General features: G+C 43.6%; 1 protein-coding gene across 4 annotated transcripts; it reads left to right on the forward strand.

The window, feature by feature from the left end:
• The first annotated feature begins 18,597 nt into the window (after positions 1–18,597).
• Positions 18,598–472,320, forward strand: LOC306981751 (neural cell adhesion molecule 2-like). Of its 4 annotated transcripts, none has more exons than XM_079581397.1 (18): positions 18,598–18,837; positions 308,930–309,004; positions 322,558–322,764; positions 345,594–345,737; positions 349,012–349,149; positions 367,765–367,882; positions 381,623–381,792; positions 397,437–397,582; positions 411,638–411,788; positions 415,285–415,472; positions 418,188–418,284; positions 423,924–424,097; positions 429,074–429,193; positions 429,429–429,550; positions 435,500–435,674; positions 458,126–458,333; positions 460,880–460,919; positions 471,625–472,320. In XM_079581397.1, exons 1-18 carry the CDS (start codon positions 18,780–18,782, stop codon positions 471,679–471,681), a joined length of 2,388 nt encoding a protein of 795 aa, XP_079437523.1. In that variant the 5' UTR covers positions 18,598–18,779; the 3' UTR covers positions 471,682–472,320. The 4 variants fall into 4 exon arrangements, with proteins under 4 accessions (XP_079437523.1, XP_079437524.1, XP_079437521.1 ...); XM_079581398.1 differs by lacking the exon at positions 460,880–460,919 and adding an exon at positions 461,093–461,137; XM_079581395.1 differs by lacking the exon at positions 460,880–460,919 and having other exon boundaries at positions 18,599–18,837.
• The last annotated feature ends 72,888 nt before the right edge of the window (positions 472,321–545,208 follow it).

The raw sequence follows: 545,208 nt of genomic DNA on the forward strand, positions 1-545,208 counted from the left end.
TTCGACTTTTCCTTTCTTTAAAACAAATGGGATTTTCAGAAACAGCAGAATAGACACAAACGACCAAACAAAAACACATCCCCGAGTGTGTATTCTGTTGGTACCACACGGCGTTGCTAGTCATTACCAACCTCATCCTAACAGAAGCCTGCGGGAAAGGTGCTACTAATCAAAGCACGCCAGGATTCCGCAGCTAATTAGGTTTACGAGTTCTTAGTTAGAGAAGCTAGCTACAAATTGGTAGTTTGAAAGACAAGGCATGTTCATTAGATTAAGAAGTATTGGTTGTAGGGATGTGACAATATGTACATTTTGAGATACAGTATATCGCGATAATTTGCTTTTAATGATAGTTTTTCTAATCATAAATAAGATTAAAGGAACAGGCCACCGTTTTTACATACAGATATATGTATTTACCTGAGTTTAGACGAGTTGATGTGTACCGGTCTGGTCTTTACGTATGCGCTCAGTCACGCAAAACGACTAAACATGTTGTTAGCATTTGGCCTCTCCCAATGGCCCTCATTTATCAAACTTGCGTACGGTGAAATCAGAGCGTATGTGGGGTGTACGAAAAATTACCGCCTGTTTTGGCATTTATCAATCTGAGCGCACCGTACACCTGGCGTACGGTGCGCTCAGATCCTACACCAAGTCAGGAGGTGGTGTACGTGATACACCAGTTTTAACTAAACACTAAACAGCACTGGAAAACAGTTTTTAGCAGCATGAATTGCATTGCCACACCGCATATAATCCACATTGATGATTTAAACATGAAACAAGGCTACAGCGTTAATGTTTATGGGCAGACTTGGTTCAATGTTGCGCTGCATCGACCTGCTCCTCCAGCCACGGGTCGAGCTCAGAGGCTCAGCCCGACCAGAGACACTAGAACCTGGACTGCGGGGATATTTTATTTTTAACAAAAAAGACCGCTGCTGCTGCGCAAACGTTGTGTGGATGGCTGCCCTGCCTCACATGCCGCTGCCGTCGGGACACCGGGACTCACCTGGGTCTTCACGAGGCCCTGCTCCGTGTTCTGGCTGCTTTGAGCGTCAAGTCTGTGGACCGTATTCCGTGGCGCGAGCAGCCCGGGTGTCAAATAAATCCTTCGACAGCTCCACAGCTTTCATCGGTCCGGACGGTTCGTAAGGTCCGGGAGTGGCGCGCGCAGGGTCTGCTGACGGCGCGCTCTCCTCTCCTCAGGGGGAGGATCGAAGCTCGTCCCGTCGTCGGGCTGTTTTCGGTCCGGACGGGTTCATTAGGTTCCGGTTGGCTGTGAGCTCTCCGCGCACCTGTTTCCTCCCGGAGGAAAGCTCTGCTCAGGCCAAAAGACACACAGTTCTGCCCCGGCTCCAGCGCTGAGTCCGCGGAGCTGACGCTGCTTTTCGCTGGTTCAGTTCATGGTCCAGAGTCTGCTCGGACTGCAGCGTTACATCCACACTTCTTTTTACTACACATTATTTTCTGTGGTTTAATTTTATACCCTTTTTGTTATTTAGGCCTACAGCGTATTTAATAAACGTTTTTTATTATTAACCTATTTCTTTTCAGTAGCCTAAATGTGATCTTGGATTGGCTATAAGGTTATAGTGGGTTTCTAATAGATCCTTAAATTTTTCTCATGCACAAAAATATCATATTTGTTGTGTTAAAAACAATTCTGTATCATTTCCTGGTTGGAGAAATGTTCCTTTTTTGCCGTGTTTCGTGCGTGCGTGTCGCAAAACCCATGGGTGAGGCCTCCTGATCATGAATATTTTTGGGCGTTTCATTCAAATGACGCTGGAATTTCTCCGTGACATTTACCATCAGATGCTTTTGCGTACGGAGAGATCTGAGCGTAAAGCACGGGTTCATAAATGCTATGCGCACTCTGGCGTATATCGCAAATACACCGTACACCGTTTTTGTACGCAATGTTGATAAATGAGGGCCAATGTATTCCAGGTGCTCGTCATGGAATTAGAATATCTATGATATAGAATCATAATGTCATGGATGGTGGTGGAGTAAAAGTAAAACCCAAAATGCAGACTGCAACGGAACTAGATTTAATATGTGCAAAAATCAAGAAACTGACAAAAAACAAAATCCAGACATAACCAAAAACCGGGGCTGACAAAGACAATGACGCGACAAAGGACAAGGGAAACACAGGGGTACAAATACAAGAGGAAACGGGGCACAGGTGAAACACATCAGGGCGGGGCAGGCAGGTAACGAGGGAAGTAAAGCAAAATCACAAGGACAGAACACATGTCAAAATAAAACAGGACGAGACCAGGAAACAAACTAAAAACAGGGGACAGAAGACAGATCATGACAGTACCCCCCCACCAAGGGACAGCTCCCAGACGTTCCATGATGAACACAGCCCCGGGTGGGTGGAGGGGGTCCGGAGGAGGGAACGGAGTGAGAACCAGGGGAGCAACTGGAGGGACACGAAGGACCGGGAGGAAAGGAGGCCAAAGTGGTGAGAGGGAGCTGGCAGATAAAAGTCCGGAGGGACACTAGAAGGTCCAGGATATTGCTCTGGTTCGGAAGGCCTACTGAGGGCCATGGCGGATGAGGCAGGTCGGGTGGAGATCAGGCAAGGATCAGGGACAGGAACATATTGAGCCCACCCCAGACAGAGGTCTCGGCCCCAGGACAGAAGGAGCCCACCCTGAACGGAAAATTGTGTCCAGCGGTGGCTCCGGGAGAGAAGGGGCCCACCTAGGACGGAGGTCGCTGTCCGGCAGTGGCTCAGGAGAAGCTCAGGTGAGTAGGGATGGGAAGACCCCAGATGAGGCGCAGGCACTGGAGGCAGCTGAGACAACCATGGGTCGACGAAGAGGGATAAGAGTAGGAAGGGCCCACCCAGGACGAAGAACAATGTCCCGCAGTGGACCTAGGACCCGAACAGGAGGCCACCCCAGACCGAGGTTCCAGTTCGATGGTGGCCCCAGGACAAGAAGAGCCCACCCTGGACGCAGAACAGTGTCCAGCGGTGGCTCAGGAACAGAAGGGGCCCACCTCGAACGAAGGAAGGAGTCTGGCGGTGGCTCAGGGCAGGAACGAGGGGAACGGGGTCCTCAGCTGCCAAAGGGCAGTTGGCTGGGTGTTGAAGTGGTCGCGTCATTCTGTCATGGTTGAGGTGGAGAAAAGAAAACCCAAAATGCAGACTGCAACGGAACTAGATTTAATATGTGCAAAAATCAAGAAACAAGAAACTGACTAAAACCAAAATAACAAAATCCAGACATAACCAAAAACCGGGGCTGACAAAGACAATGACGCGACAAAGGACAAGGGAAACACAGGGGTATTAATACAAGAGGAAACGGGGCACAGGTGAGACACATCAGGGCGGGGCAGGCAGGTAACGAGGGAAGTAAAGTAAAATGACAGAACACATGTCAAAATAAAACAGGACGAGACCAGGAAACAAACTAAAAACAGGGGACAGAAGACAGATCATGACACATAACATGCAAAGTGAGACATGTCAAGCCTTTGTTTGTTATCATTTTGATGATAATAGCTTACAGTCGATTTTAAAATATTCTAATTTTCTTAGATTTAGTAACAGGTTAACCTGTTACTTGCCATTCCCCCTGATCAGGGGTTTAGGTTTAGGGTCAGGGATTAGGGTTATGATTTGTGCAGTATGTCGATTATTGCAGTATCGGCATATCGTACAGTTATCGTGAGACGTGTAAGTAATTAGTTGCTAATAATCTAGATCTTCTGACTCGACGCCTCCACATGAGTCATGATGTTCATACATGATCCTCATGATCATGACTGGTTGATTATTTTATTGTCATTTCGTTGCTGTTTTAGTGAATTCATGTTATTCTTCTGTGATCCTCATGATCATGATGAATTATTAAGATTTTCATTACCTTCATTACAGTAGTTACAGGTTTAATTCAGAGATGACGTCATCCATGAACCAACATGTGATCATGTTTGTTCCTGAGAAGTCATGATTTAGTCATGTATGAATGCATCATGAAATCATACATGAATTCATACATAAGTTCATGAAAATCATGCATGAACTCATGTTCCATTATTATAACGTGTTACCGATGCTGTCTCTGTCTATATGTCTATCTGTTAGACAGATCTGTTAGACAGATAGACACATCTATTTTTAGCCTCTCCACAGGTTGATGTGCCACTGCACTCATGAGAAGGACTGAACAGAAGAAGATGGACAGAAACACACAGGTACAATATGATTTCAATGTCTCCCTATGTCTTTTGTTCCTGGCCATTACCTCACAGCCCTCCAGCCTCTGACACTGCTGCACTGCTGTAGCACTTGGAATTTAAAGTGAAGCCAAAAATCCCTTCTTGAATAACTTTTTTCTCCCCCCTGACTCTTGCCCTCTTGACCGAGCATCGCGGCGGTTTGAGCCTAATCTGACAGGTCGCTAATAGATGCCCAAATTAACATAATGTCTGGCCATTAGGAGCGGTTAACCTTTGCACCGCGGCGCTGACGGGGATAATGGCAGACGGGGCAACGGGGACGGGCACGGATGCCGACGCACTCTGAACCGGCGTCATCTATACGGCGTGCGGACTCCGCGATGCTCATTGTGGGGCCGTTTGCTGACGGGAGCAGTTCGCGGTCACGCCATTGTCCATGTCCGCTGTCTCGACAAGCGAGAACCTTCTCAGACCTTGAAGACACAAAACATCTTGTGTGACGTTTCTCGCCCCCCCCCCTCCCTGTATTTTTGCCTCTGTCTAATTGAGGCGGCAACCGATACAATTATGGCGGGAGAATCATGGCGGACTGATGTGAGGACGGATTAACCGGATTAGGGAGATAATCTGCTGACCCTCTGGCCCTCGCGCCGTATGAGGCTGGGAAGGCAATTTAAAGAGAGAAGAGCGAGGGGAGAAGATAGGAGGGTTTTAATGAGCGAGCGGACGAAAGCCCCATGACCAGCGCTGGGCGAACACCCGGGGATTACGTTACACAGGAGTCACACCTGAGACCTCACAGGCAGCTCATAACTGGCGTTTATTCCTCCCTGTTTAGTCCAGGTGTCCAAGTGTTGAGTTCCGGTCAGTGAACCAAGCACCGAGCTGAGATTTACACTTCGACATTTCTATTGGAGCGGCGGGAGGTAAAAGTGATCATTTCTTTAAAAAGATCACTCACATTTGGCCGAATGTCTAAACAACCAAACCTTCCCCACCCTTAGTCTCCACACTTATCCTTGACTCACATCAGACGGGTCATCTACAATCAAAGTGTGAGGCTGGGGTCATGTGTAACATTCATGCAGATTTCAAGATGTTGCTCAATTTACGTCTAAATAGATGATTATTATGTGACAGATGGTTATGTTAAAACGGACAAGTCACTTTTATTGGTGTCACTTGAGACACATTTTCTGAATCTGTTGCAACGTCATTACGTTTTTAATATAGCACATTTGTATTCCACAAAAAAAAAACTTATAATTGGGGAGAATAGATAATAAACCATCTCATCTTCATACCTCCAGCCAATGATCGCTTCCGAGAGGCCACACCTCCACCTCAGCCATCAGCGTAAGAGCCGCACCTCCATAGCAGCCAATCATCGCCCTCGGTCCCACTTTTAAGCCCCAGCAATCATGGTTCGTTCGCTTCCCAGCTGCGCTGCGACCCGCCTCTGCCCCTTCTCTGCCTCTTCCATCCACGGCTTCTACCTGCTGCAGCTTCATGGGTCTTCCATACCACCACCAGTGTCCAGGCTCCGGGGGAAGGCATCCCTAACTACAAGCTGTTTATCCATACTGACTTTCATACATCGATGTTACTGCCGGGGTTTGATCGCCAAAAGTAACATACATGTCAATAAATCTTCCTAATCACCGCTTTTGTCTGTTTGAGTCTATCCTGGTTGAAATAATAATGGCTAACTCTTGTATTGCGTTTTACAAGATGGTATTACCAAGTGTCTCAAAGCACCACACTGTCGTCGCTATTCATTCACTCCAAACTCGGTGGTGGTAAGCTATTGTTGTAGCCACAGCTGCCCTGGGGTAGGGTGATGGAACCAGTATGTGCCATCGGCCCCTCCGACCACTCACTCACTCACTCACTCACTCACTCACTCACTCACTCACTCACTCACTCACTCCGACCAGGCCCTTCCTGCTGAGCTTCAGAGGTTTGACGGGATCAGGCAGAGCAAAGGATGGCCCTGAAGTTATTCCTGGAGTGATGCCATTTTAAAGTTTTACCATTTTCTCCTAAAAAATGCTATTTTAGGTTTTTCTGTTTCTAAAACTGTGTCTGTGCTGTTGGAAAAGGTCAAACCTCAGCAGTTCAGTGTAATATGTGGCAGCAGTGAAGCCTGTGTTAAATTATAGTATTTTTCCATCAGCGAATCACTGAAACTTGAACTGAATTGTCCAGGGTTTAATGTAGTGCCGTAACGGGACGTTTATGGGAACATTACTGACATACATGACATGTGCTGCATGTTATGTTTTTTCTATTGTTTCAATCTGGGGTAATTCATAAAAGAAAAGGATGTGCAAACATTTCATGAAATTGAGATTTCTATAAACAGCTAATTTTAAACATCAAGGAAACAATAAAATCAATCGACGTGCACATTATTTCATCTTCTTTTTGTTCATGTCTATAGGCCACATATCAAAGTTCACGTATGAGTTGCGTTCATAAGTACGTGCCTAAGTCTTTTCACAATACGGAACCTTCTTTCTGTGCGGTGAAACATGTTCCCCAGTCGGCTCCTGTCCACCTGAAACACTAACTACAGACAAGCACATACTCTTTTTTGTGTTTACTCTGGAGTTTGGTGCTGCTTTTATGTGTCCTCCTGTAAGTAAAGTCCAGCCAGCCCTTTTCTTCGACCCAAACGACCCGTCAGACACTCGGCATGCCCGGCTCTCTCCGTAATGGCCGCAATGTTCTGGTAGCTGCTGTTGATCTTCAGCTCGCTCGATCAATGGGACGAGATGGAGGACGATGCGTAATGGACAGTTGATGGCTTTAAGTGAGGCCCGCCGTAAAAAAGGGAACTGCTAATGATGTTGCAATGAAAAGCAAAGCCTCTTCTGACACATTTGTGCTTCTTCAAGGAGTCCTCCAGAAAATGGCCAGAACGATTGTTTACGTTCCAATGTGGAATTAAAGAGGAGTTATCTGTGCGCTCTTAAATTGAGAGATTGGAGATGTCAGTTTGGCTAATGCAATGGAGTGTTTTTGTTTCTTGCAATTGCTTTTCTTAGTCTGCAGTATTTTGTCATGTTCTTTCTTTCATTTCACCACATAATGATCCGCCAAATACACTTTTGGAAAAGAGCGTTATCAAAGGACCATATCTACACCAGAACCTTTCTCAAATGACCAAGATTGATTTGTAAACTTCTTTGAAATCTCGATTTTTTCAGTTTTAATAAAAATGCAGCGTGACAAATGATAGCTGGTTACACAAAGACAGACTTGTATAGTGTTTCTCACAATACAAGTTCATTCTCACGACTCAATTTACTCAAAGGAGAGTTTCTCCGTGCATCTTTGGACTTCAGGCAGGGTGCATCTTGGACGGTAACCAGCATGCTGGCTAGGGCTGGGTATCATTGCATTTTTTCCCGGTGCCAATACTTTACGATGTTTGGTTTACGATACCGGTACCTGAACGATACCTATATGCAAATATTTGACGTCTAGAACCAGAAAACAGAAGAATAATATGTGGACGATCTGCACATTTAAGAATTGTGTGAAACATAGGGAATTGGGAGAATATTGGGAGAAATGGTGGCAAAAATTCTGAAAAACAAATAAAAAATGTGGGGATGGGGAGAAAATAGTAATAAAAAATTGTTGGGAAAAATCTATTTTTTGGGCCAATTTTTCCGATACCAGGAGTACCTAAACTTTTTTTCCGATACCAGGGTACCCAGCCCTATGCGCGGCAGTGTAGCTTGTGCGTTGACCTGGCATACACAAGTGAGTGTTCTAGAGTCACTTCTACTCTGTTCAGACTCTATGGTCCCACTCTTCTCAGAGTAACTGTGAGTTGACTCTCTTCAGAGTGGAAATTAAGGATAGACAATCAGACAATCAGACTCCATGGGTGACAGTGACATGATGTTAAACAGAATGTGTTCTTTATTTCCAATAAAGGCCCTGAGGCCTTATTGCACTACAGTCTGTCACAGACCGACAGGTGCAGAAGCTGGAAAATGTGTCATTCAACAAACCTACTTATAAGGACTTCAGCAGGAAGTACAAAGAATAGTATCTGATGTAGAGTCATGTAGTTCCTCTGAGTCACGATGGACCACAGCAGATGTGGACAGGAGTGTGGTATTCAGTTTGAATTTGGAGAAAGTGCAGTCTACTGTAACATTAGCACATTGTATTTAGTGTCACTGTCACACATGTGTCTGATTGTCTATCCTTAAGTTTCACTCTGAGGAGAGTGGGACCATATACTGTCTGAACCGTTACTGTGCAGACATGTTACAAACTGCACTCTGGATGCAGTGTGAGGATTAGGTTTTAGTGTAACCGTTATACAGACAGTACATCAAAGAAACACTTACTTTACCATTGTGTCAACAGTATATAAGGAGAGCAAATGAGTCTCACTATTGAGCAAACTAACCAACTAACCAAACCATCTGAATTATGAAGTTATTACAGGAGTGAGTTTAGAGACGTCTGCGGTGAAGTGAGTAACAGCAGAGCTGTTCATTTACTTTGCTGTTGATATATCGTTGTTTACAAGCGGTGACACTGGCCTCGGTATGTTCTTATATCACTGTGAGTTTTGTAAATGTGTCGTTTGGCCAGTGTCTACTGCACAGATGTCAGATCTGTTGTTTTGCTGTGCGTTCTTGGAGCTGTTTCCTTCTGTGTTTGCGCTGCTGTTTACCAGTGGCTGACCTCTGGTTGGTCATAGGCTGAAAATAAATGCTGTTTTCTTTGTTTATATCTGTAATGTCCTTTGTTGCAATGTGTTCATGTCTTTGTATTTATGTTTGCAGCTGACGGAATTCTCTGGGATGATATATGATGAATTTGAATCATGAAACAGGTCTTCACCAAAACATGTATACCAGGTGTCAAGGACAAAAAGCTTGGTCTTGTGTGACCCAACGCTCCCAGTCAGATATTTTAGATTTTTTTTTTCTCCAGCCACAAAACAAAAGGTATTTAGTCAATGATTAAAATACCTAATTAGTCTTGAGATTATGCCGATTCATCCTGGAAATGACAAGAAATGACACTTCCTCTGATCCAAACTCCCAATCTCCCCAACACAGCCAGACTATCTTTTGCCCACTGTTTTGTCTTCTGCTTTCAGCTGCCGCTCCTCTCTCGTCTTTGTTCTTTCGAGCACAATAGCCTTATGAATCTCTTTCCACTGTCCACACTGTGCTGATTCAGGACGTCGCCCGCGGCTTTTATTTACAGTTTCCATGGTGCGTCCTGTATGTTGTTTGACAATGAAGATGGACTGTCTCCCACCTGCTAGTGCCTCTCCCAAGGACTCTCTTGCTCTTTGTTTATTAGAAGCTGTCACGGATGGCGAGAACGGGAACATTGCTCCCTGCAATTTTCAACCGTTTCTGGAACTTGGAACTGCTAACCTGATGAGTTCGGTGATAGGTTCCTATTAAGGATGTTTGTTGGGAGTCTGAATACCATCTGGATGTCCCTTCCAGCCTGACAGATATCTAATTCTCCCTGTCCGCATTACTATCTACCATTTACCATACACAAACAAGCCCAGGCACCTGCAATTTGTTGAATCAAGCCACCGTGCGCAGTGCTATTTGCCTAAAACATCCCGCACACCACATTAATCATCATAATCCTGCATTTCTTGTCTTGAATATAAAGCGTTTTGTCTCCGCTGCTGAGCCAAGCACTTTATGTTGCTGTTGCTTGTTTTGCTGCAAATCTCCATTTCGCCGAATATACAAACAATGTGTAGCTCCGTTTTGGTACACTAGAGAGGAAATACCAGAGGCAATGATGTGCGTAGCTCTCTATTTGTTTCATAAAATGAAGGGATGTGACATTTTTGTCAAGTTTGGCGCTACGTCGACATGCAACACGCAGCGGCCCAGCTTTAGGGGAGGATATTTTCGGCGGGTTCTTTAGGGAGATGTGTGAAGGTGATACAAATGTTAATATAGTTGGAGAGACAGGACTGAAGCACAGCGGCCTAGTGCACTGCTGGGGTTTCTATTTCAAATGAAAGATCTCTATTCTCCAAGTGTCCCCGAGAAAGTGCATAAAGCTGGATGACTATTTTATGTGTTCTCTTTGTTGAATGCATACTTGGGCACATAAGCAAAGGGAGGCAAACAAAAAGAGATCATAACAATCTTTCCAATGTTTGTGAAGTACGCGTTTGTGTCAGGATGTGGTCTCACTGACACAACCTTCTTTTCAGTGGTTCAGCAAGAAGGTTCAAGGTTCCACTCCGAGACAGTGTGGGGCCTCTCTGTGTGGAGTCTGCATGTTCTGACAGGTTTGAATGCTTTTGAAAATATGACTTATTTAGATGCATAACATCAGTTGTAAGTAATAATAAGCATTTTATTTCAGTGACGCAGCAAATTCATAAAGAAATGTTGGGCAGAAGAGTTATTTTTATTGGAATTTATAAGTTAATAACAGGAAGCAGGGGCGTAGCACCAAATTCTGGGCCCTGGGTACAAACTATCTTGGTGGACCCCCGCTCATATTTTATGTTCTTTAACCACATAACAGTGATAATTTGACAGTGCAGTTCATTTTTTTTTTATTTATTATAACATAGCTATATATAGCCTAACCAGGTGAAAAAATAGGTCGACCTAAAAAAATGCTTCATAAACAAACACATGGATGCTTAGTTTGTTTGCTATTTTTAAGGGGGTCAGGGCCCGAAAATTCATCCGTCATTATTGTTTGTGCAACATTCTGTCTAGCAACCATTGTATTTCAGCCCTGTTGCGTTCCTTATAGTATCAATTATGAGGAAATTTAGAAAGTACAATACAGAACGCTTTTTGCAGCACTTTTGAGGGCCCCCACCCTGCACTGGGCCCTGGGTACTCAGCACCCTTTACTCCCCCAGTCCGACGCTAGATAGAGGTTAAGTTCCAAAGCAGTTTGACTCACTCATTTCCCATACGTTTGTTAAATGTGACATCACACACAATAATAAGCCCCTTCCGGGTCCAAACTGTTGAAAGTTGCGCAGACAAACTCCTGCTGAAAAAAGCAGCAGATAAAAGAACAACTGTTTTACACCTACTTAGAATAATACAGTGGGCGGAAAATGTATGTGAACGCTATGGAATTTTCCACCTTCCTGCCTAAATTGGTCATAAAGTGATGTCTGATCTTCATCAAAATGATAAGAATGAGTAAACAGTATCTGCTTAAACTAATACCACCCAAACATTTACATTTTATCATCATTTATTGGCCATAACATGTAAACATTCACAGGACAGCATTTAATAAGTGAGTACACCACCTCAATCTCGATGAACTGCTGCAGTTTTGTAAAGAGGAACGGAAAAGATTCACCCTGATCGTTGTGAGCGTCTGATCTGCAACTTCAGGAAAACAGTTTTTGCTGCAAAAGACGGATCAGCAGATATTTAATACAAGGGATTCCACGCTGTAGTGAATGTCTCAGGTTTTTCTGCAAATTATATTGATACATCTTTGAATTCATTTTTCTATTGATGATGGCATGTTGTCCAGGCCCCGAGGCAATAAAAAAGCTCCACATCACTTCACTGTGAGGAGAGGGTTTGATGTTGGGGCTGTTCCATCTTTCCTCCACACATGACCTTGTGTGTTCCTCCCAAACTATTCAACTCTGGTTTGTGAAAGAGCACTTGGATGCTCCACAGCACTACTGGGAAACATATTCTGTGGACTGATGAACCCAAAGTTGAATTGTTTGGACCGTTTTTAGTTGTTGCTTGTTTTTTTTCTTTAGGAAAATCTAAAAGGGACTAGACACAAGTTACTTTTATACTCACTACTGCCACCTCAGGCCTTACGCATAACTGCAGGTTCTATCAGACCTGAATTAACAACTTTTTGAGTCACAGTGCAGGACTTTAGAGGCACATTAGGACATTGCTGATGTAGGGGGAGGAAAATACTTAGTTTTAACATTTTTAAACTCCGTATAGTCCCTTTAAATATAAATGTGTTAACTTTGTTTTAGCAAAAATTGTGTCTACTGTGTCATGTGCATTTTAAATATCAAAAAGTCTGATTGCCTCAAATTACAACAAAGCATCTATTCCAATTACTGAATCTAGCATATGCACTCATTCTGTCTTATTACCTCTATTTTAAATTCCCGATACCCATGTGTGCATTGCTCAGGGACACAAACCATGGACGTACATGTTCTCTGAGATAGAACAGAAACTGTCACATAAATGATGTGTGCCCCGGTGTTGGAGACGTCTGCAGACAGCCGTTTAATATGTTTCTCGTGACAGCCACACGTCAGAGTGATCACTGACAAGTCTCCACTCCGACTTCCCGTCCCTCCAGAGGCCGCCTCTCCGGCATAAAGGAGCTCGAATTATGCAACACTTTGCAAACTGTGACACAACCGCCGAAAGAAGTGGACACATTAATACATGCTTGGACATACTGTGACAGCGTGCATTAACTTCTGAATGCTTCAGCACGAGCGGGAAATGTTCCGCTCTAATGTTGAAATTATACATGTCTTATTTCTGTGTTTACATGTGCCAGAGAGGAGTGACAGGTCCAACATTAAAGCCGTTTAATGAGTGTGTACGTTAAGTGCGGCAGCTGTCTGATTATGGATGCATTTAAATGAGAACGTTAGCCTTCCTTCTGAAGTCTTTGGGCTTGAGGCTGAGTGTGCGGTTCCTTTTAAAAGCCTGCAGCGTGCACAGTGTTTTAATGTCAAGAGCATCTGGCTTGTGGGTTGGATACCTCAAAATGACAAGGCCTTTACTCCTCCGCACTTCTGTTGTTGGAGTGTACATTCTTCTCTTTCGAAAGCATTGCTCGAGCTCTGAACCGGCGCCATTGGGTGATTTCAAGGATCGGAATCATTCTTCTAAACTGAGCCGAGAAGACGGCATTTCCTCATCTGCTGTCACCTGTCCGTCAGTGTCAGCAGTTCACGGATCTCAACCAAGTATTTCTGCTCCCGTCTGTTGCCCATACTTGGGCATTTTCACTCGCAATGATTTGATTCTGCCACATAGAACTTTCAAGGTTCATTTGGTCAGACATGAGGATCAGAGATGTTCAATTCTTTAACCTTTACATGTTTCAGCCGCTTCCTGTGAACTAGGGCTGTCGACAAAAAATTTGCCCTGAGCAACGATTAGTCGACTAAAAGGGGGCGTGGCATGACGCTGACAAAACGACAACTTTTCTGATCCAAACTGCACTCATAAGACATAAAACTGTGGGAGCTCGTGCTGTAACTACTGTTTATACATAAAAGCAACGTCAAAGGTGCATTTATGTGTCACATTAATCTCACCTTTAATCTCAGACTCCAGCTCCAGCCTCACTACTGCTTCTGCTGCTGTATGTGCTGTCCATACATCCATATAATCCAAATAAAGCAGTAGTTTCTTCCTCCATCATCGTCCCTGTTCTCAAATGTCCTCCTGGTCAGACGTTTCTGTGTGACACTTGTCTCTGTTTTGCCGTAATTTAAAGCCATGTGCTTTACTGTGAAATGTCAGACCTCCTCTCGCCACTTCATTTCTTCAACTTTTGTGCTGCACAGTGCAGGGGTGAGTCGGTTTACGCTACGCGGAGCTCCTCGTCTTATTTATTTAGGAAAAAAGCCACAACGAAGCAGAGAGAGAGAGAAAGACAGCAGGTCCATGAGCTGCACCTGTCGGTTTCATTTCTCCCGTCTGTTTTGGTAAAGCCCTGCCAGAGGTCAGGGGTCAGACTATCGGCTATTTCACTGTAGGACCAGGGTGGTTTAAACAACTGTAAAAGTCTGGCCTATAGAAGGCAACATCTCGCCAAGACACGGAGCCACTGATCTCAGCGCTCAGGAGAGGCCTCTCCTGTCCTCACCTCCTTGATGTTTTTTTTTTTTTTTTTTTGCAAAAGCATTTCACACAAACAATTCAAATGCCACTCTGTAAAACTTTTATATGTCTGTTTTTATTATGACATATTAGCCCACGGTAAAAGATAGACCTGCCACAGGCCTCTGGTGTTTTGTAAATAAAGAGCACCTTAATTGTTTCAAAAGTGCGAGCATTTAGTCGACCAATGAAAAATCTTTAAGTCGACTAAACGACCAAAAGGCTGTTCTCCCTTCCCAGGCGTGGTCAGTCTGACGGTCCTGACAGGTCCCTCAGACTGGCCACGCCCCCTGCCGCACTGTGGTCTCAGGGTGACAGTGGCGTGATCCCTGGAGGAGGGTGTCTCAGGTGTGGTACAGGAAAAAGGCTCCTTCGTCACAACGGGACGACTCACATTAACAAAAAAGGGCCATTGTGTAATAAATAATCACACTAACAACGGCACCATCAATCGTGACGTGATGAAGGACGTTTCTACTGTCCCACACCTGGGACACCCTTCTCCAGCAGTGTTGGGCAAGTTACTTTAAAATGGTCATATATTCTACATTAGTAGTTACAGCTTTAGAAATGTAAAATGTCTGTAATACTTTTGACTGTTTCAAAAGTGTAGCTGGGTTTCATAAGTTTGACTTACATTTGAACTGAAACTGATGAAAGTAATAATGCCACAGAGCAAAAGTCAAAGGTTTCCTTTTCCTTCTCTTCCCCATTCTCTCGATCTTTGTCTTGACAATCTGAACTACACACAACTGCAGCTCTTATTCACCAGTGTCCAACTTGATTTGGTGCTGCATTTTATTTGGGTTCCCACAAATGTGGCTTTTTGTTGGTTATTACATTGAAATGCACTTGTAACTGGAGTTCATTGGATTGTAATGACTAACATATTAGTGTAGTTTGTAAGTGGTGTGTTTTGTTCCTTAGTTGCTCAGAAAGTCACACATTTGTGTAACTTGTTACTATTGTAATCTGTTCTCCAGAGATCATGCTGTCGCTCTGAGACCACCCACCGGGCGGCCAGTCTGAAGGACCTTCGAGGATCGTCTGACTGAAAACATGTAAAGATTTCAACATCTCTAATCCTAGTGTCTCACCAAACGAACCTTGAAAGTTATACTAGTAACAAAAGGAGAACGGTAAATTTCAGATTGTGCTATAGCGCTCTTTCATAAAGCCAGAAGGAGCTGAGAATAAAGTTCTAATCTGACTTTTCCTCAACTTTCTGTCGTGAAATTATGCCAGAACAAACTCCTGAGAGGCAGAAGGCTGTTAGGCAGGTTGGTCTCTGCCTATCTGCTGCGCTTAGGTTTATTGCATCAGTCTGTCAAAGTATGGAGGGGAACCGGAGCCACGAGCACCCCCCCGATGCTGACGGGGGCCACGACGGCGACCCGGAACATTACCCGCCACCGCAAAAACGTTCAATTTCAGCACAACTTTATTCTAATATTGTTCGGGGAAAGCCGTAACAGGGCGCTAATGTGTTCTCACCCTGCCTTTTTCTATTTGTGTCATTTTAATAGCCATTTTTCCGGCCCAGTCACCGGGACAAAGCCGGTGCCAGCGCCAGGGATATGTCCAATTAAACCTGGGTGATAAAACAATAACAATATCCACTGGCGCCGGCACATCATCCGAGCATTACAAACAAATATGAACAGACATCAGTGTGGACAAATAAAATGGAACGCAGTCAATTAGCCACGTCACTACAGCAGTATTATCCCTGACACCAAACCCACTGGTCTGTGCTGTATGTGAATATACACGAACACAATCAGGTCTGTTTATGTTGAAAGTCGTTGTAGTTGGAGAAATTGTAGAGTTAAAGTCTTGCACAAATGTTGTTTAATAGAAGTTTATGAAGATGAGATCGGGCAACAGTTAGCGTTTAGCATTATGACAGAAGTTTATAACATGTGAGTGACCTGCTCTGACGCAGCTGAAATCCTCATGACACGTCTATGTTGTTTAACAATTCAATATCTACAGGGAGGTTTTTTTTTTTCTTTTTTTTTTAAATAAAGCATGCACCTGGAAGTGAGGGATGCGGGAAATGGAAGCTCTGCCCCGTGAAACTAATATGTGATAGACTCATTACATGCAAAGTGAGACATGTAGCCTTTATTTGTCATCATTTTGATTATTATGCCTCAGCTTGTAAAAAACCCCAAATTAAAAATCTCCTAAAATGTGACTATTTTGAAAATGGACTGTAAGCCATAATCAAAATTATAACAAATAAAGGCTTGACATTTGTCACTTTGCATATCATGAGTCTATATCACACATTAGTTTCACATTTTAAGATGAATAACAGAAATAAATGCACTTTTTCATGATATTCTGATTTTATGACGAGCACTTGTAAATATTAAAAACACAGACTTACATGAAAGTTGCAACTTAGACTTAAAGGGACTGTACAGAGTTTAAAAATGTTAAAACTAAGTATTTTCCTTCCCCTACATGTTCCAACCATGTCCTAATGTGTAGAATGAGCTCAGACCTGTTCACCAAAATCCTGCTCTGTCACTCAGAAAGGTGTTACTTTGGGTCTGAAGTGCCGTCATGCACGAGCTTAATATAGAAGGTGCAGTTACATGTATGACCTGAGGTGGCAGCAGTGAGTATAAAATGGTTAACTTGCATCTAGCCCCTTTAAACATAAGTCTCAAAATGTTTACTTCTGCTGATGAAGATTAATATTTCCCGACTGTCTTTGAACACATCACATGCTGTATGTATGCATGAATGAATGAATGAATGAATGAATGAATGAATGAGAGAGTGACTGGTTCCTTCCAAGCGCTTTGGGCCTAAAGAAGGTAGAATAAAGTTGAGCCCATTAACCATTGAGGGAGGGGCGATAGGGGCAGATCAGGGCTCACTACTGACACCTACTGATGAATATAAATCCAGGAGTCTCGCTGAGGGCAGCTTTAAAGTTGTGAAACGTGCTTATAAACTCATCTATGTCAAGTATTGGGTACAAAATGTGTTGCAATACAGTAATGAACCACTACGTTTACTTAAATATTTCCACTCTTTTATTAACACATGCTGTCATACACTTTCTTTGACCCGCATTAGACAACACAAATATTACCACTTTTGTCGGGACAGTGCATGTTAACCAACATGGGACACACGCATGTAAACACGCCTGTTAGAGCAGTGGTTCTCAACCTTTTGGAGCCGCGACCCCCATTATAACAGTAAAAGGGGTTCGTGACCCCCCGCCCGGGTCACACCGTGAGAAATCGGAACATTAGCCGACATAATCCTTAAAAAAACAAAGAAAAATAAATTAAAATTCCTCAAATTACGAGCATATAATGGCACTCTGGTAAAATAGCACACACACGAGACAATAACATATTATAATATACGCTAAAAAAAAGTATGTATATTTTATCTACATGATCTGGCGACCCCCCAAATTCGTCTCGCGACCCCCTTGGGGGTCCCGACCCCCAGGTTGAGAACCACTGTGTTTGAGAATGAACAATGGTGTTGGAGAGGATAGATGGAGAACAGGCAGCAGTCTGGATGTCTAATACAGGAGAAGTTTATTTACCATCGGTGCAAGACCCGGGACATGAACTCGAGACATTGCGCTGGTCCTACCATTCAAGTCTGTCTATGCTTCCACAGTAGAGGGATAAATACCCTCTCAGAGCGTCAGACTGATACGCAAACATTCAGTGGCTGAGAGAGTCTGAGCCCCACAGTCAAGGCTATGACAGAGATAGTACGACTGTACAGCCTGACCCAGTGTGATGAATAGAGATTTAATGTTTTCCTCTCACAACGCCCTTGGGCCAATTGTCCCCGTCCGGCCAGGGATCGAACCTTGGACCTTCTAGCTGTGAAACACAAGCACTAACCGCTGCGCCACCGTGCCGCCAGGTGTTAAAGCTCTTAACCCCGCCTTAACCAGGCACATTTTCTCCATGTTCAGCTTAACCCTATAATCTAAAAGCTTCTCATCTGGAGAGTTCACAGCCTATGGGCCTATACACCTCATTTGAAAGCTAAGACCGCGTTGTTGCCGTGTCGTCACTTTTTTGTCATATTTTTGCCACATGTAGCGTTTTCATCCTCGTTTACGTCACAAGCTTCTTTTCAAGAGGCCCAACTAGAGAAATTGTGCTTGGTTCAGGCTGGAGTGAAGAGGTCAAAAATGAGGGGGAAAAACTTCCAGACTTTACAACAAACTCCTATCTGTGTATAGTTCATAGACAGCCAGACATTTCAATCAAACAGAAAATTGACATGATGCGGACAGTTGCTCGATCATCCCATCAAATCAAAGCCCAGAAATGACGCAACGCAAACTTGAGAACATTCGAAAGACCGTGACGACAGATGATGGAGCAGAGCAGCGCAGAGCACCGTGAACGCGCGTGGAGCAGTTGGGGAGGCGTGCGCGCGCGCATCGGCAGGGAGAGGAGGGAGAGGAGAGAGAGAGAGGGAGAGAGAGGAGAGAGGAAGGCGCACACACGAGCGAAAGTGCAGGCGGCTCATCAGTCCAGTCGCCAGCGGAGCCAGAGACGACGGATGCGCGGGAGCCTTGTCGTTTTTTTCCCCTCCTCCTTCCTCCAGCTGCGTTAAGAAGCCTGTACCACTCACCCCTAGAACTATACCCGCCACCCACCGGCCATGAAAGCGATCCTCCAACTCATCCAGCTCCTCGGAGTGCTCGTCTGCAGCGGCCAAGGTACGAGTCCGGGGGGCGCGCGGGGGGAGAGTGCCACAGGAATCCGCTGCTCTCTTTTTTTTTTTTGGGGTGACTTTGTGGACAAGTTGTTGTGGTGGATCCCGGCCGTCGGTGGTCAGATCTGCGGCGGCGGCGGCACCGGGAGGACAGTAGTGCTAGTGTGTGTGCGTATTTGTGCGAAAGAGAGAGGGGCGGACTGTTTAAACTGGACGTTGTTTTGTAGTTGAGGCACGTCTTGCGAGGGGCTACAGTGCTTTCTTCTCCTGCAGAGCGGGGGATTATGACCAGGAGTCCGTTTTTTTTGTGTGTTGTTGTTGTTGTTGTTGTTGTGTGTGTGTGTGGCCGCGCTCTGTTTGCTTTTGGAGATGCACTTCGCTTCATGCGCATGATGACAACCCACCCCGCGCATATGTTTATGTCTGCGCACGATGGTGGCGCGGCTTCCTAAAGATGTGCAAATGGCAAAACGCTTTTAAATCCAAGTCCCCGAACCTTAATGTGTGTGTGCGCGCGCGTGTGTGTGTGCGAGCGAATCCCTGAGAGTGTTTTTGTCGTGTCTGTCAAACAGCAAGCGGAGCCGTCGCAACGCTTTTCTGAAAGTTTGACGTTTGAACGTGGCTCGGCGACGGCGCGCGGGGCCACTTGGCACGTTAATGAATGCACCTGACGTGGACGCGTGGCCGGCGCCGCCAGCAACGTGGGTTCAAGGGATGTTCGCCTGTCCATCACGGTCTCAGTCGGGTGTGTGTGCGCGCGCGCGTGCCCTTTAGCCGCCCCGCTTCACTTGTTTGGAAGGTATTACGCGCGCGCAGTTTTGGATTCGGAGTCGTTTCGGGATCACGATTGGAAGGAGTTTTGTGCAGTGACCGGCGAGACTTGCTGGTGCAACGGCAGGTGGGGGTAGAGCGCTGCAAAGTGGTGCCAAGTGTAAAAGCAATACGGCCAAAGAGGGGGGGGGGGGGGGGGGGGGGCAAGGCAGGAGTGGATCCGGCGTCCCGTGCGCGCACTGCCCCGTTTGTTCTGTGATGGCGCAAGGTGGCTCGTTTTTGGAGCTCGGATAGGCTATTCCAGGCAGCAGCAGAGTGTCTGTGTGTGTGTGTGTGAGGGGGTGAGAGAGAGAGAGAGAGAGGGAGGGGGGGGAGAGTGGTGTTAAAAACGTCAATGCATTTTAATATGGAGCCTCAGTGTCACCACAAATGTATAATTTATTAGTGTCGCCGGTGTGAAAAGTCGAATGTGGTTTCGCAGAGGGAGCGGTGGCACCGTGGCGTGTGTCATCGAAGGCTTTCCTGTGATATGTACCTCACTGTTAGGCGTGTGTACAACAATGTCTTGGCAACATAAAGCAGCAACAAGTCTCCAACCACTTCGGGAGCATGGTGCCGTTAAGTTTGTGCCATTTATTTCATTGTGTTTCATTTCAAGTGGCGCCTTTACAAGTACATTTCATTTATGTGTCGTTTTCCAGACACTCAAAGCAGCTCAGGTTACAACATTTTCTTCAGATTTGACATCACAAACTTCACAATGTAATATACACAGTGGCTACATTCATCCAGTCTCTGTGATCTGAGCTCTTAAATCAATAGTATGGCTGTATCATTACCCTCTTCTTTATCAAACCACCAGACGTGCATTTTCTCACTTTCAACAACTGCTGTGATACATTTTCTTCCTCAACTCTGACAGACAAGAATACAGAATAACAGAAAAAAAGAAGATTTTTGGTTTGGTTATGCTAGAAATGCTCCAGTTTGCCGTGAGCCGGGAGCTGTCCGCTTCGCCTAGTGCTGATTCTGAAACCAATCGTTTTTTTGTGTGTTTTTTTTTAAGCGAACAACTGTACTTTAGCTCCAAATTTAATAACACATGGAAATCCGCACTTTGCGCCTTTATTCGCAGGCCTAAACATGGGTATTCATTTGTTCCCTCTCTCCCCGCGCTCGGTTGCCGGGCTGTTTCATCATGCCGCCCGAGCCCTTCTCCATTCCAAGCCGAGCGTTTTCCGAGATAACCATGCAAATGCGCCCATTAGAATATCATTTCGACGTGGAGCCACCGGTGATGGAGGGGTAAATCTGGCAGCATTAAGTCTACATAACCCCCCCCCGGCTTCTTAAGAACAACATTTACTTTCTAACTCCCAGCTCGCCCTGTGCTCCGAAGGTTTTATGCGTTTGGCTTTTTTTTTTTTTTTCCTTCCTCTCCTCCTCTCTCCAACGCTTAGTACAATGAATTATATGCTTGCTCTGGCTCGCCCGGGACTCGCCTATGTGATGTTAAGTGGCGTAATTAAGATATTTCAGTGCATCTCAAGGGGGAAATGTCACCGGCTTAGGGTTTCAGAGATTTATGCCACTGTGCATAAGTGTCTCGCGGTGCACCGGGAGTCGAGGCATGAGCGCGTTTGCCGAGGCTGCGAGCTTAGCATCCTTCATTTCACACGCGTGCATGTCGGAGCCAGCGTCCACATAAACAGGTGGTTGGAAGAGTGTGTCGGCCCCGGTGTAGGGCTGGGGAGCGTTAATGCCAGGGTGGTGTTGGAATTTAAGTTGAATCTTTGGATCCAAGCTTTGATGATGATGTTGGTCCAAGGACAGGATTAAAGGAAGTGACTTGGTTGTTTCGACTCAAATAAATGATTCCCTCCCCAATGTTTGGTCCAATTCATTCATTTATTTATTTTCCCTATTTTTTCCCATATTTCCATTTTTTTGCCCCATTTTTCCCATTTTTTTTTCTTTTTTTCTTATTTTTTTTCTTATTTTTTTTTAAATCATTTGCCCAATTTCCCCCCATTTTTATCACTTTTTCCTATTTTTCCCCATTTATTTCCCAATTCATTCCCAATTTTTGCCACATTTTTCCCCCCGATATTGTAAATGTGCAGATCTTCCGCACATTATTGTTGTTTTCTGGTTCTAGACAAGAAGTATGTTAGTATAGGTAACATTAAAAGTATTGTTCAGGTATCAGTATTGAAAGCAAAGTATCGTTAAAGTACTGGTGTCGTTAAAAAATGTAACCGTACCCAGTCCTAGCCAGGTGGATGGTCTGCTGTGTCTGGTTGAGGCTCCTCATGTAAGATAGGACAAGGTTAAAGTGATAGTCTGTAAGATTGCAAAATGAGGAGATTGAATTTTAAACCTAAACAATCAAGTTCCTCCTCTCCTTTTCTGATTGGAGAAAGCCTCTCCTAGTCTGCACAATGAACACACTTTCTTAAGTAAACGGTCCAGCTCCCGCCCCCCTCATAGGAAAGCTCTTCTCATTGGTCAAAGTGACAGCCCGGGGATTCTGATTAGTTGCTGAAATCATCAAAGGGAGGGACTTCAGAAACAATATTGTTGAGTATTACGGATTTCAGGCCCAGGCGGTAAACCAGATGCAATCTATTAAATCTGTAAAACTTTTAAATGTTACTGACGATTACTTTAAGGTAGAATAGAAGAGGTGATAAGTTTATCAATAGGCCGAAAGTGGACATTTTGGACATCATTTTTGGAGGAGCTAAACATCTCCACAACATTAGATCTTGTGTGGGCCAGTGTTCTGAAGAAGAAATAATACTGAAGTCGGCTGATGCAGTACAGTAGAGGAATTAAAGCGGGCTCGTCTAATCAGAATCAGAATCGGTTTTATTGCCATTGAATTGGCTTTGGTACAAACAAGCAATATGACACATAAAACTGAATATATGTATAAACTATAAAAGTACAGGGAGGTACTATAGGTCGAGAAGGGTCAGCTGTGATCCGACCTTCACGCCCCCGGGTCCTGGAGGTGCACAGTAGGGCTGAAAGATCTATCGTTATTGTATCGATATCGAGATATGAACATTCAAAACATGAACATAGAAAAGCAAGATATAAACGATATAGATTTTCATCAATATAACTGCACTCTTTATTATCATGTTTTATTTTTTCTGAAAAATGCTTGGTTTTCACCTAACCCATTGTTATATCATATCGATACAACAATAATTTTGCCCATCGTTCAGCCCTGGTGTACAGGTCTTCATGAGATGGGGGGTCATGAGCACTGGGGTCCTAAGAGGATTGTGTTTTTAGTATTTAGTTGGAGTATTTTCTCAAGCTTTCCTGTGAACTGGCCTGTCAGGTCCAGTCAAGAGGGGAGGGGGTGGGACTTGACTGTTTGCTTTAGGAATATGTCCTGAAATGTTTGGAAACCTTTCGTCTAATCCAACTTCAAACAGTTGACGCATAGTTAACTGAAGACATTCTTATGGTGGTGAGGTGAAACCAAATGTGTTACCGAGACAAAAAATGGTGCCTCATATAAAATAATAGGACGTTGTTATTAATTGAGTGAATATAACAGAATATGACTTTTTCGTTTCACCACTGACTCTTTTCCTTATTCCCACGGTCCCTAAAATCCTCCACATGGGTTTTGTCCTTCCCACCTTCTCTTTATCTGAAGACAATCATCCGACCAGTGCATAGTGTGAATAAGTGTTATTTCTTTGCAAGGCCATGGTCTTAATCCTACAGTCACACTTGCTAACACCACACAGCACTAGTTAGCTCCTGTTAGAGCCTGTTCACACAAAGCAATGGCCTGTGTCTCGGTCCGGCGGGGGCTGAATTGATTGCCTTATTTGATTAATAGAATGGGAGGGAGGCTACTCGCACATACGCGTCGCCGATGTGTATATGAAAATGCAATCGCCCCCTCGAGGCTGCCGCATACGAGAAATCAATTTAAGGAACGACTGGAGTCAGCAGGCCCCTCGAATTGTACAAAGGGCAATCTCACTGTTATGGATATGCTATTTATTTGCCTGCGAGCTTTTTGATTTCTCCAGCGTGCCCTTTAGCTCCCAATCTGCCAAGTTCAGATCTCGGCGTCAGATTTGTATAGGGCGGGAATGGAGTGTTATAGTTTCGACACCTGGAGACACCTGGCAGGATTGCCACGTCTGGGGTGGCTATAAAAAGAAATAACAAGCAAGTAGGTTTTTTTTCATAGACTTTCAAATGCGCCGCAGTCGATACATAAAACTGCTTCTGAAGAGGTCCAGGGCCGTCTTCGATCGCGGCTTTGCTTTCAGATAAACCTAATCTTAGCAAGATGATGGAAGATGTTTTTGTTTGGTTTGGACACTGTTTGGATACGCTTTGAGATGTGGATATGCGTAATTGCTAACCCTAAGGTGGCAGATAAGAGGTTAAAGAGCGCTAAGCAGCCAGACAAAAGATCAAGAGTTTGTTATTTGTGGAGGAGGCAGACGGTAGGGCTGGGCACTGTTAAATAACACCAGTATGGTATTGGGAAAAAAGTAGGGATACCGATACCAGTGTCGGGCCAATACCACATGTACTCATACTTGTACTCATTAGTGAGGTCCCAATACCAATCCAACTTAAAGACATACAGCATGTCCATATTGAGCGAAAATGAGCTGCAGCAAAACAATCAAAAGGCTGGAGCGACTGGATAAGTTACTATAAACACACGAGAAAATCTACACAGAGCTGAAGTAAAGATGAAAAGACACCATTTAACTGCAGTAATAAGCAACATCTCAATACTATTAATACTATAAATAAAAATACATACATGAATAAAGCACAAGCTTTGAGGAGCTTTTGGACATGAGCTGTTCTGTCTATGATGGACAGTGCAATAAAAATTACAAATTATATTGAATGAAAAAAAAAAACGGCATCTGTACAATTCTGATATAACTATAACTCTTAAAGGTGTCGCCTACTTTACTTAAGGAAATGTAAATGAGTACATTAACGATGGACGGACATGTGATCAGTGGCGCTCCACTTTCCCACGGGAAATGATCTCACCTCCACAGGACAATGCTTAAACCATCCATCCATCCATCCATCCATCCATCCATCCATCCATCCATCCATTTTCTTCCACTTGTCCGTTTCCGGGCTGTTGGAGCTGCCAAAATCACATGGCACCAGCCCCTTATGGCTCCTCCTGCAGGTGGTGGGTTCACAGAAGGTTCTATCCGGGCCTCTTGATCTCTCATAAGGAGCTTCTGAACCGCTCTTTGTCTGACCCGTCACCTAGGACCACCTAGGACGAAGCCCCCGACAACAGAGCTCCAGGATCATTCAAGTGCGCAAACCCCTTCACCACATTAAAAGAACAGGCCACACTGAGATATGTTCTTACCTGAGCCTAGACGAGTTGATCTGTACCTGTCTGGTCTTTGTGCCCATGGAAGAGCGTGGTGGCTTCCAACTTCACCCCTGTTTGGAGCTATAGGAAACCTAACTTCAAGGATAGTGGGGTTTACTAAAGGCGTTTTAATGAGGTTTGCTTGGAGGTAGAGATGATGTCATTTCCTGTGGAGGTCTGGACCCTCTTGCCCTATTTCCCCTGATTTTACACATTTCTTGACAGTGGAGATTATCCCGATATTGTACATTTTGCAGCTCTTCCTCACATTATTCTGTTTTCTATTTCTAGACGACAAATATTTCAGTATAGGTATCGCAAAAATGGTTGAAGTACTGGTATGTAATGGTACCCAGTCCTGGCAGAGAGTGGATTAAAAGAGTTTCAGAAGCTTCCACATCTTCGCGTAGAGAGATTACCCAACTCGCAGAACTAATGCATTCACACTTTCTTGACGCCGCTTTGTCTTGCTAAGACAGTTTTGGCCGCGCCCCCGTCTCGCTGTACCAAAACGAAGTGTAGGCATTTGGCATATGCAGGCCCTGGCGTCGAAACAGCAGCGTGTTCAATAATACCCTTTGCCAACCCCTAGTCTATTTTCGCTCGGCTTATCCATTATTATCATGGGAGTGACTAATGTTCTCTTCGGGGATTCGCTTCCCACCACAAGCCAAGAAAATGTAGATCCCGACGCGCCTCTTGGAGTTAGCTCATTACGCGACGTGTTTGGAGAAAAAAAAAGGCCAAATTTGGATGCGCACTGGCAGAAACGAGGTTCAAAAATTCATCTCATCGGGAGCGAATGTGATTGCGTCTAGTTAAATCGTATTGCCCGAGATTGAATCAAACTCTGCGGAGTCGGATGCCAAAATTAATAAAATGTAATCGGATTCAGGGGAGGTGGAATCAGATCAGGCCGGAGTGATGCGAGTGGATGAGGCAGCGGCTACGTGGTTGAGTTTGTCCACCGCCAGTCGGTTTGGCGTTGGCCCGAAATGACACCCGTCTTTTTTTGGCGCGCGCCCATGCATGTCCAGCCAGTCTAAATGCCAGACTAACTAGAGGCCTAATAGGAGAAGCCAGGGCTGCCAGGGCGCCAACAGAATGGCTGGACCCCTGGTGGACCGGCAGATGGATGGACAAGTGCTCGCTCGTTTGTAAAAATGCATCCGTACATGAAGATTTCAAGGGCTTACATAAATCCTGCTGGTATAGGGGCTCACTTTTGGGTATCGCTTATATGCATTTGACGTGACCTACTTGCATGTGATTAAGAACCACCGTGAACCTGGCTGCTATTAATATTACATGCAATGTGAGTTGAATGCACACGTGTGGCAAATTTGCACCTCCTCTGCTCACCCTTGTAAGCGCCTGTGGTTTCATCAGCAGTTTCGTGTCATGTGATGTGGATCTTTGCAGAAACTACACCAGCCCATTGTTGTGAAAAGTCAGGTGTTAAACGCACACTTTGAAAGGCTAAACCGCATGCTTCTGAGTTCAGAAATGCACATCAATTTTGGCAGGTCACAAGCCAGGCTGTGGATCAGGCAGAGAATTACCTTAAGTACCTGAAACTGTCATTGATAATACGCTGAGCTGCTCGTCACAAGAAGACGCGATCTGCAAGAAAGCTCATCAATGTTTGCCCCTGTAGACGACTTTAGGACACATTGGTGAGTTCCACTGACAAAGGGCACCAGTGTTCCATTAGTTAAATTACTGGTTACACAATTATGATTTCCTTTCATTGAGAGTCCATTAGTCTACTTTTAAAACATTTGCAGAGATGTATGTCCGGTCCATGAGACACAGATTTAACTTTTAGGCAGAGAGTCCTCCAACAAGTCAGTGCAGAGCGTTGGACAGGCCCAAATCCCAGACAGAGAGTTTTAGCAGAAAGACAAGACAGTGATGGGCAGCGCTGGTGCTACAGCCCCGGCGCCTTTAAAAATGAATGAATAGTTACAGTAACAGATATATTCTTCAGTGGCCTCAGCTGCTACCCACCGTCACAGATGGGAAACATACCGATTAGAGCCACGTTTCGTACGGCGTATGTGATGACGCTCCGGGGAAGGGACCCACAGCAACACTAATATGAGGGAACACTAATCAGGGCGAGGATGAATTTTAAGCAACTATTGCAATGATATCGAACTGTCAGACAGAGCACCCAAACCAAAGAAGAAGAAGCACACACAACTGTGGCCTTTTATACTGCGCCCCCAGCGAGTACAGCACCACCACCAAATAATCGCAAACTGAGAAATGTTAACCTGGACACCTAATCGTGTTTTATGAAATTTATTCTTACATTTTCATTTGTCTGTTGGCCTGGGTCACTGTCGGTAAAGCAAAAGAATCCTCTTAATCGTCTTTGAGCAGGTCGTCTCTTGTAGGGCTGCAACTAACGATTATTTTGGTAATCGATTAATCGACCAATTATTTTTACGATTAATCGCTTGGCTGTGAAAGGTGCATGGAAATTGTATTTTTTTTCAATTTTTTTATCACATAAAGCTAAAGTGGCGCCGCTTGAGGACACGTGAATGGAGTAAACTTAAAGTAAACGTTTGTAGGAGGCTCTTTGTGCTAATTCTGCTTTGGTTGGACGAGACAAAGACAGATATTTATGAAATTTACGATGTACAAAACACTGCAGACCCTCACTTTAAAAAACAAAGTAGGTTTTCATCCAAGATACATAATTGTCATGTCTTTTTTGCTCTACTTTAGTCTGTGTTTACTAGAAAACGATTAATCGATTACTGAAATAGTTGACAACTATTTTAGTAATCGATTAGTTGTCGATTAATCGATTAGTTGTTTCAGCCCTAGTCTCTTGATTGGAAGGTCGGGGGTTTGAATCCCGGCTCCTGAAGATGCAACAATGTCGTTATGCCCTTGGGCAAGACACTTCACCTCCTCGCCTCCAGTGTCTGTGTACACTGGTGTAAGAATGAGAGAGTGAATGGGTGACTGGTTCCTTACTGTAAAGCTCTTTGGGCCTGATGAAGGTAGAAAAGACCATAGCGAGGTGTACGGGGTCACATGTGCTGATGAGGCTTCCATCCGGGTTAGGGTAGGTGCAAAATAGGTGCAAAAGTCCATGACTCCAAGGGTGATTGTCTTTTAAATGAATGAACATTTTCCATGTATATTAAATGTTATTACAAGGCGTTACATTGTGTTAATGGTATATTGTATGTGACTGCTGGCTGAAAACTAAACTGTCCCATTGGGGATTGAACCTGAATGTTTGTGTCGATTCTAAACATGGATACATAGAGATGCCTGATGCATTTGTTCATCTTTTATTACTTTAAATATCGTTTTGGCTATGGTTAATCTACATATGTTGTTGCTTGGTGCCAGGAAAATGTCAATCAAATTCTATCTTTTAACAAAGTGTGCATTTTTACATCGCAGCTAATTTGCCATTTGTTTGCATGTCTCTCTGTACAAAGTGTTGTGCTGCTGTCAATGCGTCGAACCACTTCTCAAAGTTTGCATAACAAGCAATTACACGCGGGGACTTATGGACGGCGTGGATGGTAAATTGCGAGCGTTTGCCTCGTGAAAGTCCAGACGCGGCAGACGCAGGACAGAAATAATGAACGCTCCATACGAGTCATCATTAAAGTGCGCTTTCTCTTGGAGCCCGGCCAGTGCGCTGACAGTTAAAAGTACCGCCGCCTCAGGTAGGTACGCGGGTATACACACACACAGTGGAGATGGATGCCCAGGGGGATGACAGGGAGGGGTGGCTGCGTGACAGATTAACGGACAGCTGAATGCGCTAGCGTCGACTGGCTCTCCGCTAACATAATGAAGTGGAGGCTGGCTACTGACGGCCAAAAGGACAATATTTCCCCCCCTATAGCTCACTCACTCGCGGGCTTGTGTCGACTGGGCAAGAGTTAAATCCAGCTCGGAGGCAGCCTGGACAGAGTCGCCGTGATTGAGAGCGAGGCTAATGCTAATTGTGGCGGCGCTGGCTTCGTAGGTAATGAGTGTGCGGGAAAGTGGTCAAAACAACATCGCCAGAGGAGCCAAAGAGATCATTATAGGTACTCGAGACAGGAGGGACGGGGGGCTTTTCTTACTTTTTTGGGAGCTCGGTTCATAACTTTGTCTCGGGAACTGAAAGAAAGAAGAAAAAACCTCTTGTCTTTACCGGAGCACATTGTCTCCAGTTCGGCTGTACCCAAATCTAAAAGCAGAAAACTCATTGTAGCTGTTTTGTTGCGTTGTTGGTGTGGGTTTGTCACATGTTTGAAGGATTTTGGCTTTTTTTCTCCTGAAGGTGCACACTGTCGTTGTGTCCTTGGGCAAGACTCCAGTCTCTGCGTACACTGGTGGATGAATGAGAGAGTGACTGGGTGACTGGTTCCTTGCTTTTACCATTCATCATTTTTGTTGCTCTTTTGTTGCTTTTTTGTTGTGTTATTGTAGGATTTCTGGCACGTGTTTTTTTAATGTTTTTTTTTTTTAAAGGTGCACTGTGCAACGTTTTAGGTGGAAAAAAAAATCTTAATTTTTGCGTGCATTTGACCTCTTAATGACTCGGTGGCGTTATGGGTGCAGCATGGCACCTTCGCTTTCCCTCACAACAGCTTCTATGACGCTCCAGGATCAATTGTTTTTAGGGGTTCGTACCAGAATCGGGCCAGAAACCCCAAAACCATAGACCCTGGAGCGTCATAAAGGCCACTGTGAGGGAAAGCAAAGGTTCCATGGTGCACCCATAACGCCACCGAGTCACGTTAAAGTCAAATACATGCAAATATCAAGTTTTTTTTGTTTTTTTCACCTAGAAAGTTACATAGTGCATCTTTAAGCTTGTAGTTTTGGGTAAAGCCAAACTGGAGAAAATGTGGTTGGTTTAGGTGGGGGTTAAAGGCTTTCATGTACTAAAAAAAAAAAGCAAAAAGTGTGACACACGTTCCATTTGCTCTTCTTCAGATAATAGTGCAGTCCTTTTCCAAAGTGTGTGGAGCCTAGCCTGGAGCCTTTAAATTACAGGGGTTTAAATTTACATTTCATGTGGAGATTTTGGAAATGTGAAAAGATGAGGTAAAAGGTAATAGAGTTTTTTTTATGTTTTCTTAATGTGTGTAGCAGTGCTTTCAAACAGCAGTAACAGCACGGCTATATCTCCCTTAAGCAGCAGAAGAAAACATGGCGGCCTCAGTGTAAACATCACCATCGCAAACCGCCGAGGCTACAGTCGAATGTGTGTTTTTGCAGATATTCTTTTTCTTTTTTTTCTTTTTTTGGCAAACTCTGAATCGCCGTGTTGTTTAGAAGCAAAAACCCGAAACTCTGCATTGTAGATGAGTGAGATTTGTTGAGTGCTTGGACAGTTCTGTGGGAAACGCCGGAGCCAATTACACGAAGAGGATTGTGTCTGTAAATATGGTGGAAGACACACTTTTGCTGTCTTCTGCAAACACTCGCTGTGTGCTCGTGGGAGGATTTTAAGCTTCCTGGATTGTCCTCACAATCCTTAAATGGTTTTGAATATCTCCTCAGCGCGTTCTACTGCGAAGGAAAAGACGGGGATGGATGAAGTGCACAAACATTACACGCTGTGGTACTGTACTACTCCACTATTGTGTACAAAGACTTGGCATCTACTACTTTGGCTACAACAACTATTACGTTTATCATGACTAGAACCAACTCGTCATTGCTCAGTAAGAATGAAGTCCTTATTCTGATCATTGACAAAACCTGCAGTTCATCTCTTTTCTGCGCGAATCATGAAAGAAGCATTTTGATGATCTTAATCGCTGAATCCTTGATAAAAATATATTGACTGACTCAGACAGCGCCAGCCCTGTCAAATTATGAAGAGGAATTGGGAAGTGAAGCGTGCTGGTTGCAAGCTAAGCATTGTTTGCCATTGGACGACATCCACGGCCCGGGCGCCGCTTCATGGGCCGGATATATTAAGTTATCTGAGATTAGAAAGTCGTCTGTACTGAGCCCGTTCACGCGTGCTTCCTATCAGACAGCGGCCCGCCGCCTCGTCATGTCTGTGGCATAATTAAGTCAAATAGTGATGGATGGAGTCTTCAGTGGGGTCCTTTCCGAGACCTGCCCAGCTGCCAATCACGCCCCCCCAATCAGTCACTGTCCTATAAACAGATACGAGGCTCCAGTCAAAGGAAAAAAAGTGGAAAAAGGGGGAAAATTGGGGGGAAAGGTAGAAAAAAATGCAAAAACAAGTGGAAAAATGAGAGTACATTTGGGAAAAATTTGGGATTTTTTTTTTTAGGGGAAAAAACATGGACAAATTTGGGGAAAAAAATATGTAGAAAATTTGGGGAAAAAGTGCAAAAACTAGGGAAAATTCAGGAAAGATGTTTCTGGGTCGTTTCGCCTTAAAACATGCAAAATAAATGAAATTGAAGGAAAAGGAATAAATTAACATTACTAATATGCTTTATGGTTCTTCAGTATATGACAAATAATTTAGTATAAGTGTCGAAAAAAGTATCGTTGAAGTACTGGTATGGTAAAATATTAAGGGCCCGATCTTGTGCATCAAAACGGAGACGATAGCGTGACATTTTGCCTCAGTAGGAGCACTTTGTGATCTTTCCACTCCAGACTTAGCGCATTTAAGTGGGTGGAGACACACATTTTCCTCCAACCAGATCGACTCCGCGTCCAGGAGAGTGGTTGTGTGGTTGTGGGGGGTGAACATGTGCTTTTGTTTTGCTTCGCGTTCACACCAAGCGTAGCTTGGTAGCTCTTTTTCTCTGGAGACGTGAACATGGTTTAGCTCACGATGGTTTAGCTCACGATGGGGTAAATAAAGTTTTGAGTTTGACCTGTGAGAGCCTAAGGCTTAAGAAAGAACGCAAGACAGCGCAATGTAAACCAGGAAGTGAATGTCAGCCGTGTTTCCATCAGTGCAGTCGCCTCCTCTTGTGACGCCCCCTCACAGGTGGCGGAGGGAGAATGGCACATATAGCGCCGCCACTCCGAAAATAATTTGCCAACAGCCTGCGCCGCCCCGTGCGCCGCCACAAGATCTGGCCCTAACAGTGCCCAGCCCTACAGCTGATGCCAGGCTCAGTGTCAGTCAAAACTAAGGTGACCAGATTTCTCACATTAAAAACCGGGACACGTGATATTTAACATTATTTGTTCATGTTTGATGCAAGTTTCAAGTAAAAAAAACACTACCTCTGGCATTGCTCCAGTGAAAAGACTGCATAAAACGGGGACAAATTAAAGGGATATTTTAGGATTTTTGACACAGGGCCTAATTTCCTAGTTATCCAGAGTGTTGTTGATTTCTGGAGAAATCCTGAAATATCCCTTTAATGGTCTCAGAGAAATCCAAGTGGCTATGGGACAGAGGCGTCACAACTGGGACAGCCCGGATAAACTGGGACGTCTGGTCACCCTACTCAAAGCAGCATGAACATGAGTGTGGAGGCTCCAGGGGCAGGCACTTCAAAAAAATCCAGTGATAGGAATGCTACAACAACACGATGAAGAAAACCACGATGTAAACTCGTTTTAAAGGCTGATTATATCCTTTTCATGTGCAGCGTTCTTCCGATCTCACGTAAGTGCTCCGAGTTTTTGGCTCCAGGTTTTTCTTACGCTGCCGACTTATTTTATTTGTATGTATTATTCACTGTGTACTGTATGTATGGGCTGGATGAATGTGTGGCGGGGAAGCTGCAAATGAATGGCCCCTTGGGGATGAATAAAGATAAGAATAAAGTCTGAATCTGAAATCTCAGGACGAGCTCATCCACTGTATGTCTCTCTGTGTGCATCTGCAGCTGCTCTGTGGCACCGACGGTCGGGCAGATAGTGAGACATGGGGGAAAACTACAATAAGTCTGAGTTATGTTGCTGCCAAACACATGTCACAAACGCCTTATGACCTACAGCTCTATCCGCAGTCCCCTAACAATAAAGACACATGTAAACTTCATAGAGGAGGTGAACGTACGGAGCATTGTACTGTGATGGAGATGAAGGTGCAGCAGTTATGGTAGCAATATTATTTGATCTTATCTTTAATGTTCTTCCAGATGAAAGTAGACCCAATGCTTTAGGTGAAATGACATGAATAAAAAGGATAACAGCCTTGACTCAATGGCCTACTTTGTCAGGTGTCAATGATATCGCCAAATATAACATTATCGGGACATTTCTCTTGTCACTTATGGTTGGCGTTTCGTCTAAGCAGGTGTATTATGCTTTTTTTCCATTTTCATTCAGTTTTATTATGACATTTCATTGGTTAGAAAATGCTACATTGATCTAAAATGCTCAAATACACTTTGAATAGTCCAAGCAGAAGGCTCCGAACTAACTCCAAAAACCGCCGCTCGACTCGATCAAAAGTGTCCCGCTGAAAGAACTGCCCCTTGAACTCGTCCCTACTTAACCACTCCTTTCAATCCCGTTCCCAGCTGTGACGATCTTGCTCGGAGATGACTCGAGGCTGTCCGGCTTGTCCTTGCGGGATCGCGCTTGTTTCGAAAGGAAGCGTCTTGAAAAGGGATGAGGCCTCTCGGATTTCTCGCCCGCTGGCCAGGATCCGCGCTCTTGATGACGGATAGATGAGAGGGTCGCGCGTCAGATGAGAGAGACGGATGGCGATGGCGGACACTTCGAAAGGGGGGGGGGGGACACTTGAGATGTGATTCGAGCTCGATACCCACCGCAGAGGCCAGACACTGTGCACTTTTGATTGCCTCTCCCTTCTTTTTTTCCCCAGACGGGCTTCAAAAGGAATTTCTTAATGCTTATTTTTGTTTCTATCCAAGCCCTCTTTTCATGTGCTCGCTTGGTCCTCCCACTCACGTTCGGAAATGCCAAGATATCCGCTCCCTCCCCTTGATCCTTTCAAGTAGGCCCCCATACTTAATGGTGAATTTGAAGACACTAATCATGTTGTTTTGCCTTTCAATGTAGCTATTAGCAGTTGTATACATATTATCCAGCGTGGCAGCGTGACAGGTGGAGTGGATAACACATATTATGTCATCAGTGTCGGGAAACAAGCGCACGTGTTGTGTGTCGAAGCAAGGACAGACCCTAAGAACAGTCAGGAGGACTTTTACAAACAAGCAAAAAGTGTCCTGTTCTGATGGAAGCCAACATTCTGAGTCCCATATATTTGTACATGTTAAATCTCATCATAATAATCCAAAAGTGCACCAGGAACGTCGGCCTCGAACTCACGAACTTGTGTTTAAAGTTGGGCGCTCTCCTCATTGAGCTACGCGGGAATCACACCAGTGCAACTACTCAGGGGGTGGACCCACACTGTGAGAAGAGAAAGGAAACACTATTGTGATTCACAGTTCTTATCAAATTATCATTTTCTAATAATAATGTGCCTGGTGCCCCAAAGATTTGAGTGGGAGTTTGCACCACGGGAGTTTAAGCTCTTTTTTCTTTCGGGGTTTTCTTGGTTGTGCGTTTTGGATTTGCATTCTGCCCTTCGCATCGCGTCTTGTGTCCTTTTATGGGGAATGAGGCGGGAACATATGCTAATTAGTCCTTCAAATTCAGCATCATCAACCTCAAAACACAGGTGCCCATGATTTTCCTATTGAAGAATGTTTTACTGATCTGGTGCAGTTTCCTGACAGTGCACTTAAGTACGGATTTTAGCAAGTCTTTCAAGCAGATGTTCATGCTCTTTGGGTTTAAAGGAATAGTTCACCATTTTTCTATACTGAGATATGTTCTTACCTGAGGATTAGTTGATGCGTACCTGGTCTTTGTGCCCGTGGAGGAGCTTGGTCGCTTCCAACTTCACCCCATTTGGAGCTATAGGAATACATTGGGAGAGGCCAAATGCTAGCAACATCTTTGGTCGTTTTGCGTGACTGAGGGCACACACGAAGACCAGACAGGTACGTATCTGGGTCTCTAAGATCAGGTAAGAACATATGGGGGAAAAAATGGTGAACTATTCCTTAAAGTGGGGGTGTTATGCAAAATTGACTTTTTCAAGCTTTACATCATGTTATTATGTCATTCCCTCATTAAAAACATTATTTTTGAGTAATGTGTAAAAACTCTGATGGCGGCCATTTTAGGGATAGGTTTGCCTGAGTCCTCCTAGGAACGCCCCCACCTCCTGGAGACGCCTCCGAGCTTTGGTCACCAGCCGAGTAACCAACCACTGCTCCTCAGCAGAACCCCCTCCCCACTGATGCCACAGACAGCGTGTGGAGGGGGCGTGTCTGAAAGGCTCAGAGGTTCTTAAAGAGACAGAGGCCTATTTCAAGACATTCACTACAGCCATTTTGAGAGAGACATTTTATACAAGGCAGTTATTCTAATTTACTGCATTTACAGACCAACAGAAGGTTTGTCATCATTGTAGTGTGATATAGACTGGTGCTATGTGGCTGAAAAAAGCATAATAACCCCTCTTTAAACAAGGCAAGTATAGCTCCAAAACTTCAGTTCACAAGCTACAATGGCCTCTTTTAAAAGCTAAGAACCGCCAGAGTTCAGTCATTAGGCTTTAATGACCAGCATTAAGCAGGACTTGACTGGGGACGGGTTTGGGCATTGTGGAAATTGGAAAGAGTTCCTCGGCAACCCAAAGTGCGGGGCTCATTCTGCGTCCCTCATACGTGCAGATGTAATGTTTACGAACATGCACGGAAAATGATCGCCCTTTCTTCTCAGATCCCCATTCCGCACGAGTCTTGGCGGTTTATCATCACGGTAATTTTGACAAGCCTTGAGCGACATCGTACATGATGCGCGACGTACGTGTGCCTTTGTAACGTCTTTACACTCCCACGTCGGGCGCTCCTGTTCTGTTTTCTCCCACACAACTCCCAAGGACAGTCTCCCCTGCTCTGAGGAATTCTCCGTAATTAAAGCCGCTGTCTTATCTTTACTTTCGATCGGACGGTGTGTTCACTGACACACCGGTATCCGCGGCTTCTCCTCACATGTCAGTCCCACTTTCCGTCAGGCTTTGAACCCACCGCAAGGGGATTACCACCGACTGGGTTTTGATTTCGCTTTTCTGATCTACCTTTTTAATACAAAGATATCCCCCACATTAAAAAAAAAAAACATTTCTTGATTTCCTTTCTAATTAGTCAACTTTTACTTCATCTTATTTTTAAAAGGAAGACGCTGATAAAAAGGGAAGTAATGAGGGAGATTTGCACAGCGTCTCTTCAAGTGAAACACTGCAGGGCCGGGGTCTTGAGGAAACCTTGTGATCTGGAGCATGCTTTATCGCTCGCAGGTTCTTGTTGACAACGTGATTAAAAGAACAGCATGTCCAGGCCAATAACAACTCTGCAAAGTCACTCACAAGTTTGCACTTTGTATTAGAAAGTTGTGTTTGTGTGCTTTCTTTTCCCATCCCCTGTTTTTGTTGCATTTTTGTGGCTTTTTTCAAGAAGCTTTTAGATTTGAGTAAAATCAAAAAGGACACAATGTGCTGAGTTAAGGCGGGAGTTAAGAGGTAACAGCTTTAATTATATTTGTTTTCTCATAAATCTACACACAATACCCCATAATGACAAAGTAAAACATGTTTTTAGAATTAAAATGAATACTCATGTACTTGACTGAAGTAAATTGATCGGAATTGATTTGGAAACACACACACACACACACACACACACACGTACACGCACACAATCTTGTACTTCTATCTCAGTGAGGACACTCATAGACATAATGTATTACCCAGACCCTAAGGTTGGGGCCCCTAACCTTATAAGTGAGGACCACCCAAAATGTCCTCACCTTCCAAAAATATCCTCACTCTGTTGGTTAAAAACTCACGCTGTTCCTCACAATGTCGTAATTACAAGAACACGCACACACACCTCTCGATAAGGTCCCACTGCTGACAGAGAAACTAAGCCCTGAAAGGGGCTGGAAGCAAGTTCGCCATTTTATACTCACTACTGCCACCTCAGGCCACATGTGTAACTGCACCTTCTATATTAAGCTCGTGCATGAAGGCAATTCGGGCCAAAGTGACACATTTTTGAGAGACCGTACAGGATTTTAGAGGCAGTTGTGGTGAACAGTTCTGAGCTCATTCTACACATTAGGACATGGCTGGAACATGTAGGGGGAGGAAAATACTTCATTTTAACATATTTAAACTCCTTATAGTTCCTTGAAGTCAAAGGAACTGTAGACTGGTTTGTGTCGAGGCTCAGATCTGGGGTCCCAAAGAGCCCAGTGACCTCCATCATTCGTAAATGGAGGAAGTTCAGAACCACCAGGACTCTTCCAAAAGCAAGGCCCGTCCAAACGGAGCCTTCAGGGAGAAGGGGGGAGACCGAGAACCTGGTGGTCACTCTGACAGAGCTCCAGTTACTAGAAGTAGCAGAGATCGCTGTTCGTACTTTCCGATTGGACTGTAAAACCGCCATTGGACACCTGTCTCCTTTACTACAGTACGTTAGCAGTTTTTAACAGCATACCTAGAAGTTCATTTTACAATTTGGTCATAAAACGCTAATTAAGCTAAAGGTCAAGGCCATTCTCCAGCTATTCATGAAAGGTCTACTTTAGAAAAGTTATTAGCACTCTACCCAGGAATCTGTTAAGTACAACTACTCTGTTCACACCTACACTTCCTATGACACCCATGACTGCTGGTACTTACCACCAACTTTAGCACCTTTAAGTTTTCATGAATAAATATATTTTCTTTTTTTGTCTTTATTAAACAATCTCAAATCCTATTAGCAAGTAATCTATCCTAAGACGTCTCAAGAAAGTCCCACGCCACTATCTTGTTATCTTTGTCATTATCCTCTGACAATACCAAACTGATTAGATTCCTGGGCGCGTGTTGCGTCGCAGGGACTCTCCATCACGGCCCAGCAAAAAGCCTGTTTCTTTGCCCCGAGAATCCAGATTACATTTATTTCACGCTGCTCCTCATCTATCCCGCGGAGAGTGGAGTGGGCGACCAAAGAAACGATAGATCATCTTTGCGCTCTCCAGGCCACCGTCCCAGCTGCAAAGACCGAGGCGAAGCATCGGGCTGCATCTCTGCGCCCAATAAGCGAGCCGTGTCCTGCGCTGGGAGCTGTGGGTGTGTGGGCGTTTGAGGGGGGGGAGTGAGTGTCCCATAGGAGGCGCCCCCCCCCAAGCCTCAAATGAATAAAGTGCTCTCTCCCACCTGATCGGGGTAGTTTCACTGGGAACCGTCACGCCACATAAAGCCACGTGGAAATGAGGTGCGCGCCCCACCGAGGGAGGGGGGGTGTGGGGGGCCGCGGGACAAACCTGTGTGACTGTGACACTCCAGTCCCCCTGTCCTGCCTTAGAAAACTTTCACTCATTTGCTTTGCACTTGATGCTCTAATCTGACAACAGTGTTAGAACCTAGAGTAAGTAGTGATAAGCTTCAAATCTATTTTACATCTAAGCCCAAGTGCTTAATGGGAAAAGTTTGAGAGCCACCATTTTGGAACATCAAAAGTCTTTTCTTTTTTTATTCCGAAAATTACCACTTTACTCGTGTAGAACTATGATGAACACTTACCCCCGCCATTATCCCATCAAACTAAGTTGTAATTAGAGAAAATAAAAACCAAAAGCTCTTTAAGCTCCAGTGCCACTAGTGCACGCTAATACGCTAACGATTTCTTAGAATTAATTGATTCAACGGCAACATTTTGAATGTGACGCGCATATGAATCTACGTTTCGTCTGGTGCACTTCCTGACTCGCATTGGTTTGTTGGTTATGAACATGGAACATCACAGTCTTGGCTGCTTCTTCAAAGCAAGAAGCAGCCAATAACAACAGCTTTTTGAAGACTGTAAATTTGTACTTGGGCAAGTATGAACAATATTTATACAATATTCCCTCAAAACAATATACAGTGGGAGGAAAATGTATGAGAGCGCTTTGGAATTTCTCACATTTCTGACTAAATTGCTCACAAAATGTGGCCTGATATTCATCAAAATCATAAGAATGAGTAAACAGTACCTGCTTAAAGTAATACCACCCAAACATTTGCATTTTATCATATGTTTGTTGGCCACAACAGGTAAACAGTTAGAGGACAGGAAAGAAAAAGTAAGTGAACCCAGGAATTTCACTGAACTGCAACCGTTTTGTAAAGAGGAATGGAAAAAATCTGATCATTGTGAGCGTCTGATCTGCAACTACAGAAAAATAGTTACTGCTGCAAAAGAAGGATCAGCAGATATTTAATACAAGGGTTCACTTACTTATTCCACACTGTTGTGAATGTGTCAGGTTTTTCTGCAAAATATCTTGATAAACTTGTGAATTATTTTTTACATTGATGATGTCCAGGCCTAGAGGCAACAAAACAGCCCCGCACCACGACTCTCCTGCACCATGCTTCACAGTGGGGGGAGGGTTTTGATGTTGATCCAGTTTTCCTCCACATATGACGTTGTGTGTTCCTCCCAAACTATTCAACTTTGGTTTGTGAAAGAGCTTTTGGATGCTCCACAGCACTACTGGTTGAAGAGTTTTCTTAGCTTTTGCTCATTCATCAATACATCATTTGACGCACAGTGAAACTTTCTGTGGAAAAAAAAAACGTTGTCAGCAAGTATTAATGTTATTGGCACAATATGGATTCAGACGGCGTCTCTGGAATCGCCCATATATGGTCATGTTTGAAGCAGTTAAGGGGGAACAAAGAGGGAAAAACAAAAATCTTTCTCCCATTACTCTAAAACTACTTCAACAAATTCTGAATTATGAATATAGTTTTCAACTAAATAAAGATAGATAAAGAGAGGAGCAAAGTGTTTTACAGCCCATAATTCATGCATCATGCTACGTGCAAACGCTAGCTACGACTGCCATTTTTTTTACACTTCGACTGAACAATCTGCTGTGAAAAAAACATCCATATGGACCTGATTTAGACTTGACATTTTTTGTATGTGATAAATAAGTTTAGATTTTGCCAGAACATGGCTAAAATATAAGCTTGGCCCCTTGGCGAGGCCACGCCCCCTTCGATTCCCAGCTCCCACAGGTGCAGGCTGTCGGTGTGTCCTAGGGTCGGTGTGTTCTTGGGCAAGACACTTCCCCCTCCTCGCCCCCAGTGTCTGTGTACATTGGTGTGAAGGAGAGTGAATGGGTGAGTGGTTCCTTGACGTAAAGCATGTTGAATGCGGAAAAGCTTTAACTAGAGGCCATTCACCAAAATAATCTCAGAATGGAAATGTTCCACATGAATCTATGGAAAAACATTGAATCCTTGCAATGTGCAGTGTCTCGCCTTATTAAAAACAAAGTGCTGATAATCTCGTCAGGAGCGAATCCCTTCAGCCTCATCACTGTTTTCCCATTTAACGGCCTCCGTTCATGTGACTTCGCCGTGAAATCCTCACGACAAACGCGCCGGCCGCCGCGCCCGTCGGGCTTCACATCTCCCCCTTATCGCCATCTTTCGCATTGGCCTCCATTCGCCACAGCTCCCTCCTCTTGTCACCAGCGCCGCGGCCCCGGAGCGCCGCAGGATTAACACAATGACTAATCACTCTTAACCGTCCCGGGCCACGAGAAAGAAAAAAAAAAAACCTCCGCCGTCGTCGTTTTTTTTGGAGTCAACTTGGCGGAGAGTCGTTTGTAGCCGCCGGCGCCTCTGTGTCATTTGTGCGGGGAAGACAATTTGCATAATAGTGGTTGTGGGAGACGTGCAAATGCGATCATTGGAAGTTGTTTGTTTTGGAAATTGGATGATTCTGGGCTGTTTTCAAGCCAGCTTTTTTTTTTTTGCGCTCGACAAACATGAGAGTGGACGGTGTAAAAGCGTCATCAAATTGTAAAAATTCCATCAATATCTTATGTTGGTGACAGATTTGCATAAAACAGTACAGTCCTTGATGCTTTGCGTGCTATTTCCACCATTCTCACTCGCAACAAAAGGATCAATTCCTGCCTTCATGTATAATTAGCAACGCAATCAAGAGCTTTATGTTTTATCTTACACAATACATCGTCTAAATACTCAAAAACTAATCCTGCCTTTCTTCTTTACAAACGCCATTGATCTCGCTCTGACTGAAGTCTGTGCAAACCGCTTCTTGAATTTCATCTATTTTCCCCCACAAACAAATCACCCGCCTTCGAACATGAAAGAAGTCGAGTTTTGATTGACACTAATGACTGTTGTTTAGTAAAGACGTTGCGCTCTGGGGAAAAAAGGGATAAGAAGAAAAAAAAGTCTTCATCTTGCGAGAATCGAACGAGGCTAGAAGCGGAGAAAGATGCGATTGCGAAATGAAAGAATTGCTCCCGAGTTCTGTTTAGTCAAGGTCAACAAGCGACTTTTTTTTTTTTTCTTCCGCTTGCATCACCCGTCGGGCACTTTCATATACATGGCATTTATTTGCGTAACGCTTTATAAACGCCGCGTTCCTTTGAAGTCGGAGTGCGTTGGGCGGCTGAAGATGCCTTTTCACCACGTCCCATTGATCTTCCCTCTCCAGTACGGCCCGACAATTTGTTTTTCTTGCACGCCTCTTCCTCTGTTCCTCTGGCTACTGAAAAAAATAAGCAGAGTTTATGAATACTGATTTACTCTTTTTAACTCGAGGTCCTCCGGAGAAAGCGGAAGAATCGGCCTCTTTTCACCGAAGCAGTAATTGTCCGACACATACATTGCTGTGTGGATGTCTTAAAGAGTTCTGTAGTTAGCGCCGCTGTTGACGGACACGGCCATGTAAAACCCGTACGCCCATATTCGGTCATACACTACAGGAAGTAAATGTCAAGCTTGGGTTTCAATGAACGAGAATATCTATCTTGTTTTTAAGCGGTTTTCTCTCACTTTTTTTTCCTGATCGGACCAAGATCACGTTGCTTGTTTGATGACATTTCCGACTGGTTCTCGCTTGAAATAATGAGGTCAAACCAAATGCAGATGGGATGAGTGCAATTTTCTTACCCCATTGGCAAAGAAGTCAATCAGAAATAAAGGCGAAATGTATTGAAACGAGTCAGAAACATTGAGCTCGAACGACTGAAATAATCTTGGTCAAACGTTCAACTACATCCTAACAACCAGAGGTCCCGAGGTCATTCTAAGGCTTCTGGTAGGTTTTGAGTTCCTGTAGAAGGCAAATGCCACCTAAATGAAAGATCTTCGTAGCACATTATGGGGTTGCAGGATAAAGCAGTATGAAAATGTGTGTCATTAGTTAAATGTCCGTCATGAAGGTTTTTTGCTTCTTGTGCCGAGGTCCAGCAACTTCCAGCAAACCTCATCTCACTGACTTTTTCCCTTCAGTCCCCAACGGTGCTCCTGTCCCAATTCTGGTGACACTTTCCTGCCCTGCTTTTAGCACTGTGCTTACATAACTCTTTACTTGTCCCGACCTGGGAAAGCTGGCTACAGTATCCCGGGGTGCACCTCTGCTCTGAACAAAACCATCCATTATCTGCCGGGGAATCGCGGATGGTGGAAAGTCCTGCAGCTCGCGAAGACGTATGGCCGGGGCTTTTGGCTCGTGTCACTTCAAGGTTGTTTAATGGGAGTCTTTTGCCAGTTATAGATTTGGTGGACGTGACTGGCTTCGGCGCTCGCATCGCCGTCAGTGCGGTGTTTTAGAGAAAGGAAAGTTGTGCACAGCAAAACCCAGTGCCCTTTACTCAAATAAGTCACAAAATTAATGCTATCCCACTTCAAACATAATCAGTGTTGTGCGTTTACCCACCTGTTTGATGAGATTTTAGGCCATGTTTGAGGTTAAGGTATCATTTGTTGTCTCAGGGAAATGTGTGCTCTGCATTTGGGCTGTCCTTAAACACGCTAGAGCAGTGGTGCCTGGGAACATCTCAACAAGGCTTACATTGAAATAGAACTGAACAATTTACCATATACCTCTATTTTTGGCTTTATTTGCAAAAAACAGGAAAAAAAATCTGTCAGATGGAGGACACAGAGTGACTTTGAGATACTATATTGTCTATTGCTGATATATCGGTCGATCAGAGATTGCCCGATATATATATATACAGCCAGGCTCTGATTGACCTATTTGAGTATATCGGACGATATCTCTGGAACCAAAAAAGATATACATATTTGTACACATATTTATTATATACATATTTTTTTGCATTGGAAATAGCTCAGTAAAAGCCTTCCACAACTTCCTCGGCCTCAGGGGAACTGGGAAACATCACCATCGAAAATCGGTCACAAGTTTGTTCACCCCAGATCATATTTTATACATTTTTTGTTACAAACTTTTGCTTCGAATTTCAGAACCATACTGAAGAACCTACTGAACATCCATCCATCCATCCATCCATCCATTTTCTTCCACTTGTCTGTTTCCGGGTCGTGGGGGCAGTTGTTGGAGCTGCCCAAATCACATTGCGCCAGCCCCTTATGGCTCCTCCTGCAGGTGGTGGGTCCACAGAAAGACGGCCTTGTGGTTCTCAGGCCTGTTGGTCTCTCATAAGGGGCTTCTGAACGGCTCTTTGTCTGACCCGTCAACTAGGACCTGTTTGCCCTGGGAGACCCTACCAGGGACACGAATCCCCCGACAACAGAGCTCCCAGGATAATTCGGGTACTCAAACCCCTCCACCACGTTAAGGTGACGGCTCCAGGAGGGGAACCTACTGAACATGAATGTCCTAAAGCGCCCCTTGCTGTCACAGATCAACACTGGCACAGTTGTAGAAATAGCCCCAAAAAACATTGCCTGTGCATATCGGTATTGTCCTTAGAAAAACCCTTATCGGTCAACCTCTCGTCTAAAAGTAATTATTTTCATATTCGCTGCTCTACAGCGTTACATCGGTATCGGACCCCAAAAACCCCTATCAATTGGGCCCAAGTATGGATATTGTGTGACCTAATATTGTGTTGGTGATATACAGTGCAGCCCTTAAACACAAACCCTAAAAGTGTCAGGATTTACTGTGGGTCCAACTGTAAGCCTGTGCAACTCTCGCAAGTCGAAAGGTGAGCTGAGTTAAAACAAATCTTGTGGCTATGTGCACTTGTTTGTGGTCATATTTACTTCTGGATTTTGCTTACGCTTTGATATCTCCCTGTTTTGGGTTGTTGCCCCATTCTTGCTCAAGGCTTCTAGAGCTGAGTGAAGATGCAGCGCCGGTTATCTGCCCGCATCAGCAAAACAGTATGCAAAACAAGCAGCATAGGCACGCAAACCTGGCAATCTCCCACTCACACACACACACAGACAGAAAAACACACACACACTTACATATACACTCACTTTGGCTTTCCTGGAATCCCTGCATCTTTCACTACACCGCGCATCCATTTCAATCTCTCCGTAATTGCGAAAGTTTTAATTTCATCCGTTGACGTGCGGGTCCCGGTGACGGCGACGACATAATCATATAGGGGAGAGTCTGAAAGGGGGGCCTGGCAGACAGCAGATCATTACCTTCCCATCGTAAAACGCACGGCTGGATACCCCCCCGAGTGCGCCGTCACGAGATGGGGCTGAGTTTGCTCAGAGGGAGGCGGATACAGTGACTTCCCAACATGCGCCGACGTCTGCAGACTCTTACAGGAAAACCCAGCTCCTGGAAGTGTGTGAGGAGAGTGGGAAGATTAGTGGTTTGTTCTCTGAAAGACACAAATTGATGCAGAAATTGCATAAGAAGTACAAGATGAATTGTTATCCACAGCAGACAAATAACAGAGCATAATAAAAGCATAGAGAATGGCAGTTGGAGGAAACCATACCATCATCATTTTTATACCTGAGAAATGCTGAAACCTTTCTGTCGTTGTCTTCCGTCTTTGTAATACCAGCCTTTCAAAGCGTACAGCTCCGATCCCTGTGTACCTCCGTGCACCGTGTATTTGTCAGTGCGTCTGGATATGCTGATTGCCTGACACGTGGAAGCCTCGCGTGTTCTCTGGTTCACACTGGCATTTTGACATGAACGCTCTCTCGCAGCGTCCTGACATAAAAGCAGCGGGGGAAGTCGGCATCACTTTAGCCTCTTCCTGACACATTTCCTAATTCGCTCTCACCTGCAGCTCTTGCAAGATTGTGGAAGAAGGAAATAGACGTGGACCGATCCGGCGTTTTTGCTTCCGATACTGATGCTGGGGGTTTGAGTGTTTCTTCAGTATCAGCTGATGGGATCGGGGCATCACTACTCATGGCCCTCTGTAGTTTTAGTCTGAATGTTTATTTACCTTTAGTTTTAGGCTTCTCTTCCTGGTATGTCATTTTGAGCCTGTGTGCTTCGTCTCGCCCGCCTCGTAAACCACCGATTTGTTCTACATGGCCAACGCCTGTGTGCGAGTTAGAGGAGACAAACATATTTGCCCGTGCTCAGAGTCATGGGGAAACGGCTGTGTGCGTCAGAGAATGCCACCGTTGTTTGCTGTGTGGTCCCACTGATGCTATCGCTAACGCTAATCTACTGAGTGGGGGTTTGTGCCAAAGGGGGCTGACAGAGGAGACAGCAGCAGTCCTCCTGATCAACCTCATAGGAACCACTCTGGACAGAATATCGGGCGGGTAGTTCAACAGAGTGGACAGAATAGATTCTCTTCTTTAAAGTTGTTTGACGGATTTGCCGCGGCTTGATCCTGGAAGCAGATTATTGAATGTTTGGGTTCGTAAAGCTGGCCCCATCTTTATCTGTCTTTGAGGTATTGATTTGGAATGAGAATAAAAAATGTTGTTTTGATTTATTTATGATGGTTTGTTGGATGGGAGTTAGAGTTGTTTTATCGGTGCAAATGAGTTCACACTGAGGGCCCGAGGCGTGTGTTTGTGTGGCGGTGCTGTGTTTGCCAGATTGTGAGTGATACGCAGCACCTGCTGCAGTTTTGATCGCTCAAATTGGTGGGGATGGTTTGAAAATACAAAATTGTGACAGGGTAAACAAAGTGTGATCTGACTTCTCTCTCTTTCAACAACAGGCTCTGTGCACAGAATATTTTTTGACTTACTTCCACTGTAGGGTAAAGACAACCTCCTGTCCACCTTTTAGCCTAAATCAAAAATAGAATAAGTTTTAAAATACAGATTTAAGATTTAAAGCTTTAAGAAATATCAAGGCAAGTTTGTTTCATGAAAATTAGTGGCTGTGCAATTTGAACATGTGTTGGTGTTAAACTAACATTAGCCTTTAGCTTCAAGGCTAAAACACAGAAGTCTTCTCTGGCTGCTTGCTTGTTTGAGACACGGTTGACTTCATAGGAAAGAGTCATTACCCTGGGAAGTCAGTGCACAATTCAGAGGGATTTGTGAATCTGTATAGTCCAGATACCTCCTCGTCTGTCACTTTTTTGTTTCCTGTAGCGCCTCTTGTGATGCAGGTGTGCTGCAGGTGTGGGGGCTCATGGTGCCGCTTCAGTGTTTCAGAAGAAGAAATGTGTAGGTCTCAAACATAGATATCATATAATAAAGGCTAGATGTCTTAAAGGAGACTCACTTCCGGCATTATTGGTGGCCATCTTTCTACAGGGAAGCTTTCTAGTGAGCTCTGTGGTATCTGAAGTAAGGTACGAACACAAATCCTCTTATCTTGCAGAAATCTTGGTGGATTTACAAACGGTTTGGTTTCCTACAAATGTCATTAACATTATTTCAACATGTTCTGAATGCTGGAACATGACGTTTATAACAAAGCAAACTGTTTGACAATTGGTAGAAAATTAAGCAAGTTATGGTTATTCATAAAATAAAACACATTGTTACGAGTGAGCGAACTCCCTGTGGCAAGATGGCCGCTGTGCGTGGACGTCGGCCTTTAGTATATGATATCTGTGGTCTCAAATGTCTTTAGCTCATAAGCTAGCTGTTTGTTTACTTTTTTGTTTCCTTCAGGTCCTTCATGGACGCTCTACAGTAAAAAATACACTGAACCTCACAAAAACACAGCAAAGATGTAAACAGTGTGGAACATAAGCCACAAATGCAGTTCACAGAAAAAGGCCTTCTGAAAAAATGTTGCTGTAACAAGAGAGACGGAAGCTGTGTGTCCCCTGTGTGGAGCAGACGGAAGAGTCCACCTGTGTATTATATGTCCTCCTGTCCCCTGGCATCACAGCTGCAGTGCAGGCAGTGCCCTCGTGGCTTGCCTGCAGAGGATTGCTTTGATGATTGCTTATTACCAGAGACCTTACCCACCACCTCCACACAACTCACCCATTGTTCGTCTTCCTGGAGGTCATATTGTCATCTTTTATGGGCCCGGGGACTCAAATTAGAGGGAAAAATAATCAAAGGCCAATCCCATTTTCCTGCGCTTTCTCTGACCTCCGCGTAACATATGAATAAATAAAACACACAGCTAAATATGTGTACTATGTCGGCTGCTGTGTTGATGCCTCTATTTTCCTGACGTTGCGCGCCCGAGGAAGCGTGCGCGTCTATAGACCCCTCGTGAAACGGGTGATTTATGGGCGGTTTTTAATCAGCCGCTAGAAAATGTTATTAGACAGCCTTTCTCGCGCTCCCGCCGACTGCAAATGAGGCGGGGCCCTGCGCTGCACCCTGGGATAGCCGGCTGTAATTAGTTCTGGGAAGTCACCTGTTACCGGGGCGAGATTGAAGCAATCGGCGAGGGGGGTGGGGTGGGGGGGACGGATGGACGGTCGCTCAGAGAAGGAAGACAGACAAACAGATAGGATGAGCCGAGGGAGGGAGCGTGAGGAGGAATGCATTGACCTGTACACCCCCGCAGCTCCTGGCGTGGCGCCCTCCTGACAAGCAAGGCATGGTCCACCTGACACTTCCTGCATGCATTAAGGGAGATGTGCGGGGGGGAAATAATAGGGGAATGTCTATCCGCTGTATCACAGTTCAGGTCGAGGCGCATTCTCAGAATACGTCAAAGTTTTCAGCTTTTTGAATGAGGTCGAACGTGCATCTTGTGGCCACGGAACAGTCTCCTCTTTTAATATGTTAATAACGGAGAAACCTATAGATAACATAATGCCTATAGAAAACATAATGCCTATAGATAACATAATGCCATAGTGCCATAACCAAAGTTTGTGCATTTGTAGCAATACACGCAGATAATCCAGACCAGTCCTCCTTTTTATTTCAAAGGTCTTGGCCGATCAATTAAAATGGTTGTCTAGCCGTGAAATTCTCCACAATACAGCTGTTTGTTGCCGGGCTCTAACAACATGTACGCAACTTTGTGCAATTAAGGTCAGTCGAAAGGATTGCTCCTGTCCAGTCCAGACTTTCTACATTCTGTGCAAAAGCAATTATCTGGTTCTTTTCGTGGACTAAACTCTAGGAAGCAGGGATAAGACTAATTGGGATTGCATGTGCTGAACCGTGTGGAAACCAGAAGCAAAGCAGTTGGAACTGGTCGAGGTGCCAAGACTGGCTCAAGATCAAACTCGATCTCAACGGAGCACAAGGACTCCCAAGCAACACGGCACCTCATACCACTACCAAACAAACGAGGGCATTTTCTATAACCTATGGAATCTGTTTTCACCCATTACCGCAACATTTAGATATTTCATCACCTGATTGAAAAGACACATTTGCAGAAAGTTGAAGTATGCATCCCTCACCACAGTGCCAGTGTCAACCCCTCTCCGAGATTTCTTCCAAACGAGCCAAAGCCAGTCGGCAGAATGGTGACCTCTGCAGAAGCGCTCTATTTGTCTTCAACTTTGTGCTGAATCTCACTTCCATTGTTTCCGCCGTGGCGGGTGGGCTCAGCTGTGGGCCTGATTATTTATGACTTCTTTTTTTTTTTTTTTTTCCCCGTGTCAAAAATATGTTGCTATTTTTCCGCGGCTCTACAGTAATTCCAACAGCGCTCCGAATCGATACGCGGAAGGGGAAGGCAGCCACTAATTATAACCGTGCCCCTGCAATAATTCAATAGTGCTTTCAGTGGAGCCGCTATTGCGTTACACCGATGATTAAACCATGTTATTGTATCACTGAAAAAGATGGGCTGCTAAATGCCAGTCATTTCAGATAGATGTGATGTTTGGATAGTGATCCAACGACTACAATTTGCCTGTGCCTGCGATAGATTAGTAAGGAAATAGGTAGAATTGAAGTTGAGATTCGGATTCCTTTGAAACTTTTTGCTGATCTATTTTTGGCTCCCCCTTTTTACAACATCCGCCTGTCAGTCTCACCCACGCGTTGGAACCGAAATGGAAGAATCACGGGCATGCGGGTTCAGATGTACACAAGCAGACACGGATATGCACCTGCTGTCAGACTAGTGAAAACATGATAAAATATTCACAACATCTCCCTGCTGTTCGGCCCTATACCTGTCTCAGCGTTTTCCGTCTGCGCTCCCGTGTTTGTTTTGAATAGTTAAAAAAGATGTATACGCCTTTCTTTCATCTCGCCGGTCTTGCACCTGAAACTCGACTTCAGCTTTTGGAGCATTATCCAATTTCTGTTTTCAGGTTTCAAAAGCAGTAAACATTTTAATATTATCATAATCATAGTCTTACTTTCAGATTTTAATTGGGCAGGTGTCAGCGCTGGCGGCACGAAAAGGCAAATTTCTCTAACCAATCCTCTCTTTTGAATTGCTAATGGAGCCTTTATGACGATCTAAGTTTATTCAGTCGATTTGATTAACCCACTTTATCCTGTAAAAGCCCTGATCTGCATTTTAGGGGGCGGCAGGAGACAAGTAAAACAGCTGCATAGCTTTAGGAGTCCCGCAGGAGTCTATTCTCGGCCCCATCTTGTTCTTCCCAAAATACACCTGCAGTGCGGCATCCACTTTTTCCTTAAATCAATGCACCTGCGGCTTATCGTCAGAGGGAATTTCAATACTTTTTGTTTGTTGTTGTTTTTGTAAAGTAACTCATGTGCAATAACGCCGATGCAAGGCTACGTGCAATAACCTCTATATCAGCCTCACTTTATCCACCACCTGCACTAGGACTGTAGACTTTGCACTGGCAATGCTGACATTTTTATATTCAGTCCTAGTTTATATTATGTATACTTTTTTAAACTTAAAGCTTTGTACACTTCTGTAACTATTCATTGTTTGCACACTATCCTGTCCTGCCTAACCCTTGAGAGCTGTTGTAGTAAGTGATTTTCTCCATTGTGAGATTAACAAAGGCTTCTCTTCTCAACTTTCTGTTAGTGTAGAAAACATGTAATTACTGACTAGAGACATAGATACAGACGGCATCGCGTCATAAGGGGCCGGTTTTGTGAAAAATAACTCTTTTTAGCCGTTTTTTGGTGGAATAAATTGTGTTTTTCACACACAAGTAAAGTCATGTCTAAATCAGGTCCATCAGGATGTTTTTTTCACAGCAGATTGTTCAGTAGAAGCGGAAAAATGGCAGTTTTAGCTAGCGTTAGCATGATGCTAAATGAAGCCACACGTTATATAGCGCTTTTCTGGACACTCAAAGACGCTTTACATTGCACTATTCGTTCACTCCATACTCGGTGGTGGTATGCTACTATTGTAGCCACAGCTGCCCTGGGGTAGACTGACGGAAGCGAGGCAACCAGTCTGCGCCATCGGCCCCTCCGACCACCACTCACTCACTCACTACATTCGCTAGGCTTCCTGGTGTTACCAAACGGTCTCCCATGCAAGTACCGACCAGGCCCTTCCTGCTTAGCTTCCAAGGTCTGACGGGATTGGGCAGAGCAAAGGCGGTATGACCACGTATTTATGGGCTGTTGAACCACGCTCTTCTCCATGTCTTTGTATCTTTAGGGAGAAAACTATATGTTGATAATTCAGCATTTGTTAAAGTAGTTTTGGAGAAATGATAGAAAGTTTAGATCTTTCTCCTCTTTGTTTTCCCCCTCAACTGCTTCAAACATGACCATATATGGGCCGATAAAAGATGCGATTTGTATCTATACCTTAACACAGTGGTTCCCTGTGATTAAAAGAGATTAAGTTGTACTGTTTTCAGTATATTTTTAGTTTACAACAGCATAGACTTTGTGGAATCCATTAAACAATTCAAAATTAACAGTTTAAATACACATTAGCTTGATTTTAAAGTATGTTCCTGCTGTGAAGTAGAATAAGAGGCATCACTTTTTACAACGGGGTCTTGGGTTGTTTGCATGGTCATTTTTGAGGCACCCGCCGAACATACTGTTTATTTACTGTCACATTAGTAGCCATTAGAATTAGCTTAGACGTCCTTTTGTTAATCAAGAACATACAAGAAAAAGTCAATTGCAGAAATAGCATTTTGTAACTCTGATTTTGCATTCAGACACTTTGATTGCAGATCTAATGTGCATGAAAAGAGCTGCACTTGAAAACCTCCGGCGCTGTTTACATAAGCGCGCCTTTCTATCCACTGCTTTCATGTTTAATAAAAGCCATAATGTGCCGTTCTCCTCCTCAAAATCCCTACCCTTTATTAAATCATCAGGCCTCATTCTCCCATTGAAGAGATGCCTTGACCTGCGGCTACACCGAAGCTTATCTCCTCGCGAAGCCGCTCCGATTCCACATTTAGAGTGGTCAACAGAATTCCCGCCTTCCCGTGCAGTTTGTGTGTTTGCTGAGTGGAGCGCGAAGGATCTGCTCTGACAGTCCGGCTCCTGGCTGCCTGATACGTCTTGGTGAATGGAAAGCCGGGCCTTTTCACGTCTCAGCGGGAGCCGGTACCCTGCCAGCGACGGCTTTTTTCTCTCTTTTCTAGCAGTACGTGTTCTCTCACTATCAGCTCACGGGGGCTCAAACACTGCTGTCACCAGTCGACTTCATGCCACGCCAGGATGCCACGCTCTGAATGGTCATTTACATGTGTCAAACTGTATTATGACTGCCCGCTTCTCACGGCAACGGAGCCAGTAAACACAAATAAATGCTGGCCTGTGTTGACGAAAGACGTGTCAATCATCTGTTGCTCTTTCTTCAGCAAACATGAAGCAAAGACGCTCTTTGGTTTAGCATAATACCCTCAGTACACTGTTTTTCTGTCATGATTTATGATTGTGCTGAAAGTGTTCAAGTGCTGATATTTTGAAGTCAAGTGCAGGGAAAGAGAACGGCAAACTGCAAGGACGAAGTTGTATTGAACAGGTGGCCACTAATAGGAGCCTCAGCATTGATTTTTTTTTACGTTTGTGTTTTGAAATGACAGTAATTTTTGAGCGCTCCTGAAGACAAGGAGAAAAAAAGAAGGTCTATAAGCAGTAGCTGTCCACGCTGTTGCCATCAGCCACTGGAAATGCAGGACTTTTCTCCAACAACATTTACTTTTATAAAAGTGTGTTAAGAACAAGTTTCAAAATTCGATTATATTATTCTTTAAACTCCTCCCCGGAGATGTTTAGATGTTGTCTGTGGTGATTCGTTCGAGGCTGGCGTTTGGTCCATTTAACTCGCGCTTCACTTTGCTTTCCTCAGTACTTCAGCGATGAGAGAATTTAACACATTTGTTTTGAACCCGATGCCACGTTACAGACGCGGGAGGGCATCCTCCAGCTCCCACACCGGACAGAGGTAGAGCCGAGAGGAAGACAGGGATAGGGTTTGTCACCGGTCTGTTGTGCAGATGAGTGAGTGATGTCTAAAAAGGGTCCATGTGACACCTCCAGCTCTCCATCTCTCTCTCCACGCCACAGCTTTGTGTTTGGATTTGGAGCTGTTATTATGTCTGTCATTGGAAATGGACACGTGTTTTTCAACCCACTCGTATTAAATGCAGGTGCATTGTTATTAAGATAAGATCAGACAATCCTTTATTTATCTCACAATGGAGAAATTCACTTGTTACATTCAGCATTCAATAAGATCACTCAGATTGTGCAAAACAGAAAGGAAATGTGCAAACAGTTAAATAGAAGAAGAAGAAGAAGATCTTTATTTATATAGCGCCTTTCACAGACATGGTCACAAAGCGCTTTACATGAGACAATTAATAGTAGGAACAAAGAAGAATCTTACGTACAATAAGTTAAAGCAAAGATCTTGAGGGGTGGAATTATAACAATAAGGAAATCAGAATACATACAAATAGAATAAAAATTAGAATAGATTATAAAGTAGAACATCGAGGTGCAAAGTATACAGTCCTAGTGCAGGTTGATACAGGGAATAAAGTGCAGTTGATATACAGATTATTGCACATAGTTTTGCAAAGGGGTTATTGCACATGTTGCTTTACAGTCTTGTTGTACAGTCTGACAGCAGTGGGGATGTAGGACCTGCTCCTTCTTGCACTGAGGATGCCTGAGGAGCTGCTCAGCTCCTCTACAGTCCCGTGCAGTGGGTGGGGGGTGTTGTCCATGATAGAGGTGAGCTTGGCTAACACTTGCCTGGCCTGCCAAACCACATGCTTTTTCACAGATATTTCAAAGACATATAGTCTGGGAGCAAGCGTGATCTCAACGATTTCCCGACGGGCGTGATTGACAGACGGCATCAACCAATCAGAGCAACGCTAGATATGTCACACCAAAAACTTCCTTATTTACAAGGAACGCTTCGAGCGCTGTTTCTTGCTCCGGTTTATTAAGAAAAAAATTCAACTGATTTAAAACAGACGAAAGAGCAGACGAAAACGCGCACGCCATCTCTATTGTTTTGGAAGAGTGTGGTGACGGCTTCCGCGTCTTGGGGGAATGAAGTCCCGCCTCTCGGTGCGTGATTGGACCGATGTGGGTAAAATGGTGAAATGATAGGCTGCGAGGAGCTGTCCAGACGGTTCTTCTTTTGAACAGAAAGGAGGAGTGTCCGGCAGGCCAGGCAAGGCTAACACCCTCCTGTCCCTCACCTCCTCCACAGAGTCCAGAGCAGTCCCTCCTGACCAGCTCGTTCAGTCTGTTCTCTGGGCTGCCCGGGGCCCAGCACACGGCAGCGTAGTGGAGAGCAGAGTTATTGATACCATGACTGTTCAAATGTATATATAAGCCTCAGTGTTGTAAAAGCCACAAGGTTCAAAGCGTGTGAACAAAGTACTGACGGTATGTATGTATATGAAAGAGAGACTGTGTTGGGATTTTGGTCGGTATTTTGAATAAAGTGCCCTCTGCAGGCGGCAGTAGGAATGACACTTGATAAACTGGTCAAAGCAAGCTTTCATTTTGAACTAAAAATCAAGTTCTGTTTTCACAACTATCTCCAGCTTTCCCTCTAAGAAGTAATGCACTTTGAGTACTTCTTTCATCCTTTCCTACTTCCACCGAGCTTCAACTCATCTGTCTGTGATTCGGTGTCGTATGAGTTCTGCTGCCTTGTCTCCTTGAAAACAGCAGGGTTTCTTCCCTTGCTCTGATGGCTGGGGAAAAAAAAAAAAAATCCTGAAAGCTTTTTGTGTTCCCTGGCTTTCGGATTACGTGGGCTCCTGCAGCAAACCTGGCGTGGAGTTAAAACGCAACAGCTAACGGTATATTTTTATAAATTCTCGAGACCTAATAACTTTCCCCGTTGCCGAATCCCCGTGCATTATCAATTTGCTCTTATGTTAAGGCTTACCTGGAGCATACAGAGGGCGACACAGTGCCAGGGCGGAGGAGCAGCACACCCATATAATGTGATTACACTCATCTATGGCAAAAAAATGAGGGTTTCATCTGTGCTGCTGTAGAAATAGCGCAGTAATCGCACAAGAGCAGACAGGAATAATAAGAATAGGATTAGGTGAATTTTACTTTGATTTTTTTCCACACCAAAAGGGAAACAGCCGTTACTTTTACCCAGTGTTTCAGTGTTGTTGTTTTTAGGTGCTTTTTTGTGACTAAAGTTGCGGCAGATTGAAAGTAGCAAACACATCCTCAGCGGACCATGACGTTCCCTCACTTTGTCACCTTCGTGGGCCGCCCTGCGTCCAAACCCCCCCCCCCCTTCAACCCCAGAGCGATGGTGCAACACGCTCCCTCCGTCCCCAACACGTGTCGCCGAGCGTTCATTAGTCGCACCGTTCTGAGAGCTCCATAAATCTTCACCATCTGGAGCCCCGGCTGCACGAAAACCACAATCTCCCCCCAACCCCCCCTCCTCCACCCCCCCCGCGCCTCGCATCCCGCTGGCAAACGGCCAGGATGGGATCGCCGCACCACTCCGAGTGGCCCGTCAGAGCTGGAGCGACCGCCTCGACAAGCGTTATTAAAAAACGTTGATTCCGGTGGCAGGGCTGTGGAGTTTCAGTGGAAACTCGATCAGAATCCAATATGAGCAAGTGTTTAACGACGCGTGTAGGAACCCATCATGTAATAACAGGCCCACAATGGAATAAAGCTGCCCTGTTTCCAGATGTAATAAGCCAATAACGTAATAACACTGTTGGTCAATAACATAGGAATGATTTACCGACGAGATGAAAATCCTTCACACATTTTGTTTGTTTTTGTTTTAGAGGAACAGGCCCCCGTTTTTACATACGGAGATATGTTCTTACCTGAGCTTAGACGAGTTGATGCGTACCTGTCTGGTCTTTGTGTGTGAGCTCAGTCATACAAATAGACCAAAGATATTGTTAGCATTTAGCCTCTCCCAGCATATAGCTCCAAACTGGGGTGAAGTTAGAAGTGACCAAGCTCCTCCACGTTTCCCTTATTTAAATTAGTTACACTGAAAGTTACATGATCCAATTCTAGTTACACAAAATGTCATTAATTACACAAAATTAAATAAAACAATAATGCCATAGGAGCACTTCTACTTTACTGCGTGGACGTCAAAGTGCTCCTTAAGTATTTTTACGTCTTACAATATAGTATCACTTTTTTTGCTAACAACGTCTTTGGTTGTTTTGCGTGACTGAGCGCACACACAAAGACCAGACAGGTACACATCAACTCGTCTAAGCTCAGGTAAGAGCATATCTCAGTATGGAAAAGCTGTGGCCCATTCCATTAAGGCACATGTGTCAAGGTCAAGGCCCGCGGGCCACATGCGGCCTGCGAGATGATTTAATGTGGCCCTTTGAGGAGCATGAATTCCTGAGCAGGTCAAAAAAAAAAGAAGCCCATTCCTGTGTGGACTTTTTAGAAATAACCAGTTTGCTCTCTCCAGCCACTAGCGGGCAGCTTAAGTTGAAAAGCAGAGGGCACTGACATAATAAGTGATCAGGATATAAACAGCATATTATAGCCACGTGGTAAACGGTCAGTCTGCCCGAGGGCGGCTGTGGCTACAATAGTAACTTACTGCCATCGAATGTGGAGTGAATGAATAATGACTTCATGTAGCACTCTGAGAAACATGTGACACAGGCTGATGATGCTTCACAAAGCCGTCTTTACCTCCGGTGTTCATTCACTAATATTGACAGATTGTACATCCTCGTGTCTGGAAGGCTCCGCAATGACGCTATAATCCAAATATGGGATATTTCCTTCTGCGAGACGCCCCGTACGAAAGAGTGTGCACATTTGTTACAAAACTATAGGGCTGTGTTTCTCAAAATTTGTTTTTTGCTCCACTCATGCAACGAGATTTAACAGACTACAGACTTAATATCTAATTCCTGATTTATTCAGCTTTGAAGTCAGATTGTTTTCTCTTGAGATTAGTTTATTAAAAACTAGATATCCAAAACCTAATAATACTAATATGTCACGAAATAAAACCATCAGTTTAAATCTGGCTTGATCCATTATTTAGATTTTGTCAGTGAAAATATCGGCAATCATTATATTTACATCAGTAATGTCTCATTTTCCTTGACTGACAGTCGGGTGAGGCAAGTGTCACTCTGTGTTGAGGAGGAGTATTCATATTCTACTTCAGCGTGTGTGTTTTAGTTTCCGACTGCTGCATATTATCACACAAACGATTGAGAGCCATGAAAACTTAGTGAACCCTCTGAGCTCAGAAGAAAAAGCGTCCCGGTCCCGGGGCCCGAAGAGGGGGAGCCGCAGAAGATAACATGAAACGCGTCTGAAGATGCGAGCGATAGCACTAAACGCGCTGTCAGATGATTCGCTGTTTTTTGTAAGTCCGCCATATTGATTTTGTCTGGCCGCTGAAATCTCCAAACTTTTCTTTTTTTTTCCTTTTTTTTTTCCCGCCCTCATCTGACAGTGCACGTCCCGCTGATATATGGCGCAGCCCGGCCGTCTCGCATTTGAAGTCGAACGCTCGAATACATTATGCTAATTTGTCCTCAGTGCAAAGCAAAGAGAATATATAGATGCTTTCTGATGCCTGGGATTCATATCTGAGAGGGCGACAATGACGTATCTGTGTGCGGGGACGCGAGCGGGCATGCATATTCAGCCGGCACCTGTGGATCCCGCCGCGGGTACAAATGGATGATTCGCTGGCGGTGCCGGAGTCGCTGGATTTGCGGCATGATATTTGCATGTTTTGGAGGGCGGAAAAAAAGGCGCTCGCTGCGGAGACGGCTCCATAACATTTGTTTTTCGTTACTTCCCGTTCGGTTGATATTTGATTGTACACGCCGCTTTTTATCCGCTGATCTGCCAGGTCCCAGGCGACAGCGGAGGCGCCAAATTCGCAGCTGATCCGAAAGAGATTTGGTTCGGGAAATTGGAGCGTAATGAAATACCTTTTGTAAAGCACTTTGTGGAGGCTTTGAATACATTTCCCTATTTATATAATAAGTCGAGATCTGTATTCAGAAATCTCTCTCTGTGGAAAGCGCTTTTTTTGGGGTTAGTGTTGCTAGGTATATCAACAGTTTAGTCGTTGTATTTTCAATTTCACAGATAAGATTGGGTAATCTTTATCACCGTCGTTTCTTCATCTGCATCATCAGTATTTCCTGGATTGAGAGAACATCCATCTTAAAGCCTGCACATCTGTCACACTGCTGTGGTACCTGTAAACAAAACAAAATTCAAAATTATTTTACACAAGTAGAAAGTAGTGGCCCCAAATATTTGTAAAGAGTTTACAATGTTAAAACAAAGTATTTTCCTCCCCCTACATGTTCCAGCCATGTCCTAATGTGTAGAATGAGCTCAGACCATCATGCACAAGCTTAATATAGAACTGCAGTTACACACAAGCCCTGAGGTGGCAGTAGTGAGTATACAATTGACAAACTAGCATCTAGTCCCTTCAAGAGTAAAAAATAAGTACTGTGGGTACTGAGTAACTGTTACTCAAAATAACTCATTATGACGGATTAAAGCAGTACTAAGTAACTCGTGCCCCTAGAGGCCACAAGAGTCACTGCAGGTGTCGTAGCATGTTACGTTTTTTTGCTCAACAATTGTCCGTGAGAGTAAATACTACGCTGACAGAAAAGACAAAGGGACAGAGGGATAATGGATGTAGCCCGTACCACCTTTACTCTGTCCAATCCCGTCAGACCCTGGAAGCTCAGCAGGAAGGGCCTGGCCGGTGCTTGGATGTGAGACCGCTTGGTGACACCAGGAAGCCTGTGTGTATGTGGTGAGTGAGTGGTTGGTGGTGGTCGGAGGGGCCAATGGCACAGATTGGTTACCTCGCTTCCGTCAGTCTACCCCAGGGCACCTGTGGCTCCAACAGTAGCTTACCACCACCAAGTATGGAGTGAATGATGACAGTGTAGCGCATTACAAGTGTAAGGCATTATTATTCTTATTATTTTTTCCCCTCAAACTTTGCTGTAAATACTGTTTAAGTGGCGCTAGTCCGCAGTTAGCTTTGCCCGTTAGCCTGTTAGCTTCTTCTTCGTGATTATATTAGTGTGTATTGCGCTTGCAACCTAGGCAGAGATGAAAGACCCCCCCAATCATCCCATCAACACTTGTATTACCCCAGAGGGACTACGGAGAGGATTTATTAAGGGAAACTTTGTTGTTTTTTTAAGGGCAAACGTTGTAGATTACTGGCAGAAAGGCGAAAAAAAAAAAAAATGTATTGCAAGTTTTTTGCCATTTTATGTTTTCAAATAAAAACAAGGCATTTCCTAAAAATGCCCTTTGTTTGGCGACAAAATCAAAATAATGGATTCACATTTTTTGGTTTTATTTTGTCGATGTATCAGTTACAGACTTTTTCAAACTCAATAAATCCGGCTAGGAAGTAGATGGTAAAAAAAAAAGACTGGAAAGTTTGAAGTCTGTGGGACTGATGTGGAGACACTGTCGCGCCAATGTCCGACCTTGAAATGACACTTTCCCAAATAAATCTGTGGAGAAACATTGAATCAATGGAATAATTCAGAGTTTGGCCTGTTGTGTCTCCCAAAACAAAAGACAAAGTAAAGATCTGTGACTCCCAGCGTCGTGAGTTTTAAACACAGAGATGACAGGGATGTGTAACTGTATCTAATACACCTCAGCTCATTATGATGACATGTCCAGTTGTAACCCCTTGATCCTGGTCCTCATTCGAATGTGTATTTTCGACATCGCACACACTCACCACAGCCTCTCGGAAGCCTCTCCTAAATTGGGTGGGACGCGGTTATGGCGCTGTGCAAAGTGAGCGCGGCGGTATGATTTGACGTGACATATTGATATTGTTGCAGTCACTGTGGATGTCATTAAAGTGAGTGAGACTCCCGGTGCTGACAGAGATACGGCCGGGACAAGACCGAGAGAGACGTTTCCAGCCACCAGCAAATCGTCTCGCTGCCTCTGCTCCTGCCTCGCTCTCGCTCGCCGCTCCACCGCCTCCTCTCCGGGGAAATCAGCGCAGGGAGAGGCAGACGGAAAGACAGACAGTGGAATCGGAGTTTTCAGTTCACTCCGGTGCTGTGTCTTTGTCCACCTGTGCCCTACTCCCATGCTGCATACAGGGCCCTGCTGGATCTGCCGTCCAAATGCACATTCCAGTAGACTTGTTATGGTGAGTGGAGAACTGCAGTACAGTAGAAAACAGCAGTTAGGGTGCAAGTAGGTGTAGCTTGAAAGCCATTAGTGGGAAGAGGTTTCTACATAAGAGCTCATTTATCTTGAGTAAACACAATGATCCGGTGGTGGGGCGACCTTTTGTCTCGATAAGAAAGAAAGCAAAGTTTATAAAATGGTCAAGGAGGTGTTTCTGTGGAGCTGCCCGTCAGAAACCGGTGAAGAGATGGATTCATGTTTTGTACAGAGGTGGGTGAAGTACACACTTACTGAAGTAGAAGTAATGCTGGTTTAAATAGTCTCATGCAGAAAAGCAGGAGAAAAGTAGCTACGTATTTGATTACTCTTGAGTACTGCAGAGCGCACAAGTATTGATGTTATCGGACTAGCAACATTTTTGAAAATACTGATGTGGATGAACATTTCTAAAATAATTTCTTACATATTTTCACGTGGACACAAAGGAAACAGTGGGGGATCTTTTATAAACATCTGCACTTAAGAAGACACTGTCAGAAAAGTTCTTCAGTCGCACCTGTGTTCTGATGTTGGAGATGTTGAATTAGAAGTGCATGCACATGATTAGCATCATAATTAGCATCATTAGCATATGTCACCGCCTCATTCTCCATCAAAGGACACTAGTGAAAAAACACAAATCCATAACAAATAACCATGAAAAGCCCCAAAGTAAAAATAACTTTAACTCGATAACGCTGATCCCATGGCGCTGCGAGGCACAGGTCCAGACGAATGTGCCTTCATTACAAAATGATTTAGTAAAAGTGTTTCCTGCTCCGTCACGAGGAGAGCTTCCCACTTGTAAACACAGGTTTGTGAGTTCGTCTTTTTCAAATAATGTCAACACAGTGCATTTAGTCTTTTTATCATAAGTGCATTAATAACAGATTTATAGTTTTATTTTTTCTGAATAAACAGGGTATATGTCATTGATTATCATAAGACTGACATGTTTCCTGGTGCACTTTTTCTATCAAATGATAATGGATTATTTATTCATTTGTACAAATATATCTGACTTCCATCAGGAGCAGATCCTGAACAGAACTGGAGACTTGTTTTTTTTTAGCACCTTCCCCGCAAAAACTCATTTTTTCTATTCATTTTTTGTCACTTTTTTTGTTTGTTTTTTTGTCCCGTTTTTGTCCCTTTTTTGTCGCTCTTCAGTCATGTTTTTGTTGTATTATTGTTGCTTTTCTGGCACATTTTTGTCGCTTTTAGTCACAAACAATGAGGGAGGAAACCACCAAATCCAGACACTGTTTTGATGCCGGTTCTTTTGTTTTATCACTCCAAAAACAAAGGTCTAAAGATCACGTTTTGGCCGAGACGCTGCTGAATGAAGCAGCTCTGTTGTAAGCTAACGATAAGGCTAGTTTATTTGTAAGCGCAATATGCATGAAATAAAGAAGCAATTTAAAAATGGGCTAGGTAAAATTAAAACTAGCGGACAAGGCGCCGCAGGGCAAGTCGCGGGCAATGGAGTCACATGACCAGGCTACGGCCAATAAACACTTAGCATTCACTTGCTCTTGTGCTTTTTTTCCTTTCTTTTTCTGTTCATGTTCTTGTCACTTTGTTTTTGTCGTGTTTTTGTCACTTTTTCATCATTTTTTTGTCACTTTTTTGTTGCTCTTCAGTCTTTATTGTATTATTGTTGTTTTTTCTGGCACATTCTTTGTAACCAGACACTGCCTCGGTGCCTGTTCTTTTGTTTTATTGCTCCAAAGACAAAGCCGGGAGGGTCTAAAGATCACGAGATTTGGAAACATATCTATATTTATTATTTATTTTATTATATTTAGTTTATATAAGCACAATTTGTATTAAAACATCACCCCAGATATTGCAAGTATCGCCATCCTGTGTCATTTGTCCACTGACACGGTGATCATTTTATCCAGTTTTTTCCCTGTAGAACTGGAGTGTTGTTTGTTTGTAAAAGTCCTCCTGGCTTTGTTCTTCCAGAGGAACGTCCTCAGCTAAGAACAGATGTGTGAACACCTAAAACCTTCCTACAGGGGGAAGGAAACGTGTGAATGAGGCCCTTTGTCTTTCACCCAGTCACCCACTACTACAATCCTACTTCACAACTCAAATAAACGCGGCTTCACCGGCAGCCCCACGATGCAGCACCGTCAGATAATAAAGCTCCTCGGACGTCCCCGCATCTTCATCATCCTCCTCACTCCATTATCTGGCTCACCCACTCCATTTACCCGAACAATGCCCCCCTCTCGCCTCCGTGTGCCGTCCATTCATCGCTCTCTGTAACCCAAACCTCCTGCCTCTCCTCCGCTCTCTGTTTCCTGTCCTCCCGTCTCCACTTCCCCATCGCCCCCCCTCGCCCCCCACCCACCCCTCCCTCTCCTCCCGCCCGCGTATTGATCAGCTTAATCGGGGGCGTTAGAATGCAATTGCACCTGTCTTCTCCGCTTCATAGCTCGCCGGCGCCACTCGATACCGTTTAGATGCTTGGATGCAGATTTTCTCCCTCCTCTGTGTTGCAAATGACATAGGGGGGGTGGAGGGGGGAGAAAGGCGGCGCCGCACGGATGAAGTCTTTCCAGCTTGTACCGATCTCATTTATTGTTTTTTTTTTTTTTTTTTTTGAATGGTCCTATTTACACATCGGCGGGGGAATCTCTGTCAGTTCTTCCCCCACTTCCCCCGTTTTTTTTGCCGCCTTTTTAGACACACATTGATATTCAAATAACCATCCGCGCGGAGATAACGCCGCCTTTGTTTCCCCGTGTTTCAACTTTAATTCCCATTTTGTCGAGATTTGGCATGCAAATTTTCCGAGCTTGGAGAGATCCCAGCGCGCAAAGTGACGGGAAAAAAAAATAACATTGGGCAAGTTTTTTTTCCCCTTCCCCTTAAGCGAGATATTTAATCCGCCGTGTTTAATCCGGTTCGGGTGTGATTACGAGTGTTTTCACGAGCGCTCGCAGGTATTGCGGTATCACCTCGCGCAGGGTGGACCCCTCCCCTGCAGGCCGCTAACCTGGACGGCCCTATCAAAGCACATACAGCCTGTTTGTTCAAAGGATTATTTTGTAATGCTAGCACCGGTCTGTCCCTACTTAACCCCAAACCGCACGCTCTGCCTGCTGATGAGGAGCACGGGTTTGTTTACTACATCCTTATTACCAGCCATTAATATTCCGGGAATTTGGCGAGCTCAATGGAACACGACAGAGACGGGAAACAGTGAGAAAACACAGAATGCAAAATAATGAGGCGAGCTTCAGGATTGTGTTATTGTTTGCACAATGCAGACGATATTGGTGTCTTTTTTTCCAACTTAATGCAATAATAGAAGCTGCAGATCCGGAGGCGAGGCAGATCCAGGACAGTGAGGCAGACTCGCCGTGATAATGCGCCCTCTGCTGGTAAGAGCGGATCTACAATGGTTGTTAGTGTTAGGTTCGGCTCGTTTAGGAACAAAAATAACAAGAAATTCCGATGCTGTTTCGAAGTCATGGCAAATGGTGAATGATCTTAGATTATACAGCGCTTTTCCCCCTGCTTTAGGCACTCAAAGCGCTTTACAGTCGCTCATTCCCACTCTCATTCATACACCAGTGTACGCAGACACTGGAGACCAGGCAGGGATTCGAACCCCTGACCTACCAATCACAAGACCCTCTCTAACACATCTTTTTTTTTATGACAAACATTGAAATAATGCAGTAACTAACTCCTCATGCGCGTTAAAGATGCAAGTTTGCCATTTTAGACTCACTACTGCCACCTCAGGTCTTATGCGTAACTGCAGGGTCTATATTAAAGGGGCTAGATGTAAGTTTGCCATCTTATACTCACTACTGCCATCTCAGGTCTTATGCGTAACTGCACCTTCTACATTAAGCTTGTGCATGACGGAACTTCGGACCCAAATCAACACCTTTCTGAGTGACAGTGCAGGATTTGGTGAACAGGTCTGAGCTCATTACACTAGGACATGGCTTGAACATGTAGGGGGAGGAAAATACTTTTTTTTTTTTTTTACATTTTTTAACTAAGTATAGTCCATTTAAGTAGATCAACATCAACCTTCCCAAAAGCTGATCCGTCTAGATCCACTTTATCCAGCAGAGGGGGCAGTATAGATGGTGGACGGGGCCTTTTTGTGGAGTTTGCATGTTCTCCCCATGTCTGCGTAGTTTCCCCCAGTTTCCTCTACCACTAAAAACATGTACAGTGGTGATACTGACCACAAGCCTTTCCCGACGGACACAATAGACATGAAAGAAGAGGAGCGCACAGAGCTTATCGTTCATTTGCTGGACTGGAGGAATATTCATGAAAAGTCCACTCCCTGTGCGCACTTTGAGGGACTGCAGGTTTAATGTGCGTCAATATACAACAATCAGCCTTATGTTGCCGTTTCAGAGATTACTGGTAAATGGTCTTAACGTATATAGCGATTTTCCACCTGCATTAGGCACTCAAAGCGTAAGGAACCACTCACCCATTCACACTCTCATTCATACACAGACAGGGTGCACCATCGGGAGGCGGGATTCAAACCCCGACCTTCTGATCATGAGACAACCCGTTCCTCCACCTGTGCTACCGTCCTCCATTCGTTTAGGACGAATAACGAAGAGAAAAGTGAGATAGCGCAGTATTTCCTCTGATCTTATCCTGAATCTGCCCGTGATAAAAGCAACAAACAGAAAAGTCATGAATCCTGGCTAAAGTTTGTGTCTCCTCTTCAGCTCAGCACGAGGCGGGTTAAAACGTCTGTTCAAAATAAAGCATTATAAAAGACCTTCTGTTACATGCAATGTGTATAACAGATTATAACAAGTAACTCTATCCTTGTGTGACTGCAGGGTTAGCACTCTGCTGTAAACAGAGCAGTTTAAAGGCTGTTTCAGAGCGTGACCTCGGTGCCGCTCTCACAGAAACACCCCCGTTTATGCTGAATGGAACCAATCATTCTGACGGTAAAATTACGGGCCAGGCTTCAAACCGCAGCAGGTTTATAGAAGGATTTCTGTTTTTTTGCTAGAAGTATAGAACATAATGCGTGTTTTCTTCAGCAGTGATAATAAGATGTTAATTATGGTAATTACTCGGGGAAAGGAAAGCAGGACACACATCGAACATTCACATTTATTTAAATATGAATAAAAAAAAGACTTAAAGACTTAAAAGTAAGAACATGGATTGGTAAAATGCTAAATAGAATGGCCTTGTTATTAACAGTTATCTATATTGATGGATAGATGGATGGATGGATGAAGACAAATGTACTAGATTACAGATTCTCATTCTAAGACACCACAGTTACTCCCAGAAGAAAGATTTACTGCACAGCACATGTTTGAACCAACTACAGAGTGAGTTTACATCTGAAGGCCACGGAATATCCATCTCAAAAATCAACTTTGCTTCAGATAGTTTGACAAAGTGATAGACTCTGTGTCACTGACCTGACAGCATTATCTCACACTCTCTGTGCAGGATGTGAGTGTGGTCAGCCCGTTCCACCAAACATGTGCAGATCACAGGAGAGAGGACGCTCAATGATCCTCCCTGCTCTTGTCTTTAACCTGTTGCCTGACATCTGAGGGTTATCAATTATGCAGATCCAAATCCCAAAGCATCGAATCCCAAACAATCAAATTTTTCCCCTCTTTAACCAGAAAGCCCTTCTTAGTTTGCAAAAATGAAGAAAACACAAGCAGAATAGTCAAAAGTATACGATCAAGCTCCCCCCCTCATCCTGATTGGACTGGGTCACAGGAAAAGCTCGTCTCATTGGTCAACACGGGAGGATGCTAGACTCTGATTAGTTGCTGAGATCAGGGAACTTTACAAAAAATACTATGTATATATTATTACTAACTTAACATCAAAATGCAGGACCAGGTGGTGGATTTTGCCCATTTTATAACATTTGTAAAACATTTAGACTTCCAGACTATCACTTTAAAAGCTCACAGCCTATAATAATGGCATATTGACTGATGCCATAACTGGGTGGAATAGTTGATGAAGCCAATGAAAGTAAAGATACAAATATTGGAAAAAAGTGAGAAAACAACACATTTTTTTGCATTTTTTTGCTTTAAATTGATGCAAAAATGTGTAGAAATGTGTATTAAGAGCTATTTTTTCAGTGGATGTTCTCAGCACATGTGTTCTGTGTATCTGGAATGCATTTATTGACAGCCTACTCAACCCACTGAGGATTTGAGGGAAAAAAGTCGTTTTTCACATTTTTCTGATAAAAATGCAGGGTACATACACTAAAATGGCCACAATTTTTTTTTTGCGATATTTCCAGCAGAGCAGACCCTCCAATTATTGGTCCTTAGGGTCAAAGTCAACAGAAAAAAAACGCAAATTAAACATATAGCAGACCATGTCAGGTTCAACCCAGTTTTGAGAGTTTGGGTCCCTGACTAATACTCCAGTGTGATGCCTCATTTGAAAGCCAATATATTCTTGTTTCTAAACATATGTGTGAGTGAAACACAACTTGCATCACATTTGGTGTTCGTAGCTTTAATCCCTAACCCGCTGATCAGGGGACGGCAAGTACCAGGTTAAGTTTAAAATGTGTGATTTTAGCTTTACCCCTAACCCTAACCAATACCAGGTTGTAATACCACACATGTACATACCACCCCTCGAGAGCGCCTTTGATTACAGCTGCATTCACTGTGGCTTGCATTGATGATGGATGAGTCAGACCACTATGCAACACCTTTTTCCAGCACATCCCAAAGACTCTCAAATCTGCGTGAGTCATACTCCTTACATCCTGGCACTGTCCTCGGGGAACATGCCTGTGCCACCAGGGAAGAAAAAATACTTGACTGAGAATCGTGGTCAGCGAATATTTCTTCTACCACTTTCTTCTATCTCACCACAAAACTATTGCACCTCCTACATTCTGTGTGACTGTCTGTTGGGAGAAAGCGAAGGCAACCGTGTTGGGTCTGCGCTGAATGCTAAATGTAGTTTTGCGTGTCACGCCTAAATAAACCAGACGGAAGATTAAAAATACAAGCCAAGTATTCCCACTCCTGCTTTCTTTGAGTTAGTATTTGACGATCACCAAACATATCTTTTTTTTGAAGCGCCTTCATCTTCCGTTTCCGTGTCGCTGCTGGTGGCCGGTGTCGGAGAAGGCGGAGGGGGGGGTTTGGGGGCAGGTGCGTCTGCTCGCCGCGGTAGCTGCCGCACTTTGAGCCTAATTCCCGGCGGTGCCCGTGAGCGCCGCCTGTCCGCTCGCATCACCTCACACACGCCGCCGTTGTCTCGCTGCCTCCCGTCATTAGCCCCGCGCCGCCCGCCCTGTTCTCCAGCACAAGACTTTACAGTGTTTGTGAATAACTTCATCTCTTCTCAAACATTTACAAAGCATTCCTTAACATCTGTTCATCTGTCCAAGACCAAAGCTTAGGCATTTACAGAGTACAGAGTTATGAAGGTGTCTGATGGGATTAGAATGACCTGGAGACGTCGGCCATTTTCACTGGAGTCTGGACTAAACCAGGTCTAAAATCGGACAATATCATTGACTGAATCTGGACTAAACCAGAAGTAAACCAGACTAAAGCGAGACTATAATCAAGGTCATTAAACCAGGACCAGACTATAAAGGACAGACGGAAACAAGGATTACCCTCAACTAAACCTGGACTAAACCAGGTCAAAACCCAAGGACTCAATCAGAAATAAACCAAGAGAAAACTGTGTCTAAACCAGGATGATATCACAGAGTGAACCAGGACTAAACCATGAGGGAAGCAGGTCAGAAGAAACTCGGACTTAACCAAGACTGAGGAGAAATGACGCATGTACAAATTGAACAAGAGGGGCCCCAGAATCGACCCCTGGGGAACCCCACATGGAAATGCCATCATGTGTTTACAAATGCATTAAGTGCTGGTGAACAAGACGACTTGCTTTAATAATAGATTAACAAATTCACATTATAAGCAAAAGGGCTGACATTTGATTGTCTTTAATGACTATAAAGTAATTGTATATTGTCGATATTCTCTTGTAGTAAAACTGAAGCACATTGCTGCATCGCTGTAAGACACGAAGACCTCTTTACTCCACTGCTTTATTTTTTCCCCTTGTAGGACCATTTCAGCCAATATTTGATCTGTCCCTCTTCTCCCTGAAGCAAATACTGTGGGTGTTTTGTTCTTTATGGCCTAAATCAGTGAAAACGCTTACAGTGCTTTTAGAAAGTGCACTAACAGTGAACGGTACAGTATAGCAGCCAATATATGGCTCTTCCAGCTTGACCTTCTTGTCCTTTTTTTTGTGGTGAGAGAAACACAAACTATAGAGCAAGTTCTACTCTTTGAAACAATAAAGACAGTATAAAAATAAGTCTGGCTTTGTTGCTGAGTCTAAACTTCCCGCCTGAACTGTGCCCGAGCGGATTTTCCCCCCCGACATAAATTAGCCGACTCTATAGCAGCTCTTGGAACTGTTTTTCGTCGCACAAAAAGTCTCCGAGCCTTTCCCCGCGCTTTGATTTCCTCTCGGTGACTTCTCCAGGGCTTGGCAGGTGTGTCGGCAGCCGGCAGGGGCAGGAAGGGAACTCTGTCTCATAAGAGCTGAACTATTGGTGGATGGGAAAAGCAAAGCAGTTCTACCAAGTCTGGCTCTCTTTGACTGAAGGCTATAATACCGACTTTATGGTAAGGTCTCATTGTTCTTGATGCTGTAGTTTTATAATATATATATACATACATATTTTATGATCTATATCAGCACTGGGCAGCCTGGGTTGTTGTAAATGTGCTGTAGAAGCAGAAAGTATTTCATAAACATGACCTCTATCTGTGTTCCTGAATATGAGGTGACTCAAACATGATATAGACACATTATGTAAAAGTTTGATTCTTAAGGCGAGACGCTGCAGGTGCATTTTTTAAATGTAGAGATATTGATTAGAAACTTCTGCTGTAGATTTCTGATATAAATATGTGAAAAAGTGTTTTGCAAGTTTTCTGTCATTGTATGTGTTCAAATAAAAAATAAAGCCTTTTATGCATAAAAATGCCCCAAATTCCAAGACAAGATGTAAAAATTGAAATTTGACCTTGTTTTTTTTTTAATTCAAAACTCAATAAATCTGGATAGGATTGAGATATTAAAAAAAATCCCTCTTCAAAATATTGTTAAGTGCAAGAAAGTTTGAAGTCTGTCGGTGCCAGTGATAGTAGTATTGTCGCCACAATGTGAATAAAAAAGCATTAAAGGAATAGTTCACCGTTTTTCCACACTGAGATATGTTCTTACCTGAGCTTAGACGAGTTGATGCGTACATGTCTGGTCTTTGTGCTTGCTCTCAGTCACGCAAAAAGACGAAAGATGTTGTTAGCATTTGGCCTCTCCCAATGTGTTCCTATAGCTCCAAACGGGGTGAAGTTAGAAGCGACCAAGCTCTTCCACGGGCACAAAGACCAGACAGGTACGCATCAACTCGTCTAAGCTCAGGTAAGAACATCTCAGTATGGAAAAACGGTGAACTATTCCTTTAAGAGAAAATGGCTTCCATATACATGTAAAGAGAAACATTGAATCAGTGAATCATTAAATATGTTATTGTGGCCTGAAAATGGAAAAAAAGAGAGTTTTTGACCTCTACATGTGGTAGATGGTTGACGACAGCTGGAAACATCTGGATTGTTCATGTTTCTCTCACAGTTCTGTCGAACCGCAACCGAAGCTTAATGTCGATGAGCAAAATAACATCTGTCCTTTCGTGTGTTCTCCTCGGATTCTCACTCATGGCTCGATTGTATCAGATTTGTGTGGAGTCAGAGCGGTACCTGTTAGCTCCGCCCACTTTCCACAGCTGAGGCGAGAGGGGAGGGGCTCACATGATTCTGTTTTTAAATGAGGATACAACTATTTAAAATAAAGCCTGTTTGACCTTTTATCTAGTTTCAAGAGTCTCTTTGGTTAAAACTTACAACTTTTGTAAAAATGGGTTAGGGTTAGGCATTTTAGCAACAATCACAAAAAATTCACACAAAATCCTGGAGGGACTGAAAAGGCGTTAAAGGTAAAAACTACCAAGCCTCAAAGTCAAAGTTGGCTCCATCTAGTCACATGATTCCTTTGCCGCTGACGTTGTGCCGTCTTCATCAGTTATACCAAATGTTTACACTTTGTATGGAGGGTTTGAAATGTCTGTGTCACTGTCCTGGAGCACCACTTAACCCGGTCAGCCTCCCGCCCCCCACCCCCCTGTGTCTGTCTGCAAACCCACTCCCTCACATTGTTGGCTGTTCCCTGGGAGCTTTGTGGGAGTGAGTCTCCAGCTCAAGGGCACCTCTGTGCGAGGCGTTAAAGCACTTCATTTACCCACGAGGATCTTTTTTCTTTCTTCCCTTCCCAATCTGAACCGGCGCTCTTTGACCTTGCCATAAGAGGTGGCACCTCCGGGCCGCCGTCCCTCCGCGGCGAGGCCGGGTTCACGGGGGGGACGCCGCGCGCCTCGGATGGCTTCACACCCCGGCGCCGCCGCCTTTGCCGCTGTCATTGACTCAAATTAAAGTTGATGGTTTGCAGTCAGCCTCCCTCGTTCTGACACGTAATTAGGCGTCGGCGCCGACCCGAGCTTTTGGAGATTGAAATGTGTGAGGAGGAGTGTGGGAGATGACCTTCCGCCGCTCGGTCAAACGGATGGTTCAACAAGAGCGCCGAGCTTTCCGGGAACTTGTAATGTAAAGGAGTCGCCGTGAGAGCTGCTTTGGAAACAGAATACAAGCTACTGTTTAGGGTTGGTCCAGATGTTACACCGGTATAGTTTCTGGACACCGGTGTAAACTTTCATACCGCGGTGGATGAGATGGTTTGCATGCACAGCTGAGGCGGAGATGCTGCGCTCAGAGTCACTCAAAGCAGCAGCAGAAACATGACTGTGGAGGCTTCAGGGGCAGGCCTTACAGGATCTAATGATATGAATGTAGTGTGTCGCTTTTGGCGCTCATATTTTCTGTGTTTTTCCAGATGAAAACAGAGATTTAGGTGAAGTTAGATGAATAAAGAGAATACAATAGCTGTAAATGAATTTCCTCCATCGGCTAAAGGCTTTCATTTTTAAGTGTTTTGCCAGGTGTAAATTATATCACCAAATATTTCTTTTTCATACCATGATATACATTTTTGGCCATATCGCCCGGCCCTACAACTGTTAATCACTTCCATGTTCTAACTTTTGGCACTGTGAGAATGAGTACAAGGGCCTGATCTATCCTGCCAATCATCTGCATTATTTTTTGAGGCTATAAAGAGGAGAAACATTGGGCGAACTCTGGGTCTCAGTGTTGCTCTAGCATTTTAGGAAAAACATACTTAGTTTGAATCACTCTCTCATAATCTCACTCTTCTCCTCGTTCAGTTTCATAAAAGCATTCTCCGAATCCCACTCTGAGAAACGCCGCGAGTGACGTCACATTGAATGTATGTGGCGGCCCGTCCGACCAGCCACTGGCGAGACACTCGTCTGTGATGAGCTCAGCCCGGGACACACGTGGAGTTTGTTTACAGCGACTCAGAGGAGACAAACATGAGTCTCCTTCAGACGCTTCTGATTGGCCGACAGCCAAAGACAGCGAGGCTCGATCATTCTGATTGGAGAGCAGGTCTATCACTCAAACAGCGGAGGGAAAGGCGGGGAAAAGAAAAACTCAGCCTCTCGCAGGATATAGTTCTGCAAGATATAGTTCTGGCTTTTGAGCCTTTGGCCATATTACAACGTCATCATTCCCTGGTCTAAAACGTACTCACTGTATTATATTTGTGTTTCTTGGGTTATATTTTGCATCACATCATCCATCTCCCGGACCCGCTCCGGGCTGTCGTGCGCTCAAATTGTGTTCTTCATCATGGAATCGTCCATCCAAAGACAACATGTTTTTTTGACTGTAATCCTTAAAGACGCTTGTGAGAAAGGAATGGGGGTAAAATGACAAGCTAGATAAAAGAAGTTATTATTTTGCGATGCAGGAGCAGCGTTTTGATGATAGTTTGAAAGTACCATATTCTGCTGTTTTAATCTATTTTCCTGAGCAGCGATTCTTGCTGATGGAGAGTGTGGCTTTAAACGCCGCGGGCCGTCGCTCACGTATCTGGGCATTTTAGCGCATTAGTATTCCCTCCATCAAGCCTTTCTATTTTTATTAGTTCATAACTCCTTTCTGTTTTCACGCAAGGCGAAGTCAGACCCTGCAGGGAGGACTACAGAGCTGTGATCTTTTGTTTAAAAAAAAGTTGTTTCATCTAAGCGCTGTGTGTGTGAACTGGTGTTTTTGTCTGTGAATGTATCTTTGATCCTTTCCCCAGTCCCTTCCCCTCCCCACACGTGGCGTATACAGGCTTTATATAATAGGCCTCGGAGCGGTACAGCGGCGCGGGGAGCTGTCCGGTGCTGAACCAGCTGCACGCACCGCCGGGAGCTGTCCGCGGTGCTGAAGTTTTCACACACACTTTCCCCGGCCGATATAGCCTTGTAAACTGGCAGTAAAGGTGGCAGATGGGGCAGCGTCTGCACGTCGCTGTTTCAGATCGAAACTGAAAAGTGTGAAAAGCGTCGCTGCCTTTCGAAAAGGGAAAATTATATGAGATAAATGTTAAGTCTAACGGACGAGGATAAGTGCAGTGGGTTAGATTCAGTGTTGTAAACTGTGAAGGAGTTGAGCCAAATCAAACTCAATCGCTGCTATTGTTAACATTCCCCCTGGTAAACCCTGTCAGGCGCTCGTTTGACCTTTCTGACAATATAAGGATTGTATCATCTTTTAAAGGATTCCCCTCATCTGAACTTGTTTGTTGGAGGCTCGATCATGAAGTGGCTGAGGCTGAGGCCTGACTGTGGACAGCAGGCTGACCTGGAATGGTCAGATGAGCAGGAGCATGGCCGCAGTCCGGCACTGCAGGACATGAATACCAACACAAATAAGAAAAACTGTGGTGGAATCAATAGTTGTGTGTCACCTGGACAATCGCTCCATCATTCAAACAGATCCAGAACAGAACTTATTATACGGCTCGGCAGAACGTCCCATTGACTTGAATGGGATTTTCCAACGTTCTACCGGTCACTATTCTCTGATAGAGGACCTCTGAAAAAATAATGACCGCTGCCAATGGCAACAGAGTCTGTGCTTGTAATACAGGTCTTTACTTTGAAGTAACTGTGGCATTAATGACATTAATGATAACACAGAAATGAGCTATTGTAACTGAAATGGAATGTGTGTGGTCATATCTTTTTTTACATAGAAGAGCTTATATAGTTATATTGTCATGTTCAGTGTATCTGTGTGTATGTGGGTGTGTGTTGTTTGAACTTCTGTGTTTGTTTACATTGTTGAACAGCTTCAATGTAATATCTGTAAAAAAAAAAAAAAGAAAAGAAAAAGTGAAGTGTAAAGTGAAGACCCCAGGACGAATAGCTACTACCGCATGGGGATCCAAGCAAACAAACAAGCGTGTTTATCTCCACTCTTAGCGACAGGTGGAGGAGGGGCCGGGCCGTGGTGCTGTGTGGCCCATCTGCCCTGACACCCCTCTGCCTTATGACCCTGATCTGTGGAGTGAGAGGCTATAACCTCGCCGCACTCAGGCAGAGGGAACATAGGAAACATTTCAGTGCTCCCCAACTCTACCCGTCTGAAGAGGACTCTTAGGGGGGTTTACCAGAGTCAGCATGTCATCTCTGAGCACACTCTCGGGTCAGTCGGTCACAGCGGTGCAGTCAGGAATGTGTATGGCTCTTATGAAAGGATACACTTAACTCACACAGACCCTGGTGTCACCGCGCACGCCGTGTCACCGCGCCTCAGAATCAGCCTCGTCTTCTTGGAAAACGTCAGCCGGGGCGTAATCGGCTCAGCCCCGTCCCTGCGCCCGAATCAGAAGCCTCAGTGATTATCGCGATCGCACACATCTGACACCGCGTTTCATCAAGATCAAACACCCCGGGATTAGTGTTCCACATCACTGTCGTCTGCACTTCATGTTTGGATGCGTTCCGCCGCAGAGGTAATCCACGGGAAATTGATGTTGTCATACCCCTGATGAAACCCCCCCCCCCCCGAAAAAGATACAGAGTCACACAAAAGATGCAGAGTCATGCGGAAGCTGTGTCGAGCTTTCGGAACCGCCTCCTCCTCATCGTCAGCCATGACAAGGAGCATCCGAATGTGTCAGTGCAGTTTAATAAAAATATGAGCTTTGTCCTAAACCTATGAAAGAATAAAGCAGGTCATGCGGCGTCTGAAAGTTTTATTATAGGAAATCTATGAACTTTACACACTTTAGTTTATATTTTACAAGAATAAAGCTTCCATCCTCGTCTGAAGCAGTGCTGCGCCTCCTGGGTTGGTCCTTGTTTCAGAGCGTGGTGTCCTGCACTAGTCAAATCCTCCACCTAACTCTGCTCCACGACAGTCTTTCACCGTCTCCTTTGTCTCTTCCTTGTTTCCTTTAGCTCCTCCTCTGACGCCTCCACTGTGCTGCAGATGTGGGGGCTCTCGGTGCCTCTTCAGTGTTTTCAGAAGAAGAAATGTGTAGGTCTCAAATGTCTTTAGCTCATAAGCTAGCAGTTTGTTAACCTTTAAAAACCTGGGTCCTTCATGGCTAGTAAAGACTCTCTGTATTAACAAAATCCAAGTATCCAGTGAAACAATGTGGAACACAGAAACTACAAAAGCAGTTACAAAACTTAGCATTGTGTGGGCGTTGTAGTTTTTATGAATCAGTTCTTGGACGATGTAACTTCCTGGTTGTTCCTCTGCTGGATTAGGAAGGTTCAGAAGGAGCAGCTGAAGCTCCGGTTCCTCACAGTCAACCTCATTATGTCGGCCTCAAAGGTTAAAGAACAAGAGATTTTTAGATTCAGCTCAAAGGATTTTTCTTTCACATGTTAGTTCTTGTACAGTCAAATAAGCAAAGGTGTAGATGAGCTGAGGTGAAGCTCGCTCCACATTAACAGTGAAGTGATTGAACGGCCTCCTAAGCGCCCGTGAACCCTGAGCACAGGCGCACTTTGTGTTATCCGCCGTGGTTTTACACATGCGCCGTAAATGTCAGCGACGAGCGCGGCGCTCGCCGTAGCCGCCGCCGCGGAGGCCTTTAATCATTTTTATTTCATGAGGATTATTTCATCGCGTCTTATCGTTAAGGAGCAGAACGATCTGGCGCGTTTATTTAAGAAATGACGGCCCTGACAGCGGCGTTGATAAACATGAAGGGGAACCGTAAAAAAGCGGGACAACAAATGGCGACAGTAAAAGAAAAAAGGCTCATCCATCAGTGGCTTCAGTTACGACACAGACGAAGGCGTTCGGCTGAAGACTTGCTCAGATGTTTCCTCATGAGTTGCAATGTTTTTAAGCGAACTGAATTATTTGGTCAAAAATCATAAATCATTCAACTTTCCCTGTATAAAATAAAAACTTCACAAACAAACATAACTTATTGGCGAGGAACATGAAAACAGGTCAGTGTAAAAGAGGTCACGCCTCGCCCACGTGGCGTCTAAATGCCCAAACTTCTGCTTATACTTACTGCCAGCATAGGTTTAGGGTTAGCAATTATGCTTATCCAAATCTCGAAGCTTGCAGCCTATATGCCACTGTGATACCTCATTTGAAAGCCAAGACCTTCTAGTTTGAGTGAGCTGTGTGAGTGAAGCACAACTCACATCATATTTGCCTTTCCTAAACATTATCATAACCATAATCCCTGACCCTAAACCAAACTCTCTGATCAGGGGCTTCTCCATTAAGGAGGAAGGTCTAATAAATAATTCAATCCACATAAAGTAGAGCGGCTAAAGGTGAAATCCAACCGTGAGCATGATAAAGGCCCTTTAAATGATCAAAGATAATAATGTTGTTTATGTGTCCTGTGGTACCATTTATTTCATACACAGCCATACAATGGAGACAAAGATGATGACGGCCCTCGCTCAGAGGGACACAAAGACGAAAGTGGCTAACATGCTAATGAGAAGATGGAACAAACAGCCATCACATTCCACTTGAAAGAAGTGCATTCAAGTGTTTGTTTCGGAAAAAGGTTCCGAACAAAAAAGACATTTCTCTTCAGACCAGTGGACGCTTAAATATGGATTCTGTTTACTCTCAGATCGCACTCGGACGAGGGCCCTTTTTTAACGCGTGAGCAATTACCGCACCCTTTCGCCTCTGCACCAGGCGTAATGGCTTTAATTGAGCTGCTTTGAAGGCGTCCTCTTTCATTCCGGCTCGACCTCCCGGTATTGTATGAAAGCTCTACACCATCTTCTCCACCCTGCCCTCCTTCTCCTTCACCTCCCCGGGCCGGCGTGGAGAGCTGCTCCAGGGGGAGGTGAAGTGTTCCTGTGCGCTGTAGGACACCTGCGCCGGGATGGTCTTCTCCGGCCTCGTCATTAGCATCCGCAAAGACGCGCGTCATTCCCGGAGACGCAAATGGAGGCTGGTGTTCAGCGAGCCGAGGGCGAAGCCGGCGGGGGGAGAGTCGGAAAGACCTACAAGTGGTGCTCGACGCGCGCATTAACCCAGCGACACCCACGCGTAAACAGGGCCGCGGCGATGACCCCAATTACGCATCCACGCGGCTCTGGAGAGGTCGCTCCTGTTTGGGGCTTTGTTTAAACGGTGTCGTGGGTGGAAGTGCGCGCGTCGCCAACTTGACGCCACTTTACAGTAAACACTGTGGACTGTTGGACAAGAGCAGCTTTTCAGAAAGTTTCGTGTTGTCAGGAGAATCCGTACAAGCGACTCGCTGTTCGGAGCGTTTACCGCCGAACTTTAAAGCAGTACTAAGTCACGTGTTTACCTTAATAAATCCTCTCCGTAGTCCCTGTGGGGGTAATACAACTGTTTATGGGATGATTGGAGGGTCTTTCATCTCCCCCTGGTGTCTCTGGCCAGAAAACCATGTTTGCAACTTGACTGCCACCGGACCGGAGCCACCAATACACACTAATGGAATCACGAAGAAGAAGCTTATAGGTAGGGATGTCCCGATCAGGTTTTTTTGCCCCCGAGTCCGAGTCTTTTGATTTTGAGAATTGCCCGATACCGAGTCCCAATCCGATACCTAATACATTGTTTTAAAAATTAAGAAAAAAAACTATATTATTCAACTTGTTTTCATTCATGGTTTTGGATATAGAGAGTAACTCTACTAAGTTTTTCTCAAGTAAGCAAGACTATTAGTCTTTACAGTGTAATATAGTTTTACACAGAGAGGCTGATCTAAAATCCCATTCTTTATTAAATGTGTTTGTTGATTGGCAATCAAAACAAAACTTGGTCAATACATTTTTTATGCACTGCAATGTAAAAAACTGAGGCGCTGGGCCAGGGGAGAGGACAGAAAGTGGTTCGCTCGAAATCTGATCAAAGGCAACGAGAATGGACACGCATAAATATCCGAGTCCTGATCGGGAGGTATTGCCCGATCCCGATCGAGTCCGTAGCCACGTGATCGGGCCCGATTTTCCAATCACGTGATCGGATCGGGACATCCCTACTTATAGGCAAAGCTAACTGCAGGCTAACGTCACTTTAAACAGTATTTACAGCTAAGTTTGAGTGAAAAAAATATTTCCATTGTGTAATTGGATGCACAACATGCCTCTCTCCCTTCGCCTTTCCTGTCAGCGTAGTATTTACTCTCCAAGACAATTAACAAGTAAAAAAATCGTCTCTTGCTACGACACCTGCAGTTGCGCTTATGGCCTCTAGGGGGAAGAGTTACTTAGTACTGCTTTAAGTATCATGTAGGGCTGGCCGATTAATCAAATTCATTTGATTAATGCCTCCATGTGTGTCCATGTGTTTCCCTGTGGATATAAAGGAGTCGAGGACATTGGAATGGTCTGACATGGGAGACTCCCCAGCTCTCCCCGTGCCCCCCTCCCTCGCCGCCCCCGTGTAGCGCTTCATTCTGTCCAATAATCTCGCTGCTTCTCCATCTCTCTCTCTCCGGCGTGTTCTTCTCCCATTGTCTGCCGCGAGCGTCGCCGGGTGACAAAGTGGCCGGCCGGTCGCCGCCATCGCCGCTGGAGAAGAAGAAGGCGGCGACGGCTGAATTGGCTGAAAGGTTTTCGAGTAGAGGCTACGCCGGTTTTAGAAATGAGATCGGTGCGAGATGGAAGGGTAGCGGCGTGTTGTTGCTTTGTGTTTAATGTACCAAGCACTCGAAACAAGGTAATAGGAACTATTCCAGAGTGCAGAAAGAGAGGTCCAATGATTTACGATGGGATACGACGAGCGCTAGGAGTAAATGGGAAGATGGAGTTTCTGTTTCATGTTTTCACTCTTTGGAGGTGCTAAATGCTTGGAGCTGAAGAAAAAGCTGTGAGCGTGTTGCACCTAATTTACCATTTGAAAATAGCTTGTGTTACAGTTTTAGCGCCACAAATCTGATATGGAAATGAGAGCAACCACCGTTGAAGATCCTAAGATTATTCAAAGATGCACTCGCGGGTTTCAAGATCATGCAAAACAAGTCACCAGAGCCTTTGAATGAGCAGCTTCAGATCAGTGTGGAACTTTCTTTACAACAAATGTAAGAAAGGGACAGATGTGTTTGAAACCATCGCCGAAAAATGGCCATTCCTGTCAGCGTGTGTCTCCACCAATTTTTCAAAATGTCTCGTCTATAATCCTGTGTATGAAGCTTCTAAACCATAACAGGGGGCGCTTTTTTAGAGGCATAGGGCTGATTCATTCAGGACTAGTACTTAAACATTACTTGGTGTTCGATGCTGATGCCTGAACAATACTTTTTTCAAAAATATCGAGAACCAGAAAAATATTGTGTGGATGATCTGTAGATTTACAATAGTGGGTTCATCTCCAACGTCAAGAAATGTGTGAGGAAAAACTGTGTAAAAAAAAATGGGGCAAGAATACGGAAAACATGGGGAACAAAATGGAGGGAAATTCTGGGGGAAAAAATTTAAATATGTGAAGAATTGGGGGTGAAATAGGGAAAATACTATTAGTAATAAATCATCATAAAGACGTAATATGTTCTTTCTGTGCCTGTTTTCGACACTGTCATTTTGTCAATACCAGTAGTACTTCAACGTTTTCCCGATACCAGACTGGTATCGTTTAACTGTACCCAGCCTCACACGGGACATTGGGTTCTTCACAGGGAACTCGTTTGAAAGACAAAAATCTGCAGATTTCAAAACAAAAAAACATACAACATAATTAACATAAAGTCTCTGTCTTTTACAGTGGAAGCCCGTTTCTGCCACGTTAAAAATTAAAAGCCCAACAGGAAGTTGAAATTTTGCCGGAGGCTCTGAGCATCATCAAGGCCTAAACACATTCCCAGCACAGATCCAACCATGGAAATAAGTTTTCTTGTGGCCTTTAATCCTGGGTGTTGACGTAAAATAAACACTTCTGTGTGTCTGTGTAAAAGTCAGAGCTGCTGTAGCTCCGGTTCACAACACATGAAGCTAATCCTCCATGACTGTTTACATCTGCACCGACGTCTATGATCACGGATCTTAAAAACTCAAAATTCCAAGTTTGAACAATTTAAAGTTGTAGTAAGAGTTTAAAAAAAATATGACTTTAAATCTTTAAACTTTAAAATTCTGACTTCCTGTTGGGCTTTTATTTTTTAACATGGCGGAAACAGGCTTCCTTATCTTACAATTCTGAAATTATAAGCAAAAGTCTGCAACATAAAATGTATAAAACCTGTGACTTATTTTCATTGGGATGTTTCTCAGTTCCCCTGAGGTCGACCTCTGGTTATTGGTGAAGAGCTGTTTTGATGGTTTCCACCAGACGACAGTAGCTCACGTGTGGCTCCCCCACACGCTCGCTCATGACTCTGCCATTCCCCTGCATGACTCTGCCCTCCATTAGCCATCCGTCAACAAGCAATGACTGGCACTGCAATAAATCAGGCCAACAAGGTCCTCTCCCAGCCGCACGGCCCCGATGCCCTCCCGATATGACTCGCCGGGGTATCATGGCGTCACGTGACCACACAGGAGGTGAAGGAGGCCGACCTCACAGGCAGCTATAGCCAAGGTGACTGCGAGACAAGGATCGCAGCGGAACACAGGCCTCACTCACTACAGGCGGAGGGTGTATCCGTCTGAGCTGGTGGGAAACTTACATCCTCTGTGCCCGGTCCTGCATCTGGAGCAGGGAGAGTCGGGCTGGGCTGAAAATAACTGCAGATACAGGGCGGGGTATTAAGCATTATGCTAATGAAACAATAATATGGACTTTATTTTACTTTTAATATAGAAACCAATTATTCACATCAGCATTTTTAGCAATGTTCCACTCAAATAATAATTAGTTTTATTCAGGCTAGTAGCTGGTAGTAGTCTATGGGGAACTGACCAAATACTGTTTTTCCACACTGTTTAAATCTTTCTCAATTCTGCAATATCACTGTCACTTGCAGTATATTTTTATACTTTTTTTCCTTTTTACTGCCAAGTAATAACCACAAGCGGACAAAAGATTGGCCTATCTGATATGAGTGATTTATTTGAAATGACTGTCCCGGCTCGGACTGGGGACCGTTAAGCAGTACCTAATTCAAGTCTCAGTACTTTACTCTCCAGGCGTCAATGACCTGCCGGGTCTAAAGAAACGACGAGATAATGAGCCGCTTCAGCACAAATGCAGTCTGAGCAAGGACTAAACCAGGACTTAGACTAGACCGGTTATAAACCCGGGAAAAGTGAGCGCTCACTCTGTATTAGACATTTGTGGTTAATGATTAGTGACAGAGTGAGCGCTCTCACTGTGTAAACATCTTTGACGTGTGAAGTACTTTTGTGCTTTTGCCGTTCACCTCGTGTTTATGAAAGTTTAGCTGAAATAAACTCTGACAATAGCTGTAGCTGTTAGCTTTATGTTAGCTCTACTTTCTCACCGTGAAGGCATCAGAGCGTCTCCTCCTCCTCCTCGAGTCGCTCCGGTCAGAAAGTGCGTATTGACAGAATATAATAGGAGGTGATTTCGGGAAACATGGCTTCTGTTGCTGCTTGTGTTTTTCCCTCAGATGCACCAAAATAAAAATAATTTTTAGCCATAAATTAATATAAATCAATCGATATTTATACTTCCACCTATCCGCTCTGTCCTTTTACTTCCACCTATCCTCTCTGTCCCTTTACTTCCACCAATCCTCTCTGTCCTTTTACTTCCACCTATCCTCTCTGTCCCTTTACTTCCACCTATCCCCTCTATCCTTTTACTTCCACCTATCCTCTCTGTCCTTTTACTTCCACCTATCCTCTCTGTCCTTTTACTTCCACCTATCCTCTCTGTCCTTTTACTTCCACCTATCCCCTCTGTCCCTTTCCTTCCACCTATCCCCTCTGTCCCTTTACTTCCACCTATCCTCTCTGTCCTTTTACACCTATCCTCTCGATCCTTTTACTTCCACCTCTCCTCTCTGTCCTTTTACTTCCACCTATCCCCTCTGTCCCTTTCCTTCCACCTATCCCCTCTGTCCCTTTACTTCCACCTATCCTCTCTGTCCTTTTACACCTATCCTCTCGATCCTTTTACTTCCACCTCTCCTCTCTGTCCTTTTACTTCCACCTATCCTCTCTGTCCCTTTACTTCCACCTATCCTCTCTATCCTTTTACTTCCACCTATCCTCTCTGTCCTTTTACTTCCACCTATCCTCTCTGTCCTTTTACTTCCACCTCTCCTCTCTGTCCTTTTACTTCCACCTCTCCTCTCTGTCCTTTTCCTTCCACCTCTCCTCTGTCATGATTCTGAGCGTGTACTAGAGTAAACGTTCTCTTTTACTCTCTCTCTGACTCCTGATCGGGATTCGTTCACAGCGGCGTGTGAGATCCCGGCGTGGGCCTGCGAAGTTCACCCAGAGTTCAATCCATTTCTCTTTTCTCCTTCCCCTCTCTCTTTTTGAACCCTTTATCTCACTCTGTTTTACCCCCCTCCTCCCCTGCGCTCCCTCTCCAGTGCATCCATCCTTGCAGTGTGCTGACGGCAGGTTCTGGCTGGTTTGAGCCGGGACTCGCTCCTCCATGTGTCTGAATCAGTCACACACGTCTTGTCCGGCGCAGGGTGTGGAGGGACAGCTGCTTGTAAGCATTTATTACACAGACTTTATTTTGCCGGGCTTTATCCCCCACCTGCCAGCCTTAACTGTACGGACCTGATCTGAAAACCCATCTGGTTCATACGTCTCCTCGTAGTAAAACTTTACGTTATTGCTCTGCCCGAGAAATGCAGACGAGTCAACATCCTCCTTCTGTTTTGGTTTACGAAATCAAGTCACGGCCGCCGACAAACGCTCCTGTAAACCTTTGTAAATAATTCACCCGGAGTGAAGGAGTCAGGCTTAAATTGTTAAATTAGTCATGAAAGTCTTGTCCGTAAACAGAAGGGATGAAAGATTCATGAGTACATTTGTCGAACAAACGCCGTAGATTTGAAATGAGCTTTTCGTGACTTCCTTCATCCTCTTAACTCCCACCTGAACGGATCCCTTTTTCTCCGGTTTGGCTTTAACCTAATCAAAAAGCTTCTTGGGGAAAAAAAAGCACCAAAACAGCCACAAAAAAATGAGAAGAAAACAAGGATGTAAACGCAACAAAAAAGTGACAAAAGCTCAACTAAAACGTGACAAAAATTCTACAAAAATGTGACAAAAATTCAACAAAAATGTCACAAAAATTCAACAAAAATGTCACAAAAATTCAAAAAAAAATAACAAAAATTCAACAAAATGTCACAAAAATTCAACAAAAATGTGGTAAAAATTGAACAAAAAAATGACAAAAGTTTAACAAAATGTGACAAAAATTCAACAAAAATGTGGTAAAAATCAACAAAAATTCAACAAAAAAATGACAAAAATTTAACAAAATGTGACAAAAATTCAACAAAAATGTGGTAAAAATTCAACAAAAATGGCACAAAAATTCTACAAAAAAAGAAAAAGAAATCAACAAAATGTGACAAAAATTCAGCAAAAATTTGGTCAAAATTCAACAAGAATTCAACAAAAAATCAACAAAAAAATGACAAAAAATCAACAAAAATGTGACAAAAATTCAACAAAAAAATGACAAAAAATCAACAAAAATGTCACAAAAATTCAACAAAAAAAATTACAAAAATTCAACAAAATGTGACAAAAACTTTGAAACATAAAAAAGGTGACACAACACAGCAACAACGTGAGGAAAAAGATCAGTTTTGTGGGTCTTAGCTTTCAAATGAGGTGTTACACAGACCTGTATAATGGCCAAAGAGGACAGAATGCATTTGGTTCAGGCGGGTAAGAGGTTAAAATTGACTTTACCTAAACCTGCATTGTAAGTAGTAGTAGTAGTAGTAGTAGTAGTAGTAGTAGTATCCCGGGTCAGATGGGCCTTTTCTGTTGCTGAAACCCATGAAAAACAATGAATTTACACAATTAAAATCACACAATGCAGCGCAAAGTAAACAAACAGCAGCTCATTTGAGACCTGCACATTTCTTCTTCTGAAACACTGACGAGGCACCGAGAGCCCCCACAGCTGCCGCACAGTGGAGGCGGCACAAGAGGAGCTACAGGAAACAAGGAAGGGACAAAGGAGGAGAAGATGGTGAGAGACTGTTGTGGAGCGGAGGGAGCTGCGCAGGAAGAAGGAGGGGGAGGTGGAGGAGCTGACCAGTGTGGGAACAGGGACAAACTGCACTGTTTCAGAGGAGACTGAAGGCAGTACTTCAGTGTCCCCGACGTCCAGAAATTGGCCTACGAGGAGTAACCCAACACCTCAATGCAATGGGTTGAACAATTTATTGTACAATTACTAATACTTACGTTTCTGAAAATCCATAATCCTCAGACTGCATTTGAAATCCCACAATGTGTCCAGAAAAAGACAGACTAATAACGGAACGTAGACCAAGGAATGTGCTGTATTCTGCAGTCCGTGTTATTAGGCTGTAATCCAGAATAGTTTATTTAATTGTCTTGTGTGGTCTTCCACCAGTCCGTTGTCATGTCGTGGGGGCATGTATATTTTATACTCGGGGAATATTAGTCTGGGCAGGGAGTTTGTTGCCGCTCCTGCCAAACTCAAACTGATCCGTGCAATCAGAATGGCTTATTTGAGGTCACATGTTGTTCGTGAGCAGCGTCACGCTTGGGATGTGGAAGTTCCCTCGATAACAACAATCAGCGGTAAATGACCAAAAACACATCAGCAATAAAAACGCTAATAACGCCACTGACTGCCCTCCGCTGATTGGTTTACTCTGCTTCCTGTTTGCTTGCGTATGTTACGCTGTAGAACGCGGACTCTTACCACACTCACACACTGGTACAGCCGTGAGTGTGGATTTGTCCAGGCTAAGCCATAGGAGCTGCCCAAATCACATTGCACCAGCCCTGTGGTTCCTCTCTCAAAAGGGGTTCCGGACCACTCTGTGTCTGACCCGCCAACGAGGACCTGTTTGCCCTGGGAGATCCTCCAACAGAGCTCCCAGGATCAATCAGATGCTCAAACCCTCCACCACGTTAAGGTGGCGGTGCAGGGAGGGGCTTAGCTTGAACTGAAAATAATCAAGCAAAAAACAAATCCCTTCTTACTTGTGAATGAGTATAAAGTGATGTGTTTCTTCTACCTTCTTAACCGCGGTAAATAAACTGCCAGAGCGCTAATAGCCTCCTCCAGCCGGCTGCGGAAGAGTCTCACTTGATTCGATCTGAAATGACAGGTCGCCCGGTGACACGCTCATCCCACTGATGGAGGAGCTTAGACCGGACAGGTTTCTATCGAGGCCATTGCTCTGACCTCTGCTGACGCAGGCTGTGGCTCTCGCCGCGTGTTGGAACATACCGTGTTTTTCTTCTCTGCTGTATCTGCCTTCTGTCTTGTGCTGGTTCTCAGTGAGGTCTTGGTGTCATTGTGTTGAGGAGGATTGTTGGACCAAACCCTGGAGATTGGCTGTAATCGATGATCTTTGCCAGACGTTTAAATATTGGCCCGATTTTCTTTTCTGAACGTGATCCAAAGCATGGGAGACCCGGAATTGATAACATTTCTTTTTGAGCACACACACTTTATTTCAGACTACACTCCCTAAACCAAAGTCTGCAGGATTTAACCAGAGCTAAATGTTTTCTCCACTGTGCCTCAGCGTTGGGCCTGCAGTGTTTACCAGACGACAAGCTAATGTTGCTAACTAGCAGCTCCGGCGAATCTTAAGCTGCTTTATGCTCAGGGGCTTAATGCAAATGTACTCAGAAAATGCAAAATAAACAGATACAGCATGTCCCTGTTGAGCAAAATGTAGCTGCAGCAAAAATAATCCAAATGCTGTAGCTACTGGCTAAGTTTCTAAACACAAACACACGGGAAAATCCACATGGAGTCGTAAGACGGCTAATGCGAGAAGCGGTTCATCTGGTACTAGTCGTATTAAGTAACAATATTTATAAAAGATAATAATTAAATAGCATATGTAAAAGTCTGATTCTCTTAAAGTAATAGGCCACTGTTTTTAAATACTGAGCTATGTTCTTACCTTAGCTTAGATGAGTTGACATGTAGCTGTCTGGTCTTTACACGTGCCCTCAGAGCACAGATGGCGCTAGCATTTAGCCTCTCCTAGCATAGGTTAGTTGCTACCAAGCTGTTTCCCGATTTAAATATGGTTACATGAGCCTTTACACGATCCAAGCGAAAGGCAGGTAAAGAGGGGACCTATAGTAATGTTGGCGTAGTGATATTACTACGCCTTGCAATATAGTTCCCCTCTTTATCCGCTACATATCAACCCATCTAAGCTAAGAACGTATCTCAGTGTTTAAAAATGGTGGTACTTTTCTCATTTAAATGTAAATGAGTAACTAATTACTAACCGACCTGCTGTGAAAACATCAACTGTCAATACATTATCTGTAAATACATTCCCGCTGTTGTTCTGTGTCAGATTGTTGTCGTCTTTGTCATAGTTTATTTTAATATTCTTTATGCATGCCCTTGTTGTCTAAAGTTTTATAGTTTTTATGAATTATTATTTATCTAAGTTATATGTTTCACGATTGAACCGGGAAAACCTGAACCTGTTTTCTAGCAATAACATTAACAATTTTGGAATGCCTTGTACTCGTATCGGTATTTGGTATCTGCTAGTCCTCGTATCAGTTTTATTAAAAGTCTGATGGGTGCACCCCTTCGCCAGAATCCCATCCGCCCCCCCTGGCGGCTCAGTCGTGTTTTAATCCTCTGACATAGTGCTGCGTTTGGCTTTGTTTTGCCGGGAAAGTGTGTGATGACAGTGTTTGGCGCCTTGATAGCAGGGTTTACTGCAGAGACGTGACTCCATAATGCAGATTATTCTCAACGCTCTCCCGGGCGATACCATTGTGCGATTAAGCATGTTTTACCGTGTGCTTTCGCCGGGTGCCGCGCAAACACTCGCATTCATGACTCCGGAATAAATCCACAAATCTGAAAGACTTATTTTTCTGAAGGCTTTGATGTGAAATTCACTTTTCAGTGTTTTTGTGTGTTTATTTGGGAGCGAAGTGAAAGTGCATCTCTGGGAGTCCCACTTACCTCTAGCAAAGCCTTTGATGCAATTTTTTTGCTCGGACCGGTCTCATCTTTTAATCAAACCCACGCTCCGCTGGCGCCCGCAGCTCCCTGGCCCCCGAATTCTAAACTGGTATTAATCAAGTGAATTTCAGACAGGAGTTCTTTAATGTCGCCGGGCGTCCGTGTGGCGCACGGGCACATCCCTGACCCCTGTTTGCATACAGCACCAATCGGCACATTCCCTTCATCTCAGCACCTTTCCCTGTGACGCACAGGTCTCCGGGGAGGTGCTTAGCGCTGCTTAATGAAGACGAATCATCCAATCAAATCCATCGATCCAGTCACTGTACATGGAAGAGTCCGGGGGAGAGGGCAGGACGCTAGCGGCGCACAACAACAACTAAAACTTTTATTATTTGCACTTTCTTCATTCCTTCTGTTCATTTTTCCTGATGTCCTTTGCTCGATGGTTGATATTTTCACTGTGAAAAAGAAAGATCTAAGGGCAGTCAATTAAAAGTTCTAATCAATGAATTCTTCTACCAGATCCATCTGCATTTCTGATGTTATGAAGGTGAGATTGTGGAGAGAGAGATTGTGTATGCAGGTAAACAGTTTGAATTAGCACATAATCAATTACGCTGTACCTTTTCTTCATATCGATGTCAGAAAGTTCCTTTTTCCGTCTCCCCGTCCACCTGCGCCGCCTCGCCCTCATTCAGATTCACACTCCGTCTCCGTAGATCGTTCCTTTTTTTCTTCTTCCCCGAGTTGTGGCTGATAGTCAGGAGGAATAAAGCTTCTCCGTTTGATCAAAGGCAGCTCAAACCTCAGCGAGGGAAAGGCAGAGCGCCGGGTTCACCCAGACGCCGCGGTGAGCGAACACAGCTCTCAGCACGTTTATCCAAGAAAACGCTCTCTTAGTGACGCAACACCAGTATACTGTCAGTTTTAGTGTGGGAGCCAAAGAGCTATGAAATTAATCCATTGGTGGAAACACTTTATCATGAAGGAACATGATCTAATGACGACACTCAACTCAGTCCTGGTTTAGACGCTGAATAAGGATGAGGATTCTCACACGTTACTTTTACAACAATCCAGACCAGTTTTCATGATATTTGTAGGAAAACAGCATATTCTATGTATATCTATGAACACAGGCTATGACCCGTTTGAAAGGGGAAACACTAAACTCTGCGTAGGTGAAACAGTTTAATTCTACGTGCCTCGGTTTCTGAGAAATCTAAGCTAAACAAAGGCTAGTTTGGATCAAAATCACAGATTTTTTTCTAGATTCGGAGATAATTAGTGTTTAATGAAACACTCTCCTTTCTGAGGCAAATGACTAAATATTGTTGACACGTTTTGAAACACTGCATGTTCTCGATCTCTTTTTATCACGTGTGCCTTTAAACAGCCTGGTTCTGGATTGAAGACTTTAACAGGATGTTTCTCAGCCGTCCTTGGACCGATTTTAACTCAGAGAAACATTAAAATCTCACCACGCCCCTTCAGACTAACACCACGCCCCCTGAGACTAACACCACGCCCCCTCAGACTACAAAAAAAAAGAAAAGAGATGCAATCATATATACAGTGCCTCTCGTTAGTATTCATACACCTTGAACTTTTGCACATTTTGTCATGTTTACAACCCTAAACATAACGATTTTATTTTTATTTTTTTACTGAACGTTCACACACAAGTAACAGACAACTGTGAAGTGAAAGCAAAATGATACATGATTCTGTTATTTTTTTTTAAATAGAAAAGTGAAATGTGGGACTTGCATAAGTATTCATACAGCATGCATGAATACTTTGTGGAACCCCCTTTTGCTGCAATAATAGCAGCAAGTCTCTTGGGGTCTGACTCTACAAGATTTGCACATCTAGAAACTGAAATTTTAGCCCACTCCTCTTTACAAAACAACTCCAGCTCTGTCAGATTTGAAGGAGAGCGTTGTGAACAGCAGTTTTCAATTCTTTCCACAGATTTTCAATAGGATTTAGGTCAGGACTTTGACTGGGCCATTCTAACACATTAATATGTTTGTCTTTAAACCATTCCATTGTAGATTTAGCTTTGTGCTCCGGGTCATTGTCCTGCTGGAAGGAGAATCTCCGCCCCAGCCTCAGTTCTCTTGCTGACTCCAGCAGGTTTTCCTCCAAAATGTCTCTATATTTGGCTCCATCCATGTTCCCAACTATTCTCACAATCTCCCCAGTCCCCGCTGAGGAAAAGCAGCCCCACAGCATGATGCTCCCCCCGTATATTTGACACTGGGGATGGTGCACTCAGGACGATGAGCAGTGTCAGGTTTGCTCCAAACATAACGTTTTGCATTTGCATCTGACCAAAGCTTCTTCTTCCACATGGAGCTGTGTCCTCCATATGACTTCTAGCAAACTTCAAACAGGATTTCTTATGGCCTCCTTTCAATAATGGCTTTCTTCTTCCACTCGTCCATGAAGGCCAGATTTGTGTAGAGTACGACTTATAGTTGTCCCATGTACAGTTTCCCCCAGCTCAGCGGCAGGACTTCACAGCTGCTCCAGAGTTATCTTGGGGCACTTGGTTGCCTTTCTGACCAGTGCTCTCCTTGTTCGCTCTGATATTTTAGGTGGAGGACCACGCCTTGGTAAGTCTGCAGTGGTGCTTTACTCTTTCCATTTCCGAACAATGGATTGAACAGTTGCTCCGGGAGATGTTCAAATCTTGGGAAATCTTTGTATAACTTAATGCTGCTTTAAACTTCTCCACAGCTTTATCCCTGACCTCTCTGGTGCTCCTTGACCTTCATGATGTTGTTTAGTGACCGATACACTCCGACCACAGCTCTGAGGGCCTGAAAGAACAGCTGTAATTATACTGAGAGTAGATTACACACAGGTGGCCTCTGTTTAACCGTTAGGCCAAGGTGTGAACATTCTGGAGTCATTATGAATGTTTTAAAGGCAATTTAATGCACTCAGAAAATGCTGTATGAATACTTATGCACGCCCCACTTTTCACTTTTCTATTTTTTGAAAATGAACAGAATCATGTATCATTTTGCTTTCACTTCACAGTTGTCTGTTACTTGTGTGTGAACGTTCAGTAAAAAAATAAAAATAAAATCTTTATGTTTAGGGTTGTAAACATGACAAAATGTGCAAACGTTCAAGGTGTATGAATACTAACGAGAGGCACTGTATAAAATGTCCAGATCGTGACTTTTCACAAGTTTTTACACATTTATTTCACTTCTGTTCATCACAGAGTTACCAAAATCACACATAAGGTGTATTAGAGTCTAGTTTTGTAAAAAAAACAACAACAACAACAACAACAACAACAACAACAACAACAACAACATCCGTTATTGGCAGTCAATGTGTTCAAATGTTCAGTAAAATCTGCTACAGTTAGTTCCTCAACTTTAAGCATCATATGTATTTCCTTGTTGTTATTCTGTTTGTGATTTAACACTTTTGACACGGCTCACCTGTGTTAAACCTGTTGCTTCAGTTCAGTTGCTCTTTTAAAACACAGCTTTATGTGTTTCAGGGGCACATTCATAATGAACTCACGATGAACAACAATGAGTTTGATTTCATTGTAAGTTTAAACAAAGGTTTGTCCTCGTCATTTTCTTCATGATTAATTACTCAGGATCATTAATGAGTTTATTTCCTTAATTAACTGTGTTCATTATTTGAAGCCTGATTGTGGAGTCATCAATGAATGAAGGCACTCTTATTATAAAGCGGTTTAAAACCAGCAATAGAGAATTAGTGTCACAGTTGGAGCTCCGGCTGCAAGGCAGAACTCCCGCCTTGTGCAGAGGTTTTTGTTGAAAATGATCAACAACGTGTGACTTTACAGCAAGCATACTCATTTTTATACTCCCCAACATAAACCCGTGATATTTCCCCCGCACCCTCCCAGAGACACAAACGTTTTTAAAGGCGGCGTCTCTTCAAAAAATCCAATTCCATTTCACACCACAGTAAAAAGAAAAAAAAAAAAAAAAAGTGGGAAAGATTGATTTCTTTCCACCAAGCCCGTCTTTGTTACCCCTCATCTCGTCTGCCGTGATGCGGGATGTGTTCTCAGCTGCCGGCGAATTAGATATTTTGTTTGGTAATAACATTGTCCCTTCCTTCAAACACAGGGGCGGCTCCGGGGCCCCTCAGTGTCCTCACTCAAACCCTCCACAGCCCCGGCGTGTTTGTGGATGAAAGCGGCGTATTGTGTTTGTTTTTTGCGATGCCGTCCCGGTAGCTTTCGTGAAGACAACGGATGACACGCTGGTGCTGACCCGCTGCTGGAACATAAACTTCTCCACACGGCTCATCTGCTATTCACTGATGATGAGGATTTTCAAATACTGTCGACTGGACGGGGTTGACTGAGTTGAGGACATTTTGCCTCTGTCTTCATACGTTTCTTGTCGAGCTCGTACACAAGGTAATAGAAAGAAAACCCTGGCAACCTGAGCTCATCCTGCTGCTGTATGTCCTGATGACGGGAAACACTGGGAAGAGAGACATGTGTAGACCAGATCATGTATAGAACATACTGTGTGGATGTGTGTTTTACATTTGATTGTTTTATCCCTGATGTTTAGAACGTGTTGTTTACAGAATCTAAATTTCATGAAATGTACCTTTATAAGAATCTGATGTCCACATTATGAGCTGAACAGAGCGTTACGGACACGACATGTTTTCAAGACTAAAGAAACGTGCTCATGGTTTGCCTGTTTTGGATCATGCCTCACACGATCCTTTTTATTTTGTTGAATGTGAAAACATAACCTGTAGTATGTGTGCTATGCCAGTCCTGTTTTAGTTTCACTACTGCCACATATTACGCTGAACTGCAGAGGTTTGACTCTTTTAAACAACACAGAAACTGTTGTAGGAACAGAAAGCAGCATTTTTTGGGAGAAAATGGTAAAACTTTAAAGCCACATTCAGACGGGAGACTCCCGATTTTTAACCCTATCGCGGTGCTCCCGCGCAGTCATTTCTCCCGCTAATCTCCCGATTTCACAGTGAAGGAAACAAGTAAGATTGTGGGGGATATATTTGCATGATCTGGCAACCCTATCCTTGAGAAGAATCACTCCTTTGCCTCGGTTTAACAGGACAGGCGTACAGCGCACACACAGCCCTACAGGACAGCCCTACAGGACAGCCCTACAGGACAGCCCTACAGGACAGCCCTACAGCGCACACACAGCCCTACAGGACAGCCCTACAGGGCAGCCCTACAGCGCACACACAGCCCTACAGGACAGCCCTACAGGGCAGCCCTACAGCGCACACACAGCCCTACAGGACAGCCCTACAGGACAGCCCTACAGGACAGCCCTACAACACACACACAGCCCTACAGGACAGCCCTACAGGACAGCACTACAGCGCACACACAGCTGTGCCGCCGCGCACGCTCTCACGCTCACACTCACGCTCACACTCGGGGGAGGAGACAGGTATCACGCATTCATCGCTCTGTTTTTGTACTTCATTTTGCCTGATGGAACGGAGAGAACAAGAGAGTCTGTTGGTCAGCTCCTCCCCTCAGCGTTACCATGGAGACATTCTCACAACTTATTTGACAAAATTATATACAAAAAAAAAACGCTTATAGGCCTGTCAACAATCATTAGATGATAACATGTAAATTCTTATTTAGGCATATAATATTTATAGCCTCTTTTCCATAGATTTTTTGACCCTTTGTCCTCACTTTTGAGGACCTGGCACGAAACACCGATGAGAAAAAATCTCCCTATTTTTCACAACCCAATGTTGGCAAGTATGCATTATGTAGAATTTGACCCAATAAATCAAGCTGAAATACAAGCATGTATGTTATGACAGATATTTTCATCATTGAAAAACACTTCATAAATGTACAAACAAACATGTGCTTTTGCTGTGAGCGCCTCGTCCAGGTCAATTCTTTCATTACCCACTGCAGAAGTAGCATTTACTGTGTGGAGCCGGCCATTGGGAGCATGTTTTGTACTGATGGCAACAGTATGGTCCAAAATGTTGCACAAAATGTGTGCCTTTAAATGAGTTAGTTGTTGTCATGGCGACATCAGAACAGGGAGCGACCTCTCTCTCTCCTGGTACAGCTGAATTGTTATGTTGAACATCTTGTCAGCTGTTAGTTAAGTCTAAGACATCTCACTGCCGAATCTAAACTTGTTAGCTAAACTGGTTTTCCTGTTCTTCCAAAGCCGATGATGATGTGACTGAGGGTAGTTAACCGGCATCATCAGGGTGAGTGGACGACCGTGCAGGCGCTCAGCTATTGCACAGTAAGTTATGGTTATTAGTTTATCCGCACAGACAAACGTTCCGGGCTCTTGGTGCTTGGCAGGTGTTTAATTCACTCTGGCGCTGGTACACAAACGAGATGAAATTAGTGCGTAACGATTCCCCCGAGGAGGGAAGCGCTTGATTTTTGGTGCCTCTACATCGCTGACCTCCGAGCGCGTCCGGGCGTCCCCCGTCCTGTCACTCAGCGTCTCCGCCCAGCTGCTGCCACGGCGGCGGATCTTCACACTCCGCAGACGCGCCTCGTGCCCAGCTGGGGCCCGAGGAGGGGGAGTCACGCCTTCACACCCCGTCGCACCCAGCTTTAACTAAAGCAACTAACACAAGCCCAGTCCCAGGGAAAAACGCCACACAAACGGAACAGAGCTGGAAGCGTGAGAATATACTTATATATAATATATATTTTAAAGTAGTTGTTTTTTCTCAGGGTGATAATATACAGTATTAACATCTAATTCCTTGATTTATTTAATTTTGAATCACAGAAAACAAAGTCAAAGTTTGAATGTTTGTTTTCTCATTAATTTATTGATCTATTTGTTTGTTTATTTTGGCCAGGACAGTGCACGTTTATGGGACTCATGCATGAAAACACGCCACGCCGGATAATTTCCACCCATTGTTCCACATTTGCACTAAACCTACTATGACATAGGGAGAACATGCAAGCTCTACACAAAAAGGTCCCACCCGAGATCAAACCCAAGACTTTCTTGCTGTGAAGCACCATCAAAAATCCCCTTTTTGTAACATATAGCAGCTCAATAAAACTATTCATTTAAACATGTGACAATTTGAGCTTTTTCCCCAATCCATAGATCATGTTGCTCGGAGTAACAGATGTCACTTATCACGGGGAAGTATGAGAGGCAACTTCACAGGATGCTTACATTCTGCACGAGGATTATCTAACCAGCAAAGTGCACTGTCGAGACAAAATAGAATAGAGAAATTCATCTTTAGCTCACAGATGCACACACACACACACACAAAAAAACACAAGACTAGGGACAATACAAACATTCCCAGTAGAAAAAAAAAATACATAGAAAAATTAAACAGAAAAAGCATTACAGAACAGCTCAGTCCAATTCTGTGGCAATTATTATTTCAGATTTTTAGCCAGTGGAACTATATCTGTATATTTTATAGAGTTGAGATGGGTGAGTGGAGTCAGATGCAATAGCTCGAGCTTTGGTCAGTGTCTTGCCCTATGTGAGACCCTTTTATTGTTATGGGCACATCATCTATACTATACTTCTATACTACAGAGGCATAATCTGAGCTCGTATGGCATTGTGATGGCGTGATTCTGAGTGACTCTGAGCTTTCCACTTGTCTTTGAATTGAGCCGGAATGTTCTGTTCTGTTTTTTTGTTTTGATTTTGATTTGGTTATGCCTTTACATTAACGAAAATCCAATAAACATATATGAAAGAAAGAAAGAAAAGAAAAGAAAAGAAAAGGTGTTGGCTGGAGTTGGTTTAGCGTCGGGGCCATCTGTTTAGTGGCTTCGACTTTGGCACCTCAACTTTTCTGTTCGAGTTCACAGGTGTGTCCAGAGCAGTCTTTGCGAAGACTTTCTCACTGTCAGTTTCATGGATTCTACAGGCGGTTTCTTCTGCTTGAACTCTCCCCATGCTCTTTCTGGTGGTGGTGGTGTTGGCTGGTGGATTGGAGCGGCAGGTCTCTTGGTTGACAGTCTTTGAGCCCTGTCCGTTGAGTTGGGGTGTCGGTCTTTTGTCGCCTGAAATTTGGTTCTTAATCCATGCCCTCAATTTAGCGATGAGAGCGTTTGCGTCGTCGAGCTGCTTTTGTTTGGCCTTTTGTTCCTTCTCTTGGTTTTCAACCTCTGCTCTCAGCTCCTCATTTTCCCGAACTTTCTTCTCAATGTACTTTTCTTTTGTCTGGAGCGATTCTTTTGCCTGCTTCAGCTGGGCGGACTGGTCTTTGGAACGTTTTTCCTGAGCTTTCAGACTTTTGTCGAGAGTCTCGTTCTTTTTGATCTGCATGTCTAGTTTGTCTGCTAGCTCCTTGCTAGACATGACCTGCTTGTATATATAGTTCTCTTTCTTTTGGAGAAGGGTCGTAGCCTGGTCCAGCTGGGTGGATTTGTTCTCGGTCATTCTTTTCTGGTTGTTTAGAGCTTGTTCAAGTGCTTTATTTTTGAAAACTTCTTTGTCTAGATCTGACCTCACCCGCTTAAGCTCCTCCTGAAGCTCTTGTATCTGTCGCACAGACGATGGTGTCGTCTGGTTTGAGGCAGGATTTGGAGACGCCAGCCGGGTCTCCTCCTCCTCCTCAGCGCCCCCTGGTGTAGTGGGGGCCTCAGACGATGGTGTAGTCTGGTTTGAGGCCGGATTTGGAGACGCCAGCCGGGTCTCCTCCTCCTCCTCAGCGCCCTCTGGTGTAATGGGGGCCTCAGACGATGGTGTAGTCTGGTTTGAGGCCGGATTTGGAGACGCCAGCCGGGTCTCCTCCTCCTCCTCAGCGCCCCCTGGTGTAATGGGGGCCTCAGACGATAGTGTGGTCTGGTTTGAGGCCGGATTTGGAGACGCCAGCCGGGTCTCCTCATCCTCCTCAGCGCCCCCTGGTGTAATGGGGGCCTCAGACGATGGTGTAGTCTGGTTTGAGGCCGGATTTGGAGACGCCAGCCGGGTCTCCTCCTCCTCCTCAGCGCCCCCTGGTGTAATGGGGGCCTCAGACGATGGTGTAGTCTGGTTTGAGGCAGGATTTGGAGACGCCAGCCGGGTCTCCTCCTCCTCCTCAGCCTCAGACGATGGTGTAGTCTGGTTTGAGGCCGGATTTGGAGACGCCAGCCGGGTCTCCTCCTCCTCCTCAGCGCCCCCTGGTGTAGTGGGGGCCTCAGACGATGGTGTAGTCTGGTTTGAGGCCGGATTTGGAGACGCCAGCCGGGTCTCCTCCTCCTCCTCAGCGCCCCCTGGTGTAATGGGGGCCTCAGACGATGGTGTAGTCTGGTTTGAGGCCGGATTTGGAGACGCCAGCCGGGTCTCCTCCTCCTCCTCAGCGCCCCCTGGTGTTGTGGGGGCCTCAGACGATGGTGTAGTCTGGTTTGAGGCCGGATTTGGAGACGCCAGCCGGGTCTCCTCCTCCTCCTCAGCGCCCCCTGGTGTAATGGGGGCCTCAGACGATGGTGTAGTCTGGTTTGAGGCCGGATTTGGAGACGCCAGCCGGGTCTCCTCCTCCTCCTCAGCGCCCCCTGGTGTTGTGGGGGCCTCAGACGATGGTGTAGTCTCGACTGGGGCAGGATTTGGAGACGCCAGCCGGGTCTCCTCCTCCTCCTCAGCGCCCTCTGGTATAGTGGGGGCCTCAGACGATGGTATGGTCTGGACCGGGGCATGATTCGGAGACGCCAGCCGGGTCTCCTCCTCATCTACACCCCCTGTTGGTGTTGGGGGGTAGAGTATTGCCTCCAGGTCAAATGCCGGGTCATAGACACGGACATTGTCCTCCTCTGTATACTCATCCCAGGATTTCATTTTGAAAGATTTGCTCAGTACCATTTTGTGTGCGATCAGCTCGACGTGAAGATGCAGAATGACAAAGTTTCTGGAAGCGCTAACACAAAACTCTGACATATGCGTCTATGATGTCATCAATGGAATGTCGGATGGCAAAGTTACCGATTCTGACAGGGTAACCATCGGTTACGTTCACGTTCTAGAATGTGATGTCATTATCTGAGCTAAAGCAGGGGCTAATAGTTCAGGATCGTGATGTCATACCGCTATGCATTTTGGGATTTGCAGCAATAATAAACCAATGGAGATTTTAAAAGGTAAAATAATTGTTTGTTTGTTTTTTAATTCTTTTTTGGTTATTATTACTTTATTTATTTATATGATCTTTTTTTATCAACCTTTATCTATATTATCTATTATGTATATTAATGGATTTATTCCTTGGTTACCTTTTTTTGTCTTGATGGATTTATTATTATTATTATTTTTATTTTTTCTGTCATTGTTAGTTCTGATTGTTTACTACTTTTGGAATTATTTTATGTGGGGCGACAGTGGCACAGATGGTAGAGCGGGTCGTCTCATGATCGGTAGGTCGGGGGTTTGAATCCCACCTCCTGAAAGTGCACATTGTCGTTGTGTCCTTGGGCAAGACACTTCACCCACATTTCCCCCAGTGTCTGCGTACATTGGTGTATGAATGAGAGTATGAATGGGTGAGTGGATCCTTGCTGTAAAGCGCTTTGAGAGCCTAATGTAGGTGGAAAAGCGCTTTATAAGTTGAGACCATTTACCATTTACCATTTTATGTGGGTATGGGTATGGATGTGTGTGTGTGTGTGTGTGTGTGTGTGTGTGTGCATGGTTTATGCTTTATGCTTTTTTGGGCACTTAATACAGTGAGTACAAACAAAAGAATCAAGTCATTAGTTCAGAAACGATGTTTGATTAAGTCGCACATCATAGACTGATTAAATGTTGCAACTTCACCACCTGAATAGATTTTTTTCCCAAATTTGGAAACCCTGTGACGAGGCTGTGTAATTAAATCCGAATCATCACAAACGACAGGAGATAGACACGTCTCTCATTTTCGCCTTTTCTTTTCACCACTGATTAAAGGTGGTCCTCAAAACTAATTAGATTGTCTTCACTCACAGTAGTTAACTCTCAGCAGCATTAGCAGCTTCACAGAACCAGAGTGTAAGAGCTTTTTCAATTACAACCAAGCGTTCTGTGGATTGAAGTAAATACGGTTAATTGTATGTGCCAGGGTGTTCAGGAGGAACATATGTTTTATTTGAATCCAACATTGATTATTCTTACATGCTGTCAGTATTCATGTTGTCGTGTCTTTGTGAAACATGAAGCTAAACCGGCAAAGAAACCTCTGAGACTTAACTGGATGGTGAGACTGTACAGTGTCAGCAAACTCATCCTGTAAAACTATCAATATTTACCCAAATAATACTGAAATATCAAGCTAAACACATTTATAAAACAATACAACAACTTACAGCACTGCCTTATTCATGTTTTGAGGGTGGATGGAAACTGATGTGGATCTGACTGTTTATACTCACAGCGAAACCCGAAGTAGCTTTTAATGATAATATTGTTGAACTTAATCATAGAAAACCATGAATTATTTATTCATACAGGATCGAAATGACATTTTTAAACTTATCAAATGACTTATGAAATATTAAAGGAACAGGCCACTGTTTGTCCATACTGAGATATGTTCTTACCTGAGCTTAGACGAGTTGATGCGTACCTGTCTGGTCTATAGCTCCAAACAGGGTGAAGCTAGAACCTGTTACATGGTCATTGTTATAGATTGGGATATCCAGATCCAAACTGGGACAATCAATGACACAAATATGCTTCATTTTCACTTCCTGCTCCCAAAGACAACAACAGCAGCAGCAGCAGCAGCAGCAGCAGCAACAGGGCGGATAATGAACAGTCCGGGGCTGATAGCAGTCACCTTTGTTTGCTGGTACTGACACATCAGCAGAACCTGACACTATTGAGCCTCGTGGTCTTCACTAATAGAAGGACAGAGACGGCCAATACAAGCACTTCCTGATCTCAGAAGACCAAGATTCCTTGCGGATAGAACATGAGTACACATGACCAAATATTCAGGTTATAAAAGGAGTAACGCAGGGGTCTTTTCAGGGTTTTTAGAAAACGGAATATGAGCATACAGTATTTGTGGTTTTGCCCATGTTTGCATGGCTGGGTCATTGCTAATACTCCAGTTATGAAAGGGTTTTTAGCTGTATGTAAACGTAGTCACTGATTGGGAAGCTGAAACTACTTCTAAATCCTCTTACTACTACTACTACTACTACTACTACATAACCTGCAAGAGCCAGATTTGTTTTACAGTGCCAGAAAAACATTCACACTGAGATCACTCTGGGATCACCCTGGCTTGAATTGTTCAGGAAAAGGATACACTCCTGGAGCAGGATTTGCTTCTGGTTCTTGGAAAACGTGATGTGTGATGGTGTTATGTGTGGCAGCGCCTCGGGTTTTTGTCATCACCACATTGTTAATCAGCATCTATTTGATTCTCGTTTGTTTGTAAACTCTCTAATACCGGGAGAATTGGAGGTAAACTACACTCACTGATGGCGAAAACGTACTGTGGCAGCTGCATTTTACAGTTTGGGTTTGCAGCAGAAGGCCTTTTGTGTCCTGCACAATATAAACGATTCTTCTCACTTTACTCAACTGTGCGTCTGTTGACCTTGACCTTTTGAAACGGTAATGCATGTTTTGGCTCGGCTTAATTAGGCCTGGCAACACCCGACGGCACTACAGCGGCAGGTGACATTTTGACGGAGCCGCAGAGTGATATGTGAATTTGAAAGCGCTCCCGGGGACCAGGTGGCACATGAGTGGGACGTGTGGGAGAGCACCGGCGCTTCAGGTAAATATTAGCTTTATCATGAAGCGCTGCGGTAATGGAATGTCAATGAGACTGTTTTTGAACCATACAGTCACACATTAAGGCTGCCGTTCCCAAAGGCTGGCTGCGTCTGCCCGGTGTGTGGCTAACTGACAGTGACGGCAGCTTCAGTGGCGGGGTGGGCCTCCTGCGCTCTGTGAGCCAGCCGCTGTTTGTTTATGAGAGATTGATTCAGAAAGTGGCGAGTGAGATATGAATTATTGAAGAGGAGAGTTATTAGATAGCTGCAATTGAATCATCAATATAAATTTAAGTTCAGAGGCGTGTCTGTTTGCCTGGGAAGAACTCGGCGCTTTCATTGAAGGGGATTGGCAAAGGCTTGAGTAAAGACGTGGCCGGTGTTTGTGACCGGCTTATTGCCTGGGGGCTGAGGTGGTGGGTTCTATTCTTAGGTTTGTTGAGATTTCTCCATGTGGACTGTTTCCTTTTGTTACCGTCCAGCTGTCCTCTGATCATCACTTCAGCGCCGTCTGCACATTCGTTCATCAACATGCTTTCTGCGGCATTTAAAGGTGCACTATGCAACTTTATGTGTAAAAGAAAAAAGTTGATATTAATCTGTATTTGACCTTCAGTGACCCAGTGGATTCCTGTGTGGTTAGCATAGCACCTTTACTTAACATCCCAGTGGCCTGTGTGTAGGATTTTCACTGCTGTTTGAACCGTTTCCATGGTTACATATGCGTTTCATTCCGAAAACCAATCAGAAACCCTAAAAAATGTGAAAGGCAATGTGTCCTGAAGCTTCATAGGAGCCACTGGGATGGAAAGCAAAGGCGCTAAGCTAACCACCCTTACAGCCAATGGGTCACTGAAAGGTCAAATACACACTGATATCAACTTTTACATAAAAAGTTGCATTGTGCACCTTTAAAGCAGTACTAAGTAACTTATTTACCTTAATAAATCCTTTCCGTAGTCCCTGTGGGGGTAATACAAGTGTTTATGGGATGATTGGAGGGTCTTTCATCGCCCCCTGGTGTCTCTGGCCAGAAAACCATGTTTGCAACTTGACTGCCACCGGTGCGGAGAAAGCAATACACACTAATGGAATCACGAAGAAGAAGCTAACATGCTAACGGGCAAAGCTAACTGCGGGCTAACGTCACTTTAAACAGTATTTACAGCCAAGTTTGAGTGAAAAAAAATATTTCCGTTGTATAATTGGATGCACAGTAACCCTCTCTGCCTTCGCCTTTTCTGTCAGCGTAGTATTTACTCTCCAAGACAATTAATACATTAAAAAATCGTAACTTGCTACTACACCTGCAGTTGCGCTTATGGCCTCTAGGGGGAAGAGTTACTTAGTACTGCTTTAAGTGGGGCCAACTGTCCTGAGTTTTGTCGCAACACATCAACGTCTCGTCATGTTTTTGTCGCCAAAGAGCTATTTTTCGCTCGTCATCGTTACGTTATGGTCATTTTAAAAAAAGTGCGTCAATATAATGATCACTGGCTTGTAACCATGTTACAGCATTGTATCTCAGTAGCATTTTGCTTCATTCATTTTAATAACATTGTACATTGTATATATAATATTGTATTGCATCTGGGGTCGCTTCTTCTTCTGCTGTGGAAGAGCTCCAATCTCCATATTCCCTTTCCATTTTAGTGCGTCATAGTGGGAACATGAAACAGTCCGGAACCGGTTTGGGCCTTGGTGTGTTCATCATGGTGCTTTTGATTTGGTAGCATGCCTGTGAAAGCTTGTTTCATGAATTGTATAACCCATACTGTTGTAGAGGCCACTCCATGCAGATTCAAAAACCCTTTACCCTTTTCTTTTTTTTTTAATTATTGAATAAATACCGTAGATACACACATGAGCTCAACAACAAATATATTCATTGTTGTTAGTCTGTGGAACTTCAGTCCAAATAAACAGATCTAGTGCTATTATAGCAATTCAGCTTTCAAGTGTTTCAGGAACTCCTTGATGTAACTTATAAACAATAACTAAACAGCTCCAGGGCCACCTTTTCCATTGTATCTAAAGAGTATAAAACATTGGCTTTAAAGGGTTTAACATTGACTCTGCACAACAGTAGTCTTTTCTAACATCCCATCAGGAGGTTTAAAGCAATAATGAGTCCCCAGTCGCCAAGTGAAGTGCCTTTATCGGCCATTACTGTTGTTAGCAGATGTAGCGAGTGCGTCAGATCTGCGGGCGCAACAGAAACATGTGAAGGGAAAGGTGCCATTTTTGAAAATGTGATTAACTGCATTCGAAAATTAAACGTGCTAAAATCTTTATAATTAATGAATCAAAATAAACGTGTTAAAGGCACAGCTCTAGTTTATTTCTCTAGCAACTCTTAATTGGATCAGTATGATGCTGCCCCGATGAACGTGAGTCCTTAGTATTCTGCATGAGATTCAGTGAGCTCTCCAAGCACGGCCTTCTAGAATTTTAAGCAATCCCTGAGTTTTTTTTATTGCCCTGCAGAACTGAAAGATGAGTTCACGTCTCCTCAATTCCAGCCCCAAACTATAGGGATAAAGTCTAATCCCCCACAGCTCCAGACAAGAAAGAACATTGCGAAGATCAAAGAAGTATACTTCCCCATCCATACATCTTAAGAGTGACAGTAATGCGGCTCTTCGTAGTAATTAAAGAAGTGCAATACTCCGAATACTCCCGCACAGATGTTTTATAGCAGCGAACTGTGCTCTGGAGGAGTTTTCACGCCCATACCTCGCACATCCATAATCACACACTTGGCAGGCGCGAGTGCTAATTTACTTATACTAAGCCTCCCTCATTAGCATACAAAGATGTCTCTCTTGCATAGCCGCTCATAATGAAATTAGCATGTAGCGCTCGGGCCCGTGGAGAAGTCCGCCCGCTTCACTTTGAACGCGATTCCAGTTCTATGGGTGGACGTGCGGCGACTGGGTAATGTACAGATCAAATCATGCCTGAAAATATTTGATTTCTTGAGATGGCGAGACTTCTGGCCCGATCCATCTGTCCTTGTTCCGCTACGAGCACATTTCCGAACTCAATCTTAAGCTAGTTAGAAGTTGGAAACTTTTCTTCTACTTTGCATTAATAGTGTATGGCGCTCCGCAGTCCCGGCTGCCCTCGGGGTTAGCGAGTCACACTCAGCTGACTTCTCTTTCCCCCCGCTACCCTCCTCTCGCCAAGGACGCTGGCTCCTACCATTAGAAGAAAGCTGAATCACTCCTCGCAAATTTGACTGGGAAAGGCCACGACTTGCCCTTGGCTGGACTTAACATTATCTTGAAATGTAAACCCCATCTTCAAAAGTGTCTGGAGTTTCTTAATTGAAGAGTGTTTGTGCAAAAGGAGAAGTTTATGCTAATTCAAATCCACACAAGACACCTCTGGAATTTTCATTTTCCATGGGAATTAACGGGAATGTACGGGAATTAATAGTTGTTATAATAGTAGTTACACAATGAGTCTATCACAGAGAAGAAAATCTCAAAGAAATCATTTAGGCTTTGCAGTTCATCCCATCTCTAGTTAGAAACGGGATTAAAGGCACTATACCTGATATTTTACTAGAAATGAAACAAATGCTGCGTTGTCCTCCTGTATATATTGTAAACTCAGACATTTGTTGGAAAAACACCATCTATTACAAAGCATTTGTATCGACTTCATGAACTTTTTGGCGAGTTTTCTAGCATTTCTGTGACCATGACCCTGAAAACTGACCCTGCAAGTTTTGAAATAAACTCGTCCCTGTGAACAATCACGATATTACAAATACAGGGGTGAGAAAAAGTAAGTACATCATCTGGAATTTCTCACATTTCTGCCTAAATTGGTCACTAAATGTGTTCTGATCTTCATCCAAATCATAAGAATGAAAAAAAAACTGTGTCTGTTTAAACTTATACCACCCAAACATTTACATTTGACCATGTTTTTTATTGGCAACATAAACATTCACAGGAGAGGGAGTAATAAGTAAGTGGCTAAAAATCCTCCAAGAGCTAATTAGACACATTTATCCAGACATTTAGAGTCAGAGAGACAACCTGAAGTCCAGTCACTGAGCTGTGGCTTAAAGCTGAAAAACACACACTAGTGAAGAGTTGTCTCCTGTTGAGAAGCAGTGTCTGATATGCACCATGCCTCGCTTCAAAGAGCTCTCTGAAGACCTACGATCAAGAATTGTTGATTTGTATAAAGGTGAAAATGGTTACAAAACCATCTCTAGAAGTCTTGATGTTCATAAATCCACAGTTAGAAATGTTTCCTATAAATGGAGACAGTTTGGCTTCACTGTTGCTTCACTTCCAAGGAATGGCCGCCCTGTAAAGACGAGTCCAAGAGCACAGCACAGAATACTTAATGAGGTAGAAGAGAACCCTAGAGTGTCAGCTTAAGACTTACAGAAACCCACATCTCTGTTGACACATCTACAATACGTAAAACATTGAACAAGAATGGGGTTCATGGGAGAACGTCACGGAGAAAGCCACTGTTGTCTAAAAAACATTTCTGCATGTTTGAAACAGTACTACGGGCAAAATATTCTGTGGACTGATGAAACCAATGTTGAGTAGTTTGGGGGAAACCACAACGTCATGTATGGAGGTAAAAATCAAACATCAAAACCCACACTGTGAAGTCTGGAGCAGGAGGATCATGGTGTGGGGCTGTTTTGTTGCCTGGACAGCGTGCGATCATCAATGGAAAAAGCAATTCACACGTTTATAAAGATATTTTTGCAGAAAAGCTTGAGGCCATCTGTCCAACAGCTGAAGCTCAACAGAGGATGGAGCTGCAACGAGAGAATGACCCAAAGCACGAAAGCAAATCCACTTCAGAATGGTTTCAGAAGAAAACACATTCTGGAATGACCCAGTCAAAGTCCTGACCTAAACCCCATTGAGATGTTGTGGCATGACCTCAAGAAAACCATTCACACCAGACATCTGAGGAATCTGCTGAACTGCAGCAGTTTTGTAAAGAGGAATGCTCCAAGATTCATCCTGATCGTTGTGACCGTCTAATCTGCATCTACAGGAAACGTCTGGTTGAAGTTATCGCTGCCTAAGGAGGGTCAACCAGCTACTGAATCTATTACTTACTTATACCATGCTATCTTCTGAATGTTTACATATTATTGCCAATAAAAACATGATAAAATGTACATGTGTTTGGGTTGTATTAGTTCAGGCAGACACTGTTTAATCATTTGATGAAGATCAGACCACATTTAGTGACCAATTTTGGGCAGAAATGTGAGGAATTCCAGACGGTGTACTTACTTTTTCCTCCCACTGTATGTCAGAAAAGTTAAGAATGAGTTTTGACACAACTGATATTAAGTAAAAAAAATAAAATAAAAAAAATCAGGTATAGGGCCTTTAAAGCGACTAGATGCAAGTTGGTCATTTTTATACTCACTACTGCCACCTCAGGTCATACGCATAACTACAGGTTCTATATTAAAGGAACAGGCCACCGTTTTTCCATACTGTGATATGTGATATGTCCTTACCTGAGCTTAGACGAGTTGATGCGTACCTGTCTGGTCTTTGTGCCCGTGGAAGAGCGTGGTCGCTTCTAACTTAATCCCCGTTTGGAGCTATAGGAATACATTGGGAGAGGCCAAATGCTAACAACATCTTTGGCCGTTTTACGTGACTGAGGGCACGCACAAAAACCAGACAGGTACACATCAACTCGTCTAAGCTCAGGCAAGAACATATTTCAGTATGTAAAAACGGTGGCCTGTTCCTTTAAGCTCCTTTAAACTTTTTGAGTGACAGTGCAGGATTTTAGAGGCAGTTGTGGTGAACAGGTCTGAGCTCATTCTACACATTAGGACATGGCTGGAACATGTACGGGGAGGTAAATACTTCATTCTAACATTTTTAAACTCTGTATAGTTGCTTTAAGCACATTTGCTGCCTACTAAACACCAATATTTTGTCTGTCTTTCCAAATGAAGCAGTAATGTGTCAAGTGTTGAGGAACCTGGTGCAGCGATTTGCATTTAATTATCAGTCCAGACAAACCGTCGCCGGCCTTCATTAGCTTCCCCGCGTCCTACCTGTTGTCCCAAGTCTGGGCCGCCACGAGACGCAGCGGTGGGAGATCACAATCCGGCGGTGCAGAAAACGCGAATTGACACTTTGACAGCTACAACAAGGCGCTATCAGTGTGACACTTCATCATATTTAGATCCCTGGCGAGCTCCCTCTTGAGTTTCAGCTACCGGCGTTTTCCCCCCATTACAATTATCCGGCCCGATCGATATCTCGCTCGCAGCACCTAAACACTCCAATTGCCTCCGTGTTAGGTTTCCCCGCCACATAACGAAGACGTCCTCAGAAGTTAGCCTCTTTCTCCTAATACCCTTCCAATGCACAGGGGAAGGTAAGCAAATCCAGCAGATGGCCAAAAGATAATGCGTTCTAGGCCCATTAGCGCTGTCAAAAATAGCTGGTGTATTGCTCTTGGTGTGACCTCAAAGCAATCCCCCGTACCCCTGCGGTGTTTCCAAAGTGATTAGTGACGCCTGCCAACCTATAACCTACAGTTATCTCTGGGATTTCATGGTCAAACCACATTTAGCGCCGGGCCCCTGAAAAAAAAAAATCGTTCTTTGCAAAACCACAAGACGACTTAAAGGTGTACAATAACACAGTGCCACAGATAGCTTTAACTGGCCCGTAATGATTGGGTTAGAAAAAGCGATTGTCCCAAGTCCAATTGGTCATTTGTAAAGAAGATAAAGGCAGGCTTGCATTTATATTGGCTCATTTAATTTATACTCGAAAAACAAAGCTTTGCCAACAGGTGCGGCGCTCCCTCCACATCGCTCTTGGCGATAACTGAAGTGTGCGAACTTTGGAGGCTGCATTCGAGACGATGCTTTATTTATAAAGGGTGTGTGGTTCAATTCTTCAGCTCGATGTTTTTCTTCAGTCGTCCATGCCAGGTCTTTTTTTTCAAGAATTCTGAGCTATAGCTAAACTTCATCATTCATGTTGTTACTATTCTTTCTGTACATTGACTTTTAATCCTTGAACTGAATTTACTCTATACCCAAAACTTAACTTGAGATACAAATATTTTACACAAAATGTTTTTTTTTTTTTTTGCCTAACTTAAAGTAATTCAACCTGAAAAGACTCACAGAAACGGCATGACGGTATGAGTGTTTTATTAACGAACATGAATCATTATTGGGGCTCAGACCCCGGCGGAAGACTGAACAAACGATATGGAATGCACGGCTTTGACGAATGATAGCCATGATCTTCCCCGGAGCCTGGACCCTGGTGGTGGTGGAAGAGACCTGGGTCGGCCACTTGATGAGTGGAGCTGAGGAGGGGCCAGGCGGAGAAAGGGGTGGAGGAGGGTCGTAGCACGGCTGGGTGATTGACCAGGGAGCTTAAAAAGGGGATCCTGAGCGATGAACGGCTGCTGAGGGGATGAGCAGCTGCGGTGATTGGCTGTTGTGAAGGTGCGGCTTGAGCGGGGTCCGTGATTGGATGATTGGAGTGCGCTGCCGGTGATGAGGTGATGAATGAATGCAGCTGGGAGGTCTTCCAGGTTGAATTTGCGCATAAGCTTCATTACTCTGGAAGTCGACTACCTGGTCTTGCATTTTGATATAAAGTAACAAAGTACTAATATATCTATATGATTTTTTTGTGAAGTCCCTCCTTCCAGAGTTTCCTCCCGCGTCGACCAATGAGACGAGCTTTTCCTGTGAACCAGCCTATCAGGTCCAATCAGGAGGGAGGGGGAGGAGCTTGGTTATACTCATACTTTTCAAAATTCTGTTCCTGCTCTCCTCATTTTGCAAACAAAGACGGGCTTTCTGGTTGAAGATGGGAGAAGTCTGATTGTTTCCTTTCAAATTTCACTCTATTTATCAGAATATCACTTTGCAATTTTACAGACTGTCACTTTAAATCAGGTGCAGTTTTAGCAGTCCGTGATGCAGTAGCTGAACAATGCTAGTTCCTCCTCATGAACATGAAACGAGCTGTGCAGACTGAGCAGTATCTGATATGATTGACATGTTATGATCTCTGAAGAGAAATAATTCCCAGCCATGCCTTGTAACTTTCTCTTTCACTTTTCTGCCGACATAAACGTTACAAGCAAGCACGGCGAGCGAATCACATTCTCTCTAGAGCCCCAAACCTGTTCCTGTACAGACTTTGATAGGAGCCAGGACTTATCTTCTGAAAGATAAACCTGTATCAGAGGCACCATGTCCATGCCCCGCCAGAGTGGGCTCAACTGGCTCTGTATTTTTCTGTTTCTTTTTTTCATTTTCTTTATTTATTTTATTCAAAGGTGACATTAGACAACTGCTGAGTGCAATGCTTGTGCAAAACTTGAATTTGAAAGAAAAGGAGCCGAGAGAAGAGCGATCTAATGACTTTCCAGTCACTTTAAATTAATTCCAAATATACTTGAGCATATAATATAGTTGAGCAGAATGGCGCAGTGGTTAGTGCTTGTGCTTCACAGATAGTGTCCTGGGTTCAAATCCCACCTGGACGGATTTTGCATGTTCTCCCCGTGTCTGCGTAGGTTTCCTCCAGTTTCTCCTACCAACAAAAACATGTACAATAGGTGAATCCTCCAGGCAGATGATGCTGACCATCAGCCTGGCTCCACATCTGGAGACCGGTCTCTGGGCGCGGCACTGCGGTCGCCCAATACTCCTTATGGCACATCTCGTAAGGAATAGTGGGCGACCGTCGGCATCGAAGGATGGGTCAAATGCAGAGAACATTTCATTGTACAATTGTTCTATAATGACAAATAAAGCACCTTAACCTTAAAGTAGAACTTAGTAACTCATGCCCCCAGAGGCCACAAACGTGAGAGTAAATACTACGCTGACAGAAAAGGACAGAGGGATATAGGACATTGTGCCACAACCCAATTACACAATTTTCACTCAAACTTGGCTGTAAATACTAAGTTTAAGTGGCGCTAGCCCACAGTTAAGCTTTACCCGTTAGCCTGTTAGCTTCTTCTTTGTGATTCCATGAGTGTGTATTGTGCCTCCGGGTCAGAGCAGGGAAAGTTGTAAGGGTGGTTTTCAGGCCAAAGACATCAGAGAGATGAAAGACCCCCCAATCATCTCTTTAACACTTGTATTACCCCCAGAGGGACTACGGAAAGGATTTATTAAGGTAAACAAGTTGCTTAGATCTGCTTTAACCTAGAATGTGTTGATGTCATAACAAAGGTGGAGGGCAGGGGACAATACAAGTCTTTTTGTAAGAGATCTCCTAAAAGAAAACTGACAAATGTTGTAGATCATCTTTCTACTGATCAACATCACTCTTTCAAAGAGAATAACTGGACCTTATATGAGCTGAAAGGGAGAACAATGAATTCTTTTTTCATGTGGATTCTTCTAGTAACGACTAAGATATTACCCAAACACTAAGACAAAAACAATTGCAGTTTGACAGCTACCATAGTTACCACCATGGAATTTTCAGTTGCCTACACCTTAACTTTAAACTATAGGTTGTTTAGAATGTTGTGATGTTGAGTTGTTGTTGTGAAAATGATTTGCCGACCACTGAATGTTCGCAGTGGCTCACGCTTTTCCATCCGCCACATCGCGTATCGTGACTAATCTAAGAATCGCTAAGGACACTTGAAAGTACACAGCTTTAATGGAATACAGCAGAGGTAGACCCCATGTCACTCTTTCTCCTCTGAAATCCTCGATTAATTAACTGGAGGTCTGCGGCCCGCACGACACCACAGGTACAATCTTTTAACCGCCTCGGTAACGCTGGGGTCGCCGTAATCCTCCTGCGCTTGAAAGCAGCCTATTGGTTTCACGGGGTCAATTTCCCTGTCACCGATCTGGCCGCTGTTCCTTCCAGGCCCCGTGTTGTCTGCTTGTCATTTGGAGAGCTGGAGGCTCCATCACGGCGCTGACAGCTGAGAGATGAATGGCAGTCATCGGGGTACAAGTAACACGCATGATTGGATGAAATAGGCGGTTGTCAGGTCAAGATGAAACGGCCCTCCGATGCCGATGTCAAGGTGTGCCGTTTGATCTGTGTCGGGGGAAAATGATCACACGTGCTGTAAATGTCAAAAACGGAATGTAAGTTTATTACACGGGCTGCGGCGAGCCTGGGAGAGGATGTAAATAGTTTGCTATAGCTACTGTTACCATAGTTACAGAGGAGAAATTAAATATAAAGAAGGGAAACGAAGATGCTGTTTGTGTGCCAGTCCAGTAAAGTGTGCTGTAACTGGGAGTTTTAAAATGGTCGGACACACTTGTAGCAGGCAGCAGAGCGTTAGACAGCAGATGTCGAGGAGAGAAGGTCCAGTGATTGACAGCTGTGTGATTGACAGCTGTAATGACCAATCGTGTGAGAAGAGCTGTCAAGTCGGTCACAAAATCCCACATGGTCAACCGCATTGGAGAATTTCACTTCCTTAGTTCGTTGCATGGATGGGAACAGTCAAAGGCACAATGTGGCAAAACATTACGACCACTGAGTACGGTTCACTCTGATAAAGGGGAAATTGTGCTCATTATAAGCCCTTTTTTTTTTTTTACTAAATCGCTCACAGATACATTTATGTTACAGTGAAGCGTTTCTGAGAGGGTTTGCATTGGACCATGAGTCAGACCAGAACCCTTGTACTTATTGTAAGTTTCCCTTTTGAACCTCAGCACAAGTTCATAATAAACCTCCTCAAACACCTCCTCTTTGGACTTTCACAGAATCATAATCAATGTGTCTTTTGGTAGAAAATATCCAAAGATAATGAAGATAATGATTTGATTAAGAAAAGTTAGCGAAACTTGAGCGGATTTAGTTGGGGAGCCCGTAATCGAGCACAAGGAAAAGACTTTGCGCAGGGAAGGGATCAGAACAGGTGAAGGTGAAGGTGTCTGGACGGAGAAACAAAGAGGAACATCATGGACATATCCCAGTGACCATATGTCCCAGTGACGAGAGGTGGGGCCTTTAACCAAGCACATTTTCTCCAGTTCAGTTTTACCCAAATCTAAAAGCCTCTCGACTGCAGAGTTCACAGCCTATAGACCAGACTGACACCTCATTTGAAAGCTAAGACCTACAAAACTGATTGTAAAATTGATTTGTCACATTTTGTGTCGCTCTTTCGTGGCTTTCTTGCTGATTTCTTGTTGCTTTTTTTAGTTTGTTGTTGATTTATGGTCATCCCTTTTTTGGTCACTTTTCCATCTCCATCTTCGTCATGTTTTTATCACATTTTTTTAAAGGGACTATACGGAGTTATGTTAAAATGTTAAAATGAAGTATTTTCCCCCCCCTACATGTTTCAACAATGTCCTAATGTGTAGAATGAGCCCAGACATATTTACCACAACTGCCTAAGGTGCCGTCATGCACGAGCTTTATATAGAACCTGCAGTTACACGTATGACCTGAGGTGGCAGTAGTGAGTATAGAATGGCTAACTTGCATCTAGCCCCTTTAAGTTTTCCACATTTTTTTGTCGCTTTTACATAGCTTTTTTTGGTTGGTTTTACATCACTCTTTAGTCGTGTGTTTGTGTGTTTTTGGGCAAAGCCAAACTGGAGATAACGTGCTTGGTTCATGTGGGGGTTCAGAGATGAATCAGCTGCTAATGTGTGTGGGACACCGTTATCTTCTTATCTCTGTGGATGTTTATGGCTACTTCCTGGCTTTTCCGACAATATAGGACCACAAGTGCCGCCGGTATCACCAACTGAAGGATCTTTTCCTCGTGCTACAACAGTAATTGTGATGGCTAAACAAAATAGTATTTGTAAGTGTATTGTCAATGAACCAGAGTGAGTACTCGACTGAATCAAAGTGTGATCGTAGTTGTTCTGATGAAGCTGTTTGTAACCTGTCAGACGCTCCCCCCTAACAACCCGCCCCTCCCTCGTCCGCCCACTCCCCCCCCCGCGCATCATCTCCACATTTCTCCAAGCATCTGGAAGAGAGCACAACAAGGACATCAGAAGCGTATCGGCAATCATTACGCTGCCTGCCTCGCTTTATTTTACAAGTTTGCTAATTACCTCTCGCGCCGTAGCCCGTCTCCCCCCTAGAGCCATCTTTGGCGCTATCCCCCCCCTCATCTCTCCCCCCCTCATCTCTCCCCCATCTCTCCCTCCCTCACTTTCTCTCCATCGATCTCAACTCCGGCAAAGTAAACTTTCTCTTTCCGCCGCCTCGGAGGGCCGATGATTCCCAGTTGTGCGTCGTGATTGTGTGTGCTAGCAAAAGATGCTAATTTGTTCTTGACTAGTGGAGTAAAAATCATTAAGGAGCAGCACAGCGCCCACGAGGGAGGGGGCCGTGGGTGGGGAGCACTGTGCACACACACCAGTCTCTGTTGTCTTTTATACCGGGTGGCACCCTGGTTTAGCCACTGTGTCAGTAATGCTAAATATTTATGTCTTTTAAATAATTGAGATTATAATTTCATTCCCTCCAAACACTGCCTCCTTTTGTGTTATTGGCTCCGTCCTCAGCCAATCGGAAGGCAAGGCACGTTTATTTGTGGAGCACAGTTCATACACAAGGCAGTTCAAAGTGCTTCACAGAAACACATATTAACCTCTTAGCTCCCAATCAAACCGAGCACTTTCTAAAACCTAAAAGCTTCTTATCAAAAGTGTCAATATAGCAACAAAAACAGGGGTGAAAAAGCAACAAAAGAGCAACTCAAAAACACTCTGAAAAAGTTATGAAAAAAATGTCAAAAAAGTGACGACAACGTGAGGGAAAAGATCCATTTAGATGAGTTTAGTAGGTCTTAGCTTTCAAATGAGGCCTATAGGATTTGGGTAAAGCTGAACTGGAGAAAATGTACTTGTTTGAGGCGTAAAAGGCAAGAGTGTAGATACTTTTAGTGTCATTTGCACAAGATCTGGGGCCTGTCTCACATCCTCATGAAGACTGTTCCAGAGTTTAGCTTTAGCCTCAGCCTGTTTAGTCCTGACTCTGGGAACCACCAGGAGACCCCTCCCTGAGATGGTTCATACGGCTCTAACATGTCAGAGATGGACTTTGGTGCTAAACCATGAAAAGACCTGTAAAAAGCAGAGCTGTTTTAAATGAGTGACAGGAAGCCAGTGCAGAGACCGAAGCACTGGACTAATATGGTCGTATTTCCTGGTTCTTGTCACAAAGCCTTGCTAGAACCCAATAAAACATGTTCCATTATGTGGATTGTCAAGTTTTTTTGTCTATTTCCCAGAAAACCATCATATTTGAGGGCTTCACCCCCACTATAACCAAGCACAGAGTTATTTGAAAGCATTTGAAAGCTAAGACCTACGAAACTGATCCAATTTTTCCTTGTGTCGTCGTCACTTTTTCATTTCGTAGCTCTTTTGTCGCCTGCTTTGTTGTTTTTTCTTTTTCTTTCTTTTGCTGCGTTTCAATCCTCACTTACGTCTGTTGTTTTTTTTGCTGCTATTTTCACGCTTTTTTCAAGAAGCGTTTAGATTTGGGTAAAGCCAAACCTGGAGCAAATGTGCTGGGTTCAGGCGGGGGTTAACCGAAAGGTGTGGTGCAGTGGCGTTGCTTCAATCGGCTTCTGCAATGTCAAAACATCCAGTGGTGTTTTGTTCATTTTACAGCTTCTTGTATTGATGATGGGAGAGTTTGACCACTGCGCAAACCTTCTCCAGCACATCCCAATGAATCTCAATGGGTTTAACCTCTTAACTCCCGCCTGAACCGAGAGGATCTTTTTCCTCACGTCATCTGATTTTTTTTCCATCATTTTTTTGTTGGGTATTCAACTCATTTTTGTAACTTTTTGTCATTTTTTGGTCAATTTTTTTAATCAAATTTTGGTCACATTTTTTTGTCAATTTTTTGTCACATTTTTGTAACATTTTTGTAATTTTTTTGTCACATTTTGTAACTTTTTTGTCATTTTTTGGTCAATTTTTTTAAATCAAATTTTGATCACATTTTGGTCATTTTTTTGGTCACATTTTGGTCATTTTTTTGTCAATTTTTTATCACGTTTGTCATTTTTTGGTCACATTTTGGTCATTTTTTTTGTCCATTATTTGGTCACATTTTTCTAACTTTTTTGTCATTTTTTTGTCACATTTTGTCACATTTTTGTCATTTTTTTGTCAATTTCTTGTGACATTTTTGCCACTTTTTCATAAATTTTTCGTCACTTTTTTGTCACATATCCAACATTGTTTTCGTCTCAGTTTTGTTGCTATTTTCACAGCTTTTTTCCAGAAGCTTTTGGACTGGGGGTAAAGCCAAACTGGAGAAAATGTGCTCGGTTCAGGTGGGAGTTAAGGGGTTCAGCCTGCGTATTCTCGCCTGTCTTCAGACTCATGTATTTTTTATATGGAATCTTTACATTTCAGACCAGATCCAAATGTTCAAATGCAAATGATGCTGCTTTGTGACTTTAAATCCAACACATATCACATTGTTTTGCTTCTTCAGTCTGAACAGAAAGGTCACATTCATCCAACCCACTCGTCATCGATTCGCCACAAATGTGATTCATTGTGTGATAAAATAGACACATTCCTCTGTACAGACGCCGCTGTCCCACTAAAGGCAACAAAACCCCCGACTTTAACCGCAATGCCAATGTCAGACCACCGATCGCCATCGCCATTTTCTCCTGTAACGTGTCATCGATGGTTCAATATCTAATAACAGATTTCTCTCTCTTCTTCTGTTTCTTCCACGCGCCCTGGCCCGGTCCCACGCTGATCCCCTTCACAGGTAAGTCGCCATTGTTTGTCGCCATCTCCCCCTCGCCGCTTTGTTCCTCGCCGCCATCTGCGCCGTCACAAATGTGTTTTTTGTGCTCGCCGTTCGCTCGCCCGCTCGCCTGGCAGATGTTTTAAAGGCGCTGCAGGACTTTCCTTGAGCGACGCTTCGCCATCCGTCACTGACAGGAGCGGTGACTTGGGGAGGGCATCCGGTGCTGGAGCTCAGGGGATTCTCCGCCGCGCGCACGTGCCGCGCCGCTCACTCGTAATGAGATTCTATCACCTTTGACAAATCTGGATACAACAGCGGCACTTGGGGATTTTGAAAGAAAGGGAAGAAAGGCAGAATGGAATGATTTTTGTGTTGTTTTTCTTATCTTGCTGGAGAAAATACGCCCCGCGCTTCTATCAAGGGCATCGCTGTGATATTCGAAGCAACAGCTGGTGCACGCACAAACGCATTTTTCTTCACCGCGGATTGAAATGTAGCAAACAGCCTTGTAATGTCAATGGCGCGCTGACATTTTGGGCTATACAAAGTGAATGGTGTCTTCACGCACTCCTATTGCTTTGGCCGTCTGTCAGCCTTCACACACGGGGAAATGTATCGGGAAACAGCCACAGACTTGAGAGAAACTGACTGATTGTAAATGTCACAGGGTGTTGAGGATTTATGTACACATTTTTGTCGAGCTTAAGAAGAAGAAACAGGTAAATCTACAGCAATGTTATCCGTCACCAGAATAGTCTTTTCTTTTTCATCATAACAAGTGTAGAATTTCGAGTGCGACCTGCTTCTCTCAGAAAAGATCTCAATCAGCGAGGTCATTTCCTTTCCTCCTGCAGAGCCTCTTTCTTTCATTCACTCTGCGTTTCTGACATCCCCCCTGCTAATTACTTTCCCTGACGACCCGCCGGTTAACCGCGTCAGAGAGTTCTGAATGTCCACATCCCTCTCGGCCCTGCTCGCGCGGCACATTTCTCCCCCCCCCCCCCCCCCCCAGGCTAATGGCCGTCATAATCGCTTAGGCCGAACCCCGGGGCTCGTCTCACTGTGGACTATGCTCCAGTAGACCACAATCTGTTCTACTTACTACTGACGTCGGCTCTTCTTACGAGGACGTATGGGCTCGAGGAGGAACAAGAAGCACCTGAGGAGACCTATGACTGCCCTGCACCAATAGGATGCTTGTATATGTTATGTTGTATATGTTTTACTTACCCTCAGTCAGAGATAAACATCAGTCTGGACAGTACTTCCCAGAGGTGGGAGTAAGTCACGAAATACAAGTCAATTGGTCATAAGTTAGAACTAACTTTATTATTAACTTATTGTTCAAATATGTTTAATCTAAATATGCAAATATGCAAGAGCTTTTGAAAATATAGGCTAATATCATTTTGTTGTGTATTTGAATTTGAAGTCTATTCAATATTTAATATTTTTTTGAATTGGCACAAATAAAAAAAAAGTACTTTGAAGGTGTACCAAAGTTAAAATACTAGGACAGTCATTTAAGGCAGGGGGCCCGGGGTTGAAAAACTTAAAAGTTTAAAAAATGTTTTAAACTTGAAAATTGAAAGTGTCTTTTAAAGGAATAGGCCACTGTTTTTACATACTGAGATATGTTCTTACCTAGCCTTAGCCGAGTTAATATATCCCCGTCTGGTCTTTGTCCGTGCGCTCTGTCAGGCAAACGGAGCACATACGCAGCCTCTCCCACATGTCATATAGCTCCAAAAAAGCTCACGATAGAAGCTACCAAGCTCTTCCACGTGTTCCCTATTTAAATAAAGTTACGTGAAGTTTATAAGCAGATAAAAAGGGGTACTATATTGTGAGGCGTAATGATACGAGGAGTACAACGTCCGCACAGTAACTCCTAAAGGTTATTGACGGAAGTGAGCGGGGGGAAGTCTTTAGGTGGAAGAGCTTGGTAGCTGCTTTTCAACACAGTCTGAAGGATAAATATAAAATTATATTATTATTTTGTACCTATTCTGTTTTTCTGTCAGTGGTTCCCCTATAATGCCCCAGCCCCTGTATGCTCGGCTGCGCCCCTGCTCAAAGCAGAATCTTTTTCAGTCCCGTGTGGCTGCGTAAAATAGCTGCACTAATGCACATTCTCATCACCTACAGCACGTCTATTTCAAAGACACGCCCAGACTTTTACACATCAAACTGTGGTGTTTTCTTTTAATACACTTTTATGAAGTCCATGAATCTGTTGAAATTTGGAAGGGCACATTTCCTGCTGCCTTTTCCCGCTGTATTGCTTGGAAGCACAAAAAAGCTACATAAAAGCAAAAAAGCATGTGGCTAATTACCATATGTAGACATAGATGTGCTGGTTTTAAACTGAATCCCGTTGTCTTTGATCAGTTAAACGGATAAATAATAAATATAAAGCAAGTCATTGGCATTTAGTCTCGAGTTAAGTCTCAAGTCCCAAAAGGCATGTCCAAGACTTTTTGGAGCGTTGGTAAAGTGAGTCCCAAGTCCCGGTGCTTCTCCTCTGGCCATTACTCTCGTGCAGTACAGCGGGTCATGATAACATCTGTTTAAGGTACTTTTATATGTTCGACTACCATTCCAGCCTCTCCGCCCGTCATTTTGCCACGGCCAGCGTAATGGCACATCTTACTAGCCCAGAATTTATTGTCCGCACTGTAATTTCCTTCCCCCCGAGTTGGAGAGGTTACCTTTTATCCTCAAAGATCGCACATTACGCCACTAAGTGCTTTTTTTTTTTTTTTTTTTACTGCCCGCCCACCCTAAACCCGGCCAGATATATTAAAAGCCCTTTATCCAGTATCGGGGAAAGGCACTTAATCCTCCCTCGCAATTCTGTCAGCGGTTTTATCCTTGTTTTTGTTCAAAGACGGCATCGAGGAGGTTTGTGTCAAGTCGTTATCGCATGTTAACAGAGGTATAAAACTCAAGTGTTGTCTCATAAAGACGACTGATTGTGCGTTTGATACGGGGGAGAATGGACGGAAGCCGGAGATGCCATTGTCTGGGACCGAACACTCCAGGTTTTTGCAGGTAGGGGTGCACAATATCGGGGGGGAAATGTCTCAAATCCGTCCCAAATTCCTTTCCCGTCAGAATAAGCCAATCTTTATGTGACTCTGTGCGACGCCGAGTTCACCTCTGCTCGGGCGGGAGCCGCACGTCATTTTCTGATCCCCAGGTACTTTATTGATCGAGCTCTCAGCTGGAGGAACGTCCTCCTTGTTTCTCTCTTCTGGACACATCGGAAGGTCATTCACGAGGGAGGCCTAAACTTTTCACAGACGTCTATAGGAGAAAAGAAAAACTATTGTGAGAGCGAAGAACGCCTCATTTTCCGCCGAGAGGGAAAGCGGATGAAACTGTGGTCTTGGAGCGCAGGGGTTGGTGGCAATTGGTCGGCCCGTCGGGGTTGGTGACATTTTGTTCAAAGTGCTTCGGGCAGCAAATTCCGCCTCCGACTCACTTTGTTGGCATTCCATTAGGAACATATAGCGAGCTTTTAGGGAACAACAGCTCTGTCGCTTGCAGGCACGTCAAGATCTGGATGGCTAGTTCGTGGCCATGTCATAGGAGGCTTAAAAGGCTTGTTTGTGTGTTTGTGTTGGACCAGTGCAGATTTGGGGAAAGCTAATCATTGGCATAAGGCTTACAATGCTAACATCAACACAAGCTTTAATGATCCGCTCTTTCCTTCTGGACTTGGCTTTTGAATGACCTGTGTAGTCATTTACGTATATACGGCTTGTCTAGTTTCCCGTTTGTGCTAAGAATAGTTTGACTGCACATGCATATCTCATTGTATTCGGACTAACTCTGTCCAAATCCATTGATTTCCTCTGCGCTCGCTACAATCAATGAGCAGCTCCGTGTCAACCGCAGCTGAACATCCGCCCAAACCACAGAATAATGGTGACAACCAGTCACTGTAGCTATGGTTCGAGTCGGAGCCATTCAACTACTCTGATAAGGACTAAGGAAAGGAGTTTCATCCCATTCGTGAAACCAAAGCATCACATAGAGAAATAAGCGCTGGGCTCATGCTTGTTTAGCCGAGTTTCTTGCATTAAACTGTCAAAAAGGACACGCCCCTCTGTTATGGATGTCCTAGAATCACATGGAAACTGAGACCAAACTACCATGGACCACTACTGATTCCTTTTCTTTTCTAAAGCGTCCGTTTGTGGTTAAAAGTGAGGTAAATGTACAGCACATTTCAAGATTATTTCGGTGCAGTTAATGTGTTTGTCACTCGCTGTTGAAACCTTTTAAAAGAATGGGGGAATGTTGTGGTAGTAATGAGTGGAATACAACTCCTGGCCAGTGTTTGAAACATACAGGACTTTTGAGGGGTGTGTTATCAGTGTCATTCAGATACTGCTCATTCATTATTGTTTACTCCAGATGCCCTCCCACACCCAGCTGGTCCATCCACGCCTCAGAAATGTCAGCTGCAAGTGTAGTTTTTAAATGGAAAATACTTTTCTCTTACCTTGTGACCCATCGACCGCTCCTTCAGTGAGCGCGCATCTCTCTCCTTATTGACATTATGGACAGCCAGTGTGACCTATTCTCAGTTTTCGCCCCAGGGGAGGCCAAACTCTGCTTTTTCTGCTTTCTGTACGCCCAAGTGTGCAGCGTTGTCTCGTGGAGTGCTCTAAGTGCGCGCCTGAATTGGCCATTTGTTACATTGACAGTACACTGAAGGCTTGGCATTGATTGGCCATCGACGTGTAGGTGAGCAGTAGATAAGCCCGCAGACAGGGCCAGATAAGCGCCTGTCGTTTTTCCCTGACAGCTACAGAAGCCCGGGAAGGACATCCCAAAGTCAAAGGCACAGAGTCAACCACGGGTCCAGTATATACATTAAAAGTGTTTCCCGAAGAGAACTTTGTTGAATTGTGGCTATAGTGCAGTTGGTGGAGTGGGACGCCTCATGGTCTGAAGGTCGGGGTTTGAATCCCACCCACTTTGTCTGTGCACACTGGTGTATGAATGAGAGTGTGAATGGGTGAGTGCAGGGTTTATACACCCTGTGGACCAGGGTAGGCAAGTTTGCTTGATGGAGGGACGACTTCCTTAATCGTCAAAAGACCAAGAGCCAGACTCTCCGATTGTAGACGCGGGTAAATCATCACTCTCTACAAATGCCAGTGTTGTACATCACAGATGGCCTAAATGGGTGTTCCAACAAGAAACTTTAAAGGAATTGACAGTATTTTTCACATTTCTACACTACTCTAGCATAATTTGATATCCAATTTGTGTAATAATATCCTTATAATCCTCACAAGGATGTAATAATATCCTCATAATCATCTTGAGGGCCAGAAGGTCTATGATGGAGGGCCAGTTTTGGCCCCTGAGCCCGACATTGGTATCTTCGATTAACTTCCATCCATCCATCCATTTTCTTCCACTTGTCCGTTGCCGGGTCGTGGGGGCAGCTGTTGGAGTTGCCCAAATCACACTGCACCAGCCCCTATGGCTCCTCCTGCAGGTGGTGGGTCCATAGGAGGACGGCCTCATGGTTCTAACCGGGCCTGTTGGTCTCTCATTGCTCGATTAACTTCTACAATCAAAATGTTTTCAGCAATTTTCCTAGATATTTAGATTTAAAGCGAGTTTGAATCCGATTCAATGTTTTTTAAGGACATTCAAGGCCTTAGTTTTGGTACAATTCATTTAAACTAGATGAAAATTGTCATTTTTTTTACTCACTACTGCCACCTCAGGTCTTTCGCGTAACTGCAGTCTCAATGTTCATGCATGACAGTGGACGAAATGCCAACAGGACATTGATGGAGCATGTAGGGGGTGGTACATACACAATAATAATTGAAAAAAAAAATCTATCTAGTCCCTTTAATGATTTTAATGCTCCCTTGAGTGGTTCCTTGCTGTGAAATGCTTTGAGTGCCTTTAGCTGAGACCATTTACCATGTGTGTGTATATTTTCTGTAAAGTCCTAATGTATCCTCATCAGGGCTTCACATTAAGCCAATTGTAGATTTTCACTTCAGTTTGTAACATGTCTAGTAATGAAATGTTGAAACAATTTTAAACTAGCTGGAGTTTAAAACAAATGTTACTTTGTCTGGAAAGGGAAAACACAAGACTTTAACCACCAACTTTTTCTTTCCAAAACAACATTCAGCTCGCAGCCTAGAAGCAAATGCCATGGTCATAAGAGGCGCACATGGTTTATACTATTAATTTTTGCTAATGCTGGCAAACCTCGCAGACAACAACAGATGAGCTTCTTATGTCGGCCCATTTAACTGCCATTATTCTGCCGCAGAGAGGAGAGCTACCACCGAGCGCACTGGCTCGCCTCCCAGCGCATTATTCAAAACCATTTTTATTGACCATTTACAGCCTACGCAAATTTGGCGCAAGAACTGAACAACGCCGGCCTTTGTTGCTGAAGCCCGTAGCTATATTTCAAGTCCCGCTGCCAACCAAGCACTTGAGATTTTAGAGTTTTCCGTGCACTCGCCTCCCTTTGCTTTGACAGGCGATTTGTGAGAGTGTCTTCTTCTGCTCTTGAGGTTTCTGAATCTTTTGGAGTTGATGTTTTCTGACACTTAATTACATATTGGAGCAAGATTCTCTCGTTTTTTTTCCCATCCTTGTCTAGAATTTGCATCCCTCGACTCGTGAATTATGCATCGGGTAAAAATAGCCTTTTCAGCACTTTAGCACGGAGCAGATCTTGGCAGGGCGCCGGTGAGAAACATCACAGTGATTTAAGATTTGTGTGATGGAGGTTAGGGTTTTGTGCGAGCGGCCGCGTGTTAATTGGATTTGCATGTGCATAAATCTACACGTATTTACAAAAGGTGTTCACGTTTGTGACATTCAAACCTTATTGTGGAAGCACCTGCAAGATACCATCAATCAACGGTCCGCACTTATGAGGACAGATTAAGATTTCAATCAATCAGTGTTAATGCCTTTGGTCCAAACTCCAAACAGTCCCATTAGTAACGTCTTGACGTTCCCTCTCTGACTCTTGGCTTTCCGTTGGAATGGATTTTCCATCCGCCGTCGTCAACGCGTCATTTTTCACATTAACGATGTGACTCCCTCATAGTTTAATCTAATAAGGATGAATCAGTTGATTGATACGCTCTTGTCAGTATGAGGCCGCCAACGTGATGAAGACAGCGGCTAATTTCACATAACAGCTTCACAGAGGAGAAGGCATGAACATTAAAAGAGGAGTTCAAGGGTTGTGCTCTCTTTTCAGTCTCTGAAAACGCTGTGAAATGGGGTCAATATGAACACAAATTCCAATTCCTCATTTACGAAGTACGTGCCACATGCGCTATGTAAGTTGAGACCATTTACCATAAATAAATAGGCTAGGGTTTAATTAGGGTTTCATCTCAGCAGCAAAAACAAACTCCACACTTCTAGCCTCACAATAAAACATCCCCAAGTCACCGCTTCACCTGCACAACACACAAACATCTGCAAAGAAGAAGTGTTTGAAGAATGTTTGAAGAATGTCAGACGAGTTTGTGTGATATGTGTAGCTGATTTTACACTTAAATTCTCTCACTGTTGCGTGTGCTTCCTGTTTGTTGGTCCGTGTTTTCCCTGGGCTTGATCTGCAGCATTCTTGATCAGCATTCGCCGTCCATATATTTTTAAATTAATAATAAATTCTTAAGAATTAATAAATTCTCCTGTCGATTAAAACGCACCACACAATTATCGAGATTGACCTTCATTAACATCACGTTTAGATAAACATTTGATTCATTGCCCAGCCCGAGGTTTAAAATGCTGGGAAATACTTGGATGCTACAGAGCTGTTGCTCAGTCTTGTTTGCGCATGCATAACTCTATTCAACATTAACCAAGCACGTATTTCGGAGGCATTCGATAACTCACCTCCTGAGCATCATAAAAGTCTGCTCCAGAATCAGAGTCTGTCTGCTCGCTCGCTGCCCTCTGTGATCAGCAGACAAGGCGTTTGAATGGCTGCCCTCTGGACGCAGGCTCCGGGTCCCAGCCTGTAATAAACAGAGGAGGAAGAGCACCTTTGTGCCCAGAGCTGTCCAGCTCTTGAACTCTGGACAGAAGAGATGAGGATTGTGTTGTCACGTGCTGCTGGACTTACTTGTGCACTTTCTTTATGTTGTGTTTTTATGTGAATGATTGTTCTAAGCTACTTTTGCGCTTTTCTCATAATGTCCCATTCCTATTCAAAACATTCATTCATCAAAACTGCATTCCAGAGGTCTTCCTACATTATTCCACACATTTTCAGTTTCACTCCTCCCTTACACAGAGTGAACCAGGAAGTGTAGGATTGAGATTTTATTCTCGTGGTTTCTCCTGTGGCCTCTTAGCTCTGTCCCGTTCCAGTCCTGTCCCGGTGGGAGACTTCAAGCGAGTGATCCGCCTCCCTCCTCAGCCTTTGTTCCCAGGGCCTTAAGAGAGGACCTCAGGGGAACTCACAGGCACACAGGAGTCGGCCCTGTCGCTGCTGTTTTATCGTTAAAGCAGTCCTGGAACAAACCACATGTGGTGTGTTCTTGTGCATTTGAAAAGGCCATCTATTTATACGTGCGCCTGGCTGCTCATCTGCATGATCTCATGTGAACAATCAGTCGACGGTAGTCGGGACTATTTTCAGATGCCAACATTTACACCCTGTCGGCAAGTTTGGAGAAAAGTGGCATATGGGGAAGACGTCTGTGCAGTTGGTGCTCACAGGAGTGATGACACAATGTTACAAAGCAGCTGTCAACAACTTTTAAACCAAATATAGAATTTTAATTAACGTAAGGTTAAATTGTAGCAAGATACTTTTCAAACTTGAAAACTGGATGTTTTAAAATGCTGACAGTTCTGGTTCAGGTGGCAATTACTTGTACTTGCAATATCGTAAATATACTGGTAATGATAGTTGTATAATCTATATTTGTAAGCTGTTTTGACCAATAGCCTCTATTTTGGATAGAGCAGGAAGAAAAGGGGTGATGTTGGGAAATATACAACTATGTGACGACTTTAGCTGATAAATGGCAAAGAGATGCCTCAAAAACAGGTTTATTGATTTCAGAGCATGCATTCCCTGTGGCATTGACTCAATGAGCATCTGCAATGTCAAAAGATCTCGGGCGCGATCTTGTGTTTCTCAAGACTATGTTACAACCTTTTCCACTAGGAGGGGCGCAATGTGAGATGTTCCAGCTCCAGACCTGGCACATTAAGTGGGCTGGACAAACATCCATGGCCAATGACGATGTTGTGTAGAACAACCCTTCACTGTTCCCAGAACGTTCGAAAAAACAAAAATTGTCACCTGGGCCTTTTTCTTCTAAGCGACTCCCTCTCACCAGTGACACTGCACGACTGCTATGCACATGATAAATCAGTGTCTCTTTGGAGCAACACGGTCCTTGTGCCCGGTGGAAGATTGGGCCCCTAGTGTTACATTCATTTTTCACCAAGATCTCGGGTTAAGATCTGGACTCTGTAGTGGCTAATCCGCCTTTGCTCTGCCCGATCCCATCAGATCTCAAGCAAAGCAGGAAGGGCCTGGTCGGTGCTTGGATGGGAGACCATTTGGGAAACACCAGGAACCAGGTGAATGTAGTGAGTGAGTGAGTGGTGGTGGTCGGAGGGGATGGCACAGATTGGCAGCCTCACTTCCATCAGTTTACCCCTGGGCAGCTGTGGCCACATACGTAGCTTTCCATCACCGACTGATGCCCCCTGTATGAATAGAGGTTAATCTTGTGAAATCGCTCTAACCATGAGTTTTACTCGCTATTTGACCTCATTTCCCACAGACCCAGATTCAAAGACACCACACAAAGCTGCACTGATCTGTGAGCCGTGCGCCTCTGGACAAACCACAGCCGTGTGCACCGTGAACATCACATTATCCACCTTTAGGGCTCTAAAGATAAACGGCCATTGTCTCCACAGCGGTGCCAACCCGGACCGACGCCTGGCGCGGCTTCAAACATCTGAGAGACTTTAATTACAGACCAAACCCTCTCTATCACAGGCATCAGGCGCAGCAGTGGGTCAGCACGGCATGCAGCAGAGCTCAGCTCCAGCTGAGTGTTACACAAGTTCAATCATAAAGACGAGGAGTGTGTAAGGCAAGTACAGCCTGGGAAGGGTTATTGGTGACGAGCGACTGTGTAGGTGGGGTAGGTTTAAGTGCTGTGGAAGATGCCAGATGCTGCTCCGGTCTCTTTATGGCACCACCCAGATGTTCTTGCATTATCTATAACATCTAAGTGGAATAAAAAGTGAGCAGCAGATCGTTTCAGTGACATCTACATTTGCTTTAAAATTCTAACTTTATTCCCCCTCTTTACTTATCGAAAGCATGCTTGTGACTGACTGTACACGGGCCCCTTGTGGAGGTGAATGATTCATAGACTGACCGTGGCCTACAATGACACCTTTAGGCTGTTGGTGAAGGTGTCCAGGTGGCACAGTGCCAGCCAGTTGAATAATTGCTAACCCCAACTCTAACCCTGAACCTAACGCGAAGCTGGCAGATAACAGGTTAGAGCGTTGAGAGCCAAAACAGTCATCAGATATTTGGAATCGCTACCTGACATTTTTTCCAGAATTGGTGCCTCCCTATACGTTTCCACCAGCACTGTAGCTTTTTCCCTTTGAATAGGATTTACGTTCCTGCAGCAGATTCCCTTCACGCCATCATCGCCCACGCTTTCTCTTACAAACAAACAACCGCAATCCCATCCCATTCACAATCACACGTGTTAATCTGCCGCTCTTTCCGCACCTACAGTAAAGATAATCAGCTCCAGCCCGTCCAGCCACACTGCATATAATTGCCGCTCCATATGCGCCATATCTTACACGATGCCCTTTTTTCACTGACTCCCCCATAGCGCGGGGTCATTACCAAGTGATTGTTGCACATTCTTCGCCATGGCCCCCACTGTTGTGATTGCGCCGCCTTCAAACGGCAATTAGCAGCGGCCTCCGTCTGCTTGTGTTTCTCCAGCGCCTCTGGATAAGGCTGTGGTAGCCCATCGCTAACGCGTATCATTAGGACGGCGCTAAAGTTAGAAGCGCTCTGAAAGATGCTCTTTTGATTCTGCTCCCCGTCAAATGAATCTTGGCCTCGGGTGACCTAATTAGGCGGGTAATTTATCAAGCGCACCCCCGCAGGCCGGAGTGCGCGGTTTGAGCGAGAGCTCTGGGGGGGAGTGGGGATACACCGGTGACCCCTGGGGAAGGCCAGGGCAACCTTCATCAATCCCACTATCAAGGTTAGAGCCAAACCGAGGGCTACAGGCCGCTTCATATGCATATTTAACTTCACGGGGTGGTGAGGGGAGGGAAAGGGAAAGGGAGTGACAACCGGGAAGGAGCAGGAGATGGACATCAGTGCAATAAGATCATACTTTGTGACTCATTAGTAGTCCCATTTTGGAACTACTGCATGCCACTAAAGCTGAGCACACACTACACCACTTTCATAGAGTTTAGCGATACTTCCCGTGTTAGGAAGTCAAACTAGACTGCTACTTATGTCCACTAGCTCCAGTTTATTCATTAAATCCACTGAAATTTCAACCCACTTCTTCATGTCGCCGACTTTTATTTCCATTTGACAGATCAAACAAGTTCAGGACTCGAACCTGCAGCTCTGAACTGTGTTGTGCCGAACCCCCAGTCTTCACAAAATCTTTAAAGAAATAATTGTGTAATCTGTGCTCAGTTTAACACATTGTTTGCCGTGCTGTTTTGGGGATTTAGCTGTTGAGTGCCAACAATCCAGACCATTTGTCATGATGTTTGTAGCACCACAGCATATTCATGGTTTTTTTATTCATGGTTTATTTGGTAGGGACAGTGCAAGTTAATGAACAAGCCACACCGGATATTCTGTGTTATAGCTATGGACACAGGCTATGGCTCGTTTGAAAGGTGAGACTCTAAGCTCTACGTAGGAGAAAACAGTTGAATTCTACATGCCACGGTTATCCATTGCTTTTTATGCATTTAAACAGCCTGGTTCTCGGATTGAAGACTTCAACAGGATGTTTCTCAGCCGCACTTGGATCAATTTTGACCATTTAAAAACTCAACTGTGTCAATCTTTCCATGGGAAGCCGCTCTGCTTTGTCAAACGTGATCCATAGAGAGAAGTGTCGGCTTTACAGCTGTTCGCTACACAACACCACGCCCCCTCAGACTAACACCACGCCCCCTCAGACCAACACCACGCCCCCTCAGACTGAAGAAAGAGAGAAGAAGCGCAATAATATATGTAGAAAATGTGTTAAAAGTTTTTGATCGTCATTTATTTCACTTCTGTTCATCACAGAGCTCCCAAAATCACACATAAGGTGTATCAGAGTGTCTAGTTTCGTAATTTTAAACGTTTACAGAGCCCCAGTCAGATCACTAACTATTTTTATTATTGTTTAGTCATTGAAAAGTTGCTCCTTAAGCACCAAGGAATTGTTGGTGACCACAATTTAATCTCCCTGAAACATGATGAGAAACATCTTTGTCAATCATTCTTAATCTTAAGAAATCTAATTACCTATATCTGCAGCATCCATTGTACTTTTTGGTCTCTTTGCTAACATTCCTTCGACGTTGAGTCACTAATTAGAAAATTCTTGGGTTGCTGTAGCTTAATAGAAATGTCAAACATGTTTACCGACTTAAATGTCACTTTGCTATTATTAGTTTTTTAGCTATTACCACTCCATAACCTCAGTGTTGCAACTTCTTTTCCTCGCTTCCTATGCTTGAATTCTTCCATTAAAACGCTAAGCTTGTTAATATTCGGCGCCGTGTTTCCTATGTAAATTTGAGAACATATCTTCCAAAAGGAGCTGCTTCCTCCGACTTGAGCCGCGCTTATCCACGGAAAGTTGAAAGCGTCGCACACGAGATATCAGTGGACCGTTAGCAGCCAGTTTAAACGCAGCCGACATCTGTGCCGTGTTTGCCGGCTCAGACAGATGCCCTGTGGGTGTGAGCACCACCTGCGGAGACGACACGCGCCGCTTTGAAAAAAAAGGCTCTTTTCTTGTTTTCACCGCCGTTTCAAAACATGTGGATGAGCGAAAACGGGGCCTTCAGTAAAGCACTTTGCAAAGGAGAAAGTGCCTTCACTCAGCTTGAAGATAGATTAGCATGCCACTCTTTTTGTTTTGGCCGCCTGGTGGGTCTGAACCAGGGCTGTAGCAGTGTGTTTCACAAATATGTTCCATGTCTTTGTCTGCGCCTACATGACGGGGCTTTCCCTCTGTTGTAATTAACTTTTCACCTGCTATTTTTATAAATGTCTTAACAACCTTATCTCTGTGCCTACCTGCTGTTAAAGCGCTAACCCCACTGCAATGGTGAGACTATTAAAATTACATCAAATGGAATCTATCTCTTCCATAGTATTTTGGTTCTGTTCATATAAAGTATCTAGCCACGTCACACAGCATCTGTATTTTCACCAATAGCTCGCTGTTCTTGTAGTTGAAGACGTTACCCTTATCTGGACACACTTTACTTACAGCACTGAAATCACACGGCAAAAGAATAGAAATGACATTCATTTTTCTGCGCTGTTACACAGTTATCACCAATAATGTCTCAGTTACAAGTGTCAGGTGTGCATTTGAGTAATTTTTTAAACTAACTGTACTTCTTTGAGTTGTTTTGCTACAGTCTGTAGTTTTAGATCCTGGTACCATAACCCAGACTAGAAGGACAGGTTTGTGCACCACCTCAGCTGCTCGACTCTTGCCTGGAAAGCGTCAACATGAGAGCATTGCCTCAGGTTTAAAACACTCCCTTGGCTGCCGGTGGGCTGTAGAGTTGATTTCCGAGCCTCTCTAACCTGATTCAACCCTACGCCCCCTCTCGCACCGCCAGGTCAGCAGACCAGCTGCAGCTTATGGTCCCCAAGACCCGGTGTAAACTTCGTGGGGACCGTGCTTTTTCCGTCGTGGCCATGCCTTTTGGAATTAGTCGCCTATAGAGCAGGGGTCCCCAACTGGCGGACCGGGGTCCAGATCTGGACCTGGGGAGGCTTTAGTCCGGACCATCAATATACACAAGCAATATTAATAACACATTGAATTAAAATGGCTAAATGACTGATTGATTGAGTGTTCTGCTCTGTAAATACACTGCGTTCCAAATTATTATGCAAATTGGATTTTTGTGTCAAAAAGGTAAAAAAAATAATAATAATGATGAAACTCATGGATGGTATCGTGTCTCGGGGCTCTATGAATCACTGACATTAATCTCAGAGACCTGGGATGATTAGTTTTCAGGTTAAGCCCAGTTAAGGGAAAAACTACTGAAAAAGCGTGTTCCACTTTATTATGCAGATCATCATTTTCAAGCAATATGGGAAAGAAAAAGGGTCTCTCTGCTGATGAAAAGCGTGAAGTAGTTGAATGCCTTGGTCTAGGTATGAAAACCTTCGATATTTCATGAAAGATTAAGCATAATCATCATACTGATAAGAGATTTGTGGATGATTCAGACACACTCAGGTTTGTGAAGATAAAGGCACAATGAGGACGGTTTCTGCCAGACAAACACATCAGATAAAGAGAACAGATGCCACAAAGCAGCATACAGGTATTTGAAGCTGCTGGTGCCTCTGGAGTCTCCCGAACATCAAGGTGTAGGACCCTCCAGAGGCTGCAGTTGTGCATAAACCTTCTATCCGGGCCTCCCCTAAACGGTTAATTGAAGCTGATGAACAGAAACGGCTGCAGTGGATCAGAAATACATGAGGACTGATTTTCAAACAGTCTTGTTCACTGATGAGGCCGTGTAGCCCTGGATGGTCAAATCAATGGAGTAGTGAATGGTTGGTGAATGGCCACAATGTCCCAACAAGGCTGTGACGTCAGTAAAGAGGGGGCGGAGTCATGTTTTGGGCCAGAATCATGGTGAGAGAGCTGGTCGGTCCCTTTAGGCCCTTTTAGGCTCCCTGAAGGCGTGAAAATTACCTTTGAAAAATATGTGGAGTTTCTGACTGACCACTTTCTTCTATGCTACAAAATGAAGAGCCGTGCTCTCCCTAAAAATATCGTCTTCATGCATGACAACGCACCATGTCCTGCTGTAAAGAAAACCTCTGCATCACTGGCTGCTATGGGCATAAAAGGAGAGAAACTCATGATGTGGACCCCCTCCTCCCCTGACCTCAACCCTGTTGAGAACCTTTGGAGCCTCACCAAAAAAAACTTCTATGAGGGTGGGAGGCAGTTTTCATCCAAACAGCAGCTCTGGGAGGCTATTTTAACATCCTGCAAAGAAATCCAAGCAGAAACTGTCCAAAAACTCACAAGTTTAATGGATTTAAGAATTTTGAAGCTGCTATCACACAAGGGCTCCTATGGTCAAATATAACTTGACCTGCTAATATTTGTTTTGATTGAAATAGCTTTTGATTTCAGTAAATATGACCTCCTAATGCTCCAAGTTCAACAAATGACCATTTTCAGTTAATTACAAGCTTTAAAATGTATTGAAACGATGAGTTGCATAATAACTTGGAACAGTGGATTTTGAGGTTTTTACTATATTTATTTTTGAAAAAAATACTGTTATCACTAGGAAATTTTTTCCACCACATTTAAATGATCCTCTACCAGTTAAAGACTTAAACATTATGCTGACTCTCATTTGAGTTGACAATTTAGAAAATCTTAGAAAAATGTCATTTGCATAATAATTTGGAACGCAGTGTAGACCACCTGTGCTCATGTTTTACAAGCTTAAAGGGATATTTCAGGATTTTTGACATAGGGCCTCATTTCCTAGTTATCCAGAGTGTTGCTGATTTCTGGAGATATTTTTTTGGTAATTCATGCAGCTCTTATTTTTGAAGAGTTACGTAGGCTAGCGCATTTCTCCGATATCAGCTAGCCTGCATTAAAAACAGTGTGACCCGCTCCACAGAGCACCTGAGGTAAATCACTTACAACACCAGACTAACCAGATAAATGTCTGTGTCGATAGAATCATTTTTGGAATATAACTGACCTGCATCACATGAATGATCACATTTTGAGGGACTATTTTCTCGCAGATCACTCCGCCGCCGCATGGCTTATACAACCTCGAAGCTGATGCTGCTCAAATATAAGGTATTTTAAATGCAAAATGGTTCAAATTACTCTATACGAGCCACGGAACTCTTCAAATAGAAGAACTGCATGAATTACAAAAAAAATATCTCCAGAAATCAGCAACACTCTGGATAACTAGGAAATGAGGCCCTATGTCAAAAATCCTGTAATATCCCTTTAAGAGCAGTGACTGTATATCTTCAGCACCAGGACATATGCTGAAGGTTATTAATGCAAAATCTGTGGACCTCGAGCTCACAGAACATGGAGCAGAATAAAATAAGTTATGGAAAGAGCACACCAACTACATTCTGATCGGTTGAGTGAAACATCCGACCTAAATAAACTACAAACATTGCGTGTTTCTGCTGAACACGTAAATGTGACGCACGTAATGAGGCTCCGTAAACAGACAGAAGCTCAGTTGCAACCCTAAAATATGAATCTCCGCGAAAGTCGTTGTGAAAGATCTCCACATGAGGCTGATGGCCCCATGGTCCCAACTCAAACTCACACCGATGATGGTATGTAACTACTATACAGTAACTCTAGATCCGTCCTATTACCATTCCATTAGTGCGCAGTAAAGTAAAGGTAAGTGCTTCCCTTTTTCTTAATCACTTACACTTACTGCTTAGAGTGACCCGGTTGCAATAGCATAACATGACTTTCTTATTGATAATAATGATCCCCTGTAAGAATCCATATCCAAACTAACCAAGCGTCAAAGCGCTCTAAGACCTCTCGATCACGTATCGACTTTTACCTGTGCACGGGCTGCCTTCACACGGGGTCGCTATGAAGTGCCGAGCAGGTCGACAGCTGATGGGCTTGAATTGCGATAGCCTCAATAGCTCAAACCCCCAGAGGACCCAGGAGGCAGTGTGGGCCCGGTGGGAGACGTCCAGCTGCCCGGGACCTTATTGGAGCTGAAGATGGATCTGACAGGCTGAGGGCTCCACGGACTAGCCTGTCTCGCTCACTTAGGTCGGCCCCGTCCCACAATCTCCAAGCTTACCCCCCCCGCACCTCCACCTCCACGCAGCCCGGCAGGCCGTCTCCCGGTGAGAGTGGCTAAGCTGGGGGAGAGCGGCGTTACCTGTCATGTCGATAATGGGAGCAGAAGTTTAAGTAATTGCCGCGCGCTGCATCACTTTGTGGAGGTTTTTAAGTTCAGGGACAAACTCGATGACGTTTTTAACACAGATGAAGATGAGAAACAAGACAGAAACGTGAAATGTGTGCGCAATCTCCAACATCAATGTCTATTTACACCATTTACTTAATATCGGGAAGAGCACCTCGAAATGACAGCGTGCTGCGAGTCGGATGATTTGTTTTGCCAACCACAGAAGGAAAAGGAACAAAGCAGACAATAGTAATAATTGTCATTCCTAATATTGATGACACTTAGAAGCTAATTATAGACTGAAACATCTCCATCATTAATTTGAGCGATCACAATTGGGTTCTGTTGATTTGCAGCCCTTGTGAAGACTGCTAATATGACAGCGCTTGATGGATTTCCCGACCTGCCCTTGTTATATATGACACTCCAGCTCCCGGTGTGCTCCGGTATAATAAGGCGTACAGAGAGTGATTTCTGAGTCACCCGAGCCTTAAGAACAGATAGGTCTCTGTCTCCGCTCACGCTGTATCTGATTGGGCCCGTTGTGCTGACACTGCAGGGGTGACTGTTTCCTGTCAGCCGTTGTTTATGGCCTTGTTTAACCTAGGCATGTAGGCATAGTGCAAAGGGCTGACAGCAGGCGTGTGGTCATGCACAGGATTTATACAGGGCGCCTTTGTTTGGTTTTGTCTATTCGGTCCTACTTGATCAGGCTGGGTACACCAAGTAATACATCATGCATAACACAATACATGCACAAACTTCCTTTAGTGAGACAAGAAGGTTTGTTTTGCTTTACTAGTTTCCACCACTTCCTGTGATCCTCCTCAGAAGTGTCACGTCATGGTGAAGTGAGGTGCCTACACCCTGTCCCACACCAGGTGAAGGACAGCGTCTGACTGGTCAATTCATGTCACTTCACCATAACGTGACGCTTCTGAGGGAGATTACTGGAAGTAATCAAAACTAGTAAAGCAGGTAAACACTCAAAGGCATGCTGGGTAATCGGGAGGGTCGGGACGTTTCCCAGTAGGCCGCAGTGCTTTTGGGCAGTCAGAATAGAATAAGTAATTATTAACAGACTCCCACAGTTGTGCTTTAACTGGGCTTTTTTTTAACGTCAATCGATCAATTAATGATTGATGATTAAAATCAGATAGAACTTTAGCTTTGCACTTTTCATTTATTGTGGCAGGGTGATACCATTTGACGTTGAACTAAGTGGGGTGTTTGAGTGGAACACCCCTCCACTTTAGTTCGTGTTGGTGCAGTCCAATCCAGCGGAGACAGAGAAGTGTCAGCACGAGTAAAGAAGGGAACAGAAAAAGGCAGCTGAAATTAATTCAATACGGACAAAGTGGATAAATAATATATTTTTATCTACATAACTTGGTGCTGACTATGAAGATGGCTCAGACTGTAGTGGCTTATATGAAAAGAAAAAGTGCTACGAGCAATATTTGATCCTACAATTTTTGGCTTTTTTAATAATGAATAATAATATAAGTCCGTGGGCATGTGGGCCGGTCTAAACTGTTCCATTCCCAGGCTGAAATGAGGTCTCAACACGCCCCTGTTCTTATCTTACTGAAAGAACAATCTTCAACAGTTTAAGCTAAGAAGACAGGATGAACCTTTTTCCACATGTTACAAACATGGGTACTATAGCACAGCAATCCTTCCAGATTCAGACAAGTGGCGCTGTTTTCCACACTCTGATGCTTCCAATCCCACATCCAAATCCAAACCCTAACTTTAACCAAGCCTTCAAGCCCCACCATTATCCCAATGACCCTAAATGAAGCTCTTAATACCACGGGGAGAAAGCTGCGATGGTACAAGTGAGAGTTGTGGAACATTGGCACGTCCGACGTCGACCCAAACCCTAACCCTGGTTATTATCATATTCAAACATTTGTATAATGTTTGACATTTATGTTTCTATGTCTTGTCTTAGTTTGTTCTTCATTTAGTTTATAGTTTTATCAATAATATCAATCTCATGTTTGTGAACTCTGCTGATTCTGAGCAGTTCATTCGTTACCTTTGTACTGACCGTTCCTGGTTAGCCGACTGACATACTCACATTGACCTGTTGAACCTTCATGCACCACCATCGAGTGGAATGACAGCACACATGTACACATAGATCCTTTTATGCACAAAAGTGATATAAGTTAAAGTACAAAAACATGAATTATTTATAGTTTAGCCGTAGCCATGTCCGTGCAAAGGGCGCGGGGGTATGTAAATTCGCAGCAGCTGCTGTCAAAAACATGCGCTCAGTGAGATCTTGTTTCGCTCTGCGTCATCTGCAGCCGGCCTTGTTTTCTTCATAAACAGTTTGTTGTTTTCACCGAGACAAACGGCCAAGGTCGCAAGCTGGAAGTGGGGCGCCGTGCCCTTCTCTGTCCTCCATCGGTGATGAAAAAAAAATCATGTGTGTGACTCAATGGTGTGCTGACCATGTAGCTGCAATGGAAGAGGGAGCAAGATTAGCAGGGGGAAAAAAACATGGAGACATGTGTGGGAATGAGTGCAAGCAAGGATTTTGACTGAAAACAGAAGGATTCCAAATTAGGGCTGAATGATTTTGACAAAAAAGACACAATTTTCAGACAAATATTGCTATTTTTTTTCTGGACGAATTTGGCTTCCACCTTTCCCCGACATTCAGAGTACCTCTGGGGGACAGCCACGTGACTAAAATAAGTCCATGGAATCACAGAGCATCGAAACACTTTAGAATCTGCTTAAACAAACAGGTTTCATTTCACGGTCTCAGATACCAAGATGTCAAAGAGTCGTATGGAGACTCTTTAAAGATCCACAGATTAGATCCACAGAGTTTGTCCCACAAATGTCTAAGTTTAATGGAATATACAAAAGGAGGACAAAAAATGGCCTTTCATGATTAGAAAAAACAGGTATAGTGCCTTAAAGATATCCTTAGTATCCAACAGGTCTCAGAGACATAGCAGGGACGTCTCAGAAACATCTTACAGGTTGAGGATAACAAAACATATTACAGTACAGTCACTGCTGATTGTTTTCACCGAGACTACCTGGAGACTCGCCTTATCTCCAGGGGACGTCTTGGAGACATCTCTGTGACCTGCAGCAACCCGAATCTCCAACTAGTCTCCAGGCTGGTAAGATAGGCTCTTAAGACGCCACCACCTGAGCCCTGTGATCCCGTGTTAAAGCAGTACTAAGTAACTCGTGCCCCTAGAGGCCATAAGCGCCACTGCAGGTGTCGTAGCACGTTGTGTATTTTAGCTCATGAATTGTCCGTGAGAGTAAATACAACGCTCATCAGATCATTTTTTTCACGCAAACTTTGCTGTAAATACTGTTTAAGTGGCGCTAGCCCGCAGTTAGCTTTGCCCGTTAGCCTTCGTGATTCCATTAGTGTGTATTGGTGACACATACCCGGTGGCAGCCAAGTTCCAATTGTGGTTTTCTGGCCAGAGACACCAGGGGGAGATGAAAGACCCCCACAATCATCCCATTAATACTTGTATTACCCCCAGAAGGATTTATTAAGTTTATTAACAAGTTTCTTAGTGCTGCTTTAATGTGAGAGTGGATTTTAATTTCCGCTCGGCTGGAAACGGCTTGTTAGTAATGGGATGCATGTATTTTAGCACTCCTCTGGCACATACAAAGTGACGTGACTTCAGAAATCCATCCTGGCAACGCTCCTTAGCGCTCAACAGCTTGCGCTTACAACAGTGAAAATATTGACTCAGATGTTGAGCCCCCAGGTTTTTTTAAAGAACCCATCTGCTCATACGAATGACATCACCGAAGCCCCGCCCCTCAGCGCTCTGACTGACGGCTCCTCTGGGCGCCCCCCCCCGCGGGCTGTGAGTCTTAAACACCTCACTCCGAGCCCCGGCGTCCCGGTTGGCGCCCGAGGCCCGCGCCAGCTGCCGCGCTGATCCCCCCTCTGCGGGGGGCCACCGCCGCTGACGAGTGGGTGGCGCGGGCGCTGCTGGAGAGCCGGGTACAATTGTAAACCTGCGTGTACGTGTTTGTGTTTGAGGAGGGGATCAGAGACGGAGCGACCACGGCGGCGCAGGATGTTTACTTTTAATTATGTTGTTTTTTTTCTTCTCCGCAATGAATGAGCGGCCGCATTCATTACGGAGCGGAAATGCGGCGTGGCTTTTGTGATATGCTTTTTGTATTTGTATTCTATTGACTTTGAGAAGATAAATGAGGTGTTTGGTCGCATTCAGCCCCCGTCAATAGACCCTGTTTAATGTCTGCCATTAGAGGTGCTTAGCGTTGGATTAGCTGTTAGCTTTTGTCTCCTCTGTGCCCTTTGTTTCCCACGCCGTCTTTCTGAATCCATTTTACGAGCGGCGCTGCGACTATATCTATAGGCAATCACTGCAAACGCAAACACTTAGAAAAGAGTTGTTGTATTGTGTTCAAGCTTTGTTCAGACAGTAGTATTTTGTAGGTGCTTAATAAAGTGCATGTGCCAAGATGAAAGGAAATACAGAGATAGCTACTGTTGGACTTAAAGGGACTAGACAGAATGTATTTTCCACCCTCTACCCATGTTAAATAGAGACTGCAGTTACGGGTAAAACCTGAGGTGGCAGTGGTGAGTTAAAAAATGACCACTTCCATCCCTTTAAAAAAAACATCAGGATTGCTGAAACATTAGCGAATTAAACAAAACACAAACCCAGGGATATATTTGATGATAAACATTACATATTGTGCAATATGGTCTGTTTAAAAATAAAGGCGTCATACTAGCTTGTTTGGTACTATACTTTGTATAGTAGAGTGTAGTATGCAACTTTTATGCCAAAAAAGATTGATATTTGTTGATATTTGACCATGACCCTGCAGCTTTATGAATCATCACAGTGGTCTCTAGGACGCTCCAGGATCAATAGTTTTGTAGGTTTTCTGAGGGTCCAACAGCAGTGAAACCCTTCCAAACAGTTGGCTTGTTGCACAATGTGGCTACGCTAGTTCCTCTGAGCTGAGGCTGTGGGCGCCAGTACTTCCTGTTCGTATTAACTTCCATTAAGATTAGCTTAGACGCGTTCGAATCATCGTATTTCCTAAAGGTTCTGTGGTGGACAGTGAGTTTCTGGTAGATGATCATTTCATGCTTTATACAATTTGAAATAGTGCCTTTTATTCCATTTTTTGATAGCATGTTAGCCTTTACCTTCAAGACAAACTGTCAATCCTTTATGATCACAGATGTCTCCTCTGAACTCGTTACACCAGGAACTCACTCCCCACAACACAATCTTTAGAAAATATGATTATTATTCCAGGAAAATAACAGACAGGAAGTACTGGCACTCACAACTGACCACTCATACAGCCGCTGGGTCACAAGGTCAACTACGCACTTATATCAACTTTTTTTCAACATAAAAAGTTGCATAGTACACCTTTAAAAATATATTTTTTACATGTACAGGCCACACTTTATTTTGCACTCAAAGCCACGTTCCAGGCGTGGGACAGGCATCCTACAGCTCCCACTCTGGGGTGCAGCAAACAGACAGCGATAGGGTTTGCCACTTGTCCGAGTTATTGTGCAGACGAGTGGGGTACTGCGTGAGCTCTCGATCGTCTCCATACCACAACCTTATGTTTGGATTTGAAGCTGTTATTGCGTCTTTCTTATGTAGGAGTTCTTTCATTAGAAACTGCCGAGTGCTTTTGGACCCAGGTGCATTGTTGTTGCTGACATGATACGATATTCAGTTTGGCCGTAAACACCTATAAACTAGCCGCTCCGATGTATAAGCTGCAAGGTTCAAAAGGTGTGAAAAAATAGGCGGCTCACAGTCCAGTAATTACGGTTAGTTGTCCATCAAAATTGCCGTTCTAATTCTTATAACCAGCCATGCCACGTCGGGCGAGTTAATTTCTTATCGATCAATAGGCTATTACAATGTGGTGAAAATTGCGGCTTTTCGCCACACAAGCCACTGCGCCGCAATCAACAGTTTTCAAAAGTCTTTTTTTTCTTGGAAAGAGCCTCTGGCTGAGTCATTACCTCGCTCACAGCAGTAAACAATGGGCAGAAGGCATTTGGTGGAGTTTTACTGCAGCTGGCCATATTTCATTTTATGGACATACAAGCCTCATATACTCGGCCATCAAAGACATAATTAACAATGAACGGTTAATGAGTGCACCGCGGGGAACTGTTATGCATGCGAATCAGCGTGTTACTGGTGGAAAAATATGAACAATATCACAGGAGTTGTAAAGAGGCGTTATGAGAATACTTGAAACTGGAAATGAGGAGTCCTAATTAGAGATGAGGTCTCCCTGACTGAACAGATCATTGTTGAAAGAAAACTAATCATGGTGGACTACGGTGTTACAAATCCAGTCACAGATGTTTAAAGAACACTGTGTATAGTAAAAAATATAATCCACGTGACTAGAATTTTGCAGAGATGCCCTTCCTTATGCTAATTTGGGATTGAGACAAAGAGAATATGCTTTATCTGTATGGCTGGATTATGTATGGTAACACAAAAAAAAAAGCCTAGAAGATAATACAATGATGAATATTCCAGTCCTAAGCCTGGATAAATGTAAAAGTAAATATTCTGAGGCTTATATTTGGCATATGAGAAGTTGCGTTCCAAGCAAACTGCAGTTCTGCAAGTCTTTGTCGGACCATTTTTCTTTGGTGCAAGTGCCGAGGGCGTACATATGTAGATCTGAGCATAAGCACGCACTCTTTTAGGAGAACACACAGCCCTGGGACTGCTTTGATAAGTTGTGCAACACCGCGGCACATTACGACCCATTATTGTGAGAAAGGGTGGTAATTGATACAACAGGCCTTGTTAGGGGCACAATAAGTTGCCTTGCTCTGGGGTTGTGCGGAGAGATGGGCTAATTTAACTAATCACAGTCACGCAAGTGTGAATTTCATCACCTGTAATGGAGCGCCTGATAAAGCAGTTGTTTTGCAGCTGAATGAATTTAAACATTTTGCTGCTTGATTTCACGTTTTAACTGTGAAATGCCACATGCTGGATAGATGAAGTCTCTGGGCCTGACAGCAGGACCGCGTTGCTCCAAATGAGATGGTCATCTTTACTGAGCGCAGCCGTAACACTGACTGTGGAGAGGGGGCCCTGCTTATGAAAAAAAGACGTCAACAGAGGCGTGGTTTATTACAAGCAGCAGTGAGAGCACTATTTTCTCACAACTTTTCCTTTCATATCCGTAAAAAAAAAAGTGTCCGTGTCCCAAGAGTACAGCTGGTCGGGCTGTGGTGTGGGTCTACACAGAGCCAGAACGCAATCCAAACAAAAGCACAGGCAGTGCAGTGGTTAGCAAGATTTGTATTTGTACTTGTACTTGTATTGTACTTTTTGAGCTCTGATATCTTTGAAACAGGTCTCTCTTATCAATCCCTGGCCGGACGGGGCCATTCTGTGCGGAGTTTGAATGTTCTCCCCATGTCTGCCTACACTATGTTATCCCTACCACTAAAGCCATGGTCATGCTCTGCCAGGATGAAGGAGAGTGTGTTTGAGAGTGTGAATGGGGGACAACAGATGGAAATTAGTCCAAGGCTACAATCACGGTGTGGCCTGTTTACATACATGCATTACCCATGTACTGTATGTTCATTAGAGCAGGCACACATATCGGATCAGACTTGGATCACACACTAACAGATACACAGCACTTTGTGACACTGTGTGTTAATGCACTTTTCAATCTCAACACTTCAGTTAATGTCAAATGGCATTAGGTTTATAAACTTTGGATAAATGACTTTTTACACATTTTAAGGTATTACTCATCATAATTACTTACTGGATCACAATACATATCGGATCAGCCCCCAAGTATCGTGATACGTATTGGAAAGTGACAAAAGTGGATCGTCCCAGCCCTAATGTTCATGCACTTGCACTGTCCCGACTTAATAAACAAATAAATTATAACATGCTCACCCCACTCCCCACCACTCCTTGCCCTCGCCTCTTCCTGGCTCCGGAAAGGGTCTGGTCTGAGGACAAAAGGTTATTCTATATAACATCACCATTCGCCATGGGTGTCTGTCCAGCCCATGTACAGCCCACCTAATGCAGCAAGTCTGGAGCTGAGATCTCACAGGGCGCTCCGACTAAGTGGCTTAAGTCTGAGTTTAGAATCACAATATCAAGCCCTTTGGTATTGGTGTTTTTGTGCAAACATAAGGCAGATGATAACTTTTTCCCAATATAAGTCAATTTTTACGCTACGGTAGACTTTAATGTCGTGGAATTAAGTTCCTACATTTGATCTTGTCCTTTCATGTCACTATATTTGGCCCTCAGTTGCCGTGGGAAACCACATTGCTGCCCCCACAGACCCTTCTCCAGGATCTTGTCCTGAAGTACCTCGCTGAAGGATTCTCCTGGCTAAATGATTACATTAAAGGCCACGCACACATGTATAGCATTCCACACTTGACTAGACCGCCCTTGAAAGCATCCAACCAAAAGATTACACCCACGTATCCTCTAGAGCGCTCCAAACCATCAGCATTCCTACTTGCTGGGATTTTTATTGCCAACATGCCGAGCCGTGCCCTGTCAAACATCCGCGGCTTCCCCCTTTCCCATTGTCCTGTTGCGCAGAGTCAACAGCAGCGACGCTATCATCACAGGTAATCATCTCCACGCTCCGGTGCATCCCCGACGTCCTTTCTCACCGAGGCCAGCTGACTTGACCGGTGTAAACACAGCGCCTCTCCTGCGTCGCTAAAGGACGTTTGCGGACGCGGCGGGAGGGATCCAATTACCGGCCCGGCGACGGGGAAGTGAACAAGCTCACATGGAGCAAGTCAGCGGCAGACAGGGGGACAGGATGGTGACCGCGGTAAACAGGGAGGCGCGCAGAGATCAGGAGAGGCTGTGCACCTGCTCAGTGAACCTGGACGTCCCAGCCGGTCCTCCGCAAACGAGACAGCAATGTCAGAAGGCAGAGGCAGCATTTAAAGCAGGGCTGTGGAACCAGTTCAGAGGACTGTGCCTGTATTGTTTTTGTATTATTATTTAGTGCGCATATTTAAAAATAGCAGGTGTGGTCACATCCCAGTTCTGCACGAGGATCACGTTTCTATAGGAAGCACCAAGTCAAATGAAATGCTTTTTCATGCATAAATCCGATATTTTAATGGCACACTCTGTGCATATTCCATTTCTTAAGATTTTCCCGAGGGCAAATTTTGATATTCAAATTGAACAAATCAAGCAACTTTTGAGCTAAACATTGTGGACAATTTCTGCCAGAACTGCAGCTGAATATGTTTGATCATAGCTTTATTCATTTTCAACTAAAGCAAATATAGTTGAGCAATGCCCTTATTTACCCTAAAAAAAGAATTGAATAATCTTTAAAGACTTTTAAGGCCTTCATTTTGGCTAAATTAATTTAATGCTGTTCAATGTGTTTTTTCACATTATTTTCTCCAACATGTGATACCACAACAAATGTAATGGCAAAAAAGAGGTTCAATATTTCTGTAGAAAACCAGAGTTAGTGCACTCCAAAGTTAGCCTGGTCTTACAAACACTTGTATCTTCATAATTGAGCTCTATTTTCAGTTGGGAGGGGTGAACTCCTTTTAAAGTTTGAAACGATTGGATCTGATTTTACCCAATTGTTTGGTCGTGAATGGTTGGTTGAAATTCAAAGGATGTGAAGCAGCCACTAAGATCAGACCCAGACTTACATGTAGGGAAAGGATCATTGATCAGGGTTTACGGATGGCTGAGGCCAGGCTACTCCAAAGTATGAATGAGTCCTACTGCAGTAGAATGAATGTCAATCAAAGGCACTGATATGAATCAAATGCCTCACGCCAAAGTTGAAATAAATCTTGGTGATCAATTCGGGCAGAGTGGGGAAAAATGGGTAAAGATAATTTAACCTGTTACCTGCCACCTTTACGGTTAGGGTTAGCAAGTGTGCATATCCAAATCTCAAAGTGTATTGACTGAAGAGATTACAATCTATATGCCAGTGTGATACATCATTTGATAAGCCAAGACCTTCTAGTTTCTTAAAATCTATGTGAAATCTGTGTGAGTGAAACACATCTTACATCACATTTGCCGTTCCTAACCCTAATCATAACCCTAATCCCTGACCCTAACCTTAGTCCCTGATCTGGGGGATCATCACATAAAATGCAACTTTATCCGGTTTGACATTCTAAAATAGCACCACTTTTACAATCATTAATAACAATGGTTGGATTGAATTCTGTGTGGAGGCGACTGTTTTCGTTCTCTATGAGATTTGGCCGTCCACCATGTTTATTGGCTCAGTTACATTAGACTGACTCACTAATCAAACCACTCAAAACACCCGACTCACTTTGGTCAGTGATTTATTTGAACTCCAGTCAGTAAAACAAATCCAATTTCACGTAACCATAATATTCCAAGATGTTCAAACATAGAGAGTTGATATAACCTGCAGGGACACTGGGACTTTAAAACCCAAGGCAACAACAAATTAAAAAACGGTGTTTCTGTATGAGGGGTTAGTTATGGAATGACAGGAAATTGAAAGCTTTCAAAAGGCAGGAATGATAAACTGAAAATTGCATCAAACGCCAAAGGACAGTTCAAGTTCGGTTGTATTATGTTGGAATGGCTTTGGTCTGGAATGGCGGAAGCTTTACTTGAATTGCGCACACAATAACTAAACCCTTCGGTCACAAATGGATGTTGATGTTATCGGCCGACTGTAACTGGGTAACCGTGTTTCACAAAAAGAATAGTTCCTTTTTTACTGACAGCAATACAACACAAAACGATTCATTCTTTCCTTTTGTGTTTGTTTGGTTTGCTCTTAGTAACATGGCATTCAGAAAAAAAGACATGATTCAGTATCGAACACTTCATGGGCCCTCTGCTGCTGTTGTTGTTGTGTGGGAGCTTTTGAGCAGCATAAAAAAGGCCACAAGTGAGTGGACATCCGGGTTTTGGTCAAATTACATTGTTCCGCGATCCAAGTGGTGTTTGTCAAAAACAAGATCTGCGGGAAAAAGGCAAAAAAAGGTGGAAATGTGTGGACTCACGCTGCTTTGGACGTCCTGTTAATGCTTCCTCTCTGCGGGCGGGCACTCCCCCCCCCCCACGCCCCCCGCGGTTTCACCCACAAAATACACTCTCTTAGCTTCTTTTATCTGCCACAATTGTTTAGGAGGCCACCGAGCGCTTTACTGTTTCCTTTTAGCCTCAACAAAGGCGATCTGGGAATCAACATCATTGCAGCCTGTTGAAATGTAGCGGCGGTCGTGATCGGAGTTGATAACAAGTGGCAGAACTGAAAAAGAAGCTAAGCACAGGATCATGTTGGGAACAAAAAGTCCAGATGGATTTCCCTTTGTGAGGCGGAAATGTTTTTGGGAGTGAATCGTGGAGGTCTTGGGCTGGTTTCTCTGCTCCAGTGCTGAGCCGGCGACGCTCCTATTGGAAAAATGCTTATCCGTGGATTAGAAGGCATAAGCCGTATGTTTACAGGCTGGAGTTTATGGAGGAAGGCTGTGTACAGTACATACAGTGGGGAGAGCAGATGTAGAGAGACAGGCACCGCCGGGATGGCAGGACTTTCACTTGTGGTTATCGGGTGATGGAAGGCTCCTTTGGAGCAGTTTGATTCCGTCAGCTTTCTAAGCCTGTGCCTACTTAGCAGCTTCCTGGACTTGACCGTATGGAGCATTCTGTCTCCATACAAATGAATGGTAAAGCCAGTCTCTATATTTAATTATGGCAAGGTATGACATGTCCATGTCATAGCATTTATATCATTTCTTTAAAGGGACTATAGAGTTTAAAAGTGTTAAAATGAAGTATTTTCCTCCCCCTACATGTTCCAGCCATGTCCTAATGTGTAGAATGAGCTCAGACCTGTTCACCACAACTGCCTCTAAAATCCTGCACTGTCACTCAGAAAGGTGTTACTTCGGGTCGGAATTGCTGTCATGCACGAGCTTAATATAGAAGGTGCAGTTACACATATGGCCTGAGGTGGCACTAGTGAGTATAAATGGTGAACTTGCATCCAGCCCCTTTAACATATTATAAGATGGTGTTTAGTGGCAATTGGCTGTAGATCTGATCTACAAAAAGCAGACATTTATCTGAATATGAGTTTGCAATTAGCTCAGAGAACACTTTTATTCACTAATTCATATCTTAAGTAAAATCTCAACAGATCTGTACATTCATTAATTAATTCTTTCGAGGCTTTGATACCAACTTAATGTGGCTGTGGGTTGGCAAAGGCTGAGAACATCTGGACTTTCATAATTTGGGATGTTTGATGGCTAAATGCTATGGGAAAAATACATAGCCGGCTTGCTAACAGTCCACATAGGCTGGGATTGAACGCTACTCGTTTTTGTTTGTATGGATAACAACATACAAAAGAATCTCAAGGATCAATGACATCAATGAAATGGTATGTCCTATGTTAAAAGGGTGTATTGAAATATTGCAATAATATTGTAATTGCAATATTTAAAGAGACTAGATGCAAGTTGGTCATTTTATGCTCACTACTACAGAAGTGAGTCTCTATATTAAGCTTTATATAGTCTCTATATTAAGCTTGTGCATGACGGCACTTCGGACCCGAAGTAACACCTTTTTGATTTGACAGTGCAGGATTTTAGAGGCAGTTGTGGTGAACAGGTTTGAGCTCATTCTACACATTAGGACATGGGGGAGGAAAATACTTAGTTTTAATATTTTTAAACTCTGTATGGGTCCTTTAAATAAGAACTAAGTAACTTGTTACCTTAATAATTCCATTCCGTAGTTCCTCTGGGGGTAATACAAGTGTTAATGGGATGATTGGGGGGTCTTTGATCTCCCCCTGGCGTCTTTAGCCACAATTGCAACTTTCTCTGCACCGGATCGGAGTCACCAATACACACTAATGGAATCACAAAGAAGAAGCTAGCAGGCTAACAGGCAAAGCTAACTGCTAGCTAGCACCACTTGAACAGTTTTTACAGCCAAGTTTGAGTGAAAACAATGATCTCCATTGTGTAATTGGATGAACAAATGTCCCTCTGTCCCTTTGTCTTTTCTGTCAGCGTAGTATTTACTCTCACGGACACTTAATGAGTAAAAAAACATAACATGCAACATCACCTGCAGTGGCGCTTATGGCCTCTGGGGGCACGAGTTACTTAGTACTGCTTTAAGATCGTTCTTGAATACATTGCATATTTTCTCTCATATTATGCAGCTCTAGTGTTTCAAATAGGCAGTGGATGAACTTTGGCACTTTCAATAGTCTGTGCTGGTCCATATACGGAATGGAATAACATAATGACTACTACCCCAAAATGACTGAAGATTATAAAGTGAAACACTGAATGTGATGATAAAGTGCTGTCAGTTACTGTCTACAAAGCTTGTAAAATGAGGAGATGGTTGTCAGATGTTGATAGATTGCTACGTAGAGGCTGATATGTTCGCAGTGTGCTCCCCAGTGAAGCAGTGGTTGAGTTGGATGCCGTAAGAGAGGCGGAGGTGTTTTCTTTTCCGCCATAAGTCATTCTCAGCGTGTTCCTGACAGATTTACACGCCACATCCTGGGCCCCAGTCAGCAGAAAAACGGAGGTGGAGAAGGAAAACATGGCTGTCTCTGGAGACAAAGAGCCCGGCGCTAACGCATTAGTCTGAATTGGACGGGATGCCGCGGATGCTTAGGCTGGGGAATAATGGCGTGGGTATTTCAACAGCGGGCCGCGAGCAAAATATAGACCGACGCCAGAGCTTCCCACTCTCCGACTTGTAATTATGGTCTTATCTACTTTTCGGCGCAATTAGCGGGACGGAGGGGGAGGCCACACACACATATGGAGACATGTCATTTGCATATTCACCAGAGGGGTCGAGTCATCTGCTCGGGAGTTCTGCGTTTGAACCTGCAGGACCAGACTCAGCGACAGGCCGGAGCAGCATATTTTGACAGTGCTGTGGCCTCACACGCACTTTGCAATGACTGGACTAATTGGACCCCTGAGGGATGTGGACAAATGTCTCGTAAGAAGATGGCAGTTAAATGTGTTCTGAACGTCTTCACTGATGTTGTGATTTCTCAATAGGATCAGTTTGTGATTAAAAGTGCAGTGACAGTGACACATCCTAGAGTTGGTCATTTTTGTAACAGGCCTGATTGTTTTAATGTAGGACCAGCAATATTTTCCTCAAGGCCAGATGGAACTTCACTGCCTGCGCTGTATTCATTAAGGGGTCATGTATCAAAGCAGGCAGGAGGGAGGGAGTGTAGTGGCAGGAATTGCAGTTGTAAACGTTATAGTCATGTTGAGATGGAGTAGTAGTAACAGCAGCAGTTGTAGTAGTAGTAGTAGCAGCAGTAGTACTACGTAGTTTCAGTCACTTCATGTGATCTTCCTCCGTAGATCACTGAAACAAACCTGTCGTACTAAAAAAACAAGCTTCAATAGTTTTGACGAAGAAGTCAGTATGAACCTTTTTCAAACAGTAGAAGCTGTAGTAGGAATAGTTACAGTTGTAGTAGTAGTAGTAGCAGTAGCAGTAGTGGTAGTAGTAGTAGTACTAGTAGTAGTAGTAGCAGTAGTAGTAGTAGCAGTAGTGGTAGTAGTAGCAGCAGTCATATTAGTAGTAGTAGTAGCAGTAGTTGTTGTAGTTGTAGTAGTAGTAGAAGCAGCAGCAGCAGTAGCAGCAATAATAGCAGTAGTAGTAGTAGTAGTAGTAGAAGTTGTAGTAGTAGCAGCAGCAGCAGCAGTAGTAGCAGTAGTAGTAGTAGTAGTTGTAGTAGTAGTAGCAGTATTAATAGCAGTAGTAGTAGCAGTAGTAGTAGTAGTAGTTGTAGTAGTAGCAGTATTAATAGCAGTAGTAGTAGCAGTAGTAGTAGTAGTAGTTGTAGTAGTAGTAGCAGTATTAATAGCAGTAGTAGTAGTATTTGTAGTAGTAGCAGTATTAATAGCAGTAGTAGTAGTATTTGTAGTAGTAGCAGTATTAATAGCAGTAGTAGTAGTATTTGTAGTAGTAGCAGTATTAACAGTAGTAGTAGTCCCGGCTGACTGACAAATCCATGTAAGCAGCCGATAACACGTCACTTTCACCACCAGGGGGCGCTTCTGAGGAGGATACTAGTTAAGCAGGTAAACAAACCTTCTGCCTCACTAAAACAACAATCTTCAATAGTTTTAACTAAGAACACAGTATGAATATTTTTCACAGAGTCATAGCAGTGGTAGTAGTAGTAGGAATAGTTGCAGTTGTTGTTGTAGCAGCAGTAGTAGTATCATTAGTACTACTGCTGTAAAAGTGACAGTCATTTGATTCAATAGTATATAATATGTATATATATATATATATATATATATATATATATATATATATATATATATATATATCTTGTGTGAATGTCTTCTAAATATGTGTTTGTGTAGCAGTCCGGGTACTTGGAAGTACTTTTTCCGGCATTAAGCTTGTGAAAAGTCTCTCTCTCTGCCTAATGCGCTTACTGGATGATAATTAGGACAAGTGTAGAAACATAAACACACGCTCTTAAATTCCCACCAAATAATTAACATGTTTAAAGGGGTAATGGGCTCAGAATTGGACCGCACAAAATTCCAACGCTCCCGCTGAAAAAGCCGCCGTTCCAAACAGGATTAAACAGGAGGATTCCATTTCGAATGCGGATGCTAGCTCCGGTTTGATGTGCACATGCTAATTGCCGGCGCTCTCAGGGCAAGCACGAACTTTCTCTATTTACCTGCAAATGAAATGTTTGGGGCTGAAATTCCCCGCGTGGAAAAAAAGCGAGTGAAATAACGATCCGTGCAAATTGTGGTAAACACTGTGTTGTGTTGATTTCAATGTGTTTTTCAGAAGTTGGAACTTTTTCTTCAACAGAGGGTTCAGTCTCTTAACTTATTTTCATAAAGCAGTGCCCACTGTCTTCCTTTTGATTTGGAAACGCAACTATTTTGGTTTTGAGCGAGCACTCGCTGTTATTAGTTTTTGAATAGGGACAATTACTGTGACCTTTTTAAAAACTCACTTACCCAGTACTTCATAAATACCCTGTCTGGGTATTACGTATGGTCTAATTATGCGGTCATTTTCTCCGATTTATGAAACTTTATGGAACTTTACAAAGCTGACGACCAAAACACCTGCAACTACACTTTGTATTAAACCTGTACTTATATGTGTAAGTACTGTCCTGTTCCTTGTACCCACACATGGACATGGCGGACTGTAATACTGTAAAGTGTGAGATCTGCTGACGACCTGAGCATCCTGGATGACCAGGTTAGTCCATCAATGGGTTTCTCTTTCCCTGACGGCGCGGGCATATTCCAAGATGACAATGAATCACCAGAGACATATTATCAGTAGACCGTTTTTACTCACTCCTCCCCGTTTGACAAAATAACTACGTTCAAGGGGGAATTTACAGACTCCTCCTACCCAGCTCTGACGAAGCCTGTTCCTAAAAAGGGCATAAGGGCGGGATTTTCACAGTAGACTCCGCCCTTGCGTGACGTGTAGTTCGGTCATAGCAACAGTCCAGCTCTCATTAGTATACGAGATTTCTAAAAATGTTCTTACGAAAACCAGCCTGGTTCCTTTAATTGTGCCTAAGGTTTGGCATAGAGCATGTTTATATTGAGAAAATCTACACTAAAGACGAAAAGAGACCATTTAAGTAACATCTCAATACTATTGTTTAATAAAAACACATAAATGAATAAAGCACAGGCATTGGGAGCTTTTGGACATGGGCTTTTCTGTCTATGATGGACAGAGCAATAAAAATATATATATATATTGAATTAAAATAAAATAAATAAATCACATCAGTACAATTCTAATATAACTGCTCTTAAATGTGTCGCCTAGGCTACTTTACATAAGGAAATGTACATGAGTAAATTTACTAATTACAAACCAATCTGCTGTGAAAAAAGTAAGAACGTTGAAGAAAATGCTCGTATCGGTATTCGGTATCGGCAAGTTCTTAAATCAAAGTACTCGTACTCGTATCGGTTTTAGAAAAAGTGGTATCGGTGCCTCCCTACCTTTACAGTTGTTTAGAACGTGTCTAAAGTCCAACGCTATGCAATTTAAAACTAGCTTGTTCTGTCATCACTATATGGAGTAGGGATGGGCGGATCGATACCACAGTATTGATGTATCGATACCAAACGGCTACTTTTTAAGTATCGATATTGGGCAAAAAATATCGATACTAATTTGCATATGTAAAAGTAGGCGTGACAGCAATTTTAAACATAAAAGGACAATTTACATCTTTGTTCTGAGCCAGAACAGTCCACAGCAGCAGGGAATTGAATTAAGCCAGCCATATCACTCTAGTTTAGATTATGTTTGTCATTAAAGTATTAGTTTTAAACTTTGCTTATGTATTTAATTTCACATTAACATTGTTTAATTAACCAGTTAAAGTAATATCATTTTAATGTTTAATATATAAAATAACCAGTTTTAGAAATGTATGTTGATTGAAATACATTCACCCATATAAAAATGACCAGTATCGGTATCGGTATCGAGAAAATAGACCCCAAAAGTATCGGTATCGTATCGATTCCAAAAAATGTGGTATCGCCCATCCCCTGTCGTCGTGGTGAATCTCTTCTACAAGCGGTCATTGATCTTGACTCTATTGAGGATCTCTGGGATGTGCTGGAGAAGGCTTTGTGCAGTGGTTAGACTCTCCCATCATAAATACAAGCACACTGGATCGTTTGACATTGCAGAAGCTTTTTGAAACAACGGCACGTCGAATGTGCTGTAATCAAAGCTACAACCGAATACTAGAGCGCATTTACTGTGTGTATTGAAATGAATTGCTCCTTTGAGAAAGACAAATTGAGCTGCATTGGAAAGTTTTTCCGTGTACATGTACCATTTTGTGCAGTGGTTGTGCCACAGCCATCCTAAACGGTCAACACCCTGTCCTGCATCGAGTCGGGATTGAACGTCGTACATCTTCGGCTAAATGCGCCAATTTGTCGCCATCTAGCAAACGGCGCTCACGTCTTGGCTAGTATATAAGGGGACCCGCTGAGACAACAGTCGTGCTATTGGCCGATATAAATAACGGCCACAGACAGGTGAGTGCTGTGCTCCATCAGAGGTTTCGGCTGCTCACTCCCCTCAGACGCGACAGTCCGATGAGTGAGTCTGTAGCAGCGTGGAAAACATGCTCTCTCTCATCCATCTCCGCTCATCTCCCCCTGTCCTCCTCGAGCGCTCGCACAAGAGCCCTCCTATCATGGGACCGGGCGGGCAGAGCCACATCTTGTTGACATTTTCATAGGCACTAGCAGTAATTTATGTAAGGTTAGCCTGCTCCCGGCGCGCTGGGCCTGAACACGGCGAAGGCAAACAGAGGGAAAGAGAACAAATTGCTTTTTTAAATTGCTCAGACAAGAGGTGCACTTTTTGCTCTATTAGGACCCAGTGCAAACACAGACGGGGGAGCGGGCGGGGCCAAGCGCGGGAGTGTGACTAAAGCTAATGGGAATTTGTGTGCGCCAAAGAGGGGCTCACATCCGAACGGGAAGGTGTGGAGGAGGTAAAGGTGGGAGCCAGCGAGGTGAGGCCTGTTTAGATTGATAAGAAGGACATGGCTTGTGCAGACCGACCAGTATTTTGGAGACATGGACCCTTTTTCATTTGGCTTTAGCGATTAGCATTAGCCACCAAATATTCTCCACAATTAGTTGTCGTATTAGTGCGATCCCTTCATTCTTCATTCTCTTTTGCAGTGTATTGTCGGAGTTCATGCCGTTTTTAAGCAAGAAAAGCTTCCTTTGTTTAGGCCATATTGTTACTATAATATTTAAACATTGAGAAACTGACTGGTTCATGCCCTTTCTTCTGGTTTGTCCTGGCCCTCTCCATCGGTACAGCGTGGATTTCTATCCTTTTTTGTTATTGATCCGTAAAACAAAGCTTTTACACAGCACAAAGACAAAGGATAAATACTGTACAGGAGGGAAATGGATTAAATTGATAGGCACTTGATTTCTTGGGAGCATAAAGTGATGGAGTTAATAAATCGTGAGAAACAAATCAGACGGTGAGGAAAATAATGTAAAGAAACAATAATAATAGCTGTAAAGGTAAAATGAATGGGGTGATGAACATAAGAATAAACATTCAAGAAAAAACTCAAAAACAAATGAGGACTATTAAGAAACAAACAAAAGAAACACAATATAGTCGTAATAGTACCATTAGTCTAAACATTTTGAGCACAAGCGTGAGAGAATGAATGCTGTAAAAATACTCCCGCGCTGAATCACGCAATAGTAACACATTAAACACAATTTTTTTTTCCATTATATTTCAAATGTTGTTTTCTTTAAATTGACCATTTTTGTGATGTTTATAGTTTCACTTGACACTGACAGGAAGTGACATAGATAGAGGCAGTTTTAAGCTGTTGCCGTGCCGACCATGTTGTGTCAATGGGAAATGAGTCTATGGAGCTTTACCTTTATCTATGTCAGTGGTTGTTTCGTCGACCTGACGTTGCCCCGCCTTCCCCACCGGCACGCAGGTGGAACCAATTCACTAATCAACGAGGTGCTCCCGGACTGATTTAAAAGGTGCGCGCGTCCCATTGTTGTTGTGCATTGGGGAGCAGACGGGTCACCACGGCAGCAGAAGCAGGACATTCAAAGCGCCAACAAAGACACAAACTCTCTAAAAACATTGCTGTGCAGGATCGGGTTCTAAACACTGGACAGACAGCTGGTAAGCACTGGACCACGCTGTGATCTTTACACTGGAGCTTTCCCCCACTGTTGCTTGTTGGTAAATGAGACTTGCACCGCTGCACATTTAAAGCCTAATAAGATGTTTGTATATAGGTTTTCATTGTGTTTAGTACAGTCACTTTCTTAATATTTAAACTGTAAATATTAAGAAAAGTAAGCTTGACTATTGGGTTAAAATCTGTGCATAAATACAACTTAAAGCTAATTGTGCATTTGTTTGAAATACTTATGAAATAAATGTAATCTAGAATGTTAAAACCACTGGTACAAAAGTTAAAATGTAAACCTTAAGAAATCATAGGAGGTGATTTACATAAAAACAAATGGTAAATACATTGCCTAAATACTAACTTGCACGCTTTTCTGCCTATGGATTTTCTGTAAAAGGACTGTCTATTTGTTTAACTTACACTGGGTTTACCTTTTTGTTAAAGGTTTTTCACCTGACCCCAACCGGAAATAAAAGTGAGAATTAAAATGGTCTGGGTGGAATCCAGTTTTTAATCCAGTCGACAACCCATCCTCTTCAAGTCTGGGAAATGCACAGCTAGAGCTAAAAGACTTGACAGTGGTTCCCAAACATTTTTGGCTGGTACCCCAAAATTGACAGATAATCAACTCTTGACCTCCATTGTATAACGATGTTGCCTCATACGCTACTTTAGGGATGAAACATTATAGTTATAATCAAGTCAGTATGTATTTAAACTGTTTATTTTGAATAATTGCCTTGATTTAACTAATCATGGGCTGGTTTATACTAAAAACAGTGGCATTTTTCTTTTTGTTTCATCTTTGGGAACCCCTGATCTATGTCACTTCCTGTCAGGAGCTTCAAAATTCAAAAACATTTCTTCATTCATTTGTTGCTTCACTGAAATAAACTGATCATTATTTACAAACAACAGATGTTAAAGAAGACATATTTTCAAGGGTTTTAATGCTTTTGAAAGTATTCCATCAGCTCATCAGTCACGAGTCAAACACCTCTCCATTGTTGTTTGTCGTACTGTATTTCCCGTCGAGTCCCGGCTTCGCGAGCGGCTGAATGTGCTTACGAGTGCCGCGCTTTGTACTTGACCCCCTGCTATAAATGCACTGTACTTTACGTTTAATTACACGACCGCCGCTCGCTCCGGCCCTGATTAGAGCCGGCATAATTGTAAATAATTACCGCGCCATGCTTAGACAGGGTGCAAGGACAGCTCACGGGCTCTTACACGGCGCAGGCGTGCCTTCGAGTGCGGCGGAAGAGAAAGCGTTAAGACCAGCGTGTCGAGATGAAAGCGGCACAAAAAACAAACGACAATAGCGTTTCCCCGCACAGCAGACATGCGCGTTTGAGCTGCCAAATTAAATATGTAGCGGCCTAAACAGAGCTAATGAGATTTGCGGTTACAGCTGATTGCTGTGTCTGTTCCACACCAGCAGCCCGCCCTCCCTGTGGTCGCTGTAGCCGCTCCGTAACCTTCAAAGACGCTAGCTTTATTTAGCTTCTGCCCCAGCACTGGTCTGAACCCCTGGAGTGAGATGTTCGGGGGACAGCAGGAGGCGCTCTCTGCGTATATGGCATGGCTCGAGCATTAACTATACGATGCATGTAATCCGAGTGTGTTTGTGAGCTGGCAGGGCCTCAACAAGGGCTCTCCTGTGGCGCAGGGCAGGGACGAGGCCGCTTGGCTGCCCTCGCTCTTGGACCCAGATCAGAAGCGGGGGTCAGCGGAAATGTACGCGGTCTGTTCTCATTTGCGAAGCTTCTTTTTTTTTTTGTGGGTGTGTCTCAAAGTTGGGAAATCTCACAGCAATGATGATGAATAATGAAACAGTCATATCCGTAATGGAGGGGTGGGTGTCGGGCAGACAGTGAGGAGGTCAGAGTCCGAACCGCCAGCTTTTGAACAAAACGGACTGCATTCCAAACTCATGAATGTTCTACTTTGAACATATTCAACATAGATAGCAAATATCATTTCAACTGGTATAGTTTTTTACCCAAAACAATACAATTGATTGTGTTGTGCTTCCTTCTCGATTAACTGATTTTGAATGTTTGCTGGTAACTGTTAACTCTTTTCACTGAGGGTTGCCTATAGAATGGTGTACGGAAAGTGAGGGTTCTGTGCCAAACCTCCAGGCTCAGTCCTTTTTGTACAGTATTTAGTTTTGTGTGGCTGAATTTAGCAATTGTCTCTATGTTACTCTGCCGTATTGGTCGTTGCGTGGGGATGGTGGACTGGGTTTCCAGTTTAGGTTCTTTGTTCCCTTTGTCAAGTTTTGTAAATGGCCGCTTCAGTTTCATCATTGTGTTACCAGTTTTTATTAGATTCCCTTTTACATTCCATTTATTAGATTGCATCTTAAAACCTTGAGGTCATTGTTTCTTCCTTCCCTCCACACTAGCCTGAAATGTTTGCTTGCAAAGGAATGTCGACATGTTAGCCGAGTATTCGAGCGTCTCCCAGAGAGAACAGAGGACGCGCTAAAAGTTTACAACAAACATCACAATTAGTGCGTCAGAAACTCTCACGAGTGAAGACAGGGAAACAGCAACAAGCAGTGTTTATTAAAAAGCTTCAAAAATCTTTACAAGAAAAAAAGCTTCACAACTAAATCTAACAAAAAGCCAAAATAGAAACTCTATGAGTCTATATCCTGGACTCAGAATCATCTAAATCCCATGGATTCTACCCAAAACTCTAAAACAAAATTCACTCAAAAGTCTCCTTCAAACCCCTGTAATTTCAACACGACATGACTTTTTAATACTAATCCAATCACAAATCATTACTAGGGCTGTGCAATTAATCGAAATTCGATTACGATTTAGATAACTACTCTAAATAAAACTATTAACATTTTTGCTTTTGGTTTTCTTTGCTAAGCAGACTTGCTTTTCAGGCCGCTGGGATTATCTTCCCTTCGCATTTCAGGTGCCATGGCTCATGCTTTTGCCTGACATGAAAACAAACAGCGCTGTGTGATGATGTCATCAGGCCGCGCTGCTCAGTTTGCTTGCGCAGGTGTGAGGGCCGGCCAGCAGGGGGCAGGTGTGAAGCAGAGACCTGTCTTTAATCAAGGCGTACTTGAAATCATTTGTACTTTTATGACTGTTCAGAAAACAGAAAATATCCAGCATAGTTTTTTTGATTAATTAATAAATAAATAAAATAATGATATTAAAAAAAAAAAAAAATCATTTGAATAATCAAGATTTCAATTATGACTAAAATAATCGTGATTATTATTTTTTTCAATAATCAAGCAGCCCTAATCATTACATTACTCATGTTTACAGATTACAGTTTGTTAATTCATTGGTCAAAGTTTACCACAGTTGGGCTGTTTTAGCTTTGTTAACCATATTTAGTCAAAATGATGCTTACACATGATGAAATCACAATCTGGCACATTTAACAGCAGCGACAAAAGTCCTCATGCCCTGCACTGAGGACCTTCCACACACAGGCCTCCTTTGTCCGTCTCTCTGGAGCTGATGATTTTGCACTATTTCTAGACAGGTACTGTATGTTTCAGCTGCTTTCATGTCCAGAATTGTAACATCAACCATTCCTCTCATCACGTCCTTTCTGATAATCTGTTTGCCAGTCCTCGCCGCACACGGACAAACCCCATATTCAGAATGACAGATGCTTTCCACGCTCCCTCTCAGCGGGGTTAGCTTTCATCTTTAAACGCCAGCCAACTCCAAAATACGGCCCTTAGCGCCCCACCGCCATCAAGAGTCCGCCGACGAGCAGAAAAACAAAAATAAAAACTTGGAGAAATATGTTTTTTTTTTTTTTGCCTCAGACAGTGCAGCTGCAGTGGGTAGCGATGAGACAATGATGTACTCCAGGTTCAAAAAGGCCAAGTCTGCAACAACATTCACGGTGATGTACTATCCGGCTTTCTGCTGAACCTGGACATCGTCAGTGGGCAAAAAAACACTGGCCAGGAAACAGCCAAACAGCTCCCGCCCCAGTTTTTGGGGTCACGCCTCACAGTGATTCATCGACGTCCGATCGGCCAGTCCAGCACTTCTGTCCAAATGTTCCCTTTCAAACATTCGTCAAGATGAGGAACGTATTTGCTTTCATGGTTTGTTTGTTATAAATCTAACATATATATTTAAACAGCTTGTAACTTTGACGCTCCATTATGCAACGCGATACAGATGGCAGTGTAGGACAAATCAAACTGGCTGTTGTGGCAAAACAAAATAACTTGTTCCCTTGTTATTCCATAAATACAACAGCTACTTCTATTGCTACTTTATTAGCACAATCCGTCACTTCTGTAACATCACAAAAGGCTACTTTCTAACCAGGGTAATAACCGTTGTGATGTAAAACCAGGCTGAGGTCCCCACCCGCCGCATACATCCTCCTATATTACCCCAGTGATGGCCATACTGCGTCCTACAGAGGCACTTTCCGTCCTAAAGAGCCTGTTTCGTGGCTACAGATTATGATGGTATTCAAAAAAGGCTGCACTTGTTTGTGCTTGGGTGACTCTTTATCTCACGGGGTCACATTTATCAAACCTTACATTTTGACTGCCGTAGCCAGGCAGTAGTAACAGTGAAGTGCAGTGGCGTCCTGGATAATGTAGCGTGTGAGAATGTAGCACAACATAAGATTTGAAATGTATGGTTGAATTGCCTTGTTCAATTTTGTCTCTAAAGTGTTAACTCTGAGACATTTGCTTAAAGGATCTGTATCCTGCTATTTTAGCCATTCCAAAGTAAAGTGTAGGCATTTATATGATATATTGTACCTCTACCACATAAGAGTAACTCCGCCCCTTCTCTCGGCCTTGCAACAGTAGAAATATAAATACCACAGCAAAAAGTGAAGTTACTTCACAGTGCAGTTATAAGGAGTTGACATGTGCAACACAGCTTCATAAATGGCTAACACACACGCTAACACACACACGCTAACACACACACGCTAACACACACAAGCTAACACACACACGCTAACACACACAAGCTAACACACACACGCTAACACGCGTTTTGATTGACTCACCACTCTGGTCCATCGGGTGTTATACATTATCATGTTGGTTATAAAAGTTAATCCACTTTGGTTGGGGCGAAGGTTCACCAAACATCCATCAGAAACAGTCACAGAAAATTTGTGCTGAATTTGGCTGAAAGTCGCTGGATCCCATGAAAGGCGAGTGGCCTCTTCTTTAGGAAAGTTGAATAAAGTCCTGCACCTCTCATACCCAAACGCGCTTTTCTCCGTGACATTATCGTTAGAAAACAGAACAGGCGTGTCCAGAGTAGGTTAGAAAGAGCTCCTTCTTCACAACTCTCATGCAAACATGACATCTGTTCAGACGCTCAGGGGTGTGTTTGTTTTCTCTTCAGGGGCAGTCGGGCACTTCCTTTTTTTTAAATTCATCTGCAAGTTCATGAAATTAATACAATTGCTTTATAATTAGACTCACAGTGTGACAAATGGTCTGAGTTTACAACATACTAAAGGAGGAGGAGAGGAGTCACTTTTACTTTATTGTCTCCTTAGGGAAATGTCTCCTCTGCATCCTTCAATGCCACTGGGGCAACCTATAAGGAGCAGTGGGCAACAGCAGAGCCTGGAGACGCATCTCCAGATGTGGAGCCAGGCTGATGGTCAGACTCACCTGCTGGAGGATCCATCTAATGTGTCTTTGGTTGATGGGGGAAACTGGAGTACCCGGAGGAATCCATCCAGACATGGAGAGAGAAACATGCAAACTCCGTCTTCTACCCCTTATTCCGACAACCCTCCATTTAGACAGCCCTCCAAACCGAAACCTCGTCATTCCCACAACCCTCCATTGCGATGTCCCCCCAACCTAACACTTTTTGATTCCCCCATTCTGACAATAGTCTTGAACATAGGGTTAGGGTTTTCCTTTTGGGGAGTGGTTCTGCATGGGTACATTAGCCTCCGAAACCAATGGCAAACATTTCCACGCTGGTTTTGTCTCATGTTGGAGCAGTGAGGGTGTAGCAGCTTGTTCGGACTCAGGCCATTTTCTTTAAGCTACTCTTGTTCCAGAAGTGGTCATTAGTCCAGTCAAAAAGTTGGCCTCTGTTTGGTGGGTGGTGGTTACAGTTGTTGAAGACTAAGATAAACAGAGTTGCTGTGAACTGGTTTGAGGGCTGGTCTGGTAAGGAGAGGTGTTGCTCTCTTGATTAAAGGGACTGTGTGAAGAGACAGTTATTGTTTCGGTAGACAGAGCGGCTCCTACTGTAATTGCGTTTGCTCCAAGAAGCGTTATGATTGCTACAATAATGACTTACAACACTTACGCGCAGATCTATCTTCCATCGCCTACTATCCACCTTTTCCATTATAAAAGTCCCACACGCTTCTCAAAGTGTTTAAATGATGAGTGAAAAGGACCATTGCGGGGATAATCGTTTTCAGAGGAAATGTTCTATGCATTAGTGGCCCTGGCGTATGGAGTCGTCAGTAATAATTAGAACATAAAGAACAGCGGTATACCCCTCAGATCATCCGCCTCAAGCACCAAGACATTCCCCACTAATGGACTTCATACGGATGTGCCCCCGGAAATCCTGATAATGTGACTGTCCTCGTGAACCTAGGAACACAATCTGTTGTTACAGATGAGCACCATTATGTAGCGGTAGTAGTAGTACTAGTATGTTAAGTACAAAAGGAGGGGGTGTAGTGGTGGTAAAATTGCTTGTAGCTGTGGTAGTCAGTAGTGGAAAGTCGTGCTGCATGATTAACCTTTATCGAATGGAAATGGAGGTTTTAGCTGCTGCAGTAACCAAACCTCAAGGGCCCGAGGTTTTTCTTTGTTTTCTTCCACTGTTTGAGCGACAGACATGTTCTCCAATCAGAATGATCGAGCCTGGCTGCCTTTGACTGTTGGTCGATCAGAGGTGTCTGCAGGAGGATCACTATTCTCACTAGGAAAAAAAAAAAAAGTTACACATAAACCTGAGATGGCAGTAGTGAGTATAAAATGGCCAACTTGCATCTAGTCCCTTTAACCTGTGTCTGTTTATAGCTTTCTTACAGATGGTTTTGACATAAATATGAGGTGGATTTTCATAAAACAAGCAGCTTGTGATTCGGATAATGCATTTATGTCGCTGAATAAAGAGGGAGAAAGAAAGAGAGAGCCCCATGTTTATTAGAGAATAATTCAATCTAAGGATGTTTTTCTGACAACTCCATAAAATGCTTCTGTGCCTCTCACAGATTTGTATCTTGCTGCTGCATGAAGCTGAAATGTAATAACTGAGTACTATGATGTTTAACAGCAGTTTTAGAAGTTTATATACAGCTCGATGCTCAAGTGTCTGAAAGATAAGCCGTATATAAATCGCAAATCGAATCACAATCGCAATATCTGTCAGAAAAAACTGTTTTTTTTTGTCAACATTGTGCAGCCCTAGTGGGAAATATCAGGAGTAGAAAGAAGTTGCACGAGTAAAATATTTTACAACAGTAGCTGCTGAAACAACAGCAATTTAAGTTTGTTTTTTGTCTTCATACAAAGGTAGTTGGATTCTCAGCACTGCATTCAGCTCTTCGACAGACTTGTACACAACACACCGTCTCCTTCCTGATCCATAATTTTGGTCCATTCACATTTACACAAAACCCGTCAGGAGGCTGATGGCATGTAGAAGGTGCCATTGTTCTCTTCACAATGACACATGATTATCAAAAGTTGGGCACCAGCGTCACCGAACGCTGAGTTTTTAGGTTTTGGGTCGACACCATCTGATCTTCTGCTACCCTGGAGTGTTCCCTTCTCTCCTCATGATAATATGCAAACCACTATACAGTAATAGCCCGGCCGATGTACGTTTCGTTCTGCAGAGGGCATGGATCAACACTTTGAAGCGGGAGTGAGAGGTGACACACTATTTATGGTAATAGAGAAAAGTCAGGAGCGGCTTGAGTGTAGCATCTGCATAAAGACTTGCACCTCCACAAGACGAAGTGAAGGAGGGCGGGATCTGTTCTCATTTGCAGCTCTGTGGGTAAAGGAATGTTGTGAATTCTTTATCACAGCATTCACAGTTTGATCGATTTACAGGTTTTTGTTCGTGAAAATGAGAAAACCATTTCAACACTTTTTAATAAGAGTGAATTCCTCACACACAACAAAATATCCCGTGTCATTATGCATGAATCTTACAAGCACTTCATAAACGGCACGTGGTTATTGTACTAATTATGAAGTTCATATTTCAGTCTTTGTTTAGTTATTAGGATCCCCATTAGCCACAAAGACATGCTGTAACCAAATTCCCCATCATCGAAGTTTCTCTCATTCATTTGTACATTTTGTGCCATGTCCATCGTTGGTTAACCACCCTCACTGGAAGCAGCTTTAGTTAGCGGTCAGCCAGCGCGAATGCCCAACGCTCGCCCACATGTTGCTCCTTTGATAAAGTCCTCGGCGCGCTGTTGCATCTATTTACCCAGGCAAATCACCGCCGCTGGGCCGTGCACAAAGGGAGAGCGAGACAAAGCGGGCGGGTAGCGACTTCACATGCAGCCATATTGTGCTGGGGAAAAGGAGCGCAGAGGTGCAGAGCATGAAAGAACCTTGTATTTTTATTCGTTTTTTTTTAAATCTGTCTCCTTATAGCGGGGTAACAGTGGAGGCCAGCATTCTCATTTACATGGAGGCTCGCACACACTGGCCCGCCTCTGGAGACGAGGTAATCAGCCAGAATTGGAGAGATGGGTTTTTCCAAGCAGCGCGCTTTGATGCTGGATTAAACCCGCGCTTTTTGATGTAATTATATAATAGGTGGGCCAGTGCTGTCAAGGCCAAAGCATGTTGTCTGTAATGAAAAACAACAAAGCTACGGTCCGCGGGGAACAGTAATGCAATTAGGTGAGGGATCTGGAGAGGTTTTTTCCAGCATCACAATGGGAAACGGACTTCAACCAACGCGGTCGGACTAAAAATATTGCCAGTGTGCTGCAATATCCCAGATACTTCTGCTACTACTGCTAACCACTCCAAAGCTGTCTTTTTGTTAAGTGTTTCTATCATTAACCTCAAATGGTCGTCCTTGGCGACGAGTAAACAAGCAGCAGCTTCCCTCTCCCTTGGTACAGCTGCATTTTTCTACAGACTGCATTTGTAGTTTCTGTGTTCCACGTTGTTATACTGGATTATATGTCTTTTTGTGAGTTACAGTGGATTTTTTTACTCCAGAGTCTGTACTAGCCCTGAAGGAAACGGCTTTTTTAAAGTAAACAAACGAGCGAAAGCTTTAAGAGTAGAATTTGAGAACTACAAATCCACGGATTTCTACTTCGGAAACACTGAAGAGGCACCAAGAGCCCCCCACACACACCTGCAGCACAGTGGAGGCGTCACAAGAGGCACAACAGGAAACCAATAAGGGGCGAATGAGGAGGTATCCGGGCAAGACTCGCAGCCAAGCCACACAAGCCTTCTATCCCTGCTATTGTTCTGGCTAATGTTTGTTCACTGGGAGAATACACTGTATTGTATTCATCTGCTACGCTCTTTAGAAGATGGTGGAAGACGGTTGTGGCGCGGAGGGAGCTGCGCAGGAGGTAGAGGAAGGAGGAGCTGGTCAGTGCAGGACACCACGCTCTGAAACAGGGGCACACCTAGGGGGGGGGCGGTGCATTGTTCCAGAGGAGCGTGAAGGCAGTACTCCAGTTTCACCGAATCTATACGCTTTCGTTGTACAATCACTTCTAAAACACATTCTTACAAAAATCTTCTCTTCCCGTTGCCCTGATGAAGATGAAGTCTCTCATGTGCTTCACCCGTCAGAGGCCGTGGAGTAACGTGTCCAATAAACTGGTTCGGTGTAGTTGTGAAATGAAACGCCGTCGCCACAGAAAGTGTTGGGCGTTTGCTGTCAAGAAAAAAGAAAGACAGGCTGGAATTAGCAATTATCCTCAAATAGATGCATGTCGCAGATGTTAATTAGTGCGACTGTTTGTTTCTGTGGCTGCGAGCGATAAGACGGCAGTGTGAATGCATGACTGACATCTCCAGCGCCTCCACATTATGCATGGAAATTACATTAAGTACATTTATCCTGGCAGCGCGAGAGAAGGGCTTCAAAAACACGGCTCGTAGGTGGTCTCCATACTGTTTTGATTCATGTCGGGCGATTACGAGTCGTCTGGAAGTACACATAATTACATATTGTCTCCAAGTGCTTTATGTTGCTCAGAAGCTCATTTCCGCTCTGCCTTTGTTTATTCAGTGGTTGTTTGTTGCATGCATAGGTCGCAGAAAAATCAGAGGAAATGGTAAGAAAAGATTCTGTGCCAATTTGTGAGCTTCTAACGTCACTTACCAAGACAATTTTCAGTGGTGTGACAAGCATTTTCTTTATGTTATATTACATTGATGACTGACATGATTTTAGGGATTTCAGAGTCCATTTATTTGTATTTCAACAGTCAATAACAGTCCTACTTTCATTTAAAGGGAGGGTATATTATGCATAATCGACTTTTTCAAGCTTTCCATCATGTTATTCTGTCATTCCCTCATTAAAAACATGCCTGAAGTGTTGCCTTGGCACATTCACGTATTTCTGAGTAATCTGTAAAAAACTCTGATGGCGGCCATTTTAGGGATAGGTTTGCCTGAGTCCTCCTAGGAACGCCCCCACCTCCTGGAGACGCCTCCGAGCTTTCGTCACCAGCCGAGTAACCAACCACTGCTCGGCCTATTTCAAGACATTCACTACAGCCATTTTGAGAGAGACATTTTATACAAGGCAGTTATTCTAATTTACTGCATTTACAGACCAACAGAAGGTTTGTCATCATTGTAGTGTGATATAGACTGGAGCTATGTGATTGAAAAAAGCATAATGCCCCCTCTTTAAAGCATCATAGTGCGTATCTTTTACACAATGAGACAGCTTTATTTGTCCTCAGAAACTGAAAACTTTAGCATTGTTCTCCGTAGAAGTTCCAATCTGCCTGAACTCCCAGAGGAGACGGCCCCACGGCGTTCCAATCTGTTTACTCAAGTTCATTAGGGAGCGGCGACGGTACACTCTTCCCCCGCTCTCCGCTTGCTCCTTCCTTCGGGGAGTTTGGCATTGCCATTGTTTATCCGTGGCTTTTGTCTCCTCATCTTATCAGTGGTCATCCTCACCGCGCACGCTTTTAATCGGGCTTTTCAGTCTAGCCAATTATCCGTTCTACTGAACTAATCACCGCTCGCCGCTCTGTGGAGACATAAAAGTTCCAAGCTTTGTAATGACCAGATTAGGATCGCTTCAAAGTGAACAGTGCGCTTTTTACAATCGGAACATTGTCGTTGGTCAAAGGGGGTCTTGTGCAACATAGTCTTTCTATAACTTAATATGTATCCACTTTCCTTTCCTGCCCTCCAAAGTTTTCAAGTGTGCTGGAAAACCCAAGATAGAATTGCAATTTAGTAACATGATGTCAAGTGTACTTCTAGTGTATTACAAAAGCACTGGCAATTATGGGTCTCAAGTAGAAAATATTTACTTCACCCTAATATGTTTCATCCTGGAAAAAAAATACCAGAAAAATAGTAGGGATAGAAAATTTGTGTGGCTTAGCAGCGAGTCTTGCCCAGATACCTCCTCGTTTGGCCCCAATGTGCTGCAGCTGTGGGGGGCTCTTGGTGTCTCTTCAACGTTTCAGAACAAGAAATCTGTAGGTCTCAAATGTTGTTAAGCTGTTTGTTTACTTAAAAGATAAACTGGGTACTTCATTCAAGTCCTGACTCTCACAAAAACACAGCAACAGAAAAGAGCAACATATTCCAAACGCTTGTCATATAGCAAGTATACTATTCCATTTGGTATGTTGGTTTAAAGGGATATTTCAGGAGTTTTGTCATTCCACATTTCTGGAGATATTTTTTTTTGTAATTCATGCAGTTGCATTTCTATGGTATCAGCTAGCCTGCATTACAAACAGTGTGACCCGCTCCACAGAGCCCCTGAGGCAAATCACTTACAACACCAGACTGACCATATAAATGTCTGTGTCCATAGAGTCATTTTGCATCACATGAATGATTGCATTTTGAGGGACTATTTTCTAGCCGATCACTCCGCCGCTGCGTAGCTTATACAACCACGATGTATATGTATGTATAATACATGTTATTTTAATTGCAAAATGGTTAAAATGATTCTAATGATTCATTATATGGTTAGTCTGGTGTTGTCAGTGATTTGCCTCAGGTGCTCTGTGGAGCGGGTCACACTGTTTTTAATGCAGGCTAGCTGATAAGATAGAAATGCGCTAGCCTTGCACTAGCCTAGGGCTGCGATAAATCGTTTAATAAAAGATAGAAAAACGATACATTTTTGGGCTCGATATTTATCATCTGTACATTTATTAGCTTTTCCCCCCATTCTTTCTTCGTAAAACTTAGATTTTTAACTGAAGGAAAATTCAGTTTCATAATATTTCATGTTTATTGCATTTTGTGTTGTATTTTTGGATATAATGATGCACTTTTAGAACAAAGGATTACTGTAATTTTTATGCCTGGGAGTTGACAGTATCTAGCATCGTTAAAGGGGCTGGAAGTAAGTTCGCCATTATATACTCACTACTGTCACCTCAGGCCATACGTGTAACTGCACCTTCTATATTAAGCTCGTGCATGACGGCAATTCGGGCCGAAGTGACACATTTTTGAGTGACATTACACATTAGGACATGGCTGGAACATGTAGGGGGAGGAAAATACTTAATTTGAACATTTTTAAACTCCTTATAGTCCCTTTAAGAGTCAATAATATTGTTTATGGCGATACTTTTCCTGCCTCAATATATCAAACTTCAAATTTGTTATCGTGACAGGCCTATTTAAGAACTGCATGAATTACCAAAAAAAATATCTCCAGAAATCAGCAACACTCTGGATAACTAGGAAATGAGGCCCTATGTCAAAAATCCTGAAATATCCCTTTAATCTTGCTGACGCAGAGGAGGAGGTCCACATAGTAATGACATGGTAAGAGTCTAACTCATCTTCCATGACTCTAGGATGTTCATTCTTTTCATCAACCATTTCAAGACTCAAGATTTTTTATTTGTCGAACCATGTGAATGGTGAATTTGCAGGCATAGCTAGAAACACTTCCCATAGTCTCATCGTTCATGTGCTTGTCTTCTGACGGCAGATGGCAGACCTTTATGAACAGACGACGACATACAGACCACACTTGTAAAATCACAGACTTTGAATCAAACCAGTATCTTTTAGCACCTGTCATAGAATATAAGTGTTGTTCTACTTTTAAAGAGACAAAAACATGACACTTTTGACAGGCACTTATATCAACTTAAGGCAAACCACACCAAAAAAAGTCCAATTAGTCTGTACTTGTTCACACAGTCACTCGTGTATAAGACCTTGTTCTTCTCCGTTGTTCCGACAACGTTGTTCTCTCGTCGATCCACAGCGGCGCTAACAAGGACCAGCCTCCACGCATTGTAATTATTGTCATATTGTTAATCTCTCGCTGGCATTGGCGCTCCAGGCATCCCGAACAATAACGCGGACGCGCCAATGTCTGAACCCAGTGGTGGGGTTACTCAGGGTGGCGTCTCCGTCCCGGGGGTGTTCTTGCAGGTGTGCTGTCTGAAGCACGCACAACTCTGCTCCATTCTGCGCCATTGATCTCCACGTCTGCCAGCTCCCCGCGGGCTAACATTTATCTGTTAATTGGGCTTTAAGCTGCGTCCTCTTGGCGGGAGGGAGTTCTGGCGACGGCTCAATACCATTCTTACGCCTGGTTTAAAGATGCTCGGAAAACAAAGATGCAGCTCCATTGACTTGTGCTTGATGTGAAGTGGTGTCTTAAAAATAGCAACATGTTACGTCTCTGGGCATAAAGAGAGCAGTGGTAGGAGAAAGTTTAAGTTGTTGTCTCAGAGTGCTTCCATTTGGCTGGTTCGGAAGTCGTTTGTCTCGGAGAGCAAACGGGTCGATGGCTTAAAAGGCAAACGCGGTAAATGCACGTTTGGTTTTGTAAAAATGTGTCCATTTGTGTGCCTTATATTGGATTTCATTTTATTTATAAAGCCCCATCGTATAAAAGCACCATCTACAGAAAAAGGGAAAAGGCATATTCAATAAAAATCTGAATAAAAACTGCTGCCTCTTCGCCTGTAGCCTGAGGGTTCAGGTCTTGGTCTGTTTAACTTACCACTGCTTTGACTATTTATGTGGAATGACTTTGAGTGGGAAAAGTTGTTTGTTGGTCTATCAGCATCCACACTATTTATTTGTGTCATTTTACAAACAATGCAGCTTCCAAAGTGATGCATGTGATTTAAAAAACAAAGGTAAAGAGTAAAAAAGTATCTAACTAGCATACTATCTTCTATTACATACCCCGCCCAAGGCCCAAAGTTGCTGGGACATCTGGACATAGGATGGCACGGGAAGACCACAGTCGACAGCCGTCTCTGATTGGCTCATTTCAACAAATCTCAATAAGACGCCTTTATAGGCATCACTATCCTTAAAGTGCATGTGACAGGTTTTAATACCATAATAACATGTGTTTTAAGTAATAATTATCATTTTATTTCAGTGAAGCAACAAATGAATGAATAAATGTTGGGGAGAAAAGTTATTTTATTTGAACTTTTAAGCTACTGACAGGAAGTCAGGACTGTCAGTCAGGACTGTACAATAAGACTGTGAAGTAACGCCGACTGTAACAAGTGAATTTCTCCTTTGTGAGATCAATAAAGGTTTATCTTATCTTATCTTAAGTGACATAGATTGAGGTAAAGTTCCATAGCACTTTGACTTTTCCCATACTTAACAAACGTATTTCTATAACCAACCATGTTATAGCAATACGTTTGTTAAGTGGTGATGTCACAGCTCTACTTCCGGGGGCGCAGATGTGTGAGAAACTACAAAAAAACTCTTTAATACCACAATCAATATTTCTAAAACTCAACAGAGAGTTACTGAACATACTTATTTATCAGGCCCATTAGCGAAACAGCGAAACTGCACCTACTGCTGTAAAAGTAATATTTACCAAAATCTGTACTTCCGGGATAGCGGAGAGAAACGGCTCAGCAGCTACGCTAACCCCGGAAGTACCGACTTTAGTAAATAACACTTTTTTAGCAGTAGGTGCGGCATTTTTTGGCTAATGAGTCTGAGAAATAAGTAGGTTCAGTAACTCTCCGCTGAGTTTCAGAAATATTGATGGTTGTTTTTAAGACTTTTTAATATTTGTTTTTCCTTGCATATTAGCCGGTAGTCGTGACGTCACACTTAAACGTATTGCTATAACATGGTTGGCACAGCAACAGTTTAACATGGTTTGCCACTACCTATGTCGGAAACACTTTATTTTACAGTACCCTTGACAGTGTGATGTACTCTGTAACAATGTGTAATAACTTGTACCTATGGGTTAGATACACAATGGGATAATATGTATTTGTAGTTTGTCGGCACATAATGTAATAAGACATAATTCTAACCTTAAGCCCTAACCCTGAGGGTCTTATTTCCTATTACATTATGTACCTTCTAAGTACTAATACACATTATTCCATTGTGTGTGTAGCACATAGGTACAAGTTATTACAGATTTTACAGAGCACATTACATTGTACTAAATTTGGTAAGGTACAATGTGCCCACGTCACTTCCTGTCAGTGTTCAATAAGGAAGTGAAACTTTAAACATCACAAAAAATGGTCAAACTGAAGAAAACTGGGAACAATTTGGGCATTTAGCAAATAATTGCACTTTAAGATTAGGATTAGGGTTAGGTTTAGACTAGTTTAGCATTAGTTTAGGTTAGTGATCAGAGGTTAGTGGTAATTTAGCCAACCAATCAGAGGTTAGCGTTAGTTTAGCTAGCCAATCAGAGGTTAGTGTTAATTTAGCTAACCAATCAGAGGTTTTCGTTAGTTTAGCTAACCAATCAGAGGTTAGCGTTAGTTTAGCTAACCAATCAGAGGCCGCAGTTCCACTGCCATACTGCATAAAAAATAATTGATTTCAGGCCAGCAGGGGGCAGCATGGGGGGCAGGTGTGAAGGCATAGAGGATATGTTTACAAACTGAACGTATACTTGATATACTTTTCACTCTTCAAATTGTCAAAATAGTACATTTTGCATTGTTTTGTAAAAAAGAAAAATAGATTGTTTTTCTATAATTGAGCAGCCTTATCAATATCAGCTCCCCTTCTTCGCTGTGATGTAAAGAAGTCAGGTAGTCGTAATGTTTTGGCTGTTGTATCTTTTGCCGCACATCACTGGATTAGGATCGTTTTTTGGTAGAAAAACAAATGTTATTCATACCATTATCTGCTGTACAATGGAGTCAGTCTGAGTGCTATTAAAACAGCCCCCGTGTAACGCTCTTCATTACAAACAGCTTTCACAGTCGCGCCGAATACCAATGCGGCCCGTGCGCGCAATATTAGCCTTTCAATAAGCTGTGGAGACGCCTGGCTAATGCTAATGCTACTGCCCGACCCGCTCATCATCTCTAATACCACAGTGTATTTACAAAGTCTCCCACGCCCTGCATCTGTCACGCCGCGTCAGTTTGGAAAAGCAATATTTACTTCGCCCAGTCCATCTGACCGACCCCCCCCCCAAACCCCCCCGCGTCAGATCATTAGCAATTTCTCTCGCATCTCAAAAAACTGTCGGCGTGCCGTTTGCCGCTCGTGGGAATTCATTTCGCAGAATGGATCCATAAGTGATTGATTTGCGAAGTGGCCAGATATCGGATAGAAAAAAAAAACACACGCGTGATGTGACGGGTGGAGGTTGGTCGGTGGTTGCCGTGGAGACAGCCTGTGCATTCCAGGGACGTCGGAATTGACAAGCCATACAAAACACACGGATCTAATCAGAGCGAGCCAGGGGAGAACGTGCACAAGTAGAAATGTGTGCCTTGTTTAGATGGAGACCGTATTCTGCATTTGACCCATCCTTCAGCCAGCGCTTCAGGCCAACCTGTCAGGAGCAGTGGGCGGGATCTGGGAGCGTCCACTGGGAGATTGCCCTGCTATGCATGTTTGATGGGAGACTGATTTATGTGGGTTTGTAGAAGAAACTGGAGCACTCTTTCAGACATGAGCGAAACATGCAAACCGTAGACTCAAAATGTCACACTCAGTCCAGAAATGAAACAGGGACATCGCTGCCTTGAGTCGGGTGACCAGAATTTAAGGCGAGACACGGCAGGTGTAAGTACAGATTTGACATGCAGTTGTCACTGTGGAGATTTCCCGGAAGTAGCTACAACATCGCTTCCCAAAGAAGGCTTTCCCTCGCTCATCCATTCACAAATATTGACATATTTTACATCCACGTGTCCTGAAGGCTCCCCCAAGGTGACGCTATAATCCAAATATGGTCATTTCCTTTCTGGGAGTCACCTGTACGAAAGAGCAGAGAAATGTTCTTGTTCTTGGACACGTTACAAAACTTTTGGAATGTTTTTCTCAAAATGAGGTTTTTGCTCCACTCATTCAACAAATGATCCACTTTACAGCCTTGAACAATATTTTGAAGTGTTTTGCAGAGATACCATATAACCATATAACCATATATAACCATATAACTATAAAATATGAGGGGAAAAAAGAGGTTTTGTGTCATTTTATATCAGTAATGTTCATCAAAAGTTTTGAAAAGATCACTAAATGTCATTTCCATTCCCCTGCAGCCTTAAAAAGTGGGACATGATTCTGGGATGTACCGCAGGAGTTCCACATCCTGACAAGCTTTTCCCTGGCTGACTGGTAGAACTGGCAACGCCATGACTTGCGCCAATCTACATTGAGGAGGTGCTAGAATTGAGATGTTTCATTGGTTTATACTTAGTCATTGGTATTAACGTTGACCCAAAACATTAATTTTAAGTGAAGTGAAAAGTTGAAAGTTGAATGAAATGAAAGTACAATTGTTGATGATTTGACTAATGGCCAAAAAAATTAAATGAATGTATAATGTATTTTTATTTCTAATTTTGAGTGCAATTATATCATTTTCTTAATTTAAAGGGACTAGATGCAACTTGGCCATTTTATGCTCAGTACTGCCACCTCAGGTCATACGTGTAACTGCACCTTCAGACCCGAAGTAACAGTTGTGGTGAACAGGTCTGAGCTCATTCTACACATTAAAGGTACACTGCGCAACATTTTGGACTATATTGTTGCCATCAGTACAAAACATGTTCCTAATGAGCAGCTCGACACAGGATGGTAGTACAGCAGTGAGAAATCAATACATGGATTTGGATGGGAACCTGTTTGAATCTCAAATTCTGCTACCTTTAGTCGACATCTCCATGGAAACCAGCAGGAGACGTACCCACTCCCGGCAAAGTTATGTCATGTTCCAGGAGAGCTGCGCCGCTCACAGCAAAATCACAAGTTTGTTTGAGGTATTTCTCAATGCTGAAAGTATCTGTCATAAAATAAAAGCAAGTATTTCAATTTTATTTTTTGGGGTAAAATTCTATGCAGTGTGGCTTTAAGTATAAAAAAAAAAACAGCCGTACTTTTACGTAGTGTAAATAGTGTACATTTCCTACTCATGTCCCATCTCTGTCAAACCCTTGTTGAGTGAAGATCAGAGGCGGAGCGCACGTTCTGTTCTGCTGAGTGCGTTTCTGACGTTTTCCGTCGCATGCATGACCTCTCGTACTACAGTATCTCCTCAAAAGCCCTTAGAACACGCTCACCCGTGTTCAGCAGGGCCCAAACATGCCGCGCTGCGTGTACATATGAATGATTAATGTCCACGTCCATAAAGCATATAAATAGTTTCAAAGGCATCCCATTGTTCTCCGGCTCGGGCGCATATATTTTCTTTCCGAGCTGCGAGATAAGGCCCCAGACAAACCATCACGTTTTACACGGCCATAAAGCCGCCGCCGCTCATATCCTTTTTATGGTATTCCCAGCATGGTGATTTACAGGAAGTGGGAAGGCGCTGTCCAGTTAGCCAGCAGGCCTTTATGAAGAGCGTCTAAGATGTTTCATTGGACTTGGTCATGCCAGGAAAACAATCTGTCTCGGCGATAAACATTAGGTCAACAATGAAAGTTTAGCACTAATGCAATTGAAGCCTTCAGAGGATGATTTATCCGGCTTCCCCGAACAGGCAGGAAGTGCATATGCATACCACTGAGACATGCGGACTATACATTTAAGCTCTTTTCTCCAGTTTCCCCCCAAATCTAAAAGCTTCATGAAGAAAAAGTGTCAAAATAGCGACAAAAATGAGGCGGTAACCTTTAAGATATCTGTAAAGCCAAACTGGAGACAATCCACAGAGATTAAACATAAAACCAACGAAAATCCAGCTGTTACAAGTTTGAGTTCATTTAATCTGGCATAAACTTACTTTTCCTGCTGGAGAGAACAGTTGGAAATGTGGAACACAATTGATCCTGCCCAAGCCGGTCGAGGCAAAAGTCAATATGAACTGGTTGGAAGATGCCGTATGTATTCCAACATGAATCCGATGACATTTCCCATAATTGTGCTTTGTCCGTGTAAAAGTGCGTGCGGCGAAAGGCCATGGAGCAGAGTAGTTCTTCTCATGTGAGCGGATCAGGACCAGGAGAGACCGTCTCATTCGCATCACGCTCCTTTTCCTCGGCTGCTCGGAAACATGCGCCCGACCTCGCTGTGGGCTCCCGGACAGTGTCGCTCTCAGCTGGGACTTCTCTGGGCTGCACTGAGAGCAGGAGATCAGAGCTTATGTAACTTCAGCTGCTCAGTGATATCACTTTTACTAATACATTATAGTGAATAAAGACCTTTGAGCGCTGTGAATCCAACGATAAAGCCTTCTGTCGACTGTGAACCCGCAGCTCTTTGTATTGATCCCTAACAGTTAAAACTTACTTAAATAAATAAATCTTTCTTTTTGTGAAAGATTTGTTTTATTTTATTTATTTAGAATAACAGGGACAGTGTACAATAAACATTAACCTCAAGGGGAGAGATTGTACCAGGTTATAGCTGGAGTTCTAATTTGCACCCGTAGTCCCTGATGTTATAGTGAAATACATAAAAACATCATGTATACATAGATAATTGGCATTTACAATAATCGATTAGTTATTTCGATAACTACTTCCTGCATTACCGAGGGCAGTGGTTCCCAAACGCTTCATGCCGTGACCCATAAAATGACCATGCAAGAAATTCAGGACCCCCACTTTAAAATGTTTTTGGTTGGTGATCATGTCAGGCAACACAACTTTCTAAATCTGGCTTAATGACTTGTTTCATTTTGCAATTTGACCTTCATTCAAAAACATGCTGCTTTCAATTAAGATTCCAATTAGATGCCAATATCTTTCTTATTGTGTGTTGAAATCAGTCAAACTTAGTGCCTCGCGACCCCCTGGAGGGTCGCGGACCCCGCTTTGGGAACCACTGACCTAAGGACATAACATGAGAAATAAGAATACATTTCTTATTTCTCATGTTATGAGAAATAACATAACATCACATGACCTGATGAAGACATGTCGAAACGCGTAGGTCCATCTGTTAACAAAGGACTTTTCATTTTTGCTACATGACTCGAGTGCCTCGGACGTTATTTTGCTTTTTTCACTGCTTTTGCTGCTTTGCACAGGCTTCTACAAGTCAGTCTCAGCTAATTCATTCCATGTAAGCTCAGCCCAGTCTTTGAAGAGCAACGGTCTACCTTTCCACTTTTCCCCAGACCACTGATGCACTCGCCCTTTTCTGTTGTCACATTTCTATTAGCGTAGGCTTTCAGCAGAACAACGTTTTCCATTGTAGCAAAGAAGTCAATATATACTCAGTTTCTTCCGAGACACTGAAGGCCTCCTTATACATGGTCACATATATAAAGCGCCTTTCTACCTGCTCTCAAAGCACTTTACATGAAGGAACCATTCACACGTTCTTGCCCAAGGACACAACAAAAGTGTACGCCTGCGGGATTCCAACTGTCGACTCTCCGATCACAAGACAACCCGCTCTACTTTGTGCACTGCCTCCTTACAACAGTGAGAAGACATATCCACAAACAAAAGCATATTTATTACAGCTTAATGACAGCAGCAGCCTTGCAGAGAAAGTGTAGAAAGTGATTGTACTGCCTCAGCCGAGCCGACTCGCCAAAAATATTGAGCATTTGACGAATCTCCGACTCCCTCCCTCTTCTTGATTACACTTTGCAGTCCCGGCTTGTCCGACTCTTGCTGTAAAACCACTTGACTCTCCCCTCGCAGCCCACCCATCCATCCAGCCGTCCGGTCTACAAGTGTTCATACCAAGCCCTGATCCCCCTGAGCGCCGTACCACTTTCTCCGGGATTGCTGGTGCGCCGGAAAAAAAAACATAAATCAATAACACATCTCGCCTGGTACGACACAAGTGGTGTTGCCAACGGAGACCATTTTGGAAACCAGGGAGAGAGCGAGGAGAGCAGCCCGCCGCGCCTCTTTCCTCCTCTGACAACACGCTATATGGTGTTTGCACGGCCGGGATATTTTTGATCAGGCGGGCGGAGGAGCGCTCTTTGATCAGCCGGCTCTTGTTACCGCAGCTTTATAGCGGGCGAGGATTTGTGTGCCGCTGTATTTGTTTGGGGGGAGCAGGGGAAATGTTGGCAAGCAAAACGTGTAAAACCAGAGACCAGACGACTTTCAATAGTATGGTGGAAACACAGTAACGGCTGTTGTTTACATTATGGTAAATGGAACTCAGCAGTAAGACACGAGAGGAATAATGCATTCACAAACTCCTTCTGTCTCCTTTGTTTTTGTTATTCAAATGTATTGTACCTGATGTTAATGGCTGCGCTTAATCATGGTTTGCCTTTTGTTTCAAATATTCTGTCGTAAATTTAAATGGTAAAATGATTGTTACAAGAATTAGACTTCAAGATCCATATACCACCATAAATGATGACTGAGGAGTACTGCACTAAACATGACTCAGTGGTGGTCTGCACTAGGGATGTCCCAATCCGATATTCGGAATCGGTATCGGTAGCCTATCCAGGTATTTTGAGAGTATCAGATCGGATTTAATGACGAACCCCCTAAAGACGGCTGCCACTGTTGCTAACCTGCCGCTAACACCTACTACTCACTGAGGTAGAGAAAGGTTCCTTGTTTCCTTTGCAGTGCTGCTACAAATAATTTAGAAACTCAAACAGAATCCACTCCAACAGCGGAGATGAGAGCGCTCTGTCTTTCACAGGCCCTGAGACCTGAATGGCCTTTAGAGCAGAAGTGAACAATCAACATGTGCCGCACAAAAACATTTGTTGCCAAGTGTAAAATGATACCAAACTGAGTCTCTCTAGTTCATTCTTAAAAGCCCCAGATCCAAGTCCTTTATAATGACAGTAAACAGTAACAGGACATATATACTGTATATATGGAAAAAAAAAAAAAAAACTCTTCCTCACCCTCCGCGGGCGGTTTCTCCTCCTGCTCGGGTCCTCTACCAGAGGCCTGGGAGCCTGAGGGTTCAGTATCTTTGCTGTTCCTAGAACTGCACTTTTCTGGACCGAGATGTCTGATGTATTTCCTGGGATCTGCTGGAGCCACTCCTCCAGTTTGGGGGTCACTGCCCCGAGTGCCCCAACGACCAGGGGCACCACTGATGCCTTCACCCTCCAGGTTTTCTCCAGCTCTTCTCTGAGCCCCTGGTATTTCTCTAGTTTCTCGTGTTCCTTTTTCCTGATGTTGAAGTCGCTTGGTATTGCTATGTCGACCACAATGGCTTTCCTCTGCTCTTTGTCCACCACCACAATGTCCGGTTGGTTCGCCATTACCATTTTGTCCGTCTGTATCTGGAAGTCCCACAGGATCTTGGCTCGGTCATTCTCGACCACCTTTGGAGGTGTTTCCCACTTTGACCTTGGGGTTTCCAGCCCATACTCTGCACAGATGTTCCTGTACACTATACCAGCCACTTGGTTATGGCTCCATGTAAGCTTTCCCTGCAGCATCTTACACCTGCAGTTCTGTACTTACACCCTGCAGCATCTTACACCCTGCAGTTCTGTACTTACACCCTGCAGCATCTTACACCCTGCAGTTCTGTAAAGCTGGATTGTCTCATTGGCCTCTTTGCACAGTCTACACCTGGGGTCTTGTCTGGTGTGGTAGATCTGGGCCTCTATTGCTCTGGTGCTCAAGGCTCCTGTGCAGCCATGATGAGCCTCTGTGCTGTCCTTTAGTCCGGCTCTGTCGAGCCATTGGTAGGATTTCTGTATATCCACCACTTCAGTTATGTTTCGGTGGTACCTGCCGTGTAGGGGCTTGTCCTCCCATGACGGGACCTCCAGCACCTCATCTTCTGTTCCCCATTGTCTGAGACATTCACTGAGCACGTCATCTGTCGGAGCCTTGTCCTTGATGTACTTATGGATCTTGGATGTTTCATCCTGGATAGTGGCTCTCACACTCACTAGTCCTCGGCCTCCTTCCTTACGGCGAGCGTACAGTCTCAGAGTGCTGGATTTGGGGTGAACCCTCCGTGCATGGTTAGGAGCTATATAAAAAAAAAAAAAATAAAAAAAAAAAATACATATGTATATGTATATATATATATATATATATATATATATATATATATATATATATATATATATATATAATTTATATATACACCCCTCCTGGAACTGCCACCTTAACGTGGTGGGCATCCGAATTGAGCACCCGAATGATCCTGGAGCTCTGTTGTCGGGGCTTCGTGCCCCTGGTAGGGTCTCCCAGGGCAAACGAAGAGCGGTTGAGACGAAGAGCGGTTCAGAAGCTCCTTATGAGAGACCAACAGGCCCGGTTAGAATCGTGAGGCCGTCCTTCTGTGGACCCACCACCTGCAGGAGGAGCCATAAGGGGCTGGGTCAATGGGATTTGGGCAGCTCCAATGGCTGCCCCCATGACCCAGCAACGGACAAGTGAATGACAATGGATGGATATATATATAATAGTTTATATCGATAATATTCGTTATCTGCTGCTGCTAATAATACAGAAAGACTGTATTGGATCGGTATCGGATATCGGATCTGGACATCCCTTGTCTGCACAAATTTAATCTCAAGGGGAAATAGAAAATAGAAACCATATTGAACTGCAAGAGACTCCAAATATCACCAGAACTCAGCTCAACAAGCGGGCTAACTGTCCCAAAGGTATAAATGTATAGGTGTGCAAGCTGCAGATGAGCGCCTCTATGTACAGCTCATGAGTGAAGATTTGGAACCTCGTGAATGAAGTTAAAATACAGCGCACTACTCTGTGAACAAAATGCCATTTAGTTCTATATCTGTCCGCGTCAGGACCTTTCGACATCAGACAGAGACGCCGTATTAATAACCAGCGCAGACACATGTCCCCCGTGTGCCGCGAATACAAATGAACCGGATTCAGGAGCCGCCTCGGTGCGCTGTCTGCCGGGAGTCCGTACGAGCGAGTCGCGTAGGATTGTCAGGGCATTAGCGCCGTATCAGTCTCCTCCCGCCCTCCTCTCTCCGTTCTGGCTTCCCCGTGGCTATGCATCTCCCCGCCTCCTCCATTCTCCGCTCTTTCTCTCCTCGGGATTAGCTTTAATATTGGCGAGGGAGAGACAGGAGCGTCTGTCCCAGCCACACAACAGGCTTACAGGAGTGGGACAGAGAGATTATGGGCCGAGCAGGAACAATGCTCCCGCGACATGGCTGTAGAACTCACAAAGTCCACATTTATGAATGACTGCAACCTGCAATCTCATTGGATTCTAAATGAGTAAGAATAAAGTTGTTGGTAGTTTGTACTTTCTGTAACTTTTGGAAGTTTGAGTCATTTTCTTCTCCCGATCAAAAGACTCCAAACTTTATATCCTTCGCTAATGTCGCGTGAGAAAAGCATTTCGACGAACAAAGCGGCTCGTACGTCCATTTACGCTACTATTGATTGGTCGGTCAGGATTTTAAATTGAGGTGTCATTCTGCGACTCCGAAGAGCCATTTTCTTCTCCAAACGCTACTGTTTAGGCGTGACACAATCATAAATTACTCGGCATCGGTGAACAAAGCGAAGTCGGCCGCCGCGATGAAGGCATTGTCTTTGACTTTGCCCATGTGTCCGCCAAGGTTTACAGTCTAATTAAAGCAAATAAATGAGTACGTAGTGTCCTGGGGGGTCTTTTGTCTCCTGTATGCAGACAGAGCAGAGCAGGTGTTTTCTGGAAAAAGTGGACAAAGACTCAGAGTGACCTTGAAGTGACAAGTGTGGCAGATCGATAAGAGTAATTTAAGACGTGTCCCAAAAAAAGCTCAAGATAAATCAGAGCTGGAACAACAGTGACGGCCATTAAGATGTCACCTATACAATACATCGTCCTGACACGGGCGTCGAATCAAAGAGAGGGACGAGGACACACTTTTGATACTCGTTGGGCATTTTCACTGGATTCTTTTTTACTTGTTCGTTTCAATACATTTTGTCTTCATTTGAGATGGACTTCTTCGCTGATAGGGTAAGAAAATTGCTCGTGTCCCATTGGCAGTCCTACTTTCTTAATTCAAGCAAGATTTACCTAACCATCTAAAATGTCACCAAACAAGCAAAGTATTCTTCTTCCGCCCAATCAGAAAAAAACATCTCAGGGAAAACCACTAAAAAAAAGATAAACATTCTCAATTCAAGTCATTTAAAGCAGTACTAGGTACTAAGAACTACTAAAAAGTTCCCTGGGACCATCTTTTCCAGCTACATTTCAACCACAGAGTTTAGTGGGACTGAGTTTGAAGTAGGACTATTCAGCTGCTTCTCCACACTATGTTAGCTTCTCTGTGTTAGCTTCTCTGTGTTAGCTTCTCTCCGCTAGCTTCTCTCCATGAGCTTCTCTATGTTAATTTCTCTCCGTTAGCTTCTCTCCGTTAGTTTCTCTCCGTTAGCTTCTCTCCGCTAGCTTCTCTCCGCTAGCTTCTCTCCGTTAGCTTCTTTATGTTAGCTTCTCTCCGCCAGCTTCTCTCTGTGAGCTTCTTTATGTTAGCTTCTCTCTGTTAGCTTCCCTCCGCTATCTTCTCTCTGTGAGCTTCTCTATGTTAAATTCTCTCCATTAGCTTCTCTCCATTAGCTTCTCGTCGTTAGCTTCTCCCCGCTAGTTCCTCCGTCACAGGGCTGTTCTCCTTTTCTTTATTAAATCAACTGGAAATACGTCCCGCTTCTACATGTCGCCGACTTCTAAAGTCCATTTGAAAGTCCATAAGTTCAGGAAGACCCGCCGCCCATAGCGCTCTCAGAGCGGGGACATGCAGCTGCAGGCTCAGATAGCAGCAGAGTCTGCTCCTTCCCAGAGGAAATGAGAGAGCGTATCGGTACCTGCTCAAATGAATAATTAGCCTCGATACTACTTTTACGATTCAGTGTCTTTTTTGGACAACCCTACTGATGAGCTTGCATGCTGACCCTTTCCCCGCTGTTTGATTTAATGCAGTCACAAACTATGTAAGTTAAATTGATTTCGAAGACGGCAAACGTTAGCAGCTTTTCACATAATGCCGTATTTAGTTTGTTCATAATCCCGGTGCAGCCTGTGATTAAAATAGCATTTCTGACCATTTCCATTCAGCCAAAGACGTGTCTCACTATCCATGTTCATTACTTGATTGAATGCTGTTGCCCACATTAATACTTGTTCTGGTCATTTGATCACAATGTAATGCACTCTATGGGAATAGTAGACATAGTGTACTGCTAGCTTGTTCATCTCCCTCTACATAGAAACGATGTTTATGGTACATCTTGTATGACTGTCACTGTGTTTATTGCTCCTATTCATTCCTCCATTCTTGACCTTCAATTGATTCGACATCGAATTGCATCAACATTCTGAAATGACGTTATTAAAGAGTGTTTTCAGTGTGTACAAAGACTGGTACGGTCAGGAAAAAGTTGTACAAAACGTCATACAAGTAGCAATCTTTCAAACTTTCTGCGCTTTTGAACAGTCATTCCCCCCCCTCGCTTCTTCCATTTGCTCATGTTTGCTGACCGCACCGTCCCTTTGAGCTCGGTTGATAGCGTCGCCTCCTTCAAAAGCCGAGGGATGCTCCGATTGAAAGATTGTTGCTGGCAATCGCCGACGACCTCCGACGAGGCAATCAAAGGTCAAGGAGAAAAAAAGAAAGAAAAAAAAAACGCTCATGTTGCTTCTTAAATGCCACAGCCAGGGACGGCCCACCCGCTGAAGGCGAACGCGAGAGGGGAATTTGGCGCACGTCCTCCCGCGGGTCAATGGGCCGGACACCTGTGGCCAATCAATCCGGACCACGCGGGTACAGGGTCAGGCCCTCATCGTCGACCTCGCTATTGACCCGCGGCCATTCAGCTTCTTCACTCCACTTCTCCTTCTTTTATGTGGCGCTTGGTACAATTGCCTTTCTCAAATTGCACGTCTGCCGGCGCCCACCCGCCCGCAGTGTTAGAAATGACATGCTTCGCCTTTACATCTCACGGTGGACCCGCTGCGAGGCGCCAAACATGAGATCTGCTCGATCCTCGGTGAACTTTAAGACGCCAGTAAAGTATAGAGTTGCACAGAATCTTTAGCTGAGCGCGCCGCCGGAATGAGGAATGAGGAGGAAAGTTTGTGCTTTTGTGCTCCGGTGTTTGCGAGTGGACTAACCTTTGCTTTCCCACAGCAGACAACTTTTTAAAGATGGAACAGCTGGATTATAGAGGAGCTTAGAATGAAAGTATAGTATTTGATTGGTTTTGTGACTTGGGCTGGATGCTGTTACATGTTTTCCAATACCCGTACTTTAACAATACTTTGTTTTTGATACCGATGCCTGAACAATACTTTTTCCGATACTAAAATATTTGTTAACCAGAAAACAGAACAATAATGTGTGGAAGATCTGCACATTTACAATATCGGGTTCATCTCCAATGTCAAGAAATGTGTGGAAAAATAGGGATAAATTGGGTAAAGAATGGAAAATATTACTAATGAAGATATAAGCAAAAATAAGGGGGAAAAAATGGGCAAATGTAAAAAGATTGAGGGTGAAAATAAGAAAACATTTGGGAAAAATTGGGGAAAATGGGACAAATATTGGCCAAAAATATTGTGGGAAAAAAATCATTTATTTGAGCAGGGAAAAAAAACAAGTCACTTCCTGGACAAACGGCATCAAAACGTTGCCTCTAAAAAGATGTTTTTCTATACCTGCTTTCAATACTTTTTTTTTTTTTTTCGATAGCAGTGAGTGGTACCTAAGATTTTGGGGGTGGGGCATGAGTTGGGAGAAATTGTAGGGAAAAAAAGGGGAAATTGAGGCAAAATAATGAAAAAAATGGGAATAAACTGGGGGAAAATGGGGGCAAATAGAGAATATATATATTTCTTTTTAGGGAAAATAATTGGGAAACATGAGATAAAAAATTATAAAAATAAAAAAAATGTAAAAAAAAAATAGCCAAAAAAAAAATGGAGGAATAATATATATATTAATTGAGAAGAAAATGGAGGAAAAAATATTTTATTTGAGCTGAAACAACCAAGTCACTTCCTTTAAATTTGGATCTAAAGATATACGATTTTTTGGTACCTGCTTTCATTTTTTAATGCCGGCAGTACCTTAACTTTTGGCATGGTTTAATGATATCCATAGTCGTGATGGATGAACTGAAGAACGTTTATTCTAACCAATGTTTTGTATAGTTTCTTTTCTTTTTGATCACTGCTCACGAAATGACGCTTTATCACAATATCCTTTTGACAGCCTTCTGCATGTATTTATTCCCCACCATGCACATTCCAGTCCTTATTTACCCTGCAGAGCCCACTTCCATCACGGCTCCGTTCTCCTCTGTTTATTGAGAGTAATTGAGCACAGCCGGCCGTTTGTCCTTTTTTATCTAGCGCCGGTGAGACAGAAAATCGTGAAATATTCCTCCTCTGCATCGCATCCCTCCGAGCACCCCTCCGAGCATCCTTAACACCTTAAATATCTGCCCTGTCCATCCGCCGTGACAAGATAAATACCCACTGCTTCCCTAACTGACGGGAAAGCTCAGAGAGTGCGCACTTTCCGATGTTCCTTAAAGACGTAAGTGTTGGTTTGTGTGACCAAAACACCTCTTAAACTCCGAAAGGTCGATTGGCGACGCCGGGAGACAAGAAGCTCACTAGCGCATGTGAAGCAAGCGTGGAGATTATTTTCAATTCTTCTCCACAGAAATGAGCAGTGACTCGCTGCAGGTGCATGAACACGACAGCAGGGGATTATAAAGAAAATGGCTGCTTAAAACACCAGTGGCTAATTTTTACAAACGCCGGGAATCACACAGACTCTCGAGAGACGCTTAAAGTGGAAATAACATCGAAGAAGAACAAATCTCCTCTTTTTCCTTTCACGGATAGTTTTTTTCTTCTTTCCAATTCAGTTTATTTACACCACAAAAACATCGCAGACCAAGAGAACCACACACTCTTACTCCAGCAAATCCTTATTATTCTTTTTCCGACAGATAACGGTGTTTTCCACTTTGCGACATAATGTGTGAATGTAGTTCCACGTCTCCTAACCGGTGCTTATGGCGAAGGGCTTACCCAAAGCTAATGTTGAAAATGACAAGCTAAAGAAATGGTACAGTAGTGGCTAAGTGGCTTCCCGCGGAGTCGAACGCACGTCGGGGAGTTTTCTGAGTACTGCCATTTAGCAGACGAGTGGTTTATGCGGAGGAGAGTGCATTTTTTCTTTGCACACCTCCATTCCCTTATGTTATTCTCCGAAGAGTAACTTACGTGCCTGTAAAAGCATAAACCTGCAGATCAGTGTTGTTTGTGGCAGCACTGTAGAGCCGCGTTATGCAACAACTGTTCAAAATGTAACTCAATGTTCACTTCTTTGTGCATTAAAACCACGTTGTGATAATGTGGTGCCATTTTGTAACATTTACCTGTAAATGACCTGTGTAAATGTCTTATTAAGGATGAAGGAAGTATTGAACTCTGCATTATTAACTTCTAGATTGTATGCAGTGATCAATTTTATTACAGAATGCAGTTTTATTACACAATGAACTTTAGTCTTAGTCTGAGCCTATTGGACAAAAATGCTTTTAGTCAGTTTAATTATAAAAAGTGTTTTTCAACCAATGAATGTGGATGAGTATTGACAGTAAGTCATGTGGATGAAGGTTGACAGGCTGTAACGAGTCCTGGTAAAGTCAGGATTTTTGGAAGGAAACCCTGACTTTACCCGGCCTTTAGCCTGCCGGGGGCTCATGTGTGACTATTGTGAACATGACTTCTACCAAAAGTCCTTTGATCATCGCGTCCAGCTTTCTTCAACTGCACCGTCTGCACATCCGTTCATCAACATGCTTTAACTGGGGAGAAACTGTGCCGAGGAAAGAGAAAGTCCCTGTTTGATCGCTGTCCGTCGTGGGGGGAAAGAGGGCGGAGCGTGTCGCCTGTGAGGTCACATGACCTGGCGGTGTCGCTCTGTGTTACATGTAGCGTGTGTGTTCTTCCCAGGGTTTCCACAGAGCAATAAAAGGCATAAAAACAATTTGGGGACGCTTTAGAATACAGGCCACACTTCAGGTGTAAGTACGGGTAACAAGAAAGTAATTACACATGTAAGTACAGGTACTCTTACATGTGTAACAAGGGGGAACAATGTGTAACAAAGCAGTACAAAGTGTAACAAGGAGGAACAATGTGTAACAAAGCAGTACAAAGTGTAACAAGGGGGAACAATGTGTAACAAAGCAGTACAAAGTGTAACAAGGGGGAACAATATGTAACAAAGCACAAAGTGTAACAAGGGGGAACAATGTGTAACAAAGCACAAAGTGTAACAAGGGGGAACAATATGTAACAAAGCACAAAGTGTAACAAGGGGGAACAATATGTAACAAAGCACAAAGTGTAACAAGGGGGAACAATATGTAACAAAGCACAAAGTGTAACAAGGGGGAAAATGTGTAACAAGACAGTACAAAGTGTAACAAGGAGGAACAATGTGTAACAAGACAGTACAAAGTGTAACAAGGGGGGACAATGTGTAAAAAGGAAGTACAAAGTGTAACAAGGGGGAACAATATGTACCAAAGCAGTACAAAGTGTAACAAGGGGAACAATATGTAACAAGGCAGTACAATGTGTAACAAGGCAGTACAATGTGTAACAAGGCAGTACAATGTGTAACAAGGCAGTACAAAGTGTAACTACGTGTCAAAGTATAGTATAGATATCTTCTTATTTTTCTCTTGCTTCTGCTTGTTACAGGCACATGTAAGAGTACCTGTACTTGCATGTGTAATTACTTTCACTGTAAAAAAAATAAAAAATAGAACAATCAGTAAAAATGCCTGGGGTCATGTCTTCACATTGACAGTAATACTGTTGTCCTGCAACATTAAAATGTATGTACAAAACCACATTCCCTTTTGCCACAACTCTCTGACAGCTCAGCACCACTAGTTGTTACGTTTCATTCATATTGTATTGGCTTGGCGGTTTTCTTATGATTGTGTGATGTCACTTTTGAATGAAATTAATTAAAAAATGAAAATGAATACCTTGACACGTAGTTACACCTTGTTACACACTGTTCCCCCTTGTTACACATGTAAGAGTACCTGTACTGACATGTATAATTACTTTCTTGTTACCCCGTACTCACACCTGGAACGCGGGCTGAATTCTAAAGCGTTACCAAAATGTCCTTAGAAGCAGAACTATTTTTATTTCATACATTTGTCAAAAACTATGCTCTAAAATCAATACAGCTGCAGTCCTGACGAAAGACTTACCCATTGTGTCCCATTTAGTTTTGAATATTAAGATAGTTTTCTCTTGAGTGTTTACCCCGTCTCTTGCTCCGCACAGCTCTGCATGCGAACAATATGATGAACTTGTCGTGTTTTAGTCGCCAAAGAGATTTTATGGGAATTAATAGTAAATTTTAAAAGAAGGTGCGTTAACATAATGATATCGTTGTAGTCTTCATCGAGGAAAACAACAGTGCCGCAGATGTTCCGACAATATTGCTCCCCTCTCTGAATATCCCGCTCTTGCTCTGTTAAGCACACCCCCATCGGTACGAGAGAAGTGTGATTTCCAATTGGGGTGTCGGCGTGTGTGTGTGTGTGTGTGTGTGGAGACGCTCAACACCTGTTCACCAGCGTCCCGGAGCTGTAATGAAGGCCCGGTTAAGTGTGCCAGATAAAAAGAGGTGAGCGGCAGATGTGGCCAGGATGTCCAGATCGCTCTTAGGGGAACATCCGTGTTAACATCACAGGAGATTACAAGATGGCCGCCTGGTCGAGCACAGAGGAGGGAGAGGGAAAAAAAAAAAAATCCCACGGTTATAGAGTTTCATTAGCTACTAAAGCAGTTGTGACGGTCACCAGTTGCGGTCGTGGAGGGGGGGGAAAGCCAGAGGGCCGGGAGAGTGTGACGAGAAGTGAATCGTCCCATTGTACAAACAGTGTTCTCGCTCGTTTGGGACGGAGGGGGAAATTGACCTCTAAATATAGCCGTGACATTGGAGAGCTGGGGCTGCGGGGCTGTTGTGAACCCAGCGCTGAAGCCTCGCCGGCCGCACACACATTTTTCCATGGTCCTGACTGACCTCCAACACATGAGTAGACCCCGTAACGCAGACAGACTGATCCAAAAAACCTCTCAGTTTTGTATTTGACACGCCACAATTTTACAGCCTGGAATTAAAGAATGCGTGACCTTATTTGAATAGAACATAACTGGATTTATGACAGGCCCATGTGCTGCTCTTTCTAGTCTGAAAGGGTCCTGTCTTTCAAAATAAAGGAAAAGTAATATACCTCTGTTCTTATGTGCTCCTTCACTACAGGTGAATAGGGAAACATTTTAAATGTAGTGATAGCAATTTGAACTTGTTGCCATTTTATTCTTTCATATGAATATAAGGCAGTGTATGCTTAAAAATACCCATCATTTCCCATATTATAAAACCAACCAAAGGTTCTCAATAGGGTTGAGGTCAGGGGAGGAGGGGGTCCACATCATGAGTTTCTCTCCTGTTGTGCCCATAGCAGCCAGTGATGCAGAGGTTTTCTTTACAGCAGGACATGGTGCGTTGTCATGATGAAGAGGATCTTGTTCGGGAAAACACGGCTCTTCTTTTTGTACCATGGAAGTCAGAAACTCCACATATTTTAGGTCATTTTCACACCTTCAGGGATCCTAAAGGGGCCGACCAGCTCTCTCACCATGATTCTGACCCAAAACATGACTCCGCCCCCTTCTTACTGACGTCCCAGCCTTGTTGGGACACGGTGGCCATTCACTAACCATCCACTACTCCATCCATCTGACCATCCAGGGTTACAAGGCCTCATCAGTGAACAAGACTGTTTGAAAATGAGTCTTCATGTATTTCTGAGCCACTGCAGCCGTTTCTTGAGAAGGTTTATGCACAACTGCAGCCTCTGGAGGGTCCTACACCTTGATGTTCGGGAGACTCCAGAGACACCAGCCGCTTCAAATACCTGTTTTGTAGCAGCTGTTCTCTTAATCTGATGTATATGTCTGGCTGAAACCATCCATATTGTGCCTTTATCTGCACAAACCTGTGTGTGTCTGAATCATCCACAAATCTCTTATCAGTACGATGATTACGCTTAATCTTTCATGAAATATTGAAGGCTTTCATACCTAGACCAAGGCATTACACCATTTTCACACTTTTCATCAGCAGAGAGATTCTTTTTCTTTCCCATATTGCTTGAAAATGATGATCTGCTTAATAATGTGGAATGACCTTTTTCAGTAGTTTTTCCCATAACTGGGCTTAACCTGAAAACTAGTCATCACATGTCTCTGAGATTAATGTCAGTGATTCAGAGAGCCCCGAGACACAATTAATGAATTTTATTTTATTTTTTATCTTTTTGACACTGAAATACAATTAGCATAATAATTTGGAACTTGGAATTTGGAATTGTTTGAACACCCGTACACACTGGTAAAGTCAGAGTACAGAGGAGACAGGACCTGCAGACAGTGTGGAGAACAGAAGCTATAGTGCATGCAGAGGCTTATTTCCAATGCAGATGCCTCTCCCTGCGGTGCGCCGCGTATCTCCGGATTCATTTCCTCTCTGTCACTTCTGATACCAGGTAGCTGCCCTCGCCAGCTCCCCCTTTAATTCCCCACGCTTTTTATTTGTCTAGTGAGCCGGGCTTCGTCGTCTTCTAGTGCAGTTATTCACTTTTTTTATGGGAGCTGCTGTCTTTTGTCTCCCGATCCAGGTCCCAGGTATTATTACTGAGGAACAGCGGCTCGGCCCGCTCTATAGGCCGCCCTTTGGATTGCACTCAGGGGCCGCGGCACTGTATACAGTGGCTGCAGGATGTTCATACCTTCTATTTATCCCTGTGTTATTATGGCGACGTCCTCAGCCAAGGCTAGGGCTGGGTAAAAATTAGGTACTACTGGAATCGAATGTTTTTTCCTGCTCAAATAAATTATTTTTTCCCCACAATATTTTTGATGAATATTTGTCCCATTTTCCCCAATTTTTCCCAAATGTTTTCTTATTTTCACCCTCAATCTTTTTACATTTGCCCATTTTTTCCCCCTTATTTTTGCTTATATCTTCAATAGCAATATTTTCCATTCTTTACCCAATTTAATCCCTATTTTTCCACACATTTCTTGACATTGGAGATGAACCTGATACTGTAAATATGCAGATCTTCCACACATCATTGTTCTGTTTTCTAGATGACAAATACTATATATACATAGATATCGGAAAAAGTATCGTCCAGGTATCGGTATCGTAATGGTTCCCAGCCCTATAGCCAAAACGACCTGGACTAAAACGCAAAAAACACAACCCATAAACAACTGTTTTCCTTGGACTGGGGAAGCTTCTTTTTCGCTGCAGAACCTTATCCATTAAATGCAGATTTACAAAAGAGAAAATGGGAAATGAAAGCAAACTCATTAGCTGTGACTCAGTGCCATGGCTGACATTTGGGATGTGTGCTTTTTTCACTCGGCGCCTGCTGGGATGTCAGAATAACAGCCTCACACGCAACCGACACATTTAGGTGCAATAAATCAATAAAATGCACCAAAACAAGACGCTGATCATTATTTGTCTATGAGAACAGTCATCAAACCCGCTGGAGTCAAAGGCAGTGTGAGTTCTTTTACTTTCTGTCTTGACTCTACGTTTTTAAGAGATTATAGGTGAGATCTTTTGCTCTTTTTGACGAGGTTAAGCACAGGCTGGCAAAATCTATTTATGGCTGACTTACTGTACTCACCAATCAACGCCGGAGAAACTTTTTTTTGCCGCCTCATTAGGTTTGTGCTGTAAAACTTCACACCTCTGCACCTGTCTGGGAAATAAAGAGTAGTGGCGACGCTATTAAAAGCCCAGGTGTTGTGAGTTAAAAAGCCTCCTCCTTAACACTCATTTTGCCACATAAACATTGACAGAAGGAAGCGAAGGCGGCCATATTGCATGTTTTACACCGAGAGCCCTGATCAAGAACATCACATAGACTATCTGAAAATACAGCTGGGTATTGTTTTGTTTTGTTTTTTTTCAATACCGATACCTGAACGATCATTTTTCCAATACCTATACTAAAATATTCACCTTATTCCGCCCCGCCCACTTTTGCCTCTGTTTGCTTTGTCTCGGCACTTGCCTTGTCCTGACATTCTGGAAGAGCGTGAAGCCCGTTCATTTAAACAGAGAACCAGGGAAAATGTTCGCCGCTAAAATCTGAAGTTTAGTCGATTGATTTGTGTAAAATGTCCAACATTCACTTACACCAACAAGTCAACACTGCACCATGAAAGTGGCTTTGTTTTCATGCAGTAACTTCTTCAGTCCCATGTTAACTGATAGGAGAAAAGGGGCGGGCACAATTGATGGCAGAGCCCATATGAATATGCCATCCATGTTCTTCCGCTTTATCCGGGGCCGGGTCGCGGGGGCAGCAGTCTCAGCAGAGATGCCCAGACCACCCGATCCACACACACCTCCTTCAGCTGTTCTGGAGGGACGCCGAGGCGACACCAGGCCAGCTCGGAGACATAGTCCTGGGTCTTCCACGAGGCCTCTTCCCAATTGGACATGCTTAGAACACCTCCCGAGGGAGGCGACCAGGAGGCAAATAGGGAATTAATTTGGAATAAATTGGATAAAAAAGAATTTGGGTGAAAATAAGAAAAAAAAAAGTGAAAATTTGGGGCAAACATTGGACAAAAATAAAAAAAATATATGATTTTCCTTTTTTTTTCTAAACAATTGGAAAACTATTTCTTTGAGCTGAAACAACCGATTCCTTTTCTTTGCTGTCCCTGGACCAACAGCATCAAAACTTGGATATAAAGATATATCTATTTTTTTGTTATCTCCGCTTTCTATACTTTACAGGGGTAGGGAACCATTTTCACATCAAGGGCCAAATACATGTTTATAAAGTTCTCCAAGGGCCTGACGATTTAGCGACGTACATTGCAGGGTTCCCATCACACTGAGGTAGGACTGATCATCATTTCTGTGCCTGTCAGACTCACATACTGCGATGGAACTGTTTATCTTTGATATCGCTGCAGTGATGATGATGCTTCTCGAAGCTGGTTTTACAAGTCGGGGTCAGTCTTGTGGAAGCTGCTTGCTGGGCTCCAAACTCCGACGAAGAGCATTCATTTGATCCAAACACATTTGTCCTTTTCAACTCATGAAGTTTGGCATGTTTGGAGGTGTAATGGCACGCAGCATTTGCCTTCTTCAGCGCAGTCATAAAACTCATGAATATACTCTTCTCTTTAGTCCGTCCAGGTTATATGCCACCTGTCACCGCAGTGCCGCAGCTAAAAGACTGGCACATATACAGCAAACAACAAATGTCAGTGAATCCATCACGCCAAATGCCAGAGTGGGCTAAGGAAATGTCATGGCTTGTTTTGAATAGAGCTGCTACCTGGAGCATGTGTCGCCTCTTTAGGAAGCAGTGGTGCAAAGACGCTCCTGTACAATGGCACACATGGGAGGTGGAGAGTTTATGAGACCGGGGCATTCTTTTTGTATTGTGCACTGGGTAAAAAGGCAAATAATGGCTTAGAATATTGAGATCAAGCGAGCTCAGTGCGCTGGCTGTGGCTTTGTGTGAATCAAAAGAGTTGGGCCTTTGTTTTACGCTATAAACAAAATGCTAAGGCTCTGCATTTTAAATACAACAAAACAATATCAAAGCAATATTTTATCTTCTAAAGGCCATTTACCCAATTATTACGGGTGCTTTGTCCAAATCTGACATAGACAACACTCTCTCAAGTCTGAGTTATAAGTGTAATATGATAGAGACGGCTCGCACAAAATAACAAATGAGTTCTTTTAGTTCTTCATCTCATTTTGAATTCTATCTTAGACGCACATCTCAGAAAGGGTGGGATGGAGCCGCAAAAGAATGTCATGCTCATATCTCCAATTATATAAGAAATTTGCTAAAATGTTGCCAATATCCCATATTTGCAAATGTGTCTTTTTGACTTTTGTATTTTCCCCCCTGTGCTGTTAGTAAGTGTTACCTCCATCAAATGTAGCCCCCCGTGTGGACCTTCACATTCTGGTTTATATACTCTTTGTCCCACATTCTTCATCTATCCAACTTGGCCGACCGAAAATGCATTATTCAAAAGCGGTGCGCTTTAAAATGGCTGCCCCTCATGTAACTCGGTGGAGTGTCAGCCTCTTCAATAGTCAGCGCCGTATCGGTGACAAGTGTGGAGTCGGCGCGGTGGTCAGCTGTCAGTGCCATGGCTCCAATTATTTCTGCCAGGTCTTTGAGGAGACCCTCACATTCCTCTGCCCTGTCGTCTGAGGACAGCCGTCAGCCCTCCCCATCTCGCCGTGTTTCACTGGGTGCACCTGTGGCTCGGTGCTCCGTGTATTACAAATTTATGTTCATAAAATGTGCATGTGCCCACCTCACAAGCTTTTACTGCACCCATAAAATTAATTGTTGGCTTTAAACATGTCATCATACATCAAACCTGAACCAGTCACTGTTTTAAGTGCACTGGTGTTCTTTAACTTCAATGTTGCTTAAAACAACTGATGGAAGAAAGAAACAGGAAACATTTATCTAAAGATAACGTTCATGAGTCATCCGGGAGTCGCACAGTCCATAAACCTTTATCACACCATCCATCTGTTAGCACGCTTTAGCTTAAAGTGCATATGACGCATTAGACACAATGTTTGCTGAAACATAGTTAATACAATTATTATTAATTTAAGATTTAATGAATCCCGCTGATGGAAAGTCACATGATCAGTGGAGCTCCACCTCCACATCAAATGACGTCACACATTTATTTAAATGACTCTCAATACAATTAGTTTGGTTTGGTTTAAAGTCGAGTTGTTGTGCAGAGGTCATTTCTAGCAAAGCTAGCAAAAAGTTAATTTACATGTTTTTTTTCTCACAAACTGCCATTTAGCTGTTGAGATTCTAACAACACATTTAAATGATTCGCTGAGCTAAGCACTAATCAGTGATTAAACTTCAGTTTATTGGATGACGTCAAAATCCCCATAAAAAGCACATGATACAAACTGACTGGGGCAATGACGTCTCATCTCGGGAAAACGAGCTCCGCAGTTCACATGAACGCAGCAAAACCGCCATGGAACTTTAACTGTATCTATGTGGCCAGACCGCCTTTACCTCAATCTATGCCTGATCCCGTCAGACCCAGAAGCTAAGCAGGAAGGGCCTGGTCGGTACTTGGATAGAGGCCGTTTGGAACACCAGGACGCCTGGCTGAATTGTGAGTGAGGGAGTGGCGGTCGCTGATGTACTGATGCTTACCATCACCACAGAGTATGTGAACGAATATTGCACGAAGTACAACAACTTTGAGTGTCTATATAAAAGCGCTATATAAGACTAATGCATAAAAATAAGATAACATGTTAATGACAGATAAACAGATGTTATCCATCTAAATAGGTAATATTTTGAAAAGCATTCAAACCTGTCACCTTTAAAGTTCTCTGGTAGGCCTGTGGTCTGCAGCGTGGCCTCGGACGCTTCTTTGGATGTAATTCATTTATGGAGTCATCCTCACTTCCTCCTCCTGCCTGCTCTCTCTTAAAGCAGCCCCTTCCTGCTGGTGCTCCTGAGCACTTTCCTCACGCTTTGTCACCCTTTTCCGCGCTTCCCTAAACTCAACCAAAGGCTAACTGCCGCCTCATTAGCCACGATTAGCTTCCCTGTCTATAAACCTATAAACACCAATGGATCGCAGCCGCCCGCTCGCCCGCCCACCGGCCTCTCTCCTCCCCTGTAATCTTCCTTCCTCGTCAGCACCAAGCTAGCTTCTTCCACTCGCCGCTCCCTCCCTCAGTGATGGGGAGAAGATCTTCCATCTCAGCTAACATGCTAAGCTAACTCTGCATGCGTTGGTCTCTCTTTGGACGTGATGCGAGCTGACACAGAGCACATTACCATGCAGCGGAGGACGGAGTGCCTCTCTCAGCTCCGGGTGTAGCGTCACCAGCATGCTGAAGTGTGCTATCTCTATCGGCTTTGATATGCATGCGGGCTGACAGCGCCAGCGCGCTCGACATGTGGATAAGTGTGTACAGTAAATGTCACGGCGTATTAGAGAGGAGAGCGGAGGGGAGAACCTGCCAGGTGCCCAAGTCAAATGGATTCGTGCATGTAAGACGGATGTTCGACATTTGCATATGGAAATCACTGGCAGTCAAACGCGAACAGGGTATCTTCAGCCAAGAAGTCAGAATGTGCTAATAATCTCCCCAACAATGGATGCTTTACATGCAGACAACTAAGTATTTGGTATTGCTGACATGTGTGTGTATTATGTTTAGCTGCTCTTGTGACATAGCATTGCCATTTACAATGCCATGTATATAAATGGCATTGGAAGAACTATCCCAAATGCTAACTTTCACTCTCACGTCGATGATACAGTGATCTGTTCAACTCCCAGCTCTGCTCAGGCCTTTGAGTGTCTTCAATCAGCTTTGGATCAAGTGCAGGATCAGTTATGCCGTCTTACCACTTGTTTAGAATCTTCTTCTTCTTCTTCTTCTTCTTCTTCTTCTTCTTCTTGTTTCACTGTAGAGATATTCCTGCCATTTATTGACTATGGAGATGTCTTGCATATGAAGCTCCTGTTGTAGTGTCTCTGATGTTGGACAGTGTGTAGCACAAATTCCTGAGAAAAAATTATTAGGATTATTTTTTTTACTAAATAACTAGTATGCTCATTCCAGCCACTAGGGGGCAACTTCAATAAATAAAAAAGAATTCCACCGTGTCCAGCACAGAACAATATAAACACATTATAGCCACGTGGTGAATAAAGCTTACCACCAGAGTGTGGAGTGAATGAATAATGACTACACTTTGAGAAACTTGTGACACAGGCTGGTAAAGCACAATACAAGTGTGAGCAGCTATTACTTTCGTCACATTACGCAATGATGTTTTATTTTTTTTCGTTTTATATTTCCTGCCAGGAAATTAAAAAAATAATAATACTGATACTGATTTAAGTTGTATGATTATGTTTCTCACAGAGGTTCTGTGCCTAAGGGCCGCATGTTGCCTGATGCTCATCGACTCCCACTTTGGAAACTTTGTGTTGCTGCCCATATTGGCCAGGTCTCTCTTGAAAAGGAAGACGTCAGTGGGACTAACCTGGTTAAGCTGTTATCGTTCAGCTTAGGTTTAAGGTTAGGGTTAGCAATGATGCATATCCAAATCTCAAAGCCTATTGACAGAAGAGTTTACAGCCTATATGCCAGTGTGATACCTCATTTGAAAGCCAAGACCTTCTAGTTTCTAAAACTATGTGTAAGGTCTGTGTGAGTGAAACACATCTTACATCACATTTGCCGTTCCTGACCTTAGTCCCTGACCCTAGACTCCTGATCAGAGGCTAAATGACGGCCAGATTTATAATAATGGACCTGGAATGTTGATTGAAGGCTTAATTTAGAAATTGTTGGTTGAAATTGTAAGTTTTTTCAAATCCAGGACCCTCTTGCAGTGAGGCAAGTCATAAAATGTGCTCAATTGTCGAATTGTCGTTTTTTTAAAGTAAAGTACAGCACACTAGAACGTTGGATTCAGATCATTTTCAGCGGTCCCGGAAAGGAACAGAAAAGATGGGGCATAGCATGACTTTTGTAATGCGAAGCTATGAGATACTGTGTGTCAAACTTTAATTCCACCCCTGCTGTAACTTAACAATAGCTCCCAAGTCATTTGGGGAAGAAAACGAGAAAAGACAAATCCCATGCATTTTCAAATGTCGGCATCTACTGCGCTATTGTGCCGGGAAACGCTATTATAGTTCACATCCAGAAGAAAATGAAATTTCCTTGGGACTTGGATTGAGGAGAAAATAGGACTATCATAACCACTGTGTCTGCGGGCCTGTTCAGTACATTAAAAAAAAAAAAAAAAAGTGTAAAGCCGCGAGGAATTGGGGTCATTTGGAGTGCTGAGCGTGATTCAGGGGAATACGAGGCCTCAAAGCTTTAGCCCTATGATAAAAGATTCATGCAGGAGCCACAAGCTAAAGACTAGCTTACATGTATCATCCATGACACTGTTGGGGATTACTTACAAACAAACCAGCGGTGCGTGTAATTCTCACTCATACTGTGCCAGATAAGCGGCTCGGTAATTTAGATAAGCTGGTTGTGATGATGCGCTGCTTCGGGGGGCGCGTCTTAAAAGTGGCCCCATTATCGCGCTCCCAGGTTATTCGCGACATTCATAATTCAAACAGTTAAAGATGTTATTTGGGGAGACACAACGGCAGCGATTACACTTGAAATCCCGGCTCATGCATCATTAACATGTGAATGCTACAGCGGATTTGTACCACAGTGCCGGGCTGGAGTTTGCGAACGGAAAGGGAACAAAAGTAAAGTCAATAAATGTGGCGGTGCTGATTTTTTGAAGAGGTATTTCTCGACAGGATCCTCTCGAAAACACTGTGATTAACATTGCCTTGAGAAATCAATGGGACTGCTTTTCATGTGTGCAAAATGTTGGCTGCCAAAGAACTATGTCGATAGTGGTCAATGCCGACATCGACGGCGCTCGTTCATCATCGGGCTGCTTTGACCGATTGATCGACGGGGCTGTTTTTCCCGGTCAGAAAGCGACTTAAGTCTCCACACATTGGAATAATATGTTTATGGAGCTAGCTCTCTGCCTATGTTTGCACCAGCGACTTCACTGACACGAAGACCCGGACACGCTTTCGACGTACTTCTGAATGAGAAAATACTTATTTTTTGACAGTTTATTGGCCGACCACCTCAGTCTAAAATCAATCTCGCTTCCATTAAGATGATTCTGAAATCGTTGTCTGGACAAATGTGTCAGGTGCTCTAGCCTTTGTTTGTCGATAACGCTAACATAAAGGCTAATGTGAGGCTGACTCTTTGACACAGCGGTCGGCCGGTCTTTCCCGGGTTGCTTTTTGCGTCCATTCAATTTCGATGTGCTTGTTTTGAGAGCGAGTTCGCTGCAAACATCCCATTGAGAATGTTTCAGACCCACAGTTTGTCTCATCTCCAGTGAGCCGACCATTACACCCTGGAGACTCCTTGTGATTTTGATCGTACAGTTGAGCATTGAGCTGCAGATAAACTTCTAAAACACCATAGTACTTCATCAGCAACAACATGCAAATCTGCGAGAGGCATTTGTTGGAGATGCAGAAAAAACATGCTTAGTTTGAATCATTCTCTAATAAACGTGTCGCTCTCACACCCTTCGCCCTCCTTGTTCACCTATGAATGCAGTCTCTGAATCACAAGCTGCTTGTTTTGTGAAAATCCACCTCATATTTACGTGAAAAAAACATCTGTAAAGACGTACCTGCCGTCTTCATTCATTGCCTCATCATCCAATCACGGCCCCAGCTCAAGCCGCACCTCTGCGTCAGCCAGTCATCGCCCACCTCCCTGGTCAATTACTTGGTCTATTCTGAGCAGTGCTGCGACCCTCCTCCACCCCTCCTCCACCAGGTCTCTCCTCAGCTCTGCTCGCCGTCGCCAATGGCAGCCCCGGGTCGTCCCACCACCACCAGTGTCCGGGCTCCGGGGGAAGAATCTGGCCAATCAACACATCCATATCATTACTGCCGGGGTCTGACACCCTGATTGGAGAACAAGTCTGAACACAGGAAGAAAACAAGGACAAAGCTCAGGCCCTTGAGGTTAGGTTACTGCAGCAGCTCAATTTGGATTCGATAGAGATTCATCGTGCAGCTCTACTTCCCAGTCCAGGAATATCTAACCAGTCTTTTTCCAAGTCGCTCCCCAAGACTTTCTGCATCTTTGCACACTCAGAATATTTATGTGGGTTCAATTGTATCCCTGGCACTTTGTGAGCGTGTTCTGACCAGGGCAGCTGTGGCTATTATATTCATTATTATTATCATCCCAACAAAATCTCTTGGAGAATCTCGCAGACCTTCTTTTTTGATTCGCCGATTATCTGTGTTGGGCTTTGTTTGGGGACAACGAGAATCCCCTGTTAAGACGCCTCCGGGGCGCGGCACGCTTTTGACACGGGGGCTGAGTGCAGTGTGCAGTGGGATAGAAGGATTAGCATTGGAGCTAGTGGCTAAAGCGCCGGCCAAGGGTCAGATTAGCCCGACGTGGAGCCTTCGCCCCTGACTTTGCACTTTGAAGAGGGGCTTAGGATTTCGGCGTGATCCTGTCAGGCGGAGGGGTGGTGATGGAGGGTTTTTTTTAATTTTTTGACGTAGCGGTTTGTGCTGGAGGAGCAGAGCTGTCCGGATCACAGCACACGGTGGGGGCTGCGGGGTCTCGCCGGGTGGATGGTCATCGCTGTAGCTGAAAGATGTCTCACCAGAAATGTGTCAAAATGCTCGAGCCTATTGAACACATGAGTGGATTTCTTGTCAGCCTGATAATATGTATTTTAATGCTACTCCTGCTGATTTTCTGAATGTTATCGCAGCTAGACAGCGCCTGGATATGTTGTCACAGAAGCTAGGACTTGCTTTGAAACATTTGAAAAGTGAATATAATGCATTTCTATAAAGGCTTTACAGTAAAAAAAAAACAATGCTTGAAGTTATGTGAACATTTTCTTACACATAACAAAGATAGTATACGTACATTATAATCAGCTCATTCTGTGTTTGTCTCCCTGGATCATTTCTCCTATCCAGACCTGCAATTAAAAAGTAAACATAGGTGCTCGGCGAAATCCCCCTGTGAGCATTTAAGACACAGATGTCGCTTAGCGTGAATCTCTCTGTCAGAGCGGGGACCGGGAGCGAGATCCGTTCAGGGCTTTGGTTGGAAGAGCTGTAGAGACAAGTTAAGTGAAAAAAGGCAGGGAAACAAATGAGGAAGCACTTAGAGATGCTTATGAGTCATTCAAAAGCAGCATTAAAAAGTAGAGACGGTTTTCGCAATTTAGTGGTGCCTTGGTATTTAGTGAGTGAAAAGTAGCACACAATGAGTGATGGAAAACTTGTTGAGAGATGAGGTCATCGTCCGTAACATCACTTTATGTTTATTTCAATGGCGCAAATGACTGCACATAGCTGTTTGTTCTGCCAAAGAAACAGCCCCTGAACCGGTCGATTATAAAGTCCCATGACGACTATTGTGATGGATCAAGGAAGGGGTTGTGATTGTGATGAAATTTAGAGGAATTGCTCAGCCCTGAAACAGCGAGGCTCTGTGAGGAACACACTTTGACTGTTTAGAATGATCAGTGTAAGTCTGGTCAATCACCCAACACCTGAATGACAGGTATAGTAGGGCTGGGGGCCGTTACCGGTTTGGTATCGGAAAATAAAGTGCAGGTACTACTGGTAATAAAAAAATGTTAATGCTTTATTTTACACTACCCTTGATACATTGTACCTGCCAAATTTAGTACAATGTAATGTGCTGAGTAACAGTGCGTACCTATGTGTAACATACACAATGGATCAGGGTAGTACAGCGGTTAGAGCTCGTGCTTCACAGCTAGAAGGTCCAGGTTCGATTCCCACCTGGGCAGGGCCTTTCTGTGTAGGTTTCCTCCGGGTACTCCGGTTTCCCCTACCATTAAAAACATGTACAATAGGCCAGGATAAATGTGAGTGTGTTTGAGAGTGCGCATGGGGGACGACGGAGGGAAATTAGCCCAAGGTTACAATCCGGTGTGGCTTGTTTACATGCATGTTCATTAACATGCACTGTCCCGACCAAATTAACCAATAAATAAATGTGTAGTGTGTTGGTACATAATGTAGCAAGACATTGGACCCAAACCCTCTTAAACCCTGACCCTAGCATTATGTACCTAAAGTTCTAATACGCATTATTACATTGTGTTCCAAGTTATTACAGATTGTTACAGAGCACATTACATTGTACTTTATTTTGTTTGAATCAATGTATCAAGGTAGTGTAAAAAAAACGTATATATTTAAATCCAAGTTTTGATCCAAGTTTACTTTAAAAAAAATATATATATATATATATATATTATTTTTTTTTGGGGCTATTTTTTCCTTCATTTTGCCCATTTTATTATTACTAATGCTCCGTCCACACCAAACTCGTTTTGGCGCCTCCAAAGCGTCAGGTTTACATTTAAAATACATGGAGGACGCGCCTCCGGGGGGCGTCGAGATGTCCCGCAGCGCGTCACGCGCCTCCTCCGCGGCGCGTTTTGAGGTTTTTCGCGCTTGGTGAGCGTTTGACGCGCCTCCAGGGCGTCGAGCGCGGCCGACGCTCGAGTTGGGAAATGTTGAACTTTTTGGCGAAATTCGCGAGCGTCGACCAATCAGGAGCTTTCTCCCCATAGTGACGTACGTTGTAGCTAAGCCACCGGGGCAGATTCTACGCCAGCCCCACAGATGTCAACAAGTCGCAAGTTACGGACGTAGCTTCTTTGTGAACCGGAGCTACAGCCGCTCTGGGACTTTTTTTTTTTAGAAAGACACATCAGAGCTTCTTTATCTAAACACCAGGATTAAAAGCGGCGGAAGTACCGTTGAAAGCGACTCTCGTGCGAGCGCAGCTCCTGGAGCAAATGGTGAAACTCGCCAAACTGAGAACGCCTAACGCCTTCGGACGATCTCATGAATCCAGACACGGCGCCGACGAGCCCGTAGACGACGTTGTCTGGCTTTATGAAGCAATAAAAGCCAAGCCACTCTCTCTATGTCATCCACGTTGATAACTGACAACGGCTCCCAACGCGCTCCACGACGACGCTCTTGACGCGCGTCGAGAGCGTCTTGACGCTTGGTTACGAGCGTCTGACTTGAATGAGCACAGGCGTCCAACAACGGGCGTGACGCGCGTTTTTGACGCCCAAATAAAGTTTGGTGTGGACGGAGCATCATATTTGCCCTATTTTCCAATTTTTGACAATTTCCCCCAAATTATCCCCCATTTTTCACACATTTCTGAGACGACCCCGATATTATACATATACACATCCTCACATTATTGTTCTGTTTTCTGGTTCTCGACCAGTGGCTCCCAAAGTGGGGGTCGGGACCCCTCGGGGGACTGCAAGGCCTTGGGTGGAGGTCCCAGATGATTTCAAGATGAAACAAAAAGAAAAATGCTACTGTTTTTAGCATATTTTTGAGTGTAAAACAGCCTACAATATGTGCAATCCATACAATTAATCTAAATAAACAGTTTAAATACATATCAACATGTTTTGAAAATGTTTTTTTCTGGCCTAAAATAGCATAAGAGGCAACAATGTGGGTTCCTGAGTTGTTCTAGATGACAAATATTTCAGTATAAGTATTGTTCAGGTATTGGTGTCGAAACCCAAGTATTGTTGAAGTACTGGAACAGTACCCAGCCTTAGACAATAGAATCAAAGTATAGCTTATTGTTGAAAGGAATACAGGGACACGCACAGGCAATACCAATGTTTGAGTCGATCTGAGCGAGGTTTTTGACACAGATTCCACATTTCCTATTACATGGTCCTTGGCCAAACAATATGTCGCCCCATTGTTCTCCCATAGCCTTCCTCAACCATCCATTTTCGTCTGATTTCCCAAGTTTCCGTTTGGTAATAAGTCGATGTCCTGACCCTGTCGCTGTCAAAAGTGTCCCAATGACATAAATTCATCCCGACGCCCCCCACTCCCCCTGCACGCTCCTGATGACACAATGCAATAACCGCCTTTTCCCCACGAGGTCCGTGTCTGACTGTTGGCTCCCGCTTTGAGCTTATTGGAAGGCTGGATTGTTGAATTTGCGCGGTGATTGATGGCGCGGAGAGAACGCCTAAGTACAGCGCGCTGGAATAATGGTGATGAAAATGAAAAAGAGCACGACACGGGGCCCCCGCGGAGCCGTCCGGGCAAAATGCTATTTCGTAACGGCCAATTCTTTCAGGACTGTTTTCTCGGAGCTGCGAGTCCTTTGGAGGAAGCCATCTCAGAGTTCACTGGATTCTGAAATTCCAGTGACACATTTATTATCAACTTACTTTCTTTTGTTTTCGCTCGCCGTGTTTTCCTGATGCGTGGTCTGAGGCTGCAAGCGTTGCCAGATCGGCCTGAAATTCTCCAGCGCGCCGCCTCCCCTGACAGTTTTTCAATTCAGGGACATTTATGCAGCATTGATGGTGCGTTTACATTATTCAGCAGATGGCGAACGGGAAGGTTTTTCACAGAGAATGAGCAGAGAAATTATCCGCTGACAGCGAGGAGGACAAAAGCGGTTCCAATTAAAGCTACACCGCAGTCATATCAGTGGTCCATGTTTTACGACTTGACTGTTTATATCATTATGAAGAAGGACAGTGCTCAGTCTTGCGATTTCTTAAATGCCCTTGCTATATTTCATCGTCAAGTAAAGTTTTGACTCATCCAAATAAGTTTGATTTTGCTTTTCAGGGACTCAATGCAAACCACATTTTAGAGTCATTCACAAACAAGGATACCGTGAATTCTCTAATACTGGCCTGTATTCCATTAGCGGCTGAGTCTCTGACAGAGGCCGGGTCTCTGACAGAGTCCGGGTTCGCGGCTGGCGGAGGCAAATTAAAGCCGGTCTCTAAAACAGGCCGGGGCTTTTATTAGAAAATAATATTCCCCATGTTAGGAATTTGTCTCATACTCGTGTAAGTGATAACTCACGTGCAGGAAGTAACAAACGGGAACCCGGGCCGAGGGGGACGCTGCGGAGGAGCTGATCCGAGCGTAACTTTGACACAATTTAGCCACTTTTCAAACCTCCTGTGACTATATTTTGAAACAGGGCAACAAATGTTGTGTGACCCTCCAGGGTTTTAATAAAGTCTCCATCGCGTCTTCAAAGCACGTCCAGCTGCTCCATGTGCAGGTCAGTCCCACGCCTCAAAATAACTCCTCCCATCAGCGCGAGCGTCTCGTCTTCTCTCGGGTCAGTCTCATGATCGATCACAAACACAAACGCTCCGTCTAAACTCGCCTTTACACAAGATAACAACAAATAATCCGGTCCACGGTAAAAACGAAACAGAAACCTGCAGTGACATTGATGTCAAAGCTCCGCTAACAGCAACGAAACACTTCCTGTTGTCCCGACAAAATAAAAGGCGTCAATGTTCCAGCCGCTGGGAGAGGGTTTGAAATGTTAATTAATAAATTAACCTAATATTTTAGGCGCAAATGGACACACATCTCGTTCTTCATTTTCCTGGTCGTCCGTTTTGCTCAAATAGAAATAAAGGCCTGTCTCTAATTGTGGCCTGGTTCCAATAAAGGCCTGGTCCTCCATGCCCTTGAGTAAATAAAGGCCCCGGCCTATATTAGAGCATTTACCGTAATCTAGGCCTAGAGACTAGTCAGAGGCTCCAGTTGCCATTGGTCACAGAGATGTCTCCAAGATGTCCCCAGTAGATTAGACGAGTCTCCAGGTCTCGGTGAAACTATGTCTGACAGGTCTCGCAGACCTTGCAGGGACGTCACAGAAGCGCCTCACAGATAGTGTTCGCCACATTGCCACAACTGCTTGAGACCACGTAGACCTCTCGGAGACCATTCAGAGACCATACAGGGACTTGGAAGGTCTCCATGCAGTCCCTGTTGGTTTTCACCGAGACTACCTGGAGACTGACCTTGTCTCCAGGGGACGTTCTTGAGACATCTCTGTGACCAGTGGCGTCTCCTACTATAGTTTCGTCTCCAGGCCGGTGAGATAGGTCCACTCTGACTTGCAGAGACGTTGCACAACTCTCCTCCGGTGAGATGGGCCGGTCAGACGACTTAGTTTGCCGTAAATGAGCGTTTTCTCGACGTGTTGCCTCGAAATGAATAAAATCCAATTTTCCCACAGTCATAATTTCCGCATCTCCCATTTCAGATGTTTTCTTGCAGGGTTTTTTTCTTCTCTTGCTCCGGCAGTTTTTGCGAGAAAATCTAGTCCAACATTCAACTCAAAACAATTAAGGTCACATTTGCATAACCTTATTTACTAATGAGTTATTTTTCTCTCTCCTCTCTTTCCCGCCATGCTTCCTACTGGGATCTCCTCTTCTCACGTCTCACAGGTAAGCCAATAAACAACAATAATATTCCACCTGCTGTTGGAGATTCATTCTCTTTGTACGACGATTGGCTGGCGATTATTTGTTGCTTCTTTCCTCCGCGTTGAGGAGTGATGTTGTTAGTGACCTCAATACAGTCCCAATCTATAGCCAACTAAGCTCAATTATTTGCATCCAGGCAAGTAGCTTCTCCATAATTCATAGTTTATTCGCTGCGATAATGAGACACCCTGTAGCATATGGCTTCATAATTATGCTTTAGCTCCTGCCCTTGATCCTGTTTGCAGACCGCTAAGCTAACAAATGCTAACACAGTGCTGCTGTTCACCCAATGATTGACTTTGCTTCACCGGAAAGTTTTAGAAGCAGTTGAAATGCCATTTTGTGATAAAGCTAGTAGAAATCTTTCCCGTAGCTCCATTGTATGCCCTATTATCACAGCATTCACAACATTCTCCTTGCTGTTCCTGTTAATTGATTCCCATGTATTTGCTCTATACCGTCTCTTCCTGTATTATATGAAGGTGATTATTGCAGAAACACCTCTGATTATGTGAAAATGAACTCCAAAGCTCCACGGTATCAATGATTCATTGTTTGTTGGCTCAGCTCCCGATGCGATGTTTGGTCTTAGCTTTGTCTCCTTTGTCTGCTGCTTTTCCTGACTTCACCTGCTTAACTGCTGCTCCAGCTTGTACAAACATATACTGTATAACTGCCCTCGGTCAAGGTGGACAGGGCAACGTTTTTGAAAGCCTGTACCTCATAAATCAATGAGAAGTACAGGATTATTGAATTAAACATCAAGTTCTCACAGACAAGGATGAAAGGCATTTTAAAGATTATCATTCATTTATTGAATGGTTAAAGATCCCTCTGCCAGAATGCTATTAGAGCATATTTTGTAGATAGAATAGCAGCAGCAGCAGTATTATTCGACTACATGGATATGCCTGTCCTTCTGCCTTTCCTTTCTCAACAGTGTGATACTTGGAAGCGAGATTACCGCCGTTTGCAGTTCAGCATGTAACAGAATTAAGTCTCGGAGGCAGTTTTAATAAAGTGGAGTCAGTGGATGCTCCCAAACACAAACATGTGCACGTGTGAATGAGTCCTAATCCCATAACTGGATTACACGATACATTGTCCTCTGTCCACACCCATACAGTACGTGTCAAAGCACTGGCTACTTGCTGCTCTGAAACCTGGGAATGTGTCCTAACGCAACCAGGTGAACACAGCACCTGGTACTTACTGCTCAGCCTTCATATTGTTGAAGCTTCAACCTTGGAATGATCAGCGTAAATAGCATTTTATGACACCAGATCTGATTTCACAGCAGACTCACACATTACCCAGTAGTTTGCTGTGCGGTGCGAATACAACAGCGCCACATGCTGTGACTGATACAAGCCTGGCGAGTATAGAAGTGAAGTGTGCAGGATCTGTAAATATCTTCACTTTACTGAACCAGACGACACACACATACCGTATGTTGTGTTCGAGTGCCCTGATTCCCCTTACCTTCTCCTCCATCATTTTGAAGCAGCGTTTGATTCCGACTCGCAGAACCTCACCTGCTCATCACTGACATACCACGCCGTACACGCCGCTCCATATGGCCAATTAGAGACGGCTCTTTTTCCTCCTATACCCGCGCATAACGGTTTGCATGCAGCTCTGTTTAGCACGTGAGCCGCGCCTCAAACCCCGCTCATTTACATAATAATTAATCAAAGAAGTCTCCATCAATGCGGTTCAAGAGGCCTGTGAAGTTAAGTGAGCGCAGGTGGTATAGCGTGTGATCCGCAGTCTGCTTTTGACTCGGAACAAATCACCGCTTGAAACGACTACAATCAAACGCATTTCAAGGCTAACTGGTGGCTGCTGAAACTTAAAGGCAGCATCAGAAGCAGCGCTGAATGGAGCATTGAGTGGACGATTATCTTTATATAAGTACTGTTAATACTATACGTCAGACAATTACTCTTTTCTTGCTAGTTCTGCTGCAACAACACCTACTTCTACCACCAGGTCTGCGCTAAGGCATGTGTTAGGCCTTAGGTCACGTTTCTGAAGCAGGACTGTTTCATTCACAGTGGGCTAAAGACAGCAGTCCTGTGAGAGCATTTTGAAGATGTTCATGCAAATAAAAGTTGGTTCAGAGATGAGGCGAGTTTGTGAAGGAGTGTGAGCAGGACCTCTTGCTGGTGTTGGTCCATGAAAACCGGAGTTCTGTCTTCAGTGATCCTCTGAAACTCAAAACACAAAACACCAGCAGTAACTCGGGCTTTGTGGAAGATCTGCAAAGTTACAATGTCAGGTCCAATGTCAAGAAATGGGTGAAAAATGGGGAATCATTTTAGGGAATAATGAAATGTGTGAAAGAAAATGTGGAAAAAACAAGGAAGAAATGTTGGGAAAAAAGAAAGAAAGAAAGAATGGGGGCACAATTGGGCAAAAATAGGGGGAAAATCAGGGAGAAATAAGGAAAATAATAGTATAAATATTATAAAAAATGAAAAAAAAAATAGGAATGGGGAAAAAATGGGTGAAAATAAGACAAAAAATATTGCAAATATTGGACAAAAGAATAACAACATTTTTGGAAAAGTAGGGGGAAAATGAGGGAGTAATTTGGGGGGAAATGGGAGAAATTGTGGCAAAAACAAGGAAATTAAAATAATAATAATAATAATAATAATAATAATAATAATAATAATAATAATTAAAGGAATAAAAAAATGGGGGCAAAATTGGGCAAAAATAGGGGGAAAATCAGGGAGAAATAAGGAAAATAATAGTAATGAAAAAATGAGGAATGGGGGAAAAAATTGGGGGGGGGAAACGGTGCAGCGCCTCTTGGATTTGTCCCTGTTTCAGAGCGTGGTGTCCTGCACTGGTCAGATCCTCCACCTCCTCCTTCCTCTTCCTCCTGGGCAGCTCCCGCCGCCTCCTCCTCTCGCTCCTTCTCATCTTCATCCCCCCCCTTCTCCCCTGGCTCTGACGCCATTCTTCCCCAGAGGGTCACCTGTGAAACTCCACCGCCAGACATGAGCCAATACTCTGTAAATAGAAAAACACAACCATCTTTCACCATCTTCTGGGAAGAGCATAGACCAATATAATCCAGTAGATTAGATTAGAACAATAGAAGGGATAGAAGGCAAATGTTGCTCAAAAATCTCTTTCCTCGTGTTTCCTGGTAAGGGTTTGGACAGAGTTTTGTGTGAACAGGCTCCGGGGGATCACTGACCCATTACCCGACAGCCCTCAGCCAGTTCTGGACCACAGCTCTATAGTTGAGGACCTCTGGCTCAGTTGTTGATGTTGACGCCAGACCTTTGCTTTTGTTCCATATTGACCTGGATCTAAAAGCGAAGGACCCATCCAGTAACAAGCACTTCCTTCAATGTGGCCACACTTACTCTTTTCATCTGAATCATTCCCCTCTGTGATCAATACATGATCCGTTCAATCTGTAGATGTTATTAAACTGCCCTCCAAATCTTTGGCATATGAATTTTACACAATGGTCTATATAAGTGAAAGTGTCCTTGCAGAAAGTGGAAACTGAAATTTAAAAAGCCTCATAATGCATCATCTATTATAGAAAACGCTATCTCAATGGCCGCCGCCTGGGCGCCGCCATGTGTATTTCCCATACCGACTTTGAAGCTAAGCAGGGACGGGCCTGGTTAGGACTGGGATGGGAGACCGTTTGGGAACACCAGGAAGCCTGGCGACAGTAGTGAGTTTGTGCGTGGTTGGTGGTGGGGGCTGATGTGCGCATAATTGTTCAGCAACTTTGAGCATCTGGAAAAGCGCTATATCCGCGGCCGGCCCCCACGTGATGGTCCCACCAGCCGCGGGCATTGGCCACGGGTCCATATGGACCGCGGTGCTGCTGTCCGAGGACAACCCGCCGTCACAACAACGCGAGTGCACGACATCTGACTGCCGTGCGTGTGCGCGCATCCAAACAGGGTGGTGTGTGTGTGCGTGCGCGCGTGTATGTGTGCGCGCGCGCATCCAAACAGGGCGATGTGTGTCATCGTCACTCACCGCTAACCTGCAGACGCTCCGCACAGGTACAGTTACATCCTCCAAAACACATCTGCGCGTCTTTGTTTAAGTCTCTCCTGCAGTGACCGAGGCTGTGGTTCATTATAGATCCAGGCAGTATTCCGTCTCTAAAGCTTTGTCTCCGAAAACCAGTACACGCAAAACATTGCCCAAAAGCCTCTAATCCCACGCGCTGCTCCGACTGATTTATCCTCCGTGTGAGTAAAAGCGAAAATGAAACTACAACTTAACGAGCGCATGGCCTGCACTGCGTAGTTTTTTTCTTTTTCTTTTTTTTTGCTGCTGTACCATTTGTTTTCTATTTTGCTTTCACGTATTGTGAGCCCAGAGGTACATTTTATTCTAAAGCAGCTTTGAACGCATTGCCAATTTTATTGTAAAGTTATAAATACTGTCTAACAACGATCATTAGGCTATTTCATTTCAAAACCTACTTATTATTTTTTTGATTGTACACTACCGTGATGCACCAAACCACGGGTCCTGCACCGTGAACCAAACCGTTAGAGCTGAACCCCTAATATTTATCCGTAATTATTCCACTGTCTCTTGAATTCTATTCCCTGCGTATAGCGAACATATTGTCGTTGTAGTATATAAGAAAAGAGTACGGGTGCATCAAACACTCCTATTGCAGATTGTTTGAAATTATTTTTAGCATTCATTATTTTAAACATTTGTAGTGGCCATAGTTTTTGGAATGGGTTGGGAACCACTGGTCTACAGCTGAACTGTGTGACGGGTTGGACATTTCTTTGTAATCACTCATAATCTCAGAATATCAAATGTGGAGACTAGCGAGGCCCGGCCAAAGGCCGGGTCTCAGCTAGTTAAACTATATGTCCTGAAATCTAACAAGAGCCGAAGCTATTCAACATTGAGGCTAATGTGATTTATTCAATTATTGATCCGCCTGTTTCATTATTCACCAGAGGCTGCCTCTGCAAACAAGTCTCATGATGACTTGGCAGATTTGAATGCCACATTACTGTAACTGGAGTGAGCAATCGGGTCGTCAAATCCAGGGACATAACAACCGTACGTCACAAAGTCCTTTAGTGATTCCAACAGTGTGATAAAGGTTTGCACATTTCTAAATATCATTGACCAAGTCCAGGTGATGGTCTGTGAAAACCTCAGTACTGTTTGTGTTTTGTTTGTGTGGACTTTGTTGTCTCTGCAGCTTGGCCTCTGGGGGAGGAGCAGATGACTATGACCCAGTCCCATTGACGACTTTGAACCTTAATTCCAAGTGCTCTTGAAGTGGCCAATTTAAAACACGATTACCCACTTCCTCCTGGTGCAGAAGTACCATTATGGCACTCACCCTCACCGCTCCGCTACAATTGCTTTGTTTGTGCGCATTCTGGCGTCCCACTTCTTTTTTTTTGGCCCTCTTGAATATTTGGGAGGCGGGTCGCGGCGCGCTCCATAAATGAGTTAGCTGCACCATATGCGGCGCTCTGCTATTCTGTTTGTGCGGCGCGGTGTGGAAGTGTCATATCCGACGGAGCGTAATCCAGTTAGGCGCCGCGCTGGTGGTCCTGCGGTGGAGACAAATCAATATTGCATTCAATTACAGCACGAGCACTTCCCCATGTGCAAATAACCCCAAACTGCGGCTGATGGGGGCGTGTACTCCAGTTACAAAAGGTACTTGCTTAGCGTAGTAGTCAGTCGTCGGTTGCTGTCTGTTTTCCACATCCCGACTTTCAAAATCTACTGGTATTTCAACGAATCTCTCCTTGCTCCTGGTAAAACTAGATCCCCCTCCTTTGATCCAGCCCAGACCGCTCATAACTCATTTTAAAATAGATGAGCCATACAATATTTACCACTGGATCAAATGGCTAACTATAGAAGAGCTATTTGTTATTTCAACTCTGTGCAATCCGAGCCTGCATGAATCAGACACGGCACTCGCGCCTTCACTCCCAAACCAAATGATCATGTTTAAAGCCACACTGCGGAAAATACCTGGTAATGTTAAGAAGTAAAACTCAAAGCATAAAACACCAGCAATAACTCGGGCTGTGTGGAAGATCTGCAAAGTTACAACGGCAGGTCCAATGTCAAGGAATGGGGGAAAGATGGGGAATCATTTGGGGTAATAATGACATGTGTGAAAGAAAATGTGACAAAAAAAAAAGGAAAAAATGTGTAAAAAAAAATAGTAATAATTTAAGGAATAAATTAAAAAATGGGGGCAAAATTGGGCAAAAATAGGGGAAAATGAGGGAAAAATAAGGAAAATAATAGTATTAAAAAATGGAAAAAAATTAGGAATGGGGGAAAAAATTGGGGGAAAATAAGGCAAAAAATATTGCAAATATTGGACAAAAGAATAACAACATTTTTGAAAAAGTAGGGGGAAAATTAGGGAGTAATTTGGGGGAAAATGGGAGAAATTGTGGCAAAAACAAGGAAACATTTTGTAAAAAAAAAAAAAAAAAAAAAAAAAAATAGGGGGAAAATCAGGGAGAAATAAGGAAAATAAAAGAAATTGAAAAATTGAAAAAAATGAGGAATGGGGGAAAAAATTGGGGGAAAAATAACGGTGCAGCGCCTCTTGGATTTGTCCCTGTTTCAGAGCGTGGTGTCCTGCACTGGTCAGATCCTCCACCTCCAAAAAAAAGGGAAAAATAAGGGAAAATTTGGTAAAAACAAAAATTTGGGTGTAAAAAAAAAAAGGGGGAAAATAAGGGGAGGGGGGAATTAATGATTGAAAAAAAAAAATGAAAACATCTTTTATTTGAGCTGACACAACCAAGTCCCTTACTGTATTAACCCTGTACCATCCCAGTAGTACGTAAACTTAACCCAGCCCTGGCAATAACATACCAGCTCTTAATGATGAGGGGGTGTGAAACGTTCCTTACACAGACATCCGTCCCAGTAAAACAATACCCGCGGCATTCCCCAGGTCTGCATTACCCATGGGGATTTCCATTGTTGTTTACCTGTGTTTTTCTCAGAAGCCGTTCTCCTTTCCTGTATCGGGGGGGAGAGCTAAATTGCCGTTGTGAATACTCCGCTCCTTGTTATTCTTGCTGCTGGAGCCGTTTCACATTTCCTCCATGTGATTTCAGGAGGGGCCTCCCTGCGTATGAGAGGCTCTGTTGGAGGATATAGATGAGAGAGAGTTAAGGTTGGAGTGGTGCGAGGTGCAGATTCAGTCGTGCTGAAGCCGACAGGACACAGGAGCAGATGTGATAGCAGTGTTTTGTGGAGGTCCTCGGTGTGGAGTGGTGGATAAAACAACAACAATGGGAGATGTAGCGACAGGGAAGGAGAACGCTGTATCTCCAGTTTGTGTCGACATCTTTGGAATGTAGAAACGTAATAACCGAGCTCTTTTGTCATGAACACCGTGGCTCTTCCCGGCTCCTGAAGGTCAGAGGTTTCTCCCCCCGATTTGTTCCCGCACTTAGTCCTTAATGGCTTGAATGAGCGCTGCAGACCAGGAGAGAGAGAGAGAGAGAGAGATCAGACGGGCAGATTGAGGAGGTCTTCAGCCTGACCACAGCGAGGTGTAACGTGTGTGTGTGTGTGTGTGAGTGTTGTTCTTAACGGAGACAAACTGGGGCTATTAGAAGACCTATTGTAGCCTGAGAGAACGGCGTGTCTTAGCACTTACTCCCTGAATGGATGCGGAGGGTCCGGCGCTATCTGGGGCGACGGTACAGATCAATCTGCGGCGGCGTGTGTGTGTGGGGGGGGGATACAGGGCTCACGTGGACGGCCTGAAGGATCGCCCTAATAAAGCCGGGTCGTATGTTTCTCTCACTGACTTGTAACTCTAGAGTGGACGTGTAGGTTTACAGATCACAAAAGCCTTCTATGTGGTTTGTTTTTTTCATTTTACAAGTGGAACGCACCAGGAATCCCACAAATCTCAGGCATTTTGATCAGAAAAGCACAATCTCTGTGTAAGAAAACATTGACTTTGTGACCTGCTGCTGCATTTGCTCACACATTGATGCATAAATAAATGAGTTGGTTCATTACAGAAACTTTCCTGACTCACAGACTGAGCCGCACACTGCTCTCTCTTTGCGGGTGTTTTTGCCGTGATAGTGATTTATTTTTATTATTATCCTTCCCCCCCCTCCGCTCGTGCTTCTACCTGCCGCTCTTCAAAGATGGCCGATTTAACTATGGCGCCATCTCCACACTTCCCTCGCTCCCCTTTGAAGTCGGCGTTAATCTTGTTTTTGCATCTGTCAAAAAGCGTCCACTCCCGATCCCAAAGAGCCTCCGGTGGCGTCGGGCTCCGCCGTAAACAGGCTCCGTTTTCCACACAGGGTGAGTCCGTCGGCCGTGATCCTGGCGCGCACATACGCCGCGGAACACGGACTCGCTAACGCGCCGCTCGTCATTTGGAATTCATGGATTTTATCGCCGTCATTTGTGTGCGCGTAATTGAAAGGAAATGAGATTGATGGGGCGGCCGCAGTCGGTTCCAGGGGAGGGGGGGGGGGAAGAGCGAGTCTCTATCTGCACATGCTGACCGGGCGGGTTCTGTTATTTACTGCACAATGGCAACGCGGCGCAATTACCCAAGTGTAATCAAAGTGCTCAGGAGATGGCCTTTGGTCCTGGCCGTTTAACACCACAGCCGCCACATTTCCAAGCAGCCGTTTGGACAAATACACTGAGTCGTTGTGAGTCGTGGCTCTCACTCGAACACATTTTTAAAGTTGCAATGAAACGATAATGACCGTGTTGCGAAATCTAAAGCAGCAGCTCAGGAGAAATCAGCAGCTCTTCCCGCTTAACTGTTTTTAAACTCAGACTATAATCGTTTAAGCCGAGGAGGGGCGCACTGTGAGATTCTCCAGCCTCAGTCCTGGCACATTGAGTGGGCCGGACAAACACCTACGGCCAAACCCAGCTCCAGGAGGACAGTGTTTGACTCACAGTGCGATGAATAAACCTTTTAGTTTGACCAATAGAGCTTATTAAAGTTTAGAATGTTAAAGGAAGAACATGAGGCAGTGTGATGTTACTGAGGAAAAGGATATAGGAGCGCTGCTCTGTGCTTGTAATAAACCACGCCTCAGTCGACGTCTCTTTCTTATAAGAAATGCACAGACCATGGGCATAATAAATCCTCCCTCTGCTCACTCCTCCCCGTTTATGTTAATCACTACGTTCGAGCGGGAGTCCATGATGGATTTACAGACTCCCACTGAGCATGTTCCTAAAAATGGCGTGTAGTTGGGTCACAACTGTGCCTTTAGCTCTGATGCTAGCGGCCTGTCATTAATATACAAGAACTCTAAAATGTTCCTTTTGCTTCTTTAACTGTACCTAACCCAGCGTCATCACAGGAGGAAAATACAGCTGTAGAAAGTTTAACATTATTGGAAACCAGGCTTTACAGTTGTTTAAAACGTGTAAAAACCTGCAAAACTAGCCTTTTCTGCAGCCACTAGATGGAGCTACTGCAGCGATGGCGGCCAATGGCGGCCACAGCGTGGTGGTCACCAAACTGTGCTGCTGGGCCATTGGTTGAGACTCTTTCAAGAAATCTGTAAAAAGATATTTTCCATATAAAGCGTTGCCTGGAAGAGGACCAGTGCTGTCCTCAGGCCCTAAAGGTTTGACCAGTGTTTATAAAAAGTACTTTTCCGTACCGTATCAGCGAATGAGTCAGCGTGGGGAAAGACAAGTCATTTCCTGGAAATCTCTGTCTTGCAAGTTGGTCTTTTCTTTTTACCCACACATTAAAACCGAGATGTTATGGGAGAAAACTAAAAGTCTCAACCTTGACAAGTGCGTAAACAATCAATGCTTCACCTTCAGTGTCCGGAGCTCAGAAAAGCAGAAGAAAAGCCCCCAGTGTGTTCTTGTTCTGTCCGTTCGATTTGGCCTTTCATTTTGAATGGTTTGATCAGCGTTGAGTTTATAGAACGTACTTTTCCCAACTCTCTCTCACTTAGCTCTAGCAGGTGAGCCGCATGAGAGAGTTCAATGCATTTTTAATGTCAAACCCATTGGTTTGCGATTGGAATTTAGCCTTCGTATTACCTGGTATTGGACTGAACGTTTCCAATGAGCTCCCGAGGGTTTTCTGCACTTCAAGGACCAACAGAAGCTTTTTCTCTTTGTGCCCCAAATGAAGAATTAAGGATGTGTTCAACATAATCTGCAAATATTTCAATAAATCTGAAAGTATTGAGCGGAAACTAAATCGAAATAGCTTTTTATGTTCAGACAATGAAGAATTTTCTCTTTAATCTTGTTTCCTGATGTAAAAATCTTGAATCATATCCATTTATCTTCAAGGTATAACTCCATCAATGGTGTCAGATTTTTCGTATTTCGAATCATTCAACATATTAAAGAGTATGATTTGCAGAGGAGATGTTTAAAGCACTTGTGGGGAGTGAATAATGCCATGTTAAGTGGCTATAAGCGCTCTACATAAGCCTAATGTGTTATTATTCTTCCTAAACATCAAAACAACTGCTTTGGGAGTTGGATTGTGGACACTCTCCTTCCCTAAGCCTCTCCCCCCCCGTCCTCCCCCCCTCCCCGTCCTCCGCTTCCTCCGACTGCGGCGCTGCGAGTGTAAAAAGCTCGCCGCGCTCTCATTTAGGACACTTAATTAATCATTTCGCCGCATTTTCAGCTGAACACCCACAAATTGCCCTGGTCAGAGCCTGAAGACAAAGGGATTCCGTGTTAATTAAGCATACAGCAATTCATTTACACAGGAGCAGCCGCCTCGGTCCTCCCACGCCGGAGCCGGAGCTCTGCGTCTGCGGCACGCTGCACTCTCTGCTGCTGCTGCCCACTGCTCGCTGTGCCTCCACCAATTAGTTATGGCGCCGCCGTCCTTACCTACGCACAGGCTTAATTAAATGAGAGACTGCGGCGCTGGATTTGTGTCTGTGTTTTTTTTAAAGTTGACAAACCATTAATCAGCTGCATCAAAGAGCGGCAGTGTGGAGGTTTAAGGCGAGACGCTGCGGGTGGAAAACCATTCAGTGTATCAATATGAGACACAAATGTATCGCAAGGTTTCTGGTCATTTTAGTTTTTCATATTTAAAATGAGGGATCTTGTTTAGTAAGAAACAATATCTTCATGTAGTTTGTGTAAATCTGTGAACTCTGTGTACATTAAAGGAATAGGCCAGCGTTTTTACACACTGAGATATGTTCTTACGTTAGCTTTGACGAGTTCTTTAGGACCTGTCTGATCTTCCCCCGTGCCTTCAGTCACGTAAACACAGCGCAGACGGCGTTAGCATTTAGCCTCTCCCTCTCTCCTCTATAGCTCCAAAACAGGTCAAGATAGAAGCTACCAAGCTCTTCCACGTTTCCCCTATTTAAATATGGTTACGTGAAGTGTTCCACTACAAAGTATAAGTACACAAAATTAAACAATGTGGATTTTCTAAGCGAATAAAAGGGGGGACTATATTGTAAGGCGTAATAATACCGGGAGTAATTTGGCATCCGCACAGTAAAGTGAAGATTACTGCGCGGATTTCGAACTACTCCTGGTATTATTACGCCTTACAATATAGTTCCTATATAGTAGCTTCTATCTTGACCTGTTTTGGAGCTATAGAGGAGAGAGGGAGAGGCTAAATGCTAACGCCGTCTGCGCTGTGTTTACGTGACTGAAGATCAGACAGGTCCTAAAGAACTCGTCAAAGCTAAGGTAAGAACATATCTCAGTATGTAAAAACGGTGGCCTATTCCTTTAAAGGCACACTGTGTAACATGTGGGACCATACTGTTGCCATCAGTACAAAAACATGCTCCTAATGAGTAGCTCCACATGCTACTATGCTATCTCTGCAGTGAGTAGTCAAAGAATGTAACCTGTTTAAGTCACAAATGTAGTCACGAGCTGGAGACGTCCCACTCCTGGTGAGGCTACAGTCATGTCTCAGTAAAGCTGAGCCGCTCACAGCAAAGGCTTATGTTTTTTTTTCAATGATGAAAATATATGTCCACACGGTGCTGCTTTAAAGGGGCTAGATGCAAGTTAACCATTTTATACTCACTACTGCCACCTCAGGTCTTATGCGTAACTGCAGCTTTTATATTAAGCTTGTGCATGACGGCACTTCGACCAGAACTTTCTGAGTGACAGTGCAGGATTTTAGAGGCAGTTGTGGTGAACAGGTCTGAGCTCATTCTACACATTAGGACATGGAGGAACATGTAGGAGGAGGAAAATGCTTAGTTTAAACATTTTTAAACTCTGTATAGTCCCTTTAAGATGTACAGTAAGTGAAAAGTGTTTGTGAAGGCGAAAGAGTTTAGAGAGTGTAAAGGGTTAGTCTAATCTGGCTTTTGATCATTGATTTATGTCATTTGATGTACATTTTATTCTGCAATAGTGGGCAAACTAAGGCCCGGGGGCTAAATGTGGCCCGTCTCACCCTTCAAACTGCCCCCTATAAGTGGATGAAGTCCAATATGTATAGCCTACAACGGGGGAAAGACACTTATGTTTTCATTGACATGAAAAAAGATAGCACAGAAATGCAGCTATTGTGTTACTTTCTTTAACATGTTTAGATAAATACAGTCTGTTTGAGAACTTTACTGGTTTTGAAACAACCCAAAGTTCAAACCCCATGGGGACCCAGCATCAAAACGTTTGCCCATATCTGCCCTAGCTACGGGATAGAAACAATGTTTACATGTATGTGTTAATGTTCATTAACATGCACTGTCCCAATCAAATAAAGAAATACTTTCATTTATAATTGAAGCAAATATTCATTTATGTAAATATGTATTAATAATCCTTGTTTTATGTTCATGCTAAGATATATGAAGTAAAACATTGTGAGTCTGTAAAGTATGAAGTTTAGCCCTAAGGTTTAGTATCTCTGTGTATATTTTTCCCGTCTTTAGCCGCTGCTGTCTCCCACAAAGGAAATGACCATATTTGGATTACAGAGTCCTCTCGGTCACAGCCTTTCTTGCTACACGTGGATACCAAACTGTCAGTATTTGTGAATGAATAAGCGTGGGAACGAACGGTCATCTCCTAAATCTCAGGCTTGTTAGTTGGTCTAATCCTTTAGCCACACATTTAGACTAAGATGTTATGGGAGAAAACTAAAAGTCTCCACACTGACGTCTGCATAAACAATCACTGTGTCCACCTGCTGTGTCTGGAGCTAAAGTTCCCCAGAAGAAACCCCTCAGTGTGCGCTGTGTGATTTGGCCTTTCCATAGTGACCCTATTGATCTCCACTCGGTTCCATAAAACAGGCCTGGATCCCCGCGCGGCGCATGTGTCTTGTCAGGAGGGCTGTATGTGTCCCATTACAGTGATGTATCGGGCAGGACGTCCCGCCGAGTGCCTGATGGACCACGGTGACCTTTCCCTCCGAGGCACATGACCAGTGTTAAATCAGCCCGTCTCTGGGGGCACGAGGACACGGGGGAGCTGGTCAGTCAGGCGACCCCTCCCCTGTGATTGGACCAGTTACATTTAGGTGGATGATTATTGAAAAGCTGTACGTCTTTGCTGCTGATTGTTTTGGAGAGATTCAGCACGTCCCTTTGAGTCACACCGTCACACTGTACGGCCTCCAGACACAGAGCTGTTTTCTGAGGGAAACAAAAGCATCTGCATATCCCCATGGCAACGCAAAGGCAGGACTTCTATAGGCTTTTTTAATAAGCCGAGGCGCTGCAGGTGAAGAGGGTAGAAATGGTTTTCAATTTGAATCTGTAGATTACTGACATTTCTGAGAGTTTTCTGTTCTGTTTTATTATTTCATATAAGAAATAAGGCACTTCATGCAGAAAAATGGCCTGAATTGTTTATATTTTCAGCAAGGAAGTGTAATTCATCTTACATGCAATGAATAAAGCTTCATTGGTTTTATATAGTGCTTTTCTAGACACTCAGAGACGCTTTACATTGTGTTATTCATTCACTCCATACTTAGTGATGGTAAGTTACTATTGTAGCCACTGCTGCCCTGGGGAAGACTGACAGAAGCAAGGCCATCGGTCTGCGGCATCGGCCCCTCTGACCACCACTCACTACATTCACCCAGGCTTCTCCAACCAGGCCGTCCTGCTGAGCTCCTCGATCTGACGGGATCAGGCGGAGCAAAGGTGGTACGGCCCATGTATATAGAAATACTAGAATTAAAAAACAGAATAACAAAAATATATAAGTATAGATACAGACGGCATCTCTGGATTCGCCCATATATGGTCATGCTTGAAAACAGTTGAGGGGGAAAACAATTTGGAGAAAAATCTACTCTAATTATTCAAAAACTACTTCAACAAATGCTTCAACAAAATAAAGATACAAAGACATTGGGAGGAGCAAAGTGGTTCAACAGCCCATAAATACATAAATAACGGAGAATGCTAACATGATACTACATGTTAGCATTGTGCTAATGCGCTTGCTAGTGCTAGCTACGACTACCGTTTTTTCGCTTCTACTGAACGATCTGCTGTGATCCATGTGAAACATCATTATGGAGCCGATTTAGACTTTACTTGAGTTTATCTGAAAAATGAGTTCATATTTCACCAGAAAATGGCTAAAAAGTGAAAATCTGTGTTTCCAGAAGATTCTATTTTCCCCCTCAGCAAAGCCACGCCCCCTTCTATGACACGATGCCGTCTGTATCTATAGAAAATGTTTTGAAAATTAAATAAAAAAGATATTAAATGTCAGCATTGGCCGTCATAGTGCAGGTGGGGATAAAGTGACACTTATGCACAGGTTATTGCATGTGGTTTTGCATAAGCTTGTCCTCTTGTTTTTTGGGACAATCAATGTAGTAAATCAGACAGGTTTAGATATTAACACATGCGTCTGAAAAAAAACAACAAAAAACTTGAAAGACTAAAGTGGAGAAAACCTCATTAAAGAAAACGTGACTTAAAACATTTGCAGTGTCTGGGGATGCACCTGTATATCTCTGTGGTCACCCAAAAGGAAATGACCATATTTGGAATACACCGTCACCTCGGTCTCCTTATGTATGCCACGTGTATACCAAACAATGGACAAAATGTCATGGGTGATGTTCAAATTCTCTCCTTCACACTGGTGCTGCACTCAGTGTGATCTTTCAGGAGGCCTGTGTCGTGTCCAGCCTTATCTCCGACTGTCACTCTGAACAGCCTGCCCTCTTTAGTGGCTCCAGATGGGATCTCTTCATACTTCCTCGGCCATATTGCACACTTTATTTCACCGGGCAATGCAAACACAAGGCCATTTCTCAAGCGGCGCCCTCCTCTCCACCATATGAATGTTTGCTATTACCTGCTATGGGTTATTACATGAAAGGATAGTGATATGGACTGGCAATAGAGACTCATAGGGTGCACTGAGGAAGTGTCTCTGAAACACATGCTTTAATTTGGGATCCTGATCCTCTGGAATCCATGGTTTCCTGTCATTTCAACCTAGATAGACTCAGACAGACAAAAGCGGCAATTAGGAAGATTTATTGACATGTATTTAGTTTTGGTAATCAGACCCCGGCGGTTGACATCGATGTATGTGTTGATGTCCGAATGGACGAACGCTTAGAGTTAGGGATGTCTTCCCCGAGCCTGGACACTGGTGGTGGTATAGAGACCCGTGAAGATGTAGCCGGTAGAAGCCGAAGGTGGAAGAGGTGGAGAAGGGGCAGAGGTGGAGGTCATTGGCTTGAGGTTTGTTGATGCTGAAATTAGTCTCCCAGGTTGAATTAATGCCTAGGCTTCATTTTTCCATTGCTTTATTGTCATTGTCCTATAGGCCAGTGCAATGCCTGATCTGAAAGACCTTGTAGTTTGTGAAAGCATGTGTAGGATCTGTGAGTAGGTGGCAGGTATATGGTCAAACAAAAATGCATAAATGATCCAAAAGGACTACACAGTTTCCACATGCTGGTTGAACATTTCCCGCCGATCGCCTTTTTGCTTCATCAGCTCCGCTCCCACATGCTACTAGCTTGCAGAATACACTCCCTTTATAACCCAAAATGTGCCCTCTAAAATTCTTGCGTAAGGCGATCAATACCAATCAGACCCGCGCTACATTTTGCCATGATAAATTCACTTTTCCTCCTGGTTTTCTGCACTCCACAGAATCCCACTCTCGGGTCTCGGAGACAAACTGACCGCACACTTCGCGGTAAGCAAAGCCGGGGCCAAATTGAATATCGACTGCTGGTAATCCATGTACCAGCGGCTCTCTATGAAATAGTGGTCAACGCGACAAAGTGCGCCTGAACTTGCTGACCCGCCCCTCGCGCTAATTCTCCGGGAGTCTCCTGGCGTGACCGCGACGTGGGCTCAGGCGCAGATCAGACCAGACGATCGACGCCATGACCATGAATCAGATTTGGGGAGAGCGTGTTACAGCAGCGGATTGCACGGCCACAAAAAAAAAGAAATCGTCACCGCACAGGCAATCTCCGCCATTTTGCAAGTAATTTCATGGTAATCCATTCATTTTCCAAGTGCGGTTTTGTAAGTCGGGGAGAAAACGACACGCAGCAAAACTGTAAATCCGAGACGAGACACTTTCTCCTTCTCTGTGTGGGAAAAAAGCTGTTCAAATTGTGGGACGTTTAGCGGATAATTGTGCTTGTCTTTTGAATGCAAGTTTCAATTTCTTAAACGGTGATTCGATTTGGACAGGCGCGCTTGGAAATGATAGCGGAGACGAACAAAGACCGTGGCTGGGAATGTTTTTTTTTTTTTTTAGCTCGCGTTCCAAAACCACCGGGGTCTGAAACGGCCCAAAGCTATTTGAATGTGGTGGTTAAACAGAAGAGGATGTGGGCTGCTTTTCCTGACAATCGTGTTCGTTCAATCAAAAGCAAATGAGGAAGATACAGAACTTCCTTGGTTTTGTAATAGTGTGAATCCTTACAGCGAGGAGCAGCACTCGAAGGAAACATTGATTGTGCTGTTTGGCTGAAAGGTCTTTTCTTAGATGGATAAACAGCGAGATGCGTTTTCTCTGTCCGAGGCCACAGTTACACAACATCCCTGCAGATGTTCATGGCCACACGGAAGCTCTCATGTAAACAGTGTCATGTGACATTATTACTGCGACGGGCTGTTATCAAGTTCAACTGATCCATTTGTTCCAGATTGAGTAAAATTTGCATTTGTGGTCTTAAAGCATATGTTAATTTTTCCATTTTAAATATTTCCAGAATTGTTCCATACCACTCGTAAAGAGACGGTGGGGTTAAATTCCTAACCAAGTGTGGAGCCAAACCCAAGTATAGCCTTGAAAAGTTATCCATCCATCCATCCATCCATCCATCCATCCATCCATTTTCTTCCACTTGTCCGTTTCCGGGTCGTGGGGGCAGCTGTTGGAGTTGCCCAAATCACACTGCACCAGCCCCTATGGCTCCTCCTGCAGGTGGTGGGTCCACAGAAGGACGGCCTCGTGGTTGGTCTCTCATAAGAGGCTTCTGAACTGCTCTTTGTCTGACCCGTCACCGAGGACCTGTTTGCCCAGGGAGACCCTACCAGGAGCACGAAGCCTCCGACAACAGAGCTCCAGGATCATTCGGGCGCTCAAACCCCTCCACCATGTTAAAGTGGCGGTTCCAGGAGGGGTGAAAAGTCACTCATGATTTGTATCTTAAACACCTCATTAAAGGTTTTAAAAACTCCAAACCAGTAATGTTGTTGTGAGGGACATTCCCACAAAAATCCAAAACTAATGACCAAGAAAACCCCTGAAGAAAAGGAACCATAGGCACCGATCCCCTGGGGCTGCGAAGCTCAAGCTGCTCAAATCTTTTGGCACCAGGTGAATCTGCCCTCATTACGAAATGATTTCATAGAAATAACACCTACATTGTTTGTTTGGAAGAGTCCTCCAGACTGTTCTGAGGGTTTGTTCTTCCGGAGGAGCGCTGAATGCCTAAAACCTTGTGTGTCAGAACGTATCGTGAATGAGGCCCAGGGTTATTTGTGACAATGTCCTTTACCTGGATTCTATGAGCACCTTTTAAGCCTGACATTGTGATGATAATGGAGCTCTTATGCCCGGAATGGATTTCTGATAGACTCCACTTCCATTGTGGAGAGCGAAATTACACCATTACTGAGGAAAACACTTCTAATGAGCTCGTAGTAATATCTATCATTTTACACACCATTTGATCGAGCGTTCAAGCCGTCTTTGCGCCTCAATTGTTTCTCGGCCAAAGCAAAATGTTTCCTGTGGTTGTCAATTTGCAATATCAGAATTCAGAAACAGTTTTCCCTAACCAAAAACATGGCAGCGATTTGATCAAATTTGGAGCTCGGTTTCTCCAAGATGTCCTCCATCTCTGGCAGCACGTTCAGTGTTCAGATTCCACTACATCAATATTGACTGTTCCGCTGCAATGCAAATATAGGCCAGACCCGGTGAGAGCTGGTGCTGCCTGTTCCACACTGTACAGCGAGAGAACAAAGAGCTCCCAATACCTCTGTCAGGCACAAATGTGTAAAGTATATACGTATTCAAGACAGCTCTATATACTGGCAATCTAAACTAGAGTGGAGTGTTCGCGCCAACGCAGTTATCTCACTTTGGCAGTTAGACAAATAAGCTGAAGAGTGGAATAATTAATTTTGTGTTTGCATATTGACTCTTTGAAGGATTCATCAAACGTTCACACTGCTCACAACGTACAGTGTCACGTATATCACGCAGGTTTGGCTTTGTGACTTCATACTTATAAATAATCTCGTTTGAAGCTTCACTGTAATAGTTGGAATTCTCGTCAGCCTCTGAAAAGCCCAGAACTGCAGAGCGTTCTCCGAGTCCTACGTGTAAGATGGTTGATCAGTGTTTAGGTTTAAGTTGAGCAACTGACCTGGAAAACCCCCACCAAGCCCCAAGCCGGTGACCCAAAAATGTCCACGGATCACAGCTGGAGAGGGAGTTAGTTGGGTCTTGAGGTCAGAAACTTGGCAAAGCGACAACGCAAAGTCACCGACATAAGACATGACTATTAGGGCTGGGAACCGTTCAACGACAGCAGGCCGGGAAAAAGGTTTAGGTTCTCGCAGTATGGAAAAAAAGTATCAAAAGAAAGAAAATCTTCTATCTTCAGATCCAAGTTTTGATGCAGTCGATCCAGGGACAGGACTTAAAGGGACTAGATGCAAGTTGGCCATTTTATACTCACTTCTGCCACCTCAGGTCATACGTGTAACTGCAGCTTCTATGTTAAGCTCGTGCATGACGGCACTTCGGACATGAAGTAACACTTTCTGAGTGCCAGTGCAGGATTTTAGAGGCAGTTGTGGTGAACAGGTCTGAGCTCATTCTACACATTAGGACACACATTTTTGACACATTTTTTATGTATTTTTTGCCCAATGTTTTTGGCCATGTTCCCATATTTGTATAATTGTTTTCTTATTTTTATCCAAACATTTTCTAAATCTTCTCCCTTCATTTTTGCTCATTGTATATCACAATTTTTTCCCTATTTTTCCCCATTTCTTCAATCTTTTTACAGTTTTTTAATGGTTGAACATTGTTTTTTTTTTTACATTTTTCTTTTTTTTTATGCCACTATTTCTTTAAATTTCCCCCATTTCCCCCAAATTATTCCCAATTTTTCACACATTTCTTGACACTGGAGAGGAATCTCCACACATTATTGTTTGTTTGTTTGTTTGTTTGTTTGTTTGTTTGTTTGTTTGTTTACTGCATGTTCCCCGTAGGGAAATTTGTCCTCTGCATTTTTCGGGGAGAACATGCAAACTCCACACAGAAAGGCCCGTACAGGTGGGAATTTAACCCGTGACCTTCCAGCTATGGAGCGGAGGTTAGTGCCTCTGTTTGCTGGTTCTCGGTGACAAATATTTTAGTATAGGTATCGGAAAGAGTATCGTTCAGGTCTCAGTATGGAATCCATTCAAAGGGGGTTCTGCCAAAGAACAGAGAAAGCTATAGAACTTCCCCTTATCCAGTCATAGCCCTCCGTGTCATCCTAAAAAGTGGTCTTTGTGCTTCAGGTTGTGATAAATGATCACATCTCCTCCACTCAGCGGCCCCCGTCCTCCCGCCCTTTAAAATGGAACAGATAGCAGCGTGCGCTCCGCTATTCTCGGCTTGTCATTTCACTAAATCAATCTCATAAATAAACATTGGCAGTTGAGCGCCTTAATTAAGGACTAAGTGGTGGGAGCCCGCTATTCCCTAAGGTTAGCCTCTCCCCAGACGCTGCTCCGCTCGTCGGGGCATTCTGTCTGTCTGCAGCCACAACAGTGACGAAGCACGCCACAAAAATAGTTTCTCCTTCTCCGAAACACGCCGTCCATGGAGCGATTTGGAACGGTGAACAAAATGCTGATCTGAAAAGAAGGGTTTTGTGAACAAGGACTTTGAAGTACAAAATGTCCCTTATCAACTTTTACCAGACACTGCTGTTTCTCTGAGCGCTCAATTGGAAGTTGTGAGTGGAAACATTTGGTTACTGTCAATGTTGTCAAAATGTATCGTCAAATATTGTAGAAATATATTGTTGTACTTTGAAGATTCTGAACTTTGATGGTTTTCAAATTCACTCTCCAGGCCTTTGTCTATATCCGTACAAGCTTACACCAGTCCTCGCAGTCGTCGCGGTAGTAAATGACCGTTGTGTAGTAATTTTTGGGACTTCAAAATGTCCTCACGCACAAGACTTAATTAAAACCACTTTGAACATCGACGAGCTTCCTTTAATTGTAGCAGTATCAATAACAGCTTTCACCCTAATTGTATTTCTGCTGCAGTTTCCTTGTTTAAAGCTTTAACTAACAGCCCTCACCACAATGAACGGTGAGGACCCACAGTTTGGAAATAATGTGAACATGTCCAAAGATAAGTGTTAATTGACTATTTATGGCTATTGTATTAGCGGATTCAATTCAATTAGGTTTCCATATTAATTGGGACTTCCAAACCTGATGCGGCGTAAACTCTTTAATACGGTCTCCCCCCCCCCCCCCCCCCCGATCTATTTTTACCATCACGCAACTTGAAAGTAAAGAATTTAATTAAGCGAGATCCCTATCGAGCCACGGATTCTGTCTTAGATAAAGCTTCATATTAAGTTGTAACAGGCGTGACATTGTGTGGCATTTCAAAGGCTGACAGGCAAAACGAGGTTGATTCAATATCAGATAGTGACACACAGATTGGACACGGCGGGCCCATCGGAGGAGGGTTCGCATTGATTGGGTGTTTTTTTTCGCTGACCACGTTCAGAAGGGCGTCGGCTTTGTGGTTCGACCGGCACATTCACGGCACACAAACAGTATCTTCAGTATTTACCTTTGTTTTTACTCTTTGCCAAATACAAACCACCTGTTTATCAACAGGAGGGATTTGTATACCACGTTTCAGACCAAGGGGTTCCCCAAGGCCTCATTTTTGGACCGCTCTTGTTTGTGCTATAGCAGCGATTTTGTACTGCCTTAATTATATTATTTGTTTACTCCTGCACTTGGTGACATCACTTTCAGTATTATATTTTCCATCCATCCATTTTCTTCCACTTGTCCGTTGCCGGGTCGTGGGGGCAGCTGTTGGAGCTGCCCAAATCACATGGCACCAGCCCCTTATGGCTCCTCCTGCAGGTGGTGGGTCCACAGAAGGACGGCCTCACGATTCTCAGGCCTGTTGGTCTCTCATAAGGGTCTTCTGAACCGCTCTTTGTCTGACCCGTCACCTAGGACCTGTTTGCCATGGGAGACCCCGACAACAGAGCTCCAGGATCATTCAGGTGCTCAAACCCCTCCACCACGTTAAGGTGGCGGTTCGGGGAGGGGTATTACATTCTCCAATCTCTTAATTTATGGTTAATAAGATTAAGTTATACCTTATTGATCACGTTGGGAAATTCATTCTCTGCATTTGACCAATCCTTGATGCCGGGGCGACTGTTTGGAGCAGTGAGCAGTCAGCGCGGGCCGGCGCTCGGGGACCCATCTCCAGATGTGGAGCCAGGATAATGGTCAGAAACACCTGGCTGGAGGGTTAACCTATTGTACACGTTTTAGTTGAGGAAACCATACCGAACTCCACACAGAAAGGCCCTGTCCCAGAATCGAACCTGGGACCTTCTAGCTCTGAAGCACAAGTGCTAACTGCTGCCCCAGTCAGTATTGAATACATTATTCTACATAATGGAGTTGGCTCCACAGTCAAATTGCTAGCATAAACGAGCTTCAGTTAGCCTGCGCTGAACACTATAGGGGAAACCTCGCTCCCTCAGAACATTCATGATTTTACAGTCTCTCGTGCCGCCATAAGCCTCTCTCGTAAATCCATTGTATCAACTGTTCAAATTTGTAATGTTTCCTTTTTCATTCATCCTGTAGATAACACACTCTGTTTGCTGTGCTGAAATGCAAGAATGGTTGTATTTTATCAGTATTGTTTAGAGAATAGCTCGGGGCTTTGCCGGCTCACATGGCATTGGTTGCACTGTTTCAGGCAATTTCATCACTGTCCTCTAAATTGGTGAAAAACGCACAATTGGCACCACGTGGAATATCCAGCTCCCAGTAGAGGAGGCTGAAGATTACCAATATATTAAAGGATTAGCATTGGGGGAAGCATGTGCTATTGTTGAGGCTTGAAGCTGCTCTTCTATAATTTGAGAATGCAGATCGCAGCGAGGCTTAAGTAGGTGATAGGTTAGACTACAGACAAACTGACAAACAGAGCAATTAGCAAGAAAGGTGACAGTAATGCTTACGATATCTTCTTCCAATGTGTTTACCAAAGTCAAAAAGAGCGTTGCATTTCCCACTCTGTTCATAATTACTCATCGACCAGCCTCAATAACTCAGTCGGGCGCAGCATATGTCGGCGGAGTATTAAAATCTGTATTTTCACACCCTTAGGACAGATTGATAAATGTGTGAAAGCCAGTGTGTGCCCTAAGCCTCACACACCACCACTCACACATCAACTAACACTTGCCCGTGGACACAGTGGCAGTGAGGAGTACGACTGGCAACTTTAATGTTATAGTCAGACGCAAAATCAGCCCCGGCGCCCGAGAAACCGTGACGGCCTTTTTTTTTTTACGTGACGTGCTCTTCTGTGGTGCTTTTCCTCCACGCTGCACTTTCGCTGCTCATTAAAGTTTCTGCGAGTTGGGGATTCGATGTCTTGCCCAAGGACACTTTGATAATGCGCACAGACTGTTCCCCTTGTTAGTGGACGGCCTGCTCTGCCTCCTGAGGACGGAGCTCCCTTATAGCACGGAGCATATAGACACAGAAAACGGCCATCACAGAGTTCATCATATTTCATTGCCATACATGGAGACTTTTATTTATTTTTTTTGCTTCAGCTGCATTGTCCTATCCTCCATCCCTGTACAAAAACTCGTTCTTGAACATGCCTGACCTGTTGAAAAAACACATCCCTTTCATCACATAAAGCCACTACCACACAGTATGAAACCCGGGACCTTGCGGCGTTAAATTCCGCGCATTACTTTCTATAGCACCGGCAGATCCGATGTAATATTTCCAGCCGGGGGAAGATTCTCTTTGAAGCCACAGACAGCAGCCGGCGCATCTCCACAAAGCCTCCCTCGTTTCGCTCCGACCGCCGTAATACAGTGCCTTAATCCCATCCATCGATCGCCTCTATCACTCAAAATGTGATATATTTGTGCCTTGGCCTCTCCTTTTACATCCCAGCTGTGACGGCTGAGGGGCTGTCAGCCAGTGAGCGGCTGCCAACACCGCGCAGCGCATCAAAGAAGCATCATCCCAGTGAGCCATCTGTCCGCTATAGGCTGCTCTTTGGTGCCAGCCACTTCATTATGCGCCGCGTACAGTCACGGCGGGGTTTGGATCGGGCTGCACACGACTTAAAATGCACACATCACTTTTCATTACCAGAGTCCTGAAAACAAATTGCTTATCAATGGAAAGTCGTTCTTCTCAACTTTCGCAATTGCGCGGGGGGGGGGACTTCAATCGATTATCATAAGCTGTTCACAAAGCGTGCGCTCAGAGCAGCCCTGAACTTTTTAACCCGGCGCGCAATAGAGCAGAGCCAAGACCAGTCCAATCTGTCACGAAGACACGAATGCAAGCCGTCGCTATACTCTTGTTTCGATCACCAACAGTCATCTGTGAAATAGTGTTTAATGCAGAGTTTTGTAACTAGGGCTGTGTACCGGTACTTTTTATTTTTGACAATACTTGGTTCTTGATACCGATACCCAAACAATACCTTTTCCGATCCCTATACGAAAATATTTGTTGTCTAGAACCAGAAAACAGAACAATAACAGGTTCATTTCCAATGTGAAGAAATGGGTGAAAAATGAGGAAGAACTGGGGGAAAATTGGGACAAATTGTGGCAAAAATATGGAAAAATGATGTTAAAGGTGCAAACAATTGGGAAAAATAGGGAATAAATTGGGTGAAATGGGGAAAAAATAGGGAATATATTAGTTATAAATAATGGGCAAAAAAGTTGACTTGAAACAACCGAGTCAACTCCTTTAATTCTGACCCTGGGCCGAACAAGATTTGGATCCAAAGATATACGTTTTTTTCCGCTCACTGTATTACTTCCCATCTTTGACCATGGGTGGTTCCCGTTGTCCTTGTTTTGCTCTGAATTGCACCGTTCCGCAGCCTTAGATCCTATTGCTAAAACAAGCACATGCAAAAACTACCTTGAAATGGTGGGGCGGTGGCGGAATCATAAGTGCGTTATTTCAATATAGCTATTTGAAAGTAAAGCGTTTCCTATGAAATGCAAAGACCAGAGGCTAAGCAACAATGGGTTTCGGCCTTGGCAACAAAGTGGGAGTCCTATATCTCAGAAACTTGTTTGTTTGCGCATGGAGACGAGATGCGTTTCTGAGTTGTATTCTAAAGGATTTTTTTTTATTGGATTGGACAGAAAATGGTGAAGACGGCTGAAGAGACAGTGAGCAACTCCGAGGACAGAATAGTGCATCTCTTTCAATTCATCAAACTTTTAATCATCTCTCAGTCACCTTTACGCCTTTCGACTATCAGTGAGCTGAGATCTATTTTTATGCACAAGGTTGCAGAACTCGCACAGTTCCCAAGGCAATCAATAACAGCAGAAAGATCCCAAAGATTTATAGAGATTAGTTCCAATTTCTAAGTTTCTTAAGGAGTAACAAGTCCCCCATGTCTTGTTAAGAAGCTGCCGCAATGTTCTTTCCCACATTCCACTGACCCTTGAAGACATTGGATTGGATGGATTACAAGTACACAGCACTCCTTCCACGCTTTAACATGGCACCTGAAAGAGCGCAGGATACACAGCGCTAAGTAGTTCATTTGTTTTGAAGCCAGGTAAAATGGCACGAGAATCTGGCCTTCGAACCAGAGAGACCGGAAACCATTTCTTCTTCACCGATGAGCCTGCTCTGGCGGTCTTCAACAGATCCGTGTGTCCGAGGACTTTGGCTGCTCGAAAACATGCTCCGACAATAGAGATGCGTTTTAACAGAATACTTCTTGGTTCAACCTCTATAGAACAGACTCTTTGCAGGGGCATTACCACCATTTTCAGTCAATTTTGCCCATCGAGCAAACTGCGCTTCCCCTTTTATCAGCTTTCCAGTACTTTTGCCATGTCAAGAGCACTTTTCATTAGCCCGATACAAGCTGGTTTGTAGCGCACAGTGGCGTTGCCTTCAAGCCCCGCGGGAGTTCAGAGCTTTATCTTTGACGCACACGGCTTTCCATTAGTTGTCTTGTATGGGTAATTGTTCTATTGTCCTTATTCCCAGAGGCCCTGAATGTTGCATGATTACTCTAAGCCTTTAAGAGACGTAGAGCCATTACGTTGGAGGTATGGCTTGTGGTGGTAATGGTGGTTTTGGCTGCGCATGTCCAGAGAAGTGCAGAGTTGGGAGAGGTTAAAATGCGGGGTTAACTGCTGAGTGGTTGAGCGTTGGTCGGCTCTCGACTGCGGTCAAGTGGCACGGATACAAAAGTAATGCACTGGTCTGAGTACCCCACAACAGGGCTAAGTGCCTTTGGGGTAAAAGTCAACAGGCATTTAATGATATGGACACACGGACAATTTAACTGGATCATCGTCACATTCTCCACGATTTGAAAGATTACACCAAACGCGTGAAGTTCCATATCTAATTGTTTTTAATGTGAAAAGACTGCAAAGAAAATGTATAGCACTGGCACACTGTTAAGGGAGACAGCAACTTTTTTTTCTTCCTTTAACCTCTTAAACCCCACCTAAACCAGGCCTATTTTCTACAATTTGGCATTACCCAAATCTAAAAGCTTATTGAAAAACAGTGTCAATATAGCAACGAAAACTAGGATGAATACGCAACAAAAATGTGACAAAAATGCGACAAAAATATGACAAAACAGCCACAAAAAAGTGACAAAAATCCAACTAAAAGGTGACAAAGAATCCAACAAATAAGTGACTTAAAAAGTGACAAAGAAGCAATAACAGAGGGACAAAAACGTGCCAGAAAAGATTGACAGAAATGTGGCGAAACCACGACAAAAGAGCAACAAAGAAAACGATGAAAAAACGCTACAAAAAATGCTTCAAAAATGTGACCATAAAGCAGTGCGCAAAAGTGACAGAAACGTTTTGTAGGCCGTAGCTTTCAAGTGAGGAATTACACTGTTGCTTGCCAGTCGAGAAGCTTTTAGATTTGGGTAAAGCCTAACTCGGTTAAAGCGGTGGGTAAGAGGTTTACGATTCTTGGTTTTTGATACCGATACCTAAACAATGCTTTCTTTGATACCTATACTGACATATTTGTCGTCTAGAACCAAGAAAACTTCCAGAAAATGTATAGGAGATTTGCAATATTGGGTTTATCTCTAATGTGAGTGAAAAATGGGGAATAATTTGGGGGAAAATTGGAAGAAATTGTGGCAAGATATGGAAGAAACAAAAAATTGAAAAAAATTGGTAAAATTGGAGAAAATGAAGGAAAATAACTTTTATCGATCCAAAGTTCCCACGGGGCCCCCCAACAATATGTATTCACTCTTTTCAAAGATTTTCTAATGCTTTTCATAATCATTTGCATATTATCCAAGTTCGCCATTTCATACTCACTACTGCCACCTCAGGTCATACGTGTAACTGCAGCTTCTATATTAAGCTTGTGCATGACGGTAATACCTTTCTGAGTGACAGTGCAGGATTTTAGAGGCAGTTGTGGTGAACAGGTCTGAGCTCATTCTATACATTAGGACATGGCTGGAACATGTAGGGGAGGAAAATACATAATTTAAACATTTTTAAACTCTGTCTAGGCCCTTTAAACAAATACATATAAATAAACTCATTCATTTTCATATAAATTATGTCTGGACAACCTTTGGAGGCCCCCCTGAGGCCCCCACTTTGGGAATGGCTGTGTACGTAAACCTTTGTTTCCCGATACTACCCTGATATTGTTGTACTCATCTTCACACACAATGATTTCAATGATAAACGTTAGCAAAATAAATCATCAATGCTGAGAAAGCAGGTAACGGCCTCAGTTGCTCATTTGCAGCGGTCGCACTCATTACAAGACCTTGGTGTAAAATGAATTCAACTCTCGATCTTTTGACATTGTAGTAATGTAGTTATGTGTGCTGGAATCAAAGCTAAAGGTGCTCTGATTAAAGATTAGAGCAGGGACCTTTTTCTTTTTGCCAGGCATTGTGAATTCCATGAATAAACAAGTCACATTCCCGGCCTCTGTGGTGACATTAGTATGTTTGTGAATTTGCGGAAAGGTCCAATAAGGTTTGCGCGATCCAAACTTTCCTAAACAGCCTTGAACACTCTGACTCCCTCTACTTTTCCATGTAGGATCAGGAATTCCCCAAACAAAGGATTAATGCAGCGTGGGGATTATGAATAAGCAAAAGTGCCGGAGACGCGATGCCATCTGTCCCAAAAGCTCATCAGTGCTTCTCTCACCCACAGCGAAATGAAAGTTTGGAGAGGAGTTGAGCTTTCCACTCGCCTTACAGTGAGCGCAGCATATCAGGAGCCGAGCATATGTTGACCCACAGGCACAGCTTGGCGAGGGCTCTGTACTGGTGTTTTTCAGCCTGGAAATAAGACCTGCCGCCCCAATAATAAATGAAGCATCGTACAAAAAGGACTTTTACGCTAACCGTGTTATAACCTTGTCCTGTTGTTGGTTCTTCTCCTTCTTCCAATCTGTATTTTGTGGGTTTTTATTACATTGTATGTACTGTATGTATGGAATTAACCTGAAACAAGCAGCTCTACATTCAAGGTGTTCTTCTGCACTATGGATTTGTTTGCATGCCATTAGATGAAGTGAAAGTTTGTTACTACTGCATGCAGAGGGCGCTCTTTAGATCCATCCATCCATTTTCATCCACTTGTCTGTTTCTGGGTCATGGGATCACATTGTACCAGCCTCTATGGCTCCTCCTGCAGGTGGTGGGTCCACGGGAGGACGGCCTCATGGTTCTCACCGGGCCTGCTGGTCTCTCATAAGGGGCTTCTGACCCGCTCTTTGTCTGACCCGTCACCTAGGACCTGTTTGCCATGTGAGACCCTACCAGGGGCACGAAGCCCCCGACAACAGAGGGCTCCTTAGATGTTGATTCACAAAACTAGAGTTATGTACCGTTAAAGCCACACTGCGTAGAATTTTACCGGAAAAATAAAATTTAAATACAAGCATTTATGACAGTATTTTCATAATTTAAAAATACCTCATGAATATAATGTATCTGACTGGCTCAGCTCTCCTAAGACATGACTGTAGCTTAACCGGGAGTGTGTACGTCTCTCGTTCGTCTCCATGGAGATGTGACTAAAGGCAGCAGAATATGAGATTTAAACAAGTTAGATCCTCATCCAAATCCATTCTTTGATCACCCACTGCAGAAAAAGCATTTTCTATGTCGAGCTGCTCATTGGGAACACGTTTGTACTGATGGCCACAGTATAGTCCAAAATGTTGCGCAGTGTGCCTTTAAACAATGCCAGTCTGGTATCTGGAAAAAAGGTTTCGGATACTACAGGGATTGTACATTTGCACACACTATTGTCCTGTTTCCTGGTTCTGTTTTAGTATACTGTAGGTATCGGAAAAATTAACATGCAGGCGTCGGCATCGGAGAAAAAGTAACGGTACCAGCCCAAAACAAAACAGATTTCAGCGCTTCATTTCTACAGGTTTGATGTCAGGTGCTTTTCCTGTTTATCCCAAATGATCTCCACAATAAACGCCACACTGTCGGCTGGATTGCTGTTGTGTCGTTGCGTGGCTTTTGACAGGCACTGACAGAGAGCTCACGACTCCTGGCACTAGAGACAACTGTGAACAGTGCAAAATAAAAACACCTCTGTTAAATTTCCCCCAAAATTCTACTCACAACTTTTGGCTGATGCTTCTCCGCTCTCATCTCGGCGGCAGACCGAGCCTTTTCCCTTCCAGCCCCCCCGCGAATCTCAAGTCAGGTAACGAAACCAATCGGGGACAGAACGGCGCGGCTAACAAGCCAGCGCATTAGCATGGGGGTAAAAACCGCAGGCTGGACACTGGTCGGATCAGCATTTATGAGCTGGGCTGTTGTGACTTGGTTAATTAGCGGCGGCTCGGGCGGGTGACTAGCTTGGTGCCACGTCTCCCGCTTAGAGAAGTGAGCCAAGCGCAAATCTAGAACACACCACAGAGGAGGGAGTGAGTTTCATATGCAGAATGATTATGCTTTAATGGAATAGAGCACAGTTTGGCTTCCTGTTCCAGAGGCTGCAATTGAAATTCGAACGAAATTTGGACTTTTTTACCAAGCAGTGACTGTTAACTGTACGGCACGGCCCCACGCAGTGAGCCCCCAGAGGTGCGCTTTGGACCATTTCAATCGCTGGAAAGTCATTGATTTAGTTTCGAATCGCTGAGGATTTACTGTTACAACCAGGACTGTAATAAATTAAAAAAAATGAAAAAGAGAGAAACTGAAAGAAGAACAAAGAGAGATGCTGTGAAAAGTGACCAGTCCTTGTTCATAGTTGGAGATGAGCACATTTCTGACCCTTGAAGGCGACGCACAGATGTGAAAATGGCTACAACCAAGTCCAAGGTCTAAAACTGTGGCTGATTCTTATGTATTTAAACAGGGATGAGAAAGTCGAAGTAGTGAGGGAGCAAAGCTATTTTTATTAAGGGTGTAACAGTTTAGCTCTCTCAGAGTTTGGTTCGGTTCACGGTGCAGGATCCACAGTGCAGTGCAAGTACAATATTTTAAAAAAGTTAGTTTTGAAATAAAATAGCCAAATGTTCATCCTTTGGCAGTATTCATAGTCTCAGAATAAACTGGGCAATGCTTTATAATTTTTTGAAATATTTTTTTTTTATAATAAAATCTCACAATACAAAAGTTTCAGTTTGGCTTTCTGTACACAGCAGCTAAAGCACTCACAGCAGCACTTTTAATTTGAGGCTCATGTTTGGGTTGTTCCTCGACAACATGACACTTGGCCTTTTTTTGGAAACAAAGCTTTTGAGGCGGATTATGACTAAGATTGGACCTTACGCATTTGTCTGGCACTGGATCTTCCCTCACCGCAGCCTGGTCGTCTGCAGGACATGTGTTTATGGAGGACGTAACAGTACAGGTGTGGAGAGTCTACAGCGGGGGTCTCCAACAGGCGGCCTGCAGGCCAAACCGGGCCTGCGAGATGATTTCATCCAGCCCTTGACTTGTAGAGCACATATTCCTAAATATGTCAAGTCTCTAGCCCATTCCTGTTCAGAGATATGAATTGCAGCTTAAATACAAAAAGGAAAGAATTCCACACATGTCCAGCAGAGGGCGCTGGAATCGAAGAGATCATGATATAAACAACACCTTATAGCCACCTGATAAATGGACAGTCTGGGCGGCTGTGGCTACAATAGCAGCTCACCAACACCAGGTTCTGAGTGAATGAATAATGACTGCAGTGTGTAAGCCCAGGCTACAGTCCAGTCAGGCTCATTATTATTCATTTGTTGAAAAAAGTTTCCTCAAAAGTATATTTTCCCAATAAAACATATTTTACTGGAGCTTTTGTTTACGGACCCCGGCGATACACTCCCCATATGTTTTAGGCCCCCAGGGAAATGTACTTGGAGCCCCCTGGTCCACAGCCTTCAGTTTAGAGATGTGATGATGACACACCTGCACGCATACACACATGACTGGCACCACCAGCTTAAATATTAAGAAAATACAATGATTTGATTTTTGCAACTCATGCTTAATATTTATTTACTAAAATCTTGGCATTTTAATGTGGAAAACAAAGACAATTGAATGCCTTCATAAAATGCTCAGACACAATCCTTGCTTTGGGAGGTGGAAACAACCCACATTGATTAGACTCATTGGGCGGCATTGGGTTGTTTGGGCCGAAATTTAGAACCGGATTGACCCACACATGAGCAGTGGAGACGGGCACTTCGCTTCTTTCAAAAAGTGGGCTTAAAACTTGACCAGAATAAATCTCATTGAAACCACGAAAGGCAAAGTCAGCAGTCTGCCTATTCCTATAAGAAGCAACACACAGATGTAATAGTGTTTGCAAATGTGTCCTACGATTTTCATGGCGCATCTTGGCTCTCCATTTTAGCCCAAACCATTTCCCCAATCTGCTTTTTTGAGGATTCGCCACAGAAGTGCGAAGCGCCCCCCGAGGCTTCAGCCAATTCCATTTTCAAATAAGACTGAGCAAAACGCCACATCCCTCGCAATATTGGGCGCCAAATCGCATTTCCCCTCCTCTCCCCCTTCCTCCCGGCTCGCCACAAACTTCTTCAACTTTTACATCTGCGAACAGCGCCTCTACAAAACCGCTTTCTCCCAACCACAACTGAAAGATGATCTGCCCCACGCCAAATAAAAGCGACTTAATTACAACGAGGGACGGATCGTTTTGAATGGGTGTTTGCGAAAACGGCGAGAACGTCGGAGGCGTAAAGGGGAACGCCTCGGGTTGATTAAAAGTTGATCTCGTCTTGAACACCGTTGGCTGTGAACGTGTCAAACTCGATGAGAGGGAATGAATCGAGGGAGGGAGTCCTCCTGCTGAGACGGGGAAATGAAAAAGAACTCTTTGGATGTGAGCGCGAGCAGAACAAATGTTAGCGAGGAGAATGGAGGAGGATTTGGCGTATAATGCTTAGTTATGCAGTCGTAGTCGCTTAGAACGTTCGCTCGGTCTTCTACTATGTCTTAATCCTGGTACGACGTGGTGTTTTTTCCTCATAAATGCCTCAGTGGTTGAAGAATAAACAGGATTGCTCAGAATTGCATGTCTGAAGTGAAACGGTGACGACATCAGCCAGGCACAGCCATACGTTTTCTGACGGTGCTAACCGGGATAGCGGAGTCGTTGACATGCCCGTCGCCCCCAGGCCGCCGAACTGTCAGCGTCTCCTTTTCCTCGCCTTTGCTCTTCTTTTTCTCCAGTCTTTGTGGATGTAAGTCCCCGCGGGCCTCGTCTGATGTTGCTTATTATCCTCTGGCTGCGCTAATTGGGGGCAGAGGATGTGCAGATTGTGGCTTGATTGCCGCCTTTCTCTCGTCGCAGCTCTCATGTACTACAAATAAAAATGCAAAAACACAGACTGACCCTTTTTGGTTGTGTGTGTGTTACTGTAGTTTCTTGTTTTAAGCAGAATGACTCATCGTTGCGTCACGCCGTCTCCTGAATCTGTATCTGTCCTCGTGATCTGTGGACCAGGGTTTTGACAGCTGACTGACACACACAGGTTACTCCATCTTCTTCTTCTTTGCCATCTCCCCTCTGCTTTCCCTGGCAGCTCTATTTCCTCAGCGACGCTCGGGTGACAGCAAACGGCTACACGCCGACGCTGAAAAGAGGGCCCAGGGGAGCCGGGAGGCGGCATTGCTTCTGTTCGCCTCAAATGGCTTTATGCCGGGAGAGCAAGGGCACAGGTAGACACGCATACACAAGCGGGCGATAGACATGCATGACCTATAGCGGTATTTACAGCGGCCATGATGGACTTTTAAGGTCAGGGCAAGGATGGCCAGTCAGCTCTGGAAGAAGGTGTTTAGAAAAGTCTTAAAGTGCATATGAGACATTAGACACAATCTTCTAAAACATAGTTAGCACGATTATATTTCAGATTTGGCTAAAGATTGTTAGTCTCGCCAACCAGACTCCGCCTCTTTACAGAAGAGGGTCTGGCAACACTCCATTGCACGCTTTCAAAGGAAGTGACGCAGCGATATGGAGCCTACCGACCAATCAGAGCAGCTCCCTGAACGGGCGTCACGTTGTTGCGCCTTTGTTTTGTAGTTTTTCAACACAAGCAGCCACTTCACGTAATGCTCCGGTATGCTTGTATTCTTAAAGCAGTACTAAGTAACTCTTCCCCCTAGAGGCCATAAGCGCAACTGCAGGTGTAGTAGCAAGTTACGATTTTTTAACTTTTTAATTGTCTTGGAGAGTAAATACTACGCTGACAGGAAAGGCGAAGGGACAGAGGGTTACTGTGCATCCAATTATACAATAGAAATATTTTTTTTCACTCAAACTTGGCTGTAAATACTGTTTAAAGTGACGTTGGCCCGCAGTTAGCTTTGCCCGTTAGCATGTTAGCTTCTTCGTGATTACATCAGTGTGTATTGGTGGCTCCGGACCGGTGGCAGTCAAGTTGCAAACATGGTTTTCTGGCCAGAGACACCAGGGGGCGATGAAAGACCCTCCAATCATCCCATAAACACTTGTATCACCCCCACAGGGACTACGAAACGGATTTATTAAGGTAAATAAGTTACTTAGTACTGCTTTAAGTGTTTCTGACATAAACGACAGAAGTCATTTCCTGAACTCCGTGTGGCAGGAGCGCCATTGTTAATGTCAGAATGACACAACTTTCTTGTGGCTGTTTCTGTCGTCACATCCGCCATGTTCTCATTGGCTGCTGCGCTTCGGTCGTCCCACATTAGTCCCGCCTCTAGCAGTAGCTTTTCTACGACAGGGTCGCCAGACTAGTCTCCTGTTTATTCATTAATAAACATCGGAGATTAGTCTGGATGCCAGGCTAAAAGATTGTACCCAGCTTTCTTTAGTTTGGCCATTTTTGTGATGTTTATAGTTTCCTTATTGGACACCGACAGGAAGTGACATAGAAGAAGAGCATTAAAACCTGTCAAATGGATATCTATTTTTGCTTACGATACCAGTACTGAGAGTTTGAGTATCTGCCGATATACAATATTGACCCGTATATCCCTAATAGTGATGCGCGGGTTGCGGGTTCCACCGCGGGCCCCGCGGTCTGCCCGCGGTTCGGGTCGGGTCGGGTCGTGAAATTCTCCTTCGATCGCGGGGCGGGTTGGGGCGGGTCAAAAAATGCCGGTCGCGGGCACTCTATGCCTCCGTACGCGCATTCATTGAATTCATTCACAACTTATTCCGTCGTCTTTACAGCAGGTTTTTAGCGTAAATATACATCGGATTTTCATAAAACAAGCAGCGTTTTGCAGCTTGTGATCCAGAGAACGCTTTTGTGGAGCTCATGTTTCCTATTTTCCACCGTATGTGCGACTGTGTGTGACTTCGCGTTAGGCCGACCTCTGCTCTCTTCCTCTCTCTCTCTCTCTCCCCCTCCGAAGAGCGCTGGGCAAGAGGGGCTGAGAGCGCGCGCGAGGGGCTGACACGCCGGTGCTGTTCATACGGATCATAGTTGTAACGCGTAATTTTTAATGGTTGCGGGTGCGGGTGCGGGGCGGGGCGGGCTGTAAAAATAGAACAACGTTGCGGGGCGGGCCGGGTCGGGTTAGAACCTGCTCCAAATGCGGGACCCGCGGGTTGAAAAAAACCCTGACCCGCGCATCACTAATCCCTAACCCTAACCCAAGAGACTTCCTTAAACAAGTGTATGATCCTCTTTTCTCCATTGTGAGGTTAAAGTCTTGTCTTTTCTTATAAAAGAGATGTTACAGATCAATTATCAATTATATATATAAATAAACTCATGTAAAAGCATATGACGGGCTTTCAGTTTGCATTAATATAAACACAGATATATGTTAGATCACTAATTCTTAAACAGTGTTTCATAAACTATAAACACTAGTAGAAGCCTACATTAGGTGGTCCAATCATAGTGTCTGTCTCAGCCTCAAATAGTTGCCGCTAGCGTTAGCATGTTGTTTCTAGCCTTGGCATTTTGCACAGCGAGATTTAGTTGGTGAAAGTGGAGTTTTTAAAAGAGTAAGAGTATCGGATATTTGGAATTGATACCTGATATTGTATATTTCCAGTATTGGCTCAGATATCCATACCAGCATCAGATCAGTGCATACCTTATCTAAACCACACAAAGAGTCATACTAGCATAGCTGAGCGTCCTGTTTTGGCCGAGAAACTTCCGTATTTTACCGCCTTTCCCGCAGTCCTCCCGTATTAATATCATCACATACATTTCTTGTATTACAACAAAAATAATAATAACTTTCCTCTGATGCAGTGGCCTGGGTGGCAGTTGTTGTCCAGCGTCCCGTTTTGAGCTTGATTGTGGTGATGGGACGGCTATGGGAAGCGTTCCCTTATTTTCAAATCCAAAAGTTGACAGGCATATACAAGGTTATGCAGCATGGATCAGAGCCATGTGCTTTGGGCTTGAGCGACTTTACTGTTGACTTCATCTTATTTTACATAGACCGGCAGCAGCTTATTGTTCCTCCAAGTCCTAACTGAAGTTTACTGAGCAGCTCTCCCCGTTCTTGGCAAGAGGGCGCATTGATTTCACTTGTCAGGATTCTTTTTGTTGTTAAATGCCTTCGGTGTAATAAGGCGGACCGACCATCCAAATCACAGACGACTCGCAGAATGAGCCAATCTCTGCTGCAATGGCCCGGAAACCTCTGTGTTTGTCGATGACGCGGAGTCGCAGCACTCCACACACATCCTCTGCACATTTTGTCAAGTCATTAGCAGGAGTCGGAAGTTCTATGCTATCTTGATGACGAGCAGTTTACAAACTTTTTTTTCTCCCTTGGACAGGGCTGGGAATTTGCATGTCCATTATGCTGGAGTTTTTTGCTGAGAGATCTAAATGTAAAGTGAACACATCAGAAATGCAACCCCATCGTCCCGCTATCAACTGCTGCGCGCCGTGAGGGATTAGCATGTAAGTTCTCCAAGTTAGCGTACTTCTAATCCATTCTATCCGTCCAGAATGCGCTAGCTTGTAACTGGAGTGACACATTTGCTCATCTTCCAAACGGCGACGACTGAATTAGTACAATGTAGGTGTAGCATGCTGGCTGCTCCGCTGAATTTGAATGCGCTGTTTCAATATGGCTGTTATCCCCATCGCTGGATCAGTCAAGCACTGCCGAGCTTTTCAACATGACCGACCACGGCTGAGCGGCTCCATAATGAAAAACATCAACTCCGCTTTATTCTTTGCGACTGGAAATGTCATTTGGGCGGCTTTTTCTATTCAAACACAGCCAAGTGTAACCACAAAACCAAATGTCTTTATCCATATATTTCTCACTTGTAAATCTTAATATCCAGGCGTTTGGTCAGCGGCCCGTGTCAGCTGGGGCTGGTCCTTTGGCATTTGCGTCGTTTCGTCCTAAAAGTGGGTTTTATAGCTCTGGTTATATGTGTGTGCTAACCTTTACAAGTGGAATTTTACTACTAGCGACGTTTTTCCTAAAAATAACAAAGTTGTCGACTATTTCACACACTCTGTTACCACCCAGCTCTGCGAGGGTGGAGAGAAGTAACGAAAAACCAAGAGGGAAAAGGTTAAAGAAAAGGTAAGCACTCAGGCGAAGCAAAAACAAAGGTTGCAAACTAAACATGCACCAATATCAACTTTTTATTTCACAATAAAAGTTGCATAAAGCACCTTTAAGCCGCCCATAATATACTAAGGAAGGGAGCTTGAAGGCCTGGGGCAGAAACAACATCCTACTCAGTGTCAAGGCAAATAGCAGCAGTGATCGATCGACACTCGTGGAGCTTCTGCCGCCATGCTACTGCGACGTTAGCAGGACTCAAGTCAGGAATCCGAAAATGAGGGCTGATCTTTTACCTTGAACGCGAGGAAGCATCGGATTTATCCCAGCCCCGAACTTCGCAATATTGCTCTGACCAGAATGCATCTTGGTCAAAACAAAAAAGTGCAGACTGTGGCGACTTCGATGCTGCTTCTTTGCTAAGCATCAAACAGGACCAATACAGGCTTCTCTGTTAACGCTGGAGAAGTGGGCGGAAAGCAGAGAGTTCAATGTTCGCTGCAGTAGTAATTATGTTCTAGCCTTAGGACAAAAACACTCTGGGTCTGTAGGGATGGCATGGCGGCTGATGGTAGCATTAATATAGCTTAATTTCACACCGGGAGACTCAGCGCTGCCTCAAATTGCGACAAAATTTGGTGCAAGTAAAAGCTGAAGGCGCCAGTTTGGTTTTTAAACATTGTTTTTCTCCACAATATTCACTCATTTCATTCTATTACATTGCTTGGATACAAATCCATTAAAGACAATTTGGTGTTCTCTTGGAATAACTGCGAGGCACACAACGTGAAAACATTTTAAAAGGCTGAGTAGATGGAGGATGGGGAGGGTGGTGGGAGGCCCGGTCACCAAGCGCTAATGCATTTGCCCCAAAGAGGGACTCATGTTAAATCTCAACACAGGGCTCCAAACTGTGACCATTTTAGTCCCATATGCTCCCAGATGTATGCCTTTGTGATCTAAAAGTAGAATCACTCCGGTCCACCTTAAAAGAAAGCCTTCTCTACCTAAAAAAAACAGCCTCATTGTTTTCAGCAACAGCAAACGTTCTGTTGTAAAACAGTTTTAGAGCATATTGTAAACACTGGCTCAGTGTCATTCCTCCCAGTCAGACGCACTGGACCAACCTGCACCAGCCCAGTGCGTGCTCGCTGTGTACAAGTGCCTGTGCACCGCTCACATTCATCAGCCGCTTTCACTGAACACAATACTATATTTACGCCACTGCTGTCTCTTTATGATTAAACACAGAATATACACATATATATACTCATTGACACTGAAGGCATCTCTCAAATGACGCTCAGAACTTCAATCCAACCCACGCTCGCAAAATACAAAACGTAAAGTCACAAACGCAATGTGAAAAGAGTGAGGAGAGTGAAGGTGCAGAGTGGGGAGAGTGAAGAGAGTGAAGGTGCAGAGTGAAGGTGCAGAGTGGGGAGAGTGAAGGTCAGAGTGGGGAGAGTGAAGGTGCAGAGTGTGGAGAGTGAAGGTGCAGAGTGAGGAGAGTGAGGAGAGTGAGGAGAGTGAAGGTGCAGAGTGAAGGTGCAGAGTGAAGGTGCAGAGTGAGGAGAGTGAAGGTGCAGAGAGAGGAGAGTGAAGGTGCAGAGTGAGGAGAGTGAAGGTGCAGAGTGAGGAGAGTGAAGGTGCAGAGTGAGGAGAGTGAAGGTGCAAAGTGAGGAGAGTGAAGGTGCAAAGTGAGGAGAGTGAAGATGCAGAGTGAGGAGAGTGAAGGTGCAGAGTGAGGAGAGTGAAGGTGCAGAGTGAGGAGAGTGAAGGTGCAGAGTGAGGAGAGTGAAGATGCAGAGTGAGGAGAGTGAAGGTGCAGAGTGAGGAGAGTGAAGGTGCAGAGTGAGGAGAGTGAAGGTGCAGAGTGAAGGTGCAGAGTGTGGAGAGTGAAGATGCAGAGTGAGGAGAGTGAAGGTGCAGAGTGAAGGTGCAGAGTGAGGAGAGTGAAGGTGCAGAGTGAAGGTGCAGAGTGAGGAGAGTGAAGGTGCAAAGTGAGGAGAGTGAAGGTGCAGAGTGAGGAGAGTGAAGATGCAGAGTGAGGAGAGTGAAGGTGCAGAGTGAGGAGAGTGAAGGTGCAGAGTGAGGAGAGTGAAGGTGCAGAGTGAAGGTGCAGAGTGTGGAGAGTGAAGATGCAGAGTGAGGAGAGTGAAGGTGCAGAGTGAGGAGAGTGAAGGTGCAGAGTGAGGAGAGTGAAGGTGCAAAGTGAGGAGAGTGAAGATGCAGAGTGAGGAGAGTGAAGGTGCAGAGTGAGGAGAGTGAAGGTGCAGAGTGAAGGTGCAGAGTGTGGAGAGTGAAGGTTCAGAGTGTGGAGAGTGAAGGTTCAGAGTGTGGAGAGTGAAGGTGCAGAGTGAGGAGAGTGAAGGTGTAAAGTGAGGATAGTGAAGGTGCAGAGTGAGGAGAGTGAAGGTGTAAAGTGAGGAGAGTGAAGGTGTAAAGTGAGGAGAGTGAAGGTGTAAAGTGAGGAGAGTGAAGGTGTAAAGTGAGGATAGTGAAGGTGCAGAGTGAGGAGAGTGAAGGTTCAGAGTGTGGAGAGTGAAGGTTCAGAGTGTGGAGAGTGAAGGTGCAGAGTGAGGAGAGTGAAGGTGTAAAGTGAGGATAGTGAAGGTGCAGAGTGAGGAGAGTGAAGGTGCAGAGTGAGGATAGTGAAGGTGTAAAGTGAGGATAGTGAAGGTGCAGAGTGAGGAGAGTGAAGGTGCAGAGTGAGGAGAGTTGAAGGTGCAGAGTGAGGAGAGTGAAGGTGCAGAGTGAGGAGAGTGAAGGTGCAGAGTGAGGAGAGTGAAGGTGCAGAGTGAGGAGAGTGAAGGTGCAGAGTGAGGAGAGTGAAGGTGCAGAGTGAGGAGAGTGACGGTGCAGAGTGAGGAGAGTGAAGGTGTCTGATCTTTGTCTGATCTTTGTGCCTGTGGAAGAGCTTGGTCACTTCCAACTTCACCCCGTTTGGAGCTATAGGAATACATTGGGAGAGGCTAAATGCTAACAACATCTTTGGTCGTTTCGCGTGACTGAGGGCACGCACAAAGACCAGACAGGTACACATCAACTCGTCTAGGCTCAGGTAAGAACATATCTCCGTATGGAAAAACGGTGGCCTGTTCCTTTAAAATATAGTGAGTTTTGTAGACGTCTGAATCATTGCAAACAGCTAAAATAATACATCTAAAATGCAACAGAAGGCTGGAAGTGGCATGACTGTGTTATGGTGTAATTCCCTTCTTCCCTGCTGTTGTTGTTTTTTGGTTGTGCTCCTGAATGTTTTACTGTGCTCCTAGATTTCAGAATTAGGAGCACAAGCTCTACCAAAGAAATAAGTTAATTCCGACTGTCTGAAACTGTTGCAACGAAAGCCATCTGTGAAATGCACTGACTTTGACGCGAGAATTATTGGGTTTGGTTAGCTTGGCCATTTTCACTCGTGTGATGCTGAGAGAGCATTTGTGCTGAGTGCAAATAGTTGTTGATGGAGAGGATTTACAACCCACTTATCGAGATTTTAGGAGTTTGTTAAACATTGGCTTTATTTTACATCTTTCATGGATTGGCAGCTTTCGGTGTGCTACGTTGGTCTGTTTTGCATTCTATTGAAAATCTACATGAACATTGAACCTGATCCTCCAGGTGTACAGCGTCTGTAGCTCTGTGTGGGAAGGTTTTGCCCTCTAAGCACCAGTTTCCCCATTGACAGTAGGGTTAAGCGCTTTGGGGCCTAATCCAATTTCTATCCACTGCATAGACTCATGTTTAGCTTGGATGTCTACTGCCTCCCTTTCTGTGAGAAAAGGGGAAAAAAAAGAGTTGCTGCCATATTCACCCGCTCTGGCGAGAGCTGTCCCCGCGCACGGAGAAGAAGCCGAGTGCAGATAGTGCCACAGAGGAACGCCGAGTGCCGGCTGATAATGGCCTGCTCCTGGCATGAAGGCAGGTGTGCGCCCCCCCCCCCTTTTCACCACGGGCTTACCACTGCCACAGATAAGGCCAAGGCTGAGGCAGGTGATCGCTTCCTCCCACGCCAGATAGGGCCTCACTGTGCAGGCGGAGAGGGAGCGGACTGTGCCGAGGATTCTGGGGGAAGTGCGCGTCGGGAGCAGTAAAAAGTGAGAAATGGCGGTGCGGGGAGACGAGGCTGCAGTATCACTGAGCTGGAGTGAACCTGCTCAGGCTTTTCTTAGCACATACAGTATGTCTTATATCGAATGTGACTGGAGAGGGTTCAGGAAGTACTTCAGTGCACGGCGTAGTACTGGGATGAAAACAGCATGGTGCCAAGAAGTATCGAACACAGGTACGGAATAAAATCTGATATCTGTATTTAGATCCACGTTTTGATGCTGTTGGTCGGCATTAACCTCTTAACCTCTACCTGAACCGAGCACATTATACCCAAATCTAAAAGCTTCTGGACTGGAGTTTACAGCCTATAGGCCAGGGTAACGCCTCATTTGAAAGTTAAGACCTACAAAACGAATCTAAACCTTTGGAGAAAAAACTGGAGAAAATGTGTTCCCTTCAGGTGGAGGTTAAGAGGTTAAAGGAGCTACACCTGATTTGTTTTGGACCCATATGTTGTGAAGGAGGAAAGGGAAAATCTCTCGCACACTGTATACTTGCAACACCAGTGTTCCTTTATTAATGCAACGTTTCGGCCAGTGGCCTTTGTCAGGAAAAATGTTTTAGTGAATGAGAAGCCATCCTTAAATAGGGCGTGGCCTGCTGCATCACAGGATGCTGTCATAACGGCCTATGGCTAAACATAGGCAGCATATGTATACAACAAACATCCAAACAAAGAAAAACAAAGCCAGGATATAGTGAATAAAGCAGTCAAAAATATACAAATATACATATATACAGTAAATATATATATACAGTAAAAACTATTTAGTGGCAGATGCAATACATATGGGAAATGGATATATAAGACAGCTCGAAGATCTGCCTAAATATATGCAAATCAATATGTTGTAAAAGTTTTGTCATTTGTGAAAAAATCAGCCTGATGAGTGAAGTTTGCACCATATTATGATTTGTTGATGTTGACTATGATCAACCCACATAGTCAATATGTAATATTGTACCGAAAAGGGGTTTCCTTTTTCATCACATATGTGACTCCGAAGGACTAGTAACTGTAAAAATACCCATTTGTCTTATTTTGACTAAAAAGGTAAAATTAGGTTAAGTTCCTTTAAAAGAAGTGACTTCATTGTTTCAGCTCAAATAAATCTTTTTTTCCCCTATTTTTTCCCATTTCTCCATTAAAAAAAAAAAAAAAATATATATATATTATTTTTTCAACATTTTTGCCACAATTTTTTTCCCTTTTTCCCGCAATTTTTCCCCAAATTATTTCCCATTTTCCGCACAGTTCTTGACATTGAAGTTGAACCCGACATTGTCAATTTGCAGATCTTTCACACATTATTGCTTTCTTTTCTGGTTCTAGACCACAAACATTTGACTATCGGTATCGGAAAGAGTATCGCTCAGGTATCGGTTATCGAAACCCAAGTATCGTTAAAGCACTGGTATTGTAGAACATGTTTCCCTCCTGGTCGGAGTAAACAGTCCTCTTATCAAACGCATCCTCCCGGGAAGCCAAAGTTCGTCAGGAGTTCAAACCAATTAAAACCTATTTAACATGCAATTATTGACTCATTTATCAGCGAGCCCCCCCCGACACCCCCTCCGCTTCCTTTTGTGTTATTATTTCCGCGCTCCCGTCTACTTTTCCTTACCGAGTTCAATTAGCCAATTAGCCTGCAAAATGAGCATGGCTAAGTGATCCATTATGGGTGTCAGAGGCGCTAGCATTAGCGACGGCCCCCCATCCCCCCCCCACACACACTCTCTTCCTCCCCCCCCTTTAGCTCGCGTGGCCTGGAAGATGCGACGCGGGGTGCAGATTGGAGGAGGAAATATTTGGAGTGGTTATCAGGAGCAGACAGACCGTGAGCTCGCGGACTCACAAGCTGCTCGTTCATCACGTTGTTTGCCAAAAGCCACTGTCTCTGGATTTGCATGGAGCTAATGTGCTTCATTACACAGCTGTTTGGAGTCGCACACGGAAAGTGCTCAGGAGGAGGAAGTACCAAAAACTGTGCACCTCCACAAAAGTGCAATTTAAAACATACCGGACTCTACTCGTGACTGTTGAAGAAAACACTCTCAGCATCATTTACCCCTGAACTAAGGCTTGCCCAGTGTTTCCAGCCTCTCAGCAGTTTGCCGGTGTGTTCTTCATTACACTGCTGTAGGGAGTCACAGAAACATAAACTATTCTCTGAATCACCCGCTTTGTTTGTGCAATTATAATAATTACTCCTGACATCTTAACGACGCGAGCAAAACACACCGCTGCCTCCTTTTAGTGAATGTTCATAAGAATTTATACGTACATGCCGCAGTGACTTCTCCAGGAAGACACACAGTCGAGTCCAGAGAAAAGCAGTGTTTTTACCTCCATTTGGTCCATTTTCCACTTGCAATGACATGTATAGAGCAATGTCTCGAAGGGAACTGAAGAAGAAGTGACTCATGTGCTGTTTTGAATATGGTTGGTTGTCTGTAGCCACGGCGAATCACAGGAAAGGACACACATTGTGCTTGTTTTGATTGGTCCACCAAGGTTATTTGGTTGGATTTAAAGGTACACTGCGTAAAATTTTGGACTATACTGTTGCGGCAAAACAAAACATGCTCAACGCAGAAAATGCAATTACTGCAGTGTGCAATAAAACAATGGATTTGGATGAGAAACTACCCTCTTTAAGTCTCTAAATTCTACTGCCTTTCATCACATCTCCACGGAGACGTACCCACTCCCAGTAAGGTTTACAGTCATATCTTAGGAGAGGTGAGCCTCATAAATGTTTCTTTGTACATTTATGAAAATATCTGTCATAAAATAACTGCTTATATTTCAATTTTATTTATTGGGTAAAATTCTACGCTTTAAATGAGGTTTCCACCGGACCAGACGAAACAAGCGATGGTGGTATAGACCAGTGGTTCCCAACCTTTTTTGTCTTGCCAAACCCCTTGGACCCTTTAGTGGTACTCAGGTCCACCTTAATGTACCCATTGGCCCCGAGGCTTAAACAGAACTGTTGCCCCCACCCCCCCTTTGTGGCCATACTGCCTTTGCTCTGCCCGATCCCGTCAGACCTTGGGAGCAGACCTGGTTGGTACTTGGATGGGAAATTGTTTGGTAACTCCAGGAAGCCTGGCGAATGTAGTGAGTGAGTGAGTGGTGGTGGTCGGAGGGGCCGATGGCGCAGACTGGTTGCCTCGCTTCCGTCAGTCTACCCAAGGGCAGCTGTGGCTACAACAGCAGCTTACTAAAAAGGAGTATCCATAAGTAAAAAGACCATGTTGTGTTCAAAATAAACCTAAAATACTCACAAATCTGTACGGCAAAAATAAATGTGCAGTTTTAATTTCTTCAAAAATCTGAAATAGTCCCAAGTACCCCTGAGTCCTTGCGTTCCCCAAGGGGTCCCTGTACCCCTTCTTGGTCTTGTGGAGCCCCTGGACAGTGGTAGTCCGTGTACCCCTGTGCCTCAAGGTTGCTGCAGTTTACTTAGGAAGCAATTCCCTAAAAGTCCTGTTTGTGAGTAAAAAGACCAGGTTGCGTTCAAAATAACCTAAAATTCTTCCAAAACTAGACATTTTACTGCTTTCAAACAGTTCCAAGTATACCTCATGAGTTACAGCCGTGACTCTTTCTCATTTTATATACAGTTAAATGTTTCTGATCAACAGGGCCATTTTTATATCACACAAGGAAGTTCCCAGTGGATACAAAATACAGTTTGCCAATAATAATCACATTAATTAAGGGACAGAAAAATCCAAACCTCTCTGGCCCTGTGTGAAAAGTAAATGCCTCCTGAAGTTATTAACTGGTTCGATCGCCCTCTGCAGTAACTGAAGTCCAGTGTTTGTGAAAACTGGAGATGAGTTTGTCACATCACTGTTCTTTGCAGTTTTTCTTTGTAGTTGAACTCAGCCATATTGGAGGGTTTTTGTGCATGAAATGCCTTATTGAGGTCAAACCCCAGCATCTCAACTGGATTTAAGTCTGGACTTTGACCTGGCCACTCCAAATCTTTCATTTGTTCTGAGCTGTTTGGAAGTGGATTTGTCGGCATGTTTGGGATCCTTGTCCTGCTGCATGGCCAAAGAGCCTGTGAGCTTTAGGACGTTCCGGTCGAATTCATTATTCCATCAATGACAGCAGGTTGTCCAGGTCCTGAAGCAGCGAAGCCCCAGACCCTGACACCTTCATGTTCGTCTCTTTGCATGTTTTGCTTTTTTATAAAATTCTGCGTTGTTTTTAACGAGCCGCAGACATGACAAAAGTTCACCTTTGGTCTCGTCAGTCCCCAGGTCATTTCTCTAAAAGTCTTAGATGTTTTTTGGCAAATGAGAGACGAGCTGTTGCGTTCTTATTTGTCAGCAGTGGTTTTCAACTCAGAACTCTCTGTGGAGGCCATTTTTGCTCAGTGTCTGTCTTACAGTGATGGACTTTGACTGAGCCCAGTGAAGCTGCAGATCTTCAGACGTCCTCACGGTTTCTTTGGAGACCTCCTGGATGAGTCGTCGTTGGACTCTTGGACTCATTTCGTGGCGTTATAGGTTTTCTCATGAGATTTTGTTGCCTTCTTTATTTGTCTGACCGGTCCTAAATGTGATATTTTCTTGAGTCAACAAACTTAATCAGACTTGGAAGTGGCCAAAGAAACTGAACTCAGCTTTCCCAAAAAAATGCTAATCACAGAAGGGGCATTTACTTTTTCACTCCGGCCAGAGAGGTTTGGATTTTTCTTTCCCTACATAAATGTGATAATTATGTCCTTGTCTGATATGAAAACTGGCTTGATGATGGAAACATTCAAGTGTGGTAAATATGAACACATGGATAGACTGCCCTTCATTTTAAGGCCTTCCATTTGACTACAATCGCATAAAGAAGCTTCTAATGATACCCAGGCACCAATATTTGAAAATCTCTCCAACGGTTGACAATCCCTCGACGACCGACAGCCTTCACAAAGCCCTCTCCAACAGAACTGGCTCTTTGGATGGGGCTTTAGCGTCCCAAGCTGGCTCCAATATGATGGATGGCACTTGAGCTTCTGGTCCTCTGCCCCGCCACCACAGCCTGGTCTTTTCTGCCCAGGACCACTCCCCCCACTCTAAATGGTAATGCCTCCCCACGGGCAGCCGACTTACCTCCGGGCTGAGTCACCAGCCTCGTCTGCTCCGAGAGAGTTTTATGGGAGTCCAGCTGGGTCGTGTCTCACTCAATCAAACTGGATCTCACGCGCCGTTGGGGCCAATCACCTCGGGGCAGTCACGCGCCGTCGGGCCAATCGCGGAGCTCCTTCTTCCAGCTTTGGCCCACCCACAATGCGGCCGCTGGGATAGATGTTCCGGAAAAGAGTCTCAGCGTAGGCGGTGGCCATTGACAGGAGCAGGTGACTTGGCCGGCGAATGGTGAGGAGAGGTCAGGAATGGCTACTTGTTTAATGTGATGTTGCTTGGACTCACAGAGGCATTTCATTTCAAATACTCTCCCTGGCATATTCATCAGCTCCCAGATTGGAATAGTAAAATCTTACTGTGCGATGTAAAAAGCCACATTTCATCTTTTCTAATTTTGCGGACCAGGACACCCACAGATTTCTCTTTTTTTTTTCGGAACCACTCAGTCGAAGGTGTTATGAAACCAATATGCTTGTTCCTGATGTGTTAAATATGCAGCAGATTTGAAGATGATCTCTCCCCAAATCCCTTTTTGTTGTCATCGCCGATACTTGTGAATATATCAAGAACATGCTCTACTTTTATGCTGGTGAATGAACAGAAAAACTTGCTCATCTCATTTTTATGTTACTATAATCCTTTTGGTTAACACGTCAGAGTACAGCGCCAGTTCCATGAGCAGGTACAGGAAACAAAAAGTAGTTACACATTTAAGTACAGGTCATTACTCATTAAAGTGCAAGGTTTGATAAAGGTGTACAAACTACTATGTGTGGCAGGTGTTTTGCCCGTCATACAGATGCAGCTTTATAAAGGACATGCAAGTTTCATAAAAAACATGACCACATAACCTCATGTGCAGCAACACGTAAGCTCAGCCTTACTAATCTAAAGCAGAGATGAAATGATCCAATACTGGGGTTTGAGTATCTGCCGATATCCGATATTAACCGATACCAAGAGACTTTCTTAAAAGTGGCTGCTGTGAGTAATACAAGTGAAGGGTCTCTATTGACAGATCAATAAAGTCTGATCTTTTCTTACAAACAAAATGTTACAGATCAATCATATCTATAAATAAACATTACATAAGGATGACTGGACATTTCTCACTAAATATCCTTGGGTATAAGACAGGCTTTAGATAACATTAATATAAACAACTCACATAAGATGAGTGCTTTACAAATAAGTTTGATCAGTTATTCTTTAACAGTGAGTAATAAACTTAAATACAAACACTTCGCCACTCCAGCAGAGGTTATTTTAATTCATGAGGCTACTGTAGGTGGTTCAATCATAGTTTCTGTCCCAGCTTTGACTAGTTGCTGCTAGCATTAGCATGCTGTTGCTAGCTGTGGCGTTTTTCACACATTCACTTAGATTTAGATGGAGAAAGTTGTGTTTTTAAAACGGTGAGAACCAAAACTGGTATCGGTTCAGTAACAGATATCAGTATCAGAACAGTGCATCCCTAATCTAAAGTGAGACGCTGTGTACTGTATCTCAAAGAAACACAAGGGGAAAGAATAAAGAGCAACAAGGTGGAATAAGAGAATATGACCACATAACTAATGTGCAATACACCTTACCTAATGTGCAATACACATTACCTAATGTGCAATATACCTGACCTTATGTGCAATACACCTGACCTAATGTGCAATATACCTTACCTAATGTGTTATAAACCTACATTATGGGCTGTAGTTTAAAGTGTTACTGTTTATTATGGGCTGTAGTTTAAAGTGTTACTGTTTATTATGGGCTGTAGTTTAAAGTGTTACTGTTTATTATGGGCTGTAGTTTAAAGTGTTACTGTTTATTATGGGCTGTAGTTTAAAGTGTTGCTGTTTATTATGGGCTGTAGTTTAAAGTGTTGCTGTTTATTATGGGCTGTAGTTTAAAGTGTTACTGTTTATTATGGGCTGTGGTTTAAAGTGTTACTGTTTATTATGGGCTGTAGTTTAAAGTGTTACTGTTTTTTATGGGCTGTAGTTTAAAGTGTTACTGTTTATTATGGGCTGTAGTTTAAAGTGTTACTGTTTATTATGGGCTGTAGTTTAAAGTGTTACTGTTTATTATGGGCTGTGGTTTAAAGTGTTACTGTTTATTATGGGCTGTAGTTTAAAGTGTTACTGTTTATTATGGGCTGTAGTTTTTTGTGTGTGTTTAAAACAATGTTCTTTCGCTCCTCTTCTAAAATCCGAGGGAAGATCCTTTCCTTTTCCTTACACAGTGACTTTCAGTAGCAGAACAGTTCCCACAATTCATCTCTCTCCAGTTCAGCTCAGGCACAGTCGAACTCTCACTAACCACTCACTGGCTCCAAAGGCACGACCGGGAGTTACGGCTCGCGTCTCAAAACAAGGTCACCGTCTGCTCCTGGAGAAAGAGCCAATCAGGAGAGTGTGATTTATGACTGGGCTCTGCTCTACCGCGCGCTGCCGATTTAATAAATGGAATGTTGGAAGCTCTAATTCAGCGGCGTGCGGCGGGGGCTAACCGCCTCATCTGCTATTCCCCCAAAACGGCCCGTTTAAACAAGTCACTTTGTCTAATATCCACTTCAAATATTATCGCAAAGGCGGCATTGGAGGTGGTTCCAGCTGTAAAATGAGCTCTTTTCAAATAAACAGCATCAAGGTCTGTGTGTGGAGGACTGAGCCCAACACAGGAAAGCTGTGATATCAGCTGTTGGAATTACCTGAGCTCCAAAGCCAGTTTTAGGAGGCTCACAAGGGACAATCTGACAAACGCAGCCAAGGCAATTCACAAAGGCTCTCAACACTACCAGTTCTCGTGCTAATATCTTTTTCTCACTCTAATGCTTTGCCAACAGTGAACGTGCTTGGCAACCGCATGTGTGGAGGTTTGAACGTCTCACTCTCTCGAGGCCATCCATCCGATTTACTTACGTATTTCAGGAAATTACAGGTCTGTGTAATGTGTGTCCGGCTGGGATTCAGGGAGGAAACATTCATTGTTTACCGTCACATTTGGACCAAAGTACACAGTTAAGGTGAGACCCTGCAGGTGAAAGCTTTACAGTATCATCAATGTGGAGGTCTTTGGTTTTCTCCCTCAACATCTGTTTGGTTTTAATGTCAGAGTAAAAAAAAAGACCAAACTCACCCTTTGCAATGTTTATGCTCGCGAGATTTACAGGAAATAACTGGTCCCTCGTCTTTCTCACGCTTACTCATCAACAAATACGACAGTTTGGTATCCATGTGTAGCACATAAGGTGACCAAGATGATGCTGTGATCCAAATATGGTCATTTCCTTTCTGAGACACAGCCATTGCTTAAGCATACATGTGCGTGCAATGCCGTGCATGTTACATGTTACAGCACGTTAGAAGCTTAAAGCTTATCAGTTTAATGACAGAGGTCGTGATGATCACGTGGTTATGTTGTAATCTGTGTTTACAGTTCTTTAAAAAGTCGTTACAGGAAATGATGAAACTTTCCAAATGTCCAATCTATAACATTTAAACTGTAAAGATTGAAAGATTGTGAGAAAGTAATAAATGAATCTGGCTGTTGTTGCTGCTTGTTATAGTTAATGACACAAGAGTAAATGAGGGCAGGTGAGGTATAGTTGGGCTGGGGGGTCTCCCCCCTCCAAACGGGCTCTAAAAACCATTGAATGTCTTTGGCCCACATGCACTTTAGGGAAGATGGGTGGGGGCTTGTTGGGTGGGGGCTAGTGCCCACTCACAACTGGCCCACTCTACACCCTGTTTTTAATGCATTGCACTACATAAGGCTTGCATAAATAATAATTAATTAATTAAATAAAACATTACAACAGTAGAAATGGCAATGACAACAAGAGAGTAACACGATTGTAGAGCACGATAGGCATGTTTAATGTGACTTTAACATATGCTCATTTATGGTAATTGTATTACAATGACAGTAATAAGAGTGTTAATGTAGGTCTGTTTCACTTAAATGACTTGAACAGACAAACAGAAGTGTCCATTCATCGAAGCAACTTTCAAATGCTGTAAAGAAAATGAATAAAAAGAAAATATAATAATTGTAAAAAGGGTAGGAAACACAAGTTTTATTTCTACCTACTCTGTTTCGGATAATAATGTTTTATAGTATTTGTTGCAGTATGTATCCACATAAGGAACATCATTCGAAATGAAGACTACTAAACTAAATTAAATTAAACTAAACTAACAAACACTTTCTATTTTTTTTAGTTCATCTTGTTCCTGCCTGATTTGTTGAGCTTCGAAATGCAAAAAACAAGGCAAAGTTTTATTTTTTACAGATTTCTTCACTTATAGCTTATTAAAATACGAAAACAAAACCCTACAATAGTGTCACAGCTCGCGCCACATCTAATAAAAAGAGGCAGTAACAGTCTGACATTTAGCTCTGACTTTAGTGCAGAGAGCTTCCCCGTGTGGTCTGATCCGTTGTTGGGCTGATTCTTGTCTCTGTTCCAGGGAGTTCTGGGTAAAAAAGACTGAAAAAAAGAGCCGGCTCTTTTCACAATTGAGATCCGGTTAAAAGCGCTCGGTCATGAACGTCATCTCAAAACCAAATCCCCTCTGAAAATGAAATCTTTGTAACTAATATATCAAACAAAGTTAGTATTTATTATATTCTTCTTGCATCTTCAGCCCTGGGACTCTTCTATCCGGCTCCTCACAGGGTGTTGGGACTTGTCCGGGTGCCAGCCCGCCGTGCGTGTGTGACAGTGCATGTGTGACAGTGCATGTGTGAGAGCGTATGATTGGGCCGGCCCATCTGCTGCTGCTTAGTGCTGACCAACTGGGACAGACACTGGATGTGAGGTTGTCCCTCTGCACGGAGCGCGGGCAGATAATGACCGCCATAACAGAGGGTCCGCCTTCTGCCACTGCCTGGTTGGTCAGTTCACACGTGACGTCCGATTGGTAAAACCAAACAGGGTCAATTTAGTGCAGCAGGTGAAAACATCTGGACTACACACTACAGTCTGGATGTCCATAAAAAATAAATATCAAAAATCTGTTCTTTTACCTCCTTAGCCTGATGTGACCTGTGCACTGTCCGGTTCCTGCTGTTGCCACAGAGACCGTGAGGGTGTGTGTTTACAGGCAAAAGGCAAACATATGTTTTATTTATTCAGTGTTGCATTCTGGCTGGTGCACCTGTACATTTTTTCAATACCACTACTTTAAAGATACTTGGTGTTCGATACTGATACCTGAACAATACTTTTTCCGATACCTTTAAAGGGATATTTCAGGATTTTTGACATAGGGCCTCATTTCCTGGTTATTGCTGATTTCTGGAGATTTTTTTTTGTAATTCATGCATGCATATTTGAAGAGTTTTATAGCGCTAGGCTAGTGCAAGGCTAGCGCATTTCTATGGTATCAGCTAGCCTGCATTCAAAACAGTGTGACCCGCTCCACAGAGCACCTGAGGCAAATCACTTATAACACCAGACTAACCATATACATGTCTGTGTCCATAGAATATTTTTTGGAATATAACTGACCTTGCATCACATGAATGATCGCATTTTGAGGGACTATTTTCTAGCAGATCACTCCGCCGCTGCGTAGCTTATACAACCACGAAGCTGATGCTGCTCAAATATAAGTTATTTTAAATGCAAAATGGTTCAAATTATTCTATGGACACAGACATGTATATGGTTAGTCTGGTGTTATAAGTGATTTGCCTCAGGTGCTCTGTGGAGCGGGTCACACTGCTTTTAATGCAGGCTAGCTGATACCATAGACATGCACTAGCCTTGCATTAGCCTAGCACCACGAAACTCTTCAAACATAAGAACTGCATAAATTAAAACAAAAACAAAAAAATCCAGAAATCAGCAACACTCTGGATAACGAGGAAATGAGGCCCTATGTCAAAAATCCTGAAATATCCCTTTAACATAATATTTGTCATCAAGAACCAGAAAACAGAACAATAATGTGTGGAAGATCCGCACATTTACAATATAGATTCATCTCCAGTGAATGTGTGGACAATGGAGCATCATCAGTTTATTTGTTTATGTGAGCCGTTGAAATTCTGCTCTAAAGGAGTGGGCCGAAGCGAAGTCATCACAATGAGAAATTGTATTACAATAGTACAGACTCATCTGGGGGGAAATGGAGCAAAGTGGGAAAAACTGTGGCAAAAATAAACAACTGGGAAAAAAATGGGAAAATATGAACAATAAAAAAATAAAAAAAATTAGCTGGCAAACATTGGGTAAAATTAAAAAATAAATAAATAAACTATAGGCAAAATTGGGGCAAAAATAATGTATTGCAGTTAAAACAATCAAGTCACTTCCTCTACCAACTCACTGAAATAAAGCACTTTGGACACTAAACTAAACTAAACTAAACTAAACTAAACTAAACTAAACTAAACTAAACTAAACTAAACTAAACTAAACTAAACTAAACTAAACTAAACTAAACTAAACTAAACTAAACTAGTACTAGTCTACTATTGTAAAGAAAGTAAAGCTCGCTATAGCATTAGTAAAGCATGATTAACTGACACTGAAGCCCAGGCTGAGTTACACAGAAGTGAAGTGTGCCCTGTTGTGCAGTGATAAAAAGTACATACATACAGCACATGTAATCATACATGTAATAAAGCCCCTCCTGAACTGTGCAGACACATGTGAGGCCTGAGAGTTTTACATTCCAAAAAACACTATTACGTTTGATAAACTGTACCGACTGAATCCTGAAGAACATTTTGAAGGCCGTCTGGAAAAAACAGCCGCCATCTTGAAAACCTGACTGTATCTGCTGACTGTTTGTGAGCCCGTAGTCCCAGTTGTTGTCCCGCTCCTCTTCCCGCGGTGCCTGCTCTCTGCTCTGGTTTTTGCTGTGTCGTGGATCACAGCTGCACTCGCCGGGATCTCATCTTCAAAAGGCCAGGTTTAAGTCAGCGTTACTTTTCATCTCTCGACTGGAATAAACGCGCGTAATTTCCAATTTCGAATTAGCGCTTTCAGGAGTGCGGCGGTCTTGTTAAGAAGCGCTGCGGTAATTCTTCCCATACATAATGCCGCCTCACAAAGAAAATGGGAAATTGCATCATTGCAATTTGCTTTAAGCGGCGGATCATTTGCGCGGTTATTCTTGATTTCTCTCTTTCTCTTTTTTCCCTACAATTTGTTTGCGGGCATATAGAAGACTTTCATCTTTCTATGAACGCACCAGTATTTCCAGCCGGTTTGTGTCAGCGTGTTAGTTCTGCTGGAGAGTATCCAACCAAATTCATCAATCCAATCCCAGACTGTTTAGTTCTATTAGAGAACGCACAGCTGTTCACTGTGCCGTGGCTAATGCTACCGCTAACGATGGGCGGAGCTTGATCACGGCAGAATCACCATGTTTTCGACTGACTTTGCCATTTGCATCTTTGAACTGGTTTGTGATTTTAAACAAAGGAATCTGACGAACCCTCCTCTCCATCTTCACCAAATGTAGGTTTGTCGTACTTTCCACCAAAGAGCTTTACAGGGAACGATCTTACATTCCCTCCATGGGTGGTGGTAAGCTATGCACTGTACTGTATGTAGCCACAGCTGCCCTTTGGGACAGACCGACAGAAGCGCGACTGCACACATCTGCGCCAATGGACTTTCCAACCACCATCGTTCCTTTACTCACATGCTTTACAGGTTTTCCACAAGCCATTATTAAAAATCTAATCAGCTGTGCCAAAATCAAGGCCTTAAATGTCATTAAAAAGCATCAAATAGGATTCAAACTGGCATTAAATCAAATTTCATGGGATAATTAAGACATTGCTTACAAAGTGTATTGTGTAAGGTCATCAGCTCTGAAATTGACCACATTTTTTAACCAAACTGTATTTGTTTTGTTCAATTCTCTTTGTTTGATAAAGTCTTAAATGAAATATGCGCTGATAGAATATAGTCATTGGGCAGCAGTGGCACAGTTGGTAGAGCGGGTCGTTGCGCTGTCGGAAGGTCGGGGGTTCAAATCCCAGAGCCTGAAGATGTACACTGTCGTGTCCTTGGGCAAAACACTTCACCCATCTTACCTCCAGTGTCTGCGCACATTGGTGAATGAATGAGCCTGATAAAGGTAGAAAAGTGCTATTTAAGTTGAGATCATTTCCCATTCTAAATAGTATTAAAAAGATTACATGTGAGTTGCTTCTGCCTGCATAAACCCTGTCTTAGTGGTAAAGGTGGTTAGTGGTTAGGTGTTAGGGAACACTGAAGTACCTGGAGGGTACATGCAGCACATGCAGACTCCACACAGAGAGGCCCATCAGGCCCAGAGATCAAACCCAGGACCTTCCTGCAGTGAAGCGTGTGCTTACCACTGTGCCGCCCGCATTAAATGAACAATCAGGAGGTTTTTCCATTGAGAGCCACTGTGCATCCCTGGTCTATAAGCACACTTTAGCTCTTGGCAATTTCATCCCTATTAAGCAGTTTCATCTCATTCCTCCTTCACAAAATGCATTTTATGGAAACTGTAATTGCCAACATTGTTATTCCGCCACTTTGAGGCAGTGCACCGTGCCAGGTGAAGAACGCGCGGCAGCGACACCGTTTTGCAAAACAAGTGCAAAATCCTCATTTGCTTGAGAATACTCCAGTAACCTCATTTTGCCTGCGCTCAAACTCTGAAGAGGAACGCTCCCCGGTTCTTTCCCGAGGTTTAAACAAGAGCCAGCCGACCTGCAAAGTAACCAGGCGCCGCAAAGAGCGGCCCCGAGCAGCTGGGCCGCGCTCTCTGCGAGCTGGACTACAGAGGAGGCGAGGCGTAGCAGGCTGCTCCCTGTGCTCCACTGCTCCGGCGAGGGATAAATAAAGAGCTAGACAATAGAGTCACTCTCGGGGACTCGGAGCTCCGGGCGACGCTCCAGCCAACACCACGCAGGCAATTGCTCAAATGGAAAATTAGCATCCAGGAGACACAATGTGAATAGTACTTTTAGTGCGCTGGGACTGATCGATGGACTAGATTGGGCCGAGGTGGGTCGGCAGCTGAAACTGAGGAGAAGAGGCCCAGTTGTTTTGTGTGTGTGTGTTTTCATAGATCCCATTGTTCAGTGACCCCATAATGGCTGGAAGTAGCAATGTGCTAGAATACCCACAGAATACTCACAGCGGTCTGAGTCATTTCTATGAATTGGTTCTTGCTACTTTCAATTCATGGGTTTCAGAGGCAGGATTGTTTTCCTGTTATGGATGTCATTTTGAGCACTTTTCACCATTTGCAGTGGCACCAGTTTTCATCAGATCCATGGATAGTGGATTCAGAAGACAAAGCGGGCATTTCTCCATGACGTAAGCCATGCTGGAGAGGCTGGTCCATGTCGTTGATGGCCGTGGTCCATAGAAGTGAGAGAGACGGCCACTTAGTTTACTTCTCAGCCTAGTTAAAGGGACTATACAGAGTTTATAATGTTAAAATGAAGTATTTTCCTCCCCCTACATGTTCCAACAATGTGTAGAATGAGCTCAGACCTGTTCACCACAACTGCCTCTAAAATCCTGCACTGTCACTCAGAAAGGTGTTAATTCGGGTCTGAAGTGCCGTCATGCACGAGCTTAATATAGAAGCTGCAGTTACACGTATGACCTGAGGTGGCAGTAGTGAGTATAAAATGACCAACTTGCATCTAGCCCTTTTAAGGTGCGCAGTAGACTGTGAGTGTACAGTGAAATTGTCAGAATTGATCATGCAGTCACCTTGAAGAACTATCTAGAACTAACTATTTCTGTCTGTTAGCATTGTGCTAGCCGCCACGCTTATCATCCCATTCAGAGTCCTGGGCCACACTGCGCTGATCACAGAAGCTCCTGTCATGTCAATAAACTCACGTCCTACTGGATTCGCATGAGCCATGTCCTGCTTCAAATGTAAACTCATTTGCAGCTCAGTTGGAAGTGGAAGTGTGAAATATTGGTTTCAGACTTTTGGATAATTAAACATGTACCAGGTCAAATGTTCCTGACAAATAATGAACATAACAGGTTAAATCGCTATGGCAGTGCAATTCAATTATTGTTTTGTTCAGCCCTAATGCATGCTGTTTGTTTCTTTGTTAATGTACACCAACCTTTTTGCCTCACGGACCCATTAAAGTCATTGATTTTTACTTCCACTACCCTTTTCACCTTTTTAAAATCTGAAATGATTCCTGCTAAGTGCTCAAATACCCCCAAGGGTCCCCGTACCCCTTGTTGGGAAACACTGAAATACAGTATCATATATGCATAATAGTAATAATATCCAAGCCTATGCCCATGCCCTCATTTGGCCCAACTCTCGCCCCCTGGAACGCAGCACAAGCCTGGCGTTTGGCGTACTCACCATCGATCAAAGCGCCTTTAAATAAGAATGTGGTTCTTGTGGCCGTGCGCCGGGGCCGCGGTCCGCAGTGGTAAACACATCAGCAGTCTGCAGATGTCTGGAGGAGTGGCGTCCGCGGTAAACAACAGCAGACCATTAAAGACAATGAGCACGCCGGTGGGGCCCGGGCTGTTATCGGAGTCAGTGCAGCAGACAAACACCTCTGTATGTGACCCCCGGACTGTGTCGTTTACACGGGGAGCACGAGGGCAGCGCTAATGATGCAGCGCTGCAGTCAAGACACCACAGTGTAGGCAAATCAGGCGGTGCTAGTGTGTCACAGACGGCTGTACAGAGGGGATGGATCCTGCTTACGTTACATGTATGTGTGCAGAGGCTGCTTTTGTATCCTCCTTTGTAGAGATTAATATTTCACTTATAATATTTGTAAACTAACTGCTGCTATTATGAAAGGAAATATAGTTTTGACAACCCCTGTCCATCCAACCATGCTAATATCTGTGCTAATGTCTATTTAATATGAAATGGACAGACTTCGACTTGACATAGTGCTGTGTAGTTCTCCCTTGTTTCCCTCCAAGCACCACCTTGTACACCATAAAGGGACTACACGGAATTTAAAAATGTTAAAATGATGTATTGTCCACCCCCTACACGTCCTAATAGAAAGAGCCCAGACCTTTTCACCACAACTGCCTCTAAAACACTGTCACTCAATCTCCACCGCCACGCACAGACTTAATATAGTTACTCATAACACCTGAGGTGGCAGTAGCGAGTAAAAAAAGTCAACTTCCATCTAGTCCCTTTACTGTGACTATGTTATGTCTGAACTCAATCAATACAGATACTTTTGGGGTTCTTTTTTGTGGACGTCCATATTGATACTGGACATTTCATATGGATGAATGCATTTTAATCAATGTACTGTATACATTTCTAATCTCTGGTTATTTTAGATGTAAATTAAAATGATATTAGGTTCATTAAACAATGTTAATGGGAAATTAAATACATAAGCAAAGTTTAAAGAGACTAGATGCAAGTTGGTCATTTTATGCTCACAACTGCCACCTCAGGTCTTACGCGTAACTGCAGGTTCTATATTAAGCTCGTGCATGACGGCACTTCAGACCCGAAGTAACACCTTTCTGAGTCACAGTGCAGGATTTCAGAGGCAGTTGTGGTGAACAGGTCTGAGCTCATCCTACACATTAGGACATGGCTGGAACATGTAGGGGGAGGAAAATACTTAGTTTTAACATTTTTAAACTCTGTATAGTCCCTTTAATATAAATGCTTTAATGGACGAACAGAACCTAAACTAGTACTAGAACTAGAATGATTTGGACGGCCCCCTCTGCTGCTGTGTAGCCTTTTGTCTCAGAACAATGAAGTTAAAGGTCCTTTTGTGTTTAGAATTTGTACCGTGCCTTCTTTTTACATATGCAAATAACCTGGTATTGGTTCGACAATACCTGGTATTGATTTGATAAGTAGCCGTTTGGTGTCGATGCATCAATACTATGGCATCAATCCGCCCATCCCTACTGTAAAGCGGACATTAAATAAAAACCTATTAAAATGATTATACAATGTAGTGCTGTCTGAAGAAGCCAATCACTAATGGCACCCTAAACATTTTGAGATCCACTGGCAAAGTGAATTTCTTGTGAATCTGGCTCTTTATCTGGAGTGAATCATTTCATTAGAACTGCTTGCTCATTTTGGCCGACCTCTATTGTTTCATGTCTGCTCTTCGATCGCCTGTCGTGTTCTTTCTTCTATTCTTAAGGCTTGGCTTGTTACTGTGTTCTGAATTATTTACTGCTCCGTAATCTTATCGGACGCACTTTTTTTCTCGTCCCTTTCTCGGGCGTTATCTTCCGTTAATGCCGTTTCATTAGCATTAGCATTTACCTACTTTAGATCCTTATTGGAAGCGCAGCCGCATCAGTCACCCTGCACCACACTCCGCCCCCACACCGATAACCTCCTGCCACTCTTATCTCCGACCCCCGGTGTTTACACTCCCCTCTCATCGCCGCATCGCGAGACGGGGCTCCTATCACAGCTGGGCGCAAGTGTCCGCATAGCCGCGCAGTAGTTCACTTTCTTTTCTTTTTTTTTTCCGCCACGTCAGGCTAATGAATTCTCCCTGCTCGCGATCCTCGCCCCCGCACTGCCGTTTCCTATCGATAACGAGCCCTGGGGGTCCTGAGGCGGGCGCGCCGGGGCAGTGTAATATGAAGGAGTCTCCGCGTCGAGCAGGAGAGCCAGCTGGTCGTAATGAGAGCGAGGAGAGAAAAGCAAGGGGTCAGCGGGGGCTCGGCGGGGGGGAGGGCGAGCGTGAAGAGGGCGCACGGCCGGGGCGGCGACGGGGACCGCGGAGCCTCCATCTGTTGAATATTTCACACTTTGTGGAAGCGTAAGAAGTGGCAGACAGGTGGGCAAGTCTGGAGCTGAGTCACTACTGCTCCGTCATGATGATGTTTTTATCAATGAGTCAGGCATTACGGCCCTGGAACACATTATCCACATTTTCAAACCATTCAAGGGGGCGGATCACACATGTGCGGCTTCAAAATCAGGCGCTTCAGCATTGGTACTTTCGATTTACGGTGTGGTTTACAGCTTCAGCGTGGCGTGATGAAGACACTATGAGCGCATGAACTTTAAAATGTGTTTTGTGTTTTAACAATGACACAATAAGTTTAAGGCAAGACACGGAAGTAAACATATTGATATTATGTTGACATTTTGAGCTAGTTTTCTGCCTGAAAACTTCATGCTCATTTGATGACGTTTTGACGTGAGGCAGAGATTTCCCGGGAGTATCTACCACCTCTCTTCACAAAGCCGCCTTTCCCTCGGGTATTCCTTCACAAATGCTGACATATTCTCCATCCACGTGCCCTGAAGGCTCCACGAGAAGGCGCTATAATCCAAATATGGTCATTTCCTTTCTGGGAGCCACGCGTACGAAAGACCACTTTTCTCAAAATGAGGTTTTTGTTCCACTCACGTAACGACCACCATTTTGGTCGCTCCTATACAGACTCCAAACTTTTGGACTTAATATTTATATGTTTTTTTTTTATTCCTAGCCTGATTTATTATTATTTTCACTTATGAATCACTTATGAAGATCCAAAATCCCCTGTGAACAAAATCTTTGTCACTAATATACTATACAATTCAAGTCAATGTGTAATCATTGTGTTGAAAATAGGGGGGGAGACAGAAAGAAAGGGTACGACTCCCACAACGGTGTGACTCTGTGGTAGCCTCTGCTCTCCACTACACTGCCGTGTGCTGGACAAGAACAGGAGGGCCAGCTCCGTCCTGGGCTGCCCTCTGGACTCTGTGGAGGAGGTGAGGTTCAGGAGGGTGTTAGCCAAGCTCACCTCCATCATGGATAACACCTCCCACCCACTGCACGGGACTGTAGAGGAGCTGAGCAGCTCTTTCAGTGGCAGACTGAGACACACTCAGTGCAAGAAGGAGCAGGTCCTTCATCCCCACTGCTGTAAAGTAACATGTGCAATAACCACTATGCAGAATACGTGCAATAATCCCTGTATTTACATCACTAATACTGACGATTGTTATAGTTTGTTTACTTTATTATTTACTGTTTATACTTTTTGTCCCCAAAAGTCCTTGGTAGTCATTGTATATAAGATACCACTATTTACTATTTAATTGTTTTTTCCTCACTTTTCCTGCTTATTTGCACACCCTGAAGCTGAATGTAACAAGTACATTTCTCCATTTCTCCAATGGGTAGTACATTGATGGAAAATATATCTACAGTCTCAATGAGATAATGTTTGACACGTTTCCATTTTGATCGAGCCCGTTTTCTCCTTTTGTGTGGTTGAAAAGCCGGGGCTGCTGCTCCACTGTACCGAGTGATAAAGCGCTCCAGTCAGCCGTTAGAAGAACGCTGAAGTATTCGGTGTCGGTGGAACGCTGCTGCCGGCTGAGATACGTTTAATCGTTAGCTTAAATGGGACAGGAACAAGCTCTATTGAAAACCATTCTGGCCGTTTTCTCCTTTACAGGTTAATGGGTGTGCACTCTGCTGGAATGTTTCTTTTATGTGGACCAAGGCTGAACAACTGTATTCACTGAGTTCCGAAGTTCATGTCCTAAGCGTGTGTGTGATCGTTCCGCCCCCTGAAGTCAATAACCAAGGAAGCTAAGAGTTAAAAACCAAGATGGAGGATCGGATCATGCTAACTGTTTACTTCCTATCTCTGTTTTTGTAAAAGCACGTTGATGTCACTAATTCATTTTCCAATCACTAATAAGCTGCTCTATTTCAGGGGGATGTGCTTTGAGAGTGAAATGCATCCTTCCATTTGCTAAAAGAGATCAAATTATACCATCAGAAAGATTGGAGAGGAGAGCCATCCAGAGGAATATTCAGTATGTGTGTGAAGATGAACTGTTTGTGCCTGTTATCCGGTTGAAACAAGCTGAACGGAGAGAGAACTTTTACCTCACACGCCCCGGCTGACTTCATTAAACAAATGCAAAGAGACGGAGTAATTACAATAGCGAGATAGGTGACGTTGCAGTAATGTCTTGTTGAATCCAATTCAAAATAGAAAACAATATCCTTGGATTAATGTTAGCATGACAACTCTGCGTCCGTCTAATCCATTAACTCTCGTTGGCAGAGTCGGCCCATTTGGACAAAGGCCAAGTGGCTATCGCTGTAAATAAGAATTTGTAAATGAAAAGTGCTTTCCCTCATTCACTGAATAAACAATATAACAACCTTTCGGACGCTCTGAGAACCAGTTTAATTTTTTTAGATCAGCTCCAAACCCAATCCCGGGATTAGCTTTTAACACGTCAGTACACAGTCATTCCAAAAGCGCTGTTCCGTCTGTGTGAAATTCAATTAATTTGGTTCTCTGTCAAATATCGGTGTTCTCTGGGGGCAACAGAAGTTTGCGAGATTACAATGCTGTGTTTGTGAAGGACTTAAATTGGAAAGTGCTCAAAATGTTCTTGACAAATGTGTGGATTCAGAGAGCGAGTCGGGGACAGGCGGCTCGGTCATTCATCAGCTCAGCCTGTGCAGGTGTTTACGCTGGTGAAGAGGAGCAGAACGAAGAGGCGAGCTGGCTGACGGTTCTACTGCTGCGATGGAGATAGAAGGCAGTGTGGAGGGAGGAGAGAGTGCACCTACACTGCGTACCAAAATATTACGCAAATTGTATTCCAGTTCCACATTATTAAGCAGACCACCATTTTCAAGCAATAGGGGAAAGAAAAAGGATCTCTCTGTTGATAAAAAGCGTGGAATAGTTGAATGCCTTGGTCTAGGTATGAAAACCTTCGATATTTCATGAAAGATTAAGCTTAATCATCGTACTGATAAGAGATTTGTGGCTGATTCAGAGCACACTAGGGTTTGTGCAGATAAAGGCACAATGAGGACGCTTTCTGCCAGACAAATACATCAGATTAAGTGAACAGCTGCTGCAGACAGGAGTCTCTGGAGTCTCCCGAACATGAAGGTGTAGGACCCTCCAGAGGCTGCAGTTGTGCATAAACCTTCTATCCGGCCTCCCCTAAACTGTTCATTGAAGCTGAAACAGAAACGGCTGCAGTGGCTCAGAAATACATGAGGACTCATTTTCAAACAGTCTTGTTCACTGATGAGGCCGTGTGACCCTGGATGGTCAGATGGATGGAGTAGTGGATGGTTGGTGAACGTCCCAACAAGGCTGTGACGTCAGTAAGGAGGGGCGGAGTCATGTTTTGGGCCAGAATCATGGGGAAATATGTGTGGAGTTTCTGACTGACCACTTTCTTCTATGCTACAAAAAGAAGAGCCGTGCTTTCCCGAACACAATCATCTTCATCATGACAACGCACCATGTCCTGCTGTAAAGAAAACCTCTGCATCACTGGCTGCTATGGGCATGAAAGGAGAGAAACTCATGATGTGGACCCCCTCCTCCCCTGACCTCAACCCTATTCACCTTATTCCTTACAGATAAAATCAGATACATGTTGCTGCAAATGAACATTGGACATTTTACACAAATCAATCTACTAAACATTAGATTTTAGAGGTGAACATTTTCCCTCGTTCGCCGTTTAAATGAACGGGCTTCACGCTCGACCTGAAGTGTCAATACAACGGAAGTGCCGAGACAACGCAAAAAGAGGCAAAAGTGGGCGGGATGGAATAAGGTGATTTCAGAACCTTTGGAGCATCCTAACGCAAAACATCTATGAGGGTGGGAGGCAGTTTTCATCCAAACAGCAGCTCTGGGAGGCTATTCTGACATCCTGCGAAGAAATCCAAGCAGAAACTGTCCAAAAACTCACAAGTTTAATGGATTTAAGAATTTTGAAGCTGCTCAAAGAAGGGCTCCTATGGTAAAATATAACTTGACCTGTTAAGATATTTGTTTTGATTGAAATAGCTTTTGATTTCAGTAAGTATGACCTCCTAATGCTACAAATTCAACAAATGACCTTTTTCAGTAAATTACAAGCTTTAAAATATTGAAACCCTGAGTTGCATAATAATTTGGAACAGTAGATTTAGAGTTTTTCACTATATTTATTTTTGAAAAAAAATCTGTTGGAGGTTTTTTCAATCACATTCATATTATCCTCTAACAGTTAAAGACTTGAAAATTATGTTAACTATTATTTGAGTTGACAATTTAGAAAATCTTAGACAAACGTCAATAATTTGGAACGCAGTGTATATGAATGGTTTTACAGAGGATTAGGAAGATTACGACCACCATGTTCATACAACTATTAACACAAAATCAAGCCAAGTCTGTGAAATCAGTGCTATTGTAGTAGTTTGTGTATTCCGCTCATTGCATTTTTACCATCTCGCGCATTCACCCTATTCTTTTCATCTTTCGAAAACACATAAACCCCAGATCAAGGTGAGCCGGAGACTATCGATTCCCAGTTTGAATTTGATAAATATCCCCGCGCCTCCTCACTGCGTTGTGGTCGGCCGCGCTCTTCTCATTCCTGCGCAGCCTCTGGTTAAAACGACTGTGGTTGCAATTGATCCGCCGTCCTACCAGCCCCAGCTCCATTGATTTCTACACCAAAGAGACCGCGATTCCCATAATCCCCTAGTAAGCCGCTGTACACGCACCCTATACATGGCTTCGTCATGTCCTAGAATCTCGTTTGACTGATGGATTTCGAAGTCAAGCAGAGAGGAGGAGGAGGGGGGGAGAAAAAAATCCTATTAGATGTTGTAGAGCTTGTTTGGAAGGAGCGATAGTCTTCCCCAAGCCTATCCGGAGGGGAAGGAGGCAGCCGCGAGACAAGAATACATGGGACAGGACCCGGTTACCATGGAAACAATAGAAATCTCAAAAGGAGGGCTCGGGGGCGATGCGGGGATGAGAAGACGAGAAGGCTGTGTTCTTTAGAGATGGCTAAGCATGCAACAGGACGCGTGTAGTATGAGGAAAACGTGGATCAGTTGGTGAATCCATTTGTGAAGCGACGCCTTTTCTGTCGCAGAGTCTGAGAGATGTTTGAGTGACCTGCCAATCAAGCCTTCCACAAATGCAAAAAAGTATGGCAAGAGTTGTTCTGATACTTGCACAAAGTTAGATTCATATACAGAATGACAACTTATCATCCGGTGTTTCCGAGATTAAAGGATTTGTGCCAAAATCAAGGACTGAAACATCGGCGAAAAGTGTTACAGTTGCTTCCAGTAGGCGTTAAATCTAAATTTGTTGATCTTTTATGCCATATATGAAATAGTAGGGCCCAAATTTTCCGTATTCATGTTGTCAAATGTTCCTCCATTCCTCCCCCGCTTAATCCAGGGGTGGGCGATTCAGTTTTTACAAGGGGCCCCATGAGCATCCTAACCAACCAACAAATTTAATTCTGTCTCTCTCACATTGCAAAATACACTAAATGATATCCGTAACTCGCTTGATGGTAATTGTAAATGTTCAAAAAGACGAACAGCCTGATGTAAAGTGATTGTACGGTCAACAAAAAGGGCAGATATCAGAATTCATTCAAACTGCGTTGACTTTGCAGTTTTGTAATGCCACTTTTGCATGGAAAACATAAATAAAATGGGGGAAAAAATGAAAATATGGAGCCATTTTGAGTCCACTCTGGCAGGTGATGGTCATGGCGCCTCGGATACAGCACCGCGACGCAATTCAGCGCGGAAAATGACGAAAACATTCCATTTCCTACCTTTTCCTATCTGTACGTGTAATTTTGAAATGCTTCAGTGTGGATGTTTATGTAGTCCATGACCTGTTCCACCTTAACTACTATTTAAGGTGGTCGCCCCAAACACGACAGCGTCAGAGTCCTTCAGTATGAATAATGTAACTGTACCCCCATCCCGACCCCTCCTCCCGCACCTGTAGCTGCCGCTCTCCGCGCTCCCACACAGTGTCCTCAAACACAGTGCGTGAAGAGGGTTCCAGGCAGCAGCGATGGCGTCGTGATGTGAATAATTAAACAGGCCGATGTGGATAATGTGGAGGAGACCGCAGCTCATTATCACTGATAGATGAGGCGATAGATGACTGGAAGTGCGAAACACGAGACCGGCTGCGCCTATACGGGGACACTGCACAGACGCTGTAAGAATGACGGTAAAGGGACAAACTGGCTTCGTTAAAATAAGCAGAGAGAATACGTTGTCTTGACTTGTTTACAAAAACAAAAAAACACGACCAAATCATTCATTCAAGTGGAATATGCACGAGGTTGTACATGCGTAATGAGCGCAGGGAATCCAGGCTGACTTTGAATGAGCTTTTTGCAGTTTTCACCAACTGGGAAACAATATGCACAAGATGTGAGGTAGTGGAATTATGTTACAGTACGTACAGTGTGAGGCCGGTGGTGTAAATGTCCTGAGTAGATTGGAGACTTGCTGGTTACTATGCTCTCTATCGTCCTGCAGTAGAAGGTGCACATGATGGAGGTTCAGACTCTTTCTCTTCTCATACAAAGCAGAGACGCACCAGTGATGTCGTGTTTGTGGACCGGGATGAGTTATCTCGGATGTGCACGCTCGGTGCTGGTCGTGGCGTGTATTGATTGAGATGATTTGTACCAGTGCTTTGTTTGGCCTTATCTATTTGAGCTTTATCTGTGGACATTTCTACCCATTTAAAGATGTATATTTGGGTAATGGGATAATGTAATTCAGAGGAGTGCTATGTTCAGTTCGCACAAAATGCCATTGCTGTTAACAGAAAATAATGGCCTCAACAAAACTCCAGGCATCCTTTTGTATGAGGGACTGACTCTTCTCCAGCACATCCCGAAGATTCTCAATGGAGTTAAGATCTGGACTCTGTGGAGACCAATCCATGTGAGGAAATGATGTCACATTCCATCGAACCACTATTTCATTGTGATTCATTGTCATCTTGGAGTATGCCCGTTCCATTGATGGAATAACCTGGTTATGACTAACTGCAGCTGCCCCAGATCAGAACAGTTAACTCTAGGTGGCAATCTTCAATGAAGGTTCTTGAGTCATCTTCTGTACTTGGTAGTTGAAGTGTCGAATGTTTCTCCTCTCATCCAGAAGGCTTTGTCAGCGCACTAAGGTTTCGCTCAGCCCACAGCCAGATACAGACCACAGGGAGGTGTTCTCTCCCCTCTATTAAGAGCTATTCTCCCCTGAATTACCTTCATCTTTTTCTGTTTTTCCACACTGTGATATGTTCTTACCTGAGCTTGGACAAGTTGATTCGTACCTGTCTGGTCTTTGTGCCCATGGAAGAGCGTGGTAGCTTCCAACTTCACCCCCGTTTGGAGCTATAGGACTATGTTAGGAGAGGCCAAATGCTAACAACATCTTTGGCCTTTTTACATGACTGAGGGCACGCATAAAGACCAGACAGGTACACATCAACTCGTCTAAGCTCTGGTAAGAACATATCTCAGTGTGAAAAAACGGTGGCCTGTTCCTTTGTACTTCTTGGTACTTCTGTGTCCTAACGCCCTAACTCACCCACGTTTCGGTCTGAACAACCCTAATCTCAGCTGATCACTGCCAGTTACCCTGAACTCCTCCCTGTGGTCTATATGATTTGATTTCATCCTCATGGACTTAAAAGACACATTTCAAAACATAATTCAGATGGCTGCCAAAATAAATTCACAGAAACTGCACAATCATAACAGAACAACATCCACATCACACAGGAGGATATAAATTCATTTGTCTTCGGTCCTTATATCTATATCTGGCTGCACTAAACCTTAGTGCGTTCAACACTTCAACTACCAAGTACAGACGATGACCTAAGAACCTTCATTGACAACACCTGTACGACTGAGAGCCTTCTCAGACCTCGAGGTGGCGACTTGTTTATTGGTCATGCAGTGTATATTATCATTAGGGCCGGGACACCTTTCCTTTTTCCTGCAGACGTTACTCAGTGACGAACGCGACATGAAGCCAAAAATATTTTCCTGTCAAAATTGTTTTTTCCAAACAGTGAAGCCACATAAACTGATTTAGAAAGATCATTCTCCAAAAGAAATCAAACGACCGTTGTCTTTGAAGTGAAATGATCACTCAGGCCTCACATCTCCACCAAAATCAGTCCAAATACAAAGAAGCATCGAAAATATACAAGCCCGATATAAATGATTCTGAAATGAATTACAAAGGCCATAATTAACTCAATTATATTTGTTCATCGAGTCCCACCACCAAATATAATATGGTTAAAAGTAAAGTTAACAAGTGTCAGTGGTGCAGGTCGTTTGTGACCAGAGGGTCGGCAGTTCGAATCCTGCAGGTGCAACACTGTCGTTGTGTCCTTGGGCAAGACACTTCACCCTCCTTGAATGAGAGAGTGACTGGGTGAGCGGTTCCTTGATGTAAAGTGGGTAGAAAAGTGCTCTATAAATGTGCCCATTTAATCAGTGAAGTGATCCAACCACAGTGTCAGTGTTTAAATTGATCCATCAGTTTTTACATTGTTATTCAAAGCCAGTGCTAATGCCTTTGCCCTGTCTGCCCCCTCCAATGCTCCTCTCATCTCCATCTCTATCCCAACTAAACCACTTGTTTCTTGTTGCCCTCCCACCCTGACGCCCCCCCCCACAAACACTGTTATCAACGCTCTGCCATCAGGACGGCAAAAGCGCAGCCCAGTGCGGCGGGGAGGCCACATTAGCATGGCGCTAAGCTAGCTCAGCGGGGGGGGGGGGGGGGGGGGTGGGTTGTGCCGCGCTCGCATGGGCCCGTGCCAGCCTCCGCTCAGCTGTCGGCACAAAGGGTCGTCACAGTCGGCTCGCTCTGTGCTCTCGACAGCTCGCAGTATACAATTACGCAAGAGCGAGCCCACAAAAGGCCTTAAGAACACTACGTTTGTGAAATATCAAGTGCTTTTACACTTGACGATAATACGCCTTGTGTTGTGAATGTTTAATTCACCACATTCGCATCTGCAGCGTTCATTACAACCATTGAAATGTGTTTCATATCGCAGGGATCAACTCTATACCTCATGCTGGCACACCATTGGTAAGCTAGCTTTTCAGTCAGCCACACACTTTTCCTCTGGCATGCCTCTGAATACACGCCGAGTCTATTTCTGCATCTTAGTCTAAATAAATCCTGTATAAACGGAGAGGGAGAGGGTTGTTGTGTGTCTATGCTCTACGGAAAGAACATTTATTCTGAGCCACCACCTTTGCACCATAAAACTCACAGAAATGGCGCTTCATAACATTTATGTAATTGCTGTGGTTCTTTATGATTAACATATAAGATGATGTTTAGTGGCCATTGGATGTGTATCATGTAACCATGTAACATGACAAGAGCCACACTGATATGACTCTGCCAGTATCATAAGCACTGACATCAATCTGGGATCGCTCCAGCTTGAATCGTTCAGGGAGAGGATGCACTTTTGGAGCAGCATTTGCTTCTGATTGGATTAAGCACACTGCAAATCCATGAAATATTGACTTTGGAAAAAAGTGTTGTTAAGAACCACTTTTGGTTTAGAGAAGGCCGGAGCGGTTCAACGTGGATTCTCAGGTGAACTTGTGAACTCACAAATACCACAAATATTCAGGCTAGGTAAACAAAAAGCAGAAAACCTAACTGAATATGATGGAGCCCAAACTGCACTTTATAAGCAACTTGTATCTAAAGTACTGGTGGGACTCGACTATATTTTTTAAATCGAGTTAATTACTGGTCTGTAATTAATTAATCGCATGTTAATCGAAAACCAAAAACACAATTTTTGCACCTAAATTATTCAGTAATTACTCAGTAATACAACAAATGTATTTATTTGTGTTCATCTGTATAGTTATTGAAATAACCGAGCCAAATTGCATTTATAGCTGTTTAGCTTTCAAGTGTTTTAGGAACTCTGATCACACATGTAACTTGTAGAGTACGTTAAACAGTAATAATAATGCCACATTTAAATAAAAGTAAAATATAAATAAAGCAAAAGGGCCATAAAACAGCGCCAAGTGCTGTAAACATAAATCAAAGTGACATTTCTTATCCTGACAAGGGTTAGGGTTATTGTGGCTCAGAGTGGGCTGGCTGGAGCGTTAACGCTAACATTAGCATCGAGGACGTCTCTGTGTTTGAGGCTAACGCTAACATTAGCATCGAGGACGTCTCTGTGTTTGAGGCAAACGCTAACATTAGCATCGAGGACGTCTCTGTGTTTGAGGCTAACGCTAACATTAGCATGGAGGACGTCTCTGTGTTTGAGGCTAACGCTAACATTAGCATGGAGGACGTCTCTGTGTTTGAGGCTAACGCTAACATTAGCATGGAGGACGTCTCTGTGTTTGAGGCTAACGCTAACATTAGCATGGAGGACGTCACTGTGTTTGAGGCAAACGCTAACATTAGCATCGAGGACGTCTCCGTGTTTGAGGCTAACGCTAGCATTAGCATCGATGACGTCTCTGTGTTTGAGGCAAACGCTAACATTAGCATCGAGGACGTCTCTGTGTTTGAGGCTAACGCTAACATTAGCATGGAGGACGTCTCTGTGTTTGAGGCAAACGCTAACATTAGCATCGAGGACGTCTCTGTGTTTGAGGCAAACGCTAACATTAGCATCGAGGACGTCTCTGTGTTTGAGGCTAACGCTAACATTAGCATGGAGGACGTCACTGTGTTTGTCCAACATGTTTTGCATTGAGATGGTATTTTAGATTTGAGTAACTCCGGTGGAAGGAGAACTCTTTTTAGCACAACCTGGACACAGCAGTACAGCTGTCGTCCCATCAGGACGGTTTTTAAAACTAAACTGAGTCCCCAATGGACCGAGTGAAGCGTCTCCGTCCATCGATTGAAACACGCAAATAGAAAGGTTGGGGGGGAAATACAATTAATTGCGTAAAAAAAAAATGTACATGTTAAAATCTTTGTAATTAATGAATCAAAATTAACGAGTTAAAGTCCCACCCCTAATCTAAAGTAATCTCAGAAGATCTCTACACTCCTTCATGATTTGTGATTGGCTTTGATATCGTCTAAATGTGGTCAATGGTTGAAAATGGGATGTTTGTTGGCTAAACGCTAACGGCTATAGGAAAAATACATTGAACAGGCTCACGAGAGCTGAAAGGTTTTCCGAGCTAGCCGACTAGCTAACTGTTAGGATCAGACGCTGCTTGTCCTTATTATTTCCATGCTTTGAGCCATATCACTGTCATTGCCAGATAGATCCATTGCCTTAGTAGTGGTCTCCATGCATTTAAAATAATAGGCCATTAAATGTGTCCCCTATAGAAAAGTTGTACAAGTGTTTGTACAGTGTTTTTTCCTGGGAAGCTGGTGTGGATATTGCAGAAATTGACCCTGGTTGATCTCCGCAGAGCTTAGCGGTGACAGGTAAGTGGTGAGCGGGTTTCTCAGTCGATAATTTCTTTGTGTGAGCTTGGCCTTTGTGCAGCTCAGCGGTACAGCGGCGTCTCTCACTGTGACAGCGCCCCACAGCAGGCCCCGGGACTCGGCTTGTGTCCACTCTATTGGATCATTTTGTCCGCGGGAGACTTTTAGCACGTCTGGCTCTCCACCTGAAGCCAACTGACCCTCCAGCAAATGTACAATCCAGAAAGTTCCAACATATAAGAAACAGCTAATCGTATTATACTCACTGCATGTGGATTTTTTCTGATTTATCTCTTAAAGCATACAAAATAAATCACCAACACCAAATAAACAGGGAAGAAGAGTGCACAGAGATTATTGTTAAGGTTTAACGAGACTCAATGTAACAGCATTTATTATGAAATCAGGAACTCTAAGGACTTAAACTAATCCATAAACGGAGTCTACTCTTCCCAAGCTTTTGCCCACTTTTGATTTTGGTTTGTTACAAAATAGTCAGGAATCCTGGCTAAAGTTTAGTGTTTAGAGTCGTCTAGAACAGGGGCGGAGCTGACACGGGCAGCAGAGGGACTGGGGCCCCACAGCAGAGGGACTGAGGGGGCCCTAAACACTAACACAGGATTTTGACAGAACATAAAACACAATAAATAGATACAAAAACAGTAAAAGTAGTCTCATAGCAGCTATAAAAAAAAAGGTTTTCTTTTTCTATTGACAGTTCTGACTTTTATCACTGTATAAGGCTGATTTAAATACACCAGATTGCGCTAAATTGTGTGTTAAAATAAAGCAATTAAAAGCCGTATAAAACAGCTTCTTTTTAAGGGTAGGAACCTCTGGGTACCTCACGATTCGATACGATATGTGATACATGGCTTATCACGATTATCTCACGATACACCGACACTGTGATAATCGATATATTGCACAAAAAAACCTACAATACATCACAATTAAAAAAAACAAACATGCTACTTTTACCTTAATTTTAACATACTACATACTTCTTTTCATGTGCTTTGTACCTCTTTTTTCTGTGTCTATAAATGATCCCTGACTTACTCACTGAAAACGGGTTTGTTTGTCACTGACTTCATTTACATTTAAATAAACAACAAACCACAGCCCTATTTCAAAAGGAATAAATCAACCCCAAATGAATCTTATACATAAATATAAAAACTTATCATTAAAAGTAAATTATTTGTCTGTCAGTGTTTGGTCCACGTGCTGAAAACTGTAGCGCTGCCCCCTGCTGTCCTGACTGAAGTCTTGTTCATTGTTGGCCTCTATTGACTGTGAAAACAGTGGAGCACTGCTGCCTCATTAATATGCATGACGTCATCAAAAGTATAGATATCGGAATAAAAGGTATCGTATCGTCCCGCAAAACATCGCGATATATCAGAAAATCGATATATTATAACACTCCTTCTTTTACATGCAATCTGTGCATCAAAAATGTCGCCTCCCATGGTCCACTTTAACCACCGGTCGTGCGATGTCCCAAATGTGAATTGGGATGTTGCTTTTCGGCGTGTGCAGAAGTGCAGGAATGTGGAGGGTCCATGAATATCTTTGCCCCGGATCAAACCGCTCTGATATACGGACCGAGGGTGCCGTCATTAATTTGAATGAGCAGAGACGAGAATGGCGGAGGCATTTTTATGAGCGTGTCCCGCCCCCCTCCTATCCCCCTGGTGATTTAGAAAGCTGACAGTGCTGTGCTCCACTTATGTAGCCCTGCGAGATAGGGTCAAAGATACAGCACTAACGCGAGCTAAACTGAAGGCACGTGGGAGCTCATTTTGAATGATTTTTGTACAGCGCATTCCCTTGTATTGATTTTATTTTTGTGACATTTTTCAGCCTTCCCCCCAGATTGAGTTTAATCAAATTCGTCTTTGCATGTGCACATTATTGGAGGCATTTCATTTGCCAATTAGCCAGCTGCTCCCCGGTTAAATAATGAATATGCTGATTGTAAAAGCCTTGGGAAATGTAGTCTTTTGCAGCCTCAATTATCCTCGTCAGGGATGGCACTGTGGGTCATTACGGATCCTAATATTTGTGTGTTCTGCTGAGGCGGCGATGGCTTTAACACGCGTGTCTGTATGTGGTGGACGTCTGCGGTTACGGACATTCATAATCCTGGCTTTAAAGGTCAAGCTTCAGCTCATCTCAGGTAAAGGACACTGTGTATGTATATATACACTGTGGACTGTGTATTCATCTTGCTGGTTTGGTTAGTTTAGTTTATTTCGAACAATTTAAAAACAATAATAATACAATTGTTCAAAAAGGAGTAGGTTGAAGTGTGACCTTATTTAGTCCCACCCTGTTTCTACTTGATATTTTTACAGGTGCAAAAGGTAATTAACATAAGCATTTTAAGCAAACTGCTTAGGCATGTGAAAACATCGATTTCTCATGCAGTGGTCAATTCTGGTCAAAGATTTGATTCTAAGATTCTAAGTTTTTTTTGCTTTTTTTTTTTACAGGTAATCTAAAACTAAAGTCTTAAACTTGACAGTATTTTGAAGGCTTTTTCCGATGGGGTTTTTGCCAGATTTATTGACCTTTGAAATGGCCACACCGCCTTTGCTCTGCCCAATCCCGTCAGACCTTGGAGGCTAAGCAGGGAAGGGCCTGGCCAGTACTTGGAAGGGGAACACCAGGAAGCCTGGCGAATGGAGCAAGTGTGTGAGTGAGGGGCCGATAGCGCAGACTGGTTGCCTCGCGTCAGTCTACCCCAGGGCAGCTATGGCTACAATAGTAGCTTACCACCACCAAGTATGGAGTGAATGAAAAATGCAAGGTAAAGCATCTTTGAGTGTGCAAAAGTGTGTAAAATTGGTATTGGTAACACTAGAATCAGCAAAATGGAAACATACATTTAATCCTTGGCCAGTTGTGTGCATGAATTGCATACACATGGATTCACCTGCACTAACTGAATGGGGTAACAACTGAAGCAGTTGAAGCACTTTACTGAAGTATAATACTACTACTACAACTACTCTTAGTATGTTTATGATGATGAAACACATCACAAAAATGGTAAGGTTGCTGTAGTACAGTCATTTAATGCTGTGGTTGCTGTCGCAGTAGTAACAAGTTGCTGTAGTATTGATGGTTTTAATGTAGTAAAGAGTACTTTTTGTATTTGTAAAAACATTGATTCCTTGGTAGTAAGCTAGATATTTATTTGAGCAGGTATTGATACAGGTTGCACACAGAGCAGATCCTCCTCCTCGTCCTGTTTTGTTGAATAAAACTCTAAAACTAAATGTATCCATTGTGGAAAGGTACGATCTGATTACTGGTGCTGCACCAGCTTGAAAGGAGCAAGTGTTTTGATAGAAACTGTAGAATGTGCAAGTGTTAGCTTTTTCATCGCTTTTGTGTCACTTGAGCTGGAGAAAATGTGCTTGGTTCATATGGGGTTTAAAGGTTAAGCTAATTTTTTCTCCAAAAAATGATCAACAAAATTAAATGTATACCTTAGTTACATGTTTCCTATCTGTACTTGACTCATGGATGTATTCGACATTCAACATTTTAAAAGCAGAAACAGACAGTGTTTAACCTGAGGGTCATGGGTCAGTTCCAGTCCTCCATCACCGTGTGGTTCCTGGCGCTACAGACCAATGCAGTGCATTGTGTGTGCTGCTGAGAAGGTGACTGGCTGTGAGCTCCCATCACTCCAGGACCCAGAGGCGCCTGGGTCGGATCACAGCTGACCCTTCTCACCCTGGACACGGACTGTTCACCCCTCTCGCCTCAAGCAGGAGGCTACGGTTTATCCAGACCTATAAATCCTGCCACTTGAACAGTTTTTTCCCCTCCTTTACTTTTTTATAATATTCCTTATGAAGGCCCCTATAGCATTATAGTTTGAAGTTTTATAGCTATCTAAACTCTGTGTTATATGTTTTTATGTTGCACGGTTTTATTTTCAGAATCAAACTCCAGTTAGCATGTTAGCATCGTGACAGCACAAACCAAGTTAAGCTTTGAAATGTTGACCTCATTTGACGGCGTAGTACTTTTACTCGAGTACCGCCCTCAGCTGCGTCTGTTGTAAATCACCACGGCGACGCTCTGTAAAGTCTCCGGTCGTTGCATATTGATTTGTTTGCGTACACCTTCATCTCCACGGGGCCCCGGCAGCTCTAATTGAAAGGCGCACCGAGCGGAGTCTGCGGTGCGTACGCAGACGTACCTCCTTGTCATCCATCAAGCAACCAAAGTGAGGGGGGGGGGGGGGGCGGGGGGGCTGAGGGGGCATGAGACGGGCGACATACCGGGGCTGGTACTGCACTGAACAGACTCTGATCACTGAGATGTAACCTGCAGAGCCCACGGGAGGCTGACTGCACCACTTTTATCAGCCTGTTTACCCACAGAGAGAGGACGTGATGCATTTGAAGACAGGTTTGGGCAACTGGTGATATTGGGGAAAGTTGTAGAATAAATGTCGAAGTAAAATGTCGAAGTAGTTGATTCTCTGTGTCCCCAAACCTCGCTGTGAGTTTTGGGTTTGCAGCAGTGCCAAATTTGAGATGAAAAGATTTGAAACAACGCGGTAATGTACGGAGTAGCTTTACCAAAATATAGTGAACGGGATGTGCCGAGATGCCATCTCAGCCCGTTCTCCTAACAGTTATTTTGTGAATGTTTGCTCCATTTGGAAGCACAGAGCGTGAGCACAGCCCTCAGCCTTGCACTAGACTGAAAATGTTGTGACATGGAAACTGAACACCCACTTGGATTGCACATATGGCACAAAATGGGAAGAAAATAAGTAAATATTTTACTGGTGTTTGATGGCCTTGTACATGATTAGAAATAAAAGTATATCCAAAAATAGGTTATTACATTGTATCAGTGTTGCGTGGTCAGGGGAAAGCCTCACCTGTCATCATTAAAAAACAATTATTGGAAAAAACTGAATAAAAAATACAATCAACTTTTTTGGATGATGATGATAGGGTTTATTTGAATCAGTGTTGTGGTTAAATTGTCCAAATGTTTTGATCAGTTGTCTGACCTGTCCAGCACACACTGACCTCGGCTCATTCACTCAGCGTGCTCTCCCATTCTAAAAGTCAAATCCATTTGTAAATGGGTTTTTGTTGGGCGCGTTGCCTTTCTATCGTCTGAATAAAGGATCTGGCACAAGAACGCCGCGTTCAACCCGTTTACTTGATGTGAGGCCTGACCCGACGGGGGCGCTGTGTCTGTGCTACACACTCCCACAAAAAATGTGGACTACAAGTGAAAACCAGTTTTATTTCTCTACACGGTTTAGGAGGCGTTTAAGTGTAAAGGGGTGATAATAAGCAGCCTGGTTTTACCAGACCCTCATACCTACTTCATACAAGGGTCTGGACCTTCACAATAGAGCTCCATTATCAGGTGGGAGGGGTGAACTCCTTTGAAACCATTCAATCTGATTTTCGCTAGCGTTTGGTCGTGTCGTATGTAATGCGCCCAAGTGAGTGAAGCTGCCATCATAACTCTATTATAACTCTCATTAACTCTGTCATAACTCTTTCATAACTCTATTATAACTGTATTAACTCTGTCATAACTGTTTCATAACTCTATTATAACTCTGTATTAACTCTGTCATAACTCTATCATAACTCTGTATTAACTCTGTCATAACTCTATTATAACTCTGTATTAACTCTGTCATAACTCTATCATAACTCTGTATTAACTCTGTCATAACTCTATCATAACTCTGTATTAACTCTGTCATAACTCTATCATAACTCTGTATTAACTCTGTCATAACTCTATCATAACTCTGTATTAACTCTGTCATAACTCTATCATAACTCTGTATTAACTCTGTCATAACTCTATTATAACTCTGTCATAACTCTATCATAACTCTGTATTAACTCTGTCATAACTCTATTATAACTCTGTATTAACTCTATCATAACTCTGTATTAACTCTGTCATAACTCTATCATAACTCTATCATAACACTATTATAACTCTGTATTAACTCTGTCATAACTCTATTATAACTCTGTATTAACTCTGTCATAACTCTATTATAACTCTATATTAACTCTGTCATAACTCTGTCATAACTCTATCATAACTCTATATTAACTCTGTCATAACTCTATTATAACTCTATATTAACTCTGTCATAACTCTATCATAACTCTATATTAACTCTGTCATAACTCTATTATAACTCTATATTAACTCTGTCATAACTCTATCATAACTCTGTATTAGCTCTGTCATAACTCTATTATAACTCTATATTAACTCTGTCATAACTCTGTCATAACTCTATCATAACTCTATATTAGCTCTGTCATAACTCTATCATAACTCTGTATTAACTCTGTCATAACTCTATATTAACTCTGTCATAACTCTATTATAACTCTATATTAACTCTGTCATAACTCTATCATAACTCTATATTAACTCTGTCATAACTCTATTATAACTCTATATTAACTCTGTCATAACTCTATCATAACTCTATATTAACTCTGTCATAACTCTCATAACTCTGTATTAACTCTGTCATAACTCTATCATAACTCTATATTAACTCTGTCATAACTCTATTATAACTCTATATTAACTCTGTCATAACTCTATCATAACTCTATATTAACTCTGTCATAACTCTATATTAACTCTGTCATAACTCTATCATAACTCTGTATTAACTCTGTCATAACTCTCATAACTCTGTATTAACTCTGTCATAACTCTATCATAACTCTGTATTAACTCTGTCATAACTCTATCATAACTCTGTATTAACTCTGTCATAACTCTATCATAACTCTATATTAACTCTGTCATAACTCTATTATAACTCTATATTAACTCTGTCATAACTCTATCATAACTCTATATTAGCTCTGTCATAACTCTATCATAACTCTGTATTAACTCTGTCATAACTCTTGATCATTCCTTGCACATTCCAAGGCTTCAATTTTAATTTCTGGATATTTGGAGCCGAGCCAGAACAGATTGAAGAGCCTTCATTTCTTTCGTATCCACCGCTATTGCCAAACTACAACCAGCAAATGCAGTGGAAATACTTGACATCACCTACAAGCCCCGCCTCCCCCGCGCGCTGAATGGGTGGTTGAAATTCAACCGATGTAACGCGGCCACTGAGATCAGACCCAGGCGTAGTTTACAGACGGCTAAGGCCAGGCTACAGATCAGTCTATATAGTGCAACGGCATCACCATGTCAACTCTTTCTTGCTCGGGTAGACAGGGTACAATCCCGTGCCTGCAATGTAGACCGAGAATAAAGCAGTTCCAGACGACGTCCGACATGTTTATTATGTTACTCTTGCTAAAACAGCACATTGCCTTAGAACCTTTAAAGCGCATGAACGAAGCTAATCGATAGACAGTCTCTTGGGGCTTTTAACAATGTACTTCTCTCTCTGGGAGCTACTTATTGACTTGTTCGTATGGCTCAGCATCAACCCTTTTTTCCAGAGCTGCGCTGAATCTCACACGTTGTACATATTTGATCTTCGCCGGAGTAAAGAGTTGCCACGGAAGAGTTAGCGAGTCAAAGTGGTTTCATCTCTCTGGCTTCTTCATTTGGCCCGGCTGCGCTGACAGTTGGTGGAAGCGTCTGTCATGGAGATGCATGGGTAGACATCAGAATGACATGGAAAAATGAGTATCCGTGAATCAGTGGAAGGTGAAGAGGCTATTCACGGCACAAAGAAACAGAGATGAAAGTTTTAACTTGAGTAGAATGAGGCTTGATAGATAGAGAGTGGAGCGGGGGCACAAAGGGGAATGGGATTGGACAGGCAGGGAAGTTGATACATTACTTTGAAGCTCTGATGTGGAGATGAGAAAGGAGACAATGGCACTAGATGACACGGAGGGAGACTATAGAAGTCTGTGGGTGACTTTCTGTCCGTGGTGTCAGCCGCACAACGCGGGTTGGGCTCAGGATGCTCTTCGGCTACAGGTGCAAAGCAAAAGCAGTTAATTCTTTCACCATAGAAACAGAAACAAAGCGAAGCGCAGGCTAAATTCATCAAAAGACAACCTCGAACCATTCACCAGGGACCCAGCTGCCCATCAGCGGGAAAGTCTGCGGACACGCACGGGCTTAAAGAACAACCTGATCACATTTATGAGCTCTTCAGTTCTTAACCCACTTTTATAAAAGTAAATGTACTTCTAGGCCCCCCTTCTAGGCTTCCATTGCTCGTGCGATGACAGCTCTTCAACTGTGCTTTGTAAAACAGCCTGAAGGCGAAGATCGAAACTTTTTTTGACAGAAATATCAAACCTTTTTTAATATTTAGGCCTGGAAAATGGAAATGATGGAATGGAAATTACATTTGCAGCTGGCTAATGGAAACCCTGGTTCAAATGCAGCTCGTACAGTAATTCTGCTGGTTCGTCTTTGCTGCTGCCAAGAAAGAATGTTACTGTACAGAGATGCACTCTTGATCTATTTATTCATGAGATCTGCTCCAGTGATCATGCACTTTCACAACACACAAGGTACTGTTGTAGTCCTCTAACGAAATGTCATTGTTGTTTTTTAAATGACACTAAAGCGATTGATTAAAGGTTCCTCAGATAAGCTCTTCATGCAGGTCCATCTTGTGTCATCAATGTCCAGAGGAATGTAGTGAGAGAACATGTGGTTCTTTGCTCAAGTCCCAGCTGGGTCTTCTTCATTGATTCCAGCTTCTACAAAGCCCCTGTAGTAAGTGATTATTGTCTGTGGCCATGTGAGTCGCTGCATGTCTGCAAACAGCTGTAGTTGTTTCAACCCTGCAGGCGTATTCAGACACATGCAGCCATGACAGAATATATGTTCAACATGTTCAGAGCAAAAAGAAAACGCTAGTCGAGACTGTGATCCAAAGTGCAGCCAACAGTTGTGGGTTTGAGTCCCGGTTCCTGCTCAAAATTGCAGTTTGAACCAATCCGTGCTTCAGCCTGCTCTCAAATGCTAATGTTAAAAATGTGCACAGAATCTTCATTTTGAAACATGTGGCCCCCAGCTCCTCTCCGATGCGCCTCCTTCCACCGAGGTGTGTCTTGTTTCGCAGGTGTTATGCTGTTTCCCGGTGTTGTTGTGTTTTTTGGAGGGGTGGGCTGACTGGCAGAATTGCACCCTGTCAGAGTGACCGTCCAGCTGGGACCAAATAACAGCTTGTGCTCAAAAGGCAGGGGGTTGATCTCTGCGTGAGACAAACACAAAGTCAAGCACACACACACGCACACGCTGCGGGCGAGAATATTAAACTCTTTTGTGGCAGAGCAAACTTTTGTCGTCAACTTTTCTGAAAGCTTTTGTCCCCATAAAAAGGAGTAGGTGCATTTCAGGGGAGATATCAGGCCGCAGCGAGGATGAACGATGCTCCTCTGGAGTAAAGGCTACTGTAAAGGGAGAAGTCGGTTGGACAGTATTTCAAAAAGTGAAAGTCCTTTGTGGCTGCGAGGGACCAAAGGACAAAGCTAGTCCCTTAATTAAGCCATAAACTGGGCTGATGCTGCAGAGTTGGTGCAAGTCGGATGGAGTTGGACGTACAGCAACTTTTTTACCTTCCAAGACCCCACTGAAATTATGGAAGTGTTAGTGCATGATGTCAAAGTAAACACCTAATGAATCAAAGCTACAAAATATGGAGAAAAAAAGTTATAAGAATAACAGTCAACCGTATTTTCTTCATATCAAGAAATAGCAAAAAAGTGCTTAAGCTACAACACGTATTACAGCATTGGCTTTTCCCACGACATCTACTGCTGTTTATTTATACAGGGAAGGCCCAACGAGAGTACGAGACTCTCTTCATGAGCATCCTGTTTCATAGCAGAGAAAAACAATACAATATTCACAAGAACATTTTGACATTTTAAATCAACATTTTGAGCAAATTCATACACAAGGCAATTCAAAGTACTTCACAGTTGCATACAATTACAAGAAAGCAGATCAGTCCATAAAACATCAACTTCAAAAATAGTTCATTACAGTAAAAAGCAAGAAGCAGATAAAATACGTTCAGTGTCAGATTCACAAGTAAAATTAAGTGTTTTCAGTCTGTCTCACATCCTCATGAAGACTGTTGCAGATTTTTACTTTAGCCTCAGCTTGCCCTGACTGAGACCCCTCCCTGAGATGGTTCTTATGGCTATAATGTCAGAGATGGGCCTTGGTGCTAAACCATGAAAAGACTGAGCGCTGGACTATTCTTTCTGAAACACAGTTGCCAATTTCAGCAAAGTACATCCTGTCCTCGAAATAGAACTCGATCCTGTGGTCCACTGTGTCAACGGCAGCGCTCGGGTCCAGCAGAACTCAAACTGAGACTTTGCTGCGTTGATGTTCATGCAGGCAACGGGTTTTAGATGTGAAAGAGGCACTGAAGAGTTCCACTGGAAAAACTAAACAGTCATGTGACCTGGTGTTGTAGCTTCTTGAGCTGTAGTTTAGTCACATGTAAGATCCACAGGAAGCCTCCCAACAAGTCCCTTTGTCAAACAGTAAACAGTGATGAGTTCTGTTTGTCTCCACTTATAAAACGAATAGCACAATGACAGACTGCATCGAGAGGTTTAAAGGAACAGGCCACTGTTTTTCCATACCGAAATATGTTCTTACCTGAGCTCAGACGAGTTGATGCGTACCTGTCTGGTCTTTGTGCCTCATTGGCTTAAATGACTTGAATTGAGGAAATGCATCTTGTTTTGACTCATTTAGACACTTTTCCTGATCGGACCAAGTTTACTTTGCTTGTTTGAGGACATTTCAGACCAGTTCTAGGGTAAATCTCGCTTGAAAGTCAATGTCTCATCCAGCCAAAAACCTTCGTAGGAGGAAACTCTTTCTATAGCGGTGCCATCAAATACTTTCTCTTTATTAGTTTGAGTGTTCCTGTTTTGTTGCTCCCGCTCTCTCTTCTGCGCTCCCCAAAGGAACATATTTTGCTTACATTTGATCAATTCTGCCGGCGTACAAACTTGAACGCCCCGTCTATTCCGGCTTTACAAATGCTGCACTTCCCACTCTTCCTTTATCCGTGCTGGGCCAATCGCACCGTGCCTCCGAGGCGTGTGGATCTTTTATTACTGAATCACTCTTCGGCCCGACTCAATTCAACCCCCCACCTCCACCACCATCACCCACTTTAGAAAAGCCCGTCCATTGCTCTTTCGTCTGCCCGTCCTGCAGTTCACTCTCTCATTCGCAGGATCAATATGTAATAGGGGACTTAGGAGTGCAGGGTGTTTGGAATTGGCCGGGGATGATCGCAGCCAAACACTCCGTCGCGTCCGCCAACAAAGAGCGCAGCGACGCACGGCCGGGAAACACTTGTATTCTCGCGGGAGGGCGGACGTGACGGCAAATGATATAGCACTGAGATGCTAAAAGGGAAGTGTTTTGTGGGAACTGGGTGTAAGCCATGTCTATGTCAGAAAAGATTGAAAGTCCAAAATATATTTATCTTTATTGAGTTTTTTCAATCTTTTCAATCCACTACCTGGATGACTGAGACTGGACTTGCTTTAAGATAGTTACAACGACTTTTTCTGAGGGGATTTTGTATCTTCTTTGGTTTCCCTCAGAACAGAAAGCTGGCGTTCTTTAGGTCATAATGAGCGTCACAATAAACTGGTTTCACTTTGGAAATATAATCTGGTGGAGACATGAGTAAAAAGTCTGTCCACTGCTCATTATAAGTTTACATTATAGGGAACCATGACTCGCTAAAGCAGCAGCAGGATGGGGATGAACAGCGCCATGGCGCATTAGTGGAGATATGGTGTAATTGCAGCTTAAATCTTAGGAATGCTTTATATCAAGCGTTTGATGCAAGTTTAAAAAAAAACAGGTCAGTTCATGGGGGCCCCTGGCAGCTGCCTCTGCACGTGTCTGAATTAAAAAGCACAATGCCGGCAAATCAGCTATGTGCTAACGGCTAATCAGCTATGTGCTAACGGCCAATCAGCTATGTGCTAACTACCCACCATTGTGCAGATATTTAACAAGAAAGAAAACACTCAATACTTGAAAATATGGATGAAGCTTTTGATTTTATAACATTTTAGACAAATCTTCAATTTGTGTTTTATGACCATGAGTTAGCACATAGCCAATTGACTCGGTGCATAAAATCAAGCTAGCGGTAGCTCCATAGTCCCCACTGTGATTTCCGGTTTCGACCCAGCATGCCAGTTCATCAGATATTTGCTACATTATAATAATATAACTAAATACACACATGTTTAGTGCCACTGTAATGCTAACAAGACACATATCCTCTTGTTTATTCAGTGACAACTAGAAAAAAAAAAGGGGACCCTAAGCAGCATGTTTACGATAAGGACCAGTCTGTCTGAGCCATTTTTCCACTTGTTGCAATGTGAGAAAGATAAACAGTGGATTCTAAAGCATAAATCACCCCATAAGCACTTTGATAATTAGAAAGACGCACAATGAAACCAGTAGGCTAATACAGCAATAGCTTTAGACATTTGCGCTAGCAGCAGAGCTAAAGTTAGCATCAATCTATTGCAAAACATTGAATCAGTGCAATAATCAAGCATGTTATTGTGAAGATTAAGATTTTTTTTGTTTCCTTGTGAAAGTATATAGTGCATGTTAAGAGCTCAATTTGTCCAGAACATCATACCTGTAGTGTCTCTCTTGAAGCAGTCACTTTGCAAGCACTTTGCTATTTTTGACCATTGAAATTATGATTTGGACTATTCATTAACTACAGTAAAAGCCATCTCTCCAACATGCTAACTGTGCCTGCTATTATCTTGTCATCCCCATCATCTTTGAATAAGTCCCTATAGCGGACAATTATTTCAGAGGAGATTGAAACGTCTATTGCAGCGGCGCGATTACTCCCGTCACGTCCCGCCACGTCCCGCCATGCCCATTATCTCCGGCGTATGTGGATTAAGAGCCACAAAGGGAGAGGTCGCCCGCTGCCGCCAGGGCTGAGAGTGCCGCCCGCCCGGGGGGGATTACCACCAGCGCGTGGCCGGCCCTTTCTCCCAAGTTCAAAGTTCAACGTTCTCCTAATTGCCGGGGGTCCATCCCAGGACAATACCAAGGGGCCATTAGCGTCGGCGCGGCCCGCTAAACGACACGCATTGTGGGGTTTGAATGGGCTATTGCGGCCGCGGCACTCCATTTTAGCCTGAATGAAGATCGCCGCCTAAATCCCAATTACATTCAAGTGCAAATGAATCCGCGCGGGGAATACGGGCGGATTGGATGTACAACGTGTATGGAGATTTGGAATTGAATTACAGTTGTGTGCCATGCTGCAGCCTTAGCAGGGGAAGTGAGATGTGCAGTGGAACATCAATTCATGGGACATATCTTTGTACTAGAGCCATTAAAGCCAGTAATGGTCCATACTCTGATCGCAGCGCTCTCTTGATTGGATTTTTACCCCATAATGATCAAACAAAGTCTCAGGATAAGGTCATTTTTCAAGCTGTTCGTTTGAAAAGGATAGACGACGTTTATCTAGGTTCGAGGGTTTGATTTCTCTTTCTCTAACAGCCATACTTTGGGTGTTTTCTTCAGCAAGACATTTCCCATTGCCTATACATGAATCCATCTTTATTTCAGACTCAAAAAGAGAGACAGACAGATGTAATATCGCTGTTGGAGAGACATGTGTAGCGGTTTGAGAAAGCATTCATGCCTCTCTTTTTTCATTCTTATTAAAGTGGCATTAACCTGTTATCTGCCAGCATAGGGTTAGCAATTGTGCATATCCAAATCTTAAATTGTATTGACTGGAGAGCTTACAGCCTATGCTCCAGTGTGATAGCGCATTTGAAAGCCAAGACGGACGAGCGGCATGTTTATAGGTAAAGACATCGCTGCCTCTGCTCCACAAAAGCCATAAGTATAAAAATCTCTCTTCTCCTTCTTAAGAGGATGTGGTTATTGTTGTATTGGCTCCGTTAACTTCCCACAACTTCACCTTTGCCAGATCTTTCTGTTTAATTCCTCATGTGCCCTCTACTGCCCGACACTTTCATGCCGCATTCTGTTCAGACAGAGATCACACGCAGGTTGCATTTGAGAGTAATATGAACAACCTTGGAAAGAAATGTTATCTTTTCAAAAATGGAAATGAGCATGAAGCCCTGCAGACTGAACATAGTGCTAATGACACACACGCCTGACGCTTTGTGGTCTTTAGCTGCTCTTCAAGAAATCAAATTGGCTTAAATAGAGGATGTACCTTTTCGTATCATGGGCAATGAACCGCGGATTTGATGGATATTCACAAACGTTTAAAGGATGATGATAAAATGTCCTTTTCACTTGATACATGTCTATGTTTTGTGTCCTTTTGTAGACTAATCAGTGTCAACATGTTCTTAGTAGAAATGAAACCTGTGATTTTAGTACATAGGAACTCACCTGAAAACCTTCTGACACCTCTTTATAAGGAGAGACATCTTTAGGAGTATGATTCTCCTTATAGACCAGGGACACTATCGCTGTTTCTTTGAGCACCTAAAGAAACATCCACATTTTATTGAATACTAAACAATACAGCCATTATGTGGCTAATGAAATGTATTAAGAACTCAGCAATAAGCAGCTTTTTTAACGGCAGCCTCGGAGCCGTTGTTTGGAGCAGGAGTCCGAGAGGCTGAGCGGCTAAGTGGCAGAAGCAGCTTTGTATTAATACATATTTAATTAGGCTGTCTGCGTGGAGAGGAATGGACAGTGGTTTTAATTGGCTTTGCCCAATCATTTGACGGGAACCTTTAGCCCTGATGGATGACCTTATTAATACCAGACTTAGCGCTGCCACAGCTAGTGGGGGGATGTTTGTTTCACAGGATCACACCTCCGCAGTACTTCGGTTTGTGCTGTAATGAAAATATCAACGCGTGTCAAAAAAGTTATATCGGGATGTGGAGGTAGGCGAGGTTTTTAACTTGGTTTTGTTTTTGATTATGAAGAAGGAATGTTCATGTTTCATACATTTAATCATATATTTCAGTAACTTTGATTCTTGTTTTGTATTAGACCTACTACTTAGACTACTACTACTACTACTACTACTACTGGCCGGTGCAGGGGATTCGATGAATATTTGTCTTGGGAGAAACACATCAATTATTTTGTAAAAAAAAGGCCGTAGCTCGTTTCTGACTCCGGGTCTTTGGTGTCCCACCTGGACCACTGCTCTGTGGTGTGGTCAGGTGCAGTCCATTAAACTTCTGACTGCACAGAACAAAGCAGCCAGACTCCAGGCTGTTCCTCAGAGCTCAGCTGATCTTCATGCTCGTCTCTCATGTCCACACAAAGCTCCAGCACATCATCCGCACGACACCTGGCCTTTTGGGGGTCATTTTCCAAACCAGGTCCCAGAGTTGAAAGATCTAAAAAAGCCGTTTACGTGGGTCCATAACGGCGTCTCCACATCTTTTACTAAAATGATGATGTCATGACTGACTTTTACACAGCTCCTCTGTCTCTTCTGTACCTATCAGAAATCCATGAATCCATTTCATTTTCACTGTTTACATTCCATTTACTGTGCATGCGCTTTCTATAGACGTGACTGGGGAATGTCAGGGAAGCCACTCAGGGTCATTGAGCCCAACCCAGCCCAAGAACCTAGGCAGTTATTCCACCTTCTGTCACCAAAGCTTCTGCCAAAGCTATTGTTGGCGTCTCTATAGTAAGATAAATTTTTTGTTCTTATGAATTTGTAAATGTCAGCTCTTTTGTTAATATGTGAATTGCAAAGAAGACCCCAGGAAGAGTTGCTATCAACATTATGGCAGCTAATGGGGATCCAAATAGTAAACAAATGAAGTACCTTTTCTGCAGCTGGTCAGGTTTGTGCAAATCCATTTCTGTAGAAAAGAAGAAATCGCTTTGTATTGTCACTATGTGCATAAAAAAACAGATTATTTGAGAACGCAGCACAGTGAATAGGGACGGCAGTACAACATGCAGGAATCATTTTGAGGGAAAATTGTTTACATTGTGAGCAGTGTAGGATAATCTTCCATGTAATTTCATTCCATTCTGGGACCACCAAAGGACTAAGACGGCTTTCTTTTGATCCTTTTGTTCTCTTTTTATATTTCTTTCCATAAATATGGACACAATATCTTTGTAAAAAGGATTAGGGCCACATCACAGTGAGAAAGGATTGAAGCGCTCTTTGAGAGGTTATGTCCTGCATGTGGCGCTGTGAGTGGCTGATGGCTGTCTTTGGCCTCTCTCTGGATCTTTGGCCTCTCTCTGGATCTTTGGCCTCTCTCTGGATCTTTAGGTCTGTCTCTGGATCGTTGGCCTCTCTCTGGATCTTTAGGTCTGTCTGTGGATCTTTGGCCTCTCTCTGGATCTTTTGGTATGTCTCTAGATCATTGGCCTCTCTCTGGATCCTTAGGCCTCTCTCTGGATCTTTGGACTCTCTCTGAATCTTTGGCCTCTCTCTGAATCTTTGGCCTCTCTCTGGATCTTTGGCTTCTCTCTGGATCCTTTGACCTCTCTCTGGATCCTTTGGCCTCTCTCTGGATCTTTGGCCTCTCTCTCAATCTTTAGGTCTGCATCTGAATCTTTGGCCTCTCTCGATCTTTAGGTCTGTGTCTGGATCTTTGGCATCTCTCTCTCGATCTTTAGGTCTGTATCTGGATCTTTGGCCTCTCTGGATCTTTGGCCTCTCTGGATCTTTGGCTTCTCTGAATCTTTGGCCTCTCTGGATCTTTGGCCTCTCTCTGGATCTTTGGCGTCTCTGAATATTTGGCCTCTCTCTGAATCTTTGGCCTCTCTCTGGATCCTTTGGCCTCTCTCTGGATCTTTGGCCTCTCTCTGGATCTTTGGCCTCTCTCTGGATCTTTGGCGTCTCTGAATCTTTGGCCTCTCTCTGGATCTTTGGCGTCTCTGAATCTTTGGCCTCTCTCTGGATCTTTGGCCTCTCTCTGGATCTTTGGCCTCTCTGAATCTTTGGCCTCTCTCTGGATCCTTTGGCCTCTCTCTGGATCTTTGGCCTCTCTCTGGATCTTTGGCCTCTCTCTGGATCCTTTGGCCTCTCTCTGGATCTTTGGCCTCTCTGAATCTTTGGCCTCTCTCTGAATCTTTGGCCTCTCTCTGGATCTTTGGCCTCTCTCTGGATCTTTGGCCTCTCTCTGGATCTTTGGCCTCTCTGAATCTTTGGCCTCTCTCTGGATCTTTGGCCTCTCTCTGAATCTTTGGCCTCTCTCTGGATCCTTTGGCATCTCTCTGGATCTTTGGCCTCTCTCTGGATCCTTTGGCATCTCTCTCAATCTTTAGGTCTGTATTTGAATCTTTGGCCTCTCTCGATCTTTAGGTCTGTGTCTGGATCTTTAGGTCTGTGTCTGGATCTTTGGCCTCTCTCTGGATCTTAAGGTCTGTATCTGAATCTTTGGCCTCTCTCTGGATCTTAAGGTCTGTATCTGGATCTTTGGCCTGTCTCTGGATCTTTGGCTCTCTCTCTGTATCGTTGGCCTCTCTCTGGATCTTTGGCCTCTGTCTGGATCCTTTGGCCTCTCTCTGGATCTTTGGCCTGTCTCTGGATATTTGGCTCTCTCTCTGTATCGTTGGCCTCTCTCTGTATCTTTGGCCTCTCTCTGGATCTTTGGCCTGTCTCTGGATCTTTGGCTCTCTCTCTGTATCGTTGGCCTCTCTCTGTATCTTTGGCCTCTCTCTGGATCTTTAGGTCTGTATCTGTATCTTTGGCCTCTCTCTGTATCTTTGGCCTCTCTCTGGATCTTTAGGTCTGTATCTGTGTCTTTGGCCTCTCTCTGGATCTTTAGGTCTGTGTCTGGATCTTTGGCCTCTCTCTGGATCTTTAGGTCTGTGTCTGGATCTTTGGCCTCTCTCTGGATCTTTGGCCTCTCTCTGGATCTTTGGCCTGTCTCTGGATCTTTGGCCTGTCTCTGGATCTTTGGCGTCTCTGGATCCTTTGACATGTGGTGGCGCTGATGGCTCGTGGCTGATAAGTGGAATAGAGTCAGTTAACCCCCGATCATTTCTATCACGGGGCTCGTGATTGGTTTGTCACTTGGATTCGGGAAGGTTTTAAACCAGTTTGTGTTCCATTTGTGCACGCAGCGGGAGCCGCCCGGGACCGTGGGGAGTGAGGCGAGTGCACAGGCCTTATCAGTGCCATTTGGAATACAACTTCTCCAGCAAGATTATCTTCATCTTTCATCAGTAAATGGCAGTGGCCTGAGTGTACGTCCGAGAGGTTAAAGTAGTTTTTCAAAGATGTTGTGGGCTGAGGGCGTTTTGCTCTCCGAAAGGCGCATGATCATGACGAAGCCTTTCATGTGAGAGGCAAAATGTCCCCAACTCAATCTCGAGTCGACAACTTTGGAAACCTCTTTAATGTTTTTCTGCGTCCAGTTCTGACCTGTTTATACCTTTCTCCTTTTCCCTGCAAGACACTGAGTCCATAGGGTAACTTTGTCAATGTATAGACATCGATTTGAAACTTCTGCTGTATATTACTGATGTAAATATGGGAGGAAAAAATGTATGTCAAGTTTTTTGTCAGTTAATGTTTTCATATAAAAAAAAAAGGCTTTTTTGCTATTTGTGGCCAAAAATTCCCATACTTCTGTAATCTGAATAATGTTTCATTTTATTTTCATGTTTCATTTTGTGACATATTAGTTACAAAGACTCTTCCAGAGGGGATCTGAAAATCTTGTTTAGTTTTAAAATAAGCTTCTTTTTGTGAAGGTGCTTCTTATGTGGAGATGTTTTCGAACCAATGTGAGAAAAATGCTTTTTGAGAAAATGGCCCTTAAAATGACAATGTCCTAAATAAATCTATGGAGAGTCATTGAATCAGTGAAATAATTATACACGTTATTGTGGAGATGGAAATTGAAAAGTTGAGTTTGGCCTGTAGTGTCTCCCCATAATGTGCCCTTGAGCCGTAATTACTGTCATGCATATGTGATGGTGAGGCTGTTTGTGCATACTCCTGTCAGTCAGCCCCGGGGCAGCTGTGGCTGTAAGTAACTACAGTTGTAGATGTAGCCATCGATCTATGAACTACTAGCACTTTCTTCCTTTGTGAGTGACATCATTTGGAACTTTCCTTACCTGAATCCTTCCACATGAGGAAATGAGAATCCGCTTCTATTGAAAAATGTGCCGTCCCACTGAAGTGCACTAATGCATTCAAATTGGGCAATTAGCCGACTAGCTAACACGCCATAGGCCCCGGCGCTCACAAACCAATGTTCATAGTCATATGTCAAAAGGCAGACTCCTCTCAGGCTTTCCTGATGAACTTGGGTGCACTCATTGTAAGACTCTCCTTCCCCCTGCTCCCCCTGGCTCCTTTCATTAGCGGCTCCAGCTCAGTGACCGGGGGCGCACCGGAGCTGTTACCAAGTGCCAGTCTGACGAGAGACACGTCCGGAGTGTCGGAGAGCATTACCCCATCATTATTTGATCTCTGCGTTTCCGTATATGATTCATAAATGATCCTACTGTGCACCTGGTAAAGTTAACTTTATCCAGAGATGATAAATACTGCCTCATGATGAACAATTAGTCGATTATTTATTATGGCCTGAGGGGAAAAAAGCTTAGGCACTCTTATATGAAAGTCGAAGGAGAGCACGTGGTAAAATATATACATGTAAAAACAAAATGCACAAATTACAATGTTAAATTTGACAAACATGAATCAGTCTAAGATACAGAAAACTGGCTTTATACAAAGATGATGTCCAGCACTGATGTGCAAAAGGACCTTTGGAAACAAGATACGTGGTTTGTTATATTGTATTTGATCTGATCATACTGATCATTCTTAACTGCTCTGGACCCACTGATGCTCATCTCTATCTTGCTTTGGATTTATTATTTTCATATTGTGCACCGTGCTGCACCATTCAGTGGGTCCTGCACTGTGAACTGAACCAAACCATGAGACAGCTGAACCGTTCACCCCATTACAGACTAACTGTTATATTCCACATTCTCCATGTGCAAATATGTTGCTATTTTATTGGTTAAGAAACACTCCACATCCCCTCTCTCCGCTCCGTAATATAAGACCCATCTGGATGTAATCTCATAGACGATGTATAGCCCACCTTAAATGGTACTGATCAGGAATCCATCCAGAACCCCCTCTTCTCCAGCCGTTTCCACTGATCCGCTCCACTTGTTTTCCTCTCTCCCACATTTGCATAGAACTTCCCATTTGAAACACAACATCTGTGCTTTTGCATCTGTCAAAGTCAGTGGCGCTCTCGTTATTTTATTTTTTGGGGACTGAGGAGGGGGGTTGTATTCCCACAGAAGTGCCGTCCATCCCCGAGGCGTAAGAGGCTTAAGGAAGCGGCTAATCGGGCGGCGGCTGGAGCGTTCCTGCAGATGCACAGGAGGTGTCAGAAGGAGTGAGAGATAATAGGTAGCTGTGGGGAGCGGCTGGGACCACACATGGCTACCTACTGTACGTCAGCACAATTGGATATGGCTGGCTGACTGGAAGCTGTGTGCGCGCTCGCTCTTCTCTCCCTCTCGCTCCTCCACGTCCTCCCAGCGCCTTAGTCATGGCCAACTCAGTGCTATACATAGGATCAGTGGGAAACGGCTTTACGGGGAAGAAAAGGATTTCAAGTCAGAGTAAATATGACAAAGAGCTGCACATTGTGTCACCCAAAATGGTTCCTTAGTCTGTTTTTACATTTTATAGTGGTATATTAAACACTGACCCTTCAAGTTGCAGGTTCCAATGCTAAAAAAAAACTATATGCAAGCCTCCAGTTTTTGCTAACAAATCGACGGCGCCATGATAACCACAGTTCTGCTGTAGAAGAAGATTTGGCCTCATGCATGAACATTCTCTTAAAAGGCACTGTCAGAAAACATTCTTAAGGAGGAAAATCATTGGCACCTGTGTTTTGAGGGTGGTGAATGCCAAATTGCTAGGACTAATTAGCATATGTCACCGCCTCATTCTCCTTAAAAGGACATGTGCCGTGTACAAAACACAAATCAAAAACGAATGACCAAGAAAACCCCAAAGAAAAAGGAACTTGGCGGGGCCGGGGAGGCTCCGCCCCTTACACTAAATAGTTGTGGCTCAACGAGGAGAGCGTCCAACTTGTGAACTTACGTTTGTGAGATCGAGGCCAACGATTGCCTTTATCAAAGCATGAACACAGTACTTTACTTGCTGTTAATAAGACTATAAGTGAAATAAACTGGGTATTTGTCATTTATTAGAATTATTAATCAATCAATCAATCAATCAATCAATCAATCAATCAATCAATCAATCAATCAATCAATCAATCAATCAAACTTTATTTATAAAGTGCTTTTCATACCGAAAGGTATCACAAAGTACAGATTACAACATTTAAAACAATACGCCTGGGACAACCTCCCATATATACAGTGGGGGAAAAAAGTATTTGGTCAGTTTCACATAGACATTCTATTGGATTTTGGCCAAATACTTTTTTTCCCCACTGTACATTTCATATATTAGGATTTAATAAATAGATTAGTCAGTTAAAGGCTAAGCTAAAAAGGTGGGTCTTGAGCCTGCTCTTAAAAACATGAATGTTCTCTGCAGCCCTGAGCTCCTCCGACAGGTCATTCCAGAGGCGAGGGCCGTAATATTTTATACCGTATATTAGGCCCGAGCGCCATCAGAGCTGGCGAAGGGCCTCTTGTATTTACATGTTTCCTGGTGCACTTTTTCAATTGATATTTGATTATTTATTACAAGATTTAATATGAACACATATATATGACTCAGAATGATGGGTTCCATCAGGATTGTGAACAGAATTGGAGCTTTTTTTGTTCGCGAGTGTCCTGAGTGTACTGAGTGTTCTTCGGAGTTGTTCTTACAGAGGAACATTTTTAACTAAGAACACCATCCATCCATCCATCCATCCATCCATCCATCCATCCATCCATCCATCCATCCATCCATCCATCCATCCATCTTCTTCCACTTGTCCGAAGCCCCCGACAACAGAGCTCCCAGGATCATGCGGGTGCTCAAACCACGTTAAGGTGGCAGTTCCAGGACGGGAGTGGCGGTTCCAGGAGGGGAACTAAGAACACATTTTTGTGAATGTCAAAAGCCTTTTTAAGTAGGCCCATGAAAGGCCCAATGTCCTTTATTGTATGTGATGAACAGTGTCTGCATAAAGCTCATCAGTCTGTAACAGAGCAGACTGTACAGGGGAAACTGTAACCAGGAAACACATGCCCACTCCTATCACTAAAAACAATGAGGAATTCAACCCTCAACCCTATGGGCGTGTCCCAGTAGCACTTAACCACTCTGCCTCTCGCTGCACAAAGGTGTCTCTTTCTGAACTTGTATGTTCTGCTTACTTCAGCTCGGGAGCGTAATGACTTTTTGATTACGTTTGATTGTTTTGGCACATCACATATATTGTAGGTACAAGGCTATTGGAAAATCAATAAAGCAGAAACAATTGCACTTGTCTCCAACCCCAAATTAAATGGAATGAGTGTAGAAAGCGCTTTTGTACCGACATCTTGGAACTGATTGCTGTGACGAAGGAAGTAATATCCCCAGTGTTGGCTGTACGCTGAAGTAAAGGGACTGTTTTATGGCTAAGTGTGCATCGGAAATCTCCCTGAAATGCAAATGGTAATTAGTATTTTATCAGTGCCGTTCACGGGCTGGCTTTCCACAATATCACAAACAGTGTAACCTTAGAGCTCTCCACCTCTGGGACTTATCTCGTCCATTTGCTGAGTACAGCAAACCCACGTCCAATCGAGAAACAACCCACTGCTACAGAAGTATGTGGAAGTTAATGGGCTTCTACATCTTGGGCTTTGGTGCAATTTTTACAAAGTCCCACCTTTTTCCCTTTAAAGAGAGGATGTGGTTGATTTTTGCTGGAATTTGGTCAGAAGGTCAAATACATCCTTTTTTTCACTATTGTGATAGTGATCTAAAGCAGCTGAAACCAAACATCCAGTAATTTCACATCTTGATCTCCCCCATCTGTTTCAATAAAGAGAAAGAACAGCTGTCTCCACGACCCAGAAGTGAAAGAAGATCGATGGATGGACGATATAATATAACAATCATATATATTATATAACATTTATGAATACTAAAAGACTGTATCGGATCAGTTTCGGCCAGCATAATGTGTCATAAAAGCGGATCGGGAAATCCCTGTAGTTCTTACTGTTTGTTAAGAGAGAAGATTCAAAGATTGTACAAAGATGCGCCAGTGGCTTAAACAGATCTCTGTGTTTTGTATGTCGGGGAAATGTCCCCGTCTTTTGCTGACATTAAATGTGTGTGTTCAAAGTGCCAGCAGAGGGCGCAAGTCCTGCATATGACGTGCTGAAGAGAGAACCAGTGGAAAAGGAAAGAACAGCATTCTCGACTACGCACAGGGGGAAATTTGAGCACTGACATGATGTAGAGCAAGTCTAGCGAAGGTGTGTGCACCTCTAAACATGGGCTGGTATGTTGGTCTGTTAAGGAGATACAACTTTATTCCGTGGGCAAATGCTCTGAAAGTTGTTTGAGCAGTAATGGAAGAAGAGAATGGTTACTCTATAATATAAAACGCAATCGCGAGTAGGGCGGGGCTTAAGCTCCATAAGGGCGCTGCCATGATTATTTCCCAGAATTCTGCGGGCAGCCACCAGGTGACCGTCCCACCGGTGCATTGCTGTAGTGCTGTCCGAGGACAACACGGCGTCACAACAACGCGAGTGCACGAGTCTGACTGCCGTGCACGCGCGCGTGTGTGTGTGTGTGTGTGTGTGTGTGTGTGTGTGAGGCTGTGGTCCATTATAGATCGTGTGTGTGTGTGTGTGTGTGTGTGTGTGTGTGTGTGTGTGTGTGTGTGTGTGTGTGTGTGTGTGTGTGTGTGTGTGTGTGTGTGTGTGTGTGTGTGTGTGTGTGTGTGTGTGTGTGTGTGTGTGTGTGTGAGGCTGTGGTTCATTATAGATCCAGGGCTGCGTAATGTCAGAGGCGCAGACACATGCTTAAGATCCAGTCCTGGCCGTATTCTGTCTCCAAAGCTTTGTCTCCGAAAAAAAGTACACGCAGAAAGTTGTCCAACAACTGGCCAAACACGAGCTGCAAATCAAACGCGCTGCTCCGAGAGCTTCAGCCTCCGTGAGGAAAGCGAAAATGAAACCATCACTTAACGAGCGCATGGCCTGCACTGCACTGCTTTTTTTTTTTTTTTACTTTGCTGCTGAACCATTTGTTTTCTATTTTGCTTTGACATATTGTGAGCCCAGAGGTACATTTTATTATTATTATTATTATTGCTTTGAAAGCATTGCCAATTGTATTGTAATATTATAAATACTGTCTAATAACGATCATTAGGTTATTTCATTTCAAAACCAACTTATTATTTTTTTAGATTGCACTTGCACCGTGATGCACCAAACCGCGGGTCCTGCACCGTGAACCGAACCGTGAGACCTGAACCCCTAATATTAACCCATAAATATTCCACTGTCTCTTGAATTCTATTCCCTGAGTTTAGCGAAACATATTGTAGTGGCTCATTCTGCTGGTGCTCTGGACACCGGGCTCACTCCTTCCTGCAGCTGCAGGAGTCGGTCACTTTGCACTGGACTACACAGTCATTACAGCGGTTCTATTGCAGAGGCTCAGAGCTTTGTCTGGTCAAAGGGTTTGTTTATTTATTATTTGTTTATTTATTTTGGAATCCCCATTAGCTTCCACCATGGTGGTTGCTAATCTTCCTGGGGTTCCAATTAAAAAAGGAAAATTGCCAGTGAGACATTACAATGAATAAATATACAGTGTTTTACAGCAATTTTAGCAGAATATAAAAATGTACATAAGACAGTAGTTCATCGATAAAATATAAACATTCAAGAGCATATTGAAAATGCATTATTTCATTAAGCATTTTACTTTTTTCTTAAAAGATTGTGCTGTTGGGAGCTCCCTGATCTCCTTTGGCAGCTCATTCCATAGTGCATTGGCTCTGTATGAGACAGATTTCTTTAAAAAATTTGTCCTAGGACGAGGTAGAACCAAGTCCGCTCCACAGGCCCGACGCGTGCCATGTGAGTGAGTTTGGTTGACATATTTTAATTTTTCGAACAAACATTGAGGTTGACCAGTCAGAATGTTTTTCTTTAGAAATAACAAAAGGTTGTGTTGTATTTTAATTTGGAGCAAAGGCCACGACAGCATTTGATGCATATCAGTGATCCTTTTTCTGTATGGACGTCCCAGCACTAGACGGGCAGCTTTATTTTGCATGACCTGGAGTCGTGATGAGTCAGTTTCGCTCATAGCAGACCACACGATAGAGCAATATTCAAGGTGGGATAAAACCAGGGATTGTACCACCATTTTCCTCACAGCCGGGGTCATAAAGGAGGAGCCCCTTCTGATCACTGCTATGCCTTTGCCCATTTTGCAAATAACTTGATTAATATGTGGGGTCCATGACAGATTGTGATCCAGCACAACGCCAAGAAGTTTCATCTGATCAGTTTGCTCCAGATCAGAGTTTCTCGCTCTTAATGCCAGCTGAGGAATGTTATGTCGTCGCTGCTTGCCACTAATTAACATTGATCTTGTTTTGGAGACATTTAAAATCATGTTGTTGTTTGCAACCCACTCAACAATGATGTCCATCTCCTTATTCAATACATTTGATATTTCATTAACATTTGAATTAGAATAAAACATTGTAGAATCATCAGCGTACATGACGACTGATGATTTATCTAAGACATAGGGCAAATCATTTGTGTAGATTGAATAGAGGAGCGGGCCGAGACAGCTGCCCTGAGGTAGACCACAACGGATATCAGAGCGTACAGACAAGGAACCATTATAGAAGACCTGTTGGCTTCTGTTGTTTAAATAATCTCTGATAAAATACAAGGATCTCGTGGACAGCTTATAACATTTCAGTTTTGCAATAAGTAAATCATGATTTATCAGGTCAAAAGCGGCGCTGAAATCCAAAAACAGAACACCGACCGAGCTGCCATGGTCTAATTCATGGTACCAGTTATCCACCATATGGACAAGCGCGGAGGCTGTGGAATGCCCTGGTTTGTATGCATGCTGAAATTGGGTTAGCATATGATTGTCAATAAAATATTTTTGAATCTGCTCACACACTATTGTCTCCAACATTTTTCCTAAGACAGGTAGTATGCTTATGGGCCTGCTGTTAGGTCCATTAAAAACACTATTTTTATTTTTAGGTATGGGGATGATTTTAGATACTTTCCACTGAGAAGGAAAAACACCACCTTCTAAACTTCTGTTAAATATGTGGCATAATGGTTTAGATACATGTTTGACAGCAAGTTTCAAGAATCCGCTGTCAACATTGTCCAAGCCAGTGCTCCCGTTGTCAGGCAGAGCGTTGAGAAGATCTTCAACTCTAGTCACAGTTACAGTTGATAAGTCAAACGAACATGATTTATCTCCCACAATAACATCTTTAATGAGAGTAGATGATGAGGATGTGTCTCCGGGACTCATTTTCGATTTTAATAGTCTTATTTTTTCATCGTAGTATGAGCTAAAATGATTAGCTATGTCCACTGGTTTTGCAGTAAATCCTTGGTCAGTTTCGATCTGTATTGGCCTGGAGTTTGTGTCTCGTTTAGCCAGGGTCATGAGTAAATATCATCAAATATAAGAAAGGAGTCCGGGTGCATCAAACACTCCAATTGCAGTTTGTTTGAAATTATTTTTAGCATTCATTATTTTATACATTTGTAGTGGCCATAGTTTTTGGAATGGGTTGGGAACCACTGGTCTATGTAGTGCAGGTCTACAGCTGTACTGAGTGACGGGTTATAGGGACTATATAATATCTCAGAATATCAAATGTGGAGACTAGCTGATATATAAGTAAAGATCAGAGCAACTGGAGGCCGACAGGAAGGTGTAGCTCTTTGTGAGAGAAGTTGATGGATTAGATGTAGAGAGGCGTGGAAGAAAAACAAGTTGTGTGGAAAGTTTATGATAAAAGCCGCATGAGGCACTGACTTGTGATTCCTGCCATTTATAGACGTATAGGATAAGGGACAGGGTAAACGAAAGCTTTAGTGTCAGAAACGTACGTACTGTATCAGAGTGTCTGCACCTGTCACAGAGTTTCAGCACTTCTACACACAATACTCGGAGCTGTTAATTGGAAAGCTCGCTCGGTACATAACAACACTCTCACGCTCTTTCCTACGTCCGCCCAGGAAGTTATATTGCAATATACAGTATTTTGTCTCAGTCTTTCACAGTAAGAGGCAGCTTTACTTTTTAAAGCACACCCTAACCCCATAGAGAATCTTTAGGATGTGCTGGAGAAGGCGGTGGTCACACTCTCCCATCATCAAACCATGATCTTGTGGGAAAGAAAATGAACGCGACACTGGATCTTTGGACATTACAGAAGCTTAGTGAATCACTGTAATCAAAGCGACCACATATTGGAGCGCGTGAGCCTTTTTTCGCAGCGACTTGCGGTGTACGTCAATGGAAAACAGCTTATTCAAAGGAGTTCTCCTTGACTTGGCTTTTGATTGGTGCTGCAAATAGCCTTCGTCTTTTTCAAACCCTTCTCCCATTGTTCTCCATAAACCACGCCGCCTCTCTTGCTCCGCTTTGTGCCACTTGTATCAGAAGGTGCTGCAAAACACAACTCCTGGTATATTCGATGAGGGGACAAAGTAAAAAAACATAGCACAAGATTTTCAACAATCTTTGCAGTGGGCTCCATGGGCTCTAATTTCATTATTTAAAGTATTTTATTATAGGTTTATTGCTTTTGAATTGGCTTTTTAATAAAAAACGACTGTAGTTTTCATCAAAGACATTCCTTTTTAGACAGAAAGTGGAGAAAATCACACCTTTGTAAACCAGATCTTTTCAGCGTCATTTCACAACGCTTTGAAATATTTAAAACATCCTGCTTCATAAATGTAACTGTGAAATATATTGAACAACTTTAAAAACATCTGAAACAAATATTTTAGAGCAACAAAGGCAGCAATTTCTCATTATGTTCTTTTCTTTTTCTGTCTGCAATGTGTTTTCAGCCATTTCTCTGCCCAGTTCAGCCGGCGTTTTCTGGGTGTGTTTGGTTCCATTTGCTTGTGTGTAAGGAGACAAACATCACTGACCAGTGTTTCATTACTGTCCAGGTCTCCCATCTCGGCCTCAGTCTGATCTGCCTCTGATTCTGTCTTGTCGAGTCTTCGTCTGGGCGAGCTGCTGCTGGGACCTGTATGTTTTGGTTCTTTCGGAGGAGTCTCGGTGCTCTTAGAGGCCCACGTGTGCAGGGTTTTTTCTCCGCTGCTGCTACTTTCTTCCCCCGGCTCCGAGCCGTCTCAAGGTTTGTTTGCCTGTAGCTGGCACCACTGAAGGGTGACCAGATGTCCCAGGTTACCCAGGACAGTCCCAGTTTTGAGCCCTTTGTCCCATGTTCCAATAGATTTCTCCAAAACCACTCTTTTCACCCAGAATGTATCCCAGGTGTCCCGGTTTTTGGCCAATATAGTCTTGGAAATAGCCAACTTTGTTTGAAAATGAGTGAATTTGGCCCATATGAATATTAGCCCATGAATAGCCGAATGCCCATCTCGGGTCACCCGTTGCATTATGGAATTTATTTCGGCTACCAAACAATATTGATAGTTGGCGTAAAGCAACGACGAAAGCTCTGATTTGGACCGTTTTAACCGCTGGAAAGTTGATGATATTAAGTGTTTTTGTCGTCACCGTGGAGCTTGTTACGATATTAGCATAAAGTTTATTTTTACAACCTCGGCTGCGTACGGAGAGAGACAGAAACTGAAAGAACTGAACGACTGTTCATATGTAGAGATGCTTCAAAAGTGACGTCCTGTCTTTGTTCACATAGTTGGAAAAACTATGGGAGAAAAACATTTCTGACCCTTGAAGGCGACTGTTGGACAAAGTGCAGGGTCTGAAACTGTGGCCTCAAGTCGACATTTAAACTGGAATTAGAAATAAACACGTAGTTCTTTTTTTTTTTGTCAATAAGGAAGTGGACAGTAAACAAAATCCTTTTTTAAATTATTATTATTTTATTATTTACGGGTGATCTGATGGAACAACATAACTAATCGATCGCTAATTTGACAGACGGAAATGTACCCACTATGTTTAACATCAACACCGTTTAGAAACTTTTCCCTGTGATTTCAAGACGAATTTAAATGATTTAAAAAGTGGTGGTGTCTGTGTCAGGCTGATCCCAGGTCCTGTCGTCCCCCTGTCCTCTATGGTCCACTATGGTTCACTATGGTCCACTATGGTCCACTATGGTCCACTTCTGCCTACGGAGCTGTCCTGACTTTTCCCTCGCTTTCCAGATATTGACAACATAAATATCTGAAAGAAACTTGACTCCAATTTGAGACTCAAATTCCGTAAGCCTTACAGTTGGCTCAGTATACTTTGAACTCGCTCACACATTTCAATGGCCGAGTGGTTTTGTTTGGGCCGAAAATAGGAGCCTGATTGACCCACATACGCAGTTGAGATGGGCATTCGGCTTACACTGTATATCAGTTGGCCCATAATATATCAGTTACTAAGTTACAGTTACTTACCTTTCAGCCTGGGACAAACCTCTGCAGCATATTCCCTAATTGTGTCCCAGTTTTTAAGTTGGATAATCTGGTCACACACACTACGGTGAGTGTACGGGTGTAGCATTGTCAAAAGTCTAAATGAGGAGAATTCTCGTCATGGCAGGCTTCATTTTTCAATGTCCTCCTCGTCGATGGCAGTTTAAGATAGTCTGAGTGCAGATCCCATCGTGGAGCCTCTTGACCCAGTCCGAGTTCTCGGATCTACAGCACGTTTTGTTGAGCGTGGTTGGAAAGCCCGTCGTTGCCACATCGACGCGCTCACATTAGCAATCAATGCCTGTGTTTGCTGTCTCCCGCGGCCGCCTCGGCTCGCCTCATAATTGGAGCAGATAATTGCTATCAGAGTCATAACATATTGACCCAGTGTCTAATAAGCAGGTGAGCGCGTGCCCAAAAACATTCTCTTCCCTCCAGAAAAAAACAAATGCCTGATTGTTGTTAGCAACGGCGCCCGGGAGCCTTGACGCCGGCGTGTAAACAAATAGTGGTGCATCGTGTTTTCAAATCCAATTAAAGAGGCAATCGAACGGTAATGTGCAAAGACAGAAATGACCAAAAAAAAGAAAAAATCTATCATTCATTCATTTGTCAAAAGTATACAAAAAATAAGCCTTGAATAGGTGAAAATGAACTCTGCCAGATGCCCTGTAAGAAGCATCTGGACCCAGTGCTTTAAGTGGACAAAAAGAAGTGCCGGTGCTCTTTGTTTTGCCAAGACACCCACCCCCCTCAAAAAAAAGTCAAAAATGAGGCCTATATATACTATGTTTTTTTTTTCCCCCAGCATTATTACAGTATAAATGATGTAGTAATAACGCTGGACTGTATCATTTATATCATGTTTTCACAATAATTAGTCAGATCTGCTCAAATAAACAACTCATGATGACCAGTGTTGGGAAAGTTCATTTTCTACATGAACTAGTTCAAAGTTCAGTTCACAAATTTCAAAATGAACTAGTTCGTTCATAGTTCATAATTGTTTATAGTAAATAGTTTGTTCATAGTTCCAAAAATTAACTAGTTCATAGTTTTTTGTTGTTTTTTTGCTGCGAGCTATTATTCAGGCATGAAAACAGATCAGGGGTGAAAAAGGTATAGTAAAGTATATTTCCCCTCTCCAGGAAATATTTTTATATTCCATATCTTAAAGCAACAATCTGAAGTATTTTGAGGTGCATTTTTGGCAACCTTGGGAGAGCTGGAGAAAGTTGACTTCAGCCACGAGTCAAACATATCATGGCCTCCTCACTTAGTGTTATGCTCTTTCATGTCAGCCTGTCACTGTTTTATGAGTGGATTTTGGATAATAATCCAGTGCGTTCAGTTCACGTTTGCCCAAAATATGAACGCGTTCATGAACTTTGGTTCAATGAGGTACATCACTGATGATGACAGTCCAATGCAAAGAAAATAAGCTTTGTGAACGTCCATCTGCATAATAAACAACAGTAATGAAAGCCCAGTCTTAGACTGTTTGAGCTGTGTCTGTCTGCAGTCGCCTCAGCTCAGTCTGCAGAAGTTTGTTTCAATCCATATTTACCGCTTTGTTTTGTTTTTATCGCATCTACGAGGCCAAACGGGACACATGGCTCTCGTGCTCAGGTGGGGTCAGCCAACGCAGCCAGCCATGTTCTTTTACTCCTCTGAAGCAGGAGAGCATAAGTGTTCATTGTGTTTTAACTGAGCAGCGATGGTTGCGTTTCACACTCTCTCCCCGGGATCCTCGTGTTTGTGTGGACGAGCATCACGTTAAGTTGTTTACAGAGGCTACAGTGACGCACCGCGCTCTTCACTCATACAACTCAAGGGTGTCTGGGTAATGTAGTCTCTGCTCACGGTGGGACGAAGTAGGAAGCGTGCATTGTGAAGGGCGCTCTGAAAAGCAGCAGAGCAGCCAAAGGATTAAAACAGATGTGCACGTGAACGCACCGGTCGCTAAAAGCACGTTTTTGGCGCTTGGCTCTTGAGTACGCTCAAGAGCTATTTTTGGAAGTGGCGGTACTGCGTACTGGTGCGTAACGGCCCACTTAAAGCACTGTCTGGACCAAAATGAAGTCATTCACTACACATTTAGGGTTGTTTAACCTGTTCATTTGACTTTAAACCGCGTTTTTTGCCTCCAATGCACTGCCCTGACGACCCGAGGGGGGCGCTGTGTCAGCGCTACACATTTCTACAAAACATGTGGACTACACGTGAAAACCAGTCTGTTTTATGTTTCTGCACGGTTTAGGAGAGGCAATTTAAACGTACAGGTGTAAGTGAAAGAGGAAACCTGATTAGACGAGTCTTTATGTTGAAAATGTCAATGCGCCCATGTCTCACCCATGTCTCACCCATGTCTCACCCATGTCTCACCCATGTCTCGCCCATGTCCGGTCACGTTCACTGTGTTGTCTTTTCTGTTGTCTTAACTGTTTCTTAAATGTATGAGGAATATGGACGGAAAGGAAGACATGGCTAAATCTGACGCATTTACACAAAGTAACTGTCGTGTGTGTTCATTACCCTGTTTGTTTCCATGGGGTTCGGTTTGGGATCAGGGATTAGGGTTATGATTAGAGTTAGGAACGGCAAATGTGATGTAAGTTGTCTTTCACTCACACAGATCTTACACATAGTTTTAGAAACTAGAAGGTCTTGGCTTTCAAATGAGATACAGTATCACACTGGCATATAGTCTGACAAACCTTTCCTTAAAGCATTATATTGTGAACCACGCTGATGTACTAAAACATGGTGCATTATTTTTACATTTTTTCTCATGTGTCTTCAGTGATTCATTGCTTCACCTTTTCTTTGTGATCAATGATCTTCAGTAAGAAAGCGCAGCAGGTCGATTCATAATTGAACACAGCTTTAAGCCGTGAGGCGGAGGCGGGCGGGGTTGAAAGGTGACGGGGTTAAATACACGTGATTAATGGGCGTCTTCAGTGCGTTTCCATATGAAATGGACCGATGCCAGGAGCTGTTCTCTCATTCAGTCTGATCATGTGTTTACTCTTTGATGGCTGTTTGTTTGTGGTCCAGGGCTCCGGTGGTGCGAGCGGCGGCTTTGGTTTGGAGCAGCAATGTAGATGTGCAGACCTCCAGTCAGGCATTAGGTCCACACGGAGAAGTTCTCGATCGTAGGTCACTGAGACGTGTTCTTTGGCTGACTCAGTTTGACACGTTTGGCCGTGACAATGACACGATTGTTTATTTTTTGATAAAACATGGAAAGTACGTTTATAGCAGCCCTCTGACCAGACTGATGAGGAACTTCCTGGTGGCCTGAAGGATGAAGTACGTCAGAGAGGCTTCTCATCAGGCACATAGAAGGAACTTCACCTCACTTCTCTGATGGAAAATGTCTTTGGATACCTTTGGATACCAGGTTAAAGCCTGGTGTGAGTGAGACAATGTCTGCTCATTTGATGGTGTTACTTTTGTTGTTTAGTGGTAAAAGGATAAGAGCTCATTCAGTCTGTGTGTTGCAATGGAAAAAGTCAGTTTCAAACCAGTCAGACATGACCAGACCAAACCACATCACAGTGTTCCCTGATCCAATCAGCACACATCGTTCTGTGACCTTTATTCTCCTCGGGAGAAGTCTATAAGAGCAGCTGAACGATTGTAAAGACAGCACAGTGTAGGCAGAACCTTTCATGTGACGGCTGACTTTGCAGGGGGTACTTGCCTCTATTTCAGGCTCAAATAGCTGAAACTGAACAGTATTTTTTAAAGGAAAAACTATATTTTGCAATAGAATGTATCGGTTTGAGAGTATTGTCATTTATTTTGCTTTTTGACTTATAAATAGTGCTTTTAAAGCAGTACTAAGTAACTCTTCCCCCTAGAGGCCATAAGCGCAACTGCAGATGTAGTAGCAAGTTATGATTTTTTAACTTATTAATTGTCTTGGAGAGTAAATACTACTCTGACAGGAAAGGCGAAGGGGGAGAGGGTTACTGTGCATCCAATTATACAATGGAAATAACTTTTTTCACTCAAACTTGGCTGTAAATACTGTTTAAAGTGACGTTAGCCCGCAGCTAGCTTTTTGCCTGGCTCTGCCATACTCTTCCCTGTCCATTCCATGCAGGGAGTTAGTCTGGTCACGGAGCAATTGGAGCAGTTTGAAGGGGCGGTCCTAACGCGCACAGATTGTCAGTGAAATAAACCAATTAGCGATTAGCGGACGTGACGACAGCTGTGTCCAATTAAACAAATATGAAGTGAATATAAACTCACGCGGAGAACGCGAGGCAAAATCCTTGACTACTTCATCCAATGATTAGTTTTGGCTGATGTTAACGTTAATTGAACTAAAAACATAGAGGTGCAGCGAGTGAGGTAACCTTCTCATTTCTCTGTGACGGTCGTGATTGGTTCGGCTCGGCCTTAGCCGCCAATCAACAACTTGTCTACCGTGCGTGGCCAGTAGGGCTGCACAATATATCGCGAAAATTATCGTATCGCGATATTAGCTGATGCAATAACCGTATCGCGAGAAGCCACAATATATCGCAACATCACCATAGCCTTCATCTGACTAAAGATCGACCCTTTTTTTTGCAAACTCAAACTCATGCATTGAAGTCATGTGTAAAAGTTCAGTTTTAGTTTAACATTTACTAGCTTTGTTAAATTCTGCCCTTGTTTTGGTCCAGATTGGGTGTTTTTTAAAGGGGGGGGTATTATGCAAAATCGACTTTTTCAAGCTTGAATGACATGTTACTATGTCATTCCCTCATTAAAAACATGCCTGAAGTGTTGCCTTGGCACATTCACGTATTTCTGAGTAATCTGTAAAAACTCTGATGGCGGCCATTTTAGGGATAGGTTTGCCTGAGTCCTCCTAGGAACGCCCCCACCTCCTGGAGACGCCTCCGAGCTTTCGTCACCAGCCGAGTAACCAACCACTGCTCCTCAGCAGAACCCCCTCCCCACTGATGCCACAGACAGCGTGTGGAGGGGGCGTGTCGGAAAGGCTCAGAGGTTCTTAAAGAGACAGACAAGGCAGTTATTCTAATTTACTGCATTTACAGACCAACAGAAGGTTTTCGTCATCATTGTAGTGTGCTGTAGTGTGTGTGACTGGTGCTATGTGATTGAAAAAAGCATAATACCCCCTCTTTAAGTCTTCTTTTGACACAATTTGAAAAAAATGGAACATATCGTGTTTAGTCAAAATATCGCAATAATATCGTTATCGCGATATTGCACAGCAGTATCGCATATCGCAAATCACTTCAATATCGTGCAGCCCTAGTGGCCAGACCCACCTTCTTTCTGCACGAAAGAAGGTGTGGTTTATCAGGCTAGCTAGCTTTACCATGCAAACATGGTTTTCTGGCCAGAGACACCAGGGGGAGATGAAAGACCCTCCAATCATCCCATAAACACTGGTATTACCCCCACAGGGACTACAGGAAGGATTTATTAAGGTAAACATGTTACATAATACTGCTTTAAGTGATTGCTGTCTATATAAATTGCGACAGCTCTTGAGCTGGGGGTACACAGAGTACCACTGAAGGATCCAAGGGGTCCGCAAGACATGAAAGGTTCTCAACTAATTTAGGACAGTTTCAGGACCCACCATCACGACAGTTTGATTTGTTATACAGTAAATCTGTGGTTCTCAAAGTGGGGTCCAGGCCCCCTTGGGGGCCTCAGAGGCACTGCAGGGGGGCCCCAATGCTTGTTTACAAAACAAGTACATTGAAAAACCACAGACTTTGAAAGGAAATGTACATTTTCTGAAATGTACCTCATTAGCTATTGTTGGTGATTTTAATGTCATTTATGCTGTGAAATTATAACTAATTCTTTTGAATAGAGTACATTATTATTATTGGGATATTTTTGGAACAATAAGGGGGCTGCAATATCCCGGACTTGGGGAATGGCTGCAGTATATAATGCAAAATACTGTCATTTCCTGACAAATGATAATTCAGTAAGCAGTAGATAAAGCTGAGCTCATTTTAACAGGCACAGAGAGTGTTTCCATCATCTTACTGAGGGAAAATAGTGAAAAATGTGCACCCTGGGAAAGTCTTCCAATGACAATGGTTCCGCGACTCACCAGTTAGAACCAGTGTGTTAGAGTATTGTATATTAAACTACCCAAAATGGCGTCTCTTAAATTGTAGTTGACTTTTGTTTCTAAAGCGTTATTTTCCATAGTATTGATTTCCTTGAGCTAAGATGCTCCTGTATGAGTTTGAAGTATCATCAGTCTAATAGTTGTATCAGTAAAGCATTTCTTCTTTCTTTCTAAACTTGTAAAGCCTTCTTCACATACTGCGTTCACTTCTCTTTGGTCCTTTACATACTTATGGCATTTTCTACTTTGAGTGAGCACCTTTAGCGTTCCTCATCTGTTCAGAATTTCTTATACCTTTAACTCATATCATATTCCCCTTTTCATGAGATGCCTTTGCAGGTCAGAGTCTCAGCTTTGCGATACATTTATGCCTGTTATTTTGTCAATGGAATGCTAGCAATAGTGCGGCTTGTTTTCCCGCATGACTTGGCTCACAGCACTGATCAGATTGTTTGTCTCCCGGCGCCTCTCTGCTGCCACCTGTGGGGCAAACGTGGGCGGCCCGTTCGCCTCCAGAGAGCCGGCGAATAATCACTCAATCACTGGCGGGCGCCGCGCTGCTCCAGAGCGTTGTCGGGCGAATTAGCGTCCATTAGATTGTTAGTTAGCTTGTGCATGCGACGGGCTAATCAGATATGAGCGCGTATCCGGGGGGTTGTCCTAAAAGTGACCCTCAATTATGCTGAGTGGACGATGAGGACGACGCTGGTGTGAGTGAATATCAATGACACCGGCTTTTACTTTCTGTCAGCGCGCGAAGGCTTGAAGATGAAGTCTTTCAGGAGAATCGCTCCGGCTTGTGCTCTTTTTGCTTGTTGAAAAACGTGCTTTTGGGAGTGGGAATAAAACGATACTTTTACTCTTTAAAGTGCATTGGACGGGTTTGAATGGATAAACCATCAAGTCTCCGAGGGGCACCACATTGAGGCCAGTGATCACATGACACTATACAGTATTTGTGCCGCTGTTTTATTAACGCAGCTGACAAAATATCACAACAATGAGAAAGAAGAGCTGTAGAAATGTGCTCATTCAATGTGACACACGTAGGAATCTCTGTGGCGCAAGGAGACGTTCATGCACAAAGGGTTAATTCACTGTAAACTTTAAAGCTAGAGCACCAGAAGGTCTCGTTCCATCAGATTCCCATTTGTCATTCGTATAATGTGGTTGGAACAGTTCAAAAATGTCTCTTCCTGCCCATGTCCAATAAGGATTGTGTTGTAGTTAGAATATAATGTGTCACAATAACTGTTGTCAGACATTTGAAGACAATTAGCGAAAATGCGGTCCTTACAAATACTGTTGACACAGCTTTACTTGCTTTAGAAAATTAAACTGATTGTTCTGTAGACGATGTGGAGAGAACGAGTGAGCCACACTTCCATAATGCATGCAGCTAACGTTTGCATCCCCTCTTGTTTCGATTCAAATTACAGCCGTTGGACCACTTTGTTCCTCTTCATGTCTCTGGATCTTCATCTGAATCATCTGTAATTCAGCAGTTGTTGAGCTGTATAAATAAATGCACTAGTGACGTATATTTTCACTGATGAGTGTGGTGAAGACCTTTACTGATTCCCTCCTACTCCTCGCAGACGTGTAAGAGTTGTTTATTCCTGTCGGGAAAGTAAAGAGTATATAAGATTGCCTTTGTTAACTCTATATACTGCCACCAACCTCTATAGGCGGAGAGAAAAGCACGCATTGTGAAAGTGACAGACAAGCTCGTCACAAACACTCGGCGCTCCTAATGGGAAAAAGCTATCATCGAAATCTCCGCTTCCCCGCTCCTCTGAAGTCGAAACAGGGGGGGGGGGGGACACATAAATTGTTCCTTCAGCCGCTACAATGGAGTCCGTCTTTTGTATAGAATAATATTTGCATGTCAGCATCACACTGGCTCCTTCAGACAGAGCCGGTAAATGACGTGCACAATGGGAGTGGGATAAACGTGGGCTGAATCGAGTCCCGTGGCTAAAGGAGCTTACGCCGGCGTTTTAGATGTCACTCTCGGCTATTACCACTCGGCAAACACTGGGAAGCCTTTGTGCGAGCGCAACGCTAACCGCCGGCCTGTCTTTGTCTCCTCCACAGCGGCCCTGCAGGTGTCCATATCCTTAAACAAAGTGGAGCTGAGCGTGGGCGAGTCCAAGTTCTTCATCTGCACAGGTAAGTCTCCAGCTCAACACAAGGAATGCCCTGTTCTCATTTGGTTCGGCCGTTTGTAGAAGGCCTGACACAATTAAGTCCACATAATAGAATGATTTTCATAGGTAAACAACTCATCATTCATCATCTTCAATCTTACATTTCCTATCACACATTCCAACTGTCCATGTGAATCAATAATACGCACATTTTAGTGCTTGTACAGCTCTGTCAGACGCCAACGTGAGCCAGGGCGGAGCTTTAGGAGCACATTATGCTGATTTAGACTCTCACTGTGACACGAGCAATCAATAAACAGGTCCATATGTTTAGCAGGTCAATATGTTTGGCAATCCCAGCTTTCTTTTTCAGTCTGACAAACTATTTCACCCTCATCCCCGCATGTTTTTCTTTTCGCTCTTGTTATTTCCACCCAATTCCTCATTTCCAAAATACGTGTTCAGTCACTTTGCACAGCTAGCCACGAACATTAAGGACAGCTGGTCAGTCAAATATCATCGCAAATGAGCCAGAACTGTAGAAATATATGCATAACAAAGGAATCACAGTCTAAAATTTATCATGTTGGGTCATGCTGAAAGGCCATACCATCTTTGTAGTACCGTCAGAACCTTGTCGTATGCAGCTAGTGCTAATGCGGCTAGATCTAATGAGGCTAGTGCTAGCTCTTCAAGTGCTAACACTTCTAGTGCTAGCATGGCTTGTGCTAACACGCCTAGTGCTTACGTGGCTAGTCTTAACGTGGCTAGAGCTAACACTTCTAGTGCGAACACGGCTAGTGCTAATGGATTGTGCATCCACAGTAGCTTTTAAATCCTCTCACTGAGGAGGCTCTGCTAAAGCATTATTATTGTTTGCTCCATGTTGATTTTAGAGTGGAGTCCGGCTCTGGTAGAATCAGTCCAACAGCTGTAATCGCGGGGCTCACATGGCTACTCAACATGCATAAACAAAAGGTTCAGCCCTCCAGCTTACAGCTATTTGACTTTATATAGGGACTAGCTCCAAAAACTCACATTGCTAGCATGACCGAGCTTCAGTTAGCCCACACTGCATGCTATGGGGAAAGCCACCGTCACTTAGTCCATTCTTTATTTACAGTCTTTGGCGCTCACTCTGAACCTTGGGGTTCCAAACACATGTTGGATATCACTGCAGCTGCTCCACTGCTGAACACAGCATAAGGTTTCTCTCAAAGCCCTTCACATGGAGCCCCCACTCACCCCTTTACCCTCTGCGCTCACAAAGGCATATACATATTGAACTAAGATGAGAAGAGTCTGAACGAGGCGACCATATGCTCCGTGACCCGGTGTCCTTTTTAAAGAGCCCAGCATGCTCCTGTTTGTGCTCATGCGGATGCCGTCAGCAGGCCCTTTGCAGGTGGCAGTGCCAGGGTCACAGCGGGCGGTGAAAGGCTCTGGCAGGCACTGACCGCCACCCCCCGCTATCCCCTCTGCTGTCCTGCCAGCCCACGCAGCACGACGCCGCCACCACCACCAGGGGGAGCACAGAGGAGGGTCAAACATATGTGGAGGGAGAGGGCTCTGAGGGAGAGAAGTGTTGGCATGTGCTGCCTTTGCAATGCCATGTTTTAGGAGGATTTGTCCACGAGCGAGCCGGAGATAAACCCAGGAAATCACGACAACATGGCGGCGCTCCCTCGTCTGTCCCACACTTATGCACTCACTAATACTGACATGTTTGGTATCCACGTGTGGCACGAGAGGCGGCTGAGATGACGCTGTAATCCAAACATGTTTATTTCCTTTCTAGAAGACAGCCGTGGTCATAGCTGCAACTAATGAATGTACAAGCGTGTGCACTTGTTTACACTCTTGCAACAATATCTCCATTTCAGTAGCTGCTACAGACTCTGATCTGATCTGACATATTTACACGGGTTTAAATGTTCCAGAATCTGTTGCAAATTTCAAGACTTATTTCGAGATATCCAAAATCTTTATAACTAATATATCAACAATATAAAACCTTACATTTCAACATGGCTCCTTCCACTATAGCACATGTTTCAAGGTCAAGGCATGTGGCCCGCGAGATGATTTAATGTATAAGACAAAAGACTCCAATGGGATGACTGATCAAAGAGCTCACTGATTCTAAAAATAGCCCACAACAATCATTTCTCAAAGAACTACAAGATAAAATCAAAGTCTCTGCCTCAACCAGACGAAAAATGTGTACTCAGATCAATCCAGACCTGTCCCCGAGTCCTGTCCTGTCCTTGAAGTTAAACAACCTGATCAACGAGCAAGACAGGATAGCCTTCACTCAAATAAGGCTCCCACTACCTAAAACATGAAGCAGGGAGATGGTCAAGGAAACCTCCGGACCTGGACATCCAGAGTGAGATCCATGTAATCTCTAATTGCCCTCTCACAAAACAGTTGTGTGACCAACTGAAAATTCAGCTCCCCAGCTGACCTGTTCTGTACCTCTGAAGAAAACTTGCACAGTGTTACTTTGCACTGCAGACACATTTTAAGACTGTTTTGCTCATCTGGACCAATACCTTTCTGGAGCATCTACAGTTATTATAAGGACTTTGCCTGTCTGTTGTTTTAATATTTTGTATATGTTAGCTTGATTTTACGTCAATCAACTAACTAACTATTCCTGAATTCCTGAGCGTGTAAAAAAAAAAAAAAGGTATATTTCTAGTTAGTTATGGATTTTTAAAGGCACACTGCGTAACATTTTGGACTATACTGTTGCCATCAGTACAAAACATGCCCCTATTGACCAGCTCAGCACAGAAAATGCTATTACTGCAGTGGGTAATCGAAAAACCTGTTAAAATCCCAGATTCTGCTGACTTTAGTCAACATCACCATGGAGACGAGCTGGAGACGCACCCACTCCCGTTAAAGTTACCATCTTAGGAGAGCTGAGGCACTCACAAGCAAAAGTACACAGTGTTTGTTCATTTATAAAGTATTTTTCATGAAAATGAAAATATCTGTCTTGTATTTCAATTGTATTTATTGGGTAACATTTCTACGCAGTGTGGCTTTACAGAAATAACCAGTTTGCTCTCTCCAGCCACTAGGGGGCAGATTAAATTTAAAAAAGGAAAGAATTCCACACGTGTCCAGCAGAGGGCACTGACATAGTAAGAGATCAGGATATACACAGCATATTATAGCCACGTGGTAAATGGTCAGTCTGCCCCAGGGCCGCTGTGGCTATAATAGTAACTGACTGCCATCGAATGTGGAGGGAATGAATAAAGACTTCATGTAGCACTCTGAGAAACATGTGACACAGGCTGATGAAGCACAGTAAGTGTAAGCCGCCCGCAAAGTCACATTTCTTTAGTTTCAGAAAAGCTTCAAACCTACAAATCTGTATTGTACTTTCTAACAACCAAACGATGCATCGAGCTGAAAATAAAAATGTCACAGCCATCGCATGGATATGGATCAGCAGCAGTCACGGGCGTCGGTGAACCCTCGCGTTGAACTGTGAGTGTGGGGAAAGCGTCTGGGAAGAAATCAATCCTCTTGCTCAATACGAGATGTTCTTGCAGCAGACGTTTGCGCAGAACAATTGGCAGCGCGGCGGAATGATAGAAGGCCTCATTTTGTCCCGAGCAGAAACACTTTTCATTTTAGATTGGCTCAACAAACATTTGGGATAAAGGGGAAGGATTAGCCTGAGATGTAACAGTCAACAAGGAGTCTGGAAGGGGCTTTTCTTCATGTGGAATATTACGCCGAACACATCGAGTCCTTGCACCAAACATCGGCATTTCCCTGTTATATTCTGATTGGATTTGGAAGCATGTCGCTCTCCTTTGCAAAACTGAGTCCCGATTCTCCGTGTTGCAGCAGATGCGCGGCAGTTGTGTTTGGACTAAAGACACATTTGGCACGCTCGCACATTTGCTGGCGCATCTTGTCCGCGTTGATAAGTCCAGATGAAGTTTACTGTTTAACTGCGCTGTTTGTGTCGCGGGAGTCTGGATTGTCTGTCTGTTCTCATTTAGACACTCTCAGCCATATGTCCTTTTTGCGTTTAATCAACAAACAACATATTGGGAGTCATCGTTTTATGTAGAAATATAACAATCAGCAGGTTTGCATGCGGGCTCTATAGAAAATTAATTGTCACCTGAAGAGTGCCAGTGTGGTGTGAGGACCGCCCGGTGCGCGCTGGCCCTTTAAGCGAACCAGAACAAGGTTTGTGTTTGCCTCCCTGTAGATTACCATGGCACACCTCCAGATGCAGCGCTGGCAGCTCCGACAGGCCGGCCCGGCTTTATGTTCCATGTGCCTTTCTTCAGATAGCTCTAACAAGGCTGCGGGGGTCAGCGTCTGGGCAGGGGAGACTAAAGCCGGTCTCTGCGGGCTTCCAAAGTCAAAATATAACAGTGCCGCGATATCAAGGAGTCCTACACCAATCGGGCACACGATTATGACGGCAAAATGCACATTAAAAATTAAATCAAGGCCCTAAATGTAATTAAAAATGGTAAATGGTCTCAACTTATATAGCGCTTTTCCACCTACATAAGGCACTCAAAGCGCTTTAGAGTAAGGAACCAGTCACCCATTCACACTCTCATTCATACACCAGTGCACGCACACACTGGAGGCGAGGAGGGTGAAGTGTAAGTTCATCGAAAAGAACAAAAATGATGGTCTATAAGCGATAATGTAACCCTCCAGCGTGATATAACCCAGTACTACTCCTTCCAGGTTCCCCCAATGGCATCACAGGACAGGTCAAATGCAGAGGACAAATATCCCTATGGAGACAATAAAGTGTACCTTAACCTTCACCTTAAAAAACAATCCTTTCAGCAATAACGCCTTGTAACGTCTTTCATACTTGCGCCACCGGAACCCATATGAAGCTGATCTGTAGCTACAGCTGATGTGAATATGACACTAAAACTATAGTGAATGAATTCTGCGTTCTTCAGGGGCCTCTGCAGAACATAATCAGCTGCAGTTTGGGCGGATATTGACCACATTTTTTTGGCCATTTCGTCCAACTCTCTTTCCTCTGTTCAAATGTTTGTAAATCTTAAAGGTGCATTATGCAACTTTTCTGTGAAAGAAATACTTATATTTTACCTTAACTTTCCATCAGAGGTCTCTAAGACGCTCCAGGATCAATTATTTGGAAGTTTGTTGCTGCTGATGGACCCTCTACCTATACCTACAAAACAATTGATCCCGGAGTGTTGTAGAGACCACCATGATGGGAAGAAAAGACCACTGACCACTCATACAGCCGCTGGGTCACTACCAGGTCAAATACACACAAATGTGTGCCCAGTCACAGGAACCAGGGACACAAGTCGGTTCTGGGGCGTCTCCAAGCTTTCCAACAATGTGCACCACATGGAAATCTGATAATATTTGGAGAAATGAGAGCAATTTGAAGTTAAAGACCCAGAGTGTTTCTAACCACAGAAATCGGCCTCTAAACTTTTGGGCTGTTCTCACCTCTCTCTGCTGCTCAGAGTGACAATAGGGCTCATTTACATCTCATTTAGGTAAGCCATACCCACTCCCCCCGTAAAGCTGTGAAGCACAGGGAGGAGAAAAGGCAAAAAGCAAGACAAATGTGCCATCAAAGAAAAAAAAAACTGTATATAAAGAAATATCTTTTGCATAAATCCACTTCCCTTAGAGCCTACCTCTACAGCAACTAGCAACACAATGACAACTAGCAACATTATCCCAACACACACTCATTTGACCAGGGGGAAAGAAGAACGTACACAGCAAACAGACACGAAGGCACAGCGGCCAACAAACTTTCACTCACCCGTCTGAAGTAACCTTCACGTGCCTTCTGCTCAGCAAACTCGTTCACTATTGTGATCAAATCCATTCAATGTTCTTTTCAATGTAGAGTTATTCAAACCCGCGCTACATCCTTCTGTCTTTAAACACGCTCTCAAGGCGAGTTGGCTCAGCCCACTTGTGTCCCTGGTTCTCGCGATGGGGCATATATCTCCTTTTTTTTTTGCATAAAATGTTAAGAAATTAAATCAGAGCAGATGTGTTTTCTCTGTTTATGGCTTTAATATATAGTTTGGGCATTAAAACGGCATTAAAAAGCCTTAAATGTGACATGCTTCTGCCTGTTTAGACCCTTTCATTGTTCATGCTTGTACTTCAGGGGCCAATCCAAATGAAACAAACCTGTCACTCAGCAAACGTCGTCTATTTTAGACACAATGACCTTGTTTTCTCAAATTGGTGTCTTAAAAGGGTTTGCAATCACACAGGCATGGTTTTCAGCTGAATGATGACAAGAAAAACCTTTGCAAACTGTCTATTTGGAGATTTCTTTCCAAATCTGTAATACTCCCAAGGAGCTTTTTAAGAATTGTGAAAGTGATCCAAGAAAAGGAAACTAATCAGAACGGGAGTCGTAATGTTTTGGCTGACCGCTGAATATATAGCACAAGCTTTAGAAAGGCTCGTCCGCCCTTCATAGCCCGCTCCCTCCTGACCAGAATCAATTATCGCTGAGGGACTGGGGTTCGGGGCCGGCGAGAATTAGTCGCACTTCCAGCAGGCCTTATCAACCTGCGCACACTACAATATGACTTCTATGGAACAAGTGCGCGCAAAGGTCGGCGCTAAATGTTAAACTTTTACATGACCGTCTGAATATATTAGACAAAAGGCCCAATAATGCACATTTAGACCAATTACAGCCTCTCGCTCTAAAGCCAATTCCGACGCATCTGTCAAAATGTGCCTTCAACTTGATTCATCTGCGTATTTCATAATTATTTTTTCTTTAATTGAATCCCCGGCGCATGGTAATTTACTATATTTTGACAAGAGTGAAAAATAACCCGCAGCTAAGTGACATATTGCGGCTCATAAACCAGAAAAGGAAGTCAAGTCAGGTCAGGCTGCGAATTAGGATGACACGAGACGTAAATTAGGGCTGTTCTGTGTAAATAAAGGATTCTAAAATGGAGCTGAGAATGATGAACTGCTTCTGGAGCTGTTGCCAGGCAGTGTATCTTTACATATATTAATAACATACGTTTACATGTGACGTCTAATCCGACTAGTCTAAAGATTCGACCCGTTTTTCCAGTAAAACCAGTCTTGTCCCAGTCACATGACACTGATCTGGTTCACCTTTGGCTGCTATGTTGTTTTTAGCAAAGAGCTAGCCTTGTTAGCTCCGTTTAGCCCAAGGTGCTTTCAGACCAAACTACTACGTCCTATGTAAGGATTAAACAACGAGGAGCCGTGCATTAGACGGTTATAATGCACGACGCGGAGTCAAGAACACCACGAGCGCGCAGCGGAGTGGTGTTACTCCGCGAAGTGCATTATAAACGTCTAATGCACGGTTCCTCGTTGTTTAATCCGCTTATGCCATGGTCCCACAAACATAACATTTATAATAAATATTTGTTTCATTTACTAAAGTCACTAAATATGCCAGACCACCGGGACTATTTTATGTGGGTTATTAGCCGGTCACTGAAGGCTCGTCTCAGAGCGAGTCATTCTCCGCAGCTATTACGAGGATCTCAGTCAGGCTCAACGACACAACATCAGCACAGAATCACAACACAACAGGACTAACCTGGCACTTTTCCCTGGAAGTAAACACCGATATGCGGCACTCGTGGGCAGGAGTTATTTCACTTTTACGCTGTTTAACCTGAAGCTAGCTAGCTAGCTCAACCAGCTCAACTGTTTATGGAAACAGCTGCGGTGGAGTCCGCTTACACCTGGGCCCCCCCAACTGAAACTTTTATGTTTGACTTTACTAATCCAGACAAATATGTTTAAATGCAGGATCATTTTATGTACGCCTGAAAATCATGAATAGTGCCTTAACCGTTTTCAATAGAAATGTAAAGCTCATATTTTATTAACAGTAGCTAACCTAGCTGCTCACTCTCCTCTACTTCACATTTATCAAACATTTTGTTTCGGCCAAAAATGTTGAAATTAAACAAAATCCATCTCATACATTCCTCAGTCACTAATTACGTGTTTATCTGATTCAGCTGTGTCATGCGTTGCTATGGCGATGCCCACAGCAGAGTGATATCCCAGTGATTTAACTACCAGACTACGTGTGCGGTTATACGAAAATAATGCACGCTTGTTAGCCCCCACCAGCCAATCAGAATCGAGTATTCACCCAGACCATGGTATAAGGATCTTTAACTAAACACCCACAGTTTGTGCCGGGGTTTCTCATGGTTCTAGCCGGGCCATGGGGCTTCTGAACCACTCTTTGTCTGACCCGTCACCTAGGACCTGTTTGCCCTGGGAGACCCTACCAGAGGGCTCCAGGAGAGCTCCAGGATCATTCAGGTGCTCAAACCCCTCCACCACGTCCAGGAGGGGACACTCAGCATTCAAAAAGTATAAACTGTTTGACAATTTCTCGTCTCAGTGCAGGTCATTTGCGTGGTTTCATTTCCTTTGTTCACCGTGACGCTTGTCTTCAGGTTCCTGCACCGTCGGCCATGTCATTCTCAAAGGTTGTAATTTAGCACTTGATCTGCGGTGACTTTTGAATAGTCAACTTGTCACATTAAAACTTTTATTCCCGTGTTGGCTGCCAGGCGGCTCAAGTCAGACTCTTTACCAGCAAAGAAAAAAGACATTCGGATCGTTTTGCCGTTTGAATCATTACTAATGGCAACTTAAGCAGATCTTACGACAGCTGTGACAGAGATTTGCATTTGGTATTCATAAACTCACAGAGACACTTTAGAGGGAGGCTGACGAGGGCAACATGCTGTGTGCTCCAATCATCTGTGACGATTAGGCTTTTGAAGAATCGCCTGTTAGCTTCCGTGTCAGCTAGCATGTGTAGCCTCCAAATGATGTGCGTGTATTATGCTAGGGCCTAAACGGTAGCTAACGGTGAACAACATTAACTTAGTGATGTGATGGCTGCTGTAGAGGTAAGATTAAGTTTGTAAAGAGATCTAGAGATTGTGTCGTCAAAAACGCTATGATCCCTGAGATGGAGTCTCTAATAAGCTAATAACAAAATGGAAGGGCTCTATGCACAGTGCCCCCACGTGATTTTTCGGATAAAAGATAAGATCAGCACTGTCCTTCCTCTCCCCGATCTTTTACATTCACCATTAGCAGGGTCCCACACAAACCTGGTAAATGGTCTCAAATTATATAGTGCCTTTCCACCTACATTAGGCACTAGGGTGAAGTGTCATGCCCGAGAAGAACCCCCAACCTTCTGATTATGAGACGCCACTGTCACATCATGTTGGGTGTGTGTGACGGAGCCGCCGTCAGCTAACGCGGGGAGGCCACGACGCTAGCACACCTGTATACACGCACACACACGCACACTCACCCAGACCAACTTTCCCTTACCGTGTAGACGGTTTACCGCTGTCCTCTGGGTATTTCTCAGCCACCACAGCCGCCATGGGTGCACACTTGGCTGCTGCTCAATCCTTTTCCCATCCATAGGTTATTCCAAGTTACAAACATTTCTCCAGTATACAGCACAATCCTGCCCCGGAGAAACTGCCTGTGGTCGTTAAGGGCGGAGCTTTTATCTTGGAGCTAAAGGCTAGTGTTAGAGAATGATAGTACAAGCCTTCTAAGCCTACTACAGGGTTCGTTCATTGGAGAATAAGATGGATTAAATTTGTCTGCTACGCTCCTCCCAGAAGATGGTCAAAGACTGTTGTGGAGCGGAGGGAGCTGCGCAGGAGGAGGAGGAAGGAGGAAGTGGAGGCGCTGACCAGTGCAGGACACCACGCTCTGAAACAGGGACTAACCCAGGAGGCACTGTTTCAGAGGAGACTGAAGGCAGTAACATCTGAATGCAATTTCATTGACAAATAAAGCACTTACTTAGTTATTTAATATAACGTAAACAACTCAGTGAAATGTAAACTACCTACAGGCTGAGGCTCCTTCAAAACCGTGTGCTAGTTCGAATTTTTAGTTTGTGTTAAGACAAAAACACCCACAGTTATGAACACGGAGGTTTCCTCCAGTGAAGTGGTTCCATCTCACGTAATGTTTTTAAAGGAACAGGCCACCGTTTATCCATACTGAGATATGTTCTTACCTGAGCTTAGACGAGTTCATACGTACCTGTCTGGTCTTTGAGCCCATGGAGGAGCTTTGTCGCTTCTAACTTCACACCATTTGGAGCTATGGGAATATACTGGGAGAGGCCAAATGCAAACAACATCGTTGGTTGTTTTGCGCGACTGAGGGCACACACAAACACCAGACAGGTACGCATCAACTCGTCTAAGCTCAGGTAAGAACATATCTCAGTCTGTAAAAACGGTGGCCTGTTCCTTTAACCTGCTCCAGACACATCGGAACCTTTAATGGCTGATATTGAGCTATCTCTTCATTTGTGTGGGACTCTGCTAATCGTGAAAGTAAAAGATAGAGGAGAGGAAGGACAGCACTGCTTTTATTGTCCGGTCGGAAATCCCATGTTTGCAAAGTATTAAACACAGTATTTGGAGACTGATTTGTTTGTTATTTTCAGCAGTAGGCTGTAGACTCTTTTCTCCACTATTATTCTATTTTTGCTAACATTAGTCGATGGACAATGTTTGCTAGCACCCACAAACATGGCGGATATTCATGGTAACATTCCATACCGGACTCTGGATGCACAAGTTGAATGAGTCATTCCAAGGCTCTCTCTTGTAGCTTTGGCTAATGTAAATGTACAGACATGGCTAACTGCTCTTCACAAACATGGCGGATTGTGCCCATAATGTAAAATGTATAAGACCCGATCTCAACCTCAAAACCAAACATTTCAAACAAGATTGAAGACTTGGTAAATGGGCTCTGTTTCCTGCTGCCAACACCTGTGAAATAGCTCATTTCTGGTTAGCATGCTTGTCGCGTCAGCTAGCATGTTTAGCTATCTCCTCTATCAAACCGGCAAGATGAAATGCCTGCTGTGGTGCTCGTATTTGCATTCCTCATCAGTCTCGTCGCTGTTCAGCTAATTAGCGGCTGTGAAGGATGCCAGGGATATGATGGTGGTGACGGTTCTTAGAAATGATCGCGTTGTTAGCGGGTGTTCTTTTGTGTTTCGCCTTCAGTCATCCATCAGTTCTTTGTTGGAATCCTGACGTGATGAAATTGTTATTGTAAGCTAACAACGCTGAGAGCATTGTCGGCGCGCTCACCGAAGGAACCATGACATTCCTCTGCCCCGTAAAGCGATCGCTCAAGGACACCTCGCTGATGAGCGTTTAACAGCACTGCCTTCCAAAGTTATCTACGGCCCATTCTCTAAACTGGACCAACTTAACTTTTATCTTACGGTAATTGACTTGAAGGACTTGACCTGTTGAGAGGGGGGACGCCGCACGGTGGGCCGTTCAAGGTCTGGGTGATTGAAAGAGCTGGTAATGGGCTTCCACACTGACACTTTTATTAAGAGAATTTACACCGACTGCTGAGAGGGGGCACTTGTGTCACCTGGTAGCGGATTCGTTTGAAAGACAATGAAGTCCAAAGGAATAGAGTGTACCTCGGAATATATATAACTCAACAAAGGGAGTTTTACAGACAAATGATGATGAACCCTAACCGTGTGATGCTTCAATTAGTCCCACTTTGTAACTGCGCCATCTTGTAAATGACAGTAGGATTTACAAACAACATATGTCCCCAGCGCTTTATAGACTTATTAACTATGTAAATCCCAGCTTACTACATTGTCATCATTATTTCGATCCATCTGGCTACAAACGCTGACGCAAAACAAAAGCAATATCACACACACCCTTGTAAAGATTATATTGAGACATATCAGGACAGTGGTAAAGTGGATTAATAGGCGAGGCGCTGGGATCCAATCAGTTCTTTACAAGGAATGCTGCTGGCTGGATTGCTTTTCTATCCACACAGCGTGAGCATCTTTCGATTCCCGGAGGTGAGATACCGGATTTAAAGGGACTATACGGAGCTTAAAAAGGTTAAAATGAGGTGTTTTCCTCAACTGCATGTTCCAGCCGTGTCCTAATGTGTAGAATGAGCCCCGAACTATTTCTCTCAAAAAGTTGTTAATTATTCACCTCAATTTGGGTCCAAAGTGCCGTCATGGATGAGCTTGATATAGAACCTGCAGTTACGCGCAAGACCTGAGGTGGCAGTAGTGAGTATAAAAATGACCAACTTGCATCGAGTCCCATTAAGTCACTCATAGGAAATGCAATGTTTCTTGAGGAATATGGTGGAGTCTAAAGGGCCTATCTCACCTGCCTGGAGACTAGTTGGGGACTAGTTGGGGACTAGTTGGGGACTAGTTGGAGACTAGTTGGCCCTTTGCCCTCAGTGCGAGTTAGGGAGATGTTTCGGAGAACGCCTCTGCAACTCTCTCAGTGAGATGGGCCCTTAAAAAGGTTGTATGTTGAGTTTATTGATGAAGTTTCAAAGGCCAGACAGTGGAGTCTGCTGGAACGCTCGCAGGCGTGTGAGTCGTAGCATCGATCCCATACAGTGGGTGTGTGTAAAGCTTTGTGAACTGTTTAAAGGTAATTGATGCAATTGTCTGGCACTTGTGATATATTACACAAAATAGATTTTTTTCCTGAGGGAATTTTTTTTAATGTTGTTTAGACATCAGAAACATGCCCAGTGGAGATGAAGCCTCAGATGATAACAACATGTTATTGACAACTTCTGATCTAACAGTATGTTTCTTAAGTCATCCTGTGAGACAGACCTGAACCTTAAGTCTCTCAGAAGAACAGTGGTGTATGATTCTTAAAAATGTGAATTTACTGGACTCCCTGAAGACTGCACAGAGTGCTTGTTGGAAATGTCAGAAGGCACACTGGTGCATGTGCTTTGGGAGTATCCAAAGATCCAGGAGGATTGGCTATCGGTCCACAAAGTCATAAAGAAAATGATCGTTCAGAAAATACCCTTCTGTAGCAGGTTGTATATTCTTGGGGACCATTCCCTCCCTCTCACAGTGGACTCAGACAACTATCATGATGGGGAGGAAGTTACTACTGTAGTTATATGGCCTCTTTATTTGCTTACTTACTGATTAATACATTTTCTTTTTTTCTTTTCTCCGTTCATGTATATAGAATATATTTGTAAATTGGGATTTTCACGCTTTTGTCTGTAGTTTTGTAGTTTTTTTGTTTTGTTTTTTCCACTTGGAATTGTCATGCACTGTATATATATGTGGAACTATTGTGTTTTTTTGTTTAGGGATAATTAATAAAGCTGTTTTTAAGCTCCTCTTAAGTAAGTAAGTAAGTAAGTAAAGAAGGAAGGAAGGAAGGAAGGAAGGAAGGAAGGAAGGAAGGAAGGAAGGAAGGAAGGAAGGAAGGAAGGAAGGAAGGAAGGAAGTGCTTTATATGTCATTGTACAAGTGTTGAAACAGCAAAATGATTAATGGGAAACTGGACAGCCGCCATCCAACTATTTAATGAAAGCTCTTATTGAAGTTTGTAGAACATAAAGCAGCTTGTCCAATGAGTCCAAAGGTGAAACGTCTCCTTACATAACGTGCCTGTTGTGTGTTGTGTGTTGCAGCTATCGGAGAGCCGGTGAGACTAGAATGGTTCAACCCTCAGGGCGAGCGGATCGTGCCCTCCAAGAGGATGGCCCTGCACGCAGAGTCCTCCAGGTCACGGCTCATCATTTACAACGCCATCATCGAGGACGCCGGGATATACCGCTGTCAGGCCACGGACGCCGGCGGGCACACGGAGGAGGCGTCGGTCGTGCTGGAGATATACCGTAAGACTCGTTCCAGCCTCGGCGCTCTCTGCGGGTTTGATTGGCGAGGCCCCGGTTGCGTCAGTCGTGCAAATACCGAGGTCGTACGAGTTTAGTTTTGTTCTTTTGAAGCTTCCCTTTGGAATGTCCTTGTGAGTGGTGATGCAAGAGGCGGCCGGTGTGGCTCCATGTCTCCGCAATCAGGTGCAGACGAGGATGATTGTTTCCTGTTACTCGTCGGTGCCCCACTTTCACGGCTTTAGCTACTTTTTCATTCACTTTGAGCCTCAGCTTTTTTTTCATAGCAGCATATGGTTGTTTGGCACCAAAACAGTGTTGGAATTCATTTAGGTTCAGGTTTGATTACATGGTCTTCTGCTACTTATTTCTGTTTTTCTTTTGCATACAACAATAACAAAGGCTTACACTTGTTTTGCCTCATATGATTAGTATTTGAAGTGCTTTTCCACCAAGTATTTCCCCCCAAAGCTCCGTCAAACCCATATTTGCACTCCGTTTTCCCCCGTATTGTGAAAGGGCACATATTGGCTCTACAAATGATTGCAAATCCTTGACATAATCTTGGCGGGGAATTGCACTGTCCCTCTCGTATTTGGCCTGAAATCCTTTTTATATTCTGATCCCGAGCTCAGACCCACGCCGCTGTAGGTGATCCCTCCACGCGCGTGTAGTTGTCGTCGTCATCGTCGTAGCGGTGTGTGTTACTTGCAGTACTTGTGATTAAAGTATAATGGCAGCCGCGATGCCGTGGGACCGGGATCCTGTCAGCCGTAATGAGGTACATGGCATTGAAGCTAACCCGCTCCGCTGACCCAACCGCTGTTTCCTGGACACGAGCTAATGCAGGCGGCGGCTACACGCACTGACCCCGGGGCGACCGCGGGGGAACTGCCGAGGTGTCCTCAAGCAAGACATTTAGTATAACCTCAACATTTTCTGCAGCAGACACAAGGGCTGAGGTTAAGGTTTGAGCCTACGGATCTGCTTTAGGGCTTTTTCACCAAGATGCTGGTTTTAGGGCTGGTTTTAGGGCTGGTTCAGAGCTGGTTCAGGGCTGGTTCAGAGCTGGTTTTAGGGCTGGTTTTAGGGCTGGTTCAGGGCTGGTTTTAGGGCTGGTTCAGAGCTGGTTTTAGGGCTGGTTTTAGGGCTGGTTCAGGGCTGGTTTTAGGGCTGGTTTTAGGGCTGGTTCAGAGCTGGTTTTAGGGCTGGTTTTAGGGCTGGTTCAGGGCTGGTTCAGAGCTGGTTCAGGGCTGGTTCAGGGCTGGTTCAGAGCTGGTTTTAGGGCTGGTTTTAGGGCTGGTTCAGGGCTGGTTCAGAGCTGGTTTTAGGGCTGGTTTTAGGGCTGGTTCAGGGCTGGTTCAGGGCTGGTTTTAGGGCTGGTTTTAGGGCTGGTTCAGGGCTGGTTCAGAGCTGGTTCAGGGCTGGTTCAGGGCTGGTTCAGGGCTGGTTCAGAGCTGGTTCAGAGCTGGTTCAGGGCTGGTTCAGGGCTGGTTCAGGGCTGGTTCAGAGCTGGTTCAGGGCTGGTTCAGGGCTGGTTCAGAGCTGGTTCAGGGCTGGTTCAGGACTGGTTCAGAGCTGGTTCAGGGCTGGTTCAGAGCTGGTTCAGAGCTGGTTCAGAGCCGGTTCAGAGCCGGTTCAGGGCTGGTTCAGGGCTGGTTCAGGACTGGTTCAGGGCTGGTTCAGAGCTGGTTCAGGGCTGGTTCAGAGCTGGTTCAGGGCTGGTTCAGGGCTGGTTCAGGGCTGGTTCAGGGCTGGTTCAGGGCTGGTTCAGGGCTGGTTCAGAGCTGGTTTTAGGGCTGGTTTTAGGGCTGGTTCAGGGCTGGTTCAGAGCTGGTTTTAGGGCTGGTTTTAGGGCTGGTTCAGGGCTGGTTCAGGGCTGGTTTTAGGGCTGGTTCAGAGCTGGTTCAGGGCTGGTTCAGGGCTGGTTCAGAGCTGGTTTTAGGGCTGGTTTTAGGGCTGGTTTTAGGGCTGGTTCAGGGCTGGTTCAGAGCTGGTTTTAGGGCTGGTTTTAGGGCTGGTTCAGGGCTGGTTCAGGGCTGGTTCAGGGCTGGTTCAGAGCTGGTTCAGAGCTGGTTCAGGGCTGGTTCAGGGCTGGTTCAGGGCTGGTTCAGAGCTGGTTCAGGGCTGGTTCAGGGCTGGTTCAGAGCTGGTTCAGGGCTGGTTCAGGACTGGTTCAGAGCTGGTTCAGGGCTGGTTCAGGGCTGGTTCAGGGCTGGTTCAGGGCTGGTTCAGGACTGGTTCAGAGCTGGTTCAGGGCTGGTTCTATGTACTATCTTGGTTTCCACCAGAATGAGAGCGAGCATAGTGCTGCTGCATGCAAAGATCTTTTATACAACTCTGGACACGACATGGCCATAGTAATACGTTCTGGTGGCCATCTTGTGACTGGCCGTTCTAACCCAGAAATGTTGTTTTTGTTATTATGTTATTTTACATTTTTTACATTTGTAGTATAAAAACAAAAACAACAAAAGGGCATCAGCTCAGAAAATACTGATTTAAAGGCACCTGTATAAATGGACATTAATTCATTTTTTAAAAGGGACAAAATTCAGGAAATGTAATAAAATATACTCAATTTTTTTTCTTTCTTTGATAATCTGGCAAGAAAATCATGTCTTGGCAGTTTTTTCAAATGTTATTCCAGTTTTATAGGAGGCACAGACTTAAAGGAGCTATACCTGATTTTACTTCTAGAAATGGAATTTATTTTGTCCTCCTTTTGGATATTGTAAACTCAAACGTTCGAGGGGAAAACAACGTGATCAAATGATAAAACAATTTGTATACATTTTATGAACTTTCAGGCTATTTTTCTTGCATTTTTGTGAAAGTGACCCTGAAAAGTGACCCTGCAAGTGTTGAAATGTCCCTATAAACGTGTCCCTATAGAATTTGGATGCTCCAGATATATTCGGAAAGTTAAGTCAAACACTTGAAATCATTAACTTCTATTTATATCAAATAGAACATTAGTTTCCTACTTTAAAACAGTATTTTTGGACTTTTTAACACGACATGACCAATATTTATTGAACATGGGACAGTGATACAGTGAATGCTAGCACTGAACCCTGGGAATGAATGGAGAAACGACTAAATAAACCAGACGTTTGAAAGAAGTGAGCTGATCCTGACTGAGATACGAGACTTAGAAGTAATAAACTAATCACAAACAATGAGTGCGCCTCACATTCTGCCGATTAATCAATGAACATGTTGCGCCTGGTACTGCATCGGTGGCATAGGGGTTAGCCTCGCTGGCCAGTCACAAGATGGCCGCCATGTTTGCCACGTCAATGAGCCTCATGTCAGATCTAGAGTTTTATATGTTAGTTGAGTGATGATGTCATTGCTCCGTATGTCGTATTCACTATAATGGGATTTAACTGCTTGGAACCTGCTGTAGAGCCGACTACAGACTCTTCCTAAACATCTGATCATTTAAGGCGAGACACTGCAGGTGAATAGGGAAAAAAATGTATTTTTACAGATATCAATTTGAAACTTTTGCTGTCGATCACTGGCATAAATGTGAGAAAAAAATACTTTGCAAGTTTTCTGTCATTTTATCTTTTCATATAAGAACAAGGTGTTTTATGCCTAAAAATGCTTCTTTTCGGCGACAAAATCTGAATAATGGATAGAGCTACATTCAAATTTATGGTGTCATTTTATTGATGAATGAGCTACCGAGACTTTTTCAGAGGGGATTTTGGATTTCTTGTTTAGTTTTAAAATAAGCTGTTTTTTAGTGGAAAAATTTGTAAAAATTTAATTTTTGCCTTATTTTTTGACATTCAAAACTCAATAAATGGGGCTTAGGGATTAAATAATAAAAAATCCCTCCGAAAAAATCTTCCAAATATTGTTCAGTCCAAGGCTGGAAAATGTGAAGTCTTTAGGTCCGACTGACGTGGACATAGTGTCGCCACAATGACAGAAAAATGTGTTTGGAGAAAGAGGCCCTTGAAATTGTGTTCTCCCATATAAGTCTATGGGCAAACATTAAATCAGCGCAATATTTAGACATGTCATTGTGAAGATTAGTTATATTTTCTGTTTCCAGGTGAAAGCTTATATGTTCAGAGACCAATTTGGCCCAAAACCTGAAAACTGAAAAAATTGAGTTTTGCCTGTAGTGTCTCCCCTTAAGAAGAAAAGTTGACTCGCGTGTGTTGTATTCTAAGGTTATAGCGAACAGCTGAGGAGACTTTGCCAGAATATTCCACTTTTGTGAACTTCAAATTGGCACATTTAGACTTCCCACAATGCTTTTCTTGCCTCCCATTATCGCTTACGTCGTGTATTTCACACTCTTATCAAACCCTCTCGCGACTTTGAGGAGCCAAAGAATTTCCAAAATAATCCTCTTTTTTTCCCCCCAATCCATTCAGAGCTTCAGATCCATTTTCGATAATACTTTTTTTTTCTCCTGAAGGCAGCGTGAATAGGTGTCTTTTATTTATTTTCAGATATAGCTCTATGCATAGGGGCCTTTTGAACGCTTTAACGTCGGGTCTTGCTTTGCATCCTATTTATGGAACACTCTTGGTAAAAACCTGATGGTATTTCTTACAAACAGTATAAAAGTCACATTTGTTTCCTTCCGCGCCCATGCTGAACACTATTATCCGTGTATTCAATGACTGTGGGCTGTTTGTGAAGGCGTCTGTGATGTTTACAACGCTAACCGGCAATTTTCTCTGACATTCCCGCAGCCTAACCTTAAATTAATTTGACTTTTTCAAAATAAGGCCCTTTGGCTTATTGTAGGTGCACTGCCATTAAATAGAAACTGCCTCTTTTGGGATTTTACGGTGCGAATGCTAATAATAGGAGACTGAACTTGAAGACAAAATTATTTCCCTTTTCAACAATGACCTAAACATAATGAATTGTATTACAGCCGGCCTGAGGCGTAAACAGCTAGCCGTGCGCACACAGCTAGCTTGTTTTGCTAATGCATGCTGGGAGATGGTGATTGACAGTCTTCAGTAGAGCAGAGCCTTGTGTTGACAGGAGCAGATTAGCCGTAGCCCTGTGTTCGCTAACATGACGGGAACATGACGCAGCCTTTCAAGTTGCCAAAGGGAGGACAACACGCTACGGGTAAAGCCGTTGTTCGATGTATTTGAAGTCAAAGTAGGCGGAGCGCACCAGTGGAGAAATGTTGATAAATGGCTCTAATATAGACTGTGCTGCTTGTGTTGGACGTGATTGATGATTTAGAATAAAATCATTTAGGCCTGTGTTTTTCATTTATAACATTTGATTTAAGACTCCAGACACAAAGAGAACATAGACACACTTTGCCCGGGAGTTGAACTGGATACTTGCGTCTTTCGTAGTAGCTAAAAATACTGTAGATCACCACAAAGCATCATGGGGTGGAGAGCGAGCCAAACAAGTGCTTCGATTGCCAACCTTTGAAGGATTTCTGCTACAAAACATGTTCAAGCACCAAGGGACTGTGACACATCTGCGACCCCCACTATTCATTCACAAACATGTCATTCATCCTGGCTGATTGTACATGTTTTTAGTGGTGGGGGAGACCAGAGGACACGCAGGAAACCTACATTAAACAATACACAGTTATAGGGGTCTATCCAATGGCAGTAACATGTGTGTTATGTAGGGTTGGGCGATGTCCCCTTAATTGGCCGTTGACGATGTTTACAGTTTATCGTCCTTTTCTCATTATAAGCATTTTTAAAGACATTTCCATAGCCTATATATATATGCTGCATATTACTATGTATGTTAGGAAAATGTGAGATTGCAGGATAAGTGGATCTAAACTAAACATGATCTGAACACAGTCATGGAACACGACTTTTGCAACAGAAATGTGTTAAAACTCGTGCGTAAAAGTGTGAGAGGAGAACGACTTATTCATTTTGCATTGCTCAGTTTTAACGTAATGTTTAAGAAACAGTGGGTGAACGGGACAATATGTACACGCTTTACGTTAATAATTACGGCTAATGCATCATGGCTTCTGGCAGGCTACTGAAACTAGCGTGCATATTAGTTATATGCGTGATTTAATTTACAGTGCAATCCCTGCAAAGTTTGTAGGTTTACAAGGCCAGTGCGTGTTTATGACAGGAGGGGGCGTGGCATCGAGATGTTGCTCATCTATCACCAACCCTAGTGTTATGGTCGTGGTGCGAAAGCTTCATTTTTGTTTAAGCTGAGGTTTATTTAGGGTAAAGGTTAACGTTAAAGGTGTATTTGTGCGTATTTGCCCTTGTAGTGACCCAGTAGCTGTACGAGTGGTCAGCATGGCGCCTTTACTGTCCATCACAGTGGCCTCTAGGACGCCCCAGGATCAATTGTCCACTCATACAGCCGCTGGGTCACTACAAGGTCATCCATCCATCCATTTTCTTCCACTTGTCCGTTGCCGGGTCGTGGGGGCAGCTGTTTGAGCTGCTCAAATCACATTGCACCAGCCCCTATGGCTCCTCCTGCAGGTGGTGGGTCCACAGAAGGACGGCCTCTCATAAGGGGCTTCTGAACCGCTCTTTGTCTGACCTGTCACTTAGGACCGGTTTGCCATTGGAGACCCTACCATGGGCACCAAGCCCCCGACAACAGAGCTCCTATGATCAAATATTAACTTTATTTTTCCACTTTAAAAGTTGCATAGTGCACCTTTAAGTCCCCACTTTCTTGTCCCCGTTGGGAAACTCTGAAGGTCTTTCTCATCTAACTGAATGAGTTAAATCTTCATTATTGTGTCTGCCATATCGCCTTGTCATGTCAATAACACAGTCATCATGTTGCATTATGATCTACTCTAACATTGAAATATTTGGCTCTCAGTTGCCCAGGCGTTTTCCATCGCTGTAGTGATCCATAGGGTGAAATTAGCGTCTCTCACTGTCCAGTTGATGATATTTATATCTGTAATACAAGTACATTGCAAAGGATGAATAATGGGAATAGTGCAGCTTTAAACCTATCCAGAAAAGTGAATTTATCCTCATTTAGCTCAATCCTAACTTTTATATCTGTCCTAAAGTGCTTGTTTTTATGTGTCAAACAGCTGATGTTGTTTTCCCTTTTTTACCATAAAAAAGACTTCCCTGAGGCGACGTCTTCTTATAAACATTGTCAGATCAGGAACACGGTACGACTAAGGTTCTCTCCTCCCGCCGATTGAAATGAAGCGCCGCAGCCATGCAGAGCAGCTGCTGTGTGCCCGCAAAGTTCCAAACCTCATGTACCATTGGAACAGACGTGCCTCACCTCATCGCCACACCGCCACTGTTTCCACGGCAACGGCTGTCTTCACCTGGGCTAAAGTGGCACAGCGGCGTGTGGAGATGGGAGAGCTGACAGCGATGTGGAGAACAGCGGCGTGCCAGGGTTTAGCCAGGGCCCGGAGGCCAGCAGATAGACACTTCCTATGGAGGCAGAGCAGAGGGCGACTGACCCGGGCCCTCTGTCGCCTCACACTGTCCCCTCACACTGTCCCCTCACACTGTCCCGGCCACACTGTCCCGACCACACTGTCCCCCACACTGACCCGGGCCCTCTGTCGCCTCACACTGTCCCCTCACACTGTCCCCTCACACTGTCCCCTCACACTGTCCCGACCACACTGTCCCGACCACACTGTCCCCCACACTGACCCGGGCCCTCTGTCCCCTCACACTGTCCCCTCACACTGTCCCGGCCACTCTGTCCCCTCACACTGTCCCGACCACACTGTCCCCTCACACTGTCCCGGGCCCTCTGTCCCCTCAAACTGTCCCGGCGTCCGCTTTGGTCCATTTTAGAGGTGTCGAGTGTGCAGTAGTAAATGTATCAGTAGTGCAGTAGTAAATGTATCAGTATGCAGTAGTAAATGTATCAGTAGTGCAGTAGTAAATGTATCAGTATGCAGTAGTAAATGTATCAGTATGCAGTAGTAAATGTATCAGTAGTGCAGTAGTAAATGTATCAGTAGTGCAGTAGTAAATGTATCAGTATGCAGTAGTAAATGTATCAGTATGCTGTAGTCAATGTATCAGTATGCAGTAGTAAATGTATCAGTAGTGCAGTAGTAAATGTATCAGTATGCAGTAGTAAATGTATCAGTAGTGCAGTAGTAAGTGTATCAGTATGCAGTAGTAAATGTATCATTATGAAGTAGTAAATGTATCAGTATGCAGTAGTAAATGTATCAGTATGCAGTAGTAAATGTATCAGTATGCAGTAGTAAATGTATCAGTATGCAGTAGTAAATGTATCAGTAGTGCAGTAGTACATGTATCAGTAGTGCAGTAGTACATGTATCAGTATGCAGTAGTACATGTATCAGTATGCAGTAGTAAATGTATCAGTATGCAGTAGTAAATGTATCAGTATGCAGTAGTAAATGTATCAGTATGCAGTAGTAAATGTATCAGTAGTGCAGTAGTAAATGTATCAGTATGCAGTAGTAAATGTATCAGTATGCAGTAGTACATGTATCAGTATGCAGTAGTAAATGTATCAGTAGTGCAGTAGTAAATGTATCAGTATGCAGTAGTAAATGTATCAGTATGCAGTAGTAAATGTATCAGTAGTGCAGTAGTAAATGTATCAGTATGCAGTAGTAAATGTATCAGTATGCAGTAGTAAATGTATCAGTATGCAGTAGTAAATGTATCAGTATGCACTAGTAAATGTATCAGTAGTGCAGTAGTAAATGTATCAGTATGCAGTAGTACATGTATCAGTAGTGCAGTAGTAAGTGTATCAGTATGCAGTAGTAAATGTATCAGTATGCAGTAGTACATGTATCAGTATGCAGTAGTACATGTATCAGTAGTGCAGTAGTAAATGTATCAGTATGCAGTAGTAAATGTGTCAGTATGCAGTAGTAAATGTATCAGTATGCAGTAGTAAATGTATCAGTATGCAGTAGTACATGTATCAGTATGCAGTAGTAAATGTATCAGTATGCAGTAGTAAATGTATCAGTATGCAGTAGTACATGTATCAGTAGTGCAGTAGTAAATGTATCAGTATGCAGTAGTACATGTATCAGTATGCAGTAGTACATGTATCAGTATGCAGTAGTAAATGTATCAGTATGCAGTAGTAAATGTATCAGTATGCAGTAGTAAATGTATCAGTAGTGCAGTAGTACATGTATCAGTAGTGCAGTAGTAAGTGTATCAGTATGCAGTAGTAAATGTATCAGTATGCAGTAGTAAATGTATCAGTAGTGCAGTAGTAAATGTATCAGTATGCAGTAGTACATGTATCAGTAGTGCAGTAGTAAATGTATCAGTATGCAGTAGTAAATGTATCAGTAGTGCAGTAGTAAATGTATCAGTATGCAGTAGTAAATGTATCAGTATACAGTAGTAAATGTATCAGTATGCAGTAGTAAATGTATCAGTATGCAGTAGTAAATGTATCAGTATGCAGTAGTAAATGTATCAGTATGCAGTAGTAAATGTATCAGTATGCAGTAGTACATGTATCAGTATGCAGTAGTAAATGTATCAGTAGTGCAGTAGTAAATGTATCAGTAGTGCAGTAGTAAATGTATCAGTATGCAGTAGTAAATGTATCAGTATGCAGTAGTACATGTATCAGTATGCAGTAGTAAATGTATCAGTAGTGCAGTAGTAAATGTATCAGTAGTGCAGTAGTAAATGTATCAGTATGCAGTAGTAAATGTATCAGTATGCAGTAGTACATGTATCGGTATGCAGTAGTAAATGTATCAGTAGTGCAGTAGTAAATGTATCAGTATGCAGTAGTAAATGTATCAGTATGCAGTAGTAAATGTATCAGTAGTGCAGTAGTAAATGTATCAGTAGTGCAGTAGTAAATGTATCGGTATGCAGTAGTAAATGTATCAGTAGTGCAGTAGTAAGTGTATCAGTATGCAGTAGTAAATGTATCAGTATGCAGTAGTAAATGTATCAGTATGCAGTAGTAAATGTATCAGTAGTGCAGTAGTAAATGTATCAGTATGCAGTAGTAAATGTATCAGTAGTGCAGTAGTAAATGTATCAGTATGCAGTAGTAAGTGTATCAGTAGTGCAGTAGTAAATGTATCAGTATGCAGTAGTAAATGTATCAGTATGCAGTAGTAAATGTATCAGTAGTGCAGTAGTAAATGTATCAGTATGCAGTAGTAAGTGTATCAGTAGTGCAGTAGTAAATGTATCAGTATGCAGTAGTAAATGTATCAGTATGCAGTAGTAAATGTATCAGTATGCAGTAGTAAATGTATCAGTATGCAGTAGTAAGTGTATCAGTAGTGCAGTAGTAAATGTATCAGTAGTGCAGTAGTAAATGTATCAGTATGCAGTAGTAAATGTATCAGTATGCAGTAGTAAGTGTATCAGTATGCAGTAGTAAATGTGTCAGTATGCAGTAGTAAATGTATCAGTATGCGGTAGTAAATGTATCAGTATGCAGTAGTAAATGTATCAGTATGCAGTAGTAAATGTGTCAGTATGCAGTAGTAAATGTATCAGTAGTGCAGTAGTAAATGTATCAGTATGCAGTAGTAAATGTATCAGTATGCAGTAGTAAATGTATCAGTATGCAGTAGTTAATGTATCAGTATGCAGTAGTTAATGTATCAGTATGCAGTAGTAAATGTATCAGTATGCAGTAGTAAATGTATCAGTAGTGCAGTAGTAAATGTATCAGTATGCAGTAGTAAATGTATCAGTATGCAGTAGTAAATGTATCAGTATGCAGTAGTTAATGTATCAGTATGCAGTAGTAAATGTATCAGTATGCAGTAGTAAATGTATCAGTAGTGCAGTAGTAAATGTATCAGTATGCAGTAGTAAATGTATCAGTATGCAGTAGTAAATGTATCAGTATGCAGTAGTAAATGTATCAGTATGCTGTAGTAAATGTATCAGTATGCAGTAGTAAATGTATCAGTATGCAGTAGTAAATGTATCAGTATGCAGTAGTAAATGTATCAGTAGTGCAGTATAAATGTATCAGTATGCAGTAGTAAATGTATCAGTATGCAGTAGTAAATGTATCAGTAGTGCAGTAGTAAATGTATCAGTATGCAGTAGTAAATGTATCAGTAGTGCAGTAGTAAATGTATCAGTAGTGCAGTATAAATGTGTCAGTAGTGCAGTAGTAAATGTATCAGTATGCGGTAGTAAATGTATCAGTATGCAGTAGTAAATGTATCAGTAGTGCAGTAGTAAATGTATCAGTATGCAGTAGTAAATGTATCAGTATGCAGTAGTAAATGTATCAGTATGCAGTAGTAAATGTGTCAGTATGCAGTAGTAAATGTATCAGTATGCAGTAGTAAATGTATCAGTATGCAGTAGTAAATGTATCAGTATGCAGTAGTAAATGTATCAGTATGCGGTAGTAAATGTATCAGTATGCAGTAGTAAATGTATCAGTATGCAGTAGTAAATGTATCAGTATGCAGTAGTAAATGTATCAGTATGCAGTAGTAAATGTATCAGTATGCAGTAGTACATGTGTCAGTATGCAGTAGTAAATGTATCAGTATGCAGTAGTAAATGTATCAGTAGTGCAGTAGTAAATGTATCAGTATGCAGTAGTACATGTGTCAGTATGCAGTAGTAAATGTATCAGTATGCAGTAGTAAATGTATCAGTATGCAGTAGTACATGTGTCAGTATGCAGTAGTAAATGTATCAGTATGCAGTAGTAAATGTATCAGTAGTGCAGTAGTAAATGTATCAGTATGCAGTAGTAAATGTATCAGTATGCAGTAGTAAATGTATCAGTATGCAGTAGTAAATGTATCAGTATGCAGTAGTAAATGTGTCAGTATGCAGTAGTAAATGTGTCAGTATGCAGTAGTACATGTATCAGTATGCAGTAGTAAATGTATCAGTATGCAGTAGTAAATGTGTCAGTATGCAGTAGTAAATGTATCAGTATGCAGTAGTAAATGTGTCAGTATGCAGTAGTAAATGTATCAGTATGCAGTAGTAAATGTATCAGTATGCAGTAGTAAATGTATCAGTATGCAGTAGTAAATGTATCAGTATGCAGTAGTAAATGTGTCAGTATGCAGTAGTAAATGTGTCAGTATGCAGTAGTAAATGTATCAGTATGCAGTAGTAAATGTGTCAGTATGCAGTAGTACATGTATCAGTATGCAGTAGTAAATGTGTCAGTATGCAGTAGTACATGTATCAGTATGCAGTAGTAAATGTATCAGTATGCAGTAGTAAATGTATCAGTATGCAGTAGTAAATGTATCAGTATGCAGTAGTAAATGTGTCAGTATGCAGTAGTAAATGTATCAGTATGCAGTAGTAAATGTGTCAGTATGCAGTAGTAAATGTATCAGTATGCAGTAGTAAATGTATCAGTATGCAGTAGTAAATGTATCAGTATGCAGTAGTAAATGTATCAGTAGTGCAGTAGTAAATGTATCAGTAGTGCAGTAGTAAATGTATCAGTATGCAGTAGTAAATGTATCAGTATGCAGTAGTAAATGTATCAGTATGCAGTAGTAAATGTATCAGTATGCAGTAGTACATGTATCAGTATGCAGTAGTAAATGTATCAGTATGCAGTAGTAAATGTATCAGTATGCAGTAGTACATGTATCAGTATGCAGTAGTAAATGTATCAGTATGCAGTAGTAAATGTATCAGTATGCAGTAGTAAATGTGTCAGTATGCAGTAGTACATGTGTCAGTATGCAGTAGTAAATGTATCAGTATGCAGTAGTAAATGTATCAGTAGTGCAGTAGTAAATGTATCAGTAGTGCAGTAGTAAATGTATCAGTATGCAGTAGTAAATGTATCAGTAGTGCAGTAGTAAATGTATCAGTAGTACCGTAGTAAATGTATCAGTATGCAGTAGTACATGTATCAGTATGCAGTAGTAAATGTATCAGTATGCAGTAGTAAATGTATCAGTAGTGCAGTAGTAAATGTATCAGTAGTGCAGTAGTAAATGTATCAGTATGCAGTAGTAAATATATCAGTAGTGCAGTAGTAAATGTATCAGTAGTGCAGTAGTAAATGTATCAGTATGCAGTAGTACATGTATCAGTAGTGCAGTAGTAAATGTATCAGTAGTACCGTAGTAAATGTATCAGTATGCAGTAGTACATGTATCAGTATGCAGTAGTAAATGTATCAGTAGTGCAGTAGTAAATGTATCAGTAGTGCAGTAGTAAATGTGTCAGTAGTGCAGTAGTAAATGTATCAGTAGTACTGTAGTAAATGTATCAGTAGTGCAGTAGTAAATGTATCAGTAGTGCAGTAGTAAATGTATCAGTATGCAGTAGTAAATGTATCAGTAGTGCAGTAGTAAATGTATCAGTATACAGTAGTAAATGTATCAGTAGTGCAGTAGTAAATGTATCAGTAGTACCGTAGTAAATGTATCAGTAGTGCAGTAGTAAATGTATCAGTAGTGCAGTAGTAAATGTATCAGTAGTGCAGTAGTAAATGTATCAGTAGTGCAGTAGTAAATGTATCAGTATGCAGTAGTACATGTATCAGTATGCAGTAGTAAATGTATCAGTATGCAGTAGTAAATGTATCAGTAGTGCAGTAGTAAATGTATCAGTATGCAGTAGTAAATGTATCAGTAGTGCAGTAGTAAATGTATCAGTAGTACCGTAGTAAATGTATCAGTATGCAGTAGTACATGTATCAGTATGCAGTAGTAAATGTATCAGTAGTGCAGTAGTAAATGTATCAGTAGTGCAGTAGTAAATGTATCAGTAAGCAGTAGTACATGTATCAGTATGCAGTAGTACATGTATCAGTAGTGCAGTAGTAAATGTATCAGTATGCAGTAGTAAATGTATCAGTAGTGCAGTAGTAAATGTATCAGTAGTGCAGTAGTAAATGTATCAGTAGTGCAGTAGTAAATGTATCAGTAGTGCAGTAGTAAATGTATCAGTATGCAGTAGTAAATGTATCAGTATGCAGTAGTAAATGTATCAGTAGTGCAGTAGTAAATGTATCTGTATGCAGTAGTACATGTATCAGTATGCAGTAGTAAATGTATCAGTAGTGCAGTAGTAAATGTATCTGTATGCAGTAGTAAATGTATCCGTATGCAGTAGTAAATGTATCAGTATGCAGTAGTAAATGTATCAGTAGTGCAGTAGTAAATGTATCAGTATGCAGTAGTAAATGTATCAGTATGCAGTAGTACATGTATCAGTATGCAGTAGTAAATGTATCAGTAGTGCAGTAGTAAATGTATCAGTATGCAGTAGTAAATGTATCAGTAGTGCAGTAGTAAATGTATCAGTATGCAGTAGTAAATGTATCAGTATGCAGTAGTAAATGTATCAGTATGCAGTAGTAAATGTATCAGTGTGCAGTAGTAAATGTATCAGTAGTGCAGTAGTAAATGTATCAGTAGTGCAGTAGTAAATGTATCAGTATGCAGTAGTAAATGTATCAGTAGTGCAGAAGTAAATGTATCAGTGGTGCAGTAGTAAATGTATCAGTATGCAGTAGTAAATGTATCAGTAGTGCAGTAGTAAATGTATCAGTATGCAGTAGTAAATGTATCAGTAGTGCAGTAGTAAATGTGTCAGTAGTGCAGTAGTAAATGTATCAGTATGCAGTAGTAAATGTATCAGTATGCAGTAGTAAATGTATCAGTAGTGCAGTAGTAAATGTATCAGTAGTGCAGTAGTAAATGTATCACTATGCAGTAGTAAATGTATCAGTATGCAGTAGTAAATGTATCAGTAGTGCAGTAGTAAATGTATCAGTAGTGCAGTAGTAAATGTATCAGTAGTGCAGTAGTACATGTATCAGTATGCAGTAGTAAATGTATCAGTAGTGCAGTAGTACATGTATCAGTATGCAGTAGTAAATGTATCAGTATGCAGTAGTAAATATATCAGTTGTGCAGTAGTAAATGTATCAGTATGCAGTAGTAAATGTATCAGTATGCAGTAGTAAATGTATCAGTATGCAGTAGTAAATGTATCAGTAGTGCAGTAGTAAATGTATCAGTATGCAGTAGTAAATGTATCAGTAGTGCAGTAGTAAATGTATCAGTATGCAGTAGTAAATGTATCAGTATGCAGTAGTAAATGTATCAGTATGCAGTAGTAAATGTATCACCATCACGTGTGAGTCACTGACCTCTTGTCGAGGGTCAAAGGTCACAAATGGGCACTCTCAGGGCTAAAGCACATCTAAACCAAAGGCCTAACATGGAGCGGAATATGGACCAACTGAGCTCAGGCCGGGGCTTCTCACACTGCCCTCTCAGGCCTCACAGCTGAGTGGTCATCGGGCTGACCAAACACCTGTGCAGCTGCTGTTCTTATGTCCAGACCACAGACCGGGCGCTCTGCTGAGATGGCGCTCATGTTTAAACTCTCTGTCAGTCGGTCCAGCGATCTGCTCCGGTTCCCTTGGTTAAGAGTCAGACAGAGCCGGGTTTTCCTTTGAGCCGCTCTGGCAGGTCACATGGTCACGAAGCCGCAGACACGCTGCTGCTCAAAGTGACGCAGCAGTGATAGTGCCGTGGATAATTAGTGTTTTTGGGCAGCCCTGGTTTCGACTCATTTGAAATCGATGTTGCCTTTATTTAGTCGAGTCGCAGCGGCTCAGGACTATCACCTGAACACAATGTCCTTGTACGGTTTTACACAAATAAAACACTTACTTTAGACTTCATTACCAAGGTTACAAACTTTCCAAACTCCAACATGTCCATTCACACGGGACGAGAATCACCCAAGGACTGAGGAGTTTTCAGAATGACTTTAAAGGTGAAAAACAAATTACCAACACGGCAGATTCGCTCAGAAGAATCTCCGAGGACGGCAGAAATATTGACTTTTTACCATTTTAATCCTCTGCAAATAGAGCTTTAGCCGAGTAAATATTTGGGCCACTACATTTTCATTCTACTTGTGTAAAAATATTTTCAAAGCTGGGGCCACTCTACCCACCTCTGATCATAAAACAGTGAAAACAAGCTTTCACTTTTAGCTAACAGCATGCTACCAAAGTGATGGCACCGTAATGAACACACTTTGAATGCAGGGATCACTTGCTAGAGCAGTGTTTATCAATCTTTTTTGAGCCAAGGCACATTTTTTTCATTGAAATAATCACGAGGCACCACCAGCAGAAAATGTTCTCATCAAAGTGTCTTGACCAGGAACACCATAGTCTCGCTAGCCACAATGCCTCAATACATCACTAAATCTCTTGTCTCAAAGAAATGAACTACCTGATATGGAAGAGTATAATGTGGTTACTCTGCCGATCACTAGACAGCACAGACACTCGAAAACGGTACATTATTTGTGGATAATAATGAATTTGTTTAAAAAAAAAAACAACTATGTGAAATTGGATAATTTCCCAAGGCACACCAGACGACATCTCACGGCACACTAGTGTGCCACGGCACAGTGGTTGAAAAACACACTTAGAGGACAGAATAAGACACAAAGTTAACCAAAACCAGCGTGGATGAAGTGAAATACTTTTCCAAATATTATTATGAGAAGAGATCTTTCTATCAGGGTTTAACCCCTTAACTCCCACCTCAACCGGTTACATTTTCTCCAGTTTGGCTTTACCCCAGTCCAAAAGCTTCTGGAATAAAAGCTGTGAAAATAGCAACAAAACTGAGATGAAAACAATGATGGAAATGTGTCAGAAAACATTGACAAAAAAGTGATGAAATATTGATGCAAAAATGTCACAAGAAATTGACAAAAATTGTCGAAAAAATGACAAAAATTCGACCAAAAAAATGACAAAAATATGACAGAAATGTGACAAAATGTGACAAAAAAAATACAAAAATGTGACAAAAATGTGATAAAAATTTGACCAAAAAATGACAAAAATGTGACAAAAAAATGAGGTTAAAGCCCTTTTGCTATATCTTTAACTTCCTTCCTGTCGACTCTTGCTTGAAATCGGCTTCCTCCTTCCAAATCAAAAAGAAAAGCAGTGAATCTCTCCATTCACCAGTCTGACGTGTGCGTGTGTGTGTGTGTGTGCGTGTGTGTGTGTGTGTGCGCGTGCGTGTGCGTGCGTGTATGTGTGTGTGTGTGTGCATGCGTGTGTGTTTACTCCTTACTGAGCCTGTACCCATCTGCATCCGCTGTAACAACAAACCAATTCAAGCAGGAAACATGTGAACAAGTCCTTCTCTGCGAGCACAAAGCGCGCGGGACGGCGTTGCCGCAGAGCGAGCCGCCGCTGCTGCCGAGTCAGAGAGCAAACGCAGAGTCACCCTTGAATGAAGCCGGGGAGATTCTAGACACGTTAGCCGACGGGGGAGAGAAGGGAGTGAGGGGAGAGGAAGGAGCTCATTTTGAGGAGCAGCCTAGCATAAATCACACGCCCCAAATGCTAATGCCCCAAAGAGGAGACTGATATAGACGGGCCCGCGCTGAGTTATGTGTGGGTTTTCACCACACCGCATGATGGACGGCGCTCAGGTCCAGGCCACAAAGTTTTACTCCAGAAAAGGCTTTGGAGAAAAAGGCACAAGATGAAGGAAACAATCATTTTGGCGATTGCGGTTACAGGATGTGTGACGCTCTGTTGAACCGCATTATGTCATAACAGCTCAGAACATTATAAATCAAATCAAAACTTATTTATAAAGATCTTCCCCCGGCGCAAGGACAGCGCTGCTCCAAACGCGACGCTCCATGTCATCTGGCGATTTGTCGAGAGAAAGAGATGTTCAGCCGGTTCCGTTGTCGGCACTCAAAAGGTTTCTCTTCGTAATAGTTTTTTCAGTCTGTCACCGCCATGATTATTTTCCTCAATGAGTTCGTTTGAGTTTGTTGATGTAAGTATGGGCCTTGGGTTTAAAGTGTTTGGATATGTTTGGAGTTCTGATTGCATTGATTGTGCTCCGCAGATCGTTCCTTTAGTTCGACCAACATAAAAACACAATCAGGCCCATGTATAATATGTGGTATTACAGTTGGCAGCGAGGCGGCACTTGAATGTTGAGTATTGTTTTGGATCCTTTACCGTGGTGGATCTGTTCATGTGTGCACAATGGCTGCATGTGCTTCACCTGAAGGTGCCAGTACCGCGGGTAAATAGTTTTGAACAATTTTGTCCTTAAGCATGGGAGCACGTCTGAAGGCGGCTCAAGGGAGGCTCAGAAAAAAGAACAAATATGCAATCAGAACTCTAAACATTGATTACCACATTCAAACACTTTAGAACCATGGCCCAAACTAACATCAACTCACACCAACTCACTGAGAAAAACAATCAGTGATAGACTGAAAAAACTATTACGAAGAGAAACATTTTGGATCCACACCCTTGATGCTTCCTCTTTCCCTGGTCTTAATGAGGAAATAGCTTTTCCCTTCTTTTTATTATGGCCCTTTTTCTTTAAAACGGTGTCTCATTGGTCTCTGTGGCCTCATGGCCTTATTATTGTGCATTTGTCCCGGTTTCGTCTTCTCAGCAGTGCTGTTGCAGGCTGTAGTCTTCATATTATTGAGGCTGTAGTCTTCATATTACTGACTGGGTTTTTTCTACCTGTACATGATGCATCAGGAGTTCCTTTGCTATGAGACTGTCACTGTGTCGATGCATTTACCTACAGTCTTATTGTTTTAAACTGTTGTGTGTGAATGTAGCGTGTAAATATGTACAGCCCTAATTTAAGGTCACATGACTTGCATCACATGACTTAATTAGCTTTTTAAAAATACTGACAGTGTTGGTAACACTTTATAATAATGGTACATGAGTTCATGCATGATTTTCATGAACTTATGTATGAATTCATGTATGATTTCATGAAACATTCATACATGGCCTAATCATGACTTCTCAGGAACAAACATGATCACATGTTGGTTCATGGATGACGTCATCCCTGAATTAAACCTGTAACTACTGTAATGAATGTAATGAAATAATTGACAATAAAATAATCAACCAGTCATGATCATGAGGATGAACATCATGACTCACATGGAGGAAATCTACTTTATAAAACTAAATTATGTCCCCTCAACTAAAGTGGTGCATTATCCTAAACTTTAACCTGTTAAAGTCCACCTTAGTCCTGAAAAAGAAGCAATGATTGTTTCCTCAATTGGAATTTTTGTTTGGAAAAAAATATTTAAATACCTTTATTACAAGTACAGCATGAACAAATAATATGTCCAGAGCTGGTCTTTAACAGGTTTAAAGGTTTAGGATAAGGCACCACTTTAGTTGAGGGGACATGGTCATAATGAAATCATGTTGTATTAAGGATAAGTTCATGATTGCCGTAAATTGTATCCTATAAAGTTATACTTTGTGTTTTTGCCCATAATGTCCAAGTAGATTTCCTCCATATGAGTCATGATGTTCATACATGATCCTCATGATCATGACTGGTTGATTATTTTATTGCCATTTCGTTGCTGTTTTAGTGAATTCACATTATTCTTCTGTGATCCTCATGATGGTGATGAATTATTAAGATTTTCATTATATTCATTAAATTCAGGGATGAAGTCGTCCATGAACCAACATGTGATCATGTTTGATCTTGAGAAGTCATGATTTAGCAATGCATGAATGAATTATGAAGGCAAGGCAAGTTTATTTGTAGAGCACAATTCATACACAAGGCAATTCAAAGTGCTTCACAGTTGCATGAAGTTACAAGAAAACAGCAAGAGTTCAGATAAAATACTTTCAAACATATGCAGAGGTACTGAACAGTTTTCAGCCTGGGTTTGAACATTGTCAGAGTTGAGGCCTGTCTCACGTCCTCATGAAGACTGTTCCAGATTTTAGCTGCATGAAACTGAAACGCAGCCTCACCGTGTTTATTATTAACTCTGGGAACCACCAGGAGGCCCCTCCCTGAAGTTCTCAGGGCCCGAGATGGTTCATACGGCTGTAACATGTCAGAGATGTACTTTGGAGCTAAACCATGAAAAGACTTGTAACAAGCAGAGCTGTTTTAAAGTCTATTCTCTGAGTGACAGGAAGCCAGTGCAGAGACCGGAGCACTGGACTAATATGGTCGTATTTCCTGGTTCTGGATGTTCTGCAGCTCTGACAGTGAGCAGCCGTTACAGTCGTCTAACCTGCTGGAGACAAATGCATGGATAAGTCTCTCTAACTCTGGTTTTGACACTATTCCTCTGATCTTAGCCATGTTTTTCAGATGGTAAAAAGCTGCTGATGTGTGTTTGCTTTGATGTGGCTGTTTAAGTTCAGGTCTGAGTCCATGATCACTCCTAGATTTCGAACATGATTTTTTGATTTTAGAGAGAGAGACTCAAGGTGACTGATAACACTTTGTCTTTGTGCCTGTGGGCCAAAAACAATGATCTCAGTTTTGTCTGCGTTTAGCTGGAGAAAGTTGTTTTGTATCCACAAACTGATCTGTTGGATGCAGTGACAGAGAGCATCATGCATCAATTCATACATAAGTTCATGAAAATCATGCATGAACTCATGTACCATTATCATAAAGTGTAACCACAGCGTTTGTTCACTGCCCTGACGAAGTGTGTTGCCCTGGTCCATTTTAATGAAGTTAACATGGACAAGTTTTTCTGCTTTAGTGTGCCATTTGACATTTATTGAAGTGTTTAGATTGAAAAGTGATTAACACAATGTAATAAAGGAGTGCAGATCAAAAACGCCTCCAAACACAAGTATTGAAAGTATTGTGATACTCGATAAAGAATCGATTCGCCCTCGTACATGATGAACAAATGCGCTGGAATGCTTTGTTTTAATTAAGTACTTCAATAGTATTTAAATAGTTTGCAGTCATCAAAAAAGAGTAACATTATATTGAGTTATTACAGAATGCGGTGTAGTCTCCAGTTCCCAGCCAGAGTTTCACCTTTTTTATGTGATTTGCACTCTTGTGGTCGAAAATCACAAGTGAAGGTTAAACGGTTTCTCTTAAGTGGCCAAGCTTGGCAAAAGTGGCACCCGACTTCATGACCTCACTACCGACTAGAGCTTTTTTTTTTACATCGGTACTTCAGCGATACTTGGTTTACGATACTGACGCCTGGGCGATATTTTTTCCGATACCAGTACTAAAATATTTGCCATCTAGAACCAGAAAACCGAACAATGCGAACTGGAGAACCAGTCGGTTATCATGGACTTTGTGGACTGGTGTGAGCGCAACCACCTGTGCCTGAACACCAGTGAGACGAAGGAGATGGTGATGGACTTCAGGAGGAAGTCACTACTGCACACACCGCTGAACATCCAGGGGGAGGACATTGAGGAGGTGGACAGTTTCAAGTACCTGGGTGTTCACCTCAACAATAAACTGAACCAAGAGGAGGGCCAAAGTGGCCTCCACCTTCTGAGGAGACTGAGGTCCTTCTGAGGAGACTGAGGTCTTTCCTAGGAGACTGAGGTCCTTCTGAGGAGACTGAGGTCTTTCCTAGGAGACTGAGGTCCTTCTGAGGAGACTGAGGTCTTTCCTAGGAGACTGAGGTCCTTCTGAGGAGACTGAGGTCCTTCTGAGGAGACTGAGGTCCTTCTGAGGAGACTGAGGTCCTTCTGAGGAGACTGAGACTGAGGTCCTTCTGAGGAGACTGAGGTCCTTCTGAGGAGACTGAGACTGAGGTCCTTCTGAGGAGACTGAGACTGAGGTCCTTCTGAGGAGGCTGAGGTCGTTCGGAGTGAGCAGGCCTCTGCTCAGGACTTTGTATGACTCTGTGGTGGCCTCTGCTCTCCACTACACTGCCGTGTGCTGGGCCCCGGGCCGCACAGAGCGGGACAAGAACAGACTGAACAAGCTGGTCAGGAGGGCCAGCTCTGGACTCTGTGGAGGAGGTGAGGGACAGGAGGGTGTTAGGGTATATTAGGGTATTATCTCATCTTACATGGACTTAAAAGGGTTCAAAATGAGGTATAGTGCCTTTAATGCTGTCCTTGGACCAACAGCATCAAAACATGGTTTCTAAAGATTGATATTTTTTCTGGTACCTGCTTGTGATACTTTTATTTTTTCGATCCCGGTAGTACCGCACTGGTATGGTTTACAGCACCCAGCCCTACTAAAACTACTATTTAGTTAAATGGTTTTAATCATACTTGTTTGCTTTATCTATTGCTGACATCGTGACTGCCTCTTCACATCATGCTTCGGGGGAATCCGCCTTGAACTAAGCCTCCTCTTGACGCTGATCTGGACGTATCGATTCCGTGTCGGCAGCGCCGCAGTAATGGGTGAATATCGTGTTTGTCTGAAGTCTTTTTACGTGCGGTTTGGTCCAGACCGTGTCCCGGGAAACAGCGGGGATTGAACTGTTGTTGGATTTGATTGGGGGGAGAGACAGAGAACGCTGCCAATACCAATGGCCAGAGCCAGAGTCAGACGGCAGACTGCGGCGGAGAGGTTACATCATCACCGCGCCGCCTGACCTCACGGCGACCCCCACACCGGCGCAAAGTGTGGGGGAATTATAAAGAAGACCGGACTACTTAGAATTCAAGATCAGGTCATTGGAAAAAGTAGAAAAATGTTTTAAAACGGAAAATTGTGTTCTTTTTGGTTCTACTGAGTACAAGACACAGAGCCGGTGTGTGAAATAATGCATGTACAGTACGCCGGCGAGTGGCATCATTAAAGTGATGTTGAGTCCATGTTTGCCCCATGAATAACACATGAGGAGCTGGTTTATCGAGTGATAATTTTGCTGTGCTAAGTCTCTGAAAGGCCGATTCAGACACTTATCATGCAAATCAATACAGTGATATGTCAGTGGCTGTGGATATGGCGTTTTGAATTTGAATTGTGCGCAGCGTCGGATGTATTTGCCGGAGATGGAGAGGGGCAGATGTCCATGGGAAAATAACCGTACCCGTTTTTGTGGTTGCAGAGCGGCTGACCTTCCGGGACGTCCAGTCGCCGCAGGAGTTCCGGCACGGCGAGACGGCCGAGGTGGTGTGTGATGTCATCAGCTCGCCTGTGCCCGCGGTGGTGTGGTACTACCAGGACCGGGAGATCACAGAGGAGAACCACAGTAAGTCTCCAAGCACAACACGATGAGCAGCCGTAGCATTATGACCGTGCACTGGTAAAGAACAGCATGTGTGAGAGCAGGGGGGGCCACGAGGGCTGACGATCACATGAATTTAAATCTGCCCAACTTCCTCCTGTTGCAAGATGTAAATGAAATTATATCTGGAACTCACTTAATTATAAATATTGTAAAAAATAAATAATAATAAGTAAGTAAAAATAAGTAGGATTGCTCTTCGCAGTATTGTTGCATGAACAGTATACATATTTTTCTGTCATTTTTGAATGAAATGAATAAATAAAATGAAAAAAAAATAAATAATGAAATAGAGCCATGTGAGTCCACTGAGATCAACAACACAATTCAGTGTGGAAAAAATAAATGAATAAATCCTTTACAGCAAGGAACCAGTCACCCATTCACTCTCTCATTCATACACCAGTAGGCAAAGTGAGTCAAGTGTCTTGCCGAAGGACACAATGCCAGGAGCAGGATTCAAACCCCTGACTCATGAGACGACCCGCCCGATCTTCTGCACCACTGTCGCCCATCGATTAGGGAAAGAGTCGAGGGCCGGACACAATTTCTTGGGGGCCGAATCCAGCCCACGAGCCACAGTTTGCCAAGTGTGCTAGAGGGTGCAATCGTTTTTTACCAAACAGCTGAGTTTAAGGTCTCGTCCTCTTGACAATCTCTGGATCAGGGGTCACCAACATGGTGCCCGCGGGCACCCAGGGGCCCTTTGGGGCATGTCCAGTAGCCCTTGGGACTTTTTCTAAAGTGTAAAACACTTCATTTTCTTCAATCTAATTCTTAAAATTACAGTTATTTTGGTTCTTGTGACTCAGTATGAGTTTAAAATAAAGCTATTTTAATATAATATGGGGTCAATAACCTATAAGTGAACAGTGTACGTTTAAGTCTTTAGGATTTGTTTTTAACTGGTAGCAACTTAATGCTCTTAAAGTAGCCCTCAGCGAAATAAGGTTGGTGACCCCTGCTCTGGATCATGTGGGGAGGTTTATCCTGACATGCAGAGGGGCATGTGTAGAATTTGGCACTCAGACCATGCCAGTTTGCCCAGCGCATTTTCTCCAGCTCGGCTTTACCCAAATCTAAAAGGTTTGGACTGGAGAGCAATAGTGTAACGCCTCATTTGAAACCTACAAAAATGATCCTGCGTTTTTGTCACATTATTCTTGTGTTCGTTATGTTTTTGTTTGCTTTTTCATTGCTTTTTTGTCTTTTCTGACATGTTTTTTGTCACTGTTTTGACGCTTTTTGTCGTGTTTCCGTCACGTTTTTGTTGATTTTTCATACCTTTTTTTGTCACTTTCTGTTGTGTCTTCACTCTGGTTTGCGTGAAGCAGGGATGGTCTGGATCGCAGTGAGAGGAGAGTTCAGTGGAGAGGCCAGCGGTGCAGTTCTGTGCTGCAGAAGTCCTTGATTTACCACGGCCGTTTTCATGGACTTGCTTTTGTTTGAAATGAAAAGGGTAGTTAAAAAACGTTTATTATTATAGAAAACCAGTCTTGTAAGTACTAATAGTAATGAATAGGGAGTAAAACTGACAAGGGTTCATTTCTGTAAAATTGTAAAGTGGCGCCCGCTGTGCCGTTCAATGCCCAATCATAGACATTATTACCATTTCTGGGTCGGGGTCGAAGTCCATGGCTTGTCTTTTATTGTAGATAATAGCAATCATTTCAACAGCGTAGTCGTGTTGTTGATGGATACAGACAGATTGCTAATTACAGTAGTGCCATATTGTCATCTATAATCTAAACACATTTATTCTTTCTAAAGAATTCCTCTCACAGCGCTCGTCTATTATGAATCTTTGTACATTTCTTGTAATTGAGAGCTTTTAAACCAGATTGTATAAAGCCCTCCATTAGCAAAAGTATTTATATTATCAAGAGCACATTGGGTTTCCCACGGATTCAAAGATGAAATAAAAGATTTGATTTATAAAAGTAACTAAAAAGTTCTTCAAAAAGGCACAATAGAATTCTTTTAATTTACCAAATGTCCTCCGTGTCACCGTATTCCTCGCAAAACCCAGTGAAAACATGCGACCGTCTTTATCTATATTCTATTTTCCCAACAACTCCCTCGACGCCACCGACTCCAATTATTTATAGAAAGTGCCAATGTGCTTTTTTACACTCATTTTATTTGGTCATGAATATGTAATCCACCGGGGGAGCAGAACGCCAAGCCTGTGAGTGAAATAATGCATAAAGTAACTCGCCGTAGCATCATTAAACTGATGTCGAGTCCATTAAATATGAAGCTAATGAATATTTTATGTGCTGTTTAAAACCATGATTTTCCGTTTTATTAATGGGGTATTTTGGGACAGTTAGGGAGAGTTAACCCATTAGATCGGCACGTTTGGTAAATATGCCGTCAAATGATTATATGGGTTTCACATCGACATTGGGTTTTTGAACATCCTTACTTGGATCTGAAGCTGTCCAGCCTGGTAACACATTGGAGATTTTTTTTGTTTTATTAAAAGGTCTGGAAAATTCGTCTTCGCCCCCAGTCTACCTTATTTTCAGTCTAATTATCCTTATGCAGAGAAGCGACTCTTTTGGGGAAATTCTCTTCTACTTTGACTAGTTTCACCGCATAACAAGGTGGTACAAATAGCTCCAGGCTGAAATCTGGATGATACATTTGTACAATTGCACAGTGACTCAGACTCCTCACATCTCGCAAGAACAGGATCGCGAATCCATAAGCCCCCTCTATGAATGTCTTTTTTTTTTTTATTGCCAGTCATGCTCCTATGAATTTATCAGTGTTGTGCCGGGTACAATTAAAAATAACAAGGATGCGTCGCCTCATTTGCACCGAGGAAGAAACCCACACAGTAATTTTCTAGCACGCGGCAGCTGCAAGAACTGAAACCTGAAACTGCATCCAGGAAGATCACATTTAAAGTCCCCCTTTTCTGTTTTAGACACGATTTAAAAACTGTCCGATGGAATGAATTGAAAATGAAGAGTTTTTATTTGAAAGGTTTCAGTGTAGTTGCAATGCTAAGGTAAATATTTAGTAGAAAGAGATAGAGTTTGTGGCTTATCTCGCCCCCAAACACAATCAAACCTGTAATTAGAGCACTGTTTATCTACACGGGCCTTATCTGCGTAATGTGATTGACTGGCTCCTTACGACAACCTGGCAATTTTCCGAAAAGCTCCCTATCTTTCCTTCATGAGTTTATTCCCTCCTCCTAACTGTTGTTTTGCGCTGTCGTGTTCAGGCAGGTACCTGGTGCTGCCCAACAACAACCTGCAAATCCATCAGGTGACCAAGGCGGACGAAGGAGTGTACCGGTGTGAGGCGAGCGTGGAGGCAAGAGGGGAGATCGACTTTGTGGACATCGCAGTGGTCGTCAACGGTGAGTCCACGTGTGCTCATGACATCATCAAGTGTGCTGGAAGAAGAAGTTATTGAAGTTTAGATGGGATTGCCACAGGGATCAGCTTTGGCACCGCTGTTGTTCTTAATACAAATTTGGATAAATAAAAAAATCTCTTATCTTCTTGAACATTGATTATATATGTCACATTTTTTGATTATTTTGTACGTTTATTTTCGATTTACAAAAAACACCTTCACACACCTCAGGGCCATATGCTAAAATCCCACTTTTAAAGAGTAATAGGGAATAAAAGCATGTTGGCAGGTATGTTCGCTAAAGCGTGGTTGATGCAATTTGTGGCGGCAACATTGGTGCCGGTCTGTCCTGTTTACACTCTTTTGATCATGTAGATGTGTCTAATGGACGAGATGGTTCCTGATGTGGTAAAGTGCGGTGGAACATTGCCTCTCTCGGCTGGATCCGGATAGAGACGTCCACACAGACAGACACACTACGCTCCACTGAGTCAGAAAAATCCATCTCTCATACAAGTCTTGCTTTCAACACACTTCTGGTTCTGGGTCTCCACATTCATTAATTCTTTCAATTAGCTTCGATGTTAGGCTCAATGGCTCGGAAATGCAGTCATTTTCGTTATTTTTTATGCACCAGTTGCATTGTGTCAGAATGGAGATAAAAGGCCTCAACATCATTATTACTTGCTCGAGTAAAATGACTTTTACTGGTTATACTAAACAGCGGTACTTGATTTTGATTCTCCACTGGGCGGCACGGTAGCACAGCTAGAAGGTCCAGGGTTCAATTCCCACCTGGACGGGGCCTTTCTGTGTGGAGTTTGCATGTTCTCCCTGTGTCTGTGTAGGTTTCCTCCAGGTACTCCGGTTTCCCTACCACTAAAAACATGTACAATAGGCCAGGATGAATAATGTGTGAGTGAATGTAAGCTCAGAGGGACCGTTGGCGCAGACGTGTGCAGTCGCGATAGCACTTCTGTCAGTCTCCCCCAGGGGAAACTGAAGCTACAAACGTAGTTTACCACCACGAGTATGGAGTGAATATACAATTGTCTCATGTAAAGCGCTTTGTGAATATATGTCTGTGAAAGTCGCTATATAAATAAAGATCTTCTTCTTCTTCTAAATAAGTGTGTTCAGCAGCTTCAAAACATATGACACTTCCCAAATTCACCATGCACACCACGTACGGCACATAGACATATTATTAATAGACCGGCATTACTCACTCCTCCCCATTTGACAGAATAACTACGTTCAAGGGGGAAGTCATGGCAGATTTCCAGACTCCTCCTCCCCAGCTCTGACGAAGCATGTTCCTAAAAAGGGCATAAGGGCGGGATCTTCACTGTAGACTCGGCCCTTACGTGACGTGTAGCTCGCGCAGCTCCAACAGTCCGACCCTCATTAGTACGAGATTTGGAAAAATGTTCCTGGTTTCTTTAATTGTAACTAACCCAGCGTTATCAAAGGGGGGAATATCTAGCCAGGCTTTAAAGTTGTTTTTTATAAAGTGCAATGCTTTCCAATGGGAGACTAGCGGCTATATGGAGGTACTACAGCAATGGCGGCCTCTAGTGCCGTCGTCACAAAGCCGAGCAGCCAGAGGTGCAGCATCACAAATCCTCTTCCTTGATCATGACTCAGTGACAATGACAGCGCCACCTGTTGTCCTGGAGACTTCATCCTATGGGTTTGTAAATGGGGAAAAACACAGCCAAATACAGTACTTGATTGGGCCGATATTGAAGCAACTTGCGATACGCGATACGGCTGTGCAGTATCACTTTAAGTTGACTTGATTTACGGTAGTTTACTTCTACAGCTGCTTCACATCCCGCACTTCCCTCTAAGATAACAGTCTCATGAGCTCAACCTAGTGCCACAACTGCTACATCCATTCCTTATAATTACCACTTCTGCAGCCTTAGCTTTTAGTAGACTTGAGAGTGCTGCTCAGCTTGTACTACAAAAAGAGAAATATTACTATCCCTACTTCTGCTACCTCTAACGACTTTAGTTCTTCCACCGCGACCACTGCTACTTCTAGGGCTGCTCCTCCTGCCACTATCCGTTAATATGATCAATTAGCTCCAATCTCGTCTGTTAAGTAAAGTCTGCTGAGACGATTGAGATAGATTGGAGCGACCCATAAGTGCATTCCTTGTAAGTTGTAACGCATCACCGACCGCCGCATTGTCCCTGCCTATGTAATTTTCAATGTAATGGCGGCCCATCCCCTTCTCCCCCAACCCCACCAAAAAATATGAATCAATTTAGCACAGCACTTACCTCACTTGCAAGGGAAGATCCAATAAGTCTGCCCAATGAGGTGTGGCGGATTATTGCCGCCGCGCGCCCCACGCTTTCACTGTGCACATCCCAAGTAGCGAAGTGACGCGCCCCGCGCCCTAGAGGGGGACGAGGCAAAGTGAACTTAACTTTGCTTCAAGATGCCTCCCTGCTGCCTCTCCAAGGATCCTCGTGTATAGACTTTGCTTGGCTGAAAGATGGGGGGGGGGGCCCTCGGAGAGCCAAGCATCCTCATTTGAACCTCGGAGTGGTGTGAGAGTAATGAGCGATTCCATCTAGCACGCTGCCAGCCAGAGAGGAGACATCTGTTTTAGTGTGACTGCCGGGTTTTTCTTTTTGGTTACGTTTTATCGTCTCAAGTCTTTTTTCTCGTAGTACAGTGGACAGTTTGTTGAGAAGGCTGCATTTGCTGGGATCTTTACCAAGCACCTTTTTTGTTCCCCCATTGGCACCGACTCGTCAATCCACTGTTTAAAACAGTCCACAGAAGGTCTCGGCGCTTGCATCTAGGGCTGGGTATCACTATCACTTTACACTTTTCACTTGGTTTTCGATACCGATATCTGAACGATACTGTCATCCAGAACCAGAAAACAGGACAATAATGTGCAATATGCAAATTTACAATATCGGGTTCATCTCTAATGTCAAGAAATGTGTGGAAAATTGGGAATAATCCATCCATCCATCCATCCATCCATCCATCCGTCTCTCATAAGGGGCTTCTGAACCGCTCTTTGTCTGACCCGTCACTTAGGACCTTGTTGCCATGGGAGACCCTACCAGGGGCACGAAGCCCCCGACAACAGAGCCCCAGGATGATTCGGGTGCTCAAACCCCTCCATCATGTTAAGGTGGTGGTTCCAGGAGGGGATTGGGAATAATTTAGGGAAATTGTGGCAAAAATATGGAAAAATTGTCCATCCATCCATTTTCTTCCGCTTTATCCGGGGCCGGGTCGCTGGGGCAGCAGTCTCAGCTGAGATGCCCAAACTTCCCGATCCACACACACCTCCTCCAGCTGTTCTGGGGGGACCCCGAGGCGACACCAGGCCAGCTCGGAGACATAGTTGGGGACAAAAATAGGGGGGGAAATTGGGTAAAAAACAGGGAAAATTTGGAAAAAATTGGGAGAAATATGGATATAATAAATAAATATGGGCCATACCACCTATGCTCTGCCCAATCCCGTCAGACCTTGGAAGCTAAGCAGGGAAGGGCCTGGTCGGTACTTGGATGGGAGACCGTTTGGTAACACCAGGAAGCCTAGCGAATGTAATGCGTGAGTGAGTGGTTGGTGGTGGTCGGAGGGGCCGATGGCGCAGACTGGTTGCCTCGCTTCCGTCAGTCTACCCCAGGGCAGCTGTGGCTACAATAGTAGCTTACCACCACCGAGTATGGAGTGAATGAATAATGCAATGTAAAGCGTCTTTGAGTGTCCAGAAAAGCGCTATATAAAACCAATGCATTATTATTATTATTTATAATATTTGCAATAGCAATGAGCAAATGAGAAACTGGCAAAATAAGAAAATGTAACAGAGATTTGTTTTTCACTATAACTCTAATATTTTTGTAATATGTGGTACTGGAAAGAGTCTGTCACTCAGTTTGACTCGAAATGCCATTTATACCCTGAGCATCCTGAGTCCCCCCTATTCGTGTCATCTAGCTCAATCAAATGAACCATTCAACATGACTTTTGCCATTGTGTGCACTTAGCATGGAAAGTTACCCAACCAGGGTTACTGCACAATGATGCATTGTGGGAAAGTATGCCTTCTTTTATGTCATGCTTCTGCTCAGTTTTCTTCAAGGCCATTAAAAATTCTTTTCTACAGTTTGTAGAAAAACATGGGCCTTTGAATGTGCTGAGCTCGCCCACTCTATACTGTAACATCAGAGCTCCTTGAAACTCAAACAAAGAATGCGGGTACAGCTGCACTTCCATGTCATGTCGGTATCTTCCATTATTGATTCTGCCGTGCACTAGAAACAATGAAGCCCTTTTTCAGCATAATACACCCATATCAGAATGTGTTCAAGTAAAAGCCCCATCTCAATACATCAACTATTTAAAGACAAAGGAACACTTTAGATGACCATGTGCAGGTACAGGGGACAAGAGAGTAAGTGGAAGTACAGGTAATTACAAATGTGCCAGGTTTAATAAAGGTGTACAAAGTGTAGTTGCCGATGTTTTGGCTTGTGCCATCTTTGTACCTAATGTGTATCTGCACATGAGCTTACATGTGTAGTTACTTTCTTGTTACTAGTACCTACACATGGAACTTGCAGGCTCTAATCTAAATAGTTACCAAGACTAAAATGTAATATGTCCCGTGGCCTAAAGCTAAAACTGGTGTCGTTATCATCGATCATAACGAGGGTACAGATGTGCACTTGAGCTGTAAAAACATCAAGACGAAGCAGATTTCTCGGGTGGTTGTCACACTCGTGCCCCTCCATAGGACTGAAGAGTTCTTTTATCGTGTTATTATAGTCGGGCTGATTGACCAGTCTCGACACTTTAGGCCCATTCTCTGCTCTCACTCATCGGCGAGTGGCTTTGACTGCCACACAGAGAATTTTAAATAATGCTGCTGTCAGTCGGATTCAATGAAATGGTTTCTAAAGTCCAACAAAGACGCACGATTCCCATGTACCAGACACCAGGGGTGGTGAACAAGCTCTCCAGCTCGTGGCTAATCAGAGTGCGGCTGCACTTCGCCTGATTGGGTTTATTACATATAATGCAGCTCTTTGCATAACAATTACCTATTTCCTATAAACTGAAAAAGTTATTAAGAATCTCCAAAAATCCAATCATAGTTCTACAAACCCTGTTTCTCCTCCCTCTGAAACTGGAGTAAAGATCCACTCTCTCCGTCCTGAGGCGCCCGTGCAGCCGCCTCAGTCAAAGTGAGGCGCAGGTTAAACAACAGTCAGGCAGACTGTGGCACTGGGAACATCCTTTGTGCTTCTCAGGTTTCTGATCACTCTTTATTTGATGAAGACTGTTCTCATATTCACAGAAAAAGATCTAAATTAGGAAATAAAAAGAGACGAGCACTAACAAAGCATATGACGAAACGCAGCACGGAACTACTTTCCTTTCACAGGTGTAACTGTAAAAAATGCAACATAAAACCTCCTGATTAAAGTGTGAGAACTTTCTCTGCACAGTCCGGTCAGGACCAGGCTGTAGGCACTGAGCCAAGGGGCCAGGGGTCAATCAGAGCATTAGAAAAAGGTCGAAACAATAATAGAGTTAATAAATAACTCAGTCAGAGCAGAACAGCAGGAAATGTTAGTTTATTAAATATAAATTGAATTCAATCTGGGTAAGGAGGAAATGATTAACTATAATGTAATTGTTACTGTATGGCAGTGAGCAGCTGAAAAAATTGCATCTAAAAATCACCAAAATAAAATAAATTGTATATTCTATACACCCCTGACCTCCATCTAAACAAAGTCCCCATAAATCAGGACTTTTTGATCAAAAATGAACATCAGTGATCAAATACTAAGGCCAGACAATAATCTATAGTTTGTTATGATTAAATAGATGCACACGCCTGGACCCCGCCATGCCTTTGTGCCTCGACACTGGGTCAAGGTTGAACATTTCAGCTCTTGGTCCCCAGTTTACACAACATCATCCAAACCTAACTAATTACTTTCATGCTTTCTTGTCGTCATTTTCACTTTGGAAATTGCCCTTTTCCCCCTCTATGTTTTAAGATAACCACATCTGAACTCCAGTTACCAAATCCTTGTGTGTGAAGCGTCGGATTTTCCGAGGAGAAAAGCCTTTGTAAACCAGTGGTAAAAGTTAAGAAAATAGTAGCTCACATTTGGAAGCACTTTGAATGCACTCTAGTCACCTTGAATCTTTCCGCGGCTCGCCCATGTGGAGGCCACGGCTCTGCACAAGATAGAAACTGGCTGAAGAATTCAAACAAAAAGGAGGAGCGAGAGTGTGTTGTGCCACGTAGGTCTTCAACAACAGCATGTCTTATCAACGCTCGCTGAACTGCTCGTTGTTGTGGAGCCCGGGGCATGGTGGAGAGTTTAGATGGCCAAAGTAAAGGGAAACGAGTAGAAGCTTGAGTCTTTGGGTTTCAGACCACCCCTAGAGGGCGCTAGCCGCAGGGCATCCCCGCAGAACCACGGCCGAAACATGAGAAGTGTCGTTTTGTGCTAAAGTCAGGCACAGAATTGATTTTCTTTGGACCGCTAAGATGCGGTTATCGTGGGAGCAACTCAGGGCTTTGCAACCTCCAACTCCTCGCAATGTTTTAGCTGAGAAGAATCCCAAAACTTCTACTAAGTTTGAGTTCCACACCTGGGGGCAAAAGTTTTATCCTTAATGCTTTGGGAGATTTACGAGATATTTTGTCCAAACTCCAAATGGTAAGAAGTGTTTTTCGACATTTCCGCCTGCAGGGTTTCAACGAGATCTCCAACTAAACACGGCGAGTTCATCAACAAAGTTTAAACATTGGTTTCAAATGGGGCTCTACCTTCACCTTGTATTTGTGTTGACTCCTCTGCAGTCTGTGGCTGTCGTGCCCCCCCCCCCTCTGTCAGACAGTGTTTGGCTCACTCACCCAGAACGGTTTGTGCAAAGTGGATACATTTGCTTTTCCGCCCTGAGTGCTCATACATATTCATGGGCCGGTTGATAAAAGAGTGGTTTGTTGCCTATAAGCATGTATGCAGTGACAGGCGGACCGACCCTGTAACTGCCAAGTCCCCGGCGCATCATCAAAGCCTCCTTATTCGGACCACGGGAAAGGCCATTACTGTATGAATTATCAACCAGGGGGGAAGCTGCAAAGTCAAAGAAAAGTCTGGGGTTTTCGAGCTGGGAATCCTTGGAAATGTCAGTTTAAAAATGGACGCACACCCAACGTTTCAATCCGTCGTGAGCTTTTCCGTCCTCGTCTTGGCCCGGCTGCGATTTGTCATCGGGACGCGTTGAAGGGAGCTCCCGCAAAGTGACACACAGCCTCAGGACCAGAGCGTTATTCAATCAGTCAAAGTCTGCAGATACCGTGGTGATACATGCTTTATACACTTCCAACAAGTTAGCATACGTCTTTCTGCTAGGGCAAGGAGAATCTTGGTCAGTGCAAAATGCTTATACCCATACAGGAGTTACTGGGTACCAAAGCATTTGTGTTCTAGTATTTCTTTTCTCCACACCAAATTGACTTGAAGAAGTTTTTTTCTAATCCAACGTAAGCTTCCACATGCAAAGAAGAACAGCCAAAACACAAGCCTCAAATCAATTTCGCTACTGTGAGTGTTTTAGCTCCGTATATAAATAAAGATCTTCTTCTTCTTCTTGAACTACATTGCAAGATGTAATAACAACAGGAGCACTTCTACGTCTGCGCAGTAAAGTCGAAGTGCTCCTAAGATATTACTACGCCTAGAATATAGTTCCAATTTGTATCCGCTTAGAAAATCGACATGTTTTAATATGTGTAACTAGACTTGGACCGTGTACAGGCTCACGTAGCCGTATTTAAATTGGTAGAATGTGGAAGAGCTTGGTCACTTCTGACTTCACCCCCGTTTGGGCCCATCCGTTTGGGTCTGTGCTGTGTTTACGTGACTGAGCACACGCCTAAAGACCAGACTGGTACACATCAACTCGTCTAAGCTGAGATAAGAACATATCTCTGAATGTAAAATCGGTGGCCTGTTCCTTTAAGTTCCTTTAACACTTAACGAGCATGTGACCAACATGTGATTGTTTGTTTTTTTAGAACACTAATTATCTATTTTCCTTAGAATCATGAGCATAGGGGCACATTTTGTTACAAAGCAGCTTTAAAAAACTGGAAAGCATGACCCTTTTTAGCTCTGTGATCATAAATACTGCCTAATAATGAACATAATAATGAACTATTTTTGTTTCAAACACAGCTAATTGTTTTTTATCGTTGCACTGAGCCGTGTGTCCTGCTCTGTGAACTGACCCGTTCCTCCCCTAGTACATAAAGACCTTGACCATGTTGAACATTGAAAAGCACAAGAGAAACTCTAACTCTCGTTGTTTTTGCTCCGTTCTGTGCGGTCCAAATCAATAGAGTCGTCCATCCGTGCCAGAAAACTTCAGGAACCCGACTAAACGCAATCATTTAAATGGTTCATTATTACAAACGAGGCCAGGACACATTTGACAAAACCAAATTGATCTTTGATCTGGAATGTTGGAGCGCTCATTCGTATCACAAGCCTCCACTTCTTCAACCTCTGTCTAATGACCGGGGTGCTGTAGTGTTAACGCCTTGCACGCTGCCATAGCAACCAGTCATCTTGCGAAAAAACAAACCTACTTCCTGCTCCCCCCTTTTCCTTTTCTGCCTCGTCCACTTAATTGTCGGTTCCCTCGCTCGCTCGATGGCTATAGCACCCGCAATTTTCAGCTTTTCCCTCTGTCTGCAAAATCACCGGCCGTGTCCTTCAGCGGCCCCGGAATGATTGTTTGGAGACATCAATCATCGCGGTCAGCCTTGGGGAGGGGGAGTCTTTTGGAAAACCGAGGCTCAGGACTGGAGCAATTACAGATCAGGGGTGCGTTTGATTCTGGCACACGGCGGAGAACGGGAGCACAGCACTAATTATCCAGGCATTTTAGGGATTTGGAGTGTTTGTGACATTTCTGCACAGACCTAAAAAGGTTAGTTCAGTTTAAAAAGTTGATAAAAATGGAGACATTTGATTAGACTTCATGATTCAAATGTTTAATTCGACATAACTGCAGAAGTCTGCTGCTTTAGAGGGAGTTTGGAAACATAACATGAGCGGAAAACAATATGAATAGTTAAACCTTCTTTAGATTATTATCATAGAATGTTCCAGGAATCTCAATAATCGTCGACAACACTATCCCAATATGTGTTTACTACTTTTAACGTCAATGACCATTACATCCTCTCAGGAGCCGTCTGATGTTGATCTTCGAGGGATTATTATGCTTGGTTTGGGTTTTGGATTCTACTTCAGCTCTGCAACGTAGTTTTCAACAGATCCATCGAATTGAGTCAACACCAAACCTCAGTATTTGTGTCTGCTGTGAACTACAGTGGAGATTAAGGTTGTTGGTTTGGGAAGTATTAGTCGGAGAGGCAGAAGAGACTGATTGTTTTCGTAAGGCTGAGAAGGCTTCATTGTTCTTCATCGCTGCACATAGCAGTCTGTGAGTGCAAACAAAGTGTATGTCTATAAAAGGCTTGAAAGGTGATTGTTTGAGAGACAAACATAACAAGATGTATGGTTAGAGCTGCACAATGTGGGGAATTAACAGGAATATAAGAATGAATGGGAATAAACAACTGAAGGTTGCTTCTTTGCAGACAGGTTTAAACTGAAGCATGAACATGTGATTTGATGGTTGTACACTGAAATATCTACCACAGAGAAAGGGTGTATACTAGACTCAAACATCCATCTTACATATATTCATCATTGTTATACAGCTGTGCAGTATCACAATATTATATTGTTTACAAAAAGTCCATAATTTAGGTTTGTTCTGTTTAATGCAGCTCTGTGTCAGACACAGGCCCCGCCCACTCCTCGTACTGTATTAGTCACCGCCGTTCATCATGATCTGAGTGAATTTAATCAAGCACAGTGTGATCAAACTAAATCATTTTCATTGTTCCACCTCTAATTAGAAACAGCATTAAGTAGAAAGTAGGTTTAGTAAATGACATGGTCCTCCTCTTCTATGGACCGTGGTGTGACATCACTCAAACGCATGTTTATGGTTCAAAAACATCATTAATGGGTAGCTAATAGTTCACCAATTGTTCACAAAATTAAAAAATGCAAAAATGACCCAAACTTTCCAAGCTTCAGTTCCCATTGAACATTTCCGGGAATTTATTAAGAGTTTTCCGCCCCTTTGCACCATTACATATGGTAAGGCTGGATTTCCTTCATGAAGATCTTAAAGGATCTATATCCTGCTATTTTAGCCATTCCAAAGTTAAGTATAGGCGTGCATATGATATATTGTACCTCTACCATTATGGAGCACTCATTTTTGTGATAAATATAAGTGTTTTCTGGAGGTATTTTTCGAACCCGGAAGACAAAACGCTTCGATTCAGTTAACTCCGCCCCCTCTCTCCGCACATACTTTACCGTAATATAAATAAACAGCAATAAGTGAAGTTACTTCACGATGCAGTTATACGGAGTTGACATCTGCAACACAGCTTCATAAATGGCTAGCACACATGCTAATATGCTAACACACAAGCTAACACGCGTTTGGACTGATTCACCCTCTGGTCCATCGCTGTTTACATTATGGGACTCGCGTTGGTTATAAAAGTTAATCCACTTTGGTTCTGGCGAAGGTTCACAAACATCCATCAGAGACAGTCACAGAAAAACTATATTTTGGTGAAAGTCGCCGAATCCCGGAGAAAAAAACAGCTGAGTGGCCTCTTCCTGAAAAAGGTTGAATAAACTCCTCGTCCTCGTAGCCAAACACGCTTCTTTTTCTCCGTGACATGATCGTTAGTTAAGAATAAAGAACAGGTGTGTCCAGTTATAACGAGCTCCATCTTCAGCTGCAGCACAAACATGACTGATCTGTTCAGACTCTCAGGGATGTGTTTGTTTTGGCCTCAGCTGACCTGGAAGCACCTCGGGCACATCCTTTTTATTTTTTTTAAATATTTTTTTTCTTTTTGTTTCTCTCTTACGACAGAAATAATGAAAAAGCTGTTTTACAAATTAAAATCAGGCTGTAAGACATTACATTACAGACGTCGAGCACTTCCGTTCCGCTGTTACGACACAACTGAACACTCAGTCGTTCACCAGGAGAGGGCGGAGCCTCAGAGAGCAGGATTCAGGAGGATTACTGAGAGCTGCATGAATGAAGCCACAAACCACTCTGGGGGTGTTTTTGATAAGGAAATAGCATAACAACATGGCTAAAAGCTCCAAAAAGTTGATTTTGCATGATATAGGACCTTTAAAAGGTTTAACCTGTTGGTTTTACAGATGACGTTTAGCTCTAATGTAGCCGTGTTCCTTATGACCTTCAGATGGTATATGTGGAATTGCCCATATATGGTCATGTTGAAAACAGTTAAGGGGGAAAACAATTTGGAGAAAAATCGAAACTTTCTCTAATTATTACACTTTTTAGTTTTCTACTTAATAAAGATACAAAGACATGGAGCCCATAAATACATAAATAAGAGAATTCTAACATGATGCTACATGCTAGCATCGGGCTAATGCTAATGGTTAGCTAGTGCTAGCTACAACTGCCGTTTTTTTTTTTTTTTCACTTCTACTGAACAATCTGCTGTGAGAAAATATCCATTATTATTTATGTGATAAATAAGTTCATATTCCATCAGAAAATGGCTGAAAAGAGTGAAAAATTGTGTTTCTCTAAAGATTCTATTTTCCCCCTCGGTGAAGCCACGCCCCCTTCTATGACGAGATGCCGTCTGTGTCTATATCTGATCTCAGTTATTTGTTTTTGAACCTTTGCTAATGTCAGTAGTGGCTGAGGTGTAGTCTCCACAGACAACATAACCCAAACCATCCCGTGCCTATAAGTTAGTCATCAGCACATGTGCGAGACGCTGGTGTTTCTCATTACTAAAACCCACTGTGGTGCTGTTTGCATAACTAATCCTTTCGCACCCTCCCAGCACAATGGATTGTCGCTTCATTAGCCGTCCAGCATCTTGCTTTGTTTTCATTATAATCTCCCATTTGCTGTCCCCAAATGCTGCTCTCCATCCAACTGCGTTTTATCTCAATGACTCCCTGATGATGCCACATATGCGAAAATAAGTGTTCATATTTTGTTCTGTTTTCAAAGGACAAAAACGATTAATTACCGCCGCCATAAACCCACTTCCAAATGGCAGTTCACCTTGGATCCTGCAAAAATGGCACTTTAACTCCGCGCAAAGCTGATTCTGATGCTACCTAGCAGCTGCCAGTTACGTCGCCGCAGAAGTCATCGCATCTGTTCGGAGGTTGTTTTTGAAAATGAAAAATGGCAGGCGGCTTTTTAAGTCCGCCAACTCAATTTACAGGCTCCATCTACTTTGCATCTTCAATAGAGTGGAGTGTTATGAAATCAATGCTAAAATAATCCCCTGGCAATTTTCCACCTGCGCTACGTCGATGGCATTAGGAGGAGGAGGAGTGGAGTGAGCTCTGAACGCACTTGGAAATGTGATACATACTGTATGTCGTCATGGCGATGATGCGGAGGGCAGCGGTTTATTAGCGCTTCAGGTCAAGATGGATGACAGGCGAGAAGGATGCTGTGGACGTTTATTGTAAAATGTTATTATTGTAATGCTTTCGATTGAAATTGGATATTTTATACAGGCTGTAGTAATGGGTTACGGGAGATCAATACAGTTTGAGATGGAATGATTTGAATTGAAGGTAAAAAATCTGCTGTTGTAGAAGTTCGTAGCAAACACTGTCCATAGACTAACATTAGTAACAGTAAGAGAAAGGCCCTGGAGCAGGTCCTATAGGTCAGCGCTGGTAATACACCTCAAACTATTACCACTAATGCAAGATAGAGGAAATCATGGTTTCAGTTTGATGGGCTTATTAAACACTATTTTGTAAAGAAAATACAGTTTTTCCTTTTTTTTTTTTTTTTTTTCTTTTACATTTACACTTTTTACTGCTTGCACACTTACAGGCTGCACTGCCGCAGGTTTTCGTCGACCTCAATGTGGAAGTGTTGGGATCTGACGTGTAACCCGTGTCCAGCTCAGACACTCCCCGGGCAAGCAAAGCCCCTCCACATTTAGGTTAAAGTGAGCCTTTATCATTTTAAAAGTTACTCATCTACTGTTCCTCAGCCAAGAGCAGCGTTGATTAGAAGTTCAGCCATAATCACTCGCCAAACCCGCCTCACTTTTGCGTTTACTGCCAGTGAGTGCCTCTCGTGCCTGTTGGCGGCGATATATTGGCCGCAGGGTCCAAAGCGTGGGAAAAATGTAGTGGCTTATAGGCCGGAAATTACGGTATAACAAATTCTATTCTGTTTTGGGCCGAAAGTATGCAGACATTTTTGAAGTATCTGTTATACCATAGATCAGTGGTGCCAAAGTGGGGCCCGTGGGCCAAATTTGGCCCGCCGAAACAATTATGTTGGCCCACCAGAGGGTGATCTACTTTTGCGCTGCGTGTGGTTAATACTAATTCTCTTCCATTCATCCTCAATGGTAAGTATGGATGCAGCACAGTTTTTGGCCACCATCGTCAAATTGGGGGCGCTGTTTCACTCCTTTTGCAAAAGTTAAGGAAACACTGTTGTGGTGTCTTGGTGTTTATCAGAGCGTTGTAGCATCAACTTTCACAGTTTTCCAACTTTTATTGCAAAGGTTGTTGACATTAACAAAGTACATGTTAAAAATTGACTTATAAAATAATTTATGCTGAACTGACACTTTCAAAATGATCAAATGTTGCATTTTCTTTGACAAATGAATGAGGTAAAGTCACTGTAGGTGCTGTGTGTTTTTTTTTACATGTTCCACTAAATTGCTACAATTGTTGATTTTGTTCTACTAAAACTAAACTTTTGCCAGAGTTAGCATTTGTTTAATATAGCATGTTATTTCCGTAGATAGAATCAAATGCAAATGTATAGGCTATCAAAAAATACAATAAAGTAACTATAATTATTTGCAGTTATATGTCTTTCACACTTGACATCGCCGTATTTGGCCCGCGACCCACAGGCACTTTTTCATTTTTGCCCTCGGAGACCAAAAGTTTGGGCACCCCTGCCATAGATTCTGCTATTAAGTAAATATTGGAATCAACAACAAATTATCTCTGTTCTGCCAAGGATCTTCCAAGTTTGATGGTAAAACTTCCATTGTACCACTGCTCCATCGTGAAGCCTTGGGGAACGGAAACATCTGGTCTTCGGTGCGTCTTGGCAAACTCTCACATGTGATAATAGCGTGAGATGACACTGCTGACGGTCGCCATGTTTTACACCTTTTATCCTGATTCAGGTTTCCACAGACTCGCGTGGGGAATCATTTAGCATCATTTAGCAGCACCTCCTGACTTCTCCTGTGTCGCCTTGTCCTGATGAGGCCTTTGTTTCCCTGTCCTCCTCCTGATTAAAGCAGCAGCAGCCGTGCGTTGCTCGCTGCTTATTTCCCAAAGTGCCACTGCGCCCCCAGCCATCAGGAGCCACGCGAGGGCCAATCAGCTGTCAGGGAGACGTCTCGCCGTGATTGGACGACGAGTGGGCGCTCCACATAAGTGCAGCTCAAGGAAAAACGGCCGACGCGGGATAAACACGCGGGGGCCATGAAGCTGTCTCGGCCCTGTCAGCGCACAGTATAGGGCAGCGTTTATTACCCGGCGACCGCGAGACATCTGTCAGCTGATTGGACGGCTCCTCCTGTATATTCTGACAGGCCCCGGCCATGGACGGACGGTAAAGGTGTCAGCGCTCGGCTGTTTATCCATCAGCTTTCAGTTCTATACGCACTGTGTTCATGTGTGTGCCGTGGAAAAGCTATATTCATGCTTTACTTCCTCTGTAGTACACGCTACTGCAGTATCACTGTGTACTCTTGCACTCGAGCTCCTCTGTGTCCTTGATCCAGAAACTTCATACAGCTTTCTTAATACTGCACCGAGTGGATGAAGTACAGATAAATATATATAGACCCAAGTATATAGCTTACCTAGTGGTGGTTTAAGTGCTTGGTTTTATGAAGAAGAAGAAGAAGAAGAAGAAGAAGAAGAAGAAGTTTATTTATATAGCACCTTTCACAGATATACAGTACAGTAGTCACAAAGTGCTTTACATGAGACAGTTTTAATGAGACATTAAGGGCCTCTCACCGTCCTGGAGACTAGTTGGAGACTGGAGATTTCCCCTGGAGATAAGGCGAGTCTCCAGGTAGTCTTGGCGACAACAAGCATTGCAGACTGCATGGAGACGTGAAAAAGTCTCCATGTTGTCTCCGCATAGTCTCCAAGAGGGCTGCACAATTTCAAACAGCAATGTCGCGAATACTAGGACAACAAATAGTGTCTGTACCAATGCAACACCTGCTGGAGACCGGTTAGACCTCTCCAAGATCATGCAGAGACTCCACTGCATAGAACTGGAGACTCGTCAGGGGACGTCTCAGATCCTCACAAACTTAAGCATGGTGCTTGTTGTAAAAAGTTAAAGAGCTGCTTTGATGCATTTGTTTATACCACAAACTGAACTCATTTACAGTCAATCTCAGCGCGTGGTTCTCGACCTAAGTATGGCTTATTTTGTTCCCATGTGCTGTATTTGCATTTAAAGGACTAGTTCACCGGTTTTCCATACTGATTATGTTCTAACCTGAGCTTAGACGAGTTGATGTGTACCTGTCTGGTCTGTGTGCATTTGGAAGAGCGTGGTCGCTTCCAGCTTCACCCCCATTTGGAGCCATAGGAATATACTGGGAGAGGCCAAATGCTAACAACATCTTTGACCAGACAGGTACACATCAACTCGTCTAAGCTCAGGTGAGAACATATCTCAGTATAGAAACACGGTGAGCGATTCCTTTAATGCATCTGCAATCACTTGAGAAGACAATACTTTTGATTAGTGACCTAGCTGAAAGAAAAGTTAAACTCTAAGCACTTTTCAAGGCTTTATTCCGGCTCCCGCTCCTATATTTTGCTGTTTGATTCCCCCTAGCCTTGGTTTTTCTGCATGATGGAGGACCTTTTAAACATTAATGCAGTGCCAGGCATAGGCATGTGAGGCAGACATTTTAAACTGCACTGTGAGCTGGCTGTCAATCAACCACAGTATTGGCTAAATGAGGGCACTTACGTAAGATCCTACCTTAAACTCCGCTCCCTCCGTGTCGGTCTATCTATCTGCTCTTGCATCAGCGCTCGCCCGTGTACTCCCCAGAGAGGGGCTTTTGTAGCGGCTGTTTTGATGTTGAAACACATTCTATTGCCATTGTTGATACGGACTCCGACAGAGGTATTAGCGCCTGACATCGCGCTGTCGGAATCCCCTTGTGTTTTACCAAAGCGAGGCCGATCCTTTTGGGATTTCTGTAGCGCAGGTCGTGTTTTAGAGTTCACACAGGCCACTCACAAAGCCATCATCGTCTTTTTCAAACATTTCTATATGTACTTAGGACACATTTGGCTTTCTTTTGTAACTGTGTGGTGTTTATTCCTAATTAGAACCCAAAATATGAGACTAGATTTACAACAAGAAAACTCTAGTCTCCGCTCAATGAGAGAGATAACGATGCACCGATCTGATTCTGGTATCGGATATCAGAGCCAATACTGGAAAGATTACGAGTATCAGCTACGAATATCTGATACTGAACCAATAGTAATAATTTGGCTCTCACCTAAACAAACTTTCACCGACTAAATCCAAGTGAATATGGACATTTTGAAGGGCAGAGCCTGGAGAATTGAGTGTCGCGGATAGCAAGTGTATGCTAATGCTAACGACAGCTAATCAAGGCTGGGACAGAAATAATGATTGTATCACCTAATAGTCAAGCGTTTGTTTGTATTTTAGTTTATGAAATTCTGTTAGAGAATAACTGATCTAACATAAGTGTAGGACTGCAACTAACGATTATTTTGTAACCGATTAATCTATTGATTATTTTTACAATTAATCGAAATGTTTTTTTTTTGTTTTTTTTTATACATATAACTTAAAACAGTACTAAGTAACATGTTTACCATAATAAATCCTTCCCGTAGTCCCTGTGGGGGTAATACAAGTGTTTATGGGATGATTGGAGGGTCTTTCATCGCCCCCTGGTGTCTCTGGACAGAAAACCATGTTTGCAACTTGTCTGCCACCGGACCGGAGTCACCAATACACACTAACAAAATCACGAAGAAGAAGCTAACATGCTAACGGGCAAAGCTAACTGCGGGCTAACGTCACTTTAAACAGTATTTACAGCCAAGTTTGAGTGAAAAAAAATATTTCCATTGTATAATTGGATGCACAGTAACCCTCTCTCCCTTCGCCTTTCCTGTCAGTGCAATATTTACTCTCCAAGGCAATTAATAAGTTAAAAAATCGTAACTTGCTACTACACCTGCAGTTGCGCTTATGGCCTCTAGGGGGAGAGTTACTTAGTACTGCTTTAAGTGGCGCTGCTTGAGGATGTGTTGATGGAGTAAACTAAAGGGAAATGCTTGTTGGAGGCTCTATTCATGACATTTACAATGTACAAAACACTACAGACCAAAAACATTAAAAAACACTACTATTTTTTATGTCATTTTTGCTCCATTTAAGTCTGTGTGAACCAGAAAACAATGAATCGATTACAAAAATAGTTGTCGGCTATTTCAATAATCGATGAGTCGTCGATTAATCAATTAGTCATTTCAGCCCTACATTAGTGTAATGCACAAGTTATGATGATCAGATTATGTGAGTTGTAAATATTAATGTAATCTTATATCCAAGGATATTTAATGTAGAAAAGTCCAGTGATCCTAATGTAATGTTTTTCCATTAGTTTATTAATGGATATAATTGATCTGTGTCATGTTGTTTGTAAGAAAAGATCAGACTTTATTGATGCCAAATCCCCCAAACAGCGCGACAGTCAATGTGTTAAGAAAGTCTCTTGGTATCGGTTAATATCGGATATCGGTAGATAATCAATCCCCTAATATTGGTGTCGGAAATCAAAAAAGCTGGATCGGTGCAGCTCAAACCAGTTGAAATCCACTGTTCTTCCAACACATGTCTTTGGTTGAATAACGTCCTCTTTGTCAGTCTACAGAAGCAAACAGGGAGTAGGTAAAAAACACATCCTGGAATTACAATGGAAGACACAGCTCGCTTCTTTATTATTCACAAGAGCACTTGCACTCAAGACACTGCTTCACCTCCATATTTCTGTCTTACCTACTTTCTTTTCAGAGCAGGGGGGAGAAAAATCTATGTTTTGCCCTGTGATCCTGCTTCATACGCAGTGATGCCAGCATAAAGAGAATTTAAAAATCCATAAAAGCTTGGCATGGAGAATCAGTGGAGCCATTTACTTTCACAAAAGTGCTCATTTCTTCTCCAACTCAACATGTTTTCGTGAAGCCCATTGATTAAATTTTCGAGGAGTAGTTATCCCACAGGTCAAAGGATCAAGCTAAATGATGCGTAACTATCCCTGTGCTGCTCCCAAACGTTAAGAAAAATACTCTTCTAATATTCTCTCCTCTTTGGTCTTTTTTTCACCCACAGTGCCTCCCGTGCTGTCGGTTTTCCAACAGTCCTTCAACGCCACGGCAGACTACCAGGAGTCCGTCACCTTCACCTGCATCACGTCCGGATCCCCCGACCCTCTGGTCACGTGGCACAGGTAAGTGCACTCACGGAGAGCCCTTCAGCACGGACACTTCACTTGATCTCATCTGGGGGGGGTTTTGTCCACTGAATATCACACGGCCACTCACGGTCCACTCACACGGGAGTATTACAATGTCACCAATCATAGCGTCGGACCGAACGTTTGGCTTTGAGGGGCAAAGAATCAATCGATATTTCACTAGTTTAACCTCTTGACCCCCACCTGAATCAAGCACATGCTCTCGAGAGGAAAACGAGGAGGAAAATGTGACAAAAACACAACAGAAAAGTGATAAAAGAGCAACAAAAATGTGACAAAAGAAAACAAAGAACATAAAAAAAGTCACAACAACATGGCATGTAAGGAAGCTAGATTTTTGGGTAATGCTGAACTTGAGAAAATGCACTCAGTGAAGGTGGGGGGTAAAGGTTTTTAACTTGTATTATGTATGGGGTTAGCATTAGCAGTTCACTTTAAACAGAAACATGTCCTGTGCCTTTATGAACACAAAGGACAAAACTGCCAGAGGGGAAAAGAACATAACACTTTAACAAACGCTGGAGTCTGGATGTATTTTTTTCCAAAGAGAAGTACAGAGACATGGAGAGGTGCAAAGTGGTTCAACAGCCAATAAAGATCCGAGAATGCTAACGTTGGCTTCATGCTACATGCTAACGGCTAGCTTTGAGTGCTGGTTTTTCACTTCTGCGGGACAGTCTAATGCAGTCCTTTTCAAACAGGATTGCCCGTGTGACCGGGGGTGTTACTGTGTCTAAAAACGTTGGCAGTGGACTGTGAGGACACGAATAAATGTCAATACATTACACCTCCGTCACACTGGAAGCTCATTCAGGTCCTTCAGCATAAACGTGACGAATATCACCAGTCATTCCCCTGTAATTTAGGGGAAATCATGCACATTAACTGTCCACATTGAACCATTAAAGAGGGGGTATTATGCTTTTGTCAGTCCCATAGCACCAGTCTATATCTCACTACAATGATGACAAACCTTCTGTTGGTCTGTAAATGCAGTAAATTAGAATAACTGCCTTGTATAAAATGTCTCTCTCAAAATGGCTGTAGTGAATGTCTTGAAATAGGCCTCTGTCTCTTTAAGAACCTCTGAGCCTTTAGACACGCCCCCTCCACACGCTGTCTGTGGCATCAGTGGGGAGGGGGTTCTGCTGAGGAGCAGTGGTTGGTTACTCGGCTGGTGACGAAAGCTCGGAGGCGTCTCCAGGAGGTGGGGGCGTTCCTAGGAGGACTCAGGCAAACCTATCCCTAAAATGGCCGCCATCAGAGTTTTTACAGATTACTCAGAAATACGGGAATGTGCCAAGGCAACACTTCAGCCATGTTTTTAATGAGGGAGTGACAGAATAACATGATGATCGATTTTGCATAATACCCCCCTTTAAGAGATCCCACAGTGCTGTGCTCCTGCTCAGTGGTGTTCATTGGTCACCTAAGAAAATAATTGAGAAGAACTGATCTAAAAAAACATTCACAACATTTAAAAATTTCTTTGTGAGTGCTCAGTCCGACCCCATCATCAGTAACATTTTGCACAACACACTTTTTAAAACACTGATTGATTTGTGATCACCTCCACAGGAATAAGATGGAAGTTGCGGTCGTCACCTCCGGCATTTGAGCTAAAGAACTACCGTCATTTCCAGACTGTGAGCCGCTACTTTTTCCACGCGTTTTTTAACCTTGCGGCTTATAATAAAATCGCTTCATGTCATCAATAAGAATGCACCTGCGCTATTTCCAATCAAAGAACTCCGAAAAGAGAAACACGCAACAACAGCTCCACATACAAACACAAAGATACGGTGTGCACTTGATACAGCAGTGAGAAAATGACAGTGTTGTGAAGAGGTCAAAGTGTTTCCAGCTCACGAGAGACAGCAGTTAATGAAAGTGTATAGTCTGATTGCCTTTCTCAGTACGTTATGTATCTCTGACATACGGACACTTATAACAACACTGAATAAAGTGGTACTAAGTGAGACCGATAACATTCACACTACACACACACCCATCACATTATCCATTTACAGGAGGCTGATGTGTGAGCTGATCATAGTTGTATCTATACCTGTTAGCATGCTCCTCTGTATAGGAAAAGTGCATTCGCTTTGTATCTGGTGACACTGCCGACTGTAATGAGAGTTTAAGGGTCTCCGAGCGCCGCCGCGGTGTGGCAGAGTGCGAGGCCAATGCATCACTTTGCAAATGGTCTATAGACATAAGCATTCTGTTTGTTCTGGGGGGGGGCCATAGGAAATGCAGTTTTAATGACGTCGCAGCGTGACAGAGAAACACAGGGAGTATTTGTACACAGCCAGACGTCCAATCACACGACAGACAGAGATTTTAATTATTCCGAACTTTACATGTGCCGTATGGCCCGTGACTTTGAAAAATGGAGCAGCACAGATTGAACTCGTCGGGTGTTCGTATAAATGACGTGCATCCAAGTGCCAACGTTTAGCATCATTTGGAATGTCATTTCAAACGATGAGGTCTGATTCACAAACAAAGCTACAGTGAGCATTTCCTCTGTTGTATTGTGTGTCTTTTAGCATGTTCAAAACAAAAGATATGCCACTACTCTGAACAAAAGCATGCTAGGAAACCTACGGCAGTGTGATAAATACATATTGAGTGCGGAAAGGTTTATGGATTAAAATGTTGAGGACAGATCTGAAAGTAGGGCTGGGTTATTTTGGAAAAAAAAAATTTGATTATTTTTGTTTTAACGGAAAAAAAAAACAATAAATGTGGTCTTTCCTGGACTTACAAGTAAACAGATGCTGCGGCCAAACAGAAAAGTGCAGCTAACTCACACACACACATCTGCAAAGGAGACGCAAAACAGGGAAATGTTTTTGATTGATTGATTGAGCTGTTTATTTGAGCTGTTTACATTTATATTTTTACAGCAGTTAAACATTTCATCACAATACTATCCCTCGTTGGTGCATGGCTTGTCTTCAGAGCCTCACGAGGCCACGACTTACAGAGTGAAACTTACTGTGCATAAACAAATACTAAATTTATAAGTCTAAAAGAAGATCAAACTTACAATTCACTGGTTAAAGTCCAGGTAATCCACCGCTGCAGCCTCAGAAATAGTCCATATAGTTTTCCCCTTTGAAGGTAAACTCCCCCCCCCCCCCCATCGTCCTGGTCCTCTGAGGCTCCTCATGTGTTTCTGTTTTGCCCATTTGACGGGTTAGCGTGACTTTGTGGCTGATTTTACTCTTAAAGTCATCAGGTCCTCATGCTGCGGCATGTGTCATACGTGCTTCCTGTTTGTTTGGGCCGAGTGTTTCCCTGGGATTGACCTGACAGGCGCTGCAGCATTGCACCGTGCAGATTTTTTTTTTTCAGAATGTGACAGGACAGGCCAATTCTCCTCGATTAAAACACACCACGCGATTATCATGATCGACCTGTATTAAAATTGCGATTAAATAAAAATTCGATCAATTGCCCAGCTCTATCTGAAAGTATACAGTAGAATCACAATCAAGTCATAATATTTTTAATGATGATATGATTGAAGCAAGACTATTCCAGCATGCTTGGAAAGCTTACATAGGTCCACGATAGATTCTGGACGTGTGTAGAAGTTTGTGTCTTCACAGACCTGACAGTCTTGCCTGCAGCTGGAGGCTTTTGTTGTCGCTGCTCTGAGGCGTCTGGTTGTACGAGTGCTTTTGAAAGCCTCTCCTGGCGTCACCGGGGTTCTGATTCAGATAAGATGTTACATATAGATCTAATCTGACTACAGTCGGCCCAGGCAGAAGTCCAGTGTCAGGTTTACACACCAGACCCCCCTTGTTCATGTAACTGCTCTGAAACACAGATCATGTCCAAAGCTCTTCTTCCCTTTAAAGAGAGGAAGAGCCAGAGGAGCTCAGGGTGTTCGGCGTAGTCAGAACCACATGCTCTTCAGGAGATTCGGGCAGAACAGCAGATAAAAGTAGGAGAGGAGGAACTCGAGGCACAGCTGTTTTGTTGTGGTTACATTTATTCAACGCCAACACGTTCCACACTTAGGTCTTTTTCCAGGCATTGGGCCTGAAAACAAAACCTGTGTGTGGAGAAACACGCGGCGTGTAAAATAAATGTAACAACAACAAACAGACGTACAGCAGATTTCTCCTCTCCTACACTTTTCTTACCTTTTTGTTTCTTTTTTTTATGTTCAAACAACCTCCAAAGGATCTTGAAGTCTCCACATAAACAGTGATGTAACAGCAGACATCGCCCCGTGTGCCCTCTTCACCTGACTTCACCTCCGACTGTCTTTGCGAAGTCTCAGCGCGGCAGAAAGTCAGTCTCTCAGCGTGTTTAAGTGTTCCTCTTTGTTATGCACGGACGCTCCTTTAGATTAAAACTGCCGCTCTTGACATTTATACGACACGGCATTTATTCTGAAACAACACGGCTGTTTGTTGTTGAAATTGTTTTAGAGGAAAGTCAACTTTTAATCTCTTTGTTGCTACACTCAATTCTAATAGCGCAGGATTTTTGACTAGTGTCACGTATTGTATTATTTACTGAGAGAAATACATTCACTCTGAAACCACAGCCATGGGTCTATGAATCTGGTGCATTCTCCCCCGGTGGGGCTGCCATCGTCTCTGTGGGGACGATCTAGCTAACCTGTCAATGTGTGTTTGGCATTGGTTGTAGAGGCCGCAAGAGCCATGGTTTCTGTATGTTGCCCCGGGGCAGCTATATGTTTGAATGACTGGCTGGAAAATGAAACCATCTGTAAAGTGATGTAAGGTTAGGAGCAGGGGCGGAGCTGCTTGGGCCCCCCTGAACTGGCTCATTATGCACAGCTACATGAATAGTCTCTTGGTAAGAGTTGTCCTGATGACTAAGTTGCTGCAGTTACATTATCTCACCACTAAAGCTCTCTGGCGCTATTTATCCCCCTCCTGCTTTAGTGAGTGATGGCTTCTTAATGTTCATTATTAATGAGAAGAGGACTTACATTTACACATGGCTCCACCACTCACCAGTGGTAATGGTTTCTACTCTGTATAATATAACATAATATACAGCAGGTGTCTCGCCCATATATGGTCATGTTCTCAGCAGTCAGAGGGAAAACATATATATAATTACTCCAAAACTACTTTAAGTTCTTAACTCCCACTTTAACCAAGCACATTTACTCCAGTTCAGCTTTACCCAAATCTAGAAGCTTCTCCACTGAATGTTACAGACAAGACACCAGTGTAACCCCTCATTTGAAAGCTAAGACCTTTTGGGCACGTTTTTGTTGCATTCTTTTCACTGTTTGGTTGCTATTTTTTATGTTTTTTTGTCATGTTTTAGTCACTTTTTTGTCATTTTATTGTTGTGTTTTGACCCTTGTCTATGTCTCGTTTTGTCACTATTTTGACTCTTTTATTTCCAGGAAGTTTTTAGATTTGGGTAAAGTCGACCTGGAGAAAATGTGCTCGGTTAAGGAGGGGGTTAAGAGGTTGAACATATGCTGAATTATATAATGAATATGTTGATCCACCAAGATACAAAGACATGGAGAGGAGCAAAGTGGTTCACCAAGCCCATCGATTCATAAATAATGGAGAATGTTAGCAGCATGCTACATGCTAGCGCTACCTACGACTGAAAAAACATATATATGGATCCGAGTAAGACTTTATTTGTATGTCATGAATAAGTTCATATTCCGCCAGAAAACGGCTAAAAAGACTGATAAATTGTGTTTCACATAGGGCCCCACGTGAACTTTTGCTTGGGGCCTCGGGGCGCCCTTGCTACGCCACTGGTTGGAATGGTTGCAATTCAATAGCAGGTCGCAGGAGGAAAAACTGCTGCTGACTTGCTGTGGCTGAATCATTCCTTTACATATCTTTCATCATTCCACCATCCTGCAGTTTCCTTTTCCTGACAAAGCTAATATTTCAGTTGGTCCCTGCTCCCTTCCCCTTCCTTTCTCCCCAAAATGGCCGCCTTTCGTTTCCAGCTGTTATTCCTTCGCGGCCTTTTGTGCGACTTTCAGTTTTCTCCCCCCAACGGTGGTGAAACTCGCCCCGCCTGTGTGCAATTCAATATACTCGGGGATAAAGTGGGCTTTTGTGTCGAGGAGAAGTGGGCATCTATTATAGAAAACGCTATCTCAATGGCCGCCGCCTGGGCGCCGCCATGTTTATTTCCCATACCGACTTTGAAGCTAAGCAGGGACGGGCCTGGTTAGGACTGGGATGGGAGACCGTTTGGGAAGACCAGGAAGCCGCGGTGCTGCGGTGCTGCTGTCCGAGGACAACCCGCCGTCACAAAAACGCGAGTGCACGAGATCAGACTGCCGTGCGTGTGCGCGCATCAAAACAGGGCGCTGTGTGTGTGCGCGCGCGTTTGTGTGTGTACGCGTGTGTGCGTCCGTGCGTGTATGTGTGCGCGCGTGCATCCGGACAGGGCTGTGTGCGCGTGCGTGCGTGCGTGCGTGCGTGTGTGTGTGTGTGTGCGTGCGCAGGCGTGTATGTGTGCGCGCGCGCATCCAAACAGGGCAATGTGTGCCATCGTCACTCACCCTAAACTGCAGCTGCAGACGCTCCGCACAGGTACAGGTACATCCTCCAAAACACATCTGCGTGTCTTTGTTTCAGTATCTCCTGCCCAAAACCTGCTCAAACACGAGCCTCTAATCAAACGCGCTGCTCCGACTGATTTATCCTCCGTGTGAGTGAACGCGAAAATGAAACTACAACTTAACGAGCGCATGGCCTGCACTGCGTTGTTTTTTTCTTTTTTTTTACTTTGCTGCTGGACCATTTGTTTTCTATTTTGCTTTCACGTATTGTGAGCCCAGAGGTACATTTTATTCTAAAGCTGCTTTGAAAGCATTGCCAATTTTATTGTAAGGTTATAAATACTGTCTAACAACGATCATTAGGCTATTTCAGTTCAAAACCTACTCATTATTTGTTTTATTGTGCACTACCGTGATGCCCCAAGCCACGGGTCCTGCACCGTGACCCAAACCGTTAGAGCTCAACCCCTCATATTTATCCATAATTATTCCACTGTCTCTTGAATTCTATTCCCTGAGTTTAGCATATACCATCGCATATTGTCGTTGTAGTTTATAAGAAAGGAGCTCGGGTGCATCAGACACTCCAATTGCGGTTTGTTTGAAATTATTTTTTGCATTCATTCTTTTACACATTTGTAATGGCCATAGTTTTTGGAATGGGCTGGGAACCACTGTTCTACAGCTGACCTGTGTGACGGGTTGGACATTTCTTTGTCATCACTCATAATCTCAGGATATCAAATGTGGAGACTAGCCAGGCCCGGCCGAAGGCCGGGTCTCAGCTAGTTTTATGAAGAAGCTGCTCGGAATTCAATCACATAATGGTGGAGATGAAAATACAGCCAGCTCGCACATAAGGCATTATCAGAAGTGTGGAAAAGGTAAACAATATCAGTGCACAGACTCTGGGGTTCATTTTAAAGATATACATTTGAATATCTTCAAAACGCAATGAGGCCTGAGCGAGAATCAGAACGATATTGGAAAATAGATTTGGTGAAATTCATCATGTGGTTTCGAGGTCTTATTTCTGACCAGTCACAGACGATAAGAAGCCACTTTAGCCCGTTTTATATCACTATTGACCAGCGGCATCCTATTGTATATGAAGCGCGATTGAGCAACGTGGACAATCCAATTTGATTTTACAAGATGGGGCGTCTGTGATGTGGGTTTTGTGGGTTTTTTTTTTCCGTTTTGTCATTCTAGTCCACGGAGCCGTAGCAATTTCCCCGAGACAATGAGGCTGGGAGAATGAGAGATGACATGGAACAAAGAGACCCAAGACAAGGTCACCCTGCCACCACAACAGACCCAAACTTTCGCCGGACTCACTTTCTGCACGTCTTGGCGATAGTTGATCTAGTGCGAGGAGGAGGAGGAGGAGGAGGAGGAGGAGGAGGAGGAGGAGGAGGAGGAGGAGAGATGAAGCAGCTGCTGGACTTTAAACCAGACAAATCCTTTTAAAGGCGTGGTTCTAAGTCAGCTTTACATTAGCATAATATTCAGTCAATTACTACCACTATTTCATTTAACCTCTTAACCCCCACCTTAACCAAACACATTCTACCCTATCGCTTTTTTGTGGCTCTCAGTTTTAGGTGGGGGTTGAGAGTTTGAAGCTATTTTATTCCTTTTAACACATTGAGTGCCAAAACAAAATATTTTTTTATTACAAAACTAGACACTCTAATACACCTTACGTGTGGTTTTGGGAGCTCTGTGATGAACAGAAGTGAAATAAACTTGTGAAAAGTCACGATCTGGACATTTTATATATATTATTGTGTTTCTTTTTCTTTTTCTAGTCTGAGGGGGCGTGGTGTTAGTCTGAGTTTTTAAATGGTTAAAATTGGTCCAAGGACGGCTGAGAAACATCCTGTTAAAGTATTCAGTCTGAAAACCAGGCTGTTTAAATGCACACGTGGTGTTTCAAAACGTGTCAACAATGTTGTCGTTGAAAATTGAAACAAATATATTTAGGCATTTGAGAGAAGAGGAGAGAGGAGGAGAGAGGAGGAGAGAGGAGGAGAGAAGAGGAGAGAGGAGGAGAGAAGAGGAGAGAAGAGGAGAGAGAAGAGGAGAGAGGAGGAGAGAGGAGGAGAGAAGAGGAGAGAGGAGGAGAGAAGAGGAGAGAAGAGGAGAGAGAAGAGGAGAGAGGAGGAGAGAGGAGGAGAGAGGAGGAGAGAGGAGGAGAGAAGAGGAGAGAAGAGGAGAGAGAAGAGGAGAGAGGAGGAGAGAGGAGGAGAGAGAAGAGGAGAGAGGAGGAGAGAGGAGGAGAGAAGAGGAGAGAAGAGGAGAGAGGAGGAGAGAAGAGGAGAGAGGAGGAGAGAAGAGGAGAGAGGAGGAGAGAAGAGGAGAGAAGAGGAGAGAGAAGAGGAGAGAGGAGGAGAGAAGAGGAGAGAGGAGGAGAGAAGAGGAGAGAGGAGGAGAGAAGAGGAGAGAGGAGGAGAGAAGAGGAGAGAGAAGAGGAGAGAGGAGGAGAGAGGAGGAGAGAAGAGGAGAGAAGAGGAGAGAAGAGGAGAGAGGAGGAGAGAGGAGGAGAGAGGAGGAGAGAGAAGAGGAGAGAGGAGGAGAGAGGAGGAGAGAGAAGAGGAGAGAGGAGGAGAGAAGAGGAGAGAGGAGGAGAGAGGAGGAGAGAAGAGGAGAGAAGAGGAGAGAGAAGAGGAGAGAAGAGGAGAGAAGAGGAGAGAAGAGGAGAGAGAAGAGGAGAGAGGAGGAGAGAGGAGGAGAGAAGAGCAGAGAAGAGGAGAGAAGAGGAGAGAAGAGGAGAGAGAAGAGGAGAGAGGAGGAGAGAGGAGGAGAGAAGAGGAGAGAAGAGGAGAGAAGAGGAGAGAGGAGGAGAGAGGAGGAGAGAGAAGAGGAGAGAGAAGAGGAGAGAGGAGGAGAGAGGAGGAGAGAAGAGGAGAGAAGAGGAGAGAAGAGGAGAGAGGAGGAGAGAGGAGGAGAGAGGAGGAGAGAGAAGAGGAGAGAGGAGGAGAGAGGAGGAGAGAAGAGGAGAGAAGAGGAGAGAGGAGGAGAGAAGAGGAGAGAGGAGGAGAGAAGAGGAGAGAGGAGGAGAGAAGAGGAGAGAAGAGGAGAGAGAAGAGGAGAGAGGAGGAGAGAGGAGGAGAGAAGAGGAGAGAAGAGGAGAGAGGAGGAGAGAAGAGGAGAGAGGAGGAGAGAAGAGGAGAGAAGAGGAGAGAGAAGAGGAGAGAGGAGGAGAGAGGAGGAGAGAAGAGGAGAGAAGAGGAGAGAGGAGGAGAGAAGAGGAGAGAGGAGGAGAGAAGAGGAGAGAAGAGGAGAGAGAAGAGGAGAGAGGAGGAGAGAGGAGGAGAGAAGAGGAGAGAAGAGGAGAGAAGAGGAGAGAAGAGGAGAGAAGAGGAGAGAGGAGGAGAGAAGAGGAGAGAGGAGGAGAGGAGGAGAGAGGAGGAGAGAAGAGGAGAGAAGAGGAGAGAAGAGGAGAGAAGAGGAGAGAAGAGGAGAGAGGAGGAGAGAAGAGGAGAGAGGAGGAGAGAAGAGGAGAGAGGAGGAGAGGAGACAGGAGGAGAGAGGAGTTAGTCAGAAAGGAGAGTGTTTCATAAAACCCCCGTTTTCTCTGTTTCTAGAAAAAAATCTATGATTTTGATCGAAACTAGCCTGTTTTGAGGTTCAGAACCCTTTGGATTTCTCAGGAACCGAGACACGTACATTTAAACAGTTTTCACCAACGGAGAGCTTAGAGTCTCCCCTTTCAAACGAGCCATAGCCTGTGTCCATACATATAACATAGAATACGCTGTGGTGCTACAAATATCATGAAAAATATCCAAAACAGTGTTTTGAATGTGTTGAATTGTGAATCATGTTTCACCCTAAATCTGTGAGACTACCTCCATTTGGAAGATCATGAAAGACAAGATAAAATACTATTGCTATAATAACTGCTGCACCTTCATCTCCATCACAGTAAACGCTCCTGCCTGTGCAGTTAGCATGTGTTTTTACTGTCAGGAGACTCAGGCTAATAATGTGTTTGGCAGCAACATGCCTCTTAAGCTTTCAAAGCTTCCACCATTTCCCCTACTTCTACTCTGTGCGTCTCACTCTCTGCAGACGCTCAGACACATAAGGAAAAGAGGGAGGGAGACAGATGTAGATGAGCTCATGCTGAGCCTTCATCCTATTGTACATGTTTTTAGTGCTAGGGGAAACTGGGTGAAACCTACGCAGACAAAAGTGAGTCACCAGTGTCCAAACATGATAACAGTGCACGCTATGATGTGGCTTACCTCTACTGTTAAAGGGACTACATGAAAGTTGGTCATTTTATACTCACTCCTGCCACCTCAGGTCTTACGCGTAACTGCAGCTTCTATATTAAGCTCGTGCATGACGGTAACACCTTTCTGAGTGACAGTGCAGGATTTTAGAGGCAGTTTTGGTGAACAGGTCTGAGCTCATTCTACACATCAGGACATGGTGGAACATGTTGGGGGAGGAAAATACTTCATTTTTACATTTTTAAACTCCGTATAGTCCCTTTCATGTATTGTATTGAAGTTGTTTTTACATTTGACAAGTCAGACCCCCTGATTTATTTTGTTGCTGAACTCTGTGTAATACTTTTTCTCGTCTGGTCAAAAAAAATAATCCTTTTCCATTTCAACCACTTCCCGTTTTGCCTTTTTAATGATTGCTGCTGCCGTTTGTGTATTTTATTTATTGCAGTGCGCACATTAGTATTTTGCTCCGCGACTCAGGGTTAAGTCGGGCGATTCCGTGCAGCCGGTGGGAGAAGCATCAATAATGTGTTTTTAAACTCTGCTGATAATAGGTCGTTAGACTTTCTGTGATTCACGCGTTGCGGATGCTCCACGGGGCAAGGTAACATGGCTCACAACAAGGACGGCTCACACCGACACTGGGGGGGGGCGCTCCCGGGCCTCATCTGCATACGCTCAGGTGGACGGCCCAATTATACGTCCAATATGCTGTGTCGACAAAAGACGAGAACTTTTGTGTCCGCAACAGGAACCACTGAACGGATGAGTTTTAAAAGAGACCAATCCCACTTATAAGGTCTCAGAGTGAAATACGGGCGCTCTTTGGGGCTCCTCCTGCAGACCACCCTCTTAACCCCCGCCTTTAGTGGCTCATTTGAAAGCTAAGACCTACAAAAAGGCTCTTCGCGGTCCATGAAGGATAACCTGCACCAGACTCTCTCCTGGCTGCATGTTGAGAAGAGATGACTGAAAAAGCTACTGATCTTCTTTTATAAAATTGGCAAAAAGATGAAGCCGAGACCCTTATATTATGAAGTCATTTATGTCGATGATCACATACTTACCCCTGTGGGTACAGAAGCAGTACCATTACTTTTCACAAACTTTATTATTAACATGTCCCCTTCAATCATGACTGTGCACTTTAAAGCTGTTAACTGGGAGTAAATGACGGTTTTAATGGACCTCAGGAAGACTATATAGTTGCTATCCCGGTGGCAACTAATGGGGACAAAAAACAAATAAACAAATACATTAAACAGTGGGAATAACTTATGAGAAAACTTTGTCTGGATTCACAGCGCAGCTTCACCACACTTTGAGCGTCTTTTTGAGAGTTCCAGAATGTTGTTATGGGCAGAAGATTTGTGGCGAATCTGGCTGATCTAAAGCTGGGCCTTGGGACCAGAGCAGGGGAGGGCGGAGCCTCCCAGAGCAGGGGAGGGCGGAGCCTCCCAGAGCAGGGGAGGGCGGAGCCTCCACAGAGCAGCGGAGGGCGGAGCCTCCACAGAGCAGCGGAGGGCGGAGCCTCCCAGAGCAGCGGAGGGCGGAGCCTCCACAGAGCAGGGGAGGGCGGAGCCTCCCAGAGCAGGGGAGGGCGGAGCCTCCACAGAGCTCCAGCTGGATTGACAGGCTCTGGTGCACTGAAAAGGCTTTTTAGTGCTGATAAACAAAAAGTAAAAATACTACTAAAAATATGTCACCCGGCCCGAGTCATAGGCATTTTTAGAAAAATAAAACTCTTTGGAGGCTTTTAAGGGAGGTCTGAAGTCCCATTAGAATCCTGTTAGAATACATCCAAGTGTGTTTTGGAGTCGCCCACGGCCACCAGGTCCCCGCCATGAGGACCAAAGAGAAGCATGTTCCTCATCCGTTGGCAACGCCTCATTTGAAAGCTAAGACCAACAAAACTGATCATGACTTTTTGTTGCGTTGTCGCCGCGTTTATGTCACATTTGTGAAGCCATTTGTCTGGTTTTATATCTTTTCTGTATGTTTTTTGTAGTTTTTTTTAATGCAGTTTGTCGTGTTTTCATCACGTTCTTAACACTTTCGTGTTTTTGTCACTTCAGTTGTGTTATTGTCGCTTGTTTATTGTGTTTTTGTTGCTTTTCCGGCATTTCTTTGTGGCTCTCTTTTGCTTTTTCATCACTTTTTAATCTTGTCATTGTCACTTTTTTCTTGTATTTTCATCCTCATTTCCGTCGCTGTTTTGTGGCTTTGTTCACAAAGCTTTTATATTTGGGTAAAGCCAGACTGGACAAATGCCCTCGGTTAAGGTGGGAGGTAAGAGGTTGAAAAACAATTTGCCTGATCATTGCAAACTCTTTGCAAACATCACTGAGCGTGCATCACTTGTTCATAATGAGTCTGTAATGAATTGTGCATTGGTTCATGATTAACGTGTGTTTGTAAACGCTTTACGCCCCGTTATGAAGTGTTACACTGACTCTTGTCTCTGAGGACCAAGTTTGTAAATTAAACATCAATCTTACACTTACATTGTATCTTCGTAACTAATTTCTCTTCTGGGTCCAATGAGCAGAGACATTAGTGTTCCCAGTCTCAGCTCCACTCTGCAGTCAATTTAGAGAGTTCTCCCTTCCATAACCAAACAACGCCGTGAATATGAAGACTGTCATTTTTCCCCAGAACTCCCGACGTGCTAAGTTTGACGATGGCGCGCTGCAAATGAACCGGCGAACCATAGTCACTTCAATTACACTTTTCAAAACTACTCTTCAAACTCACGAGAGCTCACTATTGACAATTTTCCCGTCTGGGTAAACACTCCGGAGTGCGGCGCGATGTTCACTTAAGGGATCAGAGGACGGCCAAAGTGCTGAGATTACAGACGTGCGCTGACAGTGGGCAACAGGTCAGCGTGATATATTTGTTTTCTTTTTCCACTTTCAGGAAAGGCCAGCAGTTAGAGCCGTCGGAGCAGTACATCCTGAGCCGTTTGGAAGGGGGAAGAAGCATGCTGACCATCAGGAACATACGGCAGACTGACGGAGGGACGTACTCGTGCCGGGCCACCAATAAGGCCGGGGTCCAGGAGAGGGAGCTCTATCTCAAAGTGTTCGGTAAGACGGCCTGTTAAAACCTATTCTACTGTATCTAATCGAGGACGGTGTGTAGGACTTTTTCAAAGGTTGAAAAGCTGCTACGTTTCTTAAAGAGGGAGTGTTCTGCTTTTTTCAACCACATAGCACCAGTCTATATCACACTACAATGATGACAAACCTTCTGTTGGTCTGTAAATGCAGTAAATTAGAATAACTGCCTTGTATAAAATGTCTCTCTCAAAATGGCTGTAGTGAATGTCTTGAAATAGGCCTCTGTCTCTTTAAGAACCTCTGAGCCTTTAGACACGCCCCCTCCACACGCTGTCTGTGGCATCAGTGGGGAGGGGGTTCTGCTGAGGAGCAGTGGTTGGTTACTCGGCTGGTGACCAAAGCTCGGAGGCGTCTCCAGGAGGTGGGGGCGTTCCTAGGAGGACTCAGGCAAACCTATCCCTAAAATGGCCGCCATCAGAGTTTTTACAGATTACTCAGAAATATGTGAATGTGCCAAGGCAACACTTCAGGCATGTTTTTAATGAGGGAATGACAGAATAACATGATGTAAAGCTTGAAAAAGTTGATTTTGCATAAAACCCCCCCTTTAACATGGGGTTAGCTAACATGGGGTTAGCTATGTGCTATGTGTTCCATGATTCACTCTGTTTACATGTGAAGTCTAATCCGACCAGGCTAAAGATCCGACTACGATCCGTTTCCCCCCAAAACGTGTCAAACCAGTCTTGTCCCAGTCACATGACACTGAGCCGAATGTCCTTTAGGAGCAGAGGAGCAGCGCAGCTCCCGGCCAGCAGGGGGCAGGGGGCTGATGGCGACGCACACTATTTTGGTTCACCTTTGGCTGCTATGTTGTTTCTAGTAAAGCCCAGTTTAGCCCACAGATCTTTAACTAAACACCTACAGCTTACGCCGGGTTTCCCCCAGTGATTAAGCTCACCTAAAACATGAATAAAGAGGCCGTTTAGGCTAACATTATGTGACACTATGCAATGAAAAGCTTGTGGACGGGAATAGCCAACTCTACAGTTGACGTCACAAAGCTAGATACATGACTTACATTCAGGTGACATGTATCACACACGATGAGCCGTCTCCGTGGCTTGGATTCGATAAAAAGCAGGACTAAGGTTTAGTCCAATCAAATTAGTCACTATGCAGCTCGAATCTGACCACAATGGGCCCAGTCGGATCGCACCCCCCAATAAAATCTGTCAGGTTTTCATGTTCTGGTCTGAACAGGTGAGAGATTCTTCATTATGTAACCACAGTGAATATGTGTATCTGACAGACTCCATCTTTCGGCTCATCCTGCTCGCTTTTGTTTTAGTTTGAACATGACCATTATCTCTTTACATCATGAACACACATGCTGGGACAGATATTCACAAATTCAAAATGAGGTCACAACTATTGTATGGGCCTGAGTAATAATATAAAACCTTTCAATGAAATCCTTTTTTACATGCATAATAGAAATGCATTATGAAAGTCCTTGTATCTGCAGGCTATGCTCACAATTGAAAATGAGCACACGGCTACTCCTAATGCATACGACTGCATTCTTGTGTACTGGCCCCACGTTGGTCTATTCATCTACTTCATTTCCATTTGTGAAAAGAGCATTATATTACTATGAAGGCTCTGAAAATACTTAGATTTTACAAGGAAGGCCCCGTTATGCTTTTGTTTTGTTATGTTTTTCTTCTCCATGAAAAGCGCCTGGAATTACATGCCTCTTATTAAAAACAGTTCTTTATTAACTTTATTTACTTGTCAGAGTGTCAAAGTTACACATTATCTTCTCATTTATACAATCCACAACCAGCATAAGTTGAATTTCTGTCTCATTATTCGTTGCCCTTGGGTGAATTGTGCAGAACAAGAACAGTGACTGAAAGGGATTATGGTTGGAATAAGCAGGAAGTCACCTTGTGTTGACTTTATTCTGTGTAAACCTTCATTTCACCGACACATTGCACAGTGAGCTTGATAAATTATAGACGACATAAACAGCACACTGACAATGATTATTTCAGTCATACATCGGGTCATTGGATGGTTTACTTGTGCATTAGCGCCACATTCAAAAACTGTTTTAGTTATTAGAAGTTATAGCAGTGAAATGTAAAATACTTCTACTTGTGCTTTCTATTCAAGAAAAAGACCACTTCCCATGCCAAGCTAATATAGTTATTATCAAGCTAATATCAAGTTATTATCAAGATAATGTCAAACTACTATCAAGCTAATATAAAGTCATTTTCAAGCTAATGTCAAATTACTATCAAGCTAATATCAAGTTATTATCAAGATAATATCAAGTTATTATCAAGCTAATGTCAAATTACTATCAAGCTAACATAAAGTTATTATCAAGCTAATATAAAGTCATTTTCAAGCTAATGTCAAATTACTATCAAGCTAATATCAAGTTATTATCAAGATAATATCAAGTTATTATCAAGCTAATGTCAAATTACTATCAAGCTAATATCAAGTTATTATCAAGCTAATATCAAGTTATTATCAAGCTAATATCAAGTTATTATCAAGCTAATGTCAAATTACTATCAAGTTAATATCAAGTTATTATCAAGCTAATATCAAGTTATTATCAAGCTAATGTCAAATTACTATCAAGCTAATATCAAATTATTATCAAGCTAATATCAAGTTATTATCAAGCTAATGTGAAATTACTATCAAGCTAATATCAAGTTATTATCAAGCTAATGTCCAACTACTATCAAGCTAATATCAAATTATCAACAAGCTAATATCAAGTTATTATCAAACTAATGTCAAATTATTATCAAGCTAATGTCAAGTTATTATCAAGCTAATGTCAAATTACTATCAAGCTAATATCAAGTTATTATCAAGCTAATGTCAAACTACTATCAAGCTAATATCAAATTATCAACAAGCTAATATCAGGTTATTATCAAGCTAATGTCAAATTATTATCAAGCTAATGTCAAATTATTATCAAGCTAATGTCAAATTACTATCAAGCTAATATCAAGTTATTATCAAGCTAATGTCCAACTACTATCAAGCTAATATCAAATTATCAACAAGCTAATATCAAGTTATTATCAAGCTAATGTCAAATTACTATCAAGCTAATATCAAGTCATTATCAAGCTAATGTCCAACTACTATCAAGCTAATATCAAATTATCAACAAGCTAATATCAAGTTATTGTCAAGCTAATCTCAAATAATTATCAAGCTAATGTCAAGTTATTATCAAGCTAATGTCAAATTACTATAAAGCTAATGTCAAGTTATTATCAAGCTAATGTCAAATTACTATCAAGCTAATATCAAGTTATTATCAAGCTAATGTCAAACTACTATCAAGCTAATATCAAATTATCAACAAGCTAATATCAGGTTATTATCAAGCTAATGTCAAATTATTATCAAGCTAATGTCAAATTATTATCAAGCTAATGTCAAATTACTATCAAGCTAATATCAAGTTATTATCAAGCTAATGTCCAACTACTATCAAGCTAATGTCAAATTATCAACAAGCTAATATCAAGTTATTATCAATCTAATGTCAAATAATTATCAAGCTAATGTCAAGTTATTATCAAGCTAATGTCAAATTACTATCAAGCTAATATCAAGTTATTATCAAGCTAATGTCAAACTACTATCAAGCTAATATCAAGTTATTATCAAGCTAATGTCCAACTACTATCAAGCTAATGTCAAACTACTATCAAGCTAATATCAAATTATCAACAAGCTAATATCAGGTTATTATCAAGCTTATGTCAAATTATTATCAAGCTAATGTCAAATTATCAACAAGCTAATATCAAGTTATTATCAAGCTAATATAAAGTTATTATCAAGCTAATGTCATATTAGTATCAAGCTAATATCAAATTATCAACAAGCTAATATCAAGTTATTACCAGGCTAATATCAAGTTATTACCAGGCTAATATCAAGTTATTACCAGGCTAATATCAAGTTATTACCAGGCTAATATCAAGTTATCATCAAGCTAATATCAAGTTATTATCAAGCTAATATCAAGCTAATATCAAGCTAATGTCACGCTATTGTCATTTTTTTTTTTTTACAAATTCCACCACAGATAAGTAGCCTAAATGTTTTTCATTAGTTTTACTTGCCTAGTTGGTCACCAAACCCTCTCTATAAATTTCGCTGTAACTGGATAAATGCTTTCTGGATACGCCACCACCGGGGCAGCAGATCGTTAGCGGGCATTAAACGGCTGAGTGTACCACAACACGCTGAGGTCAGAGTTCAAATAGACCCATCTCAATTATTCGCAGTGGAGATAATGGCGCCCCACTCCCCACTGCCAAAGGCCTCCATCATTTTGACTGAAATAAGTGAACGCGCTTTATACCCTCTTGACCCTCATTCAGCTGCCATCACTATGGCAACGGGAACTCTGGGCCACTCTCTGCCCACAGCAGCGTTTGGCCTCTTGCTCAGTCAACTCAACTGCTCACATGAAAAGAGTTCATTCTTTTAGCTTCAGAGCATATCCTGTGCTTTTCAGAACAATGGGCCGGAATCCAGCATGGGCCCATTGTTCCACATTTTAAGGGAATAAACCTGCAAAACCATTCATATAAACAATTCAGGGTTAAAAAGATGTTATACTTTTGTCTTATTTTGGATGTTCAGTTTAGCTACAATAGAATACCGTTGTTTTATGAAACTGACCTTGAATGGATTTTCTTCCATCCACATTGTGTTTCTCTAAAACCAGGAAAGCCTTGTTTTATGAACACGAGTTCTCCTGCCGCCGTCCACCACAACAGCCACATATATATTCCCCCTCGGAGCCAGGCTTTCATGTTTTCCACTTTATATTTCAATTACTGACGCGCCCACTCAAAAATTTCAATTTATATCTTCATATAGCTGCCGGCGATTTCCTCACAGATCGCTGGGACGGCTCATGAAAATGTATGGCGATTTGTGCCCAAGTCATCAACATCTTTTTTGGAGATGTGAGACGCGCTTGTTCCTTGGAAATGCACATTTAAATGAGGGAGTTAAGGGCGTTGAGGGATGCAGCTGTGCGTTGGTTTTACGGCCCCTGACGGCCCGGGCGGGTGGAGACAGGGCGTTTGTGTCAGAGGGGAGCTATCGTCTGCATGTTGGGTCTCATTTAGGCATTTGCATAATGATGATGTCTGAGAGGTGCGACGGAGGGTGAGTCAGCAGTTTGCTGCGAAGATGCTGCTGTCAGGCTGAGTAAATTACAGCAGAGACATGACCTTGCGCGTGGGCACGTTTTACAGACGGGAAAAATAGCCCTGTCAAAACCTCAGCACCTGACATGCCCCGCAGGCTTAGGAGGTGTTTACTCCCTTGGCTGGTCGTGCAACAGAGAGTGGCACAGTGGCATAGTCGTTACAATTTCTCGTTTTCATGTTCTCCCCTTACATGGGTGCATGGTTTTCCTATCCGCTATTTTAGCCAGAGTAAAATCCTGTTTTAGCACCGCTTTTAACCTGACGATATATACTTGGCCAAAGTTAACCTTTTGTGGATTTTCTTGCTTAATAAAGCTTAAGTGATGTTTGTCTAGTCAAGATGTAAAGTTTATCACACAATGCATTGCGGAGAGGGTTACACATGGTAAGCTCTGCCCGAGTTAGCTTTGGCATCACCTTTTATAGGTGAGCACACCAAGACATCAAAGGCACACCACAAGGGAAGCACAGAAACACATAGAAATGGTAATACAGTTGCAGGCCACCAAAAGGTGCTTTGCATGGTAATGCATCAGGGTGGCGTTTGGAGACAGAAGGAGATCTCTGTCATGTTGAGGAGACGGGCCATTTGGGGCCTATTGTCTAGAGGTGTGAGGGTCTCGTCTGGAGCACAGGAAGAAGCCGGTCTTTCTACCTGGTTTAGTCAGAGGCCCCAGCAGGTGACCCAGCGACAGGACGCCACGGGTGGTTTACCAGCTTAACTGGCTAAACCTGTCACAACAAACCTCATGACCCCGCCAGTTCAGCTTTACCCAAATCTAAAAGCTTCTTAACCTGAGAGCTATAGCCTACAGGCCAGTGTAATGTCTCCTTTGAAAGCTAAGACCTAAAAAACTGATCGTAACGTTTCCTTGAGTTGGTACCATAGACATAATATTTATAGACTCCGTCTCCTCATTCCTCCACGTTTGCCATAAAAACTACGTGTGAGGGGAAATCATGGCGGGTTTACAGGCTCCTCCTACCCTGCTGTGACGGAGCATGTTCCTAAAAAGGGCATAAGGGCGGGATCTTCACTGTAGACTTGGCCCTTGTGGGGCACGTAGTTCGGTCATAGCCACGCCTGCGGCATTAGCTCAAAGAGCTAACAGCCTGTCAATTAAAGTCCAGCCCTCATTAATATACAAGATTTCTAAAATGTTTCTTACAAAACCGGCCTGGTTTCTGACATTGTAAGTAACCCAGCGTTATCACAAAAGTTATTTTAATGGTTTTTAAATGTCTTCATGGTCTTGGTCCTTCTTATGTTTCAGAACTGCTTTTACCTTATGAACCTTCAAGGCCCCTTCGCTCCTCCGGCTCCTAAAGTCAACAAAAAGACTCACAGCGAGGCGTCGTTCCAATATGACGGCCCTCGCCTCTGGAACCACCTGAGGAGGAGCTCAGGGCTGCAGAGAATGAAAATGTTTTTAAGACCAGGCTATCAATATAAGCAATATCCAGGTGTAGTAAGTTCCAAAAAATGAGAAACCAGGCTTTACAGTTTTTTAAGACGTGCGGAAAGAGCAATGCTAACTAATAGAAAACTAGCTTGTTCTGCCGCCCACATTAGGAGGCGCTGCAGCAAGGGCTGACAATGTGGTCTTAAAGCAGTGTTGTTATTGCATTGTCATCGTTTTGTAACTATTTTGTTGCCTTTTTGTACCTTTTTTGTCACCTCCTTTCATCCTCATTCACGTCTTGTTTTTGTGACAATTTTGATGCATTTTTCAAGTAGCTTTTAGATTTGGGTAGAAGCTCGGTGAGTAAAACTGAGGTCGTAGCGTCTTCTCCAGTGCTCCCTCTACTCGCTGAATAGAAATGCTGCTAATGCCTTTTTTTAAATCATTCTCTTCAAATCATTACAGGCACTTTTCTACCATTTTACTTTCTCCATTTGTGTCGCCTGAAGTGCGCATTGATGTTTGGAGGACAAAATTAGTAATGAAATGAAGACTCTTCAAAGAACAGCAGTTGTTTGTGCAAACTCACATAACAGATCTTAAAGGTTGTCCTGGCAAACGGCAGAGACAGTTTCAACACTGGAGCACGAACGGAAAGTTGTATTGAATCCCACAAGGCCATCGCATTTCTATTCTTACACACCCCTGCTGTGTCTCTGGCTTAAAGGCAGGAGTTTAAACTACCTCCTCTCACTATTTGAGGACTTTACTTTAAGGAGGCTTGCACTAAATAGGATTTGTGTGGAGATGGTGCTGCGTGGGACCACTTTGGTGTAGTGAGTGTTTAGATCAGAGAGTCCTTGAAGGTTTGTTACAGTGGTTTCAGTCATAAGGTCTGGAAAACCAAAATGTGGGACAACAAAAGGCAAAAGCCCACCCCAGTCAAGTAACGGCTTTAGCGCCTCCTGTAACGAAAAAGGAGAAACTGAACGGTAAAAAAACCTATATCTGAAAAGTCATATTTTGCCGAAAAGTCCCAGGTGCCTTCTTCCAAACCTGACGTTAGCACTTAGCGCTTATTTAGGCAAGAAACGCATCCCCGAGGTGTCTATCCGCGCGTGCCTTTGTTGTCTGAAGCCAACCATTGCGGTGTGGTTGGGATCATTTGGACAGCTGCTTATCACATGGGCACTATAAGCACAAATGCTAATGAGAGTTGCATCAAAGCTAAAGTAGGGGAGTTTCCGGGCAGCGTATTTTCCTTGGCTCGTACCTGTCAGTGCATAGAAGGAGCTTTATGTAATCTAAATATGAGAGCTGAAGGGAAGAGGCTTTTCAGGAGCGCCACCTGAAACAACCTCCTTTTCCCTTTTCCACTGCCTTTGATGGATGCAAACTTTTTGGCAGATTTTGTGACATTCTAAAAGTTGGATTGCACTTCTTCAAAAAGGCCAAATACATTAAGTGTTTTTTATTTTAGCTGGGGAGGTTGAGAGTTAAAATACAACTACTGTGAGAGGGCCCGCCGTTCCTCAGACCTGGCTCATGAGCTTTACTGTGAGCGGGACATCACCGGCAGCTCAACATACTGGATACGGTTTAATACAGTCTCAAAAACAACTACAAAACAACTGATCCTGGAGCGTTGTAGAGGCCACCGTGATGCCATGCTGACCACTCACACAGCCGCTGGATCATTTCTCTCCCTCATTTTGACAGGGTTGTAAAAAATCCATCATGAGCTATTTTTTTCCGCCATGAATTGATCTCTCATGATAAGCATTTTTAAAAGACATTTACATAGACTATATACAGGCTGCATAATTGTTTATGTTAGGAAAAACACACAATTTGCAACAGAAATGTGTATAAACTCGTGCGTAAAAGTCTCAGGAGGACAACTTAATAATAATAATAATAATAATACATTTTATTTGTAACGCACTCTTCATTCAAAGAATCTCAGAGTGCTACAAGACACTCTGAGACACACACATTAAAAACAACAATAATAAGCTTTCTTAAAAAGGAAAGTTTTCAAATTAGCTTTAAAAAAGTCCAGGTTGCTTGTTTCCCTCAAATCCGCGGGGAGGCTGTTCCAAAGCCTTGGTGCAGCAGAACAAAAGGCTCTGTCCCCCATGGTTCGGCGTTTGGTTGAAGGAACTTGAAGGTGGAGGCTCCTGGATGACCTGAGGGTGCGGTTGGAGGGTTTCCGTGATATGAGTTCTTGCAGGTATTGTGGAGCGTGACCAGTGATGCATTATGGGTGAGTAGAAGGATTTTGTAGTCGATCCGGGCAGAAACTGGGAGCCAGTGCAGTGAAAACAGAACGGGTGTGATGTGCTCGTACTTCCTGGCTCGCACAAGTGTTCTCGCTGCACTGTTCTGTATGTACTGGAGTCTCTGGATGTCTTTGGCAGGGAGCCCAATAAAAAGTCCGTTACAGTAATCCAGCCTTGAGGAAACAAAGGCATGGATAAGTTTTTCTGCGTCAGGAACAGTTAACAGAGGACGGAGTTTCTTAGCCTCAATCAATCAATCAAACTTTATTTATAAAGCGCTTTTCATACCGAAAGTATCACAAAGTGCTTTACAGATTACAACATTCAAAACAATGCGCCTGGCACATCCTCCCATATATATTATATTATATATGAGGACTCAATAACTAGATTAGTCAGTTAAAAGCTAAGCTAAAAAGGTGGGTCTTGAGCTGCTCTTAAAAACATTTTCGTTCTCTGCAGCCCTGAGCTCCTCCTCAGGTGGTTCCAGAGGCGAGGGTCGTGATATTGGAAAGACGCCTCACCATGAGTCTTTTTGTTGACTTTAGGAATACCTAGGAGACCCCTGCCGGAGGAGCGAAGGGGCCATGTAGGTTCGTAAAGTAAAAGCAGTTCTGAAAGATAGAAGGACCAAGACATTTAAAAACCACTACATTTCTCAATATTGCACTTATACAAAGATAAATTGGAGCTTATTATTTGCACTGCACTACGAGCACAGCCTCAGGGGCCAACGCTTGACGCACATGTGGAAAAGGATTGGTTCTATTTTGAGGAAATCGTCTTGTGCAGCGTGCGAAATACTGGTCAATATTCAGTAGGGTCCCCATTTCTGAATTGTTAGCCGTTCCCCGAACTCATGGATAGAGTGGCACCGCGATGAAGTTAGTTGGATATTCAGCAGATATTCAGAGCGACTGAAGCCCACAGACACACACGGGGAAGCGGCTGACGCTCGTAGACTGATGACGGGTCAGACTTAGGGGCCGTCAGCAAATGACTGTACTTAAATTATGGTTGTGTAGTAGGCCTACCTGCCATCTATGTTGACAGTAGTTTCATACTGAGTATCCCTGTATCCCTGCCCGCGATGGGCCCTTCTGGTGCCGCTGGCCCAGCTCACATACACCGCCTGCAAGAGTGCAGAGTGTGCTTGTGTCTGCACCTTTGCTCTCGTCCACCAAGCTTGCCTTCGCCCTCAAGATCGGGCCCCAGGGGTCTGATGGGTTCATCAGGGGGGTCGGTATTTCGCACACTGCACACACGTGTGCATTGTACCTGGTCCATGTTACGCTGCTTTAATCCGCCGTCAATGATTCTATGTGGAACATGCAGAACAGGGTCACAAACGTGGGGTCTGAGAACCACACACGGGGGGGAAGGAGAGAAATAGATGAGCCGGTCCTGAGACTTAATAATATCCTGAGAAGGATGTTATTAGCCTTTAACCGAGTCCCCGTGTTATTGTTAGCGCCCGTGATACAACTTGTCGGAGTTCATCCAAGACTAGACGCGGTGTGAAACAGTGAAGCTGTTTTTAGAGAGAGAAAAACATCCATCCATTTTCTTCCGCTTTATCCGGGGCCGGGTCGCGGGGGCAGCAGTCTCAGCAGAGATGCCCAAACTTCCCGATCCACACACACTTCCTCCAGCTGTTCTGGGGGGATCCCGAGGCGACACCAGGCCAGCTCCCAGTCCTGGGTCTTCCACGAGGCCTTGTCCCACTAGGACATGCCTGGAACACCTCCCGCGGGAGAGAAAAACAGCAAAGCTAAAAATATGTTGAGAATTTTCAGTTAATGTAACCTCTGCCATAGTGCATCTTGAAGGGTTCCCGGTTCTTCTGACTTGTCTCTGTATAAAGAGCCCTGTAAGATGATTGGTTTAGCTGGCGGTGCTTTCAGTCGCAGCAGCTCAGGACCAACTCAACAACTGAGCAAATAAAGCACTTAACTTCACCTAACTTAGAGATAAATAACAAACTATTACAATAAACTACAATTTAACACAGAGTCTCCAACTTTTCTTGTTCATTTTTTTTAATTTCCCCCCTTCCCCAGTGTTTTATTCAGTGTACTACAGTATAATTCTGGTTATGACACAAACTGTTTTTAATTTTCACAAAAGTCTCGCTCATTCCACGAGCGAAATGACTAGGCTGCTTGATCCTGGAAGGTCAAACGAATTCACGATCTTATCTCAACCACTTTGTCCATTTTCTCATTTGGATTGTAAATGTTTTTGGGATAATGTGTTATTAATAATCTAGGGGGGGGGCGCAGAGTGTTCGTTCTTTCTTTTTCATCCTGCGTGTTTGATAAATGAGCCGTTTTCTGTTTAATATTTCCATGATGAAGGGCGCGTGGGGCAGAGCGGAGGCAGATAAGCCCCTGATGAAGAATGGGCTTGGCGCTATTACCGGCGTTATCGGGGAGAGGAGGGGACGGGGGCCACGACCTGCTGTGACTGGGCGCACGGGGATAATGCGGATACAAAGGCTTCTCGCAGAATGTGTCCAGGAAATTTGATTTGAAAGTGTCGCGGTTTGTGGGACGTTCTCAGTGACGCCAAGAGATGTGTGTCACCACGTCAGGCGAAGTAAAGCGACGTTAGAACATGAGCTAAAGTTACTAATCCTGCCATTAGCCCGACGGATCATACTCGGACAAACACTCGGACGCCATTGAATTCCCCTGTGCTAGCTACAATCAACTAGCATTTCCATGTCAGTTTCAGCTGAATAGCCACCGCAACCATGGAATAATGGTGACAATAAAGCACTGTAGCTTTGGTTTGTGTCGGAGCCATTCGAGATACTCTGATAATGACCACATGAGAGCAGTACCTTTCCTCCCATTCGAGAAACCAAAGCGCGACATTGAGAAATAAGCAATGGGCTCATGCTTGTGTTCGGTCCAATTTCTCACTTGAAAATGTGAAAAAGGACATGTACATCTGTTTCTCCCCTCCTGGAGCCGCCACCTTAACGTCGTGGAGGGGTTTGAGCACCCGAATGATCCTGGGGGCTCTGTTGTCGGGGGCTTTGTGCGCCTGGTAGGGTCTCCAAAAGAGCGGTTCAGAAGCCCCTTATGAGAGACCAACAGGCCTGGTTTGCATCGTGAGGCCGTCCCTCTGTGGACCCACCACCTGCAGGGGAGCCATAAGGGGCTGGTGCAGTGTGATTTGGGCAGCTCCAACGGGTGGCCCCACGACCTGGAAACGGAAAAGTGGAAGAAAATGGATGGATGGACGGACATCTGTTCCAAACACTGTGTCGGTGAAGCTGGACTGTTGAGCATTCAGACCCAGGGCTGGGTACTGGTACATTTGTTTCGATACCAGTACTTTAACAATACTTGGTTTTTGATACCGATACTTCTTTCGATACCTATAAAATATTTGGCATCTAGAACCGGTAAACAGAACAATAATGTGTGGAAGATCTGGGTTCATAGGGTTCATCTCCAATGCACAGCTAAGACCGCTGTCGATATCCAGCTCCACTGACAACAAGATTACACTTTCAAACTACATTATCCTTGATTAACTGTTCTCCTCACGGTCGGAATGACGTCGAAGTGACAACTTTTTCTCATCAACACCAGCTGAGGCGTTGATACGAAGGGGCAAACTCCAACGCAAACTAATGAGCGACTTCACTCTGATCGTCCAGATCTCAGAAATGATCGGTACAAATGTCCTCAAACTGCACATGCTTCAAAAAGGGGTAAATGCGCCAGTTCAGGATTGTTTCAGCGTTGATTCGGCTTGTCACTAAGATGAGTCAAGCTAGAAATGTTGTGTGGATCTGCTACCAAGTTACCATTCTGCGAGGATGTTGTGGCAGTCTTTGTCCGAAGCCTTCGGGACTTTCACGGAGTGCGTTGTCGTGCGGCATGTCACTCCGATACAGCGCCATCGTTCGGGAGTTCAACTTGGGCCAAGAAATCTGCTGCTAACTTCTGTCTGATGCCCAATAGTGTCGCATTCGATTGGCTTTTTAATCTCCCCAACACTACCATAGCGTATCACCTTCCAGCACTTATTATAGCGCTGTATTTTAAAATGAAGCATTAAAGTTGACATTTGCAAAAGCCTTTGGGAGATCGGTCAATGGGCCGTGGCTCCGTGAAACAAAGCTGGGAGCGGGGAAGTGTCTTAGCATATGCACAACGGAACCACTGACTCGCCAACTTTAGTGACTATGGAGGGGAGTTGGCTTTACGTTTTCATATACCTCTTACCCTTAGAGTCTGCTGGAACCATGAATATATTTATACCTTTGCCATTGCGTGACCCGACCCCCCTGTGAGACCCCCGAGCCCCAGCGCGACAGAAGGACCCTATTTTCCATTGACTTCCCTTTCTGACTTTTTTTTTTTCTTGGATTTTCCACTACGCTACTTTGCAATCCTGCCGTTAAGGGCTTAAGAGCGATGTGCAGAGGAGGGTGAGGGAAAACCGCAACCCGTGAATTATATGACATGCTCTCTGCCCCGACATGCACGGGCTGCGGGGCGTCTTATCAGCAAACCCCCCCCCTTCCAAAAAAAAGAAACACTTATCGCACCGTGCACAAGGCGCCGAAAGCCGATCTCAGCCATCTGTATTTGCTCCAAAAGACAAAAAGGTGGGCTTTGTTTTCGGGAAGTTGTTTTGTGCAACATACAGAAGGTGTGAGGCCTGTGGAGAAGAATCAATATTTTCACTAAGACGGTGGTAAAGTCTCCAAAGCGTCATTGCGAGGGGAGATTGAATAATGTGTCCGCTTTGTTTGATGAAACCAGATATTTTAAGAGGCATTTTTATTATGAATGTATTTTTGACACTTACATGCTGTCAGTATGTTCCCTGCAGTTAACTATTACCACTTCAATAAACGCTGAAAAGTAGTGGGCCTGTGGGAGAACGTCTGACACTTTGAATAAATACCTCTAAAAACAGTAGGTGTGAACCGTTAGCGTTGGTTTGTAGCGGAGGCAGCTTTCGTACAGGGACCATCAAAATGTGTCTGAAGCCGTGTGCACTTTCAAAGCACAGAGGAGCGCCACTTCATGACATCAGCAGGTGGAATGGAGTGTTATGAGCTCTTGTGGAGACAGACTCAACATGCCACTCTCATGACGATGTTCTACGATGAGCCATCTATGATCTGGCATCGCCGCTTGGTTCGGAGCGCTCTCTGTAAACGAGAGTTGTGATGGTGGCAGTGATGATAGTTTCCCTCTCTCCGAGTGATACATGAGAAGACAGCCCTGGAAAATGTCCTGCGTGGAGAACATGAAGTACTGCCTTCAAGAAAGAGCTTCAGAGCCATCAGGCGTAACACTTATCCAGGTTTATCCAGGCAGAAGCAAGTTATTTAATGTTTTTTAATGGCATTTTTAATAATGTCACAAAGTCAGAACAAAAACAGGCATTTTCTTCCGCTTTATCCGGGGCGGGGTCGCGGGGGCAGCAGTCTCAGCAGAGATGCCCAGACTTCCTGATCCACGCACACCTCCTCCAGCTGTTCTGGGGGGACCCTGAGGCGACACCAGGCCACAGAGACATAGTCCCACCAGCGTGTCCTGGGTCTTCCACGAGACCTCATCCCAATAGGACATGCCTGGAACACCTCCCGCAGGAGGCGACCAGGAGGTATCCGGAACAGAAGCCTGAGCCTCAGCTGCTCGACTCTACTCCGAGCTCCTCCCGGGTGTCTGGGCTCCTCACCCCCAGCCACCCTGTGAAGGAAACTCCTTTCAGCCGCCTGTATCCACGATCTCGTCCTTTCGGCCATTAACATTTAGGTCAAAAATATTTAGCTAAATTCATCCATACATTTAGATTTAATACCAGTTTGTACCTCTGGTTTAGACAAAAGAAAAGTATGGAAAGCAGTTACTGAAAATATATATCTTTTCGAGACCATGTTTTGCTTCTGTTGGTCCAGGGACAGCATTAAAGGGCATGACTTGGTTATGTCAGTGTCTCCTACCTCCAGCCAATGATCGCGTCTCCAAGGGTCACGCCTCCACCTCAGCCAATCAGCACAGAGCCACACCTTCGTCACAGCCAATCATCGCCCTCGGTCCACGTCTAAGCCTCCAGCATCCATGTCTTCACCTCGCTCCATCCTTCACCGGTCTCCCACACCAACACCAGTGTCCAGGCTCCGGGGAGGACATCTCTAACTCTAACCTGCTCACCCATACTAACATATACATCTGTCTAAAGGCTGCTCTTGTCTCTGGTCCAGTCTAACCAGGTTGTTTGTGTCTAACCAGGCTTAAGTAGTCTTTTATTGAATACATTAACTTTATTGTTCTGTTTTCTAGTTCTAGATGACAGATATCTTAGTATAAGTATTGAAAAAGTTATTGTTCAGTATCAAATATTGTTAAAAACGGTGGCCAGCCCTAGTTTGTGTAAGAACTCCTTGGTTTCCCAGAATGTCATTTTTAGGGGGATGCTTTTGTGAATGAATATAGTCAGAGCTGACGTCCTAACACTGGGGGACCTTTAAAAGTGCTGATGGAGGCACTGTAGATGTGACACAATTTCAGCTTTGGAGTTAGTGAAGTTTATCTGCTCACACTGCCTATTGGAGATCCATTACTGTTGTTTTGTTCCTGGTTCAGAATGTGCAGGGTTTGAAATGGTTGCAAGATAAAGCTCTCACTCTCCCTGTCTGTGTGTTTTTCTCCCCGGCGCTCCAGTCCAGCCCCACATCATCCAGCTGAAGAACGTGACGGCGGTGGAGAGCAGCGCGGCCATGATCTCGTGCGTGGCGGAGGGCGAGCCGCTGCCGGAGGTGTCGTGGAGGCGAGCCAGCGACGGGCAGACCTTCATGGACGGGCTCAGGGTAAGTGTCCGTCAGCGGGTCCGGCCAGGGGCAAGTGGAAAACACAAAGATTTATGCTCCGACTTTGACAAACATTCCTCATTTTCTATCCCATTACTGCGCAAAAGGACACAAGTTGTACGTGCCAAATACCAAGACTAAATTGAACTTTGAAGAGCGAGCGTGTTTCTGCCGCCTGGTGTCATGGCTGTCACTAATGAGTATTTCAGAAGCTTTAATAACACGGCGGCGTCCCCAGATAACCTCCACGCTCTTCGGAAAGCAGTCGGGGTGAAGGCGGCCCTTTGTCTGTTGGAACACACGGTAAAACAAAAACACTAAGGGGGATGACTTTGCGAGAGTCGCTGAAAAAAAGTTGAAGTGTTCTTGACTTTTGGGAGCGCCGCACAGTTCGGTGACAGATTTTTTCCCATTAGTGACCTCCTGACCCGGCGTATTGTGGAGAGTGAAATACAGCGCCCACTCCTCGGGGCAGAGGTTATCGGTGCGACCGGTTTAAAAAATAATAGCAACACGACTTCGCTCGTGATGGGGGAGTGAGCTGACGGCGATAAGAGAAATGGTTTGATCCTTGATTTATTGCAGTGACACAAGCTTGAAGGAGACGTCATGCAAACCCGTTCTGGAGCTTTGTTCTCCGTCAAAAACACACCGAGGGTTTGCTGCTGGAGTCCCTGTGTCTCACTCACTACTTTTATTTACATCTTACTTCAGATCGAACATATCAACTGAGTCAAGACAAGTTTATCAACTCTTTGCCCTCCAGCCCTTTGTTAAAACCCTCGTGGGGCCTTCGGTCATTTTGACCCGAAAGCCACTGGAGCCCGCGGCCTATCAAAATGACCCAAAAGCCACTGAAGATTTTGGTAAAAAGAAGCAGAAAAAAATATGAATGTATGGTTATTTTAAGGCTCTTTTTTGGAGTGTACATTTTTTGACATTAGGGTCTTGAAAGGGTGCAAAATTAAGGGCCACACGAGGGTTGATAAACCCCCCAGAGTGGTATAGCCTGGTCATCACCAGACTAAATATCACAAGTTTATTATTTAGTCTGGGGGACCACCAATTCATTTTCTGGTAGGAGAGGTGTGGTTTACGATCGTCCAGAGCCGTTTATTGGGAGCTACAGATGTCTATCATGTGTTTTCACCAAACCACAGCCAATCGTATCATCGTTTTCCAATGACGTATCTGCTGTAAACCTTCGAGCTAAACTATTTAGAACACGTCTAAAGCTTGATCAAAAGATGGAGTCGCTGCTGTCATGTTGGATCTGTAAATAAACGTTCATTTTTATTTTTTTTTATCTATAAACAAACTACAAGCTTCTGTATGTCGAATAGTGCGTCATCGTCTTGCCGTCCCTCCTCGTTCTGTGTTCTGTTGTGCAGTTCCAAATGATTCGAGAGCACACAGCAGTCTGGGTATTCCCAGGCTACCAGAGTGCCAGAATTGTTGCTAATTTTCAACAACCTTCACTGTCCCACAGAACATGTTGTAGTCCTGATAACCACATGTTCTGTACCTAAACAAAGATCTACGTCCCTACTTTTAGTATTGAAAAGTATTTTACAGCTACAAATGCACCCATTTCTCATTTTGCTTTGTACTTGGCATTGTGTTTTCAGTGCCCAGATTCTCTGACTTTTTGTTGGTGTGATGCATTTTGTTCCATTTTCACACTGACACACGCTGACCGTCGTAGCTAATCTCTTTCGCCAACCTCTGTCTGAAACTTACCAGTGTTCGGGTTCAGGTATAGTCCATGTGGTCAAACGGATCTGACTCTGATCCCGTCTCATGGACTCTTCGTTTGGGGGTCTGCTCTGGGGTTCGCTGTTGGTGTCTCAGTGAACTTCCTCGATTCCGTCTCTTCCCTTATTCGGCGTAGAGCAGAGTCCAGAGGCCGGCGTATGCAGTGCTGTGTACGTCCTAGTGCACCATCCTCTTTGTCGTTCATGTTAAAAAGTCTAAATGAGGAGAATTCTCGTCATGGCAGGCTATGGTTGGCCTTCATTCCAATGACGGTAATAAGACCAGAGTCAAGGAAAAAGCCAGACCTAGCTTTATCTGAGATGATTTAGTTGGACCTCGTAGTTCGGCCTGGGACATGGAGAGAGCTCTGTGAGGGAGCGGAGAGCCTGCCCATTCAAGCATTTAAAAACAATCAATAGAATCTTCAAATGCATCCGGTAACTGACCGGGAGCCCGTGCCAGGAGGCCGGCACACACAGGGGTTATAGTATGCTCACATCCCTGCAGACGATGGATGAAGTCCAGTCCACAGTACTGGTTACAGCACAGTACACAGAGACTTACCGGTAAATACTGCTTCAACCACTGAAGGGATTTGCTGATGACCCCAAGATTTCCAACTGACTCATGGCAGTTGTGACCCAGCGAAGAGACATCAAAATAATTTCTGTTTTTGTTTTGTTGAGCTTTAAAACGTTTGGTGCCGTCAGACCCTTCACTTCAAAGCTGAGATATTCAACAGAAAGTTTTTAGGCATCAGTGTCTCCAAAAGATTTCCAAAATCATATTTTAGAGCATCTGCTACACTACGTAAACATATGGAAGTCTTACCGGGTCCCAGGACGAGTGTGAGTTTATATTTAGAGATTATTCATTAATAAGGTAGTGTATATGAGATGCTTAGCCCTTTCACCCAAAGCCAGCGTTATGGAATTCTGCCAGTTGTGTCCTCTGGGTACTCCGGTTTCCCCTGGGTACTCCGGTCTCCTCTGGGTACTCCGGTTTCCCCTGGGTACTCCGGTATCCCCTGGGTACTCCGGTATCCCCTGGGTACTCCGGTATCCCCTGGGTACTCCGGTTTCCCCTGGGTACTCCGGTTTCCTCTGGGTGCTCAGGTTGGCCCACAGTGGCAGCGGCTCAGGACTAACCCGACACCTTCAATTTAGCATAAAAGTAATGTTCGGACTATCGAGCACCTAAATATGAGCTGCCCCAACAACATTTCAAAAGATGATTATGTTTGTATTAATTGTATATAGGCTGCACTTGTCGCACCACCAGGGCACTGGAAATACAGGACTTTTCTCTCCGTTCGTCGTCAAATTTTCCAAGAGAACGGCGTCCCACGGGTGCATTTACTTTGATTAAAGTGTAATAAGAGGTTTAAAGGTCATGAATTTAATTTGGTTATTCTTTAAACCCAGGAGGCCGAGTGTGGATCCGCCCTCCTCGGCCTGCCTGGTTATAAAGTTGAGCACCTGTTATTGTGCAGATGAGCCGTGTTGGGAAAGTGACTTTAAAATTGTAATATATTCTGCATTAGTTACAGCTTTAGAAATGTCATATGTTTATATTACAAATGACTGTTTGAAAAATGTAGCCGAGTCACATTACTTTAAGTTACTTTTGTCAAAATACAAACTGAAAATAGTTTGTGCCACTGAGCAAAAGTGCAGTCAAAGATTTCCCCCGTTAGCTACACGTAACTGCAGCTCTTATACTGTACACCAGTGTCCAAGTTAATATCCATCCATCCATCCATCCATCCATCCACCCCTCCATCCACCATCCATCCACCCATCCATCCATCCATCCATGCATCCATCCATCCATCCACCCACGCATCCACCCATCCATCCATCCATCCATCCATCCATCCATCCATCCAACCATCCATCCATCCATCCAACCATCCATCCATCCATCCATCCACCCACGCTTCCACCCATCCATCCATCCATCCATCCATCCAACCATCCATCCATCCATCCATCCATCCAACCATCCATCCACCCATCCAACCATCCATCCATCCATCCACCCATCCAACCATCCATCCATACAACCATCCATCCATCCATCCATCCACCCACCCATTCAAACACCCACCCATCCATCCATCCATCCATCCATGCACCAGCCCCTTATGGCTCCTCCTGCAGGTGGTGGGTCCACAGAAGGACGGCCTCATAGTTCTAACCGGGCCTGTTGGTCTCTCATAAGGAGCTTCTGAACCGCTCTTTGTCTGACCCATCACCCAGGACCTGTCTGCCCTGGGAGACACTACCAGGGGCACAAAGCCCCCGACAACAGAGCTCCAGGATCATTCAGGCTCAAACCCCTCCCTCACGTTAAGGTGGCGGCTCCAGGATGGGTCCAACTCCAACTTAATGATAATAATGAATTTCATTTGTAGCACGTCAATACTCTCAGAGTGCTACAGAAAACACACATTGAAACATTTATAAGAGTTGTTGATTTGAGCGGAGTTTGTCACATCATCAATACAAACCATTAAATGCACTTGGAACTCGAGTGACTTCAATTGGAAAGACAAAAATATAACTGTATTGTTTTTAACTTCTTTACCCCCACCTGAACCAAGCACATTTTCTCCAGTTCGGCTTTACCCAAATCTAAAAGTGTAAAAATAAAATAGTGTAATTTTTTTTTTTGCTGTGTTTTCGAAGCTTTTTTGTTGTTGCTTTTTTGCCATGCTTTTGTTGCGTTATTGTTTTGTGTTTATATTTGACATGTTGTGAGACGTGGTTGCGCTCACAGCGATGTGCTAAAGATACGGCGTGTATTCTGAGCGTGTCAGTCTAATATTGTGATCCCAGCCCTCTGTAATTCTCTCTGCCTCCATGTCAGTGTGACTAATAAAAGAATGCCAACACATTAGCGGATAATGACTTGTGTATGTCCTCGTAAAATGAGCGCTGACGTAATAATTGCCATCTGCCATACATTGTAATTAGAGGCGTTTATCGCCGCGAGCCGTGCCGCCGGGTCGTTGGGCAAACACGCGTGTTTCCTGCAGCGTCTGACGGATGCGCCGGGAACATATGTGCCCGTCGTAAACGCGCACTCACCTTCATTTTCACAGGAAGAGCAGCCGCCATTTTGTTCATCACATTTAGAGGAGCATCATACGGAACAGGCAGGGTTTGATACAGATGAGCGGTAAATAACATGAAAGTAACATTCTTAAGTGTGCGTACGTATTGAGAGATTGTAGTTTTAATGAGTAAAAAAGTCGCCCTTTACGATTATTATTTTATGACTTTTTGTCGAGTATCGCTTCTGAGTTTTCCAGGAAATTCCCAAAACAGCGCAGCCTTTCCCACGCTCATTCATTCACACATATTGATAAGTTTAGTGTCCACGAACAGCACAAAAGGTGACCGAGTCATGATCATTTACTTTCTGGGAAACAGTTGTGGCAAAATAAAAATGGCAGCAATATATACACCATAGATATAATATAAAAGAGAGAGCTGGCGTTCCAGTCAGTCCGGTTAGTGTAATGGTCCCAAGTGTTCTGTGAAATGGACATTGTTGCAAATTCTCCTACTGCGAAGCCTGTTCCTTAAAAGCCTCCCTTGTCACATGGCTCATACCATTTTTTAGAGCCAGCTTTTAAGCATAATACAGTCGCCCCTGGTCACCATGTGGTGGTATTACAGCAATGACAACTCCCCGCTATGAGGACCAAAGAGAAGCGTCCATATACGGGCATGCACTTTACACTCACCAACAACTCACAACAACAGCTACACTTTAGTAGCTCCTACAGATTCCAAACGTTGGACTCAACAGTATTTTTGATGGTATTTTTTGGTACTTTTTCCTGTCTGATATATTGAGATTTTGACTCTCAAAAAACGATAAAAAGCAGATATTTTCTCTTAGCATATTCAAAAACTTAAACCTGGCTCTATCCATTATTCACACATTGAGGCCGCACTGTTTTGGGGATTTAGCTGTTGAGTGCCAACAATCCAGACCTTTTTTCATGATATTTGTAGCACCACAGCATATTCTATGTTATATCTATGGACACAGGCTATGGCTTGTTTGAAAGGGGAGACTCTAAGCTCTCCGTAGGTGAAACAGTTTAATTCTACGAGCCTCGGTTCCTGAGAAATCCAAAGCTAAACAGAGGCTAGTTTTGATCAAATTCACAGATTTTTTTCTAGAAACTGAGAAAATTAGTGTTTAATGAAACACTCTCCTTTCTGATCAACTCCTCTCTCCTCTCTGGACGGACACTAACATTATGTGAAGAGGCAAATGCCTAAATATATTTGTTTCAAGTCAATTTTCAACGACAACATTGTTGACACGTTTTGAAACACCGCGTGTGCATTTAAACAGCCTGGTTCTGGATTGAAGACTTTAACAGGATGTTTCTCAGCCGTCCTTGGACCGATTTTAACCATTTAAAAACTCATAGAAACATTAAAATCTCAACTGTTTCGATCTGTACATGGTTGCTCTGCTTTGTCAAACGCAACACCACGCCCCCTCAGACTAACACCACGCCCCCTCAGACTAACACCACGCCCCCTCAGACTAACACCACGCCCCCTCAGACTAACACCACGCCCCCTCAGACTAACACCACGCCCCCTCAGACTAACACCACGCCCCCTCAAACAAACAAAAAAGAGAAAAGAAACGCAATAATATATAAAATGTCCAGATCGTGACCTGTCACTGTTACGAGTGTGGTGGGGATTCGACCCAAAAGCAAAAACAGCCAAAAACAGGTTCAAAAGAAATTTAATGGCAAAGGCCAAGAACAGACAAAAATGCAAAACTCACTTAGCACAGGAACACGGAACAGGACACACACACAACGCACCGACAGAATACAAATGAACCGACAAGGACAAGGGAAAACACAGGGGTCTATATACAGAAGGAACAGGGAACAGGTGAAACACATTAGGGCGGGACAGGTAATCAACACAAGGGAAGCAAAGCAAAACCACAAGGACAGAACAGACGTGACAAAATAAAAGACTTGACACAGAACCAAACCAAAACAGGGGACAGAACACAAATAGACAGAACCATGACAGTCACAAGTTTTTGATGGTCATTTTTTTCACTTCTGTTCATCACAGAGCTCCCAAAATCACACATAAGGTGTATCAGAGTGTATAGTTTTGCAAATTAATTTTTTTTTTTTTTAATTAAAAAAACGCAAAAAAAAAATTTTCTGTTTTTGCTATACATATTTTCCTCATACGTATTTAAATCAGTACAGTACAGTATCTACAGATTGATACCTCTAAATGTTTTTTATCCCGTCTCACCTGCCGTGGAAACCAAGAGTGTCCATTTTTGGCAAATTTTTCAATTCCCAAATACTCATTTTGTTCGAACCGTCCTGAAGCTAATTAGTACCTAAAGTTTCCTGTTGCACAAAACCAGGCAGCCTCAACAAAACCGAAGATGGCGTCCGCGAGCTGAAAAAAGGTCAGTGGAGGAGAGGAATGAATGTGTGCAGCGGCTCGCATCGCGGGCCGTGATAAATCGCGGGCGAAAATGAGATCAGAGTGCTTCTCTTTTCGCCGCGAATGCAATTACGGTGATGGTGTCGCAGCGGCGCGAAGAAAACGGCCAAACATAAGCAAAGACAAACAGAGCACGCCGCCACCGGGATGATGGATGGGCCCAGTCATTTGGCTTTTAAGGCGGGGTCTTCATCTCTCAATTTGTACTCCCATCTGCATAAGCGACTCTGTAATGTGCCTTTCTCTGTACGTGTCAGCTCACTCTGCAACCCCGACTTCCAAAATAATGAGGATTTAATTATGAAATGATCCTGGGCTGTTGTTCTCGCCTCACAAGTAATAGAGAGGTGTGGGTTTTCTGTAAAGTGACTGCAGATAGGTCGCAGAGGCAGTGAGAATCCATTGTGTTTTTCCAACGAGGAAACTTGGCGAGATAAATGTAAAGGTGCTTATTTACGGGAGTTGTTTTAGAAGCTCGTGTTCGCATTGGTTCAACACATACTTCTTTATATTGATCTAAAGCTGCTTTTGCCCTGTTAAATACAGCGCAACACCGCAACACCCTCCCACATTCTGTTACATTACAGCCTCGTTCCAAAATGGATTCAATTTGTAATTATGACAAAGTGAAAAAAAAGGGTTTTACAATCCATCCATCAATTTTCTTCCGCTTTATTCGGGGCCGGGTCGCGGGGGCAGCAGTCTCAGCAGAGATGCCCAAACTTCCCGATCCACACACACCTCCTCCAGCTGTTCTGGGGGGACCCCGAGGCGACACCAGGCCAGCTCGGAGACATAGTCCCACCACCGTGTCCTGGGTCTTCCACGAGGCCTTGTCCCATAAGTAAAACTGAGCTGAGGAGCCTTTTTCCACTGCGGTCAATTACATGGATCGGTCTTGATTTGGAAAGCCACATGTCTCTATGCGTTTACTTTCTCTTCAGGAATCAGAGAATCCCAAACTCCGGGTTCTGAATGAGCCAGAGCAGATTTGGATTTTTAGAGCAACTGAATTGTCTTCACCCCTCGCTTCAGTCAGGCCTGCAGGACCAGGTGCAGAATGACTGACCTCCATATGTGGACTGGGAGCAGGGCTGGACTGGCAAAAAAAATCGGCCCGGGACTTTTGGGTCAAGACCGGCCCTCCAAAAAAAAAAAACAGTCATTTTCAATGCAATAGTCGAGGTGATGAGCAAAACAATAAACCCTTGGCTTGAACTAAAACAGTAAGACAATAGTTGCATTTTGTTTCTGCCGAATTCAAGCTAACACCTCAGAGACTCAACACTTTAATCTTTTCATTCATAACTTGAAGGAACTTTTGTAAAATTACTTAACAATCTTAAAATGTGCGTTCTGTTAATGAAGTTCCACTCGCGACTGCGACACAAATAAACTTCTCAAAACCAACCAAATGATCAAACTGTAGATTCAAGATGAAATGGTAAAACTCACCACGGAGTTATGGAGGTGTGGAGTGAAGATAGAAATCCCAAAAAGGCCAAACATTGTAAATCCTTTCAATGGAAACTAGAAGATTTACAAACTGCACTGACGACGAGGGGCAAGACGGAGTCACCTGGCCAACTCCCAGCATGCACTTCTTTGCAAACAGGGGCATGAGTGTTATGTCCCAGAGACCCATCGCTCATTATACGACATTATCTGGGAACCATGACTCAAGAAAGCGTGCTACTAGAGGGGTATAAAAAGCGTCACATCCCTCTAGTGGAGGAGTTGTGTAACTGCATAATTGTAATGATAGAGATTCGGCTGGCTTTTCCCGTTAATTGTGGGCTGGTGTCAGATATTATGGGCCTTATTTCGGCGTGATTGGCCCATCCGGCCCGAAAGTACGTCGGCCCACCGGGAAAACTCCCGAATCTCCTGATGGCCAGTCCAGCCCTGACTGGGAGTCAAAGAGCTCCATGTGGCAGCAGCGTCTAGTGCTCGGTGCAGAGTGGATACTCAAGGAACTCAAACTGTGCTTCAACTGAATAATGTAAGGGTGTGGACAATGGAGAGACACGTCAGTAAATAATCAGAGCAAGGACTTGAACTCACAACGCTATAGGTAGTAATGTTCTGCATACTGTATGTGCAGCGCCTTCACCACTCGACTGTCAGCAGCACACTCTACAAACTAGAGTGTGTAATAAAAAAAAAATGCTTTTAGTATTTGCGTTATATCTTTAATCTTTGACATGATTTTGTCCTGTATTTTTCTGGCTAGTTTATGTAAGATGTGAAAGATCAGGAAGAAATCAGATTATATGTACATCAGATTATGCCGTTTACATAATCTGAGACCTCAAATATCAGATAATGATCTGTATATATGATCTGTGACCTCCATCATTCGTAAGTGGAAGAAGTTCAGAACCACCAGGACTCTTTTAGAAGGGCCTTGGTCAGGGAGGAGACCGAGAACCTGATGGTCACTCTGACAGAGCTCCAGTTATTCTGAGGACATGGGAGAACCTACCATCTCTGCAGCTTTCTACCATAAAGGTCTGGTAGAGCGTGGCGGTGTGAACACTCTCCGGATGGACTGTCACTTTTCTTGTGGACGAAATAAAGAGGAGTGTGAGTTGACAACAGTACAGTAATGACAACCAGCAGAACGTTGAGTCGATGAATCACTGCTACAGAAAACAATCTTGAATCCATCTCGCGGCCCACACTCAGAGCTCCGTGTTCCCCTCCAGGTGTTCTGAATCCAGCTGTGCTTCTTACATCGTCTTCTGGACGTAAATCCACCCAGTGCTGAAGCCTCTGCCGTGGACTCGTCAATCCCCCCGCCTTAGCCTCACTTTGTCATCTCTTTCCCGTTCCCTTTGACATTTACATTGACGGTATTATTGTCTGAACCCGTCCGTCCTCTCGGCTCCGTCTATCTCCTGAAATAACACATTGCGGCCCCGAGATTGCCGCCGCCTTCTTCGTATGTGCACGGTGAAGACACGCGTGCCGGCGGATTTGAAGCCCTGACAGATCACACACTCTGATTCCATATATTTTCTCATTGTCTGCCCTCCCTCTCCTTTCACCCCCCCCCACCCCCTCCTTTCATCTCCCCCCCTGTAACTCCCAGCTTTTATCTCGGCGTTCCAGCGTCCCTCGCCTCTCGCATGTGTACTCTGTCTATTCTGTGGGAGAATCTGGTCGTGGCTCCGGCGCCGCGTGCTGAATGTAAAGTAGCCCCGTCCGCTGCCCGTTGCAGTCGCTGAGTTTTCGGGAGCTCTCCGGCAGATTTGCTCCACTCGCGTTGTATCTGCCTCAAACTTCCTTCTGTCCTCGGGATTCCACTTCGCGGCATATTCACAAACGACTGGCGCTTGGCAAACACTATTATGGATTCACATATTCTGCAGCCCAAGGCAAAACCAAGGAGATTTCGTTCTGATTTTTTGGTGTTTACCATGTTTCCATTGCCGTTCGTTACAGCCAAGCTGATACAGCCACCTTCAGTCCGACCAATGGGGCTCGGGCGAGGAAAGATTAGCACGGTTTTAATCAATGATTGAACAAAAAGCTTTCACTTGAGCCAAAGTCCTCAAAATGGCAACCAACAAAACAGGAAAAAGGTCTGGTTCTGGAAACTGGGGAAAAGCTTGTCCCAAGTGGAAAAATGCACATCAACCTGGGTTTGTTCATGAATGGCTTTCTTTGTTTTTATCTGCAACCTGTGTGAGATTTACCGTGAGCCGTTGTTGTCCGTGGACAAACAAAATCACCAGAGAAATGCTCGACGTTAATCCCAGCAAAACGCAAATGAACTGTTGAAAACAAACAGATGCACATTTAGCTTTTGAGATGCCAACTCCAAATCTTAACAACCAAACAATTCGCTCAGTTAACGAAATTTCAGGTCAGAGTAAAAAAACTTACTCTGTACGAAGCTTATTTTATGCCGTTTTGTCATGAGGTGGAGAGATCCAGGAAGTAGCTACAACATTGCTTCACAAACCCGTCTCCATTCACAAATATTTACAGATTTTATGTCCACGTGTCCAGAAGCGTGCCCAAGATAATGCTATAATCCAAATATGGTCATTTCCTTTCTGGGAGATCCCTGTGGACAATATAAGACTTTCAGGCTGGTTTTCTCAAAATGAGGCATTTGTTCCACTCATGCAACGACATCACCACTTTAGCTCCCACAGAACCCAAGACTTAACACATTATTGTAAGTTTTCTTCAGAGGGATTTTTTTAATATCTACTTCCCAACCTGATTTATTTAGCTTTGAACCCAAAAAAAACAAAACAAGGCAAAACTTAAAGGGACTATACAGAGTTTAAGAGTGTTAAAATAATGTATTTTCCTCCCCTTACATGTTCCAGCCATGTCCTAATGTGTAGAATGAGCTCAGACCTGTTCACCACAACTGCCTCTAAAATCCTGCACTGTCACTCAGAAAGGTGTTACTTCGGGTCTGAAGGTGCAGTTACACGAATGACCTAAGGTGGCAGTAGTGAGTATAAAAATGGCATCTTGCATCTAGCTCCTTAAAAAAAAATTTACATGTTTTTTCACATATGATAATCGTATTCAAATATAAACAAGATCTGAAATCGCCTCTGAAACAATCTGTGAACATAAACTTAAACCTGTGTGACTGATAATATCTAAATGTGGCGCCCGCGTGACTGTGTACCAACATGAAAAGAGCAGCACACCACACATGGGACAGTTGTGGGGCTTAGAAACATAATGAGTATTAGCACAGTCTGGGCTTTGGAGCCGCCACATGTGGGTCTATCTACACAGCGCGTGTTTACACTCTTCCTTATGCAAATGCACATGTGAAGGGCGGCACACGCACTGTATGTGAGCGCCCTGGACGATGACGTGTCAAGGGGACGGCGGAGGCTGGAGTGTGAGATCAAGGAGGCTCAGACCGGGGCTTCTCCTGCAGGCAGTCAGGCTCAAGTGTTACAAATCATGTTTACTCTCATATTTGATTAAATCTGATACATATGCAACGTTCTGAGATGTGACTTTAGGTTCCCCAGACTGAGGGTGAATTCACAACCCTTGATTCAAATCCTGGCTCGAATAGTGCGATGGAGGTGATGTGAATGCTCAAACAAACTCTGATGTGGGCCAAAGAACCAAATCCTAGTTTGACTGGAATGTAGATTTGGGCAAGAAATGAAATCGAATAACTCCGTTTCGAATCATTTGATCGGTGAGTGGAACAAAACCAGGAAGTAGCTGACGCTGTGAGGTCATGTGACTGTCCGAATCCTATTCAAACAGCAAGAACAGCGATCAATACCGGCACAATGATTCACAGACAGACCAATGTCAGTGGGGGATTATAGAAATATGACTCCATGCAAATCTATCAACAAAGTCAGAAAGTATCTCTGGCTAAATAGAACAAAAACAGCAGAAAAATGTCATGTTTTGTTTGATTTTAGCAGTGATCCCCATTGTGAACACGACCTAAGCTACCAACAGAACATCTAAAGTTGTCTCTGGTCTGCTCTTGACCTCCCCAGTTACCATGAAGGACGGGTCAAGTGTAGAAGCACACAAAGTACCTCACCTAACCCCAGCACTGCAGTTCCTCACGATGGTGTATCTCGGCACATCAAAGGAACGCCCTGAAGCTGTATAATCTTTCAAATTACTCACCAAAGCCCAACCCAAATTTCACTTTTTGCTTTGTTTAGCCCGACATGAGACTTAAAAGAAAGGCATACATCAAAGCGACATCGGCTGCTTTTTGTCATCCGATGTCTCAAGCAGCACGCTCGCGAGTGGGTGAGTGGCACCAGACGAGCAGCCGGGCTCCCGCTCCTCCCCTATAGGGCTTTCAAAAGGACTTGTTTTGATTCTTTGTAGCTGTGTTGTCTTCTTTTATTACCGGCGCTCTCACCCCGCGCCGACTCCGAGGCCTTGAGCTAAGAGCGCCAACTTTCTACCCCGCGCCTTCCTAAAGCTTTGATTCGACTCGCCTTAATGGACTAATTAGGTTGAAACGTGGGAAGGCAGCATCCGCGTGCAGGGGAATGTTTTCCCCCCGCCCATCCCGGCCTATAGGAGGAAGTTTAAGCACTTTTAATGATCCTCCCCTGAGCTGGAGACGCCGATTGTTCTGTTCAAATCTGAAATTACTTTTGTACAAATGGCTTCATCTCATCGGTGCTTAGCTGAAACTTTTGCGATTAAATTGAATGTCTGTGTTGGTTTGTTTCGGTTCCAAACTTGGAGATAATTTGCAACAGTAATAGGCAATTTGGTGGACAACTTACACGGCGAAGCGAAGGGCTGTATTTGAAAACATTATTGTCGAATTAGCATGTGTTGCGCTAAGAGGAAGAAGAGTTTCACTGTACATCCTGAGAGTTTGAAGGTGTCTCAGGCTGCACTCCCGTCTGCAGGCCACAGCACCGGCTCGGCCCCTGGCTGTTGTTTCTCATTAGCTCTGAACGTCGATTACAGAGCGATCGCCCGTCGTCGTAATTGACCCGTTTCTTCCGATTGGTTCCATCCGTCTTCATACAGTCGTAATGACCTCGTAATAAATCCAGCTTTATCGCTCCAACTCCGATTCTGCGTGGACTGACAGAGACGGAGACGCGCCGCGGATCAACGGGCTGCCGATGCGCAACAATATCTCACTCTACGCTTTGTCTCGGGAGTTTCTGGTTTGTGCCCGTTGTGCGTAGTTTCTGGGTTATCGAGAGAAGTGTCCGTCTGCAGGGCAATGTGTCAGGGATCTCCTCGTCATGAACTCTGAATGTGTGCATTTGTGTTCCAGAGTGCGGACAAACGCGTGGAGGTGCGGGGCCGGCATGGGAAGTCGGAGCTCACCATCAGCGGAGTGAAGCTGTCGGACCTCGGCCGCTTCGACTGCGAGGCCCTGAGCAGGATCGGGGGCCATCAGAAGAGCATGTTCCTGGACATCGAGTGTACGTATTACTTTGAGTTAAGCCTCTTTTCTGAAGGAGACCTGGCCAAGAGGCACCGGCTGTTTACGATCAGTTCAGATTTAAAGGAGCTCAGGGGAATGTGTTCATGAAGCTGGAGAGATTGACCAGGAGCAAAGCTGTTCTACCCAGTTCTTTGTAATAGTCTTTTCCTCACATCGGAGCTCAGACTAGGGTTGCAAGGTTTATCAATATTGAATGGCAGGTTCTGACTACCACAATAACCTAACCTCAAGAGGCAGAGCTTTTTCTTTCCTTCTGTCTCTGCATTTGAGTGATAGATGTTCACCGATCACAAATGTGGAGCCTCTGATTTCAGGTTCAGTTGCAACAGATAAAAGCTGTCTGAGTTTCGAGAGCAGATTCTATAGTGTCCCGGACTTATTTTAGTCACGTGGCTGTCCTCTAGAGGTACTTTGAATGTCGGAGAGAGGTGGAAGTATTTTTCTAATGTGGAGCAATTTAAGCAAGAATATGTTGTTTGACTAAAGTCTTAAAGTAACACAAGTTTCTTCATTCATCATTTTAGCAGTTTATGCTTTTAAATGTGTCATGGTTTATGGTCAAAATCGTGCAGCTCTAGTTCACACAGGGTTTGTTTCTGTAATAAAAACCCAGCAGTGCTTTCTGCTTTTTCAGCAGATGTGAGGGACAGTTTATCATCAATCCACAACGAGACTTTTTCAATTGCTGCCCCTTCGGATGTTTGAATGGCATCGTGCAGTTGTGAGCGAGCTCTGCTAAATGTCATAAGGACCAGCTTCATCTGATGGAAAGCAGTCTGAAGCTGATTTACTGCATGACGATGATGGAAGAAGCACTAGAGTAGATGATGGTCTTATTTTACACTGTCCAAATGACTATTCAGGATGGAAATCTGTGATACAAATTTGTGCTGAACCTTCGGAGACCTTCGGACCCAACACCCTACAAGCTAACGACTATTTTTTTCCTGTGAACTATTTTCACTGTGAAATCCAGAAATGTGGTGCGTGTTTGCAATAATCAGCACTAGTCTTTTCATTTCCAATAATAATAAAAAACACATTATGCTCATAATTACCACACGTGCGTCGCCGTGAACTCGCCCGCACCGCTCGCCTGCTTCCCAAACACCGGGTAGACGGCTTAATTAGTGGTAGTAGACATGGCCCTTCCTTTCACTTGTTTGGGGTCGTCCGAGGCCACGCACTAATGATATCCAAGCCTCCGAGGACTACCACATGAAAAGTGTTTAGCATACCCTGCTGTAATAGTAGTAGCAGTCGTAGTAGAAGCACAACAACAACAAAAAAGGAAGGGCAGTGCGAAAATAAGTTGTATCTTTTTAGCGGAGTGGAAAGCAATTTTCTCCTCCCGTGACTTTGGCGAGTGGCGAAATCCCCTCAGACCTGTTTTGCATAGCTCTTGACAAGTTGACAGCCGTGATAGCATCCAGAGGTGGGGAAAAAAACAAATAAATAAATCTTCCTCCCACCTCCACCCGCAGTCAGTCACTCCTGTCAGCACTGTAAACTTGTTTGTCTAGTAGTGCCACTGTGGAGCGATCATGCTCCGTGCGCGAGTGTGTGTTGGGGATGAACTAATGAACTCATTTAGTAAGCCGGTGCGGTGACAGAGAGCCAGGCATCCATCTATTTAATGGAACCCAGCGAGCGCACATAAAACAAGCGTAATGCCTCTCCGACCGCGCCAGGACGGAGAAATCCCTCTGCCCAAATCGTCCATTACGACCCGACGGATTTGCCGAGCCAAATGAGCTGCTGTTTGCGCCCTTTACTTTGATTCCGTTTGAAATCCCTCCCGTTCTAGAGCTGATGTTGGGGGGTGAGAGTCGGTATAGGTTGCTTTGGTGTTGCTGTTTGCGTCCTCTGCTGGCATTTGGTTTAACTGCATTTTACACCATCTCAAGTGCTAGGCGTATTTTCTGGGAATATATTCACTTTTAAAGCGAGACACGGCAGGTGAAACCGTGTTCAATGATGTAACAGTTTTGAAAGTAAAGTAGTAAAAAAAAAAATATATTTAACTCACTCTATGGAAGATTTTTTTTGTCTCATCAAAATGTGAATGTTAAATGTCTGAGAATTTGATGCTTTGAATCTTTTTAACATTGAAATACGTTTTTTTTTTTCAGTAACTGAATTTTCACTGCTCATTTTTGAAGGGTTTTAAATTGAAAATGAAAAATGCACCTTTTAAATATTCACCGTATTATTTTTCAAAACAATCAATTCAGCAGTCTAAATTCAGAGTGTCAAATTTGCAATAAAAAATCAAATACATAAATTCACCCTTAGAATGTTCAATGAATATTCAATGAACATTCAACAGCTGAAATTCAGAGTGTCAAATTTGCAGTAGAAAAAAATTAAATTGGAAAAAATCACCCTTAAAATATTCAATATTTAAAGAATTCAAGCCCTTAAACTCAACAGTAAAAATTCCCACAGAACATCCTGGACACCAAGGCCTGAGCAATCGATCCTGGATGAGCTGAGATGCAGGATGTTTCCTATTGGTTTGTGTCTTTAGAGGGCGGGACTTACAGATGAGGAATCAGGAGTTGAAGTGGATCGATTGTTCAGGCCTTGGTGTCCAGGATGCTCTGTGTGAATTTTTCGCTGCGAATTTCTCAAACTGAATTTCTACTGTTGAATTTAAGGGCTTGAATTCTTTAAATATTGAATATTAAGGGTGAATTATATGTGGAATATTCAATGTCTGAAATTCTACGACAAAAAATATTAAAAGAAAAAATTAAATGCAGAAAATTCACTGACATTTAACATTCTGATGACACAATAAATCTTCCATGCACTCTTGGCGTTTTTCTTATTTCATCAGATTTTGTCCATGAATATAGGTAATTTTGGCCATTAGTAAAACAAAATGAAATGCTTAATTTTTCAATGAAAACATAAAACGACAGATAAGTTTAAATTGATATCTGGACATATTTGTTTCTCTTATTCACCTGCAGCGTCTGGCTTTAAGTTCTGCCCCAGAATACTGCCGAGGCGAAGGTGTCCAAAAGTACTTTCTAAAGCCCGACTGAAGCTTAGGGGACCTTTTAATGAAGCGCGCCTTCTTCTTCGTTTCCTTTGGAGACTTTGTGTGCCAAAGCCACCGCGAGTCAGTTTGGGGCGCTTTGATCATGCGACGCAGCCCCACCTTTGATTGGAGTGTTTAATTGGCTGTCACAAACGCCAAGCACCGCAGACGTTACTCCTGCTAAGCAACTCGCTCTTGTCTTTGAGCCAAGAAGAAGCGCTTTTCCAACTTTAAACTGACAAAATGTGGGAAATGAATCTCTGGTAAAATAGAAATGAGTTATTTCATTTCAGTCAGTCTTTTGTACGAATACTTGTCCAGTGGTGTCCCCCACAGCTCAGAACGTCTCTTTACTTCTCCAAACAAATAGAAACGATATTTACCCACGCTTTCTTGTTCATTGTCCTCTATTTGCCGTGTTTAGACATCCCGAAGTTCCTGACCAACCACACGGTGTACTTCTCGTGGGAGGGAAACCCAGTGAACATCAGCTGTGACGTCATGTCCAACCCCGCGGCCACCATGCTGTGGAGACGAGAGCGCTTCACCATCTCCGCCGAGGGGACGCCCAACACCCGGATACACAGCGCGGAGGGCAAGTCTGTGCTGGAGGTGAGTGCGGCGGTTTCATCCAGTGCACAAGCATGAAACAAAGCAGTTCAAACACGGCCGTGGGAGAGGGAATGGAACCAGCGTTGTTTGGGTTAGAGGGAAACGTCTCTATCCTCGTCGTAGGCCTACATGTGTTTGCAATGACGTAGTTCAGTTTATGCCGCCATGTTGAGGATCCAAGTAGAACTATGCAGCACCACTACATGCAATGATGCAGCTGTGCATGATGAACGTAAAGGACAGCAGATTAACAGTAGCATTTGTTTGTGATTGTAATAACAGCTCCAGAAGATAATGGTAAAGGAGAGCACGTGTTTATGTGACCAGTGTGGGGTGATGTTTATGAGGCAAAGGCCGCCCAGCTACAGCAGATCTGAGAAAAACTCCTGAAGACTAAACAGTCAAGACGTTAGCATGCTACTACAGTTAGCATAATAAACACATGTGCGGCTCACACCTATGAACCCTCAACAGCAGGGGTCTCCCACAGGCGGGCCATTCCTGTCCAAACTGCGGCCCATAGTTTTTTTTTTATTGGCCCGCTGCAATTTCCGCCACAGTGGAGAAATGATTATTTGTTCATAGAGGTAAATGGGAGATGTGTTTGTTTAATGAACACAGTATTTATGTGTTCATAATCACAATTCCTAATAAATTGAGTCAGTTGATGTTAATATTTTTGAAGGGATTCATGTTAAGTTACTGTGAGCTATACATCTCTGTCTGTGCTGGAGAGTAATTGTGTTCTTTCTCTGTGGATGACCTTCTCTCTTTTATTAAAAATACATGAAAATCCATGAAAAGAAAGCTGTGTTAAAGGCTGTTTTTTACTGTAAGCATATTCAGTTAAAAAGCATAGTTTTTGAATTTGCTAACTTTAATACAAAAGTGAAGTTATATGTCTGACCTCTGCTGAGTGCAGCCCAGTTGTTTGTATATGTTTCTGCTCTAGTCCACTCCATTGCGGAGTTACTACAAAAAGAAAGCATTCCACATGTGTCCAGCAGAGGGCACTGACATAAAAAAGACATCTGGACATAAACAATACATTATAGCCATGTGGTAAATCAATAGTACAGTGTTGCAGGAACTTGTGACACTTGTGTTGTAAAGTGCAATACAAGTGTCATTATCATTCATTTATTGATTGACTGCGGAATTCTTCCGCAGTCAATCAATAAATGAATGATGAATAAATGAATGATGAATTATTGGTTTTCATGTTCTTTATTATTATTCCTCTTCCATCTTTTTCCCGATTTTCTAGAGCTTTCAGCACCTTCATGCTTTGTGCAATTTATGCAAGTTATGCATCAAAACGTTCCGCATGTTGAGGAGAAGGTGCTATTACTTTTGGGACTTCTGCAACTTACGGTTTTTCCGCAATCGGCCAAAATGTCGGAGATTTTTCCCATTGACTTATAATGGGGCTGCTGCAAATCCATGCTTTTCTGCACTTTTTTCTGCATTTTATGCAATTTCTGCACTTTGTGCATGTTCAGTTTATGCAACTTGTGGGTTTTGAGAAAAAAATGGCCTTCTGCAGATTTCCAGTTTTTTTATACGAGAGTTTGAAATTTTTGCATTGGTGTGTATGGGGGGAATCCAGCCAATGGAGAGACTCCAGGACTTTCAGCCATTTGTGCTTCTGCCAATCAAGCACTGAGGCCATTTCAACAGTTTGACCAGTTTATGGAATATGAAAGTGTATGCAATATTAACAATTTATGCAAAGTAACCACTTTATGGGATTTAACCAGTTTATGCATTTTAAAGCGTTTGTGCAACTTAAGAGTTTATGCCATTTAGGATTTATGCATTTTAAAGCGTTTATGCAATTTACACAATTTATGCAAATTAACCCATTCATGCATTTTACCACTTTATGCAGTTTATACAGTTTATGCAACATGACATTTTATGCATTGTACCAGTTTATGCAAATTGGATTATGCAAATTAAGCAATTTATGCAATTTGAACAGTTTATGCAATTTATGCATTCGCTTCCCGCAATTCCGCAGTCAATCGCAATGGCGCAGCCATTGCCTTTCTAGTTGAAAATGGTTTCCGCAATAGTATTTTCCCAATTAAACACATTTTACTGGAGCTTTTGTTTCGGGACCCCGGCAGTACACTTTTGATAAACTTTGGCCCCCAGGGTATTTTACTTGGCGGCCCCTGCTCTGCAGTAACAGCTCAGCTCTCACCTCGGTCACATGTCGTCTCTAAGGCTGAATATTTGGAGGGTGGTTGGTCTTCTGGGAGATGTTTCTTCAGCCTGTGGCTCAGCTGCTGTATCCATATTATCTGATACTTTTTAGTGGTGTCTGTCTGTATCTCTCCAGGCACTTTGTCATGATCAACTCCTCAGGTTTTGGTTTTCTTTAAATATGAAGTGCTCATTCTGGATGTAGCCTCTTGACTTCAGTCAGTGCAGATGTATAGTTATATATGTCATACACTCACCAGAAGTCCCCCAGAAAACAGCGAAAGTGAAGTGACTGAAATGCAGGTAAACCTTCCGGTGTCATTGGCAATGAACTGAATGTTCCACCGACTTGAACTTTTATTAATGCTATAACTATGATGGAGTGGAATGACACAGGTCTGCAGCTGAATACAAAGTGTCTTCATTAAAAGTCTGTAGTTACTCGAGCGTCTTGCAAACATCGACTGTGAAGTTTTGCTAACGACCCGGCGTTTGTTCCTTTAGGTGACTCCCATGTCCGACCGGGACTTTGGCCGCTACAACTGCACGGCTCGGAACAACATCGGAGTTCGATATCAGGAATTCATTCTGGCACAAGCAGGTGGGTGCCGTTAATGACTTTTTGTACTTTCTGATTTGTATAGATCTGGCTCTCCCCATTCAAACCGCTGCACAGCCCTCTGATGGTAATGGAGCCTTATTTGCAATTCCCAGGCAGATAGACTCCTCTGCAAGTCCCCGGCCCAATTCAGCCCAGGCCTAATCTCACACAGCGCATAGGCCCGGCACGGTCTATTTACTGAAGCACCTCCTAATTTACTGTAGCGCATTGTAATACACAACAGCGCTGTCCAATTATGTTTAGTGCAGATTGGATCCCAGCGCTGAACAGGAAGTGGGGAGCATGAGATGACCTAATATGGACGCAGTGAGAAAGAGACACAGGACTGAAAGAGCCGCGTTATGGACAATTATACGTACTTTTATTTGAATCGGCTCTCTGAGGCTGTGTTTGCGCAGAGGCCTGTTTCGTAAGCTCCGTCTGGAGAACGGAAAGAATGAACGGATTTGGGGGACGACTTCAAATGGGCTGAATCATGCACCGACAACGCATGACAATGACATTTGGAAGCGTGCGACAGTTACATAACAGTCTGGAGCTGGGAGAAACAAATGGTTTGAACGTCAGGTTTAACTTCTGAGCTTGAATCAAAACATCTGAGAGAGAAACAGGCAGACGTAGAAGAGGAAATGACGTCAGTGTGGAAGAGGAGGAACCTTTTCTGATTTACTGCAATGATAGTGAAAAGTCCAGAGAAAGTCAGACAAAACTGAGTGTGTTTTGGATGCGGAAACAGTCTGTTTGAATGTGGAACATGTTAAACTGAAGGACTTGAGTCTCACTGTGGCCTGGCTAAATAAAAGGAGTTTTAAATGAGACGGTGAGAAGCACTGAGGTGGACTTTTTTTTTATTTTATTCAATCACGAAAGACTTGCATATTGGGTAGTCACAAAATCCAGCAGTGGGCGGAAATGATATATAAAACGAAACGAAAGAAAAAGAAGACGGTTAATAGCCAAGATGGGACGCTCCAGGATCAATTGTTTGGAAGGTTTTACCGCTGACTGTTACTCTCACCAGAAAACCTACTAAACAGTTGATCGTGGAGCGTTGTAGAGGCCGCCGTGATCGAAAGTAAAGACACCATGCTGACCACTCACAGAGCTGCAGGTTCACCATAAGGTCAATTACGCACAACTATCAACTTTTTTTCACCTAAAAAGTTGCGTAATGCACCTTTAATGTTTACAGATTGTGCTCACGATGTCCAAGTGAACATGCATCTGTAGTTGTAGTAATATAGACGGCCTTTAGGGGGTTCCTTAGAAGCTGCTGTAAAGTCCCGAGCTCCAGCATAGAGCCTCATAAATCTTTATTAAAACTCTAGACAGAACATCGCCATAGTAACACATTAGAACGAATGGCAATTCTGTTGGCCATACTGTGTCTTTCAGAGCGAGTGCGTAAACAAGGAAACATCATTATAGTCCCTTTAAATACTGACTACTATATTTACATCATATATATGTAAACATTTGACCTTGCATTTTATTACTTAACATCAAGCAAAGTTTATCTATTCTTAAGGGGAGACACTACAGGCAAAACTCATTTTTTCTGTTTTCAGGTTTTGGGTCAAATTGGTCTCTGAACATACAAGCTTTCACCCGGAAACAGAAAATATGCCTAATCTTCACAACAACATGTTTAAATATCGCGCTGATTCAATGTTCCCCCATAGACTTATATGGGAGAACACAATTTCAAGGCCCTTTTTCTCAAAACACATTTTTCTGTCATTGTGGCGACACTATGTCCACGTCAGTCGGACCTAAAGACTTCACATTTTCCAGCCTTGGACTGAACAATATTTGGAAGATTTTTTCAGAGGGATTTTTTATTATTTAATCCCTAAGCCCCATTTATTGAGTTTTGAATGTCAAAAAATGTCAAATTTTTCCACTAAAAAACAGCTTATTTTAAAACTAAACAAGAAATCCAAAATCCCCTCTGAAAAAGTCTTGGTAACTCATTCATCAATAAAATGAAACCATACATTTGAATGTAGCTCAATCCATTATTCAGATTTCGTCGCCGAAAAGATGGGAAATTTGGGGCATTTTTAGGCATAAAACACCTTGTTCTTATAAGAAAAGATAAAATGACAGAAAACTTGCAATGTATTTTTTTCTCACATTCATGCCAGTGATCGACAGCAACAGTTTCAAATTGATATCTGTGAATATACATTATTTCCCTATTCACCTGCAGTGTCTCGCCTTAAGTCATAGAAGGAAAGAAAATGGGCGATTGAAAATACTTCTTCACAAATAATCCTTTAGCAAGTATTTAGAAGGAGAAGATCTTTATTTATATAGCGCCTTTCACAGACATTGTCACAAAGCGCTTTACATGAGACAATTGTGTATTCACTCCACACTCGGCGGTGGTTAAACTACGTTTGTAGCTTCAGTTTCCCCTGGGGGAGACTGACTGTTGTCGCGACTGCACACGTCTGCATGACACCTCCATGCATTCACACACACATCATTCAGCCTGGCCTATTGTACATGTTTTTAGTGGTAGGGGAAACAGGAGTACCTGGAGGAAACCTACGCAGACACGGGGAGAACATGCAAACTCCACACAGAAAGGCCCCGTGCAGGTGGGAATCGAACACGGGACCTTCTAGCTGTGAAGCGAGAGTGTGCTACTGTGCCGCCCTGCTGAATACATTCAATGGAGTTGAGACAGTGAATACAGTAACTGTAGAGTCGTGCTGAGACTATGAAACAAGTGCTTCAACCCTTTAACCTCCACCTGAACTGAGCACATTTTCTCCACTTTGGCTTTACCCAAATCTAAAAGCTTCTTGGAAAAAAAGCATCAAAATAGCAACAAAAGCGAAATGAAAATGAGAATGAAAACAGAAGAAAAAAGTGACAAAAAAGCCTATATAAAAGAACAAAGATGATGGATGTCACAGGCAGATACAACATCAGTGAAAGAAAACATTTCAACTGGACATTTTCACACATAGTTGCAATCTGCAATCTTCACAACAGTGCAAGGCAAAAAGACCTATTTAGATCAGTTTTGTCGGTCTTAGCTTTCAAATGAGGCAATACATAGGCTGTAAACTTTTCGATTTGGAGTAAAGCTGCACTGGAGAAAATGCACTCGGTTAAGGTGAGGGGGAAGAGATGAAAGAGTTTTCTGAGTAAATCTGTCTGATCTGAGATAAAACAAATCAAAAACAATGACTTTGTTTGCATAGTTCATGGCCAAGATCTTCGCTTGTGCTGTTGGGTAACGGTCAGAAATGCACTTCCTTAAAAGTCACTTTCCCACAAGGTCAAAAATACTTGATTCTAAATGTGGAACAGAACTTAAAACATAAAGCGGTAAACAGCCTCTAACGTCATCACCGTGACTAATCTGTTTAGAGCAAACGAGATGACAAAACTCCGGCCGAATGATCACCGCTGATTTTCTTTACAAATCCGGCGAGGGCGACGTGTTTGGGACCAGTCGCCGCTCGTGACAGGCCCCGCCCAGATTACAGATTAGTTTTTCATAATCACTTATCCCTTCCATGTCGCTGTCATGTTCCCACTGGTTAAAAGTGTTCCCATGCAGAAGTAATTAACGGTTACATGCCGTCGACGACTCCTACAAAATAAAAGCTTTATTTATGAATGGCACTTTTGATTCCAGCAGCTGTTTGTATGCTCTGTGCACTAATTATCATGTTTTTGTCTAATGGAGTGAGATTGCGGTTCATTTTCTCTTCAAGCGCACACTTCAAACGTGTTTTTTATTAATTCAAGTTTGCGGGCTGTAATTTTCTAATCAGCTACAGCACCTGAAACAAAATAATTGGTTTCGACTTGATGGATAAAGCAACAGCAGCAACAACAACGTAGGAGTTTTGCAGAGGGATCATTCGCTAAGGTGCAAGAACACTTTCATCTTAAAGAAACGCACAAATGTGATTGAAACGCCACTCGTTGCCACTAGTTACGGTTGTCACTGCTAAACCTCGTCTTTTACAGCATTACACTGTAAAATTCAACTCATTGTGCTTACTTGGAATACACTGTAAAGCATTGTTCTTAAACCCAATGTTAAGTTACCAGTAACGCTAGTATGATTAAGAAGACTTTCACAGTATTCAATACTTAGGATGCAAGTTCTGATTACTAGACATGTTAGTACTGACAACTAAGAATTCCTAGTACTGATTAGGGTTGGACCATTTCGTGTTGTATATCGTTATCATTGTAATTTTGATGATGATAAAGGATGTAAATTGCTTGAGTTGATCATATTTGAGAGGAAATTAGAATGGCGCTAAAAAAAGAATGAAATACCTTTGCATTAATCTTCTCAATAGGCATAAGTAATTTGTCAATTATATCATCAAATATATCGTGATGTTTCTTTTTTTATATAGAGATTTTAGGCCTTAGTACTGATAACTTTTGTTACTTAGATATGGTCTTAACCTGTACTATTATTCTTACTAATGGTTACTGGAATGTTCTTGTTCCCTTAATAGTTTATTCCCATTAATTAACTTATACAACTTTAGTACTTATAGAGGAACCCTGACTCAGAAACAGTTAGTATGAGCAAAAATCTAAAATATCCTTTCATCATTTTATATTCAAGACTGTATAGAAAAGCAGCTCATGTACAAAATACTCTTGTTTGATTTTTTTGTGAAGCAGCCCCCCCCCCCAGGCCCCCTGCCTTAAAATACTGTCCTAGTGTTTCTACAACTTTGCTACAGACTGGAGCCTTCAAATACATTGTATTTTATTTGTGACTATTCAGTATTGGCTAAAGTTCAAATGAATTTGCACCACAGTACACAGGGCAAACATCCTCATAAACCCATACATGTACACAAACATAATACTGCAGTGGAGATGGTAATGACAGCGGTGAAGCATTAATGAACGTGCAGGTCTGTGACGAGTGGCTGTCGTTAAGGAGAGGCATTGGTAACTTATGTTCATGATCAATTCAAACATTGTCCTGTAAACGTCACCAGCCTGGACTCTGTAGGGTCTACAGGCTCTTCCCTTGACAATGCTTTAAGTGTACGGTGCGTGTTGCTCATCATATGGTCGAGAATGTAATTACACGAGGATCATATGTAATTCATAAACAGGTACGGGCACTTAGCTGTGTTTGTGCCGTCCATGGAAGACGACCTTCATCTCGTCTTATTGAGATGAAGGTCGTCCGATGCAGAGGCTGTGCGTGCGCCTGGTTACGGATATTATTACGTGACCACGAGTTTGTTTCACCTGGGGATGAAGCACCCTCTTTATATTTTAAAATGGGAATCTCAGGAAGGAAATACACATCTGATGTTTATCTAATTTAAACTGTAAGATTATTAATAATGCTCCATATGTCATTTTTGTTGATGTCATTGATGCCATTTTGACACTTTTCTACAGAATAGAATGTTTCTTATCTTTAGATGCTGCATGCTTTAGATGTGCTGTATCACTGGGAAATGTAAATGTTTACTACATTTATTAAGCTGTAGGTACTCGGCAGTAGGTAGGGGTATATATAAGCTCCTTTTCAGCTTCTATAACTGGATAATGTGAACGTTGTAAGAAAGTAAAAGATAAACTAAATGTGGCCTGCGTTGCAGATGTCCCGTCGAACCCCCACTCGGTGCGGCTGTCGGCGGTCTCCCAGCGCCTGGCCACGGTGACCTTCATGACCCCAGACTCTCACGGAGGAGTGCCCATCAGCTACTACCTGGTGCAGTACAGGGAGGCGGGGTCGCAGGAGTGGAGGGACGTGCGCTCGCACAGCGTACAGAGTAAGTGCTCCCCTGACCGTCAGCAGTGGGTGCGGACATTCATTCTGATTTTATTCTTTAAAGGAAGGTCAAACTTCATTTTCTCTCACTTGGATCTTGTTTTCAAACTTTCTTTGAAGAGGTTGATGCATAATCCTTTGTTCTGCGATGTTCTGAGGTGAAACATTTGGCCTTTTATCCAGGAAGCTTCCTCTGTGCAGATGTTCCTCTGGTTGTTATCTGGATATCTACATCCATCCAGTTCTACTTGCAACTGCAAAAGGATTAAGAGCGGCTGTTATGCAGAACATTTACATGTGAAGTCTAATCTAACTAAGGATCCGTTTCTCCAGTAAAACCAGTCTTGTCACATGACAGCCACCAATCCAAATGAGAGTCCAGCACGGCAGTGTTCATTTCGTCGATTAAAATATTTAGTCTTAATTTTAGTCAAAGTGATATTTTTGTAACTAAAATTGGACTAAAACTAAATTAAAAGTTTCTCATGAGACTAAAACTGTGACTAAAATGTCCAGATATTTTAGTCGACTAAAATAAGACTAAATAAAAATGAAAAGGAGAGACTAAAATCATCCAAACTTCTATTGAGCGTCTGAAAGAGCCTCAGATCATGTACATTCACTGCCAAATGATCAGCTCTGAGCTTTGTTCATGTGGAGCAGCTCCATGAAGCAGAAGAGCTTTATTAAATATGATTAGAATGAATATTATAAATGCAAAGTCCACTAAATTAGTCTTAAATTTAGTCGACTAAATTTACTTGCAATTTTAGTCGACTAAAACTAGACTAAAATCGAATTACATTTTCGTCAAAAGACTAAGACTAAAACTAAATTAAAATATGTTGTCAAAATTAACACTGCAGCACGGGTCCATTTTTGGAGACCCGCACCCACCCCGCTACAGCACTTACCCGCCTGTAAACCCGTGTTTTTACCGGAGTTAAATCCGGAGTTAAAGGCATTATATTGAAGCACTTTATTTTTTCAATGCACATCTGAACGAAACAACATGACGTTAATGATACACTACAGTGTGTATTGTCAGTGTAAGTGCACACACATGTGCGAGTGATGATGACTATGCACTATTTCTGGTTGACCTTTGGCTGCTGTGTTAGCCTCGATTAGCCCAAGGTGCTTTCAGACTGAACTGTGACGGTTAACTCTACACTTACAGTATATAGTTTAGTTATAGTTATAGTCAACTATACACATTACTATACACGCAGGGTATACCCCAGTGTTAAAGCTCAATGATCTGAATTGAGTTTTTAGTTGAGTTTAGTTTAATTATCACAATTTCACACACAATCAGGGACTCAGCTGATAAACCATCATGTAAAGGCTGATTTTCTCACAGAATGATGTGCATAATGTACATTACCTTTCACTCTTACATACAAACATACATGTGGGCATATTGTCACAGTGTAATATATGGATACATGGATATGTTTTGTGTTGGGTTTGACTTGCTGCCATAGAAACACACAGTACAACCGTCCACTTGGCCTGTGCGAGTTGTGAACCTTCACGCACTTATTCCTTGACCCGACCTCACCTTGACCCTTGCCTGGACGTGGCTGTGCGCTGACCTCGTGTTCCGTCTGTTTTCCGCTGATGCTCCGGAAAACCCCGACAGCCGAGTCGACTGTCCCAGGCGCTCACACTGAAATGAGGACGTACCCGCTGAGAGCTGTTCCCCCATTAGATCCAACAAGTCTGCATCCATTATTGATACCAAGCGCCTGGATAAACATGTGCAAATGAGCCCATTAAGATGGAACATGGATCTGTCCATTACATGTACGCGTTTATGACGGCGGCTTTTAAAATAGTCATCACTTCCCCTCGGCACAAGCGTTTACACATGGATCTATGTTCAGTCGAGTCTTTAGAATCACAGCCCACACCAGACGCTGCTGTTTCAGATTTAAATAAATCTATCAATATTCTTCTCTATTGATTTACTCATTTAATGAACCTCCCGCCTTATTCAGTGAACCCTGTCCTACAATGAAAAGAAATATCCTGCAAATATACTACAGTGTAAAATACTCATTTAAAGGCCCTGTACCAGATTTTTTTGGTTTGTTTTGTTTCCGACATTGAAAGAGGGAATAAAAGTTCATCATGAGACGCTGCAGGTGAAAAAAAAAGATATTTTTCCAGCAATGGTTAATGTTGAGCTAGTTTCCTCCCTGAACATCTAATCCAGGAAGTAACTCTGATATCGCTTCACAAAGCCGTCTCTCCCATGGGTATTTATTCATAAATATTGACAGATTTTACATCCACGTGTCCGGAACGGAAGAGCCGAGAAATGTGTGGCACACAAGTTACAAAAGTTTAGGGCAGGTTTTCTCAAAATGAGGTTTTTGTTGCACTCATGAAACAACCTCAGCACTTTAGTTACTCCTGCTGTCTCCAAACTCTAAAATGTTGGGCTTAAAGGGATGTTTCAGGATTTTTGACATCGGGCCTCATTTATCCAGAGTGTTGTTGATTTCTGGAGATTTTTTTTTTCAATTATTATTCATGCAGTCTAGTTTAGTGGTGCTATGCTAGTGCTAGGCTAGTGCATGTCTATGGTAACTAGTAGCCTGCAATAAAATCAGTCTGGCCCAAGCACCTGAGGTAAATCACTTATAACACCAGACTAACCATATAAATGTCTGTGTGACGGAATAATGTTTTAAATATAAGCATTTTGTTTTTAAAATAACAGCAGCATCAGCTTCCTGGTTGTAGCTACGCAGCGGCGGAGTGATCTGCTCAGTTACCGGATCTACAGTAGTTTGTTTACCTGCGGCCGCATTACTACACGTGGAATTCACAAAGGAGCTTCCTACAAATCTGATATTGTAACATTTGGAGGACGAGCCCATGATTTTGAAGAGGTTTCTAATGCAGGCTACAAGTTACCATCGACATGTGTTAGCCTAGCACTAGCTGAGCACCACTAAACTCTTCAAATATAAGAACTGCATGAATTAAAATCATGTATACGAACACTCTGGATAACTAGGAAATGAGGCCCTATGTCAAAAATCCTGAAAGTTTTTTTCAGAGGGATTTTTTTAATGTCTAATTTCTTGCCTGATATATAAAGCTTTGAACACAAAAAAACAAGGCAAAAAATGGAGTCACTTGAGATGTGCTTATTCAAAATAAACAAGATCCAAAATCCCTCTGAAAACATTTTTGTTACTAATAATATATAATTATTTAGATTTCATGGCTTTTTTTTTTTATTATATGAGAACATAAAATGACAGAAAACTTGCAATGCACTTTTTTCTCATATTTATATCCGTAAAATGTACAGCAGAAGTTTCAAATTATATTTTTTTCCCTATTCATCTGCAGTGTCTCGCCTTAAAATCTTCGCTTTAATGAGTAAAAACAGACTGACCTCACCCTTCACAATGTCCAGTGTTGTCCAGTAACAGAGATTTCCCCCCCAAAACCACTTAAACAGCACAGAGGCCCCTGGTCTTTCCCCATATTCATATTTCCCTTATTCATTCCCAAATACTGACATGCTTGGTGTCCACGTGTAGCACGAAAGGCTTTGACCGAGATGACGCTGTAATCCAAATATGGTCATTTCCTTTGTGGGAGACGGCAGTGGCTGAAGACAGGAGAAACAGACAAACAGACTAAACTTTAGGGCCGTATTCATTCAACTCTTTAACAACATCTGCACTTTAGTCGCTCCATGAGACTCCACACTTTACAGGCTCTGACTTAATCATGCATTTAAACCTGTCTCTAACCATTATTTAGAGAGCAAAGTGAGTTGATAAAAAGCATGATAGTTGCATGTGGTATGTTTGACCGTTGCCAGGTTCCTGTTGTGCGTGAAAAGACTTTGGGGCCCACTCAGAAAGATGATCGTTCCTCCATAAACTCTGGAATATAACAATATGCCCGGACTTGTCTCCTCTCAGCACTTCTGGCCAAATTAAAAAGTCTCCTTATGGTCAGCGAAGTATCCGAGCGCGGCTCCAAATGAGAGCATTTGTTTGCCGCCGCCAGAGAAACGGCGAGCGAAAGCACCTATTAACATTCAAGTGTTTAATTTGTGCAGACGGACCGCGGCTCATTATGCCGGGCTGTGAAGAAATGTGGAGGAACCAGGCAAATTCACTCATAATGGGACTTTCTATACAAACCGCACTTCACATTATCAAAGTTATTACCTTGAAACTTGTGCGAATGCTTGGTAAAAAGGGATTGAAATCTTTTTTTTTTCCTCCTCCTATCACAGATGCAATTAAGTTGTATCTGGCTCAAAACAATCACAGACTGTCTTCTTCGAGTCCAGAGAAATTGACAATTTCTCTTCTTTTGTGAGAACCGTTGCATTGTGTCTTATTTCAAGAAATAATTAGCAGCAAATTCAATTTCAAAGTGCACTGGAAGTCTGTGTGAGATCATTGTTCTAGGTGCTGTTTCCTATTTCTCTGAAATAATCGGTTAAATTAAAAACCTCAGCCGGTTTCAGCAGGTTTTTTTCTCATGCAGCCACTTGAAGATATTCTTTTTATTCAGTCAGAGAGATACAAAACTTGTGAAAACAGAAAGCTTTTTAATTATGATCCCCAATGAGTTACAAACAGAAGACGCCAATACAGAAAGTAAAACTGTTAGGGGAGAGTGGGGGAGATGAGACACTTTCTGCTTTGGTGGTTATTGTGTGAAAACAGTTTTGAATAATACAATTAAATTAAATACATGCAGCCTACGCAGGTTACATTGTAAGAGCAAAATATGAGTCTGCGCACATCTCCATGTTTCATTCAACACAAGCTTCATGGTCAATAAAGTGGAATATTTACCTATTAACGGAGTCACAGAGAGAAGATAACGATAAACTGTCTCTTCTTTATGCTTTTGCCTTGGCCTTCATTCATTCTGTTAATTGAGTTGCATTCCTCTGTGACCTGAATGCCGCGGTGTTGTTTGCAGCGACGGTGGTGCTGACCGGGCTGGAGCCCAACACCACGTACGAGGTCCGGGTGTCGGCGGTGAACGGGAAGGGTCAGGGCGAGTACAGCCACACGGAGAGCTTTCAGACACTCCCCATCAGTAAGTCTGCCTTTTCTCCTACAGCTCCTCTGTGCTGGGTGATAAGCCCCGGCATACAAAGTGTTAACATTATGAACAATGCAAAGTGACCCAGTTACTCCAATATACTGAACAAATGAGTTTATTTTCAATCCGCTTAAAGCCACGTCTCTCCTTGACCCGCTGCGGTCTGCTTTACTGCTCATGCTCACACGTGTGTGGATGGACTGTTGACGAGTGTTGTCCCCCCCCACAGGAGAACCCAGCCCCCCAGCGGTGCACGGCCAGAGAGGCATGGGGAAGGCCTACAGGCTGGGGCTGGTCAAGCAGGACGACGGGGGCATGCCCATAGTGGAGTACATCGTCAAGTACAAAACGGTGAGTAATGATGTGGGTTTACGCAGGTTAAACAGGACATTTATTCTGAGGCGCTGGGAGCTTTACGGACAGATGGGGGTCCGGCAGTGGTGAGGGGGAAAGAGAGGAAAAAATAAACAATAAAACAATAAACAGTTTTTACACAGGCTCTAGTCAGGTGGACCTTAATGGCCGCTGGCTGCCCTGCTTTTTGACAACGACACTGGGGGCCGCCATTGCTGTAGTACCTCCATATCGCCGCAAGTTCCCCATTGAAAAGCATTGGACTTTAGACACGTTAAAACAACTTTAACGCCTGGTTTCTATTTTTTCAACACTAGACTAGGCTAGATCTTCCTCCTGAGATAACGCTGGGTTAGTCACAATTAAAGAATTAAGAAGAATTTTAGAAATCTGGTACTTAATGAGGGTCGGACTGTTAGCATTGGAGCAGCGCGAGCTACACGTCACGCAAGGGCGGAGTCTACAGTGAAGATCCCACCATCCATCCATCCATCCATTTTCTTCCGCTTTATCCGGGGCCGGGTCGCGGGGGCAGCAGTCTCAGCAGAGATGCCCAAACTTCCCGGTCCACACACACTTCCTCCAGCTGTTCTGACCCCGAGGCGACACCAGGCCAGCTCGGAGACATAGTCCCACCACCGTGTCCTGGGCCTTCCACAAGGCCTCTTCCCACTAGGACATGCCTGGAGGCGACCAGGAGGCATCCGAAACAGATGCCCGAGCCACCTCAGCTGGCTCCTTTCGACGTGAAGGAGCAGCGACTCTACTCCGAGCTCCTCCCGGGTAACTGAGCTCCTCACCCGATCTCGAAGGGTGCGCCCAGCCACCCTGCGAAGGAAACTCATTTCGGCCTCTTGTATTCGCGATCTTGTCCTTTCGGTCATGACCCAAATCTCATGACCATAGGTGAGGGTGGGAACGTAGATCGATCGGTAAATCGAGAGCTTTGCCCCGACTCAGCTCCCTCTTCACCACGACAGACCGATACAGCGACCGCATCACTGCTGACGCCGCACCGATCCGTCTATCGATCTCACGCTCCATCCGTCCCTCACTCATCGTTGGAAGATCCCGCCCTTATGTCCTTTTTAGGAACATGCTTCGTCAGAGCTGGGGAGGGGGAGTCTGTAAATCAGCCATGAATTCCCCCACGACCGTAGTCATTATAGTAAACGGGGAGAAGTGAGGAGTCTAGTCAGCCTATGCTCTGGACCCGAGAGCAGAACTTTTAGGTCTGTGTGAGTCCAGTGCTCCAGTAAAGTGCTCTTAGCACTTTATGCCGGTCTGAAACAGATGGTCTCTGCTTCTCTCGAACTCTGGGTCGGAGCGGGTGTGAATCCGGCTGACCTCGGGCCGAACTACTCTCGCTTTGACGCCTCTGAAGGAAAAAATGAATATACACTCTGTCCGGGACGTTTGGATTACTGCTCTGACGAGGCAAAATGGATCCACTTTAAATCATGGAGGTCCGTCTCTCTTCTGTGCCTCTTTGCCTTCCTGCTGCACTGAAGCTTTCCTCGTCACGAGCTCGATTAAAGTGCATTTCTCCTCACCTCACGTATCAGCCTCACAGTTTTTAACCACGAGAGAGAGGAGTGATCTCCGGCCGATGCCCTTTGTCATGGGAATAAGTTGGTGAACAGCTGATTCGGGTGCAGGCCTGGTCTCGGGTCGATCCATAAGGCGCTCCAACTTGAATGGCATGTTTGTCTAGTTTCTGTCATAGCAGCATCCATAGAAATAAAACCATCCTAACTTATGCAGACAGTTAGCTAGTCGGCTACTCCGGGTCAGAGTCAGAGGGCCCGATCTGGTGCATCAAAACGGAGACGATAGCGTGACATTTTGCGCTCAGTAGGAGCACTTTGTGATCTTGCCACTCCAGACTTAGCGCATGTAAGTGGGTGGAGACACACACATTTTCCTCCAACCAGATCGACTCCGTGTCCAGGAGAGTGGTTGTGTGGGAGTGGGGGGTGAACATGTGCTTTTGTTTTGCTTCGCGTTCACGCCGAGCGCGGCCGATCCGCGCCACAGCGGACGCTGTAGCTCTTTTTCTCTGGAGACGTGAACATGGTTTAGCTCACGATGGGGTAAATAAAGTTTTTAGTTTGACCTGTGAGAGCCTAAGGCTTAAGAAAGAACGCAAGACAGCGCAATGTAAACGAGGAAGTGAATGTCAGCCGTGTTTCCATCAGTGCAGTCACCTCCTCTTGTGACGCCCCCTCACAGGTGGCGGAGGCCAATGGCACGTATAGCGCCGCCACTCGGAAAATAATTCGCCAAGAGCCTGCGCCGCCCCGTGCGCCGCCACAAGATCTGGCCCAGAGTCTGTTAGCCTTAGCCTGCTTAATGTAACTTTTAATTGTCATATTTATTGCTCTGTTTTATTGCCTTAATGTTTGGTGCAGCCCTGTGAGGCGACTTCTGTTGTGATATTGGGCTATACAAAACCATTAAACTTGAAACTTGAAACTTGTAACTGTATTTTTCCTATAGCCATTAGCATTAGCCATCAAACATGGATCCAGATGTTTTCAACTGGATGTACAGACCTTTGGAGATTTTCCTTTAGATACAAACCACTAAATATCATCTTATACTTTGTTAATGATAAAGAAACTATAGTATGGGCTTAAACGTGCATTTTCTACGATCAAAGAGTCAGTGAAGAAGAATGCCTTCCCTTTGTTGCAGTGTGACTTGGTCGATTTCTGTACGCCGCAAATGAAATCAAACATGTGCAAATGGAATTAGCAAAAGTTTCATTTTCTATATAAAAAAAATCGATGCTGTGTGCCGGGGAGTGCCGTGCTCTTAGTTGTTTTTAAAGGCTGAAAGCGCTTTTTGAGACCGAATCTTACAAACAGTGCTAAAACAATCGCATGTTTCCCGTCTTTATCTGTGATGTTTTCAGCATTTCCTTTTTACTTCTCCTCATTGAACAAAACAAAGCGATGTGCCCACCGTTAAAATCCCCAGTCTCTCTTCCAACAAGTGGCAAACGAATCCTCGGTGAGCCTGTTTTTCCTCCTCAAATTACGTGTACCCATCAATATTTAATCTTTCTTCTTTCTATTTTTTTTGTGGGGGGGGCCCAAACAAAGTGGAAATTTTCCTTGATAACTCTGTCAGTCTGGGGACTATTTTAAAAGAGGGAATAACATGTTTCTGCCGCTCAAAATTAACAAGACGCGAGGACTGTCCAATTTAAAAGCCCGCAATTTCACCTCGCATAATAGGAAGGAAAAACGTGATAGATGTCTATTGTGCTGGAGACAATGGTGTCCCAGTGGTGGGTCCATGGAGGGGCAGGATGAGGCGAAATGAACAATGTCCGATAGCACTTTTGACAATTTTAAGGTTTTTAAAAAGCAGGGGTGTTTTTGCTAGTTTGTTCAAATAAGAAAATAACATCAAATAGCTTCAAGGGCACATGGGAAGTTCTAGACATTCTACCACCAGAGCATGGTTAACATAATTATACTGAAAGTCTTATTCTTCACTTCCTTACCATGCACTTAATACTGTACCAATGGGCCAGCTCGTTCCTGAGAATAGGGAGCTCTGCCTCCGTCTTTGTCACCAATGTTTTGGAGCATGAAAATTGCCACTTTATTTTCAACTGTAAAAGTGCCATTTCACACACGGGCATTATCCTATCTAAAGTAATGTGCACTTTAAAGTCAGAAGACGAGATGTCTCACCGGGCTCCGAGCAAAGGAAAAAAGAATTCATTGCTTGAGCAGGATTTAAGTCAGGACAAATGTATAATATCTGTGTTTCCCGTTGAGAACCACTTGTACACATCAGTTGTCTTTAGTTCTCTCGCCTTGTAGGAACTGATGACTGATAACGCAATAACGCTTTAATAATGTAATAATGGTTACGCTATTGGCTGGTTATTACATTGTTGGCCTGACAAGATGAAAATTGTTCACATTGTAATATTCAATAGCCAATAATGTGATAATACATCATGTGACTTTATTTTCAAACACATTGAATATTGTTTTTTGTGCTGTTATGACCTGTTCATTTGTGGGTTTGTCATCTACTTTTGTTTTTTCCACTCCAACTTGTCACAGCTCCCATGCATTTCTCTTCCTCGCTAGCCCTGATGGTAAAGTGACTGACACCAGCGAGGCTGCCCCTATGACCACCACCAACCACTCACAGGCTCATGCATCAATTTCACAGACAGGCTGAGTGGGTGAAGTGCCTTGCCCAAGGGTACAGCAATGGCGTGCACCAGCGGGGATTCAAACTAGCAACCTTCTGGTCATAAGACAACCCGCTTTACCATCTGGGCTCCCGTCAAAGGAAAATGCAAAGGAGCGGCAACAAGTTCAGCTCAAGTGAAACATTCGAGATGAAAGAATAAACAAAAGTTGATGAAAAACCCACAAAGTATCAGGTCATCCTACATTTGAAAGAAAAATGCACAAAAACAATAATTCATGTGCTTGTTTTTGAAAATAAATTAAAAAGTATGTATTATTACATTGTTGGCTGAATTTATTACATTTGTGAACGATTTTCATCTTGTTAATAATGTCATAACCAGCCAATAACATAATAATAATTACAATATCGGCCAGTATATTGTTACAAGGTTATTGGCCTGTCATTATGTTATTAGCCGTTATTACGTTATCGGTCAGTATTGGTCATTATTAAGTTATCGGCCGTTATTACTTCAGTGGACGCTATTACGTTATCAGTTGTCATTACGGTAGTGGCCATTAATACGTCATTGGTCGTTATTATGTTATTAGCCTGTATTACGTTATTAGTTATTTTTACGTTATTGGCCTGTTATTACGTTATTAACCGTTATTATCTGGCTCTTCACAACGTAAGTAGAACCGGTCATTATTTTCTGATAAAGGACCTCTGAAAAAAATAATGACGCTGCCAATGGCAACGGAGTTGGTGCTTTCATATCACTCCGCACGTACGTAGCAGCGACACTATCTCTGTCCCGTCACTGAGAGAGAAGTCGGGGAATTGCTCGTGAAGTTAGCGTGAGTCTGACTTTCAACTTACCCAGAGATTCACCACCATTCCTCCAACTGCACCTTCAACAAAGTAGCTAGGCTAGCTACTAGCCTTGCTGCTTCTAGCCTAGCAAAACGTTGCCGAGCAACGCGCAAACTTTTGGGAACTATTTGTCGCGGAAGTCATTAAATAAACCTTTAACCTTCATAAAAGTGTACGAAGTTTATGTTGTGTGTGTTCAGTTGGCAAATGGCCGAATAATAAGCGGGAAAATGTATAGAGCGTTCTATACATTATCCCTTACTTATTCCATTATTGGCCATTATTACGTTATAGGCTGTTATTACGTTATTAACCGTTATTACGTTATAGGCCTGTTATTACGTTTTCAGCCTGTTATGTCATCAGACGTTATTAGCCGCTATTACGTTATCGCCGTGTAATTACATTATCAGCCATTATTACGTTATTGGCTGTTAATACATTATTACGTTATCGGCCTGTTATTATGTTTGTAGCCGTTATTACGTTATCGGCCCCTATTACGTTATAGGCCATTATCACATCGATTCCTACACCTGCATGTACTGTATGTACAATTATTCATTTGCAAATAAAAGCTCTTAAAACTATTCTTTTCTTATACCTCTGCTGTTCATGAACTGAGAAAATTGCCCTGACAATTATAGCAACTGCAAACAGATTTTCATTAGGTCTTTACTCTGTTAGAAGTCGATATAAATGTCATATTGTCCCTTTGTCGCATAACTCGGAAAGTAATAAAGTACAGGCATGCTGGCAGCCATCACAGAAGCCACATCTTAAGACGGAGCGCACACAAAGGATTAACGCTATCTCCACATATGCCTATTCCTGTAGCCACTGTACCCTGAAAACAATCTCCTTGACATTTTCCATACTTTGACTTTCGTGAATTTTCACCAGGATAAAGAGGAGCAGTGGATGACGAAGCTGGTCCCGGGGGCCAACGACTTCGCCATGCTGCAGCCACTCCAGTGGAACACCAGATACGAAGTGGAGATCACAGCCAGGAACGTCAAAGGCCTCTCAGAACCCACCTTCTACCAGTTCTTCATGCCACAGAAGCCGGACATCACAGGTACAGATCGCATTCGGGGCGCAAAGTAACCAGACTGTTTTACTGCAAATTTAAGTTCATTTTGTGAGGTCATTTGTCCAAACAATGACTCATATTCTCCATTGTTACTTTGTGAAACAGCAATACCAATTCTTACACTTTTGCTTGACCTCTTTTGACTACTTTTTAAAGAGCATTGACGTCCTTGTGTGAAGTTTTGTGCCGGCGCTCCAATCGCACTGATAACTATAGGAGCGAAATGTTCCCGTCCGGACAATGCTAGCCCCAAACGCAGCATGCCTTCCCCGGCATAGCTCTCTGGCCTCCTTTGAGCTCATAAATTGGCATCTTTTCTTTGCACCCTGCCCATGATAGCTGAATGCCATCGAAATCATTCCACAGAGGAACGCTTTCCTTCAAAACTCGGTCTTAAAGGTTATTGGGGAAGACTGCAATGTGTTTTCTGTCATCGAGTTCCATTTCGGGCGCGCTGAAAAAAGCTATTTTGACACCACATCTTGTGCATTTAGCCAGTCAGTAAACAAACCAAGGGGGGAAAAATGAGCTGGTCGCCTTCACAAATATCTCACAGGGATTTTTTTTATGAGAAATCTGTTAAAAGAAATGCTCTCCGAGTCACATTTACGCATTCGTCAAGGAGACCAACTTTGTTAGCAATAAATCATAGTGGTTCAGTCTACAGAAGGAAGACTGTAGAGATCAGAAATAAAACTAAAAAGAATAGCTCTTCTTTGTGGATGCAGCAAAACATACTCTATTTAGCGATCATTTCTTTGTGTTTAGTCTAGTCAAACTATGCTAAAGAAAATAAGTCAAACCAGTCTTGTAGCATTCTACATGACAGTTTTATATGGGCCGATTGGGAGCAGTTAGCCCTGGTTACCCAAAAGTCCGACTGAAGTCCGAAGTAGTGTTTTGGAGCTAACTAGTCCCTCTTTGCTAACTGCGATGTCCTACAGATCTTTAACAATGCACCCATGGTCTAAGCCAAGGTTCCTCCCTGTGTTTTAGCTCATAGCCACCTAAAACAGCTGATTTTTTTTGTTTTAGTGCTTGCGGCTAGTGGCTAATGGTTTTGAATGCTATGATCGGTTACACACCATACTTACTACACCATAGCCCCCGACACACCTTCGTTGGACTAGTAGTGCGCGGTATTGCAGGACGATATCTCCAAAGTAGCAAGCTTAATGCAGTGTTGATGTTACTTTTTGTAGCCTGACATTTAGCCTACTCTGAACTCTTGGTTCGGCGAGGCTGTTATGAGCTGTTCTAGTCTACAGGTTGCTGATTGGCTCAGGTTACGTGGGTTTTGGGGAATCTTGTTCTAGTCTCTCTAGGCGAGATATCAAACTTTCCCCTCATTCATGTAACTGCAAAGACTGGCATAGCAATGTAAAAGCTTCATAGTCTGTGGCGCAGGCCTCGGCTGTAGACGTGCTCAGGGAATGGATTTTTCAACGTTTACACTGTCCCTCTCTCAGCCTGTGGGTACGTCTTTATTGCTTTGCCTGAAGTAGTCGCTTTTGACCCACACTGTGGTCTTTTAACAGCCTTGCTACTGTTCATATACAACCTGCAGATTTCACACGTATGTCACAGCCATGCCTTCATAGTGCCATAACACCCCTCTGAAAAGCATGTTTTCCTGGTACACTAGCCACGAGACTGAACAAAGGAGCCACCACTCTGACCGCCAGATGAGAAGGACGCACATGCTATTCTTTCCGTCTGTGAGCTGGCTTTTCCAAATGAGAAATGAAGCAGCCCAGTCATGCAGAAGCGCTCTGTCTGCCGCTGAATTGCAAAGCAGCACCACATGGCCAACACCGAAATGAAGAAAAGAATGATATTTTAAAGGATAAAGGATATAGAAATAGCCGCTGGGTATTTGGAAGGAGGAGGCTTTGAAGATGCGTCCCGGTGTGATGGCAGAGTTTGGGTCGTTTATTTGCATGGAGGCCTAGAGCGCGGACTTCTTAAAGAGACGGGTCAAGACTGTGAAGATGTACAGCCTCAGTGCTATTCATTAAAGGAGCTACAGTTTAATATTTATATTGTGAGCTACTGTATTTATTAGTTAAATCTTTTTTGCAGTTGAAAGACAACACAACTGAAAACCAAGGGAACATCATGTTCTTTGTTTGGAAATGCATTCTCTCGGCTCATATATAATGGATACATTGAAACCTCTAAACAGCAGTTAAGGCAAATTATCTTTGGTGCTTGCTGTAAACAGACTCTGCAGGTGTTCTGGAGTTAGATCAGCTTTGTCTGAGTAACTGCAGGGATCAAACATGGTGTAACTTAACACATTGTACCGGCTATAAAAAGATCTAAAGTTTAAATAACAAAGGAGATTTTTTCTTGGCACGTGTTTGTGGATACGTTTACATGTAAAGTCTAGTCCGACTCCAAATCACTTTGCCAAGAAACTTAGTCACACCAGTCTTATATCATTCTACATGGCAGCTATATCCGACCGGAATCGTTTTAGGAGCAGCGCAACTCCTGGCCAGTTGACCTTTGCCAACTCCTGTTTGTTCTAGGGTCACTGTGATGTACTGCAGATCGTATGGTCAACACCAGGGTCTCCCCAGTGTTTACTCTAAAATCCACCTAAGACTTATAAACTGAGGCTTTTTAGATGTTTTTTTGCGCTCACAGCTACGCTCATACTATGATGTAGCCTGTTGTTGTTGAGAAAGGTGTCATAAACTATAAATTCAACAGCCACAACTGAGCATAGTTATTTCAATGGCTGCTTTACACTTCTGGGCCAGAATCATAGGGTGGGAGGCAGTTTTCATCCAAACAGCAGCTCTGGGAGGCTATTCTAACATCCTGCAAAGAAATCCAAGCAGAAACTCTCCAAAAACTCACAAGTTTGATGGATTTAAGAATTTTGAAGCTGCTCAAAGAATAATATAAATATGACCTCCTAGTGCAGCAAATTCAACAAATGACCATTTTTGGTTAATTAAAAGCTTTAAAATGTATTGAAACGATGAGTTGCATAATAATTTGGAACAGTGGATTTTGACTTTTTTTCTATATTTATTTTTGGAGAAAAAAAATACTTTTTTCACTCATCATTCAAATGATCCTCTAACAACAGTTAAAGACTTGATAATTATGCTGACTGTCATTTGAGTTGATAATTTAGATAATCATTTGCATAATCATTATGGTTTTATTGACTTAGTGTTATTTCTTGTTTTTACATAATCAGTCGGAGCTGGCTGTGTCTCATGGCCCCAGACACATTCTGGCCGCTGAGCCAGACACTAAAGTTAGCTCCTTTCATCCTCGTTGGACTCGTCATACATGTCTTTGCTGGACAACAGAGTCTCTGAAGTAGCTAGCACAAGGTGTGTTGATGTTTCTTTCGACAGCCTGACATTCAGCTTCTGGGGCAGAACAGCATGTTCAGTAATTCAATGTGTTTTGATTCAGCTAAGACAGTTACACGCTGATGCCCCGGCAGGTCGCTGATCGAATCACGCCGCTCCCCAATCGGCCTCCTCGGGTTCACGTGGGTTTTGACAATACAGTCCTCGTCAGGAAGTGCAAATCATTGGCCTGATGCTTGTGCGTTTTTTACTGTGGACATATACATGTAAAACATTAAAAAATCTTAAGTGGTCTTGAACTGTTTGAGAATAGATAATGAACACTTAATTTGCAAATTATAAAGTAACTATAAAACCTTGAGAAGTTCTCCATCATTTGAAGAAAAACAGCCTCATCTTCTGCTTTCAATGATGTCAAGTGTCAAGGTCTGACTGAAAGAGTCATTCATGCTTCACATTCAGAATCTTCCACAGAAACGATTGTATTACAAAGACTGGCTTTGTGCGAGGCTATAGCAAAAAGAGAAAAGCTGTGCTACAAGATGTAACTCGGTACAGATCAGAAAACACTTGTAGCGTTTGAACTCAATACATGTGCAATTTTCTCCCCAGGCCTCACGTTGGCACATGAAAAACAAAGGTGTTTTTTCCCCGGTAATTCCCGCTGCTTTCTGGCGCTATGGTTGTTTGTGCTGTTGGGAGCACAGAGCCAGCGTTTTACCTCCGTCATTACTATATCGGCTTAAATGGCCTTCAAACACAAAGGGACCGCAGCGAGCAACAAGGCGGCTCGCTTCGATTGGCTGTCGTCTCTCGTTAGCCCGACTGAGGTGCATCGTGGGAAAGCGGCCGGAGGAGAGGAGACGGGGGGGGTAAATGCTATTGTGGCTAAAGCAACAAACAGGGAACAAGATGTCAATGTGGCGACAACACTGAGCTAACATGGACATGGATCATTCAGAAAGTTCATGTCATTGACAGATGTGTAAGTCTCTTCTTACACATACTGTACATCTGGAAACATGACAGAACTTCATAGCCATACTCCGAGAATTATCATGGAAGTAAAAGTCAAAAAGTGTAGCACTGTAAAAGAAGACACAACTTTATTTATACAACACCTTTCACGGATAAAAATCACAGATGATGTCACAATGAAAATGTGGATCTAAAACAAAGTATTAAACAAATTAAAATAGAAACGTAAGCCATTGTCAACTAAAAGCTCGGCTGAACAGCAGCATCTTAAACTGTTTGGTTTTAAAGCACCAGTCTCTGGTTTTAAAGTCTCTGGTTTTAAAGTCTCTGGTTTTAAAGTCTCTGGTTTTAAAGCACCAGTCTCTGGTTTTAAAGTCTCTGGTTTTAAAGCAGCAGTCTCTGGTTTTAAAGTCTCTGGTTTTAAAGTCTCTGGTTTTAAAGCACCAGTCTCTGGTTTTAAAGTCTCTGGTTTTAAAGTCTCTGGTTTTAAAGCACCAGTCTCTGGTTTTAAAGTCTCTGGTTTTAAAGTCTCTGGTTTTAAAGTCTCTGGTTTTAAAGTCTCTGGTTTTAAAGCACCAGTCTCTGGTTTTAAAGTCTCTGGTTTTAAAGTCTCTGGTTTTAAAGCACCAGTCTCTGGTTTTAAAGTCTCTGGTTTTAAAGTCTCTGGTTTTAAAGTCTCTGGTTTTAAAGTCTCTGGTTTTAAAGCACCAGTCTCTGGTTTTAAAGCACCAGTCTCTCGTTTTAAAGTCTCTGGTTTTAAAGTCTCTGGTTTTAAAGTCTCTGGTTTTAAAGTCTCTGGTTTTAAAGTCTCTGGTTTTAAAGCACCAGTCTCTGGTTTTAAAGCCCCAGTCTCTGGTTTTAAAGCACCAGTCTCTGGTTTTAAAGTCTCTGGTTTTAAAGCCCCAGTCTCTGGTTTTAAAGCCCCAGTCTCTGGTTTTAAAGCCCCAGTCTCTGGTTTTAAAGCACCAGTCTCTGGTTTTAAAGCCCCAGTCTCTGGTTTTAAAGCCCCAGTCTCTGGTTTTAAAGCAGCAGTCTCTGGTTTTAAAGCACCAGTCTCTGGTTTTAAAGCCCCAGTCTCTGGTTTTAAAGCCCCAGTCTCTGGTTTTAAAGCCCCAGTCTCTGGTTTTAAAGCCCCAGTCTCTGGTTTTAAAGCACCAGTCTCTGGTTTTAAAGCCCCAGTCTCTGGTTTTAAAGCCCCAGTCTCTGGTTTTAAAGCACCAGTCTCTGGTTTTAAAGCCCCAGTCTCTGGTTTTAAAGCACCAGTCTCTGGTTTTAAAGCCCCAGTCTCTGGTTTTAAAGTCTCTGGTTTTAAAGTCTCTGGTTTTAAAGCCCCAGTCTCTGGTTTTAAAGTCTCTGGTTTTAAAGCCCCAGTCTCTGGTTTTAAAGCACCAGTCTCTGGTTTTAAAGTCTCTGGTTTTAAAGCCCCAGTCTCTGGTTTTAAAGCACCAGTCTCTGGTTTTAAAGCCCCAGTCTCTGGTTTTAAAGCACCAGTCTCTGGTTTTAAAGCACCAGTCTCTGGTTTTAAAGCACCAGTCTCTGGTTTTAAAGCCCCAGTCTCTGGTTTTAAAGCACCAGTCTCTGGTTTTAAAGCCCCAGTCTCTGGTTTTAAAGCACCAGTCTCTGGTTTTAAAGCCCCAGTCTCTGGTTTTAAAGCACCAGTCTCTGGTTTTAAAGCACCAGTCTCTGGTTTTAAAGCCCCAGTCTCTGGTTTTAAAGCCCCAGTCTCTGGTTTTAAAGCCCCAGTCTCTGGTTTTAAAGCACCAGTCTCTGGTTTTAAAGCACCAGTCTCTGGTTTTAAAGCAGCAGTCTCTGGTTTTAAAGCCCCAGTCTCTGGTTTTAAAGCAGCAGTCTCTGGTTTTAAAGCACCAGTCTCTGGTTTTAAAGCACCAGTCTCTGGTTTTAAAGCAGCAGTCTCGGGTTTTAAAGCAGCAGTCTCTGGTTTTAAAGCAGCAGTCTCTGGTTTTAAAGTCTCTGGTTTTAAAGCACCAGTCTCACAGCTGCATGTTGAACTCTTTGAGGATGATTCAAAGCAGATTTGTTAAAACAAGAGAAAAGGGAGTTACAATCATCTAAATGAGAGCACATAAAGCTTTCTAGAATGACTACCAAGAGACAAAGATTGGTCAAACCAAACACCAACATTTCTTATGTCCTGAACCTTGTGCTCAGTTTGAATTCCCACATTATGTAAACAGACCCATTTTTCAACCGTAATAAACGTGGTTATTTCCCACTGTTTATAATGTTGGCCCACAAAGATCTCTCCACTGTCCACTTCTCCTAATCAAATTGTAAATTGCAGAATTGCTTTTTGCTTCACCGTCAATATCCTGCTCTCTCAGCGCTCTCTTCTTTAACTCTCTCCCTGTGCTTTGATGTTTTCTTCTTTCCTTTCTCCGATTGCATCACTAAAATATGCTCACAATATATAGGTACCATCTGTCTCGCGCCAAACCAATTTCTCCGGATGTATTATGCATTTGTGAGTATTGGATCTTCTCTTGCAGCGGCCGTCGTAGCTTCTCCCCTCCTTCAGCTGAGAGAAATAACATTGATTGCACTCTTGCCCTTGGTTCCCACTCGATTCACTCCTCTCCCTTTGTCCAATCAAAACGCTTGTCTGCGTTATCTTTCCCAAAAGATACTTGCCGTTCAACGTGAAGAGAAGTCCGTACGGTTGGAGAGGAGGACATGCTGCAAAGGTTCTTTCATTTAGACATATTTCTAAATATTGCGCCTCATTTACATTGAGTTGTTGTGTCGATGTGCACATGTCAAATCACACATTCTAATTACACAGTATCTGTACGCCTTTAATCTGTCATTTAAGCATTAGGGCCCGACCGATATATCGGGCCTATATTTGGATATATTATACATCTGATGGAAGCTAAAGTGACTTTCTGTTTTTTACATTGATAAAGCTCAGTCAGACCTTCCCTTGATCTCAAGTGTGTACACCCATTATATATATATTTGTTGTAGACTTTTGTGCATAATTTCAGAATTAAAGGAGATAGAGACTTCTCCTTTAATGTAGGGCTCGGCCGATTGGAGGGATTGGCCAACAGCTGATATATAGGCCGATATTTTAAGTAATTTCATTTGATGTATTTTTTTTTCTAGTTCAGGGGTGTCGAATATACAGCCCGCGGACGATCTAATCCGGCCCCTGCCCTGTAGAGCATGAATTCCAGAGTATGTAAAAAAAAAAGACACACATGTCCAGCAGAGGGCAGAGCTCAGGATATGAACAACACATGATATAGCCACGTGGTAAATGGACAGTCTGCCCCAGGGCGACTGTGGCTTCAATAACAGCTTAGCACCACCGAGTGTGGAGTGAATGAATAATGACTATGTAGTACTTTGAGGAACTCGTGACACAGGCTTGTAAAGTGCAATACAAGTGTGAGCCGTTGTTATTAATGAAGATACAGTCATGTTGGGGCTTTGACTGAATCACAGCGTATTTTTATTCATTTATTGGAAAGATTGTCTCTATTATATCAGGCCCACGCCCCAAAATGAGTTTGACACCCCTGCTCTAGTTAAACATTTATTATTATAGTAAAGGTTTCAATCATGGAAATATTTAGAAATAGTCGAAGGCGAGCGATGTGGGTTTTTCTAAGGCTGATGCCGAGCTGCACCAACAATATTTTAAATGTCTGGTCAAAAATCCTGTGTGTTGTTTCTAAACATGTCAGTGTTGAACTGTGACAGCAGGGGGCGCTGTATGGCGGGCATAGGGCTCATACAGCGCCTTAGTCATGTTTAGGTCCTTTAGAGGAAGCTTGTTTGAAAGAACGTCATTTTAAAGCTCTTTCCAAAGCAGAAAATGGGAAATCTATTACTTTTTACTCAAGACTAATAATAATAAATATTTAAATAGAGGCTATTTAACAGATTTAAAGAAAATTACCTCAAATAAAAAACTCAAAATATCGGCCTATATACATATCGGTGTCGGACCCAAAAGTCCAAATGGGTCGGGCCTTAGTAATAATGAAGGCTTTTAATGGTAATAAGTAAGGCCATCTTATTTCCTGAGTTAATACAACACAGGAGCTCATTTCCATTTCTTCGATGTTACCTTATCGAAGCTGCTCAGTGTTTGTGCATCACATGGAGCCGTCGGTCTGCGTCCTCTCCAACGTGCACAATGCCGCCCTGTGCCCCCCGGTGACGAAACCCGCCCCGGCGCGCAGTCAAAGCCCACTTGTTCAAAGCCAGACTCCGAGATGAAATGAGGTCCCTGTAGGTTCCGCGGCTGGTCACTGCTCTGGAAACACACCTCGTCCAAAAGATCTGAGGGAGGCTCCTCGGGGTACAACATGTCTGAGCCAAGAATCATTCCAGACGCCTCAAAAAGGGTTCAAGAAGTTCACTCGCCTTCGCTGCTTTCAACTCAACTCACTTTCAAACTATCCAGGTCAAAGCGGCTTTCGTTAAGAAATATCAGGGCTTTTTTCAAGGATAATGTGAACAGTAAGGTCATGTCATTTGGATGGAGGAGACGGGGGGGATTTGTGATATTGAAATCCCCTTTTGAAACCAATGCATGAACATACATTTTAAGCCTGCCTGGATCAATTATTTAGATTTCACTGAAAATACAGGCAATATTAGCAAATATAATGTCTTTTTTCCTCCCCATTCTCCTCTCGCCAAAGCAGGAATAACAGAGTGAATCAAAAAAGACGACGCTTCTCTGCTTCACCTTTAAGGAGAGAATATATAAAACACTCTGATATGAAATCCAGACAAATTTAAGTCAAATGACCCATTCAGAAACCTCCATCAGACCAGGCATTACTTTCCACGGCCGACATAAAATGGCAGTGATTGTTTATTGAACAGCACAAACCTCGTTAAACTCTGTCATTCATGTGCCTTTGTGTTGGTTTTATTTACCACCTCCGAGCTGATGGTCACAGGTGATTAAATCAGCCGCTGCTATTGAAATATTCATCAAACTTAATCAGGGCCATCATAATAACCGTTGTCTTTGACCTGGGACGGCCTCGACGCAGGCCTGGCATCATTTCTATAAAGTCAGCGATTGAAAGGAGCGCCCCTTTCATGGCGAGACTTTTGAAAATCCCGGCGTGTATTTGGAAGATTTACGAGCGGCCTGATTAATGTAATGGATAGCTGTAAAAGTTTCCCATTTGATTTGTAGCCGTCGCGTCCAGGAAAAGTTTGCCCGAGCGAGGCCTCTTGTGCGTCAGTGAGGATCTTTGATGAGATTATCAAGCACAATCTGATTGAGCTTTCAATCAAGGCTTGAATAGACGGGCTGGAAGGAGGCCACCGACGCCCCTGCCAGCTCTGACCATAGCCACAGAGGAGGGGCCGGGGGGGGCAGGGAATGGTGCTTTCACTCTAGGATATTATCTACATATATACAACTGTTCTTGAGGATATAGATATTGTAAGTCAGGAACTTGCTGCTGAACAGTGCTTTGTAAGTAAGTTGTGACTGTGGACCGACCCGAGCAGCGTTGTTTTGGAGGCAGTGGAAACCCGAGCACCTGGAGGGAACCTGCCTTCAGTGATCCTCTGAAACGGTGCTCCGCCTCCTGGGTTTGTCCCTCTATCAGAGCATGGTGTCCTGCACTAATCAGCTCCTCCTCCTCCTTGCCTGGCTCTGCCAGACTCTTCCCTGTCCATTCCGCGCAGGGAATTAGTCTGGTCACGGAGCAATTGGAGCAGTTTGAACGGGCGGGCCTAACGCGCGCAGATTGTCAGTGAAATAGACCGATTAGCGGTTAGCACCTGTAGTCCAATTCACCTGAAGAGACTCACAGAGACAGACTGCACTAGAGAGGTAATATTGAACATGAATCATGACTGGGGACCAGACACCGGTGGAAGATTGCATTAACGATATTGATATTGACCAGAATCTTCCCCCGGAGCCCGGACACTGGTGGTGGTAGGATGAGACCCGGGGCGGCCGGTCGACCCGATGAGCAGGCCCGAGGAGAGGCCGGGCGGAGGAGGGGCGGAGGAGGGTCGCAGCACGGCTGGGAAAAGGCCGAGTGATCGACCGGGGGGCTTAAGAAGGCGATCCTGTCCGATGAGTGGCTGAAGCAGGAATAAGCAGCTGCGATGATTGGCTGACGTGAAGGTGCGGCTTAAGCTGGGGCCGTGATTGGATGATTAGTGATGAGGCGATGACTGAAGGCTGCAGGTACGTCTTCAAGGTGGAATTTGCGCTGAAGCTTCATTTCACAGAATATGAAGTGAACATAAACTCACGCGGAGAACGTGAAGCAAAATCCTCGACTACTTCATCCATGATCAGTTTTGTCTAATGTTAATTGAACAACATAGCGGTGCAGCGAGTGAGCTAACCTTGTCATTTCTCTGTGACGGTCGTGATTGGTTCGGCCTTAGCCGCCAATCAGCAACTTGCTTACCGTGTGTGGCCAGACCCACCTTCTTTTCACAGAAAGAAGTGTGTGTGGTTTATCAGGCTATCCTCCTCCTCCTTCCTCTTTCTCCCTCTTATTCTCCAGTGAACAAACATTAGCCAGAATAGGGATAGAAGCATGTGTGGCTTAGCTGCGAGTCTCTCCCGGATACCTCCTCCTTTGTCCCTTCCTTGTTTCCTGTAGCTCCTCCTCCGCTGTCCTGCAGCTGTGGGAGCTCTTGGTGCGTCATCAGTGTTTCAGAAGAAGACATTTGTAAGTCTTAAAGGTCTTCATAAGCTGCTGTTTGTTGACTTTTTAAAAAGCTGCTTTAAACTCCTTCAAAGAGCGTCCGACTCCTTCAATCTAATCACAGATCCTTACATTTACTTTGACTTTAAGCTTGTTGGAGAGCACTTCAGCTGCATCTTTCCAAACGGACACACGGCCTCGTCATCCATCTCCTCCAGACCAGACACCAGCTAATGATCACATTTAATTCTCTAAGGAGGCTCCACATAGACACACTTCCATCTCCCCACGCACTTCCCCTCTCACACACACACACACACACACACACACACACACACACACACACACACACCCTCCCGGATCCACAAATGATTATGTTTACCCGGCGACAGATTAGCACCTTCCACCAATCAATGCGTGCCCATTCTGTCATCACAAATGCAGTCCGATCCGGCTGTGGAGCGGTCAATCACCGCCGCCGCCGTAATGACTCGCTATTGTCAAATGAAGATGTGTATAAATGGGTCGGAATGGCACGCGAGCGAGGCGGATGAATAACAAGAGCTAATGGGCCGATTTATCAATGAGTAATCAGGAGGACGTCATCGAAAGAGTTAATAGAGCAGAGGAATAAGAATGAATGTTGCTTAAGTTGCTGAGAGATGATTCTGTTTTGGGAGGATTGATTTGCATAAACTCATTTGGCCAGTTTGAACTGTGATTTGTTCAGGTTGGGACTTGGACAAACCATTCCTTGCTTTGTGCTCGTTCAGGAGAATCTGTCTAATTCTTGGAGATCAGACACTTCCATTTTCTGTTCAGCATGAAGCTAGTGCTGAAAACGTCTGAACGCACACGCAGGGTTTATCTGTCAGATAAAGCATATCGCCAAATAAAGATCCAGCAGCAGAGAAAAGCAGCTCGGACAGAGCGCGGTAGGAGTTCCACTGGAGCACACAGCGGCCCAGGCTGTCAAGGCCCAGATGAGTGAGAGGAGGCGGAGCTTCAGGCCCAGGCGAGTGAGAGGAGGCGGAGCTTCAGGCCCAGCCGAGTGAGAGGAGGCGGAGCTTCAGGCCCAGCCGAGTGAGAGGAGGCGGAGCTTCAGGCCCAGGCGAGTGAGAGGAGGCGGAGCTTCAGGCCCAGGCGAGTGAGAGGAGGTGGAGTCTGAAAATATAACAAGTGAAATATATTTAACTGATCAGAAACTCACTTTAGTCGCGCATAAGTTTCGGAGTTAAGGAAGAGTTGTGAAGGAAATTGCAGATTATTGGAATAGTAAGGGGAAAGTAGCAGGCTTTTGGAGAAGTAGCCGCTCCGCACTGAGTTGGCCTGATGTTGTGTTAATGGCGACCGCATAATCCTGGAGGGACGGTATAGTTAGGTTTATTGGTTTATTTGGAAGGGTCAGTGCACGTTAATGACCAAGCCACACCGGATTGTAGCCTTGGGCTAATTTCCGTCTGTCGTCCACCATGCACACTCTCATTCATCATGGCCTATTGTACATGTTTTTAGTGGTAGGAGAAACCAGAGTACCTGAAGGAAACCTACGCAGACACAGGGAGAACATACAAACTCACACAGAACGGCCCCGTCCAGAAGGGAATCGAACCTGGACCTTTTTGCTGTGAAGCACGAGCACTAACCGCTGTGCCACCGTGCCACTTTGTCCACACACTTTGCACCTTGCGGCTTATACATCAGTGCGCGTAACTGAAAGATATTCTGGCCATACTGAATATTGAATACCCCATACCGGGTCCAGACACACTGGGCTGTTTCTAAAGAACTCTGGCTCAGTCACTGCTCTGAATCTAAACATAGAGTTGTGGAGCTCGGACATATCCCTCTCATCTCAACCCTGTCGCTGACCTCCGTCTGTGGAGTTTAAATGACTGCACTCTGAGTGGGAGGAGGCCCTCCTGTGCCTGTAACGTGGCATCAGGTGCAAAATAAATGCAACTAATTCTCTCACCGCTGAAATATTCTGGAGGGACAAAGCGAAGTGTGTGGTAAATGGATCAAAAACCAGCCTCGAGCGATTCACCACGGACCCGGCTCCCGGGAAACTCCTGATGCCGTGAGCACAGCCGGCCGAGGAGGGCGGCTCTAAACACGTCCACTGTCCCAGGAGGAGTCGCTGTGAACACACACGGGTTTAACGCATAATATAATCTAATTCATTTCAACTTTTAAGTTCTTAACACACTTTTACAAAAGTCATTTACATGTACCTGGAGACCGCCATTCTCTTGAAATCATGCTCAAAGAGAAAAGTCCTGCATTTCCAGTGGCTGAAGGCGCTGCATTTCATTTCATTTATGAATGTATTTGAATGGGACAATGCACATTAATGAACAGTTCTGTAAAGCTGCTGGATTTAGCTCAGAGCTCATTTCCATCCGCCGTCCCATGAGGTAAAACCATACCACCAACTCAGAACATACTCGAGTACGACAGTACATGTATGACATAGTACACATAAACGTACACAGACAGTACAACATACAAAAAAATACTAAATGCTAAATTGCTAAAATTACGGCTGCTTATCGCACACACCAAATGTCCCTATGAACTAGATCGCCTCCTAGTGGTGACAAGTTTGCTGAAGATGAAGCCATTCTTTAAGTTGTCTCGTAAATGAGACGTATAGGTGGTACTTTCAACTGGACACCTATAGACCAACATTAACGTTCACCACAGGGGCAACTCTTCCTCTGAACAGTGCTACTTTAAAATGGAGAAAGTTCCTTGGATGGAAGACGAAGCATCTTCATCTCTAAACACCTTAATCCAATGACAAGTGTTTGAAACGCTTTGCTCTTTACGGTTCTTCTGCTCCAGTTTTCTGAATAAACGTGTCTTTTTTTAGTGTCCTCAGCCCAACTATTGCAATGAAAATGCACATATACAACCACCAAATTGCATTTATGATGCTGTGTTTCTATGGCGACAGACCCATTTCTGCACATAAAGGCATCTTCTCCGTCTGGCCTCTGCATGGTGTTGTCACAGCTAACCTTTACTTACAAATGTCCGTCCTCGCCATGAGCCCATTACCTGTCCACGCGCTGCCTGGAGTGGCGTTATGTGAAATGAGTCGCTCACTCCCTTTTTAATTTGCTCGTTCATAAAGTTGATCTTTCACTCGGGGAAGACTTTTTGGTCACGTCATTTTTTTTTTTTGTATTCAATTTAAAAATGGAGCCACTTTCGGAGCCACATCCAGGGGAATGGACTAAAAGGGAACGCATTTGATGACATGGGTAATTTTGTGACATTATGCAATTTCAGGCTATTACGGTAATGGCCGCTGGATGGCTAATTCTCATGCATATAATCATAAAATAACATGATAGCGGCCGCCATTTATCGGGCTTAATTCGACAAATCCACTCCTGAGCAGACGTATTAGATGTAGAGGGTAATTATACCGGGGCGAAATGGAGGGAAAATGGGAGACTGTTGACACAATTGGGAAATATGTTCTCTTAAGTGCATGGTAATGCTTCATAAAAATATATTTGTTATCTTGGAAAACAGACACATCCAAATCAAGTGCTTATACAGCGGCTGATGCAAAGTGAGTACGGCTGATGACTTTAATCAATACAAGAGTTATCCTTTTAAGAGGAGTATGAAATCATAGTCAGCTTTGTCCACAGTAGAGGTGAGATGTTAGAGGAGGAACATTTGAAAGACCCTCTAGTATCTGATTATGTGTTGTTCATTGTAATTGTATAATGGTATTTTATTGATTGTGAACTTGCAGCTCGTTCTCATTGTTTACCTTAGCTTAATATTGTTCCCTGAAAATGTGTTCACGACCCCCCCCATGACGAGACAGAACTTTGTGCAAAAGTTAGACTTAAATTCATTGTTTGGAAATAATGCTAGTGAGGATAAAAATGTCTAAGGTGTAACTGCAGCCTCTATATTAAGCTCGTGCTCTGAGCTCATTCTACACATTAGGACATGACTGGAACATGTAGGGGGAGGAAAATACTTAGTTTTAACATTTTTAAACTCCATAGTCCCTTTAAGATTAGCAAACATTTCACTTTAGGCAAAAAAATGTGGTCATTGCCAGAACTGCAACAGAATATGATCTAGACCAAAGACAGGCAAGTTTGCTTGGAGGTGGGCTGATTTTCTTCTATCAAAATACCGAGGGCGCAACCTCTCAGTCGTCGCAGCACTTTCCACATCAGACTGGGCCAAATGGAGTGTTACGCCAGGAAATCTTACACATTTTAGTGCACTTTACCAGGTATTTGGATTGTGTAATAATATTTCTTAAAATCAACTTAAGGGCCAGAGGTTTTATGCTTGAGGGCCGGATTTGGCCCCCGGGCCTGACGTTGCCTACACCCTGTTTTACAAATGGTTCAACGATGTCATAATTGTCCAATAAATGAATGACATTTGCAGGTAGCGGCTGTATGTTCACTTCCATCTCGGTCACTCCTATGATGCTTCAGGATCAGTTTGACTTCAGGTTTTTTAGGGTTTCTGGTATGTTTCCGTGATGAAATGTTACATGTATGTGTAACCATGGATACAGTTCAATCACTGCTGAAAACCTTAAAAACAATTGATCCTGGAGCGTCCTCCAGGCCATCCGGATGGGAAGTGAAGGCGCTGTGCTAACCACCCACGGTCAAATACATATTCATATCAACTTCTTTTACATAAAAAGTTGCATAGTGTACCTTTAAGGCCTTCATTTTGACTAAATTCATTGAATGACTTTTAATGCCCTGTGGAAACCCTGTTTTACCACCACTACTGCTACTTGTAGTACTAGGCTACTACAACAAGTACAACATGTACTACTACTACTACTACTTCTACTGTACAAGATCAGTTGTTATGTGAAAGTTCATATTGAACCTTTAAACAGGCTGCAGCTAACACTGTTAGACAAATACCCTGTACACGTTTTCTGTTTTTAATCACATTTTAATGAAAGGTAAACACTTCTGGGCTTTGCTTCAAACACAAAGTGATGTTTTTCATCTAAAGTTACAAAGGCCAGGTTTTTTATTAAATATGTATGTTTTGATATTGCCCGGGGCATTATTTATAACACATTTCCCAACCGTTTAAAGGTGTTGCAGTCTATAAAAGCAATATTATTTGATTGGAGATTGTAAACACGGGTCTCAAAGCTCAAGGCTAGCATCATTATCATAGAATTGAAGGAAAAAATGCTTCAAATTCCTGCTTATTTTTTTGCGCTTCGGGGAATGCAGAGCTGTTTACTAAATGAAGTCGGATAAACTTTCAAACTCTTGCCTTGAGAATATATCGATCCACTCGCTAACTTTCAAATCCCCACGCACTCAAAGGCAGCGCGTGCTAATTAGCCACCCCTTAGCCGCTAGCTTAGCCTTGGAGCCTATGGTATTGTGCCTCCTGACTTAGTGCCAGTGCTGCCATTGTGGCCCGGGCTCGGAGTGGGAAACAGAAGAGTGTTTGGCTGGAGACAGGATTCCGCTCTTGTGCGAGCCGCGCCCCAGTGCACACCGAGCAGCGGATTTGAAATGGAAATGAGTCTGAGGCTAAAAAGCTGAAATGTCTGACAATTTTAGGCTTTAGAAGCGCTAGTTTCACTGCTTTCTGCGCTGCTGGTACAAATTTATGCTAAGTATTGACCTCTGAGAATAACTTTACAGCAGCTAGCTCTTTCATGTTTTGCTAGCAGTAATCATTTTGGTTGGACAAGTTTGTAGTTTTGTTTGGCCGTGCTGGCGCAGAGAGATTTGTTAAAGCGGACCTTGCATTTATAATAGGGGCTTAGAAACTTTTGTCCTGTACCTCAGCATTGATATGATCGAAAGGAACCATTCTGAAGCATTCTTAGCCAGCAGCATGCTAAACTGATGGCTCTGTGGGAATTTTATTTAAAAAAAAAATTCTTAATTTACGCCACATCACCTGACTGTTGCCAGTTTAGAGGCAAACAGAAGAAACTACATGAGCAGAGGTGGGAGCAAGTCCAAGTCCTGAAGGTCCAAGTCCCAAGAGAGTCCAAGTCATGAAGATCCTGGGGTCAAGTCAAATCCAGTCAAGTCTTGCTTTAGCGGTAAGTCACCTGCCGCTAAAGCTGTCGCAAATGTTAGCCTAAAACAAGTGCTTTCTCAAGATTTCAAAATTTCAAGATTTAAAGTCTCATCACCAAAATGTATAAAGTATATATTTGTAATGCTCTGGTTCAATGTTCAAAATGACTAGGACAGCATTTTAAGGTGGCCTACTTCAAAAGAACTGAAACAAGAGTATTTTAAAGGGCCTATATCATGCAAAATTGACTTTTTGGAACTTTTAACCATGTTGTTGTGATATTTCCTTATCAAAACCCCCCCAGAATGTTTTTTGGCTTCATTCACGCAGTTCTCAGTAATCCTCCTGAATCCTGCTCTCTGCTGGAAAACCACAGAGTTGTGACGTTTTTTACATCCTAGTGTCAAACAGGAAGAGCACAACTTCTGTAATGTAATGCCTTACAGCCTGATTTTAATTGAAAATAAAACAGCCTTTTCATTATTTCTGTAAGAGAAAGAAAGCAAAAAAAGAAAGGAAGTGCTCGAGGCGTCCGCGCTGGCCCTGAAGAGAAAACAAACGCACCTCCTGAGCAGATGAACACATGGCATGTTTGCGCTGAAAGCTGTGAAGAAGACGCTCTTTCTAACCTACTCTGGTTCTTTTTTCTGACCTAACGATAATGTCACGGAGAAAAAAAGCGCATTTGGCTACGAGGACTTTATTCAACTTTCCCAAAGAAGAGGACACTCGCCAGAAGTTGGAATTTTCTCTCCGTGATTCGGCAACTTTCACCAAAATAGTGTTTTTCTGTGACTGTCTCTGATGGATGTTTGGTGAACCTTCACCAGAACCAAAGTGGATTCTCTTTAATAACCAACGCGAGTCACATAATGTGGTGGAGCCAGGACAGAGCGGCTGTACCTTTAGTGTGAACGCCTGCCCGTGTGTTCGTGCTCAGACAGAAAAGGGATTTGCATGGCACATGTTGTAAATGAGTCATTGCTCTTCTCGTCGCCTACAGCACCTTCTTTCTGGAGCGTTGGTCAAGTAAGTCTCAAGTCCGACTTGGGTCTGACTCAAGTCAAGTCATTCTTGACTTGAGTCGACTCTGGACAAAACCCACACAAAATTCAAAGATGAAACAATAGTCTGATGTGCTCTTTAATGTATCTATGCACCACTAGAGGTACATTGGTATATGTTGATATAGAAGACAACATGATCCCAATTATAGCTTCAGATAATGACATTATCCAAAGCTCTCCGTCTGCTAAACTACATACAGTATTTGTGTATATGATTTGACTCGGAAGTGCCCAGGCTTCACATAAGAGGTGTCGTCTAGACTGGCCCTAATTGGAAAGTGCCATAAGACAGCCGCGCTCTGATTGTGCGACCCTTCTTGTGGAGTCGTGAAACCAAAGTAATCAGTAAAAGTAATCAGAGCCGACTTCCAGCCCGCTCTCCACCAGGATTAGCGTATTGTGAGCGGAAAATGAGCATGTTTAGATTGTGCGAATCACTGCTCCTTTAAAGTATTGCACCATGTCATTCCTCACTTGTGCACTGATGAAATGCAGCGTTATGATGATATCGGCACAATGTTGTTCACATCATTAATAAATAAAAAGTAAAGTCCGGCCATCTCTTAGTCCATTTTTCATTGGGTCATGAATAGACGGTTGAAGGAATGAGCATAACTGCTCTCCGTGTTCTTTCCATCTCGACTCTCCAGCTCTTTCTCACTTGAGAGCCTCTCTGAGTCGTGCCGTCTCTTGAGCTCGGCTTCTCCTCGTTTCTCCAGGCAGGCCTTGACCTCCAGCTGCCATCGCTGGTCCACATTTGTTCAACCTGTCCTGCTCCAGCCCACTCCTCTATACCACGCTGCCCGCGGGAGGTCCACTTATCTGTGCTGCATTCATTTTCTCATCATCCAGGCTTGACGACCTGTAATGTGGACAGAAATTCCATATGCTAAGTGCTGCTCGGTGTGAAGAAAGTGGTGTCCTGTGGCTCGGACTTGGAGCCAGTTAACAAGAATGGAAGCACAGTACAAATGATTTATGAAATGTCATGAAGTGTGAGTTACGAACGCTGTACTAAAATATTGGTCGTAATGTGTGGAAGAGCAACCAAGTCACTGCCTTTGTTGTTGTCCCTGGACCAAAAGCATTAAAAGCAGGTGTTTGACTGTCCAGTTGTTATGGTCATGAGGATCCCGTCCCAGGCCTCTGTGAGCTCGCAGGTGAAGTCGTGACCGTCTGCGTTCCTGAAGTGTGGCATGTTTGTGGTGGATCTGGTTTCGCGCTCAGATCTAGAGCTGGGTCTCGGGACCAGAGCAGACAGTGAGGCTGATGATGGGCAGCTGTTCAGCAGATGGAAGCAAAGCTCAGCTCAGCTCTGGAAGGTCAGGGCATCAGACAGTGACAGAGCAGGGCAGGGGTGGAGCTGGTGATGCACCACAGGTTCAAGAATCCTTAGTTATTAACACCCAATCTGGGAGACAATAGACAGGACGGAAAGAACTGTTGTGTGTAAACACATATTTGAGACGGCTGATGACAAAGCAGCCGGTCTGAATGTCAGTTCCTCTTTGAGAAGGTGAGATTCAGACTTGTTTAAAGAAAGGACAGAAAACGATCGCATTATGATTGAATCGTTCTGGGGTAAAAAACTATTTTTATTGAGCTACAAATGAAAAGGGTTGTAGGAAATAAACCGACAGTGTTAACAGACATGATAGTTCTTTGTTTTCATGGTGCAAAACGTTTTTCACATTCTCTCCAAACATTTGACAAAGTCTTGGCATTAAACCGGTGGAAAACAAATGCGTATCATTTTAGTATCTAAGTGCTGCATAATAAAATCCAAATAACGAATGAGGTCCGGGAACTTTCTGAGTCCGCTGTAATAACTAATAAACTCTTTTCAAAGTGAACAGCACTGTGTTCTCCTTCGGCTGCTCATATACAGATGGTAAGGCAGGAGAAATTGATTTGTTTTGGAGGAGATGCTGGATTCTAATTGAGTTCTTCCACTGGGGAGAGTGTGAAGCTGAGGTGGGCTGGATTAGGACTTATCTAAGTCTTGGAAAGGGGCCAGCGCGCTGCACAGACTTCAGTGCCCTTCAAATAGGTTCAACCGTGTCCGCACAAGTTTGTCGGGCAAGAATGCAGGGCTAGAGAACTGGCCAACAAGTAATACAGTGAATACTTTAGTTTTTTCAAAGAGATGCGCTTCTTCGGTTTGTTCTTTTGAGCTTTGTGCGTCGACTCTTCTCAAACGGCTCGCTCGGACGGCAGTGACAGGGACTGGAATGTCGTCGATGTTGTCAAATAGTCCGCCACACAAGAGCAGTCTGGACTGAAAATGACAAGGCCCATTGACTTGAACTCAGCGCTGTTAAAATGTAACCGTAAAGTCAATTTGCCGCTCCCCCAAGACTGAAGCTCCTGACATGAGCGCGATCAATGAGACGTCTTTCTAACGGCCAAACTCTCAGCCTCCGCGGGCCACAGGGAGACGCCAGAAAACACAGAGAAAGAATCAAGGCAATGCTAGACTGTTTAGGCCTCAGCGTCGAGGGGTCCAAGGCCAGGATGCAACAATTTGCTGAATGTCTCTCCCCGCCCTCCGCCATTCCTGCGCTCTGTGCTGTTCAATGAAGTCTACGTGAACCTCTTACCACCCACCACCCAAATCTGAATGCTTCTGGACTGGAGCTTACAGCCCAGAGGCCAGTGTAACGCCTCATTTGAAAGCTAAGGTCTACACTTTTGTTTCATTGTCGTTTTCGCCTCGTTTTTGTCACTGTTTTTGGCGCTTTTTTCAAGAAGCTTTTCGATGTGGGTAAAGTCAAACTGGAGAAACGAGTTCAGTCCTATTGAAGGCGCTGAGACGCTGAGACGCTGCAGGGGAAGACCTCCATTCTTCACACAGTGGTCAATGCTTTGCTGCTTTCTTCTTTTAACATCTTGGTTTTAATGTCAGAGTAAAAAAAAAGACCAAACTCACCCTTTGCGATGCTTCTTTGATGGCTTATTCTTGATTTCCTGATGTTTTTCAGGAGATCAGTGCCAACTCTCATCTTTCCCACGTTGATTCATTCACAAACTCTGATATGTTTGGTATCCACGTGTAGCACGAAAGGCGACCAAGATGACGCTGCGATCCAAATGTGGTCACAATTTGATTTTTACACTCTTGCAACATCTCCACTTTAGGAGCTCCAACAGAATCCACACTTTCCATGTGTGTACTTGTACTGAAGAGTTTTTCATAATCGAATTCATAGCCTCAAGGCTAAATTTGAATTTAACAGATTTTTTACACTAATAACTAGCGTCGAAAACTAAACCTGATCCAAAATCCCCTCTAAAAAAAATCTTCATACACTGGCTTGATCCATAATTTAACATTTTGTCTCTGAAAATATCTGCAATTTTGGCCATTGTTATACATAAAGTGCCTTATTTTCATATGAAGACATAACATTACAGAAAACTTGCAACATTTGTTTCCCCCAAGTTTATGTTATTTATCCACAGCAAAGGTTTCAAATTGATATTACAGACTTTTTTTTTTTTTCATTCACCAGCAGCCTAAAAGGAACAGGCCACCATTTTTCCATACTGAGAGATGTTCTTACCTGAGCTTAGACGAGTTGATGTGTACCTGTCTGGTCTTTGTGCTATGCTAACAACATTTTTGCTCATTGTGCGTGACTGAGCGCACACACAAAGACCAGACAGGTACACATCAACTCATCTAAGCTCAGGTAGGAACATATCTCTTTATCACTTTAAACAGGCACTTCTATTATATTTATCGGTGTGGACTTTTATTGTACAATGTTTTGCCCTTAGGCTTTTAATGTGGCATTGTCTGTTTGTTCTGTTTTTTATATTGTGTCTTTTTACTTGTTTTACATATTGCACTTTGAGCTCTTTGCACATTTTTTTCCAATGTGGTTTTTCAAACTGCAAATGGCCAATAAATGAATCTGAATCTGAATCTGAATCTCAGTATGGAAAAACGGTGGCCTGTTCCTTTACAGTGCATATTACAGGTGTTTATTTAGATGGGTAACATCTGTTGCAAGTAATAATTATCATTTTATTTCAGTGAAGCGGCAAATGAATGTTGGGCAGAAAAATTATTTTGATGTGAAGTTCTAAGTTACTGACAGGAAGTGACATAGATAAAGGTAAAGTTCCAGCAGTTTGACTCACTTCCCATGGTCGGCACGGCAACAGTTTATATGATGATGATTTTCCTCTATCTATGTCACTTCCTATTAGTTGTGGATCCCTGTGGTCCCGTTTTGCTAACAGTATTTTCCTTGTCCCCCCCTCCCCTTCCACCCCCCCTCTCTCCATGCTCTCGTTGCCCGTCTTAGCAGAATCCCTGTTCAGCGGCCTGGGCCTGGGCGCCGTGGTGGGGCTGGGACTGGGCGCCCTCCTGCTGCTCCTGGTCCTGGTGGACGTCAGCTGCTTCTTCCTGCGCCACTGCGGCCTGCTCATGTGCATCACGCGGACCGTCTGCAGCAAGAAGACGGCCACCAGCGGCAAGGGCAAGGAGATGGAGGAGGGCAAGGCGGCGTACCTGTGAGTGTCACCAGGGGGGGCCGCAGCGCTCCGTACGATTGCTCTGTCAGTCACCGGGCCATCCATGCTTGCAGAGGGGAGCATCTGCTGTGGGTGTATCGTCACCTGGGGGGGGGGGGGGGGGGGGCACTGTGATTAAGGGATTGGCAACAGTAGATGGAGAACACACACAAAACAAAACAAAATAACTTCTCGTGATAGTGTTTCACTTGTTTGTGCCGTTGACAGTAACAATGGTGGACAAGGCCAGAGCCGGAACAGTTCTGCCACTGTGTGCACGTGTCAGCCAATCAGAAAGGAGAACAGTAATTACTCATCACATGATTAGCAGACTTTAATGTGCACGTGTTTACCGGTTAATGACCGCTTCACTCACGCTCGAGTGAACACTAACACTGTTTTAGTCTGTTTTTTGTGTCTCGTGATGCCTCGTCTTATTCTAGTTTGAATAATCTTTGTTTCTAGAAATGAATAGTCTGTTGTGTACGTAAAATATGAATATTAAGAAGAAAAAGTGACTGAGTGTGAGTGTGACTATAGGCCCATTGATGACCCCGATTTCTCACAATTTGTCGACCTGTGATAGCATCAAACTTGATATTAACATAGTGTTGGTTACATTTAGTTACATGTCAGACGTTCATTTACACATGAAGAAACATGCAATTTTCTTTCAAATAAATAGGCCTAAGTATTGTGGAATTATACTACAAAGAGGAAGAATAAAACATAACTATCAGAAATGATACAGTAAGATCAATGAAATATATTTTGAAATTATATATTTACATATATTATATAGGCCTATATATTTGTGTTCATTCATGAGGCGTGATCCACCTGCATTCTGATTGGCTGAGAAAGGCCACCTTTAGACTAGTGATGGGATTTACGGCTCTTTAATGCAGTGTTTTTCAACCACTGTGCCGGGGCACACTAGTGTGCCGTGACATATTGTCTGGTCTGCCATGGGAAATTATCCAATTTGACCTAGTGGGTCTAAAAAATATTTTTTGAAAACAAATTAATTATTATCTGTAAATAATGTGGCATTCTCAAGTCTCTGTGCTGTGTAATGATCAGCAGAGTAACCATGTAAAACTCTTCCATATCAGTTCATTTCTTTGAGACAAGAGAATTAGTGATGCATAGATGCGACAGGTGGCGGTGACAGTGTCATTGTGGCTAGCCAGACTATACAGTGTTCCTATTCAATTTACACTTTGATGAGAATGTAGGTTACAGAGTTACATTTTTTTACATTTTGTGCTGGTGGTGTGCCTCGTGATTTTTCAAAGAAAAAAATGTGCCTTTGCTCAAAAAAGGTTGAAAAACACTGCTTTAATGGACTGTTCATTTCAAAGAGCCGTTCAAAAGACTGGCTCTTCTTAATATAAAATGTCAATAACTCCAGCCAGATAACTCACAATATCTAAGACGTGGCCAATAAAAGGTACTTTTTTTTAAATCAAACCGTACGCCACATCTAATACAAAGAGGCGGGAACTGTTCGACAAATCATTTTTAGTGCATTTAACTTTGAACAGGAAAAAATCTCTCACACACTGTGTACTTGCAACACCAGTGTTCCTTTATTTAACGTTTCAGCCACTGGGCTTCATCAGGCAAAATGTTTGTTTCTGAATGAGAAGCCATCCCTAAATAATCCTCATAATGGCCTATGGCAAAACAAACATACATCCAAACACAGAAAGGGTATAGTGAATTATGTACATATATACAATAAAACATGTTGTGGCACATGCAATACATATGGGAAATGGATATATAAGACAGCTGAAAAGAGAAGATCTGTCTAAATATATGCACATCAATATGTACCCCAAGGAAGTAAACGCAGCCTGTGAACATAACATGACTTCACTTCCACGTGTGGCCTGCTCCGTTGTTGGGCTGATTCAAAATCAACTGAAAAAAATCTGACTCTTTTCACACCCGAGACCCGTCCTCCTTTAAGAGCCGTTCCAAAGAGCCGTGTGTGCATTGGTATTGGCAAGTATTTTACTCTTCACCTTTCTGATTGGCTGAAAAATGTCCACAGTAGCAGAACTATCTGATGAAAACCCAAACATCACGGCCAGTGCATGCTTTCTGAATGTTTCAGCGCGGTTTGTCAGCAAAGGCATAATTAGGACACAAACAGGTTTCAAAGGAACGCTGTGTGGAAACATTAGCATATTATTGTTTAGCCTTACTTACCCATTTATGCGGCAATTACAGCACGCAGTCAGCAATTATCAGCAAATCATGTTTTTAGGAAAGTCATTTGACAGGTCTTGTTGTGATGGTTTGGTGCTAAGGTTAGGCTAAGGCTATGACAGTTGGAAAATAACGTGAGGATCTTACAATGACAAGCCAGACAATCACAGCATACGTTAGTGTCCACCGTTGTACTGTCGGCGGCTCGTCATATCCAAACAAAAGCAGAATGAATCTCTTCAAGCACTGTAGCGCCTCGTAGTCTTGCCACCTCTAAAGCTCCGTGTTCTACCCGTGAGAAAAGCAGCCTTCTCTTTACCATTTAGGTACACCTACAACAGCAGCCCAACCACCTTTTCAACCACAGTATGTCCCCGAAACTGTCTTTCCGTGGCCAGTGTGTGTGTGTGTGTGTGTCGGGATGTTCTCGTCCTCATCCGCATGCCCCGCCCGTGTGCTCCTGGTCACGCATGTGTGCTGCCGAGGTTCACCTCCATTCTGTATGATGTCTATCTTGTGCTCTCTCTCTCTCTCATAAGAAATGCATGCCACCGACGCCAGTGACCCCATCGACAACACTGCATGTGCGTATACCAAACTCTTTACTTTCTTTTCCTAACATCACCTGACCAACTAAGCCCCGCCTCTCTGCCGGCTACACTTAGAGCCGAGCACTCCCCACCTAGATGTATCGCATTACCTTTTTTTAACAGCTTTCGGATTGTGCCACGTGTTATTTTTTTCTGGGTTGACAGGGTTTATGACCGGGTTTACTCGTCTCTCTGTACAGAATGTTTCTCAGTCAAACCAGCCCAGACGTTTCTGAAAAAAGCTCAAATCCCACACAGCACGGCAGTATTCTCCGTCTCTCACTGAAAGAGCAGCTCTGAGGGCCTTGGATTTCAAGTTTGTCTTTGGAAATAGTAGAGCAGGGCCATTTCAATCCAACCGTGATATCAGTAAAGGTCAATCTCAATAATCACGTACCACCTGATTATTGAGATCCGAACCCCGCTGATGCCGCAGCGCCTGTCAGGTCAAGCCCAGGGAATACTTGGACAGACAAACAGGAAGGATCTGATGAACAAACAGATTTGTAGCTGACAAACCAAATGTCATTTGATGATGTGTTAAGATGAAAAGTGCATTAAAGTGCATTAAAGTGCATTAAAGTGCAGTTTTTAATGACGTCTGTTATGAGTTCATCAGTAGCATCATTATCATTTTATTTTAGTGAAGCAGAAATTTGAATGAATAAATGTTGGGCAGAAAAGTGATTTATTTGAAGCTTGAATTATAAACATCACACAAATTGAACAAATGAAAACTGAGAACAATCTTTAGCAAAAATATAATTGTGTCTAATGTGTCATATGCACTTCAACACAAAATGTAACAAAGTTCTGTGCAACTGTTACTGGAAAACAAAGGAATGATGTGATAAAAATGTATTGGAAGTATTGTGATACTTGATAGTATCGATACTTGGTATTGCAGCACCTCTGTGATCTTTACAGTTTGTCATGTGGACAGAGCCTCAGTCTGAGGTTAAGCTGGTCATGACATTAGCATGCTAACGCCGCTAGCACGCTAACGCGGTTAGCATTTAGCGTCGACACAGTAAACACATGTGCGGCTCACATCTATGAAGCCTCTTCAGGGACGTTTGTGTGACCTGTAGCTCAGCAGCTTTAGTGAACGTCCACAGTGTTTCACAGCAGTAACTCTCCAGGGACTGTACACAGAAGTATCAGCTCTACTTGTACACGTGACTTGACTTGAGTCAGTGGAGATGCATAGTTTGATAGGATTTCCTCTAGCCAGCGGTCTCATGATTGATCTCTAAACCTTCAGTTATTCATAGGTTTCCCTGGGGGAGGTGAAGTCGTCATCATGCCAGTCTAAAGTCTATAACGCACCGGGCGGAGTGAGGCCGGCTTTTTGCTGAGTCATGGCCTGCCGTCTCAGACCGACATTTATGTTTCCGTTGCGGCTTTATTAGGCCAATGATTCATCACATTTAATCAAGTCACTTTGTTAATGCAAAGTGGCTTTACAACATCGCCTATAGAGAGAATTAAAGGTTGTAAACAACAAATCGCAACATGCAGATTAAGGCGACAGACAGGGCCAACTGCCGCCCTCGGCCAGATTTCACTTTCCCCCCAATTCTCCCCCAAATTATTCACTCTTTTTCACACATTTCTTGACACTGGAGATGAACCCGATATTGTAAATTTGCATTATTGTTCTGTTTTCTGGTTCTATATGACACATGTTTCAGTATAGGTATCGGAAAAAGTGTTGTTTAAGGTATCAGTGTGAAAAACCCAGTATCTTTAAATTAAAAAATGTAACAGTGCCCAGCCCTAAGCCCGAGTCCAGTCCCTGAGCCTTATGCCGGCAGCGGCGTCGAGCTAAAGATGGGCTAAAGCTAACTGATCAAACGGAGCGGGTCAACAGAGCAGCGTGAGGACCAGGAAGTGGTGAGGACCTTCATAGTATCATCCTCATGTTCATGTCCTCTGAATACCTGAGGGTGAATCCCACAGCCCTCCTCCTCCCCCCCCCTCCTCCTCCTCCCCCTCCTCCTCCTCCTCCCCCTCCTCCTCCCCCTCCTCCTCCTCCTCCTCCTCCCCTCCCCCTCCACCTCCTCCTCCCCCTCCTCCTTGCATGTACGCGCAGTGAGCGGTGGCACTATCCCACGCCGGCGCGGGTCGGACTCATATTTCGGTAAGAGCCAGCGGTCCAGTCATGCGGCGCGACATGAGCACTTTGTTTCGCCCCCCAGCTGCACACGGGAGGCGCTGTGGGCCGCGCTCCGGTCTCACCTCGCTGAAGAACAAATTTGCCGTCGCCGCGGTGATAGTTTGGGCTAATGCTCTCCACTCCAAAGTTAATATTGCATAAAATGTAGCCTGCCTGTTTGCTTTAGCGAATGCACTGTTTTTTCCCAAAGATTACCCTGGAAATGGAAAAGAGACAAGTGTGATGAGAGCGGGGGTCTGGGGGGGGGGCACACTCACACTGATGCTTTGATCGTTTCTGCTGTCCTGGATTATAGAAAAAGTCGATAAATAGTCAAATGTTGCACTTTGGTAAACTTTCCCTGCACCCGGACTGACTTGTCCAATTCCCTTTGTCCTTCCTGGTGTTATTGCTGATGCACTTATTCACTCAACTTTACAAATTAAAACTTTTAAGTGTCTTTACCGATGGAGCGCAACTGTGACCACCCACCTCCAAAAGCACTCTGGTTCTGGAAGTGCATTCCTACACGTCTTTCCATAGACTTTAAAGAGTTTAAACGACTGAGGGAATAATGGCCATAATAATGTGGAAACTCATGAAGCATCTAAACCTTTATCAGGTAAAAGTTGTGAAAGTGTTTTGCTGTATTTACAAGTATTCATAGTTTTCTTCCATTTCACCTCTGAACCCCCACCTGAACCAACCACGTTTCCTTCAGTTTGGTCAAATATTCAGATTTTGGGCAGGGCGGGCCGCGTGTCAGGACAATTCTTTGATTATGCAGACTAATCACCATCGAGTCTTTACCAAATCCGCTCCACTAATTATTCCCGTTTGTGTTTTATGAGATACGCCCGCTGAATCCAGTCCGAGTCCAGGTTTTTTTTACAGATCCGATCCGTTTCTTGCCCTCAGTGGCTCAGGGCCGTCGTGTTTATTTGGGGAAAACATGGGAGAAACAAAGACAGGAGCGATTAGATGACATTAAGATTCACATTAAAAGCCCTTTGCTTTGTAAATAAGGGAATCCAACCCAAGCTACATGTTACAGCTGAGTTTAGGTGAAGCTGTTTCACATCAGTCACTGAAGTGAACCCTAACCCAGTTTTATGGAGAACACAGACATATTAGACATATTAAAACTGTGGAACTCGCTGATAAATATGAAACATGAATATGAGGAATAGTCTACATCAATCTAATAATAGTATATTACAAACTCAAACTTTCTAAAACGTAGTGTTTCCTAAATCAAAATCAATTAAATTTAATTTAATGATATATATACCATATAGAACCGCCACCTTAACATGGTGGAGGGGTTTGCGCCCCCCAATGATCCTGGAGCTCTGATGTCCGGGGCTTCGTGCCCCTGGTAGGGCCTCCCAGGTGACGGGTCAGACAGAGAGCGGTTCAGAAGCCCCTGATGAGAGACCAACGGGCTCGGTTTGAATCGTGAGGCCGTCCTTCTGTGGACCCCCCACCTGCAGGGGGAGCCATAGTGCAATGTGATTTGGCCCCCATGACCCAGAAACGGACAAGTGGAAGAAAATGGATGGATATATCATATATTATTTACACTTTGTTGATGCAGCTAAAACAATATAGTTGTAGTATTGTCACCCGAGCTCACAGTCCCTTCCCTTGCTCCCCTTTGCAGCACAGCTGTTTCAATTAACCTCTTGACCCCCACCGTATAATCAGGCACATTTTCCACGGCTCGGCATTACCCAAATCTAAAAGCTTCTTGAAAAAAGCAACAAGACACTGTTGAGCTCTGTAATATTTGGTTCTGGTCATGCTGCTGTTACTTTACTTTAATTCAGTTTTTCCAAAAGTATCAAGATGGCAGCACGCTTGTCTTTCAGTTTGAACATTTTTAGCCAGGTGTGACTCTAAATGCACTTAGGTAATTTAGCTTTTTTAAAAGCGTAAAACAATACATGTTACACGCAGTCAGTGCTGTTTATCGCAGCATGTGGAGAACACACTAAAGCCCATAATCAGCGCCGCCGCAGATCCAGCCCTGTGTGACTCCAGCCTTGACATATCATTTTAGACACACACAACTTTTTAACCACCACTTTTCCTCACTGCAAATGGAAAAGGCGGCTAGCTGCGTGCCTGACATTTAATTAAGAGCCATTTCTGTCTTTAAAAAACATTATTGCCGTCCTCTTGTGAAGACTTTATGGATGTTCACTTCACACCAGGCCACACGGAAAAGCCCAGACCTCGACTCATGCTTGTACTTCTAAACACGGCTGAAATAAAGTCTGCTGCAAATGTATTTATATTTATTTATGACAGAAATGTCCTTCCACTTCCCAGTAGCTTAAGCTCAGCACACACTACACCATTTTTTCCCCGCGATCTCGCTCGAACTCTCAGTCACGATGAGTGTTCCTCGAGTGGAAGGCAGGTGGGGGGTCAGCCACTGGATTCACGTTTGAATCGTGTAATGAGGGCGGCAGAAACATGCAGCTAAACCCAAGGGCTTAACTTTCGTCTCAACATGGGGGGGTTAACATTCCATAATCATGTTGTGTGTATTGGCAAAGGAATAAAGAGGGGGAGGGAGGGAGGATTTCAGCACCTGGAGAGTGAAAACCTTTAATAAAAGAGATGGTGGACAAAACTATATAGAATAAAAAATAAACGCAACCACCATGAAGAACAAATGTTTATTTAAAGGGGGGGTATTGTGCAAAATTGACTTTTTCCAGCTTTCCATCATGTTATTCTGTCACTCCCTCATTAAAAACATGGCTGAAGTGTTGCCTTGGCACATTCACGTATTTCTGAGTAATCTGTAAAAACTCTGATGGCGGCCATTTTAGGGATAGGTTTGCCTGAGTCCTCCTAGGAACGCCCCCACCTCCTGGAGACGCCTCCGAGCTTTGGTCACCAGCCGAGTAACCAACCACTGCTCCTCAGCAGAACCCCCTCCCCACTGATGCCACAGACAGCGTGTGGAGGGGGCGTGTCTGAAAGGGTCAGAGGTTCTTAAAGAGACAGAGGCCTATTTCAAGACATTCACTACAGCCATTTTGAGAGAGACATTTTATACAAGGCAGTTATTCTAATTTACTGCATTTACAGACCAACAGAAGGTTTGTCTTCATTGTAGTGTGATATAGACTGGTGCTGTGTGATTGAAAAAAGCATAAAACCCCCTCTTTAAATCCAGCCCTTTTGGTTCCAAACAGGGCTTTAAGTCTGAAAAGAACCGTTTCAATAAGATTATAGACCAACGTCATCCAAAGGTTGTTACTAATATAGCTAAACGTTAATTCATTCAAAGTGAAAGGCAAAGCACAGTCCATCAGCTGAGGATTGAAACTCTGAAAACAGACACATGACTAAACCTCAGTCTCTGTAAATCAATCATGTTTGATTTTAAGCCCAGTTTTGGACCCACAGGAGAAGCGTGGGTGATTTTACCATCCCAAAAGTGACACACAGAACGCACGGGCCAATGACAGAGTGGAATACAGACTTTCCATTTCTCTGATACAACAGCCTCACGCAGACCACGCCGAACAGCACAACATTATAGCAACAAAAGTTCACAAGAAACACCATGTCAACCCTCGTAGTCTGCAGCTCTGAACTGTGTTGTGCCGACAGTGATCACATGACGTACTTTATACAAACCTTTTTCGACTGTAAAACGTGTGTAGTCTGTGCTTGTCTTCAGCCTGAGCCCTACACTATTCTCACTCCACTTTCTCCTAATGTGCTGCTCGAGCTGTTTCCACTGTCGCCCTCATTACGAGCCGCATTACTTCCTTGATTTTACAAAGTACACAGAAGCGGCCGCGGAGCTCCCATATGTGCAGCACTCCTCCACATCTCCTGGCCCGGTACAGGCTACGTTTGCATGGGGTTAATGACACATGAAATTGGCTCCAGTGCGTGGGAAGTACGGCATCCACCAATCAACCAATAGGGAGCCCCCTCTGGCCGATGGCAGCGCTGGCTTATTAGGGCCCGGTATCACGCCGCGCTGTTTGGCATTCATGAACTGGGCATATACAGTAAGACATCAGAGCAAATATGACTGATCAATATGGAAACACGGATTACGTATTCAAAGCCTGTGGTACGGTTACTTCAAAGCATTTCACTCATTAGGGGTTGGCTCCACAAGATACTGAATAGAGTGTGGTAAATTACATACTATCAGCTTCTACTCGCTGCCTTGTTTATGTATTTACTTATTAAGCAGTACTTCCAATCATTCAATGAGAGGCGTTGTGAATTGTCAGACAAGATCAGTGTCGGAGTGAGGGATTGAAGAAGAAAAGTGAAGTTTAAAGAAGCCTATCTCACCGACCTGGAGACGAGCTGGAGACTCCAGTTGCCGCTGGTCGAGATGTCTCCGGGGCGTCCCCTGGAGATAAGGCGGCAGGTAGTCTCTGTAAAAATGAAAAGTCTCCAGACCATTTATATGCATGAAGTCAGTCAGAATTGCGAAGACCGCCAGCCAAGGCAGTCTCTGCAACTCTTTCCGGTGAGATAGGCCCTTTGGATGTGTTATTGTGGAAAGTAACCTTGAAATGATTGATTGCCAGCAGTACATACCCACAGATTTAAAATGTTCTGTCTAACCTTGAAGTACAACAAGTGCAAAGCCGTTCTTAAGTACTTTTCTGCAGCCTTTAAACCGCTGTATTTGCTGTCAGTTATGTTAGGGGGCGGGTTTCTCACTTCAGGCATGTCCAAAGTAAAGTTTGGAACAGTTTCAGAAATCACTCCTGCAGCGCTGGATCTATTGGTGTGTTGGTCCTAATTTTACAGTGTAAACATTGACCATTGACCATAAGATCACGAGGTCAAATGGTCAGAGGTCAAAGCCATCCCTTGAGGAACGTAAGATTCAGATTCCCTCAAGGGGAACTATAGTGAACGATACAGTGCATCCGGAAGGAATTCACACGCCCACACTTTCACTATATTTAGTTACGTTACAGCTTCAGATTCAAATTCATCAATATACACAAAATATCCCTGAATGACAAAGTGAAAAACGTCTTTTAGAATGTTTTACAAATAATAATCATAATACTAATGCATTGGTTTATATAGCACTTTTCAGGACACTCAGACGCTTTACATTGCATTATTCATTCACTCCTTACTCGGTGGTGGTAAGCTACTATTGTAGCCACAGCTGCCCTAGGGTAGCCTGACAGAAGCGAGGCATCCAGTCTGCACCATCGGCCCCTCCGACCTCCACCAACCACTCACACACTACATTCACACAGGCTTCCCCATCCAAGTATTGACTCCCTGCTGAGCTTCCAAGGTCTGATGGGAGTGGGCGGAGCAAAGGTGCTATGGTCACATGTATTAAAAATGAAACTGAAATGTCACATAAGTGTTTACAAAGTTTGCTCTGACACTCAGAACTGAGCTCAGGTGCATCCTTTTTCCACTCATCGTCCTTGAGCTGCTTCTACAAACTGAGCGGAGTCCACTTGTGCTAAATGAAATGAATTGGACTTGATTTGAAAGACACTCACCTCCCTATAAGGTCCAGCTGACAGATGCAGGTCACAGCAGAAACCAAGCCCTCAAGTCAAAGGAAGTGTAGACCCAGAGACGGGTTTGTATAGAGGCACACATCTGGGGAACGGGACAGAAAAGATGTTGAAGGTCCTGAAGAGCACAGTGAACTCCATCTTTCGTAAATGGAAGAAGTTCAGAACCACCAGGACTCTTTCTAGAGCTGGGCCCGTCCAAACGGAGCCTCAGGGAGAAGGGCCTCGGTCAGGGAGGAGCCCAGGAGCCACATGGTCACTTTGACAGAGCTCCAGTTATTCTCAGGAACTGGGAGAACTTGCAGATGGACAAACATCTCTGCAGCTCTCTACCATAAAGGCTTTTTTAATACATTTCTAAAAAACCTTTGTCATAATGGGATATTGAGTGTTGATTAATAATAGAACAAACACATTGAATTCATTTTGGAGTGACGATGTAACGCAACATAAATAGTGCAGAGGTGTGAATGTTCTTGAAATAATACCACTTCTACATACCCTACCTGTAAATATCGATCACTCAACCGATCTCTTCAGCCTTTTCCCTCCCTCCTCCAGCATTCTGACTTCAAAACCCCATAACAATGACAAAATGAGCGCCAGTAAACATGGGCATCCTTATTGATCCCTTTTATTAAATCCATATCAATCCCAGAGTCGCTCGGAAAGAAAGAAAGAAAAGAACGGCGCGCTAGCTTTGATGCGCAAAAAAGATTTACAACTCAATATGTACTTTCATTTCTCCCTGTTTACCGGAGTGACTGTGGAGGTTGTTATTTGCGGATAAAACGAGCTGCTTCGGCTTTGACAAATTGCCCTGAGACGTCCCTCCGTAGAATTTAAGTAAAGCACTTTATTTGTAAGATGAAACTACAAAACACAGATGTTTGTTCCTCCATAACTTTTGCATTATTTATACATGTGCGGATCCCAGGTGGATACTGAACTATTTGAACTACTTTTCGGTTGGTGAAGTATTTAGAGGCTGCATAACAATGAAATGCAGCATATAAACAAGACGTAAACGGGACGGGGAAAAAGGCCAAAAGCGTCCTTCTTGAAGCTTCTTAAACTAATCAGGGGCGTTGGGCTTTTGTGCGCACTTTCCATGAAACTGAATTCTTGTGCTGTGTTTGTGTGAGTGACTTGCTTTTCCTGTTTTTGTCTGCCATGAATGCTGCCACCCATGGGATAATCAAAGCCCTCTTTCCAAAATGCCATTAAAAGTTTAATAGCAGTTGGTTTGCTATCATTATCCGGGAAAATATCTGATTCCGCACAAAGACAAGGATATAAGCTCACTTCGTCAACTCCCTGTGGATGTCAGCGAGCGTCCTCTGAAAGCCTGACTCAGCTGTCTGTCCCGTCGCACACGCCGTTTGTGGCGGCGAGGGCGCGACTTGACAACTGTGTGATAAGGCCGTGTCACTTTTGTCCCCTTACCTTGTCTCTTTATCGGGACAGCTTTGTTCCTTTCTCCTCTAGTCATGCGCTTGTCCGGGATGTTCCAACTGACTCAGACATTTGTATCAGCTTTTCATCCAAAATTCAACCAGACAGGAACTTTCCGTAACACTTTAGATTACAAGTTCCATGTGCAGGTTCAGGTGAAAGTAAGCATGGAATGGAACTCGTCTGAAGTGTTACAGCATTTTCTTGGTGTTAACAGTTGCATCCAGGCTTTTCCAATGCAATGCCCCCTTGTCTGTTATTGGATTGTGCTTTTGCCTGAGAATAACATATTGAGTACTATAAATTGATTCAACTTCTCAGTAAATCATGCCTAAAAGCTGTTGAGCAGTTGGATGTTCCAACCATAACGTGACGGAGAAAAAAATTCTACTTTCTTTACCTCCCCACCATTTTCCTAACCTTAACCTTAATTGTTTTCCTGTTTCTGAACTTGAGCGTTTTCCAACTCCTGGCCCTAACCATGACCAGTTAGATAGTAGTCATATCAAACACATGTGTAATGTGCTACTACTGAGACTTGAGAGTAAATAAATCTTCTCATCATTTCGTGGGAAATTACAACTATCAATCTTGAATACTTGATTATAGATTACAATCGATGAATGCAGATCTTTATAAAGTGTGTGGATTACGTTTTAAACAATAAAACAGATAAACTGTATAAAACTGATGAAAAAAATGACCTGGTTGTTACTCCAACTTTGTGATAATAAAAATAAAAATAATCAAATGATAACCGCCCAATGCCAGCGATCAGACAGTGGCTTGAGTCAAGTGTTGTCACCATTACGAACCGCCATTTGGATTTGCGATGTCACACCAGAACTGGGAGGGGCCAAAATGCCAATAGCAGGTGTGGCCTACTTCTGACAAGGCACCGGATATGAATAAGCACCCCTTGCTGTTGGGGAGGCTGCTATATTCAATATCCACCGCTGACTTTTCACTTCAATTAAATCCAGCTTTATTAATCCCAGTGGGGGCAACTAATTCATGCACCAAAAGGTCTGGAAAGGTGATTACTGGCGAGCTCTCCGGCTGAAAGTGCACTTCTTTTTGTGGAGAAACCCCATTATGCACTCTTCTTCATGCCAGTATTTTGTGGTAATTTAGCTAGTATTATTGAACATGCCCGTCCCGCACAGAAACTCCATCTAGCCGGTCATTTACGTGTACTAGCTTGCATAAATCGGCCTGTAGGTGCATCATGTGTGCTTTATATGTGATTACCTTGCTTTCAGTGCCACAATCTCACCTCTTCCTATGTTTTGTCCATGTTTTTTTTGTGTCTCTTACAGGAAGTTACCGCTGAAGGAAGAAAATGGAAAAGAGTCTCTCAAGCCGGATACGATTGAGATCAAAGTGCACAGTGACAACAGCCTGCACACACAGCCCAACATCAGCAAAGCGTAAAAAAAAACAAAATCCATGGGACGGTCTAACCCTTTCGCCACCAAAAGAACATTCGGATCACGAGACCAAAACCCAGAGAAAGCATCCTGGAGAATAGCATATCTGTTTATAGCAAATGCCCCCGCGACAGGCATGTGTACATAGAAATAATCGAGAGAAATGGGAACAGACAGGGCAACCTTTTCGACGCCCTGAGCGATATGTGTATCAGTGGAAGGTTACTCTATGGTCTTTGTCCATTTTTTTTCTTTTTGTGTGTGTCTCCTCATCTCCGCGGTTCGGGCAGCGGTTCGGCGCTCCTGTGCCCTCGGCAGAGAGAGTGCTAGCTTTTCAGTCGTCAGAGCTAACACGCGAGGCCAATGCTCAGCTGGAGAGAATTCCCATCTTTTGAAGCCACATATATCGCTACAGCCTCCTCTTTTTTGTGTGTGTGTGTGTTTTGATTGGGGCTGGCACCGTGTTTCCGCTGTCAAAAGTTTGCGCCCTGTAGCGGAATATGCTAGCTTTTTGTTGGCAAAGCTAACACACTGGCCGGACATTACTGCTGGGCAAAATTCAGCTTTTTTGTTTTGTTTGTTTTTTCAAGCTATGTTTGTTTCCTCTCCGAGTCTCTTTGGCAGTGAGCGGTTTGTGAAAATTTAATTCACCCCTTAGCTAGCTAGTGTTATGTTTGGCAAAGCTAACACGCTGACCAACCATCACTGTCCATTTGTTTGTTTTGTTTTTGAGCCCCTTTAGCTTACTGTTTGTACACCAGCTTTTTTGTTGGCAAAGCTAGGACGCAGACCACTCACTTTTTGTCCGTGTATAAGGTTTATTTATCCGTGATGTTTTATGCAGACAGCAGTTTTGAACATGTAGCCTAGCATAAGTCTCCCTTTATCTAAGAACGCTAGCTTTCAGCAGAGCAAGAAGGGTTAGCCTACATCTCAAACCTTTTTCACGCCTTCAAAGCCACACTGGTGTCAAGGTAATGAGCTTGAGTTGTTTTTCTTTTGTTTTGTTTTTTAAGCTAGCTACAACTAGTTTGTAATGTTAGCCAAACACACCCAAATGAAGACGTACTGTCGAAATGATGATGTCTTTAGAGGGGCTTTTCAGAACTCCACATGGAATTTGGCGCAGCCGTCGATGTCCACTTTGTTCCCTCCGTTACGACTCCGTCCACCGAAAACGCACTGACACCATCGTTAGCGCCTTGATTGAAACGCTGTTGTGTATTCTCTCCGTTCGCGCGCACAAATACGCTCACTCATTCTTCACTAAACTGTCGCCAGAGGTGAACTGCACTGCGAGCTCATTTCCTCTCTCTCGATACACAACCGGGGAAATGAATGTCGCCGCGTTGCAACGTTGCCTGAACGCCGGCGTGATGTAACGTTGGGCTGTCTGTAAACCAGCCGGGGCGTGAGCGATGGCCTCGGGGCGCCGGGCGCGGGAACAAATTCATACACGAATGGATCAATGGCTTGTTTTCCTTTCCTTCATCAACTTGTGTCTGGGACTTTTTAACACGCGCAGGCTGATTTCTCTAATGTTGTCATGTGTTGTACATAGGTGAAAAAAAAAAAGAGTATTTTACAGAGCTTTTATGTAAATATACCCGGAGGGATGTGTGTGTGTTTTATTTTTTGTTTTGTTTTTTCAAATGCAATGACTTTTCCTCCCATTACCCCGGATGAAAAATTGTTTCTTTGTTTTGTGTTTCGGTGGGAAATTCCGTAATGGTGCAATATTACTTTTGTTCATGTCATTTGCTTTTTCCCTTAAAAAGAATCCACAGCCTGAAGCTATTTCACGGCAATTCGACGGAGGCAGTAATTCCAGCATTAGCGTGCCTTCTCACACGCTCCCCCCCCCCCACACCCCCCCTCTCAGACCACCGAATGCATTTTACATCAGCCTGCTGTCACGAGGCGCCGCTGTAGCCGCGCAGTCGTAGGCATAGGCGACACTGGACAGGAACGCTCGTGTATTGTGGACGTGAAGGATTGTTACATGTGTGCGTGTGTGTGTGTGTGTGTGTGTGTGTGTGTGTGTGTGTGTGTGTGTGTGTGTGTGCGCATACATGCATGGACCCAGGGCGACACGGGGGGGTTGCGCCCACACGAATCAGGTTGCATGTATGTGCGTGGAATGTATCTGCACGCGCTGTTCGTTTTGACCTCTGTGTACATTTCGTGCGGGTGTTTACATGTGAATACGTCAGAGATTATGTCATGATAGCAGATTTTTTTATTTTGGTATAAGTTATTGTCTCACAAAGTCTATTGAAATGTGTGTAATGTGCATCCTAAAGGGATTACATGTCCGAGCGACGCGCGAGTCGGCCGTTTCCAAATGCTTCACATCGTATTGTGACTCCATGATTCTCCAAAGATGTCAATAATGAAGTAACGTGGACTGTTACTGCATGTCATATTGCCTTTCACCACTAGATGGAGTCATGAGCTACAATAAGATTGGTTTTCCTTTTCCATTCTTTCTTATTGTATTTCGTTATTGCCACTTTTGCAGTTTCCACATTGTTTTGTCAAATGGAAACAATCCCCTTCTTTGTATTAGCTCAGTGAAGACTTTCCGTGACGACCACTAGATGGAGCGACGAGCTGCTTTCACTCTGAACCCACCTCTTTTGTTGGCCCACTTTGACTTTCTTCACTCCCTTACCCCGGTTGACACTTTTTCTTTCGCTCAACCACCGAGTTCCTCACAAATATCGCCGCCATATGGTGTTGATCGGGCGGAGGATGTTCCCGCAGTACATGTAATCCCTTTAAAGTCATCTGAGTGTGGCTCGCATCCGTCTCTGACAGTGGAACAGTGCCAGAGCTCTCACAGTGAGTTAGGGAGTGCGCTCCGATAGCTAAAACCTGATTATGTACTTGTCGACAGTGATTAATTTCTCACTCCACGCGTGTGTCTCCGGGCCCCCGCTCACCTCCCCTTCTCCCCCCCCTTCTCTCTCAGACTCCACACCGGTTTTTATCGAGCCTTTTCCGTCGCGCCCGGCTTTGTTTTTTCCTTGTACCGTGCATATCTCTGAACGGATGGTCCTGCCATGGAAGCGGCGCGGCTGCCTGTTACGACAACTGTAAATATGGGAGCACAGTGCCTGGAGGCTGGGACGATTTGTACATGTTCTTTTGTATTTGAATATGAACTCTCCCCCCCCCCCCCTTGCCCCTCCCCCCCCTCCCTGTCCACTCCTCCGTCATGATCCCTCCCTTTGCGTAGGGGTGAAGTGTACAGTGTATGTCCTCCCCATTCCCCTCTTGGACTGTCCCGCCGAGCGTGCTTTGTGCAGGAGCTGGGATCTAGTGATGTCTCTCTGTACGTACCTGTGGAACACGTGTGACTCCTGTCATTGGCCGCTGTAAATAAACATGTCCTGGTAGAAAACTCTCACATCGTCTCATTCTTCTGTGATCTTTATTATCTTTATCCTGTGATCTTTATTATGACGGAGACCAGGCGTGGCAGTCTGATCCCACTGGACTGGTCACTCTTTTTGCATCACTTTTTATAATGATACACAATGGTTTACCCCTCCTGGAACCACTACCTTAAAGGGATGTTTCAGGATGTTTGACATAGGGCCTCATTTCCTAGAGTGTTGCTGGTACCGGGAGATACTTTTTTGTAATTCATGCAGTTCTTATGTTTGAAAGGTTTTGTGGCGCTAGGCTAATGCAAGGCTAGCGCATTTCTATGGTATCAGCTAGCCTGCATTAAAAACAGTGTGACCCGCTCCACAGTGCACCTGAGGCAAATCACTTATAACACCAGACTAACCATATAAATGTCTGTGTCCATAGAATCATGTTTGGAATATAACTGACCTGCATCACATGAATGATCGCATTTTGAGGGACTATTTTCTAGCAGATCACTCCGCCTCTGCATAGCTTATACAACCACGAAGCTGATGCTGCTCAAATATAAGGTATTTTAATGGTTAAAATGATTCTATGGACACAGACATTTATATGGTTAGTCTGGTGTTATCAGTGATTTGCCTCAGGTGCTCTGCGGAGCGGGTCACACTGTTTTTAATGCAGGCTAGCTGATATCGCAGAAATGCGCTAGCCTTGCATTAGCCTAGCACCACGAAACTCTCCAAATATAAGAACTGCATGAATTACAAAAAAAATATCTCCAGGTACCAGCAACACTCTGGATAACTAGGAAATGAGGCCCTATGTCAAACATCCTGAAATATTCCTTTAACGTGGTGGAAGGGTTTGAGAGCCCAAATGATCCTGGAGCTCTGTTGTCGGGGCTTCGTGCCCCTGGTAGGGTCTCCCATGACAAACCGGTCCTAGGTGACGGGTCAGACAAAGAGTCCCTTATGAGAGACCAACAGGCCCGGTTAATCGTGAGGCCGTCCTTCTGTGGACCCCCCACCTGCAGGAGGAGCCATAAGGGGCTGGTACCATGTGATTTGACCTGGCAACGGACAAGTGGAAGAAGATGGATGGATGGATGGATGGATGGATGGATGGATGGATGGATGGATGGATGGATGGATGGATGGATGGATGGATGGATGGATGGATGGATGGATGGATGGATGGATGGATGGATGGATGGATGGATGGATAATGGTATACATGTTTACTCTGCGTGCAGAATTGTTACACATATTGATATTTTTCCATGACATTTTCAAACTTCAAACCGTGTCAGACTTGAAGGCTGTTGGGTTAAAGCGTCCCAGGTGAATATATGTATTGTGAGAAAGTGTGCTTAAAGCAGTCAAGGGGAGGGGGAAAAAAGTTGTTTATAGCTGGCCAGAGGGATGCAGCTCTCTTAAAACATCAGCACATACTGTATTGGGACGGCACCACAGAACTGTCACACGTTTTGTTGTCAATAGCCAACAGGGCTGAACGAAGAGAGATGACAAGACAAAAACACAAGGTTCAGTAACTGTCAAAAATCAAGCATAAAGTCAATCCATCATCTCCCAGAGGCGTTTTCAGCAGCTGTAACTGACCTGAAGTGTCCAGAAGTACAACAGTGTTCAGAGACGTCGCCAATGGGAGAAAACACCACTATTGATCAAGACATAAAAGCGTAATGTTTAGACCGGGTCAGGAATGATCTAAAGACAGAGGTTTTATGGCCGAAAGCAAGATGGAGGAGGGACACTGGGTGGGCAGGGATGTTCAATGGAACATTTCAACAGTGCTGCATCCCTCTGACCAGCTATAAACACTTGTGACTTTTGGCCGTCACCTGGGACGCTTCAGTCCAACAGACTTTAAGCTTACTCTGTTTGAAGTTTGAAAATGTGAAGGAAAAAAAAACAATATGGTATAATAGTATAATTCTGCAATACTGTATAACACCAGACATGCCACTGCCAAGAAATGTAATCTTCCAAAAGTACAATCGAACAGCCTGAAGAGAACTTTCTGTTTCAGAGCTCTGTTTGCAGGGGAACAATCACCAGGAAAACTCCAGCAAAAACAATTCAATTTAAACAAAACAAATATATATATTTTATTTGTTTTGGCACTGACACTGCAGACCGGGACCCGCCCAGTGGGTTATTGTTAAAAGGAAAGGCTATTGAAATGACACTTTACTAATGTTTGGAGCTCTACTAAACAGTGTTCGACACCCTTGAGTTTGGGGGTACGCGAAGGGTTCAAGGAGTTTGCAACACAAAATCTGAACTCTTGTTTTTTACTCTACATTTAACCGTCCCACAAATCCCAAATACATTTACTGATTTGAAAGTATTACATCATCCGCGTTCTCCATTCTTAAAAGCGCATTGACCCGTCTGTAATAGTTTTTCTTTTCTTTGAAAGGACACACTTCTATTTCTATCAAGGTCACGTCTCCGACCTCCATTAGCCCAGTCTAAATGTGGGCTGTGTCTGCGCCTGAAAGAGCTTCTGACGATAAAAACCAAAGGGACCTCGTGGACTCCAGAGGGGAATTAAGACAACTATGAGCAGAGAGGGTGTTCAACTGAAATGAGGAGGGCGCCGTGCCAGGGCTTCTCAAACGGAGGTGCGGCGGCTTTGATGTTTCAGTGAGTGCACACCTGTACAGCTTTAGAGGGTTGGGTTTAGACTTATCAAGTCAATTTCAGTTCCTGTTCCATTTCTATTTTCTGCTTCAGTTTAGATCTCCGTTTGTCCTCGGGTCGCACAGTTCTGGGATTTTCAACTTGGGACATTTTCCACGGGAATTAACACAACTGAAGGCTGCTTCTTTACAGACAGATATAAATAAACACGTTTGATTTGATGGTTCTGCACTGAAATATCTATCACAGCAGAGATGAAAAGTCTCAAAGAAATCGCTTATGCAAAGTCCAGGGTTTGAAGAGGACTGTGACCAAAACAAAGAAGAACTTCAGGAAATGGAACAGACTCATTCAATGTTTGTTTCCATCTTACATATATTCACCAAGTGTGTGCAGAACAATTAATATATTGTTTTAAAAGTCTATAGTATCTGTTCCCTGCCCCTGGATTGGCAGACCGGGGTGGTGGTCCCTCTCTTTAAGAAGGGGGATCGGAGGGTGTGTTCCAATTACAGAGGAATCACCCTCCTTAGCCTCCCCGGTAAGGTCTACTCCAGGGTGCTGGAGAGGAGGATCCGGCCGATAGTTGAACCTCGGATCCAGGAGGAACAATGCGGTTTTCGTCCTGGTCGTGGCACACTGGACCAACTCTATACCCTTCATCGGGTACTCGAGGGTTCGTGGGAGTTCGCCCAACCAGTCCACATGTGTTTTGTGGATCTGGAGAAAGCGTTCGACCGCGTCCCTCGTGGTGCCCTGTGGGGGGTGCTCCGGGAGTATGGGGTCCGGAGCCCTCTGCTAAGGGCTGTCCGTTCCCTGTATGACCGCAGCAGGAGCTTGGTTCGCATTGCCGGCAGTAAGTCAGACCTGTTCCCGGTGCGTGTTGGTCTCCGCCAGGGCTGCCCTTTGTCACCGGTTCTGTTCATTACTTTTATGGACAGAATTTCTAGGCGCAGCCAGGGGCCGGAGGGTGTCCGGTTTGGGAGCCTCAGAGTCTCATCTCTGCTGTTTGCGGACGATGTTGTTCTGATGGCTTCAACGAACCGGGACCTTCAGCACGCACTGGGGCGGTTTGCAGCCGAGTGTGTAGCGGCCGGGATGAGGATCAGCACCTCCAAATCCGAGGCCATGGTTCTCCACCGGAAAAAGGTGGCTTCCCCTCTTCAGGTCGGTGGGGAGTCCTTGCCTCAAGTGGAGGAGTTCAAGTATCTCGGGGTCTTGTTCACGAGTGGGGGACGGATGGAGCGTGAGATCGACAGACGGATCGGTGCGGCGTCAGCAGTGATGCGGTCGCTGTATCGGTCTGTCGTGGTGAAGAGGGAGCTGAGTCGGAGGGCAAAGCTCTCGATTTACCGATCGATCTACGTTCCCACCCTCACCTATGGTCATGAGATTTGGGTCATGACCGAAAGGACAAGATCGCGAATACAAGCGGCCGAAATGAGTTTCCTTCGCAGGGTGGCTGGGCGCACCCTCCGAGATCGGGTGAGGAGCTCAGTTACCCGGGAGGAACTCGGAGTAGAGTCGCTGCTCCTTCACGTCGAAAGGAGCCAGCTGAGGTGGCTCGGGCATCTGTTTCGGATGCCTCCTGGTCGCCTCCCGCGGGAGGTGTTCCAGGCATGTCCTAGTGGGACAAGGCCTCGTGGAAGGCCCAGGACACGGTGGTGGGACTATGTCTCCGAGCTGGCCTGGTGTCGCCTCGGGGTCCCCCCAGAACAGCTGGAGGAGGTGTTTGTGGATCGGGAAGTTTGGGCATCTCTGCTGAGACTGCTGCCCCCGCGACCCGGCCCCGGATAAAGCGGAAGAAAATGGATGGATGGATGGAGTATCTGTTCTGTTTAATGCAGCTCTGTGTCACACACAGGCCCCGCCCCCTCCTCGTACAGTATTGGTCAGTGTTCATCGTGATCTGAGTGAGTGACAGCTGATTTTCACCAATCACGTCTCATCAAACAAAATCATGAAATAAAAGGTCTCCGTTTGTCCCAGCGCTCGTTAGAAAGAGGATGAAGCAGAGTTTAGTTTTTAGGAAGTTCTATTCTGACCTGACGATGTGGAACCTCACACTTCTGTGGGTCGTGGTGTGACATCACTATGACATCACTATGACATCACTATGAAACACTATGAGCGTATCTCCAGACGTGGGAAACCAAAATCTTCACTCGTGTAAGACCCTGGAGTAAAACAAAGGTCACACTCCAGTATTTATTGACCTTTATTTAACCAGGATAGTCCCACTGAGACTAGGAATCTTTTTCAGGGTAGTCCTGGCCACAGAGGGGAATCTATTGTACATGTTTTTAGTGGTAGGGGAAATTGGAGTACCCCACAAGAGACCTACGCTGACACGGGGAGAACATGCAAACTCCACACAGAAAGGCCCGGTCCAGGTGGGAATCGAACCCGGGATCTTCTTGCTGTGCGGCGTGAGCGCTAACCACTGCGCCACCGAGCCGCCCACAAGTTTCTGCTGGGCTTTAAAAAGCACTGAGTCATTAAAGGAGCTGTGCTAATTAAGGTTTTACTTGTCATTTACCTTTACCGAGTGCATTTTCTCCAGTTCAGCTTTACCCAAATCTAACAACTTCTTGACTGGAGCTTACAGACTATAGGCCAGAGTAACGCCTCATTTGAAAGCTAAGGTCTGTATGTGTTTCTGAGAGTTGTTGCACTTTTTATTGTAACTTTTTTTGTTGTGTTTTGGTTTTTTGGTTGTGTTGCCTTTTTCTGCTTTTTTTTAACTTTTTTAATGCTTTTTTTTCAGGCGTTTTCATCGTTGTTTACATTTCTTTTTTGTCGCTATAAGAAGATTATAGATTTGGGTAATGCCAAAAATGTGCTTGGATGCGAATCGAAATTACAAAAATATCATCCAAAACACATTTTATACAGTTTTACTTTATTTGGCTTCCACTGTGTCCAAGTCATGTTTTCTTCTTCCCTTTGTATAGAAATGATAAATACACAGACTTTCTTTGCATGTGGCGTTAAAATCCCTCCTGCCATGTCCAAAGAACCAGCATGGCACTGATAATTCACCAAGATCTTGTATTGACGATGGGAGAATGTGACCGCTGTGAAAATCCTTCCCCAGCACATCCCAAAGCTTCTCATTGGGGTTCGGGTCTGGACTCCCTGAACCACTCCGTGTGCTCTGTTTACCTGCACAGACATGTCCGCCATGGGGGGTCCACCACCACCGGGCCCAGCCTCCCCCATATATCCACTGCACAGATAACACTAAGCTTTACGCTAATATTCTCCCTCTAATCTGGGCTTCTGCAGAGAGTCCCGTGCGGTACCGTAATCCCAGCCAGCAGAGCGGTTTGAAGAGGGAACAATGGCACATATAGAAGTGACGCGAGTTTTTCAAAGTCTTAAGTGCACAGCGGTCTCCTCACAGGCACAACTTTAGTCAAGCCGCTTTCTTTCCCCGTCGATCAGCGGCGATCACGCTGCGATCACGCTGCGCCGCTTTGAATAGGGGAAAATTACAGGTACGCACTGGATGTAGATGTATTAACACCTGCAGAAAATAGATCTGGTAATAATATGCTTAATCAGTTGAGTTCACGGCCCTTCTGCAGAGCCCATAGGATGAAATAGGAACATCGACCCAACAGCTGTCGTAATCATGTGTATTTGTCTTAAATAAACCATTTCAATATCATTTCAAAAAGTTGATACAATTGCTTCCCCTCTCTGGGAAAAAGGAAACAATCCAAGTAGTTTTCTTCATTCACGTCAAATCCATGTTAAATCAAACTGTCTCTCGGTGTTTATGGCAGAAATCCATTATTACCAAACTTAATGAACTCGTAGTGCAGGGGTCACAAATGACATTTCACCAAGGTCCAAATCGAAAAACAATTGTCAAGCAAAGGTCTGGAGCATACGGGATTAATTCACGGTTATATGAGGATTTTTAAGCCTTTATTAAATCTATTACTGTGATTTGAACACAATGCAGTGAAGTTATTGTTTTTTCTCTAAAAATAGGCTCTCTAGTGTGGCAGAGCTGGGTCCGTGTTGAATCCAATGTCCGCTGGCTGCTCTGCTTCGAGACCTCGACACTGGGGGCCGCCATTGGTCTGCCATTGCTGTAGTACCTCCACGTAGCCGCTAGTTGACCATTCGAAAGCATTGCACTTAAGACATGTTAAAAACAACTTTAAGGCAAAACTCAATTTTTTCAGTTTTCAGGTTTTGGGCCAAATTGGTCTCTGAACATACAAGCTTTCACCCGGAAACAGAAAATATGCCTAATCTTCACAATAACATGTTTAAATATTGCGCTGATTCAATGTTCCCCCATAGACTTATATGGGAGAACACAATTTCAAGGGCCAGCCTTGGACTGAACAATATTTGGAAGATTTTTTCAGAGGGATTTTTATTATTTAATCCCTTAAACCCCATTTATTGAGTTTTGAATGTCAAAAAATAAGGCGAAATTTTTTTTTTAACAAAATTTTCCACTAAAAAACAGCTTATTTTAAAACTAAACAAGAAATCCAAAATCCCCTCTGAAAAAGTCTCGGCAACTCATTTATCAATAAAATGAAACCATAAATTTGAATGTAGCTCTGTCCATTATTCATGTGAAATTTGGGGCATTTTCAGGCATAAAACACCTTGTTCTTATATGAAAAGATAAAATGACAGAAAACTTGCAATGTATGTTTTTCTTACATTTATGCCAGTGATCTACAGCAAAGGTTTCAAATTGATAGCTGTGAATTTACATTTTTTCCCTATTCACCTGCAGTGTCTCACCTTAAATCCTTGTTTCTAATTTTCCTAAACTTTCCACAGATGAATATTCCTCCTGTGATAACGCTGGGTTGAGTACGTCCATGTGACACCTGCCACTCTTTCATTAGAAATAACCGTGTTTTGTCTAAAGTGCTCTGTCTAAATGTAGATTGTTTTTGATAACAAGCCACATTCATTATATATATCTTTAATGGCTGGTAATTCTGGGCTGAATGTGTCCAGAGAGAAAACACTGGCACTCGTCAAATGAGTTTGTTGTTTTGCCCAATGCGTTGGCCGGTGTCCTTGTTCAGTGGAACATTAATGAAGTAGCCTACGGTGAAGTGCAGAATAAAAAGTCAACCACACAACTGCACAGAGAGAGAGAGATTAACACCTGACTAGTCGACTCGTCTAAAATGTTGTGGACTAAGCCCTACTACTTTCTCTACGCCGCTGGTCATGTGATCTTTAGAGAGGACAAATCACTAACAGAAAGAGTGCACTATACAGTCGGCACTGAATAGTAAATAAGGAGTTAGCCTATGTGCATGAAAAAGTGAAGAGTGTTTAGTCAAGACTTCAAATCGATCTGGAGTGCCCTCTGCAGGCAGCTGTGGGAATACCCAACACAAGAAAAGGTTTTATTTTTAGCTTACGTCGTGCTAGCGAATCAACCGTGCCGTAATCAACACACTCAGGTTTCTAATAGATGGATTTCCTTGATCGATGCTCCGCCCCGGTGGCTCCATCCGGTGGTGGCCCGTCTCTGATGGAAACATCCCACTCTCCGGGAGCCGCCCGCTTAGCCTCGCGCGTGTACACAAAGGCTGTGATCCTGTTAGACGATGAGAAGCGTGGGAACAAATAAGCGTTTTCCTTCAAGCCCCGACCTGTGTCTCTTTAGAAAACTCCAGCCCTAATGACACGCGCTTCAAAAGAGCGGCAGATCAGTGACGCCACAGAGAAAGCACTTCTGAGGAGCTTTCATCTGTACCGGATTCTCAACGCAAGAACAACAAACATCCCACAGCTTTGAGCGAAAAGGAAATGCATTAGAGCAATAGGAGAATTGAAGGCTTCAGTGGAAACGGGGCTAAAACCAGAGGTGCGTATGAGTTCATTTAGTTTGAGCATTTATTCATTTAGTTTATGAGTGGTTTAATCACACAGTTTATTTTGTATTAGGCTTCTAAAACATAAATCAAAACTCCTGCCGTTTTGTTTAGGGTTTTATCAGATAACATCATTATAACCCCCCCTTCTCTCTCTCTTGGGGAAGAAGGTCTTGTAGATGGGAGCAATATCTACAGTGGTATACGTAAGTATGGGCCTCCCTTTATCTTTTTTGACATTTTGCCATACTATGGACCATAAACATACACCGCGTTCCAAAAAAAATGATACAATGAAACTCATGGATGTTTTTGTGTCTCAGGCTCTCTGAATCACTGAAATTAATCTCAGACGCCTGTGACGATTAGTTTTCAGGTTCAGCCCAGTTAAGGGAAAAACTACTGACAAAGGATGTTCCACTTTATAAAGCAGATCATCATTTTCAAGCAATATGGGAAAGAAAAATGATCTCTCTGCTGATGAAAAGTGTGAAGTAGTTGAATGTCTTGGTCTAGGTATGAAAACCTTCGATATTTCATGAAAGATTAAGCGTAATCATCGAACTGATAAGAGATTTGTGGATGATTCAGAACACACTCCGGTTTGTGCAGATAAAGGCACAATAAGGACGGTTTCTGCCAGACAAATACATCAGATGAATAGAACAGCCGCTACAAAGCAGCAACCAGGTATTTGAAGCTGCTGGTGCCTCTGGAGTCTCCCGAACATCAAGGTGTAGGACCCTCCAGAGGCTGCAGTTGTGCATAAACCTTCTATCCGGCCTCCCCTAAACTGTTCCTTGAAGCTGAAGCAGAAACGGCTGCAGTGGCTCAGAAATACATGAAGACTCATTTTCAAACAGTCTTGTTCACTGATGAGGCCGTGTGACCCTGGATGGTCAAATCAATGGAGTAGTGGATGGTTGGTGAATGGCCACAATGTCCCAACAAGGCTGTGACGTCAGTAAGGGGGGGGCGGAGTCATGTTTTGGGCCAGAATCATGGGGAGAGAGCTGGTCGGCCCCTTTAGGCTCCCTGAAGGTGTGAAAATGACCTCTGAAAAATATGTGAAGTTTCTGACTGATCACTGTCTGCTATGCTACAAAAAGTTTTCCCTAACAAGATCCTCTTCATGCATGACAACGCACCATGTCATACTGCAAAGAAAACCTCTGCATCACTGGCTGCTATGAGCATAAAAGGAGAGAAACTCATGATGTGGACCCCCTCCTCCCCTGACCTCAACCCTATTGAGAACCTTTGGAGCCTCAACAAAAAAAACTTATATGAGAGTGGGAGGCAGATTTCATCCAAACAGCAGCTCTGGGAGGCTATTCTAACATCCTGCAAAGAAATCCAAGCAGAAACTCTACAAAAACTCACAAGTTTAATGGATTTAAGAATTTTGAAGCTGCTCCTATGGTAAAATATAACTTGACCTGTTAATATTTTTTTTGGATTGAAATAGCTTTTGTTTTCAGTAAATATGACCTCCTAATGCTACAAATTCAACAAATGACCATTTTCAGTTAATTACAAGCTTTAAAATGTATTGAAACGATGAGTTACATAATAATTTAATCAACATTTTATGTGAAAGACACACACTAAGTGACTCAAAATCGAGAAGTGAAATGAAATTTATACATGATTTAGATTTTTTTTTTATAAATAAAAACTGAAAAGTGTGATGTGCAAAACTATAGGAACTTTATTTTCTTTAGAAATGACAAAGATTAGAAAGAAATAAAAAACGTATCACCGTGTTTGTGAAAATCGGTGCGCACATACGTGCACGCTCATACTCGTGCACGTATGCGCACTGGCGCTAAAGCCTTTTAAACGGATCCCGCTGGACTGTGCTTTGAGTCATCTCTGGACATAAGTCTGACCAAACTTTGGCCATTAGATGGGGCAGAGTTCTCATCAACAAAAAAATACTATGTAATTATTCTATATTATGCCCTTTGTATTATTATATTAAATCGTATGTGAATGTTTTCCTATCCTAATCTATAAAATGGACTTTACTATATCCCAGTTCTCATCGGCCTCTCGGCTCAAGCCACACAGAAGTGAAAGTAAAAATGAGCTGTGCCATGTGTTCACTTTCACTTTTAGACGCTCATACAGAAGTTAAGAACTGTGAACAAGTCATGATAGAGCCTGGTTTAAATGTGTGAAGAGAAAGACTTTGTATATGCAAACAGACTATTGCCTTTCACAGGCCTGACCAATCAGAGGGGTGAGATGCGCCCCTCCCCTTTCCCCCCAAACCAGTCTAGTTTGCAAACCGCTCCAGTCCCGGACCACTTCAGGCATGGGGTCTGGAGTGGTTTGCAAACTAGGCCGGTTTGGACCCCCCTTTGGGAGCGGAGCAGTTCACTTTTGGCTGTGTGGCACCATCAAACCGTTGCTTATGGTTTTCTTTTAAAAATGCCACTCTGTCATAAAGGCCAGAGTATAATAATGTTATTCATCCAAAGCAGTTCAACTTTAGGCCAAAATATTCAACAGAAATAGCCACCTGTTACTTAATAAACCCTGGACACAGGGAATGTGGTTGGCGCAGTGTTCTTAGACCTTCATAAGGCCTTTGACACTGTTAACCACCTTATCCTGATGCATCAACTGAAGCAGTTTCATTTTTAGCTGGTTTACGTCATATTTAGAGTCCAGGACACATAGTGTGAAAATCAGTGGCACTATATCTGCACCTCAGGAAAACAAAATGGGGATACCACAAGGTTCCATCCTGGGTCCCATCTTATGTTGTTATGTATGCATTAATGTAAACTTTGCAGCTCGATATTCCTTTTTGTATAGTCTGTTCTAATTTTATCCTCTTTTTATTTATTCTTATTTCTGTATTGTTATAATTCCACCCCTTAAGATTTTTGCTTTTTTCTTATGTACATAATATACCTCTTTTTCTTTTTACCATTTAACTGTTTGCACATTTCCTGTCTATTCTGCACACCCTGTGATCTTATTGAATGCCGTTTCTACAAATATAATTCAAAACATGTGACATAATGTTATGTTGAAAGCTGTGACTAAAAGCAACATCACTAATTCAGGGGTTTTGTTACAGTTTTATCATTAGCTGCTCCTCCACTGGGGGGCGCCGTTACTGTCTTCATCTCGTGTCCAAGTTTACAAGTTACCAAATTACCTTTTCGATTGGCTTTTCCAAAGCATTTTTCCCACTGGGAGGTGGGAAATTTACCAGGTGCCTGGAACGCACCATAGAATCATTAAATAGTCCGCTGAGCTTGTTTAATAAGCTCTATTGTTTAATAAGTCTGAATATTTAGCGATTAAGACATCACAAAGGCCACAATCGATAAACTCGCTCAAATATTATTCCATACAAAAGTTTCCGGATGTTGCTATGAAGGGTCAAAGACTATCTTACCACAGATTATAAAATGAGAGGTCTATACCACTCCTCAGTTCTCTGTTCGTAAAGGCAAACCCGGGTCTTTAATGGCGGCTCTTTGGAGACTGGCACAAGTTGAAAAGGTGAATGAACACATTTTTGGAAACCTGCCACAAGCGCATCATTCCTAAGCCTATATTCCACCGCATTTCACTTAGCATTTTTATGTCCGTCAAACCCCGTATAACCCCATTAAGTGGACGGAAAGACCGAAGGCTCACCCCGGAACTGGCTGACTTGTGTGATATCTCCTCCGGACGCCTCCGGCGGAGGGGCCGCTCAGTCGTCCTAAAGGAATCTCTCCAGGACCATAAATCACCAGTATCTTTGTATTCAAAACAAGTAAATGTCAGGAGATAAAAACAGTTCTCAGCCTGTCGTGCCGTGGTCACAATGTGGGTTTTGGGGATGACGAATGAGAGCGGGGCCGGACCTCAAGGACGCGCCGGAGGGTAGGGTTTTCCAAACACAGCGCGTGTGAAATATAGCCGGTGATAAGTCTTTCACGGAGGGACACACGAAAAGGACAATGACAGTACAGTAAATAAAAGAGACAAGGCATCGCAGGAATTGTGGACATTTATTATTTCAATGATTCAAAGTTGTTACGGAGTCAGAAAGGGGATATTAAAAGTTGTTACAATTGAGGACAAAGAGAGACGTCGGTCGATTTGTAACAGAATTTGTCGCCTATAACAAAATAATTTGGGATTTATTCATGGCCCCAAGCCTGGTCCGTTCTCCCAGAGCTGTTAGTCCCAGTGTTTTCCTCCGATGATCTCCCTAATAGGCTGTTATGTGGCTAAATAATTCAATCTTGTGCAATGCATTCAAATGGCATGCACTTCACGCTGGCTTGTTTTCCCTAATCCGCGTCAGCCCCGGGGAAATAGATGCACATATGCTTTTGAATCCACCTCCGACAGGACTCTTTACGTTTGTCCACCGCCAGCCCCGCTCCAGACTCCAAAGAACACTTTCACGTAATCGCGCTCAATTAGATATGATCAATTAGTGAAGCCGGTGAATTATCTCAGGAGCTCAGGCGGACGTAACGCCAAAGCTGTGCATTCGATCGAAGCGTTGTGGAAGTAATGGCAGGTAAACATTCCAAATCAGTTTATAGTGGCTGTGAAGAGGCATTTGCAGCAATATCCTGCAGTAAACAGTGTTTTTATCAACTTTACCTACTTCGTACAACAGAATTAGTGAGATTTTACAGAATACTTTAAGTGCATGCCCTTCTGTAAAGCAGTTGTTCCAAACCTTTTGAATATTTAATTCAGCCTCTGCCCTGAGGGTTTGGCCAATTATTGAGAAAACAGCCGACTAAAAGTTCATTTTATTTGTAAAGGGACAATGTGCCGTGTTCAAAGTGAAACTATTTATTCTCAAACTCACACATTTTACTGGAAAATGTTATTCAAATTCTCTTCCTCATAACCGTGGTTGGGAATTACTCTTTGTACAAATGCTCCACAGATATGCCATATGTGAAGGTCATAATGTAGTGGAATGGGTTAAAGTGGTTTCTTTACAGAGTGATCACTCACTGTATTACAATAACATCAGAATAACATCAGAATACTGGCCTCGTTTACATGGAGACCAAACATCTGATCATCTGATTTCTGGAGTTAGATTATTGAAGAGGCCCACGGGAGTACTTCTACATTCAAGTTGCTGTGGCCCCCCAGCTGCCACCCCATTGTCATGTGATGTCTCACATCTGCTCTGGAAGCTACTTGGGTGCTTAAAGAGGCTCACTCTTTTTTGACAGGACAAAGAATTATAACAACTTTAGAAATAAGGAGCCAGGTGCCTTCCAAGATTAGTATTATTTTTTTATTACAAAAGTTTCAATTTTACCTGAACTAGAAACCCTTTACTTATATTATGGACAATGCTACTATAGATACAGACGGCATCTCTGGAATCGCCCATATATGGTCATGTTTGAAAACAGTTCAGGGGGAAAACAATTTTGAAAAAATCAAAACTTTCTCTAATTATTCAAAAACTACTGTAACAAACGCTGAATTATGAATATAGTTTCTACTAAATAAAGATACAAAGACATGGAGAGGAGCAAAGTGGTTCAACAGCCCATAAATACATAAAAAATGGAGAATGCTAACATGATGCTACATGTTAGCATCGGGCTAATGCTAACGGTTAGCTAACGCTAGCTACAACTGCCGTTTTTTCACTTCTACTGAACAATCTGCTGTGAGAAAATATCCATATGGGCCCGATTTACACTTGACTTTATTTGTACGTGATAAATAAGTTCATATTCCACCAGAAAATGGCTAAAAAGAGGGAAAATTGTGTTTCTCTAAAGATTCTATTTTCCCCCTCGGCGGAGCCACGCCCCCTTCTATGACGAGATGCGTCTGTATCTATTTGGGAGGCTCGGCCTGAATCTCAACGGAAAAATTACCTTGTGATCAAGCAAAACTTGCATACCCCCACTATAAACATTCGACGTTGTAAAATGTGTTGCCACCCCAGAAATGATCCCTGACCCTGCTTGCCACCCCGTGATTTTTTTTCTAGATCCGCCCCTGGACAGGCGTCATGCTCAGTAACGACGATGGTTACACACCACCATTCCGACAACCCCCCCACTCCGAGACTGAGGTCTAATGGTCGGGGTGGGGGCTTTTCCCCTACTAGAACTAACCCTAACCTTAGCCCTAACCTTAAGGATATAGGTTATAAACTGAACAGGCTACGCTCAGAATGGGGGTGTCATAAAGTATCGAATTGGCAGGACGTCGCAATGGAGGGATGTCGGAATGAAGGGTCGACCCCAACGACGATGGTGGTGCGGTCAGACAGACATGGACCACTTTAAACAGGGCTAAGGTAAATGGAAACTGTCTACAGAGGGACAATGGGCTGTGAAGGATATTGGGCTTCCCACGCACTCATTCAGTCATTAGTTTGATGAACTTAATGAAACCATAAGTGCAAACTGAACAAACCTTTTTCATAATGTCTCTGTCACTTCAGTCAAACGAACTTGCCGGCTTAAATAGTTGTTATTCTTCTTGCCACAGTTTAACCTGTTATCTGCCACCTTAGGGTTAGGGTTAGAGTTCGGCAGCTTACATCACATTAGCTGTTCTTAATCATAACCCCAAACCCTGACCGCCAGTAACAGGTTAAAAAGTGACTTCCCTGCTATAGCGCCACCCACTTAGTCACAATTGTAAATACATTCTTAACCTAATCCTGTCTCCAAATGGATCTAAGTGACCTTTTAACTCTGGAATCAGTTTAATAGAATCGAGACCGAGCTCCAGATCATTAAAATGAGCCGCTTCCAGCTACAAATCTCTTGACATTTCGATACATTGTCCTTGTGTTCTTAGCAGGCGAGAAACAAGGGCGGCTTTCGCTTCGGACACGCTTCTCCCCTGGAGTCTGGCGCCGGCGGAGACCTCCAATCACGATGCGATCTGTGCTAGCCTGGTGAGCACATGCAGCCCTAGCATGAGCGATACATTATGATCGTTTGAAGGCGAAGCTGCAAACATCCCCGTGTGCAGCCTCCGGATAAAACTGTCTGTAATTGAGTGTGTGACGGGGTAAATGTCAGACTCTCCTGCTCGTCTCTATTAGCCTAATGTGCAGCGGTGCATTCCTCGTGGCATTGTGCAAACTCAGAGTGGATTTGTATTAAAACTCAAAGCTCGTGTAATAGATGTGCCTCCGGGGTGGCTTTAAAAATCTATTTGCTAAACACCACCAAATGACCCCCGTGATCGTCTCCTCTCCTTGGTCCGCACACCAAGGTGATCCCACATGCATTTGCTGGGAAATTTTGTACATTTTTTTGAGTTCAGGGCCAGAGATTTCCTAAGATTCTTACAAAATAGGAAAATTTCCCCGAAAGTTTGAAATAAATCCTTTTTTGTGGCCGTGCGGATTTGAATACAATGCGAGGCTGTCTAATGAGGCAGCGAGAGCGAGCGCAGACAGGACTAATTAATTATGGAATGACATTTATGGATAATAACCTTCTGCTGAGATGGCTCATGAATATGGAGCAGACCATCAGAGGGGAGGCATCCAGCCGCGAAGATGGATCTGTGACTACATCCATGACAACGGGTCTCTTCCCGAATCAGGCACGTCCAAAGCCAGGTCCCGGGGCCAATCGGGCCCCGGCCTGAAGATGAAGCGAGTTGTTTACAGCCTGTCAGAGACTGAAAACAGCATCAGGAACGTCTCATTAGAGTCGGCTCAAGTGAAAAGGTGCTTTCAGTAGAGAGAGGTGGTATTAGATGTGGAAGCTGCACCTCAAATACTCTAGACATAAAAGTTCTCCCAATTGTAAATATAACTGATAAGTACGTCGATATATCATTTTGTATCACATGTATTTTCACAATACATGGGAGCAACATCCGGAGCTTGCTGAGTCAGCGTCCCCGTTGTGTTGAGTTAAAGAGACTAGATACAAGTTGGTAACACTTTCTGAGTGAAAGTGCAGGATTTTAGAGGCAGTTGTGGTGAACAGGTCTGAGCTCATTCTACACATGACGACATGGCTGGAACATGTAGGGGGAGGAAAGTACTTGATTTTAACATGTTTATACTCTGTATAGTCCCTTTAAAATTGACATGAGTATGTTTGGGTGAACAGGGTGTCCTCGTTCTGGGGATGAAACCACACCAGTGGTCAGAACCACAGGACAATGACCATTTTTGCTTATGGACACATCAATTGACTGTCAGAAGACGATCGGGGGCTATTTTAATTGCATGGAATAATAGATGAGCGAGTTTATCCATCACTCCTCTCTGTCAGGGCTCAGTGTTGGGGAAATAGCTCCGCCTGGTGGCCGTGTGTTGTCACGTTGTGACATCTTTAATCAGTAAATATTCAGACTTATTAAATTACAGCATTAGGACTAATTAATGATTCTCTGGTCTTAAAAGGTTAGCATTAGCAGCTAGTCCATTAGCCGCTGAGTGAACCATGTACCATTTGCTCTCATCAACTACAAAACGACTAATTTAATGACAATATCAAAGGGACGGACTAAAAGCTGACGCTGTAACGACATTATAAAACAACCAGCGTAAAAGTGACACAATCAGCTCAGTTTAAACACGTCTTCTCTGTGAACTATCTGAAGGAGCTGATCACTTCCACGGCTTCATTTTCACACTTCACATTTTCATGTGTAAATTAGAAGTTGTATGACGACGGGGGCGCTAACCTGCTCAGTGACCTAGATGTTGCTCCCATCGAGCCTATACAAATAAATCCACATCACAATAGCTACTTTAAAGTGTGACTCAACACAAAACTCTGCCAACAGTCACAGTTCTAAACGACTTGTTAAAACGGCAGGACCTACAAGAAAACACGAGAAAGTTTCACCGACGTAGCACTAATGCTAATGACACGCTAGCCCTTTGTGTGGATGCATCGTTCCCGCCTCGAGCTCCTCGTCCCGGGGCGTGGCTATGACTGAGCCGCTTACAGAATGAAAAGGTTGGTGTTGGTATCTGTATTTATGATTTACGAGCGCGGTTGGATATGAAGGGTTTTGTATTAGTGCGATAACGCGCTGCCATTTGTCTTGGATTTAATTAACTGCAAAAAGCCATTCCTCAGATACAAAAGTGCCCCTGGAAGATGTGTCGAAATGATCAAAGCTACTTCAGAGCACCCACGATTCCAAAAACTACTGAACTTACTCAAAGTGGGTCCTGTTTAAACACACAGTGGATCATTTCAGGGGGGTTTTTGTCGCTCTTTTGTTGCTTTTAGATTTTTTTTGCTTTTAGAGAAAATGTGCTTCCTGTGGGGGTTAAGAGGTTGATCCTGTCCCTGGACCAACAGCATCAACACTTGTATCTAAAGATAGACGATTAGAGATTCAGATTTAGATTACATTTACGTGGTCTGACTTTAACAATCTATTTTCCGACATCAGATGCTTAATGCTGTTCTCACCTGCTTCACATTAGCCGCAGAAGCATAGCCTTTTAACAGCCTCTTAGCATTAGCATTACCCTAAAGAGCTGTTGGAAGCGTTAATGGAAGCCTTTAGCTCATGAGCAGCTTCCCGCTAAAGCGCTGCACACACAGGTGTTTTTACAAGTGTCTGTCTTGTTAGTGCTGTTTCCTCAGAAGCAGGTGGCTCGAAAATACTTTGGTTTCTGCGTTTATTTCAAGGTTCTTTCACTCATTTCCATGAACCTCTTACCCCAGCCTTAACCGAGCACTTTTTCTGCAGTTCCACTTCTAAAGTCTGAAAGCTTCTCGGCTGGTGATCCCAGCCTATAGGTCAGTGTCACCACACCTCATCTAAACAGATTGTTTTCTTCACGTTTTGGACTTTTTTTTAATCCTTGCGTCATTGATGACTTTTTGTCACATTTTGGTGGTGGGTTCAGGCGGGGGTTAAGAGGTTAAAGCTATGCCACTGACTCGTTCGGCCTCTGTGTCTGGCTTTGCTTGGTGCTACCGCGGTAAAAAAAACAACAACAATAATCTTCCGAAATGCATGGTTTTTGACACATCGTGACACATGTGCAATGTTTTCATATGGGAGATGTTTTTCCAATTGCAGCCCCCGCTGACAGGACGAGACAGACAGAAGCTTCCCTCTTCAATCACGGCGATGGCAGGGAGCCGCCGGTCCAGCTCCGCTCACCAAATGTTGGATTTCTTTTTCTCACATGGAACTATTTAGCTTGTCATTGCTGGTGTGATTGTGTGTGTGTGATTGTGTGATTGTGTGATTGTGTGTGTGATTGTGTGTAGTTGAAAATCACCAAAACAATGCAAACTTCTGGTCTTCCCAAGTCCACTCGCTAAAGGCAGAGCCAGCCTCCTGCCGTAGGTTTTCTGTACACCTCCTCACACGACTCTCTCTAATCTCTAATTGAATTGCGTGACCGGACATTAATGCCTCCGCCCGGCGGGTCAGACTAATTAAAAAGCCGTGGTCAACACGTGTCTGTATCCTGCTAATAAAGCCGAGGTCAGTCAAACGACTGTCCGAGGATCGTCTCTCTGTAATGTCCGCTCTTGGTTTTAAAAGAGAGGGGTTGACTGCCCGGCGCGCTGACCTTCTCCAAACGATGATGGATGCCACAGCCTTTTATCTCATTGTCCGCCGCCTCTGCCGTATCACTCACCTACAGCAGAGAATATGACGGGACGGCCATTGTTCTTTTCGCCGCGCGCAGCAAAGTGTCCTCGTAGATTTGACGATACGACGCCAACCTTTGTCTTCCATTCACACAAAAGTCATGTCGTGGTTTGATCTTTTGATAATGACAAAACATCAAACGAGAAACTGCTTTGGGTCCAGGTCGCGGGCTAAGACTGCAATGGGAAAAACTTTGTTATCACATTATTATGTCACACAATGATCCATATAACAAGATACAATATATCATGAGAGGAGTGAGATTTACTCAGGAAACAATAACTTCAAAATGTGCTAAATCTCATATTTATGTTCCTGATTCAGATCAGTTTTAGCCTTGTTTTGGTTGTGATTTAGTGCAGTATGTGAAATTAATAACACATTTTGTTTACATTGAAATGGTTTCGTCAAATCGCAATCACAACATAATACACTGCCTGACCAAAAACAGGTCACAAATTGTCATTCAAAATGACTCACCCGCCTCAGCAGTGATGAAGCTCTGCAGAACCTGGACAGTGTGAACATCTGACAGACAATGACACTGAATCCACATGTTTGCACAGATGTGGCCTTTTAAAGACTTTTGATCAGCTGCAGAACAGCATGTTTCAGTTGAACTGCAGTTTTCAATGAAAGTTTAACTCCCACTTCCTCTTTTTGCATATTTAAGTTCTACTACATTCAAATGTGACTGCCTTTTTTTTTTATGAACAGGCCACTGTTTTATAAATACTGAGAGATGTTCTTACCTGAGCTTAGACGAGTTGATGTGTACCTGTCTGGTCTTTGTGCCCGAGGAAGAGCGTGGTTCCAACTTCACCCCCGTTTGGAGCTATAGGAATATGTCGGGAAAGACTAAATGCAAACAAAGTCGTTTTGTTTGACTGAGGGCACGCACAAAGACCAGACAGTTACGCATCAACTCGTCTAAGCTCAGCTAAGAACATCTCTCAGTATTTAAACGGTGGCCTGTTCCTTTAACTGGTCTGAAACCTTTGATCAGGACTGTATGTGGTTGGAGCACTTATAGCTTTCATTATAGCACATTTGCTGTGGGATTGTTTCAGGACGATGTAAGACCCAGTGTTGGATTCATTTTTCACCAAGATCTTGCATCAATGATGGGAGAGTGTGACCTTCTCCAGCACATCCCAGAGATTCTCAATGGGGTTAAGATCTGAAGTCCGTTCTGACCAGGCCAATTCACAAAGTGAGCCCCATGAATCCTGGCATTGTCATCAGGAAATAAGAAATCCACAGATGGAATAACCCGGTCATTCATGATGTTCAGGTCATTATATAGATCATACTTTAGTGACATCCATGTGGACACTTTTGTTTTGGTTAGGCCGTGCATTATTTCAGTAGTTTATTTCATAAATTGTTCATAAGAAGCACTGCTGACTGTTTAATTGTTAAATCCATCGTCTCAACAGCGAAACGAGACTTTGAGATGAAAATGTTTTGGCAAATGGAAAAAACGATTCATGTAACTCTGTGTTCTCTCTCCAACATGTGGACCTCTGGAGACCCGTTTGTTTGGAATGCAGACCCTTGACTCTGGCGGCGGGCGGCCATTTTGCGGCGGCAGCCTCCACAGGTCAGATGATCTCTCTTCTTGCACACCCACAGATCCTTCCTGTCATCATCCCCGCGCTCGGCAAAGTGCTTTAATTGTCCCGATGCACCTGCAATTAGCGGCGAGCAGTCCTCCTCCTCGGAGCCTGTCACTCCGCTTGTTTTGTTTGCGGCGCCGCCGAGCTGACACATGTTGCTAATTGGCTCTGCTTTAATTTGACTGTATTACAGAGCAGCCGCCGCGTGCTCATTGTGGTTATTTGAAAGATGCTCCTCTTTCAAGTGGAGTTGTTCTATTTACTCCTCTGCTCTTTGTCATTAGAGCGGCTTCAGACGTGAGGCCAATTTTGATTGTGCTGGAGATTTATTAAAGGCCGTGCTTTGAATACAGAACAACCCAAGTGAGTGGTTTTGATCACAGCGCATTTATCGCCAGAACCAAGCAAAGTTCTGAGTCATGAATAGTATTACTTCAGTGTAAAATAGATCTATTAGCACGCGGTAAAACTACAAAAAAGGCCTGACTAGTTGTACTTCACAATGAACAAAGCTTCTTGGATGAGCAGTGAAAAGTCTTCAAACCCTAATCCTACTGCAGAACACACTGTTTGCAGATCAATAACTCATGTAGATGCATATTATGACTAAGCACGCTGCTGAGGAGCCCGTTTATGCTTCACATTTTCAAGCAGACAGCCAGTGTGTATTTTATATTCCAAAAGTATCAAATGGAAGCTGTGAGCGCCTGACAGGTTTGTATTCAGAAAGCTCGGCGGCTTTGATAGATGTGTCAGACGTGTCCTTCTGAAAGACTGGGGTCATTTTGTCTCCAACAGGAAATGTTTGAGCGTCACGGAGGTGTGAGGAGGCAGCGTCATCGGAGACATGTCTCTGTCGCCAAAATGTAAAGGTCAAATTACAACGCTCCGATACTCAATTTACCTGTTACATTGTCCTCATCATGTTACGAAACAGTGAAGTAACACAAGTGCTTGTGTCACCGAAAGGTAAGGACTGAGAGTAAAAGGATGCAGTAGATGGTCAAACAGAGACACAGTCCATTTAGGAGATTTCAAAGCATTACATTGATTTTTCAAATCAAAATCAAATCAAATTTATTTATATAGCACATTTAAAACAACTGCTGTTGACCAAAGTGCTTCACAAAAGGTCTACAGAACACAATATACAAAACAGCAAAGCACTAACAGCTTAGATTTGGCCAGGTATGTGCTAGACAGTGTTAAAAGCTTTTGCATAAAAATGTGTTTTAAGCAACGATTTAAAATATTCAAGTGTCTGTGCAGCTCTGATGTGGAGAGGCAGGTCATTCCACAGAGAAAGCCCTGTCCCCTTTGGTCATATATTTGGAGCGAGGAACCTCTAAAAGCAGCTGATCTCAGAGCCCGAGCAGGGGCGTGACGGACCAGAAGCTCAGACAAATACAGAGGAGGACCATGGAGACATTTAAAGACAACCTTCTCCTATAATACACAGGGAGCCAGTGCAGAGCAGCTAACACAGGGGTGATGTGCTGTCTCTTTCTGGTCCCTGTAAGCAGCTGCATTTTGTTCCCCTGGAGGCGACAAATTGAACGCTGACCAAGACCAGTGTACACAGAATTACAATAATCAAGTCGCAAAGTTATAAAAGCATGAATGGCTTTCTCAAAGTCACAGGTAGATAGTTTTTTACCTTGCTTAGAGTTTTAAGATGGAAAAAGCTTGATTTTACAACATGATTTATATGTTTCTCAAATTTAAATTCATTGTCTACAAACACACCGAGATTCCTTGCAAAAGGGTGACAGAAGGAAGCTAGAGGGCCAATGGCGCTGTCACAAGTGTCGAGAACATTAGAAGAATTTCTGCCTTATCTTTGTTTAGACTAGAAGTCGGCCTCCATCCATATCTTCACTTCTTGAACGCAATCCAACAAAGGATTTAATGATCCCTCAGAGCTAGACTTCAGTGGCATATAGATCTGCAGATTGTCAGCATAAAAATGATAACTAACTTTGTGTTTCTCTAAAATCAGACCAAGGGGTAGAAGATACAGAGAAAATAACAAAGGGCCTAAAATGGACCCTTGAGGCACTCCACAATGAATAGGTGACACAGAAGAGAAGCATGAGCCAACATTAACTGAAAAACTTCTATCTTTTAAATATGAATCAAACCATTTCCGAACAGTGCCTTTGAGTCCCACAGACAGCTCAAGGCGTGATAATTCACTGTTTGTTTAGGCAAAGCTAAAGTTTTAAAAAGATAGCTAGCAAAACTATAGAAACTATAGCCTAACATGTAACTCAAATAAAACAGCATCTATGGGAATTATGTTTGAGCCACATTAGCTCTCCAAGCCACGGACACGCATGGGGCCACCCAGCCGAGTTGTTAGGCAGCATGGAGGTCACGGCACAGTGATGGCGGGCGGCAGTCTGGCGAGGGAGAGAGCAGCGTTTACCCTACGCCAACATGTAGACAGAGTCTGCTCATGTAGCATAGAAACATGAGGCTGACTTCACCGACTGTTGCCTGTCTGTGTTTGGTCAAAGTGCTTTTCTTTGGTGTTCTGGTTTGTGATCAACCCCAAAAGAACGTTTTTTAAAATGGATTCCAATGGAGACTTTACACCTCCCTATTACTGCTTAAACGCTTGGCTCCAAAGTTTCTTTTTTTCTGTTGTGACAGCGCTGGGCTGGGGATCATCATGTTTGGAACAGCGCTGTTTTTGTTCTGTAGAATGAAAGAGTTGAAGCCTGAGGCTTTGATTGACAGGCCCTGGAGCTCTGTGGAGGCTTGTTGCTGCTCAGCCCGCCTCACGGGGGCGGAGTTTCCTGCCTTTATTCCTATGGAGAGGGAAACAAGCAGCTGTTGGATAATCATTTACAACATGTTCAAAACTTTACTCTGGATGTAAGCACTTCACCAGAGGAGATGTCTGTGTTTATAATTAATAAGTGTTTTATAGCGAGGAAGCTAAAGGTTAACATTCATTTGATGCAAACACATAGCACCACTATCTGAAATAATGTTTATTTAAGATTTTATTATTCATTTACCTTAAAATGTTGTCAGGAAGTGGTTTGATCCAACAACTTCCCGCACACAGAGCCTATTCTGCTCACAATACTGTCGAGAAATGACCCTGACTGTTTTTAATGAGGCAGAATCATCTTAAATATCCCCGTTAATCAACCTGTTATTTCTCATATGAAACATACGCGTTGTTTCAAAAGCAGCTGCCTCCAGTTTCTCCTGTTTCTCAGTTTCTCTTGTTTCTCCTGTTTCTCCAGTTTCTCCAGTTTCTCCTGTTTCTCCTGTTTCTCAGTTTCTCCAGTTTCTCCTGTTTCTCAGTTTCTCCAGTTTCTCCTGTTTCTCAGTTTCTCCAGTTTCTCCTGTTTCTCAGTTTCTCCAGTTTCTCAGTTTCTCCAGTTTCTCCTGTTTCTCCTGTTTCTCAGTTTCTCCTGTTTCTCAGTTTCTCCTGTTTCTCAGTTTCTCCAGTTTCTCCTGTTTCTCCTGTTTCTCCTGTTTCTCCTGTTTCTCCTGTTTCTCCTGTTTCTCCTGTTTCTCCTGTTTCTCAGTTTCTCCTGTTTCTCAGTTTCTCCAGTTTCTCCAGTTTCTCCAGTTTCTCCAGTTTCTCCTGTTTCTCCAGTTTCTCCTGTTTCTCCTGTTTCTCCAATTTCTCCAGTTTCTCCTGTTTCTCAGTTTCTCAGTTTCTCCAGTTTCTCCAATTTCTCCAGTTTCTCCTGTTTCTCAGTTTCTCCAGTTTCTCAGTTTCTCCAGTTTCTCAGTTTCTCCTGTTTCTCCAGTTTCTCCAGTTTCTCCAGTTTCTCAGTTTCTCCAGTTTCTCCAGTTTCTCCAGTTTCTCCAGTTTCTCAGTTTCTCCAGTTTCTCCAGTTTCTCCAGTTTCTCATTTTCTCAGTTTCTCAGTTTCTCCAGTTTCTCCAGTTTCTCCAGTTTCTCCAGTTTCTCCAGTTTCTCCAGTTTCTCCAGTTTCTCAGTTTCTCAGTTTTTCAGTTTCTCTTGTTTCTCCTGTTTCTCCAGTTTCTCCAGTTTCTCAGTTTCTCCAGTTTCTCCAGTTTCTCCAGTTTCTCCAGTTTCTCCAGTTTCTCCAGTTTCTCAGTTTCTCAGTTTTTCAGTTTCTCTTGTTTCTCCTGTTTCTCCAGTTTCTCCAGTTTCTCAGTTTCTCCAGTTTCTCAGTTTCTCAGTTTCTCCAGTTTCTCAGTTTCTCCTGTTTCTCCAGTTTCTCCAATTTCTCCAGTTTCTCCTGTTTCTCAGTTTCTCCAGTTTCTCAGTTTCTCCAGTTTCTCAGTTTCTCCTGTTTCTCCAGTTTCTCCAGTTTCTCCAGTTTCTCCAGTTTCTCAGTTTCTCCAGTTTCTCCAGTTTCTCAGTTTCTCCAGTTTCTCAGTTTCTCCAGTTTCTCCAGTTTCTCCAGTTTCTCATTTTCTCAGTTTCTCAGTTTCTCCAGTTTCTCCAGTTTCTCCAGTTTCTCCAGTTTCTCCAGTTTCTCCAGTTTCTCAGTTTCTCAGTTTTTCAGTTTCTCCAGTTTCTCCAGTTTCTCCAGTTTCTCATTTTCTCAGTTTCTCAGTTTCTCCAGTTTCTCCAGTTTCTCCAGTTTCTCCTGTTTCTCCTGTTTCTCCAGTTTCTCCAGTTTCTCAGTTTCTCCAGTTTCTCCAGTTTCTCCAGTTTCTCCAGTTTCTCCAGTTTCTCCAGTTTCTCCAGTTTCTCAGTTTCTCAGTTTTTCAGTTTCTCTTGTTTCTCCTGTTTCTCCAGTTTCTCCAGTTTCTCAGTTTCTCCAGTTTCTCAGTTTCTCAGTTTCTCCAGTTTCTCAGTTTCTCCTGTTTCTCCAGTTTCTCAGTTTCTCCAGTTTCTCCAGTTTCTCCAGTTTCTCAGTTTCTCCAGTTTCTCCAGTTTCTCAGTTTCTCCTGTTTCTCCAGTTTCTCCAGTTTCTCAGTTTCTCCAGTTTCTCAGTTTCTCAGTTTCTCCAGTTTCTCCAGTTTCTCCAGTTTCTCAGTTTCTCAGTTTCTCCAGTTTCTCCAGTTTCTCCTGTTTCTCCTGTTTCTCCAGTTTCTCCAGTTTCTCAGTTTCTCCAGTTTCTCCAGTTTCTCCAGTTTCTCAGTTTCTCAGTTTCTCCAGTTTCTCCAGTTTCTCCAGTTTCTCAGTTTCTCCAGTTTCTCAGTTTCTCAGTTTCTCCAGTTTCTCCAGTTTCTCCAGTTTCTCAGTTTCTCCAGTTTCTCAGTTTCTCCAGTTTCTCCAGTTTCTCCAGTTTCTCAGTTTCTCCAGTTTCTCAGTTTCTCAGTTTCTCAGTTTCTCAGTTTCTCCTGTTTCTCAGTTTCTCCAGTTTCTCCAGTTTCTCAGTTTCTCCAGTTTCTCCTGTTTCTCAGTTTCTCCAGTTTCTCAGTTTCTCCAGTTTCTCCAGTTTCTCCAGTTTCTCCTGTTTCTCAGTTTCTCCAGTTTCTCCTGTTTCTCCTGTTTCTCCAGTTTCTCAGTTTCTCCAGTTTCTCCAGTTTCTCCAGTTTCTCCTGTTTCTCCTGTTTCTCCAGTTTCTCAGTTTCTCAGTTTCTCCAGTTTCTCAGTTTCTCAGTTTCTCCTGTTTCTCAGTTTCTCCAGTTTCTCAGTTTCTCAGTTTCTCCAGTTTCTCAGTTTCTCAGTTTCTCCTGTTTCTCAGTTTCTCCAGTTTCTCAGTTTCTCCAGTTTCTCCAGTTTCTCCAGTTTCTCCAGTTTCTCTTGTTTCTCCAGTTTCTCAGTTTCTCAGTTTCTCCTGTTTCTCCTCTCTCCCTCCCCTCCCCTGCCACCTCCGGGTGCTGCGACAGGGGGAGAGTCTCCCTGAGTGAAGGCTCGCCGTCTCCAGAGCTGATTAGAGAGCGGGTAATGGGCAGGTCGTGTGGCTCTCCACTCTGCCACTTTGCCCCCAAAACAAGGCGCACTGTACGGAGAGCGTGGAGCTGTCACCTTGGGATGTGACAGGGAATAAAATGGACTACTCAATAGAGCGCTAAATTAACTTACCTTAATTTTCTGCCGCGCACACAGGCAGAAACGCTCCCATTACTTAATATGTTCCACGCTTCAGAACAAGTCGACCAAGGTGACAGCTCCACCAGAGAGAGATGACTAAACACTGTATTTACTGCATCACTGGAAGTTTGTGCTTTCGCAAAATTCTGGGTAAGATATGTTTTTTTTTTTTCTTTTTGGAGATTTGTGTGAAAAAGTAAAACACAGTGTCAAGTCTTTCCTGTTAGCGGACGAGAAAATGAGAGACAAACATCCACAAAGTAGTGTACATGTATGTTTGCTCTCAATCCTCCAGGGATTATCCACTGTAGTAGACAGTTTCTCTGGCTTGTATTCAGGTCAAAGTACTTGATTCCATGATTTGAGAAAAAGTATTGATACTACTGGTCAAATAATACTCCAATAAAACTCAAAGTACTTATTTTCTATAGTAAATAAATAGTAGTTTTACCTCTTAACCCCCGACTTAACCGGGCACATTTTCTCCAGTTCCGCTTTATCCTAAATGTAAAAGCTTCTTCCAGCCCATAGGCCAGCCCCATCAAAACTGATCTATATGGATCTTTCTCCTGCGTGTTGTCATGCATTGTTGTCGTGTTTTTGTTGCATTTTCATCTCGTTTTTGGCACTTTTGTTGCTATTTTGACGCTTTTTTCAAGAAGCTTTTATTTGGGTAATGCCAAACTAGCCTGGCATAAAGCCAGTGTGATAATAGGACGCAATTTCCAAATGGAGACTGGAGGCGGGGCTAACAATCGTAGTGTGAACGAGAGCGAACCAATGATTGTTTGTATCCACACGTGCGGTGGAGTAAATGTTCCGGTGAAATCCCTCAGAGCAGCTTTGGCTTTAAGTCCAGCTCGTTTCAAACAGAACAACGGGCTCTGGGAAAAGATCATTGTGTCGCGGCCGCCATTTTCACTGTTTTGGTTACAGGAGGAGCAGTGGTTGATGGGAAATCCTAGTACGGAAGATGACGCACCGTTAAGTCCCGCCTCCCGTGCTGTGATTGGCTCTGCCTGGTTTTGCAAGGGTCAGCGAGATTCAAATGGCACAATTCCAGAGTGTCCCCATGTGTCTCTGAGGAGGGTCAGTCTGAGGGTCAGTCTGAGGGTCAGTCTGAGGGTCAGTCTGGCTCGTGCCAGGCTAACGACCAACAGGAAAAACTAATCTGCTTGGTTAGGCTGCTGAGGACCTGCGCAGACCAGCTCTCCGAGGTCCTCTGCCGCATCTACAACCTGAGCCTCAGCCTGGAGAAGGTCCCCGTCCTGTGGAAGACCTCCTGTCTGCTCCCGGTTCCTAAAACAGCGCACGCCAGGGAACCGGCCCACTACAGACCAGTCGCCCTGACCTCCCACCTGATGAAGACGATGGAGCGGCTCATCCTCACCCACCTCCGCTCTGTGGTGAGCCCCACCCTTGACCCGCTGCAGTTTGCCTACAGACCCAACATCGGAGTGGAGGTAGCTGTCATCTACCTGTCGGAGCGGGCGCTCACGCACCTGGAGCACGCCGGGAACGCTGTGAGGGTCATGTTCTTTGACTTCTCCAGTGCCTTCAACACCATCAGGCCGGCGCTGCTGCGGGGGAAGCTGGAGGACGCGGGAGTGGATGAACATCTCACCGCATGGACCATCGACTACCTCACGGACCGACCACAGTATGTGCGGCTGCGCAGCTGTGAGTCTGAGGTGGTCGTCTGCAGCACCGGGGCCCCTCAGGGCACCGTCCTCTCACCGTTTCTCTTCACCATCTATATATCGGACTTCACATACAACACGGACAGCTGTCATCTCCAGAAGTTCTCCGACGACTCCGCCATCGTGGGCTGTGTGTCTAAGGGGAACGACCTGGAGTACCGGTCAGTCATCCTAGACTTTGTGGACTGGTGTGAGCGCAACCACCTGTGCTTGAACATCAGTAAGACGAAGGAGATGGTGATCGACTTCACGAGGAAGCCACTACCGCACACACCGCTGAACATCCAGGGGGAGCACATTGAGGAGGTGGACAGTTTCAAGTACCTGGGTGTTCACCTCAACAATAAACTGGACTGGTCCCACAACACCAACGCCCTGTACAAGAAGGGCCAAAGTCGCCTTCACCTTCTGAGGAGACTGAGGTCGTTTGGAGTGAGCAGGCCTCTGCTCAGGACTTTTTATGACTCTGTGGTCGCCTCTGCTCTCCACTACGCTGCCGTGTGCTGGGCCCCGGGCCGCACAGAGCGGGACAAGAACAGACTGAACAAGCTGGTCAGGAGGGCCAGCTCCGTCCTGGGCTGCCCCCTGGACTCTGTGGAGGAGGTGAGGGACAGGAGGGTGTTAGCCAAGCTCACCTCCATCATGGACAACACCTCTTACCCACTGCACGGGACTGTAGAAGAGCTGAGCAGCTCTCTCAGTGGCAGACTGAGACACCCTCAGTGCAGGACGGAGCGCTACCGCAAAGCCTTCATCCCCACTGCTGTCAGACTGTACAATAAGACTGTGAAGTAACGCCGACTGTAACAAGTGAATTTCTCCTTTGTGAGATCAATAAAGGTTTATCTTATCTTATCTTAAGGCAGGGGTTAGGAACTTAAATGATAAAATTGCACCTCTTTCCCATACGGAAACACAACGGGGACAATTCTCTTCCTTGACATGAGTCAGTGGCATTGACAGTACATCTGCACAGCGCCACCCACTGTTCTGGAGTGTACATTGCTAGGCTTCTAAATATAGACATGGCTTCATTTCCTTTTTTTACTTTGTGTACATATAGGGCTGGATAATATGGCAAATAAATGTACATATTTTACGTATTGATTGACAATTAGTGAGACTGACCAAAGTAGGGATTACGATTCTGATTAATTGCCCAGCCCTACGTTCTTAGCCAAAACACAATATTAACCAGCAGTTGTTGACACCAAACCACGGTCAGGTCAACATTTTTTTTTTGCCATTTTACCAAAAGTTTTACCATTTCACAAAATAAACAGGCCCATCCACAACTACCACGAAACAAGCCAAGCCGTCATTGATGTTAAAGGGACATTAAGAGGGCATTAAGAACTGGGGCATGTAAACCTTTGATCAGGGTGTTTTTTTGTTGTGATTTAAAAAGAGTAAATTCATATTCTCTAAAAAATAGCCCAAAAAAAGATTCAGTCGGGTTGTGTAACTTTTGACACAACTGTGTGTCTGAACAGCTGCTTCACAGATCTGTCGTGCGCAGGTTTTGTAAAGTCGTAGCTTAGAGAGACTGTGATCGTCCTGTAGGACCCAGTTGTTTTGCAGACAGCAGAATGTGAGGGATCTCCACAAGGAAGTGATCTGTGTTTGATGGAGCCACAGAAACCACGGCTCACTCGGCCTCGTCTTATTCGTTTGTCGTCTCCAACTCTTTTCTATAATAATATGTAGGCCAGGCCTCATTATCTCTGCCTCTCTCGGTCCAAAAAGCAGATCCAGTTCCTCGACTTTTCCTCTGTCAACTCAAGTCAGAAAGGAAATTCTTAAAAGCGCTTCGTTGTAGACTTAGATCAGAAGAGCATTACGAAGCTGCACCTACTGTATCAGCGCTGATGGAAGTGGGTTATGTTTGGGAACACACGGTTAACTCAGGAATGACTGTATTTTCTTCTGATTTAGAGGTTGTTTCCACTTTCAAAATCCATGCAAACGTGCTGCCAGACTGTCTTCATTTAGTCAATGAGCATGTTTCATCATCGCTGTCATCAACCTTTTCATTTTACAGACTAAACTGAAGAAAAACGGAAATTGCTGCTGACTATTTTTGCCAAGTAATCTATTCAATCAGTGAGCCCCAAACCGTACAAATTAAATATCCCAAGAACATTATTTTGCTTCCTTTTAATAAAAGTCTGTTTCCTTCCACCGCGGTTATTTCCGTCCACTCCCGGCGCGGGGCCCTTCCTCCGAGTCGACGCCTGGGGGACTTTTACACCAGTTTGATCTCCGCTTTTATCACGACGACGCCATGTTCCAGGCCTCGGCTCTGCCTCCTATAAATATTCCGATCCGGTTTAGCTGACAGGGTAAATGATGTTCAGAGCTTATCATGGGGCTGCGGGCGCTGGGGGCGGGCTAAACTGACAGCTTTCCACGCTCCTCCATCACATTCCAGTCAACAGAGTAATACTACTGTCAACCAGAGATCTGGGGTCGGCGTAGGTCAAGACAAACACAAGTTAAGAAGCTGCGTTTCACCAAACTCACTCTTGTCTCTGCTTCTGTAAAAATGTATCCGTCGGACAATAAGGAAAATCTCATCTTTATGCTTTATAACTATGAGGAGCTGAGCGTACACCTTCACTACATTTGGAACATAAGTATATTTCCCTCCACTGCAGTTCTGTGAAGGCTCCAAGTAATGTAGCATCTGTGTTCACTGTGCAGGTGCAGAGGCACATTAGCCTTTAAAGGAACAGGCCACCGTTTAAATACTGAGATATGTTCTTACCTGAGCTTAGACGAGTTGATGCGTACCAGACAGGTACACATCAACTCGTCTAAACTCAGGTAAGAACATATTTCAGTATGGGAAAACGGTGGCCTGTTCCTTTAAAGGGACTATAAGGAGTTTAAAAATGTTTAAATTTGTATTTTCCTCCCCCCACATGTTCCACCATGTCCTAATGTGTAGAATGAGCTCAGACCTGTTCACCACCACTGCCTCTAAAATCCTGCACTGTCACTCAAGGTGATTCAGGTCATGCACGAGCTTAATATAGAAGCTGCAGTTACACGTAAGACCTGAGGTGGCAGTAGTGAGTATGTAAAACCTACTTGCATCTAGCCCCTTTAAGTCTAACCAAGAAATTATTTGGCCCTACATTATTTTTGTTACGAAAAACCTATTTTGGTGTGAACTTCGTAACGTTCATTGTGTCTACTTGTATTCTAGTATCACTTTTTAGGTTCGTTTTGCCAGACACTAAGGTTAGAGATGTTAAAGTTCTTTTACCTTTACATGTTTCAGCGCCATCTGCAGGCGTGGCCAGTCTGTCGGACCTGTTGGGACCGTCAGACTGGTCACGCCTCGGAAGTAAGAACAGCTGATAAGTGACACGTCGCCGCACGCCGGTGATACTTCTGATGACGGCCTGCAGATGGCGCTGAAACATGTAAAGGTAAAAGATCTTTAACATCTCTAACCTTAGTGTCTGGCAAAACCAACCTAAAAAGTGATACTATTTTGGTGTGGTAAAATAGTAAAAGCATTAGTTTCCATCATCCTTAAAGGGGCTAGATGCAGGTTTGTGATTTTATACTCACTACTGCCATCTCAGGTCATACGTGTAACTGCAGCTTCTATATTAAGCTCGTGCATGACGGCACTTCAGACCCAAAGTAACACCTTTCTGAGTGACAGTACATGATTTTAGAGGCAGTTGTGGTGAACAGGTCTGAGCTCATCCTACACATTAGGACATGGCTGGAACATGTAGGGGGAGGAAAATACTTTGTTTTAACATTTTTAAACTCTGTATAGTCCCTTTAAAATGAAACAGCATTTTCGGGCCAGTGGAGGAAATGTGATATTGGTCTGAAAGGTCGTAGCGAGCCGTAGACTTAATGAAAGTTTAATTACGTGAGCTTATGCAAGTTCATTTCCCTTCAAAGGTTCTTCCATTGTTTGACATTTTGTTGGAATTAGGGTCAATTCCCACTTTGTTTTACTGATCGGCACTAATCACATGACCAGCATTCACCGAAATCTGCTCACCTCTCACTGCGCCTCCATGACAGAATACCTCCTGTCTGCTCCTGATTATTCCAGTATAGAGTAGAGCTGGTATATTCCAGTATAGAGTAGAGCTGGTATATTCCAGTATAGAGTAGAGCTGGTATATTCCAGTATAGAGTAGAGCTGGTATATTCCAGTATAGAGTAGAGCTGGTATATTCCAGTATAGAGTAGAGCTGGTATATTCCAGTAGAGTAGAGCTGGTATATTCCAGTATAGAGTAGAGCTGGTATATTCCAGTATAGAGTAGAGCTGGTATATTCCAGTATAGAGTAGAGCTGGTATATTCCAGTATAGAGTAGAGCTGGTATATTCCAGTATAGAGTAGAGCTGGTGTATTCCAGTATAGAGTAGAGCTGGTATATTCCAGTATAGAGTAGAGCTGGTATATTCCAGTATAGAGTAGAGCTGGTATATTCCAGTAGAGTAGAGCTGGTATATTCCAGTATAGAGTAGAGCTGGTATATTCCAGTATAGAGTAGAGCTGGTATATTCCAGTATAGAGTAGAGCTGGTATATTCCAGTATAGAGTAGAGCTGGTATATTCCAGTATAGAGTAGAGCTGGTGTATTCCAGTATAGAGTAGAGCTGGTATATTCCAGTATAGAGTGGCTTTTAGATTTGTGCCAATGCCATGAGCAACAAAAGCACACACACCATGGTATCCAGCTGTGACCAGATGTGCGGGATAGAGGGAGGGCCCCGGGACAATGACATCATGCTGTTTCCACTCTTCCTCGCTAAATGGATGAAAGTGTGTTAGTATAAGTTAGTATAAGTTAGTATAAGTTAGTATAAGTTAGTATTTGTTTTCTCTGCAGTCGGTTTAAACACATCCATGACTTTGGTGACATTACTTAATGCTTCTTAAGAAGGTTCTTACCAGAGTCTCATGAAGGTCACGAGTCACCCTGAACCCGTGGAGGTCACCTCAGACCTCAGACCTCAGACCTCAGACCTCAGACCTCAGACCTCAGACCTCAGACCTCAGGCCTCAGACCTCAGACCTCAGACCTCAGACCTCAGGCCTCAGACCTCAGACCTCAGACCTCAGAGGGGATTAGTGCTGATTTGTAACTCGGCGTGTTTGTAGTGTAGGAATCACAGTTTCCTCTCTCGCCTGTGCTCAAACTGGACAGAAACCCTGCACTGATGCAGCACGGTGTGAGGTGTGAACATTACTGATATAAATATGAGAAAAAATGTATAGAAAGTTTTTGGCCTCTTATTTTTTGAACAAAAATAAGTGGTTTTGTGCATGAAAATGGCCATGGCTGATATTTTCAGTGGAAAGACCCAGGTTTAAATGTATGGTTTTATTTTGTGACGTATTAGTAACAAAGATTGTTCAGAGGGATTTAGGATCTTGTTTACTTTTTGAATAAGCTATTCATTAGTGAAAACATCTGTACAAACTCCATAGGACTGGGAATTAGATATAAAAGATAGATATATAAAAAATCCTTTCAAGTCCAGACTGGACAGTTTGGAGTTTGTAGGAGCGACTAAAGTATCGATGCATGAGTGAGAGTTGTGGAGCGTGTGCACTTGTGTGTCCACTGCTCGGCACCGGGCGGCTCCCAGAAAGAAAACAGCATATTTGGATTTTAGCGACATCTCCAGAGTCTTCAGGACACGGGGATGTAACATCTGTCAATATGAATGAACGCACAAGGAAACACAGCTTTGTGAAGCCACGTTGGATCTACTTCCGGGAAATCTCCTCCTCGCGACAAACTGTAAGTTTGGTCATTTTGACATGAAAACTAAGACGTTAAGGAGGAAACGAGCTCAAAAGCTCCACTTCGACCACTACGTGAAAGATCAGTACTGTGGCCTGCAGCGACTCACCTTAAACATATGATTGTAACAATATGGCCTGACTGAAGCTTTGAGGAGTTTTGTTTTCTCTTATAAATGCAACTGACGAGAATAGGAGCGATATTATTTAGATTTAGATTTATTTATACTTTTGCCACATGCGTAATAGTCTCGTCCCCAACAGTGCAGGACAATACTGGCCGTGCATAATAGTCGGTGCATCAGCTGTAACATGTGGTAACAGTTCACAACAGTTTGTGACGGCGCATGAAGCCTCTGCCCACAATCATCAAATGTGTGATATTCATTTTAATAATAATAATAATAATGTCTTACACTTGTATTGCACTTTACAGGCCTGTATTACCAAGTGTCTCCAAGTGCTACACTGTTGTCATTACTCATTCACTCCATACTCAGTGGTGGTAAGCCACTGTTGTAGCCACAGCTGCCCTGGAGTCTGTGCCATCGGCCCCTCCAACCACCACCAACCACCATGAGGGTAACGTGTTACAAAAGTAATGGTTACTTATTTTGGTAACTGAGGAATAAAACATATTACTTACACAAAATACGGGAATTAAATATTTAATATTAAATTAAATATGAAATATACTAGTCATTAGATTTCAATGAACTTGACTTAGTGCATTTAAATGTATGAACAAAAAAATGCCAAACTCCCCCAAATAAAATCCAGTTTTCCTGATCACGTTGGACACTGGTGTAGATCTGCAGTTGTACAGTCGGAAAGGGAAATCTGTGACTGCCAAAAGTAACTCAAAGTAGTGTAACTCAGCTACAGTTTTGAAATATATGTAATACAAACATATTACATTTTTAGAGCTGTAATCACTAATATACAATATATTATCATTTTGAAGTAACTTGCCCAACACTACCAACCACTCAGTCACACACCACATTCACCCCGGCCCCCCGGTGTTTCCAAACGGTCTCACATCCCAGTACCGACCGGCCCTTCCTGCTTCTGACAGGATCAGGCAGAGCCGAGGCGGGCCGGCCTTGTCGTCGTTAGGAGTAAACCGACCATAAGCCTATAACTCAGATATCCCGCTTTAAAGTCAGATAAAGTGTGGCGTCTCTTAGCAGGATGTGGCAGGAATATTTATTTGAATCCTCAAAGTAAAGCACTGTAGTGTGAACTCGCTCGCTCCACATCCTCCAGTGACGCAGCCAAAGCAAATTGAAAAAAGTTGTGCGTTGTTTGAACAAATGTGAAAGCGCTCCCATTTGGGCCCTGCACAGACAATAGTGACACAAACAAATCAGCTTCTGCGCGGGACGCCACTCTGTAACAATCAGCCACAACAAAAGCACGGCGAGGCCCCTCTCCACAGCTAATTGTTAATAAGGGCTTTGGGCATAATTGATTTTTCTTTCACTCACTCTCCAATTCGCTCCTGTAGCGACGGCGTGCGCCTCTCGGGCCTAATCTGTGTCTGTGTTTTTGTGCCCGCAGTATCCAGCGAGGAGGAGGAGGAGGAGGAGGAGGAGGAGGATGAAGACGTTGGAAGTTGCCTGGGAGCTGCCTGGGTTTATGTTGGTGCCAGACGGAGCAGAAGAAGAGAAAATGGCCTCCTCAGGTGTTGCCAGGTGGGCGTGCAGTCTGCTGGCGATGCTGCACAGGTCGGTCTGGTATTTGTTTAGACGAGACGAGAGCCGGTTCTCCGATGTTCTAAATGGTTAAATAAAACAGAATGAGCCAGTGCTGGACAAAAGTCTTAACCTGTGTTTAAGATATGAGCAACATCCAGGAACCTTTGCTGAGCCACGCCCCCTTTTGGGTAATCAAGAGTTAAAAATGACATTGGTGTGTATGTGGGAACAGGAATCAGATCAAATATTTCACACCAGTGTCGAAAGTAGAAAAATGAATAAGCGCGTTTATTGACGAGCCTCTGTCACGGCTCATTATTGGGGAAACAGCTCCCCCTGGTGGCCATGTATTATTCACTTTGTGTGATGTCTTTAAAGCAGTACTAAGTAACTCTTCCCCCTAGAGGCCATAAGCGCAACTGCAGGTGTAGTAGCAAGTTACGATTTTTTAACTTATTAATTGTCTTGGAGAGTAGATACTACGCTGACAGAAAAGGCGAAGGGAGAGACGGTTACTGTGCATCCAATTATACAATGGAAATATTTTTTTTCACTCAAATTTGGCTGTAAATACTGTTTAAAGTGACGTTAGCCCGCAGTTAGCTTTGCCCGTTAGCCTGTTAGCTCCTTCTTCGTGATTACATGTGTGTATTGGTGACTCCGGTCCGGTGGCAGTCAAGTTACAAACATGGTTTTCTGGCCAGAGACACCAGGGGGCGATGAAAGACCCTCCAATCATCCCATAAACACTTGTATCACCCCCACAGGGACTACGGAGAGGATTTATTAAGGTAAACACGTTACTTAGTACTGCTTTAATCTGTAAATATTCAGACTTATTAAATGTGCTCAGCGTTAGGACTAATTAAGGATTCTCTGGGTTTTAAAAGTAACGTTAGCATGAGAGGCTAGTAGGTTAGCTGCTGAATGAACCATTTGCTCTGAAGCTACAAAACTACATCGTAGGCTGTTTGATTTTAATTTAATGGAAATATCAAAGGGACAGACTAAAAGCTGGAGCTGTGATGACATTGTAAAGCAAAGTTACACAAGCAACTGTCACTGACGTCACGATCTCAGTGGTCTCAGCTCAGTTTAAAAACGTTAACCGTCTTCTCTCTGAAGCAACAGGTCACTCCCACAGCTTCCTTTTCACATTCCATAAATAAATCACGCAAATAAAAGTTGTTGTTTTTTCATATGTAAATGAAACGTTCTCAGACGATCTTTTCTCATTCATTTCATTGGACGAGAGCTGCTGTGTCCCCCAAAAAGGGGTGTAGCCTTTAGGCTCCACTGATGTGCCGTAGACGTAGCTCCCATCTGTTTCGAGTAAGTACAACTAAGGCCTTCAGATCGCAGAAGGTAAGGCCTCGCTTCCATCAGTCTACCCCAGGGCAGCTGTGGCTACAATAGTAGCTTACCACCACCAAGCATGGAGTGAATGAATAATACAATGTAAAGTGTCCTTCAGTGTCCAGAAAAGCGCTTTATGAAACCGATGCATTATTATCATCATTATTCAGGGTACAGCTCATAAAGCAAAGATATTTCATAGGTTTCTAAAAGCTCTGGTTATGTGTTTGAGTGTGGACACCAATAGCTGGAGTTTTATGTCACTGCCTGCGACAAAATCTGCTATGAGTCACAGGCACATTTACAAACAGCAGGACGCCTCAGAACTGTTGGTTTTAAAAACAGTTTTTACAATCTCAAGTTCTGCTTCACGTGGAAGAGCCCATCCCACGTCCAAGACATGCTCCTCAAAGACATGGACAGCGGTTTTGGGTCAGATCGGGACGCCCTGCAGACGAATATCACAGTCAATGTTTGGATTAATGAGATGTCGGACTAATAGGTACAGGCCTCCTACTGCATAATTGTGGCATGGGTGATGGGTGATTGTCTTTCAGTGAGTGAGTATGCAGACGCGAGGAAGGCAGGCCCGCCCAGGTGGGAATCGAACCCGGGACCTTCTACCATACCACCCAAAATATACGGACAGTGGAACATTTGTCTCTCTTTGCACCTCTTGTGTCTGGATGTACTCCTGTGTCCCAGCTTGGGATGAGGCCCAATCAGCCGGCACTTCCCCGGCCATAACGAGCCCAGGTGGAGGTGGTGCTGATTGGGGTCTGAAGTCTGAAGCCTGGGGGCTGGAAAGACTCAGTCAGCTGGAGCCTGTGGAGCCGGGACATCCAACACTTGGGCCTGGAAAAGTAAACTTCTACCCCTTTGTTTTATTATAATTTATAAATATGTTTTTAGTGTTCTCAGATTTAGGTTTGGCTGAACAAAAGGCTTTATCCCCATGGTTCGAAGCCGGGTTGAGGGGTCCTGGAGCGGGTGGAGCTTTGTAGAGGGAGGAGGTTTTGTTGGTGGTCCATGATTACAGAATGAAACTGTGGGCCAGTGGAGAGAGTATAGGACGGGAGTGATAAGCTCATACTAGTGTACTTCCATTAGAACTCTTGGGACACTGTTCTGAACACACTGTCGTTTTGGGAGGAAAAAGTAAAGAGTCATAATAGAATGGGTGGAGGGACCAGATTTTGAAGATGTTTCGGAGGTGATGGAACCAGGTGTTTGAGAGGTGTTTTTGGTGTGGTCGTGGAAGGTGAGTTGTTGATTGAACTTGACACAGAGGAGGAGAGAGCAATGAGCTGACCATGGAAAGAGAGCTGGGATATGGAGGAGCTGCTGATCTGATGAGGAGCGGCTCAGTTTTGCTACTGTTGAGCTGCTTCCTCAAGACAAGTTGACAGTTGTGTGTCATCAGCATAACAAATGGAATGGAAGCATGAATGGGAGAGGACTGGGCCCAGGACTGATCCCTGAGGCACACCACAGCTAACAGGCAGGGGTCTTGTCTGGCATGCTCCCAGCAAAACACATTTGGTCCTGTCAGACACAAACACTTAAAATGTGATTTTCCTTTTATTACAAATGGATATTTTAATTATTATATCCATTTACCATGTTTGTCAATGGCAGGGTACACACTACGTTTCCTAAAAGTAAAGATGGAACTAGACTAGGGATGGGACAATCAATAATAATAATAATAATAAATTGATCACCACATCTTTTTGTAATCGTAATCATCGCTCTGGAACATACTCACTAAACACACCAGAAACACCACCGTCAGTCCCTCTGCTGTGAAGTAGCTTGGTTGTGAGATGTGATGTTTGACCACAAGGGGTCCCTGACTCCTATTCAGCACTTCAGCCCACTTCTGCTGTCCTGACAGGTGGACGAGCAGTGAATAACTCCACACTCAGACTTTACTCCCCAGAAGAAAGTAAAGTCTGGGGTGTGGGATTTTTTTTTCGGATTGACACCAAAAGGTTCGCTCATCTGAGAGACACCCGCCCCGCTGAAGACACGCAGGCAAAGCTGATTCATTTGATGCTAGCAGCACCACATGGCTCTACTGTGCTGTTTCTTCTGACATAATTATACCAACATGCTGCTGACACCACCTAAGCCTGGAAACATTTACATTCATATAGTGCTGCCTTATGAAACCAGCAGTGAATTCCTCTGGACTGTAGCCGTGCAAAGATCAGATGGTTTTCATTTTATAATTTACTACGAACAATGTTTTGATGAGTTGAATTTGTTTTGATGCTTAATGTAGGTCTCACTCAATATGACATTTATAGAAGACAATGAAGAGGATTATTTCATTACCAAATTCCCATCATTTCAGTTTCAGTTCATCGCAATTATTTTGGCCAGATAATTGTGACCAAAAGTTCATTATCGACCCCTCCTTAAACTAGACCGACTTGTGGCCGTCTAATGGCCCGATGTGAGCTCTGGGGGGCCTGATTTGAGCCCTGGGCCACCTATTGAGCATCACTGTGGTGCTATTAAACTGGCTCTCATATTGAATCGTCCACTATATGCTCCTAACAGCAGCTGGAGTTTTGCAATGTCAGTCTAATGCTTATATTCCATCATTTTCTCACTCATTAAAAGCTCTTCCCTTTTAGTTCTCTTCACTTTCATTCCAGCCTTTCCACCAGAAGTCATCAATTTCTCACTGTGGGGAGTCCAGATACATTTATTGCATCTACAAACTCTCTGCATGGCTATCTCCACCAGATTGTCCTGCCCAACGTCCTCTCGCGTGTTGTGCAGGTCGGAGCATTCTAATAAGACGAGATGGCTTTTTCCATGTTGGAGACTTCACATCCCTCCAGCTCCACATGAAAGGCTTTCCGTGCATTAATTTATGTGAACTCTCAAGTCCTCTGCTCGTAGTGAGATATAATTGAGTGTGCGGCGTGTCTCGGTGCGCCGGACACTGGTCTGCATGAGTGAACAGATGTCTTTGCGTTGCCAGAGAGCTTTTTTTCTTCATGTTTTTTTTTCCCTCTTAAAAAATGGAACTGTGCTGGATTGTGGGATAGCGGTGGAGGAGATAAGACGGTGTGACTTATCTGGAGCTGCCACCAGTAAACCAGGCCGGCCGTACATATGTAGCCGTATCAGAGCTAGCCTTCAGCACTATCTGGCCTCGCTGAGCTTTATCTCCCCTCTGCATGAGTGGCTTCCTGTAAAATATTGTTCGCATGAGGCTTATTCTTTAAGGTCTGTTTTTCGAGCCATTATTGACGCTCACCTTGTCAGCGCTATCTCAAACACATTTTATTTTTTTACTTTTTAAAATCAAACGTGGCATGAAAGTAGACGTTCATGAATGGAGTTTATGATTTGATTTTAACGATGATATGAGTAACTGGTTTCCATTGAACTGGGAATCGGCTGGAGAGCTTTGTGTGTGAATAACAAGTGACTTTTAGAAGCTGGACCTTTTACAAAACCTATTACTGGCTTTCAATCCCAGAGGGGCCTATTTTTATGTTAGGAGGCCCTCTTAAGTCTCCATAATCTCCAAAACAGTCTCCATTATCCAGGCGGTGCTATTTGAATTTTTGTTAGCATTAATTAAACACCTTTAGCTTCAAAGCTAAAACAGCTGTTATTCTAAACACAGAAGTCTCCTGTGGTGAAGGATTCAACAGCCGCTTGTATTATTTTAAATATGGCTAACTCTCATCGCAGTAAAACACAGACAGGAAACAGACGTTACCCTCGGATGTTAGCATTATGTTGATGCCCAACATTACGGACATGCTAATGTGTAAATGAGCTGTTTTTAACTGGCTGGTTCTGAATAGCCTGGCAAAAGTCAGGCTGACTTTATTTTTGTTTTTATAAATACATATAAAGACATTCTGGAATTGTGGTAATAAGACGCATTTCCCACCCTCACCTATGGTCATGAGATTTGGGTAATGACCGAAAGGACAAGATCGCGAATACAAGCGGCCGAAATGAGTTTCCTTCGCAGGGTGGCTGGGCGCACCCTCCGAGATCGAGTGAGGAGCTCAGTTACCCGGGAGGAGCTCGGAGTAGAGTCGCTGCTCCTCCACGTCGAAAGGAGCAGCTGAGGTGACTAGGGCATCTGTTCCGGATACCTCCTGGTCGCCTCCCGCGGGAGGTGTTCCAGGCATGTCCTAGTGGGACAAGGCCTCGTGGAAGACCCAGGACACGGTGGTGGGACTATGTCTCCGAGCTGGCCTGGTGTCGCCTCGGGGTCCCCCCAGAACAGCTGGAGGAGGTGTGTGTGGACCGGGAAGTTTGGGCATCTCTGCTAAGGCTGCTGCCCCCGCGACCATATTATATTCCATTATAATGAAGTATCCGTACTATTTGAGTAAAAAAAATAGTTACTCGTTTCACTGTTAGTTAATCTTTAAATGGCAAAAGCTTCTCTTCTTGTAACATTAAAATAGATGTAGATTGTATTTTATTCTTCAGAAGAATATATTAGTATATTTTCTTGTGACATTTTCTTTTTTTCTGTAAATACTAGGTTTTTATGTTTCTCATAATTTATGTCACTAGGAAGGAAGAGGTGGAGGAGCTGACCAGTGCAGGACACCACGCTCTGAAACAGGCACAAACCCAGTAGGCGGAGCAATACTACGGTTTCCTCTGGTTCCTCCAAAGACTGGTCAGGTTGGCCCACAGTGGTGGCTCAGTCGCAGCGGCTCAGGACTAACACCTATTGCTGGGTTGCAGGTGACATCACAGCGTTCTAATGGCCGATAATATTATATAGGGGTCAAATTGTTTTGTTTTTGAGGAGATTGGACCCAGTGACTGATATTAATGATCATTTTTGTAATTCATACATTTTCTGGTAGCACTTTTTTTTACACTCCCCTTGATACATTGTACTAACTAAATTGAGTACAATGTACTGGGCTTTGTAACAATATGTAATAAATTGTACCTATGGGTTAGATACACAATGGAATGATATGTATTTGTAGTTTGTAGGTACATAATGTAATAAGACATAATTCTAACTCTAACTTTAAGGGTCTTATTTCCTATTACATTATGTACCTTCAAAGTACTAATATAAGTTATTCCATTGTGTATGTACAATACATAAGCACAAGTTACTACAGATTATTACAGAGCACATTACATTGTACTAAATGTAGTTAGGTACAATGTATCAAGGTAGTGTAAAACAAAGTGACACCCATTTTCTTTTTAGATACGACTTATGAAAGTGTAATGCAGTTAACAGGAAACACTGGCTCCGCCCCCCAGAACCTGCAACTCAGCAATACGTGAATTTAAATGTATGAACCCTATAAATGCCCAAATAAAATGGTCAAGTGGACACTGGTGAATAAGATCAAAGACTAAACAGCAGATAGGTATTGTGGGGCATTACTACTATTGTCAGTTTATATTTTGCCCAAAGTAACTCAAAGATAACTCAAAGTAGTGTAGCTCAGCTACATTTTTGAAACAGTAACTACTAATATAGAATATATTGCACTTTTAACCTGTTGCCTGCCATCCCCCCTGATCAGGGGGCTAGGGTTAGGGTTAGTTAATCCTTATCAGGATTTGAAGGGTTAAAAATGGCAAATGTAATGTAAGTTGTGTTTCACTGACACAGATCGTACAAATACTTTTAGAAACTTTTTGGTTTTGGCTCTTAAATGAAGCATCACACTGGCCTATAGGCTGTGAGCTCTCCAGTCAATACGCTTTGAGATTTGGGTATAAATGACCCTGATCCTAACCCTAATGTGGCAGTTAACAGGTTAAAGTAACTTGTCCAACACTGCTGCAGTAACTCACGATACATTATGTTGCCAATGACTTCTAATTTTGAAAGTAAAGCTACTCTTACTTGAGTAAGGTGATCTCCAGATGATAATTAGTCCTCCGCCTGTCGGCTCTAATGATCAGAGAGAGTAATGGCCCTGTGTTAAATATCAAAGCTCCAGTCCCTTTGTGATGATGATCTGACATGTGTTTCTGAAGTCACCAGGTAAAAGAATTGTCATTTTGCCGTTGACTTGGCCTCATGTGATTTCCGTACGTCTTTAACTCATAACAGCAGCACTTTGCCGACTGTGAGCTTCTAGTTTCACGGAAGAATGAAATCGTCTGAAAGGCAGAGCAGACGCCCCGTCGAGCAAAGATGCACGCTCCGACTAAACATAAGAGCACCCCGGGGAGCCCCACGTGTTGGCTGTAATTAATGCATTTTAGGGCGAATCAAAGACGGGTCAGGGGGCGAACGCTCTCCCCTTTATTTAAATCTGACGAATACCTGGAACAATAGGTGTGCGGGACATGCGGAGATGAAAGCGCTGCGTTTGGAAGCGCGGGTCTCTGGGGAGCTTGTTACTCCATCGCACGCGCCGACACGGAGGTCAACCGTGAGTTTTGGAAAGTTGCGCCCCGCGGCGAGCCGTGTCCAAACGCCGCGCCGATTCCCGCTAATAAACACGGGAGAAGCAGGAGTCCCGCGACGCAGCGTCTTCCCCTTCCAGGCGCTGTTTGGATTTAATGAGATGATTAATCGGTAACGCCGAGCCAAAAAGCAAGTCATTAAATGAAGGAAAGTGACACCAAATCTGATCCATTCATCAGCGGGCTGTGGGGCGGGACCACCTCTGTATGCAAATGAGGGAGCGCCACTGGTAACATGTTATTACACTACGGCTGTGCTATCCTGTAGTATCTGAAAGCTGCTGGAGGCAGAGTGCAGCATGGGAGATTTGAATCATTCACAGTGTTATTAAAATGATGTAAACCTCCAGGCATTTGTAGCTCAGTCTTATTATTGTTGAGTCTTAGCTGTAATAGCTTTAATCATGAGGCGTAAGAAGGGGCAAGCGCCGATGCTAACTGTTGGTGCAACGGTCCAGCTCTCTCACGGATCAGTGCAATATAAAAAATAATATAATGAAATGTTCATTAGGCAGTATTTATAGTTAATAGTACAACTGGCAATGCTTTCTCATTTTTCTATTGTGCTTTATAATAAAATGTGCCCCTGGGCTCACAGCGCAAAACTAAATCAAAAACAAAACTGCAGCGCTCTGAAGTTAAAAACAGTGCTGTGTAAGTGTGAAATCGACCACTGTAGTGTTTTTCTCCCTTCCTCAGGCCCAAAGCGCTTTACAGCAAAGCACCAGTCACCCATTCACTCTCTCTCTGGAGGCGAGGAGGGGAAGAGTTAACATGAATCAGTTTCACAATAATCCTGAGTCTAAAAGGACACTGTAGATTCAGAAGGACTCTATCCACCCAAAAAAGCAAAACGATTGAGGTCGGCAGAGTGGGACCATTTGGAGATAATCCTTTGCTGTATTTGTCCAAGTCATGGTAAAAAGTTGCATAATTCCCAATAAAGTTGTCAAAATATTTCAGAATATCCGCCACATCAGGCCCAGGATGGACTTTGTGCTGATCCCGTCAGACCTGCAGAGCTCAGCAGGAAGGGCCTGGTCCGGACACCTGGAGGCCTGTGAGTGAGGAGGGGACGATGGCGCAGACTGGGTGCCTCGTTTCCGTCTACCAGTCTACCCCAGGGCAGCTGTGGCTACAATAGAAGCTCACCACCACCGAGCAAGGTGTGAAGGAATAATGCGCGAAATTGGAAACGAAACGAAAAATTGCAACAAACAAGAGGAAAGTCCCGTTAGTGATGGATACTTTAGTCTGTTCATCAAAACATCTGACAGAAAGTAAAGCAGGGCAGCATATGTTTAACACTGAAAACCTAAACAAAAAGCCCAATAATAATAAATATAATGAAATAAGTTAGTTAGTTTTATAGTTAAGGTTATATTGATTTGTATTATTTATTGTATTTTCTTTTTTTTCTGCAAAAGATTCTTGAAGACTTTTTATTTTTAGAAACACTGTAAAACACGGGTGTCCAAACTTTTTTCATGGGGGCCGAATATTGAAGTGTACATGGGGTGAAGGGCCGTAGATCAGTAGTTAGTGCTGCAAAACCTTCGACTAGCAGAGGTTTAAATTGTGCCCCCCACCTCTATTTATTTTATTTACCTCTATTTTATTTATTTACCTTCATGCCAGCTCTGTCTCACAATAACATGTTAGTTGTTCGGTTAGAATTGTATAGAATTATTACATTTCAAATAAAAAGGTCCATCTCTGGTGATGTGCACCGATACAGCACCATAAATTGGTCTGAGGGCCACATTTCGCCCCCGGACCGCACTTTGGACACCCCCGCTGTAAAACAAGTCTTAACCCCCGCCTATAGGCCAGTGTAACGCCTCATTTGAAAGCTAAGACCAACAAAACTCTGATCTAAATCCAAACATTTTTTGCTTGCGTCGACACTGTTTTGTGACATTTTTTCATTGATTTTTGTCACTTTTCTTTTGCTCTTTTGTGGCTTTTTTTGTCACTTTTGTTGCATTATCACCACAGTTTTTGTTTTGTTTTTTGTCGCTATTTTTCAAGCAGCTTTTAGATTTGGGTAAAGCCAAACTGCTGGGTTCAGGTGGGGTCTGAGAGGTTCAAACTGGTCAGCTTAACCCTTTGCGGTACACGTACTCACACCAGGTATAAGCGGTGAAGGATTAATAAAGCATTTTAAATCATATCAGCCCTTTGGTTTGGTTGGTCGTGGTGCATAATGGTGTGGTGGTGCATAATGGTGTCGTGGTGCATAATGGTGTCGTGGTGCATAATGGTGTGGTGGTGCATAATGGTGTCGTGGTGCATAATGGTGACATGGTAATATTGTGCATTTGGCCTGAACAATGTGAACCAGCCGCTGTAATCTGTGCCTCATCTCCATACGCATTGATGAATCACATAACAAAGCAACATTTCCTTCAGCTCTTTAGTATTCCGCTGTTGTAGAAACTCTTGGCACCGTGCTCCGGAGAAGAAACAAAATTTAACCAGGCTTTCTCATTGTAATGCGCCGCCATTATCTTCCTCTCAATTATTAAAGCCTATTTTCTTACACTGACAGAGCCACGCGCCGCAGATCCACTCGTAACCCCCGCCAAAACAGATGAGTTTCCCCACAATTATGGCCCTACCTGTTTGCCGTGGCGCTCTTTACTCCAGCCCGGGCGCACTGTTCAAACACGGGGCAGCATTGGAGTGAGCTAACAGAGCACAGCCTCATTTGGGTAATGGAGGCATCCTGGATAAAGAGAGCAAAGTCATTTCCAGCCCCGGTTTTATAATGAAGCGAGCCGGCCGCATGCAAACCCGCGGCGAGGTGTTTACAGGCAAAACTTTTATTAGGCCTTTTAGTGGCGCCGAACAAAACAAGTGGGAGACTCAAACTGCGAAGGTTCATGGCCTCTGTATGGCATCGTGAACAAACGTGTTAGTCTGACCTCAGCAGGAGCTGCGTGGGTGTTTGTGATTTTTGTATATTACTCCACTTTAAAGGAATAGGCCACCGTTTTTAAATACTGAGATATGCTCTTACCTCACTTTAGCCAAGTTAATATATCCCCGTCTGGTCTTTGTCCGTGCGCTCTGCCAGGCAAACGGAGCACATACGCAGCTTCTCCCACATGTCACATAGCTCCGAAAAAGCTCACGATAGAAGCTACCAAGCTCTTCCACGTGTTCCCTATTTAAATAAAGTTACGTGAAGTGTTTTCATGCGAAGTATATTTACACAGAAATGTAACGTGTCGATTTTATAAGCAGATAAAAAGGGGGACTATATTGTGAGGGTTAATGATACGAGGAGCAAAACGTCCGCGCAGTAACTCCTAAAGGTTATTGACGGAAGTGAGCGGGGAAAGTCTTTAGGAGTTACTGCGCGGACGTTTTGCTCCTCGTATCATTACGCCTCACAATATAGTCCCCCTTTTTATCTGCTTATAAAATCGACACGTTACATTTCTGTGTAAATATACTTCGCATGAAAACACTTCACGTAACTTTATTTAAATAGGGAACACGTGGAAGAGCTTGGTAGCTTCTAACGTGAGCTTTTTTGGAGCTATGTGACATGTGGGAGAGGCTGCGTATGTGCTCCGTTTGCCTGGCAGAGCGCACGGACAAAGACCAAACGGGGATATATTAACTCGACTAAAGTGAGGTAAGAGCATATCTCAGTATTTAAAAACGGTGGCCTATTCCTTTAAAGCTTTCAGTCCTCAGTCTTTAGGTAGGGCAAGTTTATTTGTCAGGCACCGTGCTGGACAAGTCATCCAAATGGAATCAAAGACCTAATCGTCTTAAAGTTTACAGCCTTTTCTTTGGCATGAACAGCTCAGTTGTTGGAGTTTGGAGACAATGGAAGGTCTTTGTGTGTTCGATGAAACTGGAGGAAAGCCTTTTTTTACTTTGAGCTGAGGTTTGTATTAGAGGTCAACAGATACAGTATATCTGCCCGCCGATCGAGCCGTTTCAAAGTGGAGGCTTTTAAACTCCTTCAGCCTCAGGAGAGCAGAGAAACATCTGGACCTGCTGCGTGTCATTTTGAAGCTCAGAACCTGGAGAACTCCGTCGCTGAGCTTTAAAATGTAATTTGATTTTAAAATGCAGCGGCTAGCAACAGTATGCTAATGCTAACGATAGCTAATCAAGGCAGGGGGAAAACCTATGACTGAATCTATGACTGAAGTGATCAGATAAAATTGTCCACGGCTGGAGGGACCAAGTGTTTGTGTTTTTGCAGGATTAGGAGGTGTACCTACACTGGGCCCCCTAAGGTCATATCAGTGTATCCATCCATCCATCCATCCATCCATCCATCCATCCATCCATCCATCCATCCATCCATTTTCTTCCACTTGTCCGTTGCCGGGTCGTGGGGGCAGCTGTTGGAGCCCAGATCACATTGCACCAGCCCCTTATGGCGCCCCCTGCAGGTGGTGGGTCCACAGAAGGACGGCCTCACGATTAACCGGGCCTGTTGGTCTCTCATAAGGAGCTTCTGAACCGCTCTTTGTCTGACCCGTCACTTAGGACCAGTTTGCCATGGGAGACCCTACCAGGGGCACAAAGTCCCCGACAACAGAGCTCCAGGATCATTCGGGCTCAAACCCCTCCCTCACGTTAAGGTGGTGGTTCCAGGAGGGGACATCCGTATATCCACTTAGGTGAATCAAAAGCATTTGTGTGTCAGGGAATGTATTACAATAAGTGCTCTATGCATACAAGATAGGAGCTTGTCAAATATATTATTGCAGTAAAATCCCCAAATATTTTTTTGGATAGTGGTCCAATTTGGGGACACGGTGACCGATATTGGACCAGGTTGATTCCGATATTGGACCACATGTAAAACTGTGTACAATTAGGCCTAAGCAAATACAATGTTACAATCTGAGCTAGGCAGACCCAAACAGTAGACGGAGAGAAAGGTGAGTACAAGATTTATTAATACAGAGCTGGTTGATGGCTGGTTGGACGGAACAGAGATAGTGGTTGTTTGGAGCAGACAAGATGGTGGAGGCTGGAGTGAAGCAGGTAGGTAAAGGCTGGGCTGGGGAGAGGCTGGAGTGGAGCAGGTAAGTAGGGCTGGGGCTGGGGTTGGTGCTGGATGAGGCTGGGATCCGGAGTGGAGCAGGTGAGTATCTGGCTGGCAAACTGGCACGAGGATCTGACGGGGAGCAGGAAAAGGCAGTTAGAAAAATATCCGATACAAAAATAGCAAATACCAAAATAGGCCTGAGAAGTCTTCTCACTGAAGTAGACTGACGATCTGGCAGAGAAGTGAAGGAGAGTCCATGCTTTCATACTGCAGGTGATGAGATGAGTGGATTCAGGTGTGCCAACAAGCCAGCCAAGGAGCAGGAGCAGCCACACCCATCAGGGAAGAAGCCAATGACACGCCCACAGCAGCAACAAACAGGACAGACACCTACACTACAACATACAAATGGTATATGGTAAATACTTTTATACGTACTCACAGCACACACATTCACAATCCTGACCTGTAACCAACTGTTTGTCCCTTTTGTCCCCCTGAGTGTGTGTGTTGTATGAATGCTGTGTTTCAAATGGCAAATACAATGTGTATGTATTTCATTTAATCATTTATTTATGAATTAATCTGTTTATTTATTAAGTCATTCATGCCATGATAGCCCTGAACTGTGAGGACACATGGAGTGGTCCAACATGAAGACACAGAAAGTGGCCCTGTATGAGGACACATGGAGTGGTCCAGTATGAAGACACATGGAGTGGTCCAATATGAGGACACATGGAGTGGTCCAATATGAAGACACAGGAAGTGGCCCAGTATGAGGACACATGGAGTGGTCCAATATGAAGACACATGGAGTGGTCCAATATGAGGACACATGGAGTGGTCCAACATGAAGACACAGAAAGTGGCCCAGTATGAGGACACATGGAGTGGTCCAATATGAAGACACATGGAGTGGTCCAATATGAGGACACATGGAGTGGTCCAATATGAGGACACATGGAGTGGTCCAATATGAAGACACAGGAAGTGGCCCAGTATGAGGACACATGGGGTGGTCCAGTATGAAGACACATGGAGTGGTCCAGTATGAAGACACATGGAGTGGTCCAATATGAAGACACATGGAGTGGTCCAATATGAGGACACATGGAGTGGTCCAATATGAAGACACAGGAAGTGGCCCAGTATGAGGACACATGGGGTGGTCCAATATGAAGACACATGGAGTGGTCCAATATGAAGACACATGGAGGGGTCCAATATCGGGCCAGCACCCACTTGAGCTCTATATGTTATATGTATGTGTTTGCAACCGTGTACCTTTGACTCATCATTCCTCCTTTTATTTGTTAATTGTCAAACAACCCGCACATGCCATTCTATCCAGTTGGCCTAAAGTTTGCGGTCACACCACACTCCCAAAGATGATCTAAAATGACACCATTTTCCCGCCGTCAATCATCCGCAGACGTAATATCCCGCCGCACGTCATTTTGACCTATATTGACCAACTATTTATGGAAAGGAGAACGAGTGGTGGTCCAATTTCGGGACTGGTCCAATATAGGTACATCGTCCCTACAGATCATTTGGAAAAATTGACCAAAAATATCAGTTAAAAATTGGCCAATAAAAATCCCTAAAAAACGGCTTCGGGGTTAGAAATGCCCGTATTCATCAACCTCTAGTTTGTATAAAAGGGAAGATCATGAATCAGCGGCTGATGTATTTATTTACTAGGAAAATATAGAATTGAAAAAATCATGATATGATTTTTTTTGTTTTTGCTATATTATCCAGCCACAGAGCACAATTTGTACACAGTTCCATTCAAAGATGCACAAACTATTACCCTAAGCGAAGTAAAATCCAGCCAAAATACATTGATACAATGTATTCATTACAACAGAGGCACACTGCATTCTACTGTTGCCAGTACAAAACACGCTCCTGATGACCAGCTCGACACAGGAAATGCTATTTTGTGCAGTGTGTTATCAAACAATGATTTGGATGAGGAAATTCAAATGTTATTACTATTTAAAATTGAATAGTTAGTGCTGTCCAGAGGGACAGTCTGCTGTGAAAAGGTGAGATATCATGACGCAGACCAGGGAAATGGTTAATCTATACAAAATCACAGCAGACCACCTAACACTAACCGTTAAAGAGCAGGGTGGAAACTTTTCCCATTCCTGTTTGAGTTTAATTATGTACAGCAGAGTTTCACAACCAGGGGTCCTTGAGCGTTGGACAGGGTTGAGTGACCTCAGATTAAAAAAAAAGAAAATGAAATTGAGTACAATTTCAATATTACTAACTTCCTTTTAATGATGTTTTTCAGTAAAAGGTTTGACTTTGACAGTATTTTAGCTCCATTTTGAACAGAACACTCTAATTACCAAATAATATATGTTTAGTTTCTCAAATGCCTCAAAGAGTACGTGGGACAAAAAAGGTTGGGATCCGCTGATGTACAGTATTATTGGAAGTACATATATCAATGTCAGCTAAATGTTGTTAAAGTCGTGTATATGTGATGTAGTGTGCATAGAACTCAATCAATGAATAAATCACATCTTTGGCTGCCTTTAGCCAGATCTCCATGGAGACGAGCTGGAGACGCTCACGGCAACAACACGTTTGTTTGGTCATTCTTCAACAATAAGAATATCCAACTAAACAAATGCCTGTATTTGCTTCTATCTATTGGGTGCATACGAGTATTTGTGACTGGTAGAGACACTGTTGTAGTTTATTATTGCACCAACATTATGCTGTGATGAACTGGAGATGAACCGCAGCGACTCTGTTTAGTGCACACTACCTGTTCGACCTGCAGTGAAAACAGGCTGCAGGAATGAAGTCGTCTAATTGGCCCCGTGCTCAAGTCAAACTGTGCAGTCCTCAACTGCGCGGCGCTTCCTTTTTTTTAATTACAGGGGCCAAGTGTGTGAGAGCAGGGGCCGGAGCCGGCGCAGACCTGAGTGGGCAGAGCGGGTCGAGCGGCAAACACTGACGAGCGCTCCATACTGAGTAGGAGGCAGAGTCTAGTGCCCAAACTCAACTCAGCGCTTTAAATCTGGCTTCAGAAACTGCTTCAAGATGGAGGGCAGTTGCTAAGTTACAAAAGTGCCACAGATTAGTTTTATATGTTGCGTTCCTTGGCGTTTTGAGCGCCCATACGTTGGTGCAATTTCAACTTTGAGACAAAATGTGGAATGAAGTTTGGCTTTAACAAGGCAAGTTTATTTGTAGAGCACATTTCACACACAAGGCAATTCAAAGTGCTTCACAGTTGCATAAAATTACAAGAAAGTAGATACAATTAATAAAACATCAACAGAAAAAATTATGAATTACGGTAAAAGGCAAGAGTGCAGCCAAAATCCTTTCAGTCATATGCATGGGCAAAAGAACTGTTTTCAGTCTGGATTTGAACATTGTCAGAGTTGAGGCCTGTCTCACATCCTCATGAAGACTGTTCCAGATTTTACTGAAACACAGCCTCACCGTGTTTATTATTAACTCTGGGAACCACCAGGAGGCCCCTCCCTGAAGTTCTCAGGGCCCGAGATGGTTCATACGGCTGTAACATGTCAGAGATGGACTTCGGCACTAAACCATGAAAAGACTTGTAACAAGCAGAGCTGTTTTAAATTCTATTCTCTGAGTGACAGGAAGCCAGTGCAGAGACCGGAGCACTGGACTAATATGGTCGTATTTCCTGGTTCTGGATGTTCTGCAGCTCTGACAGTGAGCAGCCGTTACAGTCGTCTAACCTGCACATGGATAAGTCTCTCTAAGTCTGGTTTTGACACTATTCCTCTGATCTTAGACATGTTTTTCAGATGGTAAAAAGCTGCTGATGTTTTTGCTTTGATGTGGCTGTTGAAGTTCAGGTCTGAGTCCATGATTACTTGGACTCAGACCATTAGGTTTTAGAGAGAGGGACTCAAGGTGACTGGTAACACTTTCTCTTTGTGTCTGTGGGCCAAAAACAATGATCTCAGTTTTGTCTGAGTTTAGACATGGAATTATGCCTTTACGCAGGACAAGAAATATCAAAAGCGAGCCACCAGACGACAAGCAGAACAAGAACAGCTGAGTCAGACACTGCGAGAGGGAGAACCACCTCACGGCCCATGTCATCAGCACCGAGAGCAACAAGTACTACTGTTGGATCAGAGAAGCCATCCAGATCCGGAACTGCCCAGACTGTGAACCGGGACGAGGGGGCGTACCAACTCTGCCACACCTGGGACACAGTTCTGAAAAAGTTGGAGTGCAGATGGCGCTGTCAGCCTGTTACTACGAGCCTTAACCCAGCGCATTTTCTCCAGTTCTTTACCCAAATCTTGCGTTTTCACCACATTTTTCATCGCTTTTCCATCACTTTATGGTTGCTCATTTTTGGCATTTTTTTTAACCGTTCTTAACGTTCTCCAGTTTGGCTTCACCCAAATCTAAAAGCGTCTTGAAAAAAAGTGTCAAAATAGCGGACTCCACACTCGCCCCTCTGCCTTCAGGACGGAGGTGCAGAACACCTAGATGGGCATTTTAAAAGAAGCCTGATCCCGTCAGCCATCGACTTTAACAACAGGCCCCGCTGAGTGTCCTCCGTACTGTTTGTTCTCTGTTGTTCTGTCGGTCCTTTGTCAAACATGCAAGGTGTACGTGAAAAAGAATGTGTGACAAAAACAATAAAGTGACAAAAAGCGATGAAAATGTGGAAAATATAATAATGCATTGGTTTTATATAGCGCTTTTCTGGACACTCAAAGACGCTTTACATTGCACTATTGGTTCACTCCATACTCGGTGGTGGTAAGCTACTATTGCAGCCACAGCTGCCCTGGGGTAGACTGACGGAAGCGAGGCAACCAGTCTGCGCCATCGGCCCCTCCGACCACCACCAACCACTCACTCACTCACTACATTCGCTAGGCTTCCTGGTGTTACCAAACGGTCTCCCATCCAAGTACCGACCAGGCCCTTCCTGCTTAGCTTCCAAGGTCTGACGGGATTGGGCATCGCAAAGGCGGTATGGCCACAAATATGTGATGAAAACCCAACAAAACGTGATGGTGACCACGTGAGGAAAAAGATACATTTCAACGAGTTTTGTATGTCTTTCAAATGAGGCGTCACACTGGCCTATAGGACGTGACCTTCTGGACTGGGCTAAAGCTGAACTGGAGAAAATGCACTCGGTGAAGGCGGGGCTTAAGAGGTTCACTCATTTCTCATGCTGTATTAATGTCCATTCACTTGGCAAGCTGTACTTCGCATTATGCTACTGATATTTTGCTTTTCACAAGATGGACTTTTGTATAAGCTCGTCCAAATGCACTGTGCCTTTTCCAGAACACCCAGAATATAAACTCATGAACATGCAGCATGTACAGTTGTGCCATTATGTAAAGCTGATGTCTAGTTTACAGATAACATGTCATGCTTAGTGCTGGAACCCACTTTAAGTCCAAATTCCTCCGTGTTTCGCTCAAGACAAATTGGCTCTCATTGTGTCCAATCCCGGAGTGTTAGCCGGACACTTGCTGACAGTGGCTCCACACTGGTTAGAGAAATTACCAGGGATCTGCCATATTCTCTGTATATGAGGCCTATTAAACCCATGGACCATCCCGGCGGACTGGCAGACAGTGTGTGCGCATTCATTACGGAGAAGGATCCTCGCATTGGACTTAGCAGGAACAGATGGCTCCGTCTAAAACCCCGGGATGTGACACTTCTGTTTGTCTGTTGTCAAACCTGAGGGCCCAACTTCATCGCAGCTCTTCTCAACAATAAGAAATGCGGTCGCCATAGTAACAGATCTTGTCGGGCAATGCGGGAGGAGAGGATTGTGGACGGTGTGGATGGATTCGGAGAGCCACCTTTTTAAAATGCGGTCGATATGTCTTTTCAAATGGAACTGGGAAAAACAAGCCCCCTGCTGAAACAAAGTAACTATTGATAATACAAATTCACCAGGAGTTGTTTTCTCTCTGAAAATTCGGTCCCATTGTATAATCTAAAAAAAAAAAAAACTGCATTTGATTCATTCTCCGATACAGCACCCAGGGATGAAAAGTCTTATTTACCCTTGCATGATGGGTCTGGGGATGTTCTTCCTGTAGGTCGGGTCATGAACACTAAATAGACTCTATGCACGCGACTTCTTCCTCTCGCTCTTTTCCCAATAAGGATCAGCGATGTCTTGCACAAATCGAATAGTTCCAGAAAAGTTCACGGACAGTGAGATACTGATGGAAGTCACTGGCTACGTGTTAAAAACATTACGCTGGATGTAAAATCATGATCAATGTTCATGGAGGAGAACATTGTATCTCATGCATCAACAACACCACACAAATGAAACAACCAAAAAGTGTTTACACTAAAGACAGGCTCATTGTTTTATTTAGTGTTAGCCTTAACATTAGCTACAGGACAAGGTCGTGGATACAGGCGGCCAAAATGAGTTTCCTTCACAGGGTGGCTGGTTGTTAGGAGCTCAGTTACCCGGGAGGAGCTCGGAGTAGAGTCGCTGCTCCTCCACGTCGAACGGGGGCCAGCTGAGGTGGCTCGGGCATCTGTTCCGGATACCTCCTGGTGGCCTCCCTCGGGAGGTGTTCCAGGCATGTCCTAGTGGGACAAGGCCTCGTGGAAGACCCAGGACACGGTGGAGGGACTATGTCTCTGTGGCCTGGGGTCGTCTTGGGGGCCCCAGAACAGCTGGAGGGGTGTCTGCATGGATCTGGAAGTCTGGGGAAAAGGATGGATGGATGCTAGCCATTAGCTTCAAGACAAAAACATTTATTGTGATGAGCAGGATGTTTTCTCCAGTGAATTCTTTGCTCCTGACACAATGTTTTTAACGTGATGCTGTCCATCAGTATCTCACTGTAGTAATGGGACAGGACGAGCAGCGCCTCCTCAGGAGCCACGAGGAAGTAACATGGAGCTTGTGTGTATATAACCTCCTTGCCTGTGAACCAGACTCACCGCTGTAGCAGTGAGTGAGTCTATTCCATTTCCCACAGCTGTACATACGCAAGCTAACAGGACGCGGAGTAAACCAATCAGCAAAGGGCATCTGCCGGTGATGCGATGTTATTGGCTGTTTTGTGTTAATCTTCGATTATGGATTAAGAATCATGAAACTCACCGACTGTGGATGTGTTTCGCTCTCGTGCACCGTTCCCAGTTTGTTATTGTGGGACTTCCACTGCTCTTAAACAACACATGACGCCAATAAACAAATCTGATTGCACGAGCTCAGTCTGATCCCCGTCTGTATGAAATAATATAGAGGGGAATCATTCTGGTCTCACCAGGCCTTCAGACTCATGAACACTAAATAACCTCAGCCATGTGACTGTATAATGTGCATATTGTGCATATTCATATCTTAACTCATTTGACCATGTCTTGTTTATTTTTTAATCCTAATTTATGTAGTTTGTTTATTTGCATTACCTTGATGTAATAAACATGTATTAGTTTATGTTTCATGTTGCACCATTTTTTAAATACATTTTCTTTCTTTTTTTCTTTATAAATGTAACTTCACTGACAATGGTAATACATCTATTCTGATTCTTTGTTCTCCAAATGCTTTGATTTGCTTCCTCAGATTTGTTGTTTGATGCAAAAGAAGCTTGATTTCTGTGCCAGCCGTGGTCTTTCACTTAGTGCTTCCGTGTCGTGCATTCTGATGCAGGCTCTCCATTATCTCCCAATGTGTATCATCAGTTTGCAAATGAGCCAATTAAACAAATGAACTCGACACATACAAACTCCAAAGCCTTCCATACTGCACTCCATTCACTTCTCATTACGGCTCAGCGGGGATTGTGCTGGCTCGCTATCTCTGCTCCAGTGTAAGGTGGCCAGGAAATGCTCAGCTAAGCCCTCTGTACAGACACACTTTTTTAACATATATATTTAGAGCTCACGTAAGACCGCGGCTTAGCCTTTCGGTGTTCCATTACTGAAAGTGCAGGAGCCCATTACATGTGCAGTAATCTGGACGGGGCCAGGCAGGACACAGGGGGATCTCCTGCAGTCTTTCCTCTCGTCTCGAGCTTCGCCCATTGACCTTCACCAGACAACGTCCCAGTAGCTGATCCACTCCAATCGAGTCTATGAGCTGCCCTGGTGCTCTGTACTCAGACCCCACAAACTGTACAAGAGAAATACATGGATGCACCAATGTCACTGTGTCAAATCTGTACCAGAAATAACAATATTGTAACACGTAATAAGTAAAGACACCCTGAATGAAGAAGCTTAAAATGACCATGTATTGTGGCTATAGCCTGACAGTTTGTATTATCTGTGCCATCATACACAGAGCCTGTATACAGTATGTTTCACTGGGTGAAGTTTTCATTATTGTACAATGTATTTATTTGTATATGTGTGTATTTATGACTATAAAGGACAAATCCTTATGGGTCAGTTGTTTTTGTTTTTCCCTTTTGGTTGTACGCCCATAAACAATTGATTATAATGTACAAGTGATGTTTTAGATGCATGAGAAATGAGGAGTAGGTTCATAAAACTTGCTTGCACTTCTTTCTATTCCTGCTTTGTTCTTCTGTAAAATAAGTTTGCACTGCTACGCTGCTCAATGAATAAATAAAATGGAATGGAAAAATAGTGGTAATCTTCTCAAAGCTACAATGCAGTGTGCTCCAGGTGTTTGTTATGTCATAAACTGTTGCGAAATGCTGATACAGACTCAAACATACATATGTTAGAGATAGCCCGGCATGAGCCAGACTGATCCTCCATGTTCAGAGATACATGGGGGTACAGTCTGGAGCCAATCATAGCCTGAGAGGCGGGAGTTAATGGAACAGGCCACCGTTTTTCCATACTGAGATATGTTCTAACCTGAGCTTAGACGAGTTCATGTGTATCTGTCTGGTCTTCACGCGTGCCCTCAGTAACGTAAACACAGCACAGACGGCGTTAGCATTTAGCCTCTCCTCCTCTCCACTATAGCTCCAAACGAGGTCAAGATAGAAGCTACCAAGCTCTTCCACGTTTTCCACATTTAAATATGGTTACGTGAAGTGTTCCACTACAAAGTATAATTACACAAAATTAAACAATGTGGATTTTCTCAGCGGATAAAAGGGGAACTATATTGTAAGGCGTAATAATACCAGGAGAGGTTTGGTGTCACACCTACCTGTCTTCTGCCTGACACAACGACAGAGTCCAGACGAGGCTGTCATCTTGCACGCTCACGAGTGGCTGGAGAGCAGAGGTGGATTAAGGCGTGGCGTGCTGCTGAAGCCGCTGCTTCCTCTTCCATCAGGCTTTTGTGCCGAGGACTTGAGAGAAATGGTGCCATGTTTACATGCCATTCACCATGGGGGTCAGTCCAGCCCATGTCCACTTACCCTGTCAGGTCTGAGGCTGAAGATTTCAGAGATCGCTCCTAAAAGTCACAAGTCTAGTCTACAGCCTGCATTTAGTGACACAAGAATGGGCCCACGAGGTCTATTTAAGCTCTGGTCCCCCTGAGGAGAGTGGTCAGGACTGCCATCAGACCAACTGAATAAAAGAGCCTTTGTTCTGGGCTGTGACGGAACTGAGAGTTGTTAGTTCCCAATTGAATCTTCTAAGCCTCCTGACACCAAACGCCTCTTCAAATCCTGCTGAAATTGCACAACACATGGAGTGGACACAATTTTATTTTTTTTAATGTGAACTTGGCTTTGAAATTCATTTTTTTTCTAACCCACCTAAATCTCCTCCAAACCCGAAATATGAAAATGCGGCCGTGCCAGCCGACTCCCAGGACGGCCCTCGTTGCACTCGCAGATGGCCCGCCAAATTCCCCCCAAAACAACAAACTGAAATGGAAAGTTAACGGCAGCACCTCCAGAACTAACACGGCCATTTTTTAAGGACTTTGATTGTTCGTTGTTGAAAATTTCATGCAAAATTGCCCTGATTCCTCTGATATAAAGTGAATCTTCTAATTAGTTTAAAGCATCCTTTAATGATTGGCTCAGATGTGAGTGTACAGCATGTTTAATCAAGAGATAACAGCCAAGTGTCCCAAGAGGGAAGAGGCGCTTTCTTTGTTTGTTTGTTTAGCTTCATACCCGTCGGGCTCCTACTATAAATTATATAAAGGGTGCTTCCAGCTTTGTCTTTTCATTATCATTATCAGTACAATCATGTGATAATAACAGGGAACATGTGCTGGAATCAGTGCTTCAACAAGCGCACTATCAATTCATGTTGATTACACTGTTTGTGATTCATGATCGGATTAGTCTGAAAAAACTAATACAGAATATTGCTCACAGGTGCTTCTGCTTCGATAACTTGTAGCAGTTTTGGAACAGCCTTCCAACAGACATAAGAGAACACCCGACTTCTACTCTTTTAGAAAACAACTGAAACCTCATCAGTCCACCAAACAGCACAAATTATGAACCATTGTGATGTTTCAGCTGTTGTCATTAGGGTTGTTCCGATATCATTGTCCATCGTGATGCCACGCCCCCTCCTGTCAGAAACTCATCTTCTGTGGGCCTTGTGAACCTACAAACTTTGCAGGGATTGTACTGTGCATTAAAGCAGAACTAAGTAACGTGTTTACCTTAATAAATCCTTCCCGTAGTCCCTCTGGGGGTAATACAAGTGTTAATGGGATGATTGGGGGGGGTCTTTCATCTCCCCCTGGTGTCTCTGGCCAGAAAACCTTGACTGCCACTGGACCGGAGTCACCAATACACACTAATGGAATCACAAAGAAGGAGCTAACAGGCTAACTGTGGGCTCGAGCCACTTAAACAGTATTTACAGCACATTTACAAAGTTGAGTGAAAAAAAATTATCTCCATTGTGTAATTGGATGAACAATATATAGGGGAGGCTTGACTGAACCAGGAACCTGTAGAAAAGCAGGTTAGGTTTTGACCACTAAACCAATATATAGAGGCTAAAGTTACTGACGTGCCGGGGGGAGGCGCAGGACCTGGCACGCCACAGGTCTTGTACACAAACGCCCCATCACGCACACGAGGAGTCCGACGCAGAGGCCACTAAGACACACCCCTGATAGCTTTCTTAAACAGTACGTTCAAATTGAGCAAAGGCAATAATAAGCTCCGATTTACATTTTTATTAGTGTGATAAGAGCCTTGGTTTAGAGGAGATGACGCTCTGAATAAGTCCTACCCCTCTGAGACTTTACACACAACACATTTCTGTTTGTGTTCCATGACTCTGTTCAGATCAGGTTTAGTTTAGATCCATTTATCCTGCAGTCTCACAGTTTTCCTAACGTACAGTAAATAATATGCAGTCTATATACTGTATGTAGGCTCTGTAAATGTCTTTAACAAAGGCTCATAATAAGATCACGATGGTTCACTGTAAACGTCAGCTGCCACTTAAAGGAATAGGCCACCGTTTTTACATACTGAGATATGTTCTTACCTTAGCTTTGACGAGTTCTTTAGGACCTGTCTGATCTTCCCCCGTGCCTTCAGTCACGTAAACACAGCGCAGACGGCATTAGCATTTAGCCTCTCCCTCTCTCCTCTATAGCTCCAAAACAGGTCAAGATAGGAGTAGTTTGGCATCCGCACAGTAAAGTGAAGATTACTGCGCGGATTTCGAACTACTCCTGGTATTATTACGCCTTACAATATAGTTCCCCCTTTTATCCGCTTAGAAAATCCACATTGTTTAATTGTGTGTAATTATACTTTGTAGTGGAACACTTCACGTAACCATATTTAAATAGGGAAAACGTGGAAGAGCTTGGTAGCTTCTATCTTGACCTGTTTTGGAGCTATAGAGGAGAGAGGGAGAGGCTAAATGCTAACGCCGTCTGCGCTGTGTTTACGTGACTGAAGATCAGACAGGTCCTAAAGAACTCGTCAAAGCTAAGGTAAGAACATATCTCAGTATGGAAAAACGGTGGCCTGTTCCTTTAAGGAGACATTGGCTAACCCAACAACCCATGGACCTGGTCAGAAATCATTAATGAATGTACAAACGTTCAGAGATTTGACTTTAGATACAAAGGAGTGTGTAAAAGAGACTTCAAACTCAAAGCACAATCACAAAGTGTCCGAAGTCGTGCCAACGCCTCGAGCGCCTCCAAAGGGAAACAATTAGAAACTTCCATAAAAAATCAGATGGCACATTGTGAGTGAAAGGATTCAGACACAGTGTGGTAGAGAAAGTCTTGCTGGCATGACGTTGTTGCAATTTGTCATTCTTTTGAGCCAAATTGTTCATTCATAGTGGAAGTATAATTTAATTTAACATTCTGATTAGTTTGTCGTTTGCACATTTGTTTTCCTGCCATTTTTAAATGAATTTCGTGTCGCTTTCCGCCAGTATCCAAAGTTGTCATTTAAACCGGTCAAACTCCCGTAATAGATGGGTGGTGTATCGCAGCTTTGCATTAGGCACAAGTGACAGCGCCTGGCAGCCCTGTGGAAGTGATACCGAGTACAGCAGCGGCGCTTTGGCCCCCTCATGTAACTCATATTATTAGCCAGTTCAATGGACTGGCTAATGACAGAGTATAGTCTATTACGCCCATGTCTGTAAACACAGCATGGGGAGCCAGTGCCAGGAATATGCCCATCACAAGTTTGTATTGAGAAGAGTCTCCTCAGTTAGAAGGTGGAGCTTTTTCAATTGTGTGCTTTGGGGGGAACTTTTTGAGCCACTCTGTGTTGTACTATGGCATAAAAAAGTAAAAATTTCTGTCCATCTCAGAAGCTATAGCACTTAGGCGGGATCCGAATGGAGCAAATTGGTAAGAGGTCTAAGCCCAAACCGGATGTGCATCAGCCTCGGCCATGGTAAGAAGCCTCTGAACACTGCTGGCATACCTCCTTTAGCATCGGGACCTCTGGTGGTTCCTCACCCGCGGTTAGGAGTTTGGAAAAAGACAGGATTTGGTGGAAAGGGGACAAGGGGATAGGAGCTAGGATCAGGACATAGGAGCTGTTATTTGAGATATTATGGGTTATGTGCAAATAGCGAATTGTGTCAAACTGCAAATGTTTTCGTCTTACTGTTTGGCTAATATCTATGCCTTTACTGGGAAAATCTACATGAAACAAAAACTGTCTCAGAGTTTATTGTCTTGTCAGTGTGGATAAAGTAAGGTCCAAAAGTGTGAGGATCTGAGCGTGATGTTGGCCAGTGGAAAGTTAAGGACTTTCAGCGATGAAAATACTACAGTGGGTTTGTGAATCCGGTCACTCCCAAATACTGATGAGGTACAATATTTGTCCATTTACTTTTTTTTCAAAAACGGTTTCTCTTTCATAGAGTTGCATTGTTTTGTTTTGTTTGTTTGTTTATATACTTTATTGTCCCCTTAGGGAAACTTGTCCTCTGTATTTAACCCATCCTTCGATGCCGCTGGGTGGTTGACGGCAGTGTGTTGGCCCCTGCCCTCTATCTGAGATTATGACGCTAAAGCAGAGATTCCCGACCATGGTACCCAGTCACAGGGATCACCAGAATTTAGGAAAAATTCATTCCAGGCAAAGATGATCAGATTATACAGATTCTTGTTCTAGAATAGTGGTAATAATCATTTAAATGAATTTAAATTAGGTCCCGATATATCGGGCCGATATTTCTGTATTTTATAGTAATAAGATCGATATCTCCAGAACCAAAAGTAAGGGATCGTGTTCGGGATTCGTGTTTTTTGCTTTGGAAAGAGTGAAGTCAGAGCGTTAAGATGACTGTAGAACTTCCTTTGCCTAAGGACAGCTGGGAAACATTGCAGTGAAAATCCGTCACAATTTGGTACACCTACTTTACATTTCATGTTTTAGACTTTTGCGTATAATTTCGGAATAATAAGAGATTGAGACTTCTTCTTGTAGATCTGTCTATCTACAGTATATGCTATAAATGCTTTTGACTGTGCACTTGTGACTGTGGTGATTATGTAACTTTGAACATAAAACAGATTTCAACCACACTGGAGATGCAGGTTTTGCAGTATTTCCATAGTTTGGAGTCCTTAGTGATCAGGAATAACAGAACTGACGCACTGCTACTGCACTACTACAACACAAGTAAATTACTTCAAATATTGGCCTATATATCTGTCAGGCAACCCCATTCATATCGTATCAGACCCCAAAAATACCTATCGGTCAGACCCTGTGTGTAATGACTGTCCTTGTGCTGAAACACAGTAGCTTGGAACCTAAGCATAAATGTTAGGCGTTCTATCTTACACAGTATCGAAGCACAACAGAGCCTCTCCTGTGAACATTCCTTGCCGTGTGTAGGTCACGACAATCTGGGAGAATACCACCTGCCTCTCTTCTGAAATTGCAGAAAAATGATAACTCTTTCCACAGATCCTCCAAAAGCCTCAAACCAATTGCGCTGCCGATTCAAATGGCACCACTCAGCATTGATATTTCTGCTTGATTGCTTCCACTGACTTTTCGTACCTGCATTTCATAAACTAGACAAGGTTCGTTCAAGCACAAATCTGTGGCACTTATTCCCATGAAAAGGCATGTACTAAAATTTACCAGTCAGTTTTTTTCTGAAAGCTCTCTAAAGGAACACTGTGGCCCGTGGCATTGGAGAGAGAGAGAGTCTTTGTGTAGGTCTTTTTGCATGGTACTTTTCCCTTATTAGGCAGTTCACAGTCAGGGCCCAGCTGAAAAGAGTGAAAGTGGAGCTTTATGAAGTCAGAAAAGCTTTTGGTGGCAGAGCTGTGAGAATGGACACAGTGCAAGAGTTGGCTGGTCCTTGCAGCACGCCTCTGTGGGTCTGCTTCAAAAGAGGCAAACAGAAGTCCCATTATACAGCGTCCAATTCAGAGAGAAAAGTGCTTTTAATTTCAAAACGGATGAACGGATCATTTGTAACGTGTACTGTATAGGGATGTCACCATTCTGAATGTTTTACTCACCATTATTCTGAGGAAGAATATTGCCATTTTCCGAGTATTCACAATTATCAGAAATGAAGGAAGAAAATACAAACCTTTACAGCAGTGGATCTCAACATGGGGGCCGGGACAACCGCTTTATAGGGCTGGGACGATCCACTTTTGTCACGATCTGATACGTATCACAATATCCAGGGGCCGATCCGATACTATTGCGATACAATAAGTAATTATAACAAGTAATATGCTTACCTTAAAATGTGTATAAAGTCACGTGTCCAAAGTTTAGAAACCAAATGCCATTTGACATTTACTGTGTGTGTTTAGATTGAAAAGTGCATTAACACAAAATGTAACAAAGTGCTGTGTAAGGGTTACTGGAAAACAAAGGAGTATGTGATAAAAAATGCCTCCAAACACAAGTATTGGAAGTATTGCGATACTTGATAAAGTATCGATACTTGGTACTGCAGCACAAGTATTGCGATCCAAGTCCGATCCGATATTTTGTCCCAGCCCTACTGCTTTACCAGTGAGTGTGCACCGTTTGGCACAGATACACACTCGGCCGTGGAAACCCAGGGTGCTGAGGGTGCTGCTGCACACCCTGGTGGAGAGTAGGTGCACTGCATGAAATATGAATGAATAGAAAATAAGCACTGAAAAAGCGTTTTTGGGGGCAGTCTTGTCCCGTAGCACTCTCTAACCAATATAGTGCCTCTCGAAAGTATTCATACACCTTGAACTTTTGCACATTTTGTCATGTTTACAACCCTAAACATAAAGATTTTATTTAGATTTTTTAACTGAACATTCACACACAAGTAACCGACAACTGTGAAGTGAAAGGAAAATGATACATGATGCTGTTATTTTTCAAAAAATTGAAAAGTGAAAAGTGGGGCGTGCATAAGTATCATACAGCATTTTCTGAGTGCATTAAATTGCCTTTATAACATTCCTCATGACTCCAGAATGTTCACACCTTGGCCTAACGGTTAAATAGAGGCCACCTGTGTGTAATCTACTCTCAGTTTAATTTCAGCTGTTCTTTCAGGCCCTCAGAGCTGTGGTCGGAGTGTGTTGGTCACTAAACAACATCATGAAGGTCAAGGAGCACCAGAGAGGTCAGGGAGAAAGCTGTGGAGAAGTTTAAAGCAGCATTAAGTTATACAAAGATTTCCCAAGATTTGAACATCTCCCGGAGCAACTGTTCAATCCATCATTCAGAAATGGAAAGAGTAAAGCACCACTGCAAACTTACCAAGACACGGTCGCCCATCTAAAATATTAGATCAAACAAGGAGAGCACTGGTAAGAAATACAACCAAGTACCCCAAGATCACTCTGGAGGAGCTGTGAAGTCCTGCTGCTGAGCTGGGGGAATCTGTACATGGGACAACTATAAGTCATATTCTTCACAAATCTGGCCTTCATGGACGAGTGGAAGAAGAAAGCCATTATTGAAAGGAGGCCATAAGAAATCCCGTTTGAAGTTTGCTAGAAGTCATATGGAGGACACAGCTCCATGTGGAAGAAGGAGCTTTGGTCAGAAGAGACAAAAATTGAACTTTTTGGCCCAAATGCAAAACGTTATGTATGGAGCAAACCTGACACTGCTCATCGTCCTGAGTGCACCATCCCCAGTGTCAAATATATGGGGGGGAGCATCATGCTGTGGGGCTGCTTTTCCTCAGTGGGGACTGGGGAGACTGTAAGAATAGTTGTGAAGATGGATGGAGCCAAATACAGAGACATTTTGGAGGAAAACCTGCTGGAGTCACAAGAGAACTGAGGCTGGGGCGGAGATTCACCTTCAGCAGGACAATGACCCTAAACACAAAGATAAATCTACAATGGAATGGTTCAATAAAAACATATTAATGTGTTAGAATGGCCCAGTCAAAGTCCTGACCTAAATCCTATTGAAAATCTGTGGAATAATCTGAAAACTGCTGTTCACAAACGCTCTCCTTCTAATGTAACAGAGCTGGAGTTGTTTTGTAAAGAGGAATGGGCTAAAATGTCAGTCTCTACGTGTGCAAATCTTGTAGAGTCAAACCCCAAGAGACTTTCTGCTGTTATTGCAGCAAAAGAGGGTTCCACAAAGTATTCATGCATGCTGTATGAATACTTATGCACGCCCCACTTTTCGGTTTTCTATTTTTTGAAAAATAACAGAATCATGTATCATTTCACTTTCACTTGACAGTCGTCTGTTTCTTGTGTGTGAACGTTCAGTAAAAAAATCAAAATAAAATCTTTATGTTTAGGGTTGTAAACATGACAAAATGTGCAAAAGTTCAAGGTGTATGAATACTTTCGAGAGGCACTGTACATGTTCCTATGGCTGTTACCTTTGTGAAATCTGAGCACATTTTCAGCTGATCTGCATCTTTGGCCTAAAAATCAAATCTCTGGCCGACGTTCAGCCTTTTGCTTCGCTCTGCACTTGTTCACACACGGCACAGTGACTGTCATGTAGAGGCTGGGGACATATCGAAAAACAAAATTAAAGAGTCTGTTTGTTACCTCTGCTTGTACACTACACATTAAAGCTTGTGTAAGTGACATTGCAACACTACCACAGTTAGAGGCTGTATTTGGTGCTAGCAGTATATCAAGTAATAATGGAATGTTATTACTAAAGAACATGTTCTCTAAAAGTGCTAGTCCTTGAAGTATGATTATACCTGATGAGTTGACGTTGCTTTAGCCTGGCAGACAGCAGACCATCCGTATCGAAAAGCCAATCATTATTAATCATCTTTAAAAGTTACTCTTACTATAAATTCTCAGCTGCTCGCCGTTTTGCGCTGTATTATATTGTGCTTTGGCTGCCATTTACAATCTGTACCTCCATTTTGCAGAGTGTATCCTTCGCAGCGCGGGCCATCTATCAGACAGGCCTCATTTTTAATCCCAGGTGACTCCGGCATCTGTCAGCCGCGCGAGTGTCGATAAAGCCGTAGCACCGCACTGAGGGGAGTGCGTGTGCTGAGGCAGGAGTGATGGCTCTGAGATGGGGCCCATCTCATCTAAATATGATCAGTATCCCTCTCCACCGAGGCCATGTTTAAGAGAGATAGTCTGCGTTCAACACAGCAGATAGCCATTTGTCCACGTGATGGATCTGTGACAATAACATGGGAGCATGAGGGAAATAATGCTCTGACTTTGTGGAACATTACAGAGCCAAGTGTGACACCAGTTCTGCTTAAACAGTGGACGCTTTGCACCAATGAGCAGAGCCGCTGGTCGCCATGGTCGCCGCGAGCAGAGATTAAAAACATTGTCTTTCCAGATGTTATGAACAATAACTAAAAAGCCGTTTCTGTTTGTTGATAAATGAACACCTGGATGAGATAATGGCTGTGAATGGACAGATGGTGAGTTCAAGAGCACTCCGTAAATGCTGCCTTTGCCTGTGAAGGTTATCAGATATTCATAGAGTCTAATTAAACAAGCGTTCCCTGTTCCCTGCACACATTTCGTAGTCATGACGTACAGACCTAATTAAATGTCTCCTTGCTTTGAACGTCTTTGAACACGGTTTGTTTGTGTTATGAATCGCACAATTTCCAAAAAACTGTTCTCACAGGGGACTTTGTGCTCCATAGGATTAAATGCACTATTCATAGATACATTCACTTGCTAATGCTACAAAGCTTCAGGCTAATTACCACACACTTCTGGGCAATATTTTTCTTTCTACAGAAATAGACTCTTGCTACGAAACAACAAGATAATTAGCCAACCACATTCAATGTGGAATGTGTAAGTTACTACACAGGCCATGTGTGTGAACGAGTCCGTGCGGTTACATGACCAAGGGAAACCTTATGAGAAACCCAAATCTCAAACCTATCCAGACCAGAACACACAGATTCAACAAAGTCGCTCACTTCTATTGTGACTTCTGTGACTGCATTATCTCAGATCATGTGAGACATGGCTCAGCTCAGATCGATCACATGAGAAGAAAAAATAAGCACCAATAAAGTCACTGAAAACCACCAGCTATAAAGCTGTGCTTGTTAAATGTATAGTTTATTACACAATTCTGTTCCACAAAGAGCCGTAGCCTATTGTAGCATAGTGTCATATAACGTTAGCCGTTAGCCGAGTGCTAATTGGCCTCTTTATTAGTGTTTTAGGTGGATTTGAGCTGAATCACTGGGAGAAACCCCGGTGTAAACTGTGGGCGCACCTTGGGCTAAACGAAGCTAACTGGGCTAGCTCTTTGCTAAAAACATGGCAGCCAAAGGCGAACCGGAAATAGTGCGCATATCAACCCCCTGCCCCCTGCTGGACGGGAGTTGTGCTGCTCCCCTAATCTAAATCTAATCCTTAGCCTAGTGGGATTAGACTTCACATGTAAACGTAGTGAGTGTGGTGGGATGGAGCACCTGGCAGACTCACAAGCGACTTTGAGCATCTGGAAAAATGCTATGCGACTAATGGATTATTATTATGATTATTTCTTAAAATTGCTACCAACCGATCCTAATTAGCCATTACTGGTGCACTGGCTTTCACAGTTAGCCCTGCGGCTAGTCTCATAATCATCTTACTGCCAAACCAGGTAGTGCTCATAAAATGAGGAGCAGTGTAAAAGTCAGGCAGAATGTGGAAATACAAGCTAGCTGTCTGTTAGCGTTAGCGCTGGGATAAATCATGTAAGCGTGTCCTATAAGCCTGTAATGCTTAAGCTAGTTGCTATGCTTGTCCCATCTGCTCCAAAAACAAACGCTTAGCATCCAATTAGGTCTGGCGCACCTGGGACAACATTTCTATATTATCGCCCTGGACGTTCCCGAGGTCAAACTGGGCAATGTAAATGTCATGAAGCCACTTTCCTCATGTGAAAGTGCAGCCCAGCGCGCCCTCGCCCCGGCCCCGACCTCCTGAATAATTGATTAGCAAGAGTAATTGCTAATGCATAATGGATAATAACAGTCAAATCATAATTAGCAATGAAAAGGCTCTCAGTAGTTTCTTTCTTTTAAATGTCACAGCAAAGTGTCTGACAGGCAAATGAATACAGAGGAATGAAAAGAAATATGTTCAACTGATTTATATTAATACGGTAATGTGGAACGAACGTGCTCTTAACTCATCGCCGTCCATGTGGAAAAAGTACAAATTGTAGATTGTTCTGGCTCATAGTCTGCACTCTGAGGTGATACTTCCTCACAGCGGCCAGTCAGTGCTCTGAGCGGCTCCTGGGGGGACGCGGGGACTTAGCAGGGGCCCTTGGAGTTATGTCAGATTCAAAAAATGAATGCTATTTGAACATAATTTTGAAAGAAAACAGTGTTTCATTATAATTTTTGCAAAAACATGTATGAATTTATTACACAAAACCTTGTCTTTTTTACAAGTAATTAGTAGTACTTTTGTTTTCTATTTTATAAATAATCGACAACACCCGTGACATAGCGAGTACATGGAGCACAAACAGAAGGTCCAAGGTGGACCATTGCTGTAGAGATCAAGTATAATTCAGTCTGCTGCTCAAATTCATGGAGCTAAAACTAAAATATCTCTTGCAGGCCTAAATTATCAGGTACACTCTGACTGGATTAGATTTTGTAATATGGATTACTCCATATTTGTGCCTGTACTGTGGATTGAGAGAAGGTTCGTGACATATGTAAGGATTAAACAACGAGGAGCCGTGCATTCGATGGTTATAATGCACGACGCGGAGTCAAGAACACCACGACGCGCAGCGAAGTGGTGTTACTCCGCGAAGTGCATTATAACCGTCTAATGCACGGCTCCTCGTTGTTTAATCCGCTTATACCAGGGTCCCACAAACGTAACATTTATAATAAATATTTGTTTCATTGACTAAAGTCACTAAATCTGCCAGACTACGGGACTATTTTGTGTGGGTTATTAGCCGGTCACTGAAGGCTGGTCTCAGAGCGAGTCATTCTCCGCAGCTATTACGAGGATCTCAGTCAGGCTCAACGACACAACATCAGCACAGAATCACAACACAACAGGACTAACCCGGAAACACTTTTCCCTGGAAGTAAACACCGATATGCGGCACTCATGGAAGCTAGCTAGCTAGCTCAACGAGCTCACCTGTTTATGGAAACAGCTGCGGTGGAGTCGCTCACACCTGGGCCCCCCCCAACTGAAACTTTTATGATTGACTTTACTAATCCAGCCAAATATGTTTAAATGCAGGATCATTTTATGTACGCCTGAAAATCATGAAAAGTGCCTTAACCGTTTTCAATAGAAATGTAAAGCTCATATGTTATTAACAGTAGCTAACCTAGCTGCTCACTCTCCTCTACAAACATTTAGCAAACATTTTGTTTTGGCCAAAAACGTTGAAATTAAACAAAATCCATCTCGTACGTTCCTGTCAG

This window comes from Gobius niger, assembly GCF_951799975.1.
Source record: "Gobius niger genome assembly, chromosome: 23".
Classification (NCBI taxonomy): domain Eukaryota; kingdom Metazoa; phylum Chordata; class Actinopteri; order Gobiiformes; family Gobiidae; genus Gobius; species Gobius niger.

Excerpts from the sequence above, each read along its gene's own strand:
- LOC306981751 (XM_079581395.1), top strand. The coding sequence starts at position 18,780 with ATGAAAGCGATCCTCCAACTCATCCAGCTCCTCGGAGTGCTCGTCTGC. Across the intron at positions 322,765-345,593 it reads GGTCGTGCTGGAGATATACC|AGCGGCTGACCTTCCGGGAC; the intron begins GTAAGACTCGTT and ends TTGTGGTTGCAG. Across the intron at positions 418,285-423,923 it reads ATTCATTCTGGCACAAGCAG|ATGTCCCGTCGAACCCCCAC; the intron begins GTGGGTGCCGTT and ends CCTGCGTTGCAG.